General features: G+C 48.5%; 1 protein-coding gene across 1 annotated transcript; it reads left to right on the top strand.

The window, feature by feature from the left end:
* Nucleotides 1-136,286: 136,286 nt before the first annotated feature.
* On the top strand, nt 136,287-437,547 carry GRIK4 (glutamate ionotropic receptor kainate type subunit 4). The gene is made up of 19 exons (XM_068554669.1): nt 136,287-136,368; nt 265,134-265,298; nt 278,156-278,253; nt 282,487-282,652; nt 293,005-293,183; nt 297,487-297,540; nt 324,512-324,673; nt 333,395-333,547; nt 334,432-334,536; nt 358,106-358,213; nt 364,730-364,933; nt 393,687-393,800; nt 406,758-406,867; nt 410,582-410,755; nt 414,155-414,320; nt 415,684-415,909; nt 419,905-420,033; nt 433,596-433,714; nt 437,194-437,547. The coding sequence occupies exons 1-19, from the start codon at nt 136,287-136,289 to the stop codon at nt 437,545-437,547; spliced, it is 2,868 nt and encodes a 955-aa protein (XP_068410770.1).
* Nucleotides 437,548-469,430: the final 31,883 nt, after the last annotated feature.

The following is a 469,430-nucleotide window of genomic DNA, read 5'->3' as shown; positions in this document are numbered from 1 at the left end:
CCATCTCCCTCCCTCCGCATCCCTTCTCCGGGCTCGCCGTCCTCCCCCTCTGGTCCTCCCCCTGCCCCTGTACAACTCCCAGCTCTGCCTCTGCCCCCTGCAGGGATGACGGCCCCTTCCCCACCCCGGCGCTTCTCCCCACACCTCGTTACCCTCCGCTTCTTCGGTCGCCTCAGTCCCCGGCTCCAGTGCCCCATCCCAGCCCGGAGCCCACGAAGCCCCCTCCCCCTTTCCTCACTGCCATCTGCCTCGACTGCCCCCCCCCCCCCCCCGGCGCCTTCCGTGGACTCCTGTCACCACCTCCCCACCCTACACGCCATCTCGCTTCGGGGGAATAGCGTCCTATGAGAAATGACCCTCTTTCCCTGGACTAATGAGGCTCCTACCTATCCCACCCTAGTTCACCCGAGTGGGAAGTGAGGGAGAAACTCTAGAGACCTGCATTTGGGCGTATGATGCGGGAGGGGGCTGGCGAGGAGAGGGGGAGGGGAGCTGCCTGAGATTCTCTCCAGTGAGGACCGGCAAAGCGGTGAGAGGCTCAGACCTGGCCAGGGTTGGTGGCCAGCTTGCGACAGCTGGGACAGGGGTTTCGGGGCTCCGAGAGCACCTGTGTCTCTTCCTCTGGCTCCGTTGAGCTGAGGAGAGTGAGAGGGGAGGAGTTGGAGCCCGGGGAGAGTTGGCCTTTGGGCTGGGGAGGCCGCGGCAGGGGAGGACCTGGGCCCTCTGGGCCACCGGCCTGGCCATGGCGGGGCAATGCGGCCGAGCTTCCCTCCCGCCGGACCTCTGACTGCACAGCTCTTGGCATCTCTACTTTGTGCTGCCATCTTCCTCCTGGTGCTGTTGTCTGGTGATGCCACAAGGTGCCACCTCCCTGCCTCCCTCCAGTGGCTCTCCTGGGCATGTCTCCCAAGGGCCTGGGTTGTCTGGAAAGGGGAGGGGCCCTCTGGGCTTGGCTGGGCCCCTGTGCCAGGCAGTGGGTGCCAGTCAAGACGAGACCGAGAGGTCCCAGGACTGGCCGAGAGCCCGGAGCCCTGCCAGGAACGAAGAGAACTACCTTCACCTAAGCTCCCTGGGTGACAGGGGTGCTTCCAGGAGCACCTGCCAACGGCAGGCGTGGTATCCCCCAGGATAGAGGATGCCTGGGTTGGCAGTGGGCACCTGAGAGAGAAATCTGGTCCTGTTTGCTCCCTGAGTGTCTGTGCTCATGCGATGGGGCGAGGGCCGGGGAGAGGTCAGCTGTGCTCCAGTCCCACCCGGAAAGGAAGCCCCGGGAACTCCACTGGGCATCATCAGGCTCGTATTTGCTGAAGCTGCAGCTCATGCCTCATCATTAATCAGGTTTATTATGTTCCTCACTGGCTGGATGTGTTCCTCAAGGTCACGACCCTTTGGAGAGTTAATCTCATTTGCATACATTACAGTGTCTGGGTTTGTTAGTGGAGGGGGGTTGAAAGGAGGTTCTGGTTTTCTGTGTTTTCCCTGTCACCCCACCTCCCTAGGCATCTTGATCGTTGGCTAGCATTTTCCCCAGCACTCTAAGTTCTTCCTAGAGACTGGGTCTGCTGCTTGGTCTGGCTGTCCAGTGTGGTTTTCCCTGAGGATGGAAAGGGAACTTTGCATGGTGAGAGAGAAGTGGAGACTCCAGGGAGAAGGTCCCAGCTGCTGGGGTGCAAGGCCTCTTGGACAGTGGGCCTCAGCTGCCCCCAGTGTGGGTCTCAGCCCGACTGAGATGGAAGGAAGGAAGGAAGGAAGGAAGAAGGGCAGGATGACCTGTCCTGGGTGACGGGGAAAAACTGTGCGGAAAACAGGAGGAACAGCGAGTAGGAAGCCTTTGGCCATGTGGCTGGTGCGAGTGGGTAGTGGCAGGGAATATGTGTGGGAAGAAAACATCTCTTGTTGCTTCTGCATAGTACGGATCCCTTATGTGGGGATTGAGTTCTGCAGTTTTCCAAATGCTTTTTAGAAAAATTACTTCACTTGATCTGAACCAGACAAGCGTTTTGTCTGTACCACTGCCTTGCGGGGAGCTGTTATCGATCCCCCGGAAACTGACGCTCACAGAGGTTAAGTGACTTGTCCAAGGCTCTGCAGCCACACCTGAGGCCTCTGGGCTCCCAGCCCAGGGCTCTTGTGCTACTACTTGTTGCTTTTTAAAGTCTCAGCTGTTCAGCCCTTCCTCTCCACATCCCGTGCTTGAGCCCTCACGTTCTCCAGTGTCAGCTCAGCACCTCTCCCCGCTCTGGGAGCTGGCTGGTCCTTGGTTCTGCACTCTCCCTGCCCGTAGACTGGCTGCTCCGGTGCCCTGGTTGTCCTGCCGCCCTCACCCCAGCCCATCGCTTCCTTTTGACCCCCTCCTGCAGGGAGTTCCAGGTTCTCCCGGGCACGTGGCCTGGTCACCTTGGAAGCCTCGGCTCCCCCATCCCACTGGTGCCCAGCCTGACCTTTTTCCCCGGCCACTGTCCCACTTGGGACTCCAGTGGCTTACCCCTGGGTTATGGTAACACAGCCTTCTCCCTGGGCAGCCTGCAGGCACCTGGCCGCCACACCTGCCTTCCTGCAAAGGATGGTATTTGTAACATGTGACCAGGTCTCCAACGCATTGGTGACCCTGGGTTTCTGGAGAGAGTTCCCAGACTGTGGCCTGGAGTTTATGGCATCCACATGCTGGCCCTGACCTTATGCCTCTGGATGTGACCCTCTGCCCCCCTCACCCCACACCCTCTATGCCTCGCCTTTTCCTTTCCTCCTCTTTTCTGCCCAACTACACCTTTCCCAGCCTTCAAGGTGCAGCTGGAGCCACACAAGGTGCAGGCTGGGAAGGACCCCACCCGCCCCCATGCTGGCCTTCCGTCCCAGCAGGAAGTGGAGGCAGCTTCAGCTGCTAAGTGCTGGGTAGACCTGGGGTTCCTATCCTGGTGTCACTCCCTGAGTGACTTTGAACAAATGGCTTAACCTCTCACTTGCCTCACCTGTAAAATGGGGATAATCTCACCTGCCTGAAAGGGTTGTTGTGGGTGTGAATGGGAGCAGAATGGGAATGTGGTTTGTCAGCCCAGGAGGTGTCCGGGGAGCATCCCCGGCTGCCTCCTCCCACACTGCCTCTGTGGTTTAGCTCCCATCTCCTGCCTGCTCTGGAGAATTCCCTGTCCCTGTTGGTCTCCCCACCTAGACGGCAGGTCCCGTGAGGAGCAAGGCCTTGGCTTGCTGCCTTTTCACATCCTTGGCTCCAATGGAGCAAGCCCTGTCCGTCAGCATCCCATAAATCGGCCCCTGCTCGTAGTAGGAACTAAGAAATAGTTGGTACTTGATAAAAATATTTGGTTACATAAAATAGGGTATGCCTTACAGGTAGCAACTCCAATATGAAAAAACATTTTAAACCACAGTACCAGCCGAGGTAAATGATGGGAAGGAAGGAGGGAATCAATTTAACGTTTTACTGCCTGCGAAGTCTGCTCATTTCACTCAGTCACCCCCGAGACCCTGTGAGTTAGACGTGATCATCTCCATTTTTACAGGTGAGGAAGGGGGTTCACAGGGGGCCCTGTGGTGTAGGTGTAGCCCGCTCCGTGCCATGTCACAGACCAGGGAGGGCTCCAGAACCCCACTTCCTTCCCCTAGACTTGGGCCTGAAAAAGGAAAGGAGAGGCTCTTTATAAAAAGATACGTCCCGGGCTTTCTTTAAACAGCTGAGCACCTCTGTCATCTCCATGCAGCCCAGCGGGGATGGGGGCGTGGTTACCAGCACCTCGGGGAGGCAGGGCCTCCTTCAGCAGGGTTCTGAGCAGTGGCGAGCACAGGAGGGCACGGTTGGCACGTGCGGCATGGGTGTGGACGCGCAGTGGCCGCCGGCTGAGCAGGTGTTCAGACAGGGCTGGAGCTCAGGGATGGGAGGAAGGACTTCCCGGCGAGGAGGGGCTGCACAGGTCAAGTGGGGACAGGGGGCGTCCCAGGGATTGGGTGATGGGCAGAAGGGACGGGGCAGGTGAGTCAGGGTCTTGTCTGCGGGAAGGAAGCGGGGCGGGGCTGGGGCAGAACTAGCTTGAGCCTACAGGACCTTGAGAGCCAAGGAAAAGGGGTTGGGGATCCTTGGGCAGAGGAGAGCGGCGCCTGAAGCGGGGCGCGGGCCTGGAGGGTGGTGACGGCACGGGGGTGCACTTGAGCGGCACTTCCACGGAGCAGCAGAATGTGCTGACAGATTGGGCTCGCAGATGAGGGAGCAGGAAGTGTCGGAGGGAACGTCGAGATTTCCAGCCTCGGTCTGGAGGATGGTAACGCCGCTTTCGGGAACACGGGGGCCAGGGTGGGGATGTGGGTCTGAGGGAGGCTGGGAAGTGTGTTCCCAGACATGCTGTGAGCGGTGCGATGGGGCGTTTGGGGGTCGTCTTGGGTGGCCGTGGGGTCCTGGACAGCAGCCCACCCGTCTGTGCGAGGGCGCGTGCCTAGGGGCATGGGCTGCCCAGGGGGCTGGTCCCAGGCGGTTCTGATGCCTGAATCTCACTCCCCAGCCTCCTGGGAGACCCCTCTGTCCTCTCCTCCTGGCGCTGGGACCCTTGTGCCCAGCACTTACTGTACCTGTCAGCTCCAGGGGACCGTGCCTTGCACAGAGCGGCTGCTAAATAAATATTTGTCTTATTTAAGTGGCCTCAACTCGTGTTTAGTAAGTGTTTGTTACAGAGATAAGTTTGTAGAACACGGTGGGTGAGGAGGGGAGAGGAAAGCTGGGTGGGCCTTCAGCCGCTGGGAGTGAGGGTTCCCAGGCTCCTCCGTCACACTGGGCGTTGATCTCTGTGACTCTCTCCTCCCCTCCATGGCCCCCCACTCAGTGCTGGACCCGCCTGTTCCCCAGGATGCTGGGGCCCCTGTGGTGGGGGAAGGAGCGAGGGTCCAGAGGCCGGCAGGCCTTCCTTTGTTACTCAGTCCTGGGTTTGAGACTGGCCTGCCCCGCACCTGGGGGTTAGCCCTGCCCCCCACCTGGGGATTAGCCCTGCCCCTCACCTGGGGGTTAGCCCTGCCCTGCACCTGGGGGTTAGCTCTGCCCCCCACCTGGGGGTTGGCCCCCTCACCTGGGGGTTAGCCCTGCCCCTCACCTGGGGGTTAGCCCTGCCCCTCACCTGAAGTCCCCTTCTTGCCTCCTCATTCCTTCTTCTGCTTTTCTCAGGGAGCAGTTTGCTCAGAGGAAGCAGAGAAAACCAGGTGGCGGTGGTTATCTCTTTTCGGGGTGCTGGGGGGGTATTTTGGCCATGGAGAGGCTGAAAGGGAAGCTGGGTGTGCACAGTCTCGGGGGGCATTTTGGGTGGGGAGGGGCTATGCTGTGGACCCGTGGGGGAGAACTGGCTTAGAAACGGGAAATCCAGGCTACTTTTCGCTGCCTCAGGTTCCTCTCTCTACAATCTGGGGCCTACGATAAACTTGACATCATGGGTTCCCGATTCAGTGAGATAATCACGTGGAGTAGAGGCTCCCCGGAGGAGGGAGCAGGGAGGGGTGTGACCCCCCGGGACAGGGAGAGTGGCTGTGGAGAAAACACATATTTAGAATTGGAGTTTAAGGGCCAGAGTTAAAGCGGAGGATTTAAGAAGATGAGAAGTCAATAGCCCAGAGGAGGTTAAGATGTGTAAGTGAGAGGCTGGCTACAAAGCACACTTAATAAGAAGGAAAAGTTTAAGAAGCCGAGGAGGATGGACACATCCCAGGCGCCGGGGCCGCTGAGGGGGTTTCTGCTGTCCAGCCTGGCAGGGCCCCTGAGTGGGGAGGCTGGGTTTAGGGATGAAGTGCCGCTGTCACCTTTTGGGGACAGCTCTCTGCTTCTCTCTGCCTGTCGGGTGGCCTGAGCAGGGCACCCTGTTCTTCCTCCAGAGGCTGTGTGGGGCGGTGGTGGCCACTCCTGGATCAGATTGCACAGGAATCCAATCTCAGCAATTCCAGTCCCATCGTATGGTGTTGGCCAGGGGCTGAGGAGCGACATACCCACCTCTGTGAGTCTCAGCAGGTGCTCTAAGTGCTTGTGAAATGGTTGCAGTTGCTATTGTTAGAAGTACGATTACGTTTTCATCTTTACAGAGTCTCTCCCAGCCCTGTTCAGTTCCTAAGATGTTACAGAATACCATCCCTAGCAAGGTCGGTGAGAGGGTGGGAAGGCCTTATTGGGAGGCAGCAGGGGCATGTTTTGAAATCATCAGAGAAGTCTAGAGTGAGTTCAGTCCAAGCTCCAGACAGAGGAGGGCCCTGAGGGTCAGGGAGCTTAAGTCACTTGTCCAGGTTATAAGGCGGGGAGTGGCAGAGCTGGGGCATCCTTTTCACTGGGCTTCGTGGCCCTCCACACAGGAGTGAGAGGCTGGAAAAGAGAGACTTCTACAAATCATTTGGTCCCATCCCGGCATCCAGACAAAATCCGATTAGAACTAAGAAGGAGAATGATCTTGATTCTTTAAGGCACCAGACTGTGCACTCCTTGGGGGCAGGGATACAGCCTTGGGTTTTTGTCTCTAGCACTTGGCTGACACATAGTAGGTACTCAGTATATACTTGTTAAATGGACAGATTAGTTCACCACACCACCACCAATGACAACAATAACAGCTAATAATTATTGACTGCTTATTATGTACCAAGTATGATGCACAGTGCTTGCCATATATGATCTTGGTTCATCCTCTCAATAACTTTAAGGTACTATTATTACACCCATTTTACAGAGGAGGAGGCTAAGATTCAGGGCAGGTGATTAATTGGCCCAAAGTCTCATAGTTAGTAAGAAGCAGAGTTGGAATTTATACCCAGGCGGTCTGATTTCACACTCTGGTGGTAAAATTTCTGTGTGCGTGTGTGGATGCATACACGTGTGTGCACACATGCACGTGTATGTGAAATATGTGCTGATTCTCCCCTAATTTCCTAGACTCCCTCTGGCTCCCTCACTACTTCTCCTGTTCCCCATCTTGTAGGCCAGGAGGCCAGGCATGGAAGGGAGCAGTGGCCTCTTGCTGCTCCGGTGCTTGTCTTCCCTTGGCCTGATTCCTTTGACCCCTGAGTAAGAGGGCACTGGCAACCCTGGGGGAACGATGAAAGATCACCCCCAACAGAGCTTCTGCAGTGGTACCTGATCGTGTGCCAGTCTTTTCCAACATGGAGGCCATCCAGGCGAGGGCCTGGGGTGGAGGCCAGAGGAGGCAGCCACGTGAAGCCTTCGCAAGACTCTCGTGAGCCGAAAAGTTTGAGCATGATGGAGCTCAGGTGACACGGGGCCCCGCGAGGTCCTCTGCCCAACCCTGCCCAGACCAGCCAGGGTCAGTGTGCTCTCTATCCCCCCAGGACCCCAGTCCAGGCTGCTCTGCGTGGCTGCTCAGAGTATCGGGGGGATCTCCCTGGGGTCTTGGACTCTCAGAAGCATCGTGGAGCCTGGAAAAAGTCCGAAGGCACCCTGCTGTTACGGTGTGGTTATTATTGATCTTTACAGCATCTCCCTGGCCAAGTGTGGTTCATAAGATCACAGCAGAAGAACGTCCCCAGCAAGGGTGGTGACGGGGGGAGTTTGGGCATCTCTCTTTCTAAAGGCAGCAAAGACTTTTTCGGGAGTAGAGAGAGCTAGAGTAGGTTTGGGGGGGGCTGAAGGCCCCCGTGGAGTCATTTCCTGGGGGGAGGTCGTGGGTGGAGCTTGTCACCGGGCCCACACCCCACCTCAAACCTCCATCAGCACAACTGGCCCTTGAGCTGAGGCTCTCAGTGCCACTTCCTGGTGGGTATCACATATGCAGAGACTTGTGATGTCTTGGTGATTGCTTCTCCCCCAAGGATCTCACAGGGCCACAAACCTGAGAGGTAGATGGGGCAGGGAGGAATTATCATTCCAGACTCTCAGAATTTCAGTAACTAACCAAAAACAAGAGTTAGGGGTTGAGAGGTTGGATCAGAATCCAGGACGCCTGCTCCCTGCCCGTGGCTCTGTCCACACACCTGAGGCCTTCTGAAGGCCACCGCTGCCTGTGCAGATGGCAGAAGCAGTGGTCCTAGGGCACACCTGCTCTTCCCCAGGTTGAGAACGTTGCACAGAATAAGGCAACATTTGTCCAAGAATGATAATGCCTATTTTATTGCTGGGAAAACTGAAACCCAGGGAGATTAAATGAATCGCAGAATCTTATTCCTGGAAGGAACTTGAGATCATTCAGTCAGCATCCTACCTATGCCTTCCTCGTGTCCACAGACAGAATCTCCACTGGCTGGTTATCTAGCCTCAGCTGCCTCTTCCTCCTTCTCCTCCCCCTCCTCCTCCTTCTCCCCATCTTCTTTTTTTTTTAAAAAACATTGTTAATAATACTTTGCTTTTAAAAAAAAAATTAATTAATTAATTAATTTTTGGCTGTGTTGGGTCTTCGTTGCTGTGCGTGGGCTTTCTCTAGTTGTAGTGAGTGGGGGCTACTCTTCGCTGCGGTGTGCGGGCTTCTCATTGCAGTGGTTTCTCTTGTTGCAGAGCATAGGCTCTAGGTACGCAGGCTTCAGTGGTTGTGGCACGTGGGCTCAGTAGTTGTGGCTCGCGGGCTCTAGAGTGCAGGCTCAGTAGTTGTGGTGCATGGGCTTAGTTGCTCTGTGGTATGTGGGATCTTCCCGGACCAGAGCTCGAACCCATGTCCCCTGCATTGGCAGGCGGATTCTTAACCGCTGCGCCACCAGGGAAGTCCCTCCTCATCCTCTGAAAGCTAACATTATTGAGCACTTACTGTGTACTGTGTGTTGCTTGAGATGTATTAAGTTGATCTTCCAACAACCCTATGAAGTAGGGTCTATCATCTCATTTTACAGATGAATAAACTGAGGCTCAGAGAGTTGCATAGCTTTCCCAAGGTAAGCTTTCACCAGTAAGTGGTGGAGCCTGGGTATAAACTCAGCAGTCTGGGCCACGCTTTTGACCACTCGTGAGGCAGACCATCCCTCCCCGGGGAAGCTGTTAATGAGGGAGCACGTGGGAGCACCCAGCACATTGCCTGGCATGTAGAAGGTATGCAGGAAATGCTAGTGATTCTCTTCCAAAAATATCAGAAGGTTTTGCCTCATACGAGCCAAATCTACTTCCCACGGGTCCTTGTTCTGCACCCTTCCTTGGAGCCCCATGAGGCACTTCTACCCTTCTTCCCCTTCCAGTCCTGGGGATGTGAAGATACCTCATGAGCAAGAAGCAAAGCCTTCTTCTACCTGGGTTTCTGTTCAAGACTCTTTCCCAAATGGAGTCTCCTAGCAGGAAGATGATGGCCTGGAGCTGGGGGGGGGGCGTGCGGGCTCTGTGAAATGTGCAAGGCTGGGACTGGCCTCAGGGGCAGGGAGGTGCCCGATCCTTGGTCATGTCCATTTATAGCACACATTGCCCGAGTGCCTCTTAGGTGCCAGGCACGGACACAAAGTGGCACAGGGTGGGCTTCCCCCAGGGCTGGGCCTTTAGTAAATGTGTGCAGAAGTATCTTCTGAATCTGTCAGATGATGGATATTGGGCCTCAGATCCTGGGGGCAGGGGAATGAGGACCAAGGTGACCGAGGACCAAGGTGACCACCTGCTCCTTTGAGCTCCTGTGAGGCCGGGTGATGCTGCAGACCCCCCACCAGAGGGCCGAAAAGTTCAGATGACCCAAATCTAAGGGTGGGCAACTAGGTGGAGAAAGCTCACCCAGCTTGGGTGAGTATGGAAAGTAGGACTGTACCATTCTCCTTTGCAAAGCAAGAGTCTTGCCAGAGTCCAGAGTAAATAGGCTGGAACATGAGATCTGCCAGGTAGGGTGCAGATCGGCAGCAAACAAGGCAATTGCATGAGGCGAGTAGTGGCAAGTCAGCTGAGGAAGTGCGCTTCCATCGCATGAGGCCAGCCAGGCTGGTGGCTTGTGGGCTAGCTCTTCCCCTCAGCTACCCTTTGGGGAGGGGGTTAGCAGAGGGGGATACTCAGGGCTTGACCTTGGGCCTCAGGAACTGGGGTGGACCTTTGTCCCATGTTCCTGGGCCAGGAATGCTACCCCTCTTGTCACGTCTCAAGTGTCCATCCTCATATGTCCTGGCAAATCCTCACAGCAACTTACACTATAGGGATTATTGGTTCCATTTGACCCAGGAGATGACGGATGCTCTGAGAGCCGGGTAATCGGAGGTCACACAGCTGGACCACAGCATTGCCCCTTTTTTCTATACCTGCGGCTTCTCCTGGTGGTCGGTGCCTCTCCAGGGAGCCAGGAGGTGTCTCTGCCTGAGCCTCCAGTCCCCGTAGGGGAAGAACTTAAAATGGCTCACCTGGGGGAGGGTCAAGGGCAGGTGACCATGAAGCCAGCCAGGCCACAGTCAGATGCTTCAAGGAGGTCAGCAGAGATCATTGTCTGTTTCCCCAGGACATGAGCTCCACTGGCACAGGGCCTGTGTCTGTTTCTCAGCATTGCATCCCCAACAGCTAGGATGGTACCAGCATATAGTAGGTGCTCAATACGTATCTGTTGAATGAATGGCCTCTTCGGGGAGCCCCTTGTGTGCAGAGGCCCTGGATGGTAGAGCCCAGGGCTAGCAGTGAGCCTCGGCTCTGGAAAGCTTGGATGGGCTGCTTCAGCTCACAAACCTGTGGGACCAAAGAGTCAGTTGTGTAGATCTCAAAGCACATTTGCCCGGTGGATAGTGGGATTAACACAACCCGTGATGGAGCCGAACCAGTACAAAGGGCAGCCCTGGTCCTCCTGGACCGTGGCCCCAAGCACTTCGACCCCTCCTCAGACCCAGCCGAGCCTGGCCTCAGGGGCCGAGGGGGACTGGACGGGGGTGTCTAGTGGGAGCGGGGGTGGCACGTGTGGTGAGAGCTCTGACTTTTAGATCAGGGTGGGGACACTGCCGCTCCCGTGAGTCAGGACGAGGCTCTGGGAGCAGAGGCCTGAGCGCCAGGGGTGCTCCCCTACACACGCAGTGTGAGCCAGGGACGGCATGCCTCCAGAATTCACTTCTTCCCGGTAGAGTTAACGTGGAAGGGCCGCGGGCAGGGTGGGCGTAAGGACTGCGGGGCAGAGGACCTAGGAAAAGGCTGCCTTTCGTGGGGATGGAGGGCCCCAGGATTTGGGGCGCGAGCCGAGGCCCTGTCTGACCTTTCAGCCCCTGGATCTTGGGGCACAGTCAGGTGCTGCACGTGGATGCAGGGTCCCAGTGACGCCTGCTGCCTGGTGCTGGCTGTGGTCAGCGGTGTCTGCTGGGTTTCCTCCTTGGCCCACTTCTGCTGATTGGTGGCGGTGCCTGCAGTGCTGGGTTGAAAAGGGTCTGGGTCCGAGCGTTGGCTCCCTGGGATGGGGCCTGGGTTTGACTTGGATGTCTGCCAGGGGCACAGGGTGCAATAAATTTGTCAAGTCGGATTTAGTCCAATCAGCTCATTTTACAAGTGAGGAAAACAAGACTCAGAGAGAGGCAGTAACTTGCCCGAGGTCACATCCCTTGCAACATCAGGATTCGAAATGGGGTGCCCTGGCCCCTGGTTCTTCCTTGTCTCACGCCTCTCACTAGATTGGCTCTCCAGGAGTCTCTTATCAAACCAGGGGAGCAAGTGCCCTGCTCCACTGCTCCCTATTCACTGGTGCCCCCATGCTCCCCAGCTGCTAGCCAGCCCCATCGGTCCTGGGCAGGGCGGGGAAGGAGCCTGGGAGCAGGCCCTGCCCTCTGGGAGTTGTGACCCCAAGAGCCATGTGGAGAAGAGACGGGCAGAGATGTCTTGCAAACCCACAGCAGGCAGTAAACACACACCCGTCCGGGACAGGGACATACATGCCCAGTTAGCTGTGTGTTAAGACCCAGTGTCCAGGCTGAAATGGGCAGAGTGGGACAGGCTGATGGCTCTCCTCTGAGCAATCCCAGGAAGCTTCCTGGAGGAGGGGACTTCCCTGCAGCTTGGGGTGGAGGGTGGGCTGGTGTGATGTGTGGGAAGTAGCCTGGTGTGGTAGAAAGATGACAGGAGGGGGCCTTGGCCAGCCTGGGGTTGGAGTTCCCACCTCTTTACTTACTCTGCAGCCTTGGACAAGTCTGTTACTATGTCTGAAGCCTCTGTTTGCTCAGCAATAAAATGGGGATAATAAAACACATAATCTAGGGCTTGGGGAAGAGCAAATAGGATAACATCTATGGAAGGACTTCTTAAGTCAGGTGCTTTCAGTACATATTGTACGACTTTACATAAGATTCAAGAACAGGCAGAGCATTCTATGGTAATAGAAGTCAGGATAGCAGTCACCTTTGGAAGAGGACAAGGGGGACGGAGAGGGTTCTAGAATGCTCATAATGCTCTTTCTTTATCTGAGAGCTGTTTCTGTGGGAAATTCACTGAGCTCTACACTTATGTGCACTTTTCTGTACGTACATTATACTTCAATTTCAAAACTTTTTCTTAAAATAGTGCTTGTAATGCTTAGAATGGCCAGGTTATAACGGCCAGACACTTGACGGAATGTCCATGAGGAGACCTGGAATGACGTTAGTAGAAGTCATGGCGGGTTTCTGTGGAATATTTCAGGCAGTGTGCTAATCACTTCACGTGCATTTTCTCATTTAATCCTTCCACAGCCCCCATTTTACAAGTGGGGAAACTGAGACTCAGAGGGGTTGTATAAGTCACCCAAAGTCAGCCAGCCTGGGGCAGAGGTGGACACAGACCAGGTCTGACTCCAGAGCGGCCCTCTCGGTAGAGCATGAAGGACATAGATGTTGCCCTGACCCCTTCCTCGGCTAACTGGGGGTGGGTGGGGGGAAGGGGTGGTTCCTGGGTCTGTGTTGTCTTTTAACTTGAAGGTACCAGGGCCCCGCTGGCCCGCAGCTTGTGGTGGAAGATGCAGAACAGCGCTGTTCCCGAGCTGGTCCCAATCTGGAGATGCCTCCAGAATGGGAGTAAGTGGGAAGCAGGAACCAGACGAACGCATTTGTCTGGAGAGCCTCTAGATCGTGCAGGCGGGGTGGGGAGGGGAGGGGACTGTGTCGGGGGTCCAGAGCAAATGATGCCTTGCTCAATTTAAACCTTCCGGGGCAGATCCCTGCCAGGTAAGAGGGACAATGGCAGTATTTCTCCTCCCAGCAGCCAGGGCAGGAGGGAGTTGTTCTGCATAATGCGAGTTTCTTCACCGACCCCCAGAGCCTGTGCCTGGGGATTTGCACCTTCACAGAGGCCTTGCTGCCAGGAGGAGCCTGGGGCACGCTTGCCTCTTCCTGGGGTGGGCTGGGGGCTGGGAGGAAGATGGGAAGTCAGGCACTTTCCTTGCCTTTATTCTTTGGCTAAGCGAGTCAGCGGAACTCAGACTAAGCAGCCCTGCCCTGTGCCCTTGTCTAGTGGGAGAGAGATGTCATTGCGTTTGAGGTTAAATGCAACTGGCAAAGCAGATAAAGCCTTATTGTTGTCCAAGGTTTCCAATCACATGGGAAAACGAGGGCCCGGTAGCATCATTCAGGGTGCTGGAGGGCAGACAGCTTCTGTGCCAGCAGAGCCGCTCACCTCCTCTGGGAGGACTGCCCTGATAAACCCCTTCAGCTCTTTTTTTTTTTAAACACCTTCATTGGGATACAATTCACATACTTTTTTTTTTTTTTTTTTTTTGGTCTTCATGGCTGCGTGCGGGCTTTCTCTAGTTGTGGCGAGCGGGGGCTACTCTTCGTTGTGGTGTGCGGGCTTCTCATTGCGGTGGCTTCTCTTGTTGTGGAGCATGGGCTCTAGGTGCGCGGGCTTCAGTAGTTGTGGCACGCAGGCTCAGTAGTTGTGGTGCATGGGCTTAGTTGCTCCGTTGTATATAGGATCTTCCCGGACCAGGGCTCGAACCCATGTGCCCTGCATTGGCAGGCGGATTCTTAACACTGCACCACCAGGGAAGCCCACCCCTTCAGCTCTTGATGGTTACATCCTAGCCCTCAGCAAGGAGGTACATAGACACTGTGAATAGAGTAAACACACTAGCACGTTCTGGTTGTTTATGATGGTTTTTATCTTAAGTCTATCTCTAGTACGTTGGTCCTGTCACCCCTATTTGCCTGGAGGCTGGCTGAAGGCAGGGACTAGGAGGACCCTTCCTCTGGACCTCCCTTAGGGATTCCATCCATGTAGCAAGTACCAGTCTGCAGTGCTGGCTCTAGTTCCCCAGTGTGGAGTTGACTCTCTGCCTCAGGACCTTTGCACATGCTGTTCATCTGCTTGGAACCCCTTCCTCCACCTCCACTCCTACTTTTGCTTCTCCATTCCTCTTCCAGGAAGCCCTTTCCTGCTGCTTCCTGCAGCCTAAGGGGGCCCCTCTTGCAGCTCCACCCGCTCCTGCGCTCCTTCCGTTCGGAGCACTCCCCAGACTGCACTGTAACGGCCTGTTCATTGTTCAGTCCCCCCCGCTGGGCACCGAGCTCTGAGAAGCCAGGGATTGGATTGGGCCGTCACATCCACTTTTGTGCCACAGCCTCTAACACAGAGGATCTCGCTGAATGTTTATTGAAAGAAGTGAGGCCGTTGAGCACCAAAGTGAGGGGTGAGGTTCCAGCGCTTCAGTTTGGGAGCCCAGCTGCTGTGTCTACCTGCCCTGGAAGGAATGCCCTTAGCCATGACTCCCTCCAGCTGAGTCTGAGCCCCCAAACAGCTGTAGAGGCAGGAGTCTAGAGCCCAGTGTGGGCACCAGTGGCCACATCTGTTTTGCTCAGTGCTGAGTTCCTGACATCTGCACACAGATGCTGCATCAGAGTGTCCCACAAATGTGCCTGGAAGTTCAAATGTGTCAGCCCCCTGTGGGGAGTTGGGGGCAACCAGGAAAGGTGCTGCCCATCCTTTATCCTTCCATGGAACTGGATGGAGGTGGTCTCAGGTGGCCTAGACTCCTGGTGGAGAGAAGTCTCCCCCCCAGCTACTGTCCCCACTGTGTGCAAATTGCTTTTAGGCGCTTTCACATCCAGTTTCTCATTTAATCCCCCCAGCAACCCTGAGAGGTGGGTGTTATTGGCCCATTTTACAGATGAGGAAACGGAAGTTCAGAGTGGTTAAGTCGACATGCCCCAGGTCACATAGCTGGTAAGCAGCAGAGCTAGGATCCAGTTCTTTTTCTAGCATTACAGCCCCACTGTAGCAGCTCTTCCTTCCAGGCAGCTCAATGCCCCGCTTAGGAGTCAGGGAACCCCAAAGTGTGAGTCCTCAGAGCATACCCCTGTCCTTGCTTGGCCCCTGAGAGTCCGTGACCTTGGAAGGCCTGTGTCCTGACCACAAAGTGCGGGTGGGGAGGAAGTCTGGCTTTGACAAATAGCCCTGTGGTCTCAGGACAGGCAGGGCTAACTCAAGTGCAAACAGCGTATTATTATTTATTACTCATGCTCCACTGCTAATAAAATTTGAGTTTTAAAAATAATGGTGAGCAAATGAATTGGTCAATGGCTTGTGGGGAGAGGATGCCGGGAAGGATATTTCATGGAGACGAGTGACAGGGATGCTAAGCCATTGCAGGTTCCTTACTGGGCTGGGGGATGGGAGGGCTAATTTTGCGGGGCAGCTCTCCACACCTGGTCGTTTTCCTGGTCCAGTTCGAGAAGTCATTAATCTGCATGTTAAAATTTGTTGAAAGCACATTTGCCAACGGTGGCAGCATCTCCAGGCTGAGGAGGTAGCTGCTGGCTGGGGGAATAGCTCTCAAATGTCTATTTCAGTTTTCTGTGCTTAAAATCTGTAATTTGGAAAGCCGCTTCCTGCAAGGTCCCATGCCTGCCATCCAATGCGTGCCCCCGTTTCTGACACCTGAGTTATAGAGCAGGATGGGCTCTGCCAGGCAGGGCAGAGACCTAAGAAGGTTCTAAGACAAACGGAGGGACATATCATAGGCTCCATAATGCCTGGGAATTAGGAAGAGAGACAGCAGGCCCTGGGGAGCGGAGGGGACTCAGAGCCACCCCTCTCCCCTGCGATAGACAGCACCTCTGTCCCTGTCACTCCTCGGTCCTGCTGTGTCTCAGGGGCATCACAGGCTGGAAAAAATGTAATTTAAGAAAGATAAGACCTGCTACTGTGTGACTTTGAGCAAGTCATTTAGCCTCTTTGTGACTTAGTTTCCTCATCTATAAAATGGGGGTGATGAGACCCACTGGGCTCACTTCATAGGATCAAGAGGGAAAACAGGGCTGTGTAAGCCGAAGGGATATGACAGCCTTTCAGATATTTGGAGACAGCGCTCATGCTTCCCTCAAGAAATGGCTTTGCTTAAAGCTGGGCTTTTTGCAGGGCTTAGAAAATGGGAGGGGGTTTGGGATTTGCGTGTCTAGGTAGTACCGGCAACATCTTTCAGATTTCATCCATCAGCAGTGAGGGACGAGGAGCGGCATTGCCTCCCCTCCCCCCTCCCTTTGCCCTCCCCACCCCCACCATGGACACCAGCTCTGCAGCGCCACCCAAATCAGTGCTTAGAGACCAAGCGTCACCAGCCCCATGGACTCAGCACTCCGCACACAAGTTCTCAGCCAGCCTTGAGGTGGGCACCAGTATTGTCCCATTTTACTGGAGCAGGAAACTGAGGCTCAGAGCAGTGAGGGGCCTGCCCAAGGTCATGGTTAGACCTGAGCTCTGCCTGGCTCCTCCAGCATCCTGCTGCCTCAAGGTTCTGGCCCACGGCTGCCATGCCAAGGGTTGGGTCAGTGACCTCGGGGTGTCCCTGTGGAGTGGCTACCATCCCCCTTCCTCTCTTTTACCCCCAAATGGAGACCCTTCTCCTGCCCCATCTCCGGATGCTCTGAGCAGGAAGAAAGACTTCAATGCACCCGGCCAGTATTTTACCTTCCGAGCACCACGGACTGCGGGGAGCCGGACATCCAAAGGCCAAGCTGGGGCCTGTGGCTGCTCGGACTCCTGGGCTGCAGATGCAGAGATGGTTGCCTGATTCTGATTTTGGCCTCTTTGAATCCTCGGTTGCCCCTCCCCAGTTCCAGAAGTGGCCTGGCCCTGCCGCTTTCCCCAGCATCCTCTCCCCAGCCCTGAGGCCAAACTCTGGGTGTTCGCGGAGGCACCCCCTTCACCCCAGCGTCTTTTGATCTGGCTGACCCACTGCCATGGGGTCTGCCCCAGGTGTGGGCACCGGGGCCTGGTGGCCCTGCAGTGTTGGCAGGGAAAGTCCAAACAGCTGGGAGGCACTGAATCCAAGGTCTTGGCAGTGCGGGGAATGGGTATTGCTTAGACGTTTTGTGTAAATTAGTAATATGATAACTGCTAATTGAATATCCATTGATTGCCTGTCAGAGGTTTGATTTATTCTGTCCTTCCCCTCTGAGTCTCCGTTGACTGCTGAAATAGTTTGCTTGCTTTGCCCTCGTTTTTCTTTCTCTAATGTGGTCTCCTTCCCTGCACCCCAACCTGAGTTTCATTTCACTGGCTTCATAATAAGCATCTTCTGTTTTCTGGCACCAACCTTGGCCTCCCTGTGGCCCTTAGTCCCTCCCAAGTAGATTCCCAAGACTCCTTCCTCGACTGGAGACCCAGGACAGAGTCTGCTTGGTGCGTTTCTTTTGGGGATTTAAATGCTTTGAGATGTTCTCTGGAAAGGAGTGGAAAGGGAAGTGGCTTGGAGACCTAGGGGATGAGCCCTGGTTTTGCTGCTTCATTCATTCATTCATTCATTCAGCGAGGCACTAGCTCTATGCCAGGCCCTGTGATCAGCACACAGGGGACAAATTCCTGAGTTCAGCATTCTGTAGTAGAGCTGGAGGAGTGAACAGCTGATACAGTGCAGCATGATGGTCAAGGCAGGGGGCCATGGGGACATTCAGAGGACACTGAAATCAGATGTGGGCAGCAGGAAAGGCTTCCTGGAGGAGGAGCAGTGCCTGCAAAACAGCTTGAGCTGCATTTCAGAGGACAAGGAGGAGTTAGCCTGGCAGAGGGCATCCCAGGCAGAGGGAGCAGCGAGTGATGGCTGGGCTCCTGGAGGGAGAGGTGGCCGAGAGGCAGGCCAGGTACTGATAATAGTTACAACGATGATACTGTTTGGAGACTCACTGAGAGTCGGGCAGTGTCTAAGGGTTTTCCTTGGATTATCTAGTTTAGTCCTTATAACAACCCCACATGCAGGTGCCATTGGCATCTCCTTTAATGGCTGAGGTGGCGGAGCCTGTATCCCACCTGTCCTGGTGGAGGGACCAGCGACGTGAACCTCAGGTGTCTGATTCAGGAGTGCCACCTCCTTCAGCATCTTGCTGCCTCGTAGCTGTGACTGTCCCAGGGATGTTACACCAAGGGACGGGTCAGTGACCTTGGGGTGTCCTTGCTGAACCAGATTATGGAGGGTCTTATGTGTGTACATTGAAAAGTTTTAACTTTATCCTGAAAGCAACAGAGAGCCACTGAGAAATTTTAAACAGAGGAATAGCTTGATCAGGTTTGTTTTTAGAAATAATCACTCTAGCTGCAGTGCGGAGGATGGGTGGAACTTGACCCAGACTGGAGGCACAGAGAGCAGCTCCTGAGCGGGGCAGTGATCCTGTGAGAAGGGCTGGGGGCTGGCTAAGGCGGGGGAATTCGGGCGCAGAGGCGGGCACGGGCTCGAGAGACACGGAGCAGGCAGAATCTGCAGGACACCTAGGGGTTGATTGGATGAGGCTGAGGGACGGTGGGTGAAGGCAGGTGTTTAGATGACGCTTAGATTTTTTTTTTAACCAAAAGTTTACAAAAATTTATTTTGTTAAAGTGCATGGATAAAGTCTCATCAAAAGTCAAATTATTACTGTTACGGTTCCTCTTTTGGTGTTCTGAGAGTAATTTCCAATGTGGGCAGGAGGGGTTTTCCCTCACAGCACCAAGCAATTCTCAGACACCAAAAGGGTGTTCAAGAATTCAGCTCAATCCTGACACCATCTACCGGGAGACAGAATCAGATTCCCCAGGTGAAGGGCTCAGTCCCACAAGACCGTCTTCCACTTCAGATGCCAGCGGCAAGCCCAGGCTGCTCCCTGTGCTTCTGACCCACTGGCTAAGGATGGAGGTTCCCACGACCCCCTCCAACGCAGGATGACTGACGGGCTATACATCAGAGTTTCCCTACCACCTCCTCCTCGGGGTTGATTAATTTGCTAGAGCAGCTCACAGAACTGAGGAAACATTTTTCTTACCAGATTACCTGTTAAAGAATGTAACTCAGGAGCAGCCAGATGGAAGAGATGCAGAGGACAAGATACCGGGAAAGGGCGAGGGGCTTCCATGACCGCTCCAGAGGTGCCACTCTCCCCAAGTCTCCACGTGTTCACCAACCTGGCAGCTCTCCGAATCCTGTCCTTTTGGCTTTTTATGGAGGTTACATTACATAGTCATGATTGATTAAATCCTTGGCCATTGGCGATGGATTCAACCTCCAGTCCCTCTCCTCTCCCGGAACCCTCTGATTACTGGTCAGATCTCCTGGCAACCAGCCCCCATCCTCAAGTGGTGTCCAAATGTCACCTCATTAACATAACAAAAGATACTTTTTCACTCTCATCACTTAGGAAATTCCAGGGGTTTTAGGAGCTCTGTGCCAGAAATGGAGACATATATATTTCTTGTTATAAATCACAATATCACAGTTCTCCAATCAATAAAAATACCTTTATCATATAAAGACCTCACACTGACGTTCCCTAAAATGAGAAAGGAATCCCTTCTAGCTGCAACATGCTGATTCTGCTGACCAGAAGACTCAGCTGTGGCACGAATCTTGAAGCCCGTAAGTTGATATACCATTGACTCACTAGCATTAATTCATTGATAGCATGTTTTCCAAAACACAGACGAGATACAAGTTGAAACTAACTAAATATGACTTAATAAATAAAAAAGCATTCTGGTACTTCATGCCCTCTAAATGTAACTGTAAGGCTTACTGGCTAACAGAATTCTTAATAGGAGTTACTCTAATAGGACAGAGTTTTTTTGTTTTTCTGTTTTTTCCAGTTTTATTGAGATATAATTGACATACATCACTGTATTAGTTTAAGGGGTACAGCATAATGGTTTAGCTTACATATTATGAGATGATTACTGCAGTAAGTTTAGTTAGTATCCATAATCTCATATAGATACAATAAAAAGAGAAAGTAAAAAAAGAAAAAAAAAATTTTTCTTTCCTTAAATCCAGAACTCTTAGGATTTAGTCTCTTGACAACTTGCCTATGTATCATACAGCAGTGTTAGCTATAGTCAGCATGCTGTACGTTACATCCTCAGTACTTATTTATCTTATAACTGGAAGTTTGTACCTTTTGACCATTTTCTTCCAATACCCCCTCCCTCTTCCCCACCTCTGGTAACCACAAGTCTGATCTCCTTTTCTATAATTTTGATTTGTTTGTTTGTTTTTTAGATTCCACATATAAGTGAGATCATATAGTTTTTGCTTTTCTCTGTTTGGCTTATTTCACTTAGTAAAATGCCCTCAGGGTCCATCGATGTTGTCACAAATGGCAGGATTCCCCTGTTTTTTATTTTTCTTTTAATGACTGAATAATATTCCATTATTTATATATGCCACATCTTTTTTTTTTTAATTGAACTATAGTTGATTTACAATGTTGTGTTAGTTTCAGGTGTACAGCAAAGTGATTCAGTTATACATTACATATGCCACATCTTCTTTATCCATTTATCCATCGATGGACACTTAGGTTGTTTCCATGTCTTGGTTATTGTAAATAATGCTGTTATGGACATGGGGGTGCAGATATCTCTTTGACATAGTGTTTTCATTTCCTTTGGGTATATACCCAGGGGTGGAATTTCTGGATCATATGGTAGTTCTGTATTTAATTTTTTGAGGAACCTCCATACTGTTGTCCATAGTGGCTGCACCAATTTACATTCCCACCAGCAGTGCACAAGGTTCCCTTTTCTCCACATCCTCACCAGCATTTGTAATCTCAGTGTCTTCATTTTGGGCAGCTGGGAGTCATTCACTAGACAGGGTGTACAGGGGAGGACTAGATTGCAGTAGAAGGTGATGGATTCAGTTCCATTTTAGACTAGCTGATTTGAAGTGACTGACGGACATCCACATGGAGATGTCCAGCAAGCAGCTGAATATACACACCCAGAGCCCAGGAGACAGGCAAGGGCTGGGGATGCAGATTTTGGAACTGGGGCAAATAGGGGGCACACGGGTTTGGATGAGCTCCCCTTGAAAGAATGTTTAATGTGAGAAGAGAGGAAGGCTGATGATGGGGTGGTGGAGCCCGCCCACACTGAGGGCCTGAGTCCACGAAAGGGACCAGAAGAAGGAGCCAGAGGTAGGACAGCCCGGAGAGAAAGGTATCACAGAAACCCAGGTAGAAGTGGGGGAATGGTCCACAGTGTGGAACGCTACAGAAAGGTACAGTAAGTAAGGCAAGGGCAAATCATGCTTAGGGATTTGGCAACTCAGGGGTCCTTGGGGACCTTGCAGGGAGAACACTGGGCGGGGCATGGGAAGGAGGTGATTGCAATAGTGGAGGAGTGTCGGACAGGACAGGGGAGGACTTGTAATAGGTGGTCTCAGTATCCTGGCAGGAGAGGGGAGGAGAGACCAGGAGGAGCCCTGGGCAGGGGCGGAGGTTCCCAGGAAGCCTTTCCAACCTGAGGGAGACCTGAGCACGGTTTACTGTGAAGAGGGGCGGGTGCAAATGTCCCGGATGCCTGGGACTCAAGACTAAAACCCAGGATGGCCCCAGGCAAACTGGGATGATTGGTCACCCTGGGAGAGCTTAAGTCCCGTGGTGAGCTGGTCGGTGCTGGACAAGGGGTCTTGTGGGGGAAGCCTGATGTGCAGCGTTTGCTGATTCTCATGGTGTGAATACTCGTGCTGTGGTCCATGGAAGCTACCAACATGACGTCACTGAATCCAGAGTTGGGAGGAGGTGTTGCAGCCTAGTCTGTGGGTGGTCTGGGCCAGCTCCAGCACACAGCGGGTAGGGGGTAGGGAGAGAGAGAGCCCAGGAAGGGCCCCCGGAGGCAGGAGGGGCTTCCCCTCAGTGGGAACCAGAAGGAGGAGGGAAGGGTGGACCAAATGCAGGGAGGGGGCATCGGGGCCTTGCCACGGCCTTGATGGTCTCAAGGAAGGAAAGGCAAACTCACTTTTGGAGTGTGAAGGGGGTAGGTGGTAGGGGAGAGGCTGCAGGAGTTTGGGAAAGCCTGTGGAAGAAGGGGGAGGGAGCAGACCGGGGTCCCAAGGGTCACGGAGCAGCACTGAAGGTTGGGGTGGGTGGTGGCACGTACGGTCACCACACCGTTCTGACAGCCTTGAGAAGCTGGTGCGGAGACAGGAGGGAAGAAGCTGGCCAGTTGGGGTTTGGTAGGACAGGGGTGATCGAAGGCCAAGGGGGCAGGAGGGCTCAGGGTTACGGTTAGTGAGGCAATCGGCCATGAATTTCAGGCCAGTCAGGGCAGGGAAGACTGCTGGAGGGTGTGGAGTGGGCCTGGGCCTGGAGAATGAAGGGATGAGTGACCCACTGTGTTCCGAGGCACAGAAATTTAGGGAGTGACGGGGCTCAGTAGGCAGCTGAGGAGAGAGGGGGTAAAAGTTGTGCAGTCGGTGCTGGTTTGGGGAAAGATGAAACAATGGTTAGGAGTCACGTGACCTACATTTGGGTAGATATGTCTGTGCTGTAACTTGGCTGTACTGCGAGGGACGTGGAGAAACGCTCTTCCAGAGCAGGGAAGGATGGGGCGCGGTTTCGGCAGCACTGGGCCGAGTCTGGGGATGCAGGAGAGACGTGTGGGAGCCCAGGAGGGAAGCACCTGGTCAGGCCTGGTTTGGGAGCCCCTCCCCTCAACCAAGCCCCTCATCCTGGCTGCAGAACTGAATGTCTAGTCCAGGAGCCCCGCTGCCACCCCAGGACCATCCAGGCTCCCTCCTTGGAACAGGGCTGGGCTTTGAGAGTCCCCCTCTGCTCCCTCCTGGTGTACTTTGTCTCTGCTCTTGGGCATGTTTTGGGGACCCAGAGAAAAAGACTCTTGGCTGCTGCAGCTCTAGACTAATGACTTGTGGGGTTTAGTGGCCCCGGAGTCAGACAGACCCGTGTTTGAGTCCCAATCTCATCATTTAGACGCCATGGGCCCTTGGCCAGGATGTTTAACCTCTCCAAGCCTCAGTTTTCTCATCTCTACAAGGGGGATAATAATAGCACTCACCTTATAAACCTGGGAGGATTTGAAGGAATAATCCACGTAAAGTGTTGGGCAGTGTACCTGTGTGGGTGGTTAATGTTAGCTATCATCACTGCGGCTGTGGGTCAGTTCCAGCTGTGCCGTTGGCCGGTCCTTCTAATCTGCATCTGCCTCCTCAAATTGATGGAATAGTCTTGGCGCACCATCCCCACTGCTAGAGGTAGGAGTGAGGCAGCCGAGGGGCCCGCATTTTCTCTGAAACCCTGGCCAAGTTCCGTGAGCAGTTAAAGGAACACCCTCTTTGCCATTCTGGTTGGCACCTTCTAGGGCAACTGAGCATAAATCTCAGAGATCAGGATCCCGCGGCAAAACATCCCTGTACTTCCCCTGTGCTCTCTGCCCCTTCCCTTCTTTTTTCCTTACTACCTTCTAGTATGTTTACTTATTTGTTTTGTTGATTGTCTGTCTCCCCTCACGAGAATGTAAGCTCCATGAGGGCAGGGATTTCTGTGTTCTGTTCACTGCTCAATCCCCAGTATCTGGAATAGGGCCTGGTATACAGTTAGCATTAAATAAGTGCGTATGGAATGAATGAATGAATAAGTGAAAGCCCCAAATAATCTGCAAACTATTTTCTTGCTACTTTTTGTCAGCTGCCTGGCTCCTACACCCCTGTTCCAGAATCTTGCACTATTTATAAAGCCTGATCTAGCCAGTTATGATATTGTGTAGTGCAAACAGCTTACTATAGGACCAGAAGAGAGGGAATAAATCATTCTATCCAGGATGGGAGCGGGACATGCTTCCCTGAAAAGATGACATTGAACTGGGTTTTGAAGGATGAATAGGAGTTTTCTGAGTGGGGAAGAGGAGAAAGGGGATTCCAGACAGAGCCAATAGCATGAACAGAAGCACAGTGGTGTGAAAGTACATGGAATGTTCAGGGAATAATGAGGAGTGCCCAGATGTAAAGAATGTGAGGTGCGCTGGTGGATTGAAGGAAACGAAGTGGAAATCTTGGGATGGGGTCTTGCTGATGTAAACAAACATGCCTAAGACAACAGTAGTTGAGACCCCAAACTCGGGGGCCAGGCTGTTTGGGTTCCAATTCCAGCTGTACTGCTTCCAGCTGTGTGCTTCTGTTTGCTGTAAAGTGGGGATAATGAGAGTACTCACCGCACAGAGCTGAAGTGAGGATTAAACGAGTACAACATACGAAGCACTTAGTACCTGAGCATAGTAAGTGACATGAACATCAACTATTCTTATTAAAGCAGGAACCCAATGAATGTTGAATGTTTTTGGTACGCATATCCACGCACATTTGCATCACCACACATAATGAGCAGTCCTCAAGATACGAAAGTGATGCTATAACCCGCCTCTAATCAGCGGGCATGATTTTTATTTCTCGGTGGTAGGCATGAATGCACGTGAATACAGTATTAGTGAGCTTGACTGGCTGCTCCTGACCACAGGGCTGCATTTATACCTCCGTGGACCAAAGCTAGGGATCAATCTGAGATGAGGACAAACAAAGGTAACCATAAAGTCATTCTTAGGGGAGCTGTGGAAGATTATCAATGTGATTCTAGAGACCCTGTGCCGAGAAATTGCTGGGAGGATGAGAGGTGTCAGAAGTCTGAAGACAGGCGGATGTTTTCACAAAGAAGAAAAAGGTAGATTAAAAAATATTATGAAGCAATAAGTGTTAGGCCCTTTTCCTCCAACATTTTGGAAGAGTGAGTGGAGCAGATAGTTTTGGAGCTCTGGGAAAACAGAGGTGCTCACCAGGGCCGGCAGTGCTCACAAAGAACATGCCGGGTCAGCCTCACCTTCTGTTTTGTTTCAAAAACTTACTGAGTCTAAATATCTTAGACATGGGGGTCTTAATTTCAGGGAGCTTTAAGCCAAGTCTTGACTGTGTTTTAGGAATAAGATGAAAATATGTAAATGGCCCTGATGTACAGACAGGTGGATTCAAAGCTGGTTGAATAATTGGATCCAGAGCATTCATTAAGAATCAAGGTGGACCCAAAGAGAACTCACCTTTGTCTGAGCTTTCATTCAGTTGCTCACTTATTTGTGTAACAAATATTAACTGAGCCCCTCCTGTAGGTCTCTAGTGCCAAGGGCGTCATCCTTGGGCTCATCCTGGGTGACATACCTTTGGATGTCCTAGATGAAGAGAAAGAGGGCAGATTATTAAGTGCACACATGCTACCAGGCTGGGAGGGAGAGGAGCTACTCCGTTGGGTGACATAATCGGTATGTAGGATGATCGATGGGCAGAACAACGGGCCAAAACCAACCCGATGGAATTAACCACGTGCAGATGAGAAGTCTCGCATCCAGGTTTTTGAAAAAATCGATTACATGAACACAGAACGGGAAGGCCTGACTTGGCCTCGTTCAGGGCAGAGGACTTGGAGGTGGGGCTGACACAAGCTCCATGTGGCCCCAATGCGATCTGAGGAAAGGACGGTGTGTTCAGGTGAAGGGCGTGTTCCCCACTCCGCACCCTGATTAGATCATGGTGGGGGGCGCCCTGGGCCCAGGACCCAGTGCCTCACTCTGAGACAGGTTGATTAAAACCGCAGTGCAGCAGGTGTATATACGTCAATCCCAATCTCCCAATTCACCCCACCCCCTTTTCCCCCCTTGGTGTCCATACGTTTGTTCTCTACGTCTGTGTCTCTATTTCTGCTTTGCAAATAGGTTCATCTGTACCATTTTTCTAGATTCCACATATATGTGTTAATATACGATATTATTTGTTTTTCTCTTTCTGACTGACTTCATTCTGTACGACAGTCTGTAGGTCGATCCACTGCTCTGCCAATGACAGGGAGCTCTACTCAATGCCCTGTGGTGACCTAAATGGGAAGGAAATCCAAAAAAGAGGGGATTATATGTATACATATAGCTGATTCACTTTGCTGTACAGCAGAAACTAACACCACATTGTAAAGCAACTATACCCCAATAAAAACAAAACAAAACCTCAGTGCATCCGGGAGCCAGCCAGCAAGATGGCCAGGGGGCTGCAGGAAGGTGGGAAAGAAGACTCCGGGTGACTGCTTCAGACATTGGGAGGTCCGCCGTGTGGTTCAAGGAGAGAGAACCTTACTTATCTGTGTCACTGTCGCTTATTTTTTGCCCCATCTGCAGACACAGGGGACCCCTCCTTTTCTTTTCCACAGTTCCCGCATTCCCTCCTTACCTGGCTAGCAGTTTCTTTAGAAATGAGAGAATGGAAAGCAGGAGGAAGTGTGGGTTGTGGTCAGGTGGGGAGCTTCTAGGTGGGGATGGCCAAATGCTTCACAGGTCCCAGCCATACAGCCAGCTTCCAAATAAACTGCCACTGGCCTGAGTAGGGCTGCTGCCTTGCTTTTTATTGGGCATGAAAAGAAGGCAGATGAGTGTGTACAAATGAGATGTCTGACATCTCAGCAGAGCAGCTTGTGTACTGCCCCGGGGAGTCCCACCTGGAAACCCACAGTAAAGGGAGCTAATGCAGATGCCTCCTGGAAGTTCTCCCCAAACCCCGAGGCAGAATTAATCATTGCTTCTCTGGTCTCCAAGCCCGCTGTACCCGCCTCTATCTGCAGGCAGCTCGGAGTGCATCGTGGATGGGCGTCTGCAGCTCCTCCCCCGACACCGTGGAGCTGCCTGCTCCCGTTCATAGCCTCAGCCCTGGCCCCGCGCCACGCACAAAGTAGCTGCTCAATAATGAATGAGTGAGTCTGCTGTAGAATAAATATGTGTTCTTCTCTGTACAGGTTGGAACACATACTTGCTTGTTCTTTACGAAAACAAACATTTGAATGAGTTTTCCTTGTTAAGGGGATGGACCCAGGGTGGAGGGCGGGGATCTGTATCTGTATATCACACAGCAAGGAAAACCACAGAGCAAGTTCATGATTTATTGCCAAGGCCAATGTTTAAATAAAAACCTGGTCTTAATTATTTAGCCCTAAGAAACAAAAGTGTGTTTTGATGTCATAGCCATGTATCACATAGATCTAACGTGGGCAGAAGTCTTCCTATCCTTTCACAATAGGAAGAAGCGTGGGTATCCGACACCACTCATAGTCTCAGAAGCTCCTCACATCCCTCCAGACATGTGCCTGTCTCCTGGTGGCTCTGTTTTCCCAGACAGGTTTGATACCAGGCTAGTGGGGAGGGGGCGTGTTTCTGGAGGTGCTGTTCCTCCTGGGAGGAAACAGTGGAGCGTAGGAGTTACTTACAGGTGGGCACTTATTCTGGGAAATAGAAAGTGTCCAGGTGACACCTCCACCTCTGACGCTGTCCCCACCCCGGTCCACCAGACAAGTGTCTATCTGATTACCTCCCCGTGAGGTCTACGTTGTAAAAGGCCCACTCTCTCAGGACAGGCCCGTCCAACCATTCCAAATCCTTGGGACTTAACGTTCCAAGCAGATTTCCTTTTTCTTTCTCCATGAGTTAGAATCAATTTTCACATTAGTAATGAAATTGTGTGTATTGCACTAGCCATCATCGTTGGCTTCCTTGCTGCTTAGGGCTGGGTGGGCAGACTGCCTCGGGTCTGCCCTCCTCCTCAAGTGCAGGGTTGGGCCAGGTGCTAGAGTTGCTGTTTGTCTGAGACCTGTAAACCGGCAGCTCTCCTGCTCAAGCACCGGGCTCACCCCAGAGAAGGTGAAAGTCAGAAAGGAAAAAGGGCTGAGTTTCTCCACTGGCAAGTCAAGGCAATCCAACTAAGTCCGCAGGATGATTCTTCTGATGCCAGCCGGGGCTCAGGGCTCTGACTGCATCCCAGGATGGGCTGGGGTCCTCTCAACGGAGGTATCAGAGAGAAGGCCAGTGTCCTCACTGGTCCAGAGGTCAGATGAGAGGTTTCTTCTCTCCTTACTCCCCAGGCTGGGGAACTCTGTGCAAGGGCAGGAAAGCAGCGCTGGTAACGTCAAGACCAGAGCCAAGTCCAGAGCAGTTGAGAGGCGTTCAGCCCAGGTTCTAGCTGGGGGAGGGCTCCCTAAGGTCGGAAGTAGCACCTAGGGGACGGCACCCTCAGAGGAAGAATCACTCTGTGGGAGGAGAGTATAGCCCCTTTGCCAGAGTTGGGGTGGCTTCTGGGGGCCTGTGGGACAGTCCTGAGCCTGTGTAAGAGGTGTGGCAGATCATAGCGTGGAACCTTCGGATGAGTAGGGAGCATCTTAAACTCTCCATGATAATAATCCCTTCCATTTGTATCCACTTAATAACAGGTCACCAAAGGAAGCAGTTTTGCAAACACGATCTCATGATCTCATGCTTTTCACAACGACGCAGTGAGAAAGAGTACTATCTGCCCCTCTTTGCAAGTGGGCTCCAAGGCCAGTGGTCTGTCTGGGATACTCAGCTGTCCCTTGTGGCCGTCTGCTGTGAGGGAAGCTGGCCAGGGACTTAATGGGAATTATTTTGGCTTCAACAAATCTTACTTGATCTGGAGCTTAATTCGAGATGCCATCAGCAAAGTTATTATCATTACCTATGTGTTTAAAGTGGTTAAATATTTAAAGCCATGTCAGCTTTTCCCAGCTGAACAGGGTCACCAAACACATCATCCAGACGCCTCCACTGGCAGCCCAGTGGTGGGTCTCTGCACGGGGAGTGTGAGTGGGGTCCCTGACGGGGGAAGAGGCAGCCAGGTAAAGGGGAACCAGCAGCTCCAGCCTGCTTCACTTCCAAAGGCCTTCTCAAGGTTGCCTGCCAAAGGCAATTTTTATTTATTTATTTTTCTCTGCCCACGTGGCCTGTGGGATCTTAGTTCCCCGACTAGGGATCAAACCTGCACCCCCTGCAGTGGAAGTGCAGAGTCTTAACCACTGGACCACCAGGGAAGTCCCAAAGGCAATTTTTAAATAATTGCGTTACTGTGGGGCTGTGGCTATGACTCGATCACCGGTGGAGAAGCTGGCAGCAGAAAGAGAAGGGTGGGATGGATGAGCAGAGAATGGGGTGTTTCCTGGCCTGGTGGCACCTGTGGGAATGGTGGTAACCCTGGGTTTGTCGGAGGTGCTTCCTGGCCTCTGGGCAGCGATCACTAAAGGTCTTGCCGGCCTAGGCAGGCGGCCGGGAAAGAGCAGGGTGGCTTTAACGCGAGTAAGTGTGTCAGGATGCTTTTAGGGAAGGATAACCCACACCACAGGCTGCAGGGTCTGAGCACGTGTTACCAGGTTTCTTCCTGAGGATGCTCGCCCAGGGTTCATAACCTGGGCGTCATAAACATGCAGGGGTCATTGATAGGGTTCAGGGCTGGGAAGCCTCCAGAGTTGGATGCAAAGTTGTGAATCTGTGCCTTTGAGTATGAGGTCGATAGTGTCCACATCAGGTTCTCACAGAGGGCTATGGCCTCAGAAATACAAAGCACCACCTGTTCGTGTGCTACATGAGGCCCTTGCCAGCATATTACATCACCTCCCCCCAAGCCTGGGGACCAGGCAGGGGATTTAGGCGCAGCTTCCCTGAACGTGCTGTGCTAGTTCACAGTTCAGGGGCTTTGCCAGTGCTGCTCTCTCTGTCTTTGCCTCCTTGCCCACCTACCAAACTCCTACTCATCCTTCAAAACCCATTTCAAGCCTTGCTTAACCCCTCCCCTTTGGGCAGCGCCGACTGCCCCCTCTTTGAGCCAGCATCAAACCTTAAACAGGTTTACTAGAGCGCCTACCACTCAGTGTGTTCAAATCATTTATTCCTGTGTTTATTTCACCAGAAGACTAAGTAGTTCTCGAGGGCAGGAGTGGTCCTCTTCATTTCTGGATGGGCCTTTTGAGTAAACCTTCAATAAAATGTGTTAAATTGACTTGAATAAGCCCCTTCAACCAAAATGGCCACACCAGGTAGGTATCAAGAAAAATACCCTTTGTTTTAAGCTTGGCAATTGGAACAGTTGCAGCACTGCTGTTACGGGAAAGCTGTGTTCCTCCCCAGTGATATTTCCTTGGGTTTGGAACAGGCTGAGTTTGGTTCCCAGGGCAAGTAAGGAAGGGGGATGTCCTGTGGGTCATCAGAGCTCTGGTCCTAAAGTAGGAGAGGGGTCAGGGCCGGACAGGGAGGGTTGGAGAGAGTCACCAGAGGTGTCATCAAGGAACCACGTGTGGCCTGTTTCACAGGTGGGCTGAGGAGAGGACACCGTGCAGCGCTAGGCGGAAGGGGACCTGAGTGTTGAGTGCGACCCAGGCTCCCTTCCGGTGCCAGGTGGGGTGCCCGAGGTGCCTCCCTGGATCTTCACAACAGCCCTGTGCTGGAGATTCTTGTTTTCTCTAGTCCGTAGATGGGGAAACTAGGGCAGAGAGGTTGCACTGTGGGCCTGAGGCCACACAGCTTGTCTGTGGTGGGGTCAGAACTCGGCTGCAGAGGTCCAGCTGCGAGGCAGGGTATTGCTGTCTCGCATGGCTGCGCCGGGGGACGCATCTCAGAGTCAGAGAGGCTTGAGCGAACCAGAGAGGGTCTGGGCCTGGCCTGGGGGTGGCCGGACCAGTGGCCCCTGCTTCACCTTGGGGTGTAATTCTTCAGCCACGGTTGTGAGGAGACATGGGAGTCATTTTGAAAACGGGGCCGAGAGCACTTCTGTGCGTTATGTAGTCACACCAGAAATGGAGCTCTGCTCGCTCCAAACCACCTAATCTCTAGTCTTTAGAATGTTCTTTTGGCTGAAACGATATTGAATTAATTGAAGGTTTTTTTCCTGAGATAATTTTTTCTTATTATAAAATGATATATGCTCATTGAAGAGAGTTTAAAAATACAGTAAGAGAGTGGGAATGGCCCATAATCCTACCATGTATAATAATGTTAATAATCATAACTGACACGTGTTGAATGCTGTGTAGTAAGCACTATTCTAAGGGCTTTAAGGCACTATTATTATTAACCCTTTTTTATGTGTGAGGAAGACAGACTCAGGGAGGTTAAGTAACTTGGCAAAGGTTACACAGCCAGGAAATGATGAGATCTTACTATACACATGTGACTCCAGGGCCCAGGCTCTTAATTCCCTCTTTCTTGTGTGACACAGCAATAGCCACGGATCTGGAAAGGGAGGAGTTGAAGCTGTTGACTGGGTTTTGCCTACTCGAGACCTGAGAAATCATGATTATAGTGGTCAGGTGGGGACCGTGAGTTTCAGGAATCTTTAGATAACAACACCTAGCGGTTCTTTAACTTAGGCTTTATGAAGACAGAGGAGTCACTGAGAGCCACCGAGGTGAACTCCATCCTGAGCCCTTCACTTGGGTGAGGCTGCGTGCACACAGGGATCAGCCAGGGACGGAGTCTCCCTCCGTCCTCGGCAAGGGGAGTGGCTCTGGGTTGAGCTCCCCTGGGCTCTGCTTTATGGTCTGGTACCCACAGTGTGGCCTGGGTGCCCTCGGTTTCTCCCCTTGGTGCCCCTGTGGCCAATGGCCCAGAGTCCTTCCTTGGTCCTCAGGGGTTGGTCCAGGTGTTGGCCCCAGGGCACGGCAGTCCTGAGCTTCTAAGGAGCCAGTGCGCGGAGGAGAAGGGAGGTGTTTGCAGACAGCATCCCTCACTGAAAACCACCCCTGACGTTATCGGCACGGCCATTCCTGTTCAGTTGGTGCATCCCCAGCAGACGTAGGTTTGCTTGTGCATTTCTCAGGACTAGAGCTGGTCCAGAGGAGTGATCAGGGGTTATTTTCCAAGGAAGGCAAGGGGGTGGGGAGAGGGGGAGCCATGTGAGAACAGACCAAGCGGTTTGCAGTTGTTCTTTCAGGAATGGCAGAGGACTTTGTGGGGGGCTGTGCCTGCCTGTTTCCTGCTAGGCTGAGCGTGTGTGGCTTCTGCACCTACCGTTCCAATAGCCTGATTCCTTCTCTCTAGAGATCACTCAGAGGAAGGGGACTGCCTCTGGACAGGAGTCCAGCACCTTGAGGGGGGCTGGGCAGCATGTCCCCCGGGGTGTCCTGTCACTCAGCGTGTAGAAGGTGAAGGGTGGAGTCTGTGGCAGTGCATGGGGCGGGGCCTGGGACCTGTCCCCTGCCTCAGCTCAACCATTAACCTTGAGTACCTACTGTGTCACTCCCTTTTCTGAGTCACCGATACCACCCCCTCCCCAGAGACCCCTCCCCACCATGTGGCTATTAGGTGTAAGGATGGAATTTGCGGGGAGTTTCAGGCCTCCATGAACTGGGTATGAAATGGAAATATAAAGAAGACAATTCAAAATCTTGCTAGAGGAACCAAATATGACCTTGATCTCTAATCCCACCAGATTCTGGGACCGAGCCCAGTTTCAGAACAGCGAGGGGTGGGTCTTGGCATTACCTGACCATCCAGCTTAAGCCTCTTGCCTGCAGAGCCCGGGGTGCCTCCCCTGGCAGCCTGCCCCTTGGGCTCTGGCACCACTCCCTCTGTGCGCTCTTGCCTGGTGTGCCCCCGTCCCTTTGCACGGCCGTCCCATCTACTCGAAGTGCCCGCCCCGCTCGCCTCCCCACTCATCCTCAGGAGCCAGCTCAGTGGCCCTCTCCTCTATGAAGCCTCGCCTGGAAGCCTTTCCTAGAAGCAGTCCCCTCCTCTTGCCCCCGGAACACCCTGGGCTTGTGTCCACTGCGGCCTCCTTTAGCATCTGTGCTCGTTTGTTTTGACTTCTCTCTTTGAAGCTAGACCGTGAGCTCCCGAGGTCAGAGACCTTGCCTTGGGCATGTCTAGCTCCCAGCAGCAGTGGCCACAGCAGGTGGCTGGATGGCTGGAGGGACACAGAGCGATGAATACTACAATGACATGGGGTGGGGCTCAGGCAGCAGCAGCATCCGAGGTGGCCAGGTGCCCACACAGGCGCGCGGTCTCACACACACTTTCAAGGCAGCGATCAGATAAGTGGAGAAAGACGGTCGGAGCTGGTGAGACCAAGCGGGGAAGGCTTAGCCCTGATTCCAGCCACTCAGACGTGGTTTTTGTCCCAACATAAACATGCAGTTTTTCTACCAAAATGTCTTGGGTGGGAAAACCAGAAAATCTTTCTTAGGGAGAGACTAGAAATGATAAGAGCTCATCATTATTATTTTTTAATTAAAAGACAGCAACTGCCTGATGTTTGGTAAGTTCAGGCCCCTCCCCATGGGTCCACTAATGTGCTGAAATCGGGGTTTAATGTGCTGAATTTATTTTTTATAAGAGTCTGTTCCTGAACCTGCTCGATGGAGAGAGCCTGGTTAGAGCTTTAAGAAACTTCTCATTAGGGGGATAAATGCTCTGGATGTGCGGGGAATCTGTAACCTACCGCTACTGGGCGCCTGCCAGGGCGAGAGGGGCTGCTTGGCCTTTTGTCAGGGTGAGTCCCGAGGGTCTCCATGGAAGGGCACACGTGACGGACAGACACTGGGGAAATGCACGCACAGGCGTCCTGATGAAAGCCTCTGTGTGAGTCATCACCTGTTACCTGGTGCTGGAAGCATGATGCTAGCTCAGGCTGCCAGACTTCCAGGCCCACGCTCTCTCCCTTACCCTGCCTGGCACCCAGGAGCTCCCTGATGCGTGAGAATACGCATCGTGCCGTGTTGTGAGTGCTGGCTGTGGCAGGCGTGTAGAAGAGGCCTCGGTACGTGGATGTCCAGGTGACCCTAATTCTGATGGGCGTGGGAGTGGGCAAGGATGCGTGGAGGACACTGGAGCCGAGAATTGCACGAGGTGGAGACATGGGGCGCCAAGTCGAGGGCGCTGCAGGCGGAGGGAGCGCTGAGCGAAGGTGGGGCCGCGTGGAAGAGGGAGGGGGTGGTCAGAGGAGGCGGCCTCGCTTGACTGGATGGCAGGCTTGCAGGAGAGGAGGCTGGGGGTGAGCTGGCTCCTGATTGCCTTGCTGCAGGATTCAGACCTTCTCTTCTCAGCAGTGGGTTCTAAGAGAAAGAACGACGTGATCCCGCTGACGTTTGGGGACGAGCTCTCTCTGATGGCAGCGTGGAGGATGGACAGGTGTGGGTGGGAGGAGTCTTACCACCTGTGTGTGTCTCCCGGCATAGACGCCCTGGAGCAGAGGCGCGGCCCTCGGCACCCGCCCCAGCCCCAAGACCCTTTGTGTTGCATCAGCAAACTTTTTTGTTTGGGGCCAGGCCTTTTGTGTGGAAACACAGCTCTAAACCAACATTCTAGGCCAGAGAAGCATCGCATATTAGAGCCACAGTAGGCCCAGAGATCGCTCTCCCAGCCCCTAAGTTTCATGGACAGTACACCGAACCCTGAGAGGCTCAGTGATTCATGGGAAGTCCCTCAGCGGGCCGGGGGCGGCAGATTTGCAGGGGAGAAAGGGCCTTGTGCACGGGAGAGCACCTCTGTATCGGGGCACGTGTGCCCCATGGGAACCTGGGACCACACGATGCCCGTCGGACACGCTGGGGCGGGCACACAGCCCCGGCAGGCCTGGCCACCGTCTGTCATCCCAGGCAACCATGGGACCCCGGGGGCTCTGAAGGACACTCTGTTTCTTGGCTGTTTCTTATCAAAGAAATATGCCGCACCCCCCCACCCCCCGGGGGATATTGTTAGACAGTAGTTGAGGACAAACACAGACTGTAAGCAAGAAAGAGGGAACCCTTCATGGGGACTGCAGCAGCCCATGGTTAAAGGTCTCCATCCTTTAAAAGGACACGGGGAGGGAGAGGAAATGGGAGAGGCGCAGCAAACACCACCATCCCAAGCCTGGAAAGGTTACGTGCCACAAAATGCTGGTGGGCGCAGAGCAGAAGCCTGGGACCAGAACGTGCAGAGGCTGAAGAGGGTGCCTTGGGCAGCGGCTGGAGCCCGGGGTGTCGAGGAGGAGCTGGGAGAGGCGGCCACTGCGAATGAGGGGAGACCAGGGAAATCCGTGAGCCTCCAGAGCGCCTGGGAGCTGAGGACTCCAGCCGGACGCCAGGGCCGCTCCTGGCCTCCGGGGCCCTCCGTGGCATTTAGAAAAGGCTCCCCTGGATATTGAGGTGCGAAGATATGCAGTCTGCAACAGCTTCAGACATTTTGCTATCAATAAATTAGTTTTTTTTTTTTTTTTTTTGATGATAATGAACTAGTACTGGGACAGAAATTCCTGGATTCTCTCCAAATCTTTTTTTTTTTACATTTTTATTTATTTATTTTATTTATTTATTTTTGGCTGTGTTGGGTCTTCGTTTCTGTGCAAGGGCTTTCTCTAGTTGTGGCAAGCGGGGGCCACTCTTCATCGCGGTGCGCGGGCCTCTCACTATCACGGCCTCTCTTGTTGCGGAGCACAGGCTCCAGACGTGCAGGCTCAGTAGTTGTGGCTCACGGGCCTAGTTGCTCCGCGGCATGTGGGATCTTACCAGACCAGGGCTCGAACCCGTGTCCCCTGCATTGGCAGGCAGATTCTCAACCACTGCGCCACCAGGGAAGCCCAATAAATTAGTTTTTATCACTTAAGCCAGTTTGAGTTGGGTTTTCTGTCACTCGCAATGGATTTGGTTCCAAGTGCAATGAAAAACTATTAAAGGTTTTTGAGCTGAGGAGCGCGTGATCTAATTGACTTGTGGAAAAAAATCACTCTGGCTGCCAGGGGAGAGTGGGCAGTAGAGGGGCATGCGTGGAAGCGGGGGACGCCTCGAGGGGACGTCCCAGCCCCTTAGATGGGAGAAGGAGTGGCTTAAACTCGGATGGTCTTAGTAGAGGGGGCAGATGTCAGCCAAGCCCTGGGGTAGCTGGTGTAGAGTCAACAAGACTGCTGTGGGAGAACTGAAAGGATGAGAATGATTGGCAGGAGGGTGGGGCCATTCGTGACGCTGACTTCGAACAGGGCTTGAGGAGTGTTGGGTTGGTGGGTGGGATGGGTTGGAATTTCTCTTTTGAGCAGGTTCCTGTGGAGATGCTGATGAGACAACTAAGCAGAGATAACAAGTCAGCAGTTGGATATCAGTCTCTTGCCCAGACGAAAGGTCAGGATTAATTTGGGCGTCATCAGTGATTAGGAAGAAAGTAAAAGTAACATAGGGAGAAAATATAGAGACTGAGGAGAATACAGGGCTGAGGGCAGAGCCCTGAAGTTTGCCAATCTTAGAATCAGGTAGAGGTGGAGAGGCCAGTAATGGAAATGGAGAGAGGGTGGCTAGAGAGAGAGGAGGCCAGCCAGGACATTGTGGGCCCACACCACCCAGCAGAGAGAGGTCAGCTGTGTCCAGGGGTGCTGAGGGGGGTCACACAAAGAAGGACAGAGAAGTGTCCACAGGATTTGGCAACATGGCGGTCATTGGTGACTGCAATAAGAAGCCAGACTGGAGTGACTGAAGAGGGAACGGGAGAAGTAGGGGGGTGATTGCAGAAGGTTCTTTGAGGTGTGCCATGACCAGGAGCAGATATGGAGCTGTGGCTGGAGGGGAATGTGGGTTCTGAGGAGGGCATTTTATTTTTAAAGACAGGAGATGGCAGAGCATGTGAATGGTGATGGGAATGATCTAGTGGAGGGGGAATACATTGATAATACAGGAAAGAGGGGGATCCCTTCCTGAATGAAAGTGAGGGGTTGGAAAACAGCTGCTTTGGCCTCTGCATAAGTGGAGGGATGACAGAGAAGATGAGATCAGGAGGAGGTAAGGCTGTCGATTTGGTGGTAGGAAATTAAGGGGGTTTCTGTTACCTTGTTTTCTCAGTGGACTACAAAGTAAGGCAAAGAGCTGAGAGTGCTGGGGGCAGTTGAGGAAGGAGGAAAGGCATAAAACAGCAGTCTGAGAGCCCTGGAGGGTAACTTTACCGGGAATCTGTAGGAGGATTACCGGGGGATGCTGAGTGCCTGTTTGAAGCTTGTGGCTATAAAATTAAAGTGCAAGAAGTCAGCCTGGCTCCGTGGTCTCCTCCAGAAACGTTCGGTGGCTGAGGTGCAGGCGTGGAGAAGGTGGAGAGTTGGATTCAGGTGGACTCGGGGCTCAGCCTGGGGAGTGGAAGGCGGGAGGAAGGGGCAAAGGGATTGAGGTCATTTGCAAGGGACAGATTATAAGGAGCGATAATTATGCGTATCCAAGAACTTCTGAGATAGAAAAGACGTTGGAAATAAAGATGTGGGATCACCAGCTAACGGGGAATTGGGGAAGGGTTTAGACAAGATTGCCCCGGGAGGGTGCGGCGTGAGAAGGAAGAGCGCCAGTGATCAGACCCTGGGACTCAACATTTAAGGGGTGAGTGGAGGAGCCTTGGGGGTGAATGAGAGGGAGGAATGCAGGGGAGGTGGTGTCACGGAAACCAAAGGAAGGAAGAGCAGGACTGGCCAGCCATCCTGGGCGGCTGGAATTACTACTTTAGATGGCACTGGTGACCTAGTGGTGAAGAGGGGAGGGGGAGGGAGGGGAGACAGTGAGTGGGTTCACGGGGATTAACAGTGTTAGAAACGAGGGAACTTGACCTGGGTCTGGAGAGATGAGAAGTGGGTTTAATTTTCCAAGAGGCTACAGGGAAAGGAAGTTAGGACCTGAACTTGGGGGTTATATTTGGAACCGGAAAATGGCACTTGGCTTCCTCTGGGCCCGGAGCTGTGGGTGAGAGGATGCGTTGGGCCTGGAGAGGGAAGGAGGCCTGAAAAGGGGTCAGGGACCAGGCCGGGGTGAGGGCTGTGTCCTGTGGAATCTGAACAAGCGAGTGAGTGTAAATTGCCTGCCCATGCGTCACTTGTGCCTGGAGATTTCTCACTCCGTAGTAAAGCAGATCGTGCTCTCCCGACACTGGCAGAGTGGGGCTCCGGGGGAGGGGGCTGAGGAAGGTCCAGGCCGCGGTGACAAGGCCAAGCTTTCACACAGAGAAACCACTTCGGAGGGGGTGCAGACGGGACTGGGCTGGATGCACGAGGGACACTTAACATTGGGGAGAATGTTAAGGGTTTCACACCCGCCACAGTTCCTGGAATAGTCCTGAGCTACAGGCACCCATAAGGCTCCACGAACAAAAGAAAAGTGAATGAATATCTGACATTAAAAAACCTAGGGTCGGGCCCCCAGGGGACTGGCAAAAAGGTCTGTTGATTGTGTGAGGTTTTGAGCCCAGGATGTCTTGGCAGAGACAGTTTATGCTCTAAAACAGCCCTGGATCGTCGGAGGGGCAACTCATTATTCTACACCGTGAAAGCCTTTGCGGTGGGCTCACAGCATGTCCTGCCGTCTCCTTTAGTGTCAGGGTTGCTGTCAGGTGTCAGCGCTGGACGACAGTATCTCCCAACCTTGCAGCCCCTGCATGGACTCCTACCTTCACTTTGGTTTTGTTTTTCTCCCAGTTTCTCTTCCCCACTCCCCAAACTGGTGTGTAGCATAAAGTCACAGGGGAGGCCTGGCTTCCTCTTCCTTTCCAGTCTCCTGTGAGTGGGCTCAGATGCCCCCATGCCCCTTTCCCCTGCCTTTCAAGTGAGGGATGTCTGCTCGGCTTGAGGGTGTGGCGAGCAGACTGCAGCCACATTGCAACCGGGTGTCCCAGAAGGGTGGTCCACAGAGGTCTGCTGGACGGGGCAGGTCACGCACACTTGGGTCAAAGCGCAGGTGTCGTTGTGCTATCTACCAGTCTTTACCGTGACTCCACGCTTACCTCCTGCAAATGGAGACATCTCCAGCCCCAGAAAGCCCACGTTTCTGGTGGTTGGTTTTCGCTGGCGGGGATTCTGAATGCAGAGCCCAGTCAGCAGCTTCCTGCTGATTCATTAGGTCTGTGCACGCTCATTACCGGGTGGTGAACCAGAAGCCACAGCGAGGCATGGGGCCAGATGAGGGTAGGAAGGCTTCTCTGGAGCTGACACAGCAGTCACAGGGCTGGCTTGTGTTTCTCCAATTCTGATTTGCATCGAGGTCGCTAAGAAAGCTTTCCACCTGGGTCTGTTTACGTACTCCATTCGCCCAGCCAACGCTCCCAGATCTTCTCATCTGCCCTCAGTAGAATTCATGCTGGGGCTGAGGCTGCTGCCAGATGCACACAGCAGGCATCCTTCTCTCTCATGGTCCACCTGCCTTTCCCTTCCGGGCAGTTTCTTATTTGACAAATAGAGTTGAGAAGCACCCAGCGTCTAGGTGGTGAGGTGGGCGTTGGCTGGGGGGTGGGCAGAGAGAAGATCTGCCCTTTACCCCTGGCCCTTTGCACCCCTGGGAAAGCTATGAGTGGCATCAAGTCTGCAAATCCCTTTTACCTCCATCCCCAGCTGTTCTGTTATTGTGAGAGGCCTTGGGGCTTCTTCCCACCGTCGTCACTGTCGCTGGCTCTGCCCACCGAGAATCACAGCCAGGCTGGGCCCACTAGTCTCGGAGGCCACAGAAATTGCTTTGCCTTGGATTTGACGGTTTAGGCAATGACAGTGTTTATATAGGCACTTCCCACTTATGTACAGGTCGTATTCCTAGCAGTTTGTTTATAAATTGGCTGTTGGCTACTTGAAAACAGTTTTTCTCATAGAAATACATTTTCAGGTGATGGTTAGGCTTCTCTGCCAGCAGCACACAAAGGGCTGTTTAACTTGGATTAAAGTAAATTATCAGCTAGTTGGAAGGGGTGAGTCTAGGTCAAGGTTTAAATTGAAGGGGAGATCGATGGGGAACGGGGGTTAGCCTGGGAGAAGGAAAGGTCATTCCACTGGGTCCGCATAACAATGCAGCCAGGCTGGGGCATGCATATATTCATTCATTCACGATTCCTTTCTTTATCTCCCACCCCAGATTCAATTCTTCAACAATCCTGTTTGTTCTACCTGAAAAATAGACCCCAAATCTGATCCCTTTTCACCTTCTGCTAGTGACCATCACCCTAGACTGGGTGATGGAACTACCACCCTCTCTTCAACTCTCCGTTCCTGTTCACCCCTCTCCCCATCCCCACAGTCTGTTCTTCACATCACCACCAGAGTAAACCTTTAAAATGCGAGTCAGATCAAGTCATTTCACAAGGTTAAGGCAGAGTACATCCAGGAGGCAGCACCTACCTCCCCTCCACCCCCGACCCCAGTCAACTCCACTTCTCTCCTGCCAACTCCACAAAGAGGTGGGGATCAAGATTCCTTGGGCGCCTGCTTTCTTTGGGGAATCTGCCTGGTTTTCTTTCTGCCCACCCACTCTCTCTAAAAGTCCCTAGGTTTCTGCGAAAGTCCTCAATATCTGGGGCTTAACCCCTACCCTTTGATTTAGGAGGACAAACCCCGCCCCCCGTCACCTACTGCGTACACACATAAGAGGACACTTTAAAAAAAGCTGTGCTCCATAGGTTCATAATTACGGTAATTCATCTCCTCTCCGCTGCTCCATTAATGGTGACCTGCAGTCACACATTCCCGCCCCCTGTCAGTTTCCCTCCAGTCTGCACCGGGCCTCTGATTCCTCCTCAGTCATCGCTCTCCCTCCCCGCCAGTGGCACAAAGGACCCTGTCCTGGGTCCCTAGCCTCCTGGTGGACCTCCCCTTCCCAGTGTGAGCTGACATCCTCACTGGAGCCCCCCCCCCCTCCGTCCAGAACTGCCTGCTAACAGCATTCAGGGACCAGGGCTGACTCTTTTTCTCTTGTGGCTCTAGCAGTGTGTTTCAGGGCCGTGTGTTATGACCACAGAGAATTCAGGGACTGGAAAGAGGCCTATGAGGTCATTTCCCCTCCCTGGCCTCTGCCATCAGCTAGCACCTTCCGACCATCACCACCAGAGAAAGCGCCCTCTTCCCGTCGGAACTCTCTGTTCATCGCCGTGCCCTTCCATCTACCTGCCCCCTTCTTGCCGCAGGCTCTAGTTCTGCTGCCTTGGGGTAGAGAAAACAGTACCTCCTGCTGACGAAGTTGCCTGCCTCTGGCGCAGTGCTCCTGCCATCACCAGCCTCTTCTCTTGACCACTTGTTTACAGTTTCCCAGCCTCTCAGCTGTCTAGGTGACGGGAGCATCCAGCCAAGACAATCTGAATTAATTTTGCAAGTAAAATTTAATCAGACGACCTATCAAGCGCTTCACTAAATCAAGACATATTACATCTCGTGTGTGCCCTGAGCCCATTCATCATGTGAGTCAGTCCCCGAAATGCCAGCCAGGCTTAGGGCAAAAAGGAAGAGCATTTTTGTCTGAAGTCAGAAGCAGTCTTCCTTGTTCCTGGATTTGCCACCTGAGAGGCCTCTCTCTGCTCTTTCGCTGGTGATAACATCAAGAAGGCATCGTTGGTGGTATCGGAGTCAGGGTCAGATGCTCCTGAAACAGTCTCTGCTTTTACCAGCTGTGCAACTCTGAGCAACTTACTTAACCCCTCTGAGCCTCAGTTTTCTTATGTGTAGAATGGGAATGATATCCCTTTTGGAGGGCTGTTATGAGGTGAAATGAGAGAGACCTATGTAAAATGTCTGTATCATAGTAAATGTTCTATAAACGTTAGTGCCTTTTCCCCCATACGAAGTAAGTTAAAAACCCCGTGGATGTTTTTGGTTCAGCCGTACTAATGTAGTGGCATTTACACACAACATAAATGATAGAAAATTAACAGGCAATTAGATTATATAGAAGGAACAGTTGAATGAATTCAGTTGATTGAGGTAGACAGATTCAGGGGATATTTTAGGTTCACCACAGAAAGAAAATGGGCAGAAGTTTTCACCTTCCAGACGTGGTATGGGTTTCATACATTGGTCTCTCTTTTGTGTTGTACTTTTTGTCTTGCTCTGGCTCACTAACTGTGAGTGTTTGGTTTTACAGAGATTTCTGACATCCTCAGTAAAGCCTCACCATGATGATGGTGATGGGGCCTCATCTGTTTGCTTCGTTTAATCTTTCTGTCACCTTTCCAGGCAACAAGTGACTAGAGCCATTTAGGGCTAGGCAAAGGGAAATAGAGAAACCTCCCCTATTATCTGCTGACAACTTTGATTAGGACTCCTTCTAGAGAAGTCTGGGAGTGGTGACGCGGAGGGGTTAGCAAAGGCCCCCGTGGGCTAGGTGGTGGCAATTCTGCTCTAAGCTTGGCCTCCTGGGAACTGGGAAATGAGGTCTCCGGCTTCCCAGGACTGGCTTTGGGGGAGAGGGGCACGGACTCCCTGGCTTCCCCTACCTTCTCAGTGTGAATGAGGCATGTGGGCACCAGCAGCCATAGGACTGTTATCCCTGGTTGGGTCCTTACCTGTGCTGGGCCCTGATCAGAGAGGGCCAGACAGTCTTCTCGTCCGCCCGGAGCTCCCGGTCCTGACTGGCTCTGGTACTTGATTACGGAACCAGTTACAGAATGTAACTCACTTCTTTAAGGACCAAAACTTAAAAAAAAAAAAAAACATTTTGGCCACTTTAATGAACTCTTTCCATCCAAATGGACATGAACAAAGTGTGACTAAAAGTATGCATGCTTTCTTAACCAGTGCACTCAGAACACAATTGGTTCATTTTTTCGTTACTCAGGGCTGTTATTGTAAATGTTAGCTACTACCCTGTGTGCTAATGAGCCAGTACTCCAGAGCCTGGTGGGATAGTCTGTTTTCCCTCCGACAGCTGAACTCCTTGGTTCCTTATCCACTTTCTGCGATTTTTCTCTTTTCTCCTCCTTCATCGATTGTCTCTTCTTACTTTTGCCAGCTTGTCAGCCTCCCTTTTCCTCTTCCCTGTTCTGCACTTGGTGGGAATAAACTCTCCTGGGTTTAGGCTTAGCGTGGCGGCCAGGAGGGCCTCTCTTGTTTGTTCTGAGTCCTTTTTGTTTCCTTCTTTATCTCTGTAGAGTTGAGGCCCCAAGCTGGGTGATATTAGGGTCCTACCTGTGTTGATGCTGCATTGTTTGCACATGTGCCCAGTTTTCCAGATAGATTTTCAGATCATGGTCCACAAGCGACCTCACTTTACACTTGTTTTGCCCACAGCAGTGCTCCATGTATAGCAGGCTCCTTACACACATGTACACATTGACTTTATCAATGAATCTACTTGATGAGATAGAGAATTAAATTGAATAGTTAGTTCCACTGGAAATAGAAATAGTTATACCACTAGAAAGAAAGAGAGCATTTCCATCATGTATACAAAAGAGACAGTCTGATTGTGGGTAAGAGTTAGTGAAATTGGGGTTCTAGTTGGGTGATCTTGATTCCTCCATGCCTCAGTTTCCTCATCTGAAAAATGGGATAATTATAATTATAGTGGCTACCTCGTAGGGTTGTAAGGATTAAATGAGGTCCTGGCTCTTAAAATTGCTTGGCGCAATACCTGGCACATAATAAGCATTTGCTCATGTTAATAATGATGATAAAAAAAGCTTCGATGTTTGATTTGGTGCATCTGGTAGGGATGGTGTGAGCTTCATGGGGGTTTGTCTAGGGGCCCTTCCTTTCTGCGCAGGATTACACTCCTCCTTTCCCCCTTCCATGCCTCTGGGAAGATCTTTATTTGGCCTCAGTGCTAGATGGATATTAATGCAGAAATGTTAGGTCTGGAGATTTCCACAGCCTTTGAATAATAGACATTTGGAAAATTAGATATTTCTGTCAAGTGTGCCATAAATCTTGGCTGTTTAGGAAGGTGAGGAATTAAAATTGCAAACCAGCGAGGGAGGGAGGCAGCCTGTCCAGCTCCCTGGTGTGTGGTCTCAGGGTGAGGGTGGGTGGAGCAGGGGCTCCAGGCAGCAGCAACTTTCTTTTCAAAACATCCTTATTGGAGTATAATCGCTTTACAATGGTGTGTTAGTTTAGCAGTAGCTTTGGAGCAGGAACAGGAGCAGACCCTGGGCTGAGGGCAGTCGGGAGAGGGCTGGTTACTGCACGTCATCAGCTCGGCTCACTTTGAAGTTCAGAAGGTTTTGATGGAGGCTTCCCGCTCTGTGTTCTAGATCTGCATCCAGGCTGCCCCGACCGGGCTTCAAGCCCTTCTGTCTCTTCTTTCCCTCCTGTTTTAGCCTTCCTACCTGGCTTTCTTGCCTACTCACCCACCCACCGGCTAGGCAACACCCCGTTCCCCACCTCAGAGGAAGCATCAGTTCTGATAGTTCCTGGCATTGCTGGAGAGCCACTTGGGAAGCTGGCAGCAATGGCAAACGCTGTGAGAGGGTCTCACGCATAGAAATGGTCTCTCAGACCACACAGAGCGGGCAGCACACGTATCTTCAGGGGTCAGGAAACAGCAGATGAGGAGATCTGGGTGAAGTCTCTTTCTATAGACCTTGACCATCCCCACAGCTCCCTTTCTCCTCCCTCAAGCCATGAGATGACCCAGAGATAGGCACCCACCTGCAGCCCCGTCTGTGCTTCTTTCTCCTGCCTTCTCACCCATGCATGTATCCGGGTTTGACTCTTGACAACTGATGATGGGCATGTCAGCTGGTCACCAGTTCTTTGTGACCCACTCAAAAAGGGCTACAAACAAACCAAAGCCTATCTAGGGGAGATTGGCCAGGTGGTGAGGGAACTCAGAACCATGTCATGTTCTTTCTTTCAGGCATTCATTCACTCAGCCATTGTGAGTAGGTGGCTAGAATGTGCCAGATGCGCTGGATGCCAAGGAGATACAAACAGTAAAGAGTCTGTCTCACCTTGTGTCAAACCTTGTGCTAAATCCTTTCAACATATGAATTCATTTAACCCTAAGATCCTTAAGATATTATTGTTATCCACTTAAATAAGGGAACTGTGATTCAGAGAAATCAAGTGACCTTCCCAGATGGAGGAGCTAAGAAACCCACATCTGGCTTTCAGTCACTTTGAATCACTTGCCAATAAGGCCTTGCTGAAAAGTCGAGGGAGCCAGGCCTTGCCCCTGAGAAGCTCGCAGTCTAGTTAGAGAGCAGACGAATATATTTGAGTGGGGAGCTCAGCCTAGGATGGATGGCAAGGAATCAGGGAGGGTTTCCTGGAGGAGGTGATGCCCAAGCTGAATCTAGCAGGATGTATAGGAGCCAGCTGGGGGAAGAATGGGAGGTAGGGTATCATGAGGCTGGGGGAAGAGCTTCAACAAACACACAGAAGCGAGTGAGGACTTGTGTTTGGGTCACAGCAAGCAGCTGGAACCAAGGTGCAAGGGGAGAAGCTAGGAAGTTGGCAGGAATCAAATCGTGAAGGGCCTTGTACGTCAGGCTAAAGGCACCAGGAAGCCACTGTGGGGATTTATACAAAAGGGAACAGGTTGAGAGCCTCTGGGCCAGGGGTCCCCAACCCACTGGTCCACGGCCTGTTAGGAACCTGGCCGCACAGCAGGAGGTGAGCGGCGGGCGGGCGAAGCTTCATCTGCTGCTCCTCATCGCTCCCCATCACTCGCATTACTGCCTGAAAACACCCCCTCCCCGCCCCTCCACCCCTGGTCGGTCCGTGGAAAAATTGTCTTCCATGAAACCAGTCCCGGTGCCAAAAAGGTTGGGGACTGCTGCTCTGGGTAGCTGAACAGAAGGCAGAAAAACCATGAGGCCACTGCAGACATCAGTGTGAAACGTGTGTGGCTTAAACTAAGGTCTGGAAGTGGACAAATCTGAAAGATTTTCTAGAAGGGAGAACTGATAGGACTCTGTGCTGATTGGACATGGGGAGTGTCATTTGTGGAGAAGGGAGGAGCCAGGTCTGGGGGACCAGGATGGGCAGCCAGTCCCCAAATATGTGTGGCCTGCCTGCTTTTTGGTGGTGGCGATCCTCACCGTGGACACAGGCCCCGTTCTGACTTCATGTGGATGAAGTAGATGCATTATGACCACTGGGCTGTGGGATGCATGGGACTATTGAGATGTCAGTCATGCAGGCAGGGACCCAGCTGGCCCAGCTCTCCCGGGAGCTGGGCTAGGGAAGTGGGCCTCCCCGCCTCGCCCTCCCCGAAGGCACAACCTCTTCTTTGTCGGTTACAAAGGAAGTTGACTTTCCGTGTATTGGACATATGGACAGTGTCTATTATTGTCCTCTTTTCCCGTGTGGCTTAAGGATTGCTTGGCCAGTAAGCACTGCTTTTGGACCTAGTTTCTCCTAGGATACCAGCACATGGCCGTTTGGAAGGCAGCTGCCCTGAAGCCCTCAGCCTAGCTTTGGGACAGGAGCTGTGAGATCCTGGGGGTTGCTTCCAGGTTCCCCCATACTCCAGCTTCTCTGGGCTCTAGGGGACAACTTCTGGGGCCTGGGTGAACCTGGTGCCCAAGGAGAAGCTTGTAAAAGGAGATAAGAGAATCCTTATATTTTTAGGACCCTGGGAGGAAAGCAGGGTGGATGACAACCATGACTTTCTGGAGTAAAATGTGAACTTCTGAAAACTGAGGACCAAAAGCTAGGTTCAGTCTTGGCCACGCTTAGGCTAAGGGCTGGGGGAGAGCAACAGCAGCCCTCTTGTGGTTATGAGGCACATGGGTGGGCTTTGTTCATCATTCAGCTGGCCTCCTCCCTCAGTTTAGCAGACCCCAGCATTTCTGGAACTCTGTCCTCTGGTCCTCCTCCATCCAAGGAAATTAGACGGGGCACTCCGGATTATTTGTCTCTGAATTCCTCCCCACCCTTCAGAAAAGCCCACCTGGTGTTCAGACAGACATGAATCCCCATAGGCTTTCTCTCTGGCTGTTTGTGCCAGTTCTGGCACCTACCATACCTGGGGTCAGTTTTGCTGCCCAGGCCTGCCATGAGCACAGCTACGGTCCATTTTGACCCCCGGCTGACTCCCGGGGGGCCTGGCACATGATCCATCTCGGACTAGGTGCTCCAGGTGTGTCTCATGAATGTAATACAAGCTCCCAGAGAACCTTTCGAAGGCTGGGGGCGGGGGTGTGCGGTGTGGGCAGGATCGTAAGAGCCCGTGAAGAGTGGAAAGTTGGGGAGGGGCAGCCGATGCCCAGGAAGAAGGGACTGTGGGTTTGAGGAAGGGCACCGGGCCCGGATGGCGGCAGCGCGCGCTGGAGCCCCCGCCTGCTCCCTCTCCCGAAGTGTGCGCTAGGCTTTCGTTACTCTGGCAACTGGCCCCGCTCAGACGGCAGCAGGCAGCTGAATCCAGCCCCTTGTTATGGGGGAAAATGCTCTCATTGAAGCGCCCGAGCGGAGCTTCTGCCTTTTATTGCAACCAGCCCCACCGGCTTCCATTTGGAAACTTATTAGTGTGCGCTCTCGGCGAGAGGGCCGGGGAATCCGGGGCGCCGCCGGGGGAAGGCAGAGGCGACAGCCGCCGAATGCTAATCAGAGGGGCGAGCAGAGCCGAGGGGCGGGCAGGGGCCGCCCGGCCCCAAGCGCCCCCGCCCTAGCGTTGACCTCGGCCTCACCTGCTTTGAGTCCCAGACTTTGCGCTAGGAGTGGGGTCGAAGCGCAAGGATGGAAAGGGTCTTAGGACCCAGAGAGGAGGTGTCTCCTGGGGAAGGACGGGGCCGGCTCCCCACGCTGCCCTGAGGGCGCCCTAGCCCCCGTCCCTGGGCTTCCTGCAGCCACAGTCTGCCGGCGCCTGCCCACCCCGCCAGGGGAGGCCGCCCGCGCCCGGAATAATAATGCGCCCGCTCGCCCGCGCCTCCTTATTTTGTTAAAGGGCAGTGGCCCCGGCTGCCGTAGCAGGTAATTAGCTGGACAGATGGGGACCGGCGCGGAGGTAGATGTTCGCAGTGAAGACAGGCGCCCTTCTCCTTGCCTCGCTCCCTAAAGGCTCCCGAGTGGGATGACGAACAAAGCGTGGGTCTTCCGGAAGCGGGCTGCTTTGGACCCATCTCAGGACTTCGCACAAGGGCAGCTCTTTGTTTACAGTTCCTCTTTCCCTTTCCATTTCCTTTTCTCCCACCTCCTCCCCCTTTCCGGTTATCTGCTTCACCCGGGGGCGGGGATGGGGCGAGGAGGTCCTCTCTAACTGCCCACCTCCCAATCCCCGTTATTCTGTTGGGGACCCTTTGCCAGGGAGGCTGTCACACATATCAGGGCCGAGGCAGTGATGCTGGGGCAGGCGTGGGAGGACGGACTGCGGAGCCCACGTCATCCAGCCCAGGGGGAGTGCTGTGCTGCTCTCCTGCCAGCGGGTGGAGGTGCCTGGGCTGCCGCCAAGCGGGGCTTTGCCTGCCGTGTCGCCAGCAGCTGCTGACCTCATTAGGGCTCCTATCATGGAGGAGCCGGCCCTTAAAGGTCCGTAAGAACCTGAGCTAAGTGGCTGCAAAGATGACAGCCTCCCTGGAAACTCGCTTTCCAGTGAGCTGCTGCATCCCCTCCTCCTTTAATTAGCAGGAGGGAGCTGGACAAGTTGTTACAACTGCAGGGAAAACGATAAAAGATGGCTTTGTATTAGTGTGGCAAATTTTATTACATGGAGAGAAAGGGTAACTGAAACATGACAGCCGTGTATGTAGTGCCTCCAGAATTTGTAATAACCCAATCTTGCTGTGAATCATCCCTGCGTTGACAAACGCAATATACAGCATTTAACAGATCCAGTATTGTAAGACGTACAGCAGAACAGCCGAATGCGGAGGGACAGGTAGGGGAAGAGGGTCTCCAACCCAGGGCAGCGCCCACTGGTTAATGAGCAGAAATACAGGGTCTGGCCTAAGGCTTTGTCTCCTTAATTCCTACCCCCCCCCCCCTTTTCCCTACGTCTCAGTCTTTCCACTTATAATTCAGAGGTAATATCTGGCCACAAGAGGAAACTTAACTAATAGCACATTCGTTGGTAGGGAATGGACAAAGCCATCTTTTCCTAAAGGGAGGAAAACGTGAGACAGGAAATCCAGGAGACAGAGCTGAGCCACGTGGCTGTTCTGGGCTTGGGGAGGTCTTTGGTACTCAGGCCAGAAGGGGGGTGATCGTTTGTTTACTGTGCATTAACTGTGGTGCCAGTAGCTGTCATTATTTTGATGGTAGAGATCTGAGCGAGGCCTGGAGAGGTTAAGTCATATATCCCAGGGTCTAGTAAATGGCACCCTGGATCTGTACTTTGGTCCTTCAGACTCCAAAGCCTATACTTTGCCTGTTACCCTAGGCCTCAGTTTTTTTTTTTAAGGTTTTTATTGGAGTATAATTGCTTTACAATGGTGTGTTAGTTTCTGCTTTATAACGAAGTGAATCATTTATACATATACATATATCCCCATATCTCTTCCCTCTTGCATCTCTCTCCCTCCCACCCTCCCTATCCCACCCCTCTAGGTGGTCACAAAGCACCGAGCTGATCTCCTCCCTGTGCTATGTGACTGCTTCCCACTAGCTAGCTATTTTGCATTTGGTAGTGTATATATGTCCATATATACATTACCACCCTCTCACTTTGTCCCAGCTTACCCTTCCCCCTCCCCGTGTCCTCAAGTCCATTTTCTAGTAGGTCTGCGTCTTTATTCCCGTCTTGCCCCTGGGTTCTTCATGACCTTTTTTTTTTTTTTTTTTTTTTTAGATTCCATATATGTGTGTTAGCATACGGTATTTGTTTTTCTCTTTCTGACTTACTTTACTCTGTATGACAGACTCTAGCTCCATCCACCTCACTACAAATAACTCAATTTCGTTCCTTTTTATTAGGCCTCAGATTTTAGTTGACAAATGAAACGGGAAAAAATTTTTCATTTGTAGAGGCCATTTAGTGAGGAATTGTAGCCCTTGAGCAACAATCTAAGGGATTTCGAGAGATCTTCTGATCAAGGCGAGATATTATTTCTTCTGCTTTTCAGAGGGAAGTGATGGGGGCCCAGCAATGTTGTTAAGCAGCTTGTCCAGGGTGATCAGCCAGGAAGTGACTGAGAAAGGAGACCAGACCTCACATCCCTTCCGACTAAGGCCTCGGACATCAGATAAACCCATGCTGTATTAAAATAGGGTCTACTTGGGGTAATTGCAAACTAATCTGTGGGCTAGTTGGGCCAACATATGATGTGGTTTTAGACCTACCAGAGTTGGAATAAGGAAGGTGCTTGGCATGTACATCACAAACTGTTCTAACAACATGCAAACTTGTTTTTGACTTTAGGTTCAGTTTTTTTAAAAGACTTTATTTTTTAAGAGCAGTTTTAGGTTTACAATAAAATTGAGGAGAAGGTACAGAGATTTCCCACATACCCCCTGCTCCCACACATGTATAGTCTCCTCCGTTATCAGCACCACTACCATCAGCATCACAGAATGGTACTTGTTACCAAGGATGCACCTACACTGACACGTCGTAATTACCCATAGATCCATGGTTTACCTAAGGGTTCACTCTTGGTGCTGTACATTAATGGGTTTGGACAAATGTATAATGGCATAAATCCATCACTGTAGTATCATACAGAGTACTTCGCCCTAAAAATCCTCTGTGCTCTGCCTATTCATCTCTTCCCCCTCTCCACACCTGGAAACCACTGATCTTTTTATCATCTCCATAGTTTTGCTTTTTTAGGTTCAGTTTTCTGAACGGGAGATGGTAGAGTTAAGTGGATTCATAATTGGTTGAGCAGTTACTGGGTTGGTGTCAACTAGGAGAGAGTTGATGTCAACTAGGAGGGAGTTTCTAGGAGCATGTATCAGGACTTTGTCCTTGTTCTTACCCACTTCTATGTTTTTGATGTGTTGATGTTGGAATGAATACTCAAAAAGCTCGCAGCAGGTTGGGAGGGGGGCTGGAGAAGGGATTTCTGTGGAGGTTAGCAGAACTATGGGTATAGAACGGACTCGTGGACGCATAATTGAAAGCCTTGGGTGCCAGGGCTGCAAGAGAGGCCACAGAGTGGCCATCTGGCCCTTCCTGAGCAGAGGAAGAGGCTGATGAAGTGATGGTCTCCAGGACAGAGAGAGAAGCCCATATTCCCTTCCGAGACCCTCACGCCTGGCCCTAGGTACCGAGTGTCACCTGATGTCAACAGGAGGAGTTTCCTGTGTAACTAGCGTGTCACACTGTTGGGCTTTTCGCAAGTCATCTGCCCCTTCACCTGCCACAAAGCAGGTATAAACCCAAAACATCCCATACAGATGGCAGGTATAAACCCAAAACATCCCATACAGACGGCAGGTATAAACCCAAAACATCCCATACAGATGGTATACCTGCCACAAGGCAGGTATAAACCCAAAACATCCCATACAGATGATGAACCCAAAACATCCCATACAAATCTCCAGCGAGAACTTTGCAACCTCTGCAGGGGATGCGATGCCATGTGGCTCACTTCCCGGCGGTGAGGCTGGTCCTCCTGGGGTCCAGCCTGACTTCTCGCTACTGCTACTCCTTCTTCTGTCCTCAGAGGACACAGGTGTGCACTGCCGTCTTCCCAGTCACTCTTCCTAGATTTGAAGGCGGGTATGTTAAGTCTCATCTCTCCTCTCACTCAAGTTCTTGCTGCCAAAGACGGAGCTCGGCCTTCGGAGGGTTTCACACCCCACTCAGGAGTGATTAATGCGTCCCTTTCCCCATTGTGGAGAGGAAATGAGCAAAGCACTTCTGTTCAAAAACAGGAGACAAAAATATGTAATACAACCCCAGGCTTCAGTTTGGGTTTGCAAAGTGGGAAACAACACAGAGCCATTTTCCAGGTTCTTTTATGTTATTGCCTATATAATGTGCCCCAAAATATTTTCCAAGTGATTCATCTACAATCCAATAAGAGCAACGGCTGTTGTCATTTGTATGAAAGGAGCAGAGGCACATTCGTGAGCGATTTTATTTTATTAAGGGGAAATGGCACAGGTGTTTAGAGACCGGAGGCATCAAGATCTGTGCCCAGGGCATCTGCAGCTCCAGGCGGGGCAGCGGGCACCACTGCAGGTAGGAGAAGAATAGACGGACCAAGAAGCACCCCATGGTTACTGCGGGACAGGGCTGCCCGCTGTGGAGACTTTTAACTTCAGTGCCCTGGTCTTCTGCCACTCAAAGATCTCTTCCTAGTCTGCTAATTAAAAAAAATTAGTATTAACAATAATAATTCACATTTGTAAGGGTTTACAATGCTGCCTTCTAGCCATCTCTATCTTGATCCTGATTAGCACTCTAGGATTGGAACAGGTACTGTAGTCCCCATTTTACAGATGAAAAAACTGAGGCTTTCATATGTTTACTACTTTGTCCAAGATTAAGAGGCTCCCCGTCTCCCATCCTCCCATTTCTGTATGTGGGTGTCCCCTTGTGAGTGTCAGGGATTTTGTGTTGCTTTCTGATTTGGGGGAGTAAAGGGCAGTGCTGCCGAGGGTCAGTCACTGAGAGAAGAGGAGGGTTGTTAGCCAGGAAACAGGAGTGGCCAGGAGGACCCCAGGGTGGCAGGGGAGAAGCTCTGGGCCCCACTCCTGTGAATACAGACTTGGAGAAGGCTGGGCATAGGGAAAGGCGCTGTCTCTGCATGGGCAGGCAGGGTCTAGGTCGTACGGGTGAACTGGGAACCCCGAAGAGGGTCTGACTACCCACAGAAAGCCAGGTTCCTTGTTCCTTTCCCCTTTGTATTTCCAGGCTCTTAGAAAAGTCTTATTTAATCATTGCAGTCTCATTAGTTGTGTTTCTTGGCATGCAGGCAGAGGACCCGTGTCCACAGCAGAGCATTATTTGAAAGGGGTGGTGACTGCCTCTGAGACCACCCTGCTGGTGTCAGCATGATGGGTGAGAGAGTGAGACCCCCCCAGGGCAAGATGAAGCTTAGGTGACAAAGGTCAGGGGAGAAGGAGGCTGCTGCCTTGCCTCACTGGAGAACCTCCCTCCACGGCCCTCAGCAGAGGGTCAGGGTTTGAGGATTTTTAAAGCTAAATTGTGCACAACAGTGTGAGTGTACTTAACACTACTGAACTGTACACTTAAAAGTGGTTAAGATGGTAAATTTTATGTTTTGTGTATTTTACCACAGTAAAAAAATGAAAAATAACTAATTGTAATAATTGCTCGTAGTTCAGAAGTCAAACAACATACAGAGTGAAGTAAGTCAGAAAGAGAAGAACAAATACCGTATGCTGACACATAGATATGGAATCTAAAGAAAAAAAAAAATTGGTTCTGAAGAAGCTAGGGGCAGGACAGGAATAAAGACACAGACGTAGAGAATGGACTTGAGGACACCGGGAGGGGGAAGGGTAAGCTGGGACAAAGTGAGAGAGTGGCATAGACATATATACACTACCAAATGTAAACTAGATAGCTAGTGGGAAGCAGCCGCATAGCACAGGGAGATCAGCTTGGTGCTTTGTGACACCTAGAGGGGTGGGATGGGGGAGGTGGGAGGGAGACGCAAGAGGGAGGGGATATGGGGATGTATGTATATGTATAGCTGATTCACTTTGTTATACAAAAAAAAAAGTCAAACAGTATTAAAAGGCTTATGACAATAGACAGTATTTCTCTGCTCTAACCCCTCTCGTCCCACAGCCTCCCTTCTTAGAAGCAATGTCTTTCAACTTTTCAGCTGTTTCTTCTGACATTTAGGTATCTCCATAGTTCTAAATAATATGTATGTATTGTTATAGTTTAATGCATTGGTTATATTATTTATTGACTATTTATGGTAATGAGGATTTAGTTCTCTCACACTGCCTTCCCCTCTGATTCTTACCACTTATATAGTGTATTCAAATTTTAGTTAAATCAATATTCAGGATTTACATTGTTATGCCTATTTGAATATTATTCACAACTGACTGTTATATTATGGTCATGTTTCTTTTGTTTTTGTTTTTTTCCTGTTTTTGTTAATGGCTGCCTTGTTTTGCTTAATTTTTTTGCTTTAATTTTCTTTGTGTCTCCCGATAGCCTCTCAGAATAATTCTCCTCAAGGTCACTCTCATCAGGCAATCAATCAGTTCCAGCAGATTTCTTGGAAACTTTGCACCCAGACACCTCTGTTCTGTCTTGTCTGGGATAGCTTGTTCCCAGGCCTGCGGCTGTGTTATCCTGGGACCTCCCTCTGCTCTGATCCTGGGAATTCCCTTTGCCCTTCTGTGATTTACATTCCCTATTTCTAGAATCTTGCATCTTCTTCTTTTTTGGTTTGCTCCATTGTTTTGTTGGAGCACATTCTCCAGGAGTTTTCTCGGGTTCGAAAGATGTGCAGTGGCCGAGGGCGTGGTGACAACAGTCTGTGGGATGGCACTGTACCCTCTGGACCAGTGCCCTCTGCACCCGGTGCTCAGCAGTCCCCTCTCCCTCCTGTTTACTGTAGCTCACATTGTCCTTTTTCTTATTCCTTCATCTTGCTGGAGGATTTTGAGTTTTAGGGAGGCCGGTTGGTGGTGGGGCCCTTGCACATGTCACACTATTAGGTGGTAGAACTGTGACTTGGACCCAGATCCACTGGCTCAAGGATCCAGGATCCTTGTAAGGATCAAGGCCATCACTGTCCTACAGCTTGCTTTGCCTGTCCTACAGCTCTGCGCATGCCCCTCTCCCCTTTTAAATTAACTATAGTCGATTTACAAAATTGTGTTATTTTCAGGTACAGCTTCAGATTCTTTTTCACTATAGGTTATGACAAGATATTGAATATATAGTTCCCTGAGCTATACGGTAAATCCTTGTTTACATATTTTATATATAGTGATGTATCTGTTAATCCCATACTCCTAATTTATCCCTCCCCCTGGCTCATGCCCATTTGAATTGGCAGGAAGTCAGTGGAGGGATCCCCTCTACAACAGGCCTACTAGCCTTTGCCTGGAAGAATTCAGGCCTGAATCCCGCAGGTAAAGGAGTAAAGAGCGTGGGAGAGAGAGTGAGGCTCCTCTGAAGCCCCTTGTAACTCAGTGGGTAAGAGCGTGTTGAGATGGTGAACGGAGCGGGAGGGCCTGTCTTCCTTGCGGGCTGTCTCTGGGAGGACTTGCCCGGCCTGCTTTAAGGACGCTGCCTCCTCCTTACCAGCTTCCTTCTGTCCCTCTTTCAATCCCCGCCTAGAGCATTGCTTTTCTTGGGATGTTTCCCAGGCCGAATGGAGCAAGATGGCAATTCATGCCAGGAGTCTTGCATAAATAAAAATCCACAGATAACTCCCAGGCCCAGCTTTAGCCATTAGTTTCAATCTTTCTTACCCACAAAACCTTTCCACAAGGATGTGAATCTCTGGTTGGTTTTGCCCATTCAGTGTGGGGTCCTCAGGGTCCACGGTTTGGGCTGAAGGACAGGCAGTTGCTCAGAGCCAGAGCCCCATAAATGTTTGTTGTTGACGACGCTGGTGCTTGATCAATAAAGCTAATACTGCCATTGTCATCAGGGAATAAATCTATGCTCATGTGTGTGAGAATGTCCCCTTGAATGTGCTGCTAAGTGTGCTCAGTCCGATTCTTTATGGTTTCCAAGAGCTGGGTCATGATGAAAAAGGCAGTAAATTGCCGAGGAGAAGTTGAGCAGAAAACAAGAAGTCACTGAATTAGTCCAGGCCTCGCTGCCCCACTCATGCCACCCCACAGCTGCCGGGGACCCTGGACCCCAGCTCAGTGTCCCTCAGCTCTCGCTGGCGGGCCTGGGGTGTCCAGCTCAGATCTTGTCTCCCTGGGTGGAGGAGGAGGTGCACATGGGGATGGAAAGTCTGAATTGGAGCATGTGGGACTCAGAATGGTCATGAGCAAGTACATAAGAGGGCAGACCAGGAAAGGAAGGAGGAGCCAGGGGAGGCTGCACTTGGACTCAGCAGGCCCTGGTCCTGGCCGCCATGCACCGTTTGTGGATGGGCCTGAATTGGGAGCCAGGGAGCCACCGAGGCCCAGGGCTTGGGGCTCAGGACCCTCTCCCAGCCCCTTATATCTGGAGGTGCCTCTCACTCTGGCTCCTCTACATCCTAGGGGCCCAGACAGAAGGCGGCTGATGGCCAAGACTTGGGGCTCCTGCTGACTCATCTTCGCTGGCTCACGGGCTGGGAGCTGCCGCCCTGGGAGGACCTTCCAGTCCTGAGAACATCGCCTGACAAATGCTCTCACCTCCAGGGCCAATACCAGTGCCTCCGGGAGAGTCTGGGAAATATGAGATTTAGTAATTTGTGTGTCTTCTCTCCACCCTTATCATAAGCTTCTCATGAACAAGTCCAGAACACACCCCAGCCTGTGCCAGGTGTGCAGTAGGGGCTCTGTAAATGCTGCTTGAACTGAACAGTGGGCCACACTGTGTGATTATGCCTAAATGGGCAGGGGACGGTGCCGGGAACAGCATCTGAGACTAAGCCGCTGGGAAGGATGGACCTCTGTAGTTAGAGGCCTTCTCCCAAAGAGGGGATGATGGAGGGATGATAGTAGTAATAATAAGAGTAGTAGTATAAGTAGTAGTAGTAGTAATAGCAAACACTTAAGCCATGTGTGCCGGGCACCAGACCTAGTAGAACACCTTTGTATGTTATCTACTTGATTCTCACAATGACCCCATGAGGCAGGCATTCTTATTACTTCCATTTTACAGATGAGGACATGGAGACACCTGGCTTCCTGCTATGTATTCCTCAGGTCTCAGTTTGAATTCTCTTCCTCTGGGGGAGGCTGTAACCCTCTACCTCCTTATTGCTGCATTTCTCGCTCTTCCTGGCCGTTTGTTCCCTGGGACTGTGGGCTCTGTCAGGGCAGGGCTCTGCCTGTCTTGCTCATATGGAGCCCCTGGTGCCTGGCACGCAGGTGGTATGGAGTAGACGCTCAATGAATGTTTTTGGATGAATGAACGAACACATTCTGAGAGCATCACTTGTGGTCCATGAAGCACTCTGTCAATCAGTATTCAGGGAGGGGGGCTCTTTCCTCCGCGTCTCCCCGCAGTGCCCACTGAGCAGAGAGGTGTCCCGGAAACCAGCCCCTCTATTTAACGTGTATTTATTGAGCACCTACTATGTGCCCTGGTCTCTACTAAGTGACAGGGAAGGAGCCCGTGACCTCAAGGAGTTTCCAGTTTCTTCTGCCAAGAAATCCCTTCATTTGAATTTCTCCTAAAGCTCGCCTGTGCTTTTGGTCAATCACTCTTGCTTTGCCCTCTGCGAGTTCTGGGAAGGGGCGAACAGGCACCGTGCTCTGGAACCTTCTCGACTTCAGAGAGCCCTGCCATGCCCAGGATCGCTCAGGTAGACCAACTGAGATGATTCGATTATGTGCTTTAATGCTGGGATCTTTTGCTCCCTCCGTTTGAGGACATGAGCGTTTTTTGCAAATTCTGAAGACTGCAAGTTTTCCGCTCAGCCTGCGGTGGGCCGAGGACGCCTCGGTGGTGCTGGTATCTCTCCGTGTATCTTCTCACAACTCTCCTCCCCTCTCTCTGCCCAGCCACTGCCTTTTACCTGATTTAATTTTCACACCTTATTCAGTGGCTCCTCCTGAAACTCATCTGCATCTCTTCCCTCTGGCCTGTGGGTCTTCCCCCCATCTTCCAAGCCTTTCTCCCGCCCTGGGGCATTTTTGCAGACAATGCAAAGGGTTTTCTGAAAGGCTTGTGCTCTTGAGAGCATCAGCGTGTGTTTGGGGCGTGTGCGTCACACACCCACCCAGGCACGACAGTGTGCACAACTCCGATTCTCGCCTCCAGCCACTCTGACCTCCTGCTGCGTACCCCTGGGATGCTGGCAGAACTAGGCGTGGGCATCCAGCACATTCCACACTTTGCCTGGCGCTTCTGAACTGAGCAGCAGAAGGCTGTTGAGGAGGGCCCTGAGGAGCAGCTCAGAGGTGGTCCAGGTGGTGTCCTGCTGCCCCTGGAAGATGCAGCCCCCTTTTCATTTTCCGGGAGGCGACCGTAGGAAAACAGAGTATGAATGGCCATAATTCACTGGGCTCCTGGGTAAATTTGTATTTCATTCTGATTACTGAATGTGTCTCCTAATTGCAGCTATAAAAAGGTGTAGTCCATCTTCCTCATGAAAGCCTGGAACTGGCTGATTGTTGTTTAGTTAGTTGATGCCAGTGGTCGAGGGGTGAGTTTGGAATTACAATTACAACTCCTATTATTTCAGGGAGATTGCTGAATTAATTAGTGGGATGATAGGATTCCTCATTGTTGACATCTTAAGAATCCACAATAATAACTTTAAAATGGGTTGTGATAATGGGAGGTGGTAATGGATTTGTCTTCTCTCCTGGGCGAGGCTGGACTTCAGGAGGACGGAGGCCTCCCTTCTCTCTTCCCCTTCTGGGGAGCGGTGGGAGTGTGGAGAAGCAGGTGCTCCTGACCTGGGGAGAGTTTTGAGTGGCCAGGGGTGGTAGAGGAAGCAGGGAGGGATCACGCACCTGTGCTTAGCTTTCTCATATCCTGGCCAGGTAGAGACCAAAGGTTACAAGAGACAAGAGAATAAAGAGAGAAAAGAAAGGGTCCAGCCAAGAACGTTCAGTGTTTAATTCAAGGTCGTTGAGGAGGAACCCTGCTTACAGCTCTGATGGTCATGGACAGCCCCTCTGGCCAGGGGCAAGTGGCGGTGCCTCCCGAGAAGCAGGCCCAAGTGATGACAAGGTCAAGGTCATGCAAGGAGCTCTTGGAGGTGGATGGATGGAGCCTCATGAGCCTGTGTTCCCAAGACCCCTCTCTGACCACCGGTCTGTGCTGGGCCAGTGACAATGCTGGCTGTTGTTTGGCCTGGGTGGCCTTTAGCCTCCCGCTAAAGGTCTCCCCTTAACTCCTGCTGGGCGTCCAGACTGCCTGTACTGGGGGAGGAGGGACCTGGAATGATCCTGCACCCTCTCCCCTAAGCTTGCCCTCTCCTTCTCTTTCTCGTCGTCCTTCCCCTCTCCCCAGGAGCCACCAGAAGCATCTTCACTCTGGATATAAAAGAGAAAGATTGCACTTTAGCTTCAGCCAGAGAGGTGGTAATGAGAATATAGGAGAAACTGTTTATCCAGGTAGTTAATATTTGAATAATCCTGAAGGTCATGTGGCGTCTTTCTTTCAAAGAGAGATTTCTACCCTGGCCGGGGCTGTGTGCATGGAAAGTGGGGCAGGGTGCAGCTCTGTCCCAAATTCTCTACCTTGTGGAGCTGGAGTCAGTTGGTTTCTGTAGCCTAGAGACAGAAGCAGGCGCCTGGGATGGAGGGGGCCAGGCGGGCTTCACATAGGTGGGTAGGCTGTGGCCTGAGAGGAGAGAGGGAGGGTTGGGTCCTGTGAAGCACAAAATGGAATGATGGAGAGCTCTTGGTTCAGAAGGACCTTCTTACCTCTGGTTCTGAAGACAGCTGCCCGATGAAAGGTGTTGGGAACCCCTTCCAGACACCATCTCTTGGGTGTTCATCTCCCCCTTTCCCCAACCAGCACCTCACCCTGTTTTTCCAGGGCTCGGTGTCCTCCAGGGGACAGAGGGCCTGGGGAGTTTCTCGGAAGGCAGATCATTAAGATTTAATGGGACATTTCCTGCCAGACAAGGGGATTGTAAAATACAACTAATTTAGAGAGCTAGGGGATCACAGAGTCATTTTGCCTGCCGGCTAGGAAAGGCCAGATGTGAAATTATGCCAATCCCTGCCTTCCTCTCTCTAGCCCTTCCCAACCGCACCACTGGGCTGCAGCTGATCTGGCCCAGAGCACCTGCTGGACAGAGTGCTTCCCCGCTGGTGACCAGGTGTGCAGCCGTGGCCAACTGGTGAACTGGTATGTACTTAGCAAGGCTGAGAGCTTCATGAGGAGGGGTGACACTGGAGCAGGGTCCAGGTGGCCATGAGCCCCTGCGCGGTGCACAGACTTCTCGGCTCCAGCCCGGGGGACCACAGCCGCGGCCCAGACGTTCTTTTGATCTCTTGGAGTCCCTGCAGCAGGTTATCCAGAGGCTTAATCTCTCATGGTCCTGTCCTCTGGGCAGAGTGAATTCAACAGTTGAAGGAAGTGACTTGGAAAAGGGGTGGTGGCAGTATGCGAGTCTGTGTGTGTGTGTGTGTGTGTGTGTGTGTGTGTGCGCGTGCGCGCACACGTGCACGGGGCAAAGAAACAGACAGAGAGACAAAGGGAGAGAGACGGGGCAGATAGGGAGATGGGGGCAGGAGAAGGGGAGCCACAAGGCCAGGGGCAGGGAGACAGAAGGGCACCAGTTGTCTTCCGGAGGGCAGGGACATATGGTCCATTAGCTGTGAATCTGCCCTCACAGGAGACAGGAAATGAGAACAGGAAGGGACAGAGGTGGGCACAGCCCAGGGGCAACAAAGGAGAGGCCTGATGTTACAACAGCAGCAGGATTCTCTGGGCTCTCTGGTCTGCTCCCCCACTCTTAGACTGAGAGCGTGCTGAATTAATACTCCCCAAGAAGCTGGAGAGAGGATGGGTGTAGAGTTGCCTCTAGGCATGTGATGGAACCAGCTCCAGACAAGGACTCTATTCATCTAAAATTATTAAAACAGGGACTTCCCTGGCAGGCCAGTGGTTAAGACTCCACACTTCCACTGAAGGGGGCATGGGTTTGATCCCTGGCTGGGGAACTAAGATCCCACATGCTGGGTGGCAAAAAAAAAAAAAAAAAAAAAAATTATTGAAACAGCAAGTTACTTTACCAGCAAAATGGGTTTATTTGGCAACAGCAAAGAATTGCAACTCAGAACGTGCAGCCTATGGGGAACCACAGGCATGTCCAGAGAATAAAGGAAGGGAACCTACTTTTATAGGGAAAGGGGGAAGGTGGGAGGGGCTGTTCTAAATGAAAGGTCATTGGATGGAAGTAGGAGTTCAGGGCAGTGATGGCTTCTCATTGGCTGGGCTGTTGCTGAGCAAGGAGAAACTCTTCCTTTGGAGAGTAAAGTAGTTGCATCTCCGGTTTAGGAGTGCACGGGACCTGTGGAGCATGCAGTTGACCTGAGTAGCAGTGTTGGAGAGCGCCCCCTTCTGGCCTCCTGACTCCATTTTAAATAAGGTTTCCATTTATTAATTTTCACAGGTCCAAAAGGCTCTGCCACTTACAACATGCATGACCTCTCTGAGGTCACATAAAAATGAGGATGCTATTGCCAGCCTCACAGGGTTGTCTTGGGTGTTAATGAGACAATGTGGCTAGAGCTTCTAGGACATACAGACACCTAGTAAGCCACGCCAGCCACCTTCCCTTCTCTGAAAGATGCCTAACGCAGTGTCAGACACATGCCTGGCTCTCAGTACAGCTATTTTAATCAGATTCTTAATCCGAGAACCGCTCAGCAGCTGTCCCTCAGCCCTGGAACCTAATGTTACCATCAGGGCTCTTGGCCTCCTTAATCAATAGAAACTGATAGGCGGCTAGACAAGAAATTCAGGCAAGGCTTTTCTGGGGCTCCTGCTGCAGCAGGAGGGAGCGAGAACAAGTAACAGGTTCCCTTGCTCACTCGCTTGCTTCCACGGTGGGGATGGTTGGTGACCTGGTTCCTTATACGGGGTGAGGGTAGGGGTGTGTCCAGGGGCGGCTTAGGTGGTCTGCCCACCCCTTTGGTGGTGTTGTGTGCAGGGGCATGTGCAGTACCCTGCTTTTGCTCTTGGCTCTTCAGAAGTGGCAGTTGGCTTTGTGGTCTTTTTGTATCTTGTCCGTAATTTGCCCCAACTGTGCATGCATGCAGTTATTTTTAGTCCCTTATAGTTTCTTTGTATTTTGTCGCTTGAGGAGACATTTGTCCCGGTGCAAACATTGCAGCAAAGGGTCCCAGGTTCCAGCCTGTCTTACTGGGAGTGGGCAGGGCTAAGGGGTGGGCTGGGCCAAGGAGGCCAGAGGATCCTGGTACTGCCCTGCTGTGTATTCCTTCCTTTCTTGCGTGGCTCCAGCTTGACCCATCTCTGTAGAGCCTCAGAGCGGGAGGTGGAGAGGGTTGTTAATGCCACCAGTTCCACCGGTGGCTGGGTTTGAGCTGCGTCACTAACCGGCTGGTGGACGTTCCAGGTTATGTACTTCACCCAGAGTGGGGTAGGGGGTCCTGCGGGCAGTGCTGGTCTTTCCTCACGTCTGAGTGACCCTCTCTACCCCAGCCCCACCGTGAGTGCCTAGGAGGGCTCAGAGACAGACCCCTCCCTGAAGATAACAGCCCAAGCAGCATTAATTGAGCACCCACTGTGTGCCATGACCTGTCCTGGCACTGAGGATTTAGACGTGAATAAAGTCAGCATGATGATGGTCTTGTGGAGCAGGGGTGAGCAGTGGTAAATAAATATTATCAGAATGCGATGTAGCATTGTTTACAATAGTCAAGACAGGGAAGCAACCTAAAGGTCCATCCACAGATGAATGGAGAAAGAAGATGTGGTACATATACACACTGGAATACTACTCAGTCATTAAAAAGCATGAAATAAGGCCATTTGCAGCAACATGGATGGACCTAGAGATTATCATACTAAGTGAAGTTAAGCCAGACAGAGAAAGATAAATATCATATGATATCGCTTATATGTGGAATCTAAACAAATGGTACAAATGAACTTATTTACAAGACAGAAATAGACTCACAGACATAAAGAACAAACTTATGGTTACCAAAGGGGAAAAGGGGGGAGGGATAAATTAGGAGTTTGGGATTAACAGATACAGACTACTATATATAAAATAGGTAATCAACCAGGATGTACCATATAGCACAGAGAACTCTACTCAATATCTTGTAATACTCCATAAGGGAAAAGAATCTGAAAAAAAATACATATATATGAGAAACGCAATCACTTTGCTGCACACCTGAATCTAACACAACATTGTAAATCAACTATAGTTCAATAAAAAAAAAAAAAAAAGACAGCCCTGGGATGGATGAGGGTTGAGGGTACGGAATGATGACCTGCGATGAACTGAGGGAGTGACATTTACCCTCAGACCTGAAAGGTAAGACAGAGGTCAGGGTAGAGCCTCCAGGGGAGGGGAACTAGGCGGGAGCAGAGACCCCTAGGTGGGTCATGCTTGGTGTCCTCGAGAGACGGAGGATGGCAGAGTGGCTGGCTCGTGGCCAGCAAAGGGGAGGGTGTGTGGGGAGGCCAGAGTGCCAGCAGGCTCTTTGGGCCTGGGAGGAATTTAGATTGCATTCTAAACAGAGATGGGAAGGCACTGGAGGAGTTTTAAGCAGGGAAGAGACATAATCTGATTTATACTTGAAAAAAGTAATTCTGACTGCTCTTTAAGAATAAATTAGAGGGGAGGAAAAGTTAAGAAGCGATGGGTAGCAGTAGGCTGGCTGAGAGCTGATGGAGGCTTGAACAGAGTGGCCCTGGCAACAGCAGATGCCTGTTGGGCACATTCCAGATATGTGTGCTGTCGTTTTTTTATGAAGGTACACTTTACATACAATAAAATTTGCCCTGTTTAGTGTAAAGTTCTGGGAGTTTGGACAACCGAACGTCATTGTGTGACCACCACCACAGTCAAGATATGGAACATTGCATCACCTGCCAAACTCCCCTGTGCCCCTTGGGTCATCCGTTCCTCTATCTTCCATCCCTGGCAATCACTGCTCTTCTTTTTGTCCCATAGGTTTGCCTTTTCTACAGAGTCACATAAATGAAATCATATGGTGTATAGCGGATGGAGTCTTAGCATAATGCATTCTTTCACTTAGCATCGTGCATTCGAGAATCATCCAGGTTGCTATATATATAAAGAGTTCACTCTCCTTTTTACGGCTGGATAGTATTCCATTCTACGGAAATATCAGTTTCTATATTCATTCACCACTTGAAGGACATTTCGGTTGTTTTCAGTTTTGGGCAATTTCAAGTAAAGCTCAGCTGAATGTGAACATTGGTGTACACGTGTTTACGTGAACCTGTTTTCATTTCACTTGGGTAAATACAAGGAGTGGGATTGCTGGGTCATCTGCTAAGTGTATGTTTGACTTTATAAGGAACTGCCAACCTGCTTTTCAGAGTGGCTGTACCATTTTGCATTCTCACTGGCAATGTATGTGAGTTCCAGTTTCTCTGAATTCTCACCAGCATTTGATATTGTCCTTAAAATTTTTTCGACTCTGATAGATGTATAGCGGTATCTCATTGTAGTTTTAATTTGCATTTCCCTAATGATTAAAGCTGCAAGTATCTTTTCATCGGTTTATTTGCAATCACTATATCTTCTTGGGTCAAATATCTGTTTAAGTCTTTCATACATTCCTGTATTCTTGTTTTTTGTTTTTTTTTTTTGAATTTTGAGAGTTCCTTATATATTCTGGATACAAGTCCTTTTTCAGATATGTGATTTGCAAGAATTTTCTCCCAGTCTGTGATTTCTCTTTCCCTCTCTCTCTCTCTGTCTCTGTGTCTTTCTCACTTTCTCTCTCTTTTAAATCACAAAACCAGGGACTTCCCTGGTGGCACATTGGTTAAGAATCCGCCTGCCAATGCAGGGGACAAGGGTTCGAGCCCTGGTCTGGGAAGATCCCACATGCCGCGGAGCAACTAAGCCCGTGTGCCACAACTACTGAGCCTGCACTCTAGAGCCCGTGAGCCACAACTACGGAAGCCCGCATGCCACAACTACTGAAGCCCGCGCACCTAGAGCCCGTGCTCCGCAACAAGAGAAGCCACCGCAGTGAGAAGCCCGTGTACTGCAACGAAGAGTAGCCCCGGCTCGCTGCAACTAGAGGAAGCCCACACGCAGCGACGAAGACCCAATGCAGCCAAAAATAAATAAATAAATAAATTAAATCACAAAACCACATATATTTATGAAAACAGAACCAAGACTAAAGACTAAATATATAATTTTAAAAATCAGAGACCACGTCTCTGTTGTCATTCAGGAAATAGTTCCAGAAGACCGCTTCTTCTTCTTGAGATTCTCTGAGAATCTTATCTTGATGGTCTAAATTTTGTTGTTTCTATTTTTTAAAATTGTTGTGAAATACATGTAACATAATTTTTATCATCTTAAACTTTTTAAAGTGTACAGTACGGTAGCATTAAGTACATTCACTTTATTGTGCAACCAATCTCTAGAACCCTTTTCATCTTTGAAAACTGAAATTCTGTACCAATTAAATAACAGCTCCCCATCCCCTGGCAACCACCATTCTACTTTCTGTCTTTATGAATTTGACTACTCATTAAGTAGAATCGTACAGTATTTATCCTTTTGTAACTGGCTTATTTCACTTAGCATAGTGCCCTCAAGGTTCATCCATCTTGTGGTATGTATCAGAATTTCCTTCCTTTTCAAGGCTGAATAATATTCCATTGTGTGTGTAGACCACATTTTGCTTACCCATTCATCCTTTCATGGATACGTGGATTGCTTCCACCTTTTGGCTGTTGTGAATAATGCTGCTGTAAAACTGATATCCCAAATATCTCTTTGGGACCCTGCTTTTAATTCTTTTAGGATTCTTTTTATTCTGTTGACAGTGCTTTTTGAAGAGCAGAAGTTCTTAATTTTGATTAAAAAATTTCTCAATTTTTTCTTTTATGGTTTGTGCTCTTGGTATTGTATCTATGTACTCATCACCTAATCCAAGGTCACAAATAGTTTCTCCTATGTTTTCCTCTCAAAGTTCAGTTTATGATCCATTTTGAGGTATTTTTTAATATAGTGAGAGGTTTGAGTTAAGGTTCTGTTTTGTTTTTTGTTTTTTTTGCAAATGCATATACCGTTGTTTCAGCACCACTTATTGAAAAGATATCCTTCTTCCATTGAATTACTTTTGCATTAGATGTGGTTTTTTTTAATTAAAAAATTTTTTTGGTCCTAGATTTGTTGCATTTTTATTATGTGGCAGAGACCGTTTTCTTTCTTTCTTTTTTGCTATTTATCATTCTTTTGTTGTTGTTGATGAGGTATAGTTGATTTACAATATAAGCTTCAGGTGTACAACATAGTGATTCACAGTTTTTAAAGGTTATACTCCATTTATAGTTATTATGATATATTGGCTATATTCCCTGTGCTATACAAAGTATGCTTGTAGCTTATTTTATATGTAGTAGTTTGTACCTCTTAATCCCCTACCCCTATCTTGCCCCTCCCCACTTTCCTCTCCCCACTGGTAACCATAGTTTGTTCTCTATATCTGTGAGTCTGTTTCTTTTTTGTTATATTCACTAGTTTGTTTTATTTTTTAAAGTCCCCATATAAGTGATATCATACAGTATTTGTCTTTCTCTGTCTGACTTATTTTACTCAGCATAATACCCTCCAGATCCATCCATGTTGTTGCAAATGGCAAAATTTCCTTTTTTTGTGGCTGAGTAATATTCCATTGCATATGTATATCACATCTTCTTTATCCATTCATCTGTTGACGGACACTTAGGTTGCTTCCATATCTTGGCTATTGTAAATAATGCTGCTGTGAACATTGGGGTGTATATATCTTTTTAAATAAATGTTTTCATTTTCTTTGGGTATATACCCAGGGGTCGAATTGCTGGATCATATGGTAGTTCTATTTTTAGTTTTTTGAGGAACCTCCATACTGTTTTCCACAGTGACTGCACGAATTTACATTCCCACCAACAGTGTACCAGTGTTCTTTTTTCACCACATCCTCACCATCACTTGTTATTTGTGGTCTTTTTGATGATAGCCATTTTGGCAGGTGTGAGGTGATATCTCATTGTGATTTTGATTTGCATTTCTCTGATGATTAACAATGTTGAACATCTTTTCCATCTGTGTGTCTTCTTTGGAAAAATGCCTATTCAGGTCTTCTACCCATGTTTTAATCAGGTTGTTTAATTTTTTGATGTTGAGTTGTAAGAGCTGTTTGTATATTTTGGATATTAACTCCTTATCAGTCATATCATTTGCAAAAATTTTCTCCCATTCAGTAGGTTGTCTTTTCATTTTGTTGATGGTTTCCTTTGCTGTGCAAAAGCTTTTAAGTTTAATTAGGTCCACTTGTTTACTTTTGGTTTTGTTCACTTTGCCTTAGGAGACAGATCCAAAAAAATATTGCTACGATTTATATCAGAATGTTCTGCCTATGTTTTCTTCTAGGAGTTTAATAGTTTCTAGTCTTACATTTAGGCCTTTAATCCATTTTGAGTTTACTTTTGTATATGGTGTGAGAAAATGTTCTAATTTTATTCTTTTATATGTAGCTGTCCAGTTTTCCCAGCACCACTTATTGGAGAGAGTGTCTTTCCTCCATTGTATATTCTTACCTCCCTTGCCATAGATTAATTGACCATAAGTGCATGGGTTTATTTCTGAGCTGTCTGTTCTCTTCCATTGATCTATGTGTCTGTTTTTGTGCCAGTACCATATACTGTTTTGATTACTGTAGCTTTGTATTATAGCCTGAAGTTAGGGAGCATGATACCTTTAGCTCTGTTTTTCTTTTTCAAGATTGTTTTGGCTATTCAGTTTTTTGTGTGTATTTCCGTACAAATTTTAAAATTATTTCTTCTAGTTCTTTGAAAAATGTCATTGGTACTTTGATAGGGATTGCATTGAATCTGTAGATTGCCTTGGGTAGTATGGTCATTTTAACGATATTAATTCTTCCAATCCATGAACACATTATATCTTTCCATTGGTTTGTGTCATCTTCAGTTTCTTACATTAGTGTCTCATAGTTTTCTGAGTACAGGTCTTTTACCTCCTTAGGTAGGTTTATTCCTAGGTATTTTATTCTTCTTGGTGCAATTGTAAATAGGATTGTTTCCTTAATTTCTCTTTCTGATAGTTCATTGCATTAGAAATGTTTTTGAGATAGGATTGACAGGACTTGTCTTTGGATGTGGAACATGAGGGAGAAGGAGGAACTAAGTGTGACTGTGAGTTTTGGCTCAATTAACTGGTTGGATCAGGGTGCCACTTTCTAAGATGAGGTACCCTTGGAGAGAACAAGTTTGGGAATTGGAAGTTTAGAGTTATGTTTTGGAGGTGCCCATGAGGCCTGAGAGCATTAGGCAAGGAGACAGCTGGACGTATGAGTCTGAAGTTCAGGGCAGAGTTAAGGGCTGGAGACGAACATTTTACAAGTCATTGGCACGTAGAAACAGACAGGTAAGCTGACACTTAAGAGTGCTATGTGCTGAATTCAGAGGTAGAGGTGTGTGTAAGGTGCAGCAGAGCCCTGGGGCAGGAGTATAGGGTGGAGCAGGGAAAGGCCTTGGAGGACATCAAGTCAGTGGGTCTTAAAGGTGAGCAGGAGTTTGCCGAGAGAGGATCTGGGGAGTGAAATTTCAGGGGAAGGATCAGAATGTGCACAGGCTTTAGGGCATGAAGTGTAGGGTGTTCAGGAAACTTCCGAGTTTGGAGCAGCTGGAGAAAAAAGGTGCATGGGTAGGAGGATGGATGGGAGTCTGGAAGAAGACACGGCCAGTTCAGGAAGGGCCTTTACATAGAGAGAGCAGCTTGGGCTTTCTCGTGTATATATCAGGGGAATCAACGGCAAACTTTCTGTGAGGGAGGGGCCATCCCTTGTTCCTTCAGATGTTTATTTGAGGTAAATGACCAGGGCCACAGGGTGAATTAGAGGCCATGAAACAGGAATCAGGAAGGTCAGTGAGGAGGCACATGTTCATTGCAAGATGCAGAGTGTCTGAACTTGGCAGTGGCTGGAGGGATGGAGAGTTAGAGGTGATGGTGAGACATTCAGGATGAGTACCCTCTACTCCTAGTCTCCCCTCCCTTGGCGCCACCAGCAAGGCTGCCCTTCATGTGACCTGTAGAGTGTGCTTGTCTCCAGGGACCCCCTGATTAGATCAAACCCCACAATTTAGGTGAATATCTCTGTGCTTCGGCCTCCCCCAGACCTGATGTGCAGTTGCTCTTGAGATAACCTGCAGCTCCTCTTCTGCCCAGGCATGGGGGTGATGGGGGTCCAGACACAGGCCTTCAGTGGACTGGCATCAGGTCTGAGCTTTCATCCGTCGGCCTAATCAGACCCCGTCTGTCCTGACAGGAATACAGACGTGATGCTCCTGTCTCACTCTGTCTGAAATTGCTTCGTAATAACAGTAGGAGTTAGAGAGGCATTTTCATTGATTAAACAATTGAGGTGATTTGTCTTCACAAAACTGAAAATATAGAGGTGTCTCTTTCTGCCTCTGTATACATTATGCATGCTTATTTATTGGAGGCAACAGTCTCTGCTTGTAATCAAGCTGATGTTTATGGTGGGGCTGCTTTATAATGCCAGGCTGAGATGATATAATGGGAATTGGACTGAAAAGAAGCCTAATGTAACGACACTGGCAATCAGGGGTGAGAGGCCCCCGGGGAAGGCAGCGCGGGCCAGGCGGGGGTGGCTGGAAGGAAACCACCATGCAGCCGTTTTGACATGGAAAAAGGGTTCTTAGAATGTCGCTTGTGATTTGTATTATAAGACTCTAAGGGGAGGAGAACCTGGGCTTTGGATCAGATGGCTCAAGGTTTGAATCCTAGCTCTCTGCCATTTATTGCCTGTGTCACCTGGGAGAAATTACTTCAAGTCTCTGACACCTAAAATAGGGATAATGATACCCAATGAGATGGCAGATGTGAATTGCCTAGCGCCGTATCAGACATATGTAGTTATTATTATCTGGATCGCTCCAGAAGGGGGTTCTAGGTAGGAATGGGTGTGCTAAGGTGCTTGGGCCGGGAACTTGTGTAGCAAGCAAGTCAAGAGCTCTTCAGGCCCAGCCCATTCATCCTAGACCCTGTTTGCTAGTGTCAGGGAGCAAATTTGCCACCCCAAAGTGTCTCTTTGGCACGAGGATTCATTTAGGCTGAATATTTTTAAGGCCCAAGAGACTCAGGAAACATCTCGGACCTTCCCCCCAACTGCCTGACAGAATGTAGATGGAGGACCTGTTCTGGGACAGGAGCTGTCCGTATAGATCACTATAGTATAAACTATAGTGTAGACAGGGGGGAACCCAGTAAAGTCTGTTTCTTAAAATTCCTCTCTGTGTCCTACTGTCTCTGCCAAACATTTACCAGACATTTGCTTTGCCCTGTCGATGTGAATTCCCTTCCTCCCCTTTGAAGTCCCAAACCACTACCCTCAACATCCTCTTTTGTCTTTAGCTGAAGACGGTATTTAAGGTGAGGGTTTCAGCCATTTTGGTGAGTCACTCAGTTTTTCTGGGTCTCTCCCATGTATACATGTTATTAAACTTTGATTTGATTTTTCTCCTGTTAATGTCTCATGTCAATTTGATTCTTAGACCAACCAGAGGAAACGAGAAGGGTAGAGGAAAGTGTCTTTTCCTGAGGCTGGCCGGGCCAAGGCTCGGATGGGCGGATATGCCTCATGTTGTGTTGTCTCGGGCCTGCTGGATTACCTCTCCAGGTACTGGGAAAGTCTTCATAGGGAGGGAGGCTGCTGAGCTGCCTTTCGAATTGAGTGAGAGGAGCGGGGCCTTGTTGGACAAGGTTGCCGCTGCGGAGCCACTGGCTGCATTATTAAGAGACCTTTCTCATTCCAAACTGATATGCGTAATTGTTCCAGCCCTGCAGGGCTCAGGGTGAAAACCGCTGTCAGTCGCTTGGCTGCCAGGATTTGCCAAACCGTATTCCTGGATTCCGTGTATGGGTCTGGATTGTGAGCTCTGGCTGACTCAGGAGGGCGGGCGGCCGGAGGTGAGCAAACCACAGATGTCCAGAGCACCTGTCTCTGCTGATGCTTGGCCGGACTTGGCCTGCTCTCGAGGACACCGAATCCAGGGAGAGGAGATAGCTTAGGCGGGCGCTCTTGGCATGCTTCCGGTCCTCGGGTTTCTCGGTGCCTGGATTTGGGGTCAGCTGCGGCAGAAGCTTCTTGGAGTAGAGTGTTGTTGGTGTTGGAGTATTACAGTGAGGTGAGTACCCTGCCAGTCAACTCCCTTTCTTGCTGCCTGGCAACTAACGAACGAGCGTGTATCTGGTACCCACTGTGTGCAAGCAGAGGGGGATAGGGATTCTGGGAGGTGGAGGCAGTAGGCATAATACAAGGTATTTACTGGTTAATCTTTAGGTTCTCGGAGTCAGGGAGTTACTATGAACGAGACTGGTTGGGAAAGCCTTACAGCAGCAGTGGGGTTTGTAGGAGGATTCAGCCAGGCGTCGGGGCCCGGGAGGCATTCCAGGAGGTCAGGGGTGTAAGCCAAGGGTAAGGTTTTTGGAATAGCGAGTGGAAGAATGTGGTGTCAGGGAACAGTGTAGGGTCCTTAACATTTCGGGCCAGGTAATTCTTTCCTGCGGGGACTGCCTGGCATTGTAGGATATTTAGCAGTGTCCCTGGTCTCTACCCACTAGATACCGTAGCATCCCTTTCAGTCCCCAGGTTGTGACAACCAAACATGTCTCTAGACTTGCCAAACATCTGGGTGCAAAGTCACTCCCACTGAGAATCACTGGCTGGCGTAGGGGGTGGTCAGAGATTAGAGTGGAAAGGTTGGCTGGGCCGAGTCTGGAAGGGTGGTGGGTTTCACGTTAAGAAAATTGGGACTATACAACTCAACAACAAAAAATCAAATAACCTGATTAAGAAATGGGCAATAGACATTCCTCCAAAGATGTACAAAGGGCCAGTAAGTGTTTGAAAAGATGCTTGATATCATTAATCGTCAGAGAAATGCAAATCAAAGCCACAGTGAGATACCACCTCACACCCATTAGGATGGCTACTGTCAAAAAATAGAAACAACAAGTGTTGGCAGGGATGTGAATTTGGAACCCTTGTTCACTGGTGGTGGGAATGTAAAATGGTACAGCCACTGTGGAAAACTGTATGGCAGTTCTTCAAAAAATTAAAAATAGAACTGATATGATCCGTATGATCCAGAAATCCCACTTCTAGGTATATATCCAAAAAAGAATTGAAAGCAGGGTCTGAAGAGATATTTGCACACCCATGTTCACAGCAGCACCGTTCATAATAGCCAAGAGATGGAAGCAACCCAAATGTCTATTGATGGATGAATGGATGAACAAAATGTGGTTTATGTATATATATACATACAATGGAATACTCTTCAACCTTAGAAAAGAAGGAAATCCTGTCCTATGCTACAGCATGAATGAACCTTGAGGACATTATGCTAAGTGAAATAAGCCAGTCACCAAAGGATAAATATTGTATGATTCCACTTATATGAGGTTTACAGTCAAGTTCATAGATTTAGAAAGTAGAATGATGGTTGCCAGGGCCTGGGGAGAGGGGGCAAAAGGGAATTGCTTAATGAGTATAGAGTTTCAGTCTCGCAAGATGAAAAAGAAAGTTAGGACTTCATTCTGGAAATAAGGGGGAGCCTTTTATGAGCAGATGATTCAGAGAAGCTGTGGCATCGGCAAACTCTCACAAGGAGCTTTGTTTTTTGTTTTTTAAATTGCAGTAAACTATGCATATCATAAAATTTAGCATTTTCCATTTTAACCATTTTTAAGTGTGCTGTTCAATAGCGTTAAGTGTATTCACATGCTGTGCAACCATCACCACCATCCATCTCTGGAACATTTTCAACTTCCCAAATGGAAACTCTGTATCCGTTAAATATTAACTCCCCACACCCTCCACCCCCAGCCCCTTGGGGACTGTTTTTGCTTTCTGTCTCTATGAATGTGACTACTCTAACTGCCTCATGTAAGTGTAATCATACAATATTTGTCCTTTTGTGTCTGGCTTATTTCACTTAGCATAATGTCTTAAGCTCCTTCCATCTTCTTTTTCAACTTTATTTTAAAATTTTATTGATTTATATTTTAGCCTCCCCATATAGTTTATTTTTTATTTTTTATTGAAGTATAGTTAATTTACAACGTGTGTTAGTTTCTGGTGTACAGCAAAGTGATTCATTTATATATAAATATAATATATACGTATTTGTATCTATGTATATAAATATATTCTTTTTCAGATTCTTTTCCATTATAGCTTATTATAAGATACTGAATATAGTTCACTGTGCTACAGAGTACGACCTTGTTGTTTATCTATTTTATGTATAGTAATTTGTATCTGCTAATCCCAAACTCCTAATTTATCCTCCTGCACTTTCCCCTTTGGTAACCATAAGTTTGTTTTCTATGTCTGAGAGTCTGTTTCTGTTTCATAAATAAGTTCATTTGTATCACTTTTTAGATTCCACATATAAGTGATATCATAAGATATTTGTCTTTGTCTGACTGACTTCACTTAGTATGATGTTCTCTAGGTCCATCCATGTTGCTGCAGATGGCATTATTTCATTCTGTTTTATGGCTGAGTAGTATTCCATTGTGTGTGTGTTGGGGGGGCGGGCACATATGCTTTATCCATTCACCTGTCAGTGGACATTTAGTTTCCTTTCATGTCTTGGCTATTGTAAATAGTGCTGCTGTGAACATTGGGATGCATGTATTTTTTCGAATTATAGTTTTCTCTGGGTATATGCCCAGGAGTGGGATTGCTGGATCATACGGCAACTCCTTTTTTAGTTTTTTGAGGAACCTCCATACTGTTCTCCATAGTGGCTGTATCAATTTACATTCCCACCAGCAGTGCAAGAGGGTTCCCTTTTCTCCACACCCTCTCCAGCATTTATTATTTGTAGACTTTTTGATGATGGCCATTCTGACTGGTGTGAGGTGATACCTCATTGTAGTTTTGATTTGCATTTGTCTAATAATTAGCAATGTTGAACATCTTTTCATGTGCCTATTGGCCATCTGGATGTCTTCTTTGGAGAAATTTCTATATAGGTCTTCTGCCCATTTTTTGATTGGGTTATTTGTGTTTTTGTTGTTGTTATTGTTGTTATTGAGCTGTATCAGCTGTTTGTATATTTTGGAAATTAATCCCTTGTTGGTTGCATCATTTACAAATATTTTCTCTCAGTCCCTTTGTTGTCTTTTTGTTTTGTTTATGGTTTCTTTTGCGGTGCAAAAGCTTATCAGGTTAATTAGGTCCCATTTATTTATTTTTGCTTTTACTTCTATTGCCTTGGGAGACTGACCTAAGAAAACATTGGCAGGATTTATGTCAGAGAATGTTTTGCCTATGTTCTCTTCCAGGAGTTTTATGGAGTCATGTCTTATATTTAAGTCTTTAAGCCATTTTGAGTTTATTTTTGTGTATAGTGTGAAGGTGTGTTCTAACTTGACTGATTTACGTGCAGCTGTCCAGCTTTCCCAGCACCAGTTGCTGAAGAGACTGTCTTTTCTCCATTGTATATTCTTGCCTCCTTTGTTGATGATTAATTGACCATAGGTGTGTGGGTTTATTTCTGGGCTGTCTATTCTGGTCCATTGATTGATTTGTCTGTTTTTGTGCCAGTATCATGCTGTTTTGATTACTATAGCTTTGTAGTATTGTCTGAAGTCTGGGAGGGTTGTGCCTCCAGCTTTTTTTTCCCCTCAGGAATGCTTTAGCAATTCTGGGTCTTTTGTGGTTCCATATCAATTTTAGGATTATTTGTTGCTCCTTCCTTCTTAAGTCTGAATAATATTCCATTGTATGTGGATGTATGTATATATGTATATACCACATTTTGTTTATCCATTCACCTATCGGTGACACTTGGTCATCAGGAACTTTTGCTTGGAATGGAACTACCTTCTCTGCCAAGGGTCAAAAAAGTCAGATGCAGTGTGAGGCCCAGCTGGCTGGTAACATAAAGGCACCAAGTAGGCCAAGCTGAAGGCAGTAGTTGTTTTTGGTTTTTTTTTTTTTTTAAATTTATTTATTTATTGATTTACTTGGCCGCGCTGGGTCTTAGTTGCGGCACGGAGGATCTTCGCCACTGCGTGTGGGATCTTTAGTTGCGGCACACGAACTCTTAGTTGTGGCATGTGGGATCTAATTCCCCAACCAGGGATTGAACCCAAGCCCCCTGCATTGGGAGCGTGGAGTCTTAGCCACTGGACCACCAGGGAAGTCCCTAAAGACAGTAGTTGTTAAAACAGCTTGTGTTGGGCCCAAGAATGACCCCCTACCTATCATACTATCTCAGTGGTTCTCAAACTTTACCAGGTACCGATATCACCTGGAGGGCTTGTGAAAACACAGATTGCTGGGTCCCACTCCCCAGCGTTTCCGATTCAGTAGGGGCCCAAGAATTTGCATTTCTAGCAAGTTCCTGGGTGATGCTGATACTGCTGGTCTGGGGACCACACTTTGAGAAACACTGACCTAAATTTAACTCATTGCCCAGGCTTATCGAAACAGTCTACAGGCTGTAAGTGTGCAGTGCCTGGCCTCTTCCTAGCAGAGGTCAAAATCCTACCTTGGGCACCATCTAAATAGTAAAGACCTTTCTAGGAGGGCTCGGCAGATTGGAGAGCAAGCTTTTGGTCCAAGGTAAAGTCTCAGGAACTCCTCTTGGCTCAGCCCAGGAGCTTCCTCGGTGCTGGCTATCTGTGTCTCATGCTGCCAGTCAAGCTTTAGAATTAGATGCAGCCGCTGCAGAAGGACGGGGCTCAGAAGGTTTGAAAAATGCACAAAGGCATTGAGCCTAATACAGTTTGCTTTGGGAGCACTCCCTGTTTGCACTCCCTGGCTCACAGGGGGACCTCAGAAAACAAAACATGACCTTCCCCACAGAGGGTCCCCCAGGGCGTCTCACTAGCCTTCCACCCGCCCTGCCCGCCCTGCCCCTCATCCGCAATAACAACCATCCTCAGCAGGGCGGAGTGCTTTTGTTTCTTTTAATATATATTTAAAAGGTATTGATGGCCAAAAAGGCCGGAGGGCGGCACACACAACCCTGCTTGGTCTGCTGGCATTTTCACACGTAAAGGCTTCTCTCTCCATCACTTCTAGAGACCAGAGCAGGAAGGGCCCTCAAAGGTTATTCTACCCGAACCCCTGAGGCCAGAGAGGGAGGTAAGGGTTGCAGGGTCACATGGCAAAGGAGGGGCAGAGTCAGCTGTGGACGCTGCTCTTTCTAACTGATGTATCCTGCTGATTCAAGGAAGTAACCTGTCTCGAAGGTCAAGGTCTGGGTCTGGGAGGTCTCAATGCCTTTTTTATCCATGAAAGATTAATTCCCATTGGCTTTTTCTTCTTTCTCCTGAGTGTTTCAGCCCCTCCCCAGCACCTGTCACTTACCCCTGCCTCTGCTTCCTTTCAGCTGGCACTAGGAGGCCGCTACCCACACCCTGGTTTCTCAGTTCATCCTGCTTGGGCCACACATTTCCTCATAGCCTCCGGCTTTGTCTTCCCCAGAGAAATAGAATGAAATCGGGCAGGCTCTGCTTTCCTTCCCAGAAGGAACCCTTGACCGTGCAGATCAGCCTGGTGGCCTGGGGTCGGCGGCTCCAGGTGAACCTTTAGTGATGCGTCCCCGCTCCCTGACGTCCAGGTGCTCCCTTCTGCTGGCCTACCGCCTCCCTCATGCTGTATTTCTAGGCTGTGCACAGTGCCTAACATGTAATTGGCACTCGATTCAGTTGTACAGTGAGTCAGGGGATGCGTGAATATGCTCTACTCACCTCCTGATCTAGACTCAGGCCACTTCTTGGGAACCCCAAGGCTGACCATATGGTGATACAGGCACGACTCAGTGACCCATGTCAGTGGGATCTGATGGCACTTTGGAGGCAGCCTCTGCCACAGGGTCCCGTCCGCCAGGCCCCACGTAGCCTTTCATTTGTGGAGTACTTACTGATGCCAGGCACCGCGCTAAGTGATTTACCCACGTTGTGGATTCTCCCAGCAACCCCTGGGTTGGGCATCACTATCTCTCATTTAAAGGTGGGTTAAATGAAGATGTCGAGAGGTTAGGGACGATGTGACTTAACTAATCCTCAGCTCCCTCCCTTCCCTGGGTTCCTCTGGGCTGACCCTAACCTAAGGCCAAGAGACACAGTTGTGACGGTTATTGTTCAGTGGTTAAGTCACAGGAGATCTGGCTTCTTAACCTGCTTCCTTCTCGACTGGAGGGGTAAACTGAGGCCAGTCACCATACTGGGAGATCGGCCACATCTGTCTCCCCTCCTCCCGTCCTCCCAAAGCCGGGCTTTGACTCTGGCAGGTGGACCTGGGCCTGGCTGTGCCACTGGTCAGCAGGGGAGCTGGTGCCTTGGGGGGCATCATCCATCCATGGCCACCTTCTCTCTGTGTAACTTGATTACCTTTTCATGCCCTACCTCTTGATATCTGCTCATTGTAGCCATAGTGCTAATCACGGCAGGAGTTTAACTGAAAAGCGTGTTGGCGGGGTTCCCCGTGGATGCCCTCAGCGTGCACCCCAGCTTCCTTCTGCCTCCTTCCCTCTCCCTGCCTCTCCCCCCTCCTTCTTATTGGAGTTCCCCTGGTCAGGACTGTCACAATAGCTTTCTTCTCTCTCTGTCTTTGTCCCAGGTGGCTCTGGTATTTGTTTGCCTCTGGATTGATGCTCACAGACAAACATTTCGGTTGTAAGTGACGTGCTGTTGCTTCCATCGTGAGACGTTGCAGACTGTCTGTTCTAGGCCTGCTCTGCTAGCATCCCCCCTCCCTTCTGTATTCGCATCAGCCCAGGAGCTCTTGTTCCCATCAGATGAGTCAGGGGAGAGATCTTGGAAGAGTAATTAATTTGAGCAGATGTGTGTCAGTGTCCTAGGAAATAAAAGATGTCAGTACAAACCACCTGTGCTTGCTCTTGGCCACAAAGCTCGGAATGCAAGTGGCCCTCTCTTTAGGAAAACCTCTAGGCCCAGGCTATTTGCGTTACAAAAAGTCACTTGACAGAAGGATTTGCTGCTAGGTCCCTTAAAATTGGAGCTCCTTTGGTTTATTTAAGTAGTTTACAGGCCGTTAAGTACTAGACAGAGGGACTTTAGGGACAGGAAAACTTTATGTTCACGCTTAAGAACCAGTGCCAATTACAGATCCTTTAGAAATGAAGATGAAGCATCCCGGAAATTGTATATAAGCTGGTAGGGAAATGCGGGCTGACTCACCAAAACAGGACCGCGCTCACCCTTTCAGAGATGCTCGCCAGAGACCCCTATAGAAATGTACCTGTTTCTCTTTAATGATGAGCCCTGACAACAGGAACTAAGCTTTCTGTACCATTTTCCCAATTGAACCCGGTTCGGTTCTGCTCAGCCCTGTGTTCCCTTAGGCTGGGTGGAGATTGCCTAACTGAAAATCGGAGTTCAAGACAATGGCCTTTTAAGATTTTTTGTCTGATGTTTCTCTAGTAGACTCCCTTTTCACTCTGCAGGGCTCCTATTTCTTCCCTTCTCTTCCTTTAGATCTCCCACCTCCCCTCCCACACCTCAGTCTGAGCTCAGCATCTCACTTCAGACTTCACGGACGTGTCGGAGGAGACGGAGGCATCAGACTGGAGCCCCCTCATCCTTCCAGCCCCTAAGTCTGCGAGCCCACTGCAGCTGTGCTCGGATTCGTCCCTCCTGAAACTCCGAGGCCCGGTCCTTCCACCTGTGCTCTGGCTCCCAGCCTCTCTCACCTTCTCAAAGACCTCACCTGGGATCTTTCCAGCAGCGTCCGGACCTGTTCTCTTATCTGTCATCTTTGAAAAAGCTACAAGCTGCCTGCGATTGTACCTTCTCTTTCAGCTCCATCTCTGCTCCCTTTCACAACCAAACAACTCAGAAGTACTGTCGGCACACACCGCCTCCACTCTCCACCTCCCGGTCACCCTCCCGCCCGCTTCAATCTGGCGTCCGTCCCCACCACCCCACTTCACAGCTCCTGGAGGTCGCTGGTAGCTTCCGTGTCGCCCACTCCCACGTACACTTTGCTGTCCTCATCTTGGCTTCTCAGCAGCATTCCACACCCTCTCCTTCTCGGAAACACTTTCTCTAGGCTCCGAAGGCTGTGCTTCTCTGGATCCCCACACCCCCCTTTCCGTTTATTCCTCCTTTTCTCTTGTCTAAGTATTGGATGTCCACGTCTTGACCCTTGGCCTGTTTCTCCATCTGTACACCCTCGCTAGGTGCACTCACCTGTTACCAAGCTTAAATACCATCTATATAGTGATAACTTCCAAATTCCTCTCTTGAGCTCAGGTCCTGCAATTCTATCTACTTGAATTTTTCATTTGCATGTTCTACAGATATCCCAAACACGTAAAAAGAAACCAAACTCTTGATTTCTTTTCTCAGATCTGTTTCTCCCTACATCTTCCCCCATCTCAGTAAATGGCACCCATGTCCTCCAATTTGCAAGGCCAGAAGTGTGGGAGTCCTCCCTGATTTCTCCTTTCTCTCACCTTCTACACCCCATATCCCACCAAGTTTTGCCGGGTTACGTCCAACATGTGTCTCAGATGTACACCCTTCTCTCCATCTGCCCTGCCACCCTTCTCTCCATCTGCCCTGCCACCCTTCAGTCCAGGCCACCATCAGCTCTTTCCTGACCTAGGACCATAGCCTCCTAATTGGTCTCTTTACTGCCGCTCTAGCTCCCAGTTCTTCACACAGCACAACATTTCAAAAACATAAATTGTTGCATGTTATTCCTCTGCTTAAACCCTGCAGTGGTTATTCGTTATCCTTAGAACAAAATCCTGACTCCTTGCTGTGCCTTATCAGGCTCTCTGTGATCTGGCCCACCTATCTAATTCCCCATCCTCATCTTGCTCCCTCTTGACCGGTTGCCCTCCTAACAGCCATTTCCTCCCATCTTCCATTGTAATAGAACCCCAATTTTGTTCAGAAAGGGGGATTTTCCACGAAAAAGGTGGTGACATTTTCAGGGAAGGTGAGCCCTTCTCCCTTGCACAGGATGTGACCATGGTTAATCTAAGCTAATCATGGTAATGCCATGACTCCATTTATAGCAGTCAGTTTAAGGGTGGGTATGTGATTGGTTCTGCGCCATGGGACTCAGGATAAGACTGTGGACTTCCCTGGTGGTGCAGTGGTTGAGAATCTGCCTGCCAATGCAGGGGACATGGGTTCGAGCCCTGGTTCGGAAAGATCCCACATGCTGCAGAGCAACTAAGCCCATGCTCCACAACTACTGAGCCCGCGTGCCACAACTACTGAAGCCCACACGCCCAGAGCCCGTGCTCCGCAATAAGAGAAGCCACCACAATGAGAAGCCCGTGCACTGCAACGAAGAGTAGCCCCTGCTCGCCGCAACTAGAGAAAGCCCACATGCAGCAAAGAACACCCAACGCAGCCAAAAATAAATAAATAAATTTATTAAAAGAAAAAAAGATAAGAATGTATCCCGGTGACTTCTAGGAAAGATGCACTGCCCTCATGAGAGAATTAGGCACGAGAGGGAGATAAGGCACCCTTCCTGCTTTTCCGATGTTGGTTGGCGAGGATGTGGTTGGTGCTTGGGCACCATGATGGGAGAGGTTGCTGCCACACACTGAGGATGGCAGAGAGGAGGGGCAGGTCCTTGTAGATGCGGCTGAGCAGCAGAATCCACCCTGTAATTGACAGCCTCGTCTTCAGTGGGATAATACATATCTTTACGGTTCCAGTCACCATTAAGGTTTTCTGTTGCTTGCAGCCGAACCCATCCTAACTGATAACCTTTCTCTCACTCGCTGTGTCCCATCCTCATTGGCGTTTCAGCCTGCGGACACGCCAGGCTCTTTCCTGCCACAGAAGGTTTGCACATTCTGTTCCCTCTGTTTGGAGCATCTCCGCCTGCTTTTCACGTGGCCGGTGCTTGTCCCTCCTTCAGGCTCAGATTGCTCTCACATAGAGGTTTTCCTGCCCCTATCATTTCTTTGTCTCTACTTCCTATTAGTTTCATTCATAGCCCTTAGCACCTTTTGAAATTATTTCTTATGTGCACTTTTTCCTCCCCTCCTGTGAGCTCCATAAGGGCAGAGACTGTATATCTTGTTCATCACCTTGGCCCGATCACGTAATGCAGTGCGTCACAGGGAGAAGGTGCTCACCTCCTGTTTGCCGACTGATTGCATGAATGGAGGAACAATCTGATCCATGCTCTTCTTCCTTCCCATCTCCTCTGCTCCTCGGTGACATCTACACTTTGTACCCCAGCTGTTCTGACCTATGGTATTATAGTTTCTAGAATGTTCCTTAGTCTCTCTCACCTCTGGACCTTTGCATATGCAGCTCAGTCTGCCTGGAACAGCTCTTTCTTCTTCACCCAGGCACCTCCCATGCTTCCATAGGTCTTGGCTGAGATGCTTCCTCTTCCTGAAGCTTCCCTCCCCAGACCATGTACCCTTAGGACCCCAGTCACCCACCAAAGCACTTACCAGCCTGTACTGTGGGTCCCCACTTGTCTGACTCCCCGGGACTCTGAGTTCCTTGAGGGAATGCCTTCTTTATCACTTTTGAAAATCATTGTATCCTGAACACCCAGCTCATAGCAGGTGATCAAAAATTAGTTGTTTAATTGATTCCTTTGACTGATATTTTTGAATGCCCACTGTGTGTCAACCATTGTGCTAAGTGTTGGGGATACAAAGATGAATAAGAAATTGCCTCTATTCTCATACTCTAGGAAGGGAGAGAGGCCTATTAACCAGTAAATATAATACAATGGGATGAGTGTGGGAAAAGAGGCTATGTGAACACACATGAAGGAACAAACATTCTGCCTGGGAAGTAGGATATAGGGTATTGGGGAGAGCTTCAGGGAGGAAGTTGGAGGAAAGCAGAGTGGGGTTCACACCAGCAAATTTATTTCCAAAGAGGAAGGATGGAGATCGATGTTGTGTCTATAACTATATATCTGTATCTATAACATATATGGAAGAAGGGGCCAGATTGGCGAGGTAAGGGAAGGTGTATATATGCAGGGAAGGTGAGCTATGGTCTGAGAAGGGGCTTCAGCAGCTAAACTTGTATCCCACCCAGTTCTCGCCTTACCTGGTGCTTCTTTGTGTGTAAATACCAGGGGCCCTCAGGACCCCTGGCTTAGTCCGCGGCTGCTCACTGAACTGGGAACACCCCAGCCTCTCGCCAGGCCGGCCTCAGAAAGCCTCGTTCCCGGGGAGCCCTGGTTGTCAGAAGTGTCTCCACTCACCTTGATGGTTGACCCCTCTCCTCCTGGGCTCCAATCTGGTTCTGCTCCCTACCTGCTGGGTGACTGGGGTCACATCCCTTCCCACTGGGCTGATGATGCTTTCCTTGCCGGGCTCTCAGGGGGACTCAGTGGGACCATGTGGGCACAGCACCTCTCCCAGGACCTGCCACCACGGGAGCCCAAGAACTGCCCATTCCCTTTCCTTCCTCTTCCCCTTCTTGGCTGCTCTACTCAACAGGTGCTGACCTGCCCCTGCTCCCTGCCGGAGCCCTGGCTCTTCAGCTGAGCCCAGCGGCAGGCAGCAGAGTCTCAGTGTAACATAAAGGTAGTTTCCTTAGCTGCTTCTTTTTAAACAACAAAAATAAAATTGCCTCTCCATCTTACTTGGCTGCCTGAGCCGAGCGCTTTGCCAGCATGTTTACCTTAAGGGACCTGCAGGGGTCCTCCAGGTTGTGGGCTGTGTGTGTTTTGCCTAGCGGCTCCCACTTTGTCTCATTTCCTAATACAGCTCAGCGTTCTAATTTTTTCTCTAAGGCTGTGAATGGAAGAGAGAAATTGCGGCTCTGGATGAGGACTTCTTCAGCAGACTCTGAGATTCCCCCCAAAGTCCATCCTCCAGCCCAATCAGAAACCTGCCTGGCTTTTAGGAGCCAGAGTGCCTGCCGGTGGAAGATTCCTGTTCCGGGCCCTAATTACCGCTTGATGGAATGAATAAAGACATTGTGTTTTCTACATTTTACTTATGGAGTTGCTGATGCGGTGAATGTTGGATGAAGCGTCTCTTTCTCAGAGATTAAAAACCAAGTGCCTCAGCGACAGATCCGAGCGGCTGTTTTAGCGACAGACTTTCCCTCATGCCCTTGCGAGGTCCTCCCGTTTGAGCAGGTCTGGAGTCAGGGAGAGTGGGTCCCTCTGGGCATCCTTCCTGTACTGTCCGCTCTTCTGCACTTAAGGCGGAAGACACCATGACCATCTAGTCTGGCTGAGTCAAAGCGAGACAAACACTTTTTGAGTAGCGGTTTTCCCAGACGTTCTCTCATTTCCTTCCCACAACGACCTCACGCAGTGGCTTGCTGTCCCCATTGTGCAGATGGGGAAGCTGAGGCTCACAGACTCCTGCAGCATCTTGTCAAGGTCACGCACAGCTAGCAGGTAGCAGAACGGTGGTTTGAATTCAGGCTTCTGGTGCTGGGTGGTCTTTTCCCCATTGGCCCGGGATGCTTTCCTGGCCTGCTGTGTCCAGTCAGCCCAACCCCTGAGGGGCCGGCCAGTTCTTTTCCTTGAGAGTGAATGGCAGGGAGAGTGTGATGTGTAGCTTCTGCTGTGTAACAAACCTCCCCCAAACTTAGTGGCTTAAAACAACAGACTTTATTGTTTTTTTGCCGCTCTGTGTTAGCTAAATGGCTCCTAGGGTCTGGGCTGGCTTGACTAGGACTGGAAAGTCTGGGATGGCCTGCGTCAATATCAACCGGGGCCAGAGCCAGATGGTCTCATCCTCCAGGAGGCTAGCCCCGGCCTGGCCCGTCTTCCGTGCGTTTCATATCTAGATGTAGCTGTAGACAGAGATGTAGCCATGGATATCCATCCTTCGTCTTTGAAAATAACTCTGCTGGTCTGAATCCTGTCTGTCTTTACTCATTCACGTGGTGGTGGAAGGTTCTTTGCAGCAGAGGAGGGAAGCCCCAACGTACAAGCACTTTTAGAGCCTCTGTTACTTTATGCCTGCTAATGTCCAATTGGCCAAGGAAGCCACGTGTTCAAGCCCAGATGCAAGGGGTGGAGAATAGACTCTAGCTCTTGGTGGGAGCGGCTGGGAAGCTGCAGTACAACGGGTCTCAATCAGAGATGGGAAGCTTTTGTGGCCATTTTGTTCTACCACAAAGGGTAGTGTTCTTCAGAAGGCCATTTCACAATCCTGGTCCTGTCAGCTGAGGGTCGGAGAGGGGACTTATTGATCGTCTACATCTGGACAGGATATCACCAAGGCTGTTTCCAGACAGATGTTTCATTTTATTGTTGTTTTGCTTTTAACATGCAGAGAATGAGAAAACAAAACCTCCCTTTGGTAATTTATCCACATTCTCATAACTGGCCATTATCTTTCATTATTTTTATTTCTTTGGACCAGCTGCTTCAGATTGCCTGGGAGTGGTGGTAGGGACCGTCCTGGCTCCATGGCTTGTAGCTACAGGATGGAGGAGGGGGCAGCTCTGTGTCCCCTGCCTCACCCTTCTCTAGGGCTCAGAGCATGCTCCTTAGTTTCTCCATCTGAACTTTACCTGGTTTTCCCCCCATGATCTGGGAAATGCACACCAGAGAATTTTAGGCTCTTTGAAGGAGGGAGAGGTTCAGAAGAACCCGAGCAGTGACAGAGTCTCTGTATACCTTGACAGCTTTATCTCAGATTCTGTTTTCCCAGCACCCCCAGCCTCTCTCTTGTGCTTCCAAGGCCATGGTGACCTGTTTTTCTGAGTAGAAACTGCTATAATCAGAGGTTTAGGGGAACCAGTTTCAAGGCAGCCTGCCTTGGGTACTATTAGGCCCTCAGGTCTCAGTTCAAGGTTTCCCTGAAACCTTCCAACAGGGAGAGAACAGGGGCGTAGGAGGTGTAAACACCGTGGGCCTTTCCCCAGCTCGGCCTTGTCAGGTGAATCACTCTGGGAGTGAGTCGAACACAGCCAGGCCCCAAGTCCTGGGACCCAAACGTGAAAGGCCTTTGGTGTCTCTTGCAGCTAAGACTGGTTCAAATTATCGGCTGATTTTGGTCTTATTGCTTCCTGCATTGGCTTGAATACCTAGCATAGGGCCTGGCACAGGAGAAATGCTCTGGAAGGGAGCTCGCCCCTCGACCATTGTGCAGGCGGCTGAAGCCCCTGGCGGAAGGTTCCAGGGGTGTGGTTCTGGCAGCTCTGGTTCAGCTGGAAGTGAACTGGTTGCTCCAGTTGCCAAGGTGGGAGGGGGAGAAGGGGGAGGTGAGACCCCAGTGTGGGAGCCTGAAAGCTCCACACCGAAGGCTACATCCTCTGCCCCTGGAAGAAGAGGGTCCGGAGGCTGCCCTTCTCACCCTGGGGGTGCCCCGGCACCCTCTCCACACGGCCTGCGGGCTTCTCAGCCTGACTGACTTCTTGTGCATTGTCGGCCTTTACGCGTCCTATTAGAGCAAGAGAGTGAAAGGTTTTATGAGGGTGGCTTTTTCCCCTCTCTGTCTTTAAAAAAACAAGTAAAGCGTTTTCCTGAAAATTAAACAAATGTCACATCAGCTTTGGTTGCCTGAATGGCAGCCTTCCAGAAGTAGTGCCTCAGGCTAAGCCAGGGAAACTGGTTTTCCTCTCTCAGGGGCTCCCAGGAAGGCCCGCCTGGCCCTCGTCTGTTCCTTGAACAGAGGGCTGGGGAGAGATGTCGGTCTCCATTTTGCTCCTCCTGTCTGGGCTGCAGGCGATCCCGTTCGGGGGCCCAGGAACCCCTCTCACGAGGGTGGTCAGGGGTTCCAGGAGCCCCCGCCGTTACAGGCCACATTCGTGTATGTATAGAAAGTGAAATGGAGGGCTAAACCTGCAGCTTTCTTCACATTCTTAAAGAGGTCGGTGACCCTAAAAAAGATTAAGGAGTCGAGAGAACTAGTGTAGCTTCTTCACCGTGGACAAGAGGAACCTTGGGCCCAGAGTGGGCAAGTGACTTGATTCAAATCACACAGCACATTAGTGGCTTTTGGTTTAAAGATCAAATCCCCACGTTTAAGGGGAGGGGGCCGATAGTGAGGAGGGGAGGCCTTTTCTCACTTCCTGGCGATTTGCAAGCAGCTTGTCTCTTAATTGATTGTATGTGGTGGGTTTTTTTTTTTTTTTTGGTTTGGTTTGGTTTTTGTTTTTTTGTTTTCTGTTTTTTTTTTTTTTTGTAGCTGGAATCACTCCCAGAAGTAAAGGGGCTGAGATGAGCAAAATAAATAAGGAATAAACAGGCTCGACATGTGCAGGAAGTGAAAGTAAAAAGCGACTGTGAGTTTGGGGTGAAACTGACTAAGAGCTGAATGGGCGCAAATCTGAAGCCAGAGTTAATGAGATGGAAAAAGAGCAGCAAACATGATAAACAGCCAGAGCGAGTTTCTGTATTTTGTTTTTTCTGGAACAACGGAGCTCAGGACTTGCCAGTCTCTTTAAGTGAGGAGCCCGGGCTGGGCTTGGTGTGTCCCCCAACTTTGGCAGGCCTGGAGGACTGAAAGGGAACTCTCATCTTCTAGGCCCTTGATCCTGGCCCTTGATTTTGCCAGGGTTCCTGACGCCAGCTCAGTCACCAGCCGGGTACCCAGGGGCTGTCCTCTGTCTGCTCTCATCCTTCCCTTTCAACCCACGGCTCCTTAAATTTCCAGATTGCTTCACTTTCAGTATTGATCGGGAGCCCCTGGGGACCAGCTCCACTCACATGGGCCCCTCATCTTTCTTTGTTGCCTTTGACAAGCCCCGGATCCCCCATGTCTGTTTTCTCTGACATGATGAGGATGCTGACAACATCCTTTTGCTATTCTCAGCTGATGGGAATTTTTGCTTCCTGGGGCCAGGCTCCATTTAGTAGGTAAAATAGAACCTGATAGGAATTGATTACCACCCTACAGGTTCCTTGCAGGCCCGGCAGCCCCATTTAGGGACTGCTAGGTCCTTTCGAGGAGTGGGTGGACGGTCCTACTGGCACCTGCCTGAAGAGGGAGTGAGGAGCTAGCTTGGCATCTTGTAGACTTTCTCTCAGGCTGGCATCATCACAGCCCTTGGGGAGGGAGGGCAGGCATTGGTAGCCCATTTTGCAGATGAGAAAATAAAGGCCCAGAGACATGAAGGAGTGTGCTTCTACCTTGGCAGAAGGAGACTTGAACACAGAACTGTCTGAACCCAATGCCATTGTCCCTGTTGAAGGCCTGACTGGGTGTGAGGGGCTCTGTCTTACCTGATTTTCCTGACTACGTTTTCACTAGTATCTTGTTAATACTAACAATATTAGTATCCTGTTCAGTGTTCATTGTGTTCAGTGCCAGCTCTGACAGCAGAGGCTGGAAGGCAGAGAGAAGGAGGAAGAGGGCTGAGGAGTGCTTTCCGATGGGGAATCGCCAGAGCTGAGGTCACAGATGGGCGGGCTGCGTCCTGCGGGCGGACGGGCTTTGTTTGTCCAAAGAAGTTGTCGCTCTGTAATGACTTTGGCCGTCTTTGGGCAGGGTGGGCATTTACTGGTGAGGCTACAGGCCCACCTTTCCCAACAGCCTCCTGCCTGCCTGGGTCACACTTATTTCATAGGCTTGGCTGGCCAATAGAGAGAGGGAGTCTGCACATTTGTCCCCAACTCCACGTTCAGTAACATCAGGTTGGTGGCTTGAAATTGGCTATACTGGGCATAGTCACACCGTAGAAATCAGCAAACACTGCACATCAGAGCTTTTTATCTAGATGGATGTTTCTTGTTTGAGAGCGCGTTTACCTGCGCACTGCTGGTCGTGGTATTTGCTTTCAACCCTTTCTCGAAAAGTCTCTCCAGTTTGTTTTAGGCATATTCTCCCAACTCAGTTTATTTAATTCAATCTCACTTACTTCCTGCAACAACCCAGCATGGAGATGTCGTTGACCCATCTCAAAGATAAAGACATGCACGCAGGGAGGGAAGGGCCAGAAGCTGGGATTCAAAGACAAGTCCTTTGCCTTCAAGTTCAATGTTCCTTCATGGCTTAACTCCTTGGTTCTCCACTGGGGGCACTTTGCTTCCCAGGGGACATTTGGTCATGTCTGGAGACGTTTTTGGTTGTCACAAGTGGAGGAGGTGCTGCTGGCATGGAGTGGGCAGAGGTCAGGGGTGACGCTACACATCCTGCAGTGTACAGGGCAGCAACAGGGAATTTTCCAGCCCCAATGCCGCTAGTGCTGAGGTCGAGGACCCCTGGCTGAGCCGGTGGTGCCCCTTGAATATTTCCCTTCTTTTCATGTCTCAGGAAGAGATGAACTAGATAAGGGTAACTTTGATCTTGGTCAGGAAGGGGAGTTACCATCTGGGGAGAGCCGACTGTCCTGCTGAGGTGGGTTTCAGAGTGCGGCTGGGTTAAGCCCGGACAAGTTTATGCCCAGACCTGGGGCAGGAGAGGCTCACAGTCATCCCCAAGCAGAGGGAGCTGTGACCTGAAGACAAATGAGGACACGGGAGGATTTCACAAGGAAAAGAACTGGGGGGTGGGGAGGGGTGGTAATAAACAAAAAGAGCTCCTGTCCCAGGAAGGGGGAGCTGGACCCCGTGAGCCCTAACGTCCGAGCTGGAGAGAACGTGGGCAAGATGCAGATGAGAGGTTCTGAGATGAGGACCACATTGGTGGTCCCCAAATCTGCCTCATTGTCAGAATCAGCCAGGGAGCTTTAATAAGAAAAAATAATATTTATGGTCAGTCCCTACCCTGGACTTAATTGGAATGGCCAGGAGAGGGGCCCAGAACTCTGAAATTTTTAAAACTCCCAGATGATACTGATGACCAACCAAGTCGGGGGACCTGGGATACATGAGCATGTTATTCAACATCAGAATGAATATTCAAGGGAGGCTAGGAATCAACACTCATGTAACAAAGGTTCTAAGACTTAGCACCCGCCGGGCATTGCTGTGGGCTTGCACCAGGAGGCAGATGGGTCTCCTGTCCTCTAGGAGCGCACAGAATAGTGTTCAGCACAGGTGACAAAACCTCTCTGAGCCTCACTTTCCTCGTCAGTTAAATGGGACAAATACTACTTCGAGCCCAGGGTCTTGGTGAAGTTTATGTGAAAGAGCAACATGAAAACCAAGTTCCTTAGCTTAGCATCTGGGCCACAGCAGGTTCCCCAGAGCTGTCTCCTGGCCACAGTTCTTGATGCTGGACCTTCCTCTCTTTCGGTTCAAGTGCCATGTGAACTGAGCATCTACTCTGTGTCAGGGATGGTCCAGGCTCTGGAGGATATTGAAGTGAGGGGGACCTTGTCTCGGTCCTCAGAGAACTTACAGTGTGGTTGGGAGGCAACTGTGTTAAACCACCAACACTTCAGCATCTAGAACGCCAGGCCAGGCTGAGCACAGGCAACGCGTGTCCTGCTTTATGTGATTCTGGGGCCAGGGGGTACAAGGGCCAGGGAAGCTGCTTAGACAGAATTCCAAAGGAAGCACTGGATTTTGCAGGATGAATGAAGTTCTCTAGGTGGGCAAGGTGCATGCAGGCAGCCGGGACTCAATGTGCAAACTTGGGGGAGGTTTGAAAGAGATGTGTTGGTGGCAGGGGGCCGGGGTGGGTGGTCTCTGGGTCTTGCCTTTCAGAGTCTCTAGGCCCTTCGTTCTTGTCCTGTGTTTCTCTGTTTCTTCCCTCCTTTCTTCCTGGGAATGGTACGTACCAGGTGCAGACACTTGAAAAAGTTCACATGCTTGATGTTGATTTATCATTCAAACCTCCAGTAACCGCTTTCCAGTCTCTTAAAATATTAAATACATCCATATATTGAATATCACATTTTGATATGTTTTCACGCCTCATTTGCCACGGGAGTCAAGGACAGACTCACATTTTTCATGGCATGGGGCCCAGATTTGTCCGCGTACAGTGTTTTATTATATTCCCTCACCCCACCCCTCCACTGCAGTCCCACATTCCTCAGTGTCTCACTGGAGCGTCCCCACTGACAGCCACTTGGCACAGAACATCGTACACCCGGGGCAGAAAGGCCGCATGTACCATCCCCGGGGAGAGTTATTTGCTTAGCATCGTAAACATTTGTGGAAGGTCTCTGCCAGACGTCTCCAGATCCCACGTCAGACAGTGGCCAAGCCAGTGGCAGAGCCTGAGGGGAAGAGGCTGTGAATATGTTCATTCTTTCCACCCGTTCTAGCTCTCATGCTTTCAACTGACGTTTCATGAGCCCCTACTAAGTGGCAGGCACTGAGCTAAACCCCGGAGATTTTTAAATGATAAAAACTATTGCCTCACCTTCAAAGAGGAAGGTGCATGTGGCATTCAGGGCACCAGAGTGCCATAGGTGTCCAAGCAGAAGCACGTCAGAGGAACCGTGAGCATGGAGAGGAAAGCATGGGGTTCTCCCATGGGGGGATGGGGAGGGGGTGGGGCAGAGAGAAAGACTTCATAGCATGAGGGATCCTTGCATTTAGTTTTTGGCTAAGAGTAAGTGTGCAGAAGGCAGAGGCAGGACAAGTACATTGTGGAGCGTGCCTTGGAGGACCTGGGAGCTACTCAGTGTGGCTGGGAGTGTAGGGTTCAGGGAGGAGCCTGATGGGCTTGAGTGTGGACAGGAGATGAGGGCAGATCACGGAGGGCCTTTGAAGCCATGAGGATAAAAGGATTTGGCTGTATCTTATAGACAGTGGGGGTCCACTGAAGGGTTTTAATGCAGGGAATGCCGTGATCAAATGTGTAATTGGGGATGGTTTGGAGCAGGACAAGAGGAGGGTCGAGGAAGCCAATCACCTGGCTGGTTCTGTAACCCAGGGGAGGATGGTGAGGGCTGGATCCAGGTGGAGGAGGAGGAGGACGCCGCTTCAGGAGACATTTAGGATGTGAACTCAACAGTGTAACTGATCCAGGATTGGTGGGCGCTTAGGCTGGATTCCCCCAAAAGCAGACCCTGAGAACAGGATTTAGGTTGTAAGAGGTTTATTTGAGGGGTGATCACAGGAAACACCAATGGCAAAATAAGACAGGGAAGGAAAGGAATTCAATGCAAGGATCTTAAACGACAGGTTAGTGCTGTGGGCACACGGGGCTCAGTCGTGCTGGGGGCTTGCAGAGACAGTGGGGAACACGGCTTCAGGGTGTCCCACCTGAAGGGCCAGGGAGCTGGGGTATCACCATCCGGGTACCGTATGTCATTGGCTAAGGGTTGCATCCATGCTTAATTACCCAGCAATGTGGTCTGCAGGAGAAAGTCCTCAGCCCGGGAGTCACAGGTGCTTGCCGTACAGGAATGGTGCTTGCCAAGGGGATACGGGCAGGGGCACTGTTGGCATCTATACAGTGGGTAAGAGAGAGGGGGAAGTCAAGGATGACAACTGGTCAGGTGGTGATGCCATTCAGAAAGAGAGAATTTGGGAGGAGTAGTCATCTGGGGCAGAAAGGGGGATGACGTGTTGAGTTTGGACATGTTGAGTTTGGGGTGCCACATGGAAACATCCAGCAAGTAGCTGATTGATGGGATCTGGAATTCAGGAGAGGGGTGTGGGCTCCAGACACAGAATCTAGCTTCATTTGGGTAGAGATGGAGCCTAAGCCATGGGCTCAGATTAAGTCACTTGTAGTCACATAAGGGGTTAGAAGAACAGATGACGGACGAAAGAGCTGGGAAACACGAGAATTTATGGAGCAAGCTAAGGAAGAAAGCTCAAAGTCAACTCAGGAGTAACCAGAGGTAGAAGAACAGACAAAAGCAATTGAGACCACAGAAACCCGGGGAGGCAGTTTCCAGGAAGGAAGGGGTTGGAGATGACAGGTGCACCAAGAGAGTGGTCCAGGAAGGTGAGGACGAAACAGTGTCCACTGGGCAATGAGGAGGTCATGGGTATTTGGGGAGCATTTTCAGTTGAGTGGTGGGAGCAGAAGCTAGAGAGCAGAGGCAGCTGTGTGAGGTTTATGAGCAAGGAAGTGTCAAGGTCAACGTGGCATTTTAGGAGATTATTCTGGAACTGGTGTGCAAGATCAGAGAGGGGAGAGGCAGCAAGGGGGCTGCTGCAGGCATCCCAGGTCCCGGCCTGCAATATAGCAGTGGGCATAGAAAGGAAGAGACAGATGGGCGGCAGCTTGCAGGGGAGGCTTGGTAAAGCTCAAAATTGCTCGGCTCGGGGGCACATCTGCAGTGGCTCTCAGGGCCAGCCCCGCCGGTCACATTCTGCTGGGAGTCTGTAGACTCGGCCATATCGTGAGTGAGTCTACGTGTTCCAGGGCTGAATGCTGTCGTCACTAACATACATGGTCTCTGCTGACCCCCCTACTGAGAGGGTGACCTTGGCCATGCTCCTAATCCTTCTGAGGCTTTCCCCTCAGTGTGGAGGCAGCCCACCATGCCCACCTCCTGAGTCATGAGACTCAAACAGCTGGTCATTTCAGAGCACTGCATAGGTTGTGCTGACCTGTGTGGGTTTTCAGCTATGGTCAGAACAACCATCAGGGCCTGTGTCTTTGGAGGGCCCAGGACGGTGGCCCCCAGAGCTGGCCCCACTTCTCTGCTCGCTGGACTTTGAGCCCCCAGCTCACCCTTCTGGAAGCCCCAGTGTGTGCTGACCTTGGATGCTTCCACCTCAAGGTGGACAGGCCTGGCTGGGGGGCAGCCTGTGGACAAAAAAGTGACCGGCCAGCAGGAGCCTTTTTTTCTCTTTCCTCTTCAATTCAGGACTGGTCTGCAGTCCACTGGCTGCAGGGAGGTGATTGAATCTGCTTTGCTGAAATACAATAGCAAATTGACTTTATATTCACCAGTGTCTGTAACAAATTCCAAGTGAAGTTTGGATAGCGCCACTATGGGATAACGTTATTTTAATTAGGTGTGTATTTAGTTTGGCTAAATTTTGGAGGCCTGGGGCAGAGACCCAACCCCAGTGCTTCCCGGTTCCTCCCTCCCCCTTACCTCCGGTCTGTTCGTCCGCTATCCAAAATGTTACACCCATAGCTCAACCCTCTCCTGCCTCAGGGACCTGGGAGCTGAGCAGCTGGGGTTGAAGTTGAAGGCGACTCTGCACTTGCATCTGTTACAGATTTTCCTCTTTGTAACACATCTTTTGTCCCCTCCTCTCTGCTTCTTCTTTCTCGCCCTCTTTCTATCTTTACTGACCAGTTTTCTGCCAGCTTTTCCTTCTATCACTCTTTCCTCTTCTGTACTGTTTTCCTCTCCCCTTTTTCCTCTGTTCTCTCCACTAATGCACTGTGTGATCTTGGGCAAGTCACTCACCCTCTCTGAGCCGCAGTCCTCTCATTTATAAAATGAGGTGGTTTAGACTAATTGGTCTCTATGATCCTTGGGTGCTGATATGATTCCTCCCCGTGTCCTGCCCTCTTCCCTCCCACCTGCCTTCTCCTCCCTCTTTTGTTTTCTCCCCTTCATTTCTCAGCTTCAATTGCTTTTTTATGGCTAGCCTGCATTTGGGCCAGGTAACGGTGATGAAGGCTGGGAGCAGGAATTTCCCCTCTCCACAGTAAGGGTGGAGGCCCCGGGCTGCCTTTTATGATCCCTGAGCCGTCCACAGGAGATGGATTTATTGAAGAGCTGACTCACTCTCCTCCCTCAGAACAGCCAAGTAATTGAAGAAAACATGAATGTTAATGATGCATTTAGCATTTGGAAGTTAGAGGGGTGATTAATATGTTGTAAGTTGTATATTAACACCTTCGCGGTGGCATAATGAAGACAAAACATACACTCGGAGATGAGATTGTTTATTCTTGTGTGCAGACTCCTGGTTCCCGGCCCCTGAAGCCTCAGAAAACGTGGGGTTGGTGGAGGGACAGCTTTCTGGCATCACTGGTTCCTGCCAGTGAGCTTTCTCACCTGAGTGGAGGGCAGGAGCACGGCAGGCAGGGGACTTGGGGCCAGCGGGGGCACGGGATGGAGGACACCATCCCTCAGGAGCAGCGCACCCAGAAGACAAGGTGGCATGTCTGTCGTGGCCCATGGAGCTGACTCTTAAGTTTTCGAGGGAGCTTCAGGATAGGGTGGCTATCTCTAGATGGCACCCACTTCAGAGGGGGTGAAATGCGGGAAGAACGTGGAAGAGAGGATTCCCCCGCAGCGTCCTGGGCTTCAGGAGCTCAGGGATTAGCACCCCTGCTCTGGGGAGGTCTGCTCTGCTGGACTGGGCATCCTTGCTAAGTCACTTGGCCGGGCCCAAGTGAAGCGTGTGGGTGGGAAACTCCGACTTGTCTCTTGTTCCACCTTGTTTGCTCCATCAGTCCTTTTAGAACCAGAGTCTGAGACTGTCAGAGCAGGGAGTCTTGAAAGAACCTTTAGGCCACGTCTTACAGTTTCCGGTTGGAAGTGAGGGGGAGAGACTTTGTTTTGGGCTCACAGCTTGAGGCAGAATCAGAGGGGCCAGCCCTCCGGGGTTGCTCCCTCCTCAGGGACTAGGGACTGGAGTGTGAGACTGGGGGCCTAAGGCCCGGTGATGGGGTCATTCCTCTGACTGCATGGACCTGTGGATGGTTCAGTGGTCCAAGAGGCCAAGGAGGAATTCAGTTACACACTCAACCCCATAGTTCTGAAGTCTGGAATAATGGGTAGAATGCAGACAGATTCCAATCCCAGCTCTGGCACTTGCTCTGTGGCCATGAGAAAGTCATTTCACCTTTCTGGGTCTCAGTCAACCCATTTATCAAACAGGAATAATAACACTGAACATGTAGTGCAACTGTTAAGGATCACTCACATCCTAAACACACATACTCAAAAATGATTTGAGTTGATGTGTGCGTGTGCGTGTGCGTGTGCGTGTGTGTGTGTGTGTGTATGAGAGAGAAATGCCAAGTACAGTTTCTGTCACAAAACAAGGGTAAGCACTCAGAAAATGATGGTAATGATGGTGTACGAGAATTCTCGTTACTGTTACCATCATCATTGGCTGCAGCCTGCGCTCCTCCCTCCTACCTGTCCTCCGGGGTTCTGCTTAGTCATCACCTGCTCTGGGCCTATTGCCTCGTCACCCGCCACCCCAGTAGTCTGGATTCCACACCCCAGCCCGGGGTGCAGTACAAGCACTTATCCGTCTGTATTGTCCCTAGAATTTGTCTTTCTCCACGATGTGACTGTAAGCTCAGTGAGCAGGGACTGTGTCTCATTCTCCCTGGTATCCTCAGCATCCGCCTTTGGTAAATGGTCACTGAATGAATGAATGACCTGACTCCAGGCCCGGTAAGCACAGCGTAGAATGAAGCCAGTGGGTATGGACATAGCTTCTCATTTTCCAAGATTAATCATAAGTTCTTTCATGCTGTGCAGGGAACACTGTACTTTGGTATTTAGGGCATCCCCTCCTAGTGATGGGGAGCGTGTGACCCAGCTTCCCTCCCTACAGGGCCAATTGCAACTCGCGTCCTGCTGATTCCGTCTTTTCTGAATACTTAGTTCATTCTTCTTAGGACATATTTGTCATTTTACCTTGTCCTGTGGTCGCTTGCTTCCATAACCTGTTTTCTCCGAGTTCTTTGAGGGTATACCCCATGGCTCTCCCTACTGGACACCTCTTGCCCCTAGGAACTACCACAGTGTCCACCTGTATAGATTCTGCTACTCCTGGGGTCTACATGGCATATTAGTGAATGAAGGCATGAATGATTTCTAACTCTTATTTCTAGTTCAGGAGCCTACTCAGCTGTTACCTCATTACTTGGTGTGCTAGTTTTTCTGCTTATCCAGAGTTCTAAGCTCCCAGAAAGCAAGGATCTTATTAAATATTTCTGTGTCCTCACAGTACTGGGTAAATCACATTTAATGGGTAATTAATTACTGATTGATTTCCTCAAATTTTCTATCCTATTAAGACTTTCGAAGCCAAAGAAAGAAAAAAAAAGTCATATTAGCCTTGTTAAAGAGTGACAGTGTTTGAAAGAATTGACTAAACCTGCATCCCAGTGTTGAAACATATGGCATGTGGGATTCCATATGATGGGTGGAAATCCTGAGAGGTTTTCTGATCATTTCCTCCCAGGCACTGATTACCTTAATGAAGGCAAAGATCTCAGTTAAAGAGAATTACTCGATCTGAACAATAGAAGTTGTAAATGTAGCCCTCATGAACAGCTCGGTTAATTGGGTTGCCTTGTGGTGGATGGTCACTGGCTTTGGGGCCTTCCCTGTGATATCCGGGAAAGCAAGGGAGAAGGTCTCAGCTCTGGTTCTGGGCCAGGCAGAGGCCCCGGCAGCTCTGAGCTTTCCCCACACGTGGAGTCCTGAACTCGAGGCTCTGGAGGGCAGGGGCAGGGAACCCAGGGGAAAGAGAAGTGACTGCCCACAACTTGGAGTCCGGGGAGGGGAGAGGGGTTCTGAGCACATGACGTTAACTTGAGTGTCCGTGTGAGAAGAAAACCATTCAAACCAGCTACCCGCCTGGTCAGTAGAGCTCTATTTGTGAGCGCTGGGGGTGCAGGATAAACAGTCGTTCGAGGCTGGAAGGGTTGGTCTCCGCATGTCATCTTGGAGGGTGAAAATGACGAGGGTGATGACTAACACCTGTATGTACGGAGGCGTGACTAAGGGAACGCGGGTTCTGGAGTTGCAGAGACCTAAGTTTATAGCCGAGCTCAGCCACTTCTTAGCTGACTGACCTCCGGCAAGTCACTTATACCCTCCGCTTCTCCATCTCTTGCGTGGGATATCATAATAATGACTCCTCTGTCTTTTGTGCAAGGTGACATGTTCCCCACCTGGGACTAGATCCCAGGTCTTGTCAATTCATGGCCTACACTTTGTATACACTACAGCGGAGGGAAAGGGGGCTGTGTCTGTTTAATTAGCTGGTGTTGGTAAGAGCTTTGGAGATACAAAGCTCTCGATCAGCAATAATCCTCTTAATCTGTGTAGGGCTGATTCGCACTGGGCGAATTGACCAGGAGGGCAGGGCAACCGAGAGAGAGAGAGAGAGAGAGAGAGAGAGAGAGAGAGAGAGAGTGAATGAATGTGTGTATGTACATGTATGTGCACACAGGTTTGTATGTGTGTCTGTGCATGTACATGCATTGTTTATGCTCCCCTTGAGGGTGCTGTAGAAATGATGGGTAGAGATTAATGTATCAGATGGGACTTGGAGGAGATGCCCTCCATGTCTGTCTATCCCAGAGATTCTGTGGTTCTCTCCTTGGTTAGAAGGTGACCCCGGGCTCTGGGGCCGAGAAGCACCTCAGTTCTGAACGTACATCTGTGTGGTCCAAGGGAAGCTTTGAATAAGAGCCTGGTGCAGGGTGAGCTTTCTGCATGCTGCCCTCCTCAATGTCTCAGGATGCCTGTAACATTTAAAAATTGGCCTGATGAATCCTTCTGGCAAAGTTGCCAGCCCTGCTGTAGCCCGGTATTGGGGAATCTGTGAACTCAGAGACACTCTGTTCTGCTTTGACTCAGTGGCTGACAATCTGTTTTCTCCTAGGAGTTGGGTTTTGGTCTTAAGTTATCAGTCAGTGTGCCCTCCCCTCTGTTCCCTCCTCCTCCTCCTAAGTAGGCTCTGCCCACATCCTTGCTAGCTTCCTTCTTCCTTCCTTCCTCCTTCCCTCTGCTGGTGGTGAGAGCAGGCGCCTGGTGCAGTGGCTGGCCTGTACCCTGTGTTTGGCCAGCCTTGCTCCCCCAGAAGCCAACCTGGGATGAAGATGTAAGTGCAAGTTACTTGGAAGGGGATCTCAGGAAATACTCATTTGCCTGAGAAGCGAGACAGCAAAGGGAAAGAAGACAATAAAGTAGGTTGTCACTATGGGCAACCGGCACCCAGCCCCACTGGGGACCATGGAGGGAGTGCAGAGCATCCGAGGGCAAGGTATCCTGTTGGCCGCTGACCGAAGTATGTGACACTTGGAGCCTGCCTGTGTGCGTGGGCTGCGTGGGCTCCAGGGACCAGAAAGTTCTCAGGTGAGCTGCATGTGCCCGAGGCTGAAAGCCCTCAAGTCGGAGAGTGTGAGGGGAGGTGGGCAGGGCCCCACGGCTTCTCCTGGCTGCCCTGAACCGCCCTGCAGACCAGACCCATGCTTGGCCCACTGGGTACGGGCAGCTCCTGGGGCCATAACCCACTCACACGGAGATGCCAGGTACCCTCCAGGGTTAGGAGCATTTCTACAATTTTTATTTCCTGAAGAGCCCGGCAGTGATCTGATTTATGAAAACTACAAACAAATCATCATTTATGGAGGGTTTCCAAGATGCCAGGCACCGTACTCAGTGTTTTTCCTGCACGCCTCATCTTGCTTCTCTCTGTATCCCATGAAATAGGATAATTTTTTTTAAAAAATAGGGTAAAAAAATGGAAATTATTTTCCAGTTGAGGCAATGTAGGCAAAGAGTGGCTAAGTGATTCGCTGCAGGTCACACAGCTGGTAGGAGGCAAGTTTGGAACTCTGACCGGGTTCCTTCACTCTGCCCTGTACCAGCTCTTCTGCCTCATCTCAGGATCTGGGCGCTTGCTTATGCCAACTGGCATTTCCCAAACTGCTGACAGGTTGGGTGGGCTAGTCCTGTGGGCCTCCTCTGTGTAAAGATACCCGAATGAGATCGACTCTGTCTAAATTCCGTAAATAACTGCATAACTGGATTACGGATTGAGGGGGACCTGGGCCTGGGTGGGTGGGAATTGCCTTTAAATCAAGTTCTGAAGAACATCCCAGCCTCTGGCCCTCTGATGAATTTGTCTCTGCCTGGCAGGGCCTGACAACTGCCCCGGCCCAACTCCCCCCTCGATTCCAGTCCTGCCAGCACCTGCTTGTCACTCTCTTTGTCCCACGGAGCTCCCGGAGACCTTCAGGAACACGTTCCACCTGTTGGGCCTGGCTGACACTCTCCCTGCCCACAGGGCCTGGAATAGTGACTTTGCCATCTGGCTTCATGATCATGGCTTGTGGGCAGGGGACCCCAGGGTCCTGTTTAGCTGGGTGCTCACTTTCATTTTAATCGCATGGTTGAAGAGCCCAGAGTAGGAATAGGAGATCTTGATTTAAGTTCCACTAATTGCTGTGTGTCCTTGTACTTCTTTTTTCTGGGCCTTAGTTTCCTCATGTGCTGAGGATGGAACCTAGTGTCCCTTCCAATCCCCAAATCCCAGGGGTCAGGGAGAGGCAGGATGGAATTGGGTTACAGAGAGGGCAGAGGGTTACCGGCTGATTTCAGAGGCTGGTCTCCCTGGAGTCCCAGCTGTCTGCCAGCTGGCAGTTCAAGCACCCAGGATCCTTAGAACAGTCCTAGAGACCTTGGACCCTGCCTGTCCTAGGAACTTGAAAACATGGCTGGCCTTGGATCTCTGTGGGAATAAGGGGCAGAGGGAAGAACGGGGAGATCTGTGTGTGGTGGGTGGGAGAGAGGGCTGGGAACACAGCCAGAGTTGAGCCGCTGGCGTCTGGCCCAGCCCCAGGAGCAGAGGGGCCGGTGGAATGGACCATGCCGTGATGGACTGTACCTGCTGGGCTTCTGGGCCAATAACCCCGTCACTAAGAGATCCCTAGGAACAGCTTAGCTGGAGCTCAGTCATAAAGACGGCAATGGAGAACAGAGCTTTCATAAGGGGGTCTTGAGGAAGAGCCTGTTGGATTGTTCTTTCAAATTGGCTGTGACAGAGATGTCCCCCAAGGAGCCAAGCTTAGGTCTCTCTCTCACCAGATGGAAGCTGGCTACTTTGGTCCAGAGGATTTGGCCCTAAGCTGTTCCGCCAGGGTGGAGAGATTAGGAGGACAGCCCTACACTGCCTCAGCCTGAGAGCGCTGGGCTCAGCTAGTGTGCGGCCCCCTCTTCACCAGCCTCCCAGTCTGCCCTTGCCCCAGCCCTCTCTGGCCGTAGTCTCTGTTTTCCCAAAGAAGAAAACAGCATCGCCCAAGCACCTACTATGTGCCAGGCTCTGTGCTCAGCTCCAGGGGATTCACAGATGAATCAGACAGACACCCTTCCCTCAAGGGGCTTAGATCCTATGGGCAGAGACCGGCCATGGTCAGATGTTCCCAGCATCTGTGGAAGATGAATGCAGAAGAGGAGGGAGTACCACAGACTGGGATATGGTTGAAAATTCCCCAGAGGATTTACTGGGTAAGAGTGAGGGTGAGGGTGAAAGTAGGTTCCTCTCTAGGGAAACTGCACAAGGAAATGTGTGATGGCAGGATCATGTCCCTGGCCAGCATGGAAGAGCTGGGGGGAGTCAGGCTGGATCTGTAACAAGCACCCAAGAACAGTGGGCAGCTCTGGCCCCTGTGCAGGAAGAGAGGCAGAACCTCGAGTCGGCAGTAGAAGGATTAGAGACGGGCCCGCAAGAGGCACCAGACCCCTCCCAAGGTGGTCAGAAAACCTAAGGCCAGCATGTGAAACCAAGTCAGGACCTCAAGAAAGCAGTTTTCAGACATGGGATCGGTCTGCTCAGATTTTATCAGATGCCCCTCTGCATCAGGCCATGAACCACTGTGTTTTCCTTGTGTTGAATGAGCCTATGACACACTATGATTACCTGTGCAAGTGATTCCAGGACCCTCTCTGTAGCAGACAGTTTATACTGGGCTTTTGCTCTGGGTTCCTTGTCCTCTGCTGGATTGGTCCAAGAGGGTTCAGGAACAGTAACGAGTAAGTGTGGCTAGAGCAGTAAGTTCACTTAGGACCAAGATTCTCAATGAGAACCTTCTCTGAGCCCCCTGAATGTTGGCAAAATGTTATGTATATGTAGTCACGTGTGTTTTTCTGGGAAAGAGTTTGAAACTTTCAATCAGATTCTCAAAATAGTCTTTTTCCCCCCAGGCGGTTAAGGTTTAGAACCACGATAAGCTCTGTGAGAGCGGGGCTCTGTCTGCCTTGCCCTCCATTGCATTCCCAGTGCTAGGGCTTATCTTAGCCCATTTGGGCTGCTCTAACAAAATACCATAGATTGGCTGGCTTATAAACAACAGAAATTTATTTCTCTCAGTTCTGGAGGCTAGGACGTCAAAGATCAAGGCACCAGCAGATTTGGTATATCTTTTTGGTATAACCCCACATGGTGGAAGGGGCAAGGGAGCTCTCTGGGGCCTCTTTTATTATGGAACTAATCCCATCATGAGGGCTCCATCCTCATGATCCAGTCATCTCCCAAAGGCCCCCACCTCCTAATACCATCACATTGAGGGTCAGGATTCCAACATATCCCAACATTCAGTTTATAGCAGTGCTTGATAAATAATTGCTGGATGACTAAGTGATTAAAAGGAATAAACGTTCATAGATGGGGGAAAGTTTTTAATGCAACGTTCACAGCCCAGTGGAAAATTTCTTGTTTAGTTTGTTTAGTAAACATCTATTTAGCTCCAGTCATGTGCCAGATATTATGGTACTATTACTGCTTACTGCCGCCACCACCACTACTGTGTCTTCTACTCCTCCCAGCCCCCATTTATGGGACATACGTGATGTGCCAGGCATTGTGCTAAGCCCCTTACAAACATGATCTCTTTTAATCCTTACAACAGTCCAAAGAGGTCGACATCATTACCCCTTTTTTACAGATGAGGCTCAGAGAACAGCTTAGTCACTTGCCCAAGATCACACAGCCAGTCAGTGGAAAAGCTCTCATTCCAATCCAAGTCTGCCTGACTCTAAAACCTGTATATCCTCAGCCATTACTTCAGGGCTGGGTGGCTCAGTGCTGAGAACAAGGAGTCCTCTAACCTTTCCCCTGTTTCTCCAGATCAGCTGAATTCTCTTTGGCTGAGAAATGCCATGGAGTAGTCTATACGCTGCCCAGCCCAAAGCCCCTGTCCACTGGGAAAGGAACTCGATTGCTCTGAGTCCTGGGTGAGGGCAGGAAAGCTTCAGGGTACGGGGAGTCTGGAGGGCTGGCAGGAGATCCTGGGAACCCTCTCCCCAGTGAAGCCTTTCTCACTGTCCCGTTTTCTTGTCTCTGATCAGCTGGCTGCTTGGAGGCCTGTAGGCCCTCCTGCTAGAACAGGGTCAGGGCATCAGGCACTTGGAGCTGTCAGGGAGAAATATGGGAATCATTTCAACAGGTAATCATAGGATATTGTGAGCTTGTTCAGTGCAAAGAAAGCTCAAATGGCACAGAAACCCTCTCCTGGATAATCAATGGACGTTGCATCTAAGGGATTTCCTGTGGGGTGGACATGAGGAGCCTCCCCTGGGACCCTGGTGGTGACAGGAAGGCTTGGGCTGGAAGGAGGCCAGCAGGAGTGGCTGAGGGGCAAATGAAAGGTTCAGGGGAGTCGGGGATAGCGTGCCTCTGCCTCTGATCGGGAATTCAGAGACTGAGTTCTAGCCCCATCTTGGTCATTTACTAACTACGTAACCTGGGCAAAGTCAGTGTTCTTCTTGGACCTCAGTTTCCTCCTCTCTGAAGTGGAGGGACTTGATTGCATGATTTTGGTCAGTTCTGACACACTCCGATTCTGCCATTCCTAGAGGCTTCTCAGCTGGAGTGTCAGGACAAAGAGCCTTTGTAATAGTCTACATGGGCATGGGGTAGAGCTTGTGCTTGTCTTCATGTATATCTTTTATTATTATTTTTAGTAGTAGTAGTAACCATAACAACAAATCTGCAGCAGCTAACATTTCTTGAGGATGCAGGGCACCTTAGGTTCTATGGCAGGTGCATTATTTCATGTATTCCTCACAGCAATCCCATTGTACAGATGAGGACCGGAGGCTCCAAGAGGGTGAGTGACTTGCCCCAGGCCACATGGTCTGAAGGGGGCAGAAGTGAGTTGCTTATCTGGGCTGCTTGATTCCAGAGCCCATGCGCTCAAGCACTGGGCCAGAGTTTTTCAATCTTTTGACCACGATGCACAGCAAGAAATACATTTCAGAGCCCAACCCAGATTACCCAGAGATGTATGTATACAAACTGAAATGCTGTGTGCTCTGTGCTCTGACAGTTCCTGTTTTCATTGCTTTTGGCTTTCTCTTTCTTGGGTATCATTATTGTATCAGTTTCCTCTGGCTGCCGTAAAAAAGGACCACAAACTGGGGGGCTTAAGACAGCAGAAGCTTGTTCTGCCACAATTCTGGAGGCCAGTTTTTTGTTTGTTTGTTTTTTAATTTGTTTTATTGAAGTATAGTTGATTTACAATGTTGTGTTAATTTCTGGTGTACAGCAAAGTGATTCAGTTATACATATATATGCTTTCTTTTTCATATTCTTTTCCATTATGGTTTATCACAGGATATTGAATATAGTTCCCTGTGCTATACATTAGGATAGGACCTTGTTGTTTATCTGTTCTATATATAATAGTTTGCATCTGCTAATCCCAAACTCCCAATCTATCCATCCCCCAACCCCCTCCCCCTTGGCAACCACAGGTCTGTTCTCTACGTCTGTGAGTCTGTTTCTGTTTCGTAGATAAGTTCATTTGTGTCATATTTTAGATTCCACATGTAAGTGATATGATATGCTATTTGTCTTTCTCTGTCTGACTTACTTCACTTAGTATGATCATCTCTAGGTCCATCCATGTTGCTGCAAATGGCACTATTTCATCTTTTTTATGGCTAAGTAGTATTCCATTGTATATATGTACTGTATCTTCTTTATCCATTCATCCGTTTGATGGATGTTTAGGTTGTTTCCATGTCTTGGCTATTGTGAATAATGCTGCCATGAACATAGGGGTGCATGTATCTTTTTGAATTACTATTTTCTGTGGATATATGCCCAGGAGTGGGATTGCTGGATCATATGGCAACTCCATTTTTAGTTTTTTGAGGAACCTCCATACTGTTTTCCACAGTGGCTGCACCAATTTACATTCCCACCAACAGTGTAGGAGGGTTCCCTTTTCTCCACACCCTCTCCAGCATTTGTTATGTGTAGATTTTTTAATGATGGCCATTCTCACTTGTGTGAGGTGATACCTCATTGTAGTTTTGATTTGCATTTCTCTAATAATTAGTGATGTTAAGCACCTTTTTCTGTGCCTGTTGGCCATCTGGATGTCTTCTTTGGAGAAATGTCTATTTAGGTCTTCTGCCCATTTTTCGATTGGGTTGTTTGTTTTTTTGTTGTTGAGGTGTATGAGCTATTTGTATATTTTGGAAATCAATCCCTTGTCGGTTGGATCATTTACAAATATTTTATCCCAGTTCGTACATTGTATTTTCGTTTTGTTTATGGTTTTCTTTGCTGTACAAAAGCTAGTAAGTTTGATTAGGTCCCATTTGTTTATTTTTGCTTTTACTTCTATTGCCTTGGGAGACTGACCTAAGAAAACATTGGTAGGATTTACGTCAGAGAATGTTTTGCCTATGTTCTCTTCCAGGAGTTTTATGGAGTCATGTCTTATATTTAAGTCTTTAAGCCATTTTGAGTTTATTTTTGTGTATAGTGTGAAGGTGTGTTCTAACTTGACTGATTTACATGCAGCTGTTCAGCTTTCCCAGCACCAATTGCTGAGGAGACTGTCTTTTCTCCATTGTATATTCTTGCCTCCTTTGTCGAAGATTAATTGACTGTAGGTGTATGGGTTTATTTCTGGGCTGTCTATTCTGTTCCATTGATCCATATGTCTGTTTTTGTGCCATTACCACACTGTTTTTTTGTTTTTTTGTTTTTTAAATTAATTAATTAATTAATTTTTTATTTTTGGCTGTGTTGGGTCTTCGTTTCTGTGCGAGGGCTTTCTCCAGTTGCGGCGAGCGGGGGCCACTCTTCATTGCGGTGCGTGGGCCTCTCACCATCATGGCCTCTCCCGTTGCGGAGCACAGGCTCCAGACGCGCAGGCTCAGTAGTTGTGGCTCACGGGCCTAGCCGCTTCACGGCATGTGGGATCTTCCCAGATCAGGGCATGAACCCGTGTCCCCCGCACTGGCAGGCGGATTCCTAACCACTGTGCCACCAGGGAAGCCCTACCACACTATTTTGATTACTGTAGCTTTGTAGTATTGTCTGAATGGAGGCTAGAAGTTTGAAATCGAGGTGCTGACAGAGCAGAGTTACCTTGAAGGCTCTAGGGGAGAATCTGTTCCATGCCTCTTCCAGTGGCTTCAGGCCATCCTTGGCTTTTGGCTGCATCAGTCCAGTGTCTGCCTCCATCGTCACATTGCCCTTCTGTGTCCCTTCTGCTCTCTGTGTCTATCTTATAGAGATACATGTGGTTACATTCAGGACCCACCTGATAGTCCAGGACAAGCCCTCCTCTTAAGATCTTTAACTGAATCACACCATTTGCCATATAAGGTTGCCATATAAGGTAATATTCATAGGTTCCAAGGATTAGGACAGGCTATGTTTGAGGGGAGCCACCATAATCTACTACAATTACGGACTGGTGAATTTTTACACTCTCAGTGAATTTCCATCAGTTACTATCATTATTCCTTTTGAAGCTCAAATTGTCCCATCGTTGGCCAAGTGGGAGCCCCTTTAAGGCAGCCCCTTGTTCATTAGACCCCACTAGTCTAGAGGCACTTCCTTGCTCTTTAGCACAAGATGTTGCAGGCTTACCTTGTGTATTCCTTGCTCCTTACCTGGAATTTCTTTAGGTCACCCCTGGTTTCTTTCAGTAGGGAATGATATTTCTTTGATATTGTCCATTCTATTCTATTTCATTAAAAAAATTTACTGATTGCAATCTACTTAATTGATACCAGGGACCTACTTATGGATTGCCACCCACAGTTTGAAAACCTCTGTGCTGGGCTCTTCTGCCTTTCCTTACCGTTCCCACAAATTTAGGAACTTTCTTCCCATCTGAATGTGAAGTGCCGTCAAAGCAGGGCCACATCTCCATCCACTTGCTCTCCCGTGGCCCCAGGACTGGGTCTGCTTACAGAGGGTCACACTTCACACTTCAGCCCCACCCTGCCCTGGGACACTGCTTCCCCGCTGGGCTTGATCGTTCTCTTCCCCCATCCCATGTTCTCTCCCCTCCCTGCCCCTGCTCTGCCCCTCTACATCACTGTCAGTCTTCTGCTTTGCCATTCTAAGAGGCTAATGTGAAAACTGTTCACAGATGGCACAAACAATATGGAAATGAGACTCTCTCTTCATTAGAGCAACACAAGATAGTGTTTTTAAATGATTAAATTGTTAACACAATAATTATGCTGAAATCCAAACATCTCAATGTGCTGCTTCAGCCTTTCATCAGTGGCTCCTGAGGCCCCCTTGGTGGTTCTCAGGGGGCATCACCAACAGAGAGCCCAAGAACTGGCTGCTCAGTCCTTTCTGTGGCCTTCAACCTGGGACCCTATGGGACAGAAGTCTTTGGGCAGCGTGGTTGCCTCCACTGCAGCCCCTCACCTGTAACCACGTGCCAAGCTGGGCTCCAGGCCAGGATCTAGCAGACTTTGCCTTTGGCAGCTGCCCCATCCCCATCCTCACACCCAGGATACAGACCCTGTAAGGCTCTGCTAAAGAGCCCACAGGTGCTTCTGGAGGGCTTGTCCTGCCCATCTCACAGTGCTGGCCACCCCAGCTTCTTGGAACCCTCTCTGGAGCCAGCTGGCACAGAGGGAGAAAGCAACCTTGGTGAAGTCCTTCACAGGACATCATTTAAGACTGACGGACCCTTGATCTCTTACCCTCCCCAGAGTGTTTGCATTTTGGGGGTGCCTTGGGCATTGCTCACAGCTCAGTCCTTCCTCCTTATCCATCAGTGCAGACCCTTGTTTCTTCCTTCCAGGACTGTGAACCAGCTCCCACCTCCCTGCCCCCATCCAGCCCCTCCCCACTTGCTGCCCCAGAGAGAAAGCTCAGGAAGCCACACCTAAATGAAGACCACTTCGTGTATCTGGTTATCCAGGGGGAAGGGCAGTGGTAGGGATTGAAGAGAGACCTGGAAAAGATGAGATGCGCTTGTATTAAAATTAAAGACTAGCAGTCATGAAGCTGCACTTTAAACAAATATTTTAAAATAGATTTTAATTTCATAGTGTGGTCAGCCAAGGCAGGGAGGGAAGAAGAGCCAGGGGAGGCTGAGCGAGAAAGGGCCCTGACCTGCAGAAGCAGTGTGGAAATTATGAACAGACTCTGTGCCTCATTTTAGGTTAGGGATTCAGTAACATTGCCTATTTTTTTTTTAATAGATTACATGTGAATGGTGTATTCTTTTCTTTTAAATTTGTATTTATTCATTTATTTATTTAGGCTGCATCGGGTCTTAGTTGCGGCACGTGGGGTCTTTCGTTGGGGCACGCGCGCTTAGTTGCCCTGAGGCATGTGGGATCTTAGTTCCCCGACCACGGATCGAACCTGCATCCCCTGCATTGGAAGGCGGATTCTTAACCACTGGACCGCCAGGGAAGTTCCAGTATCATTGCCTCTTATCACTAACATTGCCATGCTGACTGGTCAGCTCTTCAGCTGCTCTTTCTCTCTAGGTCTTTCTATCTCCCCCTTTAACAGACACAGCTCCATCTGTCTGGTAGAGGCCACGTTTTGGCCTGAGTTTCAGTGGACAGAAGTGCTATCTGGCTTGTGTTTCCTTATCTTCTCATCCCCCTGTTGCAAACAGAGAGCCAGGGATATGGAAGAAACGGTGTGTTTGGTGGGAGGGTGGGTGGATGGATGGGTGAATCAGCACCTCCAGGTGGAACCGATTCGTCGGCGGTGGAGACAGCGGCCTGTGGGGGTGTGGGAGGAGGTATGCATGGTGGCCGCCGCTGCCCTGCCCCAGGCTCCAGTGCACAGGGACTGCCCGAGCCCTCTTCCGTTCAGATCCTACCTCTGATTAAAGGCCCTGACACGGTATTTGAAGAAATATAAAAAGCCAAGTTCATCTGCTGGGATAGAATTACATTAAGGAGGATGAATTTAAAGGCTTTTCATAGCAAGAGATCTCCAGGATCATTTGATGGAAGACTTTAATTATTTCAAAGTGCTCCCCAAAAAAGATGCTTTCAAAAAGAATTCATTGGGCTTCCCTGGTGGTGCAGTGGTTAAGAATCCGCCTGCCAGTGTAGGGTACACGGGTTCGAGAAGAGCCCACATGCCGCCGAGCAACTACGCCCGTGCACCACAACTACCGAGCCTGCACTCTAGAGCCCGTGAGCCACAGCTATTGAAGCCCATGCACCACAACTACTGAAGCCCACACGCCTTGAGCCCGTGCTCCGCAACAAGAGAAGCCACTGCAATGAGAAGCCTGCGCACTGCAAGGAAAAGTAGCCCCCGCTCACCACAACTAGAGAAATCCCGCGCGCAGCAACGAAGACCCAAAGCAGCCAAAAATAAACAAACAAATTAATTAAAAAAAAAAGAATTCATTTGGGGAATCATATAAAAACATGATGTGTTTCTCTTTGAGTCGTTACGGCTGTTATTGATCTAGAGGGCTACTGGCAGCCCACGAAAGGAGGACTTCAGTTCCCTCCCCTGTGTGCTGGTGACAGATGAAGCAAGGCTGCCACCAGGGGAACAGAGACCAGGGAATGAAGAATGGGTTTAAGGTACTCCGATTAGATGCCGGGAAGAACTTGAAGCCATTTTACTTGCTTTCATTGACTTGACATAGACACTTTCTTGGAAGGAAGCTAATGAGTTTCCCTTGCCCTTGGAAGAGAGAGTGACATCTCTTTTGTGAGTTGGGGTGGGAGTGGGGCAGCTGTGCTGTTTCAAGGCCACACGGGGTGGTGCTTCTAGGACCCTGTATCCTATGACCTTACCGTCTTCCCATGGCCAGACTAACACTACTTCTAGGTGCGCTCACTTCTCAAGCTCACGTTGATCCAGGCTTTCCCCAGGGAACACTGGGCCTCTAGAGACCCCCAGAGCTCACTAAGTCCATCCCTCTGTCTGAACCCCCATTTGGATCAAATCTCAAGGACTCCAAAGCTGCTGCCCGTTCACTGCTTTGGACCCACATGGTCTGGAAACCCTCTTGCTGCACTTCCCGCCCGTTCCTACTTGTCCAGGGCTCATCAGAAGGATGGTAGAGTCACGTAGCCAGAACTTCGTAGGGCCGAAGAAACTAGAACGTTTGCCTTGCGGTCTGCTCTGAAGAGGCATCTGCCTGACGTGATTGACAGAGAGCCAGCCCCAGCAAGGGTGACCATGAAGGTTCCTGATGTGCCACCTGACACCTGGAGGCTCAAGGGTCTCCTCCACTGCCCAAGGCCCAGGGCACACTGGTCGGTGGCACCTGGGAGAAACGGGCCAGGTGGAGGTGAAGTCTGGCCCTGTCTGTGCTGAAATTGCCTTGGGAGTCCCTGGGTCGGTACCGGGGGTGTATCTGGGCTTGGGTGGTACAGTGTTCACTTTACTGTGGAATCCCCAGGGATAGCACATAGTAGGTATTTCACTGATATTCACTGAAGTTGGTTGGTGAACGAATATCATGGAACCCAAATTGATCCAGTCCTTTATTCGTAAGAAATTGACACTCACCATGAGTCCCCAAACTGGATGTTGAGGGGAGCCTTCACTCGCCTGGTGTTCCCCGAAGGAGAAGCCGCACAGTCTGGTGCAGGGAGAGCCCAGGCGGGGAGTCCTAACCCTGGGTTCTCATCCTGCCTCTGCCTGGCGCTGGCTCCATGAACTCAGTCGCTGTCCCCGCGTCTCCGTGGGCCTCTCTGCAGTGGGGCGGGTGCGGCTCCGCCAGTCCCTTTCGGTCCTGGATTCCCTCTTCTCCCCTCCCCTTCCCTACTCCATCCCGTGCCTCCCAGAGCCTCCTGAGCCAGCCTGGGAGACGGAATGGGGCCTGCAGGACCAGCAGCGCGAGCCTCCTCCCTCCCGTCTCTACCTCCTGCTTCCCTTGTGTAACCGAGGCCTTGTTCATCCTTTAATGATTCACCACGTGCAGCCCGGGGCTGCCTGGCAGCTCCCGAAGGCCGAGTCACCTCCTGGGGAGAAAGGCCATCTGTCCCCAGGGGCGGGCGCTGCTGAAGCAAAGCTGTCAGCATGGCTGCTGCGGCCTTGGTTGCCGGGCCACGGGCAGCATGAGCTTGTAGCTTGGAGACATCTGCTGGAGCTGTGCACGAGGGCCTGGCCGAGCAGAGAGGGTCCCTGGAGAGCCGTCGCCATCTGCCCGCACACTGCCCAGTTCCAGCGTGGAATCATTCTTCAGGTCATAACACATACCTTGAAGAATGCATGCCGAGGCACACTCCGAAGACAACTCCTGAGCTTGTGTGCTGCCAACGATTTGCGGTGCCGCTTAATTCCCCTGGGCCTCAGTCTCCTTGTCTGTAAAATGGGCCTGAGAGTGCTCCCGATGGAGATGGTCAGAGGCAAAGTTCGTGAGCGTCCTTTGAAAAGTGCAAAGGGCTATTATCAGCATGTAGCCTTGGGGGCCTGTGGTAGGGGTGCTAAAGGAGCGCTAGGAATGAGGGCACGCTCCATGGAGGGGTGCTGCAAAGATGGCTCAAGTGTGGGGAGAGACTCAGAGGCTTGGCCGGCTGGCGGGTGGAGGGAGGCTGAGCGGGCTGTGTCCTCATTGCCCAGCCCTTCATCCGACATCTCTGGGTGCTGACCTCTTCCCTGCTTGGAGGAGGCTCTGAGTTTTGCTTCAGAAATATATCTTCAGCCCATGGCACCAGGCCACCCCCAAAACCACCCACTGCTTCTTAGCTGCCTTTTCCTGGTAGAAATAAGGAATCTGACTCTTGAAAATCGGTTTCTTTGGTGTTCACTGGGGCCTCTCTGAGCCACATGCCCCTTTGGGTAAGAGCACCCTTTGGGGATTGCGGATTCTCTGAAGCCAGGAACTGTGTTCCCAGGGGTCCTCCTGACAGCATGTGGCCGTGCAGAGAGGGGCTCGTGAAGGCGGAAGCCCAGGATGATATAAAGGTCATCAGCTGCTTCTCAGGGGTTCTGGTCCGTTTCACCAATGGATGGAAGAGGAGGAGAGAGGTGATCGGCTTCAAGGAGGCCTGAGGAAGGCCACCGCAGGCACCTGGGTAGGTCCTGAGGCCTTGGCCGTCTCATCAGCTCTTGGGGTGGAAGACTTCTCCAGAGAGGGTGAGAACCCCATGCTCAGTTCTCTCTGTTTTTTCTAGACCATGAAAAATCAATGTGAAGTAAAGAGGGTTTCAGGGAAAGATCTATTCTTCCCTCCATCCCTTCCTTCTTTCTTAAATATTTATTAAGCAAGCTGTGTAAGCCGTACGATATGCTAGAACACTGAGGATGAAGAACATGTCTCCTGCCCTCTTAGAACTCACAAACTAGTCAGGAAGATGACATAGCCATTGAACTGGGCAGTAAAAGCAGGCATGCAGGCACCGATGGGAGTGGCATAGCCATTTAGACTTAGGTGAGCTTGGGAAAGCCTGGTGCAGTCAAGGAGGGCAACATGGAGGAGGTGGCCTAGAGCTGGGCCTTGGAGGATCGGGAAGCTTTGGAGAGGTGGGGAAGGTGAAGGGAAACACATGGTGAGAACAAAACTGGTGCAGGGCAGTGGTTGATGATCTGAGTTTGAATCCTGTCTATACCACTGAATATCTATGTGGCCTTGGACAAGTCACCTTCCTATCTGAGCTTCTGTTTCTTCATATGAAAAGTGGGGACAGTGGCAGTATCTACCTCTGTAGGGTTGTTTGAGGATTAAATGAAATAAAAGAAAAACTATATAGGGCCCAGTTGCTCCAGAATACATACACCTTCCAAACATGGTAGCCCTTGTTATTCCTACTATTGCCGGTGTTACGTTCTTCGCTTTGCAGCTGCTCCTCAGCTGCCCTCCTCACGCCCTCTCAGCTTCCCTGCATCTCCCTTCTGGGCCACGTGTGCACCTGGTTATGTACTCAGGCCTCTGGCCGATCGACTCTCCCCAAGCAGAGAAGGCCAGAGCGCCTCCAGCAGGTGTGAATTAAGCCCAGCTTCCCTCCTGCTCCCTCCAGTTGTCTTCCGAGGCAGAAAGTTTCCCTGCCAGGCCACCGCTGCTTGTATTGACAGCTCCAGCCACCTTTTCCTCCCGGCGTCCCCCGTGCTGCGCGGCCGGGGAGCTGGCCTTTTGCTAGGAGAGGGGGGATGCCGTGCCCTCAGAGGCAATATCTGCCCACCCCCCTCTGGGGCCTGACATTTTGTCTGCACCAGGCTAGAGGCCGCTCTGCTAATTGGGCCTGTCCCGGCTGTCCTAGTGTTAATCCAATATCATCGAACTTGCGGTTGGACTGGCAATGCTTCGGTGCCGAGTGCCCAGTGCAGAGATGAAAGGCGCCTGGCAGTTGTGCTGGTGGCAGGCCCACCGTGGGCCCAGAGCAGGGAGTGTCCCTTCCCAGCCGCGGCCTAGGAGCCCCGCTGAGCTCAGCCTGTGAGTGACGCGGCTGGGAGGGTTGCCTCTCTCCCCGCCCAGCTGCAGGCTGCAGCCGTTCCTCGTCACTGCCCTTTACGGGCCCTCCCCGGGCATCTCGCACCTCTTGGCCTCTGGGGTCAGCAGAGGTGGCCCGGGTGCCGGAGCTCAGGCCCTCCGGAGCGGACCAGCCAGGCCTCCGGTGGCCTGCTCTTTAGCTCAGACAGAAGACTGCCTGACCACTCTGTGGTGTCGTTCTGAGTGTTCCTGAAACAAATCGCAATGTGCTTGAGGAAGACCAGTGAACCAGAATCTCTTAAGGTTGCCTGTGCTCCTGGGAGCCCGCTGGGAAGAGGATACGGTCCTGGCTTGGAAGCCACGCTCCTGCCCGTGGTTCTGAGCCAGTAGCCATCACCAGCCTTCCCTGCGCCACCAGGAAAAAGTGGCCCCCGGAGAGAAGCTGGCTCCTGACTCCTCTTCCAAGGGCGCTGGGCTGGGCTCTGGGTGGCTGGGACCCTGTCTCAGGAACTTCAGGTAAGGAAGAAACCCTCTGGGGAGAGAGGTTTTGTTAGGGACCATGAGTCCATATCGTTTTGAGCAAAAAATGAGCTAATGATTTGACTAGCTTTGCCGACTTTAAAATTACTCCAGCTACTTCTGTGCAACAGCACTGGGGGCTGAGGGGGGTGGGGCGGGGCTGGAGTCCTGGCTGTGGGGTCTTGGCAGCACCCCTTTTCTCTCTGGATCTGTTGTTGCTTCCTCTGTAAAATGAGAAGGTGTGCCCAGGTGACCTGTGGGTTCTTGGAGAAGAACTCTGACCAACTAAGACGTGCATGGGCTAGAGTATTGGATGGTCCTGGTCTGGGTCCCAGCTTTGTCCCCTTTGCAGGCTGGGTGACCCCTCTTAGCCTCAGCTCTCTTGTGTGTAGGACAGGAATGGTCACAGCATTGGCTTCCGAGGGCTTTTGTGGGAATTGACAGAGACGCACATGGAGCCCTTAGCACAGTGTCCAGCTCGCAGACAGCCCTCAGACCGTGTGAGCGGTCACGTTTACTTCCATTGTCATGGTCATTGTCATTTCCTGCCAGTTCTGATCGCGTTGGCCATGTGGCTGGATGGGGGTTCCGGAGTGCCTCTCAGACTTCCACACATGAGTCACTTGGAGACCTTGTCATAAGGCGGAGTCTGACTCAGGAGGTGTCTGAGGTGGGGCCTGAGCTTCCTCGTCTCTCACAAGCTCCCCGGTGATGCCGCTGCCGCTGTCTGTGGGCCGCGCTCTGGGTGGCCAGGCTGCAGATGGCCGCCACCCCCTGGACGCCAGTGCACAGCGTGGGGGGATGTGGCATCCGGGGCCGGGCCTCCTGGTCGGGTGGGCGCCTCTTAGGGATCCAGAAGGGTGTGAGGAGCCTGGTAAGTTCAGCTGCCCCGTCATCAGAGGAGAGAGAGGGAGAGAGAGAGAGAGAGAGAGAGAGAGAGAGCGAGAGAGCGCAGAGGTCTCTAAGGACCGTGAAGTCAGGAGAGTTCTTCCCGGCTGATGTCATGATAGGGAGTTTGAAGATGATTCTCTCCTCAGACTCCTCATTTTCTCCTAATTGAGGGCTGATTGTTACGATTACTGCCCGAGTCTCGGGCCTGTCTCTCCAATTATGCTGAAAGCTCTTGGAAGACAAGGGTCTGGTCTCATAGTCGTCTTTACCCCGGAGCTCCTAGGGTCGAGCTGGGCTTGTAGGAGGCACTCAGGACACATCTGCCCGGAGCCCTGACCGTGGGGCTTGGTGGGGAGTGGGATGAGGACGGGGGCTTTGGAATCAGGTGGCCCTGCTCCAGGCCAGCACGATCATATATTGTTGTGCAGCGGGCGGGACAGCTCCTGAACCCCCCCAAGCCTCATCCGGAAAAGTAGGAACGGCAGGACTCACCTCAGAGATTTATTAGGACTAATTGAGATAAACTATGTCAAGGGCCCAGCTCAGAGTGGGCCTTCAATGCCCATTTGCTCCCTTTCTCTCCTTCTCATCTCCTTGCTTCACCCATATTCTCAAGCTACAGCATGCCTCTCGAATCCTGGGTCCACTTAGAACTATGGGCTCATCCCCAAGGGCTTCACTAGCTGGCCAGGTCTACCTCCACGTTAGCGCCGGGCTGTAAAAATAAAGGTCTAAGACTCATTCCTCTTTTCCTAGTCCTCCCCTCCCCCTGCTGCCTGCCGCCTGTTTATCTTGTTGAAAACTTTGCTCTTTCGGGGATAGCACTTAAGTCGCCCTGGGGGTTGGGGGGAAGGCACCGACTGAACTGATGAATCCCGAGCGTCCCCTGAAGCCCCTGCACTACCACCAGCTGCCCCCAGAGGCCTCCGTGTTCTTGGTGAACAAGCCTTTCTCCGAGGGACCTGGGCACATTCATTCTGTGGGCTGAGAATGGGGGCGCTGGAGTGCGCTTATCTGCTGGGTTTACTGGGGAGTTGATGCTGATGCCTTGTTAATTGTTCCTGTCTGTCACCCCCTTGGAGGTCACACATGGTTTCCTTCACCCTCACACAAAACCTGTGAGGCAGGCCGGCTATACCATCCTCATTTTACAGATGAGGAGACTTAGAAGTCACCTGGTTCACCCAGGGACACAATCAGATGATGGCACCCCTGTCATCCGGCTCTAAGTTCAGGGCCTTTTTCCCTGGGTGACAGCTGCCCACAGGGCCACCAGCACAATGGTTGAGGATTAGAGTCGACCAAGAGCATTGTCTGTTGGGTGACAGTGATTTCAGAGTCTTCTTGCTGTGGCGCTTCATTTAAGATGAAATGCCATCAGCAGGGTAATTATCATTATCAGCATATTTAAAGTGCTTAAATATTTGAGTCCAAGTTAAGCTTTTACAGCTCTCTAAATCAGGGAGGCAGTTACTCCGGGGCCAGGTCTCATAGGACTCTCAGCCCTTCTGTATAAGGAGCAGAGAGAACTGTTTCCTGGGACAAAGGGGGCTCCCTGCAGACAGGGGCCCCTCTCTCCAGAATGACCTCTGTACACGTGAGCATATGTGTGCGCTTGCATGTATCTGTGTTAAAATCCTTTGGCTTAGAAGGTCTCAGCACATCACACTCGGTCTGGAGTTAGGCTGCTGCACCTGTCACTGATGGTGTTCAATCAGGGACCTGAGAAGCTTTTACCTTTTATTGTTTATTAATAAAGTTAAATTCTCAGCATTAAAACCATACTGATTTAGCTCTTTTTCAAGAGGGAAATGAAAATGATACATTCCCTAGGTGAGGGAGGGTGGGCTGTGTCAGTAATAGACGGCCCCTGGGAGTGGGCCTTGAGAGCCGCTATGTGAACCTCTGTTTTCTCTCTGCCGGTGCCTCGGTGCTTGCTGGGGGAGCCCGGCAGAGGCAGAGAGAAAGCATGGCTGGGCTTGGAGATTTTTTGGAGCGAAGAGCCTCAGTTACAGGACATCTACTCATGGGAGATGCAAAAAGGTCCCTGCAAACCTCTTTGCTTTGCAGCCGAGGGTCTCTGAGCAAGTGCGGGTCGGGGTGGGATGGTGCAGTGGTTTGCAGTGCAGACCTCGGAGGCGGCCAAACGTAGGTTCAAATCCTGCTGCTTCCACTCGGGGGCTGTGTGATGTCAGAGCAGCAGCGGCAACTTTCTGAACCCCGTCTCCAAAAGGGGGCTCTTGAGACCCACCTTTCAGTTAGTGTGAGGATTAAGAGTGATGATGTATGTAAAGTGCCCGGTGTGGTGCCTGAGACATTGTGAGCCACCTGATAAAGGGCAGGAAGTGGACCCTGGTGCCCCGTGTTTGGTGGCACTCTCTCTCTTTGTCACTCTAAGGTGGTTAGAATATTAGTCATCGAACTTGACAGTTAACATTTCCTGAGCCCCTACTACGTTCCGGGACCATACTGAGGTCCCCCAGCTCATAGAGGGTGGAGCTGGGATTCAAACCAGAGCCCTTCCTTCTGGCCGTTTGCAGCAGAGGCAGCCTGGAAGGGCCTTGCCTCTAACACAGAGCCTCCTCCTCCCAAAGGGTCTCGCCCTGGTTAGCCTTTTGCACAGCCTTTCTGCAGGGCCGTGCCCTGGCTTTTCTGGAAAGAGCCTTTCCAGACACAAGGCTCTCCCAGCCTGCCAGCCTGCCTTTCCCCAGAGGCACCTCGTCCCCCCCGGGGTCCATTCAGGGTTGAGTCTGTCAGGTGGAGGACCTGTTGCTACATCTGGAAAACCCACTGATCTGGAGACAGCGGGTTGGGAACTGAAAAGAGAGAGGGGGCAGAGTCAGGACAATGAAAAGAGGTTCATCTCCGGAGCTCTCATGAGACCCACTGCCAGGGGTTTATCTCTCCCTCCTCCCTGCCAGGCTCCCTGCCCAGCTCATGGAGCCACCAGGCGGGTGGAGCAGGTGGCCAGACTGCGTCACCTCTCATCTCTGGCTCCCTGGGGAAGCGAAGTGGGGACCCCCACCCCACCCCCCGCCCCTCGTGCCTCGTTGAGCTCAGCCTTAGCAGCCGGGAGCAAAGCCCAGGGGAAAATGGACCAGTGAGACCAAGGGACCTTGAGTAGCCAAGGAATTAGTTTCCTACCCCCTTCTCCCCTCTGGGACCAAGAAGATGGGAGGGCAGCAGGGGGCCGCCAATGTGGCCAAGAATCCCTGCGAAAGCCTCAGGTCATGGTCCCTACAATGTGTCTGGTTCCTGCTCTGCCTGCTGTGAATTTTTCTCAGAGGTAATCTGCCTGTGAAGTTACAAACCTGGCAATTCCCCACCTGCTCAGAATGGGAGAACTATTTGCATAATTCTTGGAAACATGACAGAGCTGCCCAAAGCACAGTAAATCAGCTTTGTAAATTGGGAGGCATAGGTCAAAGTCCTGTTGGTTCTTTGGCAGTTTGTAAAACTGCAGATGCCCTGGCAAGCCTTGCACGGTCACACCCACGTCTTCTGCCAGCTCCCCTCTGCCCCGAGCATTTTTACATTTCTGTTGCTCCACCTAGGCTTACCTTGGGGCTGACCTGCCCTGAGAGTCCTAGTTCAGGGTCTAGATGCCCAAATGCTGCCTCCCCGCTGCGACCCAGGAGGCCAGCTGCCTTACCCCCTTTGTTCACTCTCCAGGAAGAGGCAAGAGGCTCAGCATGTCATAGGGCTTCAGGTTAAGCCGTGGCATAGGGTGCGTTGAAGTGTATTAGGGCCGTGCCCACACCCCATCACTTAACCTCTCCAGCTTCTGCTGTCTGGTTGTAGTTACTATTCTGAGTTAAGGCAGAAATCCCCAGGGAGGGGTAACGGCTGTTAGTCATGGACAATTTAGTGTGAATTAACTAATCTGATGGTGTCCCATGTGACTGCAGGGTGGGAGGGGCATAAGGTCGGGTGATAATGGGGAGAGAGCAAAGGAGGGGAGCCAAGGGCACTGAGGACAAGCAGGACCCCTGCTGTGCCAGGTTATCTCTTAAAAATTTTTTAATGTAAACTTTTTCACGGAAGTCTATCAAATATACCCCAAAAATGAAGAAATCATAAGTATACAGCTTTGACTTTTTACAAAGTAGACATACCCTTCTACCCAGCACCTGGATTGAGAAGCAGCACCCCATTGTCCTTCTCAGGCCCCCAACTAGTCGCTTTGACCACGGTCCTGACTCCCAGTGCCTGTTTTGGAACTGGATGAACATGGAACCATACAGCATGAGTCTTTGTATCTGGCTTTCTTTTGTTCAACACTCTCTTTGTGGGATTCATCCATTGAATGTTCATTTTCATTGCTGTGTTCCATTGTCTGAATATGCCACCACTTACTGATTCTATGGTTGATGGACATTTGGATGTTTAGTTTTTGACTCTCATGAACAATGATGCCTTAAATATTCTTGGACATGTCTTTATTTCTCTTTTTTGTCTTTTATGTTAGATGGTATTCTCCTGGGAACCCTCCTCTGACCTCCAATCCCCAGGGGAGCTTAGGTGCCCCTCTGTTTGCCCCCCATGGCACTCTATAGTGTTTTGTGAGGGCAGGAAGGTTGAACCATGATATTTTCAGCCCTAGGCCAGTGTCTGGCACTGAGTAGATTCTCAAAAGCATTGGTTGAATGAGTGAATGAACAAATCTTGCCTACATCACAGTTTTGCCTGGGGCTGGTCTTGACATCTAAGAAAAGCAGCTTAGGAAAGCTGTGCTGGGGGACCTTGGGGACCAACTAGGATTCATCCCTAGAGAGAGTATTGCTCTCTGGACTCTGGGCTCCACCTGAGCCCAGAGAATGGGCTCCCTGAGAATGGGACTGGAGTCCAGGACCATGGTCAGAGGTGTCTGACTGGGCAGGATCAGACTTTTCCTGGCATTTCACAGACACCAGACGCCAAGCTGAGGCAAAATGAGCTTCTGCCCCCTTTGTATCTGAGGACCCTGATGCCACGGGCCTCCCTGGACATAGGTGTTTGGTGGTCAGCTGGGAGGGAAGAGTCATGAAAAATAGAAGTGAAAGAGAAGATGCAGGAAGGGAGGGAAGTGAAAGACAGGAGGCAAGAGGGGGACCAGACACATGAACAAATCTTTTTCCTCTCCTTTCCAGAAGCAAGGCACAGAGGAGAACCAGATAGGCGTGGAGCCCATGCTCTCTAGGGAAATGAGTGACCTTGTGTTTGGGCTGTACTGTTTTCACCAGCAAGTAACAAAAGTGGAAGCAGGAACATGAGCCTGTCTAAATGCAATGTCAGGATGCCCTGATGGGATGGGCTTTTCTGTTGGTTTTTTTTTTTCCCCCATTGGCGCTTGGCAAATCACAGGCAGAGTGAGTAGCTTCCTGGGCTCCCTGGCTGAGCAGTGTTGATTGAGCAGGTTATTCTTTATTCATACACCTTTTGCTGAACCACATAATAAATGTTCTGTAAATTTCGGTGCTTTAGAGAGAGCCTGATGCATAAAACAGGACTACCTCCCCTAATATAATGGAGGCTGGTCAAATTCCACATACATCAAAGCCATTTGGGGTGCAGTTGCTGTGTTTTGAAGTAAACATTACTTCTTAAAGAAGATCCACACCCAGAATAATTATGTTTTGGCGGGATCTGAGGCTAAAGCTGGTTGAATCTATTCATTTGACTCAGCCCAGGTTTTCTCCTAGTGAAGTGTGCCAGAGTGCTTAAATCCTAAACTGCAGAACGCTCCTTCTTTCTCCTGGTTCCCCTTTGCCTACAGAAGTGCACCTCCCCCAACTCAGTCTATCATGCTTCCTGTGATGGCATCTAAATCTTCATCTTATGCATTCATTTTTACTAATTTACCAATTAGGTAGCACTTACTATGTGCCAGGCACTCTTCTAATCTCTTTAACAAATATTAACTCATTTAGCCTTCACAACTCTATGAAGAGGCACTTTTTTTTAAACCCCGTTTGCCAGATAAGTGAACCAAGACACAGAGAAGTTAAGTAACATGCTGTGCTGCCTGTCCATTTTGTCTTCTGAAGTGGCATGAAAAGCAGAGGCCTGCCTTTTTCAGGAATTAGAAACAACTCTTGGTGCCGTTCTTAACATCCTCCCTCTCAGAGGTGACCCCTTGACCTTGAAGAGCAGAGGTCAGCCCCTGGGGAAGAAGTCACAGTCTGTGAAGTACGGCCTGGCTGAATAAGCAGCACCATGGACAGAGGCGCAAAGGGGAACTTGGAGTTTAGGTCAGCAAGGTCAGCTCTGGATGGAAGGATTCCAAGGGCTTGGTGTTCATACTCTTCATCTTGCTAGACATCCACACCACAGATGCTCCTGGCATCTCTGGGCTTACTGTCCTTTTCTTCTAGTTTTTCCTTCCTCTATCCTCCACACCAGTCTCTGCTCTGGTGGCACCAACATCTGCACAGTTGCCCAGTCTAGAAGCCTTGGAAGTCATTCTGGTTTCCCATTTTTTCATGATCCACATCAGATCACCAGGTCCTGTGAACTCTACCTCCTGAAAAGGTCTCACATGCAAACACCCCTCTCCCCCCACCGCCTCTGTCTTCCTTCAAGTCACCTTATCTCTTGTCAGGACTTCTACATCAGCCATCCAACTGATCTCCCAGACTCCAGAGGCAACCCCTCTAAAACTATCTTTGAATTGTAGTCAGAGTGATCTTTCTATTTTCTTTTTATAATTCTGATTACGTCACCCCTTTACTTAAAACCGTTCAATGGCTCTTAGAATAAAATTCACACTTCTTAGCATGGCTTTCAAAGCCTTGGATGACCAGGTCCTGCCTCCATCTGGGCTTCAGCTCTCACTGCTTTCCGATCCCTGAAGGTCCCCATTTCCTATCCCTTTAGGCCATGTATGTGCTGCTTCCTCTCCCACCCCTCCCCTTCCCTCTGGCTGATCCCAACTGATTGTTCAGGTTCCTACTTAGATGTCCTTTCTTCTGAGGAGTCCTCTCTGACCGCCCCCCAGGCCTGGCTTGGGGACCCCTTCCCAACGTTCCCATGGCAACCAGGCAGCACTTCCTCCATGATAACACCACGCACTTGGTGTTATTTGATGGCTACCTGTGTGTTTATCTGTTTTGCACAGTGTCTTGTGTCCCTACTACCAAGGAGAGAGCTGATTTGTGGAAGACAGTTAAACAAAACAAAACCAACAGAAACATTTTAATGAGTAAGTGCTACCTACCATGAAAAGGGCGTTGATCCAGCAGCCAGGAGACTTGGGTTTTAGAACCTGCTCTGGCACAAATTCTTGACCTCGAGGAAGTCATTGTCCGTCTCTGAGCCTCATTTTGGTATCTGTGAGGGGGGGAGCCTGCGCTAGGTGACCTCCCAGGTCCCTTGCGGCTCCGAGATTCTGGATGCATCTTCTGCATCATGGCTGTGCTTTCCTAGTCTCCCTCAACTTTCCAGGCTGTGAGCACCCACCCTTCCCACCCCTCCTTCAGGATGTGCTGATAAGCAGAGCTTGGCTCCCTGCCTTCAGCTGGGCTCAGGCGCAGCCAGTGGCGGCCTTGGGTTCTCCTTGAATCCAGGACAAGAATGCCTTGAAATTCTCTGATGTCCTTCTCACCTCATCTTGTTTGCTGTCAGAACATTGTAAGTAGGATGTTTCTAATGCTGCCTCTGTCTCTGATCAATAGGAAGGTGTCGAATCTACATGTTCCTGAGGCCACCCTTCCCCCAGCAGACCTGGGAGACTCCTGGTGGCCGCAGCCTTAGTCAGCACTGTGAGTGTTTAATCTCAGTACCCACTTACTGTTCACGTGTTTCTCATAGTCATTCAGCACATCTGTCGAGCACATACTACATGGCAGGCATTGTTCTAGGTGCTTGGACACATAAAGAACAAAGTAGACGGCGCTTCCCTGGTGGCGCAGTGGTTAAGAATCCGCCTGCCAATGCAGGGGACACAGGTTCGATCCCTGGTCCGGAAAGATCCCACATGCCACGGAGCAACTAAGTCCGTGTGCCACAACTACTGAGCCTGTGCTGTGAGAAGCTCGCACACCGCAATGAAGAGTAGCCTCCGCTCTCCGCAACTAGAGAAAGCCCGTGGGCAGCAATGAAGACCCAATGCAGCCAATACATACATACATACATACATACATACATACATACATACAAAGTAGACAAAATCCCTGCTCTCGGGAGCTTACATTTTCACAAGCATGTGTAGGAGCAACCCATACAAATAAGAAACGTCATGGATAAGTAAATTATGTACGTTAGGAGGCAGTGAGTGCTGCGTAAAGAAAGGGAAAGTAGAGCAAGGAGGATAAAGGCTCCTGAGACTCTGAGATTTGAGTCAAGACCTGAAGAAGGAGAGGGCGTGTGTCAATTTTTCTGGGGGAAGAACGTTCCAGGTCCCAAAGTGGGACCACGCAGGGGGTGCGCAGGGCACGGAGAGGACCCGGCGTTGCCTGGCAGGGCGCCATGCCTGGTGCACGCAGGCCCGCCACCAGTGTTTGCTGGCGATCGGAGCACAGGCTGCTGGGCCTGGGGCAGACAAAACTGTTTGCCTCCTGGCCCATCGCATGTTGGCTTTGTGATCCTTGGCAAATTACTTTGCTGTGTTTCTGTTTTTTCATCTTTGCAGGATGGCCCAGACCCAGGCCTCATGGGGTTGTTGTGGGACTTGATGAAGTAACCACGTGGAGGGGCCGGCTCACCTGCACACGCATGGCGTGTGCAAGCCCAGTAATGTTGGTTCCCAGCACGCCCTTCCCCTGGTCTTTGGGCAAGACATGTATCTTCTCTGAGCCTCAGTTTCCGCTTCCAGAACACAGAGGATAGTTATTCCTGTGCTGTCTGCTGCCTAGACTTTAATAACCATCATGTCCTACAATGGGGATAATAGTGCTTTAAACGTATCAATAGATGACGGGTTTCCAGGGGCAGGGGTTCTGTGTGTGCACAGACGTGTGTGAATATACATGGGTACGACTGCATGTGTATACAGTTCGGCAGGACACAGGTGGGTTTCTTATCCTTCATAGATGCTTCAAGGACAAGGACCCTGTATTTTTACACAAGACCTCATGCCTCCCACACACGAGGTGCTCAGTCGATCCTTGTTGAATGAATGAAATAGTGCTGATGAAATGCTCTCTGCTGGATGAAATGTGTGGGTCGAACTCAGCAGAGCTGTTTGCTTCCAGGTAGCAGGGATGGGGTGCCATCATGAAGAATATTTAGAATATATTTATTGAGGACTTAACTATGTACTGGGCCCTGTGCTAAGCACTTTACATGCATTTCTCACTTAAAACTGCCAACAGCCCTGTGAGGTAGGTACAGTGATTATCAGGATTTTATAGATGAGGCACCTGAGGCTCAGAGGTCAATGTCTTGATCATGGCTAGTAAATGAAGGAGATGGGATTGGAACCCAGCCTTCCGGAGGTCATGCACTTGCCTGCTACTCTGATGGCTTCCTGAAGTGTCACTGCGCCTTTCCACGGTCTGATCTTTCATGAGGCGGGGAGGAGGAGGAGGAGGAGGAAGAGGAAGAAGGCTGTTCTTTTAAGCAGGCCAGGTGGAAAGTCCGACCACGAAGTCACTTCCCAGGTCACTGGCAAACCTCCCCAGCTGTGAGGGAGAAGGTGAAGGGGTTAGCCTTTTTCTTGCCTGCAGTAGACAGTGAAGATGGTCAAAGACAAGGACTGCCGTCTGCTGTGTACCTGAGTTTGTCCTTTTCCTTTTGGTCTCAGAGCGTGTTGAGAACTTAGTGGAGCTGTGTGAGCCCTGGGCCGCATGTTTCCCATTTAGATGCCTACAACCTGAGGATATGTGTGTATGTGTATGTATATGCACATATGGTATATAGTATATGCATGTGTGGGGTGTGTATCTCCATCCTTCAAGACCAGTGTAAGGGTCTCTTTCCGACCATGCCTGGGCAGCACTGAGCGCCCTCTGCCTCGTGCCAGCCCTGCCTTATACCTTGGCTCTGTGACTGCACTTCCCAGCCTGTGCCTGGCGACTGATGTCTGTGCCTGTTTCCCCTTGAAAGAACGTCTTGTGTCATAGTAGCTTTCTTTCCGCTTGCGGCTGATGACTAGTGAATGCATACTCAGCATGGAGATGAACAAATGAAGGAACAAGTGACTGGTCTTCGTGCCACCAGCCTGGGCGAGGCCATTATCTACCCCAGTCACTCCTGGGTGGGGAGGTTCACAGCAAAGAGGGAGCCTTCCTGTGGGGTGGGATGCCCGGCCACGGCCCAGAGCGATGCTGGACCTCCTTGGCCTCCAAGCTCCCGTGGGCACACCAGGCTGCGTGGAGCTGACCCGGGTGCTCTCCCCTTGCCCTCAGCTGGGCTGGGCGGCCAGCTGTGGTCGTCTGGAAGAGCTGTTCTTCTGGAACCTTCCCCATCTGGCGCCTGTGTTCCTTTTCCCCTGGCCTGCTGGCTTCTCCTTGGGCCTGAGCGGAGAAGGAGCGTTAGGATGTTGCTCTTCCACATTTTAATGTGTTCCGCGCCTGCTGTGTCCCCCTGTGCTCAAGTTACGGGCAATTACCCTCCTGCCGGGTTTCGTTGCTGAGCATGGCAGGTGGGCCTTGTTTGTAATTCACTTGCACCATTATCACTGGGTTAGCACCAGAAGGGCGACCGATCAGCTCAGTGCCCCCAGCCCCAGATGCCAGTTGATAGCAGGATGTTAGGTTGGCTTGGGGGGTGAGGCATTTCAAAGCTCGTCCTGATCTGCTTTCTCCAGTTGAAAGCGATAAGAGGCTGAATCTGTTGGCAGTCACAGAGTACGCACAATCATCCACACTAATGGGAAATCTGTACCCAAATACCAGTCCCCCCACATCATGGTGATTTGGCTCTGGACAGTAATAGCAATCATCATAATAAGAGCTCTCAGTAGTCTCAGTAACAGAACCGTCACTGAGCACTTGCTATTTGCAGGCGTACTGCTAAGATTGCAGCTAATCTTTGAAAGCAACCTTAGGAATATCTAACATTTCCTCCATTTTGTGGATGGGGAAACTGAGGTTTGGAGAGGTTAATCACTTGCCCAAGGTCATAGCTAAGTAAGTAGCAGAGCCCAGACTCGGGGATCTCGGTCTAACGCAGGCCCAAAGCCTGTGCTGCTAACCACTGCCTTACCCTGCCCTCCTCTGGGATGAATGATGTGAAGTTTTGTGAATGGAGGTGGGGGCAGGGGAGAGATCTCCAACTTGACATCCTAATTATTTTCTTTAAGATATTCAGGTGAGTCACTGAGTGGGGGGATGGTGAGTAGGATTAAAACACCCTCCTTAGGTTCACTTTTATTAATTAATCAATCATACATTTATTGAGCTCCAACTAGGTGGAAAACATTGTCCTAGTTGTTTTACAGAAAACAAAGGTAAATCATTCATCCGTTCAGTAAATCTGAGAGTTGGGGAGTCAGACATATGTTCTAGAACAGAAGACAGGGAATGAAATGTTGTGGGTGAGGGGGGAGGAGGGTAGAATTAAACAACCGCAGACGTCTGATTTAGGAAAAACACCTTCCTTACTTTCTGATTGTTGAAACATGATTGACAGTTGGCAAAATCTAGTGAAACAAGGGTCACATGTAACGTCCCCTTTGATCTTTGAACAACCCCGTGGAGAAGACAGAGCAAGTAACATGTTTTCGATTTTCTGGGAAACCGAAGCCCAGAGAGATTTTAGGACCTGACCGTGGTCCTGCAAAGAACGGGTGGTAAGCCCAGATTGGAACACCGGCCTTCTGACTCCAAGTCCAGACTTTTCTAGAATCACTCCCGTTAGAGCCCAGCATATGGGCTGGGCCCCATCCAAGCTTGGTGCTATATGTGGTGCCCCACGTCCTACTGAGGCTGCTTCTGGAGCTGCCTGGGACTCTGCTTTCCTTGCAGATTCAACGCTTGGCTGCTCAGAGACTTTCTTTTCCCGTTTGTGGGAAAATCTAGGGCCCTAATGTTCAGGCCGTATGGGGTCCACTCCCTTCAGGGTCGGCTTCCCTGCGTTCACATCCCCTCACACGCAGCTAAGTACCCATTAACTGGCCTCTCTGCTCTCCAGGCCACCTGGCACACCCTGGTCACATCAGTTTCCTTAGGCAGAGCTCCGGTCCTGGCCCTCCTTTGCCCAGAAACTTTCAGTGGCACTTTATGGCCTGGAGGATAAAGTCCAAGCTCCTTAACCTTGGCATTCAGAGCCTTCTAGAATCTGACCCCAACACTTATCTCTCCCTGGGCCCCGCAGACACCATGTGCTCCTGCCAAGTTGGTCGGGTCACTGTCCTTGGACACCTCTTGCCTTCCGCAGTGACTGCCTGGAAGGTCTCCCTTCCTGCGCAGCACGTGCCTCAGGGCTCAGCGTGTGTCCAGCGTCTTCCAAGAATCTTACTACAACCTTCCGGGCCGTGGGAGGCCTTTCTGCCTCTGTCTTCCCAGCACTTCTTCCCATTTGGTGACAAAGGCTGTCTGGCCCTGGAACAGCTGCTCCATTGCTTTCTTGCATCATGAGTTTACAGGTGTGCTGCTTAACTTACTTTTCCCACGAGGACATCTGACTTTTCCAGTAAGTTCCCTGAGGGCAGTCAGCATATCTGAGAGTTTTCACAGCCCATTAGAACCCAGCACAGAGCCAGGTGGGCCCAGAGTGTGCAGAGATGCTGGCGCAGTGCAGCAGGGCTGCCAGGATCTGGGAAGTGTGCCCCACCCAAGTGGTACTCACAGCCTGTCTCTCTCCTTCTGGCAGCTGGAGCTGGGCTTTCGTGCTTACGTGCCCCTTCACCAAGGGCCCTGTGGCGGGGGAAGTGTTGAGTGCAGGGACAGCCCCTTTGCTAAGCTAAGGAAGTCAAGGATTTCCTGAAAGTCACCCTGAGAATGTGCACAGGGAGGTGAAAAGCCTTCAGCCTCCGGACTTCAACCCAAAGACTCTGCTGGCTCTGCCTCTGGTTTCTGTGACATCCCCAGGCCACGACAGAGGAAAGGTGATGGGGCTTTGACAGGCTGGGTGAGAGCTTCTGTGGCCTGTGACTAATGCAGAAGCCCAGGGTGGCTCCTGGAGAGGGTGCTGTCTGTATCCCTGCCCCCCTCAGAGATCGGCTCAACATAGAGGGCCCCCCCATCCTCCTCCCCATCTCTCCTTCCAAGGGAGGACCCTCCTCTCACCCAGGACCTGGGATCCTGCTAAGATCCAGAGCTGTGAATGGGTTTGAATGTGTCGGGGGGCGGGGTGGGTAAGCATGGAAGCTGCAGGTAGACTTGGGGGCAGCAGCCGCGGAGGCAGCGGGAGAGGAGGTGCTGGGGTTATTAGACTGTAGCTGGGAGGGGACTGCGGCTCGGGAACACTCTCCAGGATCACCTCTGAGCAATGGCTCAGCTCTTGCTCTCCTGGCAGCCAGAGCACCTGGACCAGTGACGGGTGGTCCAGAGAGGCTGTGAGGGACCTGAGCAGGCCCAGCGGTCACTGAGCACTTGAACCCGAGGTGTGATTAGCCTCCCTCTATAGAGGAGGGGGCCCAGGCTCAGGGGTTAAGTAACAGGTCCAGGTCTTGGAGCCAGTCATTGAGAAAGCTGGGATTCTATATTGTTTTTTAAATTATTAACTAGATTTCTTAATTGAAAAAGCCATCCAACCTCTTAGCTTAAAATGCAAACATTAGAGAACACTTTAGAATGAAAAGCAAGTCTGCCTCCTACCCCAACTGCAGTTCTAGAACCTTCTCTGCAGGGGGCAGCTGGCCAGCCGCAGTTTCTGTCTTCCGCCCCACGCAGAGCCCGGTGCCAGGCCTTTCGCAGGCAGATGGCTGTCAGTGCTGATGGAGCTGGGTGCGGGCAAGGGCTGAAGGGGACTCTGTGTGGGCTCTTAGGCAGTTCCCAGAGGTTGTGTTGCGCTTGGGTGACACCAGTGGAATAAGTCTATCACTTTGCAATCTGAAGGGGACACCACTTATTTTGCTATGGATCTTTATTGTGCAATATCTAGCTTTCCTACCTTCTTTGCCCCCGCCCTTCTCCCACCCCTGGGAGTGCTGGGGGAGAGGGGCCAGTCCTGGGCCTCCCTGAGGAATGCATGAACCTTGGGATAGCTGCCTTCTCACCTGCTCTGGCTGGGACTTTAAAAAGACAGGGCCTCTTAGTTGCGGCATGCGGACTCTTAGTTGCGGCATGCGTAAGACCCGCTGCAACCAAAATCAAGTAAAAAAAAAAAAAAAAGACAGGACCTTACTTTCTGCCAGTGATGTCTGAGCCACCGAAAAGGCCAGTGTGTACATGAGGTGACCGTGTGGGCGAGATGGAGCCAGGCCAAGGGAAGGGAGCTCGTGGCTGTGACCCAGATGCTCTCAGGCCAGGACTTGCTTCCTTATCAATAACAGGGCACTTTCCTCTGGCTCTGACCTCAGTGAGGCTGGAGACTGTCTGCATCTCATCATCTGTGAGTCTACAACAACCGCATCTCCGGCTATAGATGGCTAAATTCAGGTCCATCTCCCACCCCCATCCTTGTCTTCTCCAGGCTGCATAACCCAGCTCTTCCCACATCTCCTTATGGAAGGTTGCAGTGTACATAGCCTCACTCCAAGGCTTCTGCAGGGCAGCCCCTTTCCTCCCAAGCACCCAGACAGATCCCGAGCAGGGGAGGGAGGGCTGTATTTATCTGGAGGTAATTAGAATGCTGTCCTTAAAAGCAGTTTCTCTCTGCATCTTTCTCCCCACTCACTCTCTCTTCCTCTGTGGACGCTCCTGCAAGGTCTCTCTGCTCTAAATGTGTTACAAATGGCTCCAGCACTGGGCTATTTTCTTTCAAAGCCTCGACTCACATGGTCTTTGCTAGGAGTTTGGCTCCCCAGGGCCCAGCCCGGTGGCCTCAGATAAATGCCAGGGACATTTTTCATCGTCCAGAGCCAGTCTTGCCCTCCACATCTGACCCAGTGGTCCTGTTCCCACCTCTCCTGGCTCACCTCGACTGGTGATTAATTCTCTATCTTCTCACCTCTAACCACCTCCTTTGTGGCAGAGAGGAGATTTGGATGCTGTGGCCTCCTCACCTTTTCTGTGAAGGATGCTGGGTCCAGCACGAGCTTCAGGATGGTAATCGGCTTTAGATGCAGAGCCTTATCCTGGACTTGGGGACAGAGAGAGATTGGGGACGCCTAATGAGAGAGACTTGCGTAAGCGCAACAGACATGTAGAGAAGATGCTCTCGGCTTTCCATCCTCGTGGGCTTCCTGCTGTTTCCGACACTAATGGCACTGCATCCCACCAGAGCCTCTGGTCTCCTGTGCTATGTTATTTCCTCTGTCTGGCTCTGCTCCCCCCTGCTCCCCCCTGCCCCCTTCAAAGGAGCTGGCTGACTCAAGTCAAACATTTCGTCCTCAGCAAAGCCCTCCCCTCCGGCCACATGAGGACCCCGCCACACACTCTATAGCAGCCTGTACTTTTCCTCTATCATTTGTCATTATGGCATCTAGCTCCCTGGATATGGATTAATATCTCCTCCCTAGACTCTAATCTCCACCAGGGCAGGGACTGTATCCTAGGGCCTGGACACTGCCTGCCACCCAGTAGACAATAGAAATATTTGTTGAATGAATGAAGTGTAAATCATGAAGCAGTATTAAGTCTATTTATATGTTTTGGCCAGTCTGGCGTAAAGGAACAACAAACACCATGTTTCTTAGAAAGCACTTCACTCACCTGCAAAGTAATTCTCCAGCCATTGTCTCCTTTGAGCCTCTTAGCAACCCTGTGAGGTAGATGGTGGGAGTGTAATTTCCCCATTTCACAGAAGAAGAAATGGAAGCCCCAAGAGGTTAAGAGATGGGCCCCAGGTCACACGGCTCTCCATGTCCGGCCCCTGCCTTTGCTCCTATGCCAGGCTGAGTCTTAAGTGAGGAAGGAGGGCTGACTCTTCGGGGAAAGCTTCTGGATGGGGCTGACTTGGAGCAGCATTTTGGAGGTGAGAGGGCTGTGGATTAATATTAGCAAGAGGCGTGGCAGGTGGTCTCATTGGGAGAAGATGTGGATGCGGTCTAGGGTGCCTAGGATGGGATGAGAGAGCGACAGGAAGTTGCATTCACTGATTGCATTACTCCTGAGATCTCTTGCAACAGCTTTTCAAGGGAAGCCTCATCACGCATGGTTTATAGTTGTGGAAGTGAAGCTCTCAGAGGTTAAGTAACCAGCTTAAGGATGCATAGTGACAGCCGGGATTGGAAACCAGAGACGTCTGCTCTGGCCCCTGGAAGGGGAACATTGTTTAGAGGTGGATTGAGGGCTTTGGTCTGAAATATACACGAGAGGTGGTTTGGAGAGGAAGACAGACTGGGGATCCCCCATGGCTCACTCATTAGTGCCCGAGAATTGGGAACAGCTTCCCTAGTCGCATGTCCTGAGTGCTAGCAGATACCTGCAGTGGCCCTGCTCCCTGAATGTCCTCCCCTAAAGTCAGACCTGGGCAGGACCAGCCCCTGTGCTTCAAGGTCACATTTGTCGATGTGACCTTGGCAAGTCCCACTCGACCTCTCCACCTTTGGGATCCTTGTCTGCCGGGGTTGAGGGGGAGAATGAGGGTCTGCCTCACAGCGTTCTGAGGAGCAGTGTGTCTAAAATAGTACTTTGCACATAGAAAGTAAATATTTAGTAGATGTTATCTGTTATCATAAAGTACAATTCCTAGAAATGCAGAATCTCAGAGCTTAAAAGAACCTTGGAGATCATTGGTCTGATTCCCTCATTTTACAGAATGAGAAACTGAGGCTCAGAGAGGCTCAGAGCTAGTGAACACCTAGGCCCCTGACTCCCAGGACAGGATCTGAGTCTGGGCATCGCATGCTTGTTGCCAGGGAGACAGGATGCTTACGCACACTGCCCGACTGTAGCAGGTCACAGAGGATGACTCTCCCCGAGGAAGCCACAGGGCCTGGGGTGCTGCTTCTCTGCCCTGGCCACCCCACTGCCTGCATATGCCATTCAAGCTGCTGGCTGCTGTTGGGAGTTTCTCTCTGTCAGAGTAGTCAGAAGAGCAGAGAAGCCCACGTCCATTTGTCTTGAGGAGCCTGGAGCGTCATGAGGAGTAATCAAGATCTTGTTGCCTAGAGCCGAGAGAAAACCTGTAATTAATCTGGCTGCCCCTCTGATTTCCTCTGTCCTCCCGCCACCAAGCACTGTCTGGTGGCTGTCAGCCTCCTCTCGGAGCCACCCTGGAAAATCACGATTAATGGTGTAATAGCCCTATGGCGGCGAGAGAGACCAGCGGAGGGACTGTTGACAAGTCAGGAGAGGAGAGGCCATCTAGCACAACTGGGCCGGGGAGTCCAGACACCGTTCACCGCGGAACACAGGGAGCTGTTGCTGGAGGTGCCTATTAACCAGTGCTGGTCGGGAGTCAGCACACATTCGTGGAGCTTCTCCTCGGGATAAGCATCATAGCAAATGTGTCAGGAAGATGCATGCCTGAGAGAGATGCTCCCCTGCCTTCCAGGAGCATATGGTCTGGAATAGAGAGAGGGCATAAATACGTACAAAGTTAAATAGCCATTCATTCATTCACTCGTTCACGCATTTGTCGATGTTTGTTCGTAGCTTCATTGCACCGGGCACTGTTCTAGGTGCTGGGGGTGTAGCAGTGACTAAGAGGGAGAAGGCCCTGTCCTCATGGGGCTTCATTCAAAACACACGCACCAGAGAGAGAGTCAGAGACATTGAGGTCTGAGAGAGACGTGAGCGGATCTTCTAGCTTGAGGAAGCTGAGGAGTCTTGAGATACTGAAAAAATGGAAATTAGGTTCCCCCTCTGGAGAAAGCGGGGACCTCTGATTTCTGGTGTTTGGGTCCAGAAACATCCCAGGCAGGTAAATGCTAAAGCAGAGATGAGACCTGAGAAGCCTCGACCCCCAGTCTGATTCCGCAGCACGTCTTTCCAGCGCTCACGGGGCAGCATGCGATCAGCGTGCGGTGAGGTGCTGCCTGTGCAGGTGGAGGCTGGAGGTTCAGAGCAGGAGAGCTGATCTTGTTCGGTGGAGGAATTGCACCTGGACTGTACGTTCCTTATGGGCAAGGACTCTGAAAGTAACTCACGAGGAAATAGTTCATGCCCACAGAGCCTTTTCCACATCTATTACCTGATTGGATCCTTTCATTATTTCAACAGATACTTTTTGAGTGCGTACTATGGGCCAGCCTGTGCTAGGCACTGGTGACGCAGGTGGAAACTTCTAATGTGTTCCCTGCTCTCCTGGTGCTCATCACTTTGTGAGATAGGCATCGATATTTTCCCATGTTACCAATGAGGAAATGGGCTCTGAGGGGTGGAGCTGCTGCAGAGGTTCCCTCCATAAGGACCACAGCAGATCCGACCTGGCCTCCCTCCACGTCGGGCCTTAATCTGCACTTGTTGGCGTTGTCATGGCTGCCCTAGGATGTCAAGAACAACGTCCTCAGTTGCATGGCAACGTTCTGTTTTCAGACTCTGCCTTTTGAGTTACCTAAAGCACAGGATTGAAGACCTGTGTTAGGTGGGGCTCTGTTTAGGTGGGAACTGTCAGAGACCCTCAGAAATCAGAAGCCATATTTTTATGCCCGCTTTGGACTTCAATTCTGCCAGTGCCTCCATATTCAACTGTAGCTGAAGAAGGAACCTGGGATTTGTGATTGCATACGGTTAGACTCTTGAATTTGAACTTCAGCACTACTGCTTTAGTTGCATGACCTTGGATAGATGACCCCTGAGCCTCACCCTCCACATCTGTGAAATGGGCGTGCAATATTATCTTATAGGCTTAGAATAATAGTCATGAACAGTTAATTACTTCGAGCAGCACGGGATACACATTTTATCCTCATTCCTCATAATGATTCTTCGAGGGTACTTTTATCACTCCCATGTTACAAATGAGGAGATCAAGGTTTAGAGAAGTTAACTCACTTGCCCATGGTGTACAGCTACTACATGGCAGTGCAGGACTCAAACCCATGTCCTTAACTGTGACCATCAGTCCAAGCCCCAGGCACAGAAGAAAAGGGCAGTAAATGCTTCCCTCCCCTTTTCAACATATATTGATGTGATGACCCTTTGCCTGGATCTAGAACATTCTGTCTGCTTAGATTGTGTGTATTAACCACAGTGAATATACACAAGGTACAACCCAGACTGGGAATTTACTTCATCTTGGTGTAAATTCAGAAAATGCCTTTTTGACACCATCTGTTCATTGATTTCATTCAGCCAATATTAGTAGAGCACCTACTGTGTGCCGGATAGTGTGTTGGTGCTTGGTACGGCCCCTGCATCACAGCTGACAGTTCTGTGGGGAGACAGGCAACATCGTCATAAGCAGGGTGTGTGCCCTAATGTCAAATGTTCCAAATGTGGTGGCAGCAGATGGGAAAGGGATCACAAAAAGCCTCAGAGGGGAGGTAATGCGGTGAGCCTGGAAGACACAGTTTCCGGGCCATTAGGGGGTGAGACTGCAGTCCGGGCACAGGCAAAGGGTGGGTGCTGAGGGAGCTCTGCGGAAGGTCCGGTGCAGTGGGGTGGGTGGTAGAGACAGGAAGGCAGGAGCCAGATCGTGAAGGGTTTATCTGTTGGAGTTAAGAATTTGCTTTTTATCCCAATGCAGTGGAGAGCTATGGAAGACTTTGGGGTGGGGGTATGTCATTATCAAGTTCACATTTGGGTAAGAACCCTTGGCCACTCAGCAGAGAACCAACGGAGAGGGAAAGACCAGAGGGAGGGAGACCAAGACGGCTGCTGTTGCAGAGTCCCGGTTGCTGCTGGCGGACGTCTGGACTGCGGCGGGTCGGTGGTGATAGAGGCGGGGCTGTTGGGACTTGCTGACTGAGTAGATGTGGGGAGGAGAGCTCTAGGGTGCCTCTCAGCTTTCTGGCTTGGGTGACTAGTGGATCGTGGTGCCACCCACTAAGAAGGAGGACGTAGGAGGAGAAGCAGATGGCGGGAGCCGGGGAGAGGAGACCTCCTCCTTAGGACGAGGCGTGTCTGAAATGCTGTGGGGAATCCAGCTGGAGATTTCAGGAGGAAGCCGTCTCAGTGCAGGTGTTCTGGGCTTGATTCTGGGCTTGAGATGCTGATTTAGAAGCCACACCATGCAGGTGGAAATAACTCGTGGGTGGAGGTGAAACTCACCAGGGGTGATGTTAGTGGGAAGAGGGTCTAGGTGCTCTACTTCTAGAAAATTTCTTTTTTTATTCCTAAATTATTAAATTATTTTCAGTTAATAAAGGCTGCACAGTTAGGTTCTAAGACCAGATTCGTCTAAACATTAAACTGAAAATAAGACCTCAAATTTCTTTGTGTTTTTTGTTAAAGAATCTGGAAGCTTCATGATCTGCTCTCATATGCAGATAGGTAAGTGACAGAAGAATACCCAGCGAAGTCAGAGCCCTGGCTAGCCCTGGCTTTGCCTCGTAAGGGCTTTTTTGACCTTGAGCTAGGCACCTTTCTTGAGCTCAGCTTCCTTGTCAATAATAGAGCTTGTTCTGTGGATTAAATAAGATAAAGACTATGGAAAGACTTTTGCAAACCCTTGAGCCTTACAAACATGTGACATGATGGTTCTTTTTATTCCTGTAAGGTCTGGGGGGAGATTATTTCTCATCTTTGTATCCAAGAGCAGCCCAAGACCTCAGCCATTGTCCTTACATGTGGTCTCCAGGATCAGCCAGCCTTCAGGGCCATGAACAATGGCTGTCAGGCCTGCATGGATTAAGTGTAGTTCTGTCATCAAATAAAATTTACACAGGCTAATCTGACACCTATTTAGCGGTCTACATAATAATTATTGTGCGGCGGGCTGACTGGGCATAAATGGAAGGCATTTGACAGAAATGATTATATTTTGTATTACTTTTATATAGCCTAGCCAGGTTTTTACAGTTCTTTCCTCTTTGACAGTCCATTCATTTTGCCACTCAAAAAGTGGTTATTGAAGCTGTAATATATGCCAGGCACTGTTCTGGGCCCTGAGAAGACAGACAAACAGGATTTCTGTTCCTGTCCCACATGCATCGAGCTTGAATTCTAGTGGGGAGACAGTCACTGAACAGTCGACTTTACCCATAACGAGTAAGAATGCCAAGCTTCCCTTGAGACTGTGTTTGCTTTCATCTCTTCCTGCATCGGCACCCGTGGATTAAGGGGCAAAGATTCTGGGCCTGATTTGCCAACAGCAGAGTTGCCTTTGCTCCAATCCTTTATCCTTTTTTTAAAAAAAATTTTTATTGGAGTATAGTTGATTTACAATGTTCTGTTAGTTTCAGGTGTACAGCAGTCCAATCCTTTATCCTTTATTCTCCTCTGTCTCCTTATAGCAGGCAGTGGCTTGAGGCCCTCCATCCATTGAACAAATATCTCCTGTGCACCTGTTGTGTATAAGTAACTTCTGGGGATGCAGCAGTAAACTGGAAACAGTCCTGGCCCTTGAGAAGCTGGCACTGAGCCCAGCACTAGAGGCTGCTGGGATGGCATAGAGAGGCCCCCGATCCTGGCACATGGCAAGGGTCGGGGGGAGAGGAGCACGCTCCAGGCAGAGGGGACTAGTTGTGTGCAGGAAGCTGCGAGGTACGGGGTCAGGCTGCAACACCGAGCTTCTGTGGGGAGGGGGGATTGTCATAAAACAAAACCTTTACTAAGTGTAACACACATACGGAAAAGTGAACATTATCATCAGATATGTACAGCTCGACGAGATTTCACAAACTGAGCACACTTTGCTCAGCACCTGGAATAAGAAACAGGATGTCATCAGCACCTCTAGAAGACCCCCTGTGTCCCCTTCTAGTCACCACCCGCCTGCAAGGGTCATCACTAGCTGGACTTCGTACAGCACACAATGGTTTTGTCTGCTTTTGTACTTTTTATGGATAGAATCATACTGTAAATACTCTTCTGTGCCTGGTTTCTTCCACTCAACATTATGTTTGTGAGATCCATCCACACAGGTGCATGGAGTTGTTGATTGTTCATTTTCATTTCCATATAAGATTCCATTGTATGAATGGACAATGTCTCTGTCCATTCTGCTGCTGGACATCTGGCTAGTTTCCAGTTTGGGGAAACCCAAAGAGTGCTGCTGTGAACGTTCTAGTATGTCTTTGGTGAGTGTATACATGCATTTCTACTGGAAATGCCTATTGTAGAGTTGCTGGACATTAGGGTATGTGTAAAGCTCTAATAGACCAGTTTTCCACAACACTTACGTTGACTTACATTCCCACTGACACAGTAGAAGAGTTCCAGTTGCTCCACATCTTTGCTAACACTTAATAGTATCTTTTTTTTTTTTTAAGTCATTCTGGTGGGTGTATAATGATATCTCGTTGCAGTTTAAAATGCATTTTCCTGAATACCTTTTCAAGTGTGCTCCAAGAGCTTTTGATATACCATTACCGAAGTGTCTGTTCTAGTCTTTTGCCTATTTTTCTATTGGATTGTCTGTCTGGAGGTGGGGGGTGAATCACTTTAACACTAGTCTCCTAACCAAAGGTGACCTGGGTTTAGCATATTTGCGTATTCACCAGCCCCTCCCTCACCCCAGTGATGGGGCAGGGCTGGTGGCCTACAGACTCTGATCTCAGGGTACCAGGAGGTCTCAGGGAGGGACAATACCCATGCTGCCTTGCAGGGAGGCAGCTCCTTCAAGGTTCTGGCTTTGACCCCAGCCTCAGGAGGGAGAGGGGCTGGTGGAGGAAGGATGGGGAGGGGTTAGTTTTCTGCAGATGTGGAAACCAGCTGATGACCTGGGATGTGCGCTTCTGCCCTCAGTATTTGCTGAGAAGCGACCTCTCCCATCTGGGCCAGGGAGGAGCTGACGTTTGTGTAGCCCCTGCTCTAGGCCAGGCCTCTCCTGTGTTCTCCTCGGCCTCAATTCAACCCATCCAGGCACGTGTTGTTATGCCAGGTCTACCTGAGGGGAAATGGAGTTGAGTGACCGAGAAAAGCCACCCAGCTGGCAAGTGGAGGAGCTGGGCTGGAACCCATCACTTCCCCAACATCACTCCCCAGAGAGCAGGGCATGCGATGTGTCCGGGACGATGGCCTAACCTTCCCGCCCACTCCTTTTCTGCTCACCCGTGGCTCCTGTTCTTAAGAGCAGATGAAAGTTTTCATCCCCAATTAGACATTTTTTAAAAAGCGGAGCCCTGTGAATCATTCGACCACAGTCACACCCGCCTGCCCCTGATTTGATGGCGGTCAGGGTGGGAGATGGCTTTAGAACCTGAGGCTTCTGTGAGTCTGGGCAGAGGCAGGAAAGACAGAGGCCTGGAGCCGGCCTGGAGCTCCCCTACAGGCACAGCGATTCGTGGAGGGAGTGTTGGTCCTCCCCACAGAGGCTGTCTGGGTGGTAGCTCGGGCCACTGGGCTGGAGAGGTGGCTCCCAGCAGGGGCGTAGGACTCCTTACTCACATGCTCCCTTGCTCTCCCGCAGAGTTATGTCATGCCCAGACCAGCAGAGGGCTCCATGAGGATTTATAGAAGATGCCCCGCGTCTCGGCGCCTTTGGTGCTGCTTCCCACGTGGCTCGTGATGGTCGCCTGCAGTCCGCACTCCCTGAGGATCGGTAAGTGCTGCCCCTACGGCACCCTGGGGGCAGCCCAGCCCTGGGTGATGCCCCTTCCACACCCCAGGTGTCCGCAGGGGACATCTGACCCTGCGCTCTGCCCTCCCTGAGTTTGGCTGGGGCAAGGGTGGTGGTGGTGGGGCAGCCGACAGGCTGACAGCTACAATCTGCTCAAGCTGCCCAGCTCCTCTGGTGATGAGAATAAAGATGCTGAGTGCCTGTTGCAGTCTGTGATGGACTCAGCTGGTCACAGCTGTAGGTGAAGGAGGGTGGGAATGGCCATGGGGCTTCCAAATCCAGGGGCTAGAGAGCAGAGCAGAGATCATCTCTTCTCTCCTATGATCAATCCAAGAAGGCTTCCTGGAGGGTGCATTCAGATGAAGTGTTCTTGGTGCCCCTGACCCAGCTGCTTGGCAGGGCCTTTGCCTTGGTGTCTGCTCGCCCTACCCTGGTTCTGGAGAGGAAGGACAGGGCACTTCAATGGCGTGTGTCCACCAGCTCCCTCCCTTGTCATTGCTGCCATGGGGGTGCCCGTTCTGGGTGTGGGCAGGCACTGCTGCCGCTGGCCCCATCAGCGTCCCCGTGCCTGGCGGAAGACTTGGCTCTTTCCGGGGTCCGGGAGCGCCTGAGAAATCAGCTGCCTCCCCTGCCCCCCAACACCTCCAAGGCTGAGCACAGCTCCTTAACTGCAGCTGGGCCACTGCCTGCTGGTCCGGGTCCCGGGGATGTGGCCCCAGCTGCAGAGACAAGGAGACACAGTCCAGTCCAGCAGACACTGTGTGGTCATCTGATGGCCTGGGATAGACGTGGGGTGTCGGGGATTGGGGTGTGTACATGTGTATAGGGAAGGGAGTCATTGTGGACAGACAGTCATTGTGGGGCACAGCAGTGAGGAATCCAGGCAGGTGTGTTGGTCACAAGAAGATCAGTCCAATGGCAGGACCCCCGGGCAAGGCCAGGCAACAGCCCTGGAGGGACCGAAACACCAGGCAAGTTATCCAGACGGGGGCCCACCTGAAACCCCTCTGCCCAGACTGGGGTGGGAAGGGGGGAAAGTGGATCCTGTGAATGAGGCAGGATCCTAAACTTGAACCTGAAAGGGTTAGAGGATGATTTAGAATGAAGATCATGATGCAGAATCCCAGGGACTTGGCCTAAAGCTCCTGAATTCCTCTACTTGCAATTAGGACTGGTTCTGAGGTCCCAGAGATTGGCATGATGGTGGTGTGGGTGGTCAGGAGGCCCTGGCAAGGCCAGGCATCGTGGGCCAGAGGCTGAGCTGCAGGTCCCCGAGTTACTCCGTGTTCCGTCGTGCGTACATGGGCACGTCTCTCTGTGCATATGCAGTGGCCGCTGATTGGAATCAGAAACAAGGACCAGTGACTCAGTTCTTCCCCTCGTCCTGCCTTCGGCTCACCACTCTGCATACTTGAAAAAAGGAATTAAAAACAAAATCTTCCCTCCCTCTTCCCCATTCACTTCTACTGAAACTTCAAAACCTAATTTAGTTGTGCTTAGCAGCAATGTAAAACGGTTCATATCCTTAAGATGCTTAATTTATAAGATGCCTCCAGTTATTCAGCATTTGCTGTGAGGTTTTCTCCTCCTCTAAATGAGTGGCTAAAGCGGTAACCCATCAATTTCCATTTGTCGCTAATGGGAAGCGGAAAGGGATTGAGCTGGAATTGGCAGCTCCTCGCGGCCTCGGCTCTCCTGACACTTGTTCCCCGGGAGAGAAGCAGAAAGTGGAGCTGACAGATCCCTGTCTGGCCTGCTGTGCGACAGTGGAGGGCTTCAAAGGGACCCTCAAGCTCCCATCCCCACACTTGGAACAATGCTTGTCCAGTTCTGTCCTCTCTGCTGGCACTCGTTCTGGTTCATGCCAGGCCACGTCCAGCTGATTTCCAGCCAGGGGCCCTGCTGGCTGGCAAGGTCAGACTGGGCCTAATCTACAGAGGCCAGGAAGCAGAGTGAAGTCAACAAAGAGAGAGGAAAGTAAAGAAAAGTCAAAACAGCAATGCCAGGGCTTGTTTTGCTGTCTCCTTGGTTATCCTGGGAGCCAGGAGCTTTATGGATGGAAAGGTGCTAATTACACGGACTCCAGAGGGGATGTGGAGTAGGGCAGGGATGGGAGGAGAAGTAGGTCAAGAAAACACAAGTAGCTGTGCTTAGCAGCAGGCAGCCTTCCACACGGATGGGCTGGACCAGCGTTGATGGCGACGGGTCCCCCAAGTCCTCCGGAGGCTCGCAGGAAAGGGAGTGGCTGCTGCTCCTTCCCCCACTTCCCACGGGTCACTTCTCCCCACATTTGATTCTTCTGGGGTTCCTCCCAAACCTCCAGCCTCAGAGTAGATGGCTGTGAGAGTAAGGCTGCACGAAGGGACCAGGAATCTCAGAGATGAATTGCCCCGCCTGCTCCAACCCCCGCCCCACTTGTCAGCTGGTGACAACGTGGATGTTTGTAAAGAGGTGGCGAGCCCATTGCCCTGCCGTGGGACTGCTGTTTTTCATTCAAGTGAGGCACGGGGCGGGAGATACAGCCAAATTGTCTATTGCAGTGTCCGGTGTTTACTCAACGAATGAGGCTTTGGGTAAGGGAAAGGGATTTTATTTATGATGGCAAGGCTGCCCGCATAAATTCCCCAAACTCTCACACATGTGTCAACCTGTTTCAGTCATCTTTCTTCTGAAAATGCCTTTTGATTTTGCTTCTGTCCCTCTGGGTCCTCTGAGTGATGACTGTGAGAGCCGCAAGTTAATAAATGCCCCGAAAAGACCACCCTCACCATCTCTTCAGCCCTCCATGACTTAAAGGGATCATCATTATATCTTAGAACCGTAAAGGATTCTATGGATTCCATTTTCCAACCTGCTCATTTCACAGATGAGGAGGGAGGCCCAGAGGGGTGGTGATTTGGCCAAGGTCACACAGCAAGTAGGAGGCGGGGCTGGTGGCAGTCAGATCATCTTTTTCCAACCATTCTCCCATTCCCCTGTTCCAGCACACTAACTGGGTTGTGCTCTGATTATTATGGCATTTTCCCACCAGATTCTGAATTCCAAGGGAGATCGACCACGTAACACAGGTCCTGACACTTGACGTATGCAAGCATATCACACAAACTCAGTGAATGGGTGGGTGGATGAGTCCACGGCCCTTGCAAGATGTGGTTTCCCAAGAACACCTTCAGCATCATTGTTCTAAAGTTTCTTCTGGTCTTCCCTGTGCTTAAAGAGGTAGACTTATTGGAAGAAGTAGAAGAAAAAGGAGGAGGAGGAGAAAGAGAAAATGTCCATCTATCTGTCTTAGTTAAAAGAGAAAAGAGGAACGGGCTGGAGATCCTGATTGGGTTCTAAGGCAAGTTTTGGCTATAATGGTAAAAACAGGGATTCAACTACTCATTTATTAATCCACTCAACAAGTATTTATTGAGCGCTATGTGCCAACACTGAAGACACAGTGCTAAATAATAATAATCCCCCTAATAATTACCACTTGGAAAGACCTCACTCTCTGCCAGGCACTGTGCTAGGTGTTTCACATATTTCAGGCAATCTTCACACCAGAATTAATGATCAGATGTTATAGATGAAGAAACAGAGGCTTGGGGAGTTTAAATAACTCATCTAAGGTCACACAGAGACTGCAGTTCGAACCTGTCTCCAAAGCTTCTCTTTCTGCTTTGCTGTACTGCAGCTTTACACCCCTGGAGACATTTGGGATATCCCATTATCACAGCAGTCACATTAAATATATTGTGTTCTATCCGGCAAAGGAACTGAAAGATGGAATCATTATTGCTTCTATAGTCTATTGCTCTTTTTTGATTCTTTCACTGCCAAATAATTTCCTAAGGGCCCAGACAAAGTCCATCAGACAGATGAGGAAACTGAGGCCTGGGGATTTGAAAGGCTCGCTCAGGGTGGTACAGAGTCCTGCTCAGCGTGGGTGGCACTAGACATCAGCAGGTTATTGTAGCAATTGAACCTCTTTCTTGTTTAAGTTTTCCCTGTGAGGTGAAGCAGCAAGAGCTTGGATTTATTTGACACTCTGTCTTACTAGGACCCCAAGCACTTTACAACTCCCATTTTTTACTGAGGTGGTTTCCCTCAATGAGCTCCAAGTCCTGCAGAGAGAATGTTAAACATAGAACATTCAAATGTTATGAAGATGAAGATAATAAGAGAATTGGGGGAGGCAAGGGGGAGGAATAAAAAGCACTGGTTTTCTTATCCTGTTCTGGTATGCATTAAATATATCGGACACACCAAGATCCAAATATACCAACAGAATTCTGTGCCTTGCCGAGGACTCACTGTGGGGTTTTTTGAGTGGTGGGCTCCCCTTCATACTGTGACCACGTGATGTGATCACGTGGTGTGATTTATGAGATTTTCATCAGTGTGTAGCTCTTGATCTCTTTTCCAAATTGTCACCCATATAAGCAATCAGTTGGTCTTTCACATTAGTGACAAATAGAAATTGATGACTTTCTCCTTCATCTGTCATCTAGAGAGGGAATCCATGTACAGAGCTTTCTGGAACACTGATCCCTCCCCTGACGAACACCTTAGGAGATCTGTGTCTTTCTTATTATGTCTGTATTCCTGGGTCTAGCACAGTGCCTGGCCCGTAGGGGTACTTCAGAAATGTTTGCAGGATGAATTATCTAATGGCAAGTTTTGAATCTTGAACTGACCTGTCAGTTTTCAAATTTCTCTTCTCACAGATATTGGTCAGTGCTCAAAAGTGCCAACTGGTTTTATTTAACAATAAGTGTACAAAATACGTATTTGCAAGAGTAAATATTTTGCCAAAGACAGTCCATGAGGGTGTCTGCCTGCATGTGTGCTTGCACGAGGCTGTCTCTCCTCTCCTTCCTGCCCCACCCCTGCTGCCACCACATCTTCAGAGGGATGAGGGAGACTTGGCTGCCGTTAGAAAGGCATCCAGGCCAGTGTACCGTGTGGAGTCATCTGTCTTCGCCTGCGGCTTGGTCTTCTGCCAGGAGCACCACACCGGATACTTTGAGGACGTTTATCTTCTCTCAACCTTTCCAGAACCCACTTGTGAACTACAGCCTCCGGCCATAGTCTCTTCTGCTGAGAAGTGAGGGATGAATTAGGCCTAGGTGCTCCATTTTACACATATGAAAAACTGGGGTCCCAGTAGGCAAAGTGAGTTGGCAAAGGCCACTGTGGCAGTGCCAGGATTCCTGACTCCCAACTGCCTGGTGACATTGGTGCCATGGTTTACAGTGTATAACATGTTCTTACACATGTATTAATTCAGTTCCCCCAACAAGCTGCAAGGTCGGTAGAAGTAAACACATCTTATGGAAGAGGAGGCTGAGCTTCACAGAGTTTGCGGCTTGCCCAAGCTCGCATGGAGGGGAGTAAGAGGATAGGACATCTCCCAGGCAGGGACAAAGGGGGCCTGGCCTGTTGAGTCCAGTCAGAGGACCAGAGGACAGCTGAGGTGGCGGAGTTCTGAATAGCCTAGGCTGTTGGCAGTACATTCTTTTTTTTTTTTTTTTTTTGGCTGCGCAGCTTGTGGGATCTTAGTTCCTTGACCAGGGATCGAACCCATGTCGCCTGCAGTGGGAGCATGGAGTCCTAACTACTGGACCGCCAGGGAAGTCCCAGCAGTACATTCATTCTCTCTTTTTCTTTCTTCCTTCCTTCCTGGCTGTGCTGGGTCTTCGTCGCTACGCATGGGCTTTCTCCAGTTGCGGCGAGCGGGGGCTACTCTTCGTTGCGGTGCGCAGGCTTCTCATTGCGGTGGCTTCTCTTTGTTGTGGAGCATGGGCTCTAGGCGCACAGGCTTCAGTAGTTGTGGCACATGAGCATAGTTGCTCCGCGGCATGTGGGATCTTCCTGGACCAGGGATCGAACCCGTGTCCCCTGCACTGGCAGGCGGATTCTTAACCACTGCGCCACCAGGGAAGTTCCCCAGCAGTACATTCTTGATGGGAAAGCCACCATGGGCCAGAGTGCCGACACCCAGGACCTCATAAAATCAGGCTGAGCTAAAGAGAACAGGCGGGTGACAGTAGGAAACATTATGTTTTCTTAAACATATCATGGTGAGTCTGCGGGAGGAAACTGGGAAAGGTCCCAGAAGCAGGGGTATTGGAGAGAAGGGAGGCCGCTGTTGTTCCCTAGCTAAAAGCCCTAGATCATAGAGCTGATTTCCAAATAATTTTGGTACGTGGCTGCCTGTGTCCATTGGTGCTAGAATGGCCTGGTTTCCCCGGACTCTCATTTTGCCCCCTCCACACATGTGCTGACCCACAGTATCTTCCGTCCTGCTGGGTGAAGCCCTGCCTGGCAGAGACACACATAATTTGAGAGAACTGGCATGGTAATATTTTGTCAGAATTTCAAAAGCCTGTCCAACTCTGTGAAGTGGTTTACAAGAGTCTTGGGGTGGGGAGTGAGTCATTAGCAAGCTCTAGTTTTGGGAGGGTGGTTTGTTGTAGGGAGAGATGATAATTATGGAGGGAGATTTGGGTTTGATGTAAAAGAATGTTTACCCGACGGATGGAATGGGCTCTTCTGATACTGAGGTCCCCACAGCTGGAGGTGGCCGTAGCTGGAGGTCCCCACAGCTGGAGGTGGCCGTAGCTGGAGGTCCCCACAGCTGGAGGTGGCCGTAGCTGGAGGCGGCCATAGCTGGAGGAGGCCACAGCTGGAGGTGGACATAGCTGGAGGTGGACAGAGAGTTCAGCATCAGTGGGAGGTTGGACCTGGTACCTCCAGGACCCCTTCCAAGCTGGGCTCCTGTGCTAGAATACTTTAGCCTTTGGTCTGTTCTCATACTCTTTGGGAAGCATCCTATTATCACTGTGTTCTCATTAACAACCATTCATGGGAGCTTAGAGTGGAGGCAGCCATCTGCCTGATTTAAGCCATGACCCCATTCGGCCACAATTGCTTAAGCCAGATAAGACATGAAGCCCTCCTGAGTCTCCTTACTCTGCTGGTGTAGACCTGTCTGGGTGTTTCCTTTCTCCCTGTGGCCAGCGCTGAGGTGTCGGAGAAGCGCAGAGGCTGCTGCCTGCTCTCAGCCGAGCGCCTGCGTGTGTGTGTGTGAGCCCAAGTGGGCGGGAGACACGTGTGTGCCTCGGCGGAGCCCGCGCGTCCCACTCACAGCCTCGCAGCTCAGCTGCAGGCAAGACAGCGGTCACACTTAGCTCTCATTAGTCTGGATGCGGGGGCAGAAAGCTGGGCGGGGGTTGCCGATAGCTGTCGGGCTGGCCAGCAGCCCCTCTGTGTCTTGTTGGTGTGTGTTTCTTCCCGTCGAGCTGAGTTAGGGGCCGATCAGCTTGTGGGGGGGTCCACTGCCTCTTAAGCCCACACCGATGAGGGGCGGGATGCAGAGGGCGGAGCCAACTCATCCAGTCCGGGCTCAGCAGGTGCCTGGTGGGGCCATGCCGGGACCATGCCCAGCCCCTGACCGGGAGGTAGTGCCACCGTGCTAGACTCAGGAGGAAAACCGACGTAACTGGGGGTGGGTGACCACCTGGGGCAGCCCATGAGAGGGTCCCCCATGTGTTTCCCTCTTCCCTTAGCCCCTTCTGTCCTGACTCACCCAGTTGCCTTCCATGGCTATTCCAAGCTGATAGGGGTCTGGAGAGCAAGGGGGACACCACAGAGCCTGATGTGTTCTGGGTAGCCCTGGGGTTGGCTCGGGAAGGCTCCATCATGGTGTAGAGGTGGACACCAGAGCCTGTGCTCTAACCAGACTGCCTGGGTTTGAATCCGAGTGCCACCCTTTACTAGTTATATGACTTTGAGCGAGAACTTAATTTCTTAATGCTTCAATTTTTTCATCTGTAACATGGATGACAGTAGTTGCTACCTCATGTTTTTATGAGGATTCAATGAGTTATTACCTAGAAAGCACTTAGAACAGTGTCAGGCGTGTAGTAGGTGCTGGGAAAGTGACACCTGTTATTGGAATGGCACTGTTGGCATCTCTTAGCCTTCTCCTGCCTGGAACACACTTCTCCACTCCTCCACCAAATGCTGTCTCTCCCCTTTTTCTAAATCCTGCTTTAAATTCACCTCTTTCTAAGAGCCAAGAATCCACACCCAGTCTGGAAAGCTGTTACTTCCAGAATTCTCAGAGCGCAAGAGGTACGCATGCTGACTCAGTCACACACGGGTTGCGCTGTCTTCATTGGTCCACACCCGCCTATTTTTGCAAACATTTAAAAAACCTTATTTGAATTTCATCCATCCCACCAGCCTAACAGCATCCTGAGAGACTGGGTTCTATCTTCTCTACCTTTCCGGTGTCGTGGGCTTTTCACACTGAGGTAATGGTCCCCGCTACTGGCTAATGGATCTGAATGATCTCTCATCTTAAAAACCTCCCTTAACCCCACATCCTTCTTCAGCTAGCCCCCTATTTCTCTCCTTCCCATTGCAGAGACACTCTGCAAAAGAATTCTTATGCAAAGCTATCTCCATTTCCTCTCCTCTCTTACCCAATCAATAGGACTCCCTCCCATCAGATTTTCACCCCCATCCATGGTGCCCCCATGGCCTCATCCAATCATCTGTCCCCAGGCCTCATTTCACAGGCAGCATTTGGCATAGTCTTTCTCTCGCTCTTCCTTGAAACGCTTCTCTCTCTTGGCTTCTGGGTCGCACTCCACCTTGGTTCTTGCCCTCCCTCATTGGGCTCTCAGTCTCCTTTGGTGATTCCTCCTCGTATGTCCGACCTCCGAATACGGATGTGCCCCAGGGTTCTGTCCTTAGACCTCTTCTCTCTCCACCCACTCCCTAGTGATCTCATTCAGTTTCATAGCTTTCGATGCGATGGCTCTCCAGTCTCACCTCCAACTCTGACTTCTCCCCATAACTCCAGACTTATACGCCTACTCCTCATGCCCTTTTTGGATGTCTAAGAGAAACTCAAATTTGACTTGTCCAAACTGTTGATGTTCCCCTCCAAGCCTGCTTCTCCTGCCGTCTCCCCTGTTTCATACATGGTCATGCCATTCTATCTGTTTGGACTTAGGTCCCAATCCTTGGAGTCACGCTTGACCCCATCTTTCTCTGATATCCCATATCCTCCCCATCAGCAGATCCTGTTTGCTGTACCTGCCAAGTATATCCAGAACCCAACCACTTCTGGCCACCTCCGCTGTGGCTTTCCCATTCTGAGACAATATTCTCTCTCCCTTGGATCACTGCAAAGCTTTCCTACTAGTTTCTGTGCTTCTCTCTTACTGTCACTTTTGTTTCTCAAAATGGCAGCAAGGATGATTCTTGTAAAATGTAAGTTGAATCATGTCAGTCCTCTGCTCAACTCTTCCAGTGCCTTCTCATCTCATCTCATCTCAAGTCAGAGGAAAAGAAAGAGTCCTTATGGGGTCCCTCCCACAGGGCCCTCCATGATCTGCCCCACTGTTCTATTACTATTTGTTCTCATCTCTTACTCCTCTGCCTCTTGTTCACTCCACACCAGCCCCTCCCCCTGGCTTCCTTGGTGTTCTCTCTGCCTAGAACAGTCTTCACCTAGATGTCTGCATGGTTCACTCTCTTACTTACTGTAGGTCATGCCCTGCTCGCCATCTCTCTCTCTCTCTTCCTTGCTTTGTTTTTTCTATAACACTTGTCACCATCTGACGAACTGGGTCCTATTCGTTTATTATCTGAGTCCTCCCATCAGGCAAAGCCCTTTGTTTTGTTCTCTGCTGTTTCCCCAGCATGTAAGACAGTGCCTGGTATACAGAAGGTGCTCACTAAATGTCTACTGAATGAGTGAATGATGCAGACCCAAGGGAGGTCCCAAAGGAGCTTCAAACTTGAAAGCTGTTGGAAGGCAGAGATGATGATGGCCTCACTCGACACAAAAGAAGTTCTAAACAAGTGTTCCTTGCCGAGGACAGTGCACTGGCCCTGCTGGCTTCCTTTCCCAGGTTCTCTGATCCCTGCGGCAAACCCTGGGTCCGAAGGCTAATCTCCATCCCATTCTGAGGAAGTCCAAGCCAGCAGGTTAATGACTCAGCATCAAAATGAGTCTTGGCTGCTGGTCTTACTTTGTCCCCCAGATCCAAACGCCGAGCTGTTGACTTAGTCGCCTCCCCCAGCTGTACGGCCGTTGCAGTGCTCACGTTTCCGTCTCGTCATCAAGTCTGAAACCTCACTTTCATATTCCGACTGTTTCTGAGCTCCCGTGGGACTCTGGTCAGGCCTTGCTTCTCTTAGTCTTCCTAGAGCTTGTAGACCTGAATGTGGACCCAGCCTCCCAGCTGGGACCCTGCCCCCTGCTTCCAGCTCTTTCCTGAAGCCGCCAGTGTTAGCCGGGGTCCCTGCTTCTTGTCTGCCACAGACTCTCCCAGTGCTTCACCTGGCCTGTCTGCTTGTACTTAGATTCACAAGATCTTGATGGTGGCAAGAGTCCCCAGTATAACCCAGTCCACTTTTGAAGAGCTCTGACCATCGGTTTTCCTGTCTGTTGAGCCACATCTGTCTCTCTGTGCCTTCCACCTACTGTCCTAGCTCTGTCTGTCCCCCAGGAGCCTGCAGAGCAGGCCTTGCGCTCTTCCCTCTCACGGCATGTCCGAGATCTGAAGCACTGTCATTTCACAGCCCCCAGCATCTTCTTTCTTTCAGAGATTCATCTGACTGTCCCTTCCTTCTCAGCATTTGGATTCCACTTGTCATCCTGGTCACTCTCCTCTGACTAGGTTTTCTCTTTTCTCCTTCCCAGGTAGGATGTGTCCCCACATCAGAGGTAGGCACTCCCCTCATCTGCTTCCAGGCACCTGCTCCGGCCTGATGGGATCTGGTCTCCAGGTTCAGAGCCCCCGGTCGGACCCATGCCCACCAAGCCCTGGCTGACCCGTCTTTTGGCTAAAGAAAGCCCATCTAGGTCTCCATCTACATCCTGTGAAATGCGCCCTCACACCCCCAGCTCCGGCTCTTCTCAGGCTGACTTTGCTCTCAACCCCAGACCTGATGCCACTCTTTGAAAGCAGGCAGCAGGTTGCCCCCATGTCTGAAGATACCTGTGTTAAGGAGTCGGGTGCTGGGAGGTTCCCTAGGTTGTGTCACCCCTGTGGCTTCTTCCGAGATGTGCTCTCCCATCCTTTATAGTACGTGGTCTTTCAAGCAGGGAGAGACACGGGCAGGGGAGGGAATGCCACTTGGCTGGCGACACTCATAAATTTCCCCCAGTGGCAGGGATCTAACCACGTGAGACTGAGCTTTCAGCTCACAGATGAAAGAACAGGGATTTTCTCCGAGATGACAGAAAAGGGAAGTGGATAGCCCTGGGGGCCTCAGCAGGAAGCTCTGCTAAGGACTCGTTCCAAAGAGGCACCGGCCACGGCCTGGGTGGGAACAGAGTGGCAGAAGCTGGCCTCACACCTCTGGGTAGCCACCGGGCAGCCTCGGGCCCGCGGACACGGCAGGGGGGCGCTTTCTGATGGCCATCTATAGGGAATTCTCCCTGCTCTTCCCGGAGCCCTTGGAGTTCCTGAACTGAAAGGGACCTTTACCTCTAACGGTGGTTGAATGCCAATTTCCCCGTTAGAGCCAGTTGGGAAAACCTCGAGAGCTAAAGGAATTTAGTTGTGAAGCGGAAATGAGTGGTCTTGGTGGAGATGAAATAGCGTGTATCTATGGATTGTCCCCCTTGGAGCTCTCCCTTTATTTAATCAACTTCTTCCTCATCTGCCCAGGGATTATCTCTCAGAGAGCAGTACTGGCCGCTGGACAGGGCCACCCTCTTGCGGGATGGGCGGGAGCTGTTGCCTTTGGCTTGTGGTTACAGCCTGGGCGGGGCTCCCTTTTGGGTCTCGATCCAGTGCCTATCTTACCATGAAGCCATGAGGATGGTCACCTGGGGGAGCTTGGACTTCACATTCAAGTCTTCATATCCTAGGCATTATGGGCAAGGCAGCCTCGGATTCAAAATCCATGGGTATGACTCTCCCTTCTTAGCCGCGTTCGTTCAGGAAAATTATTCAACCTTTCTCATGCTCAGTTTCCCATCTGTAAGCTGGAGATAACACTTTAGCATGCAGGAGGTTATCGTGTTAATTGAAAGGAGATATGTAAAGTACCATACATGGTGTGTAGCATCTAGTAATATTTAATAAATATCAGTTCCCTTTCTTTTGTTTCTTGCAAAAATAGTAGTTTGCCCAACATTGTGGCAAGCATAATTCTGGGTGGCATCGTAGGGTAGTAGAGTGGGATTGGGCTTTATTGACACACAAACTTGGAAATGAATTATAGTTTCAGCATGTGACCTTGGGCAAATTATTTGGCCTCTGTTTTCTACTATAAAATGGGGGTAATAATACTCACCCTGTCTATTGAGGTTTATGTACGATAACGTATGCAAAACAGCTAGCACAGTGCCTGATAATTAGCAGGAGGCCAATAAATAATAGTTATTATCAGTAGTTCTATTATAATTACTATTACTACAATGTTCTACTGCTGCCATAACAAATTACCACAGACTTAGTGGTTTAATCCAGATAAATTTATTAATTTACAGTCAGAAGTCCAGCATGGGTCTTGTTGAGCTAAAACTAAGATGTCAGCAGTGCTGTGATCCTTTCTGGAGGCTCTAGGGGAGAATCCATTTCCTGCTCATTTTGGTTGCTGGCAGGATTCAGTTCCCTGCAGTTATAAAATCAAGGTTCTTACTTTATTACTGGCTGTCAGCTGAGGCTGTTCCCAGCTTCTAGAGTCTGCTGCATCCCTTGGCTCATGGCCCCCTTCTTCCATCCTCAAAGCTCAGGATCATGTCATTCTCAGATCACAGCTCCCTGACCTCAGCCACAAAAGGTTTTCTGATTTTAAGAACTCATGAGATTGTATTGAGCCTGCCGGGATAATCCAGGATAATCCCCCCATCTCAAGGTCTGTAACCTTAATGACCTCTGCAAAGTCCGTTTTGCCATGGAAGGTAACACATTGGCAGATTCCGGGGATTAGGACCTGGACATCTTTGGGGACCATTATTCTGTTCCTCTGTTTGGATGGCTCCCAAGATAGGAGCCTGAGCCTCTTGAAATCATTCTCATGAGCAGTGCTGTGTGCAGGGAACTGTGCTTGCACTTGAAACTGGCCCCAGTCCAACCCTTGATCTGATTGCCTGACTCCTGTTAAGGTCAACCCTTTTGCATGAGAAGCAGACAAGCCCAGAGCCCTGAAGCCAATGCGTTCCCTCGATGGGTAGAGGGACCCCGACAGGACGGCCACATGACTGTGACTGAGACTGTGCCACAGGAGAGAGAGAGCTGGGAAGGGACTGTGTAACGGGAAGCACTTCATCACGTTGATTTAACATGCCATGGCTCTAAAGGAGTAACCTACAAGCAGAATGTTATCTGAAGCCATGTCACGTGGGCTCTGCTGGGCTTGGCTTGGAGTGATGTGTTTATTTCCTGCCATGGGGCCTAGAAAGAATAATGTCCCCCCAGAGTCCCAGCAAACTGTCTCCTACCCTGCTTGTCATCCTTCCAGATAGGAACAGATCCTCTCGTGTTTTAGGAGGGCATGTGATACAGGAAGGTATTGCTATGAGTAAGGAATTAGGAGACCTGGGCTTTAGGGCTGGTCCAACTTTGTTCCTCTGTCCCTTGGTCCTTATTTAACGCTGACAGTGCCCTGCAGCGGGCTGGGGTCTGTGGGAAATACTGGAAACAGGATATTTTGTTGTTAATGTTCTAATGTGAAGAGGCGAAACTCAGACATGAAGGAACTCCAGGACAGCACAAAGCAGGGAAGCATTGAATGCTAACCGGCCAGCTCCAGAGTTAAGCAATGATGGTTATGGTCCGGGGACCATGGGCACGTTGGCACTTTGGGCTTCCTTTTACCTTCTTGATATGTTGCCTGTTTCCATCTAATGAGAGGGCGGGGGACCATCACTTTCAAGGACCGTATCACAGAGGATGGAATGACATTCATGTGTATTGAGCACCTAATATGGGCCCATCACTGTCTGTCTATAAATTACATCATTTAATTTTTACAACGATCTTCAGAGGTAGGTTTGATAATGTCTGGTCTGTAGGTACAGAAGCCGACGCTTGGAGAGACTGAGGTCACCCATGCAGAACATGGAAGACCCTGGATTTTTTTTTTTAATAAATTTATTTTATTTATTTATTTTTGGCTGCATTGGGTCTTTGTTGCGGTGCGCGGGCTTCTCGTTGCGGTGGCTTCTCTTGTTGTGGAGCACAGGCTCTAGGCGTGTGGGCTTCAGTAGTTGTGGCATGTGGGCTCGGTCGCTGTGGCTCGTGGCTCTAGAGTGCAGTCTCAGTAGTTGTGGCACACGGGCTTAGTTGCTCCGCGGCATGTGGGATCTTCCCGGACCAGGGCTCGAACCCGTGTCCCCTGCATTGGCAGGCGAATTCTTAACCACTGTGCCACCAGGGAAGCCCCAGGACCCTGGATTTGAACCCAGATTTCTTTGGCCCCAAGCCCATGCTCTGTCCGCCACACTAGGCACTTCCCATCCTTGCCCCTGCTGTGCTCCCCTCCGCGGAGACCCTCGGAGGAGTGGGGAGAAGGTGGGTATGAACGAGTTCTACCCAAGACCCCCGGGACGCCTTGATTTCTTTAGAGAAGCAGAAGGCAGACGCCGCACCTGAGCCCCGCTCATTGCCCCTTGCCCTTGCCGGTTTCCTTTGCAGACATTTGACGGAGAAATTAACTTAAAATTGAACCACAAGAGTAGCGCTGAAGGCACCTTTAGGCTAAAAATAAGAGCAGAGGCTGCGCCTCTCAGAGGGGACGAATCTGCTCGCTGCCTGTATTTACAGCCGCTTATTTATTAGATTCCAAATGATGTTTAACCAGGAATCATATGGCAGTGATCTTTGATTACTTATGCGGCTAATGCCTGAACATATACTATTATTGCTATTTATTCTGCCCTGTTAAATGTACTGGGTGCTTCTCTCCCAGGAAGGTGCCAAGGAGAGGGACCCAGAGAGTCCCTGCATTGTAAGATCAGCACAAAGCCCCAGGGGACTGAGAGAGAAGGGGGCTTGGCAGGTGGTCCTGAAGACCAGGTGACAGGCTCTGCTGGGAGTATTTTAAATTTTTATTATTATTATTTTTTGGCCATGCCCCGCAGCATGCGGGATCTTAGTTCCCCGACCAGGGATCGAACCCACGCCCCACGCAGTGGAAGCGCGGAGTCTTAACCACTGGACTGCCAGGGAAGTCCCAGGAGTATTTTTTTTAAAAAGGGGCAGTCCTTTGGTCTAGAGGGAGTGGGGATGGGAGTTGGAGAGGATACCCTAAAAAAAAGGGAAAGAAGAGTATAAAGTAAGAGTTGGGGCTTTGGGGGTCAGAAATATCTAGACTTATAATAATAGCAACATTTATTAAGTAATATTTGTTATGTGCCAGGGACCACGCTGTTCAAAGTCGTTGAATGCTGCCGTCGTGTCTGTTTTACAGATGAGAAAGCTGAGGCTCAGAGAGTTCAATAAGTCACCCAGGGTCACACAGCTGGTGTGAGTCCGCAGCCAGCATCAAAACCTCTGGCAACCATATGCCCATGATACTGTCCTGCCTACTTCAAAACCAGTGTCCTCTCCTCTTTTGCTTAAGCTTAACTTTTTGAGTAAACAGCCCAGGAAAAGAATGGAAAACTTGTCCCTGAGGCCTGAAAAGCATGTGGAGACTGGAGTTCTTGGCTTCCTTTGTGCTTTCTGAGTGCTTTACGACCTGCTCAGGATGAGCTGCCAGCAGACCCCGGGGCATGTTCCACCCAGAGCCACCTGGGACACACCTGGAGCAGGCCACTGGGTGGGGCGGGAAATGAGGGTTTCAGGGTGTTGAGTAAAGGTTTCTCGGAGGATGGGACCTCCCTGCCCAAGCCCCAGAGTGGGGCAGCCAGGGCGTCTGCAGGTGGAGGCGGTAGAGGCCTGGGCACTTCTGGGCCCTGGTGCCCGAGGATCGGAAGCCCTGTCCCACCACAGGGAGAAGCTGTCCCACCACAGCCCCTCGGAGCCCCTGGGCGCTCTCCCTTTCACCTCTCACTTCCTCCCTCTTGCCCAGCTCGTCTTTCTAGAAGGAAGCTCAAGCTCCTTTCCAGGGCATCTGAAGCCTTTGCAGGCAGGCTGCAGACCATCTAGACAGCCCCACCGTTCATCATCATGTCCCCATTCCCATCCCTGCCCTGTAAACACTCACCAGTGGGCATCCTGCCCTCCAGACACACTGGAGTCCCCAGAACGCCCCTGCCTCTCCAATCTCTGGGCCTTTGCTCCATCCACCTGGAATACTCCTCGCCTTGCCTGCCCTGTAGAGTTTTCTTCATCATTCAAGGCCTCGCTGTTCCTCTAAGAAAACTTCCCTGACTGTCCTTTCCGTCCCCTCTCACAGGGCTCTCTGCCCTTTCCCGCTCCCACGGCACGGTGTGGGCGGCCGGCTCCACCTCAGCCCTCGGCCCACGTGACATAGTGATGAGCGTTGTTCAGGCGCTGGTTTCTCTGGGGGCCAAGAACACGTCTTACTACCTGTCACTCCCCCGGCCTTGCTCATAGCAGGTGTTCAGTGAACATTGGTGGGGTGAATAAATGAATGAATGAATGAATGAATGACTCAGTTCTTGCCTTGGGCTACCATGGAGAAGATGTTTGTTCCCCTCAGGACTATATACCCAATGGCTTTGAAAATGGGGCCCCTGGGGCAGGAAACAGGAACTACATGAGCTAAGTTATACATACTGAAATAGAACAGCAAGGGGCCTGGAACATTCTGACGGGGGAAGGAGGGAAGATGTTAGCTGGCTGTGTGTCTCAGAGTTTAGAAAGGAGGAGAAAGAGACGCAGGCCGGGTGCAAAAAGTAAACTTCCAGAATGTCCTCCCAGCGCCCCTCTCCTCCCTGTAACATGACGTACAGCCTCTGGCCTTTTCAGTTCTAGCAGACACACCGTTGGAGCATCTGACCTTTAGAAGGAGGATTGCCTGCTCGGGCCAGCATCACAGGGACCCCCTGCCCGACGTGGATCTGATGCCCGACTCCCACCCGGGGAGGCCCTGCCCCACGGTGGGGTGGGCCGGCCTCGCGCCCTTTCACCCCCATCCCTCCGTGCCCTTGCCTTCATCTCTGCAGACGCAACCAGCGGCCGCCTGGGGTTTGGCCACATGCCAGGGTGTCTGAGGAGAGGCTCCTCAGACAGCCGCAAGAAGGGACGCGGTTGGGTGGAGGAAGAGTAGAGAGGGAGTGGGGGCAGAAGCCAGCGGGGGCAGGAACTGGGACCAGAGAAGCTCAGGGCTCGGGAGGGAAGCCCAGGAGGAGAATGAGCCCCCGGCTGCACGAGCTGTTGAATGTTCAGGGGCCACGTCACCCCTCTGGGCCCCCGTTTCTCCAGCTGTGGTCCTCCCGGCCCTGTCCAGCCCAGGATTCTGTGTTTCCTGGCAGTTCCTCTCTCTGGAGGCTGCAACAGATGCGTTTGCGCGTCCTCCTGGCCTTCTCCTCCGTTGTTTTCTCTTCCCTCCCTCTCTTCCCTCTGCCCCCCTAAGTATTTACTGTCCACCTGGGTTTAGATTATATCCTGATTAAGTGCCATTTAGCTGTTGGCTGCCTGTTCACTCAGTTTTATAGACGCATTCGGCGAGGCACAGGGGCCAAGGCCTGATTTTGCAGAGGGAGGGTAATGAGAACAGGGCAGCGGCGGCCCACTTAGATTGGATTTTAATAGTTTCCAGCTAACCTAAATCATCTGCATCACAGGTGGCCCAGCGACCGCTGAGTGGAAAGGGTCAGCCTCCCCCCCCCCCCCCCCCCGCTGCCTGCCCAGGCTGGGGCGGGCCAGAAAGTGCAGAATTGGGGCTGGGGGATGTGGAGGTGGCAGCCTGCTGGAGAGGAAGTGCCCTTCTCCAGCAGAGGACCCTCCTTGACGACAAGGGTAGGGCGGCTGGGAAGTGTGCTCAAGGTAAAGGCTGTCCAAAGGGAGACAGAATGCCTGCTCTTTCTGCAGCTGTTAATTAGTTGCAGATGATGAGATAATTCATAAAAATTAACAGTGATTTCCTTCATTGTGTTAATATGACCCGGCAATAAAACTGCTGTTAAGGATGACTTTTCTCTGCATCCAGGAGCAGGTTGTCAAGGAAAAAAGAGCCCTCCGTGGGGTGGAGGGAGGAAAAAAAGGAAAACACAACTGGTGAGAGAATGACAAGGGGAGTGATTTCCAAGCTTTGGCTGGAATCATCTGAACGAAGTCAAATTGAAATGCAAATCCTGTGTCTCTCAGAGCCCTGGCTGGGAAGAAATGCATTTGGTGGTGTCACCTTGTCGGCTGATGGGCAGCCAGACAGGCGAGCGGGGAGGGCTTCCCCAGCTGCTCAGTGGAAGGGAAGACGGCCGTGGCCTCAGCTTCTGCCCCCATCGGGGAGTTGGCCTGAGCCCACAGGAGAATTCTCCAGAGAAGGGACACGCTTGCTTATGAGGCCTTTGAAGCCCAGCATGATCTGGCCTTGACCCCTCCGTCTGCATCTCTTAGAGCTCTTCTCTCTCACCCAGCTCTGCCCACACTGGCCTAATGTCAGTTTCTTGAATGTGCCCAGAGCCTTCCTGTCTTAGGGCCTCACACATACTTTGTCTAGACCATAATTTGACATCCCCGCCCCCTTTTTTTCATCCCAGGCTAAAGTATCATTTCTGCAGATAAGGCTTCTTTGACCTGTACTTCTAGTGCCTGACGCAGCTTCCATATTGCATATGTGGAGTGAGGGATGGATGGATAATGGGTCTTTTCCCTGCTTAAACCCTTCCCCAGTCACCTATAACCTCCAGGTTCAAACTCAGTTGCATAGAGTGCCTGTATTCATTTGCTAGGGCTTCCATACCAAAATACTGTGTGGCTTAAACAACAGAACTTAATTTTCTCACAGTTCTGGAGGCTGGAAGTGCAACATCAAGCTGCTGGTGGGTTTGGTTTCTCCTGAGCCCTCTCTCCTTGGCTTGCAGACGGCCGCCTTCTCACCATTTCCTCACGTGGTCTTTTCTCTGTGCACATGCCCTCCTGGAGTTCTCTCTGTGGGTCCACATTTCCTTTTCTTGTAAGGACACTGGTCAGATTGGATTCAGACCCGCCCTAATGACTTCATTGTAACTCAGTCACCTCTTTAAAGGATATTATCTCCAAATATAGTCACAATCTGAGGTACAGGGGGGCTAGGTTTCAACATATGAATTTTAGGGAAACCTAGTTCGGCCCATAACAGCACCCCATGTGATCAGCACCCCTGCCTGTCTCACCAGTCACATCTCCACCTACTCTCCCGATTCTGCTCTGCTGGATTCCCTGAACATGTCATACTTTACCTGTCACCATACCCAGAAGGACTTTGTCCATGCATCTGCCTGATGAATCCCTACTCATTCTCTAAAACCCAGTTTAAATGTCCTGTTCCCCATGAAGTGTTCCCGGGCACTGTTTTCCCCTCCCTCTTACTGTTCACACTCTCTTGGGTCGTTACGTCTTAGCAACACCTTTATCGTAGCAGGTTTGCTTATGGGTCTTTCCTGAACTTGCTGTGCTCTTCTGAGAGCTTTGATCACTATAGAGTGGGCACTCTAAATTGTTGAGGGTACAAATGAATGCTCAAAAATTTTTTGAAAACTCAAAAAATGGGATGGTGAGAAGTAAACAGATCTTTTTGAAGTTGAACTGATCAGTCTTGGTAGTAAATTGGTTGTGGAGGATGAAGGAAGGTTAGAATGACCAGGTTTCTGGCTTGACCAGTTAGGTAGCCAGAGGTGTCATTTATTAAAAAGAGGAAGAATGGAAGAGGAGCAGCCTTGGGTTTGGGGTTGGGGGAAGGGGAGTTTAGGAATTGTGAGATATCCAAGTCGAGATGTCAGGCAGTCAAATGGTTATAAGACAGTAGACCTCAGAAGAGAGGTCTTGGATGGATAGATAAAGAGGGGAGTCACTGGCATGTAAGTGGGATCCTGAGCCACGGGATCAGGCAGCCTTCTAGGGAGAGAACGGTGTGGAGAGTCTAGGACTGAGCAACCTAAAATGTTTACTCAAAAACATTAGTCAAGAAAGACACCATTTGGCAAAGTAGGCATAGTCTAGTGAATCCACAATAAACGGCAAGATTGAAGTATCTACAAGACTTAACCAGCCAAAATATTTTAATTGGCAAGTAAGAATGGAAAACTGAATTTTATGTCTGGGGGGCATATTGGCCAATGATGGTAGACTAGCTATGGAAAAATAGGGAATGGTTTTGAAAGATCAGCATGTCTCTTGGTAGACTGGCTGACACCATGTTAGTCCAGTGTGACCTCACACTCCATCCTAGATAAAGCAAACACTAGCCCTGGAGTGTCCGGTCCAGGCTAGGAAAAGTTTTTCCTGGTGATGTGTTGGAAGATTCTCAAGGGATAAATCATGAACACAGACTTGCAAATAAGTGCAAAGCTTTTCCAGACCATTAACACTTTCTGGTAAGCCGTTTTGTTTTGTTTTTTCTTTCTTTTTTTTTTTTCTGGGAGAAAGCAGAATGCAACAAATAGAATACGCATTTGATTTAATTGATGACTGATGGATTCATTCTCTCATTCATACTCAATCTTAAGAAGAAAAAGAAGGATAGCATTTGATTCCTGACCTCCAAGGGCTTGTGGAGACAATACTAACACATATGAAAAATTGAATGACAGTGTAAGACAATTTAATAACTGTAGTAAGGCAAAACATATTTAAGTGCCCAATGAAAGGTGCAGATAATATATGGTATAGGAGCCTAGTAAAGGGAGAACTCACTCTCTCTGTACCAAAGTCATCAAGGGAAGCTTTTCTGTGCCCATCTGATCCAATTGCCTATCTTGGGGAAGTGAATGAAGGGTGCTTTTTAGGGTATACAGGAAGTCAGATGGAGTCAAATGGAATCTCTGAGCCAGTACTTCTGTGGACGATGACATTTAGATCTGCTGCCATCTATTGGTGAGTGTGGAAAGGAGCCAGGAGCACGGTCTGCAGGTGGTAAAAACAAAAGGTGCCAAGAAGAACAGGTGTTGGCACCCACCTCTCTGGGACAAGTAAGTTTTGGTTTAGTCCTTTGTCATTAAAAATATGGTCCTCAGACCAGCAGCATTGAAATCACCTGGGAGTATGTTAAAATGCCGCATCTCAAGCCCCATCCCAGACCTATAAAATCAGTATCTACAATTTAGCCAACCACCCAGGTGATTCTCCTGTTCATTAAAGTTTGAGAAACACTAATCTAGCGCTGGTGATTTAAGAACCTTCTGGGGGCTTCCTTGGTGGCGCAGTGGTTAAGAATCCGCCTGCCAATGCAGGGGACATGGGTTCAAGCCCTGGTCCGGGAAGATCCCACACGCTGCGAAGCAACTAAGCCCGTGCGCCACAACTACCGATCCTGCGCTCTAGAGCCTGCGTGCCACAACTACTGAAGCCCACGCGCCTAGAGCCCGTGCTCCACAGCAAGAGAAGCCACCGCAATGAGAAGCCCGCGCACCGCAACGGAGAGTAGCCCCCGCTCGCCGCAACAGAGAAAGCCCGCACCCAGCAACGAAGACCCAACGCAGCCAAAAATAAATAAACTTATAAATAAATAATAAATTTTAAAAATTAAAAAAAAAAGAACCTTCTGGGCCACTTCCTGGGCCCTCCTCCCTGGAGATTCCAACTGGTGGGGCTGGGTTGAGACCTGGAAATTCATTTTTTTAACAGGTACCCCCAGATGATGACTTTCCTGCCATCAGGGCAGTTTTTTTTTGTTTTTTTTTTTTTTATTTATGGCTCTGTTGGGTCTTCGTTTCTGTGCGAGGGCTTTCTCTAGTTGCGGCGAGCGGGGGCCACTCTTCATCGTGGTGCGCGGGCCTCTCACTATCGCGGCCTCTCTTGTTGCGGAGCACAGGCTCCAGACGGGCAGGCTCAGTAATTGTGGCTCACGGGCCCAGTTGCTCCGTGGCATGTGGGATCTTCCCAGACCAGGGCTTGAACCCGTGTCCCCTGCATTGGCAGGCAGATTCTCAACCACTGCACCACCAGGGAAGCCCCCAGGGCAGTTTTGAAAGCTCAGCTCCAGCTGTGGCCCATGTCCCTGGGTCAGGCCAGCTATTCACCATGCATACACCTGGATGTAGGCACTCTTCTTGCCACTGAAATCATTCTTTTCAAGACCACCAACCAAATGGCGTTTTCTTGGTCTTCATCCTCTCAACCTCCTTTACCTCTGTGCAGCAGTTATAGTTTTGATGACCTCTTCCTTTTTGAAGCTTTCTCTTGACCTTCGTTTCCATTAGTCTGTCCCATTCTTCTACTCCTAACTACTTCTTCATCTCTTTTTCTGATTCTTCTTCCCTGAGCCCTTTCCTCTTCCCTCACCCTTTCTGGGCTGTCTTGTCCGCTCTGTGGCTGTGACTACCATCTCGATGTGAACAACTTCCATGTCAGCTGTATGTGGGAGGTCCCCCATGTGTGACAGAACCATTCAGACTGAGGGTCAGTAATGCTACCCTCAGAGGCAGCACGCGTGTGGGCTTTAGAGCCAGTCTTGGACTTGAATCCTGCTGTGCACTTGTCAGCTGATGGGTCTTGAGTAAATTAATTTGCTTTTGAGTCTGTTTACCTCTAAAGTGAGATGAATAATATCTACTTCAGAGGAGCATGTTCGAGACCAGTTGAGATAATGTATATAAAATACATGACGCATAAGAAATGCTTCATAAATGTTAAGTTTCTTTTTAAAAAATTCTTCTTGATAGGCACCTCCATCGAACTGAATTCCTTGTACCTATGCTACATTTTTTTCAGCTCTGTGTCTTTGCTCATGATCTTCCCTCTGCTTGGATCATTTCCAGTTTTGCTGTCTTTCAAGGTTAAACTCTGTTGCCACCTTGGTCCTGAAGTCTATGATCAACTCAATACCAAATGAGCTTTTGCACAAATATCTGTATTTCTGTTACTCTTATGGTACTTACATCACTTATACCTGGTACTATAATTATTTAGGCATATGACATCTTCCTTGCAAGACTAAACGCTCTGTTCAGGCTGGGCTTCTGACCTTATAGTAGTTTTATTTCCCAAAAGACCTGCACAGTGCCTGTCCTTTTCATGCCAGGGAAGCTCAGATGTCCTACTGGTAGTAGATAGGCTGCATCACCTTTACCTGTGAAAGCCAACACATTACTCTCCATTACATATGCTAATAGGAGAGCAGCGACGTGGAGAATCAAAATAACCGACTGTCCCAACATTATTGCTGTTGGCTTTGGAAGGCATTGTGATGTTTCTGCTTCAGATTTACCTTGTTGATTATGTTTCTTCAGGCACACATCAAAATGACTCTGCATTCCATGTGCATACACCATCTGGGAAACTGAAGGGGATGATGCAAAAGTGCACGGAGCAGTGGGAGAAGCTCACTTAGGATTTCAGTTATCCAGGGATAATCCACAAAGTGAATAATCAACCCCAACATAACTGAGAGATGGCTATTTTATTATTATTTCTCTCAGCTTTCTCTGGTCAAACCCCTTTATAACAATATGGGCATTAGTCAAGGGCACGCTAATCACTTACTGACATAAAATACTTCTGGTGATGGAGCAGAAGCTCTGTGTTTTGAATTGATGCCAGCCTATTATAGTAATGATGCCTTACATTTGTGTAATGATTTATAAAGAGCTTTCATCTGTTATTTAATTTTATCTTCTTGATGCCCTGAAGTACATAGAGTAGGTCTCATTTTCCTATTTGCCAAGTGTGGAAACCAAGGCTCAGAAAAATTAAATGACTTCCCCAGGCTCTCTTAGTTAGATATAGACAGAGCCAGGAACCACAGCCTTTGTCTTTTTACTCTTGGGTCCCAGTGCTTTTCCCACTTTATCATGCTCCTTTAAGGAACCTCCAGTTCTTTAAGATGTTTATTATGATTCACTTGGAAGATTTCCAGGTGATTCTTTTTATAGTTTCCAATTTTCTGGTTAAATTCTTTATTTTAATCTATTCTGTACATTTTCTTTCTGTTTTTTGAACAAACATACCACATTTAGAGTCCTTTTCTTTGAACTCTGATATCTAGATCACCTGTGGGTCTGTTTCTGTGGTCTGTTTTTTTCCCCCTCTTGGATTTTGGTCATACGGTTCTAACTCTGGGTATACCTAATAATTTTTTTTTTTATTGAATGCTAGACATTGTATAGGCTGTAAGATGCTCTGATCTTCAAGAGAGGGTTTACTCTTTGCTAGACAGAGTGCAACCAGTGATCTTAATCCAACTAAAGACTGAATCGAGTCCATGTGAGGTTGTGTTTTGATAACGTTCAGTCTGATTTGCCCCTCTTCCAGGGCATAGCCAGCATTAATTGAGAGTCTGGTGTGTTCACTGGGTCCCTTCCTTGCTAGGTCCTGGATTCTAGTCTTGTCTTTTCAGTACCTTAATACTGCAGAAAAACTCTCTGCTTCATGGAGGCTTTCTGCTTAGTTTGTTTATGTTTGTCTGTTTGGGCTTCTGTTACATTCAGCTTCAGAATTTTGTAAATGACCTCAGGGGAAAACTGGCCATGCATTTGAGGCCCCTCGTGCCCCTAATTTTCTCTTTCCAGTCCTAATACTGCCAGAAGCTCTGCTGACTTCTTTGTACCCTAGCAGCAGCCCTGTGCCTGTGTAAAGCCTACATCCTCAGCCTCTTGCCCTGCGCCCAGAAATGGCAAATTCTTCTGGGTTAGAAGCCACTGTGGAACACGAGTTCGCATCTCCTCACTTTCCCCTCTCTGTAATTTTATCCTCTCTAATCCTCTTGCTCCAGCGGGTCTATGAGGCCTTAAAACAGATGAACGTTGTATTTTATCTGGCATTTCTAGTTGTTCTCAGTGGAAGCGTTTATTGATCTGCCTCAAACTATCCCCTCCTAACTGGAAGTGGAAATCCGATGTTTATTATCAACACAAAAAAACCACAGCTCATGTGGGCAGTTCTTAGCTGGGGGTCTTGGGAGGTGGCCTAGCTAACTGGGGGTGAACCTTCCCCAAGGCATTTACTCGAGTCTCTGGGCTGCCCAGCCAGGAAGAAGACAGGGAAATGGATGGGTTGTAGCTCCGTGGCCCAGGAGGAAGGCATTCATTAGGCTGAGGAATGAGCGTTCGGCAAGCTCAGGAGGCCTCGATACTCCATCAGGTTTCTAATGATTTTGTCAGTGTTAATCCCCCGGGTGAGCAGCAGCATTTTGATATCAGCAAACAGCTTGTGTTTCAGCCCAAATCACCTACTCTGGAGTCCTGCATGAAAGCTGAAACAAATTCATCATATTTTAATGGGTTGACAGAGGCTAGTCAGGATAACGAACACTGAAAATAGGGAGACGGGGCTCAGAGTGAGAGTGGGATGGGGAAGCACTGGCCACGGGACTGATCTGCATGTGTTCCACGATGGAGTGTGCTTATGTGTGTGGGTATGAAAGGAGGAGAGACATTGTATGCACAGGGCTTCAGGGATAATCCCTTCCATCACAGAACCCTTTCTGAATACCCAGTCTGGACCAGGTCCTGCGAATACAGAGATAAAGAAGACCAAAGTCCTACCCTTCAGGACCTCACAGTCTGGTGGTGAAGGTTGACAAGTGGCCAGATGATTAATAACTGTAGTACTAGGCACTTGAGGTAGGAATGTCCCTGCTGCATTGGAGCACAGAATAGGGACAGGGCTTGGGGATGGGGGGCCAGGAAACGCTTGAGCTGATCTCTCAAGTGAACCCTTTGGGTGGGGTGGAGGACATTCTAGGCAGAAGCCATAGGTTGAGGAAATGTGCTGCTACAATATTGCGATAACACGCACATGATCCTACAGAAACTGGGAGTTTCCATTGCCTCTGCCACTGCCCTGGCCAGGTCTTCAGTGACCTCTTGCCTGGCGAGAGCCTTCTGCCTGCCTCCTGACTCTCACTTCTTGAGTCTATCCTACACGTTGAACCCATGTTTTTCCCCTAATATTCGGACCTGGCCATTGTTGTTCACCACTCAAAAATTTCTTAGGGTTTCTCTTATTTATAAAATAAAGTACAAAATCCTTGGGATGCATTCAGCCCTTCTGTGATCTGACTGTAACCTACTGCCCTTTTACCATCTTCAGCACCTTCCCGAACCCTATCCTGGGGCCCTGTTCTCTAGTTTTCCTGGACTACTGTTCCTGTAGACAACCAGTGTTTTCCTGCCCCCATGGCTTTATCCACGGTCTTCCTTATGCCTGAAATGCCCTTCCCTGCCATCTTTGCCTGATGAAATTCTACCCTTTACTCAAGACGCTTGTCACATGTCACCTCCTCTCTGAAAGCTTTCCTGATCCTCTCTGTCAGAATGATTCATTTCTCCTCTGAGCTACCTAATAGTTTACCCCTCTGTTAAAATAAACCACGTTCTGCCCATCTTAGAGCTTTTGTGTCTCTATCTGTTGGTGGCTGCCCCGCCCCCCGCCCAGGGCAGTCTCCTTGAAGGCAGGGAGAAGGCCTTATTCATCTTGTGGTCTCCATCACACCTCACGGTACGTTCCCACTGCTCTATAAATATTTATTGATGGAATGAATACATGAGTATTGAATGGGCTTTCCTTGTGTTTTGTTCTAGTTGTCTCTTATTGTAATTAAAGTTTTTTTTTATAGTCAATTTCAGGCAAAAAGCAAGATAAATTTTACGTGAGGTTTTGTTGGGTCTTCATTGCTGCGCACAGGTTTTCTCTAGTTGCGGCGAGCGGGGGTTACTCTTCGTTGCGGTGCGTGGGCTTCTCATTGTGGTGGCTTCTCTTTGTTGTGGAGCACGGGCTCTAGGCATGCGGGTTTCAGTAGTTGTGGCACACAGGCTCAGTAGTTGTGGTTCATGGGCTCTAGAGCGCGGGCTCAGTAGTCGTGGCGCACGGGCTTAGTTGCTCTGCGGCATGTGGGATCTTCCTGGACCAGGGATCGAACCCGCGTCCCCTGCTTTGGCAGGTGGATTCTTAACTACTGCGCCACCAGGGAAGTCCCTACGTGAGTTTTGAGAAGGACTGTAAAAGTGATTTATGGTTGGGTAGGAGATCTGTGCCAACAGGTGGGGGAAATGCTCACAGTCAGCTCTGCCTGCTCCTTCCATCACTCCAGACCCTAAACGCAGAAGTACAGCTGCCTTCAGCAGTCAAGGCCGAGGCCTGACGCCCTCAGGCTAAATGTCCCCACCCCTTGCCCTCCTGACAGGTGAGAGTGGCTTTAGTGTGTGGTGTTGAAGTACTGGGTAAAAATGCTCACTCTTGAGAGGGTGTTAGGACATTTACGAGCGAGCGCCCTGCAGTCGTTATGTTCGGGAATGGCATTTTTGTGTGGCGTGTGTGCTCTTAAGCACATTGACACCAATGGAGATAGTTGTTTACTTGTCCAGCACATTCTGTCACAGCAAGCCTTGGCAGAGCCCACATGGGGCTCAAACTTGTGACCTTAGCCTCCTGGCCTCATACTCCAGCCGGCCAAGCCAACGCCCACAGCAGGAGCTGGCTGCACCTGTCTCTCTCTCTTTTTTTTTTTTTTTTTAAATTATTTATTTATTTATTTTTGGCTGCGTTGGGTCTTCGTTGCTGTGCACGGGCTTTCTCTAGTTGCGGCGAGCGGGGGGCTACTCTTTGTTGCGGTGCGTGGGCTTCTCATTGCGGTGGCTTCTCTTGTTGCGGAGCAGGGGCTCTAGGCACGTGGGCTTCAGTAGTTGTGGCACACGGGCTCAGTAGTTGTGGCTCGCGGTTCTAGAGCGCAGGCTGAGTAGTTGTGGCCCACGGGCTTAGTTGCGCCTCGGCATGTGGGATCTTCCCGGACCAGGGCTCGAACCCGTGTCCCCCGCATTGGCAGGCAGATTCTTATCCACTGCGTCACCAGGGAAGCCCATGCACCTGTCTCTTTATTTCGGAAATGAAGTTGAGCATAAGCAGTGGCAGCCAGGTAGCCAGCGCCAGGGCCCTACCTGTCAGGAATTGGATGCCTGGAAACAGCAGTTCAGTGTGGAGAGTCAGAACACCTCCCGAGCGGCCCAGATGGGTCCCAAAGGGGCCATTTCTCCCAAACGGGGACAACAGCCCTGGGACCTCTGGCTTTCATTTCCTGATGACTTTGCACCAACAAGCCAGGTGTCTTGGCCCCCACCCTCCCCACCAGCCAATGTTCCCAAGGCCCAGATTTAACTTTCTCTTATTTTAGTTTCAGGCCATTTTTTCTTTTAATGGTGTCCCAAGCTGCCTGAAATAATCCTTGCCCTTCTTTTGTGTGGCTCTGTCTCGCATATTTATGGGAAGTTATCATGTCCTCCTAGGCCCTGGTTCTCTGGGTCCCGCATATTATGTTCCTTCAACCTCCCTTTATAGGTCAAGCCTTCTAATTCCTTTAATCATTTTTATTACCTTTCTTTGTATTCAGTCTCCCTTCTTGGCTTCTTTTAAGAGCAAGAAGGCCCGAACTTCAGAATGTGCTCCAAGAATGGCCTGAACAGGGGTACGGGCAGTCAGGGACCCCGTTTTGGGGACTCTTGGCTCCTGCCTGCCATGAAGCTCTTGTGTGCGTCTTATTTTACCTTGGCCTCACTGCTCCCAAATCATCCACCCTAAACTTCACCTTCCCCTGGAATGGGCTTATTCTTACCATGGTCCAGTCCTCAGACTTGAGGTGGGGGTGAGGCATCTAGGAAGGTTTAGGGTAGAAGGAGGGAACCAGCAGGTACCGAGAGCCTATGATGTACAGGCACCTTGCAAGACTCTTCACCCATAAATTATCTCCGTGAATTCTCACATAATCATCTGAGATATATATTATTGCCCCCTTTTCCCAGTTAAAGACTGAGGCTCAAAATTGTGCAATAACTTTCCCATGAGCGTGCGGCTAATGAATGGCGCATCTAGGATTTGAACACAGGCTGTGAGATGACCCCCAGAAGTCTTTTCTTTCCACTCTCTGCAGCCTCCTTTAAAGAAAGTAGGAAGAGAGGGTCTTGCAGAGGGAGCTGTGGAACCCAGAGCAGCATTAAGGTGGGGACTCTGTTTCCTTTGTTGTCAGTGAGCCCAGATCCTGGGGACCGGTGGCTTTCTTCTGGCATGTCCTGAAAGAAACAAAACAAAACAAAACAAAACACCTCACCTGCTTTGGTCCAAATGCCTCTCCCTTTATCCTGAATGCAGGTTATTTCCTGCCTCTTGTGCAGTGGGACCCATATGTCCCCAGATACCCTGCCACTGGCCTGGAGGGGCATATTGGGGTTACCGTTACTCCTCACTCCTGAGCTGGATGGAGAGCATTCTGTAGCCTAGAGCTTGGGAATTTTCCCCACTGGTTGATGCTGTACCCAGCCCTTTTCTGCTCCCATTGGGCTGCTGTGAGGGTACCCTCCTGTGATGCCTATGCATTGGATTGGGCTGAGCATGGCCCCGCTGTGGGTGGCTCTCATCCCATTCCTCTCCGAACCCAGCCAAGCAGCAGGGGGAGGACATGATAGCCCCACATGGCAAACTAACCAAGTTTCAGTGGTACCGGGGATGATGGTTGCTTTCCCTGCCACTCAGTGGGGAGCCAGGAAAAGGTCTGCCGCTGTGCTGTTGACACCCTTTCCAACCCCCTCTCCTGCCCCCTGTGTAAGAGTGAACGAGAGCAATGTCCCATCAGAAAATATCAAGGGAAAGGCTTGGCTCTCCCATACTGGAGGTAACCAATGCCTGTGACGACCTGGGGGGAGGCCAGAAAAAAGCTGGTTCAACCCCTTCCTTTGGAGCACACTGAGTTCTAGGGAAGACTTCTGAGGCTTTGCTTCTCTGAATCAGCCGCACGGAGGCACATTTACTCATTTCAGAACGCAACTGTGGTTACTATTCTGGTCTTTGTGCTGGGTACTGGGAAGACAGATGAATAAGACAGGGCACTTGTTTTCAAGGAGCGAGCAATCTAATGGAGAAGACAACACATAACAGATCATTCAGCTGAGGGTGGCGATTGCAGGGATGGAGATTGGTACCATGGCACTGGAAGCAAGGCACCCACCAGCCTAGCACAGGGGTGGCAGCGGCAGGAATGGCTTTTAAGGGCGACGTCCCCTGAACTGGGTTTAAAAGAAGAGTGAAAGTGGGCCAGATGAAGAAGGATATTTCAAAGGGAAATTGTAAGTAGGGCAGATAGGGAGCGGGGGAGATGAGCCTGGAGAGGAATCCTGGGCCAAATCGTGGAGACCCTGTGTGCCAGAGAAGGAAACTTCAACTTGGGGAGGAACAGCGAACTGTTAAGAAGGGTTTTAAGTAAGGAGAGTGCCTTGGCAACTTACCTCTTAGATGAATCATCCCAGCAGTAAGATGGAGGGCATGTTGGAGGGGGGCTAAAACTTTAAAAGGAGAGACCAATTAAGAGACTGTTGCAGTAGTCTGTCCGTCTGTTCATCCATCCGTCCATCAATCTATCCATCCATCCTTTTCATAAATATTTACTGAGTACCTAGTATGTATCTGGTACTTGGTGAGTGTGTGTTTGTAGAGGTGGATAAGAAAGACAGAGCCCTGGCCTCTAAAGCAGACATAGGAGAGGCGAGGAGCCCCGGACCTCTCTTGTAGAGCAGATAGAAGACAGAAGATGAAGTAAAAAATTATTTCAGGGGTCAATTTAGTAGGATTTGGTTATTGATCAAATGGGGTGGGCAGGGAACATGAAGACGGAGGCAAGGATGTCCCCCGATTTCCACTCGGGATGACTGCAGTGGCTGAGTCAGGAGGAGGTCTTCCATTAGCATCCTTAGCACCCCAATTATGCATATAACCTAAGAAAAGCAGTGCTCTTGCCATGCAGACTCAGCTGTAAGACAAGTTCACTAGCACCGTTTCCCCTTTCAGCCTGACTGCCTTTCATTCTCTCCTGTAAAAATCCTGGAACTGCCACTGGGAGACTGGGAGACTGACATCCCCCAGGGGCAGAGGGTGAGAGGGAGATGTCGGGGGGCTGCAGGTGCCCAGGACCTTCGGTAAACAGCTGGATACAAAGGTCTGAAGCATGAGAGGTGGGGGTCTGGACTGGAAGCGTAGCTTTGGCGTTGTCAGCAAAGGAAACTGTGAGAGCAGACAAAATAATTGCCGGAAGAATGGTGCTGTGAAAAGAACAGTGGACTGAACATCTAGGTGCTTCGGCTTGGGGCTCAGATTTGCCATTCATTTGCAGTGTAACCTAAGGCCAGTTCTTCCCCCTTGGACTGCCTCAGAGGCCCTGATCTGTAAAATGAGATGATCAGACCAGATCAGTGGTCTTCAAACTTATTTTTAGTGGTTACAGTACATCTTTTGTTCACACGCAGAATCACAATAGGTAAAAAAACTGAGCTGCCAGGATCAAAGCAGGAGGTCGGGGGCTTGGAGGTTGGCTTCCCTTCTCAACCCACCTCCCAACACCCAGCCATGGCCTCTGAGGGTGTTCTGGGGAGCATAGTTTGAGAATCAGAAATCTGTGTGATTTCTGAGGTCCCTTCCCTCCAACGCCAGCTTCCTGGAACCTGATTCATAGCCTGCTTGGGTGCAAGAGGGAGAGACTGTGCCTTAGGCCTTCGGGAGGTTGCAGTAGGGCCAGTGGGAGATGGAGGAGGAAAAGGCAGCCTGGAGCCCATCCCCACCTGCACAGGCCCAGGATAATTTTTGTCTTTCAGTAGCCTAATTAAAATCCAAGCCCTTTAATTTGTTTTCCTTTAAAAAAAAGAGAGAGAGAAAGAAAAGCACAGGCCATAAAACACTGCAGCCTCCTGTAATGTTTCCCCATCCCCTCCTGCCTTTCCATTCTTGCTAGTTTATCATCCTGAGGCTTGATCACAGGAACTTTATTATTTCCTTTTCCCCTCCAGCGCGTGTAGGAGGGTTAAAAGAATATCTTGAGCCTCAGCTGAAGCCAGCTCTGCTTCTCACCCCTTTCAAAGGCCTGTGCTGTTTATGGTTTACAGTCCCCAGAGAGGAGACTCAGAGAGCCCTGGCTAAGAGCGCTCGCCCCAGCCCTGCCCCTCCAGGCCCAGGAGTGTGGGTGGCTTACCCTCCCGCAAGCTGGCCTGCGCCTGCAGACGGAGGCCGTGCTGAGCTGTGTTCCAAGCTGTGAGTTTGCCAGCTGCGGCACAGCCCCAGGGGGGCTGTAAATAGACCAGGGATCTTCCGCTCCCCTGGCCCTGGGCTTATGCCTGGGGCCATCCTGTCCGCTCCCTCCCAGCCTCCAGGGTGTCGGGCTGCTCCCCCAACCAGGCCCTGGCTCTCCCTCTGGCCAGTATGGCTGCTCTGTCCTGCCATGAAGGGCCTTCTGTGACTCGCCAAGGGATCGTTTCCAAGGAACATATTTCACCCAGGCCCCTGTGAGAAAGACTCACTCTGTTCTCACTGCAAAGCGCGAGAGAGGTTGCTTTGGCCACATCAAGACGTCAGCTGTTCAGCGCCAAGGGCGCTTGAGGCCACGCTTGTGAGAAATGTCATTTATGCAGAAGAGGAAGAGAGGTCAGCCTGTGGGGTCTGGCCAGCCCACCGCCTCCCTGGCCTGGAAGGCGGCCACGTGCGGAAGGCAGGGCCGGGCAAAGCTGTCCCTGCCTCCTTAGCACAACCCGGGCCTCGTCTTGAGCCCTGTGACCGGGCTGGGATGCAGTGTCATTAGCAGGGCAGCCTGGCTGGATATTGATCTGCCCTGCAGAGGCCTGGGGGGTGGCAGCTGGAGCTACCACGCAGACCACCGCCCAGCCGTGTGCCGCCCCCAGAGGCAGCGTTTTGAGGTGACAACACCAGAAGAGGCCTGAGGGACCTCCCACCATGCACACAGAGCCCCGCTATGTGGCCTGGGAGGAGCAAAGTACCAGGCTCTCACGTACCTCCCCCCAGGGGCCTGGAGACTCCAGCTCCCTGAGCTGACTTGCCTTGGTGCTCTTCCCTGAGCCTTTATTCCAGCGGCAGGCCTCCAGCTCTCCCTCGCCAGCAGAGGGGTCTGGGCTGCCCGCTTCTGCAAGATGGGACAGCAGCCTCGGGAGCAACTCTGTAACTTGTCCTATAAATGACAATAGAGCTAACAAGATCTAATTGGCTATTAAAGCAGAAAGCAGCCCTATAGATGCTGCAGGCTAATTAACCCTGGGAGTGCAGAGCGGGAGGATGGATCTCTGCAGGGGCTGCGTGTGAGCGCATCCGTGCTAAAGTGTGTCTGCCCTGGTGGTGACCGGGCAAGGAGATGCGCCTGGGTCGCCAGCCTCATACCACCCACACGGAGTCCCGGAATCCTTCTTGGTGGGCCGGGAAGGGCAGGGCCCACCTCAGCTCAGAGCTGGAAAGGAGCCTCAGACTAAGATCCTACGCACTTATTTACCGATGAGGAAACTGAGGCCCAGGGAGGATGTGGCACTTCCCTAAGACCACAGAGCTGGTTGGTGTGGAGACAAGAGTGAACTTGGAGTTCGGGAAGGCCAGTCTTTCCGGCTTGTGTCTGGTATGGTGTGAGGGTCCCCCTCTGTCCTGAGGGGTCAGGGTCTCGAAAGGGAGATGATCTCTACAGGTAATTATAACCCAGTGTGCAGAGGCCTAGAGGAACAGGCTGAGCTGAGTAGTGGCTGCTCAGCTCTGCCCGGGGATTCAGGGAAGGCTTCCCGGGGAGGCGAAATCAGAAAAGTTTTGAGCAAGATGTTTCTAGATAGACGTGAGGGGAGGAAATGGGGCAGAAGAGCCCAGGAAGCTGCAATGGCTGAGTCCTGAGGTGAGAGAGCTGAGGTCGGAAAGGGGGGTTGGAGCCCTGCATCCAGCATGGAGTCGAGACGTTGTCCCGGGAGCAGTGCCGAGCTGGCGTAGGTGGTGGCTTCCTCGTTATTTCTCTTTTGGAAGAGAACTGGAGGCAGCCAGATGGGCTTGGGGTGGGGAGAAGGGGGTGGTGGGAGAGATGATGAGGGTTTGGCCGAGGCAGCAGCAGCAGGATGGCCAGGAGGGAGGGAGGAGCCCCAGGCGACTCCCACACCTGGGTGCCTTGAGCGACCACAGAGAGCCTGCTGGACAGAGCCGGCTGCAGGGCCGAAGCTCTGCTCTCTGCACCCTCCTTCCAACGAACTCCCCAGCTCATAGGCTGTCAGAGCTGGAAGAGGCCTTTGGAAATCTCCTGGTCCAGCTCCGTCATTTACAAATGAGAAGACCGAGACCCAGGGGGAAGATGTGATCGTGGTGGGGCAGCCCCACCTTGGGAACCTTGGTGTCCAGCGCCTGGTGCAGCGTTCCTACCTCTGCCCTTCACTGGTGTCTGTGTTTCCCCTTATGTGGGAATCTGCCTTCTGCCTCTTCCACCCATCCTTAGTCCCATCATCTTCCCAACGCTTTTTGTTTCCTTCCCTGACCATCTCCCTCCAGACCCACCCAGGGCCAGGGTGCTTCAACCTGGATTAAGCAGCCAGTTCTGTTCTTGAAGGTGTGACAGTTAGAGCCCTTGTTGGTTGTGCTGGTCTAGGGGAACAGTGACGAACAGTCCAAAGCATCAGCTAACCCAGATCCTAAATGCCTGACAGCATGCTGTTCTCAAATCGGCCTCGCTAAGTCTGACCTTTAAGAGTGTGACACTGACTGCCAAAGGGAAGGGTGGCCCCGAGGTTACAGATGAGCTAGGAATGAGCCGCAGAGCACACACGGGCACGTTTACTTCAGCAGAAAGGCTTCTGTGGAGGTGTCAGTGGCACCATCAGGTGTGCTGGCCACCACCAGCCCTCCTGGTGTAATATACTGGGGAGGCGTGTGGGGTTGGGCTGTCAGGTTGGGCCCAGTTCCCCTGGGAAGGGCTGGCAGTGCAGTGGTGCATGCGAGACCAGTGCTCTGAACAGAGGGTCTCACTCATGCACCTCCCCTTCCACCTTCCCGCATCAGTCTACACCCCTCCCCTGGCCTTCTCCTGCTTGGGCCGCCCTCTCCCCTTCTAGGTCCTGGGGTTAGGGGTGGGACGGTTTGGCCAGAGCTAAGGTGACATCACTCGCCCTTTCTGGCCTTGTGTAGTGTGATGTTTCTCAACTTGATCCAATGTATTTTACAAGTATTTGAAAAAGCCCTCTTTACTCTCCTAAAATGAAATTCACAGATACTATAACCTTTCTGCACACATGATTTAAAAACATATAATATCCTAAATATAACATAAGGGGTAAGTTAAAAGAAAATAACATAATAAAAGGTATTTCAGTTCAGGCACACCTCATTTTATTGTGCTTTGCTTTATTGCACTTCACAGATAGTGGGTTGTTTTTTTTTGTTTGTTTGTTTTTGTTTTTTTTTTTTTACAAATTGAAGGTTTGTGGCAGCCCTGCGTGGAGCAAGTCTCTTGGAGCCATTTTTCCAACAACATTTGCTCACTTTGTGTCTGTGTGTCACATTTGGTAATTCTCACAATATTTCAGACTTTTTCATTATTATTATAATTGTTATGGTGATTTGTCATCAGTGATCGTTGATGTTACTGTTATAGTTGTTTTGAGGCGCCATGAAACACGTGCAATAAGACGGCGAACTTAATAAATGTATGTGTTCTGTCTGCTCCACCAACTGGCTGTTCACCCATCTCTCTCCCTCTCCTCGGGCCTCCCTGTTCCCTGAGACACAACAGTATTGAAATTAAGCCAGTTAATAACCCTGCAATGCTCCCTAAGTGTTGAAGTGAAAGGAAGAGTCACACATCTCTCACTTTAAATCAAAAAATCTAGAAATGATTAAGTTTAGTGAGAGAAGCCTGTCAAAAGCTGAGGTGGGCCAAAAGCTAGGCCTTTGCACCAAACGGTAAGCTAAGCTGTGAATGCAAAGGAAAAGTTCTTAAAGGAAATTAAAGTGCTACTCCAGTGAGCACACGGATGATAAGAAAGTGAAACAGCCTTATTTCCTAAATGGAGAAAGTTTCAGTGTTCTGGATAGACGATCAAACCAGCCACATTCCCTTAAGCCAAAGCCTCATCCAGAGCAAGGTCCTAACTCTTTTCAATTCTGTGAAGGCTGAGAGAGGTGAAGAAGCTGCAGAAGAAGAATCTGAAGCTAGCAGAGGTTAGTTCATGACATTTAAGGAAAGAAGACGTCTTCATAACATCAAAGTGCAAGGTGAAGCAGCAAGTGCTAATATAGAAGCTGCAGCAAGTTATCCAGAAGATCTAGCTAAGATAATGAAAGAAGGTGGCTACACTGCACAAAAGATTTTCGATGTAGACAAAACAGCCTACTCTTGGAAGAAGACGCCATCTAGGACTTTCATAGCTAAAGAGGAGAAGTCAATGCCTGGCTTCAAAGCTTCAAAGGACAGGCTGACTCTCTTGTTAGGGGCTAATGCAGCTGGTGACTTTAAGTTGAAGCCAGTGCTCCTTTATCATTCTGAAAATCCTAGGGCCTTTAAGAACTATGCCAAATCTACTCTGCCTGTGCTCTCTAAATGGAACAACAAAGCCTGGATGACACCACATCTGTTTACAACATGGTTAACTGAATATTTTAAGTCCCCTGTTAAGACCTACTGCTCAGAAAAAAAGATTCCTGTCAAAACATTACTGCTCATTGACAATGCACCTGGTTAGCCAAAGCTCTGGTGGAGATTTACAATGAGATTAATGTTGTTTTCATGCTGGTAACACAGCATCCATTCTGCAGCCCATGAATCAAGGAGCAATTTCAACTTTCAAGTCTTATTATTTAAGAAATACATTTCATAAGACTATAGCTGCCGTAGATAGTGATTCCTCTGATGGATCTGGGAAAAGTCAATTGAAAACCTTCTGGAAAGGAAAAAATTCACCCTTCTAGATGCCATGAAGAACATTTGTGATTCACGGGAAGAGGTCAAAATATCCACATTAACAGGAGTTTGGAAGAAGTGGATTCCAACCCTCATGGACGACTTTGAGAGGTTCAAGACTCCAGTGGAGGAAGTACCAGCAGATGTGGTAGAAATAGCGAGAGAACTAGAATTAGAAGTGGTGCCTGAAGATGTGACTGAATGCTGCAATCTCATGATAAAACTTGCACACATGGGGAGTTGCTTCTTATGGATGAGCAAGGAAAGTGGTTTTCTGAGATGGAATCTACTCCTGGTGGAGATGCTGTGAAGATTGTTGAAATGACAACAAAGGACCTAAGAATATCCCATAAACTTAGGTGATAAAGCAGCAGCAGGGTTTGAGAGGTCTGACTCCAACTTTGAAAGAAGTTCTGCTGTGGGTAAAATGCTGTCAAACAGCATTGCCTGCTACAGAGAAATCATTCGTAGAGAAGGATCAGTTGATGTTGCAAACTTCATTCTTGTTTTATTTTAAGAAATTGCCACAGCTGGCCCAACCTTCAGCAATGACCACTGTGACCGAGGAATAGCTATCAACATCGAGGCAAGGCCCTCCACCAGCTAGAAGATTATGACTCGCTGAAGGTTCAGATGATGGTCTGCATTTTGTAGCAATAAAGTATTTTTTAATTAAGGTATGTACACTGTGTTTTTTAGACGTACTGCTATCGCACAGTTAATAGACTACAGTATAGTGTAAACATAACTTTTACACACACCGGGAAACCAAAAAGTTCGTGTGACTCGATTTATTGTGGTATTTGCTTTATTGTGGTGATCTGGAACGGAACCTGCAATATCTCCAAGGTGCACCTGTATATACATTGCTACACTTAGAGGGCAAGAATATCCCCCAGATTTCCAGAAAGCCTCATAGGGCTCCTGTTAAGAAGCACTGGCTTTGGAGTTAGAGAAACTTGGATCAAATTCTGTATCCAGCCACCAATAGCTGTGTGACCTTGGGCAAGTGAGTTAGCCTCTTTGAGCTCCTGGCTCCCCATCTGTAAATTCCACAGAACCAGGGCTGCCCCCTGTGTGGATGAGAGAGATTAATGAGATGCAGTATTTTAAAGCTTTTTCCCCAGAGCTGACTTTTCCTCTCCCGCATCTTTTGCTCTGGATACCCATCCCCTGGTAATATTCATAATATCCTTCCAGCTCACCTTTGTTCTGTACTTCACCTTTGAAAGCAGTTTTGCCTCCATCGTGCTGTGGCCGCCTGCTGCTGCTCCCCTGTCCCCACCTCTGTGGCTCCCTGTGCCGCCAGCTCAACAGACTGGCCCCTGCTCCCCACCCCGATGCCCTCCAATCCCCCCATCCTCTCTGACCTCCCTGAGCCTCTGAAGGTCCTTAGGCTCATTTGCACCACCCTGGTTGGGGTGGGAGAGCAGAGTGGAGCTCTCAGGAGTCCATTTACTCCCACCCTGAGTGCACACATTTTTCTGTATTATCAGTGCATTGTAGTCATCATGAGACATGGTCTCTTGGCTTTCATCTCTCTCAGCGAGGACTCGCTCCAGGTAAGAGCCCTTAATAAACACTTCATCACCCTCCCTGCCGTACAAGATGGGGAGAAATCCTATCCGGCTCTGGGAAAACTTCCCACCTGCGTCTGTTTGCTTCATTGGCAGCCCCGAGCACATTCTGCCTCTCACACTTTACAGTTCCCATTGCCACTGGAACCCGCCGCTTCAGTCCACACAGCTGCCTGTGACCCTCGGACCCCGGGTGGCAAGGCACTGCCCGGCTGGCCTGACCCTGTCTCAGTGGCTCGCACTCCCAGCCCACTCCTCCAAAGTCTGGGTCAAAGTGCTGGGAGGAGAGATCAGGCTGGCTCCTTCCGGGGTCCTGCCCATGGATGTCAGGGGCTGGTGACCACTGGTCTCCATGCAGCCTCCACAGCCCCAGCCCTTGGTTCATTCATTCATTGAGCAAATACTTATTGAATGCCTGCTATGGACCAGGCACTGTTCTAGGCACTGAACATAAAGTGGTGAATTGAAACAAACAAGAATCCCTGTCTCATGAAGAATATAAACAAGAAATTGTGTGTGGGGGGGTGGGGGGGTGTCTGTCAGGGATAAGTATTAAGGAGAAAAGTGAAGCAGGGAAAGGGACAGGGAAGGTCCAAGGGAAGGGGTGTTAGAATCTTAGATGGGGTGGCCGGGGAAAGCCTCACTGAGAAAGTGATGCTTGAGTAAAGACATAAAGGAAGTGAGAGAGGAGCCAGGCAGGTGTCAGGGGAAGAGCATGTCACAGAGGGAACAGCACGTGCAAAACGTGCAGAGACCAGAGGCAGGAGTGGGCCTGGCATGTCCAGGACACAACCACGGGCTGACCTGGCAGAGCAATAGGAGACAAGGTCAGAGAGGTGGGTGTGAGGGTCAGACCACATGGGTTCTTTAGAGTAAAATGGGAAACAGAAGGTGTTTTGTTTTGTTTTTTTAATTGAAGTATAGTTGATTTACAATGTTGTGTTAGGTTCAGTTGTACAGCAAAGTGATTCAGTTATACATATATATGTTCTTTTTCAGATTCTTTTCTATTATAGGTTATTACAAAATACTGAATATGAATTCCTGTGCTATACAGTAGGTCCTCGTTGGTTATCTATTTTGTATATAGTACTGTGTATCTGTTAATCCTAAGCTCCTACTTTATCCCTCCCCTTTGGTAACCATGAGTTTGTTTTCTTTGTCTGTGAGTCTGTTTTGTAAAGAAGTTCATTTGTATTATTTTTTAGATTCCACAGGTAAGTGATATCGTGATATGTGTCTCTGTCTGACTCACTTACTTCACTTACTTCACTTAGTATGATAATTTCTAGGTCCATCCATGTTGCTGCAAATGGCGTTATTTCATTCTTCTTTGTGGCTGAGTAATATTCCATTGTATATATGTACCACATCTTCTTTATCCATTCATCTGTCGATGGACACTTAGGTTCTTCCATGTCTTGGCTATTGTAAATAGTGCTGCTGTGAACATTGGGATGCATGTATCTCTTTGAATTAGAGTTTTCATCTTTTCCAGATATATGCCCAGGAGTGGAATTGCAGGATCATACGCCAACTCTGTTTTTAGGTTTTTAAGGAATCTCCATACTGCTTTCCTGTAGTGGCTGCACCAATTTATATTCCCACCAACAGCGTAGGAGGGTTCCCTTTTCCCCACATCGTCTCCAGCATTTATTTTTTGTAGACTTTTTGATGATGGCCATTCAGACTGGTGTGAGGTGATACCTCATTTTGATTTGCATTTCTCTAATAATTAGTGATGTTGAGCATCTTTTCATGTGCTTGTTGGCCATCTGGATGTCTTCCTTGGAGAAATGTCTACTTAGATCATCTGCCCATTTTTTGATTGCTTTTTTTTTTTTTTTTAATTGAACTGTGGGAAACAGAAGGTTTTGCATAAAACAAGGTTATAATCTGACTTCAGTTTTCAAGGGATCACTCTGGTTGCAGGGGAAGATGCAGGGGGACCAATTTAGGAGACTCTTGCAGGAATCCAGGCAAGAGATGATGCTGATTTGCACCAGGTGCAGCAGCAGAGGTAGTAAGAAGTGGTGGAGTCTGGATAGATTTTGAAGGTGAAGCCAACAGAATTTCCTGTTGGTTTAGATATGAGATGTGAGAGCAAGGGAGGAATCAAGAGTGGCTCCAAGGTTTTTGGCTTGCCTCTGGAAGGATGGAGTTGGCATTTGTAGTGATAGGAAAGGAGAGTGGGCTGGCTTGGGAGTAGAAGCTACCCGAGTCCAGTCTTGGTATAATTCTGAGATGCCTGTTAGGACTATCCAGTGACATTTGGAATGTGAGTCTGGAGTTCAAGTGACTGGATTCTGCTGGAGATACAGACTTGAAAGTTATCAGCATATAGATGATACTTAAAGCCATGAGACTGGATTTGTGTAGATAGAGAAGAGGACCAAGGACAAAGCTCTGGGGCACTTTCAAATTAACAGATCAAAGAGATGAGGAGATGCCACCAGGCATTGGAGGAAAGCCAGGTGAGCATGGTCTTCTGGAAGCCAAGGAAAGAGTGATCTGCTTTGACAAATGCTCCTGAGAGACCCAGTAGCGTGAGGACTGAGAGGTGGGCCCACTTCTGGGGGGACTTTTGTTTCACTTTTCTTTTTAATGCTCCACATTTTTTGTTGTTGTTCCATGGGTCATGGTCTGGGGAAGAGTAGCTGAGCCCATGGTGGGGGCATTTCTGTCTGAGTGGAACTGGAGGCCCCAGTCCTGCAGAAAGCAGGAGGGAAGATTTATTGTATCAAAAGGGAAAGAGGAAGATACCAGCACACTTTCAAGTTCATTATCTCATTTTACCCCCAACAAGTCCTGGTAGGGGTGTATTTGTAGGGTTATTCCCAGTTTTAGATGGAGAAAGTGAGGCACAAAGAGAAAACATAGCTAACTTTAGGTCATGGGCTTTGAAATCAGTGTTGGCTTATAGAACTTTCTGCAGCGATGGGAACATTCTATACCTGCTTTGCCCAGTATTGGATCTCTGGGCTACAGCTGGCTGTTGAGCATTTGAAATGTGGCTACTACAACTGAGCTGACTTTTTAATTGTATTTAACTTAAATTAATTTAAATTTAAAGAGCCACCTGTGGCTAGTGGCTACCTTCATGGACAGTGCAGTTCTAAGTGGACAAACCTGGATGTAAACCCTGGTCTTCTGACCCAAAGCCTTGGATCTTCCCAAACTATCCTCTGCTCCCCAAGAAGGTGGTAGAATGTTCCAAAAAGGACTAGGCTGGCCTGAGCTGGTGCATTCTGGGGAGAGCAGAGTTGGAGAAGAAGACACTGTGTATGACCTAGGGGCTCCTCCAAAGTTCTCAGGTTTATTAGCCGGTTGACAGGTTCTCCAAGGTGTCCTGAAGCCCTTGTCTTCTGCTGCTCAGCCCAGCACCAGCTCTGTGGGCTGGGTGTACCTGAGGGCAGAGTGTACTTGGTGCATGTGACCATTTATATAAATCCTACCACCTGTCCATTCCCTCTCCTCTGTGAAGCTTTCCCTGTCCATCCCATCCCTAAGATTGCTTTGAAATATTGTTATTTAAACGTCTTTTTGGAACCTTAGGATGTACCTGCTGTTATTGTCACTATCTCACTTATGTTTATGTCCTGCCTCCTGAATTACCTATAAATCCCTGAAGGCAGGTGAATTATCCATGTCCTGTCTCCTGTTCATGGTGGGTATAGGGTGGTATGGTATAAAGAACACTAGTCTTGATCATCTTTGCATCACTAGAGCCCGGAGTAATGCTTAGAAATTTGTGGGAGTTCCATAAGTGTCTGTTTAATAATTTAATGGCTAAACTTAGATTCATTATAGTGTTGGTTCAGATTCCTGTGTGTCCACCCACTAGCTTTGTGGTCAAAGGGGAAACGCTAAGCTCTTTGAAACCGTTTCCTTGTCTATGAAATGTGATACAAGTCTTTCAGGCATTCTCTTGAGGATCAAATGAGATGCTAACTATAGAAGTTTTTACACAGTGCTCATTAAGTGATCATGTTTCTTTTTTTAAATTGAACTATAGTTGAGTTACAATATTGTGTTAGTTTCAGGTGTATGGCAAAGTGATTCAGTGTTTTATATATATGTGTGTATATATTCTTTTTTCAGATTCTTTTCCATTATAGGTTATTACAAGACATTGAATACAGTTCCCTGTGCTCTACAGTAAATCCTTGTTTTTTTTATCTATTTTATGTACAGTGGTATGTACCTATTAATCCCATACTCCTAATTTAACCCTCTCCCCTAAGTGATAATGTTTCTTGATTTTTCTTATGATGATGTTTATTTAGTTTATTCTTCACTAGACTGTGATCTTCTGCAATGTAGGGACCATGGTCCTCTGTAGCACTTACACAATCCTCTAAACATATTAGGTCCTCTGGAAGAGCCACAGTGTTTAGTGCTTGCTGGATACCTCTGGCCCCGACTCAGGACATGCAGCTGAATGGGACATGACCGGGGCCAACAGACAGCACCTGGATGAGCCCAAGTCTAGAGGGCTCATAGCCTCTATCTCAGCTTAGAAGTCTGCTCGTAATTTACAGACAGTCCCGCTGCTTCTCCTCCCCAAGGGATCATTGGATTTCTTTAGATTACAGAGCTGTCCTGGATAGTTCCCCTGCTAGAGTGTAAGCTCCATGAGGACAGATATTTTTGTCTGTTTTGTTCACTGTCTAGAGCAAAGCCTGGTACATGGTAGGTGCTCAATAAATGTTTGTTAAATGAAGGAAAGTCCACAGGTGGGCATGAGAAGTAATATGTTACACAGGGTCTTCACATTTTTTTTGGTAAAGGACCTAATAATAGATATTTTAGACTTTGGGACTATACTGTCTCTGTTGTGATTACTCACCTCTGCACAAAAGCAGCCACAGACAAATGAGCAGGGTATGTTCTGATAAAACTTATTTATATAAGCAGATAGCATGTGGTTTTCAGGCTGTCCCAACACTGTTTCTTGCACAGACTATTGTTTCCTCATGGAATAGTCTTTGCACCCTTGTCAAAAATCAACTGGCCATAGATGTTTGGGTTTATTCTGAACTCTCCATTCTATTCCACTGGTCTATATGTCTGTGTTTATGCCACTACCACACTGTTTTGCTTACAGTAGCTTTGAAATCAGGAAGTGTGAGTCTTCCAACTTTGTTTTTCTTTTTTAGTATTGTCTTGGCTATTCAGAGTCCCTTGGAATTCTATATGAATTGGAAGATCAGCTTCTCCATTTCTGTAAAAACACCATTGGAATTTTGATAGGGATTGCATCGAATCTGCCAACCACTTTGGGGAGTATTGCCATCTTAACAATATTAAGTCTTCTAACCGATGAACCTGGGCTGTCTTTCCACTTAATTATGTCTTCTTTCATTTCTTCCAGCAATGTTTTGTAGTTCTCAGTGCTTAAGTCTTTCATCTCCTGAGTTTAATTTATTCCTAAGTACTTTATGCTTTTAATGCTGTTATAAATGGAAATGTTTTCTTAATTTTCATTTTGAATTGTTCATTGCTAGTATCTTGAAACACAACTAGTTTTTGTATGTTGATCTTGTACCTGGTAATTTTGCTGAATTTGTGTATTAGCTCTATTAGTTTTTTGGTGGATTGTTTGAGATTTTCTATATGTAGATAAATGTCATCTTCAGAAGAATGAAGTTGGGCCCCTACCTCAATCCCTGTGTAAAAATTAATCCAAAATGGATCAAGAGCCTAAATATAATAACTAAAACTATAAAACTGTTAGAAGAAAACAGCAGTAAATCTTCACTTTTGTGAATCAAAGGACATTATCAAAAAATGACAACCTACAGAATGGGAGAAAAGATTTGCAAATCATAAATTTGATATGGGTCAGTAAATAATAAGAACTCTTATAACTCAATAGCAAAAAGACAAACAACCCAATTAAAAAAATCAGCAATCGACTTGAATAGTCATTTCTCCAAAGTCCAAATGTTCAACAAATACGTGAAAAAGATGTAAAACTTCTTTGGTTTTTAAGGAAATGCAAATCAAAACCGCAATGAAATACTACTTTACATCTACTAGGATGGCTTTTTATATAAAAAATAAAAACAAAAAATGCCCAGAAAATAACTAGTATTGGCAAGGATATGGAGAAATAGGAACCTTTGTATATTGCTGGTGGGAATGTAAAATGGTGCAGCCACTGTGGAAAACAGTTTGGGAGTTCTTCAAAGTGTTGAACATAGAACTACGATATGGCCCACCAATTCCTCTCATAGGTGTGTACCCCAAAGAAATAAAATGTATATCCACATAAAAACTTGCATATGAATGTTTATAGCATCATTAAAAGATGGAGACAACCCAAAAGTCCATCAACAGATGCATGCATAAACAAATTGTTATATACATACAATGGAATATTATTCAGCCATAAGAAGGAATGAAGTACTGATACAAGCTACAACTTGAACCTTGAAACATTATGCTAAATGAAAGAAGCCAGACACAAAAGGAAAAATAATTTATGATTCCTTTAAGTGAAATGTCCAGAATAGGCAAATCCATAGAGACAGAAAGAAGATCAGTGGTTGCCAGGGGATGGGGGAAGGAGAGAATGGGGGCGGTTATTACTTAAAGGGTATCGGGTGTTCTTCTGGGGTGAGGAAACATTTTTGAAACTAGAGGGAGGTGATTGTTGTACAGTATTGTGAAGGCATGCACTAAATGCCATCGAATCGTGTACTATAAAATATATGTATGAAATTATATGAACTGTATGAATTTCACCTTAATTAAAAAACAAACAGGTGGCAGGATTTGGCCTGTGGGCCATAGTTTGCCAGCCTTTGTTCTAGAGCACTGTTTTTCAAACTGCAGGTCAAGACCCATTAGTAAGTTGGGAACTCAATTTAATGGGTCACAACCAGCAATTTTAGAAAAATGAAAAAGAATGGAAAAGAGCGTATCAGGTTGTCACAGACAGTAAAAAGTTATTGTTTCATGAGATGTTTGTTTCAGTTTTATATATACATGTAGGTCCTGGTTAATGATGTGATATATATTTCTTTTTATTGGCCATGGTTAATGAATGAGAAAAACCCAGCAGTCTTTCCTCCTGTGTGTCTCCTTTACTGCTCACACACAGCACTTCACTCCTGGTCACCAAATGTGTGGAGGTTTTTCCCACACCAAGGAATTTTCTGCGACCAACTGGGTGTCTTACAATTTAATTTTACAACTCAGTTCTGAAAACTACCTGGAGATAGTGTCAGCTCCCACAGCTTAAGGGCTCAGTCCCACAAGACTGCCCCCACTTCAGATGCCAATCGCAGGTAGTAGGTCCCCAGGTTACCCACAGCTTCTGTCTGATTTAATTGCAAATCGGAGGGTCCCACAACCCCCTCCTCAGGTTCAATTAATTTGTTAGAGCGGCTCACAGAACTCAGGGAAATACTTACATTTACCAGTTTATCAAAGGATATGATAAAGGATACAGATGAACAGCCAGATGAAGAGTTACACAGGGTGAGGTGTGGGAGGGTCCTGAGCGCAGAAGCTTCTGTCCCCGCAGAGTTGGGGTGCCTCATCCTCCGGGTGTGAATGTTTTTGCCAACCTGGAAGCTCTCTGAATCCTGTATTTTGGGGATTTTTATGGGGGCTTCCCCACATCAGCATGATCAATTATTAATTCCATTTCCAGCCCTTCTCCCTTCTCAAGTGAATGGGGGACAGAGCTGAAAATTCCAAGCTTCTAATCCTGGCTTGGTCTTTCCGGTGACCAGCCCCCATTCAGGATCCCACCCAGAGATGCCTCATTAGAACAAAAGACACTCCTATCGCCCAGGCAACCACAAGGGTTTCAGGAACCCTGTGACCTCAAAGACTAAGTAACAGAACAAAAGATGCTCCTGTGCTCTTATCACTTAGGAAATTCCTAGGGTTTTAAGAGCTCTGTGCCAGAAGCGGGGATGAAGACCAAATATATAAATCACAGTACCACAGTTAATAAAACTTCAAAGCCACTTTTTACATAGTTCTGTGGCCTCTTTCTTGGGTCAAGTCCGGTGCCAAAGTCCAAAGCCAATCCACATTTTCTGCTCATTTTCCCCAGGGTCCCAATGTCTCGGGCTACTGTCCGACATCCTGCTTTAGCCACAGTGAGGCTGCCAGGACATCCCACTCCCAGCACTGGACCCTAAACACCAGAGAACTGCTTCCCAGCGTCCAGCCAGGTCTGAGCTTTCCAGAGGTCTATGGAACTGGGCAGACATCATGACCAAGTCCATTTGATATCCACGTAGGGGAGACGCAGGAACCTCTTCCTGCTTATTTGCAAGAGGTTGGTGATCCAGCCTGAAGTCCCGGGAAGGGACTGAGGGCCCTAGAGCTGGCCCTGATCCCTGCCTGTAATTCTTTTAACGTGTTTTTGCTGCCAGCCCCACTCCTTTAGCTGCTCTGTGTAGAGTAGATTTCTTGTCATTGTTCAGATCCAATTTTGCCTGGTCTCCTTATCGATCCGGCCCCAGTGTTTTGTTCACAGCTCTCCTTTCTCAGCTCCCACACCTCTCGTCGTGACTGTGACGGCTTGCTGGGGCTCCGAAGGAGTGGGTGTGCTCATGTGTCTGTGTGTGAACCTCTGCTCAAGTCCGCCCTTGCCTTCCACCTGGCTTCCGCAGGACACCAGAGCATGGAGGCCACCGATAAGCCACAACGGGGAAGGCGCTGGACGGCTGGACTGCAAGGCCCATAGGCTGTGTGTGTGGCTCTGAGGTTTTAGGAGTACAGGGGACCCCTTAAAGGTCTGGACTCGATTTCTGGCCCAGGAAGTACTCAACCTGCAGGGGTCTTTATCGCATAAGACATACAGGGAGTCTCTTCCGTGCAGTGTCAGAGCAACAGGGGAGGCTAAGAAAGGGGGGCTTATGACCAAGCCCCTGGGAACCTGTGACTGGATTGATGGCAACTAGGCCCACCCCCTCTGTGGCTGCCTCCTGATTTCAGGCCCCTGGTCTGCAGGTGCCCCCTACTCGGCAGCCTTGTCTCCTACAAGCACCGTTCCTGTCTGTTACAGTCACCATATTATCACACCAGGCGCCAAAAGCTACACCACGCTGCCACAGCCTCATACTGCCGTGTATCATTTCACTGGCTGAGACCCACGCCTTGGCTGCCAGCCTGCCAGGCACAGCCACTCTGCTCAGGGCGAACCATCGAGACGAAGCCCGAGGAGGGACCTGTCAGGGCGGGCTGAGTCCACTCTGAGCCCTGCCCCCCCGCAGACCCCACACATTTGTCTCACCGCATAAATGCGTGTGGCTCTCTGTAATCGCAGAGCCCCGTTTTGGTGACAGATTGACAGAGGTGAAGGGGAGTGATTGAGTGGCTTGGCAACCATAGTGCTTTAACACAACAGCTGTCGTTTATTTAGCTCATAAATCTTCACCTGGGGCAAGGCTCAATGGGGTGGGTTCAGAAGGCTCATCTCTGCCCCACGTAGCATCCACTGGGGCAGCTGGGAGCGCGTACGTAAAATTGGAGGCTCTACTTCAAGACGCCTCACTTACACGGCTGGCAAGTTGGCAGTGACCGGAGGGGCCCTCTCTTGCTCTCTATGTGGACCTCTCCACGTGGGCTCCTGTGCAGGCTGCTTGAGTGCCTCACAGCATGGTGGCTGGGTGCTAAGACTGAGCAACCCCGAAGAACTGTGCAGAAGCTATATTGCCTTTTCTGACCCAGCACAAGTCACATAGCGTTGCGTCCGCTGTAGTCACAAGCCCACCCAGAGTCCAGAGGAGGGGCCATAGGCCCCGCCTTCAAGGGGCAGTGTTCCAGGGTCACATCACTAGAAGAGCATGTGGGATGGGAGATATTGTTGACCATTTCTGGAAAGTACCATCTCCATATGAGCTATGGAGGGGGAAGGAATAGCCATATTTGAACATTACCACATCCTTAGAACCCTAAGGGACTTGATGACGTGGGAACGGGTAAAAGGCAAGGTGCTGAGGGCGTGAGTCCTGCCACTGGCACAGGGAACCTTGTTTCTGCTCTGGGAGACTGGGGAGTGGGGAGGTGGGGAAGCACGGAGCTTTTTTTTTTTTTTTTTAAAAACCATCTTAATATGGTTTTTAAAGGCACAGGCTTTTTATTTTTTTTTAAAGATTTATTGATTGATTGATTACTATGTTGGGTCTTCGTTTCTGTGCTAGGGCTTTCTCTAGTTGCGGCAAGCGGGGGCCACTCTTCATCGTGGTGCGCGGGCCTCTCACTATCGCGGCCTCTCTTGTTGCGGAGCACAGGCTCCAGACGCGCAGGCTCAGTAGTTGTGGCTCACGGGCCTAGTTGCTCCGCGGCATGTGGCATCTTCCCAGACCAGGGCTCGAACCCGTGTCCCCTGCATTGACAGGCAGATTCTCAACCACTGCGCCACCAGGGAAGCCCAAGCACGGAGCTTTTGATCTGCTTCTCTGATATACGTGAGAGACCCTTTGTGGGAAAAACACGAATGGGATTTGCGCGTGTTGAGTCTCCCCATCCCCTCCCACCTCTAGCTCAGCTCAACAGAAATCCCTGATGAATCATCCTCATCAGGGAGAGACCAGAAATATCTTCCTACTTAATAGCCAGGCAGAGGCGGGGACGAGCGTGGGGCTCAGCATTGCAGCCCCAGCAGCTGGCAGACTGGCCGGTGTGGGTTTTTCTTTCCTTTTGAATCTCTGGGTTCTGGAACAGAGCCACATCCAGGGAGATGCCCCGGCCCGGTGCTCCTTGTGGGAACACAGACAGGCTCCAGAAGATGCAGGCAGCTGCTTGATTCCGAAATGAAGCTGCCCTTCTAAAGGGTAATTGCCCTCAGCTGTGTTAGGCCAGAAGGCAGTGGCTGAGACCTGTCCTGCTGCACAGGCTCGAGTCTCTCCGTTGAGCCAGTCCCAAGCTCTGCTGCCCTGAGGCCCAGGACTGCTGTGTAAGGAGTCCTCTGCCGTCTCTTACCTCCCACCCACTCCCACACCCTGGGAGGTTGGTTTGTGTGTTTGTAGGATTCCAACGAGCCAGCTGGCTCCTTGCTAATGGCCCGGAGCCCGGGCAAAGTCAGGGCAGTAACCTTTACCTGCCTGGCCTGGGGTTATTTATAAAACCCAAGAGCTTGGGGGCAGACTGTGTGGATGTGATATATATAAATAGTCCTCAGGAGGACCTGCCAGCTTGGGAATTCAGAATCCTTTCTGAGCCATAATTTTCAAAGGGAGGGCCAAGGATCACCTATTTAGAATCTTACCGGGGAAAGCTTATTAAGAATGTAAATTTCAAAAAAAAAAAAAAAAAAGAAACCCAAAAAACAGCCTGTAGATTTCAGACCTACTGAAATCTAGAGTTTCTGAATCTGGCATCTGCATTTTAACAAGCATGCAGTGATTCACAGGAATTCTAAAGTTTGAGACCCAGCTGTAATCCCTTCTCCCAATCTAGACAGCCAAATACAGCAGTTCACTCACCTCTGTCCGTGCCATGGGTTGTTAGGGGCTGGAGATATGAGGATAAATAAGACATGGTATCTGACGGGGAGGGGATAATTGTTTCCAAACACTCTTGGACTAAGTGTTATCATCTGAAAATGAGGACTCACTTCCCTGACCCCTCTCCTCACCTTCTGGCAGGGTTTCAGAATTACTTCCTAAGGGATTCTCTACAAATGCTGACTAGCTTATAGGAAATAAAAGGTCAGTTTGATAGTTCTGGGGAATTGATGCCATCTGGTTTGGCAATGTGGGATTTTAATAATAACCATACTTGTATATGGCACCTTTGACTATCCCTGCAAAGAGACAAATCTAGAAGTATTTGTTCCATACACAGAATGCTTTGGGCAGCTGTTCCCGCATTTCCCAAAGCCCCTTCTTTTCCGAGGCTCTTTAAGGTTTTCTGATGATACCAAAGAGAGTCTGTTTTCTGTAACAAAAAACGCAGAAGGGTGTAGAAGAGAGAGTCCTGGGCAGAGAGTGAGATGACCAGGATTCAAGTCTCCCTTGACCACTTATGACCCATGAGACGGGGAGTGTGCCTTTCTGTCTGCATTTTCCCATCTGCCATGTTGATACCTCCCTGCCCACCTCATCGGGATCAAACAGATAAAGCCCGTGTGGTGCTTTGAAAACTGAGCAGGAACCACACACATGCAGAGCATTATGATGAGTAATGAGAACTCTGTGCCTTGGTTTCTAAGTTGCCTACAGGTCCCAGCTGAATAGTGGTCAGCAAGAGGCAAGGCAGTAACAAAATGAAAGGACTGACCCCATGTCAAGTCTTAAATCCCAAATTCACAGATACAGAAGGTGCCCTCTATTCTAATTAATCCTTATAGCAACGCTGAGAGGTAGGGAGGACAGACGTTATCTGTACAGAGAGGAGATTGGACTCGATATTTTCTGGGGCCTCTTCCAGATCTAAAATGAAATAATTCTGTTATTTGTCAGATGCGAAAACTGAGTTGAACTGAGCTGAGGGGAGTTTAAGAGGCCTGGCTAAGACCATGGGCTTATTAATGACAAAAGTCAACATGTAACTGGGCCTTCTGCCCCCCACCCTACCTCCTTCTGATAGATAGCATTGTCTCCCTCTGGCTCCTCACTGACCCAGCAAATATTGGTTTTGAGTCTGGGCCTCTGTATGGACAAACTGGTCCCCAATTCCAGCTGTTTGGGCCCCTTTCTCCTGAGCACGGTGACTCACAATAGTCTTTCTTCCCAGACTGGAATATATGGGCGGTTTCCCTGTACAGAGGTCAAAGGGGAGCCAGGAGCAGGTGGCCTTTCTCCAAAGAAGTGAGCCCACTTCCAGACTGTCCCCAGGGGGTCTGATGTGTAAAGACGGAGCCCTGCACAGCCCACTCCTGGGTCCTCTCTCTGAGCTGCTTTGCCCCCCACAGAGCAGAATGAACCGTTGCCACTTTACCATTTTAAATGTTAATGATTTGTATTATTTTAAAATCTGCGTGCCTGGAAACCTCTTTGCCAGAGGCCAGTGAGTAAGGAAGCCGGTGAATAAACCAGGAGCCTTCAGCAGATTCCAGGACGGCCATTACCTGGAGGACAGCACAGAACCTGAGCCTCCAGCCTCCCAGCCATAGCCAGGATGCCTGCAGGAGGTGGGGAGGACGAGCCAGCCACGGCAGGGCCCTGCTCCCCGATGCTGGCCCAGGGTGGGCCCCGCTGAGCTGCAGGGGGCCGTGAGAACCCAGTCAGTCTCTCTGGTGAATACTGCACCAGGGCTGTCACGTCAGGGAAGCGTGCCTTCCTCAAGAGACATTAAATACTAACGGCAGCAAGAGAGGCCGTAGAGGCAGAGGGTAAACAGAAGTGAGTTAGAAAATGTTCATTTTAAGGGCAACCGTGTTAACTCCTGACAGTAGAATGAGCATTTCCAGAGCAGGGCCAAGGCATTGAATTCCCTGGGTCTTAACTTTCTCAACGGGCTGACCGAGTTGGTGTGAATAATCCACGCTTCCTCTGCTATCCCAAGTCAGAGACGTCCTGGGGCCCCTCCCCTGCCTCTCACACAGCCCACCGTGTCAGGGAGAAAGCTCATCCTGGGTGACTCCTACCTCTGGGCCTGGGGCTGCCGTGGATCCATCTCGAAACGCTGGAAGGGGGCATATTTCTATTCAAGGGGCCTCTGTCAGGATAACCCAAGTGCATGAGGACAGACCCTTCCAGAATCCTAGAGCAGAGATTCCCAGGGCAGAAAGGGGTCTCAGAGACCACCTTCTGCAATCTCTAACCATCTGGGAAAACCATATCCAACAGATCGATCCTTACTGTTTTTCAGGACAGAACTTCCCAAAATGTCCATTTTCAGAATGAGAAGATGTAGCTCAGGCACCCAGAAGCTGCGGGAGGCCTATTGGGGTTAAAGGGGGAAGGGGCTTCCTCCCCCGCACCTGAGGCCAGGGCAGAAAAGCCTTAAAGCTGCCATGCAGCCCAGAGGAGATAGAAGGTGGGTTCTGTGAGGATGGGAAGCCTGGAGGACCTAGCAGCGGAATCTCCCCATCCTTTAGTCTGGGAGCTCCATTTAGAATCCAGTTCATTCATACATTCATGTACTCAGAGATGTTAATTTCGTGCCCGCAGTGTGCCATGCTCTGTGCCAGGCGCTCTGGGTACAGTAACGAGCAACCTGGACACGCTCTCTGCCTTTACCCAGCCTACACGCAGCGGGGAAATTTGACAGGTAAACAAGCAATAACTGCAAAGGGGGAAAGTTCTCTGATGCCACGAGCATGGGGTGCTAAGGGAGCCAGGGTGTAAGGGCACCCAGCCTGCTCCTGGGGCTGATGGAAGGCTTCTCAGCAAACATGATGGAGAAGCTGAGTCCTGGTGTCCAGCCATGCACTGTGCTGGGCTGGGGGTTGGGCACAGAGGGGCAAAAGTAGCAGAAAATGAGCCCAGAGAGGCAGGATGTAAGAGAGGACAAGGAAGCAGGCCTGCTGGTCTCCTGAAGCAGCTCAGCCAAATCAGTCTGTGACCATTTTCTGCTCAGTCAGGAAAATTTCCTCCAATTCAGTCATTTCTGTGTTTTGCGGAGGCAGTGTCAGCCGAGGCCACAGACTCTGCTGTTTTTGTTTTCTCCTAAATTCAGCCTCTTCCTAGATCCTGCCAGGGACAGGTTGTGCTCTGCCTCTGAGGCGGCAGCCCTGGTTGGTGGCTAGCTTTTCCTGATGCCGAGTCCAAATCTAAGCCTTGTCACTTCTTTCTGCTGGCCCTGGTTGGACTCTCATGGGCCTAGGGAAGTGCATCCCTAATTCTTCTTCATGGCCCTTTACACACTTGAAATCAGCAATCATGTCCCTTTTAGATGTCTCCCCTGGGATGAATACCTCCTGCCCTTTCAGCCACTTCTCATATGATTTGATTTCTCTTTGTGTCACTAGCCCGGACCCTCTCCTTTCCTGGTTTGTCATTGTCCCTGTGAAAGTGGTGACCAAAATGGTCCCGTTGCTTGGCATCAGTCTGGCTTAGAGCAGGGATCAGAGGGAGAAATTCTTCTCCTTTGTCCCAGACACTCTGCTATCATTAACACAACCGAGGATTGCACTTTTTTATTTTTACAAGTGGCAGTTTATCACAGTTGGCTCATGTCAAGCTTGGGGTGCAAAAACAAATGAACAAGCAAAGCCGTATCTTTTTCTTTTAATAAATGTGCCAAGCCAGGTGTCCCCCTGTTTCTAGGTCTGCTACTGATTTGTGGAATCCAAATGTAAGGCTTTGTATTTTCCATCCAAGATTTCATTTTATTTGTTTCCCTCAGTCTTCTATTCTGCCAGTCATTTTGAGTTTGGATTCTATCACTTGACATGCTAAGAGCTCGCCCTCCCAGTTTTATGGCCCCTGCAGATTTGATCAGCGTGCTCCGTGTGTTGTCTTCCCTGACACCTGCAACCCCCAGACCCTGGCTGCTAACTCCATATGGGAGCAGGAGGAAGGCCAAGTGGGTCCCCTTGCATCACTGCCACTGGGCTATTCAATCATTGTCATGTTGTAATTGGCAAAAGTGAAATAGCAGCGTGTTCTGTGTTTCGAGCCCTTTCCCAGGCTGGGTTTAATTGCAACGGGATTTATAACCGTCGCTGCAGGAGGTGATAGATGTGTCTCTTTCATCCTCTCTGGCTGCTGAGGATGTCTAAGGGAGGAAGAAAGGCAAGTGGGGCTGGAACTGGGAACTCTGCAGGGTGGAGGGGTGGTGGCCAGGGACTGGATGAGTGTCAGCTGCCAAGGTCGCCCTAAGAGATGTAGGGCATGAACACTCACAGTTCCCTGCAGTAGCAGTGCCTTTCTGGCCTTGTTTCTTCACAGCAGCCTTGGCAGATAGGGAAAGGAGGGCTCAATTCTCCATTTTACAGAGGGGGAAATTGAGTCGAGAGTGGAGTCGAGGCTGATTCGAGGTCCCGCCAATAGTCAGGATGAGAACTGGGCGGGAATCCGAGTCCTGGGCTCTGATGTTCCTGCCACTCACACACTGCTCCTCCGGCGTCACTCCCAGGACTTCGTGTCTGCTCAGCACTCATGCCTGCTCTAGCACTATTTGTGAGATGATATGCGTGGCAGTGTGTCGTAAAGGGGAGCCTAGCAGGACTACCAACAGTTTCTGTTGTTACGACAGGACTCGGTGTATGCAAGACACCGTGCTGGGCACCACGCAGGATGCAAAGTGTGGGATCCGCTATCCGGGCTTTTCCATGTTTAATAATGTCAGGAAGTCACCCTAGAGTAAAAGCAAGGGACTCTTAGAAAAGACCAATCCTTCCCTCCCTTCCATCTCTCCCCTCCTCCTCCCTCCTTCCGTTCATTCATCCTCCCATTTATTTTTGTCTATCAGCAGTTATTTATGGAGGATCTTTTGTGTGCCAGGCACTGCTCCGGGTGCTATGATACAGTGGTGAACAGGCAGGTGCAGTTTCTGGCCTCTTGGAACTCGGAATCTAGTGGTGGATACAGAGGACTAAGCCCTTATTTAAAAGTGTCAAATATGTCCTCATAGGGGAAGTGTGCGGTTGTGTGGGTCACTTAGCAAGGACCTGTGACCTGATCTGGGTGTTAGGGAAACTTTCCTAGTGGAAATCATGACTTAAACTGAGACCTGAAGTTTCAATAAAAGGTGGGAGTTAGCCCTGGTAAAGAGCATGTGGAAGGGTGGTGTACTGAGAAGAAGAGGTATGTTCGAAGGCTGGGAGCAAGAGAGAACATGATGCTTTTATGAAATGCAGAGAGAGAGAGGGAAGTGGGAAGAGATGAGCCTGGAGAGGTAGGCGGGGGCCAGATCATAAAGGGTCTTAGCAGTCCTGTTGAGGAGGGCTGGACTTCAGCCTAGTACAGGGGGAAGCTACTGGAGAGTTCTAAGCAGGGAGAAACATGAGTGGTTTCTGTTTTTTTGTTTTTTTTTAAATGTAGCCACACTGACCACAAAGAGCTGCCTTTATTTTTATTTATATATTCATTTTTGGCTGTGTTGGGTCTTCGTTTCTGTGCGAGGGCTTCCTCTAGTTGCGGCAAGCGGGGGCCACTCTTCATCGCGGTGCGCGGGCCTCCCACTATCGCGGCCTGTCTTGTTGTGGAGCACAGGCTCCAGACGCGCAGGCTCAGTAGTTGTGGCTCACGGGCCTAGTTGCTCCACGGCATGTGGGATCTTCCCAGACCAGGGCTCGAACCCGTGTCCCCTGCATTAGCAGGCAGATTCTCAACCACTGCACCACCAGGGAAGCCCAGCAGTTTCTGTTTTCAAGAGATCCCTCCAGCTGCAGTGAGGAGAACGAACTGAAGGTGTTCGGTTTGGGTCCTGCTGATAGTGCCTCTGGGCTTCCCAGTGGAGCTGTGTATCCTGTAGGTAACTCGATGTGTGGCTCTGGAGCTCCGAAGAGAGGTGTAGTCTGGGAATAGGAATTCACTACGTCTCTGCTAGCACTTGAGCCACTAGTCCTGGCTGGGTGAAGGGAGTCAAGTTATCAAATCATAATGGAAGCCATGGTTATGGATTCTGCCACCAAGAGGGAGGGGGCACCTAGGACAGCATCCTGAGCACCAACCTCTGACGGCAAGCAAACACTCCAAAAACAGAAGCCCTTTTAGGAGTCACAATGGAATCCAATGAAAGCTGTGAGTCGTCTTTCAAATAAACAAACAAAGAGACTGGAAGCTTACGCACCCCTGGAGGCTGATCGGTGAACTCAGATGAAGAGCCCCTGCTCTCATGGGCCTCCCTGGAGGGAGGACAGGTCTCCACCCCTTCCTTTCCCTAATCGTCTGATCCTGCTCTCCCTCTCTCCCCTTCTCTCCCTTCCTGTTTCCTTTTCTAGACGTTCGTTTTCCCCACCAGTGACTTCCCAGTCAGGTATGGAGAATGACATTTGCCAAGGGCTCAGGGGTCCTCAAGTCCCGGTGTCCCCAAACCACCAAAAGGAAGCATCACGCTTTTACAGCATCATCTCTCACCAGGCTCCATGGGCACCTCACTGGCTCCCTTTGGTGGGGCCGATGGACTCGGGCAGATAGTCCCACCTTGAGATAGAGCTGGGGAGACTGAAGCAGAAAATAGGACGCAGCCTCCTCTGGGTTCCCACTTTCATTTAATTCAAATGAATTAAACATATTCTTCCTGAGTCCGTTCTTCGTGTGGATTCTAGGTGAGGGAAATAACCCAAGCAAAGGCACAGAGGTGGGATCATCCTGAACAGGGAAAGGGCTTCAGGGTTGCTCAAGAACTGGGCACATGGGATGTCACCATGGGGGGGAATGAGGCTCCAGGGCAGATTGGAGCCCAGTGGTGGTGGTCCTAAATGCAAGGAGGGTGAGGAGTCCGGACTATTCTGTAGGCAGTGGGGAGCTGGCAATGGTTTCTGAGATGGCAATGTAGATCTGAAGTAAAGGAACCAGAGCCTGATTTGTAGAAGCCCAAACGTGGATTTGTACAATTATAGAACTCATTAATTTACCCAACACGAATCAAGTGCCTGCTATTTGCAGGCTCAGAACTTGAACCAAGAGATGCAAAGACAAGATGCAGTCCCTGCCTTCAAAGGGTTGGCGGCCTGGCTGGGGAAACAGAAACGTAGTGTGATGAGTAGATGCGAGGAAGCAAAGCCCTCGGCACCTCCGCCCCAGCCACTCTCCTGCCCTGTGCAGGAACCCTTCCAGCACTGAGAGGAGGAAAAGGAATTCTTCTCTCCCAGAGGCTGCCGGGAGAGAAAGCCTTCCCAAGCAGCCGCCACTCTGACCAGAGTTAATGACGGATTCACAAGGTGGGGGGTGATTCTAGGGTGTGGTAGTCCCCTGAGCTCCATGTAGCGGCTCAGGGTCCTGGACAAAACCCTATTTGTGCAGCCCTGGGCTGAGCTTTTAGCTTGGAGGGTTAGAGAGGACATGGGCAGGGCTTAGGATCCAAACCCTCTAAATATTTGCTGTGGGGAACTCTTCATCCCCAAGAGGAGAGAAAAGGCCGAGGAAGCATCTCTCCAGTGCTCGGAGGGGCAGTTTCGGGTCCAGCCAGGAGATTTCCCCCTGATGACCGAATGACCTTTAAATGGAGGCCGAATGCCATGCGTCTGTTGCATACCTGGTTGCCTTAATGCGAGCCAGGGGCTAGGGTCGCCTGGCTGGACTAATTCAAATGTAACTGAAGGATGAGAAATAGGAAGCGACTGCAAACACCCGGGTGGTGGGCAACGCTGCAGGAACAGATGCTTCCAGAAAGGCCCCCGCTGGAAATGTTTGCACTGTTACCGGGGCGGGGACCAGGCTGCCCGTTGGGTTTCTTCCTTCCTTCCGTCTGCTGAGCCTGCTCACAGGGACAGCAGGCGTGCCAAGGATCTGGCAATGCGGAGATGGTGGCGAGAGACGGGCCCACTCCTCTCTCTTGCCACCACCCTCCTCACCTCCTAGCCTGTTTAGAAGGACCACACAGGACCAGGAAATCTGAACCCCAAAAGCCACAAAACGGGGTTCCAGAGTTTGATTTGTGACCATGGCTGTATCGGCAGGCCTCTTTGGTCCCCGTGTTCTTGCTTATAAGAAGAGAACTAAGAATGCTGCATCCTGTCTCACCAAGATGATGCAGGGAGGCCAAGTGAGGTAGTGAAAGAGAGAGTGCATCAGTGGGGAGCACCCTCTGGGTGTGTGTGGGTCTAACCCGGGAGGCCCAGCCCAGGTGCAACGTTCCAGATGGGTCTGTGGGCAGGAACGCTCAGGCTCCATCCTTCCTGGGGACCCAGCAGCCTGGCGCTCCACATAGATTTGGGGCAGAAAATCACCAAGGTGGCCTCCCCAGCCCCAGCTCTGCCCTCTGAACCAAGGCGGTTGCCTTTGCAAGAGGGTTTGAGGAAATTCCAAATAGGATTAAGTCCGTTCGGTTTTTTTGCCCCCCACTTCAGTGTCTGTCTAGACACACACCTGATTCCTGGAAAGGAAGGTCAGATGTCACCCGCTTGCTGCTTTGGGTGCTGAGAAGCCTGGCGTCTTTCTCCTGCCATCTCCCCTCTTTTCTGACTCCTTCCTTCCTCCATCTCCTCACCAAGAATAAAGACTGGGCAGTCCTGTGACTGTCACTGGAGTTCCCAAGGAAGCCAGCACACACCAGATGTGCACATGCTCTGCACTGCCGCATCTGTAAGTCAGTCGGGGACCTCCCAGCCACCTTCTCCTCTCCCAGTCTTTACCCAGCCGTTCCAGAAACAGCAGAAAAACCTCCGACTCCCAGCAGACTGAGGAGTGATGTGACCAAGTCTCTAAGATGCTAAAGCATCCATATTCAGGAGAGGATGCTTGCCAGTTTCCGTTTTCCCTGAGGACAGACTGAGGAGAAATAGACGTAGGCAGCAGCGAGCCGGATTTAGGCTTGGGCTAAGAAAGCGTGTGATGCCGTTGAATCGAGTGATTTGCTGGGCCCCTTGCTCCTGCTCCTCTCCAGCGTTCTGAAAAGCCAGGGGACACTTAAGCTCCAGCTGTAAGTACAGCCTTGCCCCAGCAGGGGATTAGTCTTGTCCCCGAGATGGAAGAAAGGAGGGAGAGGCTTACATACTGAGCACTGTCTTTATGCTGAAGCTGCAGCTAAGCGGGGAGCTTTCATCCTCACCTTGCTGGGCAGATGGGTATCCCGGGCTGCTGCCTGGGGAGGATCAGCCCAGCTGCGGTTGCGTCTCTCCCAGCCCAGGTGCTGGCAGCGTCCACCTTGGTCCTGCTGTGACTTTGCCTCTGTTCCTGATTCCCTAACTCAGGCAGCTGCAGGACCCTCCTCGCCCTGTTTTCTGCCTGCTTCCCAAGCTGCTTGGACCTTTTCCCCAACTCCTTCCCCATCATCCTGCCTGGTTTGGGTTCCACACTGACTCTGATCTGAACAGTTTCACGACTGGCTGAGCCCCAGTTTTGATACGAGTTGTTAGTCATGGGGTTGATTTGCTAAGAAAGCAGGTGGCCTCCTCCAATCCTTTATAGAAGAATGTGGTGCTTACAGAAGTAAAACAGTAAGTTTCTACAATATAGGAAGACTAGAGCAAGTTCTGTGCACACACATAAAGCAGTATTTCCGATAATCTGTCCGGCTTAACTAGAGGTGGGGGAGGAGGTCGACCAGATGGCCCTCCTCCCAAAGACAACCTAGAAGAAGGTGAAGGTTTTAGAGTCAGATCTAGATTCAAACCCTAGCTCTGCCCCTCATTGCCTGTGTGATCTTGGGCCAGCTGCCTGATGCCTTGCATCTTGAGTGCTGTCTCTCTTGGTAAAGTCAGACTGATGATAATACCTACCTTTTAGTTGTGAAGATGAACTTGAGATACAGTATGTGCAGTCAGTCTTCCAGAGGCCTGGGGAAGCTCTTCTTTTCCTTTAGGCTTCAGGAGTCCCGAGTTATAGAAGACACTCCATTTCATACTAAAAATGTATTTCATTTCAGATTCAGATTTATCTGAAATGAGCTAGATAAGCTTCTCTCCCACCTAATATTCAAAATTGGAATTTACAAAACAGAAAATTAAGGGACAATGGCTAGACTTATCACAGAAGGATCCTTCTTTTGCATAATGATATTTTCTAGGGTTCTTCTGCTAACAGAGCATTTTTGTCTGTGTTAGATGCTATCATTTGACAGAGAAGCTGAGAAGAGAGGCTGAAAACTACAGGAATAAATATTAGGAGTTATTGGGAACCTTTGTTTCCTAAAGATCAATTAGAGAAAAGGGGAAGGGATATCAGAAAAGTAAGATTTGGGGAAACTGGGATTTGACTTATAAAAATTCAGATTGTTTCAGGAAACAACTTTTGCATAAAGCAAAAGTACACCTGGATTGTGGAGCACTGCACTACCTTGTACCTAGAATGCAGAGCACGTCGAGTGTGTGTGTGTGTGTGTGTGTGTGTGTGTGTAAAAGGAAGAGAGAGGGGGAGGAAAGGAGAGGATGAAATTGAGAGGCGAGGGCTTCTATTGGCCTGGCCGTTAAAACTACTTCTGCCGGACACAGTCACAGCACATGAAGGTCTGCCGAGGCAGGATTGGTCATGAAATCGATCAACGCTGCATTTTGTGTTTGACTCTGGTTTATTGTAGACTGTTTTCTCCAGACATCCTCTGATGTGTCTGTGGCCGAGAGCAAATGAATATAGATTTTCCCACCACATTCCAGGTCTCAAAGCTGCATCCCCGGCAGTCCTACGCCTATGGGGGGTAAGAAGCTGTTTGGGATGGTGCTGGGCCCCCAGATCCCAGGCCTGGACAGTGTGGGAGTTGGGAGCTGAGGGTGTTGACGTGTGTCCTGCTTTGGTCAGGACAGCTCGAGACTGGGAAGGAAATAAGCTTTCAGGTGGGCGATGGTGATGCACAGCCATGGGCAGATGGAGAAGAGGCCGAGGGGATTGCAGAGAGGGAGGAGCTGCTGACACGAGGAGAAGCAATTGGGGCGTTATGTTAAGTCTATGAGGGTTCAGGCTGGGGAGGGGCAGAGAGGGAGGTCGACGGAAGATTTACGTTTCACGTTTTAAGAAGTTTGATGTGGTGGCATGCAGTCTGGGTTGGAGGGGGAGATATTGGAATTGGGAAGATGAATTAAGAGGCTGTTGCTCTGTTTCAGCGTGTGATAGAAAGGATGCAGGAGTTGGGTGATGATGGAAAGGAAGAGGGAAGAATGGGGGAACAGAGAGAGAGGGGCGCATAGTTAAGGACATTTCCTGGTTGTAAACGCTGGATGAGTTTACTTGTTCATGCAGTTATTCTCTCATTCTTTTTTTTTTTTTTTTCTGAGAAAGATGCCTCTTTTATTCTTGTGGTTTAAATAGATTCCTGCTTTGTCATAAGCATAAGCCCACAGTATACATAAACATTAATTTTTAAAGGATGTTATTTCTTTTTTCTTTAATATTTTTATTGGAGTATAATTGCATTATAATGGCGTGTTATTTCTGCTTTATAACAAAGTGAATCAGCTATGCATATACATATATCCCCATATCTCCTCCCTCTTGCGTCTCCCTCCCTCCCTCCCTGTCCCACCCCTCTAGGTGGTCACAAAGCACCAAGCTGATCTCCCTGTGCTATGTGGCTGCTTCCCACTAGCTATCTATTTTACATTTGGTAGTATATATAAGTCCATGTCAGTCTCTCACTTCGCCCCAGCTTACCCTTCCCCCTCCCCATGTCCTCAATTCCATTCTCTACATCGGTGGCTTTATTCCTGTCCTGCCCCTAGGTTCTTCAGAACCACTTTTTTTCTTTTTTTTTAGATTGCATATATTTGTGTTAGCATACGGCATTTGTTTTTCTCTTTCTGAATTACTTCACTCTGTATGACAGACTCTAGGTCCATCCACCTCACTACAAATAACTCAATTTTGTTTCTTTTTATGGCTGAGTAATATTCCATTGTATGTATGTGCCACATCTTCTTTATCCATTCATCTGTTGATGGACGCTTAGGTTGCTTCCATGTCCTGGCTATTGTAAATAGAGCTGCAGTGAACATTGTGGTACATGACTGTTTTTGAATTATGGTTTTCTCAGGGTATATGCCCAGTAGTGGGCTTGCTGGGTCGTATGATAGTTCTATTTTTAGTTTTCTAAGGAACCTCCATACTGTTCTCCGTAGTGGCTATATCAATTTTACATTCCCACCAACAGTGCAAGAGGGTTCCCTTTTCTTCACACCCTCTCCAGCATTTATTGTTTGTAGATATTTTGATGATGGCCATTCTGACTGGTGTGAGGTGATACCTCATTGTAGTTTGATTTGCATTTCTCTAATGATTAGTGATGTTGAGCATCCTTTCATGTGTTTGTTGGCAACCTGTATATCTTCTTTGGAGAAATGTCTATTTAGGTCTTCTGCCCATTTTTGGATTGGGTTGTTTGTTTTTTTGATATTGAGCCGCATGAGCTGCTTGTAAATTTTGGAGATGAATCCTTTGTCAGTTGCTTCATTTGCAAATATTTTCTCCCATTCTAAGTGTTGTCTTTTTGTCTTGTTTATGGTTTCCTTTGCTGTGGAAAAGCTTTGAAGTTTCATTAGGTCCCATTTATTTATTTTTGTTTTTATTTCCATTTCTCTAGGAGGTGGGTCACAAAGGATCTTGCTGTGATTTATGTCATAGAGTGTTCTGCCTATGTTTTCCTCTAAGAATTTTATAGTTTCTGCCCTTACATTTAGGTCTTTAATCCATTTTGAGTTTATTTTTGTGTATGGTGTTAGGGAGTATTCTAATTTCATTCTTTTACATGTAGCTGTCCAGTTTTTCCAGCACCACTTATTGAAGATGCTGTCTTTTCTCCATTGTATATTCTTGCATCCTTTATCAAAGATAAGTTGACCATATGTGCCTGGGTTTATCTCTGGGCTTTCTATCCTATTCCATTGATCTATATTTCTGTTTTTGTGCCAGTACCATACTGTCTTGATTACTGTAGCTTTGTAGTATAGTCTGAAGTCAGGGAGCCTGATTCCTCCAGCTCCGTTTTTCTTTCTCAAGATTGCTTTGGCTATTCGAGGTCTTTTGTGTTTCCATACAAATTGTGAAATTTTTTGTTCTAGTTATGTGGAAAATGCCATTGGTAGTTTGATAGGGATTGCATTGAATCTGTAGATTGCTTTGGGTAGTATAATCATTTTCACAATGTTGATTCTTCCGATCTAAGAACATGGTATATCTCTCCATCTGTTTTTATCGTCTTTAATTTCTTTCATCAGTGTCTTATAGTTTTCTGCATACAGGTCTTTTGTCTCCTTAGGTAGGTTTATTCCTATGTATTTTATTCATTTTGTTGCAGTGGTAAATGGGAGTGTTTCCTTAATTTCTCTTTCAGATTTTTCATCATTAGTGTATAGGAATGCAAGAGATTTCTGTGCATTAATTTTGTACCCTGCTACTTTACCAAATTCATTGATTAGCTCTAGTAGTTTTCTGGTAGCATCTTTAGGATTCTCTATGTATAGTATCATGTCATCTGCAAACAGTGACAGTTTTACTTCTTCTTTTCCGATTTGGATTCCTTTTATTTCTTTTTCTTCTCTGATTGCTGTGGCTAAAACTTCCAAAACTATGTTGAATAATAGCGGTGAGAGTGGACAACCTTGTCTTGTTCCTGATCTTAGTGGAAATGGTTTCAGTGTTTCACCATTGAGAACAATGTTGGCTGTGGGTTTGTCATATATGGTCTTTATTATGTTGAGGTAAGTTCCCTCTGTGCCTACTTTCTGGAGGGTTTTTATCATAAATGGGTGTTGAATTTTGTTGAAAGCTTTTTCTGCATCTATTGAGATGATCATATGGTTTTTCTCCTTCAGTTTGTTAACATGGTATATCACATTGATTGACTTGCGTATATTGAAGAATCCTTGCATTCCTGGGATAAACCCCACTTGATCATGGTGTATGATCCTTTTAATGTGCTGTTGGATTCTGTTTGCTAGTATTTTGTTGAGGATTTTTGCATCTATGTTCATCAGTGATATTGGCCTGTAGTTTTCTTTCTTTGTGACATCTTTGTCTGGTTTTGGTATCAGGGTGATGGTGGCCTCGTAGAATGAGTTTGGGAGTGTTCCTCCCTCTGCTATATTTTGGAAGAGTTTGAGAAGGATAGGTGTTAGCTCTTCTCCAAATGTTTGATAGAATTTGCCTGTGAAGCCATCTGGTCCTGGGCTTTTGTTTGTTGGAAGATTTTTAATCACAGTCTCAATTTCAGTGCTTGTGATTGGTCTGTTTATATTTTCTATTTCTTCCTGGTTCAGTCTCAGAAGGTTGTGCTTTTCTAAGAATTTGTCCATTTCTTCCAGGTTGTCCATTTTATTGGCATATAGTTGCTTGTAGTAATCTCTCATGATCCTTTGTATTTCTGCAGTGTCAGTTGTTGCTTCTGCTTTTTTATTTCTAATTCTGTTGATTTGAGTCTTTTCCCTTTTTTTCTTGATGAGTCTGGCTAATGGTTTATCAATTTTGTTTATCTTCTCAAAGAACCAGCTTTTAGTTTTATTGATCTTTGCTATTGTTTCCTTCATTTCTTTTTCATTTATTTCTGATCTGATCTTTATGATTTCTTTCCTTCTGCTAACATTGGGGGTTTTTTTTTTTTGTTCTTCTTTCCTAATTGCTTTAGGTGTAAGGTTAGGTTGTTTATTTGAGATGTTTCTTGTTTCTTGAGGTAGGATTGTATTGCTATAAACTTCCCTCTTAGAACTGCTTTTGCTGCATCCCATAGGTTTTGGGTCATCATGTTTTCCTTGTCATTACTTGCTCATTCTTTTGACCAATAGTTAATGAGCAGTACCAGGCTTTGTGCTGCTCGCTGGAGGGAAGCCATGGCTCAAGCATTCCTGAGTTGATTTTCTAATGGAGGGTTTATAGCTACAAAAATGGGCAATTACCATAGCTGTGGGAGCACAAAGGAGCGGCACTGGTTGGGGGATCGGGGAAGTAGTTCAGGAAGCCTTTTTGGAAAAAAACATGAAACAAGCAACCTCTAAGCTATGAGCTAGTAAATAAAGCAAATGCTATAGTGAGTCCAAGAAAAGAAATAGACATGGATGAGGTCCCCTGGTTGGCAATGAGACATCGTTAATGACCTGGGAGAGGGCAATTGGGGGAGGATTAAAGCTGTGGCAAAGGCAGCGTGTTCAAATATAGTGTATTAATGGAAAATTTGAGGTCTGCTAAGGCCAACAGATCAGGAGATGACTGCCATTGAAAAGGCCATCATTCCCAGGAGGAAGGGGCACACTTTGCCAAGGGGGGCCACATGGAAAGCATCAGGCTTTGTCAGGAGGCAGTGGGAGCTTGGGGCAATGTGAGCAAGAGTCTTTGTTGTGGTTTTTTCATGGAGGACCAGGTGAGGCAGCATGCATAGGCTTAGGATTGGCTAGTTTGAATAATCTCAGTGGGTTCTGGGGCACAGGGCCTCTCCCAAGTTGCCTGGTACCTAGTCCTGGGAGTGATTAGGGCAGATAGCTAGTAGCCTGGAGTGTAAGTGCCCTGTGAGTACCCAACAAAGGAGGAGGCTGGGGTGTGGAATGGGCGGTTTGTATTTGAAAAGTGCCCTTATGGGCTAGTTTAATATTTCTAGGAATTGGGTAACCCTGAGAGGAGTGGTCCGTCCCGGGTCAGCAAGCCTCCAGATGTGAAAGCATCAGCATACAGAAAAATCAAAGACATGGTTAATATAGGCAGTTAAGGGATCATACATAACCTTTGTTGGACAGTACCTGTATGTTAGGTACTCTTCTTAGTAATGTACACATTTTAGCTCAACTCTCACAGCGTCTTTAGGAGTTAAGTACTACTAGTTTACGGATGAGGAAAGTAAAGTTCAGAGAAGTTAAGGAACTTGAGCTAGATCGCACAGCTAGTACTGGGCTTGGAGGCTGGCTCCTGGGCTGGTGGTCCCCATCACTGTGCTGTGCTGCCTCTTTAGTGGATGCCGAGCAAGTCACAGCAGAGGCTATAGAATGCTCGTTCAGCAGTGATCATTTTAATTAAAGTTGAGAAGTTCGTGTAGCTCCATGTGGCATTTTTCTTTTCAAAATTCTCCATTAGGTCCTACTGCTTCCACCATGACGGAGGGAACGGCATTTTGCAGGAGGATTAACTGAGGATCGGAAAGATTTTGAGGCTTTTCCAAAGAGACATCTTGATTCCAGCGGGGAGTCAGGCTCCCAGCTGCAGCTGCTCTGAAAGGAACCGGCATTTGCCTCTCTGGGCAGCTGAGCAGGCTTCCCCAAAACATTGCTTCCTTCATTTGCATGCGCACGAATTGTCTCTAGGTTTCAAAGAATCTCTTGCAAGCCCGTGTACTGTTCTTTCTATAAAGAAGGGGCAAAGAACAGTCTGTGCCGAAGCCTTTGGAGCACTGAGTGAATCCAAATGAGATTTGCTCGGTAATTATGTTTTCCTTAACGAAGTTTAAAGGAAGCGGTAACCAACAGGGCTTTATTCAGACAGCAGCCATTTCTCATCAGTAAATGGTGCTTCAACAGCAGAATCATAAACAAAAGATTTTGAAGGGTTCAAGTTCCAAAGGCTGCATGAGCCGGAGAGGGAGATGTGAAATATTGAGTTTGGGGTTTGTGTCTCGACTTCTGATTAACTGGCCCTTCCCTGCTCTGTTTGGGTGGCTTAGGCTCCAATGTGTAACAGGCTTCAGTTAGTATTAACTCTTCTTAAAGGTACCACAGGGGTTTCCTCGGGAGGCTGGGGCTCAGCTCCCAGCCTGGGAAGACCCTCTGGAAGTCTGTGGGGCAAAGTATCTTCCTTTACCCCTTGTAGGTGATTAGACAGGGAACCTTCAGGAATGACTGAGTCTTAGGTGTACTGTAAATGGGGCAGCAGAATAAGAAGGGAAAAATTAGGCCTTGGGAACCCCTGTGCTGCTGGTCATTAGAAAGAGGATCTTGTCAAGGTCACGACAGTTTGCAGCCAGATGGCCTTGATTTCCTATTTGTCACAGAGTTGTCTTGCCCAGACTCTCCACCTTCTGAATTCCTGACCCACCTGCTGTGGGCACTTCCCTCCAGTGCCCGTTCTCAGTGATTCCCGCCTCCCGCTCTGCTGGGCCTCTTTCCCAGCCCCTGTCTTTTGCACTGACCCTGAGCAGGAGGGGACAGCTGATGGGTGGGTCTCCCTCTGAGAAGTATTCCAGTTATCGGCACAGTGAGGATAAGGAGTAATGGCCAGGACCCGGAAGCCTGCCACTAACGAGCTATTCCCCTGCTCCCTGGCCCCAGGCAAATCGCTGACTCAAAGAGGGTTAGGACCAACAGCTAGGAAACTGAGGTTCAGAACAGAGCAGTTACTTGGGTACCATAATGTACCCAACTGGTAAATTTCAGGCTCTGGAACTAGACCTTCAACCTAAGTGTTGGTTTTCCCACAGAAAGTCCCATATAAAGCTTCCCACATACCACGCTACTTGTTCCCAGAACTGGGTCAGTAAGCCTTGCCCAGCCTGCTTCACAGTGCACAGGACATCTGAAAGTGCTTTATACTCTGTGAAGCTCTATACCAGTGGTTCTCAGTGGGGAGGTACCTATTTTTTTAAAGACTTAAAAAATTTGAGGTATAATAATATACAGTAAAATGCATTTTTTATAGTGTACAGTTCTGTGAGTTTTGACAAACACGTACAAGCATGTAACCACCACCTCAACCAAGATATAAGAACAGTTGCATCACCCCCTGAAAATTCTCTTGTGTCATTTTGTTGTCAGCCCCTCTCCCCTCCCCAGCTCCTGGCAAACACTGATCTGTTTTCTGGCCCTACTTTTGCCTTTTTCGGAAGATCATATAAGTGGAATGATACAGTGCTATAGACTGAATGTGTTCCCTCCAAAATTCTTTGTTGAAATCTAATCTTCAAGGTGATGGTATCTGGAGGTGGGACCTCTGGGAGGTAATTAGGTCATGAGGGTGGAGCCCTCATGAATGGGATTAGTGCCCTTATAAAAAGAGGCCCCAGAGAGCTCTCTTGCCCCTTCCACCATGTGAGGACACAGTGAGAAGATGGCTGTCTATGAACTGGGAAGCAGGCCCTCACCAGGCACTGAATCTACCGGTTCCTTGATCTTGGACTTCTCAGCTTTCAGAACTATAAGAAATAAATTTCTGTAGTATTCTAAGACATAACAGTATGTAGCCATTTCAGTCTGGCTTTTTCCACTTAGCATGGTGCATCTGAGAGTCATCCAGGTTGTTGCCAATATCAGAAGTTTATTCCTTTGTATTATTAAGCAGTATTCCACTGTATGGATGGGCTACAGTGTGTCTATTCCTTCACCAGTTGAAGGACTTTTGGGTTGTTTCCAGTTTTGGAAGACCATGAACAAGGCTGCTATTTTGCAATAATATAAGCCAAGGGGGCATTTTGTAAATACATCTTATGTATTTGTAAACACAGTATATTTTTGTAAAGATTTAGTATGCGTTGAATTTTCCATGAAAATTCACTAAGAAAATTGGGAAGACCATACCTTGTTTTGTTCTGAATTTTACCAAAAGTTGGTCAACATTTTGGAAAATCACGTCACCCTTCATCACTCTTGCCAACTTAGCTGTGGTATTTGAGTTGCCAGCACAACACTTTTTGTATTAGTTTGAATTTATAGTTGCTGTATTCATGGAGATGCTACATAAAGCTGCAAACATCTGACTCCTTCCTTCCGTCTTCTAGTTTAATCATACTCAAGCATTTGCATAATGAAATACTTATTATTTTATTATAAATTACTTTCTTTTTATTACTCCTTTGTATTATAAGTAGGGGAATGAGGTGGATTTAAAAAAAAACGTTAGGTATGTAGTTATATATGAATTTTTATTTTGGAATAGAAAAGGCATATTATAAAATACTGGCTCACGAAAGGGAGTGTTGATTGTAATAGAGTTGAGGACTACTCCTCTTCACAAGAGTCGTGTGGTCAGGACACTTTATCCATCAGTATAGACAAGGCTATGTCCTGAGAGAACGGTTTACATTGGCAGCTGGCAATTTTAGGAAAATATTCATGTTCCATTGCTTGCTGTAGCAGGGCTCGGTTCCCTTGGCTATATTCAGAGGCATTTGGAAAAATAATTAGCTGATAAATATTTATTGAGCACCTATTATGTGCCAGGTGGTATCACTATCCGCAAGGAGAATTCTGATAGTGGTAGGGGTGGGAGGGTGTATTTACAGAGTATATTTATATATACAAATGAATGAAAAAGATAATTGCTGGCACTGGAAAGTGCTAAGAAGAAGGTAAAATAGATAAGCGCTTTACCTGGGGAATTAAATAAGGCCTGTCTGAGTTTGGACCTGAAAATGAGAAGAGGCAGCGTTGCAAAGATCTAGCAGGAAAGCATTCCAACCACAGGGAATAGCGGGGGTAAAGGCCCTGAGATGGGAAGCATATGGGATGCTTTGGGAGCAAAAAGAAGACCAGGTGTCTGGAACATAGAGAACATGGGGGAAGTGGAGGGAGAGGGCGTCAAAGAAGCCAGAGTTCTCCAAATGATGCAGGTCTTATAGGTCATGGTTATGTGTGGAATTTCATTGTTTGCAGTGGGAAGCCTTGGGGTTGTGTTAAACATGGGAATGATGTGATCTGACTTATGCTTTAGAAAGACCACTCTGGTTGCCCTGAAGGGAAAGTGGAGGCAGAGAGACCAGGAGACTAGTGCAGAAGTCCAGAAGAGAGGTGGTAGAGGCTTAGATCGGGGAAAAGCATGGAGATGGTAGGTAGTAATTGAATTAGAACTGTGTTTTGGAGGAAGAACGGCCAGAGCCTACGGATATGGTTAATTTTGGAGTGTGAGGGAAAGAGACTGACTCTTAGGTTTTTGGCCTGAGCAATTGGGAGGGAAGAAGTGCCATTTATTGAGATGGGGAAGATTAAGAGAGATGGTAGAACTGAGGGGGAAAGTTGACTTCTTTTAGCCAACTTAAGTGTGAGACACCTATTAGACATCCATTTGGAGGGAATTCCCCAGCTGTCCAATGGTTAGGACTCCATGCTTTCACTGCTGTGGGTTCGATCCCTGGTTGGGGAACTAAGATCCCATAAGCTGCGTGGTGCAGCCAAAAAAAAAAAAAAAAAAAAAAGACATCCAGGTGGAGATATCAAATATCAATTAATACTTGGGTGTATAAGGTCAGGTGAGAGATGCACTCTGGAGATAACATTGAAAGTTATCAGCAGGAGAGATTTTGGAAAGATAGTGGCAGCGTAGTTTTTAGATAGTTTTGGATCGCCTCAAATCCCCACATGAAACAACAGACAGAACAATGAGATAGCAAAACCACATAGGCAACATTTACAATAAAACTAGGTGACAAGTTATCCTCTAAATTACAATAAGATGGGGAGAAATCATTAAAAAAATACAAGACTTGTGTTAGTGTCCATACGTGAAAAGCAGAGAGAAAACAGAGGGGAGGTGGACCTGAGAATAGAAGAATTCAAAGTAGCAACACACAGATATTCAATAGAAAATATGGTGGGACACTTTTGAAACAGGAGGGAAGGGGGCAGGGCACAACCTTTGAAAGAATGATATAGCCCAAGGACATGACATAAACTGATTAGAACCAAATGGGTCCATGATGGCAGACAAGTCGACTTCCACTAGACCTTGAGCCTCAGTATACATTCACTATAACACACCAGCAAGCTAAACGACACAGCCACAGGTGCCATGACTGTTCCAAGGCTGACCATAACGATCAAAAAGTGGGCAGTGGCCCAATTCCTGGAGATCCTCACCCCTTCCCGAAATAGCTGGAATACTCCTCCCACTCATTAGCCTACGAAATTACCCACCCCTATAAAAACTGACAACCCCCATACGCTGGTGCCTTTCTCACCTTCTGAGATGGCCCACACTCTGTGGAGTGTGTTTCTCTCTAAATAAATCCACTTCTTACCCATCACTTTGTCTCTCACTGAATTCTTTCTGCAATGAGACATCAAGAACCTGAGCTTCATTAAGTCCTGAAACCAGGTGTGTGATCTCAGTTGGAAGACTGTGGGTTTTGGCCAGGTTCAAGTCCCAGCTGCATGGGTTCAAGTCCCAATCAGGGTTTTGGCTGGGTTTGAGCCCTGGCTGCATGAGTTCAAGTCCCAGTCTGAGGTGCACGGTTTCACTTTGAGAGTAGCAGCTGAAATTGGGGGGATGCTGTGGTTCTGCTCACTGCAATAGCAGGTGCGTGCAGGGAGCCCACCAGATGGACTGAAGGGGCTAGACCAGCATAGTTCCTGCATTTTCTCAAAACTGATCTGCCAGGGCTTCTTTCTGCCAGGGTCCCCACTGAATAGTGGGGAGTGGAATCAAAATGGCAGAAGGTAGGGATAATAAACAGAAAAGGAAAAGAAAAACAGAGAAAGTCCAGAAAAGATTTGGGGAGGAGAACAGAACCAAGAAATCTCAGAAAGCAAGCTACTGTATTTTTTAACACTCTACAAAACAATGGAAGAGGGAGCTCTGTGGAGTTAGGAAAGACACCTGAACAAAGTCTTTTTCCAAAAGTTCAGGAAAACTCATTTCACTTAAAAATGAAATGATTGTGTCCAAACCCCATAAAAGTTACTGTGAGGAAGACAAAATGAGAATAACATCCCTGCAGACAGTGAAATCACACCAAAAAGTAAATAAATAAATAAGTAAATGAACACCCCCAAAAAAGCAACAACAACCAGAAAAAAAAACCCTATAACACACTATTTCACAATGAGCTAAAATTTTTAAAAATGGTACAAGACATGAAACATAATATAAATCAGATTTAGAAAAACAGAAATGTAGTGATAGAATTCAAAAAAGAATTAGAAATAAAAGAAAAAAAAATTTATAAGTGAGGTGTGAACTAGAAGGAACACAAGAGAAAATAAACACTATAAATAATACCTTATGAGAAATAAAAGGCATAAAGGAAGGAAAAATTTAAAACCAAAAAGAAATTAAGAAAGAGATAAACATGGTTTGAGAGAAAGTGACAAATATTTAAGAAAGGCAAAGAAGGTTCAACATATGGATAATAGGCAACCTTGAAAGGCAAAAAGAAAACTAAAGCAAGGTAACAAATCATAAAAAATATAATTCAAAAAAACCTCCTGAAATTAAAAGAAAATTTAAAGCTGCATATTGAAAGAGCACTCTTTGTACCCGAGAATATTGACCCAGAAGGATGGAGGCTTGTTCTAGTAAAACTACCGGGCTTTAAAGAAAAAGAAAAATATCCTTTGGGCATCTAAGCAAAAGAGTAAGTGATTTATATGAGAAAGAAAATGATACTGTCATCAGGCTTTTCTACAGCCACATGTTATGACAGAAGAAAATGGAGTAACATATTAAAAGTACTCAAAACAGGAAATGTGAACATGAGCCAAAGATTGTACATTCAGCCAAATTGACCTTCAAGTATAAAGAACACAAACTATCATTAAAATAGCATGTAAGAACTCAGAGAATATTGTCCCTATGAGTCCCTCCTCAGGAATCTACTAGAAGATGAGTTCAGAAAACCCAATGGCCAGAGAGACATGGGTGTAAGACCAGTGTTGAGCATTAAACATACGGTTACTTATAGCAACAAAACTAAGTGAGGGTTCCCAGGGCTACACTGCATGATGCAATGGCAATATCATCTGACAATGTAGGTATAGTGTTAAGAATTGGGGAACAGAGATGGCATATGCAAAGATATTTTAAACCTTTTTAATACATAATCATGATGGCTGGGAGTGGTGTTAGTATTGCTACTAATAAGTATGGTTTTTCTGAGACTGTTGTATGTATGATGTGGGATAAAGCAAATAAGTAATTATGGGTCACCCTATTTCTGTCTTTTTTGTGTCCTTGAGAACCAGGATTCTCAGTGCAAAAGAATGGAAATACAGATGTAGTTATAGAAGAGGCAGAGTAAAAACCCTGTAGACTTGAACTTGAATTTTTATTTTATAAATTTTGTATATATATTTTATATCCATCTATCTATATGTTATGTATTTTATTTTATATATATGTAATATTTGTTATCTATATATCTATCTATAGATAGATTTTTTTTTTTTTTTTTTTTTTTGCCCCTTAGCTCTGTCCACTGAAAAAGGCCTAGAAACTATGACCAAGAGGTGCAACCAGATTATGGTCATGCTATACCATTTCCCACTGAAAGAAACCAGGGCTTCTTGGAGACGTGGCTGATCCCAGGTGTAGGCAGGAAATGTACAAAATGACCGCCTGGGCCAGTCGTGTCAGAAGGACTTAGGAGCCAACTTGAAGAGACTCCCACTGGTCACAGATGACAATTTGAGCTTTAATAAGGGTAATAATTGCAATGGATTGAAACCCATGTTTAAACATGGGTTTAATAATTTTGTATCCATGAGTTCAAAATGACATGTAAAAAATTAGCTAATTGGTCATCATCTGAGGATGACAGGGGGCTAACTAATTATCTTGAAAACCATGTAAATGAAAGGAAATTAGCATTTATCCTGTCATTCCTATATGAACTGTGCTCCTGGGTAACCAAATAATAGATGAGGGGGGCAGCATCTTGGTATAAAATTATTCAGGTTGATATATGAAAACTTAAATGAATGAATGGATCTAAGATTTAGATGTTAGACACTAGTTAGAGCACCAATAGTTGCTAATACTGAAAAAAGAGTAAAAGGCAGACATTATGTGCCTTCTGATGAAAGAACATAGCATCACTTACAGTCTCAGCTGAGGGTCTGAACCTGAGCTTGACCGAGCCGCTGGATCCAGTGGCTGATTTTTAAGAGTGAAGAGATAGAGGAGCATGCTGAACTGCACCAGGAGTGTGCAGGCAACAGAATCCAGACAGTGGGGAACCCCACAGGGCAAAGGAACAGATGCATTTTAAGGAAAAGAAAGAGATGAAAGAGAAATTTGTAAATTAAAAGAGAATTAAAAGATAACGTTTCCAAAAATGGGCAGGACTTAAACTACAGTGTCTAGGAATGCACTTGGGTGATAAAACCACAAAAGGGGGAAAAAAAACACACAACAAGTGATTCCTATAAAAGTCAGGAAGGGGAGGGGAGGATGGGGCTGTGGTTAGGATGGGGACCAGCAGGCCTTCTGGGTGGCTGGCAAAGTTGTATATTTTAACCTGTGTAGTTATTATGAGGTTGTTCACCCACTAAGCTTTTTATTTGTTTTGTGTGGTTTTCTGCATCTATGGTTTATTTTACAATAAACAGGTAAAATTTCTTTTAAAGTCATGAATATATAAGTGGAATTTAAAGCCATGGGAAGGATGGAAGTCACTTGAGAGAGAGTATAGATGGGAAGGTGGCTCGGGACTGAATCTTGGGGGTACCTGACATTTGAGAAGGAGCCATTGAGGCAGGAAGACAAAACGACAGCTATGAATAAACAGGTGTGTGAGATATGACGGGAGCTTAGAGAAGAAAGTATTTGAAGGTGGAGTAAACGAGTTCACTGGTCAATGCTTCTGAGAGACTAAATACAGCGAAGATAGAAGATTATCCATGGGCTTCAATGAGATGTAGGTGACTGGGGACTTTAGTGGAAGCTGTCTTGGAGTTGTGAGGACGAAACCCAGCCCAGTGGGGTGGGTAAAGGTGAGAATGGAAAGTGGGATGGAGATGGAGTAAAAACAACGGCTTCAGGGGGATCTGGAGTGGTGTAAAGGGGGCAGGGCTGAGGGATGGGTCAGGAAAGCCCTTGAGCCATCTTAGTGCCAGGCAGGAAGGCAACCCTCCCCAGCCCCGTGGCACGGGCACCCTGTTCTGAAGATGAGCTGCATGGCCTGTTCTTCTGCTGAAATCCGTCACCCTCCCCCCAGCCTCAACCCCCACTCTGCTACGGCCAGCGCCGGATGCTGAGGAGACCAGGCTGCCAGTGGCCAGCTTTGTGTTTCGCATGCAGGGTGAGCAGGGCCTGAAGGGCAGGGGGGCACCAGGCTTGTGGGCAACAACAGCCAACTGTTGAGTGGACGCCAGTCAGATCAAAGCACCATCAGCCAAGACTGCTGATCTCCATCACCCTCTGCTTTGGCAAAGCCGAGAGAACGAATTCTCCCCATTCTTCCCTCCAAAGGTCGGCCACGGCTGGCCCTTTCTCATCTGGGTGAGACAGGAGGGCCCAGACGCTGCACAGGCCAGGGCGTTGGAGACACAGCCAGTGGGGAGCCGGCTCAGACTTGCTGACATAGAGGAACAGGAGACCCTTTTGTTCATTCAAAGATCAGAGCCAAAAAGTTGAAGCAGAGAAGCTTTAGAGCAGGCTGGATGCCCTCTTCAGAGCAGCCTGGCAATTTGAAAGGAGCTTTGGAGCCTTGGATCTACACCTGCCGGTCCCACAACCTCACCCTTGTTTGTCTACTGAGGCTAGAGACCCGACTGTGTAGCCACCCACCTTGCCCAGGAGCAGAGGTATCCTAGCAGGACGGCAGAGTGATGCAGAGCCAGACTTGGGTTCCTCACCTGTGTGGACGTAGTAATAGCGCCCACCTCATAGAGTTTCTGCAGGAATGCAATGGGTTGGATTCCACATATATGCGTTAATATACGATATTTGTTTTTCTCTTTCTGACTTACTTCACTCTGTATGACAGTCTCTAGGTCCATCCACGTCTGCAAATGGCACAATTTCTCTCCTTTTTATGGCTGAGTAACATTCCATTGTATATACGTACCACATCTTCTTTATCCATTCCTCTGTTGATGGACATTTAGGTTGCTTCCGTGTCCTGGCTGTGGAATCTAGAAAAATGATACAGATGAACCTATTTGCAAAGGAGAAATAGAGACACAGACATAGAGAGCAAACGTATGGACACCAAGGGAGGAAATGGGGGGTGGGATGAATTGGGAGATTGGGATTGACATATATACATTACTATGTATAAAATAGATAACGAATGAGAACCTAGTATATAGCACAGGGAACTCTACTCAGTGCTCTGTGGTGACGTAAAGGGGAAGGAAATCCAAAAAAGAGGGGATATATGTATACATATAGCTGATTTACTTTGCTGTACAAGAGAAACTAACACAACATTGTAAAGCAACTATACGCCAATAAAAATTTAAAAAAAAAAAAGAATGCAATGGATTAGTGTCCTCAAAGTGCTTATAGCTGGGCTTGCCACACAGGTGGGGCCCGTTTTAGCTGATCTGGTCCCTTAAGCTTCCTGTAGGTCCGCGGCTTTACTGCCTTCTCTGTCGGGAGTTTAAGACATTTTTGCGAGACTGAGCCTGGGCCTCCTCCCAGCCTTGCTCCATATCCTGCAAATCTGCACATTAGGACCGTTGCTGCCCAGGGAGTTGTGAGATGCCAGGGACCCCAGAGATGATCTTGTAGATGAGAAAACTGAAACCCATAGGGAGAAATTCTACTGCTTCTAGAGTTTTCTCTTCCATTCGGTTTTTCTCTGAGACAAAGTGTTCAGTATATGTTGGAACCAAAATTCTACATTGCTTTGCGGGGCATTTTGGAGGATGAAAAAGATTATGGATCCATCTGTCTCTCTCTCTCTCTTAATATCCCTCTGTCCTCAGGTAACAATGCTCAGCATCAGTTACGCGTATGCAGTCGTTTTCTAGCATCTGTGATGCATTTACACTGAACTGGCCCAATCACATGCCTGTCTCATATCTAGGGGGCAGGCCTAAACTAAAGGTGAATTTTGTGGCTATAAGCAGAATCACACTCACCGGATCGCACATGGGCTGGACCCAGGACCCGTGTCGTAGGGCTGTGCTCCAGCCAGCTTACCTCACGTGTGCTCCAGCCTTGTCCACCAGGACAGCCCATCTGGTGGTCAAAGTCTGCAGTTGGTAAATGCAGATGGCTGGTTTGCATGACACTGAACAGCTTGGGATCTGGACTACATGAATGATTGGCTGAACTTGTGCAGATTCAACCTGATATCTGGCATCACAGGTTGGTAGGTGTAGCTTGCCCTTTCCTCCCCTTTCTGAGCCCACTCTTAGCCTCAGGGAATTTTAATAAAATCCCTGAGCCTGGCTCGACTCTAGAATCTAAACCTTTTATACCTGAGCATAGGAGTGGATTGTCGTTAGGCCACTGGGAAAGTCATATGCCGTCCATACAGCCGCTTTTGATTTGAAGATCAAGGGCACCCGGGACAATCACAGCTGGCCTCTCACCATGGCAGTAGCTCTGAGCCCCTGCCTTCCCCCAACACACAGGAGTGGCTGAGCCTCCAGCTACAGTAAGGGCAGGGACGGGGCCATCCCCACAGGAACGTGCTGACCCCCCATTGTCTGCAGCTGCCCCGTGGCCCTGTCTCAGCTGGGACTCAGCCTACCATGCACTGCACCTCCACGGAGCCCCCACAGGGAGAGGGCAAGTGCCCTTCCAGGGAAGGGATCCAACATTGCCTGGTGACCTGGGATCACTGTAGTTATCTCTGGGATCTGCCTGGCCCAAAAGGCCTCCCTGGGTGGGTCCAGAGGAGATCATCTCAGCCACTGTGTCAGGAGCTGAGCGACAGGTGAGGGATGGGAGCCCTGTGAGTTTCCCTCCTGCCCATCAGTCAGTCCCCTTCCCTGTGAGAACTTCAGTGCATCTGTAAAGTGCAGTGGACCCCTCACCCTTCTCCTGGTCGTGTGCTCTGCAAAATGCTTTGATTATGGACTGTCTCATGTCACCCTCACCTTTCCATGGAGATGGCATCTTCCTTTGGTTTTATGTGAACTCAAGGGCTGGGACTGCCCTGAGATGCCCAACCCTGTCCCACCCCATATTTCTGGGCCTGCCAGCTGGGCTAGGGACCTAATCATCTGACAGAGGTGTGGCCTCAGAGGCCACAGGTGGTGTGCGGGGCACGTGCCTAGACACATCCCCTTGGGCAGGGCTCTGGGAAGTGCTCCAGAGCCCCACTGCTGCGCTCCCCTCCCTGGTACAATTGCCAGCATTGAGCCTTTACCAGATGCAGGAGGTCATTCAGAATGTGTGCGTGCATTAACTTACCTACCAATCACAGCGCCCCCATTTACAGTTGAGGAATTGGGAGATTTAGAGAAGTTGGGAAACTGGCCCCAGGTTTCATGGCTAAAAGGTGGTAGAACCAGCTGTGTACTCTTAACCATGGTGCCATCCTGCCTTTCTGCAAAGAACAAACATGCAGATTTCCCTCCTAGGGGGAATTTCTGTTCATGTGAATGCCACAGAGGGGAGCTTAATCTTTCAGGTCAGACAGAATCCTCCTTCTGTTCCCACGGGTATCATTATATATGCACGTGTGCTCACGCATGCACTCCACACGTGCACACACACACACACACACACACACATTCACGTCAACAGGTAGTCATTGCCTTGCTCTTCATTCATTCGTTCATTCAAACAACCAGAACCCATTGAGCCCCACTGAGCATCGTAGTGGATGCTGGGGCTTGAAAGCGGAGTAAGAAGCAGCCCCTGTCCTGGGGGAGTTCTCGGGCTCCGAGGAGATTAGATCTGTAAATGTGCAGTTGTAGAAGTGCAGGTGCAGCAGTAGAAGCGTGTGTGAACTATCTGGGCACACAGAGGAGCAAGCCTGATTTGGGAACCTGTAGATGGGATCTCATCTCAGGAACTGAGGAAATGTTGGGTCTAATAGAATCCTGGAATTCGCATGAGGAAGGCCTGGGCTCTCATCCTAGCTCTGCCATTTCCTGTTGCAAAGATGATGTGTCAAAGGACCCAGCATGAGGTGCAGCACCAATAAATATTTATCTGATTAACTAGCTCTATGACCTTGAACGAGTTAGCTAACCTCCTTGAGCCTCAATTGTCCCATTTATGAAACGGGAGCAGTCAGATCTGCCCTACCTTTCAAGCTTGTGGCAGGGATGAAACAGTTTACTGTGGATGAAAGTTCTTTAGATGTGAACTTGTCTCTTCGCTGTAATGATTTGGTCCAGCGAGGCCGGCATAGGGGGTGTGCGGAGGGCAGCCGGGATCTCGGGTTACAGCACAGAATGACAGGACTGGTCCTTGAAGGTGCTCAGCAAGACTCGAGAGACGGTGACAGCGATAGCATGGAGTCTGATTCTCCCGGCACCCTGGTCTCTCCCGTGAAATGACTGTAAAGCACTTTGCCGTGATAGAGTCTTTTATAAATACTTCCTAATAACAACAACCTACACAATTTCCAGCGGGAGCGGGGCTGGCGGGAGCGTTAATGAGGCTGTTAGGTGTCTGTCGCAGCCCAGCTCCATCCGGCTCCGCGGAGGCTGGGAACGTGCAGGAAGCTGTGGGGCTCAGGCCTCCTCCTCCCCCTCCCCGCCCCACCCCCCCAGCCTGGATGCTGGGCTCAGCTGTACCCCCACGACACCACTGTCCCTGGCTCATGTCAGTCAGTTGGGCTTTTTGTTGCTGATGCATTTTACTTGGGCGTTTTAATTAGTACTAAATAGTCAGGAAAGTAATGCTGAAAGGCTCGTTCCCTGGCTGGTGGAGGGAGAGCGGGGCTGTAAACGGTGACGAGAATAATATCAGCCACGTTAACTCTGTGCCAGGACCTGGGCAATGCAGGTGGCCGCATCATCGGGGCCACTGACTAACCAACCAAAGGATGGAGAGTCTTTTTCTGGGGAAGAGGAGGTGAGAGAGGAGGAAGAGAAACGGGTAGAGGGAGTGGGGCGGTGCAGAGTAGAAGGGATGGCGTTTGTATAAAAGACTCAGAGGAGATTTATGTGGACGTTAGTGCTGGAAAAGGCAACCATTCTAAGTGGAATATTAATGGAATCCATTTTCTTGCCGTCTCCTGCAGGCACACTTTGGAAGTGCAGGGGAAAATACCACTTTACAATAATAACTGTTATTTATATAAGAGAACAGCCTTGGATATATCAAAATGTGAGGTTTCGAGGTAATAATTGTACCCTCAGAATCATCATTATCCATTTAAAAGACAATTTCTGGGCTAGGAAGTTGATAGAAAAGAATGGCCCAATCCTACCACAGTGGTAAATAACTTTGTGTTTCAGTTTTATTATTTGATTTCATTCTGAATCTGATGGGACTTGGCGACTAAAGGGAATTGAGTAGGGATGTAAATGGGAGTGACTTTCCCCACAGCGTCTTTATTGACGTCCAGATATGACTGTGGGGGAGAAGCCTCAAGCTTCTGTCCTTGTCACAGCTGGAGGGAAAACAGTGGAGACAGAGGAGCAATTCCTGCCAGAATCCACTGGCATCTTCCAGAAAGTTTACTCCCCAGTCCTGTAATTTCCCTCTCTCCCACCTGCCAAGTTAACCATCATGGATGAACATTCCTCTGGATTTTTTTCTATAAAAATCTATACCTTTTTTTCTTTAAAAAAACAGGGGATCATTCTATACATAGTGTATTGGAATCGACCTTTTCCACTGTATTATGAACAGCTTTCCATGTCACTTTATATAAATCTGCGTACTTCTTTTTAAAAGTGGAATGCTTCTCTTTTATCTGAATATCCATCATTTAAGTAAATGTTCCCCTTTTGAAGGACATGTGGGTTGTTTCCATCCTTGTGCCAGAGTCTTTGCACACTTGCAGGAGTGTCTCTGGAGAGTAATACCTCGAAGTGAAAGATTTGGGTCAGAGGGTATGAACATTTTAAATTAGAATCAACCGAACATTACTGACCTTGAAAAATGAGATCTGACAACCTCTGCCCCATAGATCAGATGGATTCTCATGACGTCAGACAGGTAGGCAAAATTGTGAAAGATCTTTCTGGAAATCGGTGCTTTTGCTTATTTAGGGGCCAGGACAAAGGTTGAGAAGGAGATGGAGCTAGTTTTGGAACATGGGACGTTAAGCCCCATCCCCACTGACGATGTCAGAGGTATGACCTGGGAGGGTTTCCAGGTTAGTGATAACCCCCTTTGCTACCTCGGCTGGTGATGATAACAGCTACAATTGAGCACCGAGGATGCATGAGGCACTTGGGACTTGCTGTCCAAGACCAGCCCTGGGATTCCAGCTCTGCCACTGATGAACTCAGGACTCAGGTGCAATTTTTAACCTCTTCCTGGGTGAAATGGGGACCATCACACACACCTCACAGAGTTTTCATAAGGATTAAATATTATAATTCTTGTAATATTGCTTTGTAAAGTAGAAGGCGCTACTTAAATGTCAGTGTCTTTATTAATAATGAATCTGAGGCTTATTTAAAACTGACCGAAATATTCCCCCCACCTCTCCAAGCCTCCACCACAGTGCTGAGTCCTAGGACCTAAAGGAGAGATGTGTATTTTTTAAAAAAATTAATTAAGTTATTTATTTTTGGCTGCGTTGGGTCTTCGTTGCTGCACGTGGGCTTTCTCTAGTTGCGGTGAGCGGGGGCTACTCTTTGTTGTGGTGTGCGGGCTTCTCATCACGGTGGCTTCTCTTGTTGCGGCGCGTGGGCTTCAGTAGTTGTGGTGCACAGGCTTAGTTGCTCCGCGGCATGTGGGATCTTCCCGGATCAGGGCTCGAACCCGTGTCCCCTGCATTGGCAGGCGGATTCTTAACCACTGCACCACCAGGGAAGCCCCAGATGTGTATTTTTTTTTTTTTTCGCTTTGCTTTTTGACCTTGGGAAAGTTATGAAACCTCTCTAAGCCAGAATTTCCCCTTCTGGAGATTTGAAGGTGGCACAATTGTGTGAGAGGCTCAAACCTGTGATCAGTAGCATCTTTCGCCAGAGAACATCCATCTGATTTGGTACACCTAAGCAGAGGTGCTCTGCTGCTTTTTAGATAGAGTATGAGACAGATAGGTAAGTAGGTAGGACAGGTAAGTAGATAGGTGGAACCGATAGGTAAGACAGGTAAGTAGGTAGGACAGGTAGATAGGTAAGTAAGGACTGGTAGGTAGATAGGTAAGTAGGACCGGTAGGTAGATAGGTAGGTAGGGCAGGTAGGTAGGTAGATACATAAGTCGTGGGAGCGATATGAGAAGAGCAAACTGAGCCTTCTTCCAAACCCGTGTCCTGGCCAGGAGGGGAAGGCTCTGTGCTCTCAGAAACCAAGGACACAGAACACGGGGTGCTGGCATAAAAAATACCTTGGGAGCCAAGGGACTGTCCTAGATACCAGACTGGGAGGAGCTTGCACTTACCTGACACGTGAAATAAAGTTCCCATTTTTATTCAATCTCGCTCTGGAGAAATCAAGAAATACTCAGGAGTTGCAAGCATCAGACGAAAAGGTCTCTGCCATCATCAGGTATCCCAGATTCCTCAGAAGAGAGGTGGGCAGAGCATGGATTTTCTCATCTTCTCTTAGCACATCACTCTGGAATTTCCAATGCAGACAACTCTTGCATTGATGACGTCACTATGTATGAAGGCAGGTGGTGACGGAGGGGGACAGTTCAACCGAGTGGTTAATGCTGTGGAGTTGAAATCCCTGCTCCGCCACGGGTAAGCTGTGTGACCTTATGTAAATCACATAAACCCTCTCTGAGCCAGGGTTTCCTCAATTCTGAAAAAGGGATAATAATCCCTTCCTCACAGGCTTGCTATGGAATTAATTGGGATAACATGTCTGGAACAGAGTAAGCTCTCAATACATGGCAGCTCTGTGGGCTAGAGAACCCCTGAAGTAGCTGCTGTGTATGCTGTTGCCCGACTCTGACAACAAACTAAGGTCCACAAACTCAGTGCTTTCCCAGTTAGTACTGCTGCCTTGATGTGCTAACAACCCCTAATGAGTGCCATGCTCGTCAGTTATGTAAACAGGCAATTAGTGGGCAAGCAGAAGGCTCTTCCTCAGCACATCCTATTAATCTGCTGCTCGTTAGTTGACATCAGTTGGAAGCTGATTAACTGCGCGTTCTAACAGGCCCTGGGCAGCCTCCATTCCTAGCGAGCCCCACGCATCCCCGGCCTGCCTTGACTCGCCACGGGTTCCTCCCCTCCGAGGGTTTGTGACAAACCAAGTCAGTGTTAGAGGCAGTGAAGATGTCTGGAAGGAGGCCAGGAAGTGATGGAAAAAGTCCCAAACCCCATAAATGGATTACCTAGATGTAGAGTCAGGAGTGATAAGGTGGTTTGAGGTTCTTGAGAAACTCAGACAAATAGCTAAGCTTTAGAAATTGCTTTAGCAGTATTCAGAACAATATGGGGCAGGCTGTGTGAGGGGGCGAGAAGTTAGGCTGCCAGGATTCCCGGTGCTGTACACCATTCCTGTCTGTGATACTTTGGTTTAGTGATTTATTTTGAGCACAGCCAAGTATTGCTGGTAATATTTTTAGTATTGTGGTTAATATTGAGAACATTATTGTAGATAATTTAATCAGAATTTTAGCACAGTTTCCAGAAGTGGGCACAGGGCCTGGTACAAAATCTTTGTGTGCACAAACATACACACACACACACACACACACCCTAGTTCTCAAGCCTCACCCTCTCCAACTACGCTTTTCACATAAGACCCAGGGTGAGGGCCATGTGGGTTTGAATCCTTAACAAGATGCGTGAACTTGACTATAACCCAAGCCCATGATCCAGTAAGTAAATGGTTTCATTAAGCTTATCACTGCTACCCCGCGCCAGGCACCTGTGTGGATTATTGTAGCTAATTCAATATCCTCTCTAAGAAGCACCATCGGGGAATGTGATTCTGTTTCGAGGGCCAGGCTTTGGCCTCTCCATTCACCTCCAAAGCCTGGTTGGGGTGTTTGTGTGTCTCCAAGGTGGTCTCAGGAAACGCTGACAGGTCATCCCTCCTCCCTCCTCAGCCTCCTCAAGTGCGTGGCTATCGGGTCCACTGGAAACCACCCCAGCGTCCGCCTTCCTCCTTCCACCTCCTGCCACCCCCTGCCGAGCACTTTTAATTTGCTTGGAATAATTGATTCTGTCTTCTTCTCGCACCTCATTTTCTCCTTGCTTTTATTTATCACCTTTAAACCTGTCCTTGATAGAAGCAGGCCCCAGCGTCTGCAGAGAGAAGAGAGAATTGGGTACGTGTCTTGGGTAAGAAGATGCGTGGTGGCACTGGAATCCACAGATTCCATGTCCCCTCTTTTCCCCCACGCACTGGGACCGTATGGCTGGGACCCACGTGTCTAGAAGGCACCTGCACACAGGAGAGTGATGAATAGTTGGTGAAGAGAATGACAGATGAGTGAATGAAATGTGCCTTGTTTTTTCCTGGCTCTGTGTTTGCATCTGGCTCTCTCCCGCTGGTGAATGCCCTCCCCTCCCCCTCACTCCCACTCATCATTCTCAGTAGGACCCCAAACCTGTTTCCTCTGTCAAGCCCTCCCTGGTTACCATGAGAAATCATCTGGTCCCATACTCTCATTCGTCAAAGGGAAACTGACCCCCGAGAATCACCTTTCCAAGTTTGCCCGGCAGCAGACCAGGGCAAGAACTCAAGTCTTGGGACTCCCTCGGAGCGCCTTGCTTCTCTCTCCTGGGCACTTTGTCACTTATTTTCTATTTTGTATTAATTGTTATGTCCCCCCTCCTATGTCATGAACTGCTGGGGGATTGGTATCATGGGTTATTGTTCTTTGAGACGCCCCACAATGGATGGCACAGTGTCCGCTACCCACTGTAGACCCCTCTGTTAATATTTGTCAGCGCTTATGATGATGGCAGTAATATCTCACATCTGGGAATTTCAATATCTCAGATATCTTCTAGCTCTTCACATGAAAAAGATAAGGTTCCTATTGAAACCACCAGACAGAGAGTCCTCCAGGGTCCTTTGGGAGCAGGAGAGGCTGGGCAAGCTGCAGCCTTCCACCTGCTGGGGTTGTTATAGAAGTCTGCCTTTCTTCCCCTGTACCTCTGACAAAGCATCCCTATTTTTCTCAGGAAAATGTGAATGCCCTTTAACCAAATTCTGAGCAGTCCGTACCATTGGTGTGTGTCCTGGGAGTTGAGTGGGGAATGGAGACCAAAAGAACTTGAGAACTTCTTAATCAAACAACCTCGTATGTGGAATTGACCACCCATCACCTGGATTGAAAATTTAGTGGATTCCTATTTTTAGTTCACTTGCCTTGGCTCTATGGCTATTTTCAAGTTTTTAGGCCTCCAGCTCCTCCTTTGTCTATGGACCTCTAAGGAATGGAAATTGATTTTCAACTGAGGTGGGTTATTTAAGCAGGGATGAGAGAGCTGCATGGGTTTGAGATTTGTGTAGGCAGAATCATATCTGTGCTTGGCCCCTGGTACTTTTTTTGCCCCCTCCCACACTTCCCCACCCTCTCCACCACCATCACAGTCTTCTGCAGATCTGAAATAGGGTGTCCTCACTAAGGCATCCTTGCCGTGATTCCACGGGAGGGCTGATGGGGTGGCGAAAAGGTTCAGAATCATTTTAAAATTTACTTGTATTAATTTTTTACTGACAGATGAAAAAGAGAAATCAATCTGGCAGTGGGTCCCAAGGTCAGGGTTGGTGTACTGCGTGTGCGAGAGCCATTTGTTAACATGCTTTCTCGGTTGTGCTGGGGGAGAGAAGGGAGGCCGAAGGTTGGGTAGAGCATCTGGTGTTAGCACTGGACAGAGCCTCCGAGTCCTGGAGTGGCCGCCTCATTTTACGAGCAGGGAGACTGAGGCAGAGAGGGGCAGTGAATTGCTGGAGTTCACGCAGCTACTTTGTGGCAGGGTTGAGACCAGGATGCGATGCTCTCGACCCCCAGGCTGGTACCGCTCTGTGCAAAGGGGCGGGGTAAGCTCCTGAACACGAGGGTGGAGGCTCTTTGTTTCTCCTGGTGGTTTAGGCACAGTAGGCATTAAAAAGATGTTCACTGATTTGAAAAAAAATTATTGAAATGTGGGCTTAGTACACGCTGACCCTTCTGTAGTTGTGAAAAGGGATCTTCAGATTAGAAACCTCTCCCTTTCATTTTTAAAAGAAATTTTTTTATTGAGGTAACATCGGTTTACAACATTATATAAATTTCACGTGTACAACATTCTAATTTGACTTCTGTATACATTACTGCGTTCTCACCACCAGAAGTCAAGTTTCCATCCATTACCATACACTTGACCCCCTTTACCCATTTGCCCTTCCCCTACCCCTCTTCCCCTCTGTTAACCACCAGTCTGTTCTCTGTATCTGTGTGTTTTCGTTTTGTTTTGTTTGCTCATTTATTTATTTATTTGTATTCCACATATGAGTGAAATCATAAGATGTTTATCGTCCTCCCTCTGACTTATTTCACTTAGCATAATACCCTCAAGGTCCATCTGTGTTGTCACAAATGGCAGGATTTCATCTTCTTTTAATGGCTTAGTCCACATAGATATACACCACATCTTCTTTATCCATTCATCTGTCAATGGACATTTAGGTTGTTTTCATATCTTGGCTATTGTGAATAATGCTGCTATGGAAAAAGGAGTATTTTTTGGACAAATGCCTAGAAATGGAATAGCTGGGTCATATGGTAGTTCTACTGTTAATTTTTTGAGGAATCCTCATATGCTTTTCCATAGTGGCTGCGCACCAACAGTGTACAGTGTACAAGCCCTTTTCTCTACATCCTCTCAACATTTGTTACTTCTTGCCTTTTTTTTTTTTCTTTTGGCCATGCTGTGTGGCCTGGGGGATCAGGGATTGAAGCCCCCAGGCCCTCGGCAGGTAGGCAGTGAAAGCATGGAGTCCTAACCACTGGACCGCCAGGGAATTCCCACTTCTTGCCTTTTGGATAATAGCCATTCCAATGGCTTTGAGGTGATATCTCACTGTGGTTTTGATCTGCATTTCCCTAATAAGTAGTGATGTTGAACATCTTTTCATGGGCCTGTTGGCCATCTGTATGTCTTCTTTGCAAAAATGTCTATTCAGATTCTCTGCCCATTTTTTAATTGTGTTGTTTGTTGTTTTGTTGTTGTTTTGTTGTTGAGTTGTATGAGTTCTTTATATATTTTGGTTATTAACCACCTATGGATATATGATTTGCAAAGATCTTCTCTTGTTTGGTAGGTTATTTTTGTTGTTGTTCCTGGTTTCCTTTGTTGTGTAGGAGCTTTTTAGTTTGACGTAATGCCATTTGTTTATTTTTGCTTTTGTGTTTCCCTTCCTGAGGAAACAGATCCAAAAAGATACTGCTAACACCAGTGTCAAAAAGCATATTTCTATGTTTTCTTCTAGGAGTTCTGTGGTTTCAGGTCTTACATTCAATTCTTTTTTTTTTTTTTAAAGACTGCCCTTTTATTTTATTTTATTTTTTTAAGGAATTCCTTTATTTTTATTATTTATTTATTTATTTATTTTTGGCTGTGTTGGGTCTTCGTTTCTGTGCAAGGGCTTTCTCTAGTTGCAGCAAGTGGGGGCCACTCTTCATCGCGGTGCGCGGGCCTCTCACTATCGCTGCCTCTCTTGTTGCGGAGCACAAGCTTCAGACGCGCAGGCTCAGTAGTTGTGGCTCACGGGCCTAATTGCTCCGTGGCACGTGGGATCTTCCCAGACCAGGGCTTGAACCCGTGTCCCCTGCATTGGCAGGCAGATTCTCAACCACTGTGCCACCAGGGAAGCCCACATTCAATTCTTTAATGCATTTTGAGTTAATTTATGTGTATGGTGTGAGATAGTGGTCTAGTTTCATTCTTTTGCATGTGGCTGTCCAGTTTTCCCAATACCATTTATTGAAGAGACTTTCCTTTCTCTATTGTATGTTCTTGGCTCCTTTGTTGTAAGTTAATTGATCATATATGCATGGGTATATTTCTGAATTCTCTATTCTGTTCTGTTGATCTATGTGCCTGTGTTTCTGCCGGTACCATGCAGTCTTGACTATTATAGCTTTGTAGTATAATTTGAAACCAGGGAGTGTGATACCTTCAGTTTTGTTCTTTTTTCTTGGAATTGATTTGGCTATTTGGGTTCTTTTGTGTTTCCATACAAATTTTAGGATTTTTTTGTTCTATTTCTGTGAAAAATGTCATTGGGATTTTGATAAGGATTGCACTGAATCTGTGGATTGCTTTAGGTACTGTGGACATTAGCATGGAATATCTTTCCATTTCTTCATGTCTTCAATTTCTTTCGACATACTATAGTTTTCAGTGTACAGGTCTTTCACCTCCTTGGTTCAGTTTATTCCTAGGTATTTTATTCTTGTTGGTGCAATTGTTATTCTGTCTTCTAGAGCACAAGCTCCTCAAAGTGGGGTACTCCATGTTCCATTTTATTAAAATACTATCATAACCTATTGATCAGCTATTCTGTACTGAGTACTTTAGATAAATGAATCCATGTAATCTTTACCAAGGCAGGAAGCAGGCATTGTTACCCTCATCACAGATGATGAAATGGAAGCTCAGACAAATTAAGTGGTTTGCTCAGAGTCACACAGCTGGTTAGTGGTTGTGTCAGGATTTGAACGTAGATCTTTAGGGCTCAAATAAATACATGGGCAGTCAAGGCTTTTGCAGTGTACAAGTTTAGCAGAGAGGTGTCCTTGCAACATACCTGTGTTGGATTTGCCTTGTGTGCAGAGGAGGAAGGGTGGGAAGACTCCAGGATGAGAATCTCGGTGGAGAGGGGATGGTGCCTTTTCACCTTGGCAGGGCCCACAGGCTTGCTCACCACGCAGGCCCCCTACTTGAGCGCAGTTAACCAGCTCTCCCGTGGCAAGCTCAGAGCTGGTGCCTGGCAGGAGGGAGCAGCGCCCTGCCGAGTGGCTGCCTGTGGGAAGCACATGCCAGGAGGCCGCTGAGCAGAGGGCAGAGGACCAGGTAGGAGATGCCTCAGTGTTATTGCAATTAAAAAAGAAAGAAGAAAGAAAGAAAGGAAAAACAAAACTCACGGTGGTTCTTGGCTCTGAATCCCAATTTGCATCTCATCTGGGAGTCATTTGCATAGGAAGTCCTATCCATAGCTTTATGAAATAAAATAAATAAAATGAATGGGCTGTTGAAGCTGCCAACCGGACTCCCAAAGCCTGTGTTCTGAAGGGAAAGTTATTATTGCTTTGTTGAGTTCTTCTTAGAGTCCCCAGGAGCCCTCCCTGCAAGGCTCTGGGTGGGACAGGGGCAGGTTTCAGGCTACCGCTCCAGAGGAAGCAGGCAGGTCAGAGACACAGCAGGGCAGCTGCCTGGACTCAATAAAAGCAGCCCTTGTGTTCCACCAGAACGCAGTTCTGCAGGTTTCTCTCATGTTTTCTGGAAGGGTCTCTCCCCTCCCTCCCCAGCCCTGCCAGACTTCGGGGCTAGGCTCTGTGCTTTCTGAACAGCAATTCTCCATGTTGAGTAAGCAGGATAATCCTTGGGAAGCTTTGTCACAATGGAGGTCCCCAGGTCCATCTCAGAGACTGATGTGGTTTGTCAGGATTGGGGCCCAGGAATCTGACCTCCAGCATGCAGCTGGGGGGTGGGAAGTCACACTTTGAGCACCCCTACTTGAGGGTGATGGGGTGGGCGCTGATGAGATGCCAAGTGTTCCCTGCAGGGTGACAGGGTCCTCTCCCCAGGGACGCTGCATGCCCCACAAAGCCCTGGCCCTCACCCTGAAGTCTCCCCACAACCTGTGAAGAGGAGATGACCAACTTCCTATGACAAAGGAGGAAAAGATCCTCCCTCAGATGGGCCAAGATATGCCCAAGGTCACTCAGTCAGGAAGCAGGAGAGTTTGATTTAAAATCCGCTGCGTTTTAGTGAGTGAGGTCCTTGAAAATGAAGCAACAGCTCTCCTGGTGGAGTTTTGTGGTAATTAGCGGGGTGTAACTTTGCACGGGGAGTCATCCTCAGCAGAGCCCCCCTGCCACATTATCTGATACTCGGTCCAGAGTCACACAGCCTGCCAGGGTGGGGCCGGTCCGCGGTCTGAGAGTTGTCGCAAAGGCGGAAGTAATCTGAGTTTGGGCAGGAAGTGGGGAGATCTGCTCCTTTCCTGGGCCCGGCGGGTCTTCTCATAATCATGGATAGCTCAGCAAAGTTAGCCTTTGAGTGACCCTTAAAAAGGTCGTCAGTTTAAATTTGCTTTTAAAGTTCTCCCACTTTCATTAATTGATGATGCCTTCTAACCTTCTCTGTGCAATGGGGGAGCAGGGAGCACACAGCCTCGCTGAGGGGCCAGGACTGGTATGCAACCTCCTGCACTACCCCCCTCCCCTCTCCACACCTGTGCCCTGTCCAGAGCTCACTCTACCTGTCTTGCTTCTCCTTTGTTCTTCTCTCTGGTCCTTTAAAGAGGGGAGAAAGGGCCACCTGTTGTCACTGTTTGCACAGCCAAGGCACAAAACATGGCAGAGACTGGTGACACACAGCAGGCTTCTGAACCTCTTCTCCAGGGTGAGGTCAGAGGACGTCCCGCCCAATCCTGGGACGGAGGCGGAAGAACTGCGGGCCTAGGCTAGAAGATGCCCTCAAGGGGCCGCCGCCTCCTCGGTCCCGCCCCCTCCTCACTCTCTGCATCTTGCAGCCTCCAGGGAAGTTGGCCTGAGAGTACCAGGGGTACTCAACTGGGAGGGCACTTGTACTCAAGGTGGCCCTGCTCATCCCACCACGTCCTTGGCAGGGAAGAGGCTGAGCGCAGGGTTGGTGATTTGGAGAAGACAGGAGAGCTCTGGAGCTTTGCCCAGCTTTCCCCGGAGCAGAAGTGCTTCACCTGAGCCCTGCTCTGCGTTCAGCCAGTTGAGGTGAATCTGAGGGGCTTCTGGCTTGAGGCTGGGCAGCAGAGGCAGATGCCAAGCCCTGGTGAGCAGAGTGTTCAGACACAACGTGGGGTGCAGGGCGGGGAGGGGAGGTAAGCTAGGGTAGCTTTGCTTAGGGAAGGGAGAAGTAACACAGGTCGTGAACACCGGTGTCCAACCATTTGCACCATTGTTCCCCACTAACTGCAACCTCAGACCAGTCCTTTAATTTCATTGGCACTCGATTTCCTCTTCTGTAAAATGGGGACCATACCCATCCTAACCAGTTGTGGTTAGACAAAACTAAAATAGGTCAGCGAGTCCCCTTACCCTGATGATTTTGAAGTTGAATGAGAGGCTACATACCTTATTTTCATTTTTGACTAATTGGTCATCACTTCAATTCCAGAAATATTTTTTGAGTAGGTATTCTACCTCCAGCCCTGTTTTAGGTGCTGTGGAGGATTCGATAGGTAAGATCCCACTCATATCCTTGTTTTCCAAAGTTAGAGGCTTGAGAGTTAGATGTCAGGAAAAGGAACTCATCTGGTTTTTTTTGGTCTGTTGTTTTGTCTTGTTATCTTAAACAGCTTTGTTGAGATATAATTCACGTACCAGACAATTCACCCATTTAAAGTATACAATTCAGTGGTTTTTAGTTTATCTGGAGTTGTAAACTATTACCACCATCACTTTTAGAATATTTTTCATCACCTCAAAATAGAAACCCTGTATCTATTAGCTCTCACTCCTTAATCTCCTCATCCCTCCCAGCCCCTGGCAACCACTGATCTACTTTCTGTTTCTATGGATTTATCTACTCTGGATATTTCATACAAATAGTATTATATAATATGTGGCCTTTTGTGCCTGGCTTTTTTCATGTAGCATAATGTTTTCAAGGTTCATCCATGTTGTAGCACGTATCAGTACTTCATTCCCTTTTATGACTGAATAATATTCCACTGGATGGATATACCACATTTTATTCATCCATTCATCAGTTAATGGACATTTGCGTTTTTTCCACTTTCTGACTCTTATGAATAATGCTGCTCTGAACATTAGTGTACAAGTTTTTGTGTGGACATATGTTTTCACTTCTCTTGGGCATATAACTAGGAGTAGAATTTCTAGGTTATATGGTAATTCTGTGTTTAACTTTTTGAGGAATTGCTAAACTGTTTTTCAAACGGACTATATACCATTTTACATTCCCACTGGCCATGTATTTCTGCACATCCTATCTCATGTGGTTTTGATTTGTATTTCAAATTTGTATTTCATCATTAATGGCTCATGATGTTGGGCATCTTTTCATGTGCTGATTGGCCATGTGTAGATCTTTGGGGAAATATCTATTCCGTTCTTTGGCTCATTTTTGATTGGGTTATTTGTCTTTATTATTAAGTTGTAAGAATTCTCTATATATTCTACATACAAGTCCCTTATGATTTGCAAATATTTTCTCTTATTTTGTGGGTTGTCTTTTCACTTTCTTGATGATGTCCTTTGAAGAAAGATATCTGAATCTGAATTGCAAAAAAAATGTCAGTGTTAATTACACTGAAACCTCATTAATTTGGACTCTGATAGTTTGGAATTGGAATTGGAATTGGTCAGGGTAGAGGTTCAAAGTCCATCCATTCAACACACAGTTATTGAGACTGTCTGTGGCAGGAACTGTGCCAGGCCCTGGAAATAGAAGGGTGAGTAGGGCAAAGCCTGCCTTTGCAGCCCAGAGTCTGCAGTGAGGAGAAAACAAACGTATCATCTAGCCAGTGGGCTGAGCCCTGATGGCAGAGCCCTGGGGAAGGAAGAGCTAACTCTGCTATTAGAAAAGGGTTTACTATGCAAATGAGCAGTGAAAACTATTTAGGAAAATAAAGTGCCTTGAAAGCCCCTCAAGCCCCCAGTGGCTTTCATTTCTATGCTAACAGAGATGCGGGAGTCTTAACCCCTCACCCTGGGAGGGCTCTTGACTTGGATCCTTCTGCCGCTCCCTGTAGGGCCCAAGACATTTCATCATCTTTAATCCCAATCATAAACTGATGGGTGAACTGTTATTGTTATCGTCACTGTCACTGGGGGAGGTTAAGTGACTTGCCCAAGGTGACAATCGTTCATTGTTGGGATTGGGATTAGGACAGGGGTGGGTGAGCTCCCTCCAGCATCACAGAGCTCTGTTCTATGTACTGGATTCCAGACCCGACTGACCCCAGCAGTGTAAACTTGGCGCCCTCCCTTAGACAGGGATGATGCTGGTGGCCCCAGATGATAAACCGCTTGTCACCTGCTCTACCCAAGACCGGTGTGTGGCATTGCTTTTGCAACTCTGGGCTCTCCAGACCACACCAGCCTGAGGAACGGTATATTTGAAGGTATATTTTCATTCCTCAAACATTTGTTGTGTATGCCTACCCTATATATTATGCCCCCATCTCCAGCAAAATGGCTGGGACCCCCCCCCGACCCCAGCCTGACCTCAGACCCTCCATGAGTCCCGGTGGCTCCAAGCCCATCTCTAACTCCTGACCCTCAAGTCCTTTTTGGTGTCCTGATGTGGATATAATGTTCCCCATCCTCTCTGTGTACCCTCTGCTGCCCAGGGAAGGAAACAGGGCTGCCTTATATGCTCAGTATCCTAAAGAAAACCTCTCTCCTGTTTTGGCTTGTCCTTTGTTTCACACTCTCGAGTATTTGGCTCAAAGGGCAGGGCTAGGTCCATGAGCCACGCTGGACTCAAAGTCATTTCTCTTCCTGCCAGTTTTTCTTAAATTCTTAAACCAAATTTACCATTACTTCCTTTTCTCTCAGGGCAAATATCCTCTCTTGGGGATCCTCAGTCCCTCATGCAGATGGACCCCCGTGGTCCCACCCCATGGATCTTCCACTGGTTTGCAGTGGGCACACAGCTCAGATTCTGACCCCAAGACTCCTCCCCCACAGTCAGGAAGCAAGTTCCGTGGAGTGTCCAGCCCTCCCATCCCCTGAGGCTGGGACCCAGGCCGCTGGCAGCTTTCCCACAGGCTTTTTGCAGCCCGGATAACTCAGCTCCTTTCCCCCCTTTGTCTCCCACTGCATCAAACACCTGCAGCCAGACATCCCAGCCAGAGGTCTGTTCATTTCTTGCCTGAGAACACAGTTCAGTGGAGCTGACTTTTCTGCTCTTGAAGGAGGTACAGGATTCACCCTTGAGTGAACCGAATGTACGCCCGTCAGCTCAACGGCCCGAGAGAGTCTGGTCTCATCAGTGGCACAGCGGTAGCCTCAGAGGGGGCTGGCTCCTCTCCCAGCAGGGGAGAGGCTCCCAGGGGGACCCCTGAGGCCATGGGAGGCACGTCCTTGGCCATCAGGAGCCACCAGCCCTGCAGAGATACCAACAGACCCCTGAAAGCAGCCTCTGATGGGCAGAATGGAGAGGGCCACCAGGCAGGTCAGGGTGGGTTTTGTCTGCTGGGCCTGATCTCTGCTTTGGGGCTTTCCAGAAGGTGGTGTGGCCTTCTTCCCTACTGGAAGGAGCATGGGCTTTTAGCCAAATCTCAGCTTCATTTCTCTCTGGCTCTGTCTTTGGACAAGTCCTCTGGCTTCTCTGAGCCTCAGGTACCTTACCTGTAAAATGTGGGAACCTGTGTCACTATTTGGGAGGAAAAACTACTTAACATATGGAAAATACCAAGGATGGTGTGAGGCCCAGGGAGGCCTCGGTAACTATTAATCTCTCTTTCTGGAGAATCTGTCCACCTCCAGAACTGTAAAAGGGAGAAGAGCTCCTGGAGTCAGGGGGAAGCAGTGAAACCTCAGTCTCCCAGACCTCTCTGTTTTATTTTGGCGGTTCCAAAATAAGGCTTGGGCTCCAGAAAGGAAGAAAGCTACATTTAAACACTGGTTTTCCCTCTGGGGCAGGAAGCCCCCAGTCCTCCTCCCTCTTCAGTCGTCAGAGCGCTGTTACCAAGTCCCACTTGTCTGTGGAGGAGAGTTTGGATGGGGGAAATGTGGAATCCATGGGATTCCTTCCCTCTGGACTTCTGGAGTCAGGGTTCCTCCACTCCCACCCCCTACTTGATGCATTCAGAAAACATGAAGGGAACCTCAGCCTCAGGCACCTCAGGAGCTCTCCTTGGCAGGACCTTAATGAGTGACTTTGTAAATTCCTTACAGTTTATGAAATTGACAGTATGGAGACTGATATCACAGCCAGCAAAGGGGAATCGTGCAGAATTGCGGCCCCACCTCACCAGAAGAATTATCTCCATAGCCTGCAATTCAATCTTCAGGAATAGTTTTAGCTCCCAGCCCAGGAGTAAAGGTTGGGCTGAGATGCCAGGCGGGGACTGTACTTGGCCTCCAGGGCACCCATCTGGATCCATTCACCCCTGCATCCCTTAAGGCTCAAGCAACGTGGTCTGTGCCCCTCACACCACACCAGGAGCAGGGGCGGCACATCGTGCCATAGAACAGACAGTGGGCCTCCCCTTCACCCCACACCCACCTTTGGCTACTGCCTCGCATCCCCATCCTGAGGACCTACGGGGCCCCTGTGCCTAATATCTGTGTTTCTGGAGCACTTTAGCAAACTAGTTGCTTTGGGCTAGAGACTTCTGTGGATCTCTTAATGCTTTGCCTCTGCATTTGTCTTTTCCCAAAGGCTCTCAGCCAGCATTTCAAATTAAAAAAAAAAACGAAACAAACAAACAAAAAAACCCACAAAAAGTCGAGCGGTCAGTAAGGCATTACTGGTTTAGAGAAAAGGGGACCATCATCAAATAAGTTTCGGAAATGCTACATGTTACATTACCCTCTTAGCAGCACACAGTCAGGGCCTCAGCATTGCCCAGCACTGCAGTCAGGTCTCTGAGAAATTGTGTAGGAAAGACAATGGCTTAGCTTTGTTTCTCAGAATTATTTAAATGTCAGATCTGGAAACTTAATAGTCAGGTTTATACCTAAAAATATAACCCATACAGGACCCTGGAGTGAACCATTGCAGAGAAAAGGGGGACAGCTAAAAATAATCATCAGATATTACTTGGTCTACAATGGACGTAAATAAATCAGAATGCCTTGGTGTCTTCCCTAATAACCAGTGGGACGCTGGTATTCCATTAAACAGAAGCTGGGAAATGCTGGTCTTTATGCAATTTATTTATTTTTTTAACATCTTTATTGGAGTATAATTGCTTTACGATGTTTTGTTAGTTTCTGCTGTATAACAAGGTGAATCAGCTGTATGTATACATATATCCCCTTTTATGGCTGTTAGTATTTGCCTTATGTATTGAGGTGCTCCTGTGTTGGGTGCATAAATATTTACAATTGTCCTATCTTCTTCTTGGATTGATCCCTTGATCATTATGTAGTGTCCTTCTTTATCTCTTGTAATAGTCTTTATTTTAAAGTCTATTTTTGTCTGATATGAGAATTGCTACTCCAGATTTCTTTTGATTTCCGTTTGCGTGGAATTCTTTTTCCATCCCCTCACTTTCAGTCTGTATGTGTCCCTAGGTCTGAAGTGGGTCTCTTGTAGGCAGCATATATATGGGTCTTGTTTTTGTATCCATTCAGCCAATCTATGTCTTTTGGTTGGAGCATTTAATCCATTTACATTTAAGGTAATTATCGATATGTTTGTTCCTATTACCATTTTCTTAATTGTTTTGGGTTTGTTTTTGTAGGTCTTTTCCTTCTCTTGTGTGTCCTACCTAGAGAAGTTCCTTTAGCATTTGTTGTAAAGCTGGTTTGGTAGTGCTGAATTCTCTTACCTTTTGCTTGTCTGTAAAGGTTTTCATTTCTCCATCGAATCTGAATGAGATCTTGCTGGGTAGAGTAGTAATCTTGGTTGTAGGTTTTTCCCTTTCATCACTTTAAATATGTCCTGCCACTCCCTCCTGGCTTGCAGAGTTTCTGCTGAAAGATCAGCTGTTAACCTTATGGGGGATTCCCTTGTATGTTATTTGTTGCTTTTCCCTTGCTGCTTTTAATATTTTTTCTTTAATTATTTAATTATTTAATTTTTTAAAGTATTTAAAAATTTTTTAAGTATTTATAATTTTTAAAGTATTTAATTTTTTTTTAAAGATTTTAATTCATTTATTTATTTTTATTTCTGGCTGTGTTGGGTCTTCGTTTCTGTGGGAGGGCTTTCTCTAGTTGCGGCAAGCGGGGGCCACTCTTCATCGCGGTGCGCGGGCCTCTCACTGTCACGGCCTCTCTTGTTGCGGAGCACAAGCTCCAGACGCGCAGGCTCAGTAGCTGTGGCTCACGGGCCCAGTTGCTCCACGGCATGTGGGATCTTCCCAGACCAGGGCTCGAACCCATGTCACCTGCATTGGCAGGCAGACTCTCAACCACTGCGCCACCAGGGAAGCCCTAATTTTTGATAGTTTGAGTAATATGTGTCTTGGTGTGTTTCCCCTTGGATTTATCCTGTATGGGACTCTCTGAGCTTCCTGGAGTTGATTGACTATTTCCTTTCCCATGTTAGGGAAGTTTTCAACTATAATCTCTTCAAATATTTTCTCAGACCGTTTCTTTTTCTCTTCTTCTTCTGGGACCCCTATAATTCAAATGTTGGTGTGTTTAATGTTGTCCCAGAGGTCTCTGAGACTGTCCTCAATTCTTTTCATTCTTTTTTCTTTATTCTCCTCTGTGGTAGTTATTTCCACTATTTTATCTTCCAGGTCACTTATCCATTCTTCTGCTTCAGTTATTCTGCTATTGATTCCTTCTAGAGAATTTTTAATTTCTTTTTTTGTGTTGTTCATCATTGTTTGTTTGCTCTTTAATTCTTCTAGGTCCTTGTTAAACAGTTCTTTTATTTTCTCCATTCTATTTCCAAGATTTTGGATCATCTTTACTATCATTACTCTGAATTCTTTTTCAGGTAGACTGCCTATTTCCTCTTCATTTGTTTGGTCTGGTGGGTTTTTACCTTGCTCCTTCATCTGCTGCATATTTCTCTGTCTTCTCGTTTTGTTTAACTTACTGTGTTTGGGGTCTCCTTTTCGCAGGCTGCAGGTTCATAGTTCCCATTGTTTTTGGTGTCTACCCCCAGTGGGTGAGGTTCGTTCAATGGCTTGTGTAGGCTTCCTGGTAGAGGGGACTGGTGCCCGTGTTCTGTTGGGTGGGGCTGGTTCTTGTCTTTCTGGTGGGCAGGGCCACGTCTGATGGTGTGTTTTGGGGTGTCTGTGAACTGAGTATGATTTTAGGCAGCCTCTCTGCTAATGGGTGGGTTTGTGTTCCTGTCTAGCTAGTTGTTTGGCGTGGGGCATCCATTGCTGGAATCTGCTGGCCATTGGGTGGAGCTGGGTCTTAGTGTTGAGACAGAGATCTCTGGGGGAGCTCTTGCCGATTGATAATAGGTGGGGCTGGGAGGTCTCTGGTGGTCCAATATCCTGAACCCACCTCTCCCACCTCAGAGGCTCAGGCCTGACAACAGGCTGGAGCACCAAGACCCTGTCCGCCCCATGGTATATTTCATGTTGTTCCAGGCAGATATAAATTTAGTTTTTAGCTTGGCAGCTTCATCCGTTCCCATGGCCTCCATATTCAGATTCTAAAGAAAAAGCCATCCCTTGACTGCATTCTTCTGTAAGTTTAGTGTTTTGTTCGGGAAATGTTCCAGTTCCAGCCGCAGCCGCCACAAAAGCAGCCAGCACACACGCAGTCGCTCCGACCTCAGCGCCGCAGCCACAGGCACCTCGAGCGCCCCTGCCACCGTCCTTTATGCAGTTTAGTTAGCACCTAGTTGCCAGGCACTGTATTAGGCACTTGGGATATAGTGGAAAGCAAAATTAACATGGTTGGTCTTGGCCATAATGGAGCAGGGAGACTAGCCAGGAGGGTGAGGTAAACACTTCATAATAGGTATGTGATGTGTGTTACCAAAGGACAAGTCCAGAGCACTGTGGATGGGGAGGTGTGCAGCACAGGGGCATCACCTGGTCTAGGAGGTCATAGATGGCCTTCCTAGGACATTGCTAATTGTTGTGAATCTTGAAAGATGAGTAGACGTTAGCTGGGCAGGGGATGGGAAGAGGAGAGCTTTCTGGGCAGAGGGAACAGCATGTTCTAAAGGCCAGAGTTGAGAGATGCTTTTGGCTGCGTGTAACAGAAAACCAAACCGAAGCAACTTAATGGATAAGAAAATGAATTGGCTTCCACAGTTGCCTTCTCTGGAGGTGGAGTGGGCATCGTCGCTGGTTGTTTGTAGTGTCTCAGTGGTGGCAGCGGGCACATGGGTTTTTCCCACTGTCCACTCCAGTGTCCACAGCAACAGCTTTATCCTGAGATCAGTTCCCCCTTATATTGTGGGCTATTAGTAGCAATTTTTTTCAAGTCTTGCAGGAGAGTGAGAACCAGACAGAGTTCTCACTGTCTGTCTGCAGAACCAGGCAGACTCTGCAAGTCTTACTGGGCCAGTTTGGAGCACATAACCGCCCTGAACTAATTAGCGTCGCAGGGGAATGCCTGGCTCTGACCAGCTTAGTCTGGGTTCTTGCAAGAAAAGTAAAAAACACTGGTAAGAGGTGGGCCCTACGGTCTCTGTTACGACTTCTTTTGTAGCACAAAAGCAACCACAGACAAGACGTAAGTAAATGAGCGTGGCTGTGTTCCAAGAAAACTGTATTTATGGATGTTAATATTTTAATTTCGTGTAATTTTCACGTCACAAAATATTCTTCTTTCGATTTTTTCCCCAACCATTTAAAAATGTCAAAGCCATTCTTAGCTTGTGGAACATACCAACCCCCCGCCACACCCTCACCCCTACAAAAGAAATAGGTGGCAGGTTAGATTTGGCCCACGGGCCATAGTATGGTGACCCCCCTTTAGACTGATCAGAACTCATTCCTGGAGCAGGGTTCAGCCCTAAGCTATGTCACTGTCACACAGTGAGGGAGGGGTGGAGTGGATGGGGGTCAACCTCAGTGTCCTTCTCTGAGAACCTGGTCCTTTTGAGGGTCTGCAGGAAGTCCAGTGGCTGCATTATAGACAGTGAGCATCATGATATCTTTGCAGTGCTTCCTGGCACCCAAAGCCTCCATCAACCACTCCTGGGATGCTCTTCCCTTCTTCCTGCCTGGGTACTGCCCTGATGCCCTACCAGCTTCACCAATACACCAGTTAAAGAATTAATCCTGGAAAATTGTGGCAATGGGCTGAGGAATCTCCCTCTCACTTCCAGGTAACACCAAAACCTGTGCATGTTAGCGGGGTCTCCCTGAAGACGGGGCCCCCACTTTTGTTGCTGGACCCTGTGGCGTACCTGCAATCAGTCAGGAAGTAGTCATTGAAATGCTCACCAGGTTTGCAGCCCCCATGGGTGCAATAGGGGAAGCTAGAGGAGTTGAATGATTCTCCTTTATGGCAAAGGCGTGGCATCCAAAACAAACAGACACAAATCTTTCCATGTTCTGTGGCACAGAGCCACGCGGGTGACAGTGGCATGATGAAACGACCTCAACTCCCAGCATCTGTTTATGCCACACAGTGAAAGTTAATGAGGGCTAACCCTCAACTAAACTGGGAAGTCAACCAAAGTTCAGCTTCTGGCTCCAGCCATCCTTTCTGAAGACGTGTTCCCTCTTTGAGTGGCAAACTCTTTTCCAGTCCTGTCACTGTACCAGGGTGTGTCTCCTCTCTGACCTTGCTATATCCTTTATAATTAACAAGGATCTGCCTTTGGCCAGTCCCACTGGAGACTGGCTTACAGGGTGTACTTTCTTTCGAATGAATTTCAGGGTTTTTTTCCTCATCCTGTGTATGCATTTTGGTATGCAATGAGAGTTTGTCTCTGGAGCAGATAATTTCAGGCCAAAGCAAGCATGTGGTGGGGATTGGTTTGGAGCTGGAAGTGAAAGAGAGTAGAAATCACAGCAATATTAAACAATGTTTGGGTTTCACTTTACCGTTCATAGAGCACACACACACACACACACACACACACACACACACACACACACACACACTGTTTCTCACAAACCCTGTGAGATAGTAAGGCAAAGATCGTGCCATTACCATTATACCCATTTTATAGGTAAAGAAACTGAGGGTCAGAGAGACTAGCTGACCCAGAGTTGCTCCATGGCTAGTATTGGTGGGACAGAGAGTTGAACCCAGAAGTTCAGACTGTGTCAAAATGTATGTTCTTTTCATTGAGCTATGCTTCCCCCCTGCCCCACCAACCCCTGGCCATCCTCACTTCTCTCTAGGCCTGTTCATCAGGGCAGCAAGAAGACAAATCTAATTAGGAACCTTGACAACTAACTAGCTCACCTTGACGATGCCAAGGCTGCTTGAAGCTTCTTTCTTCCTTTTTTTTAGCTCCTGGGGGTAGGGATGATGAATATTGTTAATATTGTGCTGTCACTGGCTTCTGTTCATTCATTTACTTTAACAGCATTTGTTGAGTACCTGCCACGTGCTAGGCACTGTGCTAAGTACTGGGGATCCCCAGAGGAGATCTATAGTCCCTATCCTCTAGTAAGTGGGCAATTACCACGCAATGCTTAAGGGTCAGGATGGACATTAGGGCAGAAAACGGTGGCTCGTGGGAAAGGGCATCCAACCCAAGCTCAGGAGGTCAAGAAAGGAGTTGGTCCAGATGCTGGACTTGGTCCATAGACCAGGATATGCAATTAGGAGATATATAGTCAAAGGAGGAATGTGTGTGTGTGTGTGTGTGTGTGTGTGTGTGTGTGTGTGTGAGACAGAGAGAGAGAGAGAGAGAGAGAGAGAGAGAGTGCTTTACATGGGAAAAATGAGAACATGTTATATTCTGGGGAGGAGGGAGGGGAAGGTGGAGAGAAGGCACGGGAAGAGCAGGAAAGGGTGGGATCTAAAATATTGCTAGAAGGATTGGCCTTGCTCAGGTGAGGGGTCTCTTCCCCTGGGACAGGAGGGAAAATGCGTATAAATACTGATGCATTCATTCACTCATTTAGTCAATATTAGCTCATTTAATATGTATTGGGTGCTGTGACGTACCAGCATTACTATGTAAGGTGATGAGGATATAAAGTTGAAAATAATGAATTCAATACATATATGCTGAGCACCTATCTGCTGTGTGCTTTCCTAACACAAATAGCAATATGTATTGAGTGTTTATCATGTGCTTGTTTTGTTTGAAGATTTTTGCATGTATTATTTCATTTAATCATCATAACAGCAGATGCCAATGTTATCATTATTTCTAGATGGGTAAACTGAGACACAGAGATTAGGTAACCTATGGTCCAAAGCTGATAAGTGGCAGAGACAAGCTTTGAACTCAGTCAGGGGGCTTCCCTGGTGGCGCAGTGGTTGAGAATCTGCCTGCCAATGCAGGGGACACGGGTTCGAGCCCTGGTCTGGGAAGATCCCACAAGCCGCGGAGCAACTGGGCCCGTGAGCCACAATTACTGAGCCTGCGCGTCTGGAGCCTGTGCTCCGCAACAAGAGAGGCCGCGATAGTGAGAGGCCCGCGCACCGCGATGAAGAGTGGCCCCCGCTTGCCGCAACTAGAGAAAGCCCTCACACAGAAACGAAGACCCAACACAGCCATAAGTAAATAAAATTAAAAAAAAAAACAACCTAGCATATATATTTAAAAAAGAAAAAAAAAAAAAGTGTTTACCAGGAGCCGGAGGTGGGAGAAATAGGGAGAACTTTCAAGCTATAAGATGAATAAGGTCTGAGGATCTAATGTGTAACATAGTGACTATAGTTGGTAACACTGTATTGTACAGTTAAAATCTTCTAAGAGAGTAGAATTTAAATGTTTTCACACTATCTATCTACCTATCTATCTAGTTATAGTCACCTATATGTAAAATTATATATAATATATATAAATTTATATTATATTTATATATCACATATTATATTGATATATGTTATATATACATACATATATGTTATATATGAGGTGGTGGATATGTTAACTAGATGGGAGGAATCCTTTCGCAATAAATACATACATCAAATAATCATGATGTACATTTTAAATATCTTACAATTTTATTTTTCAATCATACATCAATAAAGCTGAAAAAAAAATCCCTAGTAGCACCTACACAGAAAAAAATAATTAATTAATAATTAATTAAAATATTGGGGGGAGAAAGGAAGTGGTGCTAAAGAACCCACAGATGGGCTCAGTTCCAGCACCACACAGTCATGTTCATAGTGGAAGGTGCTCAGGGTCTAAGATACAGAGCCCGGGGGAGTCAGGGCAAGGCCTCACCCTGGTCACATTTGAGCATAGATGGGTAGGAGTTTGCTAAAGGGATTGCTGGGGAGTGCCATTAGGGTTCTTCAGACAAACAGAGCCTATAGGGTGTATATGCGTGTGTGTGTACAGGTGCATTTGTATGGAGACAGATTTTTTTTTAAGGAACTGGCTCATGTGATTGCGGGGCTGCAGGACGGACCAACAGGCTGGTAACCAGGGAAGGCTGATGTTGCAGCTTGAGTCTGAAGGCAGGTCTGAGGGCAGGATTTCTTCTTTTTGAGGACCTCAGTCTTCCTCTCTTAACGCCTCCAAGTGTTTGGATGAGGCACACCCACGTTATGGAGAGTAATCTGCTTTACCCAAAGTCTACTGATTTAAATGTTAATCACACCTAAAAAAAACTTTCATAGCAACATCTAGACTGGTATTCTACCAAACATCTGGGCACCATGACCAAGTTGACACGTAGAACTGACCATGACACAGTGGGACCTGAGAGTCTTGTGTCCTCTCTGTGAGCTGGGAGGCAAGGTCATCTGCTGAGAGCGAGGTGATTAGGATGCCCGGGAGGCTGAGGAGAGTGGGAGTCAGAGAGGTAGTGGCAGGACCCTGGCAGGGAGTTCCTGAGCCACGTGGGGCGCGCTGAGCCTGGGTGAGTGCATGAATGTATGAATGAGTGAATATCTCAGTGACAGCAGAGAGACTAGCTGATGCTAGGATGTGTGACACCTCTGTCACAGAACTGGGAGAGGAGATAAACACGGGAGCAGGTGCAGATAGGTGTGTGGCTGGGGCAGGAGGATGAGGGAACCCAGCAGCCCTCCCCTCTCTTCCGCTTCTCTGCCCTGAGCACCCCAGGGGCAGTTCATGGTTTCAGTACTTCTAACTTCATTTCACTGGTATTGGATGAGGACCTCGTCACGTGGTCCCTCCTTATCTGATGTCTTGGAATGTCCCTGGGCCTCTATTTCTTCTGCACTTGATCATGCTCAGGGCCCCAGCTTCCTGGAATCTGCCGTCGACTGAATGATCTGGAGTCTCACGTGTGAAACTGCACACTAGCTATACAAAAGGGCCCCTAAGGGGAGAATCATGTGATGAGGGGAAGGAGGGAAAAGTGCCTAGAGAGGCAGCTGGGGTTAGGCGGCAGGAGGACGGGAATTACAGCCGGGGTTCTGGTCCCAGCTCTGCCCTTTACCACCTGTGTGACTTGGGCAAAAACTGAGGCTAACAGTACCTGCCCCGCAAACCTCGCCAGGTTATCTAAGGGTATAACAAGTTCATGAATGCAGAAATGCTTTGAACGTTAGAAGACATAACAACCACAACAGGTACTATTTAAAGACACTCAATATATGCATGAAGCACAGAAAAGGGAATTTCCAGTGTACTGGTTGGAGTGGGATGGGGTAGGAGAAGGTTTTTACTCATCATCCTGGGCTGGGGAAGACCTTTACCAAGTACCTGCTGTGTTCCAGACCCTGCGGTGGGCACTTGCTATGCGGCTGCTTTTTTAAACCCATGATGACCCCGATGAGAACACTTGGGTCAGACAAATCAAGTAATTTGCCTGAGGGCAAAAGCTCAATTGTAGAGCTGAAATTGGAATTCGGGAGTGCTTGACTCCCAGGCCCGAGGGGCTCCCCGCCCTACGATATACCCTCTTGGTGTGTTTGTGAGATGATTTTATTGTTGTCCTTGGGGCTTGGGGATCTAATGCACAGCACAGTGATTGTAGTCAACAATATACCCTGTAAACTTCAAAGTTGCTAAGAGACTAGATCTTAATTTTCTCACCTCAGAAAAGAGATGATTTTGTGACATGCTCGAGGCGTTAGCTAACGCTACAGTGGTGATCACGCTGCAGTATATAAATGTATGAAACCAACACCTTGTGCACCTTAAACCTACACAATGTTATATGTCAGTTCCATCCCAATAATTAATTAAATAGTGTTGGCGTCAGGCTCAGCTTCTTTCACCACAGGCTGTCGCTTGGGCCCCCTGGGCAGGCTGTGTGGTGTGATGTCGGGCCGGGGAGACTTCCCTGAGAGGGCACCTTGGTTTGACTGTGAACCTGCGCACTGAGGCCTTCTTAAGAGAGTTAATAACACTGAATAAACGTGACAGAGAAAGGCTAGCCTCTGAGTATTGTTTCAACGGGAACTGAGCCTGTCCTGAGTCATCTGTTCTGTCGTTGCTGTGCAGATGCTGCCACAATACCCTCTGAGCTCATGAATTAAGTGGCGGGGGAAGCAGTAAAGCGGGAGACAGGCTGCATGCTTACCTCTCTGCTGCATCTTTGGGACTCATGTGGGTCAGAGCACCAGGTTGCGGGAGCTGCAAGCCCCAGAGCTGGAGAGAGTGCTGTCCGATGTCTGTCCCAGCCCAGCAGGAAGCTGACTTCCTGGGAGGCTGGAGCTCCCCTTCCCTGTTGCCTGACCTCATTAGGAATCTCTTTATAGAAGTGACAGCCTCCATCTCTACTCCAGTCTTGTCCCAAAGGTGGGAGGTTGCTGGATCCTCTTGGAGGGGAATTAGGCTGTATTAATGATCTACCGCTACATAACAGATCACCCCCAGCTCAGTGGCTTAAAGCAATGTTTATCGTCTTACATGGTTTCTGAGAGTCAGGAATCCAGGAGCTGCTTAGCTGGGTGGATCTGACTGAGGGTCTCTCACCAGGCTGCAGTCAAGATATTGACCATGGCTGCAGTCATCTGTAAGCTCACTCATGTGGACCTGGACAGACCTCGGTTCCCTGCCGGCTATTGGCTGGAGGCTTCAGCACCTGGCCATGTGGTTCTCTCCATAGGGCTGCTCACAACACAACACACTTTCCCAGAGCAGGAAGGGCGTGTGAGAGAGAGAGAGACCGACAGACAGAGAGACACACAGAGAGAGAGACCCACCTAAGAAGGTAGTTTCAGAAGTGACATTCCATCACTTCTGCGGCATGCTATTTATCAGTCAGATCAACCCCAGTACAGTGTGGGAGGGAATTAGAAGATGGGTGTGAACACCAGGATGCAGAGATCGTTGGGGCCGTCTGGGGCCTGACTACTACATAGGCCTAGCAGACACCTGTGCTGGTAGAGTCGTCAGGGAACTAGAAACTTCACCTGGGGGGGTCTGCTCTCCAGCTCTAAAGATGCTGTTACAGGTTTCTCAACTAGTACCTTTGATATAAGGTTCAAGTCTCTCTAAATGGCTTACAAGGCCCTTGACAGTCTACCCCGTCCCCATCACCAATACCTCCAGTCTCATTTTCTGCCCTTCTCTCCAGTGACCCCAAATCCCAGCTATAGGAATGATTTGTTTTCATTTCTCTGTGCCCATGGACTAGGATTTTTTCTCCAACAAGCAAATTTGTATCTCACAACCCAGTTTAAATGTGCCATCCTTTGTGAAATCTTCCTAGGCAACTCCCCAGAAAGAGGAAGTCCCTCCCAGCACCCCAGAATCACTCTGCGTGCACCTCTACACGGCACCGACACAGCCCACTTTTGGCAAGTATTGCTTGAGTGCCCTCTCTGTGCTGTGCTGGGGCTGGAGCCTAGCAGAAAACAAAACACACAATTCCTGCCCCACGGAGATTTACATTGCAGCAGAGACCAAGGGACCGCAAATAAGCAAGGAAGTGTGGAGTGCGTTGGAAGTTGACAAGCGCTATGGACAAAAACAAAGTGGGACAGAGTGTTCACGGCCATTCATCGTGCAATTGTTTGCTTCCATTTCCATACAAGTCTCTAAGCTCCTTGAGGGCAGGGACCATGCATATGTCGATCTTGCATCTCCACTGCTTGCACCGTGGGCATGTGGTGGAGGCTTGCTGAATAATGAATGTCCTTTTGATGGACAGAAGCTGAAAAGTGCCTGAGAGAGACAGGATCAAACCCCCAGCAAGCTTCTGCAGACGCCAGGAGGACTGACTGGGGGAGAAAAACAAGAAGGATAAATTTATTTTGAAGATTAAAGACTGACTCCATACATATCCCTACGTTTTATAGACAGGGATAAAACGTGAATTTAAATAGACTTGAGTCTGTATATAATGATGCAGTTATTAGGGTGCATTTGGCAATGCATCCCCTGACATAAAGTTTTAAAAGCGGCCTTTTCAAACACTAAATTACCCTTTGGGTCTGCCAGCTCTAATGATAAATAAAGTGAAAGTCCACCTCATTACCGTCAGATTCATGGAGTGGGTTAACATTTGCTAGACTAACCAGTTCCGGATGCTGAGGAATGAAAGCTACTAGATGACAGAGTCTGATGGAGAATCAGGGGCTGGAGCCACATTTGCAACCAAATTCATCACGCAGGGGTCGATGAGCCCTTGCTTCAAATCACTGGGGACTCAGATCCTTCCACATTCTTACAACAGGGCAGCCTGGGGATGCCTTTGACTCGGGCAGCTCCAAAGTACCAGACTGTTTGGAGGCAGGGCTGGGGGAATGAGCTGGCGTGGAAGGGGTGGTGTGAGATGCCTTGGTGGGTTGAGAGAGTGGGCTTCCCGGGAACCTTGCCCAGCAGTCGGGCCCCTGGTGGGACGTACCTCTGCTGCTGGTCCATCGGGCCCAGGAGTGGGGAGTGCTGGTCTCCGTGGTGTGTTCCTTCCTGAGGGAGGGGAAGGGCTGGGACAAAGGAGTGGTTGCCCGGGTATGATGCTTCCCTGCCCCCTGTGAAGACCCTGGGGGGTGTGAGCCCTGTGACAAAGAGGAGGGACCAACCAGTCTTGCAGGAGATGGTGCACAGGCCTGTGTGAGCCAGGAGGAAAGGAGAGTGAAGGAGAAACTCCCACAGGCCTGATCTCTGCTCACCCTGAGAGCCCAAGCAGAATGGGCTGGTCAGAGGGCCTGCTGAGAGGGAAGAACATTTCAGGAAAGCATCTCTTTGAACTATAAGTGCTCTGGTTGGGGTGGTGGTGGAGGAAGAGAGTGAGTTGGGTACATAATCAGTTGACTGCTAACTGAGGACAGGAATGTGTGTTAACCAGATCATTCTAGAGCATGGAGGTGGCTGTGTTTCCCAGTAGTGGGAGCCTGGGCCCAGAGTCACACAGGCCTGGATTCAAAGTAGAGGTGAAAGTGGTCAGGTGGTTTAAGCACTTGGTTTTCGTTACCATCATCTACAAATTAAAATAATAATAATAAAAATTTTTTAAAATAATAAAAATATCACCCACCATTATAGGGTTGTGGTGTGTAAAAGTTAAGAGAAAAAAACGTATACAAACTGCCAGGGACGTAGAAACATCCAGCAAATACTGGTTTTCCCTCTTTCCCTAAATCGTGAGAGAGGCATCTTCCTCACATCAAATAATTCCTTCTCTCCCTTCCTCCCTCCTTGCCTTCTTTCCTTCCTCCCAACTCACCAGCTAGTATTCATACATCACTTAGCACATAAGAAGTGATGTATTACACAGAACATTCTAAGAAAAGCATTGGAATATACTGAACAGCATATTGGTAGTAAAGGATCTGTTTTTTAGTTTTAATCCCTCAACACATCAGCGGCGTGCCCTTGAGTTGACTTGATCTTTCTGGGCTTCTTACTACTCATCTATAAAATGGGAATGCTAATATTTTACTATTATCCTCTAGATTATTAAAAGGTGCAAATGAGATAAGATGTGTGAAAGTGCTTTGTAAACTACAAAAGAAGACCCATTTTTCCATTAAAAATTATTTTTAATTGTGGTAAGGTACACATAACGTGAAATTTACCATATCAATCATCTTTAAGTGTAGAGCTTGGTGGTATTAAGTACATTTACAGTGTTTTGCAACCATTGCCACCATCCATCTCCAGAACTCTTTGCGTATTGCAGAACTGAAACTCTGTACCCACTAAATAATAACTCCCCATTTCCCTCCTCCCCTAGCCTCTGGCGACCACCTTTCTACTTTCTGTCTTTATGAATTTGGACACTCTAGATATCTCATGTAAGTGGAATCATACAGTACTTGTCTTTTTGTGTCTGGCTTCTTTCACTTAGCATAATGTCCTCAGAGTTCATCCATGTTGTGGCATGTCTTAGAATTTCATTCCTTTTTAAGGCTGACCAATATTCCATCATATGTCTACACCACATTCTGTTTATCTGTTCATCTGTTGATGGACACTTGAGTTGCTGCCATGTTTTAGCTATTGTGAATAACACTGCTATCTATGAACGTGGGTATACAAATATCTCTTTGAGACCCTGCTTTCAATTCTCTTGAATATATACCCAGGCATGGAATTGCTGGATCATATGGTAACTCTATTTTTAACTTTTTGAGGAGCCACCGTACTATTTTCCATAGCAGCTGCACCATTTTACATTCCCTCCAGCAGTACACAAGGGTTCCAGTTTCTCTGCATCCTTGCCAACACCTATTATTTTTTGTTTTTGCTTTCTGGGGGGTTTTGTTTTTGTTTTTGATAATAGCCATCCAAATGAACGTGAGGTAAAAAAGAAGACACAGTGTTAGTGACTTATATAAGTAATTGATTTAATTATAGCTCACCTCATTCAAAACAGAAAAGAGAGAGGGATTCCAAACCGATTTATTAAGATGAGGCCGCTGCCCTGGAAGAAGTCCTGGTTTAGAAGGAAATCGAGGCTCTCACACCAATATGTGTACTGCAGGTCACTTACAGATGGTGTCCGAATGATGGTTGGACAGGGGGAGTGGTCCATTTGCCTGGGGTGATAACCGAAGGGATGTGTGAGACTTAGTTTTTGAACAAGACCTTGAAGAATGGCTGAGATTTTGATACACAGAGATTGCAGAGGAGGGATAGACTTGTGGGTTGTCTCCTCACGAAAATAACATGGTTGAAGACACATCTCAGAAGCAGTCAAGTTTGTTCAGAGAATGCTACTCGAAGTGTGGTCCCTGGATTAGCAGTGTCAGCAGATCCTGGTAATTTGTTAGAACTGAAAATTCTTGGGCACCTCCCCAGACCCGTACTGAGCCAGAAACTCTGGGAATGGGACCAGGCAGTCTGTGTTGTAATATCCTTTGGGGGAGACGTATGCACACTCAGCTTTGTACAGGAGTAGAAGCAGATTAAGGGGGGTGGGGTGGGTTAGGGGTTAGATTATGAAGCCTAGAGTTAGGTTAGGGAGTTGGGCTCTGTTTACAATCGTCTGGTGACTGCCCATTGCAACTGGAATAAAATTAAACTTCTCATCCTGACCCAGGAGGCAATACGACGCCTCTGTCCCCCTCTTCCTCCTTCCTCCTTCCTTCTTCCCCGCATTCGCTACACTCCAGCCACTGCACTCCAATGGCTGCCAAGCTCTTTCTTGTTCCTTCAACTTGGAATGTTCTTTCCTCTCCCCGATGGCTTCTTCCTCCGCATTATTTCGGTCTCGGCTCAGATGATGCCTCTTTGCAGATACACCTTCCCTGACCACCCCCATCATCCTCTCCTGAGACGCTATTTTTTTTTTCCAGCACTTCTCGCTATCGGAAATTATCCTGCATTTCTTCCTTATCATGTTCACTATCTGCCTTCCCCGACTAGAGCATAAGATCCTCGAGTTTGGGTCTCGGCCCCGTTCACCAGCCTACTTCCAGTGCTTAGAACAAAACCTGACGCATAGTGAGTATCCAGTATTATTTTTGTATTCAATAGATACTGGGATACTCTTAAGTGGTTCTGAATAGTGGAGTGACCCCCTCCAAGTGGGGCCCTGGGGGAATTCCTCTTCTGGATTTATGTAGAGCGTTGGCGGAACAGCAAGACTCTGAAAGGAGGGACAGCTCTCAGGGACCAGAGTGGACTTGTGAAATGATGATGGTCTAAACCCGTGGTTCTCACCCGGGGGCAGGTTTCCTCTCCCTGACCCCAGGACACCTGGCAATCTCTGGAGGCATTTCGGGTTGTCACGACTGGGGAGGGTGCTGCTGGCATTTCGTGGGTAGAGGCCATGGATGCTGCTGAACTTTGTACAATGCCCAGGCTAGCCCCCTCTAACGAAGAATTACCAGGCTCAAATGTCAGTAGTGCCGAGGTTGAGAAACCCTGCTCTAAACTAAGGTGGCGGTGTGGGGATGGAGAGAAAAAAACAGGAGTGAATATTTTCTATTCTGCAGGGTAAGATTTTGTCGCCATCTGTGCCTACAGTTGTGACTTTAAATCTTTTTAGCAACAGACTCAGAAGACCCCAAGAACGGGAAATCCCTCTGGGGACAAGCACATGCTCCGTTTCTCTTCCCTCCTGTTTTTCACTGTCGCCCGCTCTGTCTTGCTAATCCTGTGTCTCTTTTTCCTCCCCCTTTCTTCCCCTCCTCCTCTTTCTTCTCTCGTTCCTCTTTCCCTTCCTCTTTCCTCTTGCCTTTTTCTTCTTCCTTTCTCCTGCTTTCTCTCCTTTCTCTCTCATTAAACTGCTCATTATAAAGATTTGAAGTTTACTGGGTTTATGGTCTCAGTCCTTAATTTTTAAAGTGGGTAATTGCTTGGTTTATACTAAATTAAATTTACTAGCTTTTTACTTCTGTGGCATATGGCATCGGAATGGGACTGCTTTTTATCTCTTGCAGGTTAATGCTACTTCTTTTCCTTTGTCCTTCTATGCATTTTAAATATGCTGACAACAGCCGCTGAGTATCTCTTTCAGCCCAAAACAGCTCATTAGGGAACTCAGCCAGTCAGTGTCAAGTTGCCCAGAAAAACAAGACGTGGTCTGCTGGGTTCTGGTATAGAACTTGAGCAGATTCCCCTCCCCTTGGAGAGCTCCCCTCCCCATCCTGGGCTGCTCCTCTGGGCTCCACGTGGCCAGGGCCATTGCTCTTCCCTGGAGGGGCCACCCCAACTCCTCACTGTCCCCCCACAAAGCCCAGCACACATGATTCCCCAGGGACACCCTGAGGTGCCCATGGATACCAGCTAACAAGCGAGTTAGTCTCCAAGAGAAATGTGGTGCATGATATGGGTTTTTGAGGGAAGAGAGACCCAAGAGGTGTTGGTTTTGGTGAAGTGTCACAAAGGATGTTTAGACTTGTGCAGATTATGAGGGAGGCAGGGTGATAGGGAGGTTCCAGCCTCAGGGAGGCTGAAGAGGCAGTGAGGCAGAGTTCCTACCTACATTCTAGATGTAGACTCCATGAGGACTTTGTCTCCCCAACACATAGAACAGTGACTCTCCTCCCCAATCAGAAACAGTCATTACAATGTGAGCTAGAATTTTGACACATTTTGTTGGTATGAATCTCCTCCCTTCCACCTTAGAAAAACAACACAAAAGAGAAGATGACATTATCTGAATATTTTTCAAATAAATTGGTGAATGAGTATTCAACAGAGCACTTCTCCCATGTGGGGCCCTAGCTCAGATGCTCTAACCCCATGTCCTCCTGGATAAATTTCTCTATCTTGTTCTGACTCTTTCCCAGGGGGATGATGACGGTGAATGAGACGATCTATTACTTGTGCTTTGATCTCCTGGGAAAAGAGACAGATAACTCCAAGGTGGAAACAATCAAAGTAATGGCCCTTCAGATTTTTCTAGCCATATTCTTGCAAAGAACTCAAAACAGTTCTTATCTGTCCTTATCTCTCACTTGCTTGGGTGGAAGAGAGATTAGTATCAACCAGATGTGTCAGACTTCTAGCTCCCATCGTAATTGCCATTTCTGATTGGAGGTGACAAGCATTGTGGATTCAGGTGGGCACGACTCTCATTTATCACAGCTTTGGGTAAAATGTAGAGATAAGAACCCCTCAGTGGAATTATGGCTTAGGATCTCCCTCCCTAGAGTCAGGGAAAGAACTTGGAACAATGGTGACATCATGTGATGGAAATTGACAGGTGAGTCACAGACAACATGGAACAGTGGTGACTCAGAGGAGCATGGATTCTGTGGGTGGCACCTGCCAGCTGCCCAGCTGAGCTCACCTTTCAGAGTCTGCCCAGCACATCGCTTGTGCTCTCTGCCCTCCTCCCCTGCCCCCATCACCATCTCCCCAGCTAATCAATGAGTCTTTAGAACAGGGGCCAGGGCTGCTTCATGCCTCTATGTCTTGGGTTCTCAAATGCATCTACCCCACTAGTGCCTCACGTCAGATAGGTGTTCAGTAAGGGCTCATCAAATTGAATCCCCCCCGCCCCACCACTGTGAAGTTGACCTGGGCTCAGTCTCCTCTGGAGTAAAAGCAGACCTTTCCTGGCATCCTTGTACAAGCTAGACCCACTAAGTTTCTCAGCATCCCCCATCACTCCCCAGCCCTCTGCCTTCAGTCTGCTCTATCCTGTAACTTGGCCGGAAGGCTGTCACCAGCAGCTGTTACAGAAGACAAACGGCAACTCCGGTCCGCTCTTTCTGTCCCCCCGCCTGGCTGTGTGCAGAGAGAGAGCCTTGAGTGTGGCAGTGCGGGGCACTGCCCTGCCACAGTCGTGCAACTGGTCCAGCCGGAACTGGCCAGGGGAACTGCCGCAGACCTGTGACCATGTGAACACAAGGGGACTCTCCTTCCCCAAAGACAACCCAGAGGGAAGTGGCAAGATCCAGGGAGAGGAAAGAAGAGCTTGGGGTTAACTGGGAATATCAGTAGGGTGTGCAGAGACCTTACAGAGGCCTTTATTCATACATTTTTTTTCCGGGAGGTCATCTCCTTTTATTAACTGTGGGAGTATGTAGGATTAAGGAATGGACCAGAAGGCGAATCGTGTTTGGAACGTGTGACAACTAACACGCATTAGGATCGAGTCTTTTAATGAGTTTGGAAGGCACATACGCCTAATGTTTGACCGGATCTGTGCTGAGTGAGATGGAGGACACCGGCAAAGAGGAGACAGGGTTCCCAGCCCAGAGAGCGGTCGCGCGGTACCAGGACGCAGCCCTCCGCACCACTGTGTGCAGACCCCAGTGCCCATCATCCCTCCGATGCTTCCCCCTTGACGCTCTGTGCTGCCTCCTCCACTCGGACACCCCCTCCTGACCCCCCTCCACGTCCGTGTCAGCTTGACACGGAGCCCCAGTTCTGCTGAGATGTCAAGCCCATCACACAGCCCCCCTCCACTTGCTAGAACCCAAACCTGTCAGGCGCAGTGCTTCCCTTCCAGCCATCTCCAGAGGCAACTGCTCACTCAGAAGAGAGGCAGGTGTAATTACCTGCTCTCCCCCTACCACTGTTCCCCAGGACAAGCCTCCGCTCACCTAGTGCCTGCCTTTCTCATCTGTGGCTTTGGTTCCTGGCTCACAGCCTTCCTCTCATCCTACCTTGGCTCTCGCCCTGGTCATCCTCAGTGCCCGTGGATCCTTCCCTCTCGTGCCACTGCCTTGGGGATCCTCAACGTCCTCCCTTCCAGTGACCTTCTCCCTCTCCACGTCACTGTCTAAACCACACGCTGGATTGTGGCAACTCTTAGTCCTCTTCTGCCTCTAAAACCTTAATTTCAAAATCCCGCAGTCTGAAAACAGCATCCTCTGCCCCTAGCTCTTACCATCTTGCTCTCAATGCTTTTCCATATGTTCACAATCCAAGTGCCCCACGTATTCCTCAGGCCCTCTGGGCCAAACCATTTGGACAACTTTTTCTGGGTTTCTCTGGCTTTCCCATCAAGTGGAAAGACCACGGCCCATCACCCCACTAACGCTCCTGTAAGAACCTTCAATTCCTTTGTCCCCTCGTCCTGCCCACCCACCTAATAACTCCTACTGTTGACACTTCTGATGTCTGCCTGCCCTGCTCTGTCCATGCCCCGAGGCCGCTTGCAGAAACACACCAACATTCTTCATTTCAACTGGGCCCAAACAGAAATACATTTACATCTCAGAGCACCTATTCTAAGCTTTCACCTGAAACTACCCATCCCTCCTTTGTAAACTCTTGCTCAGAAAGTGATTATTTTACCTCTTTTCAGAGGAAATAGAAGCGCAAGCTCAGTCTCTCTCAATGCCCTCGTCCCCCAAATCTGTCTAAAGCTCCATCTATTAGTATTAGGTAGACTTGCGCTGTCCAATATGGTAGCCGCTGGCCACGGAGCCCTTGCAGCGTGGCTAGTCTGGATTGAGATGTGCTGTAAGTATAAAACATACCCTGGATTTTGAAGCTTTAGTATGAAATCAAGAATACAAAATATCTCAGTGATTTTTATATTTATTAGAATTTGAAATAGTAATATTTGGAATTTTTGGTTAAATGAAATATATTATTAAAATTAATGTCATGATTTCACCTGTTTCTTTTTACTTTTTCAACATGGTTACTGGAAAATTTAAAGCTGCATGTGTGGCTTGCATTATATTTCTGTTGGATGGCACCGAGTTAGAATTTAGGCTGAGCTATAATAACAAGGAGACCTGAAAATGAAGTAGCTCAAAGATGGAAGGGTCTTGGAGGCAGGTGGTGGTCCAAGGCTGGCGGGGGTGGGGGGTCGTAGAGGCAGAAGCAGCATTGCCGTCATCAACATGTAGTTTCCTCATGTTCCTGTTGTCCCCATTTGAGCCAGCAAGAAAGGGAAGGAGAGTCCAGGGCAAGATGGCCTGGATGTGCCACGGTTGCGTCGACTCATACTGACGGCTGGAATTCAGCTCTGGCCTCCCCCAGCTGCAGAGGACACTGGGAAATGAATCTGTATAGTTGGGCCTCCAGGGGTCCAGGTAACACCGGGGTGTTCTGTTATTAAAAGGGAGAAAAGGAGAGGACACCAGAGAGATAGTGAGCAGTCTCAGCCCCGCCTCCTTCCCCCTTCCCCGCTGTCCCCCGTCCCAGCCCAGGTGAACCTGTAACCTGTGCCTCGGGCTCTTTGTTGACCAGCCTTTTTGCAGGACTTGCTTCAGAAAGTGGCCCCTTTCTTCTGACATCATCAGCTTCTCCCTCCCCTTCGGCTCCTTCTTCTGAGCCCCTCTCATGTGAATTGAAGACCCTCCCTTGGGCAATGTGATTCACTCCACCTCTTGCCCTGATCGCTCTCCTTTTCTTGAAGACAAGCTGCTTGACTCCAGTCACTTCTCAGCTACTTCTCACCTGTGGCCACCTAAGCACTGCCCCCACCTCTCCATGGGAACAGCTCTTGCTGGTATCCCCAGTGATCTCCTGATTATCAGATCTCATGGAAAATTTTCAGTGCTTATTCTACTTGACGTCCATCCTCCTTCCCTCCTCTATCCCAACCACTCTGACTCTGTCTGTTGTATCAGCTTCTCTTCCTCCACACTCTCCCCAGATGTTGAGTCCCTTGGTCCTAGCCCTGTCGCTCCCCTCTCCTTACTCTTCACCTTATGCCGGATCCAAATTGACATCCTAACCCCGAGGTCTCCCAGGACTGTGTCTCCAGCCTGGATGGTTCTCGGGAAAGCCAGGCCAGCAACTTTGCTGCTCAACAGAGTACCCCGAACTTAATGAATACCACCCCAAGCTCATCATTCCTACCCTTCTCCAGAAACAAAAGAGAACAGCCTTCCTCTCCCCTTACTCTTCATCTGAGTCAGCGATGTCACCATCTAAATGATAAGTGAAGCCAGAGCCCTTCTTATCTCCTCCCAGCTGCCCCTCTTGATTCCACCTCCTGAATCTCACTTGAATCTGCCCCACCTCTTTGATCCTCATCGCCCTGCCCCTCAGTACCTGCCTCATTTCTCTTTCCTGGGCTACTAACGTCACCCCCAAACTGATCTTCCCAGCTCCCATTTCAACTCTCGCCAATATACCTACTATGATGTGAGAGTGATAACCCTAAAATGCAAATATGACGTCATTGTCTGTGGAAAATCCTCCTGTTGTTTTGTCTCAATTCCTTGGCGTGACACACAAGGTCCTTCACGCTCAGGCTCCTGTCCGCCTGTCCAGCCTCCCCTGCCAGGAGCTCGGGCCCCTCATGCCAGCTGAGCCAGTCAACCCAGGCTTCCTCATGCCTTTGGGGGCTCCCCACACGGGAACACGCTTCGTTGCCCTGCCTCTCCAGGGAAACTCACGTGCATCCTTCAAGGTTGCGTCTTCTGTGAACCTGGCACAGTGCCTGGTAGGTAGTAGGTCTCACCATGTGTGTGTTGGATAAATGTATGAGGCCTTCCCTAAAACTTCCCTCCATCACCCGGAAGAGGTTGGTTTTCCTTTATCTGTACTGCCTTAGAAATCTGTGATTCTCTCTATGGAACCACTGACTTCATTTTACAGTAAAGGTCTGTCTCTCCCAGCACCCCTGCCAACTCCCAGGAGGGGCCAAAGGTTTGAGAGCCAAGGACCTGGTCTTAGTTGTCTGTGAGTCCCCAGCACAGTGAGCACCTGAGTGGCTTATGGCTGGAGTGTGGTATGATTTTGTCAATCACATACCATATTGGGTTGTGGCCACTTGCGTTTATGGTCATATCTTATCCTTTTCTATATACCTAGTACCTTGCTTAAGATAGGCATTTAATAGGTGTTTGATGAATTAATCAAGGGATGATTGAATGAATGGATGCATTACTTATATCTGTTACAAAGCACAGATTACGTGCTTAATGAATGATGCAGATAATAAGCACTTCGGGGGATTTGAAAAGGGCAAAATCAGCCGGGCTAGAGCAGTCCAGTGCTTGCCAGGGGCAGGGTGGGAGTGGGCAGGAGAGTGGGGCATCATTTAGGTAGGATTTAGATGTGGATAAAGAAAAGCTAAGAGCTTTCCAGGAAGAAGAGACCACCCGGAGAAGAGACACAGGGCAGAGTGACAGCAAGGACTGCCTAGGTGTTAACCAGGTGGTCAAAGAATTTAGTAGAATGTGAGCCTGGAAAGGCAGGTGGGGACCAGATTGTGCAGGGGGTAAGGGCCAGGCAGGTGAATCTGCAGTGTGGAGTAGCTGGATGGGTGCAGGAGAGACTGGAGGCAGGTAACAGGTTAGGGGAATTGCAGGAGAGAGGCTGGGTGGCGGCAGTGGGGACAGAAAGAAAGCCTTGGATGGGAAGCAAATCCCTTAGCGGTCCTTAGTGACTGAGCAGATAGAGTGGCTGGAGGATGGGGGGCGTGCAAGACAGCTCTGACATGGATGGCATGTGGGAAACTGCTGCTATTAATTGCGACGGGGAAGTCAGAGAGACCCCCCACCATTCTATGAAAAATAAAGGGTTACATTTGGGACATGGAGTTTGGAAGGATCTCCAAGGGGATGTTTTCCTTTAGCAGCCAGAAACAGGAGTCTCATGTGTAGATGAGAAACTGAGCTTGGAGATAGAGATTCTGGGGTTATCTGCATAGAGCTGATAGTTGAGAATTAATTAATTCTTCAAGGGGAGAAAGTGCACATGAAGAGAAAATGAACTGAGGACTAAATCCAGAGTGTGAGATCTGGGGAACACGGACAACTAGGGTTATACAGAAGGGAAGGGAGCTAGGGAAGGGGGTTGGGGTGAAGGTGCTCAGAATGAAAATCAAAATAGTGTCATATCACAGATGTCAAAAGATGACGCCAAGAAAAAGGTTCCAGTCACAAGTGCCTCAGAGAGCTTCAAAACTCTGAAAACCAAGGAAAGAGAACCTTGGTGATTTCTGAGGGTGAATCCAGAGGTGGTGGAGGCTCAGGATAAAGAAGATGCAGAGGAATTGGAGGCAGTAGGTGTAGACCACAGAGTTTAAGATGCTTCATTTGCTGAGGGGGAGGAGGAGGGGAGGGAGAAGGTAGGAAAGAGCCAGAGGAATAGTAATGTTTTTCTCATAAAAGCTTGTTTTAAAAATTGAGGTAACAAAGAAGATGTGGCACATATATACAATGGAATATTACTCAGCCATAAAAAGAAACAAAATTGAGTTGTTTGTAGTGAGGTGGATGGACCTAGAGTCTGTCATGCAGAGTGAAGTAAGTCAGAAAGAGAAAAACAAATACCGTATGCTAACACATATATATGGAATTAAAAAGAAAAATGGTTCTGAAGAACCTAGGGGCAGGACAGGAATAAAGACACAGACGTAGAGAATGGAATTGAGGACATGGAGAGGGGGAAGGGTAAGCTGGGAGGAAGTGAGAGAGTAGCATGGACATATATACACTACCAAATGTAAAATAGATAGCTAGTGGGAAGCAGCCGCATAGCACGGGAAGATCAGCTCGGTGCTTTGTGACCACCTAGAGGGGTGGGATAGGGAGGGTGGGAGGGAGACGCAAGAGGGAGGAGATATGGGGATATATGTATATGTATAGCTGATTCACTTTGTTATACAGCAGAAACTAACACACCATTGTAAAGCAATTATACTCCAATAAAGATGTTAAAAAAAACTGAGGTATAACTTACAGGCAATAAACTGCATATATTTTGAAGTGTAAAATTTGATAAGTTTTGCCATGCATACACCTGTAATTACCATCACCACAACCAAGATGGAGAATTTTTTCATCACCCAAAAAGAGTTTCCTGGTGTCACTCTGCTCCTTCCTACCCCAGCCCCAGCCCCAGACAACTACTGATCTGCTTTCTGCACTACAGATTAGTTTGTATTTTCTAGAAATATATAAAAATGGAAACATACAGTATGTTGTCTTTGTTGTCTGGCTTCTTTCATTCTATTTTATTGCTGAGTAGTATTTCATTGTATGGAGAGACCACAGTTTGTTTATTCATTCACCTGTTGATGGTTGTTTCCAGTCTTTGACTGCTCTGGATCAAGTAATTATGAACATTTGTCTACATATTTTTGTGTAGACACATGCTTTCTTTTCTTTTGGATACATACCTGGGAGTGAAATGGCTGAATTATACAGTAGATGTATGTTTAACTTCTCAAGAAACTGACAGATGGTTTTCTGAGTGGTCATACCCCATTTACAGCCCCATCAGTAGCATATGAGAGGTCCAGTTCCTCCTCACCAACTTGGTGTGGTTGAGGTTTTAAGTGTTAGCTATGCTAATGGGTTTCTGACAATATCCCATTAGGGTTTTACTTTGTGTTTCCCCAATGGTTAATGCTGTTGAGCATATTTCACAGATTACTTGCTGCCTATATAACCTCTTTGTTGAAGCGTCTGTTCAAATCTTTTGCCCATCTTTAAAAATTGGGTTGTTTGATTTCTTATTGTTGAGTTTTGAGAGCTCTTTGTATATTCTGGATACAAGTCTTTTTCAGGTATATGCTTTGCATATAATATTTTCTCCCAGTCTGTGGCTTATCTTTTCATTCTACTAACAGTGTCTTTGAAGAGCAGACATTTTAAATTTTGATGAAGTCCAGTTTGTCAATTTTTAATTTCATGCATTTTGCTTCTGGTGTCATCACATCTAAGAAATCTTTTTCTAACTCAAGGTCACAAAGATTTTCTTCTAGAAGTTTTATAATTCTAAGTCTATGATCCATTTTGCATTAATTTTTGTATATAGTTTGAGACAGTTTATTCTGTATATCGCATAAGACGGGGTTTGAAGTTTTTTTAAAACACATGGATATCCAGCTGTTCCAGCATCATTTGTTGAAAAACCCATTTTTTTCACTGCGCCTTTGTTGTCAAAGTAAGTTGCCCATATATGTGTGGGTCAGAATAGTAATTTTGTTGGAAGAATAGAAGTCAGCATAAAATTCCTCAAAAGCCAAAACAAATTTGGCTCTAACACTGATAAAGTGTTATCAGGCGAGGTGCCAGGCACTGGGGACAGAAAAAATGAAAGAGTGGAAGTTAAAGACTAAACCGATAATTAGAGTATAAGATGCATGGGATTCTATGAATACACATAGTTGGGACACTTGATCAACTTTTGTGTTCAGAGGAGGCTTCCAGAAGGAGGGGAGGTCTGAGCTGAGGATTCATTCTGAGTAGGAGTGGTGAGTGAGCAAAGGTGAGGAAGCAGGAGGAGGAGATTGAGCTAAAGTATTTGGCACACAGCAGCACTGTGTGTGTGTGTGTGTGTGTGTGTGTGTGTGTGTGTGCGTGCGCGCACCTTAGATGGTGCTATAGGAGCTAGGTGGTTCAGTATTTCTAGAAGCTGGAGACAGATGAGCAGAGAAGCAGAATATAAGGTTCAAAAGTTAGAGCCAGCTCTTGTCTGCCATATCAAGTAATTCATTTATTTGGAGATCGGAAGCTAAAAGCGAGGGTTTGTACCTTAAAGGGATCACTCTGGCAGCTGTGTGTGGGAGTGATTGTGGAGTGCTGGGTGGTGGTTAAAACTCTGGTGACACAACACTGTAAAACAACTGTACTTCAATTAAAAAAATAAATAAAAATCAAAACATTAAGAATAAAAAATAAAAAGTGAGAGTTATGAGGTTGCAGTGAAATCGCTGAAATGAAAGGACTGAACTAGAACAGCAGTGTTGAGACCAGAGAGGAAAGGAGTGATTTGAGAAATCTTGAGGAGGGAAAATCAGAAGCAACCAGGAGGTGAGGAATTGGGGTGAGGCCATGATGCCTGGGTAGCTGGTGCTGCTGTTAACTAAACTCAGGAATGTAACAGGGAGAGTGCCGGAGAGCAGAGGGTGGGTTTAGTCTGGGTTTTACTAAATTCGGGATCCTCGTCAGACATTTGCATGGAGGGATCATCAGGCAGGTGGACATAAGTCAAGTACCCCCATGGAGGTGGCCGTGAGTGAGATCATTTAGGAAGCCCCTGGGAGTGAGGTGAGAAGAGGGCTCTGCACAGCCCCTTGGGGTTCCCCGGTATTTAAAGGTCAGGCGGGAGAAGTGTACCTTGAGAGAATGGGCAGAGAAGTAGGAGGAAAGTCCCAGGGGTGTCGTGCCATGGAAGCCACGGAAGCTGAGGGTCTCAGACACAAAAGAACACCGGGGACCCTCAGATGCAAAGAGAACCCGGGAGGCGACCTGATGACGTGGTCTAGTGGCTCATGGGCTGGGCCAAGGCTGCCGTTAAGAGCTGGGTGGTCTTGGGCAAGTTGCTTAACCGGCCTCTTTCTCAGTGTTCTCACCTATAAAATGGAACAGTAACCTGTAGGGTTGTGTGAGGATTAAATGAGGTGATGCACACGATGTTCTTTGAACAGCTCGTGGCAGATACAAACAGTCATGCCAGCTCGGGACGTAATAAGACAAGGAATCAAACGTGTCCACCAGTTTTGCAAAAATGGGCTATTGAAGGTTATTTGCCTTGTGAGTACAGTTTGAGTGGGTGGTGGGGACAGAGGGAGAGTCCAGGGTGGGATGAGGTAGAGTTAGAAAACGTTGATCCATCACTGGAGAAGCCTGACCCGAGTTGCAGGTGGGGTAAAGGGAGGGCCGGAGGGACATGCTTGGTCCGTGTGGTCAGTGGAGGGTCCCGATGGGAGGGGAGGGCTCTGGCCATGTTTTAGTGGAGGGGAATGAGTGGGTCTGGGACAGACACTGAACACAAAGTAGAGCAGGGAGGCGTGGTGAGGCAGAGAGCCGGGCCTGGGGACCTCCTCTCACAGGACCCCCCTCATCTGAGCCCAGTGGAAAGAGGTCGGGTCACAAAGTTGAGGCAGTTCACCGAGAGCGGCCTCGGTTTAGCCAGCCCGTGGGCTGAGAGTGAGGAGGTGAGAGTGGGCAGTGGCTAGAGGTGAAGGCCCGTGGTATGGCCTGAATTGTATACCGTCCCTCCCCACCCAGATTCATCTGTTAGCATCTCAACACCCAGGACCTCAGGATGTGACTGTATTTGGAAGTAGGGTCTCTAAAGAGGTAATTAAGTTAAAGTGAGGTCGTATGAGTGGGCCATAAGCCAACATGACCGATATCTTTCTAAGTAGAGGAGATTAGGACACAGACATGCACAGTGGAAAGACCTTGTGAAGACACCAGGAGAAGACGGCCATCTGCAAGCCAAGGAGAGAGGCCTCAGAATAAAACCAAACCTGCCGACACCTTGGTCTTGAACCTTTAGCCTCCAGAACTGTGAGGAAATCAGTTTCTGTTGTTTAAGCCACCCCGTCCGTGGTGCTTTGTTATGGCAGCCCCAGCAAACAGATACTCTGTAATGTCAGAGGACAAGGATACAATGCGTGTTGCCCCCCAGGTGAGGGGGAGGGTGTGAGTTTGTGGTAGGAGCAGCCTGCACAGTGGTGCGATTGCCTCCAGCAAGATGACTGGGACCAACAGGGGTGAAACGAGAGGCACTGGGAGGACACAGGTGAGTGAGATGCCCGATGAGTGATGGTGAGGGGCTGGGGCCCCAGGGAGCAAGCAGCCTGGGGCTTGGCTTGGGAGCAAAGCCAACCGATTCCCTGGAGGCTCACATCGCCTCCTCTTCTTGTTAGCACAGGGCTCTAACAGCTGTAGGCGCGTTATAGATACTGCCTATTAAAGCCTCTCCAGTAAAACCTCTTTACTCCTGCCCTTAAAGAGGTAAGAGTTATCGAAGTGCTTCGAAATCTTCAGCAGCGGGACTCTGGAAGGATCAAGGGATTAAGGAGGCTGATTTTGCATCTGAGGGGTCACTTGTGGGCTGCTGAGAAATTGTGGAGGGAAAGCAAGCCCCGTTCTGATGGCCACAGGTGAGCAGAGAGCAGGAAAGCCCCAAACCTGGGAAGGAGGGCTCCGCACAGGTCCTCTGCCCTGCAGGCCCGAGCACAGGAGCTGCCCCCAATCCACGCCTAGTCTAATGCCTACTGCACCGGGCGCAGTGTCTGCTCCTGGCTGTAGGGCATGAGAATACAGTGGCCTTACATTATTTATTCACTCAATACCATTCATTAAGGGCTCAATGCGTATGTATCTGGAATTGCACAGTTGCAGAGATGAATAAGGCATGGCCCTTGCCCTCAGGGAGCCAGCTCTATAGGGGAGAAAAGATGGACAAATAGGCATAATAAATAATAGAAAGTCAGAAGTGGTTACTGTCTGAGGACAGGTACAGAGAAGTTTCTGTGAGTGTTCTAAGAAGGGGGAATTGATGTGGGATGGGGAATCTGGGGAGTTTCAAAGGAACGAGGGATCGCTCTGGGCTTTTAAGGTACAAGCTAGATGAGGAAACTCACATAGAAATGGAAAGATAAATACCCCTCCAAGGCAGTGCGTGGAAATCCAAGGAGAGCACTGGGCTGGGGAGTCAGGGGAGACTTCTTGGAAGAGGTGGTCTGAGGTGGGCCTTGTAGGGAGAGGGGGAATAAGAGGCAGGGCCAGTGTCAGTAGAGGCACGGAGGAGGGAACATAACTGGTCAGCCCAGGTCCTAGCTCAGAGGCGCTGTCCCCAGGGGGATGGAAGGGGTGCCACGGGTAGAAAGGTGTGGAGGGCCTGATGCCATCCTGCAGGCTCGATTGGGACCAACCCTTCAGACCATGGGGAAGCCTAAGGGGTCTGAGCGGGTCAGTGATCACACATCCTCCCCTGGGTGGTCATGGCCACGACCACTAGGGGTGAGTAAGAAAGCACCCCAGTGGGCAGCCCCAGCCTGCCAGCCCTGGGGGAGGCGTCCTCTCCAGAGTGGATATAGGTGTGGGCCCAGAATATGGAGGGACGCTTGGGTGGAGGTGGGCAGAGTCAACAGGCCACCCTTTCCTTGGCACGAGCCTTAGAACTCAGAGAGGTCCCAGCAGAGGGTAAAGCACTTGGCTCGTGGGGAGAAAGGCCAAGGGAAATGTGAGGGCTCGTGGCTCCCTGGGCGGGAAGGAGTCATGAGTCCATGTGGGTTGGAAGAGTCATTGCAGAGCCCCCATGGCTGGAAAGGGGGCAGACCCTGGTCCCTAAACACGTCTCCCCGTCTCCGCCTGGCCTTTGCTGCAGAGCCAGACCACCCCCAGCCCAGACCAGCCTCACAGTGGCCGCAGGTTGACTTGTCTGCAGGGCTGGAGGACGTGCCAGATGACGTGGCCCCTCCTTAGGCAGCGGCTGGGGACTCAGCATCCTGGCCCGGCCCGACAGCCAGGCCTGGGGATGAAGGTTAGGAGCAGCGGCTGCACATTCAGTCCTATGCCAGGGGCTCCCCTTCGCCCCCGGGCCCCGCAGGTGAGGGCTGGACAGCAGGGGCGCTGCTCGGTAATGCCTGTGGGGGACATGGTCCTCTGACGTCCCTAGAAGGCCTGAGCCTGTACCTCATCCTCGCTGCCCCCAGCCCTGGAATCCAGTTCCTGTTGTCATCCTAATTATTCTCATCCCAGTATGCTTGATGCCAGCCAACCACCCAGTTGAGGCTGTTCCCAGCCAGAAATTAATTATTGTCTAAAACCTAAAACCTAATGAAAAAGTGGGGCCCGGGATGGCACGGGGGCTGGGAAGGGAGGGCGGGACTGTGGATCTTCGTGAGTTGGTGAGCCCCTGCCAGGTGCCTCTGAACGCAGAGTCCTGAGTGCTGAGCACCGAGGGGACCTCGTGTGCCCCTTAGTGTATCATTCCCACATTCTCTCTTCCCTGCCATCCCCTCTCCCCACCCCCGGCCATGATCCCTCTGTCTCAAAGTGTGTCTGGTGACGCTCTGTGAGTTCATCGTGTGGTGTCACATGGCTGGCTGGTGTCCTGCGTGTGAGGGTTTATATTTATTAGCACATTGTCTTTGTCACCTTGGGCTGTCATAATAAAATACCACAGGCTGGATGGCTTCAGCAAGGGGCATTTCTTTCTCAAGTTCTGGAGGCTAAAAGTCTGATGTCAGTGTGCTGCAGGGTCAGTTCCTAGAGACAGCCTGCTTCCTGCCTTGGGGGTGGAAGAAAGTGGGAGGGAACCTTCTCTGATGTCTCTTCTTCTAAGGACGCCAATCTTAAGCGATCAGAGCCCAACTCTTACAGCCTCATTTAACCTTAATTACCTCTTAAAGGTCCTATCTCTCTTAATGCACGCATTAGAGCTTTAACAAAGGAATCTGGGGGGAACATAATTCAGTCCATAGCACACACCTTTTTTTTTTTTTAATTGAAGTATAGTTGGTTTACAATGTTGTGTTAATTTCTGGTATACAGCAAAGTGATTCAGTTTTATATATATTTATTTCCATCATGGTTTATTACAAGATGGTGAATATAGTTCCCCGTGCTATACATACAGTAGGACCTTGTAGTTTATCTATTTTATAGAAAGTCATTTGTACCTGCTAATCCCAAACTTCCAATTTATCCCTCCCCACTTTGGGAGGTGATTGGGTTTAGGAGAGGTCCTGAAGGTGAGACCCCAGTGCCCTTTTCAAAGTGACCAGAGAGCTTGATCTCCCTCTCTCTGCCATGTGAGGACATCGGGAGAAGACAGCCATCTGCAAACCAGGAGGCAGGACCTCCCTGGAGCCCAATTATGCTGGCACCCTGATCTCCTACTCCCCAGCCTCCAGAACCGTGAGAAATAAATACCACCCACTCTGTGGTGTTTTCTTATAGCAGTGTGAGCTGCCTAAGACACACCTACCTAGCCTACTCCCTTCTCAGCAGCAAACCCCTGGGAAGATGAATTTCTTTAGAAGGAATATGCCCTGTGGTTAAGGATGCAGGGTCCATATGAAACTGACCTGGGATCCCCTCCCTCCTCTACACTCACCAGCCCTGTGAACGAAGGCGGGTCACTTGACCTCTGTGACCTCTGTTTTCTCATCTCCAAGTGAGGATGACACAGATAACACCCTTATCTCACAGAGTTGTTGCAGACAGTAAGTGAGACTAGGTAAGTCCACTAGGACTTACCCTGACGTTGTCACTGGATAAATGCGTACCTATTAACATGAGGCTAGTATCCCATGGACCCAGTGCCTCTTTCCCGTGACTCGTGCAGGATGGCACTGCCAATTCCTGACACTTTAGATGTCTCTTTTCTATGCTCCAGGGCTGGGCTAACGGTTTCTATTATATTTTTAACAGTGAAACTTTTTTTTTCCCACAACATGTCTTTTGGAGAACTCCGATATCTAAAACTGATGGATGTGGAGTTGTGCTGGTTGAAATTGGTGTGGGGCTAGAGACCTCCCTTCAGCCTTCCCCTCTGCTTCTTGAAGGAACCCAGGGGCCCTCCAAGGAACACCATTTGAGAATCGCTCCTCTGGGCTGCCCCACTTCCCTTCTATTCCCAAAGTCTTCCTTTCCTGGGACAGCACAGTGTAATTATTCACATTTCTGCTTCCTAAGTAATCATCTCATTCTGGTCTTGCTTCCCTAATGTGACCTGGGTAGGAATTGTAGGTGTCTCTGGGCTCTTCAGTCATACATTTACCGGTCCTTTGTCCATTCCCTCAGGGGGCTAATCCTATCAGGTGTGCATGGACTTTGCTACTTAACTCACAGAAGCCTACTTTATTGCCTAGTTCTTGGGATGAACCTCTGTGGCCCCATGTATGGCCAACCCGTGTAAATGAAATCTAATTTCTATTGTTCAGTAAGGCTATGCCTATAAATAAATCCACAAATCAGAAAAAAAGTGCTTTGTCATATTCTGTGTCCTGGTTTTGGTTTGGAAAATGGGTCACAGGAGATATGGGAACCTTATACAGAAAAGATGGCGTAGAAACTGGGTCTCTGTCCATACCAGCCACAGAGATTCAAGGGTCACATGTCAGTGAAATCTATTAGGTTTGATTCTCTGTGTTGCCCTTCTGCGGCTTCACCCTCTGCAAGATAAGCTTGATCTTTATTTTTGTAGCAGCTTTATTGAGATATAATTCATATACCACACAATTCACTCATTTAAAGTATACAATTCAACGTTTTTTAGTGTATTCACAGAGTTTTGCAGCCATCTCCATGATCAATTTTAGGACATTTTTGTCATCCCCCAACAAACACAATGTGCATTAGTGGTCACTCTCCATTTCTCCCCAGCTCCCTCACTCACCACCGCCACTGCCACTGGGCAACAGCTAATCTACTTTCTGTCTCTATTCGCCTGTTCTGGACATTTCATATAAATGGTATCTTTCAACACATGATCTTTTGTGTCTGGCTTCTTCAACTGAGCGTAATGTTGTCAAGGTTCATCCATGTGTGGCATACATCAGTACTTCATTCCGTTGTATTTTTGAGTAACATTCCATTGTATAGATATACTACATTTTTGTTCATTCACTCATCAGTAGGTGGACATTTGGGTTTTCCCACTTTTTGGCTATTATGAATAATGCTGCTTGGAACATTTGTATACAAGTTTTTTTTTTATTATTTAGACAGAGTAACTTTATTTTTATGACATATTTTATTTTTATTTTTTTAATTTGAAGTACAGTTGATTTACAGTATAGTGTTAGTTTCAGGTATACAGCATAGCGATTCTGTTATATATATATATATTCTTTTTCAGATTCTTTTCCCTTATAGGTTATTACAAACTAATGAGTATAGTTCTCTGTGCTATACAGGAGGTCCTGGTTGGTTATCTATTTTATATATAGCAGTGTGTATATGTTAATCCCAACCTCCTAATTTATCCCTTCACCCATACTCCTGGGTACAAGTTTTTGTGCAGAGATTTTCAATTGTGTAACTTCCTCTACCAAGAGAATGAATGATATCAATGGCCAGATTTACTGAGTGTCTGCTGTGCACCGGATACTGTGCTGAGCACTTCACACGCATTATCCATGTCATCTTCACTGGAGCCCAAAGAAGAGGCTCTCTCCCCATTTTACAAGTGAGGAAACAGAGGTCCCATAGCTAAGACGGGGCGGGGCTGGGATTTGAACTCAGGTTAACACGTATCCTTAATACTGCTTCCAGGAGTTGGGCAGCTATTGGTACCACACCACTCCAACCATTCACACTGATTGTCACACTGATTAAATTCTGATGGTGTGCCACTTAGATACATTGTCTTACTGAATTCTCACACCAATGCCATGAGGTTGTCTCACTGTTCCCCATGTTCAGTGAGGACAGAAGTTCATAGGAACTGTGTAGCTCGCTAGGTGACGTGTCTCATCGGTGTCAGAGCACGGACAACCAGCGTTCAGCAGGACCCTGCAGCTGCTCCTTGATAGCACAGGTCTCCCCCTCAAACCCGGCCTTCTTCAACCCTAGATCACCTCAAGGAGAGTTTCTCATATGCCCAGAATACCATTTTCAAAGGACTGCTGCCATCTCCCTCCCTTTGCACACGTGTGCCCATGTGTGCAGGTAAACCTAGATCGAAGGGTATCGCTATGCCTGAGCCTGGGGACCTCTTACAGGTGGGGCCCCTGGTGGCCTGCCATGGCATTACAGTGTTCCTGAGGTGGCTAGCCACATTAGAGTTCACTGCTACACCTGGCTACAAACCTAGACCCTTAGCGTGCAGAGGACTTGCTCTGGGGACAGTTCTGAGGATGGCAGGGTGGAGGTGGAAGGCGGCACTGGGGGAAGACTGGAGCAGCAGGAGGCGTAACGGTAGAGGGTACCAACTGTGTCCATGTGGTTGCCTGCCCACAGCTGCTATCTTGGATGACCCCATGGAGTGCAGCAGAGGGGAGCGGCTGTCCATCACCCTGGCCAAGAACCGCATCAACCGTGCTCCCGAGAGGCTGGGCAAGGCCAAGGTCGAAGTGGACATCTTTGAGCTTCTCAGAGACAGCGAGTACGAGACTGCAGAAACCAGTACGTAGCATGGGCAGGGCTGCCCTCTGCTTCCCTTGCTGGCAGAGGAGGGGCTGGTGGTGTGAGCCTCACCCATCGCCGGGCCTGTGATGTAGATATTCCCAAGAGAGGAAGAGAAACATGCACCAGGAAGCCCTATAGGGCTTAGTCTAGACAAGATCCCAGGTTTTGTTGCAAATCATGTGTGGAGTAGAATTAAGACAGGGAATTCATTCCTTCCTTCATTTACCCACTCATTCATTCCTTCATATATTGATTCATTCATCTCCTGGACATTTTGTACACAGATCCCTGAATGAAACCTTATATGGGATTAAGAAAGGAGAGATTCAGCCAGCCCCAGGGAAGCATAGTCATGGCACATCTGTTTCCTGTCTTGCTTTCTTTTGCTGAGGGCAGCGTTGTGGGAAGAAGCTGAGACTTGGGCTGGACATCAGCCACTCACTCTATGGGTAACTTTGGACAAGTCAGTGATTCTGTTTAACCTCAGTTTCTTCATCCGTAAAATGGGAACGCTAAGGTCTACTTTGCAAATCTTGCAAGTCATTGTGAGATTTAAATGACTTGCAATATAGGAAAATCCTCTGTGAGTTGCAGTGCTTCACATTCATACTCAGTAGGTCACTCCAGTCACACTTATGGAGCCCCTCCTATGTGCTGGGCACTGCTTTTAATTCTCCCAACAACCAGAGAGTTAAGTGTTATTATTCCCACTTTACCAAAGAAACTGAGGCTCAAAGACATTGGATAACTTGCCCAACTCCAGAGCTAGTCAATGGCTGAGCAAGTCCTGGACCCTGAACTTGCATCACGACCCTGCAAGTCTAGTGTCCCATCCACTCCACCTCCCCTGCACTTCTCTGGTGGTTGGCTGGTATTACTTTGATGACTTTACAGGATGAGCTTCCAGGTTAATGGGGTGGTGGCTTGTAGCTAAGCTGGAGATGAACAACTCCAGGTCAGAGGGAAGGAGGGGGAGACCCTCAGCCCAGAGAGATGATGGCCTCCGTTCCCTAAGGCTCTGGAGTCCCATCTCCTCCCTTTCTAGCCCATTTCAACCTTTAATGACACTCAATGGCAAAAGCAAACCAAACTAAAGAACAACTCACTTAAATATACATGTCAGACATCTGGTCTTCTGCCTGTGGGTCCAGTGATGCTCTCATCTGGGTTATTAATATTGCAACAGAAGAAACACATTTACACTGGCTTAAGTACAATTGGTAGGATATTGTATGGATCCAAAGAGAGCAGGACGGGAGGAAGGCAGGGGCTCTCTGTCTGTCTCACAGCGTCTTTAGTGCTCTTGTTGTATAGGATCCTTGCTCTTCCCTCTCTGCTACTTTGGTTTCCCTGGTTTATTCATCATGTCCCATAATGGCCATCCAGGCCCAGTTGACAATATCCATTCAGCAAACTTTTATAGAGCATTTGCTCTATTTCAGGCCTGACTCAGGAATATCATGCATTGGGAACAATGCAGAAAACAAGATAGACACAGTCCCTGCCCTCAGGTGGCTTACAGTCTCTCTTCAGTGTGCAGCTTCCCTCAGTGCCTCTTGGTTTGAATTTTCAAGGTAGAGGATCTGATTGGTCTAGCTCATCTTGCCATGGCTGGTCTCACAAGCCACAGGCATTGACCAGATGACCTAAGAACTACCCTTGGGGAGAAAGTCCACTCCTAAAGACTGAGGATGGATTTCTGTCACACAAAACAGGGTTGTTGAGGCCAGCAGGATCTATGGACACAGATTCCTTCAGAAGAAGGCATGGTGGAACTGGTACCTGGAATCGTCATTCATTTATTCACTTGGTCAGTCAGTAAATATTTAGTGAGTGCCTGCTGGACTCTATCCTAGGCAATGGGGATTCAGCAGGGCACAGGTAGAAATTCTAGTTGTCATAGAGGTTAAATTCTAGTCCAACAAAAGGAAGATTCAGATTTCTCAGAATCTTCAAAATGAAAGCAGAAATACCAGCAATGACTTCTCATGAATCTCCTGGTCCTGTCTGTCGTGTAGTGGGTTTTTTTTGACCATGAGGGCAGGTCGCAGACAGGGGTCCAGATTGCTAAATAGTTCTGTAGTCTATTCTTTGAAAAACCAGCTCCCCCTTCTTTTTCTTTGGTTCTTCAGGGTTTCCCTCGCAGAACAGAAAGCATGGATTGCCCACTGAGGATGGGGGTCATTAGCAGACGTAAATTTCTTCTCCCAATGACCCAGGCTTGGTGGAGTCAATACATCTAAAATATTAAGCTGGATGAATCAGGGGAAGAAAGGAAACTGATATCTTTATTCCACATTACAGACCTTTGGAGCATCTTTCTAAGGCCCCTCTTTTAGGCACCAAGTATCTTACTAACACGTGGCCCTTGGTTCAGCTTTTACATCTCACTGTGTTTGAGGCATGATTAGCATTTGTTAGCAAAGAAGGCTTTTGGATCTTTCTACCCCAAAGGCTTTTCATCTAAAGCCTGAGCTGCTCTCCCACAGTGGATTTTAAACACCACCCAGATAGTTCATAGAAAGCTTCCAGCCCCGCTCTTTCCCTCCCACAGTAAGGGGGAGAGTGGGTGGTGGGTTACCGCGTTTAGCTGAAGTGGGATGGGGCGGAACTGGGGGGGGCTCAGTGGCAGGATGGGGGAAGGAGATTAAAAGGAGGCAGGATCCCCAGATGAAGGAGGAACAACAGCTCTGCGATCCCTACGTTGGGGAGACTGTGGTATAGAGCGTAGGAGCGTGGATTTTAGGATCAGACCGACCAGGTTTCAATCCTGGCTCTGCTATTTACTAGCTGTGTGACAGTGGACAGGCTGCTTAGCCATTTCATGCCTCCGTTTCCTCATTCGTAAAATGAGGTGATGGTAATAACACCTCCTAGGGTCATCCGGAGCAGGACACGAGACAGTGCAGGTGAGTTCATTAGCACCGTGCACATACCAGGTAGTTAGTAAGTGGCAGCTATGGATTTCGTTGTTGGCTTTATTCTCTCACCGCCACCACCTCCCCACCTTGGAGCTGGCTTCCTCCCCCTCTTACCATCATGTCTCTCTCCCTGTCTCAGGGTTCAGCCATCCCTACCTGGCAGCACCGTCTACCTCCCGGGCTCCTCTCACACCGCCTGTCTTAATGTCAGGTGCCTCGTGGGGCCTCGATCATAATTGGATATTCCCCTCTCTTTCCCGTTTTCTGGGTTGATGCATTCGACAGCTCTGTGCCTCCCAGAGCCAGCTACTGCTCAGTCTCGTGGTGGCTGTGTCTTCCCTGGGCTAGTGGCCTGGGGTTGATTTGCATTGTTAATGTAAAACTACTTGAGTGGCTCTGGGGCCCTGACGAATGCCCCCAACCTCACACCTGTCACCCGGTGCCGTGCCCAGAGACTCCGCTTCAAGGGGATAAAAGAGATCCTAGTGATGACATTCTTGGTTGAGGAAAGCAGAGGCTCTGATCTAAATGGAGGTGGTAGCAATCCTACAGGGTACTCTTGTGCCCGCTCTCGGCAATAGGTGAATTTCAAAAACTCTGCACAAATAATGAGTCACGTTTGGGATGGACGTGTCATTCAAGGGAAACAATGGCAATTTCAGAATCAAAGAGGATGAAGTGTAAAACTAAAGATGCTGGAGTTCAACCATCTCATTTGATAGTTGAAAGCAAGGCTGGGAGATGGAAAGTATCACACGGGGTGTTAATAACAACCTGGACACTGGAAGGATACAAGTAGCAAACCACCCCGCTTTTATCTGGTTCACATAGATTTTCATATAGTGGGTTTATTTAAAGTGAGGGTCACCCGTAAAGCTTCCTCAGACCCACGTCTGATCCCCTCTACCTCTCTGCCTGGTCACCATCATTGCCTCAGGCTTCTTGATGTTTGACTTCCCAGCTCCCTCTGCGCAGCCCACAGATTTGAAATAAGAGGGCTGGACAAGACCTATCAGGTCATCTCCCATCCCTCCCTCCTTGCTCAAGTATCTTATCTCCATCTCTGCCTTTCTTGTGCAGAAAGCTCCCACAGCATTGCCCTCCTCTGTTCCTATAGATCCCTGTGTCTCCTACAGCGAACGTATTAGAGCTAAACTAAGTGCCACCCCCTCCCTTATCACCCAGACACCCTGAGGCACCATCCCTGCTGCTGCCAGAGCCAGTCTGAGGTTTAATTTACTGCAGAGCTAAAAGCAGGAGCCTCCCTATCAGACCCTCACCTCTGCCCTGGCTTGTCTCTCTGAGGACAAGCGTGCTATCAGCTGTCCACACTGTTTCCCCTGGAAACCTAGAGGCTCACTGGTTCTCGGGCCCCGTGAGGCCCCAGTGCCTAGAGATGGGCGCAGAGCGTGAGGTTCCAGCTGCCCCTCCTGCACAGGATCCCAAGCTTCTCGAAGGCTCTGTGGGCACGACCACCGCTGATTCAGAGCTGCTTCTAGTAAGTAAAGGCTAACATCCCTCCATCAGCTCAATAGAATGACTCCAAGTCAGCATAAGGGAAAAAGGTGAGAAGCCAGAAGAGAAAGGCATCCGAATAGTAATGAGTCATTCAACACGCATTCCCTGCTTCCCTTTCCCACCTCACATATGCATAACAGGGACTCAGAAATGCATTGAATTACAGTGGTTAGAAATGGCCTGGCCCAACCTCCTCATTTTACAGATGGGGAAACAGGCTCTCTTGCAGTCTTTCCCAGGAGGCAGCTAAGACCACACATCTGAAAAGTGACATAAATCTCAGTAGCTCTGCTGTGGGCTTGCCAGGGAGTGGCTCAGACAAGGGCAGAAGGAGGTCAGAAATAGGTCATAGGTGTAGCTAGGTGGTCAGGTAAGGCCACTGGGCCAGAGCTTGGAATGTTTGACAGGTGAGGGCATCCACGCAGAAGCCTTAATAGCATGCTTGAGGAAGGAAAAAAAACGGAATACCTCGGGGCACAATGACAGCTGGGTGTGGCTAAAACAGGGAGTGTCTGCCGGGGTGGTGATGAAGGCCAGGACTGGAGAGCTCTGTAGAATAGAGGTCAGGATCCTAATCCCCAGCACTGGGGGCTTATCTCCTGTGCCTCAAACTCCTCATCTGTAAAATGGGAACAATAAGAGTTCTCACTTCATGAGGTTGCTGAAAGATTAAGTGAGATGATGTGCTTAGAAAACTTAGAGCAGTGCCAGGAGTCAGGTGAACTCTTGATAAATTTCACCTATTAGTATTATTTAGTAGTAGAACTAGTATTGTAACTCCTCGCTCTCTGGATGGTTGTAAGGATTCAGGGTGGTATTGTGTCTGCCAGCCCGGTGCCTGCATGTGTAAACTCCCCGTACATGGTGTTGCTGCTTCCATGGTGGTCTGGGACCAGGCTGAGGGCTTTGAATGATACGCCGTTGGTGAGAGGAGCCAACGGTCGGTTTGTATTCCTTCAGTTTTATTGAGACGCAATCGGCATACAGCACTGTGTAAGTTCAAGGTGTACAGCATAACATTTGACTTACATATATCGTGAAATGATTATCACGGTAAGCTTAGTGACCGTCCATCATCTCACATGGATACAAAATTAAAGAAATAGAAAAAATTTTTTCCTTGTGATGAGAACTCTTAGGATTTACTTTCTTGACAACTTTCATATATACCATACAGCTGTGTTAATTATACTTATCACGTTGTACGTTACATCCCTAGCTCTTTTATAACTGGAAGTTTGTACCTTTTGACTGCTTCATCCAATTCCCCCTCCCCGCACCCTCTGCCTCTGGTAACCATGAATCTGATCTTTCCTATGAGTTGGTTTGTTTGTGTTTGAAGAATAATTGACCTACAGCGCTGTTGGTTACTGGTGTGTAACATAGTGATTTGATATTTCTATGTATTACAAAATGATCACCATGATAAGTCTAGTTACCATCTGTCACCATACAAAGATATTACGTTATCATTGACTATATTCCCCACACTGTTCATTTCATCCCTGTGACAGCCAGTGGCAGTTTTGAGTTCTCCGATACCCTGGGGCACGCTGACCAGGGAGGTCCCCACTGTGGGGCGTGACAGTGCAGAGACCTGGCACTGCACCCTCACAGCGCCCCTCTCGGCTCTGAGGCCAGCAAGGCCAGTCCATTCAGCCCCTGGTCCATTCACAGAACTGAGAGTGGACCATGCTCCCAAGGCTCTGGCTCAAGGAGCAGGCGGTTCTTGGTGCTGATGGAGACGGTTGTTTGCCTCACTCCGGATAGTGAGGGCTCTGCTCTGTGCTCAGTGGACACCATGACCAAGCACACAGAGAGACCTGCCCTCCTGCCCCACTCGGGCCTCGGCGCCCTGAAGTGTCTTCCCGGCCTCTGCTCCACATCGTTATCAGCTACCGGTGGCCCCGATTGTTTACCACAGGGGCTCAGGGAGCGCCATGCTGTAAATAAAGAAGCCCCAGTTTCCTCGTCCCCACCCCGGAAGCTGCCCCTTCCCTGGAGGGCCTGCCACCAGTGAGCCTGTGAGTGCTCTGCACCATCTTCAGCACAGCCAGACCCTTCCCTTCCCTGTGAAGACTCAGAGAAGGTGAAGTTCCCATAAGCACCTCCTGTCCAGCCCGGGTGTCTAAGGAGACTTCAAACCCAGGCCGAAGCTGGTATCTCCAGGGGAAGAAGTTTCCCCTTCTTACAACATCCCATCATGGCGTTTTATTCCTGCAGCTGCTCTGTCAGTTGCCTTCCAACTCCTCAGCTGGCTGGGAAACTTGGTTGCCATGGCAACAGCACTCACCTCTCCCTGCACCCTGGGAGGCGGAAGTAAGAGTGCACCTCCCTCTCCTCCACCCCTCAAACTGCTCAGAGAGCCTCACGGGACAGCTGGGGCCTGCAGAAACAGGGTCCAGGAAGTTTCAGAACTGAGGTCCTTTATAACCGATTTTCATTTCTACTGAAACGATGCCTGCACCCTTCATAGGGAGTGAAAGAACAATTCCCAGATCCCAGGAAATCCCCAGGCCGTGGCTGCTGGGAAGATGATAATTCACTTTCATTGCACTCATTTTGAATCATTTCAATTCAGTTGAACAAACATCTGTTGACTAATTCCTTTTTGCTGGGACTGAATAAATGTGACCCCTGCCTTCAAGGAGTTTCCGATCCAGTGGGAAATGGGAGATGGACACTCACAACAGCAGGCACAGGTCCACGAACCCTTGAGGCCAGATGTGTTTAGATTTGAGAACTTGCCGGATGCTGGAAAGGTCATGTGGTGCTTACACCGTACATTAAGTGGCATCTCAGATGGGGCTTGGGGCTGAACCCCACACTCAAAATTAAATGCACGCTTACATTCAGATATTCGTATATTATAAATAGCTTCACATCTATCTGTTTAGATCAGATTTTGCCACCAAATGAGTTTGATGAAACCATTCAGTTTCAGAGCCTTTTGGATTTTGGAATTGGGAATAAGGGATTGTGACCTTCTGTAAGAATTTCTTTTTAGGAGAAGCTTCTCCTTACTGAGACCCGGCATAATGAGCTAGCTTGGGGCAGAAGCTGGCCAGGAATTCAGAGAACAAGGATGCTGACCTGCCCAGCATGAAGCTGACTCAGAGCCACGGTGTGATGTGAATATTGGGAGGGAACGGCACCTTCTCACCTGTGGGCAAGAACTGAGTGGGGCACTGGAGGATCAGTAGGAGTTTTCCAGGCGGAAGGGCAAGAGAGGGCCTAGACCATGGTAGTCTGTGGGTGCTAATGGACTCCTTCTCAGAAAAAAGTTTTTAAATGAATAAAATTACATAGATAGGATGACCAGGGAAACCAATTATATGGAAATGCAGTTAAAATATTTTAATAGTGATATATTAATGTATGTATTTCTTTATTAATGTATTCAATAGCCAAACCTAACTACTAGTGTAATTTCAAAGTAATTATCCACATGAATGATATTTTAAGACATCTGCAGCACTGTAATGTGATATGAAAACACTCACGATGTCTATCAATGACAAAGTCACAACAACTGTTAATATACTGTGGTTTATTGCCTATATTCCAAATTGAAGGAAATGCTGAATTTCTGTTAGGGGTTAGAGAAAATAATGCCATTTTTCTTCCCCCAAAATGTTCACGGACCACTGACTTCTGCCCATAGATCTCAAGCAGAAGGTTAAGACCCCTGGTCTAGTCGGAGAGAACAACTTGGGAGTAGGTTCAGGTAGGAAAGTATGGAGTGTGTTCCAGGTGAGCGGGCGTGAAGTGGGAGGAGATGTGCAGTGGTTAAGGAGCGGCCCCTGGAATGAGGGACTGGGAGTTTGAAGCCTGACTCTGCCCTTTAACTTTTCTGTTTTCTTATCTGTAAAATGAGGGTGACAGTAACAGTATCCTTCACATCAGGTTGTTGCCAGAATTAAATAAGTCAATTCACATAAAGTGCTTAGAATGGACCATAAGTAGCACTTAATAAATGTGGGCTTTTATAACCTCTTCTTCCAATCACTCCTCAGTGCATAACAATTTTGTGTATTTGCTTAGTTGTAGACTTCATGTAGATATACATATAATTTCATATCCTGCTTCTTTCTCTTAATATTATTATGTAAATATTTTTAATATTATTATAAACTGTTCATAAGCATTTTAAATGCCTAAGTAATATTCCACTTGGGTATATGACCCACACTTTAGATAACTATTGCCTTACGATTGGACATTTAGTTTATTTCCAATTTTCTATGAAAAGAGTTGAGTGGGCTTCAGTGTGGTTCAACAGCTATTTATTGAGCACGTAACTCTGAGTCCAGCCCTGTGCTAGGCATGGAGGACACAGAGATAAATAAGACAAGCTTTCTGCCCTGCAGGAGCACGCAGACCTGCGTTTAGGATTATAATTGGCCTTGCTTTGGAGAACAGATTGGAAAATGAAGAATCCTGGAGACGGAGAAAGCCCTTAGGAGGCAGGTAGCAAAAGGGGCTGACGGATCTGTGACAGTGGGAGTGGGAAGGAAAGAATGGTGGGGGGTGAGCAGGTCAAATGGTCAGAACCTGGCCCCTGATTGGTATAGCGAGTGAGTAGATGCAGTAAGGAAAGGTAAGGAAGAGTCAAGGGTGACCACGGTTTGAACTTCAGGAGCTAAGGGGGGTAAAGTGAAGTGGTTAAGAGCTTGGGCTTTGATGCCAGATGGATCTCCAAATTCAAGCCCAGCTCTACCATATATGACCTGTGTGACCTTGAACAAGTCACTTAAACTTTCTAAGCCTCAGTTTTGCCATCTGTAAAGTGGGGATAATAATGAATCTTCCTGGCAGTGTGGAGAGCAAATCAGATTATGTATGAAAAGTATATAACAGACATGATGTATTGGGAATAATAATAATGAGTCCTGTAGCACGTCAGTACCACTCTAAGTGCCTTGTATGTATTAACTCACTTTAGTTCTCACGACATCCCTGCAGGAGAGGTGCTGTTAGCATTCCAGTTCTATAGATGAGAAAGCAGTCTCAGAGAGTTTGGGTAACTTGCTCGAGGTCTCACAGCTAGTAAGTGACCCAGTCAAGACTCACACTCAGATAGGCTTGCATCAGAGTTCGTGCTCTTAAGGACTGTGCTTTCTGCTTCTCTGCCGGAAGAGACACCAGAAGGAAGTCCCTGTGGCAACGCCCAGCAGGTAGATGGAGCTTGTTTTGTAACCCAGGACATGGGTCAGGGTGTAGGATCACCTGGGCAGAGATGAGATGTGGAGTCCACAGGCAAGGTCGAGATTGCCCAGGGAGAGTGAGGCATGGACAAAGTCTGAATTTAGTGGAGAGGAGAAGGAAGAGGAGTTGGCTAAGGAAGTGAGAAAGACCAATCAGAGAAGCGGCTGAGAATCAGGATCGGATAGTGTCATGAAATTCAAAAGAACAATGCAATCAGCGGCATCAAATGCTACAAAAAGAGAGATAAGAACTGCTAAGAGACCTTGGTGACCTTGGGGAAGCAGGTGCAGCAGAACAAGATGGGGTGTGGATTTCAACTGTAAGGGGTTGAAAAGAGATGGGCGAAGTGGCTGCAAGGAGTAGGGCAGACAAAATAGGTAGTGGGACGAACACTGGATGGGGTCCGCAGACTTGAATTCCAGCGCTGGCTCAGACCTTTATTAGGTGTGTGACTTTACGGGGAGTCACTTAACATCCCTAGGATGCTGTTGCCTTATAGGTAAAATCAGGAACTAAGCTCCACCCCTGAGGCTGCTGTAGGAATAGGAATTTGATGGCCAATGAATTTAGAGCCCCTAGCAGCCCCTAGCTACTTCTGTTCAAGCCGCGGAAGTAGCTTGAACTTTGAAGAGCTTTCTTCGAAGGTAAAGCCTGTCCACAGTTACTCTGTTGCTGGGGATGGTTCTGACACTTGGTACTACTGAGTCCCCCTCAGGCACCCACTGCTGGCAACCTGTCAGTCAGCTGAGATCCACGATGTTAAAGGAACCCCGCCTGAGCCTCAGGCTGAAAGAAGACCCCACAGATCTATCGTTTGTGTGATAAATTACAGATCTGTTATTTGTGTGATAAATTACAGCACCGGGATTTGAACCCTGGTGCTCTACCCCACCGCCTGTGCCCCATTAGAGCCATAACTTGGCTGTATGGGCCAGTGGTTAGGACTCTGCTTTAGGAGAAAGAGCACCCAGGTTGCAGACGTGGCTTTGCAGCTGGTTCAGTAAGGATCCTTGGACTGAGTATTCCTTAACCTCACTGTACTGACCTGACCCTTGATGTGAGTAGGAGGAAAATGTGTCCAGAGTTGAGCTTTGAGGTTTGCAGAGAAGGACGTCTCGTAGTGCGACTGGGAACCACAGAGCATACATAATCCGAGGGGCAGCTCTGTGGTTCTGATATCACCATGTGTGTGCTGAGAATTGTCCTACGTTCTCTCTCTGTTTTCTCCTTTTCTTCCCCCCTTCCTTTCTCAGTCTGTAACTTTTTTTAAATTAATTTTTATTGGAGTATAGTTGCTTTACAATGTTGTGTTAGTTTCTGCTGTGCAGCAAAGTGAATCAGCTATATATATACATATATCCACTCTTCTGTAGATTTCCTTTCCATTTAGGTCACCACAGAGCATTGAGCAGAGTTCCCTGTGCTGTACAGTAGGTCTGTATTAGTTATCTGTTTTTTACATAGTATCAATTGTGTATATATGTCAATCCCAATCTCCCAATTCATCCCACCCACTCCTTCCCTCCTTGGTAACCATAAGTTTGTTGTCTACCTCTGTGACTCTATTTCTGCTTTGCAAGTAAGTTCATCTGTAGCATTTTTCTAGATTCCACATATAAGCGATATTATACGATATTTGTCTTTCTCTCTCTGGCTTACTTCACTCTGTATGACAAACTCTAGGTCCACCCATGTTGCAGCAATTTTCATTTTTATTTCGTTCCTTTTTATGGCTGAATAATATTCCATTGTATATATGTACCACATCTTCTTTATCCATTCCTCTGTCGACGGACATTTAGGTTGCTTCCACGTCCTGGCTATTGTAAAATCAAAACTACAATGAGGTATCACCTCACACTGGTCAGAATGGCCATTATCAAAAAATCTACAAACAATAATTGCTGGAGAGGGTGTGGAGAAAACGGAACCTTCCTATAATGTTGGTGGGAATGTAAATTTGTACAGCCACTGTGCAGAGCAGTATGGAGTTTCCTTAAAACTCTAAAAATAGAACTACCATACGACCCAGCAGTCCCACTCCTGGGCCTATATCTGGAGAAAACCATAATTCGAAAGGATGTAGCATTTTAAAAGCTTACATTTTTTCCTCTTCTGACTGCGTGTCCTACCCATCCACTCATTCATTGGACAAACATGAACTGGGCGCTTAGAAAACATTGTGCTGGACACCAGGGAAATGCGAAGTGGGGATTTAGAGATAAATACGTCTCAGCTCTGGCCTTTTAAGAGGTTTGAAATCTAGTGAGAGGAGAAACACGTCTAAACAACAAACGGAAACAGACACATTTACAAGTGTCTTAGAACAGAGGGAAAATCCACGGGCCTCAGAGCCCCAGGGAGGATGAATTCCACTTAAAGGAGTTGCGGGAGGGGTAAGGAGAAGGTGGCATTTGAGGTGCTCCTTGACAGATGAGTGAGCGGCCGGGGTAGAGGAGGGAAGGGCGCCTTCCCCAGGGGGAGGTACAAGGTCACAGAGCGTGCTGGTTGGTCAGGAAGGCACGTGATGGGCTCAGGGAAGCAGGAGCGCCAGGCTCCAGGCCAGGTGAAAGGAGGGTGGCATTGAAAGATGAGGGCCCTCTCAGCCACTCACTCTCTCCCTTCCTTCTCCTCTCTCTCTCCTGTTCCCTTTGACTTTAGCTGAGCTGCTTTCTTCTCTCTGCCTGCATCATCCTCGCTATCCTTTTTCTCTCTGCTTGTCTACCTTTTTTCCTCTCTAGACTCTCTTTCTTTCTCTTTGCGGGGGGGGCTAACAGATTGCATGCTGGCTGGCCATCCTGTGAGCTGGACCCGTAGCCCCCTGCAGCAGCCATGCCCGGGCTCCCAGCACCCATCCTGCAGGCTAGGCAGAAAGGGGGTGGGACGTGCAGGTTTCCGCTGTGCGCCTCCGTCCTTCGGTGACAGCCCAGACAATTTATACACCCTGTTGGCTGAGGCCGTATGTTGTCATAACCTGGGTCATTTCCTCATTTAATACCATCCATAAACTCCAATAAAACTGTCCTGGAGCCCAGCAGTCCAGGGGAGGAGAGGCACTGGGTTTGGAAGACGGAGACGGGGGTGGGTGGGAGGTGAGGGGCCAGCGGGGGGAGGTCGGAGGACTCGAGGCCGAAGCCCACGCCCCACCTGATGAGCGCCTTGTTTCCTTTCCTGCTCCCCACGTCTTGCCCCTGCCGCTGGCTGCAGTGTGTCAGATCCTTCCCAAGGGGGTGGTCGCTGTCCTGGGACCATCCTCCAGCCCGGCCTCCAGCTCCATCATCAGCAACATCTGCGGGGAGAAGGAGGTGAGTGCTGGGCAGGGTTGGGGGATTCTCAGCTGGCTGGCAGCCTGTGCCCCAGGCCCAAAGATATCGTGGATTCTTAAGGGCTGGAAGAGTGAATCAAGGTCTGGTTGGTGTCACTAATAACATCAACACAAATAAAAGTACTGGGCCTTTGTTGGGCACTTACTTTTTTCAGGTTGCTTGGGTGGAGGGGACTCAGAGGAAGAGTTTCATGAGATTTTCAAGCTGAGCTCCTCCGAGTCTTGGGGTCCTGTGACAGGGGAAGGTGGGGTCCCTTGATGGCGGCAGGTAGAGGGAGAGGCTGGGGAGGGTGGTGGTCCAGGGGAGGCCAAGAGGGCAGAAGTCTGAGCTCCACAGGAACAGCTGCGGAGTCTCTGTTTAGATATTGGGATTCTGGGGAAGAATGCCTTTGGGGCCAGGCTTTGCTACATTTTAGTGCTGAAATAAAGTTTGAAAACCTCTGTTTTGTAAGTTCTCTGGAAAAGAGATTTTATTTCGCTTTCTTCTTCATTCACCAACTCCAGTGTTTACTTCTCCAAAGTGTTGGGTCCATTCCCTCTAGCTCTCGTTCCCTGGGAGATAAAGATGGTCGGGGATGAGTTTCTGAGTAATGGCCTGCTCCCTATTCCAGCGTCTCTCTCCCTCCTTTCCCCCCAGAGAAAACAAATTGGAAACTTCAGAGATTCTATTGCTGAAATCTTTCCTAGTCCTTCTTGGAATCAGTCAGTCCTTCCCCTTCAGATACATTCCTGGGAGACAGTGGCAAGGTGACCCCATAGCCTCCCAAGGGCCTTCTAGCCAGGTCTTTTGGGAACAGATGGAGCTTGATGGTCAGGAGCTGTGGAGGGGCAGGGCGCAGGGACAGGGGATGGAAGGGCGAAATTTGCACCTGTCCTGGGAGCCTAGAGGCTCAGCCTTCCAGAAGCGTTAGCTTTGGGAGGATCCAGTTCTTGCAGTAGGATGGGGCACCTCCTTAGTGAGCTGCCCTCACCTAGGCAGTGGAGCAATAGACAGGCCCCTGCTTACCCCAGGCCCTCTGGAAGCCACTCCCTTGATGCTCCCACTTTTCTTATGATCAGAGGGCTTGGTCCTTGAGGCTTTGGGAAGAATATTGGTCTTCTCTGTTTCAGGAGCCCACTCTAAGAATCGTTATCAGCACAGTAGAGCGCCCTGCCGTCCTAGCTCCGGTCCTGCAATGGGTCTTACTTACCACTGCCCTGTAGGCTGAATCCTTGAGCTTCAGGCCATGGGCAGGGTCTGTGTTGACAGCTCCCCATCCTTCCTCCCAGATGTCCTGAAAGATGACTCCTGAGCCAGCCCAGGCCAAAAAAATAGCTTCTCTCCCACCGCAGTCCCTTCCAGCATCTCCCAGGCCTGGGCCCCCGCAAGTTAGACCTGATGTTTAATTTAAATCTTTCTTGCCAGGCTCCAAGTAACAGCTCAAATCTGTGGCAGGTTGTTATTTCCCGGTCGCTGTGATCTTCACCAAGTGAGGTTGCCAAGACTTCGGCTGCCCATTTCCTCTTTTCTGCTCTCCTTTTTTTTCCCCCCTCCCCCTCTTGCCCAGCACACTTTCCTCACCGTCCCCTACAGTCATCCCCCCAGTCCCCACTCCAGAATGGCCTCCTCTCGGTGTTCAGCGGCTATTTTATCTCAGTGAACACATCCCTTAACCCTGCTTGGCATTTCAGGCCGGAGGTGGAGACCCTGATTTGCACCCATCTTCCCATCCCGCCGCCCTGGACCCTGTGCCGTTGACCAGCCAGGCGGGCTGTGCTGCCCAGGGAATGGCCAGACGGTTACCCCTCCTTTGTCTGGTCACGTTCCTTCCAGAGAAACCTTTCCTCTCCATTCAGATTTTGCACTTCTTCTAATATTTTATGAGGCTGAACTGCCTCACACTGATTCCCCTCAGCTTCAGGGAAAAGAAATGGAGTTCTCACTGAGGAGTTCATTCTTTTAAATGCTGCTAAGATGTCTGCAGCCCCTGTGGCTGGCTGCTTTCTGCCTTGCTGCCCTCCCCTCCATGCCGCTCACCTCTCCATGCCCCCAACCCCTCCATGATGACTTCCGGGGATGCATTTGCACCTGCAGATCCGTTTTGGATTGATCTTTGTCCCAGAGAGAGACTCAGCAGGATTGGCCTGGCCATCCCTTCCTGGGCCCATCAGGGCAGCTGGCTGCCTCCCAGCAGCCTTCAAGATGCCAGGCTGTGCTGGAGACCTCCCACCAGCTCCCCTTCCTAGGGAGGCCCCTCAGCCCTCACCCCTGCACATACAGACCTAAGAGCTTTTCCAGGAGCTGCAAGATTTGGGGAGAGAGAGGGAAGGGAATGGGAAAAGGCATTGCCTAAACACTTACCCCACATGTTAGGAACTGAACTAGTACATCCTTCACATACAGGGTCTCGTTTTATTCTCCCAGAGCTCAAGAAGCACCTGTTGTTTCTCCATGCTGATGAAGCTTAGCCAGGTTAAGCAGTTTGCCCCAAATCACACAGCAGAACCCAGATGCAAACCCAGGACTGTAGACTCTAAAACCCATTTTTCTGAGTCTTCACTTTCCTGAGCCTTTTGCCTGCTTCATCTCTGGGATTGGTGGATCCAAGGGAATCTCTAAGGGTACTTTCTATGGGGGGGGGGTGCGGGTAAGTTAGCTGCTGCTGGACCCCGGTAGGCTGTATGGCCACACGGGGAGGGCCTTGGGCAGAGATGCTCAGATGTGTAAGCCAGCCAGCCTGGCCACCCTACCCCTCCCCAGCCTGGCCTCCATCTTACCTTTCTGTGACCTTTCTTCCTTTCAAGGTGCATTTGTTATTCATTTTAGACAGATTGTAAGCGTTGCAAAATATCAGTGGGAAGAAAGACCCCTTAGGACACACCCCAGGTCAACGTCACTCTTTAATGCCATTACTCACCAGCCTGTCTCCCCAATTCTATGCTTTTCAGTCTCTGCTAAAAAATATTGGTTGCCCTCTCTCTGTGCTTCAAGGGCTAATCCTAGTTGAATTCAGGAATTTTCTCCCTAGTTTCTGCTAAATCTTTACCCTCCCCTCATCCCAGTCTCAGAGGAGCTCTGGTCTCTGGCTGACTTCTTCCAGAAGCTTAAAAGGATAAGGTAGCAGAATCCTACAGAGACCGTGTCAATGTCATCCCAGGCTCTGGGCCAGCCCAGGCAGAGAAAACTTCTGCAATCATGTCTGAATAACCCATTCTAGGAACCAACCAACTCACCATCAGGAAGTTCTTCTTGCTGTCTACCCTCAATCTTACTCACTTTCACATCAGTCCAAACCCATGCTCACAATAATCTGGCCCTCACACTGGGCACCCTAAGTGAGGATGAGGGTTGAGGTTTCAGCCCCATCTCTGATAGAGGCACAAGCAGCCTTTAGCTCTTCTGGCTCTGGGTACCAGGGTGACATAATAAAATCAAGGTGGATGGCAGCTTATTATGTTTTAACTTTCCTATTACCTACCCAATAGCCTAAGCTGCCAGTAAAGCAGCCATCCCAGCCTGTTAATATCTCTTTCCTGGAGAAGAGAGGCAGAAGGCAGGGGCAGTGCCTCCCTGAAATGTCAGGAATAGACGCAGAGGGAAGCTGACACTGTCCTAATGAAGCCAAAGCAGGTATTTATTTACCGGGCTCCATCCGGAGGCCCTCTAGTTGGTTTCCCAGCCTGCAGCGCTCCCCCCTCCTCACGTAAGTCTACGGAGGAACCCATCCCAGGCTTTTACCCAGGATGGGAGCTGGTTTATTTATCTGTTGGCTAGGCTGGGCTGAGGGGGCCCCTCCCTTAGTCCCCAGGGCAGTGTTTTTCTCTTTTTGCCATCTCTGCTCTGATTCATTAACCACACATAAAATGATATAAGGATTATGCCTTCAAGAGCCATTTGTCTCTCTGCCCAGCAGTGGGCAGTTCCTCTGAGAATAAAGACCTATTGTTTTGTCTTCTCAGGGCCACAGACCCCAGCTCCAAGGTCCACAGTACATTTATCCAGGTCCCCGGCTGAAGGGTTTCCCATCCTGGGTCTCAAGCGTTGTCATGGATGCCACGTCATCTTCCTCCTGTGGAGTGGGTGCCCCGAGTCTTGCAAGTTCCATCTCTTGCCAGGCAAAGGTCTTTTACAAAAGAAGCTACCCTCTGCAGCTTTGTCTCACTCATCCCTCTTTTCTTTTTGTCTCGCTGGTTCCGGATCTTCCCTGCTGCCCACTTTTGCTCCTCCGCCCAGGTCCCTCATTTCAAAGTGGCCCCGGAGGAGTTTATCAAGTTCCAGTTCCAGAGATTCACAACCCTGAACCTCCACCCCAGCAGCACTGACGTCAGCGTGGCTGTAGCTGGGATCCTGAACTTCTTCAATTGCACCACCGCCTGCCTCATCTGTGCCAAAGCAGAATGTAAGTTTCCCCAGGCTGGCTCCACCCCAGACGGTCAGGTCGCGTTGATTTCAACCTGAGTGATTTGCCCCCGGCTGCAGATGATACGCCAAGAAGGGGCGGGCTCCTTCCAATCGTGGGAACGACAACCAGAGGGTTCGGGGATTCCGAAGTGTCCTTGGCTGTTCGTCCGTGTGTGTAGGTGAAAGAGAGCAGTCCAGGAGCACCCTTTGCCAGAACTCCCTGTGCATGCGCGGAACAGAGAGGAGCTCAGTTACAGGGAGACTGGCCAACCACCAAGCCTTTTGGCATCTGCAAACGCAATGCCCACATTTTCAGCCTCATTGTTAAGGAGCTACAAAAAGAGAGAGAGGGAAAATATATAATTGGATTCCTTTGTACTTGATGGGTTGAAGAACTTCTTTCCTTGGAGAGTAGATTTTTCTGATGGAACAAGGTCCAAGGTCAATTCCCGATAAAGCATTTTTTTTTTTTGCAAATGCAGGTTTTAGAAATGCATTTTCTCTCTCAATTTGCGACATAAATTTAGTGTTTATGAGATTTAGCTAATTTAAGCCAGCACATTCCAGCAAATCTGTGCATCTGTGTGCTGCCGGTGACAGCTGTGCACCACCCACAGTCAGACAGGTGCTGACTACTGGCTACCACTGGGGCCCGGAGCCCGAGATGCAGGCGTCTGTGTCCAGTGTGGCTCACCTGTGCAGGTCTTCCCCTGCGGGTCTGGGTGGGCTGCACTGGAAGAGGTTCGCCATCTCCATAAGGCTCCTCTCTATGGCTCCTCAGAACTGCTCTGCAGTGTAAGTCCCTCCTCCACCCTGGAATCCCTACAGCATCTGAAAACTAAAGGCCCCTCCCTGCCAAGGGTCAGAACCATCTTCTTTACGGGACCTTTGCACCTTACTGACTCCACCTGTACCTTCATTCATTTATTCAACACAACGTGATTATTTGCTCTGTGCTACCCAAGAAACAAAGTAGCTGAGTCCCAACTATGTATGCTTTTTGTATATCTTATTTAATTATTACAACAACCCAGTGGGTTTGGAAATGTTGGAATTCCCCATTTTAAAGTTTAATACAATTTATAGTCCAGTTCCTCAGTCTCTCTAGCCACACGTCAAGTGCTCAATAGCCACGTGTGGACAGTACAGATATAGAACATTTCTGTCTTCACAGAAAGTGCTATTGGACAGCATTGTTTTAGATGATAAGGGTTTTGTGGACGAAGCGTTTTGTGGCTAAAAAAAAGAGAGAAATGTTTAGATAACACTTCGTTCTATCTCTCCCTCGTGGAGATTGTCAGCACACATTAGCATGGACACCCTGAGTTGTCCTGTGGCCAAAACAACTATTTACCTCAGCATCTTCCAAATAGGTTTGATCATATGCCCCCAAAAGGATGCTGATCTAAAAGCTCACAGGATGCTAGTATTTGATGGAACACAGCTGGGATATGTTGCATTCCACCAGGTGGCCCTCCTCGTGTAGCATCCTCGCAGCATTGAAAGGTGTAACAGAATCAAGGATTCTCCCCCGGAAATTTCTGCCACAAGCCCACTCAGGCAGGACTGAACTGGCACACCCCAGGCACCCAGCGAGAATGTTGAGAGACAGATGACAGGCTGTAAATATGCCCAGGCAAAGATTGTCCTGCAGTCCTCATCTGTGCTGGGTACAGCGTCTCGCCAACCTGACAGGAAGTTCTTTCTTGTGTCTAGCTACAGTCCCTCTTGCTTTGAAGCTGAGCCCTGTTTCCTCTGCTTCAGCTCTTACTGGGCTTTGGGAAGTAACTTGTTCAGATGTTTGTTAAACACCTGCTGTGTGCCAAGTACCATGCTAGATACTGTTGCCTCCTAGCCCAGGGCTATTTCCATTGGAATTGACATTCTCCGACATTCAAACAGTTCCTTGCAGATTGCGAAGCACTTTCACTTATGTTTTCCCACTTTACCTCCCTCTTTCCCAGTCATTCTGAGCTGAGCAAAGAGTCTTGGAGCTGCTGAGTGACTTGGCTTAAGGTCACGAAGCTGGTACATGACAAAACCAAGACTCTTAACTCCCGTTCCTCCGACTATGAGCCAGGGCTTCCTCCTCCGAGGCCCCTCCCACCCTCCTGGGCTGCACCAGCAGACTCAGAGCAGCGGCTCAGGGTGGGCTCTACCCAGCAGGCACAGTGTCCTTTGAAGGGCAGAGATCTCCCTGGAACAGTGTGTCCCCTTGCTCCGCTGAGTGGGGTGCGGGATGGCGGAGCACAAAGTCCTGGAGGGGATGAGCCCGCCCGAGTGCTAGAGAGGCCGGCCCACATCCCAGGGGAGACGCATCAACCACACAGCGCTGCTCGGACGACTCATCTATGGAGGCTGCCGAGTGACTCTGGCCCCACCTACCGGGGGGGAGGGAAGGTGGGGCAGAGCAGGAGAAGTTCAAGCGCAAAGAGGATTCAAAATCTAACCAAAGGCTGAAGAAATGAGGGACTGAAGGGAAATGCAGCTCAGAGCTTGGGAGGAGACACTCTTCCATCTTCCTTATTAATGCAGGGCCAAGAGACACTGCAAGTCGAATTAGGAACAGGAATCTAATTCTATTTTCCTGCTGTCAAAATTAAGCATAACAGAGATCATTCCCTGGGGAATCATGCCATGTACTCTCCTCCCTCCCCAAAGTAGATTTTCAATAAGCAGGTTTTGGACCAAGTAGAGTTGTACTGTGGATTACATTATTTTTCTTTAATGGGGGAAAAAAAATTAGAACATCTCTGCAAGTACCTAGTTCTAGTGAGGCTGGGGGAGGAGAAGTGAGGAACCCAGGCACGGCCCTCTGGTCATCCCCGCGGAGCCTGGGGAGGGGGGAGTTTGCTGTTAGGGGACTTCCTAGGAAAGTTGGGGTCCCCCACTACTGTCCCCAAGGCCCCTTTGGTGAGCCCTGCCACAGAGTTACCTTTTGAGACACTCAGGCTGGACCCAGAGCCTTTCACTCTTCGTGGTCACAAGTATAATATGCCGTGTATTTTCCTGGTATCGTTGTACATAGCTCAAATCAACTTTTTTTTCAGGCTTGCTTTGGTGTTTCTAAGTATTTTAATGTCCTTTTTTGTAGCTACAAGTCCTGAGCCCCTACACCCTCTGCCGTTTATGCGCTACCTGTGTGATCTTGGCAAAGTGACTTAGGCACGTGCTAGCCTCTGTTGTCTCATCTATAAAATGGGGATGAGGCTTCCTCCCTCCCAGGGTGGTTGAGGGGATAAAATAGGATGACACACAGTGTATAACAGAGTCCACACCTAGGGAACACACAGCACACATGGTTTTAACTCTCTTTCCTTCCTGGAATCCCTTTTGAACAAGGTCAGGTCAGGACCTGCAGTGGCGTGACCAGAGTTCCGCTCTGTCCTTGTAACATCCCTGTGTTGGCTAAACTCGGTCCAGATGTTGGAGAGGAGAGACTCTGGTCTCCTGGGGAGGAAGTGCGGCTGAAAAGAAACGCAGGCTGGTTCAGTAAAATGGGAACCGTCTTTGCAGGCAAACCAAGCTGCTCCACCACTCATGAGCTGTGTGACGTGAAGCAGGTCACTCTACCTCTCTGAGCTTTAGTTCCCTCCCATGTAAAGTGGGGATAATAACGCGTCTCAGGGTGATTGGGTGGAAGGTATCTGGGCCCAGAATGTAATACACATTTAATTACTGTTACTTTATCCTGCAACCCTGGTTGTGGCAGTAGTGGGTGGAGGACTGGTGTGTCGGGAATGACACCCAGAGTCCCGTGTGAGTAGCTGGGGGACGAGGGGGGCAGTAGTTGGCCTTTCTAGTGCCACCCCCAGGAGGCACTGTGAGAGGCCTTTTGCTTATGGTGATACAAATTAACCACTTACGGAACACTTCCTATATAACAAACACTCTGCTAAGGGTTTGAAATTATCTCATTTAAACCTCACATTAACCATATAAGATGGGCTCTATAGACATTTTTATTATATGCGTGAAGAAAAGAGATTAAGTCCATTTTCAAGGTCACATGGTTCTTGTTACCTCCTCTCCCTGCATCTCCGAACACTGTGGAAGAGACAGAAGTGAGGGACCATTTTTCCTAGTTTTATGGGAGGACTGAGGCCTTCCCAGGCAACTCAAGTGGTGAATCAGAGGCCAGAACTTGGAATCAGAAACCTGGGTTTGGACCTTGGCCAGTTAGTTCTGTGATCTGTCCCAGTGTCTCTCCTGCTGCAGTGATTTGGTCTCTACCCAGGAATAATGATAATACCTGCTTCCAGGGCACTTGTAGGGTTAAATCAACAGTATGTGAAGAAGCTTAGGAAACACTGAAGGCAGTTCTCAGGGCAGGGATGCCTCCTGGGCCCCAGTAATTAATAAACCAACAAACACCCTGAAGTGGAGAGGCTGAGGGGAGCGCAGAGGGCAGGTTCTCCCCACGCTCATCCTTGCCGTCAGAGGAGGGGGCAGCCTCCATGGCTGAGCAAGCTAGCAGGTGGTCCTCCTGGGACTGAGAGGTCTCTGCCTGCTCCTCCATCCCCTCTCTGTCTCCCCCTCTGGCCCCCGTGGTCTGGCCCTTTCTGCCCTTTCCCGGGGCCAAGCCCAGGTGTGGGATGGGACAAAACCAAGAAGCAGGTGAAATACGTACGTCGTTCAAGCATTTGAATTTGTTCCGTGCCCCTGCCCCACTGACAACACCTCGGACCCTCATCCCTCTCTCTCCATCAGAATCTGCTCCCTGGAAAAACAGGACGTGAAAACCATACACCCGAGGCGCTTGCACCTGGCAGGGGGAGGGGACTGGAGAGGTACCAGGTTTAGGGCACGGTGCATGGTGGTGAGCTCACATAGTCTCCCTAAATCCTCGCCATAATCCTCTGGTCGGTATTCCATCAGCTGCCTCCCACAAGATTTTAAAGTGTTGCCCCTGCTGGGAATATTAACATTTTCCAGCATCAAAGCTTGCAGCCCAGGGAATCAGCCAGTGGAGAGGAGGGATGCCTGTTGACATGATTATTTATTCTTAATTTTTGATGCAAATGTCCTCTGTGTGCCCTGCAGACCCATCCCTTAGGTGTTTGTGTCCTTGTCCTGCAGACCTGTGTAACCCCTGCTGTGCCTTTCTCAGCCTCTCCATCCTTTTCCTCCCCGCCCCACCTGGCCCCTGGGTCCCAGTCCCAGAAGCCAGTCTCCCTCCTTCTTCCTAGAACAGCCAGCCTACTGGGTTTCACATCCATCCATCCCATTGCATCCTGAGCGAGACTAATAGGTTCCCCAGGTCCCTCTCAGCCTTGGCCTCGGCAGGCAGACTCGCTGCTGGTCCAAGGGTCCCTCAGGAGAGGAGGGTCAGGGTGGAGGTGGAGGGGAAGCGGGGAGAGAGCAGCTTTTAACCCCTCTGGTGGCAGCTGCCTTTGGCAAATCCCTTAGTTCCATGAAACAGATAGAGGTGAGGAGAACGACAATTGGAAAATGCCAAACTGCACTGAAAAACTCTAATCTTCTTTATGTAACTAAACCACTTTTCCTCTTCTGCAGCTGCTTTCCGCTACCTAGTATAAAAAAAGGATCCTTTTCTGATTCATAAAGACTCTCTGGGCTGGAAAGACATTAACATTTTTGTAGTTCAACTTTCCGACCCCTGGTTTCATACCCTCTACAACCATCCTCAACTGGGGCTTCAGTCTTTCCTTGACTACCTCCAGCAATGGGGAACTCACTCCCTCCTGATGCAGCCCACTGCCTCTTTAGACGGTTCCAACAGAGCTTCTTCCTTATGATAGCTAAGTGCGTCCCCCTGCGACTTCCATCCATTCATTATTTCTGGGGTTAGCCCTTGACTACAAGTCAAGAGCAAGTCTGTCTTATGACAGCCCTTCCCCTCTTCCTCAGACCAGGCACCCACTTCCTTCAGTGGCTCCTCAAGTGACGTGGTGTCTGTTCCCACCTGGCAGGGCTGCTCCCCTGATCTGTTAGGATGCAGAGTCTCTCTCTTCCCCCAGCGGTCTGTGTTCAGTCCACCGGCAAGCACCGTGCGCCCTACCTCACAGTGGGGATGAGCCGAGGAGTTTGAAATAGGAGCCCTGCCCAGCACTGTGAAATAATTACAGTGCATGTTATCTATCGTAATACATGCATATATGCATATATGCATAACATGCGCATATGCATAAGCATATGCTATCAAATGTTTCATATGGCTTATAACCAAGGGCTGTATTCTGTGAATTGGATAATAAATCCTGTGTGAGTTGGGAGAAGAGAGAAGTGGGTGGGGGCTGGAGATCGGAGAGAGGGTTTGGGGGAGGAGATGGGGTGAAGGACCGTTGGGATGTGAGCGAGTGGGGGAGGGGGGATGGATGGAAGCCGGATTTGGGAGGTGCCTTCCGGGTGACAGACACTGTTCTGCTGACTTGCCATCCTCTGACTCCCCCTGTGAGGTGGTTATGACCCTTATCTCACAGATGAGGACATGGAGGGGCAGAGGGGCATAGAGAATGGCTCACACTAGCTAACCTACGGGCGGTACAGGAGCTGGGATGCACGGCCCACCTGGCGCTCTTTCTGTTACTTCAGGTGCAGTGCAGCCTGGGAAAGGGAGTGACTGGGTAGGAGATCCTGGGGGCGGTTGCGGACCTCCCAGGGACTCGCTGCCCTTCTCCCCTGCCCTTCCCTGGGCCTTCCCTGCCCCCCAGCAAACAGTGTTGGGTGAGAAGGGGAAGGGATACTGCTTCCTTGTTTAAGGGCAGCAGAGCACCCCAAGGGGCAGGGGGTGGGGTGGGGCATGTGGGCATCGATTAGAGCAGGGTCCCCAGTTTCCCTGACACATTGGGGCTCTTTTACCCGGGAGCTCAGTGCACCTGCCAGCTTTAAAGGGATGAAGGGTCCCTGGGCTGCCTTTGTCAGGCTGCTCCATGCTGTGTGTAATTGTACTGTCACTCCCCAGGCTTTTGTCTTCTCCCACTGAATTTCATTGCCCATCTGAAGGATCCCAGGGGATTTGGCCTCTCTCCCCGGTCGGGCTCCAGAGATTCTCCCTGCTGCATTCCAGGTCCTATGGGGGTTCACACCCACCATTCCCCCGTTACTCATACCTCCAGCTGCTCCCTTAGAGCATGCCCTGGCAGATCTTTCCTTGAGCCAAGGAGATGGCCAAGACTTCGGCAGCTCCAGCTCTGTGGCCTCCCCGACCTCCTTGTCCTTTGGATCGGGTGCTCAGACCTTTGTCCAAGTGGGATTTTGCTTTTCCCATCATCTCTGAGAAGATGTGAATATTCTCTCCATTTTACAGATAGGACACAGTGGAGGTGCCCCATAGGAAACCAGATTTTCAGGCCGCCAAACGAAATAGGGATGTCACTTGGGTTGTTTTTTTAAAAATTTTTATGGGAGTATTGTTGATTTACAATGTTGTGTTAGTTTCAGGTGTACAGCAAAGTGAATCAGTTATACATATATCCACTCTTTTTTTAGATTCTTTTCCCATATAGGCCATTACAGAGTATTGAGTAGAGTTCCCTGTGCTATACAGCAGGTCCTTATTAGTTGTCTATTTTATATATGGTAGTGGGGATATGATTTGAACTTTGCTATAGACTTAGCTACAGGTTCCTGGCCTCTAAGATCCTGAGGGCAGGGTCTGTACCTGATCTAACTTCTCTGCTGGTGTCCTATTGGCCGGTTGCCGGGCCCTTAGGACAGTGAGTGCTGGATGAACAGATGTGTACCTTCCTCCCTCTTCCTTCTGCCTCACTGAGTCACCATTCCTGACCTTTGGGTTCTTGTGGGGATGAGTAGGCACAAAAGAAGTAACACTGATTCTATGCATGCCAGTTCCAAGTGTGCTTTCACATAGGATCTCAGTGAGTTCTCACCTGCTATGCCCATTTTACAGATGAAGAGTGGAGCCTTGAAGAGGTTAGATGGTTCTCAAGGTCACACAGCCAGCGAGGGTTGACCCTGAGCTTGAATCCAGATCTTCTGCATCTGGGTTGGCAGGAAGTGCCCTGGCAGCATCAGTGCCACTCTGGATGGAAGCCGGTGGTGAGGGACTGGGAGGGGCACCGATAGCAACAGGGGGTCTGTACAAGCCTCTACCGAGGCCTGTTTGGGAAGGAAGGAAAGGCCAACCCGATGCTGGGCTTGCACGGCCTGGGTTTCTGAAGCTTCTTTGTGAATAGCAGGCCCTCCGGGGGCTCCCTGCTCCCTGACGCAGCCTCCAGCTCCTGGGACCACCTTCTCAGGACCTTGGGGATGGGAGTTAGGGGTTGACCCCACCTTCCGGAACTCCAGTCTCCATCATGCCAGGCCCGTGGGCTCTACCCTGCTCCCTTTTCCTTGTTAACACGGCACACCAAGGCTTCCCCGCCAAAGCCCAGAGACGCGTGTCTCCAGGCCTCCCTGGGTTCTGTGCCTGATGCTTCCTGCTGCATTTTATCCTAAGAGGCAGTCTGTCTCAGGGGAAGAGGGTTGGATGGAGACGAGAAAATGGGGATTCTGGTCCCAGCTGTGTTCCTGGGCACATCCTGTCGTCTCTCTACAAAATGAGGGAGGTGCTATGAATGCTCTTCAGATGCCCCCCATCTTACCTTTTGGTTCTCAAGGGTCAGGAGGGGGCGTGACCTGAACAGAGAGGGTCATATCCATGACATCTCCGCATTTAATATTCCTTTAACCAGTACAGACACCAGAGCACTGGGATCTTTGGTTAGAAAGCAACCCTTCCCGGGCCACCCTCAGTGTGTGCAGACTGTGTCTGGGAGAGTTATTCCTCTCCTGCCTCCTGTTCGCCTCTGTGCTGTGGGATTCGAATACTTTATAGGATCCTTGGGAGGACTTAAATGAGATGAACCATTAAAATGTTTAGCCCATTACCTGGAACACAATAAGAATTCAATAAATGTAACTCTTATCATTGATTGGCTTTTGAGAGCAAATGCCTATAGGTCTCTTTCCATTGGAATTGAGGCTGCTGTCTTCTCAGGAGACCTCCACCCAACCACACACCCTCCTCCTGGCCTGCCTTTTCAGAGACAAAGCAGGATTAAGACCTTTGTGTCTCAGTGACATCCTTCTGGAATCCCTCCTCCCATATATGCTAGATGGCAAATAGCGAGGGAAGGGGAGAGTCTTTAGCGCACAATCCCAGTTTTCTGTTTTGTTCTGGTCCCACATGATTGCCTGCTGGAATGCAATTCAAGACCTGTTCTTTCATAATCATAATAATACCTTGTCTCAGTGCAGCCATGGTGCTCTGAGGAGTTCAAAGGCTTTCGCTAGACCTGTTCTCTGGGCCTTGTGACCTTGAGGGAATTGCTCCCCGACTTCCACCATGGAAATAAAGGCTGGGTGTAACATTTATGAGGGTTCACCATGTGCGAGGTTCTGGCCTAAGCACTTGGCGTGTTACTTCATTTAATCTTCTCCACAGCCCTGAGCTCTGGCCACTGATATTACAGGCACACCTCGCTTTATTGCGCTTCGCAGATACCGCTTTTTTACAAATTGAAGGTCTGTGGCAACCCTGCCTCAAGCAAGTCTATCGGTGCCATTTTTCCAACAACATTTGCTCACTACGTGTCTCTGTGTCACCTTTTGATAATTCTCACCATATTTCAAACTTTTTCTTTATCATTATATTTGTTATGTGATCGGTGATCTTTGATGTTACTCTTGCAAAAAGATTACGACCCACTGAGGGCTCAGATGATGGTTAGCCTTTTTAAGCAATAAAATATTTTTAAATTAAGGTATGTACATTGCTTTTTTTAGACATAATGTTATTGCACATTTAACAGACTACAGTATAGTGTAAACATAACTTTTATATGCACCGGGGAACCCAAAAATTCTTGTGACTCGCTTTATGGCGGTGGCGTGGGACCGAATGCGCAATACCTCTGAGGTCTGCCTGTATTCTCATTTCTCAGGTGAGCAGCTGAGGTCAAGAGACCCAGCCACACGAGGTCACCCAGTGAGCAAGTGGCCAAGTTAGGGAAGGAAACCCAGGCCTGGTGGTCTCTGAGCACAGGTCTTGGCTGCTGGGCAGCGCCGCCCCCAGGGCCGTGGGAAGGAGTGGGGATTCTCTTGTCCGACTCAAGGGAACCTCACGCTCTGCTTTCAAAGAGCATTCCCCAGGGAGTCGGGGGAGGCCCTGGGCGCTGAGGAGGGTTCTTTTCATTTGAGATGGGGTGACAGGGCGCCCCAGAGGTTAAGAGACTCGCTCAGGTTAGGGTGTGCCTGCTTAGCCAACAGGGGGCAGACCCGCGACCCTGACTCCCGCCCGAGTCTTCGCTTGTCCTGCTTTGGCTCCCGTGTCTCCCGAGGCAGCGCCGTGGACCCTCAGGGGCTTTGTCCTCTCTTCCCCTGCAGGCCTTTTAAACCTCGAGAAGCTGCTTCGGCAATTCCTGATCTCCAAGGACACGCTCTCGGTCCGGATGCTGGATGACACTAGGGACCCCACCCCGCTCCTCAAGGAGATCCGGGACGACAAGACAGCCACCATCATCATCCATGCCAACGCCTCCATGTCCCACACCATCCTTCTGAAGGTGAGCGCTGGGCCGGGCGGGTGCCGGTGGGCGCCGAGCATTCCTCCCCCTCCCCCTCCTTCTGAGCTGGCACTCTGCTCGCTTCTTGCCTTGGGCATCCATCCTCCTGGGCCGAGGCTGAAGGAGCCCGGGGCTGGACTCCTGACCCTGACAAGCCTCTGTGTGCTTCAGTTCCAATGGGCGGCTCCTGAGAGCTGAAAGGAGAGAGCAGGGTGATGGCAATGCCATAGAAACATGTAACTCATGGTGCAACAGGGCAGCTACCAGCTGAAACACTGGCCAAGCCTAGACCTGTCAGGGGCTCTGTGGTCCAGGGGTTCCTAGGAGGGGCTAGGGTGGGGGGGAGGTGGGCCACTTGGGCACTTGGGACAGAGGCTATTTGCCAAAAGGAGTAGAAGCATCTCCATATTTTGACAACCAGGGCAGTCACATCCGTGTGTATTACTGAATCTCGGGCACGTGTGTAATCCTTACATGTGTACTACAGTTCACCAAGTGCTGTCATGTAATTTCTCAGTGTAATCCTCCCCATGACCACGTGAGGTGGGCGTGATATCTTCCCTCGGCAGATGAAGAAACTGAGACTCTGCGAGATGAGCAGCTTTGTCCAACCCCCGGCCCTGTAAGGAGCAGAGCGAAGCTGGCATTGGTTCCCTTAACAGCAAATCAGCCCATTTCCTCTACCCCCCGGGACACAGAGGGGCAGGGTGCTAGCCCCTGAATCAACATATACACATGGAAATGGAGAGAAAGAGAGAGAGAGAGAGAGAGAAGTCAATGCCTGGGGGTCCACTCTGGACAAACAGCTGCAAAGCTGCAAACTGCTGGACATCCTTGGAATCACTGGCTCCACTTCCTGGGCTGGTGGTTCAGCTAGGCAAGCAGCCCCAGAAAGAGTAGACCCTGCTTCCAGGCTCCGCCATGGCTCTGGCAGCTCCCCCAGCCTCTCCAGGCACATTGATCTCTTCTAATGCCATTTTAATTGCACATTTAAGCGCAACCTGCCATCTTCCAGTGGGGGAGTGAGGTTCCTCATTAACCTCTGCCGAACCATGAGGAGGCCGGCAGACACGCGATGATTCTCTCTTCCTCTCCTTCCCTCGCTGTCTCCTAACCTCCCCACCCCAGCTAGTTTTGTCTCAGAATTAATAAGAGATTAGAATGAGTTCTCTGAGTACTGCGGGCTGTCCCTTCAGCCTGTTGCTATAGTAATTTTCCACAGCTCCAAACCCACGTCTGTCTGTGTGGGTATACCCAACTCACAGACACACTCAAACACAGAATTTTTCTCTTTCTCTTTCTTCTCTTATGTCCGGAGCTATGATTGAGGAAGTCATCAAAGACAGAAAAGTTCCTCTAAATTTCAGGGCACGAGCGATAGAGGCTGAGGAGTCCTCAGGAAGGTGGGGAGTAGGGCGTGAGATAGATTTCCCGCAGTCCCCTTGCCAGGGGCGGGTCAGAACCTACGGTAGCTGGTTCCTACCTGGACGGGCCCCCGGTGGGTCTTTTAGGCTCAGCCCTTGCCCAGGAATATTTCATCGCTCCCAGCATATGCAGTTGCCTCCCCCCTCTTTTTGATATGTGTATTTCATTGTTGAAATTTAGGAAAGTACAGAAAAGCACACAGAAAAAAATAAACATCATTCACAATTCCATCACCCAGAGAGAACCACTATTAAATTTTGATGTCTAGCCTTTCTGCCTTTACAGACACATTTTTTCCTTTTCCAAAATTATTATCACACTGCACACACTCTTTGGAAAACTGTTTTTTTTTCTACTTAATAATATGCCATGCATTTTTCTCATGTCATTGCATATTTTTCTACAAATATTTTAATGGCTGCATCATTTCCTATCACATGGATGTACCATAATTTATTTAACCATCCTTTATTGTTGGAGATACAGGTTGTTTTCAATCTTTGCTATAATAAATAATGCTGGGATGCACATCGTTGTACATAAATCTTTATGCAAATTCATGAATATTTTCTGAACATAAATTTCTAAGAGTGGAATTACTGAGTTAAAGGTATGCATGCTTTTCAGGATTTTGATATGATTTGCCAGATTGCCTTTTAGAAAGGCTGTAAGGATTTACACTCCCACCAGCAGCATATAGGTGTCTTATAGCACCCTTGCCAATACTGGGTATTTTCATTATAAACGCCTTTAATTTTTTTTATGGCTGTGCATTTGAAGGAAATTCCCTTGTAATGATCATTATTAGCAAATGGTTCTGCTGGGTGCAGGCTTTCCTGAGGCCCCCTGTCAGACTCAGCCCTTGTGACCTTGGAACCAAATCTATCAGTGACCAGCGAGGTTTCGGGAAACCTTGTTCCCATTTGAATTCCTAGCAGCCCCAGCAGGCCGGCCCTGCATCCGTCCTGGACTCAGTCCGCATGTTTCCCTGGAGCTCCAGACTCCTCTTTCACGGGGCTACAACCCGGCCTTGAGGGGCCTCAGGGAGGATGAACTCAGCGTGGGAAGCAGTGTGACCAGAGGCTGTACGGAGCTTCTGGGAGTCTCGGTGTGCACTCCTGAGCCTGGCCCCAGAGCTAGGCAGCACCCCGCTGCCTCTTGATTTCAGGAGGATTTTCAGAGTAATCCCCTACTTTATTGAGCGGCTGTTCTGGCAACGAACTCCATGTTTACCCAGAATTCAGGTCTTAAAAACCAAGGATCTCTTGTCTCTTATTTTTAGGACAGCAGATTTCACAAAGTGGGTTTTAACCATCTGACGGTGCCCTCTCCCAGCCCCCTGCCCCCAGCCCATCCCTGTAACCCGGGAGCTCTCGCTGGCCTAGGCAGTGGTGAGAGGCAAGGGCATTAGTATACGGACAGCAGTGGGGGAGGGAAGGGATGGAGGTGAGCATCATGCCCCACCATCTTCTTGGAAGTGGAGGAGGCAATGTAGCTTTGCTGGAGGAAGGAGGAACCTCCCGTCAGGGTCCTTGGGCTCTATCAGGACCCCCCCCCCACCCGTGTAATCTTGCCCCAGGCATTTGTTTCCCATTGGAATGGCAGTGATATAATTACCCTGGCCTATCCTTCAAGGAGCCTGTGAAGGTTCCTGTGAGAATGCTCACAAAGTTATTGGAGTTCCTTCGGGGATCAACATGATGTAAGGGGAAAATTTAATCATCCCTGGCCTTGTTTTTTCCCCCCATGCACCTCAGTAGTCATAACAAAAACGGTTTCCCAGGGGCCCAGGGCTGTGGGCTACATGATGCAGATCTAACCGACTGTCAGGAGGGATGAGGGCCCTGGGGAGAGCTGGGCTCATTATTTCCGTGATCTCCTTGCCGGCGTCTACAGCACCTGTCACACTCCAAGCCAGGCACGCCGACAGGGAAGGTTGCTTAGGGGTATTTATGATGGCTACGAAGGTCAGACAAAAAGAGGCCCTTCTGAAGTCACAGCTCTCAACCGTGGGCTGAGCCTTGCTGATGCACTGTGACCAAGGGCACGTCACAGGCAACTTGCTCCTCACTACTACTAAAGGACCAAAGTTTGCAAATGATTCGCCTGTTTCCAACATTACTGCAGATTCAGGAATACACTTATGAGTCTCTCTCACTCTCATCCCGCTAGGGGTGGAGTTAATTTGGGAATTGCCTACAACCCACAGACTCTCTCCTATCTATGCCTCGGCCCCTAAGAGAAGTGTGTCAATAGTTCCATCAATATTATAGCCCTCCAAGGGGAGTATTAGGCTGCCTGGCTTTAATTTCATGTTTTCCTTTTATGAGACATGTGATCTTCTGGACAAGTTGCACAGCCTTGGGTGCTTCGGTTTCCTCAGCTGTCAAATGGGGGTGGTGAAGGAGTAATAGTGCCTACCTCATCAGGTTAACCCAAGTAAAATGCTTTCTAGTGCTTGGTGCAGACTGAACAGTGAGTGAGTGTTAGCCATTGGTATTGTTAATGGTTGTGGGGATAATGATTATAGTCTGTTTTATTATTTGTTTCATTTCCCATAAAGTCACTTTGGTTTCCAGAATACCCAGTTATATCCATGGGAATGTGTTTTACCTGAGAATATCAGCTACTAGGAGTGTCACTGCAGGGGTGGGGAGTGGGGTGGAGGGGGAGGGACCCTACTCTAGAGGCCAGGGTTTCTGTGCTCCATCCTCCAAGGTCGAGGGCAATGTAAGAAACAATCAGTCAAGATGGTCTGCTCTGCTGGTGCTGAAGGGTAGTGGGCCAGACCAGGGGCGGACACTTGGAGTCCTCCCTGCTCATGCATTTCCAGCGGGTTTTTATTTTCCTCTCTAATCTCCTTCTCTTCCCTTTGCAGGCAGCGGAACTGGGGATGGTGTCAGCCTATTACACATACATCTTCACTAATCTGGTAAGACATTTTCACAGCTCACCTCCTTGGCATAGAGAGTGTCATTAATTAGGGTCCGTGGGGTGTGACGGAATGAAGCCCGGGAGATGGGAAGTAGGGAAAATGGAACAGAGGAGCAGAAGCCAGCCAGAGAGGCAGGGCATCTGAGAAATATGGAAACCCAGGAGCCACTGGGATTCTCATCCCAGCAGTTCTTAGCCTGGAGAGAATGGAAATTTGGGGAATCTAATGCCTCCATTCAGATGCCACCAGCAACATAGCACTGAGCCCTCTGATGGATGCTCTCCTCTATAGGTCCAGTTACTGGCCTGCAGTCCAGTCTCTACATGGCCAGACCCTTATGCTGGCTGGCTCAGAAGTAGGAAAGCTAGAGCACAAAAAGTATGCGTGTCCTATGTACAAAGGTGTTATAACTGGATACACCTCCAGAGGCCATTCTTGCCAAATCCCCTTGTTTTGCAGCTGAGAAGACAGTTCTGTAGAAATTTTATTGAGTCAGGTTGGAGCACTATTTTTGCCATGTACCAACTTTGTACCCTTCAACAAGCACTGAGCCTTGGTTTCCTTATCTGTAAAATGGGCATAAGGACAGCTACATTATGGAGTTGCCATCATTTCGAAATGATGTAATTTAATCTGCGTGTAAATATTTTGAAATTGTAAAACATTAAGAGATGTGAAAGGTTGTTGTGAAGTATAGACACACTCAATTAGAGAGTAGAAAGAACCTCAGAGAACAGGTTTAAAAAAATTATAACTTTTTGTTTTGAGATTATTATAGATTATTATTATTATAGATATTATAGATTACAGGAAGCTGAAAAGATAATACAGAGAGGTACCATGTACCTTTAACCCATTTTTCTCTAATGATTACATCTTACATTATTACAGTAAATATCATAACCAGGATATCAAAATATCAAAGCTATTAAGACGTGTGTAGATGTGTGTAACTCCTACAGCAATCAGGATACAAAACTATTTCATTACCACAAAGATCTCCCTCAAGCTACCATTTTATAGTCACACCCACTTCCCTTCTTCCCACCATCCCTAACCTCTAGCAACTGCTAATCTGTTCTCTATTTCTGAATTTCCTAATTTTATATAAATGGAATCATGAGTAAATGACCTTTGAGGTTAACCTTTTTCACTCAGAGTACTGCCCTCAAGATCCATCAGAGGTGTTGCATAAATCAATAGTTTGCCCTTTATTATTGCCGAGTCGTATTTCTTGGTGTGGATGTACCAGTTTGCTTAACTATCCACCTATGGAGAGACATAGTTTCCAGTTTTTGGCTATTACAGATAGAGCTGTTATAAACAGTCATTCAGAGAAGAGGTTTAATTATTTTGTGCCCTTATTTATTTTATAAATGCGCGAGATATCCAGATCATTTAAGTAGCCCCTTCATCCAGACGTGCTTTGATGTAACAGGAGCTGGGCCAGGCATTCGGAATTAAAATGGGAATAAGAAACCAAGCCGGCCCATTAAAGTGGGAATGAGAAACCAAGCCGGCCCAGAAAAACCTATTGCAAGGTATTTGTCCTATTGCATAGTGACAAATTCTATGAGACGTGTACACAAAATGCTTTAGACCCTAGAGCAGGGGTCACTTGCTCTAGCTGGAGCAGGCAGGAAATGCTTCACAGAAGGGGCCTTTAAGCTACATCCTGAAAGATAGGTAGGCTTTTTCCTAGACAAAGAAGGGAAGAACATTCGGGGATGAGGAACAGCATATTCACATACCTGGGTATTTGAGTGACTTCAAACATATGCACTGCTCCAGGAATGGGTGTGCCAGTTAATAATTATTCATTTGTCTATTTGTAGCCATTCATGAAAGTAACCTACTTAAAAGATGTAAGGCAGGTATCAATGCAAGATCCTTGATGTGTTTAGGGAGCAGAATTCAACCTCACCGTTGTGACTCTTGAATCTTAAAATGGAAAAGGTTACCTAGAAGTTAAGCCTTTCTTGGCCAACACAGGTGGTAGGGTAACCTAGGTGATTGTGCAGTGTCCCTTCCGGGATTTAGGGACCAGGTCTCCTGAAATGTCCTGCGAGGTTGAGGAGATGGCTGCCCAAAGAGACAGGCTGGGATTCTGTGGTCCCTGTTCTTTTCCAGCTGGAGTGTCATGAACAGCCCTTTCTTGGGGCTGCTGTGGAATTGTTCTGCCTGCAGCATCCTACAGGCCTTTGCTCTCAGGGTTGAAAGGCCCCTCGAAGAATCCAGCATAGCTGCTTTTCTGGTGTAGGGACTCCCTCCACGGCAGGCTTGCCCCACCACAAACCTGCTGGTTCCACTGTTGGAATTTTTCCACTGAGGTCTAGCATACATACAGAAGGCCACACAAATCATGTGTGCACTGCTGAATGAACATTCTCCAAGGGAGCACACCTGTGTCAGCAGCACCCTGATCCAGAAATAGCCCATTGCTAGAGCCCCAGAAGTCCCCCTCACGCCCCCTCCCAGTCTCTAGCCCTCGAAATGTAAAGCACAAGGAACTTCTTTGTTTGCTTATTTATTTTTTCCTGTCTAACACTGCTGCTGTAAATCACAGCATTAACATGGAAAAGGGTAGAAAAGGATTAGACTATTCCCAGAGCAATGCAAAAGCATTTGCCTAACGTAAGGAGGCATCTGGGGGAGCCCAGCAAGTTAGCAGAAGAATAGAGAGAGATGAAACTCCAATTGTGTTCCATTTGGGGAGCCTGGGAAGTAGAGGGGAGGAGGGGGAAAAGGCAAGTCAGGGGCCGCCTGCCTTGTGCCCACCTGCCAGGGGCACCCCCCATGTTCAGTTAGCCAGGGCAGCAGAGGAGGAAGGAGCGGGGCAGCAAGGAGTCATGGGGGTGTCTTTGCAGATTGAAGGAGGCTAGTCTTTTGGAAGATAAGTTCCCAGGACGGTAATGAGAATAATGCGCGGTTGCTTGGCCTGGAGATGTTTAAGAAAGCGTCACCCACGCTGCAACCCACCACTTCCTCTTCTCAAACATGGTAATAATGATTGTGATGATGAATCTTGTGGAGAAAGCACTGGCCTGTGAAGTCAGGAGACCTGGGTCAAGTCCCCACTCTGCCTTATACTCACTGTGTGACTTTGGGGGAGTCACGTTGACTCTCTGAGCCCCAGCTTTCTCCTTTGTAAAGTGGGGATAATAAAATCTTAAGGGGTTGTTGTGAGGATAAAGAAAACTGCATTATAAACTGCCAAGTTCTATATGTTTTGAAGGCATTGTATTTTTTTAATAGATCTTTATTGGAGTATAATTGCTTCACAATACTGTGTTAGTTTTGGTTGTACAACAAAGTGAATCAGCCATATGCATACATATATCCCCATATCCCCTCCCTCTTGCGTCTCCTTCCCACCCACCCTATCCCACCCCTCTAGGTCCTCGCAAAGCACCGAGCTGATCTCCCTGTGCTAGGCGGCTGCTTCCCACTAGCTATCTATTTTACATTTGGTAGTGTATATATGTCGATGCTACTACTCTCACTTCGCCCCAGCTTCCTCCTCCCACCCCGTGTCCTCAAGTCCATTCTCTATGTCTATGTCTTTATTCCTGCCCTGCAACTAGGTTCATCAGTACCATTTTTTAAAAAAATCCCATTACAGATGGCCAAGAGGCACATGAAAAGATGCTCAACATCACTAATTATTAGAGAAATGCAAATCAAAACTCCAATGAGGTATCACCTCACACTGGTCAGAATGGCCATTATCAAAAAATCTAGAAACAATAAATGCTGGAAAGACTGGTGAAAATGGAACCCTCCTGCACTGTTGGTGGGAATGTAAATTGATACAACCACTGTGGAGAACAGTATGGAGGTTCCTTATAAAACTAAAAATAGAACTACCATATGACCCAGCAATCCCTCTATGGGGCATATACTCTGAGAAAACCATAATTCAAAAAGATACATGTACCCCAATGTTCATTGCAGCACTATTTACAATAGCCAGGATGTGGAAGCAACCTAAATGTCCATCGACAGATGAATGGATAAAGATGTGGCACATATATACAATGGAATATTACTCAGCCATAAAAAGAAACGAAGTTGAGTTATTTGTAGTGAGGTGGATGGACCTAGAGGCTGTCATATAGAGTGAAGTAAGTCAGAAAGAGAAGAAGAAATACCGTATGCTAAGGCACTGTATCTTTTTTGTAACACTCTGATACTTTCAGCTTTCAAAGAGCTTTTGTCCTTCTTGGGTGGGCACAGAACGAGATGAGCTTTGGGAGCGTGCCTCAGTCAGAGAGTTCTTTCAACTTGGAATTAACAGGATTCACACAGTTTGTAAGTTTGCAAGAGGAAATCAGAAAAGTAACTGCATGAATGATGATGGCTGAGTAATAGCCAAGAAAATAGAAGCAAAGCTGTTGCAAAAATCAGTCAGTGAGAGAATATGCTGGATGCTTCTCATTAGTGCCTTGGCTCTCTGGAAGGGACAGACCTCTATGAGGAGTAAAGAAACTATTTTTAAGTCCATTCTTTCTGCCCAGTTGCTGTTGGAGTCTTGGGCCAGAGCATTAGGGGCTTTATGTAGAGGTTCATAAGGGAGCCTCTGTGCTTCTTCAGTCCCTTTCCCCAAATACAGATGCCACCCAGACTTTAATTTTTATTTATTTCTTCTCTGAATTCCTCAAGGATCCCCATCATGTCCCATCTCTCTAAATTCTGCCACAGTGATGCAGCGGGCACTCAGATTAGCTTTTTGAGAGTTAGCACAAAGGTGTGGGCTTTGGCATTTGTAGACATGACTAAGAATTCCAGTTTGACCTGCGATCAGCTGTGTGATCCTGTGCAAGTTACTTAATGTCTCTGAGCCTCAGTGACCTCATCAGCTTTTGGACACTAATAACACCTGCCTCAGTAGATAATACCCACACAGAAACTGACTCACAGTACAAGTTTAGTAAAGGGAAGGTATTATTTTAAAAAGTCCTATTTGTGCTTCCCATGTACTGAAAAGAGCAGGAGAATTTTATTTTGCTGCCCAGCCTCTAATGGCCTATAAAAGTGACTCCTAAAATGCCATTTTATTAATTTCCAGAGAATGACTAGAACTAGGTAGTTCAGTTATTGTGCATAACCATTGTAGGGTTTGCTGGTGTCAGTAATTACTGAGTAATTGGTCAGGTCTTCATACCTCTGTCCCACCAGGTGTTAAGATTGATTTAGGGCATCTGTAATCACTGGATTTGTTTGACTGCTCTGGACTCCATCAGTTGATTATCCATCACAAGAGTTGGGACAGAAATAGCCACCATGAATCAAACTTCTAAACCATCAATTCATTTTGACCTTATAGAAGGCACAGTTTCTTTGTATCGGGGTCTGGCCAGCAGGGAGAGTGAGTGTGCCAGCCTTGAGCTTTGAGTGACGGAGGTGACTGATGCAAGGAGAGGTTGGGCCAGGAGAGCTGAGGCTGGCGGGGAGGATCCTGCAGCTATGACGGGAAGAGTGGGGAGGAACTCCACAGGGCCAGGGAAGAGCCAGGTCTGGGGGTCCAGTGGGAGCCCAGGCTCAGTGAGGTGTGTGACAAATGTGAGAGACACTTCAGCAAGAGGGCAGAGACCCAGGAACAGGGACAGACTTGCTGCAGAACAAAGGAAGAAGTCACGGACAGGAAGTTGGTAGCTGTTGAGGGCACACAGTCACAGCAAACAGCAAACAAATATCCAGGTCTTTTATTTATATATCTATTTCGCAACAGAATCTGGGGTAGTTTGTGCTAGTGTCAGAGGTTTGATCCGTGAGACAGCTTCTTGCCCCTGCTTCTGGTTCTGATGGGTCAGGGGTCAGTCCCATCAGGGGAACAAACCTCTGATCAACAGGTAGGAATGGGTCACCTGAAGGCACCTGGCTAAGGTGGGAACCCAGCCAGAGGGTCAGCTCCTGGGGTCCAAATCATGAGAACTTTTATGGTAAATTGAGAACCAGGATGTGCCCCTGGCCAGGGATCTGGAGAGGAACGAGAAGGAAGCAGGTCCTGGTGGTTGGCCAAGGTAAGGGGTCAAGAGTCCAGGCCAAAGTAAGATGGACCAAATAAGGGACAAAGCAAGGCGAACAAGAAAATTATTCTGCAAAGACACAAAGGACACAGATGCATGAGCGACCTCAAAAATTGGTTCCTGCCTTTATCCAGATTTGTTGCTTTCTTTGTTTTTTGAACGTTTTTATTGTGGTAAAATATATGTAACATAAGATTTGCCATTTTAACCATTTTTAAGTTTACAATTAAGTGGCATTAATTACATTTACAATGTTGTACAACCATCATCACTACCTATTTCTAAAACCTTTTCATTACCCCAAACAGAAGCTCTTTAACTATTAAGCAGTAATTCCCCGTTCCCCCTCCCCCCAGCCCTGATAACTCCTAATCTGTTTTCTGACTCTATGAATTTGCCTATCCTAGATATTTCATAATAGTGGAATCACGTAATATTTGTCCTTTTGTGTCTGGCTTATTTCACTCAGCATGTTTTCTAGGTTCATCCATGTTATAACATGTATCAGAACTTCATTCTTTTTTTAACTATTTTTTTAAAAGTGATAAATATACATAAAATTTACCATTTTAAAAAGTGTACCATTCAGTAGCAATAAGTATACTCAATTGTTGTGCAACCGTCACCACCGTCCATCTCTAGAACATTTTTCATCCTCCCAAACTGAAACTTTATACCCGTTAAACAATAACTCCCCATTCCCTCCTCCTCCCGGTCCCTGGCAGCCACCATTCTGCTTTCTGTCTCTATGAAGTTGCCTATTCTAAGTGCTTCATATAAGTGAAATGATAATATTTGTCCTCTGGTGCCTGCCTTATTTCACCTAGCATAATGTCTTCAGGGGTCTCTGTGTGTCAGAATTTCCTTCCTTTTTAAGGCTGAATAATAATCCATTTTATGTCTATACCACACTTTATCTCTTCATCCATCATGTGGACACTTAGGTTGCTTCTTCCTTTTGGCTATTATGAATAGTGCTGCAATGAACATATGTGAACAAATACCTGATCGAGTCCTGCTTTCAATCCTCTTGGGTATATATCTAGTAGTGAAATTCCTGGATCATATGGTAATTCTATGTTTAATTTTTTAGGAACAGCCAAACTCCTTTCTAGCTGTACCATTTTTATTCCCACCAGTCATGTATGAGGGTTTGAGTTCCTCCACATCCTACCAAAACCTGTTCCTTTTTGTTTTTATGATAATAGCCATCTTAATGGTTTGAAGTGTTCAGATGTGTTTCTTGTTTCTATTTGGAGTTTTCCAACTGAAAGAAGCAAGACCACATGGCTGAAGTTGAGAGTCCTGATTAAGAAGCTTTATAATGGGAGAAAGAAGCTGGTGTGTAAAAACCAGTCCTTGAGTCCATCAGACCTGGTGAAAATCCCCAGCTTGAGAACTTCCTAGCTGTGTGCCCTGATGCTCTTGGGGGCCTCAGTTTCCTCATATGTAAAATGTGAATAGTAATATCCATCTCAAAAAATTTTGGTAAAGTTAAAAAATAGCAATGGATAACACTTTGTATTCAGTAGGCAATGCCAACTGCTTTAACAGATAAACCCCAATCCCATGGCTTCACACAGCAGGCGTATATTTCTCACTCAATCGAAGTCCCCCAAGTGTGTTCCTCATCATCAGGCAGCCTTCCAGAAGGTCTTCTGGGGGCCCAGGCTTCTTCTAGCTTCTAATGTGTCCTCTGAGAGGCCAGGAATGGGGAAAAACATAAAGGATCAGACACAGGAGGGCTTTGGGGGCCAGGCCTGGAAGTGGCACATGGTATTTCTCCTCACAATCCCACTGGCTAGAATGTAGTCACACACTCACACCTACCGAAAGTGAGATGGGGAAACATCATGTACCATGCGTCCAGGGAGAAGAGGAGATGAGTGTGCTGCTCGGCTACCCATATCTGCCACATTATTAAATGATTAATGATCATCACACGTCTCTTTTGCGCATGTTGGAAAATCAATTAGCATCCCAAGCCCTGGCATGTCTGTTTAGAGGCTAACTGACCGTATCCATGGAGATGAGCACTTCGTTATAAAGGCGTCAGCTCCCTTATAACTAAAAGGGTCTGCACCTCGAATGCTCTGGCCCAGGTGGGCTGCTGGCCCAAGGGTCCTGTCTGGCGCTTCCAGGTGGGGACTGCACTGGACAGGTGTAGATTCTCTGGGCTCATTCCACTCTTTAGTCTGGAAGGAGTCTCTGTCCTCCAGTCAGCCGCCGGGTTTGGCTGCAGGAACCATTGTTCCGCAAGACTGATGGTAGTTTGGATAAAGGACGTGAAGAATTAAGGGCCTTTGGGCGAAGCCCAGTCGGCCGCTGAGACAGCAGAGATGCCATCTGAAGAGAAGAGGTGAAGGAGGAAGTGCAATGTGAGCTAATAAATCTGGGAGGATTATCCAGCGACTAATGAACCCAGGGAGATTTGTAATCACTGCCTAATAAAGAAAAGAAAATCACCCTAATCTATTGTCAGCGAGCACAGATGAGCCCTGTGCCAAAGGAGGGAGCTGCTGCCTTGGCAGGGAGAAGTGTGGAGATTCAGGGTCAGGGCCAGAATCATGAAATGTCAAGGAAAGGTAGGAAATGGGCACCGGAAGCAGGGGGCTGTATGGTCGGTGGGCCACCCGGGCTGCCACTGGCATTGCAGGCAGCATGGCTCGCTGGATGTGGTGACCACCGTCTCATTTTCCTGCCACAGGTAAGACTAGAGCACCATGCTCTTGATGCCACCACCAGCATGCTGGAGGGTAGGGGGCCATTTGTGCTGTGTTTATAGAGGCACCGGCATCTCAGAGTTTTTCCCTTGGGGAATCTAGAGAGAAGGGGCCAAGTGCTGGCTGGGTGTCAGAAGGCATGGGGCAGGGTGACACCAGCACCCGAAGGGTTACACCTGCATGGGACAAGGTTACACCAGCACCTGTCGGGTTACATTTGCATGAGGAAGGGTTACATCAGCAGGAGGCCTCATCATACAGAGGATGGGCAGTGAAGCAGCTGTGGCTTCTAGTTATGGCCCTGCTGCTAAATAGCTGGGTGACATAGTAATAGTGATGATAGTTGATATTTATTGACTACCTTCTACATGCAAGGCTCTGTAATAAGTGCTTCTCAGTTATTTTCTCGTTTAAACCTCACACAACAACTCTAGCGGAGCACTATTTTATCCCCATTTTAGAGATGAGAAAGCTGAGGCTCATAAAGTTTTGATACTCTGCACAAGGTAGTAGAACCAGATCACACACCCAGACAGTTAGCTCTTAGCCACCTCACTCTACTGCATTTATCTAGGCATGCCACTTCTCCTTGCTGGGCTTCAGCTTCTTCATCTGAAAATTATGATGTTGTATTAGGTGATCTCTGAGGGTCTTTCCAGCCCTGGACTTAGTTCATCCTACACGTGGTTGAGGGCATTACAATTCATAGCACCCTGCGGTTGGGAATGTTTCCTGGAGAGGGGGGAGGATGATCGATTGGATCGAGGGCCCACGGGGCCCTGGAAGCAGTAGAAACTCACAGCTCCCTGGATTCCCAAAGAGTAGCCGGGTCCTGCTGAGTCTTGCAGAAATAACCCCTCCATGCCCTAGTCTCTATCTTGTTTGGGCAGAATGGATATATGCAGCCAGTTTTTCTCCTCTGGGTCCATGTTATTGTCAAGCAGACTGAGCCTGTGTTTATTTTTCTAGAGGTTGATCAGAGAGATTAGCCATAAGTAATTGAAGTTGCTAAAATTATTACAGAAAAGGGAGCCGAGGCAGACAGGGAGGGAAGAAACAAATGATTCCAGAGGACGTGAATGCTCACCGTCCTGCTCTCCTGCCCCTCTCTCTCTGACGGGCCAACCCTATTCATCTTTTAGGTCTTCCTTAAATGTCACTTCCTCAAGGAACTTTCCCCTGACACCTGCTGTGTTGAGGCTGCTGTTACTCTCACAGCACCTTGTCTTCTGTGTTTTGTAGCACCCGTCTCAAGTGGGAATTCCTCCTTCTATATCTGACCTCTCCACCAGACTTTGAACTTCATAAAGGCAAGACCATCACTTGTCCATCACTGTACCCCAGACACCTACTGGCGCCTAGTAGGTGCTCAATAGATATTTATTGAGTCAATGAATGGAGAAGTTCATGACATGATAGAGTTCTTGGACTAAGAGGGCTGGCCAGGTGAGATGGCTCATCTCCTTCATCCAGAAGGAATTAGCTCATCCCAACTAAGCCCATGAGCGTAAAGTTCCACAGCTTAGCCAGGAGGAGCTGGGCCCAGCCCCTCCTTTCCGGAGGATGCCTTGGCATTTTCATAGCCCACATGGTAACTACTCAGTCTGGAATGCCCTTCCTCCATTCTGGGCTGGACAGATTTGAAGTCAAGGATGTGCAAGACCAGGAAGGGTGGTTTCATTCAGGCTAAGATACAGGGTTTCAGGAGGTTCTGATGAGTGAGGGAGGTGTCGAAACCTGAGGCTCAGGGTTGGCACCAAGACTGACCATAGAGGTAAGAAGAGGTGGAAGAGTGCAAGCGTGGTCCGGCTGATTGTGCTGAGTGGCCTGTCACCTGGGGCTACTTTTTTTTTTTTTTTTTTTTTTAATTGAAACACCCGATCCTTGGGTCATTTGCATTCTGAATTAATTAATTTATTTATTTTTGGCTGTGTTGGGTCTTCGTTTCTGTGCGAGGGCTTTCTCTAGTTGCGGCAAGTGGGGGCCACTCTTCATCGCGGTGCGCGGGCCTCTCACTGTCGCGGCCTCTCTTGTTGCGGAGCACAGGCTCCAGACGCGCAGGCTCAGTAACTGTGGCTCACGGGCCCAGTTGCCGCGCGGCATGTGGGATCTTCCCAGACCAGGGCTTGAACCCGTGTCCCCTGCATTGGCAGGCAGATTCCCAACCACTGCGCCACCAGGGAAGCCCTGGGGCTGCTTTCTTTACTGGCCACACCATGCCTGGGTCAGCCTGGGTCAAGTGGCCTCTTCAAGCCAGCACCTGGCACCAGACGCATGGAGCCAGAACCCAAGGGTCTTTGAAACAAAACCTCTACTTGAAGTTTTCAAGGTCATTATGAAATTAGCTAGTCCTCTCCGCTGTCCCCATGACTTGGCACATGAGGTTTGGTGAGCCTCATGGCTGTGTTGACACAGAGGATGGAAACATGGCTTAAAAGAGGCAGCCGGGGACTCAGATCAGAGAGGACTTGAGTTTGAATCTGGGCCCTGCCATACATGAGATGCACGCATGGCACGTTAACCTACTGGAGTCTCAGTTTTCCCTTTTGTAAAATGGGGATGGTAATTCCTATAACATCATTTTGTGAGGAACATGGAAGCTTTCTAATCCTCAGTGGGCTGCTAGTAAACATTACTCCCTTTCCTCCCCTCTTTCTCACTTTCCTATTGAGTATGTTCATGCTTAGACCTTGGTGTCCTGGTTTACTGCCTCTAGCTTTCCAAAACGCCAAAGTTGTTATCAGAAACATGTCATAATTGGTCTCTTGCCTAACTGTAGTTAGAACTACAGTTCCCACGGTGCGTGAGCCTCTTTCATATCTTGCAGTCTTTTACTGAAAGCGTACCACACACACACACACACACACACACACACACACAGAACTAGCCAACAGCTACAATCCGTCAGTTGGACAACTTTCCAGTGCCAGAGCAATTGGTTCTAAAGTGTAGTTTATTGTAAAATTATTAAGACTATCTACATATTTCACCTTTATTGAGCCTTTTAAGGAAACCACTCTGCATAATACAGTATACTTCGGTGAATGAATATGTTTTTAGTGCAACTAGGAAAAGAGTAACGGAGTGAAAGCTCCCCATGTGTCTGTCTGAGCTTCCCAGGTACCCCCGCTACCAAATGCAAACCCGGAGAGGTGGCAGATCTGGCAGTGACCAGTGTCTCCTGGGCGCACACGGGTACAACAGCATCTTAAGGAGAAGTTATTGCTCCAGAATTGTGCTCTCTGGCTGCTAACCCTCCCGTGTCTGTTGTCCGAACTAGGCTGTTGGTAGCGTGGGAATGTATTCAGGGGAAATGGCAGGGGGAATTGGAGAAAGATTCAGGAAGCATCGACTGAAAATTATTTTCTGAATTTGCATTTGGGGAAACTGGCTGACAGTTGGGAGTCCCTTGGCCCAAGTTATGGGATTATAAAATGATTAGCTAGTCATGATTGAGCGACTTACCTATGGAAAATGCTTAAAGTCAACTCCACTTATTCAGCAAACATTTATCACGTGTCTCCTGTGTGCTGGGAACGCAATCAGCAGTAGTCTGTGGCTTGAAGAGCTCTATAAAGGTGAGGTGTGGAAGCCCAGAGGAGGGAGCATTTAGTGCGCTTTATTTATTTTTTTAAAAAATTATCTATTTATTTATAGCTGTGTTGGGTCTTCGTTTCTGCGCGAGGGCTTTCTCTAGTTGCGGCAAGTGGGGGCCACTCTTCATCGCGGTGCGCGGGCCTCTCACTATCGCGGCCTCTCGTTGCGGAGCACAGGCTCCAGACGCGCAGGCTCAGTAGTTGTGGCTCACGGGCTTAGTTGCTCCGCGGCATGTGGGATCCTCCCAGACCAGGGCTCGAACCCGTGTCCCCTGCATTGGCAGGCAGATTCTCAACCACTGCGCCACCAGGGAAGCCCCATTTAGTGCTTTTTTGGGAACTGGGAGAGAGGTTTGCAGACATGGCTTCCTTTGAATGGTTTATTGAGGGAAGGTTAGAAAGGATCGTGGGAGGGTGACGTGTGGACAGAAGTAAGCATTGTAGGCCTGAGAAAGAAAGAGCACGGTGCCTGCCATGGCTGGAGCAGGGGCGTGTAATGGAGAGAGGGAAGCCAGGGCCGGCAGAGGAAGATTCCCGTCAGATGACATTCCATCCGCCCTGCAAAGTTGCTGGACTTTTCAGCATTAGAAGCTGGCATTGGCAGGTCCAAGGGCTAGTCTTGGCTGTCCCACTAACTGACTGCGTGTGGCCTCGGACAAGACCTTTCTCCCCTGGGGATAAACTAAAGGATCTCCAAAGACCTTTCAACTCTTAAATTCTGTCAACTTTATGGATTGGATGAATCTATAGTAAATGCCTGGCTGGCTTCTCCTGGCACATGAAGCAGGTGGCGTTCCTCTTCATGGCTTCTAGTGTCCTTGTCTGGCTGGCTTGTCCCTCCAGTGCCCTCTGCTGTCCTAGTCCCCCCCCCCAACCCCGGTGGGCAGCACCCCTGGCTCGTGAGTGTCTGGTCCTCTCACAACCTCTTGCCCAGAAGGAGCTGTCCTGTGTCCCACATCTAGGCCACCTCCTTGGAGCCCTGATGGATGATGGGCCTCCTCAAACTCAAAATCCAAGTCGTGCCAATATGTGAATGGCTGATGACAGCATTGAATTTGGGGGGATCTTTGAGAGCATCTAACTGAATCTCGTCATTTTACAGTTGAGGGAAAATAACTGAAGCGGGAAAGTGACTTTCTCAGCTCACAGTGAGTCAGGAGTGGCAGGGAGAGGTCTCCTCTCCAAATTCATGCATTCACTGGTCAACATTAATTGAGCACTTACTGGGCTGCGTGTCAGGGGCAACAATGAAAAAGTCCGTTCTCTGAGGAGGTCAGACTAGGAGGGCAGACGAACCCAAACAGATGATTGTAAATCAGTGGGTTAAAATGATGAAGATATCCACAGAGTATTATCTGTGAGCCTGGCAAGCTCATATAAAGCTTGCTGGACGAGGCCACACCCAGTAGCCTTAAAGAATTAATAGTTAGCTAGGTTGGGTGGGGGGAAGGGGGATATTCTAAACACACAGCTTAATGCCTTAGACCTTTGCTTTTTAACCGAAGCCTTTACCAAGGAAGTGGATCCTATGGGAGACTGTCGATTTGGTGAGGAAGGTATTTTGAGGCGGGGAGAAACCTTCAGAGCCTTCACATCACTCCATACAGGCAGCCAATTGCCAACTTCCCTGTCCTGCGTAAGGCAGGTGAAGAAGGAAGATGGGAGTCACAAGTGAACCTAAGTTGACACCTTTCTTGTGGTGGTAGCTGGTCATAAATGCCAGAGTCACTCCAGGCTCACTTGGATAGCTGTCAACCATTCTCCCCTTCAAGGTGACGGGCACCACTGGCCTAAAGAGAGAATCCCAGCCAGGGCTTGGATTGGGGAACAGGAGCCCCGTACCTGGGCCTCACAGTGAGACCTGGCTATTAAAGGTGAGGCAGGAGTTTCCAAAGACACTTGATTCCTAATGGCGTGCGGCAAGGGGTATGAGAGCAGAATGCATATTGCCAGCAAAATCAGTAGAAACTGAAGGAGTGTTCAGTAGGGGGTGTGGAAACCCTGGTGGAGGTGAAGAAACCCTGGCGTTGGAGGAACCAATTATCTGTCAGCCCCTTTGCTCATGTTTGACAAACAGCGTGACAGTGAACATAGGTCCCACGGGACTCCCAGAACCAAGTTTGGAGATATTTGCATTTCATCCATTTAATAGAATTGAAACTCATTCCTTGCATCTGCCCCAACACACACACACACACACACACACACAGTCTCTCTCTCTCTCCCCACCCCCACATCCATGCCTGTGTGTGTATTGCTGACGGGCTGCACCAGACTGTACCTGTGAGATAAATCAAATTGAAATAAGAACTAGACTCTGGGGACTACGCTGACTCAGTATTTCTAGAAACATAATGGAAACGTCCCCCTCTGACTGCTCGCGCCTTCTGCCTAATAGAGCTTTGGGAGAGGGGAGACCTGCCTTGACCTCCGTCACGGATAGTCCCATTAATTCAGTGAGAGGTGCCCCAGCCTCGCCTCTGTCCAGTGATCCAGTAATTCCCAATAATCCACAATCAAGAGTCTGATCATAAAAATCTACCCATTTCCACAAGCTGGTATTGTAATCATCATCGCCCCCTGAGTTCCAGCGATGTGCCAGACACCATACTAGGAAATTTATGTTCAAGATATTAAATCCTCAAAATATCACTACAAGGCTCCAGTTCCACCAAGCAGGGAAGTAAGGCCCAGAGAAGTTTGAAAGCTTCGTCCGAGGTCATTCAATCAACAAGTGGTCCAGCGGAGAATTTGCCCTTGACCGCCCTACCCACATCTTGTCCTTAACAAACTGATCTTTATTGCTTTTCTGTGCTGTTTGACTTATCTATTGCTGTGAAACTGACTACTACAAAGCTAGCAGCTTAAACCTCACCAGCGACTGGCTCACAGCTCTGTAGGTCAGATGTCTGCACCACACGGCTGGGCTCTCTGCTCAGGCTGAAATGTAGGTGTCAGCCGGCCACATTCTCATCAGGAACTCAGGGACCTCATCCGGGCTCATTCCTGTTGTTGGCAGAATTCATATCCTTGTGGTTGGTTACAGGACTGGAATCTCTGTTTTCTTCCGAGCTCTTGCCTAGGGACCACTCTCAGCATCCAGAGGTCACTCTCCGGTCCTTGCCCATGACCCCTTTCATCCATCTCATCCCTTTCTTGGCCATGACGCCCTCTGTGATGTCTCCATTTCATCCACAGAGAATCTCCCTCTAGTCCACGCCTTCTCATACTTTGACTCTCTTTGACTTCTTCTTCTGCAAGCAGCCAGAGAAGACTGTTTTTAAAGGGCTAGTGTGCCTGGATAATCTCCCTCTTTTAAAGTCAACTGTGCCATACAGCATAACCTAATCACAGAAGTCAAATTCATCACAGTGACATTCCTAGGGATTGTGTGTGTGTGGGGTGGGGGTGGGGTGGGGCATGGAATCCTGGCAGGATTCATCTTAGAATCCTGCCTACTGCATGCACTAATCATGTGAATTAGTTTATTTCCTTTGCTCCCTCCCCCTCCCCCCAATCACCTGGTGAAAGGAGAGACAAGGAGAGATGTAGCCAGGGAAGCAGGAGGAAGGCCCTGGAGTCTCTTAGGGCAGGAAATGGTACATCCCCTGACAGTATAGATGGTAGACCCAGGTTCCCTCTGCTGGCCCACTGCGGGGCTCTGGCGGGGCATGCCCCTCGACGCCTTTGGTGCTCTGCAGAGGGGACACTGAGCCCCCTTGGGATGCTGCAGCTCCCTCAGGGGATCCTGGCACTGAGGAATTTGGGCCCTGCTGAGAAGAGTGTTTGGGATGTAATGAATGTTTGGAAAGCATAAAGAAGCTGAGCAGAGAAGACATTATGGCAAATCGTATTTTTATTATTACATTATAAGCGTGATTGTATGACGAGCACCATTAGGAGTAGCAAGTGCTGTTGTTATTATTAAGCAATCCAGCTCCTCTCTCCCCAGCATCAGGCTTCCCTCAGTGTCAAAGGCATCGACCGCTCAATTAATCACCATCTGAGGCTCCCCCGGCCCTGTGTTTGTGGTGCTGACAGCTCCCGTTCATAGCCCAGTGGTAAGCGTGGCACCTGCCCATCCAGCTGAAGCCTCCAGCCGTCACCCACATGGTGGACGCCTCTCCTGTGAGTTTCAAAGCTGGATTTTTTTAAAAAATTTATTTATTTTATTTATTTTTGGCTGTGTTGGGTCTTCGTTTCTGTGCAAGGGCTTTCTCTAGTTGCGGCAAGCGGGGGCCACTCTTCATCGCGGTGCGCGGGCCTCTCACTATCGCGGCCTCTCTTGTTGCGGAGCACAGGCTCCAGACGCGCAGGCTCAGTAGTTGTGGCTCACGGGCTTAGTTGCTCCGCGGCATGTGGGATCCTCCCAGACCAGGGCTTGAACCCGTGTCCCCTGCATTGACAGGCAGACTCTCAACCACTGCGCCACCAGGGAAGCCCCTCAAAGCTGGATTTTTATCTTGGCCCAGAGTTAAGATCTTTCTAAAGCCACTTTTAATGATACCTCTCTTTTGCTTAAAACCCTGCAATAGCTCCCCATCACCCCCCAGGATAAAGTCCAAAGCAGCCTCTTTTGAACGGGCCTCTGGGCTCTACCTGCACGCTTCCCTGTAGCCCCAGCACCCCAGCCAGACGGGGTGGCTTGCGGCGCCCCGCACTGAGCCACTGCCTCGCTCCTCGGGGCTCCATACATCCTGTCCTTTCTCTGTCTTAGAAGCTGCTCCTCCACCTCCTCACCTGCTGACTCCTGCTCACCTTTCAGGCCTCAGCTTGCAATCAGCTCGCAGCTTGGGAAAATAGACAGACATTCTGAGAGAAGGGCCACCCCTCTCTGTGCCCCGAGCACTTGTGCTCGCCGCTGTTTGGGACTTGCCTCCCCTTGCCACTAAGGAGATGTACCTTGACAGGGATAGGGCTTTTTTGTTTGTTTTTGTTTTTTGTAGAATGAGGCAAAAATGGCCAAGATCTGAAAAAATCTCCTGTTACGTACGTTTCCCTCTTGCTGTGGGAACCCGTCTGAGTGCCCCGTGGCTCAGGTCCCGGTCCTGCCTTAGTCACATACTTCCTGAGTGATCTCGAGCGAGTCGTAGACAGCGAGACGCCCAGCCCCTGTAGGAGCCCCTCGCTGGCCCTGCTGCAGAGATGGGGAGGAGGCGGAGCTTGCTGACTGACAGTGTGGCTCATCTTCCTCAACAACTCCTAGCCCCCCTGCTGAGACGGGGAGGGGGTGCCTTGGGTCTCTACATGCCTGAGGCTAATGAGTTGGGACCTGGAAAGAGAGGGGTTTAGTACCTGACGTGTAGACAGAAGGCCTGATCAGTGGTTCCTGAGTGCAGCGGGCCTCAGAGGTGAGGAATCAATGCTTGACAGAGGAAGCAGGCCTTCGGAAAAGCAGTGGCGCCCCCAGCCCAAGGGGAGAGCACAAAGCCTCCACCATTGCTCGTGTCAGTCTGATCTACTGAGGTTTCGGCTTTACAGTTAGTAACGACTTATTTAGTCCCAGCGGGGCAAAAGTCTTCTAAAGACAAAATGAAGACAGAGCTGCTGGGGTACAGGTGGGAGGGTTCTTCCCCCCTGGCCTCTGTCTTCCTTCTTCCTGGGAGCAAATGACAGAAGCCTTGGTAAAGGTGGTCCCACCCTGACGGGCGTTTGCAGGTGAACATGAATTCATTTAATGAATGTATGAGCACTTGCTAAGCACAGGCGCAGAGTAAAGTACAGGCAACAGAGTGCTGAACAAGAGAATATGGTCTGCTTTTGAAGTCCTGTCTGTGGACTCATGTTGGGAAAGAAAAGCAGAGAAGGGACAGGGTTCCTGGGAGGGAGGGCTGTACATGCTCAGATCATGGAGATAAATGAATAGGAGACAAGCAGGGAGAAGAATCCAGGAGAGCTTGGAGCCGGAAGTTTTAGGGCCAAATCTGCCATTAATTGGAATTCACTGACAGGTATGAATTAGCCTCCCAGCTTCTCCTTTCTTCAAAGACCTATTACACAAAAAGCAATCACCTAGTCTGCCAAGAGTACAGGCTTTGATACAGATAAATAGACAGGTACCTGGAGGGAGGGAGAGGATGTGAGGGTACCCAGGAGATTCTGGACTCCTGGTGGCTTTGGAGCTTTCCTGAGAAAGGCTAAGAGGCCACTTATAAGACAAGGGTCTGGGTCCTGGCCTCCACCATACCTTGGGTCCCAAGGGAAAATGAATGGTTCTAGCCATACGAAAGAGCCTTGAAAGTTGAGAGGACCAGGCTGCCCATGCGGTAAGATGAGGAAGAGCCTGACGGGTGTTCCCTTCCTAAATTCATTCAGTCACCAGCCTTGACTTCTTTCCATATGGTCTGCACCAGGGTAGATGCTGGTAATGTAAGTACAGTTGCCTTCAATAGCACCCAGTCCTTGGGAAGTTGCTTTGAACAAACTCATGTGATAAAAATCTTCAAGTGACGATAGGTATACCTGTGAGGACGGCAGCCAGTTGTCCGCAGGCAGGTCGAGGTGAAGAATGAGCAGAGGGGTAGACAGGAATCATAGCGTGAAAAGACAAATATGTCCAGGAGTGTGCTTTTGTCCTGTGTGCAGTCAGCAGCATTGGGAGGTGGAGAGGGATTCATGATCAAATGGATAGTTGAGAAAGAGCTCTCCAGCGATAGCATGAAGGAGGAACCTGGAGAAAGTCAAGGCTGGAGGAGGGGAAACCAAAATTCGTTTGTAGTCCAAGAATAAGCTGGTGAAGCTATGAATTGAGGTAGCGGTGACAGGGATGGAGAGCAGGGGACAAATTCAAGAGATGTTAAGGAGATAAGATGTTTCCAGTGACAATGACTGACTGCACGCATGCATACGTGGATGAGATGAGGAGTGTGAGAATGGGAGAAGTGGAGGATGTGTTCCAGATCCTAGCCTGAATGATGGGTGAATAGTGGTCACGTTCACAGGTAGGCAACCAAGGGAGGGGATTAGATTGGGGTGGAACAATAAGAAGAAGTTCAAGTTTAGGAGTGATGTAGTCTTGAGGATGTCTTCCATCATTCCAGCTTCTTAATAATGGCTTAAGAAATTGGAATCTTTTGGTGTTCTCAGTGCTCCCGGGGTGAGAAAGTTAAAAGTTATCAATCATTAACAACCTCAGTGAAGGGCTCATGCATCTGAGTTTATGCTGTGTCCTGGTCACCTAGACTAGTGCTGAGTGAGCAGTAGGGAGGAATGGAATTATAAGCGCAGATCTTGGATGCCAGGTACCCGGATCTTAATCCCATGTCTGTCTTTCGGGCAACTCCTAGGCACTTCAGTTTCTTCTTCCATCAAATGGGAATGTGAATAAAACCTGTTCTGTCCATACCAAGTTGCTGGTGAGGACAGGAGGGATACAGGAGAGTGCCTTATAAGCCTTGTAAAGCCATGCCAATGGAAGTAGTTAATGTTATTACCCTAAATAATAAATTGATGTTTAATAAATGACTTGTGATTCTGGTGAAAGGAGACTGCTGGCCTCCTCTCCCAAGAGGTTAGGGGCCAGGGCTGAGCATGGAGCAGAGGAGATCAAAGGCTGAGTCTTGGGTTAAAGCAGCCGAGAAGCAGGAGGCTGCTTGAAACACCACCGTGAGGATACGAACCAGTTCTGGAGCAATGGACCCCAACTGGGTCCGGGTAGCAGAATCTGAAGAGATTGCAGAGGTTGTAGAGGCGTCATCGGGATGGCACCTTGTACAGGTTGCCTGTGGCCCTGGCGGGAAGGGAGATGTTGAGGTTCTCAGGCCAACTGAGGGAGAATTTTATGCAAGAGCAGAGAGACTTTCCTTCGTGGCATAATCTGTAGGGAAGACAGAAAACTCCCTCCCCACCCTGTCTTCCTCATTGCCTGTTAATGATGCCTGAAAGTGCATGCAAAATGCTTTCCTTGAGCTATTTTATTGTTATACTAATAACACTAATAATTCAAGGAGTTCATGTCATATTTCCAATCTACATAGCGCTTTCCTATATATTATCTCTTTTAAGTCTCACAGCCAACACTGTGAAGTGTTATTTCCCCCATTTTGTAACAAGGAATCCTGTCTAATGAAAAGAGACTAAAATAAAGAGATTAAAAAATTAAAAAGCAAAGATTGGCTTTTGGAATTTGGGATTTCAGTGAACAAAATCTAGGACAAAATACCAATAGACAGTGTATGATTTAAAATGTTGTGACTCTAAATTCATACCCACTCTCTCCAACACAATTATTCTCCTAATCATTTAATGAAACCAAAGAACCAGCTTTTGGTTTCACTAAGTTTCTCTGCGCTAGGGATACAGTAATGAGCAAGACAGGCCACAGGCCAGCAGGAAAGCATTTGTGGCTCAGATGATGGTGACCAGAGGTGACCGAGGCCCCTGAAGCACTCTCAGCTGAAGTCAGCCAAGTTCATGAAGCTGCCTTTACCTGCCTACTTCTCTATGCATCTTAGCCATTCATGTCTTCAATTACACTGCATTTATGTCTAAATACTCCCCACCTGCTCCCTGCTGTTGGCTTGTATTCCTTCCTGGGGGTCTTCATGCTGAACAGACACGGTGTGGGGTGAACCTCAGCTCTGCCATATTCTCAAGATCAGTGTTTAGTTGCTCAGTCTGGCGCCCACACCAATCTCCAGGCCCCTTTGTAATTAAAACCCTTCTCAGGGAGAGATTTAGTTGATGTTGGGTAATCCCTTTACTCTCTTAGACTACCAGTGTTCATTTTGTAGCTGCAAATCTTAGACCAGAAGTCACTGCTCTTAAAGTCGAGTTGTGTATTCTGAAATGAATTTTAACTCAATTTTGCCAGCTCTTTTACAGCACAATCGCACGAACTCATAGTGTCCTCTGACCCTTGCTGCCCCACTCACGGTGGTGAGTAAGTGATACAAGCACATAGAGCACTGGGTCTGGGCCTGTTTACAGCTGTGTGGCCATGGGAAAGCCACTTCACTTCTCTGGGTCTCTGCTCCTTCAGCTATAAATTGGCGCTAATAACTCCCATGCCATAGGGCTGCTGTAAGGATGGATTGAGATCATGCATGTGAAGTGCTTAGTTCTGCCAGGCACACAGTTGATGGTCAATAAATTGTCTCAGTTATTATTATTATAATTATTGCTTTGTTAGAATTATGTATGGTTGGAAGATCTGGAGCTTCAACTCAAGGCTTCTGTCTCGACACAAATAGCCACACCAAGCCATTTAGCACCTTATGGTGACTTGCTTAGCAAAAACTTTTCTCATTTGACAAGTAGCTAAGGATAGCTTCTTGCAGAGCCAGGGGGGAGAGAAGAAGGCAAGAGAAGCCCCCAGGCCAGATAGTTCCCTTTGTCAGGACCCAGCTAGAGTGTGGGGACCAGGAGAAGGAAGGAGAAGAGGCAGCATGGAGGATGGACTGCACTATGTGTGAATTAGCACTGCAAGGTGGATGTTCTTATCTGCATTTTACAGGTGAGCAGATCAAAATTCAGAGAGGTTACCGGCCTGCCCAAGATCACCCAACCAATATGTGACGAGACAGGATTTGAACCCAGGACCATCTTATTTCAAAATCTCTTTCTACCATATCCTGATGTCTCCTGATGAGATCGCCACATGGCACAACTCCAGGGGGCGCCATTCACATTGCCATCGATGTGAATGGCAGCTGGGAGTTGTGCCGTGTACTGGCCACATCTCCCGAGATCAGAGGCGTGGTTCGCTTAATGGACGACTGCAAAGGAGAAATGATGAAGGCCTGACATGGTGGGATTGGAAAGGAAGGGACAGATTCAGGAGACATTTAGGAGACAGATTGGAAAGGATTGACTAGATGTAGAATTAAAAGAAGAGGGGGTTGAGGCTGCCTTTGAAGTGTCTAGCTTAAGTGGCCCAGGCCATAGTCATGCCCTAGGTGGGTTAGAAATAGGGAAAAGAAATAAGGGAGAAGGGGCTGCTGGGCGGAGAGAATACAATGCCTTTCCCCCACTTCCCCATTTCACCTGGACCCAGGCCTAGGCAGCAAAGGGTTAGGAGATGGACTTGACCCCAGGATATGATCTGGACCTGTGCTTTGGTTTCCTGCTTTTCTCCTTAAAGTCAAGCACAGGAGCTGAGTCTGGATCATGAACAGCTCTTGCGCTTTTAGCTCTAGTCGGCTGACCTTGCCCCCTCCCCACTCCCCACCCGCCCTCACAGCCCGCCCTTGCTCCTGGCCTGGTGGATGAGCAAGCTGTAGGGCCGTGGAGTGGTCCCTGCAACGGACCAGTGAGTGGACGCCGCTGGGCAAACCAGGACATTGGAAATGTCACAGCTGCTGGAGAAAGTGAGGGTCACTCAGCTGAGCCGCAGCACCCACGTGGCTCTCAAGCCTTTATGCGTGACGCATTCCTTCCAGGCCTGTTCTGAACACCCTTCCTTCCAGATAACACTCCCCTGTATTCACTTGTGGCCATGACATGACCTTTAATTGCAGTTACTCAGTCCCTTGAAAATCACTGTATACAGAAGGACACACACACACAAATACGCTCACATATGCTCACACATACACAAATGTGTGCACATTTAAAACTTTTTAAATGAGGAGGCCCAGTGATAAGAAAACAAGCTGTCAGGAATTTGCTTTTCAAAACATAATAATGTAACTTCCAGAGGGCAATCAGGGGGTGGCACCAGTTCTGCTCATGTTCTTACACCTTCTGTAGGGGTTACACCATGAGCAGAGTCAGGCATGGTGAGGACCCCAGGGCACTGAAACATCTTCCATCAACAGCCTTGACCAGTGTTTACCAAACAACTTCTAGGCATCAGGCACTATGCTGGGTGCAGTGTGGGGTTCGGAAATGGGGCAGACACATCCCTGCTCTCAGGAAAACACAGGCCTTGGGCGCAAGAGGACACAGGCATGAAAATATGTTGGCACCACAAGCACTGTCACAAAGGCAAGCACTCTTGGGGTAATTGAAGACTTGATTTTGGTCTCTGTGCCACCACTCGGCCTTACCAGGCGGCCATTGGCTCTGTTCTTCACCCTGGTTCCCCTGGTCTCTTGATGATGATGGAATCCACTGCCACTGGGAGTGGGGACCTTGAGATTTTCCTTCCCGGGACATTTATAAGAAGAGAATCAAGGTCCCCGTGAGAACCTGATGCACCCCAGGGCTCCTAACACTTTGTCATTTCGGTTAAGGTCACAGCCAGCTGGGCAGCGTGGCTGGGGGAGCACAGGGCACCTGAGTGAGGCCAGGGTATATTCTTGGCTAGAGCTCATGGTGGACGACAGGAGCCAGAGGGCCTTTACTCCCCTCCCATCCTGAAACTGGTTAATTTTATGTAATATCCCTCTCAGCTTAGTGCCTCCACCACTTGGTTTGGGAGTTATGATACATGTTTCCCTGGATATACTTAGAGTAATATTTCCCACCGGACATTCTGTAAAAGGCTCCTGCGAGACAGTCATAGATTTGGGGTGGAAAAGTGTTCCATGGTCAATATGTTTGGAAAGTTCTGGGTTAAGCAAAATTAAGCTGCTTTACTGTGGGACTTCTTTAACCCTTTAATGTGCTAGCGTGCATTGTGAATCTTGAAAAGGTGACTAGAACACACAATGTTTGCTCACCTCATTTGAATATGGGACCTTGTTTTCGCGAAACTTCTGTTAACGCCTCCCGGAAAAGCTAGTGTCCTGAGGAACAGACTCTGAGAAATACTAGAGCTTAGAAGATTTTCTTTGCGTACAGACTGGCGGTGGTCAGCCGTTTCCCATATTTGCTTAGATACCAGGCTTCAATAGTGGCAGGAGAGTGTAAGTTTAGACATAAAGAAGCATTTCCTAACTGTGAGAGTGCTTAAAGAATAGAGCCTGGAGTGTCCTGGGAAATTACAGTAAGAGAACACACCACCCCTTTGTTGTCCTTTTACAAGCTCTCCCATGGGTCATTATAAATATCATGGATTATCAAGGAAGCTCCTGGATCTTTTTATCTTTTTATCTTTGAAAATAGGATATAATTGGGGGATGAGAAGGTAGGAATTAAAAGGCAGGAAGACAGGCTGGCTGACTTCTGGAGGGGCTGTCTCTAAGTGTCTGTAATTCATTCATTCATTCTTACTCTGCCGGGGATGTGCATTTCAAGGAAACATCTTCCGAACTCAGGTTTCCAAGACAAGTGGAACTAAAGAAGCAGGAAGCCAGAAGCTGCCCGTGATCTCATGGTAGCATTTCGGTAACTGTCACGTGTGGAACACTTCTTATGGGCCAGATGTGATATGCCTTGTGCGTGCATCTTACTTGTTCCTTGAACAATCTCTGAGGTTGCTGTCATTGTGCCCACTTTACTAAATGAGAATCAGAAGCCCAGATCCTAAAGGCCATACTTCCTGAAGGTCACACATTTCAGTATAGTGTGAGACCTGGATTTGAACACCAAAGCCCTTACCGTGTATCCCCTCTACTGCCACTGTGAGTCTGTAGACATCACAGTGTCGGGGATTCTTGAAATGGGCCTCCTTCCACCAGGCTGTGCGTGTGAGGTTAGGGCGGGGCGTGTTGAGCTGCCCACATTGACAAGGAAGCCGGGGGAGAGGGGACGTCTCCCTCGCATCCACCACAGCTGGGGAGGCCCCTCGGTTGCCTGACAGCAGCCTGGCTCTGCACCCTGCCACCTCCCCCTTGCCAGGTGCGTCTCTTCTCATTCGCCATCTGTCCCCTCGTGTCTGCTGATAGCCCATGGCGCATGGGTAGCTGCCCTGTTAGGGAGACAGGAGATAACATCAGCCTATGAATCAATACGTTCTCTGGCACGTCCGTGTTCCCCTGGCGAGAGTGTGGCAGGATCCAAAATACACTTAATCCTCATCCCACGCCACGCTGTCAGGGGTTGGTGGCTCCAAAGGACTCTTTGTAACTTCAGTCTGCAAGCTGCAGCTAATGAGGATGGACTCCGGGCAGAGCTCAGGCCTGTGCCCCAAGGGCTGGGCCGTGGCTGTGGACGTGAGGGAGGATGCCGGGGACGTGCCAGGGGCCTGGAGCAGCTGAGTCTTAAGACCAGGAGGCCGCCTGAAGGAAAGTCATGTTCTGCTCAGCCACAAGTAAGCCCAAGGCCCCTGCCGTCGGTCCTGTCAGGCTGAGTGGCTGACGGCTTAGTCCTGGGGTCTAACGACCACGTGCCCACCGGGCGCAGAGCTGTGTGCGAGGCACGTGTGATGAATGTGAATTCAATGCACAAGGATGGCCTGACCTGCATTTGAAGGCATTATTCCAGGAGCGGGGATTGACAAGCCGAAGAGCCCACACCCTCTTGCCTGGTTTCCCTGTATAGGGCCAAGGTGGGCCTTGGGAGTCCAGGGCTCTGAGCTCAGCCCTGCCTGAGGAGGGGGATTCTTCTCCCTGTGACGCTGTCTCGCCTCAATGGGACTCATGCCTGCAGGTTTTAGCTGAGTGAACACGTGGCCCCGGCCAGGTGATCGGGTGAGGGCCACGCCTCCTGGGAGAATTCCTTTGAGCTTCTAAATGTAACTGCCCCACATGGGGTTTCTCTGACTGCCTCATCTCAAGTAGCAGCCCCACCCTAACCCCCCATAGATATCTGACAGTATATGTATTTATCTGTCTATTTACAATCTGTCTTTTCCCCTAAGCTGCAAGCTCCTGGACATCAGGAAATGTGTTTCTTGTTCACATCTTCTGAGTCTAGAACATCCTCTGTGCCCGTGTCTGGCACATAATAAGCACTTAAATGTGTGTTAAATGAGTAAAAAATAGTAATAACAAATGAAGGCACAGCCCTACCTGCAGACCTTCAGGTTGAGATTCTTAGCAAACTTGATCTTGTCACTCCTCTGCTGACAGCGCCCTCAGGTCCCATCACTACAGGATAAAGTGCAAGCTCCCCAGCCTGGCAGCCCGGCCACTGTGCTCTGGCCCCTGCTGACGTCTCCAGCTTCATCTCTCACCGTCTCCCCACCCACATGCCTCCTAGTGCTGACCCAGTGACTCTCAAACATTGGTGTGCGTATGACCTTGGGCCCTGCTGTAAATGCAGACTCCTGGGCCTCGGCTCCCGAGATCCAGATTCAGCTGGTGTTCGATGGGCTGCGGGGGTCATCACTTTTTTTACAGATACCTGGGTGAGTCTGATGGCAGGTATTCTGCAGACACACTTTGAGGAGCATTGCTTCTGTCAAAGTACACTGCAGGCGCCCACGCACCGTCTCACCTCCATGCCTTTGTATCCATGGTGACTTCTGTCTGGAATAGCCTTTGTCCATCCACAGTTTCTACCCAGAAAACGCCTAGGCATCCTTCAAGACTCAGCTCATGTGTCACACCTTCTGCAGACCCAGTCCTGCCTCCACAATCTCATTTGTGTTTTTCTTTCTCTCTCCACCCAGAGCATCATACACATGCCTCTGTTAGAGATCTTTCTGTTTATTTCTCTCTTCTCCCTCCTGGCACCTCAACACTGTGAGCTACTTGAAGAAGCACTCTCCGTTATCTCTGGACCCTGACACCTAGCAGAGCGCCTGGCAACGGTGTCCATGTGGCTAGAACGCACTGCCCAGCTGTGCTCCTGCAGAGCCCACCCCACCCTTCCCTTCCTAACCCTGCTCTGCTCTGCCTGCTGCGTCTTTCAGGAGTTCTCGCTCCAGAGGATGGACAGCCTCGTGGACGATCGCGTCAACATCCTGGGATTTTCCATTTTCAACCAGTCCCATGCTTTCTTCCAAGAGTTTGCCCGGAGCCTCAACCAGTCCTGGCAGGAGAACTGTGACCATGTGCCCTTCACGGGACCCGCAGTAAGTGCCCACCAAGCCCCTCCCTGGTGCCCCTTTGCCGCCACGCACACCCCCTCCGTGGGCCAGACCCCCCCCAGATACAACAGCCCCTGGACTCCAGCCTTCTCCAGGCCCAGCTCAGAAAGAGGCTGTAGAAATGCTGGGAAGTGGTCACGAGGGACACGTCTGGGGATGTGGGGAGCTGTGAGCAGCAAGCGTAGAGGAGTCAGCAGGGAGAGAGGCCCCGCGTGGTCACTTAGTGACGTCTGTGGCCAGACTCCTGGTGATGCTGTTAACTGAGACCCGCCTGAGCTCAGGATCCGAGACTCTTACCATCGGAAAGGGCTTTAGCTGATCTGTTCCCTCACTTCTCAGACAGACTGAAGCCCAGGCTGGGAATGGGGGTGAGGGACGAGGACGTGGGGCTCTTGTTCAAGGGCAAACACCAAGCCTTTTGCAGGTGAAACTAGATTCTGATACTCCTGGCCCAGCGCTCTTTCATCTCCCTGGACCACTGCCCCTGGTAGAGCTTGTCCAGAGAGACTTCCTTTGTGCCTTCACCCGTGTGTTTCCCCCCTGCGCTTCCTTCCCCTCCATTTGTGATGGAGACAGAGGTTTCCCTGGCTGTTCTCCCCTGGGTCTGATGTCCTTACTCTGTGGGGCAGCTCATGAAGGTCTGCTCGTGTCCATGTGCTAAATGACAGGTTCTCAGGAGGTGAGATGGCGTGGCTTTCTAGATCTGTCCTAGCCAGGTTACATTTAAGCCTCCCAAAGCCCCATAAGGCAGCTCATGTGATGCTCACATAACTTTCCAAAGGGTCAGAGCTCATGCAAAGCTCGGGGAGCTTTGATCAGGGAAGCGGATGGGAGAAGGAGGCGTGAGAACTTGAGTTGCAAGGCTCTTAAGGTTACAGAGCACTTCCCAACAGGGTGTTTTAGAGCTGAAGGAGGGAAGATTCCATAGGAAGGATTTGGCGGGGGCGAAACATCTGAAAGACGGGAGTCCGCACCCCCAGGGGCTTAAGGAACAGTGAGTATTTCCTCAAGCACAGGGTCATGGTAGGACCAGGCTCACCCCTCCTGGCAGGAGTACAGCCCTGTGCTCCTGGTCTTGTCCGTGGGTCTTGCAGTCATGACTCCGGTATTGTAATGAGGTGCTGACACACTTCAAAGGCTCACAGCACAGTATCAGGAGAGGAAACAAAACCTGCCACCTCCTCTCCAACCCGAACCGTTCCATATTTGGCTTTGGCCGAGTGAAATTAAAGGTCCCGGTGCCACACTGCTGACGTCCCTCTGAGGGTTTCAGCCCTTCCATTCGTGCTCACATTGACCACAAACAGGCAGATGGGAGGCCCTTGGTACCTGCCTCATAAGGACCCAACACCAAGGCCAGGCAGTGCCACTCACAGGGCTGTAGGGCCAGCTCTGGCTGCGCTCACATGTGCTGAAAAGAGCACTAGCCTTAGAGGCACAGGACCTGGATTCAAATACTGGCTTTGCTATTTTCTCGCTGTGTGATCTTTGGTAGCTATGTAACCCTTCTGAGCCTCAGATTCTTTTTTCTGTAATTTTGGGCAATTATGCTTGACCATGTTAGAGGATTGTTGTGAAGGTAAAATGGGATATGCTTCCATCCTCAATCCACAGTTATTCATTGAATGAGTTTATTTAACATTCCATCTGCCAGACACTGGGAGAAGCCTTAGTAAATATATCAGGTAGCTTTTGCAACAGAAATGCTGTGTAACAACCTACCCTCAGATCTCACCAGCTTACAACGATGAACGTTTATGTAGCTCGTGCATCTGAGGGTCAGCTAGGGATCAGCTGGTCTACGCTGGCTCAGCAGGCAGCTCTGCTGATCCGGCTGAGCTCACTCAGTGCCTGGGGGTCGGCTGATCTAGGCTGGGATGGCTCCGCTCCACGTGCCTCTCACCCTTCTCCTGACCCAGCAGGCTAGCCTGGTATATTCTCATGGTGGTGGCAGGAGAGCAACAAAGCAAGTGGAAATGCACAAGACGTCATAGTCCTAGGCTCCCAGGACAGGCACACTGTGTGACTGCCACCTCATTTCGTTGGCCAAAGAATGCCACATGCACAAACTCAAGAGTCAGGGAGTGAAGAAACGGACAGAATGCTGAACTGCTGATGCTTGAAATTATCCCACCCTGACCTCTTCTTCCTCCTCATGGCACCCTAGTAACAGACAAGAGCGGTTGTGCATCCCTTTTTGACAAATGAAGAAACTGAGGTGAAATGAGGAGAGCCGGGGGCCTGCCGAGGGCCTCCAGAGGATGGTGCTACAGTGAAACCTGAACTCTAGCTTACAGAACCTTCCAGCCATGGTCTCTGTGGTCTCTGAAGGGAAGGTGATACAGCAACTCCTCACCTGGAAGCAACAAATCTTTCTCGAGACTTCTCGCTTCAGCATCTACCTTTGGCAAAGCAGTGCCTCTTCCCGTCCCTTTGGGGACAGAAATTCCCAGCACAAACAGCCCAGCTCTTTCATCTGCTGGGGAGCCGGAAGGCGAGGAAGAATCAGTTCCAGGAAAGCGCAGCCCCGTTTGTCTCCCCATCCAGCTTTCTAAAGAGGCTGCAACCGCTCCGCTCCTGTCTCGGAGGGACTGCTCTCCTCCCCCTCCCTTTCCTCCAAGGTCCTCTCCGCTCTCCCCTCCTCTCTCCATCGGTTCCATTCTCTTTTCCTTCTCATCTCCTCCCCTCACTCTTCCCTTTCCACCTTCCTCTGTCACCATAACCTCCTTCCTTTCTTTCTCTTTCTGTTCCTCTTTCTCTCCCACATGCCACGTTTTCTTTGCATTTTCTTCTGTCTCATTTCTTTTCTTCCCAACTGGAGTGTGTCTCCCTCTCTTCCTCGTCTTCCCACTCGGCCCATGATATTCCAGTTGCAGCTCGCTGGAACGGGGGCCCAGGTCCAAGGGCACAGAGAGGGAGCGGCTGAACCGAAGGATGACCACCAAAGGAAAAAGCTCAGTGCTGCGCCCACCGGGCTGGGTCCGCCAGGTGACTGCCAGCGAGCCACAGACATGCTTCTTGCCGGAGGTGATGACAGTGACAGAAGACAGCGTCGTGAAGGGAGACACATCCCCGCTAATTTCACGTGCCAATCCCATTCATCACGCGGCAAAGAACAAAAATCGTGGAAAAGCATTAAAATTACAGATGGCTAGATTAAGTAATTAGAATTTAGGCTAAAGCAGCTGTTTGTAATTAAGTGTTTATTTCATTGAATAAAACCCAGATTGTAAGAACTACTCCATGAGATTTTAACGGTTCCTGTCCTGGTATTATGTTGGGGGTCAGAGTTTAAGCGACAGAAGTTCAGAGACAAACGGACATCCAAGAGGACTCTGGGAATCCAGTGATCTGGGCGGTGTCGGAGAAGATGAGGGTTACAGGTGTGAGATTAGAAGACATTCTTATTTTTATTTGGATGGGTGAGGGAGAAACTCAGCCGCTATTCCCTGAGTCAGATTGATTCATCTTCATTTGTACCGAGTCTTTCATTCCCCTGAACAATTTACAAACAGCTCAAAAGAAGATAACAATGAAGAAACAAATGAAAATATAAAAACAAGAGAATCGAGGGTGTTTGCCAAGCAACATTTTGGAGCCAAGAAAGGAGAGGATTTTAAATGAGGGTTGAGTCATTTGGGGGATTTAATATTTAGAAGAGACAGGACGGGAGAAGCAGAGACAAGACCCAGAGGCACACACATGCGGATGGGGAACAGAAACCACAGAAAGACAGTGAGGGCTCATGAAAGGGAAGCAGGATGGACGACGGGAAGGAGCAGGGATGGTGGGCACTACGGGCCCAGCCCTGGAGACGTGGATGGAGCGCTATTTGGGTACCAGAACTTTTCCCCAACTGCAGTCCCAAATGCTTTCCAGAGCTAAATTAGTAAATAATAGTAGAGGAAGAAAGCAATTCGGAGAGCAAAAAGGTGCTTTGGGATGGAGACCCTCAGTGAGATGGAAAAGTTGATGAGGCAGAGATTAGATTACAGGCTCTCATGCCATCGGAGGTGAAATTGGCAATGGTGGACGGGGTGGGGGGAGTAAGCTGGAGGAGTGTGGATGGGAGACAAGGTTTCAGAGAAGCAGTTGGAGGGTCCCAGTGAGAGGCCTGGGCTGATGGCCAGGAGCCTGTGAGAGAGGAGCCGTCTGGTGGTCTACGGAGGACCTTAGGAGACTGAGCTGAGAAAAGAAGATGTTCGGGACTTAGGAGGTTTCAGGAGCTCAAATCAGCCCAAGTTGAACTGCAGAAAGGCCCCATGAAGCCCAGAGCACACTGGGGACACGTCAGCTGTGTCACCTCTCTGAAGGCAAGATACAGTTGGAGGGGAGACAGAGACCTTGATGATGTTCCTTCCATCTGCTTCCTCCTTCCCACCCCCAGCATCCCTTGCTGGAGCTGTAATTACCAGAAACACTTGAAGAATCTTGAAGGCCCCAGAGTTCAAGATGCCAAAGAACACTGCAAACAGACACACGCCGATTTCCCAGCATCTGGATCATTTGCTAATAAGGGAGCATCAGCCAAGAAAACCACGTCCCAGACGGAGTGGGAATAGTGGCAACCGTGTGGCAGGAAGAGCTTGGGGCCTGGTGGGAGGATGTGAGAAATGGCCTGGTGAGCTGTGTCTGCAAGTCTCTGGGGACCAGCACGCAGCCTCGTGAGAAGAAGAAGGGGGCTTAGAGAGGGGATAAGGCCAGGCCTCTCTGGGGGCCTGCCCTGAGACAAAGCGGGTCCCCAAGGCCTCGGTACCAGTTAGGATGCTCTGAGCTTCAAGTAACGGAAATCCGGAATTAAACGGTCTCTTACCAAAAAGGAAGTGTGTTGTCACGTGTCACAGTAAGCCCAGAGGTAGGGCAGATCCTGGAGCGATGTTGTTGGAAACCCAGGTTCCTTGCATCTCTGCTCTGTCGCCCTTGGTGTCAACTTCATCCTCAGGATGGAGCCAGGATGGCTGCGGCAGGTCCAGGTGTCATGTCCAGACCCAGTAATGTCCAGAGGAGGAGGAAGGACTGCCGCTCCTAGAGACAGGAAACTCGTCTGAGAAGCCCCTCGCTGGAGCCCCTCACTCCAGGCCTCAGTTCGTGTTTCATTGGTCAGAATTGGACCACCTGCCCAGTCCCCAGTCACGTATTGGCAGGGGGGATGGGATGACTCTTGGATGGCTCAGGCTCACCTGGGAGCTGGGGCTGGGACCCCTGAAGCACATGGCGGCTTGGGGGAGGGGAGGACACCTGCAGGAAATGGGGGTTCTGTTAGGGAGGAGGAAGGGGAGAATGGGTGCTGGGGAGGCAGCTGGGGGTACCCTTCCACTGCCCCCTCTGTCCTGCCCTTACAGTCCTGTTCCAGTAGATGCCCCAAGTGGCTCTTAACTGAAGGGCTAACTTGAGGACAAACAACCAGTCAGACCACGAGGCAAACTGGGTGATGACTAAGCCCGGGGCAGCAGAGAAGCCTGCCTAGCACCCTTCCCCGTGCCCAGCTCTGGCCCAAGAGTCTCAGGCTCGCATCTGCTGTTGAGAAGGTAACTGCATCCAGGAAGATTGCCCCGTGCTGTCCTGGGAGGCGAGGCACGGATGATTCTGATAGAGCAGTGACACCCCCCGGCTTCTCCAGAGGAGCCTTGTCAGGAAGGGAGGGGGAAAGAGTGCTGCAGAGAGGGGCGGAAACCAGCCTGGAGAGAGGGGTGCTGTCCTTCCAGTCTAGTCCTGTCCTGGCTGAAGTCCTGTCTTCATGTATAAAATGAGAGGGTTGGACTAGTTGATTTCTAAGATCCCTTCCAGCTCTGACACGAGTGATTTTGAGAATCTCAGGATGGAGAGATTAACTGGGAGGCAAGGGAGACAGAAATTAGTTTACGGCATCATTTAAGTAGCCAGACGGAAGGATGGAGAAGCCAGTGTCAATAGGGGTAGCTACCTCTCCCTCAGGTAGATGTGTGTCCGAGCTGGAAAGGGAGAGTCTGTAGCATTCATAATTTCCATATGTCCTTTGGCAAGGAAATGTGAGAGGTCCATTAATAAAGGAGCCACTTGTGCTCAGGGGGAAATGAATTGTGTGCAAAGGACAAGACAGCTGTAGGCTTGCCGAGAAGCATCCAGCGCCACGCAGGTGAGCCTCGAATCAAGTGAAGGAGGAGCTCAGCTGCTAGGGGAAGGGCACTGGGATGGAGAAGAGGGAGAGGAAGGTGATGGATGAACTTGGAGGAACGTGGCTGGTTTGCATGGCTCAGCGGGACCACAGAGGTTTCCACTGACCGTGATCGTGCGATTTAGGTGCCCTTACCTGCTTGGTCTCCGGGTCACAGGTGGCCACGGGTGGCTTCAGGACCGGGCCAGAAAGGAGGGGTGATTGACAGAGCTGGGAGGGCAGAAGACCCAGTGAAGGCAGAGGGGACACAATGGCTCACGCCTGGTGGTGTCTCAGCGGAGAACAGGAGGTGCTGAGGTCTGCAGTACCCGCCGGATCGTAGGGGCTGAATAGATGTGTGAAGAAAGGACAGAGGCGGGTGGAAGGAAGGAAAGAAGGAGCAAGAGAGGGAGAGAGAGGGTGAGAGGGAGGAAGGAAGAACACACTGGCCAGGCAATTTTGTGTGCAAGGGAACTGGAATTGGGGCAGAGAACTTTATTTGGCTGGTTTTCCCTCTAATTGCCTTCTAGAAAGATTATCCAAAGTCAGCCCACCCAGTTCCCATGACAGGCCTTTCTGCCCAACATGGAGCAAAACTGTGGGGAAATACATCCCTCTTCCCAGCCCATTTTCTGCCCCGTCGCTCCCTGTTCTTACTACTCCCCAGGGCCCTAGCTCAGCCAGCACGGGCTTGCTGAGCCCCTGCTGATGCCCGTGGGCACCTGGGGTGCATCACCCCGCCCTCGGGTACGGTGACCCCTGAGACTGGCAGTTTAGAGGGCACTTTTACTGACCCGTGAGGCACGGATGCTACCTCCTGCGTGCCGGAAACTTGCTCCCCGCGAGGTTCCGTCACTCAGCACGTGAGAGAGGCCTGGGCGCTAGACTCGGGGTTCTGTGTTCTGAGTTTTGAGCTCTTTCTCCTGCACCTCCCTGACTCAGGCTGCTTATACTCTGTCTGGAGAGCTTGAAAAAGATCCCAGAGGTCACAAGCTGGTCTCTCTGCCTCCAGCCTTGGAGGGACCGGTGTCCCAGGGCCTGGCCAGCTAGGAGGGAGGTTGTAAGATGCCACATGGAAAGTGTTCTTGACGGTTTAGGCTCTGAAGGGACGGTGGTGCTGATCGCCCGCGGTGGGATGTCAGAGTTCAGTGAGGAATGTGCTTTGCACTGGGGCCGTGGGTTGAATTCCAGAGCCCAACATCACACCTCCCACGAGGAGGCCTCTGCCTGCCTTCCTGGGCCTCCCCTCAGGGCCCCGTACAGTGTAGACCCTGGAGTCATTCACACTGGGTAGGTTCTCTTGTCATTAACACAGCAGAGTGTGGCCCCCTTCTCAGATGGCACGTTCCCCAAGGACAGGCATCTTCTGTTCTTCTGCTCCTACCACCTCCTCCCAAACACCCCAACCTGCCCCTCCCCAAAGCTTGCAAACATCCGGTTAACCGGATGCATATTCGGGCTGAGCCTTGTGGGCAGATTTCACTCAACATTTAATTCAATTCAAGAAATACGTCTTGGGGGCTTCCTGTACGCAGGGTCCTGGCTCTAGACGAGATGCATGAGATAGAGATTGAGGTCCTGCGTGTTCCTGCCCTGAGCGCTGGCAGTTTCACAGGGAGGTGAAAATATGGACAAACAGCTGCACTAGCCCTTCCCCTGCCTTTAAGGCCCTCACAGCACTCTCCCCACCTCACCTCTGGTTTATTGCTTTCTGCCCTCCTCCCCCCATGTGTGCTCCACCCTCCCCCCCCACCTTGTCTTTGGCCCCGCAGTTCCCCCTCTGGAATGCCTTTCTCCTTTTCCCAGCTGCTCCCCACCCCCAGATCCAATGTCTTTCCTACCAAATCCTTCAGTGCTCAGTTCCAATGCTGAATCCTCCAAGAAACATTTTCTTGATCACCCAACCAGATAAGGTAACTTCTCTTTGGACCCCCCAACAGACCTTTTGGCCCATGTCACTCAGTTTCACGTTACCTTTATTTGTGTTCTATCTCCCCATCTCCCCTCCCCAATTCCACTCTAATCTATCACAGGAATGGGGTCTTGCTCACTGCTGGGCTTTGGACTCACCATATACTTCACATATGCTCATCATATTGAATAGTACAAAGTAGACTGTAATAGTAGGTACATTTAGGAAGAAACAATATCAAGGGGGTCTTCCAGGAGGAAGTGACCTTCAACTGAGCCTTGCAGAATGGGCAAATCTGAGGGTAGGGTTCCTTCCACCTCCTGAGATAAGCACCCTGCCCCTTCCTTGGGGCTTCTCAGATCAGTGGAAGATGTTACTTCCCTGGAGAAAAGAGAGAATAGGATACCCTTGAAATCATTTGGGGCCCAAAGAGGTGGCTTGGTGGTCCAATTTCAGACAAGGCTTGGCCACCATTGTTGCCTTGGGCCAGCACTGGACTCTTAGGGGAAGTGGACCCCAGAGACAGGAGGTGGGCCCAGGGCATCAGAGACACGCCTTTACTTCTTTGTTTTGCTTTTCTTTCTTCCTCCTCTTCTCCTTTCTTCCTCCTTTCCCTTTCCTTCTTTTACACCTGTCACTTCATCTCCCTGCCCCCTCCCAGCTGTCCTCCGCCCTGCTGTTTGACGCCGTCTACGCTGTGGTGATGGCGGTGCAGGAGCTGAACCGCAGCCAGGAGATCGGCGTGAAGCCCCTGTCCTGTGGCTCGGCCCAGATCTGGCAGCATGGCACCAGCCTCATGAATTACCTGCGCATGGTGAGGGGTGGTGGGGGCCCTGCGGGCCACGCCCAGCCTGTGGGGGGTGGGAGGGACCACTGTTCAAGGCCCCTCACCTGCAGACCTCCCCAGTACATCACAGCCCCGGGTAAAACAGTGATCTGTGGTGACCCCATTGAGGGGATCATCGGTCACAGTTGTTCCCTAATCCCTAAAAACCAACGAGGATCCATGGCAAGTTTGTTTACAGGGCAACGGACCTTGAGCCTTAGACTGTTAGGGGGTCTCTGGATTCCAGGCTTGGAACTTGACCCCTTGGCTCACAGGTGGTCCCTGCAAAGCTCTGCACAAGTGGGGACAGATGGATGATGCTGTCATAGACCGTGGCCCCTCAGGGAGTTGCAGACTCCACACTTCTGGCCTGATGCTGGGTTCTCCCAGCCAAGCCACCTCTGGTGGGATGGACATGGATTCTAGCCCACGAAGAAGCCATCTCCCGTCAGAGAAGCCTGGGGGAGAGCGGCTAGGATTTTGCAGTTAGAGTCAGGTTATCCTGCAGCTTGGAGGTGGGTGAGTAGCTGCCCAAGGAGGATAAATGCTATTCACAGCCAAGGGCCTGGAGGAGGAGCTCAGGGGGATCTGAGCTCAAGCTAGCATCTCAGCATCAGGTTGGTTTCTGCAGCAGCTGTGAGGTCATTGGGTGTGGGCATCCTTTCCTCCTCTAGCCCCGGCCAAGTCTGAATTGGTTCCAGAGACATCACTTGCATAGTCTGAAGATCCTGTGGCTGAGAGGTGGACAGGAGAACGGATCTTGATGGCTTCCCTTCTCTTGGGCATCCTTAACCAGCATGGTGGAATGCTTGCTTGGGGCCACACGGAAGGCGGGGCCTATTTGGTGCTGTAACTCACTCTCTCTTGGACAGGTAGAATTGGAAGGTCTCACCGGCCACATTGAATTCAACAGCAAAGGCCAGAGGTCCAACTATGCCTTGAAAATCTTACAGTTCACAAGGAATGGTTTCCGGCAGGTAAGCCTAGCCATGCTGCTGTGGTGGCACATCCCTCCCCCTTGTTCCTTTCTCTGTCCCCAGCCCACTTCTCCTTGGCACTCAGGATGGCCTCCTGCTCTCAGCTGTCCCCAGGAGCAGCAGGCTGTGTCCAGTGCAAGGCTCCTGGCAAGTCCTGGCTTCCGCCTTCCTGCACCAGGATCAGCCGGTGTGGGTCAGGGGCCGCAGCCCCAGCAAAATACCAAGAGAGAGGCCACGATGCTTTATAGGGGGAGAGGCGAGACAAGGGAGCATCGTACAAGGAGGGAATTCCCAGGTCTTTCCACTATTTGGATTATTCTACTCCCTGAATCTCGCCCTAATCCTGGAACCAGGGTTAGATTCCAGGTTGCTTGCCCGTCACGTACAGATCAGATCCCATAGGGCTGAGGAATCCCTTCGGCGTTCGGTTCTCTTCTGTCAGCTCTTTTCTGACCCACGCACCCCCGCCCTCCTGCCATGCCAATCACACCTCTCCCCTCCTGGCTGCTCCCTGTCTACTCCGTCAGCTCGGGATGCTTTGTCCCCTGGAGCTCCTTTCAACTTCCTCTTCCTTTCTCATTCTCCTCCATTAACCTTCTCACTCTCCTTTCCTCTGATTCTCTTACATCAGAGGAAACAGGGATTCTGGCAGTCACTCCAAGTGCCTCTCTGAAGGTCTCTCAACCTCCCCATCACTCTAATAATCAACTCTTTATTCTTAGTGTATCCTTTCTCCAACCTTCAAAAGCCTTAGAAGTAGGAAAGGATGCACTAATTAGAGCTGGAAGCAGACATATTGAAGAGCCTCCTGCCTATCAGAGAGGCTGACCAAGGAAATGTACCACTGAAGGGGTCACAGACTCACCTTTTCAGGAGATTATGAAGGGTCATCATCATCTTCTTCACCACCACCACCACCACCATCACCATCGTCTTCACCACCACCACCATCACCACCATCACCATCGTCTTCACCACCACCACCATCACCACCATCACCATCGTCTTCACCACCACCACCATCATCTTCACCACCACCACCATCATCATTATCGTAGGGGCTTTCATTTATTCATTTTATTCATTTTTGTGGTCCATTTACCACAAGAAGTGTGTCATTTGTATTTTCTCATTTAATCCTACAAAGTAGTTACTTTTTATTAATCCCCATTTTACAAGTGAGGAAATTGAGGCTCCAGGAGACTGACTGACTTGGCCTTGAACAATGTAGTAATGGCAGTTGGTTTTGAACTCAAGTACCTCTGATTCTAAAGCCCAAGTTCTTAGCCATTATGACAAATTATGCATCAGAATAACCTTGGTAATTTGTTAAAAATGCAGATTTTTTAGACTCCACCCCACAAGAATCTGATTGGGTAGACCTAGCAGAGGGCCCAGGAACGGATGCAACATCCGGCACCCAAGGTGATCCGGGTGATACCCTGGGCTGCGCTGGGAGGGCCGTCACATCTGCATCCTTCCCCGCGGTCCTCGTGCCTGAGAGGCTCCAATTCAGCCCTTCTCACGGGGGCCAGTGGAGTTCCTTTTAGTAGGACAGTGATTATGCTGGGCCACGAAGCCAGGTCACCCTTCTTGGAAGACAAGAAAGTAGAAGACAGGAGTCCCAGACCAAGAGGAGAGGAGCTATGTTAACGACCCCTCATAGCTCAGGCCCAGAGCTTCGTGATCTTTAAGCAATGACATCAGCAACCTTTTTTCATAACTTCCCAAATGGGGTGGGAGTTAGGTAGGCGGCCAGAAACTATGGGATGGAGGATCACAGAATGGTCCTTTCATGTATGTAACAAATCACGTACTGACCCCTTCCTATGAGTCAGGCACCGTGCTGGGCATGTAGGAAACAAAACTGAAAAGGCACAATTCCTGCACCGAGGCAGCCCACACTCTGGCGAGAGAGACTGACATGGAAAAAATAAGTGCAATTTGGGTCATTAAACTCAAATCATGCCCTCGGGCTCATAATTCTCGGAACAAAGGAAGCCGCCTGCCTGTAGGAAAATTGTCAGGCAGACTTCCTGAGTCCCGGTGGGGGATGTGAAGTAAAGAACATTTATTCATTTTTTCAATATATATATTCTGAGTGCCTGTAATGTGCCAGGCTGTCTTCTAGACAGAGGTGAAAAATGGGCTTAGTGTCTGCTTCCGTGGAGCCTGTATTCTAATAGGGGACAGACAGCAGGCAAACAAATACTATGTAATACATCAGTGGAGGTAAGTGCTACAGGAAAAGTGAAACAGGGTCAGGAAAAGGAAGGGATGAGAGAATAATGGGGAGAAGCAGTAGTTAGGGGAACAACGCCAAGCCCAGACCAACTCCATAGAAAGCCCAAGCTCAGGCTTTGAAAAACGCCCCTTGGCCTTCAGCCCTGCTTTGTGATACTCCCTGGAAAGAGCCCACTTCCATCAGGCAGCACCTGCGGTGACAGAGTTGCCTGGTGGCTCCAATCCCACCCTCTACGTGAAGAACAACTCATTAAGCTCGGAGTACCTCTTCACCTTATCTGTGCTTCTCCACCAGCCGCCACTCAGGCTGGCTTTCCCAGCTGCCAGGCTGCAAGACTGCCTGAGTCATTAGGAAATAGCATTGCCAGCCACCGGCACCCATCCCTCAGCCCCACCCCAGTCCGGCAAGGGGTTCTGCTCTGAGGCATCCTGCACAACAGCTGCTGCCCCTTCTTCCGCAGCACCTATGGAGGGTAGGGCTTCTCCAACCCAGGTGTGCACAAGAATGACCAATGGTGCTTGTCTTAAAATGTACGTTCCTAAGCCCTACAGCTATAAATTGCGTTAGTAAAACTGGGTGCATTCCAGGAATCTGCATCTTCTTAACTAGCACTCAGATAGATGATTATCATGCTGGTGGTCCACAGGCTGCCCTTTGACAAAGACGTACTGCAGCCTCTATGCATAGAATTTCTTCTTGACCTTCCTGCATCCCACCCCCATCATTTTGAGCTCATGTTGAATGGAATCTGCTACAGAAGTGACCATTAAAGAGGATGATGATTTTGACCTTCAGCTACCCTAAGGGGCACACATCCTTGATTGGACTTATAAAGTGAGTCACAATAATCCTCTTTATTGCCCATTTTTCTTCAACAAATCTGGTGACCGTACCGCTGCTTTCCTGCCTGGCTCGCGTGCCGTGAGTAGCAGTGAGAACCCTGCAAGATGTATCATGGGCACAGATATAGCTTTGCAGCTCTGGTCCCCAGGTCCCATCCCAATCACCGACCCAATCTTTGCCTCTTGACAGGTGTCCTTCCCCTGCTTATCATAGGATGAAGAAACGGTTTGGGGACTGATAGTTAATTGGGCTTCTCTTCCAGGGTAGGAGGAATGTCAGTGTCACTCTCTAATATTCTCCCAATTCCATCCAAGGTGATGCTGGCAGGGGAGGGGAGAGTGACAAGGAGCATCTCTCGAGGACCTGTTGTGTACCAGAAACTACATGGGCACTTTGCACAGGTCACTTTTGATCTGGAGGACAGCCCTTCAAAGTAGATAAACTCCCATTTCACAAGTGAGGAAACTGAAGCTCAGGGATGGTAGGTAACTTGGCCCAAGTCCACAAGTAGCAAGGACTCTGGGCAGAGCTGGAATTCACACTCAGGCTTGTCCAACTCCCAAGCCCATGCTCATGGGTCTCCCCCTCCTGGCTTTTCTCACTTTCCTGGAATCCCTAAGCCCCCAAATCAAAACACTTGACCTTGCTGCCATCTGCTGCAAACCAGGACAGAGCCTGGCTCCTGGTGAGCTGCTGGGCTGGGCTTTCTTTAGTAATGGTATCTTCTCATTTGGATTTGGTTTTGTTCTTTCTCTTCCTATCTGGGGGAGTGACTATTAAGAGCTGGGTTTGACTATTTAGAAAGCACCACGCAGGGACCCAGTGGGTTGTAATGGTAAAATGTCTGAACCAAATACCGTATTCCCTGCCAGTGGCTGATTAAGGGATTATTACCATTTTAAAAATCGTTTCTTAGAATTTAGGGGTTTTTTTTTTTACCATTTAAAAAAATTACTGTTTTGATTCTGTTTGGAGAGGGTTTTCCGTCTTGGAACTCTGTGGAGCTTCCACTGGAGCCCGTTTGGGGGAAAATGTTCTCTACAGTGTTCTGTAAGTGACATTTCCGAACCTGGACCAGGTTCACTAGCTCCAGCCCCCAGTTTTTGCTTATCAGTGTGAGTTATCTCATCTCCATTCCATATTCTCCTTCCCCATCCCACAAAAGATATCCTGGGTGGTATTGGAATAGTATAATCTCCCTTCCTAATTTGCGAGAAATCATATTTGAAAGAGGCGAGGGAAAAGAAGCACAGCCTTAGAGGGCCCTTAATCTCCTTCATTTTAACTTGGTTTAAAGATCAGAGGTTCCAAGCAGGCCCCCAGCGACTTTGTTAGGGCTGTAATAAGATGAGCGCACCTTTCATCTGAGGATCAGAAATGGCTTAACAGGCTCTAATTAAGCCTTCGGGAGAGGGAGGGATGAGGCCGGGGAGTGTGTGTTGAGGGGTTATCTCTAGCTAAAGATGAAAATTGAAACTTTACCATTGGCTCACTGTATATCGCAACAGGGTACCTCAGCTTTCTTCCTCTGTGCAATGAGGATGGTAACCCCTCAACATTTGGTCTGGCTAAGCTCAAGGATTATTGAAAACTAGATTTGCATAGCACTCTCTTCTGCTTGCCTATGGTTAGACAGAAAGCTGGCTCTGCTGACATAATAAGAATGGCTATCATTTATTGGGTGTCTCCTACAAGATGCACTGCGCTGGGTGTACTTAAAATGTCTCGACTTTTTATCAACCATGCATAAAAGCTATTCTCTCCGTCTTGCAAGTAAAGAAACTGAGAACGTCATGGTCCTCATGCATTCAGCTAGTTAGTTCCAGGCTTGAGAACTGAGTCGGGGTCTAGGTGTTTTCAAAGTCCCTGGTCTTTCCACTCTGCAGAATTGCCCAGAACATGCTGGAGGAAACTCTGAGGCCTCTGGTCTAATCTTCCAACCCAGTGCAAGAATGTTCCCCACAGCATCCCTGAGGGAAACAGCCACACCGCCTCTCCTTGAGCATGTCCTGGGCTGGGAGATTCACCGCCTCCCCAGGAACACATTCCAGAATCTTCCAGGCACTGAGTCAAAACCTGCCTCCTAGTCCTGCCCCATTAAGCAACCCAGGATAATCAGCTTTCTCTCTTTTTACCAGCTCTTCAAATATTTAAAAATAGCTTGACTTCCCTTCATTTATTCATCCTCTTCTGAAACTTAGCATAAAAATTTTTTGAGCACCTACTTCGTGTCAAGGGCTAGAAATGTGAGATAAATAAGTCATGGTTCCTTCCAGAGCTCCTAGTCTTTTGGGAAAGGCAAAAACTGCAGTCAATAATCACTGTCTAGTGCTTGAGTTGTTCTGCCCCTCTGATTTTTTTCCTCCCCCAAACAGTGGCCCATAGCTGTTCCCAATGCGACACAGGTGACAAATCTTTCACCACGAATGCTTTTTGGTTTGTCTGGGGCTCTATTAAAACATAAGGCCCAAAGTGGGTACCAGCTTCCAGATGGGGCAAACTGGCACAGAGCTGAGAGCACTGTGGGACTTTCACCTTCCTCACTCAAAACACTCAGTTTCTACTCACCACATTAAGTTGCTTACTGGAATTAGTCTTCAAATTTTTGATTCATTCTGAACTCTGGGGCTTGGAGTCAGTTAATTACTCCTCTTGCCCCTCCCCCTAATCCCCACTTCCAAAATACACAGGGTTATTGTCAGATGAACTTTTCATAGAAACCAGCCCTGGGCCACCTTTTCCTGGACCATGGATCCATTTAACTCTGTTCCCATGGAGACTGGCAGAGCTGGCCAGGAGTGGGCGAATAAAAAACATTGCGAACCGACAGCCATATTTTGTTTTCCAAAGCTGATACAAACTCAGCTTTCCAAGGGCCTGATTTCCTGGAATGACTTGAGTGTAGCTGTAACCAGACACGGGAGGGTGGACAAGTGGCTTTTGTGAGTCACCCTTGCAAACCAAGAATTCAGGGACGCAGAGTCTTCTAGAAGGTTTGGGGAATCCATCTCCAACTTCCCGAAGGTCCGGCAGGTCCCACCAATTGCTGGGAGGACAGGAAGCCTCTCTTTGATCTCCTGTGCTGCCCTCTTCCCTGACAGAAGCCCACACACAGGCATGTCTGCCCCCTTTCCGGGGAGGTCTGGGTGGGATGGTCCAGCGTTTGTGGCCATAGAACGTGCTTCGGCTGCACCTCTGAGTAATATAAAGACAGCTACACTTCTTATCATGGCCCTCTCAGCCAGAACACCAGGAAGTGTAGCAGACCTGCTGGGGTCTCTCCCCGCTCCAGACCGCTCCTCCTACTTGAAAAGCAAAGAACAATGGAAAATCCTAAAAACACACTGTCAGGTGATGGTCTGTGTTGCCGTTGCCCGTACATGGCATTGGGGGAACAGTGAGGACGGAGACACCCTCTCCATGGACACATCACCCACCCCCGGCATCTGTGCCCTGTCCCCCACCCCTGTTAGTATGAGCCTCTGGGACAGCTCAGATCCCACCTGCGCTAATGAGAAGTCATTAAGGCTCAGACAAGTTGCCAGTGGGCAAGCTGCTAGGAGGGCACCCGTGATTGCTACTGTGGAATACATTTTCAATCCGAGGAGGGAGTTTACCATAAATATGCAGATCCTTTGAAGCTGCCTTTGTGGGTCCTGGCTCAGAGCACAGGAGTAGGGTTTGATTGCTGGAAATCCGGAGCCTCGTGTGCCAACTCCCCGGCTGGGGGACGGACCTGACGAGAGAGGACTGGCTAGGGGTGCTGCTTGGTGGGCCATTCCCAGAGACTTGGCCTTTGATAAGGAAATTCTGAGGCAGCAGGTTCTCCAGAGGGAGGGGAGAAAGAGATCGGTGGTCTGGGGGCTGCTTTGAAGGTTACTGAGAAGTCACTTATTCCTTTTTTTAATTTATTAATTTATTTATTTATTTATTTATTTATTAATGGCTGTGTTGGGTCTTCGTTTCTGTGCGAGGGCTCTCTCTAGTTGCGGCAAGCGGGGGCCACTTTTCATTGCGGTGCGCGGGCCTCTCACTATCGCGGCCTCTCTTGTTGCGGAGCACAGGCTCCAGACGCGCAGGCTCAGTAATTGTGGCTCACAGGCCCAGTTGCTCCGCGGCATGTGGGATCCTCCCAGACCAGGGCTTGAACCCGCGTCCCCTGCATTGGCAGGCGGACTCTCAACCACTGCGCCACCAGGGAAACCCACTTATTCCTTTTAATTAAGGCACCGGGAGAAGGGGGTTGGCGTGAGGTTTAAAATAGTTGACAATATCTCACAGAATATCCTACATTCTTAGGGTTGGAGGAGACCTGAAAGGTTATCAAGTCCAGTTCTCTCCACCAGAGAAAGCAGATGGGAACGTCATTCCTGGGCTGAAAACCTCTCCGTGGCCCCCATTTGCTTTCAGGGTAAATGGCAGCTCCAGAGCAAGGCTGTCCCGTGCTGGTCCCTGCCTACCTTCGAGCCTCCTCCTGTGCCATCCCCCCTCCACCGCCCCGTGCCTGCGCCCTCAAGCCCCATTTCTCGCCCGGCCGCTCCTGCTCATGTCTCCAGAGCTCAGGTCACAGAGTCCCTCCTCAGGGAGCCTCCAAGTGCTCCTGCTACCTGCTCCCCGGGCCTCTGCCTCTGCTGTAGCGTGCCCGCGCTGCCGTTGCTGCAGGCTTGGGAACGCCGTGAGTACAGACCGCCCAGCTGGGAGAAGAGATGTACCAGTGAACGAGGGACTGGGGTGCTAGGACCTGGGGTGTGTGCGGAGAGCGTGGGGACCGAGGATTTTGTCACGAGACTGTTCCAAAGCCACTGCTCCCCATTTGTCCAAGAGAGATTCCACACGACAAGCCTCCCCATTGGCAACTGGAATTTGAAAATTGGCGTGGAAGGCCCCTCCGATCACTGATGCGTTTCTCCCTTTCCATTTGCTTTCCGTTCTCTAACAGCAATAGTCCTCTCGTTAATTAAAACTCTATCAGGTGCCTCATCCTGTGAGGGCATCTGGTTCTCCTGGCCACCCCCAGGATGACTGACAGCCGAGGGGCAGAAGAGCTGGCTTCCGAAGGGTGTTGTCTGACGGCCTTCTCTCCTCCTGCCTCCCTGGCCCACAGACTTCTGGCTCTTTCTCCCAAAGCACAGGGACTTCCTGCTTATCAGCTTTGATGGAAAAGTCACTGACTATGGAAGCTTATTCACACATCAGCCGGCAAACAAATTAGAGCTACTTAGAATTTCAAACGGGGGGCTGCTTTTGGACAGAGGGGCAGGGTTTTAAAGGACTGCGCTTGAAATCTATTTCTTGTAATATGCCCGATCACGCAGCCCGCCTGAGCTCAGCCTGGGGAAGTTTGCCAGTTCTGAGTGACTGCTTCCTGCGCCTCTTCAGCCGGCTCATGCCTGGGAGAGCTGCTAATTTAGTCTCAGGAAGCAGCCCGCATCAGTCAGCTCTGATGAGACATGGGGCAGGCTCCAGGCCAGAGGTGTGGGGAGCGCAGACAGGCGGGCGGGGGGAAGGGAAAATCCAGGGAGGTGAGAGGGAGCTGTATGCAGGGCAGGCACCGTGGGGACATGGAAGGGCTCAGGCCAGTGCCAGCTCCCGTAGCTCCCCATGTTCCGTTCTTTGATTGCATCCTCAGTAAAACAGGAACGACGGTCATCATAGGATCTGCTCTGTGTGCGTCATCAAATGTTTGTGAGAACAAAATGAAATATTTTTTATAGATGTGCTTTGAGGATTCCACTCTATTGTGCACATTTTAGTTCTGCTGTCTCTCAGGGGGATGTCTGTCGATATATTTCTCTTTCTCTGCATGCAGTATTCCCGGGATCTCGCTTCTCGCCTGGTTTGGGGAAAGACAAAGCAGGGCTGAGCCATACGCTCACGTCACTCCTGCTGCAACTCCAGAGCCCTGCAAGAAGGCTGCAAGGGCCAGCCCGTGCCAACCAGGCTGGCAGAAATAAATTCTGCCAGCTGGCCCCTGCCTGCTTCGGGAAGGGTTCCCCACGGCCCTCCTCCACCCCTCCCTCTCCTTCCTCTGTCCCTAACCTCTGTCCTCCACTCCCTAACGTGGTGGTATCACCAGTTCCACTTTGCAGTGGCTCTGGGTGGGTGTGCAGACAAAAACCAGAAGTCAAGGCTCTACTCCTGGGAGAATCCCCAGCACATCTAGGGCCTGCCTGACGTGGCACTGCCCAGACAAGAGCTGCTGACACCACCCCCATCCCCAACTAAAAGCGCCTCATCTTCCCAGAGCACGGTGAGGCACAGCCACACACCATCTCCCACCTGCAGCCTGCATCCGCCTAGGGGCAGCAATGGGCCATCCTCAGTCCATCCTGAAAGCTCAGCGATGCATCTGCCCCCACCCTCCAGCATTCTCCTGACTCCTGGAGGACGGCAGGTGGGGGAGATCAGCTTCATCCTTCAGCCCGGATGCTTCCTTAGAACCATTAGTTCAATTGGCATCTGCCGTTCAGAGCTCAAAGTTGTGTATTATTAATACAACTGCTTCTCCAAGATACTTCTGTACCCGGCGAGCTTAACAAATGAAGCCGGGCACTCTCCATGCCCTGACTGTGTCGTGTTCGTGGGCAGTGATTTTCTTGTAAGATGAAAAATCTCGAGCATGCCTGAGCTCTCTGATAAATTCTCTCCTCGGCAGCTAAGTGGAAATGTCTTCCGTCTTCTGGGAGGTGAGAGAGGGCTGTGCAGCTGAGTCTTCACATTTACAGACTCTGCCGTGCACTCACCCCATGCTGGTTTGATTATCTTCCCAAATGTTTAGAAGAGAGTCTGTGAGATTTTTGACCATATGGGAAAAAAGGAGGGAGTTGAGATGTAGGCAAAAGAAATCATCAAAATCAGTACATCTGTCCAAAAAGAAAGGTGATGTGTGCATCCTCACTGCCCTGCTCGGGGAAATTTAACTTCTGAAACCCTAAGCTAGTTGGAGGGTCTATTAGATTCCTAAGAGCATCCCTGGGGATTAGCATATTTAGCCAGAGCCCAGTGGGGTGAGCTGAGCTCCATTCCTGCCCTACATAGTATGTATCTGTCACCAGAGCCGCTGTCGGTTTGTTCTCTTTGGCAGGAGGAGTGGTGAGGGCGAGACTAAATTCCACTTCACATCCCAGAGGTTGGGGATTCGGGATAGAAGTCTGGGCACATCTTTGGCAAGAGTTGAAAATTCAGGTGCAGACGAGTACAGTTGATCCTCATTATTTGCAGATTCCATATTTGCAAATTGGTCTACTCGCTAAAATGTATTTGTAACCCCAATGCAATACTCATGGTGCTTTCACAGACACGCACAGAGCAGTGAAAAATTTGAGTGGGTTGCCAGGCATGTTCCCAGCTGGGGTCCAGCAAGGTGATGCTCTGCCTTCTTTCGGCTCATACTGTAAACAAGTGTGCTTTTCACAGTCTCTGCAGTGTCATGTCTTTCACATGTTTGTGCTTTTTCTTGGAGATTTTGCTGTTTAAAATAACCCCCGTACTTAACGCTGAAGTGCTGTCTAGTGTTCCTAAGGGCAAGAAATCTGCAATGTGCCTTACAGAGAAAATACAGGCATTAGAAAAGCGTTGTTCAGGCATGACATTTAATGCTGTTGTCCAATATTATTGAATCAACAGTATGTATTAAATAAGATGTCTATCAGCAGAAACACACATAAATCGAGGTTATGTGTTAATTGGTTGATGAAAATGTTGTGACCAGAGGTTCACAGGAACCTAACCCTGTTTTTCCCTTAGGAGAAATGGTTCAGTCTCCCTAATTCAGTGCTTGTGGCAACCTTATAGAACACAACTACCATGAATAACGAGAACCAACTGTAATGAGTTCAGCCAGGAGAGAAGACCAGGAAGGAGCAAACAGGAATGGCTGAAGTTTTCCTGCAGTGGCCTTTTCCTTCTGCATTCATGACCCCATACTCCTGCTCTCTTGTTTTCTCACAATGTCCAAGGACCTCATCTGCCCCTTGATACTCTGGCCTTGCTTCTGATTCCCCTGATGTAGAAGTAGAATCTAGATCCCACATTCTTGGGGCCGAAAGGATTAGTAAAGGCCCTCTAGATCACTACTCAAATCAAATGCTTGAATTCTTGCAAATGTGTTCTCATGAAGTAGAGTCTGTGCTTGAATGCCTCCAGTGTTGGGGAACTCAGTACCTATAGGGACGGCATATTCCATCTTGGGAAGCTCTCATTGTTAGAAAGTTTCTCCATCTATTGGGTGGAATTCTTTCTTTCTGAAGCCCTCTTCCTTTTGTCCTTAGTTCCATTTCTTGGGTCCACACATCTAGTCCATCCTTCCCAGCACTGCCTGTACTTTTTCCTTCTAGAATGTGATTTCAATCGCTTTGCTGGTCAATATGCTTGGAATACACTCCAGTTAGTCTATGCTTCACTGAAAGAGTGGTGTGTGGAACAATATGCAATATTCAGGTGTGGTCTGATTAGAAGAGCACTCTTCCCTTGCATCAAACCTGCCACCCCGTTGTAAGTAGTGGGTGCCGCTGACTGGCTGAAATATCTGGTGAATTGGATAATAATGTGTTAACACTTTGATATTTATTTCCATGTTGACCAGCTCTCACACCAGGCTCTCTAATGGAGGAATGCCAGGCATCAATCAGCCCCCGGGCTCAGAGAGAGCTGTTTCCTGGCAGGTGGGAGAGTGCCCTCCCTGGCAGCCTTCTCATAGGTGGCCACCTGCTTCATCTTTTTCTTTTTTAGTAGAACTTTTTTTTTTAATTTTTAAATTTTATTTTTGGCTGTGTTGGGTCTTTGCTGCGCGGGGGCTTTCTCTAGTTGCGGCGAGCAGGGGCTACTCTTCGTTGTGGTGCGCGGGCTTCTCATTGCGGTGGCTTCTTATGTTGTGGAGCATGGGCTCTAGGCACGCAGGCTCAGTAGTTGTGGCTCACGGGCTCAGTAGTTGTGGCGCACGGGCTTAGTTGCTCCGTGGCATGTGCGATCTTTCTGGACCAGGGATCGAACCCATGTCCCCTCCATTGGCAGGCGGATTCTTAACCACTGCGCCACCAGGGAAGTCCAGCCTGCTTCATCTTCGTGTCCAGGCAGCCGAGCTTCCAGTGCCCTCCTACAGTCACCTTCCGAGGCCTCTTTGTGTTGTCTCTCCCCAGCTTTGCCCCACAGCCCTTTGAAAAGCTATATCACACTATAAATCTACCTGGCACTTTCAGGAATTCATGTATGAGTTGGAAGGGGCTAGACTAGATCCTTCTTTTATAGGTTAGATGACTGAAGACTAAAAAGAAGGGACTTGCCCAAAGGAATTTCATAATTCAATTCAACAGATATTTATTGAGCACCCATTCTAGGCCAGGCACTGTCCTGTGAGCTGGAGCTCCAAAGGGGAATTTATTAATGCAATTGTCAGATTTTTTTTTTTTTTTTAACTTTTGGGTTTTTATTTATTTTTGGCTGTGTTGGGTCTTCGTTTCTGTGCAAGGGCTTTCTCTAGTTGCGGCAAGTGGGGGCCACTCTTCATCGCGGTGCGCGGGGCTCTCATCATCGCGGCCTTTCTTGTTGCGGGGCACAGGCTCCAGACGCGCAGGCTCAGTAATTGTGGCTCACGGGCCTAGTTGCTCCGCGGCATGTGGGATCTTCCCAGAGCAGGGCTCGAACCCGTGTCCCCTGCATTGACAGGCAGATTCTCAACCACTGCGCCACCAGGGAAGCCCCAGTTGTCAGATATTTACTAAGCACTGATTCCACACTAGGCATTGGGCATATGTGAGGAATAAGTCAGAGCCTCACCAGTCATGGAATGTATTTTGTAGTGCAGGAAATGGACTTGAAGCAAATAATTATCTAAATAATTATATGAAATAAATAATTATCTAAATAATTATATAATGAGTGCTACAAAGAAGAAGTTCAGGGCATTATGCCTGAGTCTCTGTGATGGGGAGTGAGAGGCTGGGAAGGGCCTCCCCAAGGGGGTGACATTCAGGCCAAAGGCTGGTGGATAGCTGGGCATCCCCAGGTGAAGGGGACTGTGAAGAGCCCAGACAAGGGCGGCCAGAGCGAGTGGTCACATGAGGAATTCAGAGACCAGAGCCAGTTGAAGACAGGGCCACATCAGGAAGCCAGGATCCCTGATGCTTTACTTTTTCCACTGTCCTCTTCCTCAAACTTTATTTAAATATCCTCTCATATATCACCTCACACCAGTCAGAATGGCCATCATCAAAAAATCTACAAACAATAAATGCTGGAGAGGGTGTGGAGAAAAGGGAACCCTCTTGCACTGTTGGTGGGAATGTAAGTTGATACAGCCACTATGGAGAACAGTATGGAGGTTCCTTAAAAAACTAAAAATAAAACTACCATATGACCCAGCAATTCCACTACTGGGCATATACCCTGAGAAAACCATAATTCAGAAAGAGTCATGTACCACAATGTTCATTGCAGCTCTATTTACAATAGCCAGGACATGGAAGCAACCTAAGTGTCCATCGACAGGTGAATGGATAAAGATGTGGCACATATATACAATGGAATATTACTCAGCCATAAAAAGAAACGAAACTGAGTTATTTGTAGTGAGGTAGATGGACCTAGAGACTGTCATACAGAGTGAAGTAAGTCAGAAAGAGAAAAACAAATACCATATGCTAACACATATATATGGAATCTAAAAAAAAAAAAATGGTTCTGAAGAACCTAGGGGCAGGACAGGAATAAAGACACAGACATAGAGAATGGACTTGAGGACACAGGGAAGGGTAAGGGTAAGCTGGGATGAAGTGAGAGAGTGGCATGGACATATATACACTACCAAATGTAAAATAGATAGCTAGTGGGAAGCAGCTGCATAGCACAGGGAGATCAGCTCGGTGCTTTGTGACCACCTAGAGGGGTGGGCTAGGGAGGGTGGGAGGGAGACGCAAGAGGGAGGAGATATGGGGATGTATGTATATGTATAGCTGATTCACTTTGTTATACAGCAGGAACTAACACACCATAGCAAAGCAATTATACTCCAATAAAGATGTTAAAATAAATAAATAAATATCCTCTTATAAATACGTTAAGTCAGAATCAAAGGCAAGGAAAAGCAAAGTCTGACCTCAGGGATGTGGACTTTCAAGCAGGAAAGCTTATGGCAAATACCAATGGATAAGGAATAACAATTAAAATGTTTTCCAAACATTTAACTACACATCCACAGCCCAGGAAAATTAATATGTTGGGGGCAGTGCAGCAGAGTGGACCTGCCTGGGTTTGAATCTGCATTAAGTGTGGAACTTTGGGCAAGAAACCTAACCTCTCCGAGCCTCAGTTTTCTAATCTGTAAAATGGGGATGATAGTATCAACAGGACCTCCCTTATAGTGTGGTTGGGAAGATTAAATAACAAATGTAAAGCATTTAGTCTAGTATTTGATATGTGATAAATGCTCAAAAGTATCAGCTTGTATAATTTTCTTATAGTTAGTCCTTTAGCCAGGCACTTTCATCCTTTTTGAGCATGACTCGCATTCTGGTTGCCAATCCAGGATGCACATTAACACCGACCTACACATAATTGAAACCAAAGCTTATGAAACAGTAGTTGCCCCTGGTGTGTGGGTTGCACTCTGATCTATTCTGGATATATATTTCATTTTTAAAATGCAGGTCTTAACCCACTAAATTGATTTCCTAACCCACTAACGGGTAGCAGCCGCAGTTGAACAAAACGCTGCCTTAGACCAACTCAGCTGAAGGCTCAATCAGCCCAGGAAGGGCTCACTTGATAGGAAGTCTTCCCAGCTTTCCCCGGGATTGTTTTTGATCTCTCACCTTTGGCATTTGCCACTGTTGTCCTTTGATCCTGGGTTTTTTACAGTATTGTGCATGTAAGCACATGTTTTCCGCTAAAAGAATATTTTGGCTGAGAGAATGAGCTCTTCCGCCAACGTCGATAACTCCCTTTGTTCCCCAGGTCAACCCCTCAGGCAGGGGCCCTCACTCATGATCCAGTCTCCCATGTGAACTAAAGTTTTATGATTGGAGATATTAGATTTAAAGTCAATAAACATTTTGTTCCTTCACGCCAGAGGTTCACCACGGAGGCTTACATTACAAATCTTTTTGGCTGGTCATATATCAAGGCACAGACCTATACTATAGACACTCCAAACTGTAACTCAGTCTCAATTCCCGGGGCCTCTAGCCGTAGTGGTTCACATCTGACTGTCATTCTTCCTGCCTGTGTGTTGAAATTAGTTCCGTGAACTCAAGGAGACACTGATACATTATTTTATGTATTCTTCCTAGTGAGAACCAACTTTGAACCCTGAAACTGAGGTTAAAAAAACTGAGTCGTTGGTTATGGCTTGTCCACCTTTGGGACGGCCCTAGAGAACGAGGATCTGGAAGAAAGAGCTTGCGTTTGCATAGGGCTTTAAACTTTTGTCACATCTGTGATCACCTCATATCATCCCAATAAGAGGAGAAGGGGAGAGAGACTAACTACCCTTGTCTTATAGGCAGCAAAATTGACTTCCCAGGGCCACACAGCACATGGCAGCTTAGAACTGGACTTCTGGTCAGCTGCATTTCCACCAGACGGACAGTAGTGCTATTATCTTAAGTTCCCGTGGCTTATTATGGCTCGTCAAGAGCCATCGTACACACTAACTCAGTTGATTAGCAACAGCATTGCTGTACTATGGGTAGGCAGATTCGTTTATTTCCACTTTGCAGATGAGGAAGATTCAGAGAGGTTAAGTGACTTGCTCAAGGTCACAGAGCTTATGCATGGCAGAAGAGTTAAGAAAATGTAGGCCTCCTGGTGCCCTCCCTCTGCATCTCCCCGTGCTAGGCCCCTAAGAAACTACCCTGTGCCTTGGTCAGGGTCACTCTCGTGGACTCCTGTAGCTGACTACCTTCAGGTCTGTATTCTCCAAAGAACAAGTTCACGGTGATCAGAGAGGTGTGTGGGAAGGCCCAGATCTTTTTATTTATTTATTTATTTATTTTTATTTATGGCTGTGTTGGGTCTTTGTTTCTGTGCGAGGGCTTTCTCTAGTTGTGGCAAGCGGGGGCCACTCTTCATCGCGGTGCGCGGGCCTCTCACTATCGCGGCCTCTCTTGTTGCGGAGCACAGGCTCCAGACGCGCAGGCTCAGTAATTGTGGCTCATGGGCCCAGTTGCTCCGCGGCACGTGGGATCTTCCCAGACCAGGGCTCGAACCCGTGTCCCCTGCATTGGCAGGCAGATTCTTTTTTTTTTTTTACTTTTTTTTTTTTTTTTTAATTTATTTATTTATTATTTATGGGTGTGTTGGGTCTTCGTTTCTGTGCGAGGGCTTTCTCTAGTTGCGGCAAGCGGGGGCCACTCATCATCGCGGCCTCTCCCGTTGCGGAGCACAGGCTCCAGACGCGCAGGCTCAGCAACTGCGGCCCACGGGCCTAGCCGCTCCGCGGCATGTGGGATCCTCCCAGACCGGGACTCGAAACCGTGTCCCCTGCATTGGCAGGCAGACTCTCAACCACTGCGCCACCAGGGAAGCCCCGGCAGGCAGATTCTTAACCACTGCGCCACCAGGGAAGCCCGGCCCAGATCTTAAGGTCAGGGTAGCCTGCACCTGCCCTACCCCGACCAGATAGTATAGCAGTAAATAGAACCTGAGTGCAAATCCCAGTTCCATCCTCTATTAACTGTGATCCTCGGCAAGTTGTTTGACATCTCTGAGTCTCAATTCCATTCATTCATTCATTCAACAAAAACTTGTATGAAATGCCTACATGAAGCCCTTAAGTGTTATTACTGTTGTCTGAAGCGCCTACATTTCTCAGGTGGGAATGATAACAGGGTTGTTATGCAGAATCAGAGAAATTTACATCAGCAAATCACGTGGCTGAGTGCCCAGCGTGCAAAGGTGATGAGTAAGTGTTTGCGAAATCTGACTCTGGAGCAGAAGGGCTTGCCCGGCCGTGGAGTTATGTCAGCCTGTCTAGAAGCTGCATCCTGGCAGCGCTGAGTGCAAAGAACAATCATCTACACGTACATAAGATATTAAATGTTACAGAGCCATGTGCGTACTCACAGAGGCAAGTATGGATGTCAGGAAATCCCTCAGGGTTTTAAAAATGAATCCCTTTTTACCTATTTGGGAGAGAACAAAGCGGCAAAATGACAACCTCAAGAGATTCTCGGCGGGAGCAGGAGAGCTGCGAGCGAGAAGCGTGTGGTTGCTCTGGGCGGGACCGCCCAGCTCAGGCGACAGCGGAGGGCTGTCGCCCAGCGGCACAGGGAGAAAGACAGGTGGTGAGCAATGGTCTCATTAATGAATGTATAATGACAGCCCGAGCCAGATGCTCTAAAGGAAAAGAATGTGGTTCGGGGAGAAGTTTGACTTTGGGAGTTAAAGGAAAGGCTTCCTGAAGGTAGTGATTTCTCAACTGAGGCCTGAGGGGTTAACAGGTATAAACTAGATCAAGGTTTGGAAAACTTCTTTTTATAAAATAGGCCCAGATAGTAAAAATTTAGACTTTGCAGCTTTACTGTTGTAGGTGAGTGCAGTCACAGACAGTACATCAATGAATCGGCGTGACTATGTTCCAATAAAACTTTATTTCCTGAAACAGGCAGCGGGCCGGATTGGGCCTGTAGTCCGTGGTCTGCCAACCCCTGAACTAGCTGAAATGGGGCTGGGGGCCAAAGGGTCGGGCAGCAAGGAGAGTCCAGACAGGGAACAGCACGCACAGAGACCCTGGCAGGAAGGCACTTGTTGCACGTGAACTCATAGGTGTGCCAGGAGCACAGATAAAGCCGGGAAAGATGGTGTGAGATGAGTGTGGAGGGTGGACAGAAGCCAGGCCTCATGGGGCTTGGTGGGCCATGTTAAGGATTTTGGTTTCTATCCTTAAACGAAAGTGGGAGAAGAATTGAAGGGTTTCAGCAGGGGCCGGTGTGATCCTAGTTGAGACTTGATAGAGGCGGCTGGCTGCTTCTGAGTGGAGAACAGAACAAAGAGAGAACCCGAAGGATCCTGGCCCAGGGCAAGTTCAGTGGGAGCTTGAATTAGGGTGGAGGGCAGGGAAAGGTGAGACTCGGGGAAATCAAGTGACTTGCTCAGGGTCACCCAGCCCTGAGGTCACAGTGCTGGATGCTAATGCAGTCTCCGGGTGACACACAACCAGATCTTTCAGCAGGCGATGCCTGCGGTCAGGGCCCCTGGACAAGCCTTTCCCATGGTGCATTGCCGAGGGAGTGACCAGCTTGCTTACGCTGACCCAGGGTCACACGGCAGACCACACTCATTCAACTGTACAGCGGTCACCTCTCCAAGGGACCGTTGGGTTGCCCATATCAATGTCACAGGGTCTGTTCACTCAAGGCCCTAGGCCCCATCAGGCCTTATCTGTACTTTCCTTACAGCAGTGCTTTCAAGCTTGGTCCCTTGGTTGCTCCGCCAGGAATCTTAAACACAGATGCTGGAAGGAAAGGACCAATGCGAGACAGCTATCCAAATAGCGGAAGGAAATGACAGTTCACAATCGGAAAAGAGACACTATGAAAAGTAGACAAATTAACTTATGAAAGCACAGAAATGAGGGTGAGGCCACCACATTTCAGTAACCAATGAGCAGGACAGGATAATAATTGGCTTCAAAATGATGACACTGCACGAAGGTAAAGACGTCCACTCTGTTTAAGAGGACAGCAGAAAGTATAATTCCCTTTGAAAGAATTTTGGGAAATAATTCTTGCAAATAAATAATTAAAACCCTCCCCCTCAATTTTAGCGCTTAAAGGAGCAACATTATTATTTTTTTATTTGAATTTTATTTTATTTATTTAATTTTTATACAGCCAGGGAACAAGATTATTACTAATTTATATGGATTCTGTGTCCTTTGGGGAAGTTGGATAAATGATACTTTCTGTGCACGTGCAAACACATGTCATATCAGTTATATTTACCTCGATTTTCATATTTGACAAAGCACTTCTAGTTTCTTCTAAGAGCATAGAATCAGTAGTGAGAAGGAATACACATTTGTTTTAAATATTGTGATCTCAGTGAAGCAGCACATTGGTTTTTTCCACGCCTCAGCTCTGTGATTCAGGTAAATTATTACCTATGTGGACATCACTTTCCTTACTCATAAGTAGGGTGGCAGTGAGATTCGTAAGCATAAACGAGCGCCCAGCACAGGGCCTGTGAGCGTGGTGGCTGGAGCCAGCTTGCCCGGCCAGCCAGAGCCCGTTATACACTTCTCTTCCCAACTCGGTGTCCCGTGACTGCATGTGGGTAGCTTGAAGTCAACCATGGTGGGTGTGTTTACACCACAGAAGTGGGCAGATCAGACAAGGCCTTTTTTCCTGGAGAGCCAGTTTTTAAACCTTTCCTAGCTTGCCACAGGTGGGCCTTCAGCCGCTCTTCATTCCTGCACCCTTGCCTCCCTCTGACATCATGTTTTTCGTCTGAGTTGCTCTATGTGCTCTGCTCGAATCCAGCTTGCATCAGAATCACTGGCGAGCTGGCTACAACACGTACTGCTGGGTCCTGCTCCTAGACTGTCTGATTTAGTCAGTCTGGAACGGGGCCCAAGAATTTGCATTTCTAACACTGACGTTGCCGGTGCAGGAACCAAAGTATGAGACACTGGTCTAATCTACTAAACTGGAGTCTACAGTGCAAAGTGTAGGGCACAGAAGAGATTCCCATCTTCTGTCTCTGACGATGGCATGACAAATTCTATGAATACTCACCTTGTTCTTGGCACATATACCATCAGATTTAATCTCCTTAAGAACCCTAGGAAGTAATCATTACTATTTTAACCCCCATTTTATAGATGGGGAAACTGAGGCTCAGAGAGATTAAGTAACTCACCCAGGGTCACACAGCTCATAAGCAGAGAAGCCAAGTTAAACTCAGGTCCTCCCACTCTGGGGCCGTTGCGTTCGTGGTAACAGACTGTGGGAAGCTCAGTGGTGAGTAGAGGCTGGAGTCAGCATGCCCAGCTGTGCACCCGCAGGGCCACATCAGCCCAGGGGGTGCCTTTTTCTTACCTGCCTTAAGGTGCTGTATGGGCTTGCAGTGGTGGTGTCCAAATCCATACCCTCGCCTCCCTTCACTGCAACCCCTGGAGTCTCTAAACTGGTGGGAAGGCAGAGCAAGTGGGAGAGACAGAAAGCACAGAGAGAGGGGCACGGAAAGACATTATTTGAAGCATAATCAAGCTGGCACATGTGGACATGTGGAAGAGGCTTACAAAGCTGCTGGTCCTGCAGGAGGTGTGCGAGCAGGTGTCAGCGGGGTGGAGCAAGGGAATTTGGCTGGAGACAGAGCCACAGATTGTCGGTGATGAGCGCTGTATCTCCTGCCCACCCCTGGCATGTGTGTGGCATGGAAGATGCCCAGTGGGTGGGGCAATTAGCCTGTATCCCAGGGCACCTGGCTCTGTCTCCCGCTCTCCTTCCCACTGCCTTTCCTCAGTTAGATTGCTCCGGGTAATAGCTGCCAAAGCCGCTTTGTTGCATGAGTTTATTAATTTCTTGGGGGCTAATGGGAGGGTTGGTGGGACATTCATTTCCTGACTGGAGCTTGGGGGCTAATTTGTCTTTTTGCCACATCCCCAGAGGTGGGTGTGGGAGGCGACATGGCTCAGGCTGTTGGATCTGGGTCTGGGTAAATCATTTCTATCCCTGGCTTTTGTGGCAACCTATCTACCTCATGGCTTGGGCCGGACAGGGAGTCTGGAGCTGGGGCAGGCAATTCGTGAGGATTGGGTCCCCTGAGAACAATGGGGGTGGGAAATTGGGTGGGGGAGTGGGGGGGTGAAGTCTTGCTGGTCCTGTCGGTGTGAAGTGCGTGTTTAGATGACAGGACTCTGAGAAGTTCAGTCCTGTCCCAAACATCCAGATGCTGACATCAGGCCTAACTCTTCTTTATGTCCTTCTGTCCAAATCTGGCCCTTCCTATCCTAGGAGACTGTCAGAAGCCAATTCTAGCCATTTTGAAGAGAGGGAAGCAGACTCATTTTACCTGACTTTGTGGATGTAAAAACCCAGGAGGGAAAAAGCCGTGTCCGGGGTTCTTGCTGTGTGGCCGAGACTCCTTTGAGCCTTTCTCTGGTTGGCCAGGGCTGCTTATGCGGAGGAGCCCTTGGCATCCCCGCCCAAGAGATAGCAGCGGACACGGAAAAGTCTTGGATTTAGGAGTCAGCCAGCTCTGTGTTCAAGCCCGTGCATCACCTGCTAGCCAGGTGACCTTAGGCAAGCCATTAAACCTTTGAGCCCCAGTTTCCTCGTAAATAAAGACATCATCACTACTCCACAAGGCTGGTGGGAGAATTCAAAGAGATGATAGGACACATCCAGCACAAGAGGGGTCCGGTGACTATTGTTCTCCTTTCCCCTTCACTTGAAAATCTAGCTGCTCATCCCTCATCCTCCCCATCTCTCTCCCCTGCCGAGAGAGAGGAGGAGGGGAAGCTCAAGCCATACCCGGGCCTGGCTGGGCCCTCCTGTGGGCCCTCCAGAGACCAGAGGACGCTTGCCTACCTCCTGCTCGTGCCCTACCGACAACAGCACTCAGCCCAAGTGATGGTTTCCCCCGCCTCCAAGTACCAGTCCCTGAGCAGGGTGCCGGGCTGCGAGCATGAGCAAGCCAGCCCCTCACAGGCTAGCCGGGGAGATGGACAAGTAAACACAACGTGCAGTAGGACACTGGAAGAGCCAGGCAGGAGGGCCACGAAGGCTTCCTTGGGGAGACTCATCCAGGGTTCAGAGCCCAGGAGTTAAAGCTCAGGTGTCTCAGCTGATGGGGAGGTGACCACGGGCAAGTTGGGTGGGCTCTTATCTTGGCGTCAGTTTCTTTATCTAGACGGGGCTTCTGGTGTGGGTGTGCAGAGGACACGACTTGTAAGCGAAAATGAACAGGGGCACGTGCCTCACTTTTCTGCCCACGCAGAGGTGGAGAAAGCTGCCCGGCCCCCTCCGGTGGCGTCCTTGCTGAGGCTTGGAGAGGGGTTTTTGGTCATCTCTCCTTTGGCAGGTGAAAGACTCACCTGGGGAGACCATCGGGCTCCTGCCTGGACCTGGAGGCATCCAGCCGGGCCCTCCCCTCTTCAAGGTCCAGACCATGACGTCAGGGAGATGGTTACTGCTCCCTGTGACCCCCAACGCTCCGGCCCCGGGGGAGGGGGGGTGGGGACCAAGAGTGAGATGTGTCTTTATTGCGGTTGGAGCTTCCACAAGAGGAACCCAGAGCCCAGCTCTGGTGGGTAGAGCCATGTGGCATCCATGGAACTTGTGAGGGTTTTCCAGGGAAGCTGCCGCTGGTGGCTGGAGATGCCTGGCAGAGGCGGATGTGTGCATTTCATTGGGTTTCTAGCCAGCTATCCGCCGTCTCTCCTGGTGGCCCACCTCCAACACCCAGCAACAGAAGTGAGTTGCCAGGGGCTCCAGCTAGTAGAAATGTATTGGTAGCACACACACGTATGTGTAGTTATAGAAAGGGTTCCACTGGGAAAACAAACAAACTCTCTAAAAACCCAATGATGCTGAATTTCGATTTAGGTGACTTTCTAAAATGGGGGAACTGAGTAAGTTGTGGATATTTTCCCCCCTAGGAGTCAAGACAATGGGGAAAAGGAAGGAAACTAGCATTTACTGAGTTTCAGCTTAAATACATTCTCACAATGACCACCTAATGTTTCTATCATTCCCATTTTACAGATGAGGAAATACCTTCAGAGAGGTTCAGTCATTTCTGGGTTTACGCAGCGGAGATCCACGCTCCTGGGTCTGGCTGAACAATGTAACCTCGAACTGGCACATGCATGATCTCAGTTGGCTCTGAGAAGAAGGCAGGGCAAACGTTACTACCCCCACTTATAGCTGGGGAAACTGAGACTCTGAAAGATCGAAGTAACCTGCCTAGGTTCTCGCAGCCAGCAAAGTGAATCCACCAGGACTAGAGCCTGGTCCTCCTTCCCTCTTCTGGTTCCTCCATCCATTGAACCATTCAGCAGACATTTATGGAAGAGCCTAGTAAAGGCCAGTTCTCTCCAGTAGCCATTCTGGTTCTTATTTAGATAATGAGGCTTATTGAAGGCAGACTGTAGCGAAAGGGAAGGCACTGTCCTGCCTCCAGATGATGCAATTCCAGGGGCTCCCTTCCCTTCTGGGTGAGAGAGCATCCCTGAACTGCACTGCATTCCTGATTTCTTTTTCCATTTTCCTCTTCCACCTCTCTCTTAAGTCTTCCCCTCCCCTCGCAGTCTCCCCACCCACCCCTGACCCCCCAACCCTGGTAGCCCCGCCCCGGTCCTGCCCCTCTGCTCTGCACTCTGCATCCCTCCCTCCTTCTGTGAGGTACACGTACCCCCGCCAGAGGCAGGGGACCGGCCTCTCAGCTCTCCCAGCCCTGGAGGCCCGCAGGACCTCAACAGCCCAGCTCCCCAGCCGCCTCCTCCCCCCACCCCTTCCCAGCCTGTCTCCTTGGTCTCCTCAGATTGGCCAGTGGCACGTGGCAGACGGCCTCAGCATGGACAGCCGCCTCTACGCCTCCAACGTCTCCGACAGTCTCTTCAACACCACCCTGGTCGTCACCACCATCCTGGTAAGCGGGTGCCCCCTGGGCCTCCCAGCTGCCGCTCTCCTGGGTGCCTCCTCCATCTCCAGGCGTTCCCAGCCTCCCCGTGAACAGAAGATGGGAGCTCTAATCACAGCACGGAGGCCACTTTATGACAGTGTAATTAAACTCAAGTTGCTGTTTCATATGGAAATGATATCTGATGAGTTCCAAAGCAGCTGGGGAAGCAGGATGGGGTGGCAAGACAGCACAGTTTGTGGATGCCTCTTCCGGGGGCACCCTGACAGCCAGGGCAGCTGTGCACAGCCAAGGGCAGGGCACCTAGGACACGTGGGGGAAGTCCCCCAGGGTGGCTCCTACTCTTTCACCACAGCCTGCTTTGCTTGGTGCCTACGTGTACAAGTTGCGTCCCTGGCAGTGGTCACCTGAATCTCAATGGGTTTTCATGGCCTATTTCTTCATTTCCAGATGATCAAAAGAAAGTTCTCAATCTATAGAGCAAGGGACCATCTGCCTTTTTAATTTGATTCAGTTCTCTTCGACAATTACCGAGCCCTTCCCCCGTGTGCCAGGCACTGTGCTCATTCTTGGAGACACGAAGCTGAGTAAGACTCAGTCTCTGTCCTCAAACAGGCTGTAATTTATTAGATGGCACGAATCAAGTGCGTTCACGGCCAAAGTCATCTTCTTCTCCCCTCCCCCCATCCCTGAAGACTTCAGGTTTTAAAAGATTTGTCCATTAACCAACTGCATGTATTAAGTAATTATTAGTTTGCCCCCTTCCCCCACCTCCTTTTAGCCAATCAAAAACCTATTTCCCTGCCGGGCCCAGCATCTTATCCACAGGAGATAATCAGTGTGGCCGCACTGATGGAATCCCAGCCCCACACAGACTCGACCATTAGCCTGTTCAGCCTATCGTGCTCTTGCTAACTGTGCAAGGTTTGGAAATGTGTCCGTTTCTTTCAGGCTTTCGAGATAATAAAAAGAGCTCAGGGACCTCCATCACTACATTCATGAACTCCTGGGGCTCAGGAGCCCTGCACTGAAATAACTGATCCACTGTGAGCAGAGCAGGATAAAAGAGGTGCACGCCTAGCGCCATGGGGGGTGAACAAGAGAGAGGTCCCATCCCATCGGGCAGGTCAGCAAAGCCTTCCGAGGAGAGGGACATTGAGGATGGGCCCCTAAAGGCGGGGGTGATGAGGAGGGAGAAGTGGACTAAGGAGAGTGTTGTCGGGCACTCAGGAAATGCCAAAAAGTGCAGGTTTCTAGGAAATGGGCCTTGGTAGAGAGGGAAAGGCCTGAGGCTGGAGAAGTGGGCTGGGTCCATAATGCTTAGGGACTTGAATGTCAAGCTTGTGAGTTTTCCCTTCATTTGGTACGAGACAGGGGGTCACCGAATATTTTCAGTCATTCATTCAGTGAATATTTGGGGGGCACTCCTGTGTGCTGGGTGCTGTTCTAGGTGCTCGGGGGTAGCTAGAGCTGAGGAAGGGGAGAGGGGCTGCTGGCTTCACTAAGAAGGGCAGATCCGAGTAGAGACCTGATGAGGTTAGGTGACAACCACGTGGCTGTCTGGGAAGGAACATTCCAGGCAGAGGGAACAAAGCAAAGGATGGAGAAGGCAGTTCCAGCTCGCAGGGTTTTAGCCACTCCCCATCTCAGCCCAACCTGAGCTCATCTGAACCAACGTGGAAATGTCAGCAGGATTTGGGGGTGGGGGGCTGTCACCAAGCCCCTGAGACCTGGGAGCGTCTGGCTGAGCTGCAGCGACGCTGAGTGGCAGTCCTGGCCGAATGGGGGCAACACGCGCACGATTGCTGGGACCTTCTCCGCCTCTGAAGGACTTCTGGGTCTGTCCCCTGCTGCCCATCCTCAAGCACATGCCCTAACATAGGTGTAGCCACCTCCTCACTGGAGCTGCGTGTGGCCTCCTCAAAGGCCCCCTTCTCCCTTGTTCAGTCTGTCTCTCCCTAGCCCCGCCCATCTGGCTGCGCGGTCATTCTAAAATCAGAACCGTCCTGTCATTTCCTCACTTCAGTGCTGCCCAGGAGCGACTGGCCCTGAGCTTGGAATATAAACCCCTCGTCATCAAGCCCAGCCTGCTGTACCTGCTTCCTCTCCATGCCACGTGGGGTCTGGCAGCACGGGACTGCCTGACACTTCCTCACCGCATCATGCTGTTCCCTGCCTCTGTACATGCTGTTCCCTCTGCCTGGAATACCCTCTCTGTGAATTCCTGCTTCCACCTGGAAATACTTGTACAGCCTTCACAGCTTGGCTCTGATGTCCCCTCTTCTGTGAGGTCTTCCCTCACCTGCCTCCTGCCTGCTCTGTGCCTCTCACGTTTTGTACACACCTTCCTCCTATTAGAGTTGGTGTTTACAGCTGTACCTCCCCTTCCAGAATGAGGGCTCCTGAACGACTGGGGGGCCTGACACAAAGTAGGAGCCTGATAATTACAATTTTCTTTTCTTTTTCTTTTTTTTTTTTTTTGGCTGTGTTGGGTCTTCGTTGTTGTGCGTGGGCTTTCTCTAGTTGCGGTGAGTGGGGGCTACTCTTCATTGCGGTGTGTGGGCTTCTCACTGCGGTGGCTTCTCTTGTTGCGGAGCACGGGCTCCAGGCATGCGGGCTTCAGTAGTTGTGGCACGTGGGCTCAGTAGTTGTGGCCCACGGGTTCAGTAGTTGTGGCACATGGACTCAGTAGTTGTGGCTCGCGGGCTCTAGAGCATATAGGCTCAGTAGTTGTGGCGCACGGGCTTAGTTGCTCCGTGGCATGTGGGATCTTCCCGGACCAGGGCTCAAACCCGTGTCCCCTGCATTGGCAGGCGGATTCTTAACCACTGCGCCACCAGGGAAGTTCCTGATGATTAGAATTTGAATGAAGGAATTCCTTCCTACAGGGTCAGAGATGTCCCTTAAAAGCCAGTTAAGAGTTTGAGAGAGAAATGGGGACATTGCCGGGTTGTACTTCCTGCCTTTCCGGGACTGGAATTGGACGGGGCTCAGAGCTCTGGCACAGACCCATGGGGACACTGAGACTGCAGGGTCATGTTTCTAGACTGGGAAAGTCAGTCTGACCCTGTGTGTGTGTGCCTGTGTGTGAGTGCATGCACGCACACGGTTGTTCACATATGCACACGTGTGCTCGTGAGGGTGGGGAAGGACACTTTTGTGTCAGGCGACATTTAAAAACATGGCCAGTACAATCCAAACGAGAACCTTCTCCTGTGCATGTGTGTAGAAGTCAGTAACTCTTACCAGGAATGATTACCTTAATTGAGTCCATGGTGGCCATTTGGGGGATCTCCTTGGCAAATGGTCATCAGAATGATTTATCCCTTAAAACTCAGCACATAGGCCTGTTGCATCCTGCTCCTGTCAGGGTGCAGTTGGGACTTGTGAGCGATTTATTGGTTAACGCCGGCAAATACACAGAATTAGCTGCAGCTCCCACCCCTAGAACACCCCCCTGCGTCAGACCCCGGGTTAAGCACTTTGCCCGCATAACTGCCTTCGTTCTCCCAGTGCTCCTGCCAGGACAGGGCTCCAGGCCAGCACTCGGCCCCCAGACCCTCCAAAGTGCCGGTGAGCACCGCCCCTTCCCACACGGCTCCTCCCTCCAACACTGGCCTCGTGTTTATTTACTCTAAATATGTCAGTGAATTTTAAATTAACTTAAGTGCAGAGAGTTCTCGGGGAGAAGAGTTTTGTGACACTCCTTGGGATCGTTAAAGATACCCTGGGAGGTTGCCTTCCAACCCAGTCGTGGAAATGCCCAGCCAAGCCCTGTCGGTGAGGCCATTTCAGCACTTTTCACCCACACGATCCACAAGTGCTGGACGCTGGGGCCAGGGGTGGGGGGTGCCCAGAGACAGGGAGGAGTCGGTGCCAGGCTCCACGTACGTTCTGCCTGCGAGCCGGCACGTGCAGGAGGATGAACAATGAGTGTCTGGAGCCCTGGCTGCGAGTGCGGCAGGAGTTCTGAGAAGTGGGTTGGCGTCAGAGGCGGCGATGGGACCCCCAAGGACAGAGATGAGTTAGGTTAAGCAAAAGAAGGACAAAGAGGAGCCCGTGAGCTGAGGACAGTGTGTGTGGAAGTCAGGGAGCTTGGCCCCATTTCACTGACGTGACAGTGCACTTGATCATGAATCAGAAGCACATCACCTTCAACTTGGAGCTCCCTCTCCCTGGCACGGAACCTCCGACCTTCCCCTCTTCCGCTTCATCACACCCACAAGACCGCTCTCCGCCTTCCTCCCTTTGCGACCTCTGGCCTGTCTGACTCCCCATCTTCCCCAGCCCAGAAGCCCCTTCCAGCTTGAGCTCAGCAAACCAGCAGTTCAGCACTTCCCTCTGTTGGCTTCTAGAATTGACTCCACCATGATGCTCAGCCGTCTCACCTCCTGCCCATCCCCGAGTCCAACTGTCCTTGCAAGCCCTGCTCCCAGCTGCCCATCTGCATTCAGCCTCCTGGCTCAGCTGGGCCTGGGCAACCCTGGGCTCCTCTCTGCGCACCCCACATCGTGTCCCCCGAGGAAACCTTTCCAGGCCCCAAGCCTTCCCTCCTACCTGCCCCCAGCTTTGGGGGACTGGCACGGTTCCGTACCGCGGGCCTCCTCCCCTCCTCTCTGTACCCACACCCATGCTCCCCACCTTACCCCCAGGCCCACTTCCCATGTTCACTAGACCCTGGCTCTCCCGGGACTTTGCTGCACTGACTAGCCTTCTCTTTCTTCCTTTTCTAATCTCTCCTTTTCTAAGGATTCCTCCCTTTGTACCTACACATGTACTCTGGTCCCTCCCATCCTAAGACACCATCGCTACCACCTTACCTACACCCTGCTGCCCTTGGGCTACCCTCCTATTTAGGGAATTACCCATCAAGGGATCGGTGGATACTGGGCATCCTCCAAGCCTGTTGCAGGCAGAGGGGGAACTGAGGTTTGGAGAGAGACATGACCAGTAGCAGTTGGGTGGAGAAGCTCTGCCGGCTTGTCTCTGAACTTCTCAACATCCTGGTCGGCCCTCAACCGTGCATCTCTCGTTCACACCCATCCTTGCGGGGTTCTGCCATCCCCTCCCCGCTCCCCACCCCAACCTGCCTTCGAAGGTCTCCAGGGACACGTGACCCAGATGCCCTTTCACAGCCCTGCTTCCTCTCTTTGTGGGAATGTCTGCCTTCTCCTGCTTGAGACCCTTTCCTCCTTGACCTTCATGACCACACTTTCCTGATTGTCAGCTTTTCAGGCCGCTTCTGCTTTGTCCTCCTCTACGGCTGCTCCTCATTTTCCCCCTCGCTAAGATCGGGTCTTATCCCTCTGCTGTCCTTCCCCCCGATGGTCTCTCATGTGCTGCAGCTTCAGCCACCACCACCTCTATCCAGAGGCTGCCCATCTCTGCCCCCGATCCTGCCCTCACCCCATATTCCAACATTCAGTCGGATGTTCCCTCCTGGATCGAGGACCAGCACCTCAGATTCAACATGTTCCAAAACCTCTTCCTTTTCAAACCATCCGTGGCCATGATGACATCATCCTTGGTCATCTGCTTAGGCTCCAAGGGTCTGCGGACCCTACCCTCTGTGCCTGACACCCAACCTGGCATCAAGCCTGACTTTCTCTGTGTCTCTTCAGCTTTGCAATCCAATCTGACCCCAAGCACGGCTCAGGACTCAGCATCCCGTATCAGGAGAGGGTCCGTCCTCACTCCCAGACCTCTCGCTTGCTATATAATATTCTTTACTCACATCCTTAAGTCTTTAAAACCCTTAGTGCTTCCCTACTATATATGTATGATGCACAGTCGCCTCGTCCTGGCACCCAAGGCCCACGCTGACCCTAATTCATCTTTCTAAATTTATCCACCACCCCTCCCCTCCACACAGCCCAGGCTCCCGCTCAAGGGCAGCCCCGTCATCCACCAAATGGGCCACGCTCCTTCTCACTCGGGATTTTGCCCTTGATCCTGCCTTTCCCCTGCCCATGAAGCCCTCCGTTCACACCACTTCCATCTGTCCGTGTTCTGTCTTCCTCCGGAGCCCAGCTTGCATCCCACCTTCTCCATAGAACCTTCCCTGGACGTTTCACCAGAGAGACCCTCCTCCCAACGCTCACAGCTGGACGCGTCCTGCCTCGGGTTTGCGGTTGTTCTGTGCATGTAAGAATCTCGCTTGCTCTGTTGTCAGCATACTTGTATCTCATAATCCGCCGTGATCCGTCTATGTGGAATAAACAAAGGAAGGGGAAAAAAACGAAGGAATGAAATGCAGGGTGGGGTCAGATGATGACCTTAAACAAGGTGGAGGGGCTTCCACTGGACCCTCTGTGCAGTGGGACCCTTAGGTGTTCCAGGTAAGAGAAGTGCCTTGAAGTCAGGGAGGGGAGCTAACTGCCACCTCCGAAACACCCCATTACCCAAGCCACTTCCCTCCTTCCACTCCATCTTCTTCCCAACCTCCTGTGTCCCCGACCCCCTCGTCATGTGTGGCTGAGACACCAGGGCTAAGATGAGAATGACAGCTGCCCAGTTTCGCTGCAGGAAAACCCGTATTTAATGCTGAAGGGAAACCACCAGGAGATGGAAGGCAATGACCGCTACGAGGGCTTCTGTGTGGACATGCTCAAGGAGCTGGCAGAGATCCTCCGGTTCAACTACAAGATCCGCCTGGTCGGGGACGGCGTGTACGGCGTGCCCGAGGCCAATGGCACCTGGACGGGAATGGTCGGGGAGCTGATCGCTCGGGTAAGGAAAGAACAGGTGATTTGGATTGGGGGGTGGGCTGGGGAGGGAGCTGGAAGGACAGGAGGTTGTGCTGTATGCTCATGAATCCTCCATTTATTAGTCAATCAGTCATGCAGTTTTCATTTATCTGTCCATTCATTGCACAAATCTTTCCTGAGCTGGCAACAAGCCAGGCACTGATAATGTACATTGGCGAATAAGACCACCTTGATCCCTGCCCTGTGGCTCTCCCGGTCCCAGTCTAGCACCTGTAACAGGTAACGGAGGCCTTGATCGCTGAACACGGCTTAGAGAATTGGGGTTCCATTCTTGGATAATCCAGGTGCTTTTTGTTTGTCCTGATTACTTTTTTGGTCATCAGCATGTCTGGCAGAGCTTGGACAGGCCCTGGGAGAGTAGAACACACCCGCATCCGTTGACTTTGACACTTGAGAAGTACTGTCAAGGAGACATGGTTAAATAACAGGGGAAAAGGGATCACCTGTCAGAGGAGTTGGTCACAGTTTTGGCTATTTTGTTACTTCTTGTATTATGTTCTGCTCTCCTTAATGTGCTTTTACAGACCCAGGGCCAAGGTGCACTTGGGCAGACTGTAGATTTTCAGGGTGAATGTGGAGACTCAATTAAAACGCAGGTGAGCGTCATAGAGTGTCAGTCGTCGTTAGGTTAGAGCAAGGCTATAGAAAGTTCTTCCAGGGGCAGAGCTCTTGTTTTCTTGGTATATACTGTTAACATCTGTAAAAATTAATTTAGTTGTTACTAATTCACTGTCCATATTTCCATAACAGTTTTTCTGCTCAGGAAAGGTGATGGGTATCCAATGTGGAGAGCACAGACCTAGGTTCTTATGGATTGGTTCTTTTTTTTTTAACATCTTTATTGGAGTATAATTGCTTTACAATGGTGTGTTAGTTTCTACTTTATAACAAAGTGAATCAGTTATACATATACATATGTTCCCATATCTCTTCCCTCTTGCATCTCCCTCCCTCCCACCCTCCCTATCCCAGCCCTCTAGGTGGTCACAAAGCACCGAGCTGATCTCCCTATGCTATGCGGTTGCTTCCCACTAGCTATCTATTTTACGTTTGGTAGTGTATATATGTCCATGCCACTCTCTCACTTTGTCACAGCTTACCCTTCCCCCTCCCCATATCCTCAAGTCCATTCTCTAGTAGGTCTGTGTCTTTATTCCCGTCTTGCCACTAGGTTCTTCATGACCTTTTTTTTTTTTTTCCTTAGATTCCATATATATGTGTTAGCATACGGTATTTGTTTTTCTCTTTCTGACTTACTTCACTCTGTATGACAGACTCTAACTCCATCCACCTCACTACAAATGTGGCACATATATACAATGGAATATTACTCAGCCATAAAAAGAAACTAAACAGGTTGGTTCTTGAACCAATCCATACCTCTCCGTGCTTTCCAAGTGCAGAAGGAGCCCCTGCAGCCTCCCAGCCAGCGCCAAAGTGCAGGGTGCTTTCCATACATTGTCTCTAATCCTCTGGGAATGTACCTTTTAGTTAGTCATTATCCTCATTTTACAAATGCGCCGCCTGAACTCAGAGAGCTTAAATGACTTGTCTGAAGCCACACAGTTAGTGTGAGACGGGGCTGGCATTTGAACCCAGATTTGTCTAACTCCAGAACCCACATTCTTCCCACCGCAGAACACGACCTCAGCTGCATTGGGATGTCGCCGAGAAAGGTCTGCATAAGTCTAGGTTCTTCCTTCTCTCCTTCCTTTTTGTCCTCCCTCCCTTTCTCTCTTGCTTGCTTTTTTCTTTCCTTCCTTCTTTTCTCCCTCCTCTTTATCCATTGAATTAATATGATCTTAACCCTTTATATGTACCAAACTTGGGGTAAGATATACATTTTTTAAATCCTAGTCTTCAAGGATAAAAGTGTTAGTCGAGGTATTAAATAAGTCATCTTTGGCAATGCATGATGAAAAGGTCTGTATAGACAAGAGCATGGAGAAGGTATTTAAGAGCTGAGGTGGGGCAGTGGTGAGGAGTTTGCCTGACAGCATTTGCAGTGACCCAGCGGGGTCAGCTGCGAGATGTGTTCAGCGAGACGGTGAACTGTCCAGTTCCTGGAGTCCAGAGGGAGGCTTTGCTGTCAGGGAGAGGCTTGCAAACAATCAACAGAGGGTTGCAGAAGGCCCAGGGAACCCTGGGAGCCTCTCACAGGGGCAGAGTTGGGAGGGTGAAGACTTCTTCAGGGAGCTGTCTGCTGTCTCTGTGACTCAAGCCCCCAGCTGACCATGCCCACGCTTCCTTCCGCAGAAAAGGATGTGCTGCTTTTCTCGGAGTCCCAGAGCCCCTCCTGAAGCAGTCCTCTTGTTTGGATCCCCTGGTAGAGATGCAGTCCAGTGGTTAAACCCCAGAAAGCTGAAATGCTAGGCCTTTTCCTTCCCTTCTTACCGATGTCCTCTGTCACCTTGAGCCTGTTTCTTCAGCCCCCTTGGCCTTCCTGGTGATTGGTGGGGTGACTTCAGGGATGTCAGAGTCAGTGCACAGCCATCCCCTTATCAACCCCCAAATGAGCTGTGACATGGACCGGCAGGAAGAGGAGAGGAATCCAAGACTCAAGGGCATGCAGCTTCGTACTGAACGACTTGGGCAATCAGACAGGATCTTAAAATTCACTCCAGGTCGGCTTTCAAGTCAAAACACTGCTGCTTTGGTCTCATCAAGACTTGACTGCGTAGTATTAATGAATTAACTAGTTAACCCATTCGTTCAATACAGATCCATCAAACGTTTTCCTCTTTACTAGACAATGGAGATACAATGGGGGACAAAATAAACGTACTCACTACCCTCATGAATCTTACTAGTGAGAGACAGATATTAATGAATGATCACAGTACGATATTATTAACACAGTGTGTTAAGTACAAGAAAGGGGAAGTAGGAGGAGCTATGAGAGGGTACCTGGAGGGGAGGGGTCCAGCCTTGAGAGGCAGGGGGACAGGGGAGGGAAGGCTTCCCTTGGGAAATGATGTTTGAGCAGATGTCTGAAGAATGAGAAGAGCATTTCTGCCAGAAGGTCGTCTGAATGCCACGGAGTGGGGGCTGATTCTGGGCAGGAGTGCGTGACCCCAGCCCCGCTCTGCCCCGGGGTTCGACGCTTTGATGTGTCTGCCCCAGTGTTCCCCTAGGATCACAATAGTCCTAAAGCCTGCATCCTTCCTGTATGACCCCTTCCCCAAGCTGCACAGGAGCAAGTCAGAGGTTGTAACAGTAGAGCCTTGGGGCTACTTGATGTCCCACTGGAGGAGACCTCAGAGGTCACTGCACCTAAATCTGTCACTTATACAGATGAGGAAATACAGGCTCAGAGAGCTTAAGTAACCTGCCAAAGATCGCACAGCTGGTGAGTTTAGAGCCAGCATTTAAGCCCGTGTTTGACTTCAGTGCTCGTGGTCTGAGAGCGTGAATCTTGAAGTTAGACCTAACATCAATTCACCCCCTTACTAGCTGGGTGTTCTTAGGCAACTTATTTTATCCTTTCCACTCCATCCCCCAAGGCTTCAGTGTTTATCTAGAAAGAATTTTTGTAAGGATTTAAAATAACATACACGTGAGTATGCACACACACATAGAAAGTTTGACATACAGGAATCTCTTTTTTTAGAGAGTTTGAGGAATGCAGTAGCTTCCTGGATGTTGGAGTGATGTGTAGTAAAGAGTAGAGACCTGGGTCATCTCCACTGGATGTTCTAGAGCCTCAGTCTTTCACATCCATTATCACCTGCTTTTTTTTTTTTTAACATCTTTATTGGAGTATAATTGCTTTACAGTGGTGTGTTAGTTTCTGCTGTATAACAAAGTGAATCAGCTATATGTACACATATACATATGTGTGTACATATACATATACTTAGGCTTCATATACATATACTTAGGCTTCTCTTAGAAGCCTAAGAGAAGGAGCTATATACATATACATATACTCTTACATATACTCTTGTATATGTAAGAGTATATGTATATATGGGTGCCCATATCCCCTCCATTGTCACCTGCTTACCCAAGACCGTTGGGGTTTGGACATGTGGCGTGTTGGTTACGGAAGAGCATTCAAGCATATTTTCTGCTTATGCTTAGAAATCATCAGAGCATGTCTTTTGGTGTAAATCCCATTAAAAGTAGGAGTGTGGTTGGAGTGAAAACAAGTGGATTCACATAAAATGGGCCAGGTGGCTGGCCTCTCACCCCCAGGACTGTGTCTGGGCAGGGGAAATGAGAACCGTGTCTGTTTGGGAGCCTCTTGGGTTTGGATTTATTTTGCTCCAGTCACATCCTTCACAGCTGAGCCCACAGCAGGCCTGCACAGAAGTGGTGGTGCGTCTTGGTGGAGGGATACTTGGCAGAGAGGAGGAGATGGGCTAGAGCAGCTTGAAGAAGAAGATGCCCTCAGAACAGCCCCAGCATCCTCCTGTGTCACCCCAATACATTTATTTAAAGTGAGCTTTTAAATGGCATTGTTCAAGGTATTCAGATACAAAGTTGAATGAGGTAGTCCCTAGGTCACTATTTGATGGGGGACCAGTTGGGTAAGAGCGGAGCGAGAAAGGCTAGGATGGGGAGGTACAGGGGATGGTGAGAGGACTGGAGGAGGGCCTCCTGACTCTGCTTGTGATGTGTAGGGAAGACGCCTGCAGGAGGTGATGCTTGACTTGAATCTTTAAGGACTAGGAGAAGTTGGCCAAGGAGAGGAGGGACATGGAGAGAGAAGAACATGCCAGGAGGGAAGGAACCAGGGTCCAAGGCATGGAGACAGGAAGGTGCATGGTAGTTTCTGTTTCAGGTCACTATACCTGGAACAGAGCATGGTGGGAAGCGAGGCTAGGAAGTGGGCAGTGGTCACCGATGAAGGTCCTATATGACCTTCTACAGCATGGAACGTGGAGGGGTGGGACAAGCCTGGAGGTAGGGGAACCGGGTAGAAGGCTCATGTTGCTGCAACAGTTGATGAGAACCAAAAGTAACTTAGGAGTTAGAAGAAGGTACATATTCAGAGGCTATCTTTAAAGATAACAGTTTTTCTTTTATATAGAGGTGTGCAGTCTTTACAAAATATATATGTTTTAAAAGACAAAAAATTACTTGTAATTCCACCATCTAGTAATACCCATGGTTAACATTTCAATATGATCCCTTCTGATTTCTTAATGAGTATGTACTTTACACAAGTTTTTTCTTAAATGGGATCATAGTACATATGCTGTTTTGTAACCTGTTGAAACTATTTAACAGATAAATCATCAGGACTCGGGACCAAATGGATGTGGCCAAGGGGAGAGGGACAAGAGAAGGATGACACCCAGGTTTCTGATGTGGATGTCTGGGTGGATGGTGGTGCCAGTCATTGAGGTGGAAAGTTCAGGAGAAAAATAGGTCTGGGAGGAAAGAGGAGGATGATTTCAGCTTTGAAAATGGTAACTTTGAAAAGCCTTTTGGACCCGCAGGTAGGGATATTCAGCAAGAGTTGGCTGGAGTGGGCTCAGCGGATCGAAGCTCTAGGTGCTGGAGTGGATGTAGGTGGTTACTGAAGCTGTGAGGAGAGAAGGAATCCCCAGGGAGAAAATCATACATTCAAGAGAGAGGTGAGGGAGGAGAGCCTGTGAAGGCTGCTGAGAGAGAGTAGGTAAAGAAGTTTCCCACCTCTTGAAAGGAAGTACAGAAGAGCCTTCATCAGATTTAGCGGTGCAGAAGCCACAGGCAAGAGCGGTTTCAGCGGGTGGCTGGATTGAAATCAGACTGCAGTGGTTGAATCATGGTGTAATACTCTTCAAAGAAGCTTCGCTCTTATGGGAAAGCAAGATAAAGAGTTTTAGCTAGAAGGAGCTGTGGAGCTGGGATGTTGGCTGTTGTTTAAAACGAAATCGCTTATGGAAGTGGCTGCTGGGAGTTGAGAATGCATCTCTTAGGGATGGAGGAGAGGCAGGGACGGTCACGTGGCTGGAGCACTGTGGCGGTGGGGAATGACAGTCAAGGTGGGCAGGACAGAGAGGGTGGGGGAACGGCGCACTCATGAAGGGGTCTGGAGTCCTTGCCAAGACACGAGCGCTTCTTCCCGCAGTGGGTAACTGGGAAGCACTGCAGGCAGCGGTGTGTCTGTCCTGGGTGTTGTCCTGGTCGCCCCCCACATCTGTGCGCTGATCTCATGTTTGAAGCTGCTTTCACACATTGGCTCTTTATCCTCCACAATGGCTCTGCAAAGTGAATATCCTTATCCCCGCCCTATGGGTGAGCAGCCTGAGGCTTAGAAATACAAATGATTCACCCAAGGTCCCGCAGCCAGCGAATGGGCACCTGAGTCCTCATCCACAACAGCATATGGCCTCTCCTGCTGGAATTACAGCCTCGTCCCCCTCGAGTCACAAATGGCGTCCCCTCCTGAGAGGTCCTTCTAGGCAGAACATTTGGAGGATGCCCAGAATTTGGTACCCATGTCTGATTCTGGCCCATAAAGGGATTGCACTTTACCTTTAAAGCGGAAGAGCTGGACGGATGAGCTCTCTGACCCCTTCTCCTCTCCCCCAGTGTGTGTGAGGCACCCTTGTCGGTTCAGCCCTGAGCACTGGTATCCTGGAAGGCGAGAGACTGCATCTCACATCCCTGGGGCCCAGCTTGGGAGAGGGCAAAGCACATTCAGGAAGAGAGAGGACCCCCCTCAAGCTTCAAAGCTCAGAACCAAGTACCCTGTTAGCATTCAACGCCATGCTGGCAGAACGGCCCGTTTAGGTTCAAAGAGAAAAGGGCTTTAGAAGGCTTAGATTCAAGGCTCATAAGCTTTGGGCATCGAATAGCTCTTACCAATGACATTTTGATGAATTAAGTGTAAATGAAGCTGAAATACCTCATTCCATTTCCCCTCCTGGTTCCCTGGGAGAAAGGATTGTGGAGAGAGTTTGCCAGAGACTTGGTAGGGTGGGCTGTCTGTGGCCTTAATCCACTGGGAAAGTTGTCCAGAGACATTTTGCTGAACGAAAAAAAAAAAAAAATATACAACTAGTCCCCTGGGATTCCTTTTCACCTTGAAGCCAGAGACTATTTTAACTGCAAATAGGTCATAGAATTATATTCTTTAAAATCAAGGTACAGATCCAGGGACTAAAACTGAAAGCTCTTTCCGCATGTGACAGCCAGGCTCAGGGAGGACTTTCTTCTCCTCCTTAAAGCCTGGTCTCTGCATTTACTCAAATAAGAAGAGGTGGGCTCCAATTTTAGTTCAACAATTCATTCATTCACTCATTCATTCCTTCCTTCCTTCATCAAAGTGCTCCCTTTCTGACAAGCACCGTGTGGATGTGAGGGATTGCTGGTAAGGAATTCAGGATCTACTCAAAGAGGTAAACCAAGAACTCCTGTACAGTGTGATACATGCTCTATTGATAATATTAATAATGATGAGAATAACGATGGCTGACATTTACTAAGTGTTTCCTGTGGGCCGGGCACTGTTTTCAGTGCTTGACTATACTAACTCATTTAGTCCTCACAATAACCGAATGTTGCAGGTGAGGAAACTGAGTCACAAAGCAGCTAAGGAACCTGTTCACGGTCACGTGGGTAGTGAGTGACAGGGGTAGGTCTGGTGGAAGCACGGTCAAGGTATGTACAGGTATGAACAAGGAAGGGCTCACCCAGGAAGGGACCACTGAACAGAGTACTGAGGATGGAGAAACATCATCTCAGTAGAAAAGAATATTCTAGGTGCAGCAAAGGCTGAGATCATGCCAGGCCGTGCGAGTGGTTCTGTGCAGCTGGCGTCAGGTGCTGCAGGGAGTGGAGGAGAGGAGTGCTGTAGGCAGGGGCCAGTCGTGACAGGATTTAAATGGTTGGATACTTAAACTATGTCCAGAGAGCTAATGGGGAGCTATTGAAGAGTGAGGTAGTCTGTTTGTTTTATTGCAGGAGGGGAGGAGTGGCGTAATTGGCGTTGATTCCGGAAGGTTAGTCCGACAGGGAGAGGGGGATGGATGGGAGGTGGGAACACCAGATGCAGGTATACTCATCAGATGGTGGTCCAGTGATGCAGGTGGACGGGAGGGGGCCCGAAGGAAGGCAGTGGCGGTGAGGATGCCCAGGAGAAAATGGCGACGGTGTGGCGTCTCAGCATTTGATTCTAGGACCTACTGCGTGAGGGAGCCCCCCTTTCCTGGAGACTTTTAAGCATGGGTTCAGCTCATCCTGCCTCTCGGGAGAAGAAGGAGGGCTGTTTGACTCTGAACAAGGTCCTTCCTGGAATGGCTTCTTGAGGGATGCATGTCAAGCAGCGGCGGTCCCTGCATACCACCCCCCAAGACCTGGGAAGGGAGGAAATCCATCTTGTCTGGTTCATTATCCACAGGCTGTTGTCCTTGAGAATAAAAAGGCCAGAGCCCTGGGCTGCATCGTGGACCACAACTGCCTTTGCTGTCCGTCTCTCATCAGACCCTCCCTTTACAACTCTCTGTCTCATTTTGAGTTCTCAGAGGTTCTTGTCTGTCACTTGAGTCCTTTCACCCACCTGATAAAAAGCCAATAAAGGCAGTTTTGAGACTGCGGCTGCACTGCCTTTCTTCTGAGATGACTGTATCTGCTGCAGCTCGTGCAACTGGGCTCTGCTGTCTGCCTCTGTGACTGCTTCCCTCTCTCTGCATTCAGGGGTGAGGTGCAGAGCCCCCAGAGGACTGCGGCTGGGCCTCTGGAGCTTCAGCCTGCGATGAATATGAACCTCCCTACCTGTCTATCACCAGCTTTCAGTGGAGGGCTCCGCCATGGGCCTTCAGATTTTCTTTTTCCTCTCCATTCCCATGGCTTTGTAGAGAATTAGAATGGGGGTGTCCTCTGCTGAAAGGCACCTCTTCCTTGTTCAAAGCTGAGCCCCCAGGAGGGAGAGGGGGCCGGTGATGGCTGCTGACCAAGGGCCAGGCACTAGGCCGGAGCTCTACACATGCTATTTCATTTATCTGTGCATGGCGGGGATTATGACTCCATTTTCCAGATGAAATGGAGGCTCAGAGAGTCAGCAATTAACCCAAGCTCAGACTCACAGCAAGCGGCCAGAGCCCAGACTCATACCCTATTCAGACCCCTGTCTTGTGCTCATCTTACTGCGTCACCAGGGGCGCGTGAGAACTGGTGGCTGGAACGGAGAGTGATTTTGGTTCAGCCTTCCTGTCCTCTGCGTCTACTTGCTAGGAGAATAGAGAGGAAGGAATAGGCTGGACCAGGAGAATGGCAAAAAGAAAGGAGGTTCCGGGTGGCCAGTGTGAGAGGGTCACATGGATTACACTTACATCCTCAACCCTGTTATCCAGGAAGCGGGTGTTATAACTACTTCCTTTTTATAGACTAAGAATGCACAGCCCCAGAGAGACCAGCACCCGGAAGTGCTAGGATTTGAAACCAGGTCCCTTTCCTCTAGGAGCTGTCCAGCAAGAAGGGCAGACAGACGGCGGAAATTACTTTAACCCCGGGTTGTACAGGATATGTGCTGTGTTACAAATACAAACTGCATCATATTTAAAGAGCAGAGTAGGAGGCTGAACGGGGACCTCTGGGACGGGTTCTTAGTGGCAGTGAGGCCCCCAGCTCCTTGCAGGCAAGCACAGTATCTTACTCATCCTGATATCCATGTGCACCTAACACAGTGCCTGGGACACAGGAAGGTGTTAACAACTAGTTCCCTCGGATCATGCAGAGCAAGGCACCAGCTGATAAGCGTGCCTCGAATGCACTTAGGGAGTTCATTCCGTAGCGGGTTTCTATCAACCCAACTGCCAACCCGAGGCTTAGAAAACAGGGCCGTCAACTGATTAATCAATCAGCAGGTAGTAATTTAACACAGTGAGTCAGCTACTGGGCTAGAGGTTTGGGGTCAAAGGACAGATGAGATTTGGTTCTGTCTTTGAGAGCTTACAGACGAGGTGGTATGGAGGTAGGCAGAGGACAGACACGTAAAAGAAACGTGTGCTCTAGTGTGGGCATGAGAGAGGTGAGCAGGTTGCTAGGGGAGCCCTAAGCAGGGCAGGACCAAGGAATGACATTGTACATCGCCTGTGAGGGTGCACAGCTTAAATCCTCATCTCCCAAGAAGCAGTGTCAAGCCGGTTCCCTCCCCAGGATCATAGCACATGAGCCCCAGAGATTCAGGAAAAGAGAGCAGAGCCTTTGCCTGGCTGCCCTTAGACCCCTGTGAGGGTTCTTTTCCGCTGAAGAAGTTGATATGGATGGGAATCCCAGGGGCTTTGGAGTTCAGTTATGTTCAGAGCTACCCCAGCAGCTCCAGACTGGGAACTCCTCCAAACGCCATGGGTGTCTAGAAGCAGCCTGGGAAATTTGTCAAAAGGCTCACTTCTTGGGAATTATTTCCGCCTTCCCTGCCGAGTACCAGCTGTTAAGGGGAGTGAGGGTCTGCTAGGGAAATGAAAATGGATTAATTAAGGCATCTGAAAGCCTTCTGAGAGATTGGCTTGCTGTGACACAGAAGAGACAGGCAGTAGGGAATTGATTTGGGGCAAGGGTAGGGAAGGAAGCTATGGAAAGTGGTATCTTAATATCTCCTAAGAATCCTCCGGTCCTGATTGCCCACCTCACGTGGAGAGGTGAGGTGTCACCTGCAGGCTCAGCCATGCACCAGGCTGTGGTCTGAGGTCAGGGGTGGTTTCAAGAGGTCCCCTTCAGCACGTGGACACTTAACCCCTGTCTTGTTCCCCAAAGCCCCCAGTAATTCAGCTGCTGGTTATTCTCCAAAGCCTGAGTCTCTGATGTTGCTGACCCTGGTTCTTGCACTGTCCCCTGCCCCAGGAGCAAGGATCCTATTCCTGAGCCTGGGGCCAGGGCCCTACTAACACTACTTATGTGCTTCCCATTCTCAGGCAATATTACTTGGCCCTACATGCATTGATTCAACATTGGTTGTGACTTCAGGTTGAATAGGACCCAGTTTTTACTTTCACTGGGCTCATATTCTACCTACGTAGAGCCTCCAAGGGTGGTTGTGCAGGTTGTATATAGTACAAGGGGTGAGTGGGGCCTGAAACCTGCCTCACGCTGCTTACCAAGCATGTGCTCTGGTTTGGGGCTCTATCCACCTGTAAATTTTCTTCCTTCAAAGATACCTTTAGTTTGCCAAGTTGTGTGCCCACTAAGTCTGCTAGGAGGATCAATTTCTATAATTTGTACAATGGCTTCACCTATACTAGGAATGAGGCCCAGTGTGTAAAAATAATGAGACCACAGCATATGATATAAGCAAAATGGGACTCATATACAACATTTTATGGGAACACAGGAAAAAAGAAATAATTCAGCTCCAGAGAGCCAGGCAAGGCTTTAAAGCAGAGTTAACAATAATGATAGCTATTGTTTACTGAGTACCTACTACCTGCCAGGCATTTCTCATGGCGTCATTTCCTCTCCAACAACAATCTTACAAATAAACGTCATCATTCACAGTTTATAATGAGGATGCTGAGGTTAACTCCATCTTAACAGAGAGACTAACTCAGGGTCACACAGCTAACAAGTGACTGAACTGGGATTCAAAGCCAAGCCTGACATCAAAGTCCACGGTCGTTCTAACACACTGGATGCCTCTAAGGGAAGTAACAGTCAAGTTGGACCTTGATGGATAAGTAGGAATTTGACAAGCCTCAAGGGGGAAAGAGCTGCAGGCAGAGGGAACTGTGTGGGCAAAGACACGGAGTTTGAAATATATGACAGGTTTAAGGAACACGAATAGTGTGATGTGTCTGCATCTTAGGTTGAAGAGAGGTCAGTTGCTTGAGGTGATGCTGGAGAGAGAGTCTGGCACAGATTGTGAAGATCATTGTAGGGAGTTTGGACCATATTTTAAAGCTAGTAGGGAGTTGCTGGAGTCCCTTTAAGTGGGGCAGTGATACGATTAGATCTTTGGTTTGGAAATCGATTCTAGAACAGTGGCTCTCAAAGTGTGGTTCTTGAACCAGCAGCATCAAGATCACCTAGGACTTGTCAGAAACCCAGATTCTGGGGTCCCATCCAGACCTACTGAATCAGACACTCTGGAGTGGGACCCAGCAATGTGCATTTTCACAGGCCCTCCGGGTGGTTGTGATGCATGTTCAAGCTCGAGGACCACAGATGCCCTTGGCATCCACTAAACTGGATGGATGAACTGGGGAGGAACTAGGAGCAATGAGGCCAGTGCAGAAACTACTGAGTAATTCCAGTGAAGACCTGAGTGACGACAGCAGCAGTCAGATCCGAGGGGCAGTGATGGATTACACAGGAATTTCAGAGGTAAAATGGATGGGGCTTGCTTATTGAATGGAGAGGGAGCAGGGAGGTGGTATGGCGGGGGCAGAGGGGAGACTCTGGCTGACTCCTGGTCTCGGTTTTGGATGACAGGTGCCTGGTAGAGTCATGAACTGAGAAACAGTCCCTGGAAAAAGAGTAGCTTTAGACGGCAAAGATGCAGTCGATGACGTGGGTCTGAAGTGCCGGCAGGCCTTGGAGGTAGAGAAACACAGTATGTGGGGAAAGGTGGGTGAGGAAGGCCAGCGAGAGGGCAGAGCTGGGCCTGAGTTCCGTTTGGGGGTCGCCAGGGTGCAGGTGGTAGTGAAATGGGGGGCGGCTCTGAGCGTGCTCACCTATCCTCCACCCCGTCCCCCCTGCCGGCCCCCCGCATGCCGGTCCCTGCCCTCCGTGTGGGCTTGGACAAGCCACCCAGTGTTTCTGACCCACCCCACTCCACGTCTTCATCCTCGAAATGGACACAATAGCATCCACCCCTGGGTTATGATGAGAAATCAATGAATTATCGTCTCCTTGGTGTCCCTGGCATGTAGTGACTCTCAGAGAGAGTCAGCCCTCTCCTCTCCTTCCCTGCCGTCTGTTATCCAACCTTCCACCTAAGGCTTCGCTTGCACCTCCTCTCCAGGCCTAAAGCCCAGTTCCGCAGCTTCCCCTCCATCCGTCCCCAAACACACCCATACACAGGCCTGCCTGTCCACTGCTCCCATGAGATGTGCACTTCCAGGGCCAGGTCCTTCCTCTCCCAGGCTGGCCTGGGTTAATCCCTCCTTGCCACACCTGTCTGGACACTACCAAAGTGTAATCGATCAATACAAAACTGAAGCACCACGTGTCTGGCTGTGTTCCTGCGGAGCGAGCTCCGGCTGCCTTCTAAAGGTTATCAGCGGCGGTGGCGGCTGGCCGGGCTTTTCTGACCCCCTCTCCTTACACTCTGCAGGAAAAGGGGACACAAGGAGCAGGAATTCCCTCCAGACGGATGGTCTCTGGGTCATCTCTTGGGGGAGAAGTCACTTCTGTTAGGTGTCAAGGTGGTGGCATTGATGGCAAGTACAAGTGTCCTCTTGATCTTAGAAAAAAAATACCTTGAGTTGGAAGTCTGGGTCTATCCCTGACTTTAACGCTGGTGGCTGAATCTCCCTGGGCCACCATTTGCTCACCTGCTCAGTGAGCAAAACCATTTTCCCCATGCTCTGCCTTCATCAGCCACAATTTCACCAACATCCCTACAATCCGAAGAAATGATTAAGAGCTCACAAGGGCCTGCATCTCCCATCGCTGGCCCCTCACTCTCTAGCCTTTTCTTTGTTCCTTGTACATAGTATGCCCAGTTCCAGCATACGGTGTGTACACTTGCTCTTCCTTCTAGCAAAAACTTATTTCCCCAAGTCTCCAGTCTACTGTTGCTACCTTGTTATCTAGGTCTAATCCAGATGTCACCTCCTCCAAGAAGCATTCTTCCTCTGCCGCCCTAAGGGACCTCCATCCTCTCTCTGAATCTCTCTCTACCACATTACCTTGTTGTATGATCTTCAAAGAAACTATCACCAACTGAAATCACCTTTCTTATTATGAGACTAGAATGTAAGTTCTCTGAGATCAGGAACTACATTTGTCTTGTTCATCTGTATGCCGGTGGCACCTGGAACAGGCCCCAGCATACACAGAAGTCAGGAATTATGGGATAGATGGATGGGGAGATGAATGGGTGGATGGATGGATGGATGGATGGATAGATGAATTGGTGGTTGGATGGATGGATGGATGGATAGATGAATGGGTGGATGGATGGATGGATGGATGGGTAGATGGATGGGATGCTTTGAAGACATGTGTAAAAGAATTAACCACTATAGCCCTTGACCCCAAGGACCTCAGAGCCTGGACAGAACATCTCAATGCCAGAACAAGTTGCAGGTTTTCAGATGATCCCTTTGACTGGTAACAGGGAAAACACACCAGTGGCCCAGAAGTGCTGGTGCATTCAGCAGGCTGGGGCAGCAGGAGACGACATTTCCCCTGGGCCCGTCCTCCCAGGGCAGCCACGGGGCCTGAACACGCTTCCTGGACATCCCTGCTTCCCTTCCTGGCTCCGCCTTCCCCAGGTCCCCACAGCTGGGCCCTCAGCTCAGCCCGCTGTACGCTCAATCCTGCCCCACTTCCCAGACCTCTATTGCCTTGAGAAAGAAGAGCTTAAGCCACCTCACCCCTCGTTCCTCTCCCCATGGGGTGGGAATGTCCAGGGTGAGCTGTCTGACTCTAAAGTTGACCCTGTCTTCTATTTTGCCCCCCAAGTCACAGCCCCCCTTCTTCACTCTTTAAGCTTTAGTCGGCCTGACTGGGTGTCTGCTCAGCCCGCGTCACACACACGTTTATCCTCCCTGCCTTTGGAATAAACCTTCCGCCTTGTGCTTGCCAGCTTTATTTCCTCGAGTAGGTGTGTTGGTGGAGAGGGGTGACACCACGAACACCATGGAGCAGGAGTCCGATCGCCCCTCTGGACGTCTGAGTCACCTCCCCTGAGACTCCTGTGTGCTGTGCTCAAGCCCCTGTGACTCCCTAGGCTGACCTTTTGCCTGTCGCTTGACTGATTTTGCACTAGAGTTAGTCATGAGCGCTGTTTATTGAGCACTTACTACGTGCCAGATGCAGTGCTACTACTTGCTTTACAAATATTGCCTCATTTAATCTTCAAAGAACCTTACAAGGTAAAGTATTCTTATCGCCGTTTTATAGATCAGGAAACAGGCTCTGAGGTTCACTTGTCCAAGGTTATGGGGCTGAGAAGTGACAGAATCAGACTCCAAACTCAAATGCGCCTGTAATATGTCCCCTGAAGGACTGTGGGGGAGCTGCCCTGAACACATGCCGTGCTTTGCTCACCTAGCAATCTCTTGCTGCTGTGGCTCCTTGCCCACCCCAGCTCCCTACCCCCGGCAGGCGGGCACTGCTTATCCCTTGCCTTCTTACGAATAAACATCCCTGCTTCAAAGCATCCAAATGTGACAGTTCCCTCTATTCTTTGGCCATCCCTCACTCATGGAGATGAATTTGCACCAGAAGGTCTTGTGGTTTCCACTTGCTTGTTGCCATGGCTTGGCCTCACCATCTCAGTTCCTGGCCAGAATCCTTATATGCTTTGGGGGACTTACTCACAGACTATTTTTCTTGCCATCCTGTAGCTTGTCAGGAGCAACTAACATCCCACCATTTGTCAGCATGAGAACCAGGCCTGGCTCAATCGTGCCAATGGCAGTGTTGGCAGCTCTGGAGATGAGAGCCCTCTGAGAGCCCCGTTCTGCCCCACCCTTTGCAGAAACTATGGCATTATTCCTTATCTTCTGCAGCCCTCAGATGTGCTCCCTTGCTTGATGACAAACTTCTGCTCTTGCTGTCTCTACGTTTGCAATTTAGGCAACAGAATGAAGGCCTAGATCTCTAAAAATGGCAGCAGGTGGTCCATTCAGTGAATTTGAACTGCTTAGAAAGACTGTCAGCTCTTGCTAAATGGATCCCTTATCCAAATCCAGGACACTCCCTGAGCAGACCTGCTGGGTTCCTGGATGGTGGCAGACTGGGGGCCTGGCTGGCTGCCAGGGGGTGATGAACAGTGGAATACAGGCAGGAAATCAAAACAGAGAGTAAGTGTGGTCAGTAAGTACAGCAAATGTGTCAGCTGGTGTCAGTCTGATCAAAAGTGAAGGGGAGTCCATAGGAGCAAATCAGGTAGAAGAGCTCAGCCTTCAGAAACCCCACCAGGCAGGATGGTGCAGCCCAAAGCAGAGGCCAGGTCTCAGCAGCTTCAGACAAATGGGCAGAGGATGGAGGCAGGATGCCAGAATCAGAAACAGCATAGTAATAATAGCAGTAAACATTTATTGAGTGGTGAACATTTTCCGTGTGTCAGGCCTTGTATGCTAACTCGTGTAATCCTCACAGCAGCTCTGTAAAATAGAAGCTGGTAGCATTTATACTTTACTCCTGAGAAAACAAGTTCGGAGAGGCTAAGAAACTTGCCCAAGGTCCCACAGCTATCAAGACGCAGACTTCAACCAGGACCCTCTGACAGCTGTCACAAAACACTGCGAGAACACTGTGCAACGTGGGACAGAGTGCTGTCCCCCTCCTCTGGGTTTCAAGACCCATCTAGAGTGGGGTCTGGCAAGTGCTGGAGGGTGTTTGCAGCTCCGCCGGGTCCCCCCCAGGGCTTTGCCCAATGTTCAGAGCAGAGAGAGAGTTGGCTCCTCTGGGAGTTTCACAATCTGTTCAGTTGTTCGGACCAGACAAGGGATCTGGACTTTTCTTCATCCAGATGCAAAACACAAATCCAGTTAAAACATCCAGATGTTCCTTTTTAGCCCTTCTTGAATTAGAAGCCGCACAGGTGTTTAAACAGAGATGCACAGTAGATTCACTGTGCCTGAGCTTACCTCTCTCATATGTGTGGAATTAGCAGCCCCTGGCACAAATAATGCAGCCATTGCAGCCCGGCATGTATCTTCCAGGCTTTTTTATTCCAAAGAGTCAGCAGGATGCTGAGTGTCAGGCTTGACGGTAGCCACGCTCTCTTTTCCTTGAGCAAATCACTTACCTTTTTAAAAAACCTTTTAATTGAAATATACATATAGAAAAGTACACAAATCATAAGTGTCGACTTGACGACTTATCACAAAGGGGACATACCCATGTAATCACAATCCAGGCCAAGAAATACAGCAGGCCCAGCACACTGCAGACCCTTGCTGACCCTTGTCCCTGCCCCCCAAAATGCCTCCTTTCACTCTAAACCCTCCTTCCTCCCAAAAGGTAACCATCATCCCGAACTGGACGCCATGTTTGCTGAGTCTTATTCTCCTGTCTCTAAATTGGCTACTGCTGGCCTTGAGATTGTCATGGGGCTCAAATGCAGTCTGTGCAAAAGAACTTTGGGGATGTTATTATGGGTGGACACCTGAGCCCTGTCAGTACCTCTTTGAAGTAGACCAAACATACTTCATCACCTAGGAGGAGTGGCCAGAGGTTTATGACAGCATCTCTAGCTGTCCTCTTCGGAAAAACTGCAGGGATCCCTGAGAAAATGCCCTCTGCCCTTGGCAATGGTTTTGACTTGTGCATATGCTGATAAGAAATGAGAAAAAGGCTAGCACCAGCCAGTTCATGGAGCTGATGAGTCAGATCTTTGCTCACCCTTCCTGGCGCCCTGGCGCACCTCAGGGGCCAGTCTGAGGCCGACCTCGGACCTCCCTTCTGTGTAGCAGGACAGTAAGGTGTGGGGGCATCAGTGGAGGAGGCTCATTGGCTTGGAGTAGAGAGGGGGTGAAGAGGAGGCCTCTGAAAGTTCTCTGTGGCTGTCAGCAGTGCTCCCAGCTACTGGTGGTACTTTATCTCACCCAACAAAAACAGTCCTAATAACAGGCCTGTGAATCACGCCATTCCTAAATACAGGGCTGACAAGTGGGAAGGGAAATAAAAGAAAGCCCCGTGAGCTAGAGATACTGTCAGATTTCTCCAGCAGCCGACACTGCTGTCTGAGCCTCCTTGAGTTTGCTTTACACGCACAGGCCTGAAACCCGGAGGCCCCTAATAGGTGTAGAACTGGCTTGGTCAGTGGAGGCAGGCTCTCTGTCTGAAAGGTCAGGGCTGCAAGTTTGATCCCCATGTGGGCCAGTTAGCCTTGCTCAATGTCAGGGCCTCACGCTGTGTCCCAGACCGTTATTAATCAGCTTTTCTGGCAGGCAGCAGGGTGGGAAACTGGCAGAAGTGTGTGAACCCGTCAGTGGAAATCCTCTGCCTCTTATCACAGGGCCTACTGATGGCCACGTTTTCATGTGGGCTGGAGGTTTTATCAGTTTGATTGGGAAATAAGGAGCATTTGGATTAGGAATGAGCATATCCTCCTGAAAAATTAGACAGGATTCTATCATTTTCTTTGACGTGTAAATCAGTGGTCTATCTTCAGAAAATCAGGGGGATGACGACAGGGATGGTAATGGTGCTGCCAGGCGAGGAAGCAGAGTTCAAACTTCCCCGGGCATCACTGCATCCGTGGAAGCTGCCTAGACCCAAACTCTCAGTGCTATTTCTTTTTCACGTCCCAACTACTTAAACACAGTGTAACATCTATCGTATATATTGCTTTTCCAATCATGGGATTTCTTTGTTCTCTGTTCAAAACCTACATTGATTTTTTGAAACAATTACTGTTTTAAATAACATTGAAGTTGATCCTTTAACTTGCAGCAAAAAATAATAGCTTACACTTCTGTAACATTTTCTGTTCTGGGCACTGATCTAAGTGCTTTTCATATATTAATTCATTTAGTTTTCACAACACACCTATGAGGTATGTATTATTACAGTCCCATTTGCCAGATGAGGAAACTGAGGTACAGAAAGGGTAGGTCACTTGCCTAAGATTACGTGGCTGGTGAGTGGCAAGGGAGGCCGTAGCGTGGGCGCTCTTAGCCAAGACATTATGACACAATGAGTCAAGACTCAAGGTGAGAAAATAACATGAACTGAGCTCCTACTTGCTTTGATTCATCTATTCATTCATTTGGTTATGCCTTCCTTTACCAAATGTTTGGTGCTTATCACATGCCAGGCACTGTTCCAGGCTCTGGAGACACATGTGGACCCAGCAAACAACAGGTTCCTGCCTCCTGGAGCTTGCTTTAAAGACAATAAACAAGTAGATGAATAAATGAACAAGAAAATTTTAGATTGTGATTTTTGCTGTGAAGGAAGAAACCCAGGAAATTACACAGAGAGTGTCAGGGAGAGGGCATCTTTGGATAGGCATTCTGGGAAGGCCACTCTGAGATCTGAACAGAGTGTGCAGAAGCCAGCCTCGCCAAGGCCAGGGCAGGGTGGAGCAGGGAGAGGAAAGAGTAAATGCCAAGATTCCAAGGCGCAAATGAACTGGTCATATTTGAGAAGCAGGGCGCGGCCCTATCACACAATGCCTGGTGGGCCGTAGTAAGGAATCAAGGTCAGTAAACTGGGGGGTCTCTCTGGGTTCTTTTCCTGGGGTCCATGCACACCCGCGCGTCTGAGGAGAGCATCAAGAGAGACCATAAGCTTAGAAGGGAAAAATTTACATCTATGTTTTTTCTAAATTCAAACTGAAACGTAAAATTTCCTTTGGTTATAAATGTGGGCAACAAATCATAGTGGTATTAACCATACCTGTGACTTTGTCGCCAAAGGTGCCATTTGAATGTTGCTATGAGAGCTACCTCTGGCTCTCGTGGTCAGTGTATCACAATTATGTAATTCTGTATTATGTAATACAGTCACGTGTTACAGCAAATGTAATAAACATTTTAAAATATTTTTAAAGAAGGGGTTAACAGACCTCACCAGACCGCTAACAGGGTCCATGGCATAAAAAAGAGTAAAAAGGCAATACAGAGAATGGCGTGATCTGCTTTAGCTTTCAAACACCCCGCTGGCCACAGTTGGAAGAGGGGATTTTAAGAGGCAGGACTACCCCTGAGCTCCATCTACACAGGTTACCGGATTTAATCCTCACAACAATCATGAGAAATAGGCATGCTTTTGCCCATTTTAGAGGTAAGGAAACCGAAGCCCAGATTTCAGGTAATTTGCTCAGCTGAGAATCGCAGAGCTGGGATTCAGACATAGATCCCTCTGACCCCGAAGGGCAAGAGGGTCTATGGCCAGAGATGGGAGCATGTGACAAGAGGTCAAAGGTCAGCAATATCTAGTTGGCCTCCTGACCCAGCTTGGACCCCTGTGCTGCACAACTTCACCCGTGAATGAATTGCCAACCCTTCTTTCCTCAGATCTGCCCACATGGGCCAATTACGCAGCCCTGAGCTGAACTAACTAAATATTTCATGGGGAATTTAATTTAACTCTAAAGAAATTCATCCAGCCCGGAGAGTATGCTGTCAGCTCGAGAAATAGCACTGGGGAGCCCTTGGGCCTGCAGATGATTTTGCTGCTTCCCCAGGAGCGCTGATGCTCCTCTGGGCTCGACTCCGAGCTCTGCAGGCTCAGTCCAGGGAACACGAGCGAAATCCCACGGACTTGGGCTCAGGTGGATCCGAAAAGGCTCTGATCAAGGCCTCCCTCTGAATGGGAAGCAGGCTGGTTTGACTGTGTGTGTGTGTGTGTGTGTGTGTGTGTGTGAGTGACAGGTGACTAACTGGTCCTGCTCCTGTTCCCTTATCCTTGTTCCCATATCCCGGCTGGTTTGACTGTGTGTGTGTGTGTGTGTGTGTGTGTGTGTGTGTGTGTGAGACAGGTGACTAACTGGTCCTACTCCTGTTCCCTTATCCTTGTTCCCATATCCCGGCTGGTTTGACTGTGTGTGTGTGTGTGTGTGTGTGTGTGTGTGTGTGTGTGAGACAGGTGACTAACTGGTCCTACTCCTGTTCCCTTATCCTTGTTCCCATATCCCGGCTGGTTTGACTGTGTGTGTGTGTGTGTGTGTGTGTGTGTGTGTGTGTGTGTGTGTGTGTGTGTGTGTGTGTGTGTGACAGGTGACTAACTGGTCCTACTCCTGTTCCCTTATCCTTGTTCCCATATCCCGGCTGGTTTGACTGTGTGTGTGTGTGTGTGTGTGTGTGTGTGTGTGTGTGTGTGTGTGTGTGTGTGTGTGTGTGTGTGTGTGTGACAGGTGACTAACTGGTCCTACTCCTGTTCCCTTATCCTTGTTCCCATATCCCGGCCTGAAAGAAGGGAGAAAGGGTGGGGTTGACCCCCAGCCTCCCCAGTGAACAGGGCACCAGACATTTTGCAGGTGCCATGGGACCCTACAAGTTTCTCCTCGGCCCCAGCCCACGGCGGGTGGAGTGGGAAGGCCGCCTTCCTCTTGCGGCAGGAGAGCAGCTGTGCTCGTTGCTGAGGCCTGTTATTAGGAAGTCTGAGGGTTCCGGCCAGTGCCAGGGGAGCCAGGAGTGAGAGCGAGCTCCCCGGCGCCTTCAGATCCCTTTGCAGCTCAGCGTGGAGACCCCGGTGAATCACGGCAGGTTCCCTGGGCATCTCACGAGGTGGGGGCAGGGGAGGGCGGGAGGAAGGCGCCCAGCAGGTGAATGGATCAAAAGACAGGAAGTGAGCAGATAATCTAATTTGAAATGGGCTGAGCTGCTCCACTAAGCAGCACGAAAGCCAGGGCCTGTCCTCGGCGTCCCCGTTCTTCCTGGCGGGTAATTAACCACCTCCGTCTCCAGCACCGCTGACGGCTGCCTTAATCGCGGGGTGTGAGGCCCTTCCCCTTCTGCTTGGGCTCCCTGTGTAGCCCGAGGAGTTGCAGGGAACTGGGCCCGGGGAGGGGGCAAGGGGAGAAGGGAGCCCTCTAGTGGGGATTTAGGGCTTCAAGTCTTCCTTAGGCTGGAGGATGAGGAATTGTATCTCACCGTGTCCAGACCATGACTTGAATCCGGTTATAATGACCCAGCTTCCTGACAAAATCCCTCCTACATACAGGCACATGTCCGAAATCAGCCTGATTCTGCTGTCAGCAAGGAGGGGCTGGAGGGTAGGCCATGTCTGGGGTGTTGTCCCCCTGTACCCTGCACTGTTAGCTGCACTGGTTGTTAATTAGAGATTTACTGTGTGTCCACTTTGTGAACGTCACTATGAACAGTGCAGTCATAAGAAAGCAGACCTGAGAATCTGTACGTCTGAAGATAGCTCTCTCTGTATCCTAGCTGTGTGTACTTGAGCAAATTAATAACCTCTCTGGGCCTCAGTTTCTTCGTCTGTAAAATGGAGCTAAATGGCAACTTTGAAATACTATATAAGTTAAGTTTTTTGAAGACATGGTCCCTGCTTCTTATAATCTAATGGGGAGCTAAGTTATGTGCATGAATGTCCACAGTGACAACAATAATAATAGCAAGAGCTAACATTTATTGAGAATTATTGTGCGCCAGGCAGAGACTTTGCATGGGTTGCTCATTTAGTTCCTATAGAGGCTGCATGAGGGTGGGAACTGTTGTTGTGCCCACTTTATGGATGAAGAAACTGAGACACAGAGAAGGGAAGTCCTTTCCCAACGTCACACAGCTAATAAGTGCAGAGTTGGAGTATGAGCCCGGGGCCCCCTGTTCTAATACAAGGCAATTTATGGCAAATGCCACCTGAATGGTATAAGCCATGTCTTAGCTCCCTTATTGATTGTGAGGAGGGAAGGCTTATTCCTGGGAAGATGATAGAGAAGTTTTCAGAGGAGGTAAACTTTGAATGGACCTTGATGAGTAGAGTTACTGTTGGACATTCCAGGTAGAAGGAGTGGCATCATTTGAGTTCCACCTGTAGGAAAGTACAAGGTGTGTTTGAAAGTTGGCTGAACCAGACTCCCGGGGGGGGTCTTCCGGAGGAGTGCTGGGAAATGAGACTGAACTCAGAGGGATGGGCGGACCATGAGGGCCTGACTCCCAGGCTGGGCTTTAAAGGAGTGTGGATCATGGATACTTGTTTAAGAGGGAGGACAGGTAGGGGTGGAGATCGAGATGATGGACGTGGAGCTCACCTCCTCCCACAGACACATCGAGAGGGAGGACAGGTATAGTTGTCATGGCGTAAAAGTGAATTTTGTTAGAAAAAGAATATTAATAACCACCATTTATTGTGCACCTACAATATGCCAGGCACTGTGCTTTGTGCATTATATGTATTATCTCATTTATCCTCATAACAACCCTGAGTTGGTAATTATAATCCCCATTTTACAGATGAGAAAAGTGAGCTTGGAGAGGATGTGAAACCTACTCATGGTCACACAGTAACTGGAGGGCTGAGATTTGAGCCCAGTTTGGTCTGGTGGCAGAGAAGCAGGGCAACGTAGTCACAAGACAGAGCAGGTGGAGGGAGGGAGAGCTATGTCCTTGACGTTGGCCTCATTCAGGAGGGCCAGGCAGGGGCTGGAGAGAGTGACCAGCTAGGAGATTCAGCAAGATAAGAGCTGGATAACACCCCATAGGCATTGTAGCATGGAGGTCACTGCTGACCGGCTGGAGTGACATTGGTGAAGTGATGCCATAGACACCAGATCGCCCTTAGTGTAGTGGTATAAATGGCAAGGAAGTGAGGATAAAAATGAGGATGGTCCTTTCTTGTCTCTCTTCCATCTTTTGAATTCACTAGAGCCGATTGTATTTGTTGCAGGTTCGGATGCAGCCGCTGAATCCAAATGGCCCAGGTTTGAATCCTGGCTCTGCCACTTAACTTGCTGTGCAAGCTTGGGCAAGTTCCTTAACCTCTCTGTGCCTCTGTTTTCTGATCTGTAAAATGAGGGTAATTATAGTAACCTACCTCATAAGGGTATTGTGAGCACTGAGTGAAGTAACACATGTAAATTGCTTAGTTAGTAAATTGACACACAGGAAGGGCTATAGGTGTTAGACGTGTTAAGATTACAAGTCTCATCCTGCTTAAAATACTTCAGGGCCTTTCAGTTGCTCTTCAAGGCATTGCATCTTCTGCCTGCCTCTCCAGCCTCATCTTACAGCACACTCCCCAGCCCTGTGTACTCCAGACACTCTGGCCTTCTTCTGGCCCCTGGAATGCACCAAGCTCCCTCCTGCCTCAGGGCCTTTGCACGTGCTGACCCCACCCCCCACCCCTACTGGGAGTGCTCACCCCAGGCCTTCTCACTGGTAATTCTTGTTCAGGTAACTGAGTCTCATCTTGAGAAAGCTCCCATGAAGACTCTGCCAACCCCTGTTCTACCTGCTCATGGGGCCACAAATGACTCCTTTATAACATTTATTACAGCTGTAGTTTTACAGATCTTTTCTTCAACAGTCTGACAACTGCCTCTCCCACTGGACTGCAAGCTCTTGGCCATCAGGGACCATGCCTATGTTTGCCCACCCCTGTATCCCAGAACCTTGCACGCTGCCTGGAGTAGGGCAGGCGGTCAATACAGAGTGTTGAGGGGATGCTGAGTGTTAAAGAGGAAGGGATTGCTGGGGAGGGGGCAGTGGGTTCTGCCTACCCTGAGACTCCACACTCAAGGGCAGAGCCCAGGACACAGCGCTTACTGTGGGCCGGATGAGCTCCGTGGCCCCATGTCACCCTCAGCCCGCAGATCCTCAGCCAGAGCCTAATGTGACTTGTCCCTCCCTGGGAAGCCAGGCTTGGTGGACTTGGGGGTCTTTCCTTTCTGGGTATTTATGGGTAATGTCCTCGCCGCTCTCACTGCCTCAGGCCTGGCCTTGCTTGGAATTCTGTAAGCCTTTTCAATATACAGGGGATCTCCAAAAACAATTACCTTGGAATGAAGCCTTCCAGCAATGCTCAGTACAGCCTTATTCTGTGTAGCGTTTTCTCATTCCAACTGTAGCCTCCCAAAGCTTTCCAGCATTAAGTAACAATTACAGAGTTAAATAAATGCCAGCAAAGAATGTGAGGCACTATGGGGCCTGAGCAGCAGGTGAAACAAGATCTGTGCAGATGTGACCGGCAAAAGAGTAGAAAGCTGTTGGTGTAGAGGATGGCCGCCTCCCCAGGGGGCAGGACCCTGGGCGACTGGGAGGCAGGAGGGCCGTGTAAAAAAGCCGGAGAAAAAAGATCTGAAAGCTGATCAGAGATAGCATGGTGGATCCAAGAATTCAAAGGGAGCTGGGGACGTCATTTAATCTGCCGTCCCCAGAGGAGAATCATATAACGAGGAAGAGGCTATGGAGAATGACCCGATTTGGTTTCCAAGCTGTATGGCAGTTTTTCCTTGAGTTTTCTAAGCGATAGGACAGTACCAGGCCTAAGAGGGTCCTTACGTGGATCTTCAGAGATGGGCAGTCACACCAGGGAAGCGCAGTGTGTCAGTACAGCTGTGTGGATGTCTCAGGTCACCTAGGAAAGGCTACCAGGGGCCAAATGTCCAGAGGCCTCTGCCTACATGGAGGTAGAACAGGCCTGACTGCTCCCCAGGCATTCCTACAACTCATCATGCGTTAAGATATTGTCTCCAGGGACTTCCCTGGTGGTCCAGTGGGTAATACTCTGCGCTCCCAATACAGGGGGACCGGGATCGAGCCCTGGTCGGGGAACTAGGTCCTGTATGCATGCCTCAACTCAGACCCAGCGCAGCCAAATAAATATTTTTTTTAAAAAGATATCGTCTCCAGAGGTCCCTGTTGAGATTCTCAGCATCATCAAGTTCATCATCATCATCATCATCACTATCATTATCATCTTAACAGCAAACATTTATCAGGTACTTACTCTGAGCCAGGCCCCATGCTCAGCATTTACAAGCATCATCTCATTCAGTTTCTTAGGAATTCTGGGAAATGGGTACTATTATTATCCCCACTTTACAGATGAGCAAACTGAGGCTCAGAGAGGTTACATGACTTTTGCCCAAGGTCACACAACAAGTAAGTAAGTAACAGAGTCCAGACAGGTCTGTCCCATGCTGAAGGCTAAGTCTCAGCCACCCTCTCTACTGTCTTCATAGTCCCAGATAGGTGTGGCAGGACTCTACAGTGTGCAGAGTTTATAGGGCTCTTCCACACCCATCATCTCTTCTTGACTCTCACATAATACTGATAGGCAGGCATTGCCCCATTGTATAGCCTGGTAAACTGAGTCCCAGAGAGAGTAAGTGAGTTGCTATGGGCATTTGGTCAGCAAAAGGCAGAGCCAGGTCTTTAGACCCGCCCCATCCTCTCATTAGCTGGTCTCCATGTAAGGGAGGGGCTCTGGGAGGATGGGGCAGGGCTGAAGCCGTGGAAGTCTACCCAGGGCGCTGGGGCACTGCTGAGGGGAAGGGAGAGAATTGGGCCCAACAGGGGGCAGCAGGTGTCTAAAAGAGGAGGAGAGGGAGACAGAGGAAATCTTTGTTGCTTCAGGTCTTTCAGGATCTGGCACCGCGGGCAGAGGCCTCCCGGGTGGCATCTCAGGGAAGCACAGGGTGGGTGCAGCAGGCTCAGACAGGCACAGACCAGAGCCCTGCTGTGAATTCACTGTCTTCCTCCCAGGAGGCCCCACATCCAGGAGAAGAGCAGCGGCCACCCCAAGCCTTCAGGTTCTGATAGTGAGGGTAGCAGTCGCATGACCCCTATTTAAACCCAGGAGGCGAAGAGTAGTATGTTTTGAAAGTCACCTCCAGGCTGCCTGCAGCCTAACCTCCCCTCGGAAATTCCACTAACGTCCAGGAGATAAAAGAGGGGATCTCTCAGAGGCAGAACACAAAGCTCTTCAAAGAACACTTTCAATCAGAAATGGGAAGAGGAGAGAGGTCTTTCTCTCAGAGAGAATGTATTTATAAACCCGTGTGTGTGTGCACGCGCGCACACACACACAAACACACACACACACACCAGCAACCAGGAACATCGTGATGCTAATAGAGCTCTGTGCATGTTCCCTTTTCCCAGTCTTCCTTCTCTTCCTTCTCTGGCTCCGGGGGTCCTTCCCTTTTCTGGATTCCCAGCCCCCGGGGCTGCACTTCCAGATCTGCTCTCTCCACATGGTGTTGTATCTTCCTGACCTTTCTGGCCTCTTCCCCGCCTTGGGTGCTACTCTTTGCTGACTAGTCTGTAAACAGTTTCCTCCTCCGCCTCTCTGAGGCATTCAATTCTGGAGACCGCTATCATCTCCTTGAGCAAATAGGGGCCAGTTAAACGAAGCTCCTCCCCTCCTAGCCCTGCAAAATGAAAGCCTGGGATTTTAGGGCCGGAAAAGAGCTTGGAGAGCATCTGACTGAACTCTCATTTCAGAGTGGAGGAAACTCAGGCCTGGAGAGTGGAATAACTTGCCCAAGGTCACAGTGAGTTTGTGGCCCAGCTGTGACGAGAGCCAGGTCTTCTGACATCCTGTCTGTGGCTCTTTCCACTGGAGGGCACAGCCCTCCCCAGCGAGTGACCAGAGATGCAGAAGGGCTGGGGTGAACTGTCATGGTGCCCGCTCTTCCCTTGGCCTGCCACGCCCACAACTGCTAACATTTTTTGCAGCCACGCCGCTTTGGTCATTAGCTTGATTTTGTGGCACATGATCTCCTCATCTAAGTCTGCTTTATAGCACAATGTCTTTTTAACTAAGGTGAAAGAAAAGGCATGCACGCCTTTTGGAATAACCTGCTCCCACCAGGTTGTTGCTGGTACCCCAGGGTGCGTTGAAGCCAAGGTACCTGATTACTGTTCTCTACTGAGTCGATGAAAAATAGAAAACAACCAGTACATAACCTCCGCGGTTTCTCCTAGCTTCTCATCCCTCCTTCCCTGCCTCCCCTGCCCCCAGCTTACTCTTGAGCAGGGGACAAAGGAGAGAGAGATGGGCAGCGGGGCAAGGAGGCAACAGTTTCCACAGGAGACAGTCTGTCTGGGATGAGACTCAGGAATTCACATTGTAATAAGCCCTTTATTCTTTAATATTCTTATTCTTTAATAAGAATAAGGTGGTTCTGATGCTGGTGGTCCTATACCACATTTTGAGAATCACTTGCAGAGAATTGCTGGGAAGGATTCTGGCACTGTCTAAACCTCACATCCTTGGTTTACAGATGAGATTAAGGAAGCCAAGAGAAGTGAAATGACTAGCCTATGCTAGTTAGCTAGTTAGGGCAGAGTATGGCCAGAACTGAACGCCAGCTCTGGGCCTTTCCCGCCGCCCCATGTATAGGGGAGCAGGCCAATAGGTAGTAAGCTTGCTTTGCAACAGGGTGGATTGAGATTAAACACAAGGAAGAACTTCCTGACAGGTGTACTGAGGAAGTTGACAGCCTCTCCTTTCCCAGGAGACCTTAATTCAGGCCAGACTTCCATCCGGTGTGGGCACTTGAGGTACACGGCAGGGGCAAAGAGAAAAGAAGGAAACATCTGGTGATTTTGCATGAAGGGGACCAGAGACCTTCTTTGAGTTCTGCTGTGGCACCTGGATTTTAACCTTGACTGAAACATAAGGCCAGTGGTCCAGGAAGCCTGAGGTGAGGTCCTACCTCTGACAAGGACAAGGTTTGTGATGTTGGGCCCCTTGCTCAATTTCTTGGCCTTTATTTCCTGGGGTTGCATTAGATTGCCTCTAATTTCCAGGGTGCCATCATTTTTATCTTTCATTGTAACTCCCTCACCAAAGTGCACACAGCAGAGGGACTCTGTGAAGTTTTGTTGTTCAACAAGTTAATCAGCTGAATAAAAAACTACTCAGTATTGAGTATCCAGAAGTTCTATCTGCCAGTTCTCTCTCGCCTAGGGCATTTCGAGTCTGTCTGAACAGTCAGTAGTGATCCCCCCTTTTTATACTAATTTATATATTTAAAGGGGTCTAACCTCAAATGAACATGAGTTACAGCTTCAATATCCATGTCTTTTCATGAGTGATCGTTCAGACCTCTGGCTACTTACGGTCAGTCCCCAAACAGAGAAGCCAGACCAGAGAAACATCTCCCCATTAGTGACGGCCTCTGGTCACAAGTCCCTGTGCCCCCATCTCATGTGGCCACCCCTCTGATGATCTCTGTCTGTTCCTTTCAGAAAGCAGATCTGGCCGTGGCAGGCCTCACCATTACTGCTGAACGGGAGAAGGTGATTGATTTCTCAAAGCCATTCATGACTCTGGGAATTAGCATTCTTTACCGAGTTCATATGGTAAGAGATTTATTTTATACGCATTTATGGCATTAAAGTTATTTGCATGCAAACACTGAGTTATATGGTAATAATGAATGACTCACAGAAATATTTAGATTTCAAGACTTAAATGCAAATGTGCTGGGCTATTTTTTCCCCCATCAGCTGCAAGGACTTGCAAACAGGAGGAATGGAAAAGTCACACTTGTGGGCTTTCCAGTAAAAACTGCTTCTGCCTCACTGAATAGGGAAGGCCAAGAATGATCATTCAACCCTTGGTTCGTAGTGTGTTGGTGATCGGCCCCATGGGTCACTCTGCTTCCTCCTAGGGGGTGGGTCCCCAGCCCAGATAAGTCACCCCGGACTTCTCAAGGCCTTCAGCAACTTTCAGGTCCACCTCTGTTCACTCTGAGCATTGCATCTGGTGAGGCAATGCAGACCCCCTCTCTTGATTATCTGTACTGGGGGATAAAGAGCGGATAATGTAATGCCACTTATACCTGGCCTGTCCCCTCTTCTGCATTCCTTACAAAAAAAGACTTCTCTGGTTAGGTGGCTAGAGTCAGTATAAAAATGAGTTTGAGAAAGCTCCCCCGTGGGCACCAGAGGACGGCCGTGATGTCAAAGTTACCGGCTGGTGGGGGGAGCATCAGGAGAGGGGAGATATACCCCCATCCAAACTGGCTCTAAGTACACAGCTACTATATGGATTTCCCCAATGGTCCAGTCACTTTAGGCGTCCAGGGTCACGCCAGCATGGTGTATTCCAGCACCTGGCACCACAAGGCTGCCCAACAGGGAAGGACCCAAGAGCTCACCCCACATGCCTGCTGAGGAAGTGACCCTCCAGCTTCTGATCTCAGCCTTGGAGAAGGGGGATTATCTGTATTTGCAGCCTCAGCCTGGCAGCTGCCAGGGCATCAGGAGCTGTGGCCCATTTTTGCAGGAGGAAGGTCTTCTTGTAGAGCCCACTCAGGCAGCTCCGAAGAGCCCGGTTCTGGGCTGGACCTCAGCGTCCATCGTGACCCCTGGCCGACTTGGAAAAAGAGGCCAAATCATCTGCAAGAAGAGACAGCCTCAAAATCCTAAGCTCTCCAGGCTAAGACAGAAAGAAATGGGAGGATTTGGTCACAGTCAATGCTGTGACGGCTGTGTCTGTCTTGTGAGTGAAGGGGGATTTTGATCCCTCCTCCCCTCCTTTCCATGACAATAACTCCCATTCACTGAGCGCCTCGTATGTGCCAGATACTCTTCAGGCCCCTGTGATGTGGGCTGCTGTTATGGATTGAATTGTGTCCCCTCCAAAGCTGTGTTGAAGTGTTAACCGCCCCCCCCAGCCCTGTGAATGTGACCTTATTTGGAAACAGCGTCTTTGCAGATAGAATCAAGTTAAGGTGAGGTCATACTGGAACGGGGCAGGGCTAATCCAATGACTGGTGTCGTTATAAAAAGTGGGAAATTTGGACATAGGCATACGGGGGAGAAGACCTTGTGAATTTGGAGGCAGACTGGAGTGATGCATCTACAAGCCAAGAGACGCCACGGATTGCCAGCTGCCACCAGAAGCTCGAAGAAGACAAAGAAGGACCCTCCCGTAAAGCCTTCAGAGAGAGCATGGTCCTTGACACCTTGATTTTGAACTTCTAGGCTCCAGAGCTATGAGACAATACATTTCCATTGTGTTAAGCCCCCCAGTCGGTGGTACCCTGTTATGGCAGCCCTCGTGAATGAATACAGTCGACTTGTTCTTATTTTAGAAATGAGGAAACAGTGGCAATCAGTTCTAAAAACACGGCCAAGCCCACGCACCACTTAATGTAAGAGCAGAGTTCAAACCCAGGATGGTGTGGTGAGAGCCTGTGCTCTCTCTGTGACACCAGGAAGCCACCCACCTTGTGTGACCTGTGCATAAGTTGTGCATAACTTGTAAGTGAGGCTCTCTGTGCCCCTGTTCTCAGTTGGTCCTCAGGGCTGTTCTTTGAGGAAAGAAGGAAGATGTTATAATTCCCATCTTACACATGAGGAGACCAAGGTCACCTCTGGAGCTGGGCCTGGAATCCAGGTCTCCTGACTCTTGGGACAACGTTCTTGTCATCATTACGTCTATTGGTACCCCCGAGGCAGCTTTCCAGCCAGTGCTGTTTCTTGAGCCTGTCCCACTGTGTCCCCCCACCCAACTGAGCCTTGAGGGAGGATCCAAAAGAAATGGAGACACACAGCCTTTCTGCTGTGGCCAGACCATGTGACAAGGCTCTGGCCTTGATTTCTTGATTAAGGCCAATGGCGCTAGAGCTCCACTCGTGACCCGATGGGCCAAGAGGAACCACATGGGTGAAGGCACGCCATCCCAAGTGTTTCCACCCCCTGGGAACATCTGTTGCTAGGCTACCGTCACCACCCAGGACACGATTGTCCTGAATATCAACTCTGGCCAGAACCAAACTCCAATTCTCCGATCCTCTGGGCAATCTTAATTGGATGATTGGCCAAATGTTTCCTACCACCTGCAAACCTATAACTGTATGAGCTCCCCTGCATTAGTTCTGGGATGTGAAGTTTTATGTGTCAGCTCAGCGAGGCTCTAATGCCCAGATGTTTGGTCAGCCCCTAGTCTAGATGATACTGTGAGGGTATTTTGTAGATGCGATTAGCATCTACAATCAGCTGATGTTAAGGAAAGGAGGTGACCCTTGATAATATGGGTGGTCCTCATCCAATCAGTTAAAAGGCCTTGAGAATAAAAATGGGTTTCCCAAAGCAAAAGGAATTCTGTATCAAGACTATCACGTAGAAATCTTGTCTGAGTTTCCTGCCCTGCAGATTTGGGACCTACCAGCTCCTACAATCACATGAGCCAATTCCTTGAAATAACTCTCTTTACATACACACACACACACACACACACATACACACATACACACACACACACACACACACACACACGCACGCACACACACCCCCTCCTGGTTCTCTCTGTCTCTCTGGAGAACCTAACCCACACAGCTCCCCTCTCTGGTCAGCATTCCTCCCCTCTCCCCACCTCCTTACTGAGACACTAGTGTGCCACACGGCTGCTCAGACCTGATTTCTAACAGGGGGCCAAGCTGAGTAAAAATTGAGTGCTGGCGTGGGCAGCTCACACTAAGCAGAACTGACAGTTTATGCATTTATTCAACAAATATTTATTGAGTGCATTCTGTGTATGAGGCAGAATGCTTAGAAAGTACCAAAGAGTGAGCTGGGGAGAGAACAATCCTGAATCGATTAAATCAGGGGAGATCCAGTGAGAACAAGTCTGAGATGAACTTCACAGAATCTGAAACAAAAGAGGCATCAGCAGGAACAGCTAATACCAAAGGGTAGCCCGGCAGAGTTCACCATGAACGCCAAAATCTAAAACTACACAGAGAAACTCTCTCTGATACAATAGTGTTTAGTTGATGAAATTGAAGTTGAATGCTGGGTGTTTATTATTTTGTGAATTGTCTCTGATTGATAGTTCTCTGTGAGCAAACATATGGTTCATTTAATTTCATTTATAATCTATAATGACCTAGAATCTCTTAGCTCTATGTCTCAGGTCACCTGAGTCAGGAGTGATTGTTACTGAAAAGTGGGCGTCTGGTGATAATCAAACCTGTGTGCAAAAGTAAACATAATTAACACAAAGTATAAATGCCTAGTTAGAAATTCTTCAGAACCTTCCGAGATAACAAGTGGTGGCAGGTATGTCTCTGAAGCCTAAAGATAACCAGAAATAATTTGTGAATTTCCAGCAATCTCAGATTATCTAGGTTCTTTCATGAATGTGAATCATCACAAGTTGATTATGGGATATTTCCCTTCCTCCCAACCTTGGGGCATAACCTGTTTTTGCCCAGGCATCTCCAGGGCCAAAATCAGAAGAATGTTTTGCTCTTTTGACCTCTACTCCCTGCCACTCAGAGGCTGACTAAGGATTCTGGCTTTGGCATTTGTTACTGTCCATCCCTCTCGCTTATTAAAACTCTCTCTGTTCCTAGCATCCAAGTCACCATTTTCTCCCGCTCTTCCTCCTGCCTCTCTGATTATTGCCTCTTCCACCATTTCTGTTGCTTCCTCTCTCTCTCTCTGTCTCTGTTTGCCTCTTAAATGTCCGTGGCCCTTTTCTATTCTCACTCTCCCAGCTCTCTGCCTGGATAATCTCACCCTTTCCCAAATCTATAAATCTAACCCTGACTGCTCCCCTAAATTCCAGAAGCATATTTTAAACACATTACTAAGACGTCCCCACCTGGATATCTCAGAGGCACCTCAAAAACAGTGACACAAACTTCATTCGGTATATTCCTCCCTCCCCTCCTCTGCCCCATCTCAGGTAACGCCATCTCCATCCAGCCACCTGAGCTGTCCATCACTCCTCTTTCCTCACATGGTCAGTTGGTCCGCTCACGTCCTAAATAGTCCTCAGATATACTCTCTGTCTCCGCTTAATCTGCCTTGGTTCAGGCTCTCCTCACCTCTAACCTCAACTGCTGCCATTCCGGTGGCCTGTATCCTCCTTGAGGGCAGGTGTTTCTTATCCATTACTGTATCCCCATCAAAGGGCCACTGTTATTGTAAGCGTTCACCAAGAAGCAGTAGAGTGAAAATCATGGACTCTGGAGCCAGACTGCATGGGTTTATTCCCAGATCTGACACTCACTGGCTGCAGGGCACATGTGTCTCAGCTTATTCATCTGTAAAAATGGGTTGTCATGAACATTTAATGAGGACACATATGTAATGCCCTTATAACAGCGCCTGACACGTGCACAATAAAGTGTTAGTTATTACGTTTTTTATTGAAGTATAGTCGGTTTATAATGTTTCAGGTGTACAGCGAAGTGATTCAATTATATATGTAATTGAATATAGTTGAGATGTTGAATATAGTTCCTTGTGCTATACAGTAGGTCCTTGTTATTTATCTATTTTTTATATAGTAGTGTGTATCTATTAATCCCAAATTCCCAATTTATCCCTTCCCCCAGTTATTACATTTCATAAATGTACGTGAATTTCTCCCCACTGTCATCTGTCCTCAATCCATCCTGCAGCCTGAGAGTTGTTTTATTTTATTTATTTATTTTTATTTTTTTCACAAATGTAATCATATCAGCTTCCGACTTAAAATCATTCACTGGCTGCACATCACTTGCGAGAAAAAGTCCAACCTTCTTAGCATGGAGAATAAAAGCCAATCTCTCCTGTTCCACTTCCATCTCTTTGCTGCAGGCACCTTCATCCTGTACTGCTCACTCCTTTGCCCATCATGTCAGCCTCTTCCTGTCTTCTTATCTAGATTCATGCTCATCTTCTTGTCCCTCAACTGTCTAACAAGGTCTTCCCTGGCCTTTAATACCCAGCTCAAATGGCACTTGTCAAATGTGACTCCCCTAGATGGAGCTGATTGCTTCTTTCTCTGAGCTGCTGCCCTCTGCCTGTACCTCTATAACAACATTTATATGCTGCGTTATATTACCCTTTGTTTATCTAGCTCTCTCTCCCTAAGTAGATCCTAGTGGGAGATACACTGGGGAGAAGGTACCCTCTTGCCAGACCATACATTTTTTTAAATTGAACTATAGTTGATTTACAACGTTGTGTTAGTTTCTGGTGTGCAGCAAAGTGATTCAGTTATGCATATGTACATATATATTCTTTTTCATATTCTTTTCCATTATGGTTTATTACAGGATACTGAATATAGTTCCCTGTGCTATACAGTAGGACTTTGTTGTTGATCGATTCTATATATAATAGTTGGCATCTGCTAATCCCAAACTCCCAATCCAACCCTCCCCCGCCCCCCCTCCCCTTGGCAACCAGAAGTCTGTTCTCTATGTCTGTGAGTCTGTTTCTGTTTTGTCGGTAAGTCCATTTGTGTCACATTTTAGATTCCACATATAAGTGATATTGTATGGTATTAAACCATAAATTTTTATGATATAATTTTTGGTATGGAAAATGTCTCATCCTAAACATGCGATATTTACTTGATAAGTACAGAGGGAAGAAAGGAAGGGGGGAGGGAAGGAGGGACCTGTGATTCTGCAGGCAGTGACCACCACTTCCCTTGGTGGCTCACGGTCGAGCAGCACTGACCCCCAGGAGCCTGGCTTCTGCCAGGAGACCCAGTATTCCAGGCAGCAGGATGAGTGACCCAATTAGATTTCTTTTTACTTTCTGGCCTTTACCCTGTTGGCCTTGAGAACAAAAAGTGAGGGGAGGCAGATGTTGGGGCAGCTCAGACCCATCTTGTGCTCAGGCCTGGTCGTGGCGGCCACCTGAACCCATGGCTCCCTCCCTCCCTGATGCCTGCACATACCACAGACAGCATAGCACCGACCTGAGAAGGCATGGGAACCCCTGGCTGGGGCCAGATGAGCTTCCAGGCCATACATGGAGGATTCAGCCCTTAGAATCTGGGGTGTCCCCTGGTACTGCAAAGATAGGAGTCAAACGACTGGACATCTGAAGTTCAAGACTCTCTTGATTTCCTTGGCATATTAGCTCATTTCTTCTTATTGAGAAGTTCAGTATTTAGCATAGCAGTGTAACCCCAAGGGCATTTTGCAGTTCAGGGTTTTATAGAATTGATGCATTTTGCAGTCCAGCGTTCTATAGAATTGATGCATACTGTAAGCTCCCAAATATCTGTGAATGGAAGAGAAAAGAGCATAGAAAAACAAAACCATTCACATTTGATATTAGAGTATATCATGTAGTTTTCTCTCTCTCTTTTTTTCTGCAGCAGCAATTTCCCTAATGATGTTTTTGCTCAGATTAATATTAAAGTAAGTTTGTATGCCTCAAGCACACACTGACTGCTGAAGCAAAGCCTTATCAGAGCGTGCCAGAAACCAACCTGGGATTTGACATTGGCACATATAGCCCCCAAATGGATAATCAAGTTTAGAAAATTCAGTGTCAATATATTCAAGGAGGGTGGGTGTCTGTCCAGGATATTTGTACGTTGACTAACATCATCTGGCACCTCTTTATTCATGAAGCACTTTCACATACAGTCTCCGGTTTAGTACAGCAATCCCCCGAGGCAGGTAGTAGGATTCCTATTTTGCACAGAAGGATTCTGAGGCCAGTCGTGGCTAGTGGTGCAGTGGAAAGAGGAAAGAGAGTGCAATGGTGGGGTGGCATGGAACCCAGGTTTTCGATCTCCAAGTCCATACATTTCCAATTATCTATCTCTATGGTACAGTAGGTATATTTCTCTGTGTCAAGGTCATGTGTTAGGTGATCTTTCAAGATCCCTTCTAATCAGAGGATACTATCTATGATTCCATATAGTGTCCTAAGCCAGCCAGAACATCTAAGGCTCCCTTGAAAATGTGAGTTTACTATTTTCCCCTCCAATGTCCTGCTCCACCTTTGAATAGCAAATGTGAAAGTTTCACACTCTGTTCTTTTTCTCTTCTTAACTCTTGGCTAGAGTCTTCTCTCTAAACAAAAGTAAAAACAAACAAACAAACAAAAAACGGAAAGAAAAAAAGCAGACAGTGATTAAAAAGTGAGCAAGAAATAAATGTCAACATTAAATTAATGCCTGGCATCTTTGCTGGATGTATTAGTTGTTTTTCAAGAAGGTCTGTTTCATCTCAGAAAGACTGTCTAGGAAAATGGAGAACAAAGCTAAGTAAACCAGCGAATCATTTCTAATACTGCTTAATACTCTGTTATAAGAAACCAGAAAATGAATAAAGTTCTATTCCTTAAAGCTAAGTAACATGATAGCCCATATAATGGAAATATGGTTCCCTGAATGTATAATCATGTTAATATTGGTTATTTATTGAGTGCTCCTCTCTCGAGAAGTTCAAGGATTTTATCAACATTACTTTAGTAGTTCTCACATCCCCCCCTTCATGTTGATTGTGGTGTCCCATTTTCTGGAAGAAGAAAACAGCACCAGAGAAGCTGAGTGGCTCACCTAGGATCACTCAGCAAGTCAAGGTCAGGGCCAGGTTTAGAACTTAGGTCTTCTCATGCCAGATTTCCAATCAGCAAAGTGAAAATAGATATGCCAGCATCTGGGTTATACAGGCAACAAACCCATCTGGGTGTTTTAAGTGAAGAGGAATTAATTGCTTACTTCTTTTTTACTCTTGGAGTCAGATGTGAGAAGTGCGTGCTTAACCAAAATATCATCAAGACAATCCACTGCAGACACACTGAGGGAGGTTATCCATGGGTTCCTGGCACAGGCCAAGAAGAAATCTCTTCCTTCTGCTGCTTCCAGAAAGAGTCATGGAGACTGTCTCTCTTATCTCTTTCCTTAGCCCTAAAGAGTGTTTTATTGACTATTGATGACAATTGGGTGTGGAAAGAAACCTCTCTATGAATGGCCATTTAGTTCTAAAGACTGGCAAAACTACATGGGGGACAGGATGAGCCTTTGTCATTGGCTCTGCTGGAGAGGGAGCGGATTCAGGGAAGGAAGAGAGTTGATATCACTGGTTTGTGTGTAGGAAATGGTGATGAGGGTACACAGCCCTTACACAGACACAGGAGAACCTGCTGCACATCTGAGCCACTCTGTCTTGACTTTTTTGGGAAGGCTGAGGTGGAACTGAGTTCCAAAGATTGCCATCACTGGCTTCTAAGGGCCAGCCTTCCAGAAGAGAGCCTGGTATTATCCTAATCGCTTCCCTGGAGAGCCTTGGGGGAACCCTCATGACTCATGTATTATAACCCATAGAAACTCCAGGAGTTATGGAAAGCGACTGTGGCCAGATGGCATTCTCCCTCCAAGCATCTTTAGCATGTGCTCCTATAGGACAGAAAATAGTATTTCTTGTCCATTGAGGGAGAATCAATATAAAAGGAAGTTCCCTCTTTTGTCATATACCATCTCCCTACACCCCCTTCACTCATGGCTACCATTAGGCAGAGGGGGAGCAAACACTTATATAGCGCTTACTGTGTGTTAAAACAACCCAGGAGGTAGGTTTTATTACTACCCCCATGTTACAAAAGAGGAAATGGAGACCCAGAGAGGTTAAGTAACTTGCACAGGGACACATAATTGTACGTGGTACAACCAGGATTCAATCCTGGGCAGGCTGACTCCAGAGTCTGTGTTTTAATTCACTGCCTGCCCTGCATTACGTGGCTCTGGTGTCCTTATGCATTTGGCTCCAGACTCTGGGAAAGCAATTACTTCCTTACTATAATGTCATTTCTTCTAGTACATAGAGAATGAAGTATCAGTGAGTTCACAGATTTTCTTTATGGATAAGAGGAATTTTCAACGGGCAAGGGGAGCTTAGTACCACTTCATAGCTCCATGCACAGCTCCAAACATTCACAGGGCCTCACCATGCAGGGATTGTGACCATTTGGTGACCAGCCCAGTCTCTTTCACCATCAGATGGCATCAATGATGCTGTCTCTGATGTGGTCAGTCTGAAGCACAGTACAAAAGTCAAGGAACCAGTTTTCATTTTGGCGCCATCTAATTTTCCACCCCATCTGCAGGACTTGATCTGTCGTAGACATTTGGGGCATAGACTATATATAACCAATTATCTACCTTCAAAGTGGTTGTATTCACCAGAAGGAACCAGCCCAACTTGTAGTCAACAGAGACATGTATAAGTCAGTACAAATGCCTATAAATGCAACAGAGTCACCATAAATGATGATGGGTACAAATAAATGATGTTTAGAGTACTTTAAGGGGGTGAGACTGAGTAGGTTGGGATTCTGTTGGTATTGGGTAGAAGGCGTGGGATTAATTAAGGAGTTTATTGGAGCAAATTGCAAAGATAAAAAGGAGAGGGAGACGTGGTACAGCTGCCATTTGAAAGAAGGAGAGCATGGCATCCCTATGGCACAGTTTGACGAACGAGCACCAGAGAAATTGAAGCCATCACCAGTGATTTGAGCAAGGCACTTAATCTCCGTGGGTCGCAGTTCTTCCATCTGTCAATATGGAGAACTGGGTACTGAAATCAAGAGAACGTAGTGAAGCATTTTGAGTTCTTCAGAAGAAAAGCATCACCATCATATATCCTTTGGGTTAAGGAAAATCTATTACTAGGAAGAAATGCCTGTGGCATGTGACACCTGATTTGCCCCAAGCACCAGTACTCAGATGTCTTTGAGGAAGGAAGCAATCAAAAGCATCTGCATAGAAAAAAAAAAAAAAGGTAGGCGTTCAGAGCCTTACAAGCAACATACTTCTCTCTGGCATCATAAAAACAGCTTGGGCTCAGCCCAAGCCTAGGCTGCGCGAGCCCAGACCCAAATCTCAAATGACTGACCATTCCTTGCTCTTCTGGTTGGCGTCAGTCAATCACAAGTGGAATCAGATGTTGCCTTGCCAACGTGACTGATATGTTTCCAATGGAGCTCTGTTTATGTCTTGATCCTTGTTTGTGTGATGTTCTATGTTTTATAACTTGAGTCTGCAGGAATTTTTCCCATGGCTGTGCATCATTTCTTATCACCCATAACCAAATATGGCAGCTTTAAATAGTGCTGTCATTTTCCTCAGTTTCACTCATTGTGATATAATCAGGTATAGATTTCTGACATCGAGCATCTAATGGGGTTTCAGATTCAGAAAGCTACAATGAAAGATTTTTTTCTCTTGGATATCTCTCAACTGGGAGACACAGAGTGAAATAGTCATGAGCGACAGGCGTAGAATTCATGTACGTTTGCCCAGAGAAGCTCTGGGGGATAGAAGGACCCCAGGAGTGGCCCATGCTAGTGATTTCTGCTGCAGAAGGTGTGTATGCATCATGAGTGCCTTCATCCCCCTTCTGGACTCACTCTATGTCTTCCTTTGTCTGCCACTGGCTCTTAGGATGAAGACAAAGACATGGTTAGCCCGTGATGGACACAAGAATGACTAACTGGGGACTCTCATTCTGCTTCTCTTGAGTCCCTCTTCCTGTTACAGAATTTACATAGTGCTAGGACCAGACATACTTAAATGGCCTACTCCCCATTTCTCTCCTGTTCCCTTGGTTACTGGGCTTTGTCCCTCAAGTTGTTTTATTTTCCCAGTCAATCACTTGAGTGTTCTGTGCAGCTCAAGCATGAACGCACATGAGGCAGAGTACTTGCAATTGGTATCAAAGGGCAGTTCCCTGGTCTCAGCCTTATTGGGAGAGAAAACCAGTTTCAGACAGACCACCCAAGGGGTCACTGTCACACTGATGAAGGGCCCAAGAACAGGTGCCCCATTGGCAGAGGATAAGCTTTGACTTCTTCACTCTGTACCCTCCGGACTGTGTCCCCAAATGGGAGTGTAAAAACTGTACTCCCAAGTGCTTTGGGAATTTGCCTACTGGCTTGCTCGGAAGGGATGGAAAACCCACCAGAAGAGAAGTTGAAAATCACCCACGACTGGAGCTGTTCGAATACAAGGGGACCATGCAGCGTTGTCTCCCCTGCTCCTTAGACGCTGCATTGGGAGAGCTATTGTTACCTAGAGTTTCTCAGCATGGGCTCCATGGTCTGGCTGTCCGGCTGATAACGAAAGCCCAGAAAGCTGGTTGAGATCAGTACTGGCATAGGCAGCTGCCCTTTGTGTTTCTGGGGACCCCAGTGTAAAAGTGACATACCTTGTTATTGACAGTAGGTTGTGCCGTGACTCATATACTTTTGAGCTTGAAAGTTTACATGTTTGTAGAACCCCTGAGCTTAATACTGATTTTCTGCCCTATCCATGGACTTCCTAGATTCCTGGAATCATAAAATCGTATCATTTTCAATTTAGAATGGTCTTTAGGGAGCACCTAGTCCAGTGGTTTCATAGTAAATGGAAGAAGTAAGCCTGATGCAAGACCAAGGCAGCCGCGGGGAGCTGCAGAGAGGGGCCCTGTCTTGAGTGGGCAGCTGCCACTCAGCTCCAGCTGGTTGAGAATTAGGCCCAGTGTTGCCAGATCACCCATTTTTTAAGCCAGAAATCTGGATTTTTATGTGAAATCTCCCAATCATTTAATGTTGGCAATTAATCAAAATGGGTAAGCACTGCAGGTAAACAAACAAGTTGTCTGTGGTCTGCAGGTCACCAGGGTGTCACCTTTGATCTAGTCCAGCTCCAACGGAGGCTGAAGGGGGGTGTGCACTTGCCCGAGACCACACAGCTGAAGACTGGGAGCAGGTTCTGGAACTCCTTCCTTCTCATTCTAGCTCACTTTCCTACAGAAAATGCCCTGGAGCTTGCTTGGTCCTCAGCTCTCTGTTCCTGGCTCCATCCTTTGGCTCCCATGACGCTAGTCAAGCATGTCCCTGTGCTGGGGACAAACATGTTTTCCCACAGCATCATGGTACGAGCCCTGGGCTTTGTGTCAGGAAGCGTGCATTTGAGTCCCAGCTCTTCCACTGATTAGCCGTATAACCTTGGACACATCTCTCGAGTGCCCTGGGCTTTGATTTCTTCCCTAATACAACGAAAATAAGAATCTGGGCCTCACAGCACCGGTTTGAGAAGGTCTCACTGTGCGTGAGATCACCCTGCAAACAAAAAAACCAAGGATGCCTGTCATATTAGCATCCTCACGAGAAAGAGGTGAGGGTCTGAGTGGGGGGCTAGCTCTCCATCCACCACCGCAGACATCAACAGTTCAAAAGTGCTTCAGAGCCCAAACACGCTGCCCCTGGAGGATGTGGGGACGGCACATAAGGGGCACTGAGGGCTGTTCTGCTTGCCCAGCACAGAGCCTCTTTCACCCTAGGAAGTAACGAGGCCCCCCGGCTGTTCTTTTGTTTCATCTGCTGAGATCAGGGCTGGGTAAGTGTTTCAGAGCAGCCCCCTCTACACCTTCAGCCCTGTGTCATTTAAACCAATCACCCATAACCCAAGGCAATGCAATCTGGGGCCAGACCCAGGTCACCATCCCCTCTGCCCTGCCCTGCCCTTCCCAAGGGCCATGCTGACTGAATGTAGACGGTGAATCTTGTTTTTATTTCCATTTCCAGGGCCGCAGACCCGGCTATTTCTCCTTCCTGGACCCTTTTTCTCCTGGCGTCTGGCTCTTCATGCTTCTAGCCTATCTGGCCGTCAGCTGTGTCCTCTTCCTAGTGGCTCGGTACTCTCCTCTCCCCTTCCCTGTCCTCACAGCGCCACCTCGTGTCCACCTCTGGGAACTGCATGGGAGGGGGTGGGGAGCCGGAGAAGGGTGGGTTGAGAAGCCCTTGGTGCCAAACCAGAGGGACGGGAGAGGGACTCAGGACCTGAACCACTCTGCCCAGCTGTTGACCTGGCACTGCCCATCCATCCATCTTTGCCCACATCCCCTACTATGCACAAAGAAGACAGGCGAGCTTGTCCAAATTTGCTTCTGCGCCCCTGCCTCTTACCCCTCTCGTTCCCCGGTCTCCAGCCCACCTGCTTGTGTAGGAGATTTGGGAGAGAGAGGAAGGGAGGAAGGTGGCAGGAAGATCACTCTGATTAAGTACCGAGGCTTTGGCAGCCCTGGCATCCGTCCTTGCCAGGATCTGCCACAAAGTGCTGAATGACGAGAAGCAGAGCCTGCAAATCTGGAGTGGGGGGCTGGAGGCCTTGGTGACACAGGCGAGGGAGAAGGCCTCCTCTGCAGAGGGCCTGGCCCTTCCCCAGCCCGAGTCTGTCTGTGAAAACACAGCTGCCTTGTTGAATGGGGACTGCGGAGGATGGCTGACAGCAGGAGGGCAGGACAGAGAGAAGCCCTGGCAAGTAGTGCTGAGCTGAGACAAATGGTCCAGATCAGGGGTTGGGGAGAACCAGCGCCCCTGCCCCCGCCCCCCCCGGAAACCAGAGACTGTCCCTGGGCCGACGGAAGAAGCCGAGGAGCATCCCAGGAAGATGCACAGAGAGGGCTGTTTCTCTCTGAGGCTAAGTTGGACCAGCCTGGGCTTCAGGAGAGTCAACTGACTACCCAGAAGCAGAACAAGCTCTTGTGGCTCCGGGTCATTCCCTCAGACCCCCGATTCCCACTCAGTGCTCAGCTCACCACCCTGGAGGAGCCGAGACCCGCTCAGGGTGAGCTTCTAAAGGGCTGCCAGTGGCTCTGGTCCAGCGGTCTCCTGTGCCTCGGGGCCACGGAGGCGGGGCCGGATGATTCTGTAGTGAACATTCCACCTCTGTGGGGTGGGGTCTTCCCCAAGAGCACGTCTATTCAGTGCTTGAGGGGAGACTGTGCACCCTCCAGTTAGAAGATGGAGCCCCGGGGGCTTCCCTGGTGGCGCAGTGGTTGAGAATCCGCCTGCCAGTGCGGGGGACACGGGTTCGAGCCCTGGTCTGGGAAGATCCCACATGCCGCGGAGCAACTAAGCCCGTGCGCCACAACTACGAAGGCTGCGCGTCTGGAGCCTGTGCTCCGCAATGGGAGAGGCCGCGACAGTGAGAGGCCCGCGCACGGCGATGAAGAGTGGCCCCCGCTTGCCGGAACCGGAGAAAGCCCTCACACAGAAACGAAGACCCAACACAGCCAAAAATAAATAAATAAATAAATTTATATTAAAAAAAAAGAAGAAGAAGATGGAGCCCCAAGGAACTGCAGGGTTCCAAACCCCGGGGCAGTTCCCAGCCTGCCCGAGAGGCATTGAATCACTCAGTCTGTGCCTCTTCCAGTGGAGATCAAAGCCAAGTTCAGGAAGTCGTCCCTGGCCCATGAGATCCAACCAAACAGGGAAAGGCCTTGCTTACAACCCGGTCGTCTTCAAAGGCTGCGGCTGCTTATGCCGCTCGGGTGCCACCCACACCCCCTTGGGCCTGTAGGCATTGCCACTGTCAAGTATCTGTCGTCAGTGTCAACTGGCGAGGCACAGGAGCCGTCTGACGCTCTCCCTGTGCACTTGGCCGCACTGCCTGCGGCTGCTCAAAGAAAACGGTCTGCCTGAGTCCTGGCTCCGCTGCCCTGCAGTTCGCTCTTGCCCCCTTTGATTGAGCCCCTGTGTGTAGTAAGCCATGGCTCTCAGGTGACCTCGGGGGCCTGCAAAAGGTCTTAGGGCTTGGTTACCAGACACACACAAACACACACACACACACACACACACACACACACATGGCTGCTTCACCACGCCTGCCACAGCCTGAAGCTTTTCAATCAGCCCTGGGGGCTTAAACAGCCCCTCTTCTCTGCCCTACACACACACACAAACACACACACACACAAACACATGCACACACTGCCCCCTAGGATCCAGAATTAACAAAAAGATTAACCAAGAAGAAACTGTACAAAAGGTCTGATCATACATCCTATATATACATATATATATAATATCCTATATATGTAATATCTGAGCATAGAGTAATCTGGCCCAAGGTAGTGGCTTTCAAACAGGGTTCCCCGAGCATGGAGGCTTCTGGAAGGTTACAGAGACGTGGAGGGGCGGTGTGAAGAGGCTGGGCAGCCAGAGCTCTGGGACCTCAGCCCATCTTCATTCAGACCAGCTCCACTTTTCTCTTATATATTGTACTTCTGGGTAAGATTTTAGAGGTGAAAAGATATTTGAAAACCACTGCTCTAAGGCAGCCGTTCCCAAGCCAGCTGATACCAGAGTCACACAGGGAGCTTTAAAAAGCTTGAATTTCTATGTCTGATCGTCTCCAAATCTCTAGGGATGAGGCCTGGAAATCTGTATTTTTGAAGCTCACGTCCAGTGGCCCGTAGGCTTGGGAACCACCGGGGTGAGGCACCACGGGTACAAGCCAGCCCCGCAGGCCACGAAGAGAAGGAGCACGTCTCGGGGCGGGGGCCACCGATGGCACATTGGCCTTGTATTCGGGAACAGGCGGCAGCGATGCAAACGTGGGCCAGCCCTGCAGCACGGCACATGCGCACTAGGCTGAAGGGAAGGCCGGGGGTGACGGTAACACTCTGTGAAGAGGCAGACCTGCCCTGCTCAGCACACGCCCAGACGCGTCTCTCACATCAGAGCTGGAAGGCTTTGTGTGGGAGGCAGGCTGGGGCGGAAGAGGGAGAGCATGTGTCTGGTGGGCAGGAAGAAAGGGCATCAGAGGTACCGCTGGGAGAGAGAGGCCAGCGTGGGGCTGCGCGCGACAGCGGGAGGGAGCGCCGCCCTTCTCAACCCTGTGTGCCCGTCACGCTCACCTGGGGAGCCCTAAAAATGCTGATGTCCAGGCCTTACCTGGACAAATTAAATCAGAACCTCTGGGTGTGGAATCCAAGTATCGGCATTATTTCAAAAGCTCCCAGGTGAGTCTGAAACACAGACAGGGCTGAGAACCAGGGCCTGAGCCTGAGGGACCATCTGGGCCAGTGGTTCACAAAGTGTGGTCCCTGGACCAGTGGCATCCACATCACCTAGGAACTTGCAGATTCTTGGGCCTCAACCCGATGTACCGAATCAGACGCTTTTGCCACAATCTGCGTTCTCCCGAGGCTTCTTGGTGATTCTGATGTCAGTTAAAGTTTGAGAATTACTACTCTAGGCCGACAGCTTTCAAACCATGGCTCTGAGGGGCTGTAGGGTCTCTCTTTGGTCACTTCGGGGAACTGAAGGAGGCAGAACAAGCAATTCCCAGCCGTCTATTCTGTGACTTGATTTATTTTGAAAAAATTAAAATGTTTCTTTGATTAAAGAAAAACAGTTCCAAAACTGCCAACCTAGTCCAACTTTCTCATTTTTCAGCGGGAAAACCCAAGTCCCATAGAGGGGAGGGGCTTAGCCAAGGCCACAGGCCAGCTACCAAGGTCTCGGGGCGAGGCCAGGCAGGGGAGCGCCCTCACACCCTCAGCACCCCTTCCTTCACGCCCACCCTCCGCAGCACTGGCATGTGTCCCTTTCTCTCACAGGTTGACGCCCTACGAGTGGTACACACCCCACCCGTGTGCCCAGGGCCGGTGCAACCTCCTGGTGAATCAGTACTCCCTCGGCAACAGCCTCTGGTTTCCGGTTGGGGGCTTCATGCAGCAGGGCTCCACCATCGCCCCTCGTGCCTTATCCACCCGCTGCGTCAGTGGCGTCTGGTAAGATCCTGGGTCCTCGGATAAGCCCTGATCCAGCTTCCGGTAGGCAGAAACCTCAGCTCTGCCCTAGGACAGCCTCTGCCAGCTCAGAGGGTTTGGGGGCAGTGGGTGGGTGCGCTTTGGGCCATCTTTTCTGCTTCTCTGTTCTCTGCCTTGGAGGTCTAGATGCAGAGGGGAGCCAAGGCAGGAAAGGAGACCGAGTGAGAAAATGCCTTGAAGGCCCACAGCAAAGCAGTTATAACTTCCTGACCTGAAAATGACCAGAGGTTGAGAGGCAGGGCCTGTGAACGCATATGCAGATTTATGCAAATGTGAGCATGTAGAAGGAAGTCCCTGCAGGAGAAATCCAAGCCCACGCCCCCTCCAGCAGCTTTCTGGAGCTTTGCCCCTCTGCACCTGGCTCTGGGGGCCTGCCGGACGTGTCCACCTTAGCAGGTGTGGGAAAATGCAAGCTGTTAGTAGCTCGGAGTTGGACAGGACCTCAGGGAGCAAGTTGCAATCATGGTCCACACGCGCAGTCAGCCAGCCTCTTCCTGGAGCTCCCTTCTCCTCTTGGCAGGGCAAGAGGAACATGGTGGAATGATTCGATGTATGGGAAAGTTCTCTGAAAATTTGGAAGTGCTACATAAATGTTTGGACTAATCATTGCTATTGGGCCATTATGGGGGGAAATGAAATACCAATGAGGTGTTGAAAGGCAAGTTTCCCATCCTCACTTAAAAACCCACTGTCAGGTTTGGTGTCACAGCTTATAGGACTTACAACCTTCCTTCGCTCCTCTCCTTCTCAGCCCGTGTAAGCCAGAGGAAAAGGAAAGGGGCATGGGTGCTGGGGACAGTGGGGGGTCTGGACAGTTACCTAGGAGCCACTGGACTGGGGCTGATCGGCAGGTGGAAACACAGCTGGGACTGACACAGTAGGATTTAAACCACTGGGGCAAGGTGCTCACCCGTTATCAGGTCGTGCCCAGGAGTCACTGAGCGGATCACTGAGGGGACCTGGGTCTCACGCTCCCTGGCAGAAAGGATGGTCTTGTCAGGCACAGTCACAGAGCTCCCTCAAAATCCAGGAAATCTGGGCAGAAACCCATAGATGAGACGTCAGCTGCAGATTCTGATCCCTTTCTACTTGGGCTTCTCCTTCCAGAGGTGCTTGTTCCCACATGCTGCACGTAGGGCTCCATCGCCTGCTTCCTCCACCTGTCAGCTCCCACCCCCAGGAATCCCCTCCTCCAGAGAAAGTCTGCCCTGGTGCTGAAGGGGAACCACCGGTCCTGCAGGCTGTCGGCTCAGCAGTGCTTTGAATAGCTGGCCCCAGGTGGCTCGATCACCCTGCTCCAGAGCGTCTGTGGAAGGGAGGCTCGGCCCTTCCCAGCCTGACCCGGAGGTGTTGGTGTGCCCCTCTGCCTCTTGGAATTCTTGGTTATAAAATCAGGGCCTCAGTTAGGTTGGCTCCCTGGGGAGCGGGAGGTCAGAAAACAGGGCCATCGTGGCCTACCGTGGCACCCTCACCCACAGCAAGCGACGGAAAATGCCACGTTGCTAACGAGAATGCCAGCTTCACGATGACAATGCCCCTTTCACCCAGGAGCAAGTCTCCACTGGCCCCTCCGGAGGGAGAGTGGGCATGATTTGCTTTGTCAGCCAAGGTGACAGGCTTGCAATGAGCTACTTACTCTCTCTGACCCGTCCTTTGTGACCAGTGGCAAAAACAGCCTCATGGCTGCCCAGGGCGGAACAGATGCCAGAGTGTAGCCATGGGGCTGGGGGAAGCTCCCCAGACAGCTCTGAGGGCTCATTAACCCTCGACAGTGTGGCAGAGCAGCTTCCGAATGCACGCCTCCACCTGGGGACCACTCACCACCACCACCACCCCAGCCTCCTCTGGGGGAAGCTCATGAGAAACAACTTCCAAGAGGGTGTAAGAGCCCAGGCAGGAGCAAGGAGAGCAGGTTTTGCAGATGGAGGGACTCCTGGCCCTTACAGGTCACAAGTAGGGAAGGTGGACAAATGATTTTCATTGCATCTCTACATGTCTCTGTATCTCACACTCATCTCATCCTTTACAGATTTTTAGCCACTAATGACATATTATCTCACCTGATCTCACAACACTCCAAAGACAGGTGGACCAGACATTATTATCCCCCATTTATTAGACAAGCAAACGAGCTCAGAGGAAATGTGTGGCTTTTCCCTAAGGTCTCATAGGTGGAATTGGACAAAGCCAGAACTAAAACCAGATCCCTTACTGGTGATCTGGCGCGTGTGGATGTGCCCATCAAGCTGTTGGGTGCCCCTGTTCCTTCACTCCTGGGAGGCAGCCTGAAGGAATTCTTGGACACGTGGCAAAGGGGACAATGGGACTTCCTGCTCTTGGAAATCCACCTGGAAGCTGCCGGCTGCTGCAGCCCCTGGCAAACACTATGCCTTGGTTGGCAATGTCTTCATAATGAGTGAAGCCTCATTAATTCAGACTCCACTGATTCAGAATTTGGCGATTATCCAACCTCAATTGTGCTTACATGTATCTTTGAACCCCTATAAACAAATGGATTAGGAAGCAGATCCATACTGCTGACCAGATGGTCGACGTCTTGTTTAACCTACTTAAGTGAGCAAACTGGTTTTAATGACTTTAGCATGTATGCTGCTGCCTGAGTTGCAAAACTATTCTAATTTTAAGTAAGTCCGATCTGCCCAATAAAACAACCTTCCATTGTGAAAGAGCGTGACCATTGTAAAAGCATTTTCTAATTCCAACTTCTCAGCCGTCCGAAGGTGCTTTTCACCAGCTCATCTTGAAGAGTTTCTGCTGTTACAATCTGTAGAACTGGTTATAGAATACAAATTTCTCAGTTACTTGGCCACGTGACTTTGCTTCTCTGAGCCTCGGTTTTGTCTTCTGTGAAATCAGGATAAGATTTTCACCTCCCTGAGTTGTAGGGAGTACAGGAGAGAGTGGGTGTGGCTCACAGTAGGTGCTCAGTACATGCCCATGCTGCTCTGAATGTCGGCTGCATCATGACGGGGCTGGGGGAGGCAACCCGGCTCTAGCTCTGAACAGAGCCTCCAGGGCTGGCACCCTTAGCTCATTCACTAGCTCATTGCTCACCGTCTCTCAAGCTGTCTCATGTTCATGGACACACTTCTTTTGAGTAGAAACCCAATAGTCACCTTTAGGAAATAAGAGAAAGAAGACCACTGTCTCCTTCTAGGCCACCCTCCCAAGCCGTTCCTTTCTGTTGACATCAAATGCCCTGCCTCCTTTCTCTTCCCCCACTAAGCCCCTCAGAAGAGGGCCACCTGGTCTCTCCCATGTCGCAGCAGGACTGGGGATGGGGTTTAAGACTCCTGGGGTGCCCCGGCAACGGTGACTTCTTGGTCTTTTCCTACGTAGGTGGGCATTCACACTGATCATCATCTCATCCTACACGGCCAACCTGGCAGCCTTCCTGACCGTGCAGCGCATGGATGTGCCCATTGAGTCGGTGGACGACCTGGCTGACCAGACCGCCATTGAGTATGGCACGATTCACGGAGGCTCCAGCATGACCTTCTTCCAAGTAAACCCATATGGTTGCTCACCAACATCAGGAGTCGGGCAGAATAAAGTTGAGATGTTTGTCCACTGGAGATAAAAACATCTTGCCTCATCCCATCATCCCTTTTGAACACCTAATTTGGAGGTTCTCGTGGGGCTCATTTTTCCCCTGCTCCCCAAAATACCCATGGAACCAGGTCCCCAAAGCACTTGGGTTAATATCAGCCCTGTCCCAAAGTGTTATACATGAATGATTAGTGCTACTTGAGATGATTTTAGTGGTAGAACTATTTTTTAATTGCAGTGGTTTCATATTTATTGTAATTGAGTATTAGAAAAAAATATGCAGTGACTCTAACCTGTACTTTTATTTATATTTCTGCATAAGGTGAGGCTAACGTACACATTTAAATTTTTTAAGTAGGCTAAATTTTATAAGTAGTGCTTAGACAAAGCAAGATTGGAGTAATACACGAATGACTAACGTGTAAGGAACTTTAGGTTAAGCTGAGCTGGTTTCATTGATCCCAGACTAGATAGATCTCAGATCAGGACCCTTTTGGCTTCTCCGAGGTTCCCTTGCAAGGCTCAGGAACCGGCCCTGCCACAATGGAGTGTTAGCTGACAGGCTACCAAGGCTGGCAGAGCCGGGCCAGACATAGGAGTAGTTTGCATTTGCTTCAGGCTCTCTAGGGAAGCAGATTCCCCTGGAGTCAGTGAGTGTCTAACCAGTCTGTGACCCAAGAAGTTCATTATCACATGAAACAAGTCCAAGGCCTTCAGTTTTCTGTTTCCCATACAAGTCTCAGGGATACTGGCACAGGGACCAGTGAAGGCATCATGCAAACACAGGGTTTGGCTAGACCCCCAGAATTCTCTCAGTCTTGTTATTATTTGTAAACTAGAAGCCAACATTGAATATGTGATTGACGGATTGGTTTAGGGTTGATAGAGAAGAGCTGGCACTGCCCCTTCGGATGATGTCTCTTAAAAGTCCAGAATGAACCTGAGTTTGCTGCCCCTGCGCTGAAGGACAGTAGAGGACACAGCCAGAATTTCCATTCTCACTTTGGTCAGAACATGGAGGTTGGCAATGAAAGATGGGTGGATGAAGCAGAGCCAACGATCGAAGCAGTAGGCAGAGTTTACACACCTTCAGACCCTGTTCCTTCTTTGTCTTTGTAAAAGGTATCAAAGGCACAACCCTTTCCTCCTGCCATTAGGCAGTGGCAGTTGTGACATGAAAGGGAACAGGTTCTTGAATATAAGGAGGGGACTGAGTAGCAGAAGGGCCAGAATTTTAGGGACCACTTGGATGCCCTCTCTTTCCAGGCCACCATCTCCTTTCTCTTTCCTCAACCTGCGTCCTTGCGTTCTTTTCCCAGAATTCCCGCTATCAGACCTACCAGCGCATGTGGAATTACATGTACTCCAAGCAGCCCAGTGTGTTCGTGAAGAGCACGGAGGAGGGGATCGCCAGGGTGTTGAATTCCAACTACGCCTTCCTTCTGGAATCCACCATGAATGAGTACTATCGGCAGCGAAACTGCAACCTCACTCAGATTGGGGGCCTGCTGGACACCAAGGGCTATGGGATTGGCATGCCAGTCGGTATGCAGGAGAGGAACAGCCTCTTCGGGTAGCTCCACCCAGGCAGGCTCAGGGTAGCTCCAACCCTCGAATGCAGCCTTGAAGTCAACAGCCCCTGTTTCTAGAACCGGGTTCACAGTGACTTGAGATGGGCATTCTTACGGTTTTTAAAAAAAGCGAATCCACATCCTTCCAAGTCATCAAGGATTAGTACCCAGTCCTTAATTATGGAAGGGCTAATTGATTAGTTATTCATAGATTAATTATTAAAGGGCACATGGATGCCCTGGGTGTTTTGTTTTGTTTTGTTTTGTTTGCCACACCACACAGCTAGCTTGTGAGATCTGAGTTCCCCAACCAGGGATTGAACCCAGGCCCTGGGCAGTGAAAGCATTGAGTCCTGCCCTTTGGCCATTTCTCTGATGTCTGACATCTCTACTAGCAGTGGAAAGGAGATGGAAGAGATGGTAGGACTCAAGTGAATTAATTTTGCTATTAGTGTCCCTGGTGACAGGTTTACTACAAAAGGGGACTGACGTGATTGGAGGAGACGGCTTTCCAATCATCTGTGGATCTCACTGGTCCATCTGGTCTGAGTCAGAGTAGGAAGCTGAGAGTGGGCAGGAAAGCTCTGGTATTCACCTTGCTGACTGCGCCCTCGGTTTGTTATAGGAAGGTAGAGATGCTTGGCTTCCGGAAAGGTATCCCAGCTGTGCCTTGTAAAGAATATCCCTGCTTTAGGCCTTCCCCTGGTGATGGTTCCTCTATCAGAAGGTGAGGGGAAGCACGTTTGTGACTTTGTGACCATGGAGGAGGTCTGGAAATGTCCCCCAGTGTTTCAGACATGTACCCTTCCCACACACACCATGGAGAGCCACATTGTATAGGGCTGTCCTTGTCCAAGTCTGTCCTCATACAAGGTTGTCCTGAAACCAAGCAGCCAGGGAAGAAGCAGGAATGGAGGAAATCATCTCATGTGGGGAAATTGATATACAGGATGTGCATCTTTGTTGGTATCTTACACACCACTTCTCTCTCTTTTTGTTTTTTGAAATGTAGTTGACTTACAATGTTGTGTTAGTTTTAGGTGTAAGTTAGTTTCAGGAAAGTGTTTCAGATATATATCTATTCTTTTTCAGATTCTTTTCCCTTACAGGTTATTACAAAATATTGAGTATAGTCCCCTGTGCTATACAGTAGGTCCTTGTTGGTTATCTATTGTATATATAGTAGTGTCACACCCCTTCTCTTGATCGGTACCTAACTCAGAACTCTATAAATTATAGGCCTCACTTATACCTGTGTCATGTGAAGGGCATGGGATGGAGTCAGGCAGATCTGGGAACGCACCCTGCTTCCTGGCTGTGGGACCTTGGATAGGTTATTTAACCTCTCAGAGTCTCAATTATCGCATTTGTAAAATCAGGTTTCTAATACATACCTCGGAGGGTTGTTACAAAGGTTAAACTGAATAATCTGGTCTCACCACAGTGTTTCATCACACTTAGCCTGTTAGGGGGAACATTAGTGCCCTCCCCACATTTTCCAATGTTCCCTCTGTTATTTGATAAAAGCAGATGACTTCTTCAAGACTGATCAGAAACCAAGCCAACGAATATAGGCAATAATATGGTTCACCCTTGAACTCTGTAATTTCTGACCCTAGTAGTTCTGTAAACTGGAAGCCTCACTCAGGGCACCTGCACACCCTCCACTTAGCATCATATTTCATTGATTTCATTAATAATACAGATTATGGGCCCCTTTGAGAAATTTACTGGTTAACATTGTATTTAAAGATGGTGGAGGGAACCACAAAATGAACCTAAGGTGCACCTTGATAATACTCTAGCAATTTAATAAATTTAACTGAACTGTCAAGTGCTTCAAAAGTTTTCATGGCACAAACCTATAGAGTTGACATAAAGCAGACCGACTCTAGAAATTCTCATCGGTAACCAAGGAAAAGGGGAGGGAAATGCATTGGTTCTCTGTCTGAGGTAATGCTGTTTCCATATGTGTTATCTTAGTCTTATCCCACGTGCAAGGGAGATGTGGTTCTTCCCATTCTAGAGGAGAGAACTGAGATTCAGAGCTGATAAGTTACTTGTCCAAGGTCACAGAGTAAGTGGAGAGAAAAGCTGAGCTGGAGCCTAGGGGGCCTACCTCCAAATCCAGCATTTCACCTCTCAGACCGTGTTGCCAAACGGGTCCAGCAGCTCAACAGGACAGGATAGATGGGGAAGGTGAGCTATGGGTTAGCCCAGGTTCTTAGATCAGGCTGGGAAGAGCATTGCATAGTCGATTGATGGGACAGAATTTAGGTCCAGGAAAGACAAGCATGTGTGTCCTTCTTAAGTGGAAAGTAAGGGTGTAACTATGGAATAAGCAGTGTGGTTAGACCCAGGAAGATGAAGAGAAACAGAACAAGGAATGAGATGGAAAATTAGTCGGGTAGTTTAGGAGCTAAGTAGGCAAACATGGAGTAAGCAGAATAATCCTTTCATGGGGCCCTTGGTATGCTATTGAGATTGGGTTGAAGATGCCTTGAAAACTGTTTGAAATGCCTTATTGGCTGGATACTTGTCTCTAAACCTGGAATATTCATTAGTCTCACCACCCAACACCATCTGTTAGTTCCAGTAGCCATTCACTTCAAATGTGTGTTAAGTACCTGCTATGTAATATATGAGGTGCTATCGACGTTCACCCAGATCACATTCAGCGCTGCAGGCTTGGGGTTTGAATGCCCAAGGGTAGTTGTATCTGTAGCAGGGAAGGTTCTATCTATGGAGTAATGGGCTGTTAGAGTGCTAAGAGATCTGGGAGCTGATCTTATTCCTTACCTGTCAAAGTGCAGCCCATGGCCCAGCGGCAGGGCACCGCCTTGGAACTTGTGAGAAATGCGAAATCTCAGCCCCCAGCCCCAGACCCACTGGATTAGAGTCTGCAGGTCGACAAGATCCCCAGGGGATTCCTGTGTGCAGGAAAGTTTGAGAGCAGGAATCTATTTGTTCCAGCTTTTGCCTGTATCCTGCATCAGAGCCCTTTTCCCTGGGGCGTCTGTCCACATCAGGCCTTTACAGAGCTTGGACAAGAAAACTGGGCAGCTTAGTTCATTTCCAGCCTCCTGGCGGCTTTTTCTTAATGATTTTTCTTAATAATTTCAGGCCTCAGCCTGTGCTGGGGCATCGAGCTTTCCACGGTTTCATTTAAGCCTGTTTTTTGTGATTAAACCTACATTCCAGAACCAAAGCTCCTTGACCATACACCATATGAAAAATTAAAAAAGAATTGCACTCAACAGAGCCTTCTGTCTGAGGAGGGAGGGAAGAGCGATGTAAACAGAGTAGTGGACGGGACCAGGGGTTCTGGGGCACCCAGCAGGCAGCTGTGCGGGAAAGGGGGTGCCCCAGACCGATTCTCCACACTGATGGAGGAGAGGAAGCTTCCACCTCGCTCTGGGTGGCCCTTTTCTCATTGGCGGCCGCTCCGGGTAAACAATTGTCGGGTGTAATGTAGTGAGAGTTACAAATGGCAGAGAAACTAATTTCAATAAAGTAGAAAATAGGCAACTGATTGCAAGGTTTGTGTCACAGAAGGTTTCCCTCCTTGGCCTCCCAGGGGCAGGCGGACGGGGAGCTTTGCAACCAGCTTACCGCGTGCTGGTGGGGAGGGAGGTGGGTTCACCCAGGTAGAAAATGTCGGCGCCTGGATGGGGAGATGGGCAGCACAGCTGCCCGGAAGGCTGTCCCTTGACCCATGCTGGGGTCTTGGCCGTGGACTGAGCATGCCAGTCAGCGTGGAGAGAAGGAAAGTAGAAACGCCTGGTGCCCTGCATGGCGCGGAGAGTCCTCGGCCTGAGCAAGTAGAGAGCCGTGCTCCTGCGGGGACCCCTGTCCCTCCCCTCCTATGTTACGTGGGCAGGGTGGCAGGGAGGTTTACCAGGAAGGGAGCAGAGAGATGCAGACGTGGGCACTCATGTCCTGTGTTCTGGGCTCTCCTGTGACCCACAGGCTCCGTCTTCCGGGACGAGTTTGATCTGGCCATCCTCCAGTTGCAGGAGAACAACCGTCTGGAAATTCTGAAGCGCAAGTGGTGGGAAGGGGGCAAGTGCCCCAAGGAGGAAGATCACAGAGCCAAAGGTAAGGGTGGCCAGGGCCGCCCCTCCTGCCTGGAGGACCAGAGCTGCTCGTCTCTGGCGTCCAAATTCCAAGTAATGCCAGGTTGAGAACAAGCCTCGGAGGGAGCCGAAGGCCGGGCTGGGACTGACTGGGCTCATCCCTGTCCCAGGGTCTTGGGCTTAATGTACGGTGTCCACTCCCGCCCACTCCCGAGTCCTAGAGATGCCACCCCTGCCATGTTTCCTGAGTCCAGCCACTTCTGCGCCAGCACCACCTCTTCCGCCATGGCCCAGGCCACCAGCACCCCACAGTCGTACGATTACAACAGCCTGGCCCCCTTTTCCCCTGCTTGCGCCTCTGCACTGTTCCCTCCACCAGAAGCCAGGGTGATTCTTTTTAAGACGCACATAAGGTTGCAGCCTCGGCCTGCGCAAACCTTCCAATGGCTTCCCATCTCACTCAGAATAAAATCCAAGCTTTCTATGGCCTCCCGACCCTTCCTGATCTGTTTCCCCCTTTTCTTCCTGTTCCCCAAGCCTCCCAGCCTCCACCCACCTCGGGGTCTGCACACTGTTCCCTCAGAAGGCCCCTCAGAGAGGCCTTCCCTCCCCACGCCACACATCTCTTCCCTTCCCTCGGGCTCTGCTTTTCAGAGCTTATCACTACCTGATATTATAGTTTCTATTCATTTGTTTACTTTCTGCCTCTTCGACTAGAATGTAAGTTCCATGAGGGCAGGGCTTGTCTTCCTTACAGGGCTGTCCACAGGGCCCGGCACATGGATATTTTATTGAATGAATGATAGATACGGCTGGATAGAAAGCAGTCGCTGACTGACGTGTAGTTGAAGAGTGTCGAGGGTCCCTGAACACCCAACATTTTCTGTAGGGGGAACATATATCCTGGCTTGCCCAGGATAGTCTCGGGTTACATCTGTTGCAGATCCATGAATGCCTGTTAGTTATTTTTAGAATGCCCTTTCATTTTCAAAGTGTCCTGGCTTGGGCAATAAATCATATGGTCACCCCAGTAATCTACTGCAGCCTTGCTAAAATATGCAGCAAATTTACCTATACACACTCGGCCCTGGGGAGGCAGCTGGGGAGTAAAATGAATGATGCTATGTGCCTCCCTCTCTGCTCAGCGTGAGTGATTATGCAGGATGAGACAGTCAGGGAATGACTTTGTGTTTCTAAGGGTCTCCGTGTGCCTCTTGATCCTTGGAGGAGAGGGCTCAGGAATGTGGACCTACAGGGACAAGCCCTTTGTCATCTGGAGGAAATGCTGCCGCTTCCTTTGCAGGAACGGTGGGAGGCCACACCATTCTTGGCTCTCCACTCCCCAAAGGTCAACGGTGGAGGAGACTGACTCTTGTTTGTTCAGAGAAAAAAAGAAATGGGGGAGGTACAGAGAAAAGTATCAGGAAACTTTCGTGGATTTGAAAGAATGCACCAGATGTTGAAGATCCCCAGGACCGGTATAGGAAAGGAAGCGGGGAGTGGGACGTTGCAGGCAAGAAGCACCTTGAGGGACGATGCAGGGGCAGAAATCGGTGCAGCGGGCAGGGCTGTGAGTGGGGACCGCAGGTGGTGTGGGTGTGAGAAGAAAGGTTCCCGTGGGGAGATCTGGCCTGCCTAGACAGTGCGTACCCGGGAAGGTGTGGGTAGCAGGATGTGCCTCCACCGCCCCCTCCCCAGAAAAAGACTCATGGATTGAAAGCAGTCTAAATCTGACTGGGCCCAGAATAGTCAAAGTAAAGTGAGATTATTGGTAAGTTAATATATGTCCGTGTTTTTCTGTGGGAACAGTGAACTTCAGAGTGGTGGGAAGGAGTGCCGTCTTACCAAGGAGATGGAGGGAAACAGTAGTGGCTTTTGATCTGGAGTAATTTAAAATTTAGCGTTGGCCGAAAAGTTCGTTTGGGTTGTTCCATAACATCTTACGGAAAAACCTGAGCAAACATTTTGGCCAACCCAATAGAAACGGAGAGGTGGACCTGGGACCCAGAGTGAAACAGGAGAAATGTCCAGGTTTCTGTTGCCCTAGAAGCCCCTGGTCGCCCTCCAGCTGCCCCTCCCCACAGTGGGTCGGGTGCCTTCCGTGATTTTGGATGGAGCCCTCAACGCACTACGTTACAACTCTTGGTTTCCTCTGCCCAGGTGATGACACCTTAGATGTGGACCCGTCTCACCTGCTTCTGTGTCCCTGGCCTCCCCTACAGAGCCTGGCACATAGTAGGGACTCAGTAAAAGTCTGTGGGATGTGTGATGAAAGCCACTGACTGGTAGCTGTCAAAAGCCACCAATTACTGTCCTCTTGGGCCACGCTAAGGTGGCAAATGAAACTGTGCTATGGTGCTTTCCTGAGTAGCCTTCACGCTCAGAGCTCTCTACTCCTTCAAGTTGTTCCTGCCTCTGAACAGCTGACTGAACATATGCGGGGATGCAGGGATGCTGTAGACGCGGGAGGCTGGAGCAAAACCGGGGGTGGGCAAGAGCAAGGGCTCAGAGGGGTGCAGGGAACACACAGGCTCCCCACCGGCCCCCGGCTGCCAGCTCTGGCTGCTCCAGGCCTCCCGCCTCTTTTCCTTACCACTAGTTGTGGGTTTCCTGGCTTTCCTTTCTTTTGTAAACCTGATCCTATTTGATCTCTTTGAGCCTGTTTCCCCTCGAGACTCACTACTGAGTTGATCCCAGCTCTCCAGTTTCCCCTTTCATCCTTGACTTCTAAGCCTAGCCACAGGCCCTTCCCCTTTGTGCCCTTATTTCTTTGTGTTTATTTTCACTGCTAATCTATAGAGAAACACTTGAAGGGCAGCAGATTGACAAGGCTGGGGATGACGACACAGGAGCTGGGACCTTACAGTTTTCACTCAGGGACCTCAATTTAGATTGTCTCTCTCTCCCATTAGAGATTTCACCCAAAGTCCAGTGGGCTCCCCCGCACCCCACTCTAAGAATGGGGCTCAAACATTTCCCTCCTGCACACCTATTTGTTCTGCTGACAGGCGCTAGATTGGTTCTCTCCTCTGAGGCAGTGTAGACAGGGTTCAAGATCACAGGCACTGGGTCAAATGGACTCCACTCCATAGATGGCCTTGTTATATACACTGTGAAGCATCTTTAAGCCTCCGTTTCCTCCTCTGGAGAATAGAACTAGAAATAATAATGCCACTTCCCCAGGCTATTGTGAAGACTGAATGAGATAAACCATGTTAAACACTCAGCAAAGCACTGACGCAAAGGAAATGAGAACTGATTTTATTCTAAAATCTAGGCCTAAAGAAGAAATTGAGGTCTGAATAGTATCCACAGCCACAAGTACGCCCATCCACTCCATGTTCCTCAAGGCTACATAGCTTTTCTAAGATGAACACTTAGGACATTAGTTTGTCTGTTGATAGTTGTCCCCCATGGACTATGAAAATCTCAAGTGCAGGGTCTGCGTCTTATTTATTTTTCTGTCCCAGTGACCAGCATATCATCTGACATTTTATCCGTATTTGATGAAAGGATGAACAAGTAATGAATGAATGAATGAATGAATGGGCAATCGTCTCAAGGACGTCCAGACTGGTCCTACTTCTTAAGTCTTTTTTCCTCCGAACAGGAGCCCTGACACCCCAGTGTTAGATGGAAAGTGTTCACGGAGCCCTCACTGCATCCAACGAACAGTGTAGACCACTGTGTATCAGGCACTGTGCTGGGCTCTGAGAGTATGAAAAACAATGAGACATGGCCCTGCCCTCAAGAGGTTTAGAGTTAAAGAGTGGCACAGATTATCACTATAATGGTTGCACTGTAGGAATGCTTTCATAGAGCTGGACAGAAAGTGTTATGAAGCCCAGAGAACAGAGTGATTAATTCTGCACAATAGTCAGGGAAGGTTTACAGAGACATTGGGCCTGGACCATGAAGCATTCATTAGGAGTCAGAGCTTTAGGAAGGTTGTGGAGCAGAGTTGTCACACTCAGAAATTGGTTTGGATGAGTAGGATGAGGTTGGAGTTAAGAGGGCATTGAAAACCAGGTGAAGGCATGTGGACAGCAAACCAGTACGTCCCAAACTTTCCCAGGGAAAGAATTAATAGCAGAGGACACTGAGTATGCATGTTTGGGGATCTGGGGACAGAGTCTAAAGCAGCCCAGCAGGTTTGGAATTTCCTCTTCTGTTTTGTCCTAAAAACACATGTGAATTTTGCATCTGACAACGTAATAGGGGCATGTTTATGTAATAGAAAAATGCTTTTCATTCCTAGACTCTAAGTAAAATCAGTGTCCCAGGAAGATGCCCTGTAAACACCCCAGAGCTTTGCATATGCCTTGGCACACTAACAGCACAGTGGACCGGGTTGGAGACATTGGTGGAAGACCTCAGAGGTTCTGGGGTGAGATGTGGCCTCAGGAAAGCAGGTGCTGTGGATGGAATTCTGAGCTGTCAGTGGCATTCATGGTCCCAGGGCACAGTCATTGCCTCGGGAAGAACGGAGTCCAGTTATTGGCTTTAAGTTCCAAAAGAAGTTGTTCCGACTCAGCAGAGACAATGTTCTTAGAAGTCATGGTTTTTGATTTGCTAAAAAAGTATCACTATTTTGGAATACAGAAGGCCAGTACCTGAAGGAAGCTTTGCATAAAGCTAACACTAGAAGTTCAGAGAGCCAGGCCACCCAGTCTGCAAACCAGATAAAAAGATGCAAACCAGGAAAGGATATGTTAGAATGTGGAAGGTCCCTGGGAAGGAGCCTTGTGCCCTGCTGGGAGGGGGAGAGTGCCAGAGAGAACTCCTAGATTCCTTGGGGATACCAAGAGGTAAAGAGATGTTTGCTTACTTCTGGATTTGGGCATGCCCCACAAATATGTGTCATGCCACGGTGGAGTGGGTGCATGAAAGATGGCACATGGGGACCCAGGGCAGAGAGGTCCCAGGGACAGACCTGCATTTTCTGGGGCCCCAGACAAGGATATTGGAAATCTAAGAGGAATCTGGCATTAGGATGGGACATCTAACCCCATCCCCATGACACATAATCTCCTTCCCAACCCCAGACTTGAAATACATCCAGGAGTGAAGGGGGAACAGAGAAAACACCGTAGTTAACTGAATGTAAATCTGAAATTTAAACATAAAGAAATCACTACATTTTTGGCAATCAGGTGGAAACGGGAGTTTGAGGTAGATGTTAGGTACCTTTATAGGAAAATTAAGTTGTTGTTTTTGCAGAGTGGTTGGCTTGGGATATTCTTCCCCATTCCACAGAATTTTAGGAAGACTGATCTGACAGCAGAGCTCAGGATGGATGGAGAGGAGACACAGGGAAAGCAGGCTCTCAGGGAAGATGGAAAGGACAGAGCAGGAGGCTTCTTTCCACTCTCCACTGAGGGACTGAATGTTCCCTGGCACGGAGAAGAGAACTGAGCAGATGAAGAGAGAAGATAAACAGTGGAAGCCATCCTGCCCGGGTCCCACGTGCTTCGGAAAATGCTAGGGTTCTACCAACCAGCCGATGTTAATTTGCCTCCATGCGGTCGTCCTTGGGAGCAAGAGGGGGAGCTGTATTAACAAGTGGTGATGTCCAAGAGGGGACTGTCTGGGAGATACTGTGCAAATCACCGTAAGAACCAGGGCTTCGGCTCCCAGCCCAGCCACAGCAGCTAGTGCCAGTTTAATGCAGTGGCCCCATTTCTGCCATGGCTGAAACCCAAACAGACATTACTCAGAGAGACTAAAAGGCTTCCTGGCTGAATGAAAGTCCACGTGACCTCCCCCAAGCCAGGCCAGAAGCACTAGCCTGGAAGGAGCAGAGCCACTGCTTGGTCTCCCTGTGACAAATTAGCCATCAAACTTCTGGAATAAAACTCACTGCTCTAGAGACCCCCCACCACCACCACCACCTGTGGCAGAAGAACAGGGACCAGCATGGCCTGAAAGATCTCTTCCTTTAAGTCTTTCATGGTGGCCAGGAATGGAGCCGCTGGACCATGTTTTTTCTTGTGTCTCAAATTGAACAAACGGCAGTCCTTTTCATTTGCTTTCCAAAGCAGCTTCCAGGGGATCTTTCTTTTCGTGGTTGGGATCAGTTGGCTTCCACACGTGCCTAAAGAAAGGAGGAGGAGATGGAGTAGGCAGAGAGGGATGGAGGTGAAGGGAGCTATGAGGGCGGTCCTGTTCTCAGAGATCCCTGAAACTGAGAGTGACATCAATTGCAATGTACCAGACAATGTGCAGTGCCTCACATAATCCTTCTCTACTTTATTATCCCCTATTAAAACGTGAGAAATTTCAAAGAAAATGATCTGCTGCTACTTCACTTCTAACCCAGCATTACAGCTCCGGTATCACTGCCAAATTCCAGAGAAGAATCCTAACATTGGGATGATGCCACCACCTGAGTCTTTTTGCCAGGTCTTACTTGGCTCTGGTGAGAACCACAGCATTACCCCTTGGCTTCATCTCCCCATTTCTTTCCCTGCCTGTAGCTCAGTGACCAGCTACCTGCATACACAGCTGAAAAACGCAATGGCAGATCATGTGGAAGCCTGGAGAATTACAAAAAGAAGCAGGCTTCATTCCAAGCTGTTTCATTTTCTTCTGCCTTGTCTTTTCAAAAACACTTTTTTAATTTATTTTCTCACTCAACTCCTATAAAAAGAAATATCGCTAGCCACTCACAGAGGCCAGCATCCCAATTCAAGGGGATTGGATTACCGAAGGCTTTGCAGAACAATTGCCAGACAAAAAGGTAGTCGGTGAATTCCAAGGAAATTAAATACTTTTATCTTGAAAAACACAAGCTCGCAATCTGGCTTCAAAGGAACATAAATACACCACCGGGCTGTGAAAATCAGGGTCCCCTTTCAAGGATGGAAAAGAGGCCGGTGGCATTGACTCACAAAATCCTTAGAGAGCAGGAAGTTTGCTGTCTGGCACGGCGGGAATGAAAGTGTAAGACATCTTAGCAAGAGCGGGGGCGAGTGATGAGGGGGGTCGGGGGAATCGTGGGGACGTTTTCCTTTCTCTTTCTTCCCTGGGGGCTCAGCTCTATTATCCTGGTTCTCTGGTTTCTCTGGAGAGGGCCAAGACTGGAAACCTGAATATGGGAGTTTAGATAGTGTCTCGAAGTGATGCTTGCCGAGGAAGCCTCTTCCTAATCAAATCAGATTGACTGCTAAGAGACGGGGGGAAACTCCGGGGGAGGGGGGTGCCGGAAAGCACGATTGGGAACAGAGGTGGACCATGGCCCAGTGTGTCTGCGTCAAAGGAGGTCAGCAGTTACAAAGACCACAGCCCCGCTGTGTCTGGAAAGTGAGCCAAGATTAAGTCAATGGGTCATCGATTCAAACATTTGCTGTAATGTTCCCAAGGAGAGAAGGGGATTTTATAAGTGGAACTAATAGCCCGTACATAGGTTTCACTTCCCCAGTCACTTGGGGCGAGCGTGGGGTGGTCCTAGGAATGAATTCAGTCACAGGGAGCCAGGTTGAGGTCTGTAATCACAACCCTGCAGCATGAGGGACCATGGGGGCCCCGAGTTCTAGGGAGAAGTGATATGGGGGTAGGGATACGGGCTCAGGCTCTGGCTTCCATTTGGATCTGGCACTTCCCCTCGCCAGCCGCGGAGCCCTGGGCAAGTTACCTGACTCCAGTACCTTGGTTTCCCGGTCAGGAACATGGAGGTAAGGGTAGTGTCAATTTCACAGAGCAACTGTTAGGATTGAATTAAAATGTTTAGCCTGGTAAGGTGGCTCATAGTAAATATTCATAAAGGTCAGCTTTATTTTTATAAACATTAGCTGGGCAGTCAGATTTATCTAGATTTCACATCTGGGCTCTGAACACTTGGGCAAATTCTTGAAGTTCTCTGAATTTCCATTTCTTTAATTGTAAAGTGCCAACCATGGACTTTCTTTACAGTATTTTTAATGATAATTGAATGAGATAGAGAATGTTTTTTTTTTAACATGAGGTGCTTGAGCTCATATTTTGATAAATTGTAAAGTACCTCTCCCATAACTTGTGTTTTGATAAATTGCAATATTTATCAGATGCCTCTACCATCCCTCTTCTATTCTGTGTTCCTTTCTCTACCCTTCTGCCGTCACCGTCTCCAGAATCTGCTGGGTCTAGTCAACAGATGTCATGGTCAATGCAAGAAGAAATGGCAAACTTGGTATTTCACAGTCCTCAGCAGTGCAGACATGACGATTCGCTTTATATTTTCTGGGAAGGTCATACGGGTCAGCTCACATACGGGCACGTGAAGTTGCTGTTTACAACAAATAAGTCCACGGAGGTGGGACCGCTTAATGTATTTGCATGGATGTAGGTGACTGTAGCTCTGAATTAGGAAGTGCTTGAAAGTCAAAATGGTCAAAGAATCCATGTTTTTGTCAAATATGTTCAATGTGGAAGATTGCACCAAGCTTCAGCACCTAGCGTAGCGCTCAGCTCCCGGGAGCTCCTCAAGAAAGATGTGTTGACCCACGTCAAAGACTAAATACACTGTCCCTTGACAGGATTGTGCTATAATGGTCTCTCCTCCCTCTGCACCTGCTCCGTGGCTCCTGTGGCCTCTGCCTCTTTGCTTCCCAGGCTCCCATTCAGAATGAGCTTTCCTGCATCACAGTTGCAAATTTCCACAGTGCCATCTGGAGATATGTATGGGTTTTAAGGGCTGGGACATACGTGCACCTGAATCCAAGAAGCGATTATTTGCCAGTCAGAACCGAAGGCAGAGCAGGTGGGTGGGTGGGTGGAGATTCAAATCTACTCAGAGATTCTCCCTTCCAGGTGGCCATTCTAGTTCTAGAGACAACGTTCTTCATTTGCATTTGTCAACGATCATTTGTATTTGTGGGCAATCTGTGAGTGACACACCACAGTTGGTCTTCAATCAACCAGGAGTTTGTGGGGAGAGTTTGATTCCATTTCGGTTACTACAGTCTTACGGCTGAGGCCTAGCTGAGGCTCAGAGACTCAAGTGTCAGGAGAAAAGCTCAGTTTCAACGCCATCTGTCTGGATGGCTTCTGTGAGGTCCCGTCTGAAGAAGGGAAGGGGGCGTGATGAGATGACTCCCCTGCAGGTGTGGAGGGCCTTGGGGTCAGCCTGGGGGAAATCCACATGCCAGGCTCCTCTGAGTGAGGGCTGAGAGCTGCGGAAGGCATTTGACTTCTAGGAGAATGACTAACGACAGCGTTAAGGGAACTGCTGCGCCCTCCTAACTCCGCTTCCCGCTCCCAGCTCCATCTGTTTCTCAACTCCGACTCTGCCAGCAATCTATTCTTGCTTCCACTTTCCAATAAGTTCCTAAAGGCACGAATGGTATACAAGCCCCGCTCCTAGGAGGAGGGGGCCACTCAGCCAGGAGTCAGCATGCCGGAGCCAACACCCGTGATTAACATGCTGGCCCTGAAACGCGAGAAGCTGGGAAAGAGAGGCTGTGGGGTGTTTCAGTGACTCATGGTTTCCACCAGCATCCTGTTCAAACCTGAGCTCCTCAGAGAAGCTTTCCCTGATCTGATCAAGGTTATCCCAGCACAGATCACCTGTCCATTTATAACCCTATCCCATCCCCGCCCCCCCACGCCTGCCCGCGACCGCGTGCGGTCAAGTCCATGCTGTGGATCGTCCACGTCATGTTTAGTCCCACTCTGGCCAGCCACAGAGTGCAGTCTAGGCCACCAGGCTGGGAGCACTCAACGAGGGCTGGCCCACTTTATGATTATTTTAAACAACATTTAATTAGGAATGAATACATATCACAGTATGGATCCAAAGCTTTTGAGAATTCATGCTTCTACACCTGGGATGTCCATATCCTTTTTCTGTCAGCTCGTTTTTTCAACAAACATTTATTGGGCTCTTATGATGGGCCAGGGGTTATAGAGTTGAACAAGACATGGCTCTTCCTCTCAAGGGAATCACAGTCTAGTGGGAAATCCAGATATATAACATTAAACTAATTATTATTTTATGCAATATCAGAGTGGCATATGTAGTATCAGAAAGCATCTGATCAGAAAGATCGCTCAGGCAACTAGGTGGACGGTAAAGTTGAGGAGGACACAGCTACGAGCAGGGAAATCATTTTGGAGATGCTGCCAAGGTCCAAGCAAGAGATGGTGGGGCCTTGAGCTAGGGAAGTGGTAGCAGAGAGAGAGAGAAGGTAAGAAATTGAAAAGTATTTAGGAGGTAAAATCAGCAGGACAGTGCATGGAGGAGAGGCAAGAGGCCAAATGCAGGGAAATGGGAGAATATGCCTCAGAGCAGGCAAAGGCGATTGAGAAGATTGGTGGAGAGCAGAGAGCAATGGCTTCATAAAAAGCCAAGAAGGGGGAGTTCCCTGGTGGTTCAGTGGTTAGGATTCGGTGCTTTCACTGCTGTGGCCTGGATTCTATCCCTGGTGGGGGAACTGAGATCCCACAAGCCTCGCGGCGTGGACAAAAAAAAAACAAATGCCAAGAAGGGCGGTGGTTGACAATGTCAAGTGTTACCAGAGGTCACTTAAGATTGGGACTGGAAATTTTCCGATAGATTAGAAACAAAATGTTCGTTGGTAACCTCAGTGAGCTTGATTTTAGTGGTACAAGACAAAATTTCATGGGATGACAAGTGAATATTCGGGAGAATAAAAGTGAATTCAGGGGCTTCCCTGGTGGCGCAGTGGTTGAGAATCTGCCTGCCAATGCAGGGGACACGGGTTCGAGCCCTGGTCTGGGAAGATCCCACATGCCGCAGAGCAACTGGGCCCGTGAGCCACAATTACTGAGCCTGCGCGTCTGGAGCCTGTGCTCTGCAACAAGAGAGGCCGCGATAGTGAGAGGCCCGCACACCGCGATGAAGAGTGGCCCCCGCTTGCCACAACTAGAGAAAGCCCTCGCACAGAAACGAAGACCCAACACAGCCATAAATAAATAAATAAATAATAATTAAAAAAAAAAAAAAGATCATGCTACCTATCATGTTAAAAAAAAAAAAAAGTGAATTCAGAACACAATCATTTTCTCCTTTAGATACCATAGACAGACCACCTAGCGCCTAAAAGATTTTCAAGTGTCCAAAATTATGTTTGAGATCTGAAAAAAATTATTAGCTTCAAAATGCAAAAAGAAAACTGCTAAATCAAATTAAGACGTGTAATTAACTATCTCCAAAATGTAACATTGTTTTGACTTCATTAATTTTTAAAGTTAATATTCATAAAAACTTCATTACATTTAGAAACAATTATTTTTGGTTTGATTTTTCTCCTTTTGCAAACATTCTCTTGTATGAACAACGACTGCTGAGAAATCACAGCCAATTATACATTAACTGTTGCTTGCCACTCCGTCACATCAGAAGCAAAATTTAAAAAATGCATTTAACATAAGATGTGGGTGCATTTTCTCCTACTTGCTTTCATGTGGGATGGGTCTCCAAATGTAAGCGTTTTAAGGGCTGTCTTAACATAGTTCTGGTATAGATAGTTTCAAAAATCTTGCCTAGGGAAGGAAGGAAAGACAAGGGTATTCACTAGACAGAGCTGGAGGGAGAAGGATTTTGTATTTTTCTTTAAGAAGGGAAAGATGTGAGTGTGTGTGTGCACTGAGGGAAAGAGTCAGTAGAGAGGAAAAGATTGGGGAGGGCTGGAATGGTGACTGAGGGCGACAGGGAAACACTAGAGTCCAGATGGCAGAATTGGACTCGAGGAGGGGAGAATACCTCTGCAGAAACACGAGGGGAGGTTGAGGCCCTTCAAGGGGACCCTAGTCTTTTTCTACATCAGGCAGAGCTATCCCAAGGTGACAGGAAAGTCTTGTGGTACCTCACCAGTCACTTGGAACTCTGTTTACCTGAACAGGTGGGCATCTTTGGTATCCCAGTCATCACTTCCCCTTCACTGGGGAGCCCTTTCTCTACGTGGACTGGCTGGAGAAACTAGTTTGTCCATGATGCTCAGATGCACGTCCCAATACCCGGTTCTCACCACCCCTAAAGCTGTGGCTGGACACCCCAGCTATGTCCTTGGTGCATTCCCCCTTAAATGTCCCTTTTGTCCCTGGATGTTCCTATGGTTAGAAACCTTCTGCCCAAATGGTCCCAGGTTATGGGGGCAGGTGATCAAATGAAGCCCAAGCACCTTCCTCTTGGAGGGTAGAAATCTACTCCAAATGCTGTGTGCCTTCCCTTAGAACTGAGGTTTTAAGTCATCTCCTGTTTTTGATTATTCACAATAGAGGATGTTTACTCACACAGGTACCCAAGAGTTGGCTGTGTGGACCTGCAGACCAGAGTATACAATCCATTGGGTACATTCATGATGTGAGCCCTCGGAGCCATTGTAGCAGATCATTGGTGTAGGCAGGCACTGCGCCGGGCTGTGTTATTTTAAAAACAAAACAAAACAAAAAACCAACAGACAGCCATTTGAGTCTTTGTGAGAGAAAACCCAAGGCATCTTAAAATGGCTAGCTAGGGCCATTTTTCCAGCTTTCCAAAGCGCAGGAAGCAGTGTCAGATTTCTACTTCTGATCCGTGGCTCATCTCAGTGTTGTATGAAGCTGGCTTTCCCTGACACCGACATAGCTCTGTGTCCCATGAAGGCACTGCTGGTTGCACAAACACTCAAGTGTGCAGGCATTCCAACAGCACAGGACATAAGCTACCCTCTTGGCATTTTCCAGGATAAAAGATGCTTTTTGATTTATGACTGTGGTTCCTCTTGAATCAGGGTTTCATGTGTTTCTGACACTCCCCTAATGTTTGGGTTTCTCTAGTACCAAAAAAAGCATCCAGTTACATAGCTAACTCAGTGTTGGACACAACCATATAATTCCAGAAATACCGATTGAGTATATATGATATGCCAGGTATCATGCTTGGCAATGAGGTTACAACCAGAAACTGCCTAACTTCAAGGAACTTAGCCATACACAATGCTTCCCAAAATACCAATTTGCAAACAAATTTTAGACCCGGTTGGAAAAGAATCACTTGTGAAATGCATTTTAAAATACAGATTCCTGGGCCCCATCTCCAGAGATAGGGATTCAATATGTCTGGGGTGAGGATTAGGAATCCATACCTTTAATGAGCTTCCCAGGAGGTTCTGATGGCAGCCAGGTTTGGGAACCACCTGGGATAAAACGTTTTACTTTCCAAGTCTATTAGTAACATATTGACACAGTTAAGTAAATGTAATTTTTTCTATCCATAGTTTGGTTACAACAGTTGCTTTATATCAAGCAAACACAATACTAGGAAGATTGATGAAATTTTTATGAAACTGCTAGAATTTACTGGTATTTTGCTATCATGTCTCTATATGCTAAATCAAAATTTTCCTTAGCCCTTTTCTTAAAATGACTGCCCCTCCCACCCCAGAAAGCTTCTCACCAATCTCCTCCACTTGCATCTAGAGCCCCCTCCCCTCTTCTACTCCAGCTATGCTGCATTTTTGTTTCCAAAGAATAATTATATCTCAAGGAGTATGTGTGTAAAATGTCTACGAGACTCAAGTTCTGGTCATTCAGCATTTTTGGTAGAATGATTATGTCTCCCAGCTCTTTTACACTATTTTTTTGTTTGTTCTCACTTTCTTACAGGACTGGGAATGGAGAATATTGGTGGAATCTTTGTGGTTCTTATTTGTGGCTTAATCGTGGCCATTTTTATGGCTATGCTGGAGTTTTTATGGACTCTCCGACACTCAGAAGCGACTGAGGTAAACCTTCTAAGGGGTATGACCTATATTATTGGCAAGCAGGGCCAAGTTCACAGGATCACACAGGGACAAAGGTCATTTCAGACAGAACTTGTGAAATCCCACAGGAGGGTGGGGCGCCCATGGGACAGCACAGGGGCAAGAATCCCAGTTCCAGGGCAGGAGCTCAGGAGGGTGGGGCGCCCATGGGACAGCACAGGGGCAAGAATCCCAGTTCCAGGGCAGGAGCTCAGGAGGGTGGGGCGCCCATGGGACAGCACAGGGGAGAGAATCCCAGTTCCAGGGCAGGAGCTCAGGAGGGTGGGGCGCCCATGGGACAGCACAGGGGAAAGAATCCCAGTTCCAGGGCAGGAGCTCCGGGTTCAGACTTCATCCCTTACTAATTCTGCAGCCACAGAAAGGGCACGTAACCTCTCTGGGCTTCAGATTCTTCTTTGAAACAGCCCAGTAAATAAATCTGTGAAAAATGCTTTATGAACAACGAAGACTTACACAACTATGATTTAAGATGTAGTGTCATAAGGAAAAACAGGCGAAAGTACCAGGTTACTAATGGAAACGATGGCTTTGGCTCTTCCATCTTAAGTATGTTTTTGCCTTGCAGGTAAAGCTGTTTAGAGATATCCCAATTCACGAGAGCTCAGAATGACATCTTCCTTCTCAGGGATTTTGAATAAGTTTAATTCCCAAACCTGTGGCTTAGAAACTGGGTTAATATAAACTTCACACAGATGGAAGAGTCTGAGAGAAGGAAGACGACTTTATCCCATTCTACCTCATTCCAGGGCACAAATCATTACACGCTACTTGCACTGTTTGGTTTTTAAAGTATATTGGCCTCTATCTCAATCTCCCAACTCCTGATCGTCCTAAAATCTCCTTCCGTAATTGACAGCTACTAACAGTAGATAACAGTACAGAAGAGTACAGCCCCCCTATAAACCTATGCGGTCCAGCCTCATGTAGGGCCTCCATTCGACACTGCTGACCAGTCTTTTCCTTTTCTGTGCTCAGCTTCTTTCCCACTTCCCAGTAGGACTTCCAAGCCATCACCCACTCCTCACATCCCTTTGCTCCTCCATGACTAATTTTACCTCCTGCCTCACCCAGAACTCAGGAGTGACCAGCCCCAATTAAAACGCCCACCTAAAAAGTTACCCACAGCTGGAGCCACCCCCAGGACTGCTGCAGATGTTCTGGTCATCCCTCCATCTCTGCCTTGTTCCCACCTTTCCTCAACTCCTCTAGGATTATCCTTTTTCTCCCCTTTATTTATTTATTTTTTTGCCTGCTCTCTCCCCCAAGTCCAAAACTATGCTCATGTTTATTCCATATTTCCAAATAATAGCCATGTTGCTGTTGCCCTACCCCTCTCCTCTTGCAAACGCAGGTGATCGACTGCCTCTCTCTCCATGTCCTCACCTCCCATTCGGGCCTCACGCCACAGCAGCTGGCTCCTCCCCACCCCTTCCCTGAAAGGTCATGGCTGAGCGGTCTGACCCCTCCCCGTGAACAAAACCAAAAGAGAACCCACTGGGCCTTATTGGACCTCAGTGTGGCCCTTGATGAAGTAGATCGCTCCTTCCAGAACTCTCTCCTCCCTTGCCTTGCCTGCTCCACGCTCTCTTGGTTTCCCTCCTCCTTCCCTCTCCAGCGTTACTGGCTTTCTCCTTCTGTCCACCCCTTAAATGGCGGTGCTCTTACCTCTTCCTAAGACCTCGTTCAGGCGTTCCTGTCCCTGTGAAACCTTCCGCAGTTCTCCTGCCTTCTTCCCTGGACCAGAAAGTTGCTCATTCCTCCTCCTTTCCACCACCCCTGTAACCAGCACATAGAGCACTTTCACACTCTGTGGCAATTATTTTCGTATCAGCCTGGCTACTAGACACTGCACTGCCTGAAAGTAAGGACTGAGTCCTTTGTGTCTGTATTTCCACTGCAAAGCACAGTGTTTGATACTTAGTTGACAGTCAATAAATATCAATATATGTCTTTATGTTCTTGTCACATATAATAGATTAGGCAGGTGGTGGTGTTTTTGTTGTAATTATTATTAGAAGCACAGAGAAGTTAAGTGACTTGACTACAGTTTCTGCTATTCATTAGCAACCTTGGGTCTAGAATCCAGGTCTCAAGTCCTAACTCAGGCCGTGTTCCATCAGGGGGTTCTACTTCTCTGTAGCTGCTTCAGGTAGAGGATCTGTGCACGCTGGGTTATTCTCCCAAGAGCTCGCCAGTGGTCTGGATGTACCTTGAAAAATTCAGTGAGGAGTTCAAGCTCTCCCAACATCTAGAAAGAAGAGTAAAGGCTAAGTTAACTATTTGACTATGGTAGAACAACTGTCCTGCTGATAGAACGGGAAGACTGGAAGAAAGAACATGAAAGAACAGAAAGCTTCCTCTCCCATCCTAATGGGAGAAAGTGTCCTTTCCAGCACAGAGTAGAGAAGAAAGCAGAGCATGCATGTGCTCTGCAGTATGTAGGTTTAGGTTCAAATTCTGGGTCAGCTATTTGTTAGTCGAGTAATTTCTGGCAAGGTATCTAACTTCTCTGAGCCTCTATTTCCACATCTGTGAAATGGGTATAACAGTAGTAGTCATGGTACAGGTTCAAGATTCTTCCTCCACAATTCTGAAACCTCAAAAGCTCAAAAAGTTCCAAGCTTTTTGTAGGTTGGATGCCAACGCTTTTGGTGACAAACCTTGACTTGGACTTGTATGAGGCTAACGTTTATGGTCTTTAGCTCACTTGGTGTGAACGTATATTCATTTTGCTACAGAAATATTAATGTGTTTGAATATAGGGTCTTTCCCAGAGCCCACTGGAAGTAATACATAATATATTTTATGTGCATTGTATTACCTTGTCAAAATTCAAAATATTTTGAAACACAGCTGGACCCAAGAGTTTCTTATCAGGAGATGGCAGAGCTGCAGGAGTAGATTGCCTTGTTTTTGTTATTATAGTTATTGTTAGAACGCAGCCTCTCCAGCCATGACCAGCTGATTAAAAGAAATGAGACTCTTTGGCCTGAGAACAGAATGTTCATGGAGACATGGTTGTTTTTTCACACGCTTGAAAGACTGACATGCGGTAAAGGGATTATTTATTTAGTCGGCTTCAAGGTCCAAATTTAACTGGGATGAATGGATGAAAAGTTCAGGGAGAGGCATTAAGTCAGTAGAAGGAAGCAGCGTTTAAGGGTAATGTGCAAAAATGGTAGGGGCGCCTTTGCAACATGGTGAGATCAGTGTCTTTGAAGCTGTTCAAAGACGAGACGACCAGCTGGCCGGATGGTATGGAGGATGTTTGGATATTAAGTAGCGGGTGGAAGTGAGGAGGTGGATTGAAAGGCCTTCAAACATATAAGATGGTAGAATTGTGAAACACTGCACCGTAGTCGCGCGCCCGAACGAGCCCGCAGGGGACCCTCGGGGGCTGGTCCTGAGAGGTCGGGCTGTGACCTCCTCGTGTCCTCCAGGTGTCCGTCTGCCAGGAGATGGTGAGCGAGCTACGCAGCATCGTCCTGTGTCAGGACAGTGTCCGCCTGCGGCGCGCCGGGCTCCCGCCGCCGCGGCCCCCCATCCCCGAGGAGCAGCGCCGGCCCCGGGGCACCGTGACCCTCAGCAACGGCAAGCTGTGCGGGGCCGGGGAGCCCGACCAGCTGGCGCAGAGACTGGCCCAGGAGGCCGCCCTGGTGGCCCGCGGCTGCACGCACATACGCGTGTGCCCCGAGTGCCGCCGCTTCCAGGGCCTGCGGCCGCGGCCGTCGCCGGCGCGCAGCGAGGAGAGCCTGGCGTGGGAGAAGACCACCAACAGCAGCGAGCCCGAGTAGCCCCGCCGCCCGCCGAGGATGCTCGGCTCCCCGGCCCGCTGCGGAGGCGGGATGCGCTGAGCCCGCGCTGCTGCCCGCGGGGCCCCCGGACTTGTACAGCGTCCACCCTTCTCTCCAGATTTTGGATCCAGTAACTTTACAAAGCGATCAAAGAGCCTGACGCCCCAGCCGGAGACGGTGCCCTGGTACGGGGAGCTGGGGCCACCCAGACACGTTGAGCCCGAGTGGCAGGGGACGCTCTCCCACCTGGCCACAAGCCCCCCCTTCCCGCAGTGGGCCTTTCCCTCCCAACGAAACTAAAGAGTCGGGGTGGGAGGGGTCCCTGCCCAGACCGTCCGATGAATTGGTGGCGTCATCAGTGGAATTTCCCCCTAGGAAGGGGCCATTGTACCCTGGGTCTAGTTCTTACAGGAAAAAAAAAAAAAAAAAATTAAACTCAACAGGGAAGTTTTTCTTTTCTGGATTTGTATATTTTTGTTAATGTTCTTCTCTTTTGTTTTCTCTGTTTCTCTCCTTCCCTCCTTTTCTTCTTTGTTGTCTCAGTTCTATTCCTTTGTTTCGTTTTCTTGGAGGGGGAGGCTGGGTTAGGGAATTGAAGTCACAATAATCCCTGTTACCATTTTCCTAAATTTTAGGATATGAAGCGGCCAGTGCCTCAGACTCCAGGCGCTGAACTCTCCTTTCTGTGTGGTGACTGGGGCCACAGGGCATGTAGGAGAAGGTGAATTGGGTGGAGAATCTCAAAGAAAGGTCCAGTCATTTCTTAAATGCCAAAACCCAATTAACTCATAGTTTACTGAGAGACTTTGAAATGCCTGGGATTTCAGAGGTTAATTTGTCCTTTCTTTCTCTCTCTTTTCGACTTCACTATGATTGGGTTTGATTTGGTCTTTGGTGAAAGTGATCTCTGAAGAAGAGAGATAGCAGAGGAGAGTAGAAGGCACAAAGTATCCCAGGGCCTTGTTTAAGGAGCAGAGAGGGTAAATACAAATTTCCCCAACCTTGGCCTTGGCTTCAGCAGGAACGTGCTGTCTTCAGGTGGGGAAGGATGGGGCCACCCTGCTGGTCTGGTGCATACTTTGTCAACTGCACCTCTTTTTAATCAAACTCGGTAGCTGCCTATGAAGCCAGACCCCCAAGGCTATCATGGATTGGGTGATTTCTTGCTACTAGATGTGAGACCTCGGTGCAAATGTGTGTGTATGTGTGTGTGTGTGTGTGTGTGTGTGTGTGTGTGTGTGTGTGTGTGTGTGTGTTTATTATATGGGAAGATCTTAAGTAATCAAGAATTTGCCAGGTTCCTGGGAGAGAGGTAGGGTCTTGTAGTCAGTACACAGACCTGGGAACTAGGAACTCTTGAGTCCTCACCTAAACATGGGCAGTAGCCCCCCTTGTATGACTTTACATGAAGCATCTCACTTCTCTTTCATCTACACAATCGGAGTTACTGATGCTTTCCAGGCTGTCAGATGCCTGCTAAGTACTTCTGTACTTGTGAGATGTTTGCAGTGTCCCGAGCACTCATCCGATGGGAGGCGTGAAGCTTCTCAGCAGCTGCTTGACCTTTGCTTGGCTTCGCCAGTTGGGAGTTTCACACAGAGAGTTTTCATTTTCCGATTGAAAACAAATTCTATGCAATTTCTGTTTGTCAACTTAGAAAATTCGGAGGGAGAGAGAACTAAATAGCCACTACAGCCATCTCCCCCGCTGTCACCACCTTGAATCAAATTGTCCTCACATTGTTTCTGTTCTGAACGTACTAAAATAAAGACACCTTTGCAAGACAACGAGCTTAATTCCATGTTTTTGCCGTCGACATTAGGTCGACATCTTTGTGCCAGGACTATTAGTTAGAACTGCCATCCTGGGGGTACCCTGATGGTTCCTATAAAGGATGCCAGTTTTGTCCTAGGCTGACCTCTTCTCTCTCATAAATTTGAATCTTTTTTCCTCTTAAACCATCAAATGTCGGCAAGCTCTGCAGGACATGAGTCTTTTTTGAAACCTTGCTTAGAGCCTCCTGGAGAAACGTGGATTTGGTGGGAAGGGCACCTGAAGGCAGATGGACCGCAGACTGCAATGGTGCCATGCTGTCCCGACCCACAGCTCCATTCCTTGCTTCTGACAGTGTGGTCCCTACTGTCAGATCGCATGTGGGGCAGGAAGGGTTGTTTTTTTTAAAAACAAAAACAAAAACAAACCTCGTTTTTATGAGCAGGATATCTTGATCAATAGCAAACTTTTGTAAAATGGATTGGTGAAATAAATGTCCCCATGAATCATTTATAAAGTCTGTTTCTTTCACGGAATAAAGATAAGACAGACAGCGCTAGGCAGTTTCTATTAGCTGCTGGGACCACTGCTGCACCTCACTCAAGCTGGTGAGTGAATCTGCAACCAGCTAGTTCTCTTCTTTGGTTTGTCTCCACTTTTTATCTGTTGGTTGTCAGCTTTCTTTTCCATTCTGTATTTTCTATCTGATTCTGTATACTGTATAAAGCCGTTTTTTCTTGTCTGTTTATCTTTCTTCGACTGCAATATTTACAATAAAACAGAAACAAACCCTGAAATGTTAGTGATGGATGAAAGCTGTTTGGGTTTGGAAAGAACGGTCTGGTGTGTCTAAAATCCAGGTACTCTGAAAGCAAATAAAGTAGAAATCCACATTTTGTCTTCCCCTCCACCTGCCCTTCTCTCACTCCCTTTCCATTCCCTATCCTCTTCCGCTCTTTGTTCAGACCCCAGAAAAATCTAGGTGGCTTCTTTCAATTTGTAGTCCTGGAGGCAGAGCCAATCCCCTGCCCCTCCCCAAACGGATACACATGTTAATGAAGTTCAGGATTCATAGGGTTTTGTCTTCCTAAATGCACTTTCACAGAATAGTCATCTATTGATGCCTAGGGTAACTCTAGTCAGATATCACCCCAGATTCCACTGGGAGCTTGAAGATTACATCAATTAAAATATAATACTTTGCTTTATTTCTTTTAATTGCCTTGCAGGGCCCCAATCGTCACCAGATCTCTACCTCAGAACCCAGGTGGGGTGTAAGTTGAGCACGTAGATGGCCGAAAATCTTTTGGCTTCCTCTAATCCAAAGCTTATATGAGAATATTCATCCTGGGAACTTGCCAACCGGCCCTCTTATTGGTTAGGTGAGACCAAAATATCATGATAACCAATCCACCTGGGACCACTCTGTGAAAGTTTATTAGTTTGGAATTCCAAGGAGTTTAATTTTCTTTTGGAATCCAAGAGGGACTTCCCCATGGTGTAGGAGTCAAATACACGAGGCCAGAAAGGGCCGGGGCATTTCAGACACAGCAGGTTGGTGGTTTGAGTGGAGCTTGAGAGAACCATTTGTAGCCCTCCCGCCAAGGGGGTGTGTGCAGCAGTAAAGCAGTCTGGACACGATAAGGGAGATTTGATTCCCTGACTGGTAGACAGCTCTCTTGGGGTAATAACAAAGAGACCTGTTGGGAAAATTCAGAGAAGGAATCCTTTCATAAAGATTTCACTTAAAGCTAATGCTTCCTATGGGGCCTCTCAAAGAGAAAAGTAAGCTTTTAGTTGCCTTGAGTTATTCCAGTGCCTTTCTGTGGTGGGTCCCTGTCCCCCACAGGCAAATCCCTCACCATTAGCCCAACGGAGTGTCCTCAGTGGCTGACAACCTGGGAAACCTACCGTATGACTCAAAGATTGGTGACGACGTGACTTCAGAAAACTCTTCTCACAGAAAAAATATAGACTCACTCTATCTATCATCTATCTATCTATCTATCTATCTATCTATCTATCTATCTATCTATCTATCTACCTACCTATCTATCTATCATCTCTCACAACTGGTGTGGCTTGCAAAGGAAAAAGTAGCCAAGTTTTAGAACTGAAGAGGTCAACAACCCCGTTATAATTTAAGGGCAACTGGGCAAGAGAAGTTCTGTCACTATTAACAGAACGTTATCATTCAAATTTTGTTAATTTCATACCAATTTCCAAATCTGAAGAATGAATGAAAACAATACGAATATTGCCATTAAACAAATGGTAGAAATAACACTGAGATCAAGAAAGAAAAAAGTATACAAAGGGAATAAAGTGAAAAACAACCTCTCTGATCAGAAAAGGCAGAAAATTTGAGGGCCAAAGAAGGGGCATAAAGAAATTGAGTATACAATCTCCCCATACATTAAGTAAGAGCATGCATCTAAATATTTCACTGCTCAGACTGAACGAAGCATGTCAGAGAACCAGTGCGTTGTGACTGTGTTGTGTCTGGGGAATTGACCCTGTTTACAAAGGTTAGAATATGCAGAGTCTATATTATAGAGGATGGAGGTCAGGCCCATAAGTACAATGATCCTCCTGCTGGAAAATTAGCTAAAGAATCCTGCCCACTCCTCAGTAACCCTTGCGCGCAATCCAATGTTCTCTCTTGACTATGGCAGAGAAGTCAGAGGGGAACAGGGACCAAGGGACCCCTCACCCTGTCGGGACTTTTTCATACATTGGTGAGTGACCTTGAGAGGTACTTCTTTAGTACACAGCCCCACATTAGATTCTGTGGGATATAATGAAGCAGTGGAAGAAACTATCTGTCCTCTGTCTGGGGAGACAAAACTTACCTGTAAGAAACAATGAAAGTAAAGCACAAAACATCCAAGTGCTGGAGTGTGTGATTTGGAATACAAACCATATAGACATTCAGAGAGGCTAAAGATTCCAGGTAGTTGAGATTGGCTTAGGGGAAGAAGCAGGACTGTTTGTGTCTTGGGTTTGTTTAAAAAAAAATTTTTGACGTCTAGAAAAATAAGATTTCCCTTCATCTCCCTGGAAATGAAATATGGTTAATTCATGCTGATGGATTCAGTGCCCTTCTGATAAGAGACAGGTTGTTGTTGCTGTTGTTTTGTTTCACCCACAGCGTTCCTTTTTGCAGGATTCCAGCTCGCCTGTTATGCTTCTTCCTGTTTGCTGCCAATACTGTTTAGAGATTTTCACCACTAACTCATTCCTGGGCTTCTTTAAGTTGTATCAGTGGGATTAGCTGTAGAGACGAACAGCCTAGCCCTACAGAATACAGAAAGACTAACTGAGAAATAATCAATGAAATGATCTGAAGTGGATTATGAGCTCTTTAAAAAAAAAAAAGATCAAATACTTTTTAAATTGGGGGTAAGGAGGGTGAATACAAAACTGAAGGTGTGGAACCAACGTGAAAAATTAATGCAGAACCAAACCCCCAAATTTCTGATGTACAGGAACATTCAGAATGATTTTGCTTTTCGGTCCATTAAACCATCCAGTTATCTGAAGCACATGGAGTCCGCCTGGAAAATTATTCTACTTGGATGGTTCTGATTAGATCCTTAGTATCTTTTCCATTAAAAATAACAGAATGTAACTTCCATTTCTACATCATCTGTAATCCTGTAGCACCAAGTGGGCATAGAAAAGCATACTAAATCACCAAAAAGTGGTGACATGTGATGGTCAAAGGAGAGGTAAACAGCACAGGACAGCATTACTGGAGACAGTATATACCCACACACTCAAATGTGGTAACGGGACTTAAAAACTAGCTTAAAGAGGATCCAATGAAAAAATACTTCTGTACAGAGAGACTTGAATTTATTTCTCTGTGCTGCTTTTGCTCCCCTTTATATAAGCTAAGCTGGCGTGTGTGTGTGTGTGTGTGTGTGTGTGTGTGTGTGTGTGTGTGTGTGAGTTTAGCATAGACCTGCAGATTTCCATCAGGGCTCCTTATGTCCATTTCAAAAGAGGGAAGACACTTTCCATGATCACTTCAGCCTGTGTCCGTGCTTCTAGATAACATTGCTGGGTTTAGTCTTCTGGCTTTTAGTGGATTAGTTCTCACTGAACGGTCTTGGATGTAATTTGTTTCTAAGCCAACCTATATGTAGATGCATGAAGTAAAAGGTGTTTTTTCCCCATTCCCAGTTGAATGATAAGAAGCCTGAGCTGACTTCTTAAAACCTCTTCCCCTTCACCCCCATCAGCTGCAAAACAGAGTTCCTCTAGCATGAATACATGACCAGGTAAGACGTTCTGCCGATAGTGTAGCAGAACACAGTCAGTGAGAACAAGAGCAATGCAGGTTGACAATCCTCTGTACTCAACACTTATCAATAGCCTTGCCCATTGTAGGCAGAAAATAATTTTCAGAAAGGTCAGACAATGAAATTGTTAAAATGAAAGTGGTTAGGCTGGCCAATGAGGTACAGAATTCAGAAACTACATCTTTATTCAGCTAGCCTATTTTTTGTTGCAAATAAAACAACAGATTTGCTGAGACTGCCATTATTTCCAGAGGATGTAAGGCCCTCCCTGAGTCAGCCCTTGCTGATCTTTCAACCTTCTCCTGACACTTCTCCCACCTACGTTCCATCCCACCCTGCAGTCAAACCGTACCGCTTCCTATTCTGCATTTATCCTGTGTATCCCATGCTTTTCTTCTCCTCTGCCTATGCTTTGGCAGTTCCCAGCTCCTGGAATGCTCTTCCCATTCAACTCTCCATTGACAAAGTCTACCCTTCTATATGTATTTTTAAAAATTTATTGAAGAATAGTTGATTTACAATGTTGTGTTCATTTCTTCTGCACAGCAAAGTGACTCAGTTATATATATATATATATACATATATATATATAAACACACACACACATATATATATATATATATTCTTTTTCATATTCTTTTCCATTATGGTTTGTCACAGGATATTGAATATAGTTCCCTGTGCCATACAGTTGTTTATCCATCCTATGTATAATAGTTTGCCTCTGCTAATCCCAAACTCCCAATCCTTCCCTCCCACATCTCCCCTCCCCCTTGGCAACTACAAGTCTGGTCTCTATGTCTGTGAGTCTGTTTTTTTTTTCATAGATGTACTGATTTGTATCGTATTTTAGATTTCACATATAGGTGATATCATATGGTGTTTGTCTTTCTCTTTCTGACTAGTTTGCTTAGTATGATAATCTCTTAGTCCATCCATGTTGCTGCAAATGAAAGCCTATGCATATTTAAGGTCCAGCTCAAATGTCATCTCCCCATGATGTCTTCACGATCCCCATCCCAAGGCAGTAATGACCTCTCCCTGTCCTGAACATTCCCAACCTTTCTCTCTGTCCCTTATCACTTCCTACATTGAATCGTATGTGTTTACTCTCACCTACCAGTGTAAGGCCCTGTAAGTGCAGAGAAAATGCCCTTTCCATCTTTTATTTGTTCACAGCGCATAGGGTTCTTTGCACATATTTGGTTTCCACGAATGAATGTGGCAAATTCAACTGAGAGCAAATGTACATAAAAATGTTGCGTGTTTGAAACTCAGTGGCAGAAACATGCTAATACATCTCCGATTTAAAGCAACCGTGTATAGAACAACTTAATAATTTATGCCAGGCAAAAATATTACTTCATTTATTTTGCTGGGCACCAACCTGGTGGGGACAGCAGGTTGATAATAGTCATAAGCTGGTGGAGAGTTGGTTCCAATCGGTAGGTACAAGGGAACGTTTTCTTCCAGCTGTCTACGTGCCTTCTATACAGGTTATAAAGGTTATAAGAATTCAGCCTCCTGACTCCCATGCCAGCTTTGGAAAAAATCAATCAGCCTTCTCTCTTCTCTCCTCATTATCCTCAAAAAGTGATTTCTGGTCCAAAAGAGAATTACCAAAACTTGATTCATGGGCTATCCATTTCAGTACAAGTCCGTCAAGGTGGTACTTGCTCGGAAAAAATATGATCATCTTTACCAAAATAATCAAAATCAGTTTCTTCCTTACTCACCAGGAAAACCGAAAGAAATTCCCCTTGGTGATTTGCTTTTAAAATGTGAAAACATCGTAATGGTTGAAAAGTTAACAAATTATAGCTCTAGCATGTAGACTGATTACCATTCGGGAAGTCTGGCCAGTTTTGATGAGTTGAGGAAAATGCTGCTATTTTCCTAAGTGTTAGTGTTTAGATCAAAGAAGAAGGAAAGGAGCAGAGGGAAAGAACCAGCTTTTCTCCAATATCGGATACATACCAAACACACTACAAACATTTGTTTATTTAATCCTCGTGATAGCCCTCTGAATTAAATATTAATATTTTCAGGAGAGAAAATGAAGGCCTCTGGAAGTTAAATAACATGTCCAAATTTTGACAGCTAGTAAAAGACAAAACCTCATAATGAAAGGCAAATATTCAAACCCAGTCCTGTCTGTCTCCTTTACCAGGGTATCTTCCATTGCATCCCAATCCATCTGGGGGGTTTTCCTCCAGAAAGAATAGAACACAGGCAGGGTTCTGCATATGCTTGATTTTTATTAGCTAGGATTCTTGCTTTTTTGTTGTTGAAGCAAACAAATGACTTTATTTCTATAACTTTGTTCACTCCTAATGTTTTGCATTACTTTTTGAAAAAACCTGCTTCCACAAATGCTGAGAAATCACCAGAGATGCTAAATACATTACTTTAGAGATGGAATTTTACTGGAAGAAGAGTTTTTATTAAGTTCTCCGATGATGTTTCTCATTATTAACAGCAATGACGGTTGATGGTTTTAATACAGCACACCTCAATGAACCAGAATGGTCATTTAGTGATGTAAACATCCAGCTGCTCTGTTTTTGATTCCAGAGAGAGAGAGTCCTGTTCAGTGATCAGAGATAACAATGTAAATGAGGAAAATTATACATAAAGCCTTGTAGATCTAGAAGCTTACCACCTAGACTTGTAAATCTGGAAGGATCCTCCAGTAGCTGTTTACTCCATTTTAGTTCATTCCCTACCATTACGATGACACCCAAGCCATTGTGAGCAAAGAGGTAATTCTAACCATTCAAACCAATAAAACTTTATTAAGTGCTATGTTTGCACTGGTGGGGAGGGAAGGAGATTTGTGGGTGCCACTGAAGGATATGAGGATGGATAATGTCATGTGGAAAAGGCAGTGGACTTTTTATCCTATGTAACCCCTAGAACTAATCGTGCATATTGCTGAGATACAGGATACAGATCAATGAAAGAAGAACTTTTAAACAAAACACTGAGTTCCCTATCACTGTGAGTATGCAAGTTGATGGTATCAGAAATACCTTAATAAATTAAGGATATCAGGGAGGATTCTTATATTTTGTGGTAAGTCAGATTAGATGATGTGCTATGATCTCTTATAGAAGAGTAAGATGATAATAATGTAATATCTATCTTCTATTGAGTACTTAATAATGGCCAGATATGCTCTGTGTTTTGTATATGCTATTTTTATATTCAAAACAGGAAGATATTATTTTCCTCCTGTTACAGAAAAGGAAACCATTTATTTTACTTGGCCAGCAGCAATTTAGAAGTCAGTGGTGGAACTAGGATTTGAACACAGCGCCCTGCTCTAGAATCTTACTATTTTTAGCAAAGTCCTTTTCATTTAAAAGAGGAGACAAATGTACATAACTGTAATGTGGGAGGAGGGGGATAATATAGAACACAAAACATTATTATCTTGTTGAAGAGATAGGAAACACATAGTTACAAAATAATAGGAAAGATTTATTTAATAATGAAAGGTATGATTACAAAAGACATAGTAAGGCATTATATAATCAACAAACTTTATATTCAGCAAGAATTTATTATTATATAGTCAAAAAAGTACTTTCAACATGCATTTAGTGCACATTTCTGTCTAGATACTGAAGGATACAGAAACAAGTCATTTAAAACAGAAGGAACTCACTTTCTGAGCCACTCATTTGACCCTGAATCTTAATTTGATTTGGCAACACTTCTGTTATTGTTTTGCTACTTACTTCATACTTTAAGGTTTAGTGTTTTATGATTAATAAAGTAATACATGTACGTTATAGAAAATTTGGAAAATCCAAAAAGCAGAAGAATAAACCACCCCAAATGTCAATACCTAAAGACACTCATTATTAAATTTGGCTTCTAGTCGTTTTACTGTGTTTTTGAATCATTGTGATCTTACTGTACTCCACTGCATTATTACCTAACTTCATCTCCATATACACTGAGCTTATCCAACAAGATTCTGAACTAGTAGAAGGCAGAAATTAGGTACCACACTTTTCTGGAGTCCCTGGAGTACCTAAGAAGTAAGCCTTGCACCATGCTCTCAGCGTAGTAGGTGCTAGAATAATGAGTAGATTAATTGCTGACTCATTTATCAATCAATAAATGAATGAACAAAAAATATAAAGCAAGGTTCTTCAACCTGGAGGAATTTACAGTCTGTATTAAAAATCTAATTGCACAAAGCATTCTAACCTAAGCCAATATATGGTTAAATGCAAACTGAGTCATTGCAGGATACTTCTTAGAAAGAAGTGATAGGTGGTGACGAAAGATGGCCTGGGACATACCTGAAGGGCAGTAACTACGGTGGAAGAATCTGAGCTTATTATTTTCTAACCATCCAAGAGGCCCCCAGTAGAAATGGGCTGGTCTATCTCCAGCCGGTTCCCTTTATTCTCCTCAGTGCCAAGTGGCCTCTCCACCGACGGTCTCAGAGGACCCACTATATTCTATACAAGCAAAAGAAACCAGAGCCCCTCTCTCTGCACAAGGGGAATTACCCAGCTAGCGTTTCCTCTCACTCTGGAATAAGGAGGGAATTCTAGGCTACATGGCCATGGGGTGGATACCTTTCTCGAGTGGTAAACTTATGAGGAAAGGGTTTTAAAACTTTTTAGAGTTCTTTCTTTCTTTTAAGTTAAAGTCTGCTCAAGTGGAAGTGCTGAAACAGTACTCTCTCCTGCCTGGTTATCTGATAATTGTGGTCTCAGGGCCCCCATTATACAACTTGTGCTGAAGCGTATTGGAGCTGGGTAACTTGCCTGGCTTCGCTGCGCAGCATGTGAGGGGGACACTCTGGGGACCTGGCAGCTTCTCAGGTGGCCTGAATTCAATGAACAGTTCTCAGCTAATCCATAGGGGCATAGCAATCAGGTGGATGTAAGTAGGGCTGGATTTGAAGGATTTTCACGTCATCGTATTGGAGAATTACCCTGGGTATAAAGAACTGTGTAATATCAAATGTGTAATTTGGCATGCTTCAGCTAATGTTGTGACAGCTGGTCTGACAGGATGCCTGCCCCTTCCACAGCTCTTTTAATTCCAGATGAAATGAAAATTCCCTCCTTAGTAGTCATTAAGGCTCCAATTTTACTTCTCATTATTAAACCATGAAGTTGGCCAAAACATTTAAGTTAAGCAAAATGAAGAGATTTATGAGCAAATTGGAGTCTAGGTGAAAAATTGAAGCCTAATCTCCAAAGATTAAGAAAGGCACAATAACCACACTATTGAAAAAAAGCAAATCTCAGAGTAAACAGGAGGAAATGTTCTTTCTTATTTTTCCCAATGTTATTTTCTTATTTTTCCTTTAAAGTTGAGTTTTTGGATGATGCCTTCATGCTTGGTAATACCCACCTGATTTGAGAAATGTTGGAATAAGATTTAAATGGTATTTTAGTCTCCCTGTAGAACTAAAGAGGTGTGTCAGATTGATGGCCCCAAGCAGCTGACAGCCTCCTGTGGCGGCAAAACACTGTGAAGAGAACAACATGAATTATTTCAGATCCCCCTTGCCCTGAAGACAGAACCCTGCTGGGTGGCCAGCATGGGGGTCAGAGATCACACTTGTTTGATCTTCGGTTTCTCCACTGAGACGGTCAGTAAGGAGCTGTTGTACCAAAGGGAAGGATGTTTCCAGCCAGCTGAGTGTCCCATGGGTAAGCACCCCATTCGAATTCCTTATCAGAGGCTGCCTCCTTCCTGGAGACTGCCACTGCAGGGGCAACCTTGAAAGGTGATGAGAGAGATGAAAGGTTCCATAGGCAGCCACCTAAGCCAGCCACCAACTATGGAAAGCATTTTACTTTAATACCAAAGAGTGTCACGGATAATCGTAATCCTATCTATTGGTCCTAAACCTCCTCCAGCAGTGAGGAGAGGCAGTTACTTTAAGGGCAGTAAGGACAATGATTGTTCCCTGGGGACTTTGGGAGAAAAATCCATTCACTTCAAAATTGGACACCAGGGCTTCCCTGGTGGCGCAGTGGTTGAGCATCTGCCTGCCAATGCAGGGGACACAGGTTCGAGCCCTGGTCTGGGAAGATCCCACATGCTGCGGAGCAACTGGGCCCGTGAGCCACAACTACTGAGCCTGCGTGTCTGGAGCCTGTGCTCTGCAACAAGAGAGGCCGCGATAGTGAGAGGCCCGCGCACCGCGATGAAGAGTGGCCCCCGCTTGCCACAACTGGAGAAAGCCCTCGCACAGAAACGAAGACCCAACACAGCCATAAATAAATAAAAATTAAAAAAAAAAAAATTGGACACCAAGGCTTGCCCTGAAGGTAAGTGGTATGACCTGGACATTAGTGTTAATTACTGTGAGATTCCAACTGTCCCCAAAGACTGCATGTCCCCCATAAACCTGCTCTGATGCCTGACATTGTCAATAGAGTGGTTTCTTTGGGTTCAGCAGGTATAACACTGAGCTAATCATTATAAGTCAGTTACACAATAGCAGAGACAAGGTCTGGGAGAGGTCAGCTTTTATGAAGGTTATAGAGGTTCCTGCCTCCAAGGATCCTGGGGTTTCCAAGGGGCACTGGGTCTGTGGGAAAGCTGGTCCCAGAGACAGAGGGGTGAGGATGGAGTGGGGCAGGGAAGGAAGGAAACTAATGTTTCTCTCGTTTCGATTGTGTCCCAGGTATGATACTAGGTGCTTTTACATAAATTACATTTAATCCTCGCAGCAACCCTCTTAGGTAGTCTTTTTCACTCTGATTTTAGGGCTGAAGAGTTGGAGACTCAGGGAGTTGAAGTAATTTGCCAAGTTCACAAACCTCTCCTAGCGTGGATGTGAACTTGAGCTTGCCAGCTTCAAAGATCATGCTCTCTCGGCAACATCACGCCGACTCCCTGGAAATTAAGGACTAGGAGGCTTGTTTCACAATTGGGTCAGCCAGGAGTCACCTGCCCCAGCAGCCTACGTGGGAAATTCTAAATGTAAAAAACCGCACAGTCTCCCTTAATAAAACCTTCCAAGATTAAAATGGAGGTAGAATCTCTTTGCGAGAACGGGAGAGTCTGGACCAGATCTCTGTCCCCTCAAGATTCACCTTCACCTTGGAATCTTATCACAAATCACTCTTGCTGCTACCTTTGTCTCTGGGGCCACTTTCGCTCTTTCACAAAAGGACTCACATGGACATAGAACTCTTTCTTAATTCCCTGTAGCAGAGCTACAACAACGCTAAAAGGATGAAATAAGCATCCTCACAGGTGCCTTTGCAGTCACCTCCCTACTCAGCTTCCAGCCTGCGTCTGGGTGGCAGAGGCCGAATCCTCCACCCCACCCCCTCCCACTCCACTCTGCCCCACCTCAGCCATCGGGAACATCTTAAAGTATGTCTAAGGAAGTTCAGGCCACAGTCTAAAGTAAGCCTTCAAATTTCTAAGCAACTACTTGCCCCATGCAGATGAGCACCAGTCTTGACTTATTTATTCGTAGCACCCAATTCATAACCCAATCTGAACAGGAAAAGGTAAAAAGGTAAGTAGCATAGAAAAAGGAGAAGACGTATTTTAACAATTTGCCAAAATATGAATGCCAGTGACATTTTTATTTTAAATACAGCTGCTCAAAGCACTGGCCGCAACTGGTCTCCTTGACCGCAGTCATTGAATACACCGAATAGATTCTCACGTATCGTCCACTACATTTAGAACAAGGCTATGTTTTCACAGAGCTACCAAGTCAGCTATTTTTCAAACACCTGAAGATCTTCAAAACAATCATAAAATACCATTTCATACCTATCAAGGAGACTAAATAAATAAATAAAAGTCTGATAATACCAAGGGCTGGTGAGGATTTTGGCTTAGAAGAAGTCTCATACCTGCACTGTTGGTCAGAGTGTAATCTGGAAAGAAAAACTGGCAATATCTAGAAAAGGTAAAGATAAGGGATGCTCTATGAATCATTAATTCCAGATCTTGGCATATACTCTAGAAAAGTTCTTGCAAATGTTCACAAGTAGACATGAACAAGAATATACACTGCAGCAGTTTGTAACAGCAGAACAAACAGATTGTTTTAAAAAAAAAAACGGGACAAAATTTAAATGTCCACCAATAAGTGGACAGATTTTTTTAAAGTTATGATTTAATTGGAAATGGAACAATTCACAGTTGTAAAGGTGAAAAAAACCACCTCTACATATGGATAACTCTTTACCATATAATATTGAGTGAAAACCCCCATATCTCAGGTGAACTATGCTGTCTTTCAAGTTTAATCACTGACCGCAAAAACACTCACTCATTCTTTCAAAGCAATATTCTTAATTATATGGACATAGCCTTGGTTAGATATCTGAGGACACTGAACTATTGATCTAAGGCCAACAGGGATGCTTTTTCCTAAGGTCTCATGGTTTGAGTGCATCTGTAACATATGGCGGGCTGCTTGTAGCAGCACTAGCATTGTCTTGGTGTGTGCTGACAAAACAAAACTGATGCAAGCAGGAGAACAAAACCAAAGAACAGCACCCTACCACAAATGCGTTAAAGGGTAGGTAACCTCGTTAAAGGAATGTAGATAAGTGGTTTTTAATGAGAATGTGTTAGTCAGTAGAAATCAAGACTGTCCAAAACTCAGATTGCACTATTGCTACCAACAAAGTAAAAGGATTGAGAAGTGCTTTTCTCTCTCTCTCTACTAGAATATTAAATCTACTCAAAAGATCAACAGAGTGATTTCTGTTTTCAAATCGTTTTTAGTCCTATGTGCCATCTGGAAAGAAGTCATACGAAATAGAAAGGGTTTACAAGAAATTGGTGGTGCTGGTTGGGGTGGGGGGTGTCCTAATTAACGGTAGAAATATAAAGGTGGTATGGGACGACAGAAAGTCAGAACTGGAGTCAGATTCTGGCTGTACCCCTTATGAGCTGGTGGTGCTTTGGGCAATTCATCTAATGGTTATAATCTCCAATGTCTTTTTTTGATAAAATAAAATCTCTTGCAGTATTGGATTTCAGAGGATTACAGAGATAACACATGTAAAGTGCATATAGACAGAGCTTAGTAAATAAGAAGGGCCCAAGAAATGGAAGAGATTGTGATGATGATGATGATGATAATGATGACGACCCTTTCCCAGGCTGCTACTATGCGCTGCCATTAGCTGCATCCTCTTTCTGGTATTTATTATGCTGGTGGAAAGGCTTTTCAGACTTTTCAAGCTGATCAAAATCTAATTCAGTAAAGCATTTACTGGCAAAATCTAACTTCTTGCATGTTAGGTGGTAACCAGCCAGTATATTTTATTAATTAAGGTTTTCTGGTTTCAATTTCTAGTTGCACATTGTTCATCAGCAGAGAGCTGATTATACAGACTATACTGGGCCCCTGAAGAATTATTCTTACAGAGTTACCCTTTGGTGAGATGCTATTAGCGGAGATGGAAGGTCTTTATGAGAAACAACCAATGAATGTCACTAACTCTATTGTAAAGAATGTTTTTGAGTCTTATGATCACTGCATCATACAGTGTCCATTTTACCAGGCCTCTAGGGATAGAGCCATATCTGATCTTGGTGCCAAAAACAGCTTAAAAAATCCATTGGGTACTTGGTTTTATCCTTTCAGTGCTGTGAACTTACAAGGTTACTCCCCTTTGTTGAATGAATATCTGGAAAGCTCAATTTGAGGCCCAACTGTAAACTGTATGTCATCACTGTGTGCATTTTATAAGCCTCACTTTGGAGTCCTCTTTGTTCTTGCCCTTGTTTTTCTTCTTTCACCCTGCTTTTAGTTGGAAGAACATTCATGTATATATGAATTATGTATTCATATATAATTATATATAAGTATATATTACATATACTTTTATATATATATATATATATATATACTTACATCTATACAATACAGTGCTCATACTAATCTATAAAAGAAATTATGCCAAGTGCTGTCACTCTGGGTGGTCTAAGTACTGATTGGTTTAAGGTAGACTATTCTAACGTTTTGTTTCTCCCATGGAGACTTCATCGACACATGTTGAAATGCAGCTCTTAAAAAGGCAGTTAGGGGCTTCCCTGGTGGCGCAGTGGTTGAGAATCTGCCTGCCAACGCAGGGGACATGGGTTTGAGCCCTGATCTGGGAAGATCCCACATGCTGCGAAGCAACTAAGCCTGTGTGCCACAACTACTGAGCCTGCGCGTCTGGAGCCTGTGCTCCGCAACAAGAGAGGCCGCGATAGTGAGAGGCCCGCGCATCGTGATGAAGAGTGGCCCCCACTTGCCGCAACTAGAGAAAGCCCTCGCATAGAAACGAAGACCCAACACAGCAAAAAAATAAATAAATAAATAAATAAATAAATAAAAGTCAGGAGCTCTTAAAAAAAAAAAAAAAAAGGCAGTTAAATTAATAACTCCCATCTAGATCCCAAATAAGTGTTTTCCCCAGTACATCATTTATAATATACTGTTGCACCTCAGGAGTTGAGGTATTAAAGTGCTGCTTGAGACATGCTGGGAAAACTCTGGAAAATAAAATGCTAAAAGAAAAACAGTTCAGGAAAGCAATTTGATGTTCCATTTTCCTGGTGGGATACTATCTGGGATGGGGTGATACTGTTTATGGGTAAGCAAAAATCTATTCCATATGCTGAAAGAAAGACAAAATCAGTGCCAATCTGAGACATTAGGCAGTAACACTCAGCCGATAATTTATGCAGCAGAGAGTCAAGGACACTTACTTCGCAATCATTGTCATCTTTATGCATGAAGGACCACCATTTCATTTTCTGCCTTCCTTTTGCTCTCTGGTGTGTCAGTTTTTTAAAAAATTGTATATATTAAGCCTTGCCATAGGTTCAAAGGTACATCTTAACTCACTCAAATCACTTGTCTTTTCTCTGACTGAGAAGCGTGCTCATGATTCAGCATTATTACCAAAAGCGAGATGACAGGCCTCGATCGAACCACGCAGAGTCCCCTCTTTTAGGAACAGCACACCGAGGCTTCTCTCCCCCAGGACTGTTTTGCTTCATAACTCTCTTGGTAATTCTGTCAAAATGTGCTTTTTTCAATTCTTTCTAGGCCAAATCCTGGTGAGGTGCTGTGGAGATGGGTGTAATTTCATGAGGGAAAAGCATTAGTTTTTTACCTGAAAGAAAGTTGAGGAAAGGTCCCTTCTCTCATGCCTTCATTTTCCTCGAAATGCTGAATTGCATTTCTTTCTTTTTAAATTGCAGAATTAATGAAGAGAAGGGAAGAGTGGTCTGGTGGAAGAAAAGTCCACGGACAAGTTTCTCGGGAACAGAATCAGCCGCCATAAAACACAGAACTCTCCATTCTTCCCTGACAAAGCTCAGCCACGTCGCTTGGGCCTCATTCCCTTCAGGACACATTGTCTTGATCGGGGGTGACAGCCAAATGGTTAAAATATAGGCTCTGGAGTAAGGGTCCTGGGTTAAAATTCCAACTCGACCACTTTTTCTTTTGTGATGCTCAATGAATTCCTGCACTTAATTTCACTAAGCCTCATTTTTATCAACTATACAGTGAAAATGATAATAAGAGTACCTACCTCCTAGGACTGCTGTAGGATTAAGTGAGACAATTTTATGAAGCACTCAGTATAGTACCTGAATATTAAGCACCAAAAGATATTAGCCATTATTATTTATAGGATTAAAATCATTTTAAGTTTGGTAGATTCACAAACTCTTACTTATAAAAATTCTTTTTTAATGAGAAAATATTCTTCATGCTCCCACATAATAGGATCACAGTTAGACATTTAGTATTGAGTAATTAAGAATTAGTATTTTTTATTTTTTTATTTTTATTTTTTTTAAATGTGGATCTAATGTGTGTTCTTTACAAAGTGAGGGAATGTAAATTATTTTTTTTAATTTTTTTTAGAATTAATTAATTAATTAATTAATTAATTAATTAATTAATTTATGACTGTGTTGGGTCTTCGTTTCTATGCGAGGGCTTTCTCTAATTGTGGCAAGCGGGGGCCACTCTTCATCGCGATGCGCGGGCCTCTCACTATCGCGGCCTCTCTTGTTGCGGAGCACAGGCTCCAGACGCGCAAGCTCAGTACTTGTGGCTCACGGGCCCAGCCGCTCCACGGCATGTGGGATCTTCCCAGACCAGGGCTCGAACCCGTGTCCCCTGCATTGGCAAGCGGATTCTCAACCACTGCGCCACCAGGGAAGCCCCAAGAATTAGTATTTTTTAAATTGCAAATATTGGCACATTTCTTAAAAGTAGCACATGTGTATTTGAGAATTTTTGTTTATTCAGGGTTTGGAGCACACAGGGATTTGCAGACCCCTGGTAAATTATTCTCCAAGACCCACAGAGTCTCAGTCTGTGGCTAAGGAAACCTTGTCTCCCTGTCATTGTCTGTTTTGGGGAACAGTAGTGTTCAGTGACATGTTATAAGGTACTTCAGGACAGAGGTCTCTGAGGCCAAACATGTTTGGAACATGCTGCATGAAATAAAGTTAAACTATTTTCTCTACTGCACAACTTCTTGGACCATTTATAATGCGAATAGTACAGTGACTCTCCAAGAGGGTAATAGAGGATGCTGTTTTTCCCAGACATTTTTGACAAAGGCTATGTGTGTGCGTGTGTGTGTCTGTGTGTGTAAAAGCACCTGCAGCAACTTGGGTACTTGAGGGCTTGCAAACTCACCTTTACTAGACCTTCTTTCACTGACAGGGTCCTCAGCTCACATATGCTCAGTGGCTTATAAAATTTCCCTGCTGCTTTACTACTGTCACTAACCTCCATGTTACATACTTCAGAACTGCTTTTTTTCTTAAGATGCTACAGTCCTTTAAGTAGGTTCCCCAAAGTGCTGCCTCACTCTCTGAGTTTACAAGTTCTTCTATGAAGAAAGTTGGGGAAAGTTCCCATGGTGTGAACTAGAGGGGTCTGATACCTATCCTGTGTGAACATCCCTTCCCACACCACAACATAGTGACTCAGATGATCTATGCACCTTAACTCTTATCCACCCCCAGGCAAGTTTCCCTCCTATCCCAGAAGCTGGGGAAATCTTTTCCCCACTTCTTTCTGGCATGCTTTAATTCCAGTGTCTTCTTACCCTATAAGAACACCAACTTCTCATACCATAAGACTCCCAGCAACCTGTTCCAGAGTTTCTTAAGTGGGCAAATAGAAACCTTTTCCCCATTTGTTGTTTGTTAAACAAATATTTGTAGGGTGCCTTTCTGAGCTGGGTATCTGTGGAGACAGAGATAAGTGTATTTTGGAGGTATTGATAGATAACATTTGGTAAAGTCCAGAATAAATTCCATGTTACTGGCTTTAGCAATTGGTGTAGAAAGTGGTGCTGTTTACTAAGATAGGGAAGACTAGATTAAGAGGGGTTGGAAGAAGGAGACTGAGTTTTCTTTGGGCACGTTAAATTTGAGACATCTAAGGACAACTTACATGGAAATATTAAAAAGGCAGTTGAATATGCAGGTCTAAGGGCTCAGAGATGTCTGGGCTGGTAATTCATCAGCGTGAAGATGTTATTTAAATAAGGGCAATAGATGACATGACCTAGGGAGAGACTAGAGGGGGAAAGGAAAGAAGAGGCCTTGGAAATAAACCCTAAGAAACTCTAACATTTGGAGGTAGAGTAGAGGAGGATAAACTAGTCAAAGAGACTAAGAAGGAGCAGTCAGTGTGAAAGAAGAAAACTAAATGATGCCCCAGAGGCCAAAAAGGAGGGAGAGGTTAAGTGAACCAAATGCTACTATGAATTTAAAATGAAAACAGAAGTAGCCATTGGTGGCCTTCACAAGAATGGTTTCAGTGGAGAGCAGTGGAAAAAGAATCCAGAATGGAGTAAACTGAAGAGTGAATATTGAAAGAAGCAGAGGCATATGTATGTGTGTACATGGCTATAGCAAACTGATTTTATAAGGTGTCTCAAGGAAGTTAGAGAATTTTGGTGGAAGAGGCAGTACCAAGCATCATCCCAACCAGTTGCGCCTAGGCCAGGGGGTGGCGTGCGGTTTGGGTCCTGGCCAAGCATCAGCTGTGAAGTGATAGAGGCAGAGTGGAATTCTATAAATGCAGTGCCTGTTCTGTGTCAGACCCAGGCAGGACTCTGGAGGGAAGGATGGCGGCCAGTAACCCAGCCCCTGATTTCCAGGAGGTGATGGTTCAGGGGGCAGGAGCTCTGTGACTGTCAGGGTCTTGGTGCTCCAGCCTGGTGTCAGGCCTGAGCCTCTGAGGTGGGAGAGCCAAGTTCAAGACATTGGACCACCAGAGACCTCCCGGCCTCACGTAATATCAATCGGTGAGAGCTCTCCCAGAGATCTCTGTCTCAACGCTAAGACCCAGCTCCACTCAACGACCAGCTAGCTCCAGTGCTGGACATCGCATGCCAAACAACTAGCAAGACAGGAACACAACCCCACCCATTAGCAGAGAGGCTGCCTAAAATCATATTAAGTTCACAGACACCCCAAAAAACACCACCGGAAGCAGTCCTGTCCACCAGAAAGACAAGACCAAGCTTCATCCACCAGAACACAGGCACCAGGCCCCTCCACCAGGAAGCCTACACAACCCATTGAACCAAACTTACCCACTGGGCAGACACCAAAAACAATGGGAACTACGAACTTGCAGCCTGCAAAAAGGAGACCCCAAACACAGGAAATTAAGCAAAATGAGAAGACAGAGAAATATGCAGCAGATGAAGGAGCAAAGTAAAAACCCACCAGACAAACAAATGAAGAGGAAATAGGCAGTCTACCTGAAAAATAATTCAGAGTACTGATAGTAAAGATGATCCAAAATCTTGGAAATAGAATGGAGAAAATACAAGAAACATTTAACAAGGACCTAGAAGAACTAAAGAGCAAACAAACAATGATGAACAACACAAAAAAAGAAATTAAAAATTCTCTAGAAGGAATCAATAGCAGAATATCTGAGGCAGAAGAACGGATAAGTGACCTGGAAGATAAAATAGTGGAAATAACTACCACAGAGCAGAATAAAGAAAAAAGAATGAAAAGAATTGAGGACAGAAAATGGTGAAAAACTGAAACCATTTCCACTAAGATCAGGAACAAGACAATGTTGCCCACTCTCACTGCTATTATTCAACATAGTTTGGAAGTTTTAGCCACAGCAATCAGTGAAGAAAAAGAAGCAAAGGGAATTCAAATCGGAAAAGAAGAAGTAAAACTGTCACTGTTTGCAGATGACATGATACTATACACAGAGAATCCTAAAGATGCTACCAGAAAAATACTAGAGCTAATCAATGAATTTGATAAAGTAGCAGGATACAAAATTAATGCATAGAAATCTCTTGCATTCCTATACACTAATAATGAAAAATCTGAAAGAGAAATTATGGAAACACTCCCATTTACATTTGCAACAAAAAGAATAAAATACCTAGGAATAAACCTACCTAAGGAGACAAATACCTGTATTCAGAAAAATATAAGACACTGATGAAAGAAATTAAAGATGATAAAAACAGATGGAGAGATATACCATGTTCTTGGATTGGAAGAATCAACATTGTGGAAATGACTATACTACCCAAAACAATCTACAGATTCAATGCAATCCCTATCAAACTACCAATGCCATTTTTCACAGAACTAGAACAAAAAATTTCACAATTTGTATGGAAACACAAAAGACCCGAATAGCCAAAGCAATCCTGAGAAAGAAAAACAGAGCTGGAGGAATCAGGCTCCCTGACTTCAGACTATACTACAAAGCTACAGTAATCAAGACAGTATGGTACTGGCACAAAAACAGAAAGATAGATCAATGGAACAGGATAGAAAGCCCAGAGATAAACCCATGCACATATGGTCACCTTATCTTTGATAAAGGAGGCAAGAATATACAATTGAGAAAAGACAGCATCTTCAATAAGTGGTGCTGGGAAAACTGGACAGCTACATGTAAATAATGAAATTAGAACACTCTCTAACACCATACAACAAAAATAAACTCAAAATTGATCAAAGACCTAAATGTAAAGCCAGACACTATAAAACTCTTAGAGGAAAACATAGGCAGGACACTCTATGACATAAATCACAGCAAGATCCTGATTGACCCACCTCCTAGAGAAATGGAAATAAAAACAAAAATAAACAAATGAGACCTAATGAAACTTAAAAGCTTTTGCACAGCAAAGGAAACCATAAACGATGAAAAGACAGCCATCAGAATGGGAGAAAATATTTGCATATGAAGCAACTGACAAAGGATTAATCTCCAAAATATACAAGTAGCTCATGCAGCTCAATATCAAAAAGACAGACAACCCAATCCAAAAATGGGCAGAAGACCTAAATAGACATTTCTCCAAAGAAGATATCCAGATTGCCAATGGACACATGAAAGGGTGCTTAACATCACTAATCATTAGAGAAATGCAAATCAAAACTACAATGAGGTATCACCTCATACTGGTCAGAATGGCCATCATCAAAAAATCTACAAACAATAAATGCTGGAGAGGGTGTGGAGGAAAGGGAACCCTCTTACACTGCTGGTGGGAATGTAAATTGATACAGCCAGTATGGAGAACAGTATGGAAGTTCCTTAAAAAACTAAAAATAGAACTACTATACAACCCAGCAATCCCACTACTGGACATGTACCCTGAGAAAACCATAATTCAAAAAGATACATGTACCACAATGTTCATTGCAGCACTATTTACAATAGCCAGGACATGGAAGCAACCTAAGTGTCCATAGACAGATGAATGGATAAAGAAGATGTGGTGCATATATACAATGGAATATTACTCAGCCATAAAAAGAAACGAAACTGAGTTATTTGTAGTGAGGTGGATGGACCTAGAGACTGTCATACAGAGTGAAGTAAGGCAGAAAGAGAAAAAGAAATACCATATGCTAACACATATATATGGAATCTAAAAAAAAAAAAAAAAGATTCTGAAGAACCTAAGGTCAGGACAGGAATAAAGACTTAGACGTAGAGAATGGACTTGAGGACACGGGGAGGGGGAAGGGTAGGACGAAGTGAGAGAGTGGCATGGATATATATACACTACCAAATGTAAAATAGATAGCTAGTGGGAAGCAGCCACATAGCACAGGGAGATCAGCTCGGTGCTTTGTGACCACCTAGAGGGGTGGGCTAGGGAGGGTGGGAGGGAGAAGCAAGAGGGAGGGTATATAGGGATATATGTATACATATAGCTGATTCACTTTGTTATATAGCAGAAACTAATACAACATTGTAAAGCAATTATACCCCAATAAATATGTTACAAAAAAAAGAAAAAAGAAAGAAAGAAAGAAGCAGAGACAGCATGTATAGCAAGTATTTTAAAGAAGTTTTATTGAAAAGGGGGCAGGGAAATAGAGCAATAGGTGAAGTGAAGAAGATGAGAAGTACTAGATCATGTTCATGTTGTGGTGGGGATGATTCAGTAGAGAAGAGATTTGTGAAGCATGTAAAGAAGGGGAAAACCAAAGGATGGAAAACCTTGAGTGGGTGAGGGCAGAAGAAATCCAGAACACAAAGGGATGAACCCGCCTTTGATAGATGGAGGGACACGGTCTACATTTTGGCAGAAGGAAGCGGGGCAGGTGCAGGTTGACTTTTAGGGAAGGTATAGGAAGATAAGTGAGTTCACACTGATGGTGTTTATTTTTCTTAATGAAGTCTGAAGTGAAATCATCTGCTCAGCAGGAAGGAAGACGAGGGGTAGAGGCAGTTTGAATAGAGAGAAAGGAATCTTAAGGAGTGGGAAATCAGAAAAACTCTGCAAGATGGGTGAGCAGTACTGAGTGCCTGTTTGTAGTTAGAAATAAAGTTCAAGTACATCAGTCAGCTCAGTTATGTGATTTTCTCGAGCAGTACTCACCTTCTCTAGAACTGGCACAGTTAGGTTTATCCTCGGGTTTACCAGGCAAGAAGGACAGAGAAGAAAAAAAAGGGCACTGCAGTTAGGGATATTTGCAAGTGTAACGATGGACCATGGAGTCTAAATTGTATAGCACTCACCACAATGGCTGGTACACAGTGGTGGGTACACAATAATGAACAAATAAAAAACATACATCTCCCCTTACATGATTTCCACAATTCATTTATGCATCCTCAACATGTTGAAAAGTTTGTTTGTGAGTGGAGAGAATATTTTGGCAGGAACTGAGGTTCTGTAAATTCTTGAGTCTTATCCTGCTCTACCCATCTAACCAACTGTTCACTTCCCTTTCCCCATTATGGTATTTGATGTACATATATACTAAGTATATATGCATATATATATATATACATACATACATATGCATATATTCATATAAGAGACAAAGACATTCTTTACTTCTGTGAGGCCTCTGCCTTAAATGTTTTCCTTGAGGAATTTGGGGTCTAATGGGGGTCACATATATAATAAGTTACCTGTTAAAAGCTGTAATAAAAGAATATGAAAAGTACTTGGGAGCATAATGGAAGGAGCAATTTAAATTTGTCTGGTGGGTGGGGATGTCTTCACAGAGGAATTGACATATGAGCTCAAAATTAAAAGACAAAAGGTTTCATTTAACCTTTGTTCAAAAGAAACTCACTTAAGAGAATAGAAAGAACTTATAATAAGAACTAACATTTATTGAGTGTTTACTATCTACTAGGCTCTAAGCACATTACACACTTTAGCCATTTAATCTATTAATAGGGTCTGTTTTTATTTCTATTTTTCTGGAGAGGATTAGGGAGGTTGATTACTCTGCTTATTGAGAGGCCCAAGTGGGACTCAAATCCGGGTCTCGCTGATGCTCAAGCCGGAGAAGAGGGATTAGCACTAGCAAAGGCCCAGGAAATGTGGAAGTACATCAGGTGCCCATGAAAGAGAGCAGACTGGGCAGGGGTGGGGGAAGAAGAGAGGAGTATGGCAGGGATGGGAGTAGGAGGAAGAGAAGGAGAGCCAGAAAAACGAGGCTGTGCCCATATTCTAGTCCTCAACTAGGGGTGAGTTCCAGTTATCTATTTCTGTACAACAAACTACCCCAAACTTAGTGACATAAAACAACCATTTTATCATGCTCACAGATTTGGCAGGTCAGGAATTCAGAGAAGACACAGTGGGATGACTTTTCTCTGCTCCATAATGCCTGGGGCCACAGCCAGAAATACTCAAAGCCTGGGGGTGACTCAATTCTGGGGGCTGGAAACATGTGAAGCCTCGTTCACTCACATGTCTGGCAGTTGATGTAGTTATCTGAGACCTTAGCAGGGCTGTTGGGATACCCTCATATTACCTCTCTCTGTGCCTCCACTGGTTTCCTCACAGCCTGGTAGCTAAGTTGTCAGCACACGTGTCTCAGGAAAACATGAGAGCAGTACATGGTGTTTTACTCCACTGATTGAGGCAGTCACAAAGGCTATCCAGGTCCAAGGAGAGAGGATGTAGACCCCACCACTCAATGGAAGGAGGGTCAAAGAATTTGTGACCTATTTTAAAACCACCACAGAGTCAGTGAATCAGATCATTAAATAGGAGAGACCTTTCATTTCATGGAAAGCCAGTCTACTAGCACTGAGGTGATGTCTACTGCTATACAACTTTTACATGTAAAATGTATGGAATTATACTATCTGCTCTTCCAAAGTTCTCCCTGAACCTTTCTTTTTCTCATTGGCTTTTCTGTTTCTGTAGTCTACCTTACTTACCTCGTTTACAATTTTACATGAGAAGAGCCAGGTTTAAATGAGTCATATGGGAGAACCTTGAAGATTTTTAGTCACAACTAGCTCTAAAATTCTAACAAATAAATAATAACATAACAAGAAAATTTTATATTGAAGAGGATTACTTTCCTAGTGCCTTGATAGCTGGCTGAATCTTTTGGATAAACATCATGTACAATCTATTTAATTGCATTCAGTGTTATTTCAAAATTGGTATAATATTTTTAAATGACATATTCACAGAGTTCAATGGAGCCTCCAGAGGTAAGTGAGCAACTAAACCCTCCAAAACAGATGGATACCTTTGAGCAATATTTAATCTTAATGGAAAGCCAGGTTTACCTATGACAAGTTCCTGGCTTGGAGGCAACGCTTACTGTGACAAAACTCTGCTGAGTTAAATGTTTACAGAGAATAGAGAACGACAGGGTAGCCAAGCAGCTGCTTTATTGTGAACCCGCATTTAAAACATGCCTCAGAACACTTGATTAAATGTTTTCTGCACCCTCAATTGAGTCTACAAGTGGTTCTTTAGAGAGTAACTTAATAATACAATTAGTAGTTGAATTATGTTCTAATATTATTCATTAATTCATTTATTCCACCAATTTTGTTGACGAACTACCATGGCCAACTCTTGAGCTAGTTACTGAGTGTTATCAGCAAACTATAGACGTAGAAGTATGTCAATTTTAGAGAGATTCCCCTTTTAAATGATTAATCCTTACTGGAGAAAAATGACTTGAGTTTGCATAAAATTTATCTTTAGAAGCTAAATGAGTAAGTGCATGAAAAGCTAAGAATAATATCTGGCTCTAGCAAGAGCTCACTGCATGTTTAGCTACTATTATTAAGCCTAAAATGCTCACTAAAATTCTCTCAAGTTCCTGTGTCTATTCACAGTATATTTCTTGCATAAGTCAGAGATTAGTAAAAATCCCAATATCTCTCATGAACATAGATGCAAAAACCTTCAACAAAATATCAGCAAATCATATCTGACAATATATAAAAAGAATTAAACACCACAGTCAAGTGCGGTGCAAGGCTGGTTTAACGTTTAAAAATCAATTAATGTAGTTTCCATTGTATGGATGTTTCACTTCCTTGGTTAAATTTATTTCTAAGCATTTTATTAGTTTTGGTGCTATTGTGAATGGAATAGTTTTCTTTATTTCTTTTTCAGATATTTTATTGTCACTGTATAGAAACGCAACTGATTTTTGTACAATTTTATATCTTGCAACATTACTGAATTTGTTGATTAGTTCTAACAGTTTTTTGGTTGAGTCTTAGGATTTTCTATATATAAGATCACATCACCTGCAAATAATGACAATTTAACTTCTTCCTTTCCAATTTTGTTGCCTTTATTTTGAGTGATTGTTCTAGCTAGGACTTCTAGTATTATGTTGAATAAGAGAATGGGCACTCTTTTTTTTTTTTTAATCAGTCATCAATTTTATACACATCACTGTATACATGTCAATCCCAATCAAGAATGGGCACTCTTGTCTTATTCCTGATCTCAGAGGAAAAGCTTTCAGCCTTTCACTGTTGAGTATGATGTTAGCTGTGGGTTTGTCATATTATTTATTTTATTATATTTATTTATTATATTGAGGTATGTTCCTTCTATACACAATTTATTGAGGGTTTTTATAATGCAGGATGTCTTATTTTGTTAAATGCTTTTTTTTGCATCTATTGAGATGATCATGTGATTTTTATCTTTCATTCTATTAATGTGATGTACCACATTTATTGATTTGCGAAAGTTGAACCATCCTTGCAACCCAGTGATAAATTCCACTTGATCATGGTGTATGATCCTTTTAATGTGTTGTTGAATTCAGTTTGTTAATATTTTGTTAAGAATTTTTGCATCTATATTCAGCATGGATATTAGTCTATAGTTTTCTTTTCTTGTAGTATCCTTAACTGGCTTTGATATCAGGATAATTCTGGTCTTGTAAAATGAGTTTGAGAGTGCTCCCTCCTCTTCAATTTTTTGGAAGCATTTGAGAAGAATTGGCCTTAATTATTCTTTAAATGTTTGATAAAATTCAACAGTGAAACCATGTGGTCCTGGGCTTTTTGTGTTGAGAAGTTTTTGATTTTTGATTCAATTTCCTTTTTGGTCTGTTCAAATTTCCTGTTTATTCACGATTCGGTCTTGGTAGTTGTATATTTCTAGAAATTTATCCACTTGGGGAGATAAATTTATCCAATTTGTTGGCACATAATTGTTCATAGTAGTCTTTTATGATCCTATATATCTCTGTGGTATCAGTTGTAATAACGCCACTTTCATTTCTGATTTTAGAAGTTTGTGTCTTCAGTCATTTTTTCTTAGTCAAACGAGCTAAAGGTTTGTCAATTTTGTTCATCTATTTTAAAAAAATCACTTCTTAGTCTTGTTGATCTTTTCTATTGTTTTTCTGGTCTCTATTTCACTTATTTCTGCTCTGATCCTTGTTAGTTCCTTCCTTGTGCTAACCTTGGGCTTGGTTGTTATTCTTTTGCTAATTCCTTGAGGTGTAAGGTTAGGATGTTTATTTGAGATCTTTCTATTTGCTTAATATATGAATTTATCACTACAAACTTACCTGTAAGAACTGCTTTTGCAGCATCCTATAGGTTTTAGTGTATTGTGTTTTGATTTTCATTTATTTTGAGATATTTTAAAATTTCCTTTTGATTTTTTCTTTGACCCATTAGTTAGATGTTTAGGAGTGTGTTGTTTAGTTTACACATGCTTGTAAATTTTCAGTTTTCCTCTTGTTGTTGATTTCTAGTTTCACATAATTGTGGTTAGAAAAGATACTTGGTATGATTTCAATCTTAAATTTGCTAAGACTTGTTTTGAGGCAATGAAATCTACAACACTTCATGAAAAAAACTGAGGGAGACACACGCAAAAATGTAAAAATATCCTGTGTTCATGGATCAAAAGTGTCAATATTGTTAAAATGTCCTGCTACCCCAATCCATCTATAGATTCAATGCAATCCCTATTAAAATTCCAATGACATTTTTCATAAAAATAGAAAAAAATCCTAAAATTTGTATGGAACCACAAAAGACTCTGAATAGCCAAAGCAATACTGAAAAAGAAGAACAAAGCTGGAAGCACCACAGGTCCTGATTTCAAACTATATTACAAAGCTATAATAATTACAACAATATGGTAGTGGCATAAAAATAGACACACAGACCAACAGGACAGAATAGAGAGCCCAGAAATAAACCCCTGCACTTATGGTCAACTAATATTTGACAAGATAACCAAGAATATACAATGGGGAAAGGATAGTCTCTTCAACAAATGGTGTTGAGAAATCTGGATATACAGAAAAATGAAATTGGACCCCTATCTTACACCATACACAAAAATCAACTCAAACTGGATTAAAGACTTAAACATAAGACCTGATATTGTAAAACTCCTAGAAGAAAACATAGGAAAGAGACTCCTTGACATTGATCTTAGCAATGATTTTCTGAATATGTTATAACACAAGCACAAGCAACAAAATAAAAAAATCAACTAGTGGGACTACAATTAACTAAAAAGCTTCTGTACAGCAAAAGAAACAATGAACAAAAATGAAAAGGCAACCTACAGACTAAGACAAGACATTTGCAAACCATATATCAAATAAGGAGTTAATATTCAAAATTATAAATAACTCATACAAATCAATAACCAAAAATCAAACAATCTGATTTAAAAATTGGCAGAAAACTTGAATAGGCATTTTTCCCAATAGACATCCATTTTTCCAAAGAAGACACCCAAATGAACAACAGGTACATGGAAAGATACTCAACACCACTAATCATCAGGAAAATGCAAACCAAAATCAAAATGAGATATCACCTAACATTTGTTAGAATGACAATTATCAAGAAGATAAGAGATAACAAGTGTTGGTGAGGATGTGAAGAAAAGGGAACCCTTCTGTACTGTTGGTGGGAATGTAAATTGGTTCAGCCACTACGGAAAACAGTATGGAAATTCCTCAAAAAATTAAAAATCAAACTATCATATGATCCAGCAATCTCATTTCTGGGTATTTAGCCAAAGGAAATGAAAACAGGATATCAAAAAGATACCTGCACTCCCATGTTCATTGCAGCATTATTCACAGTAGCAAAGATATGTAAACAACCTAAGTGTCTGTCAATGGATAAATGGATACAGAAGATGTGGTGTACATATACACAATACAATATTATTCAGCCATGAAAAAGAAGGAAGTCCTGCATTTGCAACAGCATGGATGAAACTTGAGGGTGTTATGCTAAATGAGATAAGCCAGACAGAGAAAGACAAATAATGTATGATATCACTTATATGTGGAGTTTGAAAGAGCCAAACTTGTAGTAGAAACAGCGAGTAAAATGTTGGTTACCAGGGGCTGGGGAGTAGGGGAATTAAGGAGATGTTATTTAAGGGTACTTAAACTTGCAACTAGAAGATGAATATGTTCTGGAGATCTAGTGCTCAGAAAAGTGATTATAGTCAACAATACTGTATTCTAAACTTTAAAGTTGCAAAGAGACTAAATCTTAACTGTTCTCACCACAAAAAAAGAAGTGATAATTATGTGAGATGATGGCGGTGTTAGCTAACGCCATGGTGGTAAACATATTGCAATATATAAATGTATCAAATTAACACTTACACAATGTTGTATGTTATTATATCTCAATTAAAAAAATCAATTGATGTAATCTGTCATATCAACGGACTAAAGAAATTAGAAAATATTTAAAACTGAATGATAATGCTGCATATCAAAACTATGGCAATCAACTAAAGCTGTATGTAGAGGCAAATATGTAGTTCTAAATGCATTAGAGAAAAGAAGAAAGTTAGAAAAAGAACAGTAAATTATACCCAATAAGAGCAGAAGGAAGAAAATAATAAAGAAATAAGTAGAAAATAATAAAACAGGCAAAAGTATAACAGAGAGATTCAACAAAATCAATAACTTATTTTCTCAGAAGACCAACAAAACTGGTGAGATTAATCAAGGAAAAAGAAATGGCACAAGTAACCATTACCTAGAATAAAAATGAGATTTCACTATAGGTCCTGTAGCTCTGACAAAGATAATAGGAAAACATGAACAACTTTATGCTAATACATTTGAAAACTTAAACGGAGTGAACAAATTCCTGGAAAACTACAACTTACTAAAATGGATGTGAGGAAGAGTAGGAAAATTTGAATAATGCCTAACTACAAAATAAATTGAATCTGTAATTGAAAACTTTTCATATCAAAAACTCTAGGTCAAAATGGCTTTACCAGAGAACTCAAACAATCATCTAAGGAACAAATGATGCCAATATTACACAAATTTTTGTAGGGAATAGAAAAAGAGAGAATTTTTTTTTTTAATTTTTAAATTTAATTTTATTTTTTATACAGCAGGTTCTTATTAGTTATCTATTTTATACATATTAGTGTGTATATGTCAATCCCAATCTCCCAATTCATCCCACCACCACCACCACCTCCCGCCATTTTCCCCCCTTGGTGTCCATACGTTTGTTCTCTACATCTGTGTCTCTATTTCTGCCCTGCAAACTGGTTCATCTGTACCATTTTCCTAGGTTCCACATATATGTGTTAATATACGATATTTGTTTTTCTCTTTCTGACTTACTTCACTGAAAAAGAGAAAATACTTTTCAACTAATTTTATCAGACCAATAAGAAAAAGACAAACTCAGTAGAATAAAAGGACCCATACTCTTCATGAAAGAGAATATCAATTGGCCAATAAGCATAGGAAGAGATACTCAACCTCCTTATCATTAAGGAAATGCAAATTAAACCAAAATAAGATACTACTACACAACAATCAAAATGACTAAATTTAAAAAGATGCACAATACCAAGTATTGATGAAGACATGGAACAATTGTAACTCATACACTGCTGTCAGAAGTGTAAATTGGCACAGCCACTTTGGAAAACTGTTTGGCAGTATAATCTAAAGCTGCACTGTCCAATATAGTAGTAGTAATAGTTAGTACCACATTTGGTTACTGAACACTTAAGAGGTAGT

This window comes from Eschrichtius robustus, chromosome 11, assembly GCF_028021215.1.
Source record: "Eschrichtius robustus isolate mEscRob2 chromosome 11, mEscRob2.pri, whole genome shotgun sequence".
Classification (NCBI taxonomy): Eukaryota; Metazoa; Chordata; class Mammalia; order Artiodactyla; family Eschrichtiidae; genus Eschrichtius; species Eschrichtius robustus.
The sequence above is the reverse complement of the archived record's forward strand: the minus strand, read 5'-3'. Positions and strand labels throughout refer to the sequence as shown.

What these genes read in the sequence shown, in the direction of transcription:
- GRIK4 (XM_068554669.1), top strand. Translation starts at nt 136,287, where the DNA reads ATGCCCCGCGTCTCGGCGCCTTTGGTGCTGCTTCCCACGTGGCTCGTG. An exon ending in TCCGCACTCCCTGAGGATCG is followed by an intron (nt 136,369 to 265,133) that starts GTAAGTGCTGCC and finishes GCCTGCCCACAG; the next exon opens with CTGCTATCTTGGATGACCCC. An exon ending in GTCCTCTTCCTAGTGGCTCG is followed by an intron (nt 406,868 to 410,581) that starts GTACTCTCCTCT and finishes TTTCTCTCACAG; the next exon opens with GTTGACGCCCTACGAGTGGT.